The sequence below is a fragment of the Staurois parvus genome, unplaced genomic scaffold (assembly GCF_062004578.1).
Source record: "Staurois parvus isolate SC_StPar_1 unplaced genomic scaffold, SC_StPar_1.0 ptg000282l, whole genome shotgun sequence".
NCBI classification, from domain to species: Eukaryota; Metazoa; Chordata; class Amphibia; order Anura; family Ranidae; genus Staurois; species Staurois parvus.
The window spans coordinates 19737-529434 of record NW_028318078.1 but is presented as its reverse complement, the minus strand read 5'-3'; the positions used below and the strand labels follow the sequence as shown (position 1 = coordinate 529434).

Here is a 509698-nt window from a genome sequence, read left to right as displayed (position 1 = left end):
AAAAAACTTGATTTATTGCACATGGCAGCAACTTACAGGAGGATAGATTAAAAAAAAGGCACTTCCATATCCATCAATGGGGTTTGAGCCACGGTGAACTGCATGGTGTGCAGTCCAGGATGATGGTCTGTCAGTGTCAGGCATGAGTGGCCAGCAAGATGGAAGAGGTCTGGCACCTAGACTTGGAACGCACCGTGGAGCGCAGCATGTGCGCGATGACGTTACCGGGCATCGTGCGACGCGTTTCCTGAGCATGAGCTGTGAGATGGCAGTCCTAGCACGCTCCTTTGTCAAGTGGTAAAAGACGTATTGGGGGATATGCAGGAACAGGAGACCCCCTGATGTGTACCAGCCTCCCCCAACCACCTTGTGGTGTAAAAAAATAAACATATAATTCCCTATAAAGACATAAAGGAGGCAGGAGTGCAACCACAGCTGGGAGAGGAAGCTTTGCCGGACCGATTACACTGCTGAAACGAGGAATGTCTTTATAGGGAATTATATATTTACTTTTTGACACCATAAGGTGGTTGGAGGAGGTTGGTATACATCAGGGGTCTCCTGTTCCTGCATATCCCTATACGTCTTTTACCATGACGCCCAGTGACATCATCGCGCGCACACTGAGCTCCATGGTGCGTTCCAAGCCTCAGTGCCAGACCTCTTCCATCTTGCTGGCTGCTCATGCCTGACACTGACAGATGACAGATCATCATCCTGGACTGCCATGCAGTTCACCATGGCTCAAACCCCATTGATGGATACAGAAGTGCCTATTTAATCTATCTTGTAAGTTGCTGTCTTTCATGTGCAATAAATCACGATTTTTACAGTCTACACTTAGAGGCGCCTTTCTCTTTCTTTTCTTACATGTATCCTTCTGGACTCTAGCTTCAATCCAGCAAAAGGCTGCCATAAGTGAACAGAACTACAAATAGGATTGTTAGCTACACCCCTGTCAGCGGTAGCTAGACAGAACATCTATGTATATATTTTTTTCTCTATAACCCGATTGGGTCCCATTTGTTTGGCATTCATTTCCAAGTGTTTTTCCCTGCATATTGTTGTTTCTTGTTATTCCTATTTGTGTTTTTACCCCACCTCTAGATCATACATAGGTTGTGCTCTTTTCCTTTTGTTTGTCAAATTGTATACTCAGTCTGTCATGCTGTGCAAGAGTAGGAACTAGCCCAATGGCTGTTTACTCGCTCTTTTCAGTAAACATTTTGGCCTCCCTGAGTCTGACACAGACAGCAATCAAGTGTTAAGGAAGATTCATGTTCTAAAACAATGGCAGCTGCAATTTATTTGCTAAGGGCAACACATCTACCTTTTTCTATACCTCTGATGACCTTTAGCCTGGGTTCACACTGATGGGGTCCGGAATTCTCAGCGTTTTCTGTGTGAATTCCGCACTGCATCAGAATTGCACCTTATTCATGCGGGTGTGTATGTTAACAACACCCCGAAATCAGTCCTCAAAACACAGTGCGATGTGCAGAATTGGATCGCATAGGTGTGAATACCCATGCGATCCGGTTCTAGTGCGGACCCAAAAAAGGGTTTGCTGTGAAACAGTATGTGCCCCATTCCTGATTTTTTTTTTTTCTTTACATATTTGTCACACTTAAATGATTCAGATCAAACAAATGTTATTATTACACAAAGATAATCTGAGTAAATAAAGTTTTTAAGTGATTTCCTTTATTAAGGGAAAAAATCTGTCCAAATCTGCCTGGCTCTAACTGGTTGTGCCACCCTTGGCAACAACAACTGCAATCAAGCATTTTTGATTACTGGCAATGATCCTTTTCATGTGGAGGAGTTTTGGGCCACTCTTCTTTGCAGAATTGTTTTAATTCAGCCACACTGGAGGGTTTTCAAGCATAATGGCCTGTTTAATGTCATGCCACAGCATCTCATTTGGATTTTAGTCCAGACTTTGACTAGGCCAATCCAAAACCTTAATTTGCTTTTTCTGAGCCATTCAGAGGTGGACTTGCTGGTGTGTTTCAGATCATTGTCCTGCTGCATAACCGAAGTGCGCTTGAACTTGAGGTCACAAACTGGTGGCTGGACATTCTCCTTCAGGTTTTTTTGGTAGAGCACAGAATTCATGGTTCCATCAATTATGGCAAGTCGTCCAGGTCCTGAAGCTGCAAAGCAGCCCCAGACCATCACACTACCACCATGTTTGACTATTGGTATGATGTTCTTTTTATGAAATGCTGTGTTAGGTCTACGCCAGATGTAACAAGACGCACACCTTCCAAAAAGGTCAACTTTTGTCTCATCAGTCCACAGAATATTTGCCCAAAAGTCTTGGTGATAATCAAGATTTTTTTGGCAAATGTGAGACGTGCCTTTAAGTTCTTTTTAGACAACAGTGCCTTTTGCTTGGAGCTCTCCCATGGATGCCATTTTTGCCCATTCTCTTATTGTTGGATCATGAACACTCACCTTAAAGCGATTTTGCAAAGAGCATCCTGGATCTTCCTCTTCTTGGGTCCCCCGCAGGCTCTTCTGGCCTCTCCCTCCTGTCTGGTGCCCCCACAGAAAGCAGCTTCCTATGGGGGCACCCGCTGCTCTGTGTGTCCTTTCACCCATGGAGCCATGGCTTTGCCCTGCCCCTTCTCTCACATTAGCTGACTGGCTGTGATTGACAGCACCTGGAGCCATTGGCTCCCGCTTACTGTCTCTGCCAATGAGGAGGCAGAGATCCAGGACAGCTGAGGCTGTCGTGCACATCGATGGATCGCGATGGGGCTCAGGTACGTATTGATGGGGCTGGGGGCACTGCTGCACACAGCAGGTTTTGTACCTTCATACATAGAATGCATGAAGGTAAAAAACCTTGAGCCTTTACAACCACTTTAACTGAGGCCTGCAGTTTTTTAGATGTTGTTCTGGGTTCTTTTATGATCTCCTGGATGAGTCATCGTTGTGCTCTTGGAGTAATGTTGGTAGGCTGGCCACTCCTGGGAAGGTTCACCACTGTTCCAAGTTTTCTTCATTTGTGGATAATGGCTCTCACTGTGGTTCGCTGGAGGCCCAAAGCCTTAGAAAATGCTTTGTAACCCTTTCCAGACTGAGCAATTACTTTTCTTATCTGTTCTTGAATTTCTTTAGATCGTGGCATATGTTGCTTTTTGAGATTTTTAGTATGCTTCACTTTGTCAGACAGCTTTTCTTTAAGGGATTTCTTGATTCAACAGGTCTTGGCAGCAATCGGCCTGGGTGTAGCAAGTGAAATTTAACTCTGCTTTCCAAAAAATGTGGTTAATCACAGTTCATTCATCATTTAGCAAGAGGGAAGAGGTCGGCCATTACAGTTTCACATAGGGCCAGGCAGGTCTGGCCCACCTTTTTCCCTTAATAAATGAAATAATCATTTAAAAACAGCATTTTGAATTTACTCGGGTTAGCTTTGTGTAATAATAAATTTTGATCTGAATCAATTAAGTGTGACAAAAATCAGGAAGAGGGCAAATACTTTTTCACAGCACTGTATAAAACAGGGAAATAAAACTTATTTATGATGTTTTTTTTTTTTTTTTTTTGTATCTATACACAAATGTTTTTCCTTTAATTTCTATCTTAAACTGAATGTGTTGTTTTACAAGGTGAGGGTTAACACACACTTTAACGGTCACAGTGACACACAGTGAGTCTTTTCAAAAAAAAGTATTATATAGTATTGGCAGAACCCAGGTTATGTCATCAGAGTACTGGAAGGATGTTTTCTGTATCCCATGGGATGGGTCATGTGTAATAGCATCTGCGGGTTTACTATAACCTTGTACTGGATTTTCTGTAAATCGAGATAAGCTCAGTGTTACACCCCAGGGTGTCAGAAATCACAAAGCCAACTTGAAGATATACACTTCTAACCAAAGCAAAGAAATACTCTGATGTATTATATATTATAAATGATTCTGCAGAACTTGTAAAAGATGGAAACACCAGCAGATTTACCAGCAGAGACAGGAATGCCGTCCGCCATAGTCAGCCTGCCTTTCCTCTGCTGGTAGAGGGATGGGAGCAGGATGCGATTTCTGGAAGTTACCGATCAGTTCCTGCAGTGTTTTTAGAAATGCGTTTTTTATAAGCCAAAGCCTTCTCGGATGTGTGGAAAAATGTCCATTTCATACGCCTGGAAATTGCTGTGTATTGATTTTCCATGAACCGCAGTTCTACCCAATGTCCTGTAAAGTGGTTAATGTATTTTTTTTTTATATATATATATTAAACATTTTGCCTGTTAAAGTGTCTCTGTGTGTTGTATTGCTGTGCTTTAGTCCCTTGTTAAATATCCAATATATATTTTATTGCTGTCAGACTCATCCACCTTACCCAACTGTTCAGTTTCTGCTACCCCTCTCTGTCAATCCCTCCACTGGCTTCCACTTGCCCAACGAATAAAGTTCAAAATACTAACAACAACTTACAAAGCCATCCACAACTCTGCCCACAGCTACATCACCAACCTGGTCTCAAAATATCAACCAAACTGCTCTCTTTAATCCTCCCAAGACCTTCTGTTCTCTAGTTCCCGTGTCACCTCCTCCCATGCTCACCTCCAGGACTTCTCCTGAGCTTCTTCCATCCTATGGAATTCCCTGCCCCAATCTGTCTGTCTCCTAATCCATCCACTTTTAGGCAATCCCTGAAAACTGTTCTCTTTAAAGAAGCCTATCCTGCTTCTAACTAGTAAACTGGCTTTTATTTCCTCCATCAGCTCATCCCCCCCCCACAGCTATAACCTTTTGTATCACTCAACCCTCCCTCCTAGACTGTAAGCTGTAACGAGCAGGACCCTCTGTTTCCTCTTTTACCAAATTGCATTGCAACTGTTATGTCTACCTTCATTTTGTAAAGCGCTGCGCAAACTGTTGGCACTATATAAATCCTGTATAATAATTTAAAGTAGGATATTTCTTTATCAATCTGATTACATTAGTGGCTCATTCAGAGACAAAGCAGCATGTACACTGCTCAAAAACATTAAAGGAACACTTTGAAAACACATCAGATCTCAATGGGGTAAAATATCATGCTGGATATCTATACTGATATGGACTGGCTAATGTGTTAGGAATGTAAGGATGCCCCACGTTGGGAATGAAAATGATCAACCTACAGAGGACTAAATGCAAAACACTCCGAAAATTGAAGCGAAAAAAAATTATGCAGCAGGCTAGTCCATTTTGCTGAAATTTATTTGCGGCAACTCAAAACAAAATAGTCCTCAGTAGCTTGTATGACCCCCACATGCTTGTATGCATGCCTGACAACATCTGGGCATATTTCTAATGAGACGACAGATGGTGTCCGGGGGTATTTCCTCACAGATCTGGACCAGGGCATCACTGAGCTCCTGGACAGTCTGAGGTGCAACCTGGCAGCGTCGGATGGACCAAAACATGATATCCCAGAGGTGTTCTATTGGATTTAGGTCAGGTGAGCGTGGGGGCCATTGAATGGTATCAATTCCTTCATCCTCCAGGAACTGCCTGCATACTCTCACCACTTGAAGCTGAGCATTGTCATGCACCAGGAGGAACCCAGGACCACCAGCGTAGTGTCTGACAATGGGATCAAGGATTTTATCCCGATACATAATGGCAGTCAGGGTGCCATTGTCTTGTCTGTAGAGGTCTGTGCATCCCTCTATGGATATGCCACCCCAGGCCATCACTAACCCACCACCAAAACAGTCATGCTGAATGATGTTACACAGCAGAACGTTCTCCACGGCTTCTCCAGACTCTTTCACGTCTGTCACGTGCTCAGGGTGAACCTGCTCTCATCTGTGAAAAACACAGGGCGCCATTGATGGACCTGCCAATTTTGGTGCTCAATGGCAAATGCCAATCACGCTCTATGGTGCTGGGCGGTGAGCACAGGGCCCACTAGAGGCTGTTGGGCCTTCAGGCCACCCTCATGAAGTCTGTTTCTGATTGGTCAGAGAAATTCACACCAGTGGCCTGCTGGAAGTCATTTTGTAGGGCTCTGGCGGTGCTCATCCTGTTCCTCCTTGCACAAAGGAGCAGATTCCAGTCCTGCTGATGGGTTAAAGACCTTCTACAGCAGTGTCCAGCTCTTCTAGAGTAACTGCCTGTCTCCTGGAATCTCCTCCATGCTCTTGAGACTGTGCTGGGAGACACAGCAAACCACCGGACAATGGCACATATTGATGTGCCATCCTGGAGGAGTTGGACTGCCTGTGCAACCTCTGTAGGGTCCAGATATCGCCTCATGCTACCAGTAGTGACACTGACCCTAGCCAAATGCCTAAGCTAGTGAAAAAGTCAGAAAAGATGAGTAGGGGAAAAAAATGTCAGTGACCTCCACCTGTAAAACCATTCCTTTTTGGGGGTTGTCTCATTGTTGCACCTTTCGTTAAATTCATTAACACCAAAGCAGCTGAAACTGATTAACAACCCCCTCTGCTACTTACCTGACCAGATCAATATCCCAGGAGTTTCATTGACTTGATGCTATACTCTGATTAAAAAGTGTTCCTTGAATTTTTTTGAGCAGTGTATATAGGAGTGCACTCCTATAGTCTCCTAAGTACAAAATATAATAAATACATATTTTTTTGACCGGCAAAAAAAAGTGTATTATTTATTTTTTAAAGTGAACTTATCCTTTAAAGCTTAATTTAATGGCATCTGAGCACTGCAAACTGCAAACGCTATTTAATTTATTTTTTAATATTCAAAGCAAACTCACCCATCCAAACATATGTACATGTATTATTTTTTTTATAAATTACTTTGAAAAACACCCCCTGAGCATTTCTAACCATTTTGCATAATACCAGATATTTCATGTATTATTTTACTTCCTGGTATCCATCTGTCCTTAGCTCAGGCATGCAGGCAGGATGTTGAATTTAGCTGGGAAAGCCTTTCCTCCTGATAAAAGGGGGAAAAAAATGTCCATGAAGACTCCTGGGATGTATAACTTTGATTTTGGCCTAGGCCAGAAATCAGGAAGAAATTGAGAAAAAAAAAAGTTTAGAAAAAGTAAGTATAATATACCTTCTTATCTATGTTCTAATGCTAGAAGTATAAGATAGTTAATGTTGATTGAGAGACTTTAGTTCCGCTTTAACATTTTTATATAATCAGAGATATAGTGTGTACGTAATTTTTTGTGTATACATAGTTCTACATTCATTTTAATATATTTATTCTGTCTGCAGTATATATTTCTACATAAATATTTATTTCCACATACATTTCTGTATAGATATTTGTTTCCATACATATCTGCTGTCTTACATTTCTGCCAACACTAGAGGGCAAACAAAGCATGGCAAATGGTCACCAAAATGAGATTGCCGGCCATCAGAACAATAACAAATCGTTGGGTTTCAAATAAGTACATACAACAAAGTTCTGACAAAAAACTTTAATAAACAATATATTTCAAACAGCTTACAAAATATAAGTGGTTTTTAAAATTTATTTGGTCATATAAAGTAATCTATCACTTGATATATCTACAAATACAGAATGTTTTGTATACTTCATCTATTTACAGTGATCTGGGGTATTCAAAGAACCTTGTTAATTAAATACAGCCAGATAATTGCTCTAAAAGCTCTGTGACCTAAAGACATTATGATACCCCTCCCCCATCCTTCCCCAGATTCCCACAGGCTAAAACCGTGGCTGTCTAATATGTATACTTATGCATATGGAATCAAACACACACAATTGTTTCTGTATTCTTTAAAGGTCGCCATACATGAATCTGAATTTCGATTCATGGCACTGCAAAACCCAACAGGCTGGTTGAACAAAAGTTGATCGATTAGATCGACTTCTGTACAAACAGCTTGTGCAAAGAGCAGGCTGTTTGTACAGAAGTCAATCTATAGATCAACGTCTGTACAACCAGCCTGTTGGGTTTTTCCTGAATGATCATTGCCAGCGGCTATAGCCGGCAACACCGATCAGTGTATTCTGACATCAGGGAAGGCTTCCCGCTGTCAGGATACAATAACACAGCTGGAGTGATTCCCTCATCCACATTGAGTGTGTTGATGGGAAAATCGGTCAATTTTTTTTTTTTTTTTCGTTTAACTGGTTAAATGAAAAAAAAAACCCATTAATTTATGGCCTGCTTAGGAGATTTAAGATAAGGTATACTGAAAAGGATTTCCTGGAAATTAAAAGTTTCCCAACGTTAGTAGGAATTACTTTTCCTTCTAACTCATATTATCCTCTTATGGTAGCCATACATGTCACAGCTTGATTGTACAATCTCCTTTACATCTTCCCACAACTATGAAGAGGAAAGCCAGCCATACATGGATCAAAATTCAGCCAGTTCAGCAGATTATCACCTGCATTTTGATCCATGTATACGCAAGGCAGTTGTACAGAAGTTTGTCTAATGATCAGCTTCTGTACAACCACCCTGTCAAATATTTGCTGCATGATCAGCACTGCCAGCTATAGCCAGCAGTATTGATCAGTGTATTCCGAAGGTGGAGAAGTCTCCCCGTTGTCACAATACAATAGCTTCTACCATCCGCATGGGCATGGGGGTATGAAGACATTTTTGAACCAGTGGGTTGAATGAAAAAAAACCCCGACTCAATAATGGGCTGCTTAAAGCGGAACTACACTGCATCGGAGCATCACAAATTCAATTAAAATGCCATTTTTAATATTCAAAGTGAACTCCCCCATCCATGTCTCCATGCTTTATTTTGTTACTAAACACTACTGTAGCATTTATGGCCGTGGCCATCTTGAGTAAGGGCAGATGATTCATGTAGCATTTACTTCCTGGAATCCATTTGCCCTTAGCTCAGGCAGGAGGGTGTGCTAAGCTGAGAAAACCTGTGCTCCCCTCCTCAAGACTCCTGGGATGTATGACATCATTTTGCCTAGGCATGGAAACCAGGAAGAAACTAAAAAAAAATGCAAAAAAAAAAAGTTAAAACAAGTAAATATGATATACTTCCTATCTAATTTATGCCAGCAGCATAAGGATTAAGAATAATTGAGAGAGTGAAGTACCGCTTTAAGGGCCAGTTCAAACCACATGCAGTCCAGTCTGGTTTTTTTCTACATCAAAAAAGCATCGATAGTAGGTTACATGGTTTCCAATGGCATAGTTCACACCAGTGCGGTCAGTTCCAGAAAAAAAAGTAGAACATGCTTCATTTTGTTCTGCACTAAACTGAACTGGAATGCACATATCCTTACATAAGTTGGGGGGGAAAAATGAACTGGAATGCATCAAAATGCATGAAAAACGCACTGTAACGCGTCAAAAATGCGCATACAGAAAGGCATCCTTAATGCAGCCAAACTGCGTTGCTATGGTGTGAACCAGCCCTAAGGGTTTGCCTGACTGGATAGAATATCAATGAATTAAAAAATACTCAATAAAAAATCTATTGACTAAAAAAAAGAATAACATGATGAATTGTTACATAGGCACTCACATTGCATAGTTCTGGTATACCTGATGGCGCATCTTTCTTTATATCTACTAACAACGATGTAATACAAGGCCCTGTCTGCTTGTTTGGGCAGCACTTTTATTACCCCAGGTTCACACCTAAGCATTTTCCACAGCGTTTTGCAGAAACACAGTACAGGCCATTTAACATGGTTTTCTGACATGACACTTTCACATCTCTGCATTTTCACCTGGTGCGTTTTTTGGAAAGGGTCGTGGACTTTTCTAAACGCAAAAAGTTGCATTTTTGGTTCTATAGACTTCAATGGAGACGCTGCAGAAAAGCATTTAGTGCGTTAGTGCTGCATTTTAAATCTGCCTAGCAACAAGAAAAATAAAAAAACCTGCAGGTGCAAAAATGCACAACACAACGCAAAATGCAATGCAAAAATGGGAAAAACGCAACCTGCATTGGTGTAAACCTAGCCTTCGATAGATTTGGTAAATCTAAAGGAGATTGCATAGAGATTATACAATCAAACTGTAAATTGTATGGCCAATCTAAAGATTGTACTGACACTGTACAATCAGGTTGCAATGTCTATGACCTGTAATAAGGGTACATATAAACAATGTTTCTCTATACAGTTACATCGTGCTGTGAAAACAACTCGTTTTTTAAACCATGTCCTAATCATTTCAATTGGAATGGTGTGAACTGCACACAGTATTATAGGCCTGAATGCTGATCACCATACACATGTACTTGGTTGGCAATCACAAACATATGATCAGAAAACGTCTTTGATAAACAGTGGCTAGAAAAATAGAAGGATCCCCCCCTAAAAAGAGGAAGTAAGACATACCTGAGAGCATATACAGGGTTATATGGTAAGGTGGTGGTTTAAAGTCACGATACTGTGGCATGTTACCTACAGAATATTGCTTACTCCAATAATAGTGCAGGTAAAAGACGTGGAGCATCCCTTTCCCCGCAGATTTAATGTAGTGGTTCTAAAATCAAAAGTTTTTTTCCTTAATGTGTGTGGCTCTTCCAGTTCAACAGAAGTTGATCAGTAGATTGACATCTGTCAAATGGCCACACTAGAAAACTCATCGATCAGTGGCTGCGGCCATTTAACAGTGTGTTCTGACAGTGAATTGTCCTGTTGTCAGAATACAGAGGGGTAGATTTAGGCTGAGTGCACACTGCTGCGACCTGGGATTTGAATTGCGAGACCCCAAATCGCATGACATGTGATATCCCATGTTAGTCAATGACAGCACTACTGAAGTCGCTCTGACTTTAGGCTCAGTTCACACTGCTGCGACCTGGGATTCGAATTGCGAGACCCCAAATCGCATGACATGTGATATCCCATGTTAGTCAATGAGACTTAATTTGCACTACTGTAGTCGCTCGGACTTCAGGCTTGGTTCACATATATGTATTTTGCATTTGATGCTTTCTCTAGTGCTTTTTGCAGTTTGTTTTGCGGTTTTCTCCACGAGTTTTTGACACGTTTTACTGCATTTTGTTCAGCTGTTTTTTGTTTTTTTTTGCAAAGTGGATTTTTTTGTTGCTGGGCAGAATAAAAATGCAAAAACACAAAATGTGGCAGAAACGCACTACCATACATTTCAACAGCTTCTCGATCAAACTGGAGAAGCTGCTGAAATGAATGGTAGTGCTTTTTTGCTTTTAAAAATAGTCCCTGACCCTTTCCAAAAACACAGCAGCTCAAAAAAAGCATAGATGTGAACATGTTCCATAGGAAACTATGTTAAATGGACTGTAGTGCGTTTCTGCAAAAAGCACTAAAAAATGCATTAATGTGAATGGAGCCTTAGAACAGGTTCCTGTACTACAAGGCGACTGCTATCTGACTTGTGCCCATAGACTTTAATGGAAGTCACCTCCAATTTGATCCTTGTCTATATTGATGTGAATTGGATCCGACATTGCCGGAAGATTACCCAGACAAAGTCGCATGGCATGAAAGTCGCACAACAAGTCACATCAAAGTCGCCAGCAAATCGCTGGGAAGTCACCTGGCAATGTTGCACCGTAAGTCACGCGACGTTCAGGTCACAGTACTGTGTAGCGAGCCGGAGCAGCTGTGCATAGTAACCAATCAGCTTCTAACTCAGCTTGTTAAGCGTTGACAATAAAACGTGAAAGCTGATTGGCTGCCATACAGAGCTGCACCACATTGTGTGTGCACCAGTTTTAGTAAATCTTCCCCAATGTCTCAGCGGGGAGGATTCTTCCATCCACCTTGCCTATGTGGATGGGGAATCTGGTATTTGCTGCTGAACAAAATAAATGAACGAAAAAAAAAACTAACCATGTATACCCAGCTTTGTTCTCGTCAAATGCCCCTTTAAAGGCACTTCTGCACACCTCCCTACATGTCTACAGTAAACTTCAAGTGTCTCCAAAGACAAAACTAGGGAAATCACAAGCAGCGTTGTCACCCTCACCTGATTTCACCTCTGTTGGACTACAGCACACCCCCACCTTATTGTATTGAGATGAGGAGGGGGGGTGCTGTAGTCCCCATTAAGGAGTTTTCTAATCACATTTTGTCCTGTAGAAATAACAGGAATCTCTCCAGTAAGGAAATCTCCTCTAATGCAGGCCATACATGGGTCGAATTCTGAACGAATTTTCTTTAGAAAATAGGACATTTTGTGTTTTGTAAATCAATGGTGCCACCATTGATTTTGAAATTTGACCAACCAAGCCTTCAATTTCACATGTTGCTACAGAAAATAATTTTTGTGACCAAGAATTTTCTTTTCTTTCCAGCTCACGCTAATTTTTTTTTTTTTATAATATTTCTCCCACAATTCTCCCATCATGGATTAGAAATGTATTTGTTTTTCAAAAAATTTCCAACATGCCCGATCGCTCAGATTCGAAGGTTGCATGAAAATCGGCCCACAAATGGTGCAAAATTCGAATGAAAATTCTTAGAAAAGATTTTCCAAAGAAAATGATTTCGGAATTCGACCCGTGTATGGGACAGCTTAACCTCTTCACGCCGGCTGAACACAAATGTACAGCCTCCTGGTGTCTGGGCCTTGACGCCGAGAGGCCACACATTTGCGTTCTATTAAAAAAAAAACGCGCTCAGAGCGCGCGCCCTGCGTGCTCCCAGCGCACGTTCAGTACTCACGGAAAGGTCCCGATCTCTTTCGATCAGGAACTTTCCCGATCATGCGACCACTGTCACGGCGGTAACATGACCCTAAACCCCGCCCCCAGCTTCTGAAACCCTTAAAGGGCCAGGCGGTGTTGGCGCCAAGGGGTTAAGCTGGCCATACACGTGTAGATTTTCGCTCAAGAATATTCGTAAGAACAGTCGTACGGAAATTCTTTGCACATTCAATGAATGTCGTTCGAAAACTATCCGTTGCTTTTAAGGCTTGGCCATACATTATACAATTTTCTTGAGAATTTTGCTTTAGATTTACCAAAAACCATATAATAGGAGGTCAGACCTAAACAACACTTTTTCAATTGTATCCAATTAGGCAGGCCCTTGCACTGCACAGTTGAAGGTAAATCTAAAGGAAATTGGGCAGAAAATTGTATAGTGTATGGCCAGCCTAACATTCGATTTTGAAATGAATGTCATTTCTGAATGATAACCATATACACTGGCGAAAATTTGTTTGATCGAAAAAAGTTTTTCTTCCTGCTCCTTTGAATTTTTCCATCACTGCTGTAGAAAACAAACATCGATTTCACCCCACTGATGATTAGAAAATCAAACGAATATTCCTGAAATGATAAAAATCTATACGTGTATGGCCAGCTTTAGGCTAGGTTTACACCTGTGCGGGAATCGCTCCTGCACCCACCCAGAGCCAGAGCGCGCTGTTCTTTTTCAGGTGTATGGGCCTTCTTAATGGCACCCCCATGCATCTAGAAACACAGCGATTTGCCTGCAGCTGCAGTTTTAAAAAGGCACAGGGGCCTTTTTCCTGTGTTTCCCGCAGGTACAGCAATGCATTCATTTGAATGGGCTGATTTGTAGGAGCAAATGCTTAGCTGTGAACCAAGCGCTAGACAGTTCTAACAATTTTTGCCATACTGGAAGACTTCTATATTTATATGTAACCCAAAAGTTTACTTTTTCCCCTCACTTTCAGTCCCAGTATACTAATCAGGACAAACAGAAAGGGTGAATCCTGGTTTAACCCCTTGCCACCATCTAAAAATAAAAAAGTTTTGGTTTTACATAAATTTAAAGCTTATTGTTCTTTAAATTGAAATGTGAAATGATGCATTTTTTTACATGAACAAACAGGACATAAACAGGTTAAAGGCACCCGGGTTAAAGAAACGTCATTTCACAGTGATTGGACCGTCTCCTATACAGCATGCACGGAAAAGGCAGGATTTTTTATTTTCTCTTCATATAGATTCTCTAGCTCTCTACGATCCTATCAGTCTGTCTGAGGTGCAGCAATCACTCCAAATAAGTTTGGGGCCAGCATTTGGTGACAAAAGGTAGGTATGAGATGATGGTCTAAATAAAGGTGACAGAAAGAAGACATACAGTTTGCACATAAAAGTCAGAACTGACTGAAGTGACTGTTAGATCCATTGCATAGGGGTCTATAAAACAATCTGAGACATTTGCACAGCTGTGACAATCTCATCATTTGTATAATATTTGCTTCCTGTGATCGTCAGCTCTATCTAGTGGCCATAATGTGGTATTTTCCTGAAATTCCTCAATCAGGAAACTATCAGAATATAGACACTAGATGGAGCCCATGATCATAGGAAGTAAACATTACAGAAAGGACTGGGATTATTCACGATGGCTGTGCAAATATTTGTATAATATTTGCTTCCTGTGATCGTCAGCTCTATCTAGTGGCCATAATGTGGTATTTTCCTGAAATTCCTCAATCAGGAAACTATCAGAATATGGACACTAGATGGAGCCCATGATCATAGGAAGTTAACATATTACAGAAATGACAGGGATTATTCACGATGGCTGTGCAAATGCTTGCGAAATTTGCACATTTTCTTTTTTTTATAAATAGACCCCATCGTGTTTGTAACTAATTTAATACAAAACTAACATATGGTCAGTCAAATGCACTTATTACTAGTCTCCTTATGAATAGATAGATCCGGCTTCCGAGACTTTATTTAGAACAGGATAAAATAGAACAATGTATCCTCCACGCTCACATGTTTCTGCCCTATGTGGGCCTTAACCACTTCCAGTCCAGACACATTTACCCCCTTCCTGTCCAGGCCAATTTTCAGCTTTCAGTGCTATCACATTTTGAATAACAATTGCGCAGTCATGCAACACATGAAATTTTTAGCATTTTTTTTGAGACAGATAAAGCTTTATTTTGGTGGTATTTATTCACCACTGGGATTTTATTTTTTTTTTTGCTATTTAAATTAAAAAGTCCAAAAATTTTGAAAAAAAGTGTTTTTCTTATAAAATTTTGCAAATAAATAATATTTCATCAAAAATCTTGGCCAAAGTGTATTCCGTTATCTTTTTAGTAAAAAACCCAAATTAGTTTATAACCAAAAATGATCATTTTTAAACTTTTTTTTACATTTTTATTTTATTTATTTTTATATTATTATTTATGTTTTTTTTTAACATACTGTCACCCTAGCAGTACAGTGTCACCATGGTACACTGTACTACTTGTAGGGGGTGATGAAGATTTTTTTTTTTTTACACTGATTGCTTTTACACCCATAAGGGCTATAAAAGCAATAATTTCTCCTTCTCTCTGACTGCATTCTTGCAGCCATTGAGAAACTACTGTGTGAGCTGTGATTGGTCACAGCTTGTCACATGGTACAAGGCTGTTGTGAATACCATGTGATCTCTGTGATCATTCACAGATTTCACACGTAGTAAGCAATGATGTCAGAAGTGACATCTTGCTTACTACTCTGCATGTGATCACTGATTGGCCAATCTGTGATCACATGATCGGGACCTCGAAGAGGTCCCGTACGACGATTGGTGTTCCACTGTGTCTGGAGGACACAGCGGGCACAGGATCTCGGTGCTGCACGCTCCCAGGGAGCGCGCACAAGCAGGGTGCAGGGAGGCCGTTTTTAAACCCGACCCTGCACTGCCACCGTCCGGCCGTTTAACGGGAAGTGGTTAAAAATAGGTTGTTTTATCCTGTTCTAAATGAAGTCTTGCATGTGTCTTAGAAGTCGGTGCCAGATCTATCGATTCAAAAGGAAGCTGGGCTGACGGGAGCCTTCCGTGCACCGCATCTCACACCGGTTAACTATGTAAGGTGAGCTGAGTTTTGCTCTACAATGGACTTATTACTAGTCACCTTTTATTCTTTGCATTACAGGATCATCTTTTTAGCTAGGTTCACATATGTGCAGGTGGCGTTTTCCAGTGCAGGCGGCGTGCCATTAGAACTAGTGGCACCCGCCCATGGGTCCGCATTTCTCTGTGTGGGTGGTGCGGCTGCATGGATTTTCGTCCGGATCCGCAGCTGCACCACCCGCACAGAGGAATGCGGACGGGTGCCATTAGTTTTAATGGCACGCCACCCGCACTGGAAAACGCAACCGTACTGGGAACCAAGGTTCCCGTCTGGGCTGTGTTTTCAGAAGAAGTGCAGGGACTTCTTCTCTGCGTGTCACGGGGCACAGGAGTCCATTTAAATGAATGGGCTCTCGTGCCCATGCAAAACGCGGCCTGCACAGCCGCATATGTGAACCAGGGGTCAAAGGTTTACCCATTAAAACAGCTGTGGGATAATTGTCCCCTTAGAGCAGTGATTGTTAGATTAAGTTCCACCATTCCAATACAATGCTGTATATCGACAAAACCATATCTGCATAGATGTGATGCAATACTAGATTTCAGCAGTAGATGGAGCAAGTGATTAAAATCCTCTGGCTAAAAACAAGAAACTCAAGTAGAAAGAATGATGAGGTGCAAGGTTACCTGACTCTGGCTAGCATCAGGAGAGGTCAGCAAAATGTGGAATATCAGCACCTGTCCACAGTAAACCCCAGCATCCCTTAGGGCAGGGGAGTCAAACTGGTGGCCCTCCAGCTGTTGTGAAACTACAAGTCCCATCATGCCTCTGCCTTTGGGAGTCATGCTTGTAACTGTCAATCTTGCAATGCCTCGTGGGACTTGTAGTTTGGTAACAGCTGGAGGGCCACCAGTTTGACACCCATGCTTTAGAGGAATTGTATCTAAAGCCAAAAATTTTTTCGGGGGATAGAGTAGGAAAGGGTTAAATTTCCTACCAGGTTTTATTTCTGATGGCTGTGTCTCATGGAGGAGATTTCCTTTCACTTCCCCTCTTACATAGAAATCAGAAAGTGGTAGGAAGTCTCATCTGTACCCACTGAAAGGTCTCCTCTCCCGTCTCTTCTTCTACTAGTGACAGCTCACACATTTTGGATTTTCCACAATTTTCTGTCCCAGGGAAGATGGCCACCAAGATAAACCCCCAGCAGGAACAGTATGGATCGGGGAAAGGTCAGTTTTTTGGGGTTTTTTAAAATAACACTCTGTGCCACCTTGAAAATACTTAGTGGAGTGCCACTCCAGTGCCGATGATACAGCTCTGGTGGACCTATTACCTCTATGACTAAGCCCTGAGGGCGGGGCCAAATGCATCAGAGGGTGTGGCCTATCAGAAGGAGCTTAGGGCTCAGGCCACCCTTCATCTCTCTCACACATTGGGTGGTTTTGCGGTGTGTGTGACATTCTCCTTGAACAATCTTTGTGCCACCATTGGGTAGATTTCAGCTTGCTTCCCGTCCCAGTGACCGGCGGTCCTTTCAAACAACAACAGGTCCTAAACCTTTCCTACTCTATCCACAATTAAAGTCTTAGCTTTAGATACACATTATGGTGGATATCCCATTCATTTCCAGGTATATAGCCCTTAGCCTAGTTTATTATTAGTAGCTCTTTACTGTGAATCTATTCCACAATAACATTGAATAAAATACAATTTCCATACTGGATCAGTATATCAATATTTGAAATGATTGCGACCTTTAGATCATGACCCTTCTGAAATCAGAAACATGTTTAAAAACTAAAAGCAGTTCAATGTCCGTGGATGATACATGTACATCATGCTTACAAATGGTAAGAATATCTGAAAACATAATAAAGGATGACTATATATTGCAGATGTCATTGTTCTCCCATCAGGACCATAGGATGGGATATATACAGCGAACATGCAGCATTTAATATGGTGATCGTGCTCCAAGTTTGAAGTTTGAAATGCCCAGTGTTGGTGGAAGACGTTTGCCTATAAATTGAAAAAAATGATTGCTACATAAGTATATTCCATTTGGTTCCAAGACAGAACTGGAGTATCCAGCAATAGGTTCTTCGGAGTTATGGAGGGTCAACGTACTGGTGGACAACCTTCGATGTTTCACTTAAACTTCCTCCAGCTGTGTGTTTCCAGAATTTAGATCTGTCTGTTTGTCAGATCCAGCAGAACCCGAGAAATCCAGGTGAGTGAATATTTGGCTAAATGGCCCATATATAATTCCATACAAATTGAGTTGTGGCCTCGCTCGGAGGACAGCGTGTGCTGTGTGATAATCCCGTGGCTTTAACTTTCTCAAAAACTGAAAACAAAAAAGAAAACAAAATGTAACCAGTCTGGACAATTCCTTGCTTATAGTCTGAAAAACCCCCCAAACGATTGCTCAATGGGTATAGCGCCTCCAAATGGACATTAGGGGGTTTATTTACTAAAGCTGGAGAGTCCAAAATCAGACTCCCTTCTGCATAGAAACCAATCAGCTTCCAGGTTTCATTGCCAAAGCTTCATTGAACAAGCTGAGGTTAGAAGCTGTTTGGTTTCTATGCAGAAGGGAGTCTGATTTTGGACTCTCCAGCTTTAGTAAATAAACCCCTAGGGGTCCATATGGCCAGTGCTGGGGAAGACTAAGGCTGACCATAGACGGGTCGTTTATCGGCCAAATTTTCGGCCGATAAACGAAAAATTGGTCGTTGCTGGCACCGATGCTGCCACCAATGTCCACGAAAAACGGACGATTTTCGTGGATTTTCCAGCATGATCGATAAAAGTAAATGAGAAGATCCACAAAAAACAGCTGACGGTATTGCCCCACTAATGGCGTGAATATTGGACAATTTTCTAGTGGACAAAAATTGGATAATTGGAAAAAGTGGATAAACGACCCGTCTATGGCCTGCATAAACTTTCAACACAGAAAACAGTGCTATTAGAGCCCACATGCTATTCACATTTGAGTGTTTTGTAGCTTGAAGCTCAAGCTCCATAAAAGCTCAAACTTAAACAAATCAATAGTTCTCTATGATGCCTGTTCACACCTGATCCTGTCAACAGGCACCATAGAGAACAATTGATTTTGTAAGTTTGAGCAGTTTTGGAGCTTCAAGCTACAAAACACTGAAGTGTGAATACAGCCTAAGGCTAGGTTCACAACCATGCAGCCGCACCACCCGTACAGAGAAATGTGGACCCGCAGTCGGGTGCCATTAGTTCTAATGGCACGCCACCCGCACTGGAAAATGCAATCGTACTGGAAACTAAGGTTCCCGTGCGGGCTGCGTTTTCAGAAGTGCTTCTTCCCCGCATGTCACGGGGCACGGCAGCATATATGTGAACCAGGGGTAAGACAGGAAGTGTTTACTCACAGAATCACCAGCTGAAAATAAAGAGAAAAATAACAAAAAAAAAAAAGAAAACTAATGCAGCCACCATACTGACATACTTGTAAGGGACAATGTTACATTTTTGTGTTAGGATTTAGATACACTTTCATATTTATAAAGTTTAGAATCTTTCTGATACAATGCATTGCATTCATTAGGCCTCATGCACAATGGATATTTTTAATGCTACAGTCAAGGACGATTGGCCTTTTTCTTTCTATTTTTATATCGCCTGTAAACACTCCAGCGTGTTCATTCACACACAGATATTTAAAGGCAGAAAAAAAAAAACACTGCCAGCGAATCCAGGAGCAATAGCGTTTTGGCAGAACAAAATGCTTGACGTGGTTTTTTCTGCCAAAAGTGCCGCATCTTTAGGTGTGTTTAGCGCTTGAGAGTTAATTCATTTCAATGGCCAGAATAAATTATTAATGTGCCTAACATGTTTTTTTTAAATCAGATTTGTTTTTATTGGTTGAAGTATGGATCAGGGGCGGACTGACCATTTGGAAACTCGAGCACTGCCCGGGGTCAGTAGGGGGCCCCATGAGATGCCCCTGGTACCTTTTTCATAGGCTTTTTTGAGTTTGGGCAAGGACACAGGGGCCCCATAATCCCCTATTGCCCGGGGGCCCCATGAGTTGTCAGTCCACCTCTGTTATGGATCCATGTACAGATACAATCAGACAACCACAATCTCCAACGGAGTGTAGCCATAATATCAACAAATAACATTGTTATAATATAAAAGGGGTACAAAAACCATGTAGACCAAGGATATAGCCATAGATTCCAGACCACAACATTTCCCAGAGCCGAAACATGTTTACATGCGTCAAGAATTTTCTCTGCCAAAATGCTGGTGCCAGGAGGAAAGGCGTCTAGGAGAAATGGTCAAACGTCCTGTGTGCATGAGCCCTTATGTTTCTGTTTGGGGAGACCAATTGGTGTGGCATGTTTTAAACAGTATTTTATGTTCCAACCTGCAACATATGAGCAAGGTTCAGCCAAGAAGGGGAAAGATATAGCTGGGGATTTACTGAGACCCCATTCACACTTATGCAACTTGTCATGCGACTTTGGGGTCCAAAATTGCATGACAAGTCGCCCCCCCCCTCTTGTTTCCCAATGGGTGCCATTCATATCTGCGTGACTTCAAAGTAGTTCCTGCACTACTTTGGTCTGACTTTCATGCGACTTGAGGGCCATAGACTTCAATGTAAACCCTCCAAAGGCGCATGTAAGTCACACCTGAATGTTGTACATGCGACTTGTGTGTTTACTTTGTACAACAGAAACAATTATCCTTGGCCAAAGTTGCACTCATCCAAAGTGTCAAGTCGCACTGTAAAGTCGCAATGAAAATCGCAGGATTTTGAAGTCGCACAAGTGAGAATGGACTCTGAGCCCTGATTCACACTGATGCGGTGCAAATTCCGCACCGCATCAAAATCGCACCTCGCTCATGTGAACCTCTGCGGGTGTTTATGTTAACACCCCAAAAGCGGTCTGCAAAATGCGGTGCGATGTACAGAATTGGATTGCATAGGTGTGAATACCCATTTGATCCGATTCTAGTGCGGACCCAAAAAAGGGTCCTGCACCTGTTTGCTGCGGTGCGATTAGAGCCATACAAAATGTATGGCTCCAATCGCATTGCACACAATTCGCATGTGATTTACACAGGTATGCGGTGCACTCAGAATCTAGTGCAGCTGTGCATTGTAGCCAATCCGTTTTTAACCTCAGCTTGTTCAATGAAGCTTTGGCAATAAACCGTGGAAGCTGATTGGTTTCTACGCACAGCTGCACCAGATTTTGCACTCTCCAGTTTTAGTAAATAACTCAAGAGACTTTTTACTTCAAAGATTTTCAAGAAGTCATAGCAAAAAAAATGCAGCCACTATCCTCCCCAGAACACTTTTTTTTCATTTTGTATCCTGTGACTTGCCAGATCTTTTTGAACATAAAGGGGTTTATTTACTAAAGCTGGAGAGTCCAAAATCAGACTCCCTTCTGCATAGAAACCAATCAGCTTCCAGGTTTCATTGCCAAAGCTTCATTGAACAAGCTGAGGTTAGAAGCTGATTGGTTTCTATGCAGAAGAGAGTCTGATTTTGGACTCTCCAGCTTTAGTAAATAAACCCCAAAGTGTCACTTACCTCTCATCACCTTGGCCTCTATAACTTTGAAGGAGGTGCTGAGTTCTGTACACCGAATGCTGTGATTAATATGTTGACAATCACAATAATGAACACAAGTGCAGTGGCCGCATTTTCCAGCTTATCCAACAAGGCGTGTCTGGCAGGATTATTGAGATCGTACTTCACTGCAAAGATCAAACAAACACACAGTCATGAATAACATATCTTCCAGGGGTTTTATAAACATACTTGAAGATCATCTCAATATGAATCTAATTAATCACAACATACAAATGAATCGCATGTTCTCAAGGCCTTCTAGGTCAGGTGTATATAATGAAAAGATTTTAGCAAACTATGACAGATTCTTACCTGCTACTGTCCCATAGATACCGAGTCATGCCATGTCAGTGCAAATGCTGCTATCTTTTGAACACTTGTGCTAAGTGAGAGTGTTGTAATGAGAAAAGCTGCACATCTGTCAGACCTACAGTATGTACTGTATGTGCAGCTACCTCACCAAACATAGGGAGGCTAGCCTCCAGATTGCCATATGTCATGGGACAGCCGCGTCTAATTCGTCCTTAAAGTGGTTGTAAAGGCAGGAGGTTTTTTTTACCTTCCTGCCATTGGCTACCGCTGCAGTCAATCAGTGCCAGTGACGAGGGACAGGGTCAGGCGGCTGAGCCCTGTTCTTATGGACACACAGAGCAGGGCTTGGGAGTGAGCACACTTGAGTGCCCCCATAGCAAATGGCTTGCTATGGGAGCACTCAGAGGGGGGGGGGGTGGAGTCCAGAGAGCCAGCAGGGGACCCAAGAAGCGTAGGTATAGGGCTGCTCTGTGCAAAACCATTGCACGGAGCAGGTATGTATAACATGTTTTGTTATTGTAGTAAAAAAAACAAGCTTTACAATTACCTTAGAGCAAAACTAATCTGTATCTGAGCACCAGAAACCTAAAATGCTATTTCATTCATTTTTGATATTCAAGACAAACGCGCTCATCCATCCATGTCTCCAAGCTATCTTTTGTTGAGAAATCTCTTTGAACCCCCCGCCCCCCTAGCATTTCTATCTGTGGCCATCTTGAGTAAGAGCAGATGATTCATGTAGCATTTATTTCCTAGAATCCATCAGCCCTTAGTTCAGGCACGTAGGCAGGATGGTGAGCTAAGCTGAGCAAGCCCCTCCTCCTTTCCTCCAGATGAAAGAAAAAAAAATGCACATGAAGACTCCTGGGATGTATGACATCATTTTGGCCTAGACCAGAAACCAGGAAGCAACTGAAGAAATGTAGAAAACAAAACATTTCAGGCTGGGTTCACATATATGCGGTGCAGTATATCGCATGTGATTTGCACAGGAACCACACCGCATACCTGTGCAAATCACATACGAATTGTGTGCGGTGCGACTGGATGTATGGCTCTAATTGCACCGTATCCACACCAAAAATGTGCAGGACCCTTTTTTTTGGTCTGCACTAGAATCAGATTGCGTGGGTATGTGATCCAATTCTGCACACTGCATCGTGTTTTACGGACCGATTTCGGGGTGTTGTTAACTTAACATACACACCCGCCGCGGTTCACATGAACGGGATGTGATTCTGATGCGATGTGGAATTCGCACAGAAAACGCTGCAAATTTAGCTCCGCATCAGTGTGAACCAGGCTCAAACTAGTAAATGTAATATACCTTTCTATCTACAGTGATATAAAAAGTCTACACACTCCTGTGAAAATGTCAGGTTTCTGGGATGTAAAAAAATGAGACAAATATAAATCATTGCAGAACTTTTTCCACCTTTAGGCCTGGTTCACATATCCGTGTTTTGTATGCGTTTTGCAGGAACGTAGTGCATGCCATTTAACATGATTTCCTATGGATCACATCTGTGCGTTTTTTGTGGCACGTTTTTTAGAAAGGGTCAGGGACTTATTTTCCCCCTGTGGTTTGCGTTTTTGTCCAATAGACTTCAATGGAACCGCATCTAAAACGCAAGTGCTGCGTTTTGCGTGCGTTTTAGGCGCGTTTTTGATGCGTTTGTGTTTTTAAAATGCTTCACTACTAACACCTCCCCTTGACAAATGACTTCCCAGGCTGCCCTGCAAATACAAGAAGGGAACATGGTGTTAACAGAGGAGCTCATACAGCTGGTGAGACCCTGAGCTTATCTATATAGCCCTGCTGACCCAGAGTACAAGAATAAAGGTGGGAATACACAATCAGAAAATCGACCGATCGATCATCTGACGACCAAGAGGCATTCGTTCGTTGGTCAAAATCGTGGCCCACATTAACCAATCTAAAAGAATCGTTCGTCGGGCAAGTGGAAGCGATGCGGTGTGCGTGTGACCCTGTAGCCACGCCCTTCCAGCCAGAACGAGCGATATACACAACGATTAACAGAAATGAGTATAATATAGTTTATTAACAACAAAAATTCAGCAAGCACTTACAGTAGCTGCTAGTGCACCAAAAAGGAACCACAAATCCTCTCAAATAGACAATGTAAATGAACAAGTGCAGCGCTATGACTAAAAAAATCCAGACAATAATAATGAAAACAACATAAAGTGGGGTAGTATTAAAACGTAGACAAATTATGAAGTAAGTGACACAATCGTCCTGGATAAAGTGCAAGGAGGAGCCTTTGTACGCCGTGACGTCACGCCGCAGGATCACGGAGGTCCGGCGGCCATCTTCCTATTCCAGCTGGTTAATGATTTCAGCAGCCTGGATGCTGCTTCATCCGTTGTTTATGCAAGTTTATGGATTTACATGCTGATAACTCATGTACAGTTGCAAGAAAAAGTATGTGAACCCCTTGGGATTACGTGGAGTTTTGCATGAATTGGGCATAAAATGTGCTCTGAACGTCATCTAAGTCACAACAATAGAAGAACACAGTCTGCCCAACATAATACTGCACAAACATTAGATGTTGCCATGGTTTAATTGCACATAACATGTAAACATTCACAGTGCAGGGAGGAAAAAGTATGTGAGGCCCTAGCTTAATGACTTCTCCCAGAGCTAATTGGAGCCAGGAGTGAGCCAACCTTGACTCCAATCAGTGTGATGATATTGGATGTGTTGCTGACAGCTGTCCTGCCCTTAAAAAACACACACCTGTTTTGGGTTTACTGGTTTCAAGAAGCACTGTCTGATGTGAACCATGCCTCGCAGAAAAGAGCTCTCAGAAGACCTGCGATCAAGAATTGTTGACTTGCATGAAGCTGGAAAGGGTTACAAAAGTATCTCCAAAAGCCTTGATGTTCATGTGTCCACGGTAAGACAGACTGTCTACAAATGGAGAAAGTTTAGCACTGTTACTACTCTCCCTAAGAGGGGTCGTCCTGTAAAAATGACTGCAAGAGCACAGTGCAGAATGCTGCATGAGGTAAAGAAGAATCCCAGAGTGTCAGCTAAAGACCTACAGAAATCTCTGGCACATGCTAACATTTTTGTTGACACATCTACAATAAGGAAAACATTAAACAAGAATGGAGTACATGGGAGGACACCACGGAGGAAGCCATTGCTGTCCAAAAAGAATATTGCAGCACGTTTGAAGTTTGCAAAAGAGCACCTGGATGTTCCACAGCACTACTGGCAAAATATACTGTGGACAGATGAAACCAAGATTGAGTTGTTTGGGAAGAACACACAACACTATGTGTGGAGAAAAAAAGGCACAGCTCACCAACATCAAAACCTCATCCCCACTGTAAAACATGGCGGAGGGAGCATCATGGTTTGGGGCTGCTTTGCTGCCTCAGGGCCTGGACGGATTGTTGTCATTGATGGGAAAATTAATTCCAGAGTTTATCAAGACATTTTGCAGGAAAACGTACGACCATCTGTCCGCCAACTGAAGCTCCGCAGAGGATGGGTGATGCAACAGGACAATGACCCAAAGCATACAAGTAATTCAACAAAACAATGGCTGCAACAGCACAGAATACGCCTTCTGGAGTGGCCCAGTCAGAGTCCTGACCTCAACCCCATTGAAATACTGTGGTATGACCTTAAGAGAGCGATTCACACCAGACATCCCAAGAATATTGCCACACTGAAACAGTTTTGTGAAGAGGAGTGGTCCAAAATTACTCCAGATCGTTGTGCAGGTCTGATCTGCAACTACGGGAAACATTTGGTTGAGGTTATTGCTGCCAAAGGAGGATCAACCAGTTATTAAGTCCAAAGGTTCACATACTTTTTCCTCCCTGCACTGTGAATTTTTACATGTTATGTGCAATTAAACCATGGCAACATCTAATGTTTGTGTAGTATTATGTTGGGCAGACTGTGTTCTTCTATTGTTGTGACTTAGATGACGTTCAGAGCACATTTTATGCCCAATTCATGCAAAACTCCACGTAATCCCAAGGGGTTCACATACTTTTTCTTGCAACTGTATGTGCATTACATGTTACATCTTTTAATCTTCTAATAAATATGGTTACATACTACACTATGGGCATCCACTTTTCTTGCTCTGTACCAAGCAATTAAATCCACTCAGGACCCCAGGTGATTTATCAAGACCAGAGGAGGGAAGCCTATGACCAGACCCTATTGCAGTATACCCACTAAAGGGCCCTCTGAGTGACATCTCCAGTACGCATATCCACAGAGGAGAGGATCTCGTATCAGGCTGTACCTTAAAGGGGACCTCTGCTTCTGGCTTATTTGATCAATGCACATTAAGTTTGCGCTTCTGGTGAGTGGGCAATCTTTCCATTGGTCGCATGTCACCGGATTATTACTGGGATATAGAAGTTTTTTCCATCAATAACCATTGGGGACTGTCACTGTCACCTGAGATATATATTACTACCATTGGCATCTTAATTCATTGATAACGTATTGCACTTTATCCAGGACGATTGTGTCACTTGTCTACGTTTTAATACTACCCCAATTTATGTTGTTTTCATTATTATTGTTATTATTTGGATTTTTATTAGTCATAGCGCTGCGCTTATTCATTTACATAATATAGTTTATTACATGACCTATATACATAAATAGTGATACATAAAATATAATCTGCAGAATTCTGGTTTCATTATCTCATTAGGCCAATCAACTTTTAACATTTGGATTTTTCGTTCGTGTTTACGAAGATTCCTTGGACATAAACATCCGAGTCATCTTCTGTTTCCGTTCATGCGTGATAGCGCTTGATAGATTTTTTTCGTACAACTGTCATACCACCGCATAGAAAATCGGTCGTTCGTATGCAAAACGACAACATTTTTCACTGTTGTTCAACCGGATATTTTCGTTCACAATGTCAATATCAGTTAAAACATCCTGCTCATCAATGAAGAGAAAATAGTTCGATCAGTGGTTCCGTGAACTTTTTCGTACGATTTTCTTATCGTGTGTATGGGGCATAAGTCTAAGCAGCAACAGGGATGGATGAAAATTCAGATCGTTATACATGATCCAGAACTGTCCTCTCTTCTGTCTATTGGCTATCACCGGATGTATCTAATATCTGCGTCTTCTTCTCTGTTCCTCTTCCTCTTCCTGCATGACTGTAGCTATCAATGTAGCAACTGACAGGAATAAAGACATTGCAGCCATGATGGTGTCAGATCTGCAGCACGCACAGATAATAAACAGGGAAGTAAAAATGCTGTCCGACATCCCGTGACATCAAACCAGTGTCTTTTTCTATTGGCCAACCAAATTGTGAAAAACAAAACAAAAAAAGCAAATCGAAAACGCATTAAAAATGTGTGTAAAAAAATGCAAAACGTACAGCAGAAATGGATCAAACCGCAACTGCATAGGTGTGAACCCAGTGATAATGTGACCTATAAAATGTACAACTCAGTTGAACAGCAAACTGAAATCTTTGAGGTGGAGGGAAGTAAAAATAAGTTCCCAGGCCTAGCAGCAATATGCCAGGCCCGAGCACTGTCACATGACCAGGGGAGTGACATCATTGCTGAGGGGAAAAAGCTGCAAGGGAGAGCAGAAAAGATAAATATACGGGGGGATGAGGAAAGTCAATGCCTTGCCCTGTGTGAGCAAGATGGCCGTGTCCTTTAAGCTTCCCTTTCTAACTTGACCTGGAAAATGTAAACTGTATCAGCTGCCAACATCATTCAGTCTTTCTGCCAGTTCTGACTGAGGCGGCCTGAGAGTTATTCAGGGTTATGGTTACTTCTAGTAAAATACAAAGATCTAAAATAACATAACATGACCGTGCTGGGCCATACGCGAGGCTCTGCTGAGCCATTCATAGGTGACACGCTAGATTTACAAACCTTGTTCACAGTGTCACAGCTACAAACAGCTGCAATCCAAGCTCCCGGCTTCTCCTTCCACTTCATGAATAATAAATCTTCTCATATTACTGCCAGAGACTTTATTTTAACTGACCAAGTAAACTTCACACACCACCGAGACATGAAATAAGAGCTTCCCAGTACATTTCTGAAGCTGGAATATAAACCAAGAACCAAGAGGGAGGGAGGAGCCCATACATGCCGTGACGTCACGCCGCCGGATCAGGGAGGTCCGGCGGCCATTTTCTATCTCCAGCTGGTCAGTGTATATTTAGCAGTACTGCTTCAATTTATCTGCATATTACCAAGGATTTATCTACCTGATTTTATTCTGTACGTGTAATACATAATATATTTTAACCTCATTCACAATAAATATTATGGAATACTACACTATGGGAATCCATCTTCTTTGCTCTGTGCCGAGCAATTAAATCCATCTAGGACCCCAGGTGCACCACCAGGATTAGAGGAGGGAACCAGTGACCAGACCCCACTGCAGTCCACCTGTTCCAGGGCATTTGGGAGGGATTCATCTATTACCCAGAGTTACAGAGGAGAGGATCCTGCTCCAGGCTGTACCCTCAAGGGAACCCCTGTTCCTGGTTTATCTGATCTTTGCGCATTAAGATTGCGCTTCCGGTGAGTGGGCAATCTATCTATATCCACCTTGATCGCACGCCACCGGATTTTAAGATCTATATACACGGGGAGATATTTATATTGGTCCATCGCTCACCAGTGGGATTAATCACTACCATCTGATTAGCTATTTTGGATACTATATTGCATATTGAATTTGAATCTTATTTATGAACGGTTTATTATTTATATATCATATTGGTGATTATTTGTTTAGCGCTGCACTATATTTATGATTGGAATATAAACACTACATATTTAAAGTAAAACTAAGGGCAAAACTAGTTTTCATTTGGGATACAATAAGGGAGAGTTATAAGCCCTGTCAGTTTATATTTGTCATGTGTGTTCTATTGGGGAGATTTCCCTTCACTTCCTGTCCCATAGCCAAAACATGAAGTGAGAGAGTCTCTCTAAAGCGAGGAAATCCCTGGCTGTCTGCAGAACTAGTCCCTACTATTCCTTTTCTGAAGACAACCCAACATTTTTGTTTTTTTCTTTTCCTTTCAATTGTGATGATAATGGTAAACAGGACAAATAGAGAGGGTGAATCTCCCTGGGGCACAGATGGCAATAAACCCTGAAATGTGTTCTAATCCCTCTCCACTCTATCCAAAACTAAAAAGAATTTTTTTTTTAATGTTTTTAACCGCTTGCCAAGATGGCTACAGCGCAGTTGTCCAGTTCTGGGAGGGTGTCCATGGATGTCCTCCCAGAACGTGCCCCCTGCGGTGCGCACCCGGCGCTGCTGGTGATCACCGTGTCCTACAGACACAGCTGATCACATAACAAGATAAAAGGCCAATCACAGCTGCCTTTTACCACGTGATCAGCTGTGTCCAATGACACAGCAGATCACAAAGTAAATATAGTTGCCGGTTATCAGCATCACTTTCCTCACGCTGTAACAGCGTGAGGAAAGTACTGCCGATAACCAGCAAATATGACAGAGGAGATCTGCACTGATAATGAGGGCACTGTTTATCAGTGCCCTCATTAACAGTGCAGCCCAGCAATGCCCCATCAGTGCCCAGTAGTGTCACCCATCAGTGCCCAGAAGTACCACCAGTCAGTGCCGGCTATCAGTGCCCATCAGTACCACCTATCATTGCCCATCATTGCTGCATATCGGTGCCCATCATTGCTGCATATCAGTGCATCATCAGTGCCTCCTCATCAGTGCAGCCCATCAGTGCCCATCAGTACTACCTATCAGTGCTGCCTCATCAACATACATCAGTGAAGGAAAAAAAATCATCTGTTTGCAAATTTTTATAATAGAAACAAACAAAACCTTTTTTTCTCAAATTTTTTGCTCTTTTTTCGTTTATAGTGCAAAAGATAAAACCCCCAGTGGCGATTAAATACCACCAAAAGAAAGCTCTATTTGTGTGCAAAAAATTATACAAACTTTATAGGGGTACAATGTTGCATGACCGCGCAATTATCATCCAAAGTGCAACAGCACTGAAAGCTGAACATTGGCCTGGGCAGGAAGGGGGTGAAAATGCTCAGTAGGCAAGTGGTTAATAAATAAAGCACCACAGGGCTCCATGCGGTTTTCCCCATTTGAATTTTTTTTTACAGTGGACATTCCCAGGGACTCCTGGATAGAGCCTGAGTAACATGGAAACAAGAGACCACACCTCACAAAGCATAGTAGAATATATTGCTCAAATGCATGATGGGACAGTGACAGTCATGCCCCTTGTTCAAGAATAAAGGCAGTAAGCTGAAAAGGTGCAGGCCGGAGTTTATAACCGGTCAGCTAAGATCAGAACATTCAGCCCTGGTTCACACTGTCACATCGCATGTGATTTGCAGAGGAATCGCACAGCATTCCTGTTTATTTCATTTATTTCAGGTACTTATATAGCGCCATCAATTTACACAGCGCTTTACATATATATTGTACATTCACATCAGTCCCTAACCCTCAAGGAGCGTACAATCTAAGGTCCCTAACTCACATTCTTAGACATACTAGGGCCAATTTAGACAGGAGCCAATGATTCTACCAGCACGTCTTTGGAGTGTGGAAGGACCCAGAGGAAACCCACACAGGCACGGGGAGAACATGCAAACTCCAAGCAGGTAGTACCTTGGTTGGGATTCGAACTGATGACACTAGTGCTGTTAGGTGGGAGTGCTAACCACTTAGCCATTGTTCAAATCATATGCGATTCTTTGTGGTGTGATTTCAGCCCATTCATTTTGTATAGCTCAAATTGCAGCGCATCCGCATGAAAAATGTGCAGGCACTGGAATCAGATAACATGGGTGTTCACACATGTATGATCCAATTCAGGCAATTGCACTGCGTTTTGGGACCTGTTTTTGGGGTGTCGTTGACTTAACATTGACACCTGCATCAGATGACATGAACGCAGTGCGGCTGTGATGCGGTGTGGGAAACGCACAGGAATAGCTGCGAATCCTCCACGGCATCAGTGTGATCCTACACCTAACCTCGGAGAGAGTCTAACTTTACTATTATAGGAGCTCCGCTCACTGATCTCACCAAAGGGAGCCAGTCTACTGTAGGGATATGAAATGAAGAGGCACAAAGAGCTTTTCAGGAGATGAAGACAGTAAGGAATCAGTGTTGTTGACTTCAGTCAAGGATTTTCCTTTATGAACAGATGCCTCTGATGTTGCCCTGGAAGCAGTCTTGTAACAGGAAAGTATTGGGGAAGAACACCCTGCAGTATAACTGAGCCAGAGACTAACCCCCGCAAACAGGACTCTTCAATAGTGGAAGGGGACTGATTGGCTATAAAGTGGGCACTAACGTCATTGAGGTATTACCTTTCAGGCAGACAATTCGGATTGATTACAGATCAGGGGTGGACTGAGCATTTGGAAACTCGGGCACTGCCTGAGGGCCCAGGGTCGGTAGGGGGCCCCATGAGATGCCCCTGGTACCTTTTTCATAGGCTTTTTTTTAGTTTGGGCAAGGACAAGGGGGCCCCATGATCCCCTATTGCCCGGGGGCCCCATGAGTTGTCAGTCCGCGCGTTACAGACCATTCTCCACTGCAGTGGATTGCTGGGAACAATGCAAGGGTCCAAGATGGTTTCTTGCTCTGCAAGACTTTAAAGCGGAGTTCCGGCCCCCATACGCCATAGTAGCTCACAAGACCCCACACTTTGCTGTTCCGGCATGTGATTACTCGCCGGCACCCAGTGATCCTGGAGCATTACCGTTGGAGGGAGAGAACTGTATGTAAACAATACAGTTCTCCTCCCTGTGAGCTCCTGCACACTGCTTTGCATGGCTGTGCATAGCAGCCATACAAAGCAGTGTGCTTACAGTTGAAAGCACTAACATAGCCCACAGTAAAACAGCACACAGGTAACCCTTTGATTGCCCCACATGTTAACCCCTTCCTGCCCAGTGCCATTAGCACAGTGTCAGTGCTTTTTATTAGCACTGATCACTGTATTGGTGTCACTGGGGATGTCAGTTCCCCCCAGTGTCAGAATGCCCGCCGCAGTCTCGCAATAAGTCGGTGATCGTCGCCATTACTAGTAAAAAAAAAAAAAAGTATATCGGGTCATCGGTTCAAACCCCAGCCATGGCACCACCTGCCTGGAGTTTGCATTTTCTCCCTGTGCCTGTGTGGGTTTCCGCCGGGTACTCCGGTTTCCTCCCACACTCCAAAGACATGCTGGTAGGTTAATTGGATCCTGTCTACATTGTCCCTAGTATGTGTATGTATGAATGTGAGTTAGGGACCTTAGATTGTACACCCCTTGAGGGTTAGGGACTGATGTGAATGTACAATATATATGTAAAAGCGCTACATAAATTGACGGCGCTATATAAGTACCTGAAATAAATAAATAAAATATATATACTGCCACTTGGAAACACTATAACTTTCATGTAAACCAATTAATTTACACGTATTGAGATTTTGTTTAGCAGGATATGTAGCAGAATACATTTTGGCCTAAATTTATAATGAAATTTGATATTTAAATTTTTTTTACTGGACATGTTTAGTAGCAAAATGTCATCAAAATATTTTTTTTTCACAAAATTGTTGGTCTTTTTTTTTTTTTTAGTGCAAAAAATAAACACACAGGTGACCAAATACCACCAAAAGAAAGCTCAATTTGTGGTAAAAAAAAGGTCACAAATTTTATTTGGGTGCAGCGTTGCATGACCGCGCAATTGTCACTTAAAGTAACGCAGAACCGTAATGGAAAAAATGGCCTGGTCAGAAAAGGGGGTAAATCCTCTGGGAGGCAAGTGGTTAAACGCGGCCAGTGAAGTACCATGTTTACCTGCGATTTTTACCATGTTTAGCGTTTTTCTGCTGCCAGTAGAGTTAATGGCCATGGTAGCTCCAGTGTGCAAGTAGCCTTACAGCATATCATTTGTCTATATACAATGCATCCAGAAAGTATTCACAGCGCTAAACTTTTGCCACATTTTGTTATGTTACAGCCTTATTCCAAAATGGATTAAATTCATTTTTTTCCTCAACATTCTACAAACAATACCCCATAATGACAACGTGAAAGAAGTTTGTTTTGAAATCTTTGCAATTTATTAAAAATAAAAAATGAAGAAAACACATGTACATAAGTATTCACAGCCTTTGCAATGACACTCAAAATTGAGCTCTGGTGCATCCTGTTCTCACTGATCATCCTTGAGATGTTTCCACAACTTGATTGGAGTTCACCTGTTAGAAATTCAGTTGATTGGACATGATTAGGAAAGGCATAAACCTGTCTATATAAGGTCCCACAGTTAACAGTGCATGCCAGGACACACACCAAGCCATGAAGTCCAAGGAATTGTCCATAGACCTCCGAGACAGGATTGTATCAAGGCACAGATCTGGGAAAGGGTACAGAAAAATTTCTGCAGCATTGAAGGTCCCAATAAGCACAGTGGCCTCCATTAACCGTAAATGGAAGAAGTTTGGAACCACCAGGAATTTTCCTAAAGCGGGTTGCTAGGCCAAAATGAGCGATCGAGGGAGAAGGTCCTTAGCCAGGGAAGCAACCAAGCACCCAATGGTCACTCTGAAAGAGCTCCAGTGTTTCTCTGTGGAGAGAGAAGAACCTTCCAGAAGACCAACCATCTCTGCAGCACTCCACCAATCAGACCTGTATGGTAGAGTGGCCAGACAGAAGCCACTCCTCAGTAAAAGGCAAATGGCAGCCCACCTGGAGTTTGCCAAAAGGCACATTACATTATTACATTACATTGAGTTTATATAGCGCCAAAGGGTTTGCTCAGCGCTGTACAATAGAGGGGGGGACAATACATGAAACATTACAGCAACTACAAACAGCACACGAGGGGTTATAGGGCCCTACTCTTTCGAGCTTACAATCTAGGAGGGAGGGGGTAGTGGTACAGGAGGAAGTGGCTGTGGGGGGTGGAGTGGTAGGAGGGATGAAGGAGAGCAGCATTAGGTGAGGGTGAGGTAGGCTTCCCTGAAGAGGTGGGTTTTCAGGGAGCGCCTGAAGGTGAGGAGGGAAGGTGACAGTCTGATGGATTGGGGTAGTGAGTTCCAGAGGATGGGGGAGGACCTGGAGAAGTCTTGCAGACGTGCGTGTGAGGAGGAGACCAGGGAGCAAGATAGAAGGAGGTCCTGTGAAGAGCGAAGGGTACGGGTAGGGTGGTACTTGGGAATCAGGTTGGTGAGGTAGTTAGGGGCAGTGTTGTGAATGGCTTTGTAGGTCAGAGTGAGTAGTTTGAATTTGATGCGTTGGGCGATAGGGAGCCAGTGGAGGGAGAGGCAGAGGGGGGTGGCAGAGGTGGAGCGGGTGGTGAGGTGGATGAGTCTAGCCGCTGAGTTGAGGATGGTCTGAAGCGGGGAGAGCCTGCACTGGGGTAGGCCGGTGAGGAGGGAGTTGCAGTAGTCAAGGCGTGAGATAATCAGGGAGTGCACAAGTAGTTTAGTGGTGTCTGGGGTAAGGAAGGAGCGTATTTTGGCGATATTGCGGAGGTGGAGTCTGCATGTGTTTGTAAGTGATTTGACATGAGGTTGGAAAGAGAGGTTAGAGTCCAGAATGACTCCAAGGACTTTGGCTTGCGGGGCGGGATTGATGGTGGTGATGTTAGTAGTGATGGATAGGATGGGGGGGCGCGGGCAGGAGGGAAGACGAGAAGCTCGGTTTTGGAGAGGTTGAGTTTGAGGAAATGGAGTGACATCCAGTCAGAGATGTCGTTTAGGAGGTGAGTGATGCGGGCGGAGAAAGTGGAGGTGAGGTGAGGGGTGGAGAGGTAAATTTGAGTGTCCTCAGCATAGAGATGGTAGTTGAAGCCGTGGGAGTGTATGAGTTTGCCAAGGGAGGAGGTGTAGATGGAGAAGAGAAGGGGTCCAAGGACAGAGCCCTGGGGGACCCCAACAGAGAGGGGGAGTGAGGGGGAGGTGGCACCATTGTAGGTGACACTGAAGGAGCGTCGGGATAGGTACGAGGAGAACCAGGAGAGAGCGGTGTCTCTGATGCCAAGGGAGAGTAGTTTATTAAGGAGGAGGGGGGGGGGGGTCAACTGTGTCGAAGGCCGCGGAGAGGTCCAGGAGGAGGAGGACAGAGTAGTCGCCTTTGGCTTTGGCGGTTAGTAGGTCGTTGGTGATTTTGAGGAGGGCGGTTTCGGTGGAGTGTAGGGGACGGAAGCCGGACTGTAGTGGATCAAGGAGGTTGTTGTCAGTTAGGTGGGCGCTTAGGCGGTTGTAGACTAAGCGCTCCAGGAGTTTGGAAGTGAGTGGCAGCAGGGAGATGGGTCTGAGGTTGTTTGGGTCAGAGGGGTCCAGGGAGGGCTTTTTGAGTATGGGGGTGATGTGCGCATGCTTTAGGGGGGAGGGGAATACGCCGGTAGAGAGGGAGAGATTGAAGATGTGGGTGAGGGAGCAGATGAGGGAAGAGGGGGGTGACTGGAGGAGTCGAGAGGGGATAGGGTCCAGGGGGCAGGTAGTGAGGCGGGCTTCTGAGAAGACCCTGGTGACTTCCTCAGTGGTAGTAGGGCTGAAGGAGTGCAGAGCTGGTGGGGTTACGGTAAGCGGGGTCTTGGGTGTGGAGGGGGGCAGTGCGGTTGCGAGGTCAGAGAAGGGAAGAGATGAGGGGGAGATGGGGGGGGGGGGCTAGGTGGGGAGATAGATTGCGAGTTGACTATGTCCTGACGGATTGCATCAATTTTGTTGTGGAAATGAGTGGCAATTTCGTGGGCGGTGAGTGAGGTACTGAGTGGAGGAGGGGGGGGGGAGAGCAGGGAGTTGAAGGTGGAGAAGAGTCGGCGAGGGCAGGAGGAGAGGGTGTTAATCAGGTTTACGAAGTAAGCCTGCTTGGCGGCGTGGAGGGAAGAGGTGTAAGTGAGGAAGGTAGATTTGTAGAGGGAGAATGAACGGGGGACCTGGTTTTGCGGCACCTGAGGGACTCTCAGATCATGAGAAACAAAACAAAAAAGATTGAACTCATTGGCGTGAATGCCAAGCGTCATGTCTGGAGGAAACCAGGCACCACTTACCACCTGGCCAATACCATCCCTACAGTGAAGCATGGTGGTGGCAGCATCATGCTGTGGGGATGTTTTTTAGCGGCAGGAACTGGGAGACTAGTCAGGATCGATTGAAAGATGTGTGCTGCAATTTACAGAGACATCCTTGATGAAAACCTGTTCCAGAGTGCTCTGGACCTTAGACTGGGGCGACGGTTCATCTTTCAACAGGACAATGACCCTAAGCACACAGCCCATATAACAAAAGAGTGGCTATGGGCCAACTATGTGAATGTCCTGGAGTGGTTCAGCCAGATCCCAGACTTGAACCCGATTGATCATCTTTGGAGAGATCTGAAAATGGCTGTGCACCGACGCTCCCCATCCAACCTGATGGAGCTTGAGGAGTACTGCAAAGAAGAATGGGAGAAATTGCCCAAAAATAGGTGTGCCAAGCTTGTAGCATCATACTCAAAACGACTTGAGGCTGTAATTGGTGCTACAGGTGCTTCAGGTGCTACAGGTGCTTCAAAAAAGTATTGAGCTGTGAATACTTATATACATGGTTTTTTTTTTGTTTTTTTATAAATTGCAAAGATTTCAAAACGAACTTCTTTCACGTTGTCATTATGGGGTATTTTTTGTAGAATGTTGAGGAAAAAAATGAATTTAATGCATTTTGGAATAAAGCTGTAACATAACAAAATGTGGCAAACGTTAAGCGCTGTGAATACTTTCTGGATGCATTGTAAACAGAACGAAAGGGGAATGTCAATGAAAAACTAGGTTTGTGCTTACTGCTGGTTTACATGCTGTTCTTCCTCTCCGGCAGTATTACTCTCTGGAATCTTTGTTTACAATGATAAAGCAATTTACAATTGAACTTCAAACTTACAGTAAACTGCAAATATTTACACACATGACAGCTCTGTCAGTAGAAAACCAACAAAACTGCGGAGTTTTTCCACCAACTCAGGAATTTATTTCTCGGCTGTCATATAGACCACCAGCTTTAAACAAACATGCACACAAATATATACATTATTTAAATAGGTAGTTCCCCAAAGCCTATCAAGCATAAATCTATAGACAAAAGAGTTCAGACGGCTATTTAAACAACAAACCCACTGTTTTGCTGCTAGAACAAATGAAAATGTCGGGCAGCCAGTCTGCTGAAAAGGAAGTAACTCTGACATAGTAACAAAGCCGCGGTTGCTTCCTCCTTTCTGTGAGCACAGTTTGTTTTGTCCCTTGGCTGTGGGAACGTTCACAGGGCTGTATAAACTTTCACAGAGCACCAGGGACATACAGCAGTAGCTAACATTGCATTTGCAGGCATGTTAGTTTTCACACCTAGGGAGCCCCAAGAGGCTTGGAGCCATGGTGGACATCTTTTTCCTGGTTCCCCGGGGTAAAAAAACAGATCACAAAGATTAAAAAAAATACAAACCAATGAATATGAGTAGAATTCCCACCACAACCTGGAAGATGAAAGATATGGAGATCAGGATAATGAGGGGTACATAGTACGCGAATGAGGGTCCTTCTTCAATGACAGCTTTCAGTTGCGATGCATTGGCCATCAGCAGAGCGACATCCAGCATGCTTTCTGCAGCACTCTTCTTATTGGCATAATGGTTCATATTCAGGTTTCGTCTTTCAGGAAAAACCTGGAACACAGAGACAGGAGACTTGGCATGAGAGAGGCACATTTCATTCACATACAGTACATTGGATTTAGCAGATCTGTGCATGTCTGTTGTTTTAAATGGAGAAGTCATGTCAAAGCACTTTTGGCCATACATCTGATGGGGACAACTTTGTTCTGCACTCCAGCGACCCATATTCAGCCAACAGCCGATCAAGAATGTGATGAGATCCCAACTTTAATGGTGGGTTCTACCCAGATGCCTGGACCGGCAGCTGGCTCAAAATCTTGGGTAGCACAGTGGCTAAATAGTTAGCACTTCCACCTGGCAGTACTGGGGTCGTTGGTTCGAATCCCAACCACGGCACCACCTGCCTGGAGTTTACATTTTCTCCCTGTGCCTGCGTGGGTTTCCTCTGGGTACTCCGGTTTCCTCCCACACTCCAAACGCATGCTGGTAGGTTAATTGGCTACTGTCTAAATTGGCCCTAGTTTATGTATACATGAATGCGAGTTATGGACCTTAGATTGTATGCCCCTTGAGGGTTAGGGACTGATGTGAATGTACTATATATATATATATATATATATGTGTGTGTGTGTAAAGTGCTGCATAAATAAACGGCGCTATATAAGTACATGGAATAAATAAAATAAAAATAAATCTAAGCCATATGGCGAGAGCCTGAGCCAACAGCTCTCGCCCCCTCCACACTTTGGGCTCCAGTGAGTGTTGGAGGGGCAGAGAGCCAGAGACTTACAGTCACCACCTCTCTGCTCACTGCTGACTGAGAACTAATCGATCAGCGGCCTTTGATTGCTCAGTTCTCGGTGTAGAGACGGTGAGGGACAGATGCAGCATCGGATCAATGCTGCATCCACCTAGGTGAGTAAGAATGTTTGTTTTTTTCATATCCCAAACTTCTCTTTTAAACCTTGCTGAACATTGTAATTCAGTCCAAATACCCTCCAGGTTTCTTAACACAACAATGATTTATTACAAATGAAAAGAAGGCTTGACCTGAAATGCATGTTAAAAAGGCATGAAAATATCATTTTTCAATCTGCTGAGAGCCAGACTGAGATCTACCAGTCACTTGGCCAAGATGTACTGATAGATCACGATCTACTAGTTGCTGACCCCACTCAATAGTATTCCTCCCTCAGTAGCTAGATACACGTGCATGTAGGTGGTTGAGGGGAGGGATGAAAGAGCTGGGCCAGCACACACAGTAATTAGACGTTCACAGGAATAGGAAAAGCCTTAGGATTTATTTATTTATTTATTTCAGGTACTTATATAGCGCTGTCAGTTTACGCAGCGCTTTACATATATATTGTACATTCACATCGGTCTCTAACCCTCAAGGGGTGTACAATCTAAGGTCCCTAACTCACATTCATACATACACATACTCGGGTCAATTTAGACAGGAGCCAATTAACCTACCAGCATGTCTTTGGAGTGTGGGAGGAACCGGAGTACCCGTAGGAAACCCACGCAAGCACAGGGAGAACATGCAAACTCCAGGCAGGTGGTGCCATGATTGAGATTCGAACCAGTGACCATAGTACTGCCAGGCAGAAATGCTAACCATTTAGCCACTGTGCTGCCCCCAGGATGTTCAAAAGGGAGGGAGCTGTGCCAGGGATTTGACTCTTTGAGATGTTTTTCTATGTTTTTTATACAATGATAATAAAGTAATATTATTAGGCTCCATGTACACGGGACACTTCTGAACGATGAAATCTGACTGCTGGAAAACGTAGGTTAAAATACTGCGTTTATGTGTGTTTATGAGCGTTTGCGTTTAGAAGCGTTTTTTAAAGATAACCTCAGGAGACCTTCCAAAATGCCCAGAATGCACTGGACAGTAAAAAATTAACTATTTCAGACATTTTTAGAGAAATAGAGAGAGCAGAAGCAAAGAGCAGTATTTGTTGAGATTAGCTGTGGTTTTTTTTTTTTTTTTGTGCTGTTTGGATGTGTTCCAGCTTATTTTTGTGCAGAAATTATTGCAGCAGTGTCTAACATATTTTTTCTGTCATGCAAAACCTCAAACTATGGTGTACCGGGAAAATGCTTTGCATGCATTTTTCATAATGAAAAAAGGTTCTGGACAGCATCCTGAAATGGAAAAGTTAAAAAAAAGAGTTAAAAAAATTTCCAAATGCAAACGCTTATAAACGCGGTTAGCCGGGTTTACACGCGTTAACACGCATTTACAAGCGTTTGAAACACTGATAAAATCTACTCCTGAACGCAAGTTTGGTGCGTTCAAAAAAACAACTGTAAACTCAACTGCCTATAAGCAACGATGTGTACATGGACACATAGGAAAACATTAGGGAGAGTTCAGGGGCTGCTGAAAAAAATGCAAAAAAGCTCCTAAACATGTGTTCATCAGCTGCAGTGTACATGGAGCCTTAGGGCTCGTTCACACTTGACTGTTTTACCAACTCTTGGCAAACGCCCCTATAGCGTTTGGCAAGCGGTGGTCCGGCGTTTGCGGAGTGTTTTTTACCGCTCGGCAAACGCTCCGCAAACGCCGCATGCGTGGTTCAGCAGCGGTTGCTAGGTGTTTGCCGAGCGTTAAAAACGCCCCACAAACACCTATAATGAAGTTTGAATGGTGTTACCGCTCCACAAACGCCCCGCAAACGCCGGCCGGGCGTTTGCAGAGCGGCACCATAGGCTAGAATAGGAGGCTTCAACGCCTCCTGACTCGACCAGAGGCGTCTGTTTTGCCTCGACGCTACCGCTCCCGTTAGAACAGCACCATGTGCTGCAATTGGCAGAATTGTCGAATTGTCCGAGGCGTTTGGGAAGCGGTAAAAACGCTTTCCAAACGCCTTTCTGCCGCTTGAAAACAAGGCTAGTGTGAACGTAGCCTAAGTCCTCGTGCACACTGGACGTTTTTACAGCTGCTGTTTGTGGCTTTTGACGTTTTTTTCTACAACCAGTAAACCCCCCAGCATGTTATCCTATGTGTCCATGCACACATAGACTGTAATCAACGTTTTTTGGCAGCGGCGTTTTTTGGCTGGGAAAACAACCCAAATTAGTGGGTTTCTAGAGGAGTTTTTTTTAGCTGTAAAACACTGAAAAACATGGCAAAACGCGGTAAATCGCAGCAAACCAGCATTTTTTTTTGGGTAAAAAAAATTTGGCAAAACACCGCTAACAGTAATACAAAAATGCTGAAAAACTCATGTTTTTAAAGTGCCTTTACAAAGCTAACGTTACCAGCGTTACTAAAACACCCCGTGTGCATGGAGCCTTAAGTAGTCAGCTCTTCTATTAAGTTCAGAGGCACATTCCAAGGAAATCAAAATAATTTATGGAAAGGAAAATGCAGCAAGTAAGCATTAAAAAATCACTTGATTTTCCTGTTTTTATTTGCAGTTTTTTACATTTAATGACAGGATCTTCTGACATAATGGCTGCGTCAGTCCGCTAGGCTCCACTTTTCAGTGGTCAGGTCCTTTCATAAATTCAAGATGAACATAAAGATTTGGATAATAGACTTTTTATCTCAATAACTGCCTTACCTAGGGCAAGAGGCCAAAAGCTGCATATGCAAGAAAAGAGAACAATGGCACATGAATAATTATTTATCATAAGTTGAGTTCTTGGTTTTATAAAACTTGGCTAAAATATATCAGTCCATTTTATTATAATAGGGGCTTTATTTATTTTTTTCTCCCACGACTCATGCATAATTCTAACTGTAATCAATTGGGAAAATATATGAATGCTGGGTGAAAGTTGTGCGAATCTTGGGTGAAAACAATTAAAAATGGACCCAGTGTCATTTGATGTTCCTGCAGAAGTGCATTCTGCTTCATTCTCCATAGAGAGTTAAAATGAATATGCCAAAAGGACTGTAGCAGTGTTCTATTAAATAGCAGTACTTTTGACCCACTGTATTTCAGATTGGTAACGTTTTGGAAATTTTTAACAGAGCTGCAGCTTTCTGCCAAATGGTTTAACCACTTTCCGTCCGGCCCATGTACATAAACAGCCGGACAGGAGCAGGGCCGAATCGGGTTGCCGTTTATAAATGGCCCCCGCATTCACTGCCTGTGCGCGCTTCCTGGGAGCGCGCGGCACCGCGATCCAGTGCCCGCTGCTGTACGGGACCTCTGTCAGGTCCCGATTCATGTGATCACAGATTGGCCAATCCGTGATCACATGAATAGTAGTAAGCAAGCTGTCACTTCCTGACATCAGTGCTTGCTACTTGTGAAATCTGTGAATGATCACAAAGATCACATGGTACAAGGCTAATCACAACAGCCTTGTATCATGTGACAAGCTGTGATCAATCACAGCTCTCACAGTATTTTTCAATGGCTGCAAGAATGCAGCCAGGGAGAAGGAGAAATGATTGCTTTTACAGCCTTTATGGGTGTAAAAGCAATCAGTGTAGAAAAAAAAAATCTTCATCACCCCCCACTATCACTATGGTGACACTGTACTGCTTGGGTGACAGTATGGAAAAAAACAACAAACAACATGAATAATAATATAAAAAAAAAATACAAATGTAAATTTTTTTTTTTTTTAATTATATTTGGTTATATACTAATTTGGGTTATTTTTGTTTTTTTTACTAAAAAGATAGATGAATACATTTTGGCCAAGGTTTATGAAGAAAGATTATTTATTTGCAAAATTTTCTAAGAAAAACACTTCTTTTTTTTTTCAAAATGTTTGGACTTTTTCATTTATATAGCAAAAAAATAAAAATCCCAGTGGTGAATAAATACCACCAAAATAAAGTGTTATCTGTCTCAAAAAAATGCTAAAAAATTCAAATGGGTAGTGTTGCATGACTGCGCAATTGTCATTCAAAGTGTGATAGCGCTGAAAGCTGAAAATTGCCTGGACAGGAAGGGGGTGAAAGTGTCCGGACTTGAAGTGGTTAACATGGTCATTTAACAGACAAGACTAAAGCTGGCCATACACGTATAGATTTCTTTCGAAAATTTTCCTTTCAAGAATATTTGTTTGATTTTCTAATCATTAGTGGGGTCAAATCGATGTTTGTTTTCGACAGTAGTGACCGGAAAATTCAAATAGGCAGGATGGAAAACTTTTCTCGATCAAAAGAATTTTCGGCCAGTGTATGTGGTTCATTTTAAAATCGAATGTTAAAAGCAAAAGAAAATTTTGGAACAACATTCATTGAATGTGCAAAGAATTTTTGGACAACTTTTCTTACTAATATTATCGCCCGGAAATCTACACATGTATGGCCAGCTTAAATCAGGGGGGAAAAAATAGAATTTCGAATTCAATCGAAATCTTTTCGAAATCAGAAAGGAAGATGATGGGACACTGACAGTACAGTGGATTTTGTGCACTGGTACACTTTACAGTGGTTTTTTGGTGCACAGTGACAGATCTTCTTTTTGGTGTACTGTTGGTGATGTTTTTTGTGCAGGGGCACACCATGACAAATGTTGATGGGGCACTGGTACAGTGCCAGTTCTTTGATTTTCTATTCTATTCTAATCTTTTCTATTCTATTCTTTTATTTTCTATTGCCTTATAAAATATTGATTCTATTCTTTTCTATTCTATTCAATTGTATTCTTTTCTTTTGCATTCTATTTTATTGTTTTTTTTCTATTCTTTTATTTTTCCTCTATTTGTTTCTACTCTACTATTTTCTATTCTATTTTATTCCTTTATTTTATTTTCTAGAATCTACTTAGTTTTATTCTTCTTGTCAAATTCAAGTTTAAAATGGAGTTCCAGTTAAAATAAAAAAAAGAAAAACAGCAGCTACAAAAACTTTAGCTGCTGACTTTTAAAAAAACGGACACACACCTGTCCCTCGATCAAGCAGTGTCCACTTCGCGACCCATTTCAACAGCTGCCCTGTGTTCTCTGTGCCGGCATTTGTGAATGGTCCTCTTCTGTCCTCACCTGTCATGTGTCCCAGAAGACTACGGGGAGGGAGGGCGGAGGACAACTTCTACTTCTGATTGCCTAGGCGATCGCAGCAGAAGCGGGAGCGGGTATTTGTCATTTTCTGGTACCCAATCCCCAAAGGTGCCAATCCTTAACAGGGAGTGGGGGGGCCAGTTCTTAGAGCGGAACTTCCACTTTTGGGCATTGTTCCGCTTTAAATTTGTTTTTGAATGTTTGTTCGATTTTGTTTTCAAATTGGTATAATGAAGGGCTCTCCAATACTTATCCCATACACAAAGGGCCAGCTTTACGTCCTTTTGACTTTAGGGGTACAAAAGGTGACCAGTGGGAGGAAGCAATGCCCCATTCTTGGTGTTTGTGGGAGGAATATAGGACCGGATAAGGTCGTATCTGGCCCCAGGGCCACAGTTTGGAGACCAATGTTCTAAACAAATGGAAGTGAGGGGGAAAAGCACAAGCACATTTTCTGTTTGAATGATTACATGATTTATGAAATTGTATTTATGTATAATTTTTTTTTATTAACTGTTTAAAGCAGGGATCTCCAAACTTTCTAAACAAAGTTCACGGTCCTTCAAACTTTAAGAGGGCCAGACTGTGACCAGGGGGAGCAGAATATGGTATTAGGGGGGGAATAGTTTCCCATTATTGTTATTAGTGGGAGGAATAGAGCCCCATCATTGGTGTCAATGGGAGGAATAGAACCCCATCATTGGTGTTAGTGGGAGGAATAGAACCCCATCATTGGTGTCAGTGGGAGGAATAGAACCCCATCATTGGTGTCAGTGGGAGGAATAGTGCCCCATCATTGGTGTCAGTGGGAGGAATAGTGCCCCATCATTGGTATCAGTGGAAGGAATAGTGCTCCATCATTGGTATCAGTGGGAGGAATAGAGTCCCATCATTGGTATCAGTGGGAGGAATAGTGCCCCATCATTGGTGTCAGTGGGAGGAATAGTGCTTCATCATTGGTATCAGTGGGAGGAATAGTGACCCATCATTGGTATCAGTGGGAGGAATAGTGCCCCATCATTGGTATCAGTGGGAGGAATAGAGTCCCATCATTGGTATCAGTGGGAGGAATAGAGACCCATCATTAGTATCAGTGGGAGGAATAGTGCTATTTGTTTGTGTCAGTGGGAGGAATATTATCTGATCAATGGTGTCAGTGCGAGAAATAGTGCCCCATGATTGGCATAGGTGGGAGGAATATTGCCTCATCATTAGTATCAGTGGAAGGAATAGTGCTGTTTGTTGGTGTCAGTGGGAGGAATAGTGCCCCATGATTGGTATCAGTGGGAGAAATAGTGTCCCATCATTGGTGTGAGTGGGAGGAATAGTGTCCTATCATTGGTATCAGTGGGAGGAATAGTGCCCCATCATTGGTATCAGTGGGAGGAATAGTGTCCCATCATTGGTGTGAGTGGGAGGAATAGTGTCCTATCATTGGTGTCAGTGGAAGGAATAGTGCCCCATCATTGGTATCAGTATGAGGAATAGTGCCCCATAAATGGTGTCAGAAGGAAGAATATTATCTAATCAATGGTGTCAGTGAGCGAAATAGTGCCCCATGATTGGTATCAGTGGGAGGAATAGTGTCCCACCTTTGATGTCAGTGGGGGGAATAGTGCTCCATCATTGGTGTGAGTGGTAGGAATAGTGCCCTATCATTGGTACCAGTGGGAGGAATAGTGCCCCATCATTGGTGTGAGTGGTAGGAATAGTGCCCCATCATTGGTGTGAGTGGTAGGAATAGTGCCCTATCATTGGTACCAGTGGGAGGAATAGTGCCCCATCATTGGTGTGAGTGGTAGGAATAGTACCCCATCATTGGTGTGAGTGGGAGGAATAGGACCCCGTTGTCAGCATCAGGAACTATGCCCCACTGTTGCTGACAGTGGGGGGAATAAGAGCCCAAGGGCCAGATAAAAACAGGCAAAGGGTCACATCTGGCTCCAGGGTCACTGGCTTAAAGCTCGGTGGATTTTTTTCTTTTTTTTACTGAAGCAAACCCGTCAGCACTGAAAAATACTGATCTTCATGTGTTGAAATGTTCATATTAATAATCTTTCTAGGGAGTATATTTATCACCTTAAAAGGCCAGAAAACCAGATTAAATGTATAAAAGAAAAATCTTTGCTTTGTTTATATGATTTTTTTTAAAGCATTGATATATTGTCATTTTTGCTTTCTGACCATTTCCATTCATGCATTTAAATGCTTTTGATTGTGTTGTCATGAGTTATAATGTATTAAGACAATGGGCGAAAAATGAGAGAATCACGAAAATTAAAGATCTTATAGAATATGGCATTGTGGATAGACATGTGCAAAATTTAAAAAAAAAATTTTTTCGATTCAAAATCTAACAAATTTTGTGTAGTTGGATTCGGTATATTCGTTCAATTGGTTTTCAAGATTCGTTTAATTGGTTTTCGGGATTCATTACGGTAATTCGTATTCTAATTCAATTTGAAAACATTTTGGCCAAATTCGAAAAGTCGTTCACATTCGAAATTGGTTCAACCAAATTCAAAATTGATTCAACAAAATTCAAAAAGTTAATTGAAATCAAAAAGATTTCAACCGAATTCGAAAATATTCGACTGAATTTGAAAAGTTAAGCTGGCCATACACGTGTAGATTTTCATCTGAGAATATTTGTTTTAAGAATATTCATTTGATTTTACAACCCATAGTGGGGTCAAATCTATGTTTGTTTTCAAGAGCAGTGACAGAAAAATTTGAAGGGACAGGAAGGAAAACTTTTGTTCAAACAAATTTTCAGCCAGTGTATGTGGTTCTAGTTCAGAAATTACATTCATTTTAAAAATCGAATGTTAAAAGCAAAATACAATTTTTGAACAACATTCGTCCATTCATCGAATGTGCAAATCATTTTCGTTCAGCTTTTCTTACGAATATTTTCAGCCAAAAATCTACACGTGTATGGCCAGCTTAATAGTACAGCAGCCAGTGCTAGGATGAGCTGCAAGTCCTGAATGTCTGACCACTCTTTATACTTGTCTAGTAAAGCTTAAAATAGAGGATTATGTCACTACAGGGTGTACTTCGTAGACAGCTCAGCTGAATTAGAAAAATTTAGTAACTTATCACCAGCAGTAAATTAACTTCTCCTATTTGGCCTCTTTTGGATTGTTAAATACACCATTAACCACTTTCCCTCCTGAGGATTTACCCCCCTTCCTGACCAGGCCATTTTTCGCGGTACGGCACTGCGTTACTTTAACTGACAATTGCACGGTCATGCAACGCTGCACCCAAATTACGTCCTTTTTCCCCCACAAATAGAGCTTTTTCTCAGTGGTATTTGATCACCTGTGCGATTTTAATTTTTTGCGCTATCAACAAAAAAAGACTTTTGAGGGAAAAAAACAATATTTTTGACTTTTTGCTATTAAATATATCCAGTAAAAAAATTTTAAAAATCAAATTCTGTCATAAATATGCTTCAAAATATATTCTGCGACATGTCTGCTAAAAAAAAAAAATCCCAATACGAGTAAATTAATTGGTTTATGTGAAAGTTATAGCGTTTACAAATGGTGGAATATATATTGGAATTTTTTTTTTTTTACTAGTAATGGCGGCGATCAGCAACTTACAGTGGGACTGCGGCGGGCATTCTGACACTGGGGGGAACTGACTTGGTGTCACTGACATCCCCAGCGACAATAATACAGTGATCAGTGCTAATAAAAAAAAATTACACTGTACTAATGGCACTGGGCATGAAGCGGTTAACATGTGGAGCGATCAAAGGGTTAACTGTGTGTGTTTCACTAAGGGGGCTGTGTGTGTGCTTCACTGTAAGCACACTGCTTTGTATGGCTCTGCTATGCAGCGTGCAGCTTACAGGGGAGAGAACTGTATTGTTTACATACAGTTCTCTACCCCATTGGTAATACTCGGCGACCACTGGGTGCTGGCAAGTAATCACCGACCAGGACCCGGAGATACGAATGGCAATGCAGGTAGGACGCGCACGCGGCTCACGCCAAGCAGTACAGCTAGGTCATCTCCCTGCCCTCAAGTTTATGACTTTGATGTGAATGAGATGAAGCAGCAGCACACTGAACAGCCATCCTTCTGCTTACTCTGCTCTCTCCTCCTGTCAGAGTGTTCCTTGTTATCACATGTGCACCACCACACACGCCTACTTGGCTCCTAGCCGTGCCCCTCCCTCTCCCAGTCTGAGTGCTCCTGTACAAAGAATTACAAAAGACTCCTTTAAAGTCAAGTTCTTTCCAAATAACCCCATATGCGTTTAAAGCTTGCCTCCAAAAAAATAAAAACAGATCCTTGCAGTTGGGCTTCCATCAAATTGCAAGGATTAAATGCATGTTTTGTCTAGAAAAGGTTTTATTTACTTTATTTCTCATTCCTGCTGGCTTCCTCTCCTGATGCCGCTTCCCTTCACCAATCTGTCACTCGCAGGCACTCAGATATCATCACATACAATACAGGGCCTTCAGTTTCCCATTGTAAGTGAGGACGCAGAGGGTCCATCCACAACCTAAACTAGAACACTGGATAGAGGGGAAGAGAGCTGGCTGCTGGGGGTGCAAGGAACAAGGTATTATCACTTTTTCTGTTCCCCTAGACCAGCCTTTCTCAACCTTTTCAACACAGAGGAACCCCTGAAATACCTTTCCAGTCTCAGGGAGCCCCTAATAAAAATGGCTTTATCTACAACTCATGATACATTAGTGAGATTCTCAGTGGAAAGAATGTTCCTTACACTTGTGGCCATTGGGATGAATGACCCCCTTACACATAGTTTAACCACTTCCAGTCCGGACACTTTCACCCCCTTCCTGTCCAGGCCAATTTTCAGCTTTCAGCGCTATCACACTTTGAATGACAATTGCGCGCTCATGCAACACTGTACCCATATGAATTTTTTAGCATTGTTTTGAGACAGATAAAACTTTATTTTGGTGGTATTTATTCACCACTGGGATTTTTTTTTTTGTTATGTAAATGAAAAAGTCCAAACATTTTGAAAAAAAAACGTGTTTTTCTTAAAACATTTTTCAAATAAGTAATATTTCTTCATAAATCTTTGCCAAAATGTATTCAGCTACCTTTTAAGTAAAAAAAAAATAACCCAAATTAGTTTATAACCAAATATTATAATTTTTTTAAATTTATTTTTACATTTTTATTTTATTTTTGTATATTATTATTTATGTTTTTTTTAACATACTGTCACCCTAGCAGTACAGTGTCACCATGGTGACACTGTACTACTTGTGGGGGGTGATGAAGATTTTTTTTTTCTCTTACACAGATTGCTTTTACACCCATAAAGGCTGTAAAAGCAATAATTTCTCCTTCTCTCTGGCTGCATTCTTGCAGCCATTGAAAAATACTGTGAGAGCTGTGATTGGTCACAGCTTGTCACATGATACAAGGCTGTTGCGATTAGCCTTGTACCATGTGACCTCTGTGATCATTCACAGATTTCACAAGTAGCAAGCACTGATGTCAGGAAGTGACCGCTTGCTTGCTACTATTCATGTGATCACGGATTGGCCAATCCGTGATCACATGAATCGGGAGCTGCCAGAGGTCCCGTACAGCAGCGGGCACTGGATCGCGGTGCCGCGCGCTCCCAGGAAGCGCGCACAGGCAGTGAATGTGGGGGCCATTTATAAACGGCAACACTGTACCCATATGAATTTTTTAGCATTGTTTTGAGACAGATACAACTTTATTTTGGTGGTATTTATTCACCGCTGGGATTTTTATTTTTTTGTTATGCAAATGAAAAAGTCCAAACATTTTGAAAAAAAAGTGTTTTTCTTAAAACATTTTGCAAATAAGTAATATTGCTTTATAAATCTTTGCCAAAATGTATGCAGCTACCTTTTAAGTAAAAAAAAAATAACCCAAATTAGTTTATAACCAAATATTATAATTTTTTTAAATTTATTTTTACATTTTTATTTTATTTTTGTATATTATTATTTATGTTTTTTTAACATACTGTCTCACTAGCAGTACAGTGTCACCATGGTGACACTGTACTTACTTGTGGGGGTGATGAAGAATTTTTTTTTTCTTTTTTTATACTGATTGCTTTTACACCCATAAAGGCTGTAAAAGCAATCATTCTCCTTCTCTCTGGCAGCATTCTTGCAGCCATTGAGAAATACTGTGCGAGCTGTGATTGGTCACAGCTTGTCACATGGTACAAGGCTGTTGTGAATAGCCTTGTACCATGTGACCTCTGTGATTATTCACAGATTTCACTAGTAGTAAGCAATGATGTCAAGAAGTGGTATCCTGTTTACTACTATTCATGTGATCACTGATTAGCCAATCAATGATCACATGACCGGGACCTCACACAGAGGTCCCGTACAGTGATCGGGAACTGGATCACGGTGCCGCGCTCCCAGGGAGTGAATGCGCGGGCCCTTTATAAACGGCAACCCGCTTCGGCACTGCTCCCGTCTGGCCGTTTATGTACATGGGCCGGACGGGAAGTGGTTAAACACAGTCTCTGGTCTCGCAGGTGACCCTGAAGCAAGAATTTTGCACATCCTATGCAGAATCCCCAGCTGTACAGGAAAATATTAATTTTATCCAGACTTTCAACAAATATTACTTTACTTGGAAAACCAATAACAAGACGTATATCTCTCGAGGCTACCCCAAGAAGTTCCACAATATGTGGGACATCTAGCTAGAATAGGATGCTACCATGGTGGATCAACATGACTCTGGGGCCACTGCCAGCCTACCCCGAACGATTGCCTATGTTCAGTCCTGAACCTGGGTAAACCTTAGATAGCTCCTTGCCCCATAAAGTGTGATCAGTGCTGTATTATCCTATGGTACATGAGACTTTGTTGACTGTGTCTTGGGTGGTGGAGAGGAGACAAGGTATCCTGGATCACACTACTTCTTCCTTTCTTCATTGGCCATCGTGGCTTGAGCAGCAGTATTTGTGCTTTACGAGTTGCAAGGATGGGTTAGTTATTTTTTTACCGGTTTACTGTCTGTTTATGCACTTTGTTATTGTACTACCTTGAGCCGGGGTATGCTCAGAGGCTCTGTTTTGTACTCTTACCTTTACTGAAATTCAGGGTGCATAAAAATCAATGATTTAAAAAAAAAAATTTAAATCAGATTTTTTTGAGTTTTATTTACTTACTTACAAATTTATTTACAAATTTACTTTAATAAAATGCTTTTGGAGTAAAAATCTATCTAAAGGTAGTTTTCTATTTAAGATACATTAATAATTTAGTTTATTCAGCATGAAATGGAGCTTAGTTATGTAGCATGAGGCTGTATATTCTGCAATATTTACATTTTTGGTAAACTCATTCAATGACTCTAAGCTCTGCAAGCCTAGATAACATGCACTGCATTGATGCATTCACACAATTTCACAGTAACCATGAGAAAAAACATGAAATAAAAGAATCTGAGTAGTTCTCCAGCTATGTGTGATGAACCTATTAACCTAAAATCGGTTCTGATATCCTGGTTTCACTAACCTGACAGCTTATTATTCTAAAAAGGAAACCTTCCTTTGGTTTGCAAATATTAAAGATTCTAACTGCCAGCAAGAATGAGTTGGATTCCTTACATTTAACCACTTCCATACCGGGCACCTTTACCCCCTTCCTGCCCAGGCCATTTTTCAGGTTTCAGCGCTCTCACACTTTGAATGACAATTGCGCGGTCATACAACATTGTACCCAAACTAAAATTTTATCATTTTCTTCACACAACTAGAGCTTTCTTTTGGTGGTATTTAATCACCGCTGGGGTTTTTATTTTTTGCTAAATTAACAAAAAAAGACCGAACATTTTGAAAAAAAAAAACACTTTTGTTTCTGTTATAAAAGTTTGCAAATAATTGTTCTTCATAAATTTAAGCCAAGATGTATTCTGCTCCATGTCTTTGGTGAAAATAACCCAAATTAGGATGTATCTTTTAGTTTGTAGGAAAGTTATACAGTTCACAAACTATGGTATAGATCTGAATATTGATCAATCCTGAAGTACTGACAGCCAATCTAATTTCTTGAGGTCCAAGAATGTCAGAACAGTACAGATATCCCCCAAATGACCCCTTTTTGCAAAGTAGACAGTCCAACGTACTTCATAAGAGGCATGGCGAGTTTTTTTAAGTTGTATTTATTTGTCATAACTTTTCTGAAAATGAAAAAAATAAAAAAAATAATTTTCACTATTGTTTTTTTACATACTGTCACCAGTGCAGTACAGCGTCATCATATAACTGGGATGGCAGTGATCAGGGACACTGACTGGTGACAGTATGAAAAAAAAAAATATATATATATTTTTTTTTTATTATTATTTTTTGTTTTTACTACTTTTTTTTCTTTTTTTTAAAGATTCTTTTTCATATTTCACTATGACCAAAGTAGTACAATGTTACCATAGTAACATTGTACTACTTTGCGGAAGTGCTTAGTATTTTGGGTTTTTTTTTACACAATTTGCTTATAGCAAAGAATTACTTTGCTATAAGCAAGCATTTACCAGAATGACATCAATTCATTTAGGGTTTGTTTTTTTTTTGTTTTGTTTTTTTTGTGCTTAGCTGTGATTTGGCCACAGCTAATCACATGACATGTGAATGTGATCTCTGTGACCATTCACAGCTAGACACTAGTATACAATGGATGGCATGAATGAAGCCATCCATTGTATACAACTGTCATGTGACCTGCTGTGATTGGTCACAGCAGGTCACATGGTACCGGCAACGGGGGCCGGTACTCAGATCTGTCAGCGGCCGTGTCCGAGGTACACGGCTGGTCACGGCTCTGTAAGTGCACAAACTGCGCATGCCCGGGAGTACGTCATATGGCATCCACCCGGAAATCTAATGCATTTTTCCAGCCGCCAAACGACTATTGGCCGGGCGGCTAATGGTTAAAGAGCACCTGCCATTTTAAGGTTCCCAATTGGTGTGTTCGGGGTGGGACCTCTCCAGGAGATGCTTTGGCCAGTTTCTCTTATCTCCTTTCCTTGCACTGTATCATCATCTATGCCGTGAGGGGCCTGTCAATACTCTCTACTGCATCATGAGAATTTACACTTTGGTGTACACTGAAAGTACACTTTGGTGGTCTACGTGTACTTTTTCTGCCCCTATTTGGGGCCATGTAAGTGTTCTATCATACTTTAATCATTGAGGAAAAAAATCTTTATGAACAAGGATGTATACTGATATGTATGTTTGTTACAGATATCATGCCTCTTTGAGCACCTCTGAGGAAGAGAGGACACTTAATCTCAAAACGCGTCAGCTGCAACACTTGCATGACCAAGCTTTCATCATTAATACTAAGTTACACATCTTTTGATAGTTACAGCCATAATCTATGTATTTTCACTTGTCATGTCTTTTTTTCAAAGACTATATAAAACTAGAAAAGCTACAATTTCTGGGGAAATTGTGTGAAGTGTTCTTGCCTGCTCACACACCCGGGTTCCTATAGCAACTCACTCTACAGCAAGGGCAGAGAAGAGTGGTTAAAAACAAACTGCTCCAACTTGCCCACTTCACTGGCGGTTGCCATATTCAAACGGTTGTAGTTTAAAAATTATAAATCCTACACCAAAGAGCTTTATATTGTGAAAATCACAAGACCCAGCCTTACATTTTGATGCATAGTATGTCTGTGAAATATTACAAATAAAGGCACAGTCGCAGTTTAGAAATTTCCCTTCAAATTTGAGGTGGCTAGAGTGGAGTTTCAATGAATGTCAATGGGCGGCGTGAGTGGCAAACAAATGGTCATATTGTGAAAACTATCAGGACTATGGCTTAGCCGTGGACATTTTTAGTGGCAGCAGGGATAGCTGAACGTTTTGATATAAGATTTGTGCACGTGGGCTTGAAAATGAGTTTTGAACATTCATTCCTATGGGACCAATTTCACCACAAAAACGACGATATTTTGTGAACCATTCAGCGAAACGTTCCACAAAGTAATAGCACACCAATCGGGAACAATCCGCATGTTTCGGTATATTACTGTCTATGTACTGTAAAAACTGTGGGAGGAGTTAGGGTGGTAAATTTGGCTATAACAATAAGAATATATATGTGAGATAATAGTAAGTGGTCTTGCCATGCAAGAACACTTAATAAAACTGAGCGTTATGTTTTAACTGCTGACTTAGTGGTCTATTTACCAATTTGTACCGTTTAGAAGATATTCACATGTTTTGTGGCCGGCAACATCCCTGCATTGTGTTCTGAAGGGGCGGCATACTGAGTATACATAGAGCTCTGTATCACAAGTGTGGCTCCCTTGCGCATGCACGGGAGTGACGTCATTGCGCCTCATCCATTCAAACAGCCGCAGCTTGTGAACCCAGAAGGAAGACTGGGTGAAGAAGGAAGCCCTGTCAGTCGTGACACCGCACCGCTGGAGGGCTTTGTTTTACAGGTAAGTCTTTCATAATGTGCTAGTACTACTAAGGAAATATGTAAATCTAGTTATAAATCAAACACCTGCATAGAAGAACAGACAAAGTCAAAAAGTTAAAATATGGTACTTTTTAGGGTATTTCAATATATCGCAATAGAGGCCACATGTTCCTTATTCTCAGTATGTCTACCTTTCAGTTTTGCCTATTCTTCCTGGAAAATGTTTTGGAATCAGACCTTGTTTGAGGAAATTTCAAATGCAAAATGTGGTTTGAAGGACTTCCAAGTACTAAACTCATGGCCCTTTTCATGTGAATGAACTGCGTCTTGTCCTATATACAGGAGTCACATGACTTTCTGCACCCAGAACCAGCTACAGCACTTACTTTATTACACATCAATATCTTTGCTGTACGGCTTTCATCATAACATGCTGGATTTATTGGTCCAAAAATATTAAGAAAAAATGCTTTTTGCTCATGTAACTGGAAGCTATGTAATGTAATATGGACTCAATGCGAAGTGAGACAGAAAAGTTTTTTCTTTTAGCTCCTGTTCACACCAGTGCGACTTGACAGATCAAAGTGGCATGACCAGTCGCACGCTATTTGCAGCTACGGAACCATTCAAATTGGTGCGCACCAACTTTTAAAAAGGCTCCTGCACTATTTTTTTGCGATTTCATGTGAGACTTGCATTGACATCTGTGCATGAAGTTGCACAGATGTCAGAAAGCCGCACATGAAGTCGCACTACTCTACTTCAGCACAATTTCAAAGCTGCATTGGGTGTGAACCAGGGCTTAGAGAAAGAAAGTATTTTTTAATCATTATAATGGAATGACATTTGCTATAGCGCCATTGTAGATACAAACTAGTAAATGTTTGGCCACTCGTTGAAGGGGCTGAATACGAAGGACATAGTAGTGGCGGTGAACATAGAACTGTGCGCTGGTACAATGGGGAATGCATTGATGTGCATTGGTGCCATCGTGGGTGAGATGGGGGTGCATAGAAGTGGCAAGAATGGAGGGGAAGATTGGGGTCACGTGGTGGTGAGAGCAAGGTGGGTGAGTGCCGGAATGATGGGGCATGCAATGCAGTAGTAAGGGCATTGGGGGTCAAACATAGTGTTGAGGGCAGGGAACGCATCAAATTTAAACTTCTAATCCTGACCTACAAAGCCGTTCATAACACTGCCCCTGACTACCTCACCAACCTGATCCCCAAGTACCACCCTACCCGTACCCTTCGCTCCTCACAGGACCTCCTTCTATCCTGCTCCCTGGTCTCCTCCTCCCATGCACGACTGCAGGACTTCTCCAGGTCCTCCCCTATCCTCTGGAACTCACTGCCCCAATCCATCCGACTGTCGCCTTCCCTCCCCACATTCAGGCGCTCCCTCAAAACCCATCTTTTCAGGGAAGCCTACCCCACCCTCACCTAACGGCCTTTCTCCCTCATTCCTCCCACCACTTCATCCCCCTCAGCCACTTCATTCCCCTCAGCCACTTCCTATTGTTCCACTACCCCCTCCCTCCTAGATTGTAAGCTTGAAAGAGTAGGGCCCTCTTACCCCTGGTACGCTGTCTGTCTTTGTTGTACTGTGCCATGTATTGTCCCCCCTATTGTACAGCGCTGAGCAAACCATTTGGCGCTATATAAACTCGATGTAATAATAATAATAATAATGATGGGGCATGCAATGCAGTAGTAAGGGCATTGGGGGTCAAACATAGTGTTGAGGGCAGGGAAAATGCAGGTGTAGGGTGAGAAGGATGGGGATCACCTGTGGAGTGGAGGGTGGGGTTGGTGTGATGGTGGGGTTTTAGGTACGGTGGGGAGGAGAAGTCCACTGAGATGCAAGTAAGCAAGTCAGGGGGAAGATGGGACCAGATGTAGACAATGCCAAGGAACCTAGTACCCAGTGTCCTCACGCGCTGAAGAATCTTGGGGGTGCGTAGAAGTGGCAAGAATGGAAGAGAAGATTGGGGTCACATGGTGGTGAGAGCAAGGTGGATGAGTGCCGCAATGATGGGGCATGCAATGCAGTAGTAAGGGCATTGGGGGTCAAACATAGTGTTGAGGGCAGGGAAAATGCAGGTGTAGGATGAGAAGGATGGGGATCACCTGTAGAGTGGAGGGTGGGGTTGGTGTGATGGTGGGGTTTTAGGTACAGTGGGGAGGAGAAGTCCACTGAGATGCAAGTGAGCAAGTCAGGGGGAAGACGGGACCAGATGCAGACAATGCCAAGGAACCTAGTACCCAGTGTCCTCACGCTCTGAAGAATCTTTCTTTACTGCCCACATCAGCTCTGCCCAGACCTGGCCTCGGCTCACTGAAAACCCCATATTTTCAGCCGGAAAGTTCACTACTGTCAGCAGCCTCTAAATGTGTCCACAACAGCCCGTCCACTGCACCACATTGCCGGCTTCTTCTGAGTTACTCTTCTGTACAAGTACAGGTCCCCTCGACTGCTAGGGTAGGTCATCATTATCACCAGGCATTGGCAGATCACCTAAATTACCACACATGCACTGTAATGAGAGCAATTTAAAAGCGGATCTTTACCCATAAGAAATTGATCAAAAATAATGTTCTTCAGCAAGGCACATACATTCCACATTAATAATTATGCTACCAAAATTATTGTGTGCTGTAAATTGCCTCCAGCATTACTCCTGTTTGTTCTGGAGGCTGCCATTTTGCTGAAGCCCACAGCCCTGAGCAGCAGTAAATCTTTAGGCTGTCAGCTGTCCTTAAAATAGAGAGCAACTGAGCATGTGCAGAGCAAGGTGAGACATTGTATTACTGGATTTTAAACAGGATAGGCACTTATTTTTCATGTATTACATAGCTATACCTTCAAAAGGGACCAGCCTGAAGTCATCTAGCAGGACTTAAAGTGTTACTAAACCCAGGACACTGCATTCACTATATCTGGTCTCCCACAGTATACTGAACATGGAAATGCAATTATTTTAGTAAATATAAACTGCTAAATACCTTTTCTCATCAGCAGTATAATAAAGTCTTGTGACTTCTATCAGTGTACAGCTGAGCACTGGTTAAAGCTTGTAGGAGGAGTTTTCATTCTCCTCTCACTGCCCTATGAGATTGCATGACCCCTGACTCTCTGTTTAGACAGTGCTGATTGGCTCTGTGCGGATCACATGCACCCTCCCAAGAAAAAACTCTCTAGCAATACACACAAAACTGAGCATGTGTAGAGTGTCCCCGAACCTCTGTTCTATCAGCAGATGGATTGGGGATAGTAGAAGAGGGGGACGATCATAGAAATCAGAATCAAACATCCTTTTTACACAATGCAGAGGATTAACACCTTACGTTCCACAGTGAGTATGACAAGCATGCTGTACTGCATATACAGACTGATTTTACTATTGTGGGTTTAGTAATACTTTACTTTTCTGACTAAAGTTCCATTTTAACCCCTTGCCTGCTGCCCTATAGTAGAAGTACTGCTACAGGGTGGAAGGGCTGTGCAAAATTATGTATATATATATACGTGATTTGCATTACCAAGCAGTGGGCACGCACGGGCACGACCCTACCCGCACTGCCATTGGTGGCTAGAGATATCAATCACCGGATCCCGGCCGGTGATTCCCCAACGGCACTCAGTGTTTGTTGGGGAAAGCTGACAGGGGAGAGACCTGTGTGTTAATAACACAGGTCTCTCTCCTGTCAGCAAGGACATGCTGCTTTGTATTTCTCTGGAAAAACACACACAGCACACAGTTAACCCTTTGATCTCCCCAGATGTTAACCCCTTCCTGCCCAGTGTCATTAGTACAGTGTCAGTGCTTTTTATTAGTACTGATCACTGTATTAGCGTCTCTAGGGATGTCAGTGACAGTTAGTTCCTCCCAGCATCAGAACGCCCGCCGCATTCCCGCTATAAGTCGCTGATCGGTGCCATTACTAGTAAAAAAAAAACAAAAAAATTCCAGATATATATATACCGCCATTTGTAAATGCTATAACTTTCACATAAACCAATTAATTTACAAGTATTGGGATTTATTTAGCAAAGACATGTAGCAGAATACATTTTGGCCTAAATTTATGGTGAAATTAGATTTTTTTTTTACTGGACATGTTTTATAGCAAAAAGTCAAAAATATATAGTTTTTTTTCCAAAACTGTTGGTCTTTGTTTATAGTGCAAAAATTAAAAAACGCAGAGGTGATCAAATACCACCGAAAGAAAGCTCTATTTGTGGGGAAAAAGGACATTTATTTTAATTTCTGTACAGCGTTGCATGACCGCACAATTGTCAGTTAAAATAGAAAGCAAAAAATGGTCTGGTCAGGAAGCGGGGTAAATGCTCTGGAGGGCAAAAGGTTAATGGCAACATACCACACATATGAATTAGCATATGACCTCTGAGGTCCCTACTGTGCTCAAGCTGAATACACTATAATATGACATCAGAAATATGGCGGCCGGATCCTACACGTATGATAGTGACTGTCAGGCTTGCACAAGATCTCGCCATTCAATCAAAGTGATGCAAAGGCAGGAGTATAGCAGATGTATTCACAGGCGGCATGCAGGAGGCAACCATATGAGGTGAAAACAGCCAGGAATATGGGGATGATTTTCATACATGGGTGGGGACCTTTTCTGTGACTGAAGCATTATGAAGGGTTATGCTTTTTGTGACATGAAACTAAGGGGGGGGGGGGGGTAGAAAAGTGCCACTTCACTTCCTGTATCCTTCTTTTATAAGGCTGTGTTCACATTGGTGTACATAATGGTTGTACACTCTCACATATACCCAGTGAAGTGACTGACCTCAGAGATTAAACAAATCCTCCTACATAAGTAGTACCTGTTTATCTGCAGTCTTCTCTTCTCTACATGCGTTCAAATTGCTGAATTTATACAGCTTCTCTGAGCTGTCAGAAAACAGGGAGCAGAAAGCTGAAATTACACACTGCACAGCTCAGTGAGAGTTGATCGGAGGGAGAGGACCCCCTCTCCTTCACACAGCTCACAGGAACAGAGCTGAGGCTGTCAATCTGCTGGAGATCCCTCCCCATCACCATTTTTGAGGCACCCTTCCATCCACTGACACCAATAATGGGGTACCATTCCTCCCACAGACACCAAAGATGGGGCACCATTGCTTCGACAGGCACCAACGATGTAGCACTACTGTATTTCCCCTAAGATACCAGTGATGGGGTACTATTCCTCTTGAAAGCCAACAATGGGGCATTATTCCTCTGACTACAACCAAAAATGGGGCATTATCCCCCCCCCCCCCAAAACTAACAATGGGGCATTATTCCTCCCACTAAAACCAACAATAGAGCATTATTCCTCCTGCTAAAAGCAAGGATGAGGCATTATTCCTGCCCCTAAAACCAACAATGGGGCAATATTTGTCTGACTAAAACCAACAATGGGGCAATATTTGTCTGACTAAAACCAACAATGGGGCATTATTCCTCTGACTGAAGCCAACAATGGAGCATTATTCCTCTGACTGAAGCCAACAATGGGGCATTATTCCTCTGACTGAAGCCAACAATGGAGCATTATTCCTCTGACTGAAGCCAACAATGGAGCATTATTCCTCTGACTGAAGCCAACAATGGAGCATTATTCCTCTGACTGAAGCCAACAATGGGGCATTATTCCTCTGACTGAAGCCAACAATGGAGCATTATTCCTCTGACTGAAGCCAACAATGGGGCATTATTCCTCCCGCTAAAAGCAAGGATGAGGCATTATTCCTGCTGCTAAAACCAACAATGGAGCATTATTCCTCTGACTAAAACCAAAAATGGGGCATTATTCCTCCCCCTCCCCCCCAAAACTAACAATGGGGCATTATTCCTCCCCCTAAAACCAACAATGGGGCATTATTCCTCTGACTAAAACCAAAAATGGGGCATTATTCCTTCCCCTCCCCCCCTAAAACTAACAATGGGGCATTATTCCTCCCGCTAAAACCAAGGATGGGGCATTATTTACTTCCTCTGGTGCTTTTTTTACTCCTGTTGGGCACAGTCCAGCCCCCCAAAGCCATAAGAACAATAAACTGGCCCATTGTTTCAAAAATTTGGAGACCCCTGCTCTAGATTGAGACAAGTACATACTATAGAGGGATATGCTTTGTTCATATTTCATGCCTGAGGTTTACAACCACTGTGTGAGGGTCATGTTAGGCCTGCAAGGGATTCACAGGTGTTCTGTGCATTTGTGTGCAGGCAGTCCCATTCATATCAATTGGGATGCAGCGGCTGTACAGACACAATGTCCTGCCCACACACAGCTGTCAAATTGGAAGCAGCATCTGTGTCTCTACAGTCGCTGCATCCCAACTGACATGAATGGGACTGCCTGCACAGTAATCCATAGAACACCTATGCATCCCTGTGCATCCAAAACGCAGCTCTCACACAGGTGTATGCTTAAGTACACCCCTGTAAACAAAGCCTAATGCTTTGTGGGATTTGTCTTTAACCATTAGCCGCCCAGCCTATAGTCGTTTGGTGGCTGCAAAAATGCTCTAGCTTTCCGGGGTGTACGCCATTTGGCGTCCTCCCGCACATGCGCAGTTCGCGCGGTTGCAGAGCCGCACAGCGGCGCGATCTGTCACCGGCCGTGTACCTCGGACACGGCCGATGACAGATCTGAGTACCGGTCCCCGTTGCCAGTACCATGTGACCTGCTGTGACCAATCACAGCAGGTCACATGAAAGTTGTATACAATGGATGGCTTCATTTATACCATCCATTGTATACTAGTGTCTAGCTGTGAATGGTCACAGCAGGTCACATACACATGTCATGTGATTAGCTGTGGCTAAATCACAGCTAAGCATAAAAAAAAAAAAAAACCTGAATGAATTGATGTCATTCAGGTAAATGCTTGCTTATAGCAAAGTAATTCTTTGCTATAAGCAAATTGTGTAAAAAAAAAAAAAAATACTGATCACTTCCCCAAAGTAGTACAATGTTACTATGGTAACATTGTACTACTTTGGTCATAGTAAAATATGAAAAAAAAAATCTTAAAAAAAATAAAAAAAATGTAATAAAAAATTAAAAATAATAAAAAAAATACAAAAAAATATATATATTTTTTTTTTTTCATACTGTCACCAGTCAGTGTCCCTGTTGACCGCCATGCCAGTTATATGATGACGCTGTACTGCACTGGTGACAGTATGTAAAAAAAAAATAGTGAAACTAATTTTTTTAATTTTTTCATTTTCCGAAAAATTGACAAAAAAATAGAACTTCAAAAAACTCGCCATTCCTCTTATGAAGTTCGTCGGACTGTCTACTCTGCAAAAAGGGGTCATTTGGGGGATATCTGTACTGTTCTGACATTCTTGGACCTCAAGAAATTAGATTGGCTGTCAGTACTTCAGGACTGATCAATTTTCAGATCTATACCATAGTTTGTGAACTCTATAACTTTCCTACAAACTAAATAATACATCCTAATTTGGGTTATTTTCACCAAAGACATGCAGCAGAATACATCTTGGCCTAAATTTATGAAGAACAAATTATTTATTTGTAAACTTTTATAACAGAAACAAAGAAAAATGTGGGTTTTTTTTAAACTTTTGGTCTTTTTTTGTTAATTTAGCAAAAAATAAAAACCCCAGCGGTGATTAAATACCACCAAAAGAAAGCTCTAGTTGTGTGAAGAAAATGATAAAATTTTAGTTTGGGTACAATGTTGTATGACCGCGCAATTGTCATTCAAAGTGTGAGAGTGCTGAAACTTGAAAACTGGCCTGGGCAGGAAGGTGTAAAATTGCCCGGTATTGAAATGGTTAAAAAAGACTCCTTTCAGACATAACAATGGTCATGAGCTTTTGTTCTTTGTCAAAGCAGTCATAGGATCCTGAGCTGTCTGCTGATAAAAGTTGGAATCCATGGACAACAGAACAGGTGCAGAGAGGATGACATCGTGTCACCACGTCCTATGTTATCCTGTGTATCTAACCCAAAAAATGGCAGCTCCCTGCACTGGTAGAAGTATTATAATTCCAAAGCAACCCGTGGCACAAAGTGCAGCACGCCATAACCACAAATCAGAACGAACAGTAGCAAAAACAACCAATCTGTAAAACTGATTGTAAAACTGATTGTAAAACAGATTGGTTGATGTGTGCTACTGTTCTTGTGCATTGTAACTGCAATATTCATGGCTGCACTCTGGGAGAAGCAAATATTTTCTAAATATGAAAGTCACGTGTATTCTTCCTTGAATGGAGCTTTGTGTTAGCGATACACCGATATATTGGCGGCCGTAATGTATCGGTCGAAAATAGTGTCATTGGCATTTTGCCAATAGGAAAAAAAAAGTGCCGTTAATGACCGCTGATAAGCGCACGATTTTGCCGCAATTTTACCACGTTTTCATAGTCCATGTGACTCAACAAAGACATCAAAAACACAACATGTGTACGCTTTGTGATGCATTTTCAATGCATTTCAGGCCTGGTTCACACCAATGCAGCTTGCATTTTGGCTGCTTTGCAGAGCATTTTGCATTTTTGCAGTTGCGTTTTTTTAATGCGTTCTCAGTTAATTTTTGTTTTTGGCCAACTTGTCGCTAGGCACATTAATAACGCAAAACGTAAAAAAATGCATCATAACCACACTGCATGCGTTTTCTGCAGCGTCTCTATTAAAGTCTATTGAACCAAAAACGCAGCGGTTTATGTTTAAAGAAGTCCTTGACCCTTTCCAAAAATGCAGCAAAAAAGCATATATGTGAACGTGCCCCATAGGAAACCATGTTAAACTGACAGTAGTGCGTTTTTGCAAAAAGTACTAAAAAACACATAGGCGTGAACCAGGCCTCAATGGGTATTTGATTCGTTTTTTTTGTTTTTGATTGACCAACTATGCACCAAAAATGCGGCAAGCAGGATTTTTAACACCACGAGGGAAGTGCAACAGACCAGTGTAAAGACATACATTGAATTTAAAGGGATGCGTTTTTCTTCAGCTTTTCTTGCATTTTTTTTTTTTAACGCAAAACCACTTCAAAAACTGCTCCATGTGAAAGCAGCCTATGGTCCGAAAAGGTGCTGAAAATAAATTACCATAATATTTATTTAAATTCATGATATTAATTAAAAAGTAAAATATAATACAATTATATATATATATATATATATATAAAAAATACTTTGAAAAAAAAACAAAAAGTCCATTTTGGTTTTCAGCCAAATGCACACTAAATTTTCGGTTTCGGATCAGAATTTTCATTTCGGTGCACCACTACTTTGTGTATTTCTTCCAGATCAATACAGCTTGTTAGGGCTTGTTTACATTTGTGTTCGCCCTCTGAAGAGAGCGATTTGCAGTGGATCACTCTTCAGAGGGAGTCTAACAGGCAGTGAGACTATTGGGGAGACGTGTACTGCATGAGGTTGCAGCATTTACTTGAATGGGTCACATTTGGAGGCCAGTACTGCTCGCTAAATGTGATGGAGGAATAATTGTTATCGCCATGCCACAATGCAACACATTATGACTGTAGAATATGTATACCTCAGTATGGCTGCCTTTGCAGCTTGGGGGGGAGGCAATTGGGGTGCAGTAAAAGCACAGCACAACTGTCTGTTTTTACCACTTCCCCAACCACAAGTGTAAACAAGGCCCTAGTCTGTTTGCTTTGATGATAGCAGACCTTCCCCGAATTTAAGCTGGCCATAGATGGATCAAAATTCAACTAGGTTCTGCTGAACCGACTGAATTTTGATCAATCTATGGGCAGGTTGGTTGTATAGTACAACCAACCTGTCTGGGATTTTTTCGTGTGATGATTACTGCTGGCTATAGCCGCCAGCAGTGATCATTGAATTCCATTGGGGATGACTGCCAGCGCTCCCTGCTGGCACAACACAATAGCGCAGCGGGAGGGATTTCCCCCATCAATACTGACTGTGTTGATGGAGGAATCTAACACTTTTCTTTCCTTCCACCCATGGTTGAAGGAAAGAAAATTACATAATGTATGGCCATCTTTAGAGCTAGTGAAGCTCAGCCTAATTGAGGAATGTCTGTATTATAATAATAATAACTAGAAAATTTACAATTTCTGGGGAAATTGTGTGAAGTGTTCTTGCATCCAACCGTAACCAAGTGATTGATGAAATGTAAGCAGTGCACATGGCAAGCCTGATAGAGTGAGAAATGCATTTCAGCTTGTATTTTGCAGCTCACAGTTAGCCTCGCTGACTCAGCTGCCTGAAGAAACATGAAACAGACCTACATTTTGATGTATAGTATGTCTCTGAAATATTAAAAATGAAGGCACAGTCGTAGTTTAAAAATGTCCCTTAAAATTTCAGGTGGCTGTGAGTGAAGTTTCAATGAAAGTCAATGGGAGGGGTGAGTTGCAAACAAATGGTCATATTGTGAAAATTATCAGGACTATGGCTTAGCCGTGAACATTTTTAGTGACAGCAGGGTTAGCTGAATGTTTTGATATAAGATTTGTGTAGGTGGTCTTGAAAATGACAGAGTGATGGCAGTTTACAAATCATGTCCTGATTTTTCCTTCCACACTCTAGCTTTGTCAGTTCCAAATCTAGTTGCTCCATTCATTCCTATGGGAAAATTTCACCACAAAAACCGTGATATTTAGTGAACGATTCGGCGAAACGTTCCACAAAGTAATAGCACACCAATCGGGAACAATCCACACGTTTCGGTATATTACTTGTCTATGTCGTGTAAAAACTGTGGGAGGAGTTAGCGTGGCAAATTTGGCAATAATAAGAATAAGAATATATTTGTGAGATAACAATAAGTGTTCCTGTAAGAACACTTAATGATAATAATCCGAATAATAATGGAAATAATAGTATTAGAAATGGAAATAATATATATTTTTTATTTGTTTTATTTTTGTATTTATTCCTTCAGTGTTACCTATAATGCTACCACCTCCCCCTCTCTCCCCATCTCTGTTGGGGCCCCCCAAGGCTCTGTCCTCGGGCCCCTTCTCTTCTCCATCTACACCTCCTCCCTTGGCAAACTGATACATTCCCAGGGCTTCAACTATCACCTCTATGCCGATGACACACAAATTTACCTCTCTACCCCCCACCTCACCCCCTCAGTCTCCGCCCACATCGCCCACCTCCTGAACGACGTATCAGACTGGATGTCGCTCCATTTCCTCAAGTTAAACCTGTCCAAAACCGAGATCCTGGATTTCCCCCCCCCCATCCTCTCCATCACGACTAACAACGCCACCATCACTCCCACCCCACAAGTCAAAGTCCTGGGTGCCACCCTGGACTCAAACCTTTCCTTCCAACCTCATGTCCAATCACTATCATGTCATGCAGGCTCCACCTCCAAAACATCTCCAAGATACGTACGTTCCTCACCCCAGACACTACTAAACAACTCATACACTCCCTCATCATCTCACGCCTGGACTACTGCAACTCCCTCCTCACCGGCCTACCCAAACACATGCTATCCCCACTCCAGTCTATCCTGAACTCAGTGGCCAGACTCATCCACCTCACCAACCGCTCCACATCCGCCTCCCCCCTCTGCCAATCCCTCCACTGGCTCCACCCCCCTCTGCCAATCCCTCCACTGGTTCCACCCCCCTCTGCCAATCCCTCCACTGGCTCCACCCCCCTCTGCCAATCCCTTCATTGGCTCCCGATTGCCCAACGCATTAAATTCAAACTAGTAACTCTGACCTACAAAGCCATTCACAACGCCGCCGCAAACTACCTAACCGACCTGATACTCAAATACCACCCTACCCGTGCCCTCCGCTCCTAACAGGACCTCCTACTCTCCAGCTCCCTGGTCTCCTCCTCCCACGCCCGACTGCAGGACTTCTCCAGGACTTCCCCCATCCTCTGAAACTCACTACCCCAATCGATCAGACTATCACCTACTCTCCTCACCTTCAGGCGCACCCTGAAAACCCATTTCTTCAGGGAAGCCAACCCCACCCTCACCTAACAACTGACCTCCTCCACTCCTCCTACCACTCCATCCCCCACAACCACTTCCTCTTGTACCACTATCCCCTCCCTCCTAGATTGTAAGCTCCAAGGAGCAGGGCCCTCGAACTCCTCGTGTATTGTATTGTTTCTGTCTTGTCTCATGTTCTGTCCCCTCGCTAATGTACAGCGCTGAGCAAACCCTTTGGTGCTAGATAAATACTGTATAATAATAATAATAATTTGTAGGTGAGAAGCAAATACAATAAAACGTAGATTTCTCATACATTTTAACCAATGACGGTACAATAAATCCCCCCTCCGGCCCCCCTCCAGTCTTGCACAGTTGTACCGACTCCTCTCCTGTAGTAAAATGGCTTACTCTGATTTCACTGCACACTGTGAGCTTCTCACAATGTGCATTAGAAGCTACAGCAAGTCAGATAGAGCTCCGTCTGCTTTCCTGGCTGGAGGACGTCCAGCATCATTTATCACTTTCCTCCTCAGTCTGACTGTCCTTGGCCCCGCTCCTTTCATTCACTGGATTTCAGTTCCACCAATCGTGGAGGCTCAGCATCACATGAGGGCGGCACCTAGGTCAGCATGTATGCAAATGTTGCCTTCCTAGAAACGCCTACTCTTCCAGACTGATGGCCACCACTCAGGGGATTGCGATGATTTCTTGCATAACTCCTCCCACAAGCTATCCCATTGCTTACATCGGGGCTCTTCAGAGGAGTATTGAGGCAGGGTGCTGTGATGTTTTCAGGAAGCTCTGTAAAGCACCCAGCTGGTTCCTTCCACCAGCCATGATCTGTCTGCATTGCAGAGAGAAGCAAAGGGACCCAGGACGGACCAAACTAGGTCTAAAAAAGGCATGTAATAAAAAACTAAAATGTTTTATTTCAAAAATGTTGATGGCCTGTCATTGAGGGGGGAAGGAATAGCCAAGGAAGGCAACATATATGCAGATGAATCTTCCATTTTCTGTAGACTGATGGGTCCGGCTATCTTCCTGAAGGACAAACATGAGGCAGAACAAAGCCAAACGAAGTGCAAGAACCTCCAACAACAAATCAGATTTCACGGCAATGGAGAGAAGTCAGAAGAATGGAGAAATGGTTTCCAGGGGTTACGACACATCTCAGCGAATAGAAGAGAGAACACAGCTAAGAATACAGACAAAACCAAAGTATACCAAAAACCAATATATACCCCGAATACAGCTCCTCATATATGACCCCCAACACAGAACAAGCAGTGTCACCAATATGAACCCCCAACCCCCCTCTGTGTACAATACACCAAGTCATCAATCAGGGGACATTGGGGGAGATTTACTAAAACTGGAGCACTCAGGATCTGGTGCAGCTGTGCATGGCAGCCAATCAGCTTCTAACCTCAGCTTGTCCAATGAAGCGTTGACAATACAACGTGGAAGCTGATTGGCTGCCGTGCACGGCTGCACCAGATTCTGCACTCTCCGGTTTTATTAAATCTCCCCGATGGTGTCACTAGGAACACAATGAAGGATGAAGATGTGATGGACTCTCAGACTTTGTATCCTTGTTTATTGTACACAGAGCTGCCACAGCTGATCATATGTCCAGGAAAGGGCCAATCAGAGCAGCCTTTTACCATGTGGTCAGCTGTGTTCAATCACAGCTGATCAGTGTAAATCAGAAATGCTGTATATCGGCGGTCCTCTCCTCCCGCTCACAGCACATGAGGAGAGGAGAGCTGGGAAGCGGCATTTCTCAGAGGGGACAAATACACTGATCATCAAAGCACTAATTATCAGTGTAGCCCCATCAGTGCTTTGTATGGGTGCCCATCAGTGATGGCTATTAGTACCCATCAGTGCTAGTGGTCAGTGCCCATCAGTACAGGCTATCATTGCTTATCAGTGCTAGCTATCAGTGCCCATCAGTGGAGAAGCGTCATCAGTGCCTCATCAATATCCATCATTGATGACTATCAGTGCTCATCAGTGCTGGCTGTCAGTGCCATCAATCAATGCCCATCAGTGCCGCCTCATCAGCGCACATCAGTGAAGGAGAAAAATCACCTATTTACAAAACTTTATAACAGAAACTAAAAAAAATTTTTTTTTTCAAAATGTTTGGTCTTTCATCGTTTGTTTAGCAAAAAATACCCCCCCCCCCCCCCAGTGCTGATTAAATACCAACAAAATAAATCTCTATTTGTCTAAAAAAAAAAGATATAAATTTAGTTTGGATGCAATGTTGCATGACCGTGCGATTGTTATTCAAAATGTGACAGCGCTGAAATCTGGCCTGGGCAGGAAGGGGGTAAAAGTGCCCGGTAGGCAAGTGGTTGATGTCACTTTAAAGCGGAATTTCCCCTTTTTGGTGGAGTTGCGCTTTAGTAAAAGGTCTGCATGCTGCATTATTTCCTCTATAACTCGCTGGCTTTAGATCTGTAAGTGTATGGTAATCCTTCCCTTCCTAACGAAACCGTTTATACAAAAAGAGCAGCAGAGGAGGCGGGGCTATAAAGAGAACCTGTTACAAAGTGACAGCTTTTCCCTTTCCCTGAATACTTGAGGCAGAATGAAGCAGAAGACTGAAATCAGGGACTTACATCTCCTCCGCTGTCCTTCATCCCGATGATGTCTGGGTGCGGAGCCAAAGTAACTACGGCGCCCGCAGGTAAGTGCACCCCAGTACTGGCGGGCACGCTGGACGAGATGACGGCGACTGGAGAGGCATCAGCAACCTGGAGGAGAACAACGTGTCGGGATTTCCAGGAGGACAGCAACAGCACACACAACTTACACTGCAATCTGTCATTTTATAACGGCTTCCGCTCTTGTTCTGTCCTCCCATTCTTGGCGCACAGCGCCGCCATCGCTTCTGAGCTGTGACCATTGGACGCAGCGCATCACCGATCAGGGGAAGGAGCCAATGACGCTGACTCTTTACCATGTGATCAGCTGTGTCCATTCACAGTTACAGTGCTGAGGAAGGGAAAGGCGATACTTGGCTTTCCTGTGACAGGGGACATATACACTGGTAATCAGGGCAATGATCATCAGTACAGACCTATCATTGCAGTATATCAGTGCCCTTCAGTGAAGCCCCATCAGTGACAATCAGTGCAGCCCCATGAGTGCAGCATATCAGTGCCATCTTATCAGGGCAGCCTCATTAGTGCAGCCCATCAGTGCATCCTCATCAGTGCAATCTATCAGTGCACATTGGTAACAAAGAAAAATTAACTATGTGCAAAATTGTATAACAGAACAAAGAAAACGGTTTGGTTTTTTTCCCCAATCTTTTTTCGTTTGTTTAGCACAAAAAGAAAACAACCCAGTGGGGGCTCATTGGTGGATGTGAGGAGGGAAGTCTCATTGATGGAGGTGGGGAGGGAAGTCTGGCCTGTGTAGCCAAATCCAAAAACTGACAGGTGGACCTGATTGGAACGGTTATGTGAAAGGGGCCAGAACCAATCACATGGGCAAAAACCACCACAAATTCTATCTATTCCTATTGGTTCCCTCTGATGCTCCTCCATCTCCCAGCCTGAGCTCTGCTGTACAGGAGATTATGAGGTGTTCACACAAGGATCAATGCAAGTACTTACACTGATATCATTTTACAAATACACGTAATAATTGTGATGAATACAGAGCTGCATTCATTGATGTTCTTTTCATACCTGGAATCCAGCTACAAAGGAGAATCTATAATGTGTATTTCATCCTGAGCTCTAGGTGACAGAGTGCATGTATGTATTACATGTGCTGTAGACTGGGGGCTAGCGTGGTTGACAGCACGCTCCTCTATTCCCCCCCCCCTACCGCTGTCTGACCGTGATGTTTTGAAGAAGAATGGATGAGAGTTGATGGATGGCGCTGATTTCAGCACCAGGCGCATGCCCAAGACCGATGCCATCCTACATACATGGGGGGGGGGAGACATATCATAGCAGAGGGGGTAGAAGATAGTCAGATCACCGTGAGCTCCACAATACAAATGCAGTGCAGAGGGTGTATGAACACCGTACACCCCCCCCCAGGTCCCTCTGTACTTACTTCTGGTGATCCTGAGTTGTCAGGGTTTCTTCAGCAGGTCCAGTGGTCAGGGAATTTGAAATATCCGCTCTTTTCTGTGCAGCGCTCACAAGACGGACCAGATAGATTCCCTGTGACAGCGCCGAGCAATCAGAATCCATCTGCTCCATCCAGGAACTGCTGCCCAGAGAATCCCTGGACTACTGGGTCACCTGTGGGAGCCCTGACAGCTCCCACCCCAAAGGTAAGTACAGCAGGTATCGGGGGATGGGAGGGGGGGTTGTACACCTTTAAATTTATCCTTTAAAGTTGAACTAACATTTGATAAACATTTACTGGACGTACACTATCCGGTGGCACTCTCATCCTTGTACACTTTTCTGGGGACCCTCAGGGATACCCCACATTAGAGCTGCCTCTCTTCATCAAATCTGTTTTCTCATTTGGGATCCAGGCCTCCTAACACGCTATTAGTAATACAGGGGGGGGGTATAGCGATGATGGGGGGGTATAGCGGTGATGGGGGGGTATAGCGATGATGATGGGGGGGTATAGCGATGATGGGGGGGTATAGCGATGATGGGGGGGTATAGCGATGATGGTTAATGATAACAATAAGTATGACTATCAGAGGAGTTATGACGATGTATCACTATAACATTATATATGATTACACAACTTATTACCGATAATAATAATGGGTGCTGACCCCCCCCCCAGTGTCTCCATTCCCGCAGCACTTCCCCTTCCCCGCCACCCCGGGGCGCAGATTCTCCAACTTCCCCCCCCCAGATACCATGAAAACACCAGTCGCTTCCTGCCTGGTCTCCATGGTGATGGGTCTTCCAGGAGGAAATCCATGGTGATGGGACACTACAGGAGGAGCTGAGTGTTGCTGCCCTCTAGCGGCTCCTGTGTGCATTACATCAGGGAAATGTCAGCACAGAGAATGGCCAGGAGATTTCTGTCATCCAAATACACAGAACAGCTTTATTGTATTATAATTATTGGGATTATTAATATTGCACCCATTATTGTTTATATTACAATTAATATCAATCATTAGAATCCTATTAATACAGTAAAATAAATAAAATGACATTATAATAACACTGTATGAAGATAAACAGAGGTGTCTATATTATAAATACAGGGAAATGTTATCAATGTTATATAATAGGATCCAATCCAGATCTGCTCTACATCCCAACATCCAATCCAAAGCCACCTGGGCTGGATCCCAGATGAGCCAATCAGAATAAAGCAGGCTGAACAGAGGCTGCTGATTGGTCACACATAAACACCCCAGATGAGCCAATCAGAGTAAAGCAGGGTGAACAGAGGCTGCTGATTGGTCACATATAAACTCCGCCCCCTCACTGTGGTCACATGACCTCCCTCACTGTGACTTTGCACTGTGCACAGGCTGAGTCCTCAGTTGCTGTTTTCTCTCACCAGAGACAGCTGCTTCCTTACACAGCTCCTGTGACTGATTGCTTTGTATCTCATTGCACTCAATCTACAGCGATTGGAATCGACTTTCCATTTATATCCAGCGATCCACAGTGATCAGTAACTGCTGATTTCTGTATTTCTAAAAAAAAAAAAAAAAATGTGCAGAATCTTTGTTATTGTTATTCTGTTGCTCCCTTGGGGAGTACACAGGAAGGACATCAAAGACTCCACAAAGACCGGCACGGAAAAGGACAATGATATGAAGATTATGGAGGAACACCGATATTTCGTCAAAGACTCCCCAGATATTCGCATGGAGGGGGGGAGCATGAAGACTACGCCGGGACAGGAAGGGATATCATGACCAGTGCAGGAAACAATCAGAGAAATGAAAAATGAGCCCCCAGAACCCATCAACTGGTTTTCACTTCTGGCCAAGAGTTTATACTGGTTTAATGGAATGCTACTCGCATGTCTTCTTATTGTGAAGTACATCCTGCACAGAAATAATCTGGCCAGAATAGTAAGAACATTTTTTTTGCTCTCGGAACTGATTGAGACTTTTTTTCAAGCACTCGATATCTGGTACTACAGGAGGCCAGCCTTAGAGAACAAAGCCCTAGCCATGCTTAAAAAGGCCTGTGATTGGTACCAATGGATGGTTGCTGGGCTCCAGTCAGTCTGGTCCAATGGGTGGGGAGCCTTAGAGAGCACAGTCCACTTCATGCTTATAAATGCCGGTGATTGGTACCAATGGATGGTTGCTGGGCTCCAGTCAGTCTGCTCCAAGGTGTGGGCAGCCTTAGAGAGCACAGTCCACTTCATGCTTATAAATGCAGGTGATTGGTACCAATGGATGGTTGCTGGGCTCCAGTCAGTCTGGTCCAATGGGTGGGAGGCCTTAGAGAGTACAGTCCAATTCATGCCTATAAATGCCGGTGATTGGTACCAATGGATGGTTGCTGGGCTCCAGTCCGTCTGGTCCAAGGGGTGGGAGGCCTTAGACAATACAGTCCCACCCATGCTTATAAATATTGTCGTAGAGCACCAGTCAGAATGCTTGCTGGGAATTGTCATCATGCTGCTGGTACTACTAATATATTTCAAGTCATTCTATCGATTGTTCCCACCAACGAGTAGCATCATCATCCCACCAAGGAGTGACATCATTCTACCAGAAAGTGCTGATACTATCTTATCGACGAGTGACATCATTCTGTCAGCTAGTGATGACACCATCCCACTGACAAGTGACATCATTCTACCAGCAAGTGTGGAGATCATCCCGAATGTCATCATTCCAACAAGCAAAAATGCAGACACCACTAGGGACGAGACTGACCTTCCCATTCCCAGTGTTACACCTCCCAGGGATGACATGCGTGCTCACCTACGGGATTTATGCCGGCCAATGAAGAGGCGCAGGCCAACCACAGAGTTCAGGCATGGCAAAATGTTCTCATCAATGAGTGATGACATCCCACAGGGCGATGATGCCGTCCCATCAACAAATCTGGACCTAACTGAATTATTTTATCTACTACTCGATTTCTTGTTTTTCTTCATGGTGCTGTTAATGGTCATATGTATGGTGTGTGTCATGCCGCTGGTAGTACTCTACATATTTTTCAGGCCATTCATCAAATTGTTCCAACGAATGAGTAGAAACACCATCCCACCACACACTGAAAATGCAGATGATGCTATGGACGAGAGTGACTTTCCCGATCCCAGCGTCGCACCTCCCAGGGATGACATGCGTGCTCACCTACGGGATTTATGCCGGCCAATGAAGAGGCGCAGGCCAACCACAGAGTTCAGCCATGGCAAAATGTTCTCATCAACGAGTGATGTCATCCCACAGGGTGATGATACCGTCCCATCAATGAGTGACATCATCCCACAGGGTGATGATGCCATCCCATCGAGTGACATCATCCCACAGGGTGATGATGCCGTCCCATCAATGAGTGATGTCATTCCACAGGGTGATGATACCATCCCATCAATGAGTGACATCATCCCACAGGGTGATGATGCCATCCCATCAACGAGTGACATCATCCCACAGGGTGATGATGCCGTCCCATCAATGAGTGATGTCATTCCACAGGGTGATGATGCCGTCCCATCAATGAGTGATGTCATTCCACAGGGTGATGATGCCGTCCCATCAACGCATGACATCATTCCTAAGAGATATTCTACCATGTCATCAATCAGTGACATCATCCAACCACCAAGCGATGACATTAGTTCTGGGACTGACCAACCAACTGGCCATCCCAGCGGCGCATCTCCTAGTGATAGCACCCGCTTTAATCTACACAATTTATTCCAGCGAAAGAAGAAGCACAAGCGACCTAAGGTGAAAAATTACAAAAATCCCACCTCATTCCAGGTCGGCGTCTTCTTGTGCGGGAAACATCCAATTATTTGTCCAGCAGACTGTTTCATCTTCGACTGTGTCATCTCCTAAATATCGCAGCCGTATTCACCTATTGTCAGGGGTCGGGTGTTCTGCCGCGATACGCCGGGTGGCGCATGCACAGAACACCGACACGCTCTAGCCAGCGGGCCCTGGGCGATCGTGGCAGCGGTAACGGCCGCGTATGCGCACTCCCGATCGCGGACAGGCGCCTGGCACCAATGACAGCGCAGGGCGTGCTATTTAAACAGGACAGGAGGTATGTGTAATTGCCGTTTAGTCTTATTGTCCTGTTCCTGTCATCTGATTTGTGAAGTTTGCTGTTGCCGGCTTCTGCTTGATCCTGACCCTGCTGATTGTCTCCTGCTTGACCCCTGGCTTGACCTGACCATTCTCTGCCTGCTCTTCCGGTACCTCGTTGCCCACACGTTGCTGAACCCAGCTCGTGACCCTGACCATTCTCTGCCTGCTCCTCCGGTACCTCGCTGCCCGCACGTTATTGGCGCAGCTCGTGACCCTGACCATTCTCTGCCTGCTCCTCTGGTACCTCGCTGCCCGCACGTTGCTGAACCCGGCTCGTGACCCTGACCATTCTCTGCCTGCTCCTCTGGTACCTCGCTGCCCGCACGTTGCTGAACCCGGCTCGTGACCCTGACCATTCTCTGCCTGCTCCTCTGGTACCTCGCTGCCCGCCTGTTGCTGAACCCGGCTCATGACCCTGACCATTCTCTGCCTGCTCCTCTGGTACCTCGCTGCCCGCACGTCGCTGACCCGGCCTGACTGACTACGCCTTACGTTACGCTGACTGTCCATCCATCCCGCATGGATCAGTCCCTGCTGCCAGGCCTACCAGCCTCTTCACGACAGGCTCTATTTCCCGCAACACCTCTGACGGTACTCTCTACCACTGCCGGACGTACTCAGGGGTCGCACCCTGGTCTCGGTCTGCTCCAAGTCCATCCCCACCATCAGGGGCCCTGGTGCATAAGCAGATTGGGACTTAGACCCTGCGTGCTGAGGAACCCCGCACTGTGGGCCGCTAGAGATACCGTCAGGCGGTGTCTGACACCTATAGAATGTACTGCGGCTAAAGAAGAAGCGCGGGCCAACCGAAGAGGCCGGCCAGAAGACTCAGAGAGAACATTGGATACACAGATATGATGGGGGAGAGGTGACACCCCAATATAGAGAGAACATTGTATATACAGATATGATGGGGGAGGGGTGACACCCCAATATAGAGAGAACATTGTATATACAGACATGATGGGGGAGGGGTGACACCCCAATATAGAGAGAACATTGTATATACAGATATGATGAGGGAGGGGGGACACCCCAATATAGAGAGAACATTGTATATATGTCTTCTGATGGTGAACGTCTCTTTGGTGCCTTCAGCCAGGTGCGATGTAACACACACGTCTTCCCACAATTCTCATGCGTCTTGCCATGCGACAATTGCAGCAACATCACACTGCATTCGGGGCACCATGTTGATGGTGAACGTCTCTTTGGTGCCTCTTGAGACATCTCCATAAAGGACTTCACTGGCAGGAAGGGTTCTCATTGGCCCCAGCAGAAAAGGAAGACTTTGAAGACTCCTCCTGCCTCTGAAGCCAATCAGAGTTCCTTTCTTTTCTCCCAAGCTTCATCCTCCAAGACCAGACCTAAGCCAGGAGCCCAGTTCAGTCACAAGCCTGGGGCCCCTAATCCCCAAACCTGCAGAAAAGTCCTATTAAACCTCCTGAAGGGATTTCCCTACTTTCTAAAGTGGGGTGACGTCTGTTGGCCTTTGGAGTCACCTGGTCAGCAGACATCTCAGAAGCTCAGGTAAGAGACGTGGTGTCCAGGGGCTACAGGCTAGAGTTCATCTCCCTGCCCCCACCCCGCTTCGTGTTGTCCAACCTGCCGATGTCCCCGCAGGGACTAGCGGTCCTCCATGCTGCTCCTGCAGATCTGCTGACCCAAGGAGATCTCCCCATTGTACCAACAGCAGAATAGTTCCTGGGTTTTTAGGCCACATTCACAGGGGACATACCAATCTGTACCGCCGTGGGGGGCCGTGTTTATTTGCAGGGGATGTACCGGTGTTCATGCATCCCTGTGCAGGCAGTTCCATTGATGTCAGTTGGGACGTAGTGGTAACATGGACACAGATGCTGATCCCAATCTGACATCCGTATGGATGCATGGCCCTGAACGCAAACTATCTATGTTCAGAGCTGTTCACCCGCACAGATGTTTGATTGGGAGCAGTGAAACGTACAGGATTCGCAGCGTTTCCCGCACCGCATTGGTGTGAACCCGAGCACAAGGAGAACATAGGCTGCATTCACTCGGGGGATTAGGGGCATACAGAGGATTCCTGCGGATGGGATCAATGTGAATAGTGGGGGGTGGGAAGTCTGTACAAAGCAATGACAGGCTGAGCCGCGACCATTCCCATGTATCCGCACATCCACCGGTCATCTACGGTTAGGGCCAGGATCGCTCATCCTTCCCTGACCACAGATGATCGATGGATGTGCGGATACATGGGAATGGTCGCGGCTCAGCCTGTCATTGCTTTGTACAGACTTCCCATCCCCCACTGTTCACAGTGATCCCAGCCCCAGGAATCCCCTGTATGCCCCCTAATCCCCCCAGTGAATGCAGCCTATGTCCTCCTTGAGGCTTTAGAACAAGGAAACGGTTGGAGTAAAAACCCGGAAACCTTTCTGCTGTTGGTACAATGGGGAGATCTCCTTGGGTCAGCAGATCTGCAGGAGCAGCATGGAGGACTGCTAGTCCCTGCGGGGACACCGGCAGGTTGGACAACACAAAGCGGGGTGGGGGCAGGGAGATGAACTCTAGCCTGTAGCCTCTGGACACCACGTCTCTTACCTGAGCTTCTGAGATGTCTGCTGACCAGGTGACCCCAATGGTCAACAGACGTCCCCCCACTTTAGGAAATGGGGGCTTCCCTTCAGGAGGTTTTATGGGACTTTTCTGAAGGTTTGCGGATTAGGGGCCCCAGGCTTGTAACTGAACTGGGCCCCTGGCTTAGGTCTGGTCTTGAAGGATGAAGCTTGGGAGAAAAGAAAGGAACTCTGATTGGCTTCAGAAGTGGGAGGAGTCTTTCCAGCTTGAGGCCTTTTCTGCTGGGACCAATGAGAACCCTTCCTGCCAGTGAAGTCCTTTATGGAGATGTCTCAAGAGGCACCAAAGAGACGTTCACCATCAACATGGCGCCCCGAATGCAGTGTGATGTTGCTGCAATTGTCGCATGGCAAGACGCATGAGAATTGTGGGAAGACGTGTGTGTTACATCGCACCTGGCTGAAGGCACCAAAGAGATGTTCACCATCAGAAGACATATGGCTTAGCCGTGGACATTTTTAGTGCTAGCAGGGTTAGCTGAACGTTTTGATATAAGATTTGTGTAGGTGGGCTTGAAAATGACAGAGTGATGGCAGTTTACAAATCATGTTCTGATTTTTCCTTCCACACTCTAGCTTTGTCAGTTCTCACTCTAGTTGCTCCATTCATTCCTATGGGAAAATTTCACCACAAAAACCACAATATTTCGTGAACCATTCGGCGAAACGTTCCACAAAGTAATAGCAATCCGATCGGGAACAATCCGCACGTTTTGATATATTACCGTATTTTTCGCTCCATAAGACGCACTTTTTTCCCCCCAAAAAAGGGGGGAAAATGTCAGTGCGTCTTATGGAGCGAATATAAAGCGGCCGGTCCGGTATTTCTGCCGCCACCATGTCAGAATACCAGGGCCGGCCGCTCAGTTGTTCTCTCCTGCAGGGCCTTACCTGTTCCTCGCTCCAGCGCTGCACAGTCTTCCCGCGCTGGCTTTGTTGACAGCCGGGTGCCCACTGCGCATGTGTTGCGCTTTGTGAATGGTCCGGTGTCTTCTGGGACACATGACAGGTCCCAGAAGGCGCCGGGCCATTCACAAAGCGCAGCGCTTCTCGCACATGCGCAGTGGGCACCCGGCTGTCACAGAAGCCGGCGCGGGAAGAAGAGAGAAGGACAACTCCGCGGAAGTGGGAGCGGGTACCTGTCAAATTCAGGTACCCGCTCCCCCTCCCTCCCCAAAGGTCAGCAGTCTCTGGTCATCTCCTTTACTGTCTGCAGTCTCTGGTCATCCCCTGCACTGTCTGCAGTCTCTGGTCATCTGTACTGTGTCCCTGGTATTTTCCCTGTACTATGTCCGCAGTCTCTGGTCATCTCTTGTACTGTGTCCGCAGTCTCTGGTCATCTCCTGTACTGTGTCCGCAGTCTCTGGTCATCTCCTGTACTGTGTCCGCAGTCTCTGGTCATCTCCTGTACTGTGTCCGCAGTCTCTGGTCATCTCCTGTACTGTGTCCGCAGTCTCTGGTCATCCCCTGTACTGTGTCCGCAGTCTCTGGTCATCCCCTGTACTGTGTCCGCAGTCTCTGGTCATCCCCTGTAGTATGTCTGCAGTCTCTGGTCATCCCCTGTACTGTGTCCGCAGTCTCTGGTCATCCCCTGTAGTATGTCCGCAGTCTCTGGTCATCTCCTGTACTGTGTCCGCAGTCTCTGGTCATCTCCTGTACTGTGTCCGCAGTCTCTGGTCATCTCCTGTACTGTGTCCGCAGTCTCTGGTCATCTCCTGTACTGTGTCCGCAGTCTCTGGTCATCTTCTGTACTGTGTCCGCAGTCTCTGGTCATCTCCTGTACTGTGTCCGCAGTCTCTGGTCATCTCCTGTACTGTGTCCGCAGTCTCTGGTCATCTCCTGTACTGTGTCCTCAGTCTCTGGTCATCCCCTGTACTGTGTCCTCAGTCTCTGGTCATCTCCTGTAGTATGTCCGCAGTCTCTGGTCATCTCCTGTACTGTGTCCGCAGTCTCTGGTCATCTCCTGTACTGTGTCCGCAGTCTCTGGTCATCTCCTGTACTGTGTCCGCAGTCTCTGGTCATCTCCTGTACTATGTCCGCAGTCTCTGGCCATATCCTGTACTATGTCCGCAGTCTCTGGTCATCTCCTGTACTATGTCCGCAGTCTCTGGTCATCCCCTGTACTGTGTCCTCAGTCTCTGGTCATCTCCTGTACTGTGTCCGCAGTCTCTGGTCATCTCCCGTGCTATGTCTGCAGTCCATTGGTTCAGAATTTTTTTTCCCCTGTTTTTCGCCTCTAAAACCTAGGTGCGTCTTATGGTCAGGTGCATCTTATGGAGCGAAAAATACGGTACTTGTCTTTTGTAGTGTAAAAACTGTGGGAGGAGTTAGCGTGTCAAATTTGGCTATAATAAGAATAAAAATAAGAATAAGAATATATTTGTGAGATAACAATAAGTGTTCTTTGCAAGAACACTTACCGTAATAATAATTAGTGGTGCAACGAAATGAAAATTCTGGTGCCGAAGCCAAAAATTCAAAATGCACTTGGCCAGAAACCAAAACTGAAATGCGCAGCTTTTAAAAATGAATATATATTTTTTGGAAAAAGTACACTTTGATTAAAAAAAAAACAAAAAAAAAAACAATATATACCCTACTTTTTTGTAAAATATGAAAGAGGATGTTACAGCGAGTAAATATCTACCCAACATGTCACGCTTTAAAAACACTCGTGAAACTGCGATACTTAAAAATCTCCATGGGTGATGCTGTAAAAATTTCTATAGGTTACCAGTGTAAAGTTACAGAGGAGGTCTAGTGCGAGAATTATTGCTCTCGCTCCAACGTTCGTGGCCAGACCTTACTTTTGTGTGGTTTGAACACCGTTTACATATGTGGGCATGGCCTACGTATGCGTTCACCACTATGTGCAAGCACGGGGGGACGGGCACTTTAAACTTTTTTTAAAAAAATGTATTTAATGTTTTGTTTGTTTGTTTTTTTGAACTGTCCCTTTAAAAAAATTGTAATCACTTTTATTCTTATCACAAGAAATGTATGCATCCCTTGTGATAGAAATAATTAGTGACAGGTCCTCTTTATGGAAAGATATGGGGTTAATAAGACCCCACATCTCTCCTCTGCAATGTAAAGCATTGGATCAAAAAAAAAAAAGCATTGATCTAGTGCTTTTAAAAAAAAATGTCTGGAACTGGAAGTGACATCACTTCGGTCCTCCAAGGGCATAGAGATGAGTGGAGGCCATCTTTCCTTCACTCATCTCTATGCCCAAAGCAAGGATTGTTTGATGGTTTCTCAGGAAAGGCTGAGAACTATCAAGCAGCGGCCGGTGGCTGAGGGGCGCACCTGTATCGGTGCTTTTTTCATTTCGGCCGACTGCCTTAAGGGGTGTTTTCGGCCGAAACGTTTTGGCCACCAAAATTTCAGTGCATCCCTAACAATAATATTAGAGTGTATGGGGCGATCAAAGGGTTAACTGTGTGCTGTTTTGCTGTGTGCGTTTTACTAGGGAGACATGCTGTTTTGTATCTCTCTGCCGTGCAGAGAAGTACACAGCAGCATGTTACTGCTGGCAGAAGAGAGACCTGTGTTGTTTACACACAGGTCTCTCCCCTGTCACTGTTCTTCGGTGATCACCGGGTGCCAGCGGGGAATCTCCACCCGGGACCTGGTGATCGATATTTGTAGCCACCAATGGCGCTCCCCCTACCCAGAAATGCAAAATCACACATATATAAATATATATATATACACACACACACACACGTGATTTTGAGCAGCCCTGTTGCCCTGTAGCAGTAGTTTTAGAAGCGGTTAATGTGTGACTCTAGAAATATGTAGATCTGTGTTTCTCGGACAATAAATTTTACAATTGTAGGTGATGACATATCAGTACATCAGTTTTGGATCTATTTTGTTTTTGGAATGGATTGGAAATTAAAATTTCCTGTGCTTCAGAGAGGAAGCACTAAGGCCTGAAAGGAATGGATTGGAAATCTCAGGACTTTCATGTCAAACACAGCAAATCTCATTCATTGTTTATATTCTAAAGCCTGTCATGTTTGTGTACTGTAAGTGGTCCAAAATTCCACAGGAAACGTAAAAATACTCCTATATATTTATGCAGCTTGGACTTTGCTTTGTGTATCCTATGATTAAAAAGGCACACATTCATATTGTAAAGCGCTGTGCAAACTGTATAAATCTATACAATATCTAAACTATATAAAATCCTGAATATTAATATTAAAGTGATATTAAACCCAAAACCAAACATTTATTATATTGCAGCTTTCCAATTCTTAAATGTAATGGCTACATTCATTTTCATTTTTAGGCTTTTCTCTTTCTATTTCCATCTGGTGATCCAGCCAGTAAGTCTATTGTTTTTCAACAAGTTCTTCAGCAGAATGTATCATTTAACGATATGAGACAAATCATTTAAACCTGGCAGGGGTGCTTACAATGATCAGCTTTATTTATGTAAAACCTTTATCCCAAAAAGGAAAAAAAAAAACAGTTTGCTGTAACTGATTATAAAGTATTAGCTGGGTTCAACTTCAATTCATTAGTGTATCTAAATCTGCTAGTACAGCTAACACTTCCCTTCGCCCAGACTGACAATGCTGCTGTCCAAATGTGCCACCAGTGCTCCTTCATCCAGAATACAAGAGTTGTGTTAATGGCCAGATCACCAGGTAAGAAGAGAGAGAAAAACACCTAAAGGCCCTCTGATCCCTCCTGTATTAAACTGTATTGTCTGCCCTTATACTGTAAAACGATGCGTAAACTGCTGGCGCTATATTATTATTATTATACAGTATTTATAAAGTGCCAATAGTTCACTCAGCGCTGTACATTACAAAGGGGGACAGAACATGTGACAGAACAATACCAATACAATGCAAAACATGAGGGGATTGAGGGCCCTGCTCTTATATAAATAATTATTTAAAAAAGAAAACTAATGCAGCCACCACATCCAATGATCTAACATCCTGAATTCAAGTGGTTATTACAATTTCATGGCTGCAACTGGTATCATTTTTGTATAGCCAGCGATCAGCTGTTCAGTAAAAGTGATCTGAGCAGCTTCACAGCCACCCAATCACTCTTACTGTAGTGTAGTGTTTCATTCCCCAATCCCCTCTGTAACTGATAAATCTGGAAGCCTCAATTATTTAATTTCTAGATTGTAAGCTCCAAGGAGCAGGGCCCTCGAGCCCCTCGTGTATCGCACTGTATTGTTATTGTACTGTCTCATGTATTGTCCCCCATTGTAATGTACAGCACTGAGCAAACTGTTAGCGCTATATAAATACTGTATAATAATAATAATAATAATTTAGTTACTCCCAGTTTCAGGGCTTTCCTGTGCTTGATTAGCTGCAGTAAAGAGTAAACCGCCACAAGAAAAAAACAAAATTGGGCCCCTGGGCAGGTTTAAGTCACAATGTACCAATATGCACCACATCCTAGCACATTATGTCAGATTTACCTGCACACAGAGCCCTCCAGCGCAGCGCTGTCATGGCTACCCGGCACTTCCACCTTCACCCGGTCTTCCTTCTGGGTTTGTGGACTCCGGCTCTTTGGGTGGCCGGGAATGCCATGACGTCACTCCTATGCATGCGTGCGGGAGCCACGGCCATGGCACGGCGCCCTGAATTCTACTGCATACTGTATGCTCTAAATGAAGAGTGCCACTTCACAAGCTTGGGTGATGTCATCAGCTATTGCCAATGTGAATATCTGCTAAACAGTACACATTTAGGAGATATTCACTGCACCTACAGATAAGCCTGATTGTAAGCTTACCTGTAGGTACGACTTACAAAGAGTCTACTATTGCTTTAACGATCTATTGCTCACTTTAGGTGAGACAACAGAGTAATACTTACCTTAAAGTGGTTGTAAATGCTTACATACACCCAGTGAAGTATCTGGCCTCAGGTGACACACAGAGATGAAGCAAATCCTTCTACATAAGTTGTACCTGTCTATCTATAGTCTTCACTTCTCTACATCTGTTCAAAGTGATGAATTGTAAAGCTTGTCTGAGAGTTCAGAAAAAAGAGGGCGGAGAGCTGAAATTACACTCTGCACAGCTCAGTGAGGAGAGTTATGAGAGCTGATTGGAGGGAAGGGACACACCCTCCTCCCTTCACACAGCTCACAGGAATGGAGCTGAGACTGTCAATCTGATGGAGGTCCCTCCCCTGTCACCATATTTCTCTTGGTGTCAGGAAAACTTGTCAGAAGCGATTTATGATGATAGCAGAGGAATTAAGCAGCAGACAGAAATGACCCTTACCCCCGGTTCACATATATGCGGCTGTGCGGGCTGCGTTTTGCATAAGCACAAGAGCCCATTCATTTGAATGGACTCCCATGCCCCCTGACACGCAGGGAAGAAGTCCCTGCACTTCTTTGGAAAACGCAGCCCACATGGGAACCTTGGTTCCCAGTACGGTTGTGTTTTCCAGTGCGGGCCGCGTGCCATTAGAACTAGTGGCACCCACCTGCAAATCCGCATTCCTCTGTGTGGGTGGTGCGGCTGCACAGATTTTCGTGCGGATCCACAGCGGCATCACCCGCACAGATGTGAACCTAAGGTTAGTGTTCTGGACTGAGACAAGTACACACTATAGAGCAGAGGTGTCAAACTGGAGGCCCTACATCTGTTGCAAAACTACAAGTCCCATCATGCCCCGCCTTTGGGAGTCATGCTTGTAACTGTCAATCTTGCAATGCCTCATCCTTGTAGTTTGGGAACAGCTGGAGGGCCACCAGTTTGACACCCGTACTATAGATGGCTATGCTTAGTTCGTATTTCATGTCTGAGCTTTAAAGCCACTTTAAGCCGTGTTCCCAAAACAGCATACAATCTGGTCCTCCCCTCCTGAGTCCTGGATTGTTGGCAGGCACTTCTACATCATCACATACAATACTAGACCAGCATTACCAGTTGGTCCTGCATTGTATGTCAGTGAAAAAGACGGTCATGCAACCTGTCAGGGACTGGCAAGAAGAGCTGCTTTGGGGGACTGGTTGTCACAGAAGGATCGCAAGGCCCTTGAATTAGGTGGTATTATTATTATTATACAGTATTTATAAAGCGCCGATAGTTCGCTCAGCGCTGTACATTACAAAGGGGGACAGAACATGTGACAGAACAATACCAAGACAATGCAAAACATGAGGGGATCGAGGGCCCTGCTCTTTCGGGCTTACAATCTAGGAGGGAGGGGATGGTGGCACAGGAGGAGATAGCTGTGGGGGATGGAGTGGTAGGAAGAGTGGAGGAGGTCCGCAAGTTAGCAGGGGGTGGGGAAGGCTTCCCTGAAGAGATGGGTTTTCAGGGTGCGCCTAAAAAAGAGGAGAGTAGGTGATAATCTGATGGGTTGGGGCAGGGAGTTCCAGAGGATGGGTGACACCCTGGAGAAGTCCTGGAGGCGGGCATGGGAGGAGGAGACCAGGGAACAAGAGAGAAGGAGGTCTTGTGAGGAGCGGAGTGTGCGTGCTGGGCGGTACTTGGATATTAGGTCAGTGATGTAGTTCGGGGCAGTATGGTGGACAGCTTTGTACGTCAGGATTTTGAATTTGATAATTTGAGGTAGATAATCTATTTTATCTCATTCTCTAGAGAAAAAAAATCAGCATATAATATTTTATCAGCTTGGGGGGAGCAGAAAAGGCATATTTTATTTTATTACTGTCCGGGGTTGGGATCTAAAGGTGCCCTTAGGCTACAACTGAAAATGAAGCCTTGAGATGCATACAGAGGACAGCCAACATGCACAGTACGTATATATTTTGATTCAGGCATTGCTTTAGTAATCTATGACTCCCTTTGTCAGTAATCTGAGGATCCTGGAAAACATCTGCCTGTGATGCTGGAACACTCCTCACTCCCATCCACAGCCCCAAACCAGATTCAAACCTTGAAAGTTTGGATGTGATTGGTAATGCAGAAAGCAGGGGGACAAGATTAGACTGTACAAGACTTAGGAAGCACATTTCCACTGTCTTCCTTCTGACCCTGTGAGGTGTTCCGGGTGTGCTATGGCTGCAGGGGCTTATAGAGAACTCCGATTCTACTGAGTTAATTTTTTACTTTTGCTGTAATGCATTAGTAACTTACTGACTGGTTTCACTTGTTGACTGGAACTGCTCTTAAAGTGGAATTGACCTCGCTTGAACAGCATTTACTATTTTTAATCTTTATGCTGCTAAAATTAGTAAATAGATAGGAAGTTATACTATATTTACCTGTTTTACATTTTTTTTGTACATGTTGCTTCCTGGTTCTGGCCTAGGTCAAAAGCATGTCATATTTCCAATTACCCTTTTTTTTTCTTTTATATGGACGAGGGGCTTTCTCAGCTGAGCACACCCTCCTGCCTGTATGCCTGAGGTAAGGACAGATGGATTTCAGGAAGTAAAGAGATTTCTCAGGAAAATATAGCATGAGGCATGGATGGATGGACGAGTTTGGTTTTATTATTAAGAATTAATTAAATAGCACTTTCAGTTTTTTGATGCTCAGATACAGTTAAAGTAGAATTCCAGGTATAACTTACAGTGGTTGTAAACCCTTACATATTCCCAGTGAATTGACTCATGCTGATAACAGAGGAACAGAGGAACGAAACAGCAGAAAGAAATGACACTTGCTCTGGATTGAAACATGTACACAGTATAGAGGGATATGCTTTGTTCATATTTCATGTCTGAGGTTTACAACCACTTTAACTAATCTTAAAAATGGTCCCTCTCCCCTCCTAGCACCCATGCTAACTAATCAGTGTAAGAGATTTTTATCCATTTTCAGTGCTCTCTCATCTCCTCTGCAGCTGCCATTGGCTGACACGGGGAGCCGGATCACGTAACCAGAGAAGGGTGGGCCTTTTTGTTTTTTCCCTATTATACTTACCTAGGTGGATGCAGCATTGGTTCGATGAAACATCTGGTCCCTGATGGCTCTAAGTGTAAGAACTCAGCGATCATAAGACTGCTGATCACCGAGCTCTCACAGCCGTTCTGAGCAGAGAGTGGGGACTATTAGTCATTGTTGGCTGCTCTGCCCCCCCAACCCCACCCCCCCATGCTCAATGAAGTGCTGGGCTGTGGAGGAGGAGGGTGTGGGTGGCTCAGGCTCTCAGTGGATCACTGAGAGGCTGAGCCAGGTGCTGCTCCAGACTCTGGGGTGGATCCCGACTTTAAAGTCGGGATCTTTCCCCAGCCTGGACCGGCTGAGTTACGCCAGCTGACAATGGGCTTCAGTCCGCTGTCAGCTGAAAACGGGTCACACAAGAGCAGAACAAACTGCACTCTTGTGATCCACCTAAAGAGCTTTGGCTGTATTTCTCTTTTAAAACAGTTAAGTCAACATAGGTGTTGGGGGGGGAGCATTTTTAAGATTTGTTAGGTTTATCCTGAAATTCTCCTTTGACTGGAACTGCACTTAAAAGTGCAATTTCTACTCTTTCTCCTCTCCCCCCTTACTGTAACATTATCAAAGTTTTTTTGGTCAGGGAACAGGTACCGTTTTCTGACAGGTACCCGCTCCCACAATTTTCGTCTAGGCAAGAATTACAAAAGTTTGGCCTGTCCTCTTTAGCACCCACAACCTCCTGGGACCCGTCATATAACCTAGGAGGCTGCGGGAGCAGTCTAAGGTGCAGCAAGATCTTGCACATGCGCAGCGGGGAGTCAGCAGAAAGTCACAAACGGAGGCTCCAGGGATCTGAAATCTGCCGAAGAACTGACTCGGATGATAACAGCGCTGGAATCTTGGACTAGTGAGTGGTTCAGTATTTGAAGTTGCTAAGTTTTTTTCAAGGAAGTCTATATCTAGTAATATATCTGAGTTCCTGGAAGTCTTTCTTTGTCCCAAAGCAAGACAAAAATGAAAGTACAATAGTCTGATCTATGCCAACCATATGACGTTGGCTGGCTCAGTGCTCTGACATGAGCAAAGTCACAGTTTGGCCAGAATGGGGGTAGTTATCAGAGTCTTGGGAAGCCCAGCAGGAGGTGAAATATGCATTCCAATGTACCCATGTCTTTCCCTCCCTGTAATGTCATGTCATAGAATTCATGTCACATAGGTGTTTTCTCTGTGATACAGAAATGTAGCAAGTGTAGCCCAAGCCAAGCGTAATTATTAACTCCAGTGATAAGTCATAGAAGGATAGCCTTGGGTAAACAGAATTTATTACCAAAACTGGCTGATATTATCTGGCAGTGAACACCACAGAAAACATGTATTTGTTAAGGGCTGGTTACCTTTGCTATACCATGTTAAGATATAAGTTATTAAAGTGGTTCTCAAGGCAGAAGGTTTTTCATCTTAATGCATTCTCTGCATTAAGGTAAATAACCTTCTGCTTGCAATCCTCCCCCAAAATACTTACCTGACTCCTATAAATAAATAAATAAATAAAAATAAAATAACTAAATAAAATAAATCTCGATCCACCAATGTGCACAAGAGCAATAGGTCCCTAGGCTCTCTCCCTCCTCCTTGGACAGAGAGGCAGCAGCAGAAGCTATTAGCCCCTGCTGTTGTCAATGTCAGTCAGTTAGGAGAGAGAAGAGGGTGGAGCCCAGCCAAGCCCTATGTGTAATGGACACAGAGATCTGTCTCGGGAGCGAGCATGCACAAGTGCCCCCCTAGAATGCTAAAGGAGCTGTCCATGCAAGTGAAACAGCCCACTTTAAGTCTTCAAAAACAAAACAAATCCATCAGAGAGATAGCAGCAACATTAGGAGTGGCCAAATCAACAGTTTGGTACATTCTGAGGCAAGAAGAACGCACTCAGCAACATAAAAAGCCATGGACGTCCACAGAAGACAACAGTAGGGGATGATCGCAGGATCCTCTCTATCGTAAAGAAAAACCCATTCACAACATCCAGACAAGTGAAGGACACTCTCCAGGAGGTGGGCGTATCATTGTCAAAGTCTACAATCAAGAGAATACTTCACGAGAGCAAATACAGAGGGTTCAACACAAGGTGCAAATCAGTCATAAACCTGAAGAATAGAAAAACCAGATTAGATTTTGCCAAAAAAAATCTAAAAAAGCCAGACCAGTTCTGGAAAAGCATTCTTCGGTCAGATGAAACTAAGATTAATCTGTACCAGAATTATAGGAAGAAAAAAGTGTGGAGAAGGCTTGGAACAGCTCATGATCCAAAGCACACGACACCATCTGTAAAACATAGTGGAGGTAGTATGATGGCATGGGCATGCATGGCTTCCAGTGGCACTGGGTCATTGGTGTTTGCTGATGATGTGAGAGAAGACAGAAACAGCCGGATGAATTCTGCCGTGTTTAGAGATATACTGTCAGCCAATGTTTCAAAACACACTGCAAAAGCAACTTTTGAAGGAAAAGAAGTGCAATATACTGCAATGGCCGTGTCAATCACCTGATCTCAACCCAGCTGAGCATGCATTTCACTTGCTGAAGGCAAAACTAAACGCAGAAAGACCCACAAACAATCAACTACTGAAGACCACTGCAGTTAAAGCCTGCCATCATCAGAGGGGAGGCTAACGTTAGCCTCCCCTCTGATGTGCTATGCACGAAAGGCCTTAGGAGGAGCTGACAGAGCGTGACGTCACTGCCGCTGGAGCCATGAGGAAGCCCAGCGGCCATCTTTAATGAGGGTCAATGCTGCCTAACTCTGCATTTCCCTGCAATATTGTGCATACTACCCTGTTTTAACCCCGTATTACAATAAAACGTTTCTGGAACATGCTACACTATGGGCACTTGCTTTTTGGCTCCTTTTTGGAGCTATTAAACTGAAGCTCAACACACATCTGATACCATCCACCTATCTAAGAGATCCCTGGTGGTTATACATATATATGTGCATTACCTATGCGCTTTCGGTGAGTGCGCAATTTTACCATTTGTTCCAGTCACAAGTTTGTCTAGAAATCTGCTGTTGGGAAGATCATCAATCTGTGCTTTTTGAACTTTATTCCTTTATTGGATGAACTATTAGTTACTATTTATTATCCACCATTTATGTTCACTATCTATTTTTATGACTGCATAATAGCGCTGCACTTTATTTTATTTATTTTGTGTCCAAATATAGATGGACCTAACTGTATGTGTGTGTGTATATGTATGTATATATATATATATATATATATATATATATATATATACAGTATTTATTTTTAAATGGCGCTGCCTAGTACCCGCTAGTTGTCCAAAAAAGACAAAAAAACGGACTCATCTATGGCCTGCTTAAAGCTGGCCATTCATGGATGGAATTTCGAATGAAAATTCTTAGGAAAATATGCATGAAAATTCTCAGTACATTCAAATTTTGTTTAAAATATTTCATTTTCTTTTAACATTTGATTTTGGAATAAATTGACTTTACCAAATGAAAAAACTACATAAACTGTTAGAAATGTGTTAATTCAGGAAAGATTTTCCATCCTGCTCCTTTGAATTTTCTCATCACTGAGGTTAAAAAACAAAGTCATTTTGACCCAGTAATGATTAGAAAATGAACAAATTTTCATTGGAAATGCTACCCATCTATGGCCAGATGTAATATAAAGGTTATTGTAAGAAGATTGACCAGTCACTTTATAATGTGTGTAGCAGAGGAGTCTTGACTGTCAGGAATGGACTCGCCAATGGTGGTGGGACTCACCTGCCTTGTGGGCTGCAGTACCAAAGCTGGCCAGCGGGTGCTCTCAGCAGCCAGAATCTCACTCCTGCAATCAGGCTATCACCTGATGCTGATTGCAGGAGGTGTATTTAAGCAGGACCAGGGCTGTGATCAGTGCCTTGGTGTATGTTTCCCATGAGCCCCTGTACCCTGTCTGCTTCCTGCTTTGATCCTGACTCTGAACAAACTACGCCTGTCCCAACCTCGGCTATTCCTGACCACTCTTCCACTCGCTCCTGGTACCGTTTGCCCGTTAGCTACTGACCCGGCCCGCCTGACTACGTTGTGCTCCATATATATATATACATATATATATATATATCAGTTTAGGTTTGGGTTTGTTTCACCTTGTTGTATGTATTTGTGTTAGTTTTGGGTTTGGTTTGTTGCACTGCGTTTACGTTTGTGTTGTCCTTAATAAATTATCTTGTTTACACGCTATACCTGAAGTCTGTGTTTCCCTGTGTCGGTCCACACACCTCTGGTCATTCCCGGAGCCCTGACACTTGACACTTTTCTGTAAGATGCAGCAGTAATTTATGGGGAGGGCCAGAAGAGATGGGAGAGTCAAAAACACAGAAAACATGGATGATCTCTATGTGGCATATAATCTGGGATTTTGTTTAGAGATATACAGATGTTTTAAGGGCAAATACATTTATGTGCAGACAATTTTAGATTAATTCTGTTATAATAATAAGGCTTAAATTACACCTGCTTTGCTGTTTGAAGTGCGATTCATGATGGATCGCTTTTCAGAGCGCAGTACAGGTGTGGCTGACAAGTATGTTCCTGCCTTCTGAATGCCTCTTTTTTGTTTTTTACAGCTGAGTGGGGTTTTTAAATTGTATTACCTTTCTGCATCAAAGAGCCTAGTGTATGGTTAGCGACTACGGTGCAGCCCCTTTCACTTGAATGGGTCTGGTTTGGCAACAGTCCTGCCTGCAGAACGCGACGGGGAAATAATTGTGCCATATGTACAACCCTGTCTGGCTGCTTCTACAGCTTAAGGGGGCAATAAAACTCAATCACCAATTTTACTGCCCCCCAGCCGCATGTGTAAATGAACCCTTATAATAAAAATATTTAGGATTTGGGAGGTCACCACTTGGGTGTAAATATGTATTTACATTTGATACTTTTTTCATCAACAGCTTTAATCCCTGGCTCACACTGCTGCGACTTATCATGCGACTTGCATAAAGTTGCACGACAAGTCAACACACATTCACTTCTGTCTTAATTAATGCAACTCAATACACAGCAAGAAAAAAAGGGTTCCTGCACTACTTTTCTCTGACTATGGGATCGCAGCAGTGTGAACCGAGTCCAATAGCTAGGAGAAAGCATAACATGCTTCATGGGTTATAGAAATGGAAAGTTTGTTGTACAGCAGTACAGGGGCCTTTTCAAGTCTCAAGTGTGGAGGAAAAAAATATGAATCTGGTGTAGGAGTGCCTTTGAAAGAAGACACCCTGTACAGAAGCTGCGAAACTGATTCATAAAACACCAAAGCAAAATTATCCTTGGCCTTAGGGTTTGTTATGACTCGGATTACGTCTAGGTTTCCAGTACTTTTTGATGAGTTTTTTTTTCGCCAACAGAAAAAAAATGTATACAGAACAGGAAAACTCATAATATTCATTATCAATAAACCATTAAGGCCTCAGGCACACAGGGCGTTTCTGCAGCCACATTTAGGGGTGTCAGCTCTGCTACCAGCAGCTCATCAAAATCTTCAACAGGCTGCAACATGCGCCAGCTGGATGCTGCACCTAATGGCACTCACAGTGAGGGTCACGTGCTTACAGTGATGTATGACCTGAAAGCATCATTTCATTTCTGGGCACATGTCCCTAAATGCAAATGCATATGTCCTTTAAAGTGCCACTTGGTACAGCATCCAAGTGCTATGTACAGTATGTCAGCCTGTCACAGATATAGAAAGGCTGCTGGCAGTAGGCATGGACACTGCACCTTTTCCTCTTGGGCGCACCTAGTAGCCACTACTACTACAGTGATCCTAGCAGTTTTCCAGGTCTTGTGCCAAGCAGTTGCCCTTCTGCATAGTGAACATGGGAGGGGGTACAGACGGCCTTCACACAACATCTTATGTTTTTTTCATACAATAAAGGTGTTTTCTGACTGGATGAGGTGGAGATCATGACTTCGATGCCCCACCACATCCAATCAGAGAATGTGTTATATTCGCAGAAAAGAACACTAAGCATTCTGCGAATGTTGCAGGACCAGGAATATTGTGGTGATCATTGTAGTAGTGGTACCTACTACAGTGATCCTCTGCTTCCATAATGGTCCCATAGGTTTGGAATATGAATACTTGCACTGGTCCAAGCTAGGTCAATGCAATTATGCAATAAAAACCATACATGGAATTCAGCTTCAAAGTGACATTTCTTCCTGTTCTGGGTTGGAAAAAAAAACCCTCTCAATTTATAAAGCATCTGAAATAGAAAGCATCCATTTTTGAAACCTGAACTACAAAATAACAACTGGGATTTAGTGGTTGTGTAAAGATCAACACTACGAAATTGGTACACTGTCTGATTCATGCCACCACTAATACTTAAAATGGAACTTCACATAAAATTGGATGTTGCATTTATTTTACTTCTCCTCCCCTCCCTGCCATTAATGGAAATGTTTTTTTTTCTCTTTTCTTTTTCAGGTAGTGGGTAGTCTAGTATTGATAAGTACCCGCTCTCAATTCTGCGAGCCAAGCAGATGTTCAACCCCCCCCCCCCCTCCCGCATACAACCTACTGGGATCTGTGACGGTCCATTCAGAAAGCTCAGTGTAATTTGCGCATGCACAGTGGGGACCTGGCTGCGGGCCAGTAGGAAGTCATAGCCAGCTTCCTATACTCAAGGTAGTGGCATCGAGGATCCATAGACTGGCGAAGAACCACCCCAGGTAATGACAGCTCTGGATCCCTAGGCTGGTGAGTACCTGTTTAATAAAAGTCATCAGCTACAGTATTTTTATGAAAATTGCTGGAGTTCCCCTTTAAGTAGTACAGCTTAAAGCAGGGGTCTCCAAACTTTCTAAGCAAAGGGCCAGTTTACTGTCCCTCAGACTTTAGGGGGAATGGATTTTAGCCAGTGGGAGTAGAAAATGCCCTGGCATCAGTGCCCCATTATTGATTTCAAAAGGAGAAATAGTACCCCATTGTTGATAAAAGTGAGTAATGCCCCATTCATGGTGTCAGTAGGAGGAATGGTTCTCCAAGGGCCAGAGAAACTCAAGAAAAGGGCCACATTCGGTATGTGCAGAGCAATACAAAGCAGCTTGCTGGAGCTGACGGGAGAGATTGTCTTTTACATACAGACCTCTCCCCCGTCAGTGTTCCTCGGTGATCGCCAGGTGCCGGCGGGGAATCTCCAGCCGGGACCCGACGATCAACAGCTGTAGCTGCCAATGGCCATACCTGCCCCCTACCTGGAAATACAAAATCACATATATATACGTGATTTTGTGCAGCGCTGCCGCCCTGTAGCAGTAGTTCTACTATAGGGCGGTCGCGAAGCGGTTAAACAGAAATTTCAACTGGGTTTTCCTAAATCAATATCAGTGACTAAGCAGAGGCAGTCTCAGAACTCTGGCATTTCCATGGGGCTTTACTGCGATTTCTACATCTGCTAGGGGTTTTCCAGTTTCTTAGAAAATCTTTTGAAACATTTATGACCTTCCCACCCTGTCACCATGCGGAACAGCCAGTACTTTCATGGGTCACAAGGTTGTGGATGAAATCACATGAATGAACTGGCCAAGAAAAGGAGAAGAGCACTTTCAGTTTTGTGCAATTAAAGAAAAATATACTGTAGCTTCTATTTTCCATGGTTGCCATCTCATAATTCCATTGTTGTAATACCTGTACATACAGGCAACTCCCTGGGTAGCAATGGTTATTCTGCGGCATTTCGGCCAGCAAAAAGGTAATGGCTGCATTTCAGGTTAATGACCCCAGACCAACGAATACCATCTGCTTTGTTTTACTGGGGGATCCATATTGCCTAGACTTTTTGTGGGGGCCATATGGTGAGGAGGATTTATCCAATGGAGGACTATACAATTTTTTATCTTTTCCGCTCTATTTGGGTGTTTCGCATTTTCTGTCATTCAATCAGGCAGTCCCAGTGCTTACATGCGGTGAGGGATGTGGAGACCCCTTCCTGCTCCTTTATTTTTAAGCTGGGGTATTCTAATGTGGTGTTATTTGGTTATACTGCTTTCAACAATTCCTTATCTTGATTGAGCTATCTGATCGTATTGTATACAGAGGCACCCCTGAAGAAGGAGCTGTGTCTCCTTCTTCAGGGGTTGAGTACTCCAAACGCGTTGGGTACTCCATACAGAGTCTCTGCTTATATGACACAATGTTGTATACTATTTCTGTAACAATACTGTATAGAAGATGGAACATATCACGTTTTATATTTTTTATATATTATGTAATGAAGAATACTTACAATTTTGAATGTTGTTTTTCACATTTGCCTAAAAAAATCCCATACTTATATATGGGGAGTTTGTGCTTGCATTTCAGGTTAAGTGTCAACCCTGGATAAGGATACAGAGCTCTGTATGGTGTATAGACCTGAAGGGCTCTATGGGTGCTCTGAGGAAGTGGGGGGTGGCTGAAAAGTTATTGGAAATATATGGTAGCCGGACATTGCCACAGGGGAGCAAATCACATGCTCCTCCTTAACTGAAAGTGCCAAGTATTCTCACTGGCTACTGAGGAATGAGATGCTCAGGTAAGACATGCATAGAGGCTAGGAGTATGTCTTTTGCAACTTCTGTATACATACCCTTAAAGGGTAACTCCACTTTCGTAGGAAAAAAAAATGCAAATAAAATAAATAAATAAAGCATATAACTAAAAAATGTTGTGCTCCCAATCTCTAACAAACTTATAAATTAGTGACTTCAAATTATATATCCATGAAAAAACACACCACACATAAATAAATGAATATCAAGTTAAATGTGATGTGAATCAAAAATAAAAAAAACAGTCCCATTACTCAAATAATAGTCCAAAAAAAGGGATTTGTGATGACGTGATTCAAACACACCAATTGTGACTTTTCGTGAATCCTTAAATCAGTAAAGATGTGCGCTCACCTCCTTACAAGCCTAACAGATAGGCTTAATACATTTTATGTTCACATACATGGAACCTGCTAGAATTTGCTGCAGCATGAAATGGATGTTGGATACCTCCTAGGTACCTCACAATGCTTCTCTCCTTATACACCCGTTATCCCTGCAGGAATCACTCCCTCCTTCAGCTAAATACAATATGACTTGTGTGGCAATTGCAAATGAACGTTATTAAAAATGACCTTTCCTTTTCAATCTGCAGCGCTGTAATTTTCTGTAAAATACAATGCGACATGGCTACCTGGAAGTGTTCTGTACAGAATGCCCCCCAGAAATGTAATTTCCTGCTTTTGTGATTGGTTTACTGATTTTACCAGATGTCCGCACTAACATACAGATTTTGAGCATCCCCTACAACAGGGATGTCAAACTGGCGGCCCTCCAGCTGTTCCGAAACTACAAGTCCCATCATGCCTCTACTTTTGGGAGTGATGCTTGCAACTGTCAATCTTGCAATGCCTCATGGGACTTGTAGTTTGGCAACAGCTGGAGGGACGCCAGTTTGACACCTGTGCCCTACAACAAAGGGAAATCAAATCTAAAGGGATGCAGACCCTGCCACTTTCCTCATTAGAGTCCTGCAGGTGCAGCAGCTGACTGATACTTAGCAAACCATTCATTCACTCTGCACAGGGACACAGACAAAAAAAACAGCTAATCCTTTGGAATAACAAAAGGTAGGAATCTGCAACAAAGTTTGTTAAAACCCTTGCAATGTAAGTAGATCACCCAGAGGGGAGTGTTTTTTTTTCTCAACAAAAGTGGAGTTACCTATGCAGAGAGAAACATAGGTGCTGACATTGCAGACCTTTTCAAAAAGCCAGCTGCCTGGCAATTTCTGGCTTCATTATTCTTGAGTTACTGATGGAAACAAACATGCAATCAGTGAAGTCCAGATTTCTGATCCACATACTTGTACCAGTGACTTGAAGTACCATGGATCGAAGATTAGCACTGATGCCAGGCAACTTCAATAGGAGAGGTGAGCAAAGAAAGCTTACAGATATCCCTCTGCACAGGGCATCCTACATTAACTGCTGGGAAATGATTAGCTACCAAGTTCTTGCTGGTTAACACAGTGGGGGGAGATTTACTAAAACTGGAGACTGCAAAATCTGGGGCAGAGCTGCATAGAAACATAGTTACATAGTTAGTAGTCTGGCTGAAAAAAGACAAAAGTCCACCTAGTTCAACCATTAAAAAAAAAAAAAAAAAAACTACACACAGTTGATCCAGAGGACACAAGGCAGTATCCAATTTGCTCCTGCAGGGAAAAAAAATCCTTCCTGATCCCCCGAGAGGCAATCAGATATTCCCTGGATCAACGTTACCTATAAATGTTAGTATCCAGTTATATTCTGTGTATCTAAGAAAGAATCCAGGCCCTTTTTTGAAGCAATCCACTGAGCTGACCAGAACCAACTCTTGAGGGAGTCTATTCCACATTTTCACAGCTCTCACTGTGAAGAAACCTTTCTGTGTTTGGAGATTACATTTCTTTTCCTCCAGACATAAAGAGTGCCTCCTTGTCCTCTGTGATGACCTCAGGGTGAATAGCTCTACACCGAGTTCACTCACCAATCAGCTTCCAGGTTTTATTGCCAAAGCCTAAAGTGGTTGTAAACCTTAGCCATGAAAATGAACAAAGCATATCCCTCCATAGTGTGTACTTGTCTTAATTAACCGCTTCAATACCGGGCACTTTTACCCCCTTCCTGCCCAGGCCATTTTTCAGGTTTCAGCGCTCTTACAATTTGAATGACAATTGCGCGGTCATACAACATTGTACCCAAACTAAAATTTTATTATTTTCTTCACACAACTAGAGCTTTCTTTTAGTGGTATTTAATCACCGCTGGGGTTTTTATTTTTTGCTAAATTAACAAAAAAAGACACGTTTTTCTTTGTTTCTGTTATAAAGGTTTGCATATAAATAATTGTTCTTCATACGTTTAGGCCAAGATGTATTCTACTGCATGTCTTTGGTGAAAATAACCCAAATTAGGATGTATTATTTAGTTTGTAGGAAAGTTATAGAGTTCACAAACTATGGTATAGATCTGAATATTGATCAATCCTGAAGTACTGACAGCCAATCTAATTTCTTGAGGTCCAAGAATGTCTGAACAGTACAGATATCCCCCAAATGACCCCTTTTTGCAAAGTAGACAGTCCAACGTACTTCATAAGAGGCACGGCGAGTTTTTTTAAGTTGTATTTTTTTTGTCATAATTTTTTGGAAAATCAAAAAATGAAAAAAATTATTTTCACTATTTTTTTTTTTTTTTACAAACTGTCACTAGTGCAGTACAGCATCATCATATAACTGGCATGGCGGTGATCAGGGACACTGACTGGTGACAGTATGAAAAAAAAAAACATTTTTTTTTTAATTTCTATTATTTTTAATTTTATATTAAATTTTTTTTTCTTTTTTTTAAGATTTTTTTTCATATTTCACTATGACCAAAGTAGTACAATGTTACCATAGTAACATTGTACTACTTTGGGGAAGTGATCAGTATTTTTTTTTTTTTTACACAATTTGCTTATAGCAAAGAATTACTTTGCTATAAGCAAGCATTTACCTGAATGACATTGATTCATTCAGGGGTTTTTTTTTATTTTGTTTTTTTTTTGGCTTAGCTGTGATTTGGACACGGCTAATCACATGACAAAGCTGGTCTGTGATTGGCCCAGCTTGTGTATGTGATTGCTGTGACCATTCACAGCTAGGCACACTAGTATACAATGGATGGCATGAATGAAGCCATCCATTGTATACAACTATCATGTGACCTGCTGTGATTGGTCAGATCTGTCTGAAGTACACAGCAGGTGACAGATCGCGCCGCTGAGCAGCTCTGCAGGAACGCAAACCGCGCATGTGCAAAAGGATGCCATATGGCGTCCACCCAGAAAGGTAAGGGTTTTTGCCGGCTGCCATTCGGCCATAGGCCGGGCGGGAGTCGGTTAAGAGCACTGCATGTCACTTTTGTCTTCTGCTTAGTCCCTCTGCTATCAGCACTTCTGACAAGTTTTTCTGACACCAAGAAATGGTGACGGGGAGGGACCTCCAGCAGATTGACAGCCTCAGTCTGTTCCTGCGAGCTGCATGGAGGGGGTGTGTCCCTTCCCTCCAATCAGCTCTCAGAACTCTCCTCACTGAGCTCTGCAGACTGTAACTTCAGCTCCCCGCCCCCTTTTTTGTGAACTCTCAGACAAGCTTTAAAGTTCAGCACTTTGAACAGAAGTAGAGAGGAAAGGGCTATAGATAAACAGGTACAACTTATGTAGGAGGATTTGTTTCATCTGTGTGTATCACCTGAGGCCAGTCACTTCACTGGGTATATGTAAGGATTTACAACTACTTTAATTGAGCAAGTTGATGTTAGAAGCTGATTGGCTACCATGCACAGCTTCACCAGATTCTGAGTGCTCCAGTTTTGGAGAATCAACCCCATTGTTAGAATACATCTCCAGGGTATGACACCTAAAATATCATTCACTTCCAGGGCCTTGCTCACCTATACACACCGATAATTATAAAATCATCTCGGTGCTATAGGATTCTATGCTACACATCATCATTGATGCCCTTTTCTCCAAGTCTCTATCTGTTTCCGTAGCCTGTGTGGGTTATGACTGCTTCCATGTCCTGCTTATCACAAGGAAATGAGTGTTTTCCTTCACTTTTGCCAGAGATAACGCAAACTGCTTCAAAGTTGCTTTTGCATGGAGTCAAGCTGCCAAATAGGGAAATGCTTCATTGGATGGTATTTCAGCAGAAAAAAAAAAAATCTATAAGACACAATTTTTGCAGCAGCTAAAATGAACAAACCTCCTAGCTACACAAAGAGAACCTGCACAGCTAAACAACCAGTTCACTTTAAAAAAGAATCCCAGGTATAGGTACTTTATTGGTCCAGTTGGCAATGAATGCAAAGCGTTCTCTGATTGGATGAGGTGGAGTGAGTATATAAAAATAACTGTTCTTTAATGCCAACCCCACCAGCAGCTTCGATTGCCTTCCCTTTACTCCTATACCACTCTGATTAGCCACCAGGAGCAAAAAACGATCTGCTACTTCCCGGTATAGAGGAGCATGTGACTTACTCCCCTGCCTCCAACATGACATAGGATTTGCACCTTTCTCCATTACACGGAGATGGGGAGAAAGACCTCAGCCTTGTTTTGTAGGCTTCAAGATAAATAGCCATGTATGCATTTTAAGGAGAACCTGTGTATATGTGGGCTACCATGTGAGCTACTCAACTTCAAAAGAAGACATCCAGTCATCTATGTGTTATTTCTACTGCAGTTACAGTAATTTTCAACACAATCATCTTTTTGACCTAGAGAAGTACTAATGACCCATCGCTGCCTATAATTATTACAAAACCACATTTCGAGTAGTATCAGAAAATCTGACAATTTAGCACAATTTAGTGCCCAACTTGCAGCCCTTTGACACTTTTTGTGCCACCCTCAGGGCCCCTGCAGACACTAATCTGTTACCTATTGATCTGTTGTAGCAGTGATTCCTACCAGTCTCATGTAATATGTCACCAGTCTCTAACAACTTCTATAGCAGGGGCACAGTCTCTGACATTCTTCTGCAGCATGTTCACAGCCTCTGACCATCTCTTGCATCAGTTCTGCAGTCCCTGACCATCTCTTCTATCAGGTCCACAGTCTCTGACCAGCTCTTTTATCAGGTCCACAGTCTCTGACCAGCTTTTGTATCAGGTCCACAGTCTCTGACCAGCTCTTGTATCAGGTCCACAGTCTCTGACCAGCTCTTGTATCAGGTCCACAGTCTCTGACCAGTTCTTGTATCAGGTCTACAGTTTCTGACCAGTTCTTGTATCAGGTCCGTAGTCTCAGGCCATTTCTTGTATCAGGTCTGCAGTCTCTGACTAGTTCTTGTATCAGGTCTGCAGTCTCTGACTAGCTTTTGTATCAAGTCCGCAGTCTGTGACCAGCTCTTGTATCAGGTCCGCAGTCTCTGGCCATTTCTTGTATAAGGTTTGCAGCCTTTGTCCAGCTCTTGTATCAGGTCCGCAGTCTCTGACCAGCTATTATATCAGGTCCGCAGTCTCTGACCAGCTATTATATCAGGTCCGCAGTCTCTGACCAGCTCTTGTATCAGGTCCGCAGTCTCTGACCAGCTCTTGTATCAGGTCCGCAGTCTCTGACCAGCTCTTGTATCAGGTCCGCAGTCTCTGACCAGCTATTGTATCAGGTCCGCAGTCTCTGACCAGCTCTTGTATCAGGTCAGCAGTCTCTGACCAGCTCTTGTATCAGGTCTGCAGTCTCTGACCAGCTCTTGTATCAGGTCCGCAGTCTGACCAGCTCTTGTATCAGGTCTGCAGTCTCTGACCAGATCTTGTATCAGATCCTCAATCTCCGACCAGCTCTTGTATCAGGTCCACAATCACTGACCAGCTCTTGTATCAGGTCCACAGTCTCTGACCAGCTCTTGTATCAGGTCCACAGTCTCTGACCAGCTCTTGTATCAGGTCCACAGTATCAGGCCATTTCTTGTATAAGGTCAACAGTCTCTGACTAGCTCTTGTAACAGGTCTGCAGTCTTTGACTAGCTCTTGTATCAGGTCTGCAGTCTCTGACCATCTCTTATATTATGTCCGCAGTCTCTGACCAGCTCTTGTATCAGGTATAACCCCTGACAATCTATTATATCAGGTCCACAGTCTCTGACCAGCTCTTGTATCAAGTCTGCACTCTCATCTACTATGCCATATCAGCAACCTCTGATGATTTCTTGTGTCATGTCAGCAATCTCTGACCATCTCTTGCATTATGTCCACAGTCTCTGACTGTCTCCGGTATCATGCCATTAGTCTTTGACTAAATCCTGTTGTTTGTCTGCGGTCTCTGACACTGAATACTGACTGAATTCTATGTGTGGCCCTTTGGTGATGTCAGGGCCTACACTTGTGGACCCCCATGCCAAGAAAATTGACCACCGCTGATGCAGCAGAAGGTAATTTCTCCAGGAAGAGTATTACGTAAATTCTAAATACCTGACAAACTAGTTCAAAGTACAAAGTGAAGGCAGTGGACTGGATCATCCAAATGTGTTTACTGAATACTTTCCCAGGTCTGTGTAAAAATAAAAACTTAAAGTGGAACTTCATTCTCTCAGTCAACATTGACTATTTTGTAAGTATTACTAAATAGATAGGAAAGTATATTATATTTACTTGTTTTAAACTTTTATTTTACATTTCTTCAATTACCTCCTGGTTTCCAATCCTACACAAATGAGGTCCATGCATCCCAGGAGTCTTTAGGAGACTTAACTCAGCGCATCCTCCTGCTTGCATGCCCAAGCTAAGGGCAGATGGATTCCAGGAAATAAATCCTCCGATGAATCATCTTCCCTTACTTACAGTGCCTTGAAAAAGTATTCATCCCTTTTGAAATTTTCCACATTTTGTCATGTTGCAACCAAAACGTAAATTAATTTTTTTTTGTGGGATTTTATGTGATAGACCAACACAAAGTGACACATAATTGTGAAGTGGAAGGAAAATGATAAATGGTTTTCAATACAAATATCTGAAAGTGTGGTGGTCATTTGTATTCAGCCCTCCAGAGTCAATACTTTGTAGAACCACCTTTCACTGCAATTACAGCTGCGAGTCTTTTTGGGGATGTCTCTACCGGCTTTGCACATCTATCGTTAAATTTTTGCTCATTCTTCTTTACAAAATAGCTCAAGCTCTGTAGATTGGATGGAGAGCATCTGTGAACAGCAATTTTCAAGCCTTGGCGCAGATTAGGTCTGGACATTGACTGGGCCATTCTAAGACATGAAAATGCTTTGATATAAACCATTCCATTGTACCTCTGGCTGTATGTTTAGGGTCGTTGTCCTGCTGGAAGGTGAACCTCCGCCTTAGTCTCTCAGGTTTTCTTCTAAGATTTCCCTGTATTTGGCTGGAGAAAAAGCATCCCTATAATATGATCCTGCCACCACCATGTTTCACGGTGGGGATGGTCTGTTCAGGGTGATGTGCAGTGATAGTTTTCCACCACACAGATTTTTGCTTTTAGGCCAAAAAGTTCAATTTTGGTCTCATCTGACCAGAGCACCTTCTTCCACGTTTGCTGTGTCCCCCACATGGCTTCTTGCAAACAAACAATACTTTTTAAGGCTTTCTTTCAGTAATGGTTTTCTTCTTGCCAATCTTCCATAAAGGCCAGATTTGTGGAGTGCACAACTAATAGTGTCCTGAGGACAGATTCTCCCACCTGAGCTGTGGATCTCTGCAGCTCCTCCAGAGTTCCCATGGGCCTCTTGGCTGCTTCTCTGGTTAATGCTCTCCTTTCCCAGCCTGTCAGTTTAGGTGGATGGCCATGTCTTGGTAGGTTTACAGTTGTTCCATACTCTTTCCATTTTCAGATGATGGATTGAACAGTGCTTGGTGAGATGTTCAAAGCTTGAGATTTTTTTAATAAACTAACTCTGCTTTAAATGTCTCCACAACTTTATCCCTGACCTGTCTGGTGTATTCCTTGGCCTTCATGATGCTGTTTGTTCACTAATGTTCTCTAACAAACCTCTAAGGGCTTCACAGCACAGCTATATTTATACTGAGATTAAATTACACACAGGTGGACTATTTACTAATTAGGTGACTTCTGAAGGCAACTGGTTCCACTAGATTTTAGTTAGGGGTATCAGAGTAAAGGGGGCTGAATACAAATGCACGCCACATTTTTCACATATATATTTGTAAAAGACTTTGAAAATCATTTATCATTTTCCTTCCACTTCACAATTATGTGCCACTTTGTGTTGGTCTACCACATACAATCCCAACAAAATACAAAGTTTTTGGTTGTAACATGACAACATGTGGAAAATTTCAAGGGGTATGAAAACTTTTTCAAGGCACTGTAAGATGGCCACTTGCAGAAATGCTGGGGGGTGGTTTTCAAACTGATTTCTCAGCAAAATAAAGTACAGAGACATGAATGGGTGGGTGAGGTTGCATTAAATATTAAAAATGAATTAAATAGTGTTTTCGATTTGTGGTGCTCAGATGCAGTGTAGTTCTGCTTTAACAAATCATGATGTGTTTTGTAATCTGAGGTCAGCAATGAGTTTGGTTCCTCTAGAATAATTAGAGAACTGAAAATACACAAAGTAGTTGTGCAATTACCAAAGACAGGAACAATTAAAAAGCATTCCATTTTATAGATCAGCATTAGATATCAGGGATCTGGCTGCTTAATAAAATATATTTAATGGTTTTTAAGGTGATTATATTCTGCATGGGGCAACCATTTTTCTCATTACATACTGGATATAGGCTTCACTTTCTGTTTTGCAGTACTACACAATGGCTGTGCTTTATGGCTCCTTCTCAGGCAAATCTGCGAGTCACCTGACTCAATGGAAACATTGCACTCCTTGTGTAGCCAATATCTTTATCTCAATGGCTGAAGGACTTTACTCTTCCTCTCCTCCCCTGCCCCCCTTCCTTCCTTTTTCTGCTGTCCTGCTGTGACCCATGGCCATATTTATCTCAGTGAAAGTCTAGCTGCTTCTTTTAGGCTCAGGCAGCGGACCCCCGAAGATGCAACCAACTTCACCCCCTAGCCATAGTGATTTTCTTCTCCTGCAGCCTCTTAGGATATGTAAAGTGGGGATATCACAGAAAGCTGTGGGAGTAGGGAAAGGTCATACCTGCCTAAGAGAGAATGAAGGGGAGATGGGGGCCGGTTATAGAAAAAAAAAGAAAAATGTAAACAGTAAAAAAAAAAAAGAAAGCCATTTCGACATTACAGAGGGGGAAGCAGAAAAAATTAAAAAGTACAGTGGCTAAATGGTTAGTACTTCCACCTGGCAGCACTAGGAATACCAACCATGGCACCACCTGCCTGGAGTTTGCATGTTCTCCCTGTGATGATAATAATAAATTAAATAATGCACTTTGCAAATACCCCACACTCTCTTTGTGCAAAGCCACAAACACACCTAGAGGATATCCCCTCTCAGTACAAAATCAAAATATAAATTGGTATTGCGCTGAGAAAACACAATCAATAGCAAACAAATATGTTAATAATGTACATACAATACTGCATAAATAAATAGTGCTGAAAGTAAACAAAAAAATGAAAACCTATTCAGTGGTTCATATAGTGAACTCGGTGTAGAGTTATTCACCCTGAGGTCATCACAGAGGACAAGGGGGCATTCTACATCTGGAGGAAAAGAAATTTAATCTCCAAACACGGAAAGGTTTCTTCACAGTAAGAGCTGCGAAAATGTGGAATAGACTCCCGCAAGAGTTGGTTCTGGCCAGCTCAGTGGATTGCTTTAAAAAAGCCCTGGATTCTCTCCTAGATACACAGAATATAACTGGATACTAACATTTATAGGTAACGTTGATCCAGGGAATATCAGATTGCCTCTCCGGGGATCAGGAAGGAATTTTTTCCTCAGAAGGAGCAAATTGGATCATGCTTTGCTGGGTTTTTTTTGCTTCCTCTGGTTCAACTGTGGGTGTAGGATTATATATATATATATATATATATATATATATATTTTTATTTTTTTAAATGGTTGAACTGGATGGACTTTTGTCTTTTTTTAACCAGGCTAATTATGTAACATGCCAAACAGTCCATAGAAAGTAAACCAGTCCCCTGATTTCTGTGTTGAATACTAATAATCTTCATTCCAACATAACCACTGTGAATATCCATCACATCGGAAGCTTGCCAGATCTCTAGACCCCTTCACTATAGGGGGTCAATATATATATTATCCGGACTCTTGTGTCTACATGGAACCGAGTGCACCACCCGAGATGTTTTAGGTTCAATGTTTGACAAAATAAAGAGGTGCCTCTCACAGTGCAGTAAATAACCGGTTTATTAAATAGATAAACAATGCACTTACAAACGCAAAGGATAAAAAGCATCAAATCACAGAGATGGTCCAAAATGGCGATCCAACATGATGACGTCACAAGGGAGGCTCCGCCCAGGGGGAAGCAGAAAAAAATGTAAACGTAGGGAAAAGTACAGTGGCTAAATGGTTAGCATTTCCACCTGGCAGTACTAGGGTTGTTGGTTTGAATCCCAACCATGGCACCACCTGGGACGTATGTGAATGTCCAATATATATATATATATATATAACGCGCTGCGTACATTGATGGCACTATAGAAGTACCTGTAATAAATAAATAAAAGTATTTCCCAGAAGTAAAAGGAAAATCTCACTCAAAACGTAAAGTGAAGACCCACTGCTTTACTCCCTCCTCTCAGCCTATAACGGAGTTAGAGGTTTCATATGTGGGGAAGGGGGGGGTGAATACCAATTTTTATCAGTACCCATTCCCACTTACACAATCTTAACCTAGGCCAGTATGGCATCCCGCAGCCTCCAGGGACATGCCACATGTCTCAGGAGAGTATGGGACCATGCGCAGAGAGCTGCGCATGCTGGCTATGGTTCCTCAGGAAGCCACAGCTGGATTCCCTATCCAAGATGGCAGTGCTGGCATCCCACAAGAATAAGAAGGACTGGCTTCAGGAACACAGTCCTGGACCCAAGGCACTGGTTACTACCAGCATTTGTAGCTACTGAATCAAACTGAAGCAACTCTTGAAAGTTTGTTTTAAGCAGATGGGCAGTGCCTTCGGTAGCCTAATCTACAAATCTCAACATTCATTACAGTAATAAAAAAAAGGGGGATGCGAGCATGATTACTTTCCTGTAAACACTGAGAAACAGCTAAATACCGGTATATGTGCTCACTGATAACATTCTATATATTCTGTCATTGTTGGCCACACACAATTCAAACTCTCATTCAAATTTACTAAATTCCTAACATTCAGTGGCATGTGCAGGCATTCATTTTAAGAACATTTCATATTCCTGAATGTGCCTGCTATATGAAAACGTAACCTGGTCCCTTTGTATTGCTTCCTTTGTGGGAAATCACTGGTGTTCTTGCCAGGACCCTGCATTCACTATATCCGGTCTCCCACAGTCCACAGAACATGGAAAAACAATTATTTTAGTAAATATAAACTGCTAAATACCTTTTCTCATCATCAGCAGTTAGAGCAGTCTTGTGACTTCTATCAGTGTCCAGCACAGCACTGGTTAATGTGGTAGGAGGAGTTTTCATTCTCCCCTGATTGTCCTATGAGGCTGCATAACCCCTGACGCTCTGTCTGGACAGCTCTGATTGGCCCTGTGCTGATAATTTGCACTCTCCGAAGAAATATTAGTTGTGCACTCCACAAATCTGGCCTTTATGGAAGATTGGCAAGAAGAAAACCATTACTGAAAGAAAGCCTTAAAAAGTCTTGTTTGTTTGCAAGAAGCTATGTGGGGGACACAGCAAACATGGAAGAAGGTGCTCTGGTCAGATGAGACCAAAATTTTTGGCCTAAAAGCAAAAATCTGTGTGGTGGAAAACTAACACTGCACATCACCCTGAACAGACCATCCCCACCGTGAAACATGGTGGTGGCAGCATCATATTGTGGGGATGCTTTTCTCCAGCCAAATACTGGGAAATCTCAGAAGAAAACCTGAGAGTCTGCAAAAGACTTGAGACTGGGGCGGAGGTTCACCTTCCAGCAGGACTCTGATTGGACAAGGTGGAGATCTTTACCTTATCCAATCAGAGAATGCCCTGGCACTTTCACCACCTTCCTGCCCAGGCCAAAGTTTAATTTTCAGTGCTGTCGCAATCTGAATTACAATTGCATGGTCATGCAACATTGTACCCATATGAATTTGTATAATATTTTTGAGACAAACAGAACTTTCTTTTGGCAGTATTTAATTACCACTGTTTTTTTTGGCTAAACAAATACTGAAAATTTTGGGGGGAAAAGTATTTTTCTTAGTTACTGTTAAAAATTTTTGCAAATAAGTTATTTTTCTTCTTCGCTGATGTGAGCTGATTAGGTTGCACTGATGGGCAGTGATGAGGCGGCACTGATAATCAGGGCACTGATGATCAGTGTAAACAAAGTACTGACAGCCTTGCTGGGTATCAGCTGTCCTTTGCTCACACAGATACATGGTGTGAGGAAAAGACTACCAATAACTGGCAAGTCTGTTTCCATGTGATCAGCTGTGATTGGACACAGCTGATCACATAGTAAAGGGTCACTGTGATTGGCCCTTTACCACGATCTGTAATCAGCTGTGTCCAAAGGACACAGCAATCACAAAGCCCTCTCGATGCGCACCCCAGGGGGCATGCAGGGGGTGAGGTTCTGGGCGGGACATCCATGAACGCCCTCCCAAAACTAGAGAGCCGCACTATAGCCGCCATTTGGTTACAGTGTGGTACTAAAGTGGTTAACTGAGAAAATTGCAAGGAATTCTCTAAATGGCACCCATGCGGAGCAAGCAACCCCTTGTGTTTACTATGTGACAGTGCAGATCACTGCAGTAGCAGCAGCTACTACAAATATCCTCCACTTCTACAGGGGTTGGCCAGGTATGGAATACTGTATCTTTAACCCCAATTACAAAAAATTTGGGACGCTGTGTAAAATCTAAATAAAAACAGAATGCAATGATTTGTAAATCTCATAAACTCATATTTTATTCACAATAGAATATAACAAAACATATTAAAATGTTTAAACTGAGAAAATAGACCATTTTAAGCAAAAAAATAACGTCATTTTAAAATTTATGGCAGCAACACGTCTCAACAAATTGGGACAAGGCAACAAAAAGCTGGCAAAGTAAGTGTACTAACAAAGAAGAACTGGAAGAACATTTTGCAACTAATTAGGTTTATTGGCAACAAGTCAGTAACATGATTGGGTAGAAAGAGCATATTAGAGGGTCTCAGAAGTAAAGATGGACAGAGGTTCCTGTGAAAATCGGTGTCTAAAAATGGTCAAACAATTTCAGAATAGTTTTCCTCAATTTAAAATTGCAAAAACTTTGAATATATCATCATCTACAGCACATAATATCATTAAAAGATTTTGAGAATCTGAAGAAAAATCTCTGCACAAGATACAAGGCCAAAACACAATGGATGCACGTGACCTTCGGGCCCTCAGATGGCACAGAATTAAAAACAGGCATAATTCTGTGATGGACATCACTACATAGAATACTACCAAAAAATCACTGTCTGCCATGGTGGTGGTAAAAGCTCTGTCATGCAAAGAAGGAGCCATATCTGAACATGATCCACAAATGCCGCCGTCTTCTCTGGGTCAAAGCTCATTTAGGCTCCATGCACACTAGCGTTTTTTTATAAGTTCAAAAATACTAGAGGCAAACGCTTAATGAAAAACTCTGTTTTTGTGCATGCTTGTAGTAGCATTTTAGCAGCATTTAGTGTTTTTTTCCAGCTGGGAAAACGCTCCCAAAAACTCTGCAAAAGCCATTTTTTCTGCTCCTAAATGCTGAAGCTTTAAAAACGCTTCTAGCACAAAATAGTGTGCATGGTCACATAGGATATTACTATTAGTTTCTAGGAGCAGAAAAAAATGCTCATAATAGCAGCTTGAAAAAAAGCTAGTGGAGCCTAAAAATGGTCTGTTGCAAAGTGGAAAACTGTTCTGAGGTCAGGTGAACAGAAATTCTACATTCTTTTTGGCAACCATAGGCGCCACATTCTCTAGACTAAGTAATCATGCACACTGGATATTTTTACAGCTGCTGTTTTTGGCTTTTTACGTTTTTTTCTACAGCCAGTTCTCCTATGTGTCCATGAACACATAGACTGTAATCAATGTTTTTTGGCAGGGACATTTTTTGGCTGGAAAAAAAAACCCAGGACTAGTGGGTTTCTAGAGTAGTTTAGCTGTAAAATGCTCTAACGCTGAAATATGTCGTAAAACGCCGCAAACTGGCATTTGTGGACTTTTTTTGACCAAAAAAAAAAATTTTTTTGTTTGGGAAAAAAAAACGCTAAAAAACACAAACGCGGGAAAACACTGCTAATGCTGAAAGATTTATCCAGGCATTAGAGCAGCATATCCGGACAATGTCTTTTCAGAGAAGGCCTTGCATATTTCAGCAGGACAATGCTACTACATCTATGACAACAGCATGGCTTTGTAGTAGAAGAGTCAGAGTGCTTAACCAACCTGCCACAGTCCACACCATTCACCAATTGAGAATATTTGACACCAGGGTGGATAAAAATCAATGATTTAAAAAAAAAAATCAGATTTTTTTTATTTAAATTGGATTTTTTTTAAATAAAATGCTTTTGAGGAAAATATATTACCATCCAAAAGTTATTCCATCATGAAATAAAGATTAGTTTTTTAATTATGTAGAATAAGGCTGTATATGTTTAATTTTTTTGGTAAATAAATTCCATGAATCCATTCACAATGTCATGCTCTTCCAGAGGTTGTTGTAAGATTATTGGGCAGTTTCTCTGCCTACAAGATGTTATCACAGATGCTTGGTTTACTTTTGCAGTTCTCAAAACTGAATTTGACTCAGCGGAGATCACATGCCTCTTCTTCACAGCAAAAATGTTATAACATGAACAGAGTTAAGAAAAAGACCTTAATCCTAACTTCTACAAACCTATGAATACAGAATCAACCCCTTCAGTGCTAAATTTCAAGAAGTTCAGTGAATAGAATAGAAACAATATTTTTCTGATTGTTTGGAGTGGAATAGATCTGCACAAGAAGAAAGTGAAACTAAGTGTGAGGAGGAAGGGGCTGACAGTCTACGTTTCTTAAAATATATATATTTTGTTTAGCCAAATTAGTTAACAAACATGGATGTTTAAGCAAATCACATATGCTGGAATGTTATTGTTTCAGTTGAATAAATCTATTTAAATTGTTATTTTTAAGGTAATGAATATTTTCTCCTTCCTAAGTACAACAGAAAAGTTGTCCAAATATGAATGATTAACCTATTAAACTGGGGATAAAAAAACTAATATGAAAAGTTGTTATTCTAAAAATCTTCATCTACTTGCATATTAAAGTTATACCAGCAAGAATTAGTCTTTATGTAGAAAACTAGGATTTAAATCAAGCCTTACTGACTAGTGATTTAAATCGTGATTTAAATCAGTTTGATTTAAATCAAATCCACCCTGATTGACACAAATGAAAAACACGACAAATAAGACCCAGGACTGTTAAACTACTACACCATGATAAACATGGCCCTGTTCCAACTTTTTGGAGATGTGTTGCTGCCATCAATTTCAAAATCATCTTTTTTTTTTTCTTAAAATTGTACATTTTCTAAGTTTAAACATTTGATATGTTATTTTCTATTGTGAATAAAAAATGGGTTTATGAGATTTGCAAATCATTGCATTGTTTTTATGGAAATTTTATAGTGTCCCAACTTTTTTTTGTGATTGGGGTTACATACTTTCATTGGTGCAAGCTAGGTCAATTTAACCTCGCTGTATGGCACAGATGGAGGCAAAAAGAAAAAAAACGTATTAGTGTTTGGCTAGCGATACACCAGTAAAACTTCATTCAAGAAGATCATCCGTTTCTTTTTTCTAATTGTTAGTGGGGTCAAGTTGACATCTGTTTGTGTGGAATTTGGGAAAAATCGCTCATCAGAGCATTACCATTATGGACTTCATAGATTTTGTAAGGCAGTTAAAAACAATCGTTAGTTTGACCCCACGCCTGAAAAATCACCCAAACATTCTAAAAACAAATGTTTCAAAAATGAAATGCTCCTGTGTATAGCCAGCATAAGTCCGATTCTAACAGGATTATTTTACAATTTTTTTTTGTCTTGATGAACTATAGCTATCCCATGGTCGTAGCTGCATACTACATTAATGTTGTCTCCTTGGATTGTATGCTCTCCATTCACACTCAGGCTGAACTAGTTCTAGCACTGCATTTGTCATGTAGTCACTAGAACCCACAAGGGCCCCATTGTTATGGAAAGGGATTGCAGAATTCATAGGAAGCTTGCCATAGAATGTGAGGAATGCTGCTATCTACAAATGTATTTAGGGACAGATATATATTCATAGGGACAGATGGTTATATTCCATCCCATGAACGTCTGCACTCCTGGTGATAAGGGGTTAACACAAGTGCACTTGTTATCTATTCCCCAAGGCAGACACCATAAAAGACAAGTGTTTGTGCAAAAACAAAGAGAAGTGAGATACTACTTCACATGGGCTCAAGAACACTAGAGGAAGTGAATTGGAACGAGGCCACCTAGAATTTCCCAAACTTGTCCCTCTGGCCATATGATGCAACTCTATGCAATGATATCATGATAATTAGGCACATGTATGCCTGTCAGTCCAGGGGCATTCCCAGATATTAGGCATCTCCTGGCCATCTCCCTGTGTGCTGTGGAAATCCCTTGGACTTCTATGGGCCCAGCTGGTCAAAAGTGTTAGGGCTCGTTCACACTTGACTTTATGTCTAACTCTTGCAAACGCCCCTATAGCGTTTGACAGGCGTTAGACAGGCGTTTGGGAAGCGTTTTTAACGCTCCTCAAATGCTACCAAAACGCCCTATGAGCGGTTTTGAGGAGATTGATAGGCGCTTGCCAAGCGTTAAAACCGCACCACAAACTCCTATAATGAAGTTAAATGGTATTAACGCTCCGCAACCGCCTCGTAAACACGTCTTAACCGCACCACAAACGCCTGCTAGGCGTTTGCGGAGCGACAACATAGACTTGAATGGGAGACTTCAACTCCTCCTGACTCTCTCTATATATATATTAGTAATGAAAGCAATCAGCGTCTTATAGTGGGACTGCAGTGGGCATTCTGACACTGGGGGGGAACTGACTAACTGTCATTGACATCCCCAGTGACACTAATACAATGATCAGTGCTAATAAAAAGCACTGACACTGTACTAATGACACTGGGAAGGAAGGGGTTAACATCTGGGGAGCTCAAAGGGTTAACTGTGTGCTGTGCTGTGTTTCACATTATGCGCTGTGTGTTTTTTAATACATAAGCACACTGCTTTGTATTGCTCTGCTATGCAGAGCAATACAAAGCAGCATGCTGGTGCTGACAGGGGAGAGATCTGTATTGTTTACATACAGCCCACTCCCCTGTCCATGCTCCTTAGCGATCGCTGGGTGCCGGCGGGGAATGTCCGGCCGAGACCCGGTGATCGACAGCTGCCGATGGTGGCGTGGGTAGGGAAAAGCGTGCCCCCTACCTGGAAATTCAAAATCCCATATATATATATATATATATATATATATATACATACAGTATATACACACACATGATTTTGCGCAGCCCTAACGCCCTGTAGCAGTAGTTCTGCTATAGGGCAGTTAGGAAGCGGTTAATAAAAGTCAACAGCTACAGTATTTTTGGCTGCTGACTTTTAATTATTTTTTTAACAAGTCCGAAGATCCTCTTTAAGAACGTCTGTTCGATTTTCTATTTGTTAGTGGGGTCAAGTTAACATCTGTTTTTGAAAAATATTGGGAAAATTTTAAGGAGTGCGATGCATTTTTGTTTTGTAAAGAATTAATTTCTAATAGGAGATGTGGTTTTATTTGGAAGATTACATTTGTTCCAAAATCCAATGTAAAAGCAAAGAAAAATTTGAAGTACTTTCAAACAGCATTAGTCCACTCATCGAATGTACAAGGAATTTTCCTACAACTGTATAAGGAAGCTAAGTCTCTTTATTGTGATCTCCATTGAAATGATTAAGACATGGTTTCATTATTCATCATCAACTGTTCTATTGTTCTTGTTTTTTACACACATACAAAAAAAAAAGTTTGGCTAATAAAAAAACCCTCAAACCCCAGATCGGAGCCGCACCAATTTCTACAGTAGTACATGCACTTTGGTGTGATTTGCATAGACATCTTGGATGTCTTGCAAATCGCACCTGAAATCGGCATCTCACCTGACTTTGAAATCGTGCTACTTCACTGTAAGTCGCACGATTTCAAAGTCAGGCTTGATGTGACCGGGGTGTAACAAGGAACAGAAAACATTCAAATGATAACAATGTTATAGTTGAAAACTCCCTGTGCAGCACAAACTATACAGATCATTGTTTCTATACCGGAATCCAATAACCAATCATAATCACCAATAACATCATCAGATTCTAATAGAAAGACAAAACCCAACTGACAATAATGTTCTGTTACATCCGCTTTTCCCAACTTAGGGCCTCATTCACATGGGACTGCCAATCCCTAAACTCATGTGAAAGTCCTTTTTAACCCGCATGTAGGCAACCTGTTCAAACTAATCACAGAGCAGATCTCCAAGCATATTCCAGAGAGCATATCCAAGCGGGACCGATGCATGCATTAAAAAAAAAATCTGTTTGCGGTTTGATCCATGTATTGGTTCCACACAGATGTACAATTGGGTATGTGCTTGGAGATCCATGCATTGAGAGAAGATCAGTGGACTAGTGCCCCCCTACATTGGAGATCAGTAGAGTAGTGTCCCCCTACATTGGAGATCAGTAGTGTCTCCCTGCATTGGAGATCAGTGGAGTAGTGTCTCCCTACATTGGAGATCAGTGGAGTTGTGTCTCCCTACATTGGAGATCAGTGGAGTTGTGTCTCCCTACATTGGAGATCAGTGGAGTTGTGTCTCCCTACATTGGAGATCAGTGGAGTAGTGTCTCCCTACATTGGAGATCAGTGGAGTAGTGTCTCCCTACATTGGAGATCAGTGGAGTAGTGTCTCCCTACATTGGAGATCAGTGGAGTAGTGTCCCCCTACATTGGAGATCAGTGGTGTAGTGTCTCCCTACATTGGAGATCAGTGGAGTAGTGTCTCCCTACATTGGAGATCAGTGGAGTAGTGTCTCCCTACATTGCAGATCAGTGGAGTAGTGTCCCCCTACATTGGAGATCAGTGGAGTAGTGTCTCCCTACATTGGAGATCAGTGGAGTAGTGTCTCCCTACATTGGAGATCAGTGGAGTAGTGTCCCTCTTCATTGGAGATCAGTGGAGTAATGAACCCCTTACATTGGAGATCAGTGGAGTAGTGACCCCCTACATGTGAGATCAGTGTAGTAGTGACCCCCTTACATTGGAGATCAGTGGAGTAGTGACCCCCTACATTGGAGATCAGTGGAGTAGTGTCCCTCTTCATTGGAGATCAGTGGAGTAATGAACCCCTTACATTGGAGATCCGTGGAGTAGTAACCCCCTTACATTGGAGATCCGTGGAGTAGTGACCCCCTTACATTGGAGATCAGTGGAGTAGTGACCCCCTTACATTGGAGATCAGTGGAGTAGTGACCCCCTACATTGGGGATTAGTGGAGTAGTAACCCCCTACATTGGGGATTAGTGGAGTAGTGTCCCCCTTATGTTGAACATCAATTTGTTTTTCCTTGAGTAGTGAGCACAGTGATTCCCACCTATGCTGCCCTCCAATATACGGGATCATATATACACCGCTCTCCAATGTACGGGATCATTCATACACCGCCCTCCGACGTACGGGATAATTCGTACACCGCCCTCCGACGTACGGGATCATTCGTACACCGCCCTCCGACGTACGGGATCATTCGTACACCGCCCTCCGACGTACGGGATCATTCGTACACCGCCCTCCGACGTACGGGATCATTCGTACACCGCCCTCCGACGTACGGGATCATTCGTACACCGCCCTCCGACGTACGGGATCATTCGTACACCGCCCTCCGACGTACGGGATCATTCGTACACCGCCCTCCGACGTACGGGATCATTTGTACACCGCCCTGCAACGTACGGGATCATTTGTACACCGCCCTGCAACGTACGGGATCATTTATACACCGCCCTCCGATATACGGGATCATTTATACACCGCCCTCCGATATACGGGATCATTTATACACCGCCCTCCGATATACGGGATCATTTATACACCGCCCTCCGATATACGGGATCATTTATACACCGCCCTCCGATATATGGGATCATTTGTACACCGCCCTCCAATATACGGATCATTTATACACCGCCCTCCAATGTATACCTGTGTACGGATGGATCCTATGATTTCATTGGTCCAGGTGGAGGGACACAACCCCAGGGGCCATTCTATAACACACTGGTCAGGAGAACGCCCTGTGATGTGTATAGACAGCTATAGGTCCCCGAGGTATAGAGAACACACCGGTACACCAGGCAGGGCTGACAATGATGACAGATGGGAGGAGAATCCTCAGCACAGAGATGGAGGGCAGTGTACGGTGTACAGGGAGCCAGTCATCATCATATGTACAAATGCTGACAGCTCAGCGCATACAGGAAACCAATGTTACACTGAAGAGTCCGGGGGATCTATGTACGGTCCCGGACCCCCGATCTCCGTCCGGATGTCTCCGGTGCACCGGTAATCCCTCCCCTCCCCCTCACCTCGTCATCACGGAGGCGGGCATTGTCCCCGATCCCGTTCATGGCCACATCTTCCCGGTGGGTGCCCATAGTGCGGAGCAGAGCACACAGCGCCGGTCACCGTCCTCTCCGTCCTCCGCTCCCGCCTGTCCTGGAAGTGACAGTGGCCGTTGGAAGTGGCGAGGATAACGGTGACGACCGGCCCGACACTCCCCCTGCTGGAAGACACTGGAAGTGAAAGTAAAAAATCCCCGACTATGTCTGACAGCACCGCCTGATTTCCTCAATCCGAGTATTTCATACATGTCTGTGCACCATCATTCCGAGTACTTAATGTCTGTGCAACATAAATCCGAGTACTTCATACATGTCTGTGCACCATCATTCCGAGTACTCCATACATGTCTGTGCAACATAAATCCGAGTACTTCATACATGTCTGTGCAACATAAATCCGAGTACTTCATACATGTCTGTGCACCGTCATTCCGAGTACTTCATGTCTGTGCAACATAAATCCGAGTACTTCATACATGTCTGTGCAACATAAATCCGAGTACTTCATACATGTCTGTGCACCGTCATTCCGAGTACTTCATGTCTGTGCAACATAAATCCGAGTACTCCATACATGTCTGTGCAACATAAATCCGAGTACTCCATACATGTCTGTGCAACATAAATCCGAGTACTCCATACATGTCTGTGCACCGTCATTCCGAGTACTCCATACATGTCTGTGCACCGTCATTCCGAGTACTCCATACATGGCTGTGCAACATAAATCCAAGTACTTCATACATGTCTGTGCAACATAAATCCGAGTACTTCATACATGTCTGTGCACCATCAACCCGAGTACTCCATCCATGTCTGTGCACCGTCAACCCGAGTACTTCATACATGTCTGTGCACCATCAACCCGAGTACTCCATCCATGTCTGTGCACCATCAACCCGAGTACTTCATACATGTCTGTGCACCGTCAACCCAAGTACTTCATACATGTCTGTGCACCATCAACCCAAGTACTTCATACGTCTGTGCACCGTCAACCCAAGTACTTCATACATGTCTGTGCACCGTCAACCCGAGTACTCCATACATGTCTGTGCAACATAAATCCGAGTACTTCATACATGTCTGTGCAACATAAATCCGAGTACTTCATACATGTCTGTGCACCATCAACCCGAGTACTTCATACATGTCTGTGCAACGTCAACCCGAGTACTTCATACATGTCTGTGCACCATCAACCCGAGTACTTCATACATGTCTGTGCAACATAAATCCAAGTACTTCATACATGTCTGTGCACCATCAACCCGAGTACTTCATACATGTCGGTGCACCGTCAACCCGAGTACTTCATACATGTCTGTGCAACGTCAACCCGAGTACTTCATACATGTCTGTGCAACGTCAACCCGAGTACTTCATACATGTCTGTGCACCATCAACCCGAGTACTTCATACATGTCTGTGCAACATAAATCCGAGTACTTCATACATGTCTGTGCACCATCAACCCGAGTACTTCATACATGTCTGTGCACCATCAACCCGAGTACTTCATACACGTCTGTGCACCTTCAACCCGAGTACATCATACATGTTATGTTGCTTTTCCTTTTCTCATTGTCCAGTAACAGGTTAGGGGTGAAGAGGGAGTCTTTAACTGAAAGTGAAACTGAAGCAGGAAAAGAGCAAGTCTCCTCCCCTTCTGGCATAGCTGTATAAATCTCAGGACTGTATGGACAGAAAAGAAAATATTCTTGGTAGGTAGCTTCTATATAAGTGTTTCATCCTTTCTTTCAGCTGTTTTCTCGAAGTTCAGCTTGAAATGATATGCAGTTGTTCTGTTTAAGGGTGATATCTCATCAGATACTGAATGCTTGGAGTTACACATCTCAGATCTTCATGAATCAGAAGAGACGCTATTCACATCAATCACTTTTCTTCTGTAGAGTCAGCTGTCATTAATAGATCATTTCTGTACTGTGAATGCTGGAGGTACAGCTGACAACCAATGTCTAGCGAGGATTTTCATGTCATATATTTATTTAATGCTGCACCCCAGGCAGACAGCTAAATACACAGGATAAATACACAGCTCAAAAAAAATGAAAGGAACACTTTGAAAACACATCAGATCTCAATGGGGAAAAAAATCGCATGCTGGATATCTATACTGATATGGACGGGGTAATGTGTTAGGAATGTAAATATGCCCCATCATTTGATGGAAATGACAATTATCAACCTACAGAGGACTGAATTCAAAGACACCCCGAAAATAAAAGTGAAAAAATGATGCAGCAGGCTGGTCCATTTTGCTGAAATTTCATTGCAGCAACTCAAAATGGCCCTCAGTAGTTGGTATGGCCCCCATGTGCTTGTATGCATGCCTGACAACGTCGGGTCATGCTCCTAATGAGACGACGGATGGTGTCCTGGGGTATTTCCTCCCAGATCTGGACCAGGGCATCACAGAGTTCCTGGACAGTTTGAGGTGCAACCTGGTGGTGTCAGATGGACTGAAACATGATATCCCAGAGGTGTTCTATTGGATTTAGGTCAGGTGAGCGTGGGGGCCATTCAATGGTATCAATTCCTTCAATCTCCAAGAACTGCCTGCATACACTCCCCACATGAGGCCAGGCATTGTCATGCACCAGGAGGAACCCAGGACCCAGTGCACCAGGAGGAACCCAAGACCCAGTGCACCAGGAGGAACCCAAGACCCAGTGCACCAGGAGGAACCCAAGACCCAGTGCACCAGGAGGAACCCAGGACCCACTGCACCAGGAGGAACCCAGGACCCACTGCACCAGGAGGAACCCAGGACCCACTGCACCAGGAGGAACCCAGGACCCACTGCACCAACGTAGGGTCTGACAAGGGTAGGGAAAAAGATCTCAGTGGCCTCCACCTGTAAAACCATTCCTGTTTTGGGGGTCATCTCATTGTTGCCCATCTAGTGCACCTGTTGTTAATTTCATTAACACCAAAGCAGCTGAAACTGATTAACAACCCCCTCTGTTACTTACCTGACCAGATCAATATCCCAGGAGTTTCATTGATTTGATGGTATACTCTGATTAAAAAGTGTTCCTTTAATTTTTTTGAGCAGTGTACATAATGTATATTGGAGCTGTGTTACCCGCCAAAGGATTTTTCTTTCTGTCCATCCAGTCCTGAGAATTACACAGTTACATCACACAGCACAGTTCTATCTGGCAGGGCTGATTTCTTTTCCTGCAGCAGTTAATGCGATCCTATTGCAAAATAAAAAAAATTGAAAAAACATATATCCCCATAAGAAAGAACTCTTCCTGTTTGTATAGTGGTCACAATTATTTCACTTTATGGAATAGTTTTTTTAAGCCTAAAAATGCAGTTTGCAATAAATGGTTAAAGCTGAACTCCAGTCTTACCTTAAGGCTTGCACAGATACAGGCTCAACTCCTGTTCTGACCCTGATTTCAGAGCACACTGTAAGCTCAGTCAGTGTGCTTTGGAAGCTGCAGCAAGTTACCTAGAGTCCACCTCATTTCCTGGCTGGAGGATGCCCAGCATCATCTAGTCCTTTTTCCCCAGCCTTACCATCCCTTGTAGTTGATGCTTGGAATAAACTTCCATCAGAGGTAGTTAGAGAGTCAACAGTAAATGGCTGCAAACATGCTTGGGGCAAACATAAATCTATACTCAGACAAAAAAGGTTAATGGAAAAAAAATACAAAGCGTATAAAAACAAAAAAAAGACAAATAAAAAACAAAGCAAAAAAAGGACAGACTCCAAGGACCACTCTTTTTCCTGCCATCACTTTTCTATGTTTCTGTGTTACAGAGGACCTCTTGGTATGGTTCTGTGCTGGTGATTTGAGGCACAGGAATGCTTCAATCCAGATTCAGACTGGGCATCAGGGTCTTTTCTCAAATTCCAAGAAGTATTCAGAGGTGCACTGGATCATCTTTTCTGTCCTTGCTCATCAGGATCCTTTTCCTACCCTAAGCCTAGTTCTCCCTAACCGGTGTGTATTTGTCTGAGTACTCCCAACACTACAGAGCATGGCACAATAATGTCCAATGTGGCTAGCCAAATAATAAAAGAGCTCTGTGTGCAATCTGATGTAGGCTCCCCCAAAATGGCCACCGGGAGCCCAATTCAAAGAACAAGGCAGTCTTCTGCAGGGTTCCCCCAGTGCCAGAGGTAAGCAATGATCATATGATTGCTGTGTTTACTCATGTCTGCGAATGTGGAAGTCAACAAGCGATTTGAGGATCACATCCTCACTCACCCACCCAAGTCATAACTGCACTTGTCAGTGCAGTGGTGCTTACCACACAGTGCCCTCATACATTAAGTGCACTTCACATTGGCAGTCCCTGATCGGTACATTTTCAAATGTGTAAGTTGGAAATTGATAAGTTTATTTAGACTGTTTAAAGCTAAACTCTACCCGTTGTCACCAACATTCCCTTAGCCTTTGATTGGACAATGAAGGAGAATGGCACACTGCCAAGGACAGCTCTCTTCTCTGGTTAGTACATACAGTCATGGCCGAAATTGTTGGCACCCTTGATATTTTTCCTGAAAATCAAGTATTTCACACAAAAAAGGTATTGCATTAACACATGTTTTGCTATACACATGTTTATTCCCTTTGTATGTATTGGAACAAATATAAAACAGAGGCAGAAAAGCAAATATGACATAATGTCACACAAAACCCCAAAAATGGGCTGGACAAAAGTATTGGCACCCTTAACTTAATATTTGGTTGCACACCCTTTGGAAAACATAACTGAAATCAGTCGCTTCCTATAACCATCAATAAGCTTCTGACACCTCTCACCCGGAATTTTGGACCACTCTTCCTTTGCAAACAGCTCCAGGTCTCTCTTATTGGAAGGACACCTTTTCCCAACAGCAATTTTAAGATCTCTCCACAGGTGTTCAATGGGATTTAGATCTGGGCTCATTGCTGGCCACTTCAGAACTCTCCAGCGCTTCTTTGCCATCCATTTCTGAGTGCTTTTTGACGTATGTTTGGGGTCATTGTCCTGCTGGAAGACCCAGGATCTTGGACGCAAACCCAGCTTTCTGACACTGGGCCCTACAGTGCGACCCAAAATCCTTTGGTAATCCTCAGATTTCATGATGCCTTGCACACAGTCAAGGCACCCAGTGCCAGAGGCAGCAAAACAACCCCAAAACATCATTGAACCTCCACCATATTTTACCGTAGGTACTGTGTTTTGTTCTTTGTAGGCCTCATTCCGTTTTCGGTAAACAGTAGAATGATGTGCTTTACCGAAAAGCTCTATCTTGGTCTCATCTGTCCACAAGACGTTTTCCCAGAAGGCTTTTGGCTTACTCAAGTACATTTTGGCAAACTGTAGTCTTGCTTTTTTATGTCTCTGTGTCAGCAGTGGGGTCCTCCTGGGTCTCCTGCCATAGCGTTTCATTTCATTTAAATGTCGACGGATAGTTCGCGCTGACACTGATGCTCCCTGAGCCTGCAGGACAGCTTGAATGTCTTTGGAACATGTTTGGGGCTGCTTATCCACCATCCGGACTATTCTGCGTTGCAATCTTTCATAAATTTTCCTCATCCGTCCACGACCAGGGAGATTAGCTACAGTGCCATGGGTTGCAAACTTCTTGATAATGTTGCGCACTGTGGACAAAGGCAAATCTAGTTCTCTGGAGATGGACTTGTAACCTTGAGATTGTTGATATTTTGCCACAATTTTGGTTCTCAGGTCCTCAGACAGTTCTCGTCTCCTCTTTCTGTTGTCCATGCTTAGTGTGGCACAGACAGACACACAATGCAAAGGTTAAGTGAACGTGTCTCCTTTTTATCTGCTTTCAGGTGTGATTTCTATATTGCCCACACCTGTTACTTGCCCCAGGTGAGTTTACAGGAGCATCACATGCTTGTAACATTCTTATTTATCCGCAGTTGTGAAAGGGTGCCAATACTTTTGTCCAGCCCATTTTTGGAGGTTTGTGTGACATTATGTCGAATTTGCTTTCTTTCCTCCCTTTTTTTGTTTTGTCCCAATACACACAAAGGGAATAAACATGTGTATAGCAAAACATGTGTTAATGCAATACGTTTCGTGAGAAATACATGATTTCCTGGAGAAATATCAAGGGTGCCAACAATTTCGGCCATGACTGTATGCATGCAGCAGAGCAGATTAGCATTTAGTACTTGTCTCTCTCTCTCAGTGCTACTGTACATGTTAGAAATTCTGTATATAGCCCTACAGAACAGACAGTGCACAGCCCACATGTATATTTTTCTGCTGCTTCTCTACTACCAGGAAACAGGACCTTTATTCAGGAAGAACACATGGAGTATAGTCATAGATGCAGCTACAAATGTATAAACACTGCCATCTACTGGTTGAAGAATAAATCTCTACTGAACACTGAGATAGTTGTTGCAAAATACATAAACACTGTATTCCAACAGTACAAAAGGTTGATACCAAGAAAAATCCAGGTACTTACACTAGATCCATTCCATTAAAATATATTTATTTGAATGTATACTTAACTGCATTAAATTGTGTTTTTATGTCAGCCTTAAGTTTATATTTAAATGCACAAAATTGCAGTTTGCAACAAGCGCCTGTTGATGGTATTCTACTATATACATCGAGAGTTTTAGATTTGATAATTCCTTGGAAATTCCTACTCACTGAAATGGTTTTAAAATGTCTCTCCCTACAAGCACCCTAGTCTTCATCCAAAGTGTGAACAGTCTGATGGTGGTCTGTGTTTGATAATGAGGGCAGCAGACTGTAATTCTTATTCAGAAAGTTTCTCAGCTGTGTTCTTTTCTCCTTACAAGACACAATGCCCTGACTACTTCAGGGAGATCCTATGCATTTATAAGGGGGATGTCCCAACTGCCTTACTCCTACTGATTGGTTGTTGTAAAGCACAGGATGATTTCAGTGTATTTTTGTAGCCCCGATGAAGGTGTAGTGCACAGACTCCCAACACATTTTATTTAATCATGTAAAGAACAATAAAGTTTTTTTGGACTTTTGTTTGGTGCCTTGCCCCATGTGACTGTGTTCAGACCTAGCAATTAGAAACTCAGGCCAAACCATTAGCTCTTTGGACAAAGAGGAGATGGTCACATGCTTCTCCTTCCTACAAGGTCCAGGATATTTCTATAAGTTGCGATATCCAGATCTACGACATGACTGAATGGTGTATGGGGCAGATCTTAGAACATGTACAATAGAAAAGGAAATTTTACAATGTGGACATAAAATATAGTTGTACAGAAGACTTAGATCAGCCCTTCCTGACTTTTTTACCCCAGAGGAACACGTAAATAGTCTTCAGTTCTTGGGGTACCCCAGCTAAAACCAATTCTTTGGGGTCTTCAGGACAATTCCCATTACCTTGGTGATCAGTGGGAAGACTGTGCCTTACCTTGGTGGTCAGTGGAAAGAATGCTCCTTACATTCATGCTCAGTGGGAAGAATGCCCTTTATATTGGTGGTTAGTGGGAAGAATGTCCCTTACATTCATGCTCAGTGAGAAGAATGCCTTTTACATTGGTGGTCAATGTAAAGAATGTCCTTTACATTGGAAGTCAGTGGGAAGAATTCCCCTTACGTTGTGGTCAGTGGGAAAAAAAGTATCTTACATTGGTGGTCAGTGGGAAGAATGTCTCTTACAGTGGAGGTCAGTAGGAAGAATGCTCCTTGCACTGGTGGTTACACTGGTCAGTGGAAAGAATGCCTCTTACGTTGGTCAGTAGGAAGAATGCATTTTACATTGGTGGTCAGTGGGAAGAATGTCCTTTATATTGGAGGTCAGTAGGAAGAATTCCCCTTACGTTGTGGTCAGTGGGAAAAATGTACCTTACATTGGTGGTCAGTGGGAAGAATGTCCTTTACAGTGGAGGTCAGTAGGAAGAATGCTCCTTGCATTGGTGGTCACACTGGTCAGTGGAAAGAATGCCTCTTACATTGGTCAGTAGGAAGAATGCCCCTTACAGTGGTAGTCAGTGGGAAGAATGCCTCTCTTACATTGGTAGACAATAGGAAGATTGCTCCACTTGCAGTGGCCCTCATGATGTCCTTCAAACAGCTGAAAAGATCGTGCAGCAGATTTTGCCAAGTGGCGTTGGCTCCAGGACTATGCAGGCTCCATCAAATGGGAGGTCAATAAGCCACAGGTTATGGAACCCCTAGCACCATCTGGAGGAACCCTGGTTAGAGAGTCAATAAAAACTGATACCAAGAATCATATCCAGGATACATAAGATACTGTACAGTGTCCATACAGTAGGCAGACCTGGTGTATTGAGCATGCACCTCCCCTCTTTGTTATGGAGATGAAGAGAGAAGGATATGTTCTGTAGTCCTAACACACATCCTGTCTTAGGGTAACAAAGCTGCTCCTTTGTAGATACAGTACAGTGAGTAGGTGTTGTAACCCTACAAAAGGAAATAAGAGAAATGTACTGTAAGGCTCCATGTACACGAGCCTACGCTGACCGCCGGCCACGGGAAAACACAAATCGCAGCAAAATGCGGCAACAGTGGTACCGCAATTTTGCTGCGTTTTGCGATTTACCGCCGCCGCCGGCCACACCGTGCCAATCCTGAAGACGATTCTTATGCGTTCAGGAAAGGGAGGTTTAACCTCACCTAACCGCGGCAGCTCCTAAACTCTGCTAAAAGCCTGTGTGTACATAGACACATAGGGGTTTATTTACTAAATCTGGGGAGTGCAAAATCAGGCTCACTTCTGAATAGAAATCAATCAGCTTCCAGGTTCAGGGGATCAGACTAGTCCTGTCTGGAAAGCTGAAAGAGCGCTTAATCCCCCAGAGTTTCCTTGGTGACCATACCAGTGCCTGGAAGAGGTTGATCCAAACATCCTTTAAAGGGCTTCTGGCTTATCAACATCCATTAATCCAGATGAAGGCCACCTAACCCTAGGCTGTATCCAGTACCACCCTAGAAGGGATTCCTGGCAGACCATCATTTACTGTATACAACGCGCTTTATATATGCGCATCTGGTGAGTGTGCATTTTACCTATATCCCGCACTTCACCTGAATACTGAATCGTATACTACTGGGAATAACAGAGTCACCTTGGTTACAATTATTGAAAGCGTTGATGTTTATCTGAACTGTGATTACATCCATTTGAACTTTCACATTATCAGAGCAATCCCTTTAACGCACATATTTGAATTATTAATTGGACACTCTCTGGATTTATTTATGATTTATGTATGAAATACTTTTCAATACTTCTTAGCGCTGCACAATTATCTTACTTAGCTTCCAGGTTTTATTGAGCAAGCTGAGGTTAGAAGCTGATTGATTTCTATGCAGAAGTGAATTTGCACTCTCCAGCTTTAGAAAATAAACCGCACAGGCTTTTATGGAGTTGCGTTTAGGAGCTTGGGCAAAAAAATGCCAAAAGCCCCTAAACTCGAGTTTAGCAGCTGCTCATGTACATGAGCCCTAAGAGTTTGCATATACTTTAAGTTTGAGGTTAATTATTGCCATTATATGCTTTAGTGTTTAGGGATCCTTTACAAGTTAGAGATATTTAAGGCAACATCGTCATTGGGATCCCAGTGCCACAAATGAATGTGCCAGAACATTATTTTTCTGAAATCCTGGGCTTTTATGGCACTTGCCATTTGCTGATGACAAGAGGCAAATAGTAATATTCATATTTAATATTTCTTATTTACCTGCCTAAAAGGAAATAAAAACGTATTTTCAAAAGCTAAATTTTTTAGCTTTGAAATATTAAAAAGAAGATATGCAATAAATCATGAACTCTATTAGATCAAAACAAAAGGCATGTATACCGGCTCTCTGGAAGCAGGAGGCTCCCCCCTCTATTTCTATGTCGTTATCCAGGGTAGAGGACATTCACTCAATGGAAAGTGTCATGGCGGCGGTCCGGGGTCAGGAGGCCCACTTTCTCCAGAAATGGATTCATTGGTCTCTCTTTACATGCTCAAGTGATTATGATGCCTTGCTGCGATCAGTGGCTTGAAGTCCCTTCGTCGTTCTCCTTTTCTCCCTTTCTTTTTTTTTTCCTTTTCTTTTTCCTTGTCCTGGATGCTGCTTGTTTATGACAATAGCCTGGTCTGTTTGTGCTAACTTTCAGCCCAGTGTGCTATACTTTGCTGTTTTTGGAACTGATTTGAATCTCTATGTATTTGGACTGCACCTGGTTCGTTGTCTTATCTGCTGGCATCCACTCATTCGCCTTGTTTTTGTATACGTTTGTACTGTAAAAAAGCTGTTTAAATAAAGAATGTTAAAAAAAACAAAAAGGTATGCAAAGTCTTACAGTTTGTTTCCTTTAGAAAGCAGCCACAGCCTAAACAGAAAAGCCTGTTCCCTGCCAGCATGGAGTAGAGCAGGGCTCTTGCTTGTATCTTATGAAAAGGCCACTTGCCTGTACATATTAAATATATAACCTTGTCTTTCTCTATTTTTGGATTTCCAATTTCATTTGAGCGCACTTCATATTCAGTCAGTTTATTTGCATTAGCGCCTCCTTTTTTGGAGAGCTAACTACAGAAAACATTGTCATCGGGGGAAGTGTTTTCTGTGTGCACTGATTCTGATATGTTGGTAAGGAGAGTTTCCAATTGTTGGTATTATAATCCTTGTGTTAAATATTATGTTACCAGAATATTTTTAATTGTACACATAGCATACTATTTTTGAAGATGATCTGGATGAGTTGGAGAAGAATTTGCAGTGAACAGGAGGATGATGTTTGAATTCTTTTTTAGCAGACAGTCATAGAGAAGTATGCATCCGGAAGAAGTCCATTATATCTTATTAGTCAGGAATCGTGGTCTTACCAATAGAAAGTGAGGCTTTGGTCAAGAATAACTTTTCTGACCAAACATCCAAAAGCCAAAACTTTTTTTCATTTTGGATAGAGGAAGGTTAAAAACTTTTTGGATTTTTTTTTTTGCCATCTGTGACTTATAAGGGAGTCTTCCTTTCATTTCCTGTCTTATAGACTCAGTGGGAAGTAATAGTATAGATTTCTGCCCTATTCTTGTTTTGGTGACCATTTAAAGCATTAATAAACCCTCAGCATTTTTAGCTTAAAGTGTTACTAAACCCAGGACCCTGCATTCACTATATCTGATCTCCCTCAGTACACACAACATGGAAATGCAATTATTTTAAACTGCAGTATACAACAGTCTTGTGACTTCTATCAGTGTCCAGCTGAGCATTGGTTAATCTTGTAGGAGGAGTTTTCATTTTCCTCTGACTGTCCTATGAGGCTGCATTACCCTGTGAACAGTGCTGATTGGTCCTGTACTGATTACATGAACCCTCAAAAGAAAAATGGATTTGGGACAGTAGAAGAAGGGGAGGATCAGAGAAGGATCTTTAGTGCTGCTTCCATGAACTTCCAGTCTTCAAAGGAAAGAGTTAGCAATGGCCAGTGCAGCCTCTAGTCAGTCTGTTAGCTTGGAGATGAGAGGGGGGAGTAGCAGGGATGTGCCTTTCCATCCTGGGGTGCTGTGTGTTTCTATTGCTGCACACAGTGTAGAGACACAAACACTAGTCCCTGCATAAAACGGTGGCTCCACGAGATGCTGCAAGAGAAAGGAGTCACCCTGACACAGGAAGCCTGGGACAGCAATCATGGCTCCAGCTTAAAGTGGAACACAGGCAAGGATTTAAAGGAGAAGTACAGCCAACGCTCTTTTAGCTGTACTTCTTCTGTGGATCAGAGCAGTACAGTTCATTGTGCTCTCCTCTGACCCATTTTTAGCTGATAGTGGGCTGAAGTCACTCAGACGGTGCAGGCTGGGAAAAGCCAAAAACAGAAGCTGTAAAAACTTCAAGTGTGGATGAGGACTTAGAGCCAGAGTGGGACAGATGCAGCATTGGACCAATGCTGCATCCCCCTAGGTAAGTATGATTGGAGAAAAAAAAGTCCATACTTCTCTTTTAAATATAACAAATTGGCATACTCAGTAAGTGAATAAATCAGTTGCCAAAGGGCTTAAAAATTGAGGGTTTAATATTACTTTAATTTTGTATTTATCTTCATGTTAATTTGATCAGGACAGATCAAGATATTCAATCTCTCAAACTGTCCTGATCAAATTAACATGAATCCTAATGGGGGCACAGACAGCAATCAAAAACTGGCAGTGGCTCTGACCCCTTATTACACTATCTGGATCTCAAAGAAAAGTTTTGTCTTTAGTTATACTTCAACATTATTTTACTTTTACTATTTGTTGGCTAAAGCAAACCCACAAGCTTCATTCAGTAGAATTAGAATGTGAATATGTGAATGTCCAGAAAAGGCAGATAACTGTAACAGTCACTTCCCTACTTAGTGTCTCAGGGGTCTCCAAACTTTTCAGTAACAGATACATCATATATTTTACAAATATTCACGGGCCGAAAAAAAGAAAAATCAGTTTTATAAAAGGAATGAAGTTTAAATGAATGAATATGTTTTACTTTTTTGTAATCACCATTTATCAGGCTCCCCGCTTCCATCCTTTTCCCTATCAGAGACCCCCCGTACATCAGTGTCTGCATCAGAGTCCCTTCTTACATCAGTGTCTCCATCAGAGTTCCCCCTTATATCAGTGTCCTCATCACAGTCCCCTTACATCAGTTTCCCCATCAGTGCCCCCCTACTTTAGTGTCCCCATCAGAGTCTTCCCTTACATCACTGTCTCCATCAGAGTCTCCGCTTACATTAGTGTCTCCATAAGAGCCTTCCTTACATCAGTGTCCCCAGAGTCTCCCCTTACATCGGTTTCCCAATCAGGGACTCCTATTACATCAGTGTCCACATCAGAGTCCTCCCTTATACCAGTTCCCCATCAGTGTCCCCCTTACATTAGTGTCCCCATCAGAGTCTCCCCTTACATCACTTTCCCCATCAGGGTCCCCTCCTTACATCAGTTTTCCCCTCAGAGTTCCCCCTTTCATCAGTGTCTCTATCAGTGCCCCCCCTTACACCATTGTCCCCATAAGAGCCACCTTACATCAGTGTCCCCATCAGTACCCCCCCTTATATCAGTGTCCCCATCAAAGTCTCCCCTTACATCGGTTTCCCCATCAGAGTCCTCCTTTTATATCAGTTTCCCCATCAGAACCCCCCCTTACATCAGTGTCCCCATACGAGTCCCCCTTACATCAATTTCTCCATCAGGGTCCTCCGTTACATCAGTTTCCCCATCCCCCATGTGCTCATCAATTGCCCATGGGCCATAGTATGGAGACCCCTATCCTATAGCTTTCCTGTGTGCATAGGAGCACCTGCAGCTTTATATCACATACTGCCTTAAAGAACGAAAGTATGTGCTTGTGATAGAGTTTAGCAGATTTATATTTTTATTAAATGTCATTTTCTAAAACATATTGTTTCTATAAACTTCATCTCAGTACTATTTCATTTAGAAACTTATTAATGCATAGTTCATATATATTGTTTTAATGGAAAAGCTTTGTAATTTGGAAAACAGATGCTCGGGTGACAGTGAGGGTGCATGATGTCACATTATAGAAAATTGTTGTATTGCTATGGATACTCACAAAACAGAACTCCATTTGGGACTATGAATTACTGGATACACAAAGAAATATAGATACTTTCAATTTAAAGGAATTGTAATAATTAGATAAGAAAAACTATGATCTAAAAATCTGAAAAAGTCTGTACTCCAGCCAAATACAAAGAAAAATAGAGAATGTAAAAGTAAAAGTGGCTGAATTCTAATTCTGTTTAGCCACTTTTGTGGTTTGCATAACACTGCCAAACTGCATATTCAGGAGGGTAATACCACATTCTGTATTACAGGTAAAGTGGAACTAAATTTATCATAGTGGGGGGTGAGCTCTCAATGTAATATGCTAGTTTGCACATCATACTTGTACATTATGGCACATTTACTTGCTACTCTGACATGTCCAGATCCAGTTACTGCTTCATACCTTGCCAACGCCGTCTCTGCTGCTTCTTCTGGGTTTCTAAAACTCTCCTCTTCAGGAATTAAAAAATAAATAGTACATTTTTGCACATTTTTCATCCTATCTAAAAAAAACAGAGCAGGGTTTTATTGCAACAGTGTACTGAATTAAAGCCTTATATGTCCTTTAATAAAATGTTACACAATTATACATTTTACAGACAAGCAGTATATATACACTGCACATACTGTATACAACCCCTACAAGTGCACAGCTGATGTAGTCTTGTAAGGCTAATTATTTTCCATAAATTGTAATGCATCTGGGGAACAATCTTAGCCGTCAGAATGGGTGGTTATGGATATTCTCTTTCCATAACGTCTCTAGAAAATAATTTTATGGTCACACCTAATGGTAATATTAAGTTAAAATTGTTTAGACAATGAGAAGAAGTAGGAAAAAAAAAAGGTTCTGGCCTCCCTGTTTGTTGCACATGGTGATCTCAGCCTGTAACTGAAAGCAGCCTATGAGATTTCATCCACGGCTTATTTGTTCCTAAACTTTGGTTTCAATGAATTAATACAAGGATATGGTTCTTTCCAAGTTTGCTGAATACCATGGAAGAATCTCTCTTGTAGATTGTATTTGTCACGTATCTCGGGCTTCGCCGCGGCGCGCGAATTTGCGCATGCGCGGATCGCCCAGGCACATCAATATGCGGGCATTAGGACCTGGGCGTCCGCGGCGGCAATTGCGGCACCAATGACGGTGCAGGGCGTGCTATTTAAACTGGCCAGGCAATGTCCTCATTGCCGTAAGGCCTTGTTCCTGTTCCTGTGTTCCTGTAGTGCGTTCCTTGTTGCCGACCCTGCCTGTTCTGATCCATGCTGACCTTCTCCTGCTCTGACCCCCGGCTCGTCCCTGACCATTCCTCTGCCTGTCGTTACTATTATTTGGACCCTCTGTTACTGAATCCGGCGTGTGACCTGACTACTCTTTGTCTGTTCTTTGGTACCGCACCTGTCCCCACTGTTACCGACCCGGCTAGTCTGACCATGCTCACTCCTGGCAGTCATCCGTCCATCCCGCTCGGACCTGGACCTGTCAGCCCCTTCACAGCAGGCTCATCCTGGGCACATACCCTCAGCGGGACCCCTCTACCAGAGTTGGGTGCACCCAGGGGTTGCGACCTGGTTCCAGTCTTGCAACAAGTCCATCCCCACCATCAGGGGCTCTGGTGAAAAGGCAGACTGGGACTTAGACTCCGCGCCCTGGGGAATCCCATTCTGTGGACCACTAGAGATCCCGTTGGGCGGAGCCTGACAGTATTGTAGGCATGTGCAGTCTGATTTCTCCACTGTAGGTGGCACTCAACCAGAGGGGTGCCACAGCCTGGAGAGGAAGTCCAAGGGAAACATGGTTTCTCTATGGTTTCTTGGGTCAAGTGAGCCATCTTAGTTCAGCAGAGTGTATTTAAGCCCCTGCCCTGAGTTTTGGTGTGCATTTTGCAAATGGCTAGTGTAGGAAGAGAGTCCCCACCTGTCAGGGACAGCAACTGGTGCTTGGGAAAGGTTCCTAACAAGGAGGGAAAGGCTAGGAACTCATCAACCTGTCGGAAATCTCCCCTCTTGGGATTGAACCAGCCAGACTGCACCTCACTCTCTAAACCGTTGCTGTCAGCACCTCTCCTCAGCTACATCTGTGACTACTTAAACTATGAGTTATCTCCCTAAGTGGCGTTCTCCTACTAGGATGTTTGTAATATTGGCATTCTGCTTAATACAAGTTTCACGTTTTGCTACACCTGGACTCTGTACATTTACTGCCCGCACCATGCTGAACCTCCCCACAAGGTGATTACACCTATGCATTAACCAGTTCCGCGCCGCCCTACAAGGTGGCACGGGTGCGCAAAATTACATATATATATACGTAATTTTTGCAGTTCCAGGTAGGGGGCGTGTACACACTACCCGCACGTGCAATTAACGGCCTCGGCTGTCAATCACCGGTGATTACTCACTGGCACACGGTGATTGCTGAGTATCTCTGACGGGGGGAGAGACCTGTATGTAAACAATACAGATCTCTAAAAAATATATATCCCAGTGCCAAAAAAACAAATCTTAAGTGATTATGCAGCTGTGCAACAGTGAAAAAACGCCAATGAATAACAACAAAAAACAGCGCAAAAGCTACAAACAAAATTACACAAGTGAATAAATAAAAAATATAAAAAAATATATCAAATCAAGTGTCCATGTGAAAATAAGTTCTTATTTCCATTGAAACCAATAATAAATTATTCGAAATTTGCTTCCACCTATCTACCACGTGAGAAATTATATTAACCAGATAGAGGTGAGTAATGAGCCTTATAGGATATAAGGGATCCTATACCCCCTCCAAAAGAGATCAAATCTTCTTTTTTCACACTGATTGGGTATATTAATCGCCTCCGCTTTATTCCTCCATGAATTCAGAACTGGACAGAAAATTACCAGTGGCTACGTTCAATCAGTTCCACATTTTACAACTGAAACTAGAAGGAGGTAATTTCCCAGCGTGGAGGGTCCGATCTCCCGCACAGTCCCCGGACACTGACCCCAGGAGCTCACACTCCACAGCGCTCTCCTCTCTTCCCTGTCAGCTCCTGCACACTGCTTTGTATGGCTCTGCATAGCAGAGCCATGCAAAGCAGTGTGCTTACAGTGAAACACACGCAGCCCCCTTAGTGAAACACACACAATACACAGTTAACCCTTTGATCGCCCCACATGTTAACCCCTTCATGCCCAGTGCCATTAGTACAGTGTCATTGCTTTTTATGAGCACTGATCACTGTATTGGTGTCACTGGGGATATCAGTGACACCAAGTCAGTTCCCCCCAGTGTCAGATTGCCCGCCACAGTCCCGCTATAATTTACTTACTAGTAAAAGAAAAAAAAAATCCCAGTATATATATCGCCATTTGTAAATGATATAACTTTCACGTAAACAAATTCATTTACATGTATTGGGATTTTTTTTTAGAAAAGACATGTAACAGAATACATTTTGGCCTAAATTTATGCCGAAATTTGATTTTTCAAATTTTTTTACTGGACATTTTTAACAGCAAAAAATAAAAAAGTAATTGTTTTTTTTCTCAAAGTTGGCAGTCTTTTTTATTTATAGCGCAAAAAATAAAAAACACACAGGTAATCAAATACCACTGAAAGAAAGCTGTATATATGGTAAAAAAAAACAGAAACACGGATACAGTATGCTAAATGAGGTCTGATTAAAGATCTATATAGGGGAATCAGGACCTCCTTCCTCCTGCTGATGACCCCTCTAGTGATGCATCCCAGAATTCTATTTGCTTTCCCCACTGCCTGGCCACACTGTTTGCTCATTTTGCAATAATCTGAAATAAGTACCCTCATGTCCTTTTCCTCTGAAGTGCTGGCCAACACTGTACCCCCAATTCTGCACTCTCTCAAGGGATTATTTTTCCCTAGGTGCATTACAGTATTTTACATTTAGAAACAGTGAACTGCAATTTCCACTTTTTTGACCAGCAATGCCCAGTCATGTTCCATGTTACTGACACCTCCAGGGATATCAACCCTATTGCACTCCTTTGTGTCATCAGCAAAAAGACACACCTTACCCAACAAACCTTTACTTATATCACTTACATATAGATTGAATAGAACAGGACCTAGTGCAGAGCCTTGTGGTACACCACTAGTGATTGTTTTTTTTTCCGAGTGAATCCCATTTTACAACCACACTCTGCTATCTTTCCTTTAGCTTGCTGCATATCCACTGAACCACCCAAGGGCTAAGTCCTAGTTTGTACAACTTTTGTATTAGATTACTATGTGGAACTGTATCAAATGCCTTTCTGAAATCAAGATATGCTATGTCCACAGCACCACCATGGTCCAAAACATTGGTAATATAGTAAATAAATGCAATCATATTAGTCTGATATGATCTGCTCTCGGTAAAGCCATACTGCTTTGGATCCAGCAACTTGTGTGTTTTTAAGTGATCATTGATCCTTCTTTTCAGGAGTGATTCCATCAACTTGACTACAATCAATGTTAAACTCCCTGGCCTGTAATTGCCAGCTTCTACCTTGCTGCCCTTCTTGTGGATGGGTACAATATTAGCTGTTCGCCAGTCACGGGGAACTTCTCCTATTAGAAGAGGTTGATTAGAAAGATCTGTTAATGGTCCAACAACTATACCTCGATGTTCTCTTAGAACTCAGGAATGAATACCATCAGGGCTCATTGCTTTATTAATCATTAACTGAAAATAAAAGAGCACTCTGGTTGGAAACCTGATTAGTTCCTTACACGGGACTGTTCATCTTAAAGCGGAAGGCACTGAATCCCCTTTGCTCAGGGATTTTTTCAGACAGCTGGAGAGAAGAGGATTATCTGAGGTGGTACACCAGGAGTGACTGGAGAGCTCTCCAAGAAGAGATTTTGCTCTGTAAAGACTTGTACATAGTGCTAGGAAGTTGTCCTCAGTTGCAGTTCCCTTGGGCATCCCATACACCCCTTACCCCATCCAAATTATCATCCTCTAATAAAATCCAAAGAAAAACAAGCTCATGGACTGATTAATGTCTCCTGGATGCAAGTTTGTGGGGAATGCGTATTTCCTAAATGTGCAGGACTATAAGGGGACCCAAAATTCAGTGAATCCTAAGGAGGTAGTGCTACACCACTTTTAGCATCAATGACAGTGTGCAGTCTTTTTGTAATAGTTGTCACGCTCTGACAGCGTGAGGAAAGTGCAGTCGAGAACTGGAAATTGCATTTCCCGGAGATCAGCGTGTGTCAGGGAATGGGCGATCGAATCTGCACATGCGTAGAATCCTGACAAGACATACAGGCAGGCAGGCACTAGGACCCAGGCGCGCCTGTCACCAATGACGGCGCCGGGCAGGCACTAGGACCCAGGAGCGCCTGTCAGGAGTTGGGCGGCCTATTTAAACCCAGCTCTTGCAATGCTCAAGTGCCGTATGGTCTTACCTGTTTCCTGAAGTTCCTGTTTAGTAGATTATCTTGTTGCCGACCCTGCCTGACCCTGATTTGCTGTCTGTCTCCTGTTCTGATCCCTGGCTTGTCTGACCATTCTCCTGCTTAACCCTGCACGTTCTGATCTCCTGTTAACGAACCCGGCCTGTGACCTGTTTATTCCTCTGCCTGCTGATTTTGTACCACGCCGCCACCACTGTTACCGACCCGGCCTGCCTGACGCTGCTCTTGTGACCTCCTCACATCAGACTCTCACCTGCTATACACCTCCAACGGTGCTTCTACCACAGCTGGGTGAACTCAAGGGCCGCGACCTGGTCTCGGCCTGCTCCAAGTCCATCCCCACCATCAGGGGCCCTGGTGAAGAAGCAGGTAGGGACTTAGATTCCGCGCCTTGGGGGAATCCGGTCTGTGGAGTGCTAGAGGCTACCGCTATAGGATCCCTGACAGCGTGTCATTGGACACGGCTGATCACGTGGTAAAAGGCCGCTGTGATTGGCCTTTTACCATATCACGTAATCAGCTGTGTCCGTAGGACACAGCGATCACGGAGATCACCGGGTGCGCACCCCTGGGGGTGCGCAGGAGAGCACGTTCTGGGAGGACGTCATATGAAGTCTTTCAGTTAAAATCAGAATGTTCAAATTCCCAGAACTGTGAATGTCTTCTACCTCTCCATCCATTCAACAATGGATTTGTCATGTTTAAGATATTAAACTCATAGAGGACCTGACTTATTCCAACTAAGGCATGGACTCTTAATTTCACAATGCATGGTTTTATTGGATAGATTTCTCATTCTTAGAGGAATACAAACAACTTATTTTAGGTTCCACTCAGCCTACTACATCCCAGTTATCCTTTATGTAAAACATTTATTTGTAATGCTTTGTTCTGTACTTTAATCCTTCTTCACTGCTATCCCCTAAATTAATCACTCACCCTTATTTGTAATGCTTTGTTCTGTACTTTAATCCTTCTTCACTACTATCCCCTAAATTAATCACTCACCCTTGAGCTCAAGATACCTGACCTTTGTCTTTTCACTACACTTCTTTCCTTCCCATCCTTTCTCTATGTAGCACCCTGTGCTACTAGTGTTAGTGTAGGTAAATTTATTGTTGTATGACTAATGGTAATTGTGTGAGTCTGTAATTAGGTCAGGTTACTACAGGTCAGGCTGGGTGACTCAACAGGTTGGGACTCTATTGCTTCCATCTGGAGGACCATGGAAGCTTCCAGAAGCCAGTGGGCAGAAGGGGTGGTGACCTAAATCTGCATGTTTATTGAAGCCTAACCAATCCCAGGCTGGGAGGCCCTGGTAGTGTGGTGAGGCTAATCCATAAATATGGGAGAGTTAGGCTAGAAGGAGAGTGGGTGGAAGATAGAGTGCTGAGGAGGGGTCCCCTAGGTCTGGGGGAGGGGGCTGGGCTTGGGCTGGCTCAGGAAGATCCATTTAGCATCACAGTATGAACAGGATCATTGCCTAAGAGCAGCTAGAGCAAGGAAGACAGAATGAGTACATCAGCACACCCAGGGATTACAAAAGAAGAGACTTCCACATGTAGCAAGCTGTAAAAGGACAGCGTAGTGCTTAACCCTTTATCCTTGTCCTGGGAGATCTTCAGAGCAGCCAGGAGAATTGGTAGTGTCTGCAGGCTGTGGAGCTGGGAGCGGTTCTACAGGGGAGAGGAGATAATTCTGTATGTAGTTTGCATCAATCTGTGCTACCTTTCAGAGGGTCTGAAAGTCCCTACCCCATAAGGGGCAGTTGCTACTGATCCGTAATGACTGACCACATTCAAGGAGAAGAGCAGCCCAGGATATTTTTCTGTAAATAGGAATTAAGTTGTCCCAGTGCATTTATTCAGTCAAGTTGGGCATCCCATAATCCCCATTACCTCATCCAAGTTATTTCGCCTAATAAAATAACATAAAACCAAGCTCATGGACTGTTCACGGACTGTAGAAGCAAGTGTGGAAAAATGCGTGGTGCCTGACTGTGCAAAGCTTAGGGGGACCCAAAAACACAGCCGCCCTCAAGAGGGTAGAGTTACATCTCTCTACATCTTAAAGTGGGGCAACTCAGTAAATTCCACCTGGCTTTCTCCCATATTCTACCCTTCCCCATTTTGTTTTCTTCTCCCTCCTTTTTCTGTTTGATACTGCCACCCAACCCTACTTCCACTTCCACTTCTCTCAAAATAGTCTGCTTAGTAGATTCCCCTCCCCATCTCTAGACTTTGGTTCCCACCTTGGCACTACCCCATAACCTCACTGGTAAAAAAAATTGATGTCAGGCATTATTTCAACTCCCTTGGGTTACCACCCTGGTGACCTGTACTCTCTTACATATAGTATTACATAGGTCGTGAGACAGGATGACATGAGACAAAATGGAAGGTTTTTTGCTTCTCACTTTTCCAGAATATACTGTATATCTGCAATGTTCAGCTACTATTCCAACCTACATGATTGTTCTTTTAGATCACTGTATCTAATGTACATAATATTATTACCTGACGCTATCTCCAAAATAAGGAATGCATGCATGCAAAAATAACAATGCGCAGTTATTTGCTAAAGTAGTACTAAAAGCAAGATTTTTTCGTTTTAGAAAGCGGTAAGGGAGGTTTATAAACCCTTGTTGGTGTTTTTTGCCATCTGTGTCCCATTGGAGAGGTTTTTCTTCTTTTTCTTTAAAATATCCAAAAGAAGAAGTGAGCATAAATTCATCAAAATGTGTCACCAGAACTAGCATTTCCCCATTGGAAGGTTTCCCATATATTCCTGTTCTGGTGACAACCCAAGCAGTTGGATTTTCTTTCAGTTTCTCTTTTGATGAAAATGGTAAACAGGACAAATAGAGAGTGTAGCTCTCCCTGGTGGGGGTACAGACCCAACAGGTGTTTTAAGCCCTCTCTACTCTATCCAAAAGTAAAAAATAAAAATAAAAGTATAGCCTTTAGTTATACTTTACATATGATGGTAGATCACACTAAACATACTTGTGGGAAGAGAGGTGCACAATGTGCCAGGAATAAGACCACTTGGACATAGTGTTAGAGGCTGAACTACAGTGCTTTAAGATACGAGCCACAGGAAAGTCAAGTATACATCATCTTCTTGTACACAATGGCTTTATTTTACCTTTCAGGGCGAAGTGGCAGGTGGTTATAGGTAAACTAATAATAGAGATAAAACATTATTGTTATCACTTGAGGTGCCTAAAATCTTTATAAATAAAGTGCCAGTTTAGTGTCCTTCAAACTTTAGGAGGGCAGGACTGTAGACAGTGGAAGTACACAATGTTCCATCATTAGTATCAGTGGGAGGAATAGTGCCCCATTGTTGGTGTCAGTGGGAGGAAGAATGCCCACTCATTGGTGTCAGTGGTAGGAATAGTGCCCCATTGTTGGTGTCAGTGGGAGGAAGAGTTCCTCGTATCTGTGAAAGAAACAGTGCGCCAAGGGCCAGATAAAGGCAAAGAGCCGCAGTTTGGAGACCACTATTCTAGAGGATCAAAAAGGGGTGACCATCCTTTCAGACAACATCCATAACATTTACAAATGCAAAGCAAGTGTACATTATAACATGCATTATGTAATCTAGTGATAACCAAAAAAAAAAACATAGAACTTATAAATCTTTAGCAAAACATGCCATCTGGTCTCAGAAAACTCATGATCTGCGTAATGATAGGAAATGTAACATTTAAGCAGTCATAGTAGAGAATATATAAAGTTATTATCCTGCCCCCATATAAGTTCTTATTACCTAGATATACTCACCTTTTCTCTTGTGTGTACTTTTATTTTGTGGACTGTCTTTTTTTTTTTTTTTTTTTTTTTTTAGCCAAGGATCCTTTTGTTGTTTTTGCACACCCCTCCTTTTATTTCTTTGGTGGCTCCTATCCGTGTTTCATTGAAGCTTCCACAATGTACACACTTTGCTGTGATATTTGAGGATCATTGGAAATTAGTAACTTCACATTAAAAGCAGTTAAAGGGTCAAGGATGGATTGTCAAAAATAGTTTAAAGTCCATAACCCGGGCATAGTTGCACTTTAAACCGCTAATATATGTGGGTATGCCTCATATGTTTAGGGCTTATCTGTGAAAGTTAGTTGTGTGCATGTGAGTTTTTTTTGTATCTTTTCCTCTTATATTTTAGATATGTTTAATACCTTTTGGCTTTCTTTTTGACCTATATTATGATACAAGTGTGATCGTCAGCACCTAATATATAACAGATTTTCTTTATGGATGTTAAAAAGATCACTGACATCTCTCTTGGTACTACATATAAAAATCAGAAACATCTGTGGCCATATTAACATTATGCAATCATTAGTAGGCAAACTGAAAACAGAAAGAGAAGCCAGTCTTGTAACAGATTCTGCAATAGCGGAAATGGTTTGCTCTTTAACTTTGGGAATGTTGTATCCAGATTATAATGTGGTTTATGGTTAGAATAGTTGAGCACCATCTAGTGGATACTTTGGAATATTACATCAACAAGGGTTTTCTAATGTCAAAAGTTTTTTTTTCTATATATATATATGAGGGTAAAAAACCTTCCAAAAGCTCCCCCCCCCCCTCGCAAACACTTACCTGAGTCTTCTAATAATAAAGAGTTGTGCCCATCTGCAGCCCTTCTCTCCTACTCCCACAGGCCATTGACTTCTGCTCCTGTCAGTCAAATCCAGCGAGGTGGTTGTGGGGTGTGCAACCTGAGCCTCACTTTGTGTGTCTATGGATGCACAGAGCTTGGGTCAGGAGCACACCTGCACTTGTGCCCTCATAGCACACAGCTTTCCATGGGGGTACACATAGAAAAGGAGAAGCAGAGAGCACTGGCAGGGGACCCCAGAAGAGGAGGTAATGGGCCATTGCACAGAGCAGGTAAATATAGACCTTTCATTTTAATAAAACAACATTTTTTACTTTACAACCTCTATCATAGCCAGGAGTGTATTTACCACAAGGCAAACAAGGCACTTGCCTAGGGCGGCATATTTCAGGGGGGCAGCACCTCCCCCCCAAAAGAAGGGATGAAATAAGTGACACACATGCCATAGGAACCAGGTGGGATCCGAGAGAGACTGCAGGCGGTTTGGTGGTGTATGCAGAGCCTGACTCTCGTTCCTGGGGTTGTCTGAAGCTGTGAAGATAAGTGTCTTTGTCTCTATCACTGGGGGGGGGGGTAGTGGAAGGCTCTGCCAGGTGGGAGGCAGGGTTGTTGTTGGCCAATGGCAGGCTCTCTCCGTGGGAGGGGAAGGGGGGGGTGTTGGCCGGTGTCTATGGGGGCAGATGATTTTTGAGTTGCCTAGGACAGCACAAAACCTAAATACACCACTGAGCATAGCCAAATCCGAAACATTTTGCTTAAAGTGCATCTCAAGCCAAAACTATTGTTCTTCCTTTTGGATACAGTGGGGAAGGATCAGAACCCCTATCAGGTTTTTACTTCAGGACAGGTTTTTCCCACTTCTTGTCCTGGTGACAACAGTTTCACCAGACAGGAAGTCAGCGGAACTTTCCAAGGGCAACACAGACAGCAATAAAAATGTGTTTTTTTGTTTTGTTTTGTTTGTTTTTTTAAATAGAAGAGGGGAAAGGTAGAACACTGTCAGACTGTTAGTTCATGTGTTCCCTTGACTTCCTGTCTGGTAAACCCTTGTCAGCAGGACAGAAAGTAATGGGAAAACTTTCTAACAGAGTCCTGGATAGCAGTAAAAACCCGACAAGAGTTGTATTCCTTCCCCACTCAGTTTTTTGTTTAAAGCTGTTTCATTTTAGATAGGGGAGGGTAAAAATCGCTGTCAGAGTTTTGGACATCTGTGTCTCATTAGGTAGCTTTACCTTCACTTCCTGTCCTGTAGACTCAACAGGAAGTTACAGAACAGTGTTCTAACCCCTGACAGTGGTTCTAACTTCTCACTGCTCTATTCCAAGTCTAAAATAATGTTTTGCCTTTAGTAATAATTTAATTCTTTGATGTGGGACCTCTAACTAACAAAATAAACATTGCCATAGAATGGATCATCTATTCTTATAAAAATATTCCATATACAAGACGGGGAACCCTTTTATATAAATATGTTAAAATAAAAAATGTTCTTATTAGTTTAATGATCCCAAATATATTATTTGTTAAAAAAAAACTCTGCTGATACAGTTTATTATATTGTTTTGTTACATCATACTTGAGAACTAGTAAATCACAGGGTAAGTGAGCGCTAAAGTAAAAATAGTAAAATTAAAATTATTTAAAAGAAAAGCAGCAGCTGAACACCAAAAGGCACCATATAAAACCTTCAAAGTAGTCAGAATAAAGCAGGGTGCAGCGCTAAAATGATCTGCTAAATCATCTAAACATTTTATGTTCAAACATCCTCATATAAAATGCAATATAATAGAAAATAACATAAAATCAGTGACAAGGTGAAAATAGAAATAGTGTGCAGGGGAGAAGAATGAGAGAGAATGAGCCAGAGAGACACCCTGGTACATCTGTTTGCTGGAGGGTGATAGATACTGACTAAGTTTCCTGGAGCGATATTGGGTGGGACCCGGCAGCCATTTTGCATACTCATATGGGTCAGTACTTCTCTTTGCTCCTACCTGTATCTACTTGGAATAAACACTCCTTGTCATAAGGATATCACACTATTTGGCCTCCTTTGTTTTTTGAGCTCCTGTGGGAGCCATTTACATTTACAGAGCGGCTATTTCCAAGTGTGGCAGCACTACAAAGCAGTGAGGGGTATCTGACCAAATCTGACCAGACCTACATAAGGATCTTTGATGTCCTGAGGTTATCTATTCTAAATGCGCATTGTGATTGCGTATCAGGTGAGTGCGCAATCTTTACATATTTTATCACCTCATCCACAGATCCAGCCACTGGATTTTTGAAGATCATCTGGGATCTTTTTTGCACTCACACTATAGACTGTATTTGGTTTTAGTGTCCAACACCTATCAGTCACTAATTAGTGACATTTCTATTTGCACCTTGTCACTGATTTTATGTGATTTTCTATTGCATTTTATATGAGGATATTTGAACATAAAATGTTTATACGATTTAGCGGATCATTTTAGCGCTGCACCCTGCTTTATACTTGAGAACTAGTTTGTAAAGTCCACCTATCATTCTATTCTTGGGCCTTTGGCACTTTTACTGCCTGCGATTGCCCCACTTAATCTAACATTGCGGTTGGAGGGGGTAGTAGACTTCTACCACAGGTCACATTCAGCAGACAGTATTGCCACCAAACACGACCCTTTAAAGTGAGGAAGGCCTTTCAAGGATTAAAATGGGCATCCCAGGAGTGACATATTGCCTCTGAACTGCCTTTCAAATGCCTCTGAAAAGCAATCCACAGCAGACCGCTTGTCATAGGAGCAGCACTGACTGTTGCAAGTGTAAATGATCTTTTAATACTATAAAGGTCTAGATGTGTCATACCAAAATAATGTAGTTAGGTCTCCTGGCACACTTATATTTTGACATTTCTTTGCTGACTTTGCACCTGTTCAGCGCATGTAATATGATGCTATACACTAAAACATCGGCATGGAAGATGGTTTTATATCCTTTATCTCAGCTTTTTCCTTATGCTTCTGCAACCAGTCTGACTCTCCCACCAGTTTCCCAATCTTCTTTTATTTAAAGAATTATAGAAATTTTATATAAAATACAATTTGTTTGTAAGGGGGTGGCATTTTACTTCCCTATAAGGAGAACTTCCAACTCTGCTTCATAGCTGGCAATGGAGTGGATTTATTAAAACTGGAGAGTGCAAAATCTGGTGCAGTTCTGCATGGAAACTAACCAGCTTCCAGGTTTTATTGTCAAAGCTTAATAGAACAAGAGGTTAGAAGTTGCTTGGCTACCATGCACAGCTTTACCGGATTTTGCACTCTCCAGTTTTAATAAATCAGTCAGTCAGTGGAAACTTGCCATGTCCTCCAGACACTGTGAGCCTAAGGTGTCCCAGGTTGTTCTTAGTTGGCACAGGGGTCCCCAATATCCTCTCTGAGAGACACCGAAGGGTCTATCCTCCAGGACAATTTTGCAGACCTAGGGAGTGCTTGTCCCATATCACCCCCAAGCTGTACCCAACAGACACTAGGAATCCCCAGAGGCCAAGCTCTCAAATCTGTGCTCTGGCCCATATCAGCACCTTTCCTCAGGACACGCAAGAAGTGTTTAACCTCACCTTTAGCCTCCTCTAAGAAAGAGTCACACTTGGTTGCTTTCTTCAGATTTATACACTGGATATATATCCTTTTTTTATGATAAAACGATTATGCAAATTTAGGTTTTGCTCCATTAGAGAAAACAGTCCCTTCCATTACTGATACACTTCAACCTTGGAGGAAATACTTCACTGCTCTCCCCTTGCCCCATCCCAGGGTAACCCCAGTCCTCCAAAGGGGAGCCCAAGTCCCTCTGAACTCACAGTTGTAGTTTTTTTCTTTCTCTTTCATGAAAAAGAGGTCCTTCCTAACTTAGTCATACACTACGTCAACAACATCCAGACCCCTTTAAATATCTTCCACTTGGATACCTTAGGGACAAGCCACTCCTATGAAAATGGTCAGTGGGGTAGGGAGCTTCCCTTAAAAGTCCCTAAAAGCGACCTATAGCCCTTGTCATCAAATGCTCAATGAATATTGAGTACATTAGGATTTACACGTAATGAAAGTATTTCCTTACAATGAAAGTGAAGGTAATGTACAACAGACAGAGTTGCTCCATTCCCCTGAGGACGCTCATTGGCAGCAAGACATGTTGGGCGGAGCCTAGCCAGTAAAGTCATTATGCACACCGCAAGTGGTTGATTGGGCAGCTTCAGTTGTTGTGCGACTCTGTCTGTCTCCTGGAAAGTGTATGCCTGTTGAGAAATAAACCTGTGTGGTAGTGTAACGTTATGCTGACTCCTTTGGTTCATTTCTGAGGTTGAATATACCGAATTGCCTATATGGAAGAAAAATATATTTGAAATATATTTTAGAAATATTCTTCCCAAATATATTGACATATATTTGAATTGCTACAATTTTGGCCATATCCAATATATTTCAATAAATATATATATATATATATATACACACACACACACACACACACACACATATATATACACACACACATATATAAATAAAAATATTTTTTAAATATTTTGTAATAAAAACGTGTTTCAACATGCAGTGTGTATATATATATATATATATATATATATATATATATATATATATATATATATATATATATATATATATATATATATATATATACACACACACACACTGCATGTTGAAACACGTTTTTATTACAAAATATATAAAAAAATATTTTTAAAGATACATTTCAAATATACTGTATGTCTTTAAATATACAAATGTACTATTTTGGAATGCATTTATCAATATATGCAAAAATATATGTTAAATTGACTTTTTTATATGTTAAAAAAAATTGTAGAATATATTTAAAAACAATATATTTTTAAATATATTCTTCAGGTTTTTTTTAACATATAAAAAGTAATTTTAACATATATTTGTAAATGTAGATTTGTATTTTTAAAGACATACAGTATATTTGAAATGTATTTTCAAAATTATTTTTCATATATTTTGTAATAAAAACGCATTTCAACATGCGGTATATATATATATATATATATATATATATATATATATATATATATATATATATATATATATATATATTGAAATATATTTTTAAATATATTGAATATGGCCAAAATTGTAGCATTTAAAATATATGGCAATATAGTTGGGAAGAGTATTTTTAAAATATATTTGAAATATATTTTCCTTCCATGTGGGTGGAGCTTCTGAGGACCACACACGGCTTTTAAAGACACACACAATTTGATAACTTTTTGATTTCTGTTGTCAAATGAGATCATCTTCTGGTAAGAGTCTGATTGTCTTCAAGGTGAAGGGATCACGTGGAAGAACACCTGCCTTGCATACGGTTTGGATAATTCACATGGACTTGACATTTACTTTGCATGTTATATTTGGCACATAATTAATATATTGTCTTCTTGATATGAGACATTTTTTGCAAATACGTCATTGAAACGTTTATAGAGGCATGAGTTAATAGTACACAAGCAATTTGAAATTATGCATTGATATATAATTTATGTATGTTCCAGTAATTCTTTCAAACAATTTATGTTTGTTGGTATTATTTTGGAAGTGTTTGACTCTCTGTAGGATGCCACAGTGTTTTCTCCACACTACCTCTGCATTTTTTTTAATCAGGCAGGAGTGACTAGTGCACAGTGCTGGAGAAGTATTAGAGGTTATTTACTAAAACTGGAGAGTGCAAAATCTGGTGCCACTCTGCATAGAAACCAATCAGCTTCCAGATTTTCTTGCCAAGGTTTAGAGTGATACTAAACCCACAACAGTAAAATGAGTCTGTATATGCAGTAAAACATGCTTGTTAAAGTCATTGTGGGAACCTAAGGGGTTATTCCTTTGCATTGTGTAAAAAAAGAAGGTTTGATCCTGTCTTCTCTGTTCCTCCCCTTCTACTGTCCCCAATCCATCTTCTAAAAGAACAGAGCCTCGGGGGCAAGCTGCATATGCTTAATTTGGTGTGTATTGCTAGAGAGTTTTTTTTTTGTGAAGAGTGCATGTGATCAGCACAGGGCCAATCAGCACTGTCCAGACAGAGGGTCAGGGTTCCTCCTACAAGCTTTAACCAGTGCTCTGCTGGACACTGATAGAAGTCACAAGACTGCTCTAACTGCTGATGAGAAAAGGTATTTAGCAGTTTATATTTACTAAAATAATTGCATTTCCATGTTCTGTGTACTGTGGGAGACCAGATATAGTGAATGCAGGGTTCATGGTTTAGTAACACTTTCATTGAACAAGCTGAAGTTAGAAGCTGATTGGCTATCATGAACAACTGCACCAGATTCTGAGTGCTCCAGTTTTAGTAAATCTACTCCACTGTGTCATAGGCAGAGAGCTCAGTCATATGGCTGACAGGTTATGTGACCTGGCTATCCTCCCTGGACTTTTTTTCTTCCCATTAAATAAAAAGAAGATGGCTTTGCTTGTTTCACAGTCCCACAACAAGCAAAGCCAAGGAAATTCATAATTTATATAAGTAACATGTGAGTAAAATCTTATGAGGTTTAGTTTTAAGTGCAGGATATTGTGAACTGCATTGCAGTAAATACTAGAGTACAGTATGTCAATGCAATCGTTGCAGTTAGCTTGTCTGCCACTAGATGGAGCATGATAGCCTTGACTTCTAAACAGGGTTCATCTTGACAAGCTCTTAGCTAATGTTTTTGAAACTATAATAAAATTGTAATGTTCCTGAAAGAGGGTTATTCCTTGCCAGACTGTAAGTAATGAGCACCAATCCTCTCTTTTAAAATCTTGTGAACAAAATCTATCATAACACTAGGCTGTACGTAAACATAACTACTGGAGCTGAACTATTAAAATGTAATTAGACATTATTACAGGGGGCTTGTACTGAAAAATACATTGGCTGCCATTGCTGGGCCTTCCAAAAATGCAAGCAAACTGTCATGGTGATCCAATAATTCAATACATTCGAGAATACTGACATAACAAGTGTGCATATCAGAAGAGCCAGAGTGCTTAAAGGGGTTGTAAACCCTTAGGCTCCATTCACACCAATGAGTTTTTTAGTGCTTTTTGCAGAAACGCATTACACTCCATTTAACATGGTTTCCTATGGAACATGTTCACATCTATGCTTTTTTGAGCTGATGCTTTTTTGGAGTGGGTCAGGGACTTTTTAAAAGCAAAAAGCAACGCTTTTGCTACAATAAAGTTCAATGGAGAAGTTGATGAAATGCATGGTAGTGCGGTTTTGCCGCATTTTGTGTTTTGCATTTTTATTGTGCCCAGAAACAAAAAATAATCCACTTTAACAAAAAAAAAAGAGCTTAACAAAACACAAAACGCGGTAAAATGCACCAAAAATGCGTGTAGACATTAACAGTGTTAATGTCACAAATAGTAGACTGGTAAAAAAATTCACGGGGGAAAAGTTGGGTTAAAATGGAAAATACACTTAGTAAGTCACAATTAGATAGGATTATTTGGCTTCCACACAAGTTTCGCACATTGGATGCAAATACAAGCACTTTGACGTGAAATGTACTGAGGGTTTGGTATATATTGTATAAATGGATGGGATGGAAGTATAACTCATTGTAATACCACCGGTGGGAACAGAGCTTTTCCCACCGGGGAATGAGAATATCTCAGGGAAATGGATAAAAGACAGAAATGCACGGTTGAAAGATATTGTAGATAACGGAAAATTATATACCTATCAAGAATTAAAAGGGAAAGAAGGTTTATTTTTCACATTAGATGAATGGATTTATTATCAATTAGGACATTTTGTTGCTATGCTCCGGCAACCTATAAGGACAGTGGAAGACATGTATTTATTAGAACGAATGTTCAGTTTAACTACATTCCAAAAACACGTCACCTCTGGCATTTATAAGATTCTTACGGAAATAGTGGGGTCTGAGTTCCTCCCGTTGTTGGAAAAATGGGAAAAGGAGTTACGAACAAAATTGAATGAACAACAAAAAAATTAAATATTTAAATTAACACATGGGGCGCTAAACACAATAGAAATGAATTATAAATGTATAGCTAGATGGTATATTACACTGAGTGTGGCACATAAGCAACAAGAAGAAGTCACACCTTTGTGTTGGAGGGGTGTGGGACTAAGGGAACAATGGCACATGTTTGGCGGTATTGTTCCAAAATACAAAAGTTTTGGCAAGAGATAATTCAATATATTGAGGAGATATTAGGGATCTGCATACCGAAGGACCCATGGGTATGTTTATTTCATAACCTTGAGGCCTCTGTGAAACAATATAAGAACACAATGTTATTCCATTTAATAAACGCAGCTAAAGGACTCATCCCTAAATACTGGTTAGCACAAGAAACCCCTAAAATAAAAGATTGGATAACTAGAACTGAGTATATGCATAAGATGGAGGAATTATATCATATAGATGAGGATAAAATGGAAAACATTTAAAATTTGGGGAAGATGGGATCATTTTAAAACATAAAAGAGTTGTAGGAGCCTAAAGATTTGGAGAAGTTTAATTTGAAAAGGAGTAAGATCCCGTTTGAAAGTAAAAAATAGAGGTTGAAAGAGGGAAGGAATGAGAGATTAACAAGATTAGAGGAAATAGAAGCAAAGAAGACGGTAAGAGAAAAGAGGGGGAAATTATGGGGGGGGGGGGGGATAAAGGGAATAGGTATTGAGAGGGAAAATTTGTGTTTTATTTGTTTTTTGTATTGTTTACTATAAAGATGGTTTTGTAATGAAAAAACTTAAGAAAAGATATAATAACAAAAAAAACACGTATAGAAAAAAAAACACAAAAAAAATTGCAAAAAGCACTGGAGAAAGCTTTAAATGCAAAATGCATATACTGTATGTGAACCAAGCCTAACATATACCCAGTGAAGTGACTAGCCTCAGGTGATACACAGAGATGAAACAAATCCTCCTGCATAAGTTGTACCTGTTTATCTGTAGTTGTCTCTTCTCTACATCTGTTCTACAGCACACCAACATCAAAACCTCATCCCCACTGTAAAACATGGCGGAGGGAGCATCATGGTTTGGGGCTGCTTTGCTGCCTCAGGGCCTGGACGGATTGTTGTCATTGATGGGAAACAGAATTCCAGAGTTTATCAAGACATTTTGCAGGAAAACGTACGACCATCTGTTCGCCAACTGAAGCTCTGCAGAGGATGGGTGATGCAACAGGACAATGACCCAAAGCATACAAGTAATTCAACAAAACAATGGTTGCAACAGCACAGAATACGCCTTCTGGAGTGGCCCAGTCAGAGTCCTGACCTCAACCCGATTGAAATGCTGTGGCATGACCTTAAGAGAGCGATTCACACCAGACATCCCAAGAATATTGCTACACTGAAACAGTTTTGTGAAGAGGAGTGGTCCAAAATTACTCCAGATCGTTGTGCAGGTCTGATCTTCAACTACAGGAAACGTTTGGTTGAGGTTATTGCTGCCAAAAGAGGGTCAACCAGTTATTAAGTGCAAAGGTTCACATACTTTTTCCTCCCTGCACTGTGAATGTTTACATGTTATGTGCAATTAAACCATGGCAACATCTAATGTTTGTGTAGTATTATGTTCAGCAGACTGTGTTCTTCTATTGTTGTGACTTAGATGACGTTCAGAGCACATTTTATGCCCAATTCATGCAAAACTCCACGTAATCCCAAGGGGTTCACATACTTTTTCTTGCAACTGTAGCATGTTTAAATGTCACATTTAACTCCCGAAATCTCCTATTTAAAGCATATAGTCACCTTATGAGAAAAAAATTCCCCAATCCCCTCCCTAGCCTCCTCAATACTTTAACCTTTGCTATCGCCTCTGCAGGTCCGCTGTTACCTATTCAAATGTCTGCAGCCCAGCTGGCAAAAATCTAGTATCTGCCCATGCCTGCACACTAATATCCCATAGACTTGAATGGGCTGTACCCATACTGCATAAGGAATGTCCCATTCATATTTATGGGAGGTTCACAGGCAGCACTTTACCAGTTTACCAGCAGGACTGCAGACAGCAAGGTAAGTACAGACATGTGGATGCAGGCAGGGGAGTGGGGTGGTACAGGTTAGTACAGGGGTCTCCAAACTTTCTAAACAAAGGGCCAGTTTATTGTCCTTTAAACTTTAGGGGGCCAGACTGTGGCCAGCGGGAGTGGAAATTTTCCTAGCATCAGTGGGAGTAAACATTTCCACATTTGGTATTAGAGGGAGGAACAGTGTTCTACCATTGGGAGCAAGAGTGCCCCGTTACTGCTGTCAATGAGAGAAATGGTGCCCCATGTCAGTTGGTAGAACAGTGTCTTGTAACAGTGGGAGGAACAGTGCCTCAAGGGCTTGATAAAGACAAGCAAAGGGCCACATCCGGCTCTAGGGCCACAGTTTGGAGACCACGGGGTTAGTGTATTGAGGAGGTTAGGGAGGAGATTAGGCTAGGGAGAATATTCTTTGTTAAAAAAAAAAAAGGGAGATTATGTGCTTTAACCATTTAGTTGTGATTTGTAGAGTATGTTACGTGCACAATGACTGGTTTTACTACTGCTAAGAATAAATCCTGTGCAGTCAGTGGAAATGTTTCGTAAACAGCATTAGTTACGGATTGATTTTGCTTGTTCCCTGGTGTTAGACTTTAGCATATAAGCAATGTGTGCTTGATAGAGTTATTCATGCCCGCTGATTGATTTTACTTATTGCAGAGTTCACTGTAGCAAAATTGCAGTGTGTCCCAGATAGTTAGCTGTGCGATGACGGATATCACTTATCTGTAGACAGAGTTATACTTTAGCACAATGTTTCCCATAGAGAAGCTGTTCTCAACCTTTTTACCATTAGCTAATTTTCAAGTCTCAAGGAATCCATACAAAAAGTAATTATAGTACATCTAAAGGAACATGGGCATGATATGCAAGCGTAACGCCCTCATGATTTAGCTAGATAGGATTTTTTGTTAGTCGGAGGCTGAGTAGCAGCCTGGAATGAGTCAACCTGGGAGTGAGGTAGTGAGTTCACCTCAGGACAGGCTGGATGATTCTACAGGTCAGAGCTTCTGGAGCCCTCCCACCTGTCCAGAACCCTGAGAGCTTTCTGGAACAGGGGAGGAAGCCCAGATCTGCATGTTTGAGGGACCCTGGCCAATCCGCTGGCAGGAGGCTGGGCATGGTGACCAGGACAACCCTCAAATGTGGCAGAGCCTGGGGGGAGGTGTGCAGTGTTGGGTGGAAGAAGCATTGAGGAAGGCGGGAATGCTGGGTGTGGGACCCAGGGTGAGGAGCCTACCTACAGGCAGGTCGCTGGAGAAGAGGATCTCCACTGCCTCTATGTCTTCTGGAGAGGACAGCCTATACAGCAGGGAAGGAGCCAGCGCAGGGTAAGGCCTGGGGAAGCCATCAACCCACTAAGCTAACAGGAGAGGACAGTGTGAGTACTCTTACACCCCCTGGGCCAGATAAGGAGAGAGGGCGGTCAGGTGCAATACCCAACTAGCTTCTCATGTGGAACAGTTCAATCGACAGCCTTTGGGCCCCTCGGGCAGCTGGGTGAAGTTTAGGAATTGTCCAGGGTCTGATGAGGTACACCTAAGAGCCCTTAGTGCTCTTCAAGAAGAGACTGTTGCTAGTCCAAATCTTTGTACATGGTTGCTAAGGAGTTGTCCTCAAGTCCTACAGTTACACCCGTATACAAGTCATGATTACACTACCGGAGCTCCTTTTCAGGTGGCACACCAAGTCTATAGGGGTGAAACGCGTTAGTACAGTCTTGAGGCAGGGATTTGCCGCATGTGTTGTTCGACTGAATAAGTAGTAATAGTGTTTTTTTAGTAGTGCTTCAGAGCGTTAGTGTTTCATTAGAGGTTTTACAGTGCATGTAGAGGTAAAAAAAGATAGAAAAAAGCAGTTAGACGTTTTTAGCGTTTTTCCAGCAGAAAAAAATTCTGAATGCTGCTAAATGCTTCAAAAACTCTACAAAAAAATATTTTTTTTCTGCTTCTAGACGAGGAAGCTCAAAAAATGCTAATAGTCTAAAGTAGTGTGCATGGACACCTAGAATAACACTATTTAGCTTCTAGGAGAAAATATGCTAATAACACCTTCTAGGACCATTAAAAAAATGCTAATGTACATGGAACCATTGGGGTTAATTTACTAAGGTAAATATACTGTGCACTGCAAGTGCGCTTCAAGTGCAGTTGCTTTATTCCTCACGCACACTTGGCATTTTTACAGCTGCTATTTTTGGCTTTTGACTTTTTTCTACAGCTAGTAAACCCCCCAGCATGTTATCCTATGTGTCCATACGCTCACAGACTGTAATCAACGTTTTTTGGCTGGAAAAAAAAAAACAGGACTAGTGGGTTTCTAGAGGAGTTTTTTAACTGGAAAAACGCTCTAGCGCTGAAAAACGTGGCAAAATGCGGTAAAACATGGTAAACCGTAGCAAACCGGCATTTTAAAAAATATTTTATTTGGTCAAAAAAACCCTAAAAAAATGCAAACACGGAAATACGTAGAAAAACGCTGCTAAACGCAGCAAAACGTGGGAAACTGCTAATGCAAAATGCTAAAAAACTCACGTTTTTACCCTACGGTTGCGATTTCCAGTGCGGGTGGCGTGCCATTAGCATTAATGACACCCGTCCGCGGGTCCGCATTCCTCTATGCGGGTGGTGCGGCTGCACAGATTTTTGTGCGGATCCGCAGCGGCACCACCCACACATATGTGAATCTAGCCTCAACGTGACTTTACACAGCTAACATTACTAGCGTTATCAAAACGTCCAGTGTGCATGAGGACTTAGATCTAAGGGGAAGTCCTGAAATGAGGCAAAGCTGTGCTGATTTCTTTCATCTAATCACGTGCAAGCAAAAGTGCGGTTTTTAAATTTCCCTTGCATGTTCCCCTCAGATATAGAGCAACTGCACTTTCAGTACACTTCAAACTGCACAGCCTATTTTGCCTTAGTAAATCAACCCCATAGAGTTGCTGGATCTAGTACAAAGGCATGTATACATCCATCCCTATATACTTCCAGAAAAGTAAAAAAACTATTGCCCAAGGGACTTTTTTTGGAGGTAACCGAACCCAGAAATTTAAAATAGATTTCCTCTGTCGAGGGGATTTCTCCTTACCAGACCAGATAGGCAGATGTGCATGAAAATTCAGAAATTGCATGCAATACTCACATAAGCAAGGTTAGACTTGCTACCACCCACACAAAATCTTTTGATCAGAAAATCCTTTTAATATTTGTAGCAGATGATATATACTCCTGAATAAAATGACAGGCACTTTTCCAGCTACATGCAATTTTAAGAGTATAATTATCAATTTAGCATGGTACTGATACAGCCTTACAGGCATGGAGTAACTTTGAAATAACAGGACATGTACTTCAACATCCTTTCAACCTAGAAACATCCAACAGTCGCTCCAGGATTGTGGTCAGGTGCAGGGGCGGACTGACAACTCATGGGGTCCCCGGGCAATAGGGGATCATGGGGCCCCTGTGTCCTTGCCCAAACTTAAAAAAAACCTATGAAAAAGGTACCAGGGGCATCTCATGGGGCCCCATACTGACCCCGGGCCCTCGGGCAGTGCCCGAGTTTCCAAATGGTCAATCCGCCCCTGGTAAGGTGAAAGGAACATCTAAACCCATTAAGAATATGGCAATAAACACCTTGCCATACGGTTGCCAGTTGTCCCTGTGGGCTGGGGCCAGTCCCTGTTTTGGGGAAATGTCTCCAGCAATGTCCCTGACAATGTATTCCAACAGTCCAACCAGCATTGCAAAAGCATCAAGAACACCCCCAACATGTTGCAGATGACCTACTCTGCAGCCAATCGTACCTGTGAAGCAATGCTAGGATGGCAGGGCTGCTTTCATGTTTCCAGCTTTTAGAATTCAAATATCAAAAATGTAAGTCAGCCTACTGCGCTGGTATTGAAGCCAATGAGCCAATTTGTAGCAGAATCCAGGAGCACCATACTGGGGTGACTGATGCCTACACAATGCATTCTGGGAACATTGCCAGGGTCAAGGAGTTCCCAAAAGATTCTGATCTGGTATCAGATTATCCTTTTACAGCTCAGGTGTACCCATCTTCACTTTCCTAATGCCAAATCAATCCTCTACTCAGAGTGCCCATTTTGTCATTCTATCTTGTATGTCTGCCTCTTGTTCCAAAAGTCTGCAACCAGCTGTTTAGAGTGCTTTAAGAAACGAGGGTGTAAGTTTGTGGGCATGGCTACAAATGGGAACAGGATTTTGTGGATTTGGTTAAAAGTTGGCGTGGTCAGGTATTTAATTTTGAAAAACTGGTAACCTTACTATACCAGTGTTCAAATCACTCTCTCCAGGCTGTTTGCAAACAACAATCTGTATTATAAGGATAATGACAGCAGTTTGCTTTTGCCATCCCTTGGGGCAGACAGTCTCAAATAAGGTTTTGTATACATGGAGCGAATCTCTACACAGTGTGCCAAACCTCCAAATGGCCATATCAAGCGTTACTGCACGTCAACTATAAGGGAAGCATAATCAGCATTTCCAGAAATAAATACATTAGGCAGCTTGTCAGTAGCAATAGAACATAACACATAATGAAATCCTAGCCTGCTAAGCTATAACCATACCATTTCTACCTGGAAAATAGGTCTTCTGTCCAAAATCACTAAAGGATAAGTTCACCTTTGGGAACCTGTTACATGTTCCACCCATTTTTAGGGTGGACTCATGTCAAGTATGTTTTTTGTGTTGAGGGAATGATGGAATGGGATGGGTGGATTTGGGAAATTGGGGGGAATCTGGGGAAATCTCCCCTGCCCTGCCAATGAGATACATGCCCTGGACCTACTGCTGTCTTAACCAGTTCCCGCCCGGCCAATAACAAAATGATGGCTGAGCGAGACTTTTGTCAATCCAGGTGGACGTCATATGATATCCTCCCACATTGCTGCCTCACGCCCGCCCGCGGGGCTGCGCTGCGGCGAGATCTGTCACTAGCTCTGTCCATCAGACACAACTGATGAGTGATCTGTGTACCGCCCCATTGCTGGTACCATGTGACCACTGTGACCAATCACAGCAGGTCATATGACAATTGTAAACAGTGGATGGCTTCCTTTCATGCTATCCATTGTATACAATTGTGTTGCTAGCTGTGATTGGTCACAGTAATCACATGGTACAGACTGGGCCAATCACAGCCCATCTGTGTCATATGATGAGCTGTGGCCATTCACAGCTAATCACAACAAAAAACACTGAATTAATTGATTTCATTAAGTTAAATGCTTTCCTAAAGCAGTGACATTTACTGCTATAGGCAATCATAATGTGTAAGGCCCCTTTTACACAGGACAGACCAGTCAGCTGATCCGCTTGCTCAGTGGGGGGATCTCCCTGCTGATCCTTGCTGAGCAAGCGGATGACAGGTCAGTGTCTGCTCCCTGCTGCAGAGTGGACACAGCCCGCTGTCCTCTATGGGCGGTTGGATGAAAACGGACCGCCTGTCCATTTCCATCCGACTGCCATCCCATCCCATCCCATCAGACGGATGGAAGAGGAATGGATCCACATCCGTCTCTTTTTGGTGGATTGGAAATCGGTGGATGTAAACCGACATATCCGTTTAAACCACGGCTCCATAGAGGAGAATAGAGGCTCCAATCAGATCTGCCTGAAAAACATGCAGGCGGACCTGATTGGAATGTCCATGTGAAAGGGGCCTTTAAAAAAAAATACTGATCACTTCCCCAGAGTAGTACAATGTTACTGTACTATCGTGACATTATATCACTCTGGTCACAGTAAATACATGTTTTAAATATTCTTTTTTTTCCCCCCACAATGTCACCAATCAGTGTCCCTGATCCCCATGGTTTGTAGACTCTATAACTTTCCTACAGACTAAATAATATACACTAATTTGGGTTATTTTCAAAGAAATGTAGCAGTATACATTTTGGCCTAAATTTATGAAGAACAATTATTTATTTGCAAAAATTTTATAACAGAAACAAATAAAAAACTTTTTTTCAAAATTTTCGGTCTTTTTTTTTGTTTTATTTACCAAAATATAAAATATCCAGTAGTGATTAAATACTACCAAAGGAAAGCTCTAGTTGTGTGAACAAAATTATTAAAATGTAACTTGGGTACAGCGTTGCATGACCGCGAAATTGTCATTCAAACTTGAAGTGTGTAGCGCTACCCTTGTGAGGCCGCTGTAAGACATGGGCCCCCAAAGGTTGCCCTAACCTTGAAAGCCACCTGACACTTCTGACACCCTGGGTTCAGACATAATGCACACAGGAAACAGTTGCACAGACACTTGAATGCAGTAATGCAATTGAGTATTTACTAAGAATTATGCAGTCAGTTAACAGTAAATAGCATTTATGAGGATACCTCTTTAGGGGTGGAGGAGTATGACCCCTGGTTCACATATATGCAGCCATGCGGGCCGCGTTTTGCATGGGCACAAGAGCCCATTCATTTGAATGGACTCCCGTGCCTGTGACACGCAGGTAAGAAGTCCCTGCACTTCTTCCGAAAACGCAGCCCACAAGGGAACCTCGGTTCCCAGTACGGTTGCGTTTTCCAGTGCGGGCGGCATGCCATTAGAATTAATGGCACCTGCCCGCGGGTCCACATTTCTCTGTGCGGGTGTTGCGGCTGCACGGATTTTTGTGCGGACCCGCAGCGACACCACCCACACAGATGTGAAAATAGCGTCAACGAGAGTCCTGGTGGAAGGAATGTCCTGGGTCTTCAGCTAGCTCAATAAAGGCCCAAAGGATTTCTGTGCAATGGTGACCAGCAATAGTAGATATTTTATGTAGATGGTTCCAGGTAAAGACCTAAAACTTGTAAGCAGGTGTAAAGTATACGTCCTCATGCACACTGGACGTTTTGATAACGCTGATAACAGTAGCTTTTTTTAGCGTTTTGCAGTAGTGTTTAGCGGCGTTTTCTCGCGTTTAGCGGCGTTTTCCCGTCTTTGCATTTTTAGCATTTTTTTACCCAAAAAAAATTTGTTCTGGTCAAAAAAGTCCAAAAACACTGGTTTGTGGCGTTTTACCACGTTTTGCCGCTTTTTTCAGCGTTAGAGCGTTTTTACAGCTAAAAACTCCACTAGTCCTGGGTTTTTTTTCCAGCCAAAAAACGTTGATTACAGTCTATGTGTGCATGGACACATAGGATAACATGCTGGGGGGTTTACCAGCTGTAGAAAAAAACCGTAAAAAGCCAAAAACAGCCGCTGTAAAAACATCAAGTGTGCATGAGGATTTAAAATAAGTCTGCATGCAGCGTCCCTTAGTGAAGAGTGTATACAATGTAGGCTTCTGCCCGCTCACCAATCCGGATGATACCACAGCTCAAGGGACTGAGGTGTCCTGGAAAGCTCCTGCAGAATCTGCAACCAGCGTGAAGCACATGGCCTAGCGCCTTGTGATGCTGGGATTCCACTGTAGAGGAGACGGTGACAATGCTCACTTCTTGGCTCAATCAGTTCTGCCGACAGGAATCTGCAGATGGGTGCTCTGGTGGGCAGTCTATATGCTCACATGCCAACAGACTCTTGTTCGGCCTACTCAGCTCTCCACAGTAGCCAAGCTGAGGAAGAGCATTCTCCTGAATCCAACATATATCCTCCCCCAGCATTCACACCTCCTCCTCCAGCCGGCTGGAACCTGTAGTTCCCAGCAACATCGGTTCCTGGCAAGTCTCTCCCATCCGGATTACATGTCCCACAATCCCCTGCTCTCTCAGTGGCACTAAAACACAATGTCACTATTACAGCTGAACACTAGAGGGGGGTGTAGCAATCAGGCCCACAGAGATGGATGTGGTTCAACTATTTTGGCTCCAATCTCCATCTTGGCAAAGGATCCTCCATCTTGTACAAACATATCCCCCTCATTCTCATTCTTCCTCTCTGTTCACCCACAGTGACATATGGCCTGTGTGTTGGCAGTGTCACAGGAGGCCAGAGCACAGCAGGCAGCCCCGAGCTATAAAACCCCCAAGGGAGCTATTGCCTCGCTGTCCAAAGAACCTGTGCAATCTAGCACATTGTAAAAAGATAACACAAGCCTTCCCCTGAGTTCAAACACATTCCAGAGGAGCAGAGACTAGATAACACTTTTAAAATCCATTTTTCCCCCTATGTCTCATATCTTGGAATATGAGAGACTTACATAAAAAACAGGCCTATCGTCAGATTGCCCACGAGAAGACAAACAGTTTGATAGGTCACACTCCCTGACTGGAATACCTAGGAAAGCAGAAAATTACATCTCTGGAACCCTTCGAGTATGTATGTCATATTTCATATCTAACCGTTCCGCAGATGTGTCTGCATAGTAATCTACCCGCTGGTGGAATGTCACTTGTGCATATGAAATGTTATGAGCCAAAATATGAACTATGAGCGATTTTGCCTCTAGTTTAGGTCTCCGCCCAGACCTTCCCTCCCTAAATGAAGCATTGGTCCTGTCACGATATAAGGTCAGGTTCAGAGACCAGTTGCTACAGCAGTTGTAAGGCTTACCTGAAACCAGCAGGATTGGTACACCAGCGGCCCACCCTGGGAATGACGCAGGCTCACCTGAGGTGCGGGGTCTAAGCATCCACCGGTCTTCCCCAGAGCTCCTAATGGTGGAGATGGATTTGGCTGCGTGTGAATGCCAGGTCACAGGTCTCAGGATCACCCCACCAGGGAATGAGTAGGCTGGAAACCAAAAGCGGATCAAACAGTTCAGGGATTAAACAGAAGCGGAGTCAGTCACAAGCCAAGGGGTCGGTCACCAATGGTAGTAGATAGGATGAGGCAGAATCGTAGTCAGTAGCAAGCCAAAGGTCGGTAACGTAGATGAAGACAGCAGCAGGAACAGTAAGCAGGATATTGGCTGGTAAGGCACAATAATCTGGCAACCAGGAAGTGCAGAGACATGGCTTTTATAGGAAGTTCATGGGAGGAGCAAGGAGTTCAAGGTTCAAGACAAAACAGGGCAAAGGCAGGATCATCCAAAGAATTGTCAAGGGAGCTGTCCAGCATTCCAGATGGCTCAGCGAGAAGAAACACTGTCTCTCACCGCAGAAGGCCCAGGTTCGATTCCAGGCTCTGACAGGTCCTTGGCTTCAGAGACACCCCCTGCTGGGGGACTACAAAATGGGCTGTCAGGCCTAAGAGAAGTTAAGTTGAAGAATTCTCCCTTTTAACATCAGAACCAACTTGGGAGATGTGCCCTTTTGCTCTGAAACTTGATCTGCTTAATCCAAGGCTGATTGGCAAGTACTTTAACCCTTTAACCTTCTTTCTGTTACCTCTTTGCTGTGCTGTTGTTCTCTGTATATTTATATATATATTGTTTACATCTTTTTTCTGTAAATTGTTTTATTGCACCCTTTTGACCTTTTAGTAATAAATCTTTCTTTCTGAAAGAGTTGAACTGTTTCTAAAGCTCCTTAATGCAATTTACGAATTCCTGCCTCTAAAAGAGTGCTACCATGTTTGTTTAACCCTATGTATAAACTGTCTGCAGTGACAGTGGTATACCGACGATTAACCAGTCATCCTAGTGTATTGCTAATATTGCCGAGTTTCCTCTTTCTCTGTACAAAAAGGAGGTGGTGGCAGTGTGAAGGGTTAATTGTGTAATTAACCTGACCTAGTAACAATCGCTCCCAGGCGGCAGGTACATCGATTGTGGTCCAATTAGCTGGAAAATCGGTGTGCAGGGTGCAGCTGGGCGTGGCATTGTTACGCACATGACATTGCGGTTTTAGATTGGCTAGTCCAGGGGTCTGCAACTTTTAAGACATAAAGAGCCACTTGGACCCGTTTCCGAAGGGAAAAAAAAGACTGGGAGCCGCAAAACCATTGCAACATTTAAAACAAATCCGACACTGCATATATTGTTTCTTACCTTAATGCTATATACAGGATCGTGCAGTTAGCTTCATCCCCCATATAGTAATTCATCCCCCATAGTAATTCATCCCCCATATAGTAATTCATCCCCCCTATAGTAATTCATCCCCCATAGTAATTCATCCCCCCTATAGTAATTCATCCCCCCTATAGTAATTCATCCCCCATAGTAATTCATCCCCCATATAGTAATTCATCCCCCATAGTAATTCATCCCCCATAGTAATTCATCCCCCCTATAGTAATTCATCCCCCCTATAGTAATTCATCCCCCATAGTAATTCATCCCCCATATAGTAATTCATCCCCCATAGTAATTCATCCCCCATATAGTAATTCATCCCCCATATAGTAATTCATCCCCCCTATAGTAATTCATCCCCCATATAGTACTTCATCCCCCATAGTAATTCATCCCCCATATAGTAATACATCCCCCATAGTAATTCATCCCCCATATAGTAATTCATCCCCCATAGTAATTCATCCCCCCTATAGTAATTCATCCCCCCTATAGTAATTCATCCTCCATAGTAATTCATCCCCCATAGTAATTCATCCCCCATATAGTAATTCATCCTCCATATAGTAATTCATCCTCCATAGTAATTCATCCCCCATATAGTAATTCATCCTCCATAGTAATTCACCCCCCATAGTAATTAATCCTCCATATAATAATTCATCCCCCATAGTAATTCATCCCCCCTATAGTAATTAATTCCCCATATTGTCTCAATTCACTTACCTTTGCTCCGCGCGTTCCTCTCGCTGTGTTCCCGCGCTGTGTTCCGGTCTTCAGGGCGGACTGTGAGAGGAGTTCGTTACGCTGCCCCGCCTACATCCTGGCTGCCCCGCCTACATCCTGACAGCTAATGTTCCACGCTCCGCGGGCCGGATTAAAAGAGTCCTGACTTTTGAGGCGGCCGCCCGAGAGGAGGGAGGGGAGCGGGCGCCCGGCACACAGAAGAGCCGCATGTGGCTTGCGATCCGCGGCTTGCCGACCACTGAAACCCTATTGCCTGTCACCTGGTGGGCAGTGTGCTCCGGAGCCGCAGCAAAGATGAAAAAGAGCCGCATGCGGCTCTGGAGCCGCGGGTTGCCGACACCCGGGCTAGTCCTTCGGTCACAAGTTTGGTAAGAAGGTCAGGGGTCTGATGCCGCTATCGTCACAGGGGGTATTCATTCAACACAGTCATTATAACTATCTAGCGGTGCACAGATAAGTTGACCAGCACCGCACTATAAGTGATTAACCACTCCCCATCTGGCCCATGTACATAAACGGCCGGACAGGAGCAGTGCCGAAGCGGGTGGCCGTTTATAAACGTCCCCCTCATTCACTGCCTGTGCGCGCTCCCTGGGAGCACGCGACACCACGATCTCTGGACACAGCGGAACACCGATCATTGTATGGGACCTCTGTGTGAGGTCCCGATTCATGTGATCACTGATTGGCCAATCAGTGATCACATGAATAGTAGTAAACAAGATGTCACTTCCTGACATCATTGCTTACTACTAGTGAAATCTGTGAATGATCACAGAGGTCACATGGTACAAGGCTATTCACAACAGCCTTGTGCCATGTGACAAGCTGTGACCAATCACAGCTCTCACAGTATTTCTCAATGGCTGCAAGAATGCTTTTACAACCTTTATGGGAGTAAAAGCAATCAGTGTAAAAAAAGAAAAAAAACAAAACATAAATAATAATATAAAAAAAATAAAAAAAAATGTAAAAACATTTTTTTAAATTATAATTTTTGGTTATAAACTAATTTGGGTTCTTTTTTTTGTACTAAAAAGATAGTGGAATACATTTTGGCCAAGATTTATGAAGAAAGATTATTTATTTGTAAAATTTTATAAGAAAAACACTTTTTTTCAAAATGTTTGGACTTTTTCATTTATATAGCAAAAAAAATTAAAATCCCAATGGTGAAAAAATACCACCAAAATAAAAGTTTTATCTGTCTCAAAAAAATGCTAAAAACTGTATATGGGTACAGTGTTGCATGACCGCGCAATTGTCATTCAAACTGTGATAGCACTGAAAGCTGAAAATTGGTCTGGACAGGAAGGGGGTGAAAGTGTCCGGACTTGAAGTAGTTAAAGAATATGTAAACCCAACATTTCAAATTCCTGATATGTTCCTGCTGTATCTTTATTTGTGGGGAAAAGTGTCCAGTTCACTTTGTATTGCTTCCTTTGTGTGAAATACCTGCAGTTCATGCCCATCAGTCTGCTTTCTTATTAAAAACTTACCACACTAGGCGTGAGAGCACAGTGTGGTCAGTTTTCTACCTGTCCTGGGCACTCATCCTGCTCTCCTCCAATGAGGAGACTTGTGCTGACATGCCGCTGTCCCCTGCACAGCCATTCATTGGGAAGATCAATGTGCTGCTGTTTCAACTCCCTTATCTCTTATGCAGCTGAGAACAGAGGGAATGTGATCACTTATTAAAAGGGAAAAACTGTATTTATAATGTTTTGACATGTATACGCAAATATTTCATTTCTATTTTAAACTGAATGGGTTGTTATAGGTGAGGGTTCACATACACTTTTTAACAGCTCTAGAAGGAGTTTAGAGCTATAGCATCTTTTGCTTTAGAGAATGTAGTCGTCATTCAGATAATGACAGATGATTCATCATAGACTATTATTTATAAGCAGTCCCACAAGAGAGGCCATGAGAATTCAAGGCAAACTTTTCTGATGAAATTAAAAAGCCTGCAGAATATTATAGAATAGTGCTGTCTCTCCCAAGGCTATTAAATAAACAGAACTACGCATCACGATTTAAGAAACAAAGACAATTGCATATAGAGGACAAGGCTCTAGTATTACTGGCTGCTTGCAGTCTGTAATGTCTTTTCTCCCTAGGGTGTTCATAAAATGTAAATGTACAGAATTACTAAATGCCAGACTAGGTAAAAGGTACTGAAGAGCAAACATGCTTTCTTTGAAAGGTTTAAACATCTATTACATCACACATCTGAGAGTTACCAAGTTTAAATGCTAGTGATTGACACGCAGCAGCTTAAAATCATAAACATTTGCATATGTGATGCATGATTGTTGTGTTACACTATTTGATTTATTATTATTTCTCCATGACCATCACTTGTTTATTATTGCCCTGTGTCTTTAAGCTGTCTCCTTCTGTCTAAATGTAGCTCTTTCTCTCAGTACTTGTGTATACTCCTCCCCCCCCCTCTATGTAATCATTTCGCTGTATCCTGTCCTACCTGAATGCATCCTCCATGAGGATTACAACATTAACACTTTTCTACTTATGTTTATTCTCAATTAAATGGAACATTCAAATGGATTTCCTCATCTGACTTTATCAACATGTTAGGTTATTCATTGAGTTAAACTGTCTGACCCGATGCAAGGGATAAATTCAACACCACGTGGTATAGCTGTATACATTACTGGAGATAAAGTTTATGGCCTGGTAGTTGAGTCAGAACAATGAGGCCATCCTTAGTTTGGCTTCACATCACAGTGAGCCTTTTTTGTATTGAAAATTAATGAACCCAAATCAAATAAACAGTTGTGTATTTCTTTAACCTCCTTGGCGGTATGATTCTTTCCGATTTTTTTTGCTGAAAGCGGTACCATTTTTTTGCATGAAAATATGTAGTTTTTTATTGTAGGCTGTAATTTTTAGGAGTAACTCACCGAAATCTGTCCGAACAAGAGTCTAGTAAACATTCCGGATATGCTAAAACTTGAAGCACGAAATCATAAATTATAATTTAATAAATAATCATAAAAAATAATAATATAATAATAATAAATTTAATTCAATAATATAATCAAACCAAAAACACTGAAATTTGAAATACAGATGCAAATTCGCACATCGCTGAGCAAAGTCGCAAAATCGTTTTCAGTGTCTGATGACGAATTTCCCCCACGAATCATTATCACTCAATTCTGCAAGTGGTTCTGATTTACTATCGCTGTTCTAAAACCGCTTTTGACGTAAAGGGACGCTTTTTGGACGCCATGGACTTTTCTAAGTTTCCAAGCAGAAAGAACATTCAAAATGCAGGCAGGGCACAGGACAAAGCAGTAGGGACAAAATGTATGTGAAATGCATTGAAATAGCAATGACAGCAAAAATGACATTTTTTAAAAAATTCAAATTTCCCGCCGTACGTCCAGACGTCACAGGGACCGGAACACAGAAGCTGGATGCTGGCATCGGCCGGAGGAGATGGCCGGGGACGCTGGAGGGGACACATCGCGGGAGCGAAGGACAAGGTAAGTGCTGCAGGGACCCCCAGAGCAGCGCCACATGGTAAGCCCGAGTGTAGCTCGGGGTTACCGCTTTTGGTATAGAAATTTTACCCCGAGCTACACTCGGGAACACCGCTAAGGAGGTTAAAAAGAATTAAATGTATTTTCAAATCAAACCTCACTTGACATCTGCCTTCTCTCATCTTTTGCACAGCAGTAATCAGATGGGGAGGTGAAGTGGCTGTAGCAGAAGCCAACCAGGTTCTGCTGCATGCACATGTGCTCTACAGGTAACATGCTGATGAGAGCAGACGGCAAAATGAGCACAAAGAGGAGGAGATCATAAATCCGCATCTGCTCCTTTACTTTCCAAAGGGAAGATGGCGTCAGTGGTATATTCCAAAACTATGACAAAGGAATGAGTGTCATCCGCATATTAGCAGGGCTACTCAAAACCTGGACAAACTTAGCCATTCTCACCCCAAAGTCCAACAGATTTATCCTGTCTGCTCTGATGTGATGGATGGTAGGTTTGAAATCCCATTACACCACCCCCCTAGTCCACTACAGCACTGACCTGTCCATTCGTTCAGGAGTTATTTACCCTACAAGAACTTGCATTCCTCCCATAGTTACAGGTTAAAGTGGTTGTAAACCTCAGACATTAAATATGAACAAAGCATATCCCTCTATAGTGTGTACTTGTCTCAATTTAGAGCACCAAATGTAATTTCTGTAATTTTCTAAATTTATTAATTACACTTACTTATATAGCAGCCTCAGTTTACGCAGTGCTTTACATATACAGTATCTCACAGAAGTGAGTACACCCCTCACATTTTTGTAAATATTTTATTCTATCTTTTCATGTGATAACACTGAAGAAATTACACTTTGCTACAATGTGATGTAGTGAGCGTACAGCTTGTATAACAGTGTAAATTTGCTGTCCCCTCAAAATAACTCAACACACAGCCATTAATGTCTAAACCGCTGGCAACAAAAGTGAGTACATCCCTAAGTGAAAATGTCCAAATTGGGCCCAATTAGCCATTTTCCCTCCCCAGTGTCATGTGACTCGTTAGTGTTACAAGGTCTCAGGTGTGAATGGGGAGCAGGTGTGTTAAAGTTGGCGTTATCACTCTCACTCTCTCATACTGATCACTGGAAGTTCAACATGGCACCTCATGGCAAAGAACTCTTTGAGGATCTGAAAAAAAGAATTGTTGCAATACATAAAGATGGCCTAGGCTATAAGAAGATTGCCAAGACCCTGAAACTGAGCTGCAGTACGGTGGCCAAGACCATACATTGGTTTAACAGGACAGGTTCCATTCAAAACAGGCCTCGCCATGGTCGACCAAAGAAGTTGAGTGCATGTGCTCAGCATCATATCCAGAGGTTGTCTAGACGTATGAGTGCTGCCAGCATTGCTGCAGGGGTTGAAGGGGTGGGGGGGTCAGCCTGTCAGTGCTCAGACCATATGCCGCACACTACATCAAATTGGTCTGCATGGCTGTCGTCCCAGAAGGAAGCCTCTTCTAAAGATGATGCACAAGAAAGCCTGCAAACAGTTTGCTGAAGACAAACAGACTAAGGACATGGATTACTGGAACCATGTCCTGTGGTCTGATGAGACCAAGATAAACTTGTTTGGTTCAGATGGTGTCAAGCGTGTGTGGCGGAGACCAGATGAGAAGTATAAAGACAAGTGTGTCTTGCCTACAGTCAAGCATGGTGGTGGCAGTGTCATGGTCTGGGGTTGCATGAGTGCTGCCAGCACTGGGGAGCTACAGTTCATTGAGGGAACCATAAATGCCAATATGGAATGTGACATACTGAAGCAGAGCATGATCCCCTCCCTTCAGAGACTGGGCCGCAGGGCAGTATTCCAACATGACAATGACCCCAAACTCACCTCCAAGATGACCACTGCCTTGCTAAAGAAGCTGAGGGTAAAGGTGGTGGACTGGCCAAGCATGTCTCCAGACCTAAACCCTATTGAGCATCTGTGGGTATCCTCAAACGGAAGGTGGAGGAGCGCAAGGGCTCTAACATCCACCAGCTCAGTGGAAGAGGACTCCAGTGGCAACCTGTGAAGCTCTGGTGAACTCCATGCCCAAGAGGGTTAAGGCAGTGCTGGAAAATAATGGTGGCTACACAAAATATTGACACTTTGGGCCCAATTTGGATATTTTCACTTAGGGGTGTAATCACTTTTACAAAAAATGGCCACTGTCCCAGTCTATAACTGGCCATCACAGCAAGGAGCACATGGAAGGGCGACGCATGTCAAGCAACAAAAATTCCCAGTTCTAACTTGCCAGCTAGCCTGCAAACAAACCAAATTAACCTAACAGTATGCATTAAAAACAAGGGTTTAGTTAGCACACCTTTGCAAATACATGCGTAAGCTACAGAGCCTCGTCACGGTACCCCAGTATTCTGTAGTTCCTAACTCTCCAATTTTAATAGCCCCCTTAGTAGAGGCACATGTATTTAATGGATAGACCAAAGGCAGATGGACCTGAGGGAGCCTATCCCTCCTTAAAAGGTACAGGAGTGCACTGGACACCCAGCATGTAGTTAAGGCAGTGCTGGAAAATAATGGTGGCCACACAAAATATTGACACTTTGGGCCCAATTTGGACATTTTCACTTAGGGGTGTACTCACTTTTGTTGCCAGCGGTTTAGACAATATGTCAGGGATCGCGGCGGCGAGTGACTCCGCGCATGCGCGGAGCGCCGATCCGTGCGGCAGCGGCCGCGCATGCGCACTCGCGGCCGCTCGCTTGGCATCAATAGCAGGGCAGGGTGCACTATTTAAACCTGCCCTGCACTGACATCCAGCGCCGTATGGTCCTTTGCTCCTGTGTTCCTGCTATTTGAGATTTGTTGCTGACCTTGCCTGAACCTGACCTCCGCTGACTTCTCTTGCCCTGACCCCCTGGCTAGTCTGACCTCTCTTCTGCATGCCCCATACCTGATCTGAACTTCTGTTGCCGACCCCAGCGAGTGACCTGACTATTCTTCTGCCTGCCACCTTGTACTACGCTGATCCCACTGTTACTGACCCGGCCGTTGACCACGCTTACTACTCTGCCATCCAACCATCCATCCCGCTCCGATCCAGTCTTCCACCTCTTCACATCAGGCTCTCTCCCTGCATCTACCTCTGGCGGATCCCTCTACCACAGATGGGGGTACTCAGGGGCTGCGACCTGGTCCCTGTCTGCTCCAAGCCCATCCCCACCATCAGGGGCCCTGGTGAACAAGCAGACTGGGGCTTAGACTCCACGCCCTGGGAAATCCTGTCCTATGGACTGCTAGAGGCCCCGCTAGGTGGTTACTAACACATTAATGGCTGTATGTTGAGTTATTTTAAGGGGACAGTAAATTTACACTGTTATACAAGCTGTACACTCACTACTTTACATTGTAGCAAAGTGTAATTTATTCAGTGTTGTCACATGAAAAGATAGAATAAAATATTTACAAAAATGTGAGGGATGTACTCACTTCTGTGAGATACTGTATATGTTGTACATTCACATCAGTCATTATCAGCATGAATTACTTCTGAGAAGTTTTCCTAGCACCAAGAGAAAAATGGTGAAAGGTGAGGGACCTCCAGAAGAGTGACAGCCTCAGCTCTGTTCCTGTGTGCTGTGTGGAGGGGGGGTGTCTCTTCTCCAATCAGCTCTCATTGAGCTCTGCAGAGTTTAACTTCAGCTCTCCATTTCATGGGTGTTCATATAGTCCTGGCATAGTTTTTTATGTTTAATAACAGAAAGTAAATTAAACAGTTATCTTTCAAAATTATAAAAAAAGCAGTTATACAAATAATTGTCAGACTATGACAGCACTGAAAGTGTTGTATAAGAAGACACAAGGGGACACTAACCTAAGTGCAGTATGTATTAAACGTTTACAGGCGTACCTCGGTTTACAAATTTAATGCGTTCTCCAGGACGTTTCGTAGTGCAAAAAATTAATAAACCGAAACACGGTTTCCCATAGGAATGCATTGAAAACCAATTAATCCGTTCCGGGGGTCAGAAAAGAAGTAAAAAAAAAGTATTTTTTCTGTTCAAAACTCTTTATAAAGTGCACTTTAAAGGCATAAATACTGTACAGGGATATGATTAAAAATTAATTCGTAAATGCACTGAAAACCAATTAATCCGTTCCGGAGGTCAGAAAAAATTAAAAAAAAAGTCTTATCTGTTCAAAACTCTTTATAAAGTGCACTTTAAAGGCACGGGGCCAGCGCTATAAACCTCCCAGGCGCAATGCATCCTGGCAAAACTTACTTCGTATTGCGAAAAAAATGAGTAAACCGAGCCATTATTTTCAATGGATTTTCATTCGTAAACCGAAAATTACGTTAACCGAGGCGTTCGTAAACCAAGGTATGCCTGTATTTGAAATATAGCCAGATAGCTACTCACAGGTACAAAAGGGTATACAAGCGTTGGATCATGTCCTCAAGAGGGCTGGTGCAAAGGCCGGTAGTATCTGCTGAAGCCCGAGTCCCGGGAGAGGGATGTGGAGTAAACTGACTCATCACCTGACCTGTCCTCGCATCCCCCATTGGTTGCCCTCTTGGTCCGGACTTCCGTCCATTCCTGGTTATGGCGCTGGTCATGGCGTCCCTCGTTGACAGCTTACTCCACATCCCATTCCTGGGACCCGGGCTTTGCCAGACACTAATGGCCTTTGCACTTTTGAGGACATGATCCAATGCCTGTATACCCCTTTTTACTTGTGAGAAGCTATTTGGCTATATTCCAAATAAACGTTTAATACATACTGCACTTAGGTTGGCGCCTCCTTGTGTCTTATATTTCTACAGAGCCTAATTCACTCTATGGGGAGCTGCTACCTTTAGTGCTTAAACTATGGACTATATGGACTTGTTTTTAAATGTTTACATTTCATGTTGTTAACCATTAATACTTTTGTTACAATGTCACTGTGCCATTGTCTTCTCTCAGCGCCACTTATTTACATTGTTTTTTACTGAAAGTGTTGTGTAGCTTCAGCCAGTTTTAATCCACAAACCAGACCCACCTGACGTGTTTCGTACTGTCCACATGGGCTGTCTTTAAGCACTGTTACCACTGAATGAGTGAGCTAGGACACCAGCACCCCCACCTCTGAGGAGCACGGAGAGAGAGCCTTTCCTCCTGCTTGGAGTAGAGCTTCACGTTTCATTACTGGTCACTATGACAGCACTGACAGCATAATTAATTAAAAAATACAAGCTTTTCAATGTGGCAGTAGAATAATTAAAAAATGTTGGCATTGAAGATATAATTGTTATTGGGCTGTGAAACCAACCATTCTACTTGTAGATTAATTGTCTATAAAAATATTAAAATACTGTTTCCAGCACTTTTTGAAACTTCAGATTATGTTTAATTTTTGATTATGTTACGCCGTTGACTTCAATGTCTCTTAAAAAGAGCCAGTCACAATTGGGTTTATGCAGAAACCTGAATATTCAATCATAAATTCTTAAAATTGTGCAAGCTGCCCTATGAAAAGGTTATGCCAGTTGCTTAGTTACCTTTATTTTGTTTGTCTGACTGTTCACCTCAAAGTAGATATAAACCCAATCAATAAACTCTTTATTAAGAAATAAAATGGTAATGTTGTCCAAACGTTGTTTTCTTTTTCTGCCGCTTCATTAGCCACTTGCCCTCCAGAGAATTTACCCGCCTTCCTGACCAGGCCATTTTTGCTATATGGTGCTGCGTTACTTTAACTGACAATTGCGCGGTCATGCAATGCTGCAGCCAAAGGAAATTTATGTCCTTTTTTTCAAACAAATGAAGCTTTTGTTTTGGTGGTATTTGATCGCCTGTGCATTTTTTATTTTTTGCGCTATAAACAAAAAAAGACCAACAATTTTGAAAAAAATAAAAAAAAATATTTTTGACTCTGCTATAAAGCATATCCAGTAAAAAAATTTTAAAAATCAAATTTTGTCATAAATTTAGGCCAAAGTTTATTCTGCTACATGTCTTTGCTAAAAAAAAATCCCAATATGCGTAAATTAATTGGTTTACGTGAAAGTTATAGCGTCCACAAATGGCGGTGTACTAGTTATGGCAGCGATCAGCGACTTATAGCGGGACTGCAGCAGGCATTCTGACACTGAGGGGAAACTGACTAACTGCCATGGACATCCCTACTGACACTTATACAGTGATCACTGCTAATAAAAAGCACTGACACTGTACTAATGAGATTGAGCAGGAAGCCCAATGAACATCTGGGGCGATCAAAGGGTTAACTGTGTGCTATTTTATTGTTTTGTCTGTGTGTGCTTTACTGTGTAAGCACTCTGCTTGATATTGCTCTGCTATACAGAGCAATGCAAAGCAATGCAAAGCAGTGTGCTGGAGCTGACAGGGGAGAGATCTGTATTATTTACATACAGACCTCTCCTCTGTTACTGTTCCTTGGCGATTGCCGAGTGCCGGAGGGGAATCTCCGGCTGGGATCTGGTGATCGACAGCTGAAGCTGCCAATGGTGGCATGGGTAGGGCAGCGTGCGCGCCCTCTAATCGGAAATACAAAATCACATATATATACACACACACGTGATTTTGTGCAACCCTGCGGCCCTGTAGCAGTAGTTCTGCTATAGGGCAGTTGGAAAGTGGTTAAAATACAGTAAAATCTGATAATGTCACAAAGGTCATTGTTCAGAAATGTCCTATCACTGGGTGACAAGTGTCTCACAGTTATGGTTTTGCATTATCACACTATTATACACATACTAGCACATTATGTAGGACTTACCTTAAAATGAAGCCCTCCAGCTGGTCACTGTCACCGTTGACTTGGCTTCCATCTTCATCTGGTCTTCCTTCTGGGTTCGCGGACTCCGGTCCTTTGAATGGCCAAGCTGAAATGACATCACTCCCACTCATGCACGTGGGAGTCACTGTTTATAGCACCGATCTCTGAAGGAACTACAGGGGTATGCCGTTCTTTCAGAGTGCATGCGCCGGTGACGTCACCGGCTGCTACACAAGTAAATATATCCTAAATGGTGCACATGTAGGAGATATTTATAGTACCTACAAGTAAGCTTTATTATAGGCTTACCTGTAGGTAAAACATAAACAAATGGGCTTTACTACCACTTTAAATTACTGTAAGGAGCTGGGTATGTCTTGGTCCATGTTGGAACCAATGACAGAATAAATGGAAGGTGGAGGCTCCTTAAAAATCTAAAAAACTAGGCTGCAAGTTGAACGGAAGGACCACAAAAGGTGATATTCTCTGAAATATTACCTGTGCCTTTGCAGCAAAACCACCTTATGCGAATACACTGCAAAATACATTCCCATGGGCAATGAGTTTAAAAGGCTAAAAATAAAATCTAAATGTCACATGGCCAAAGTTAAAAAAAAGCTATAAATAAAAAGAAGAGAGTTTTTAAAAAATATAAAAATGAAGGAACACAGATAATATAAATAAAAATTAAGGAACACAGATTGGAAAAAAGAATAGGACAAACCCCCAAAATTCTTCAGATATATTAATAGTAAAAAGGTCAGGTCTGAGCATGTAGACCCTTTACAAAATGATCTAGAGTGGGTGACTGGGGACAAAGAGAAAGCAAATTTAATAAATACATTATTCAGCTCTGGGTATACAAAGGATCATGGGGGAGCTCATGTCCATAATGGGGATGATATTGACACAGCTCCAAATGAATCAATATGGCTCAATATTGACATGGGCCAGACATATTTGAACAGAATAAAGGTGAATAAAGCACCTGAACCAGATGACCTACACCCATGCGTCCTAAAAGAATTGAGTTCTTTCATTTCAAAGCCATGGTTTCTAAGTTTTAGAGACTCTTTAATGATTGGCATAGTACCACTGGACTGGCGTAAGGCCAATGTGGTGCTTATATTTAAAAAGGAATCAGTCTTTACCAAGTAACTACAGACCTGTTAGTTTACCGTCTATAGTTGGGAAGATACTGAAGAGTTTAATAAAGGACCACATAGATAAGTTCTTGCTAGAAAAAAAAATATTTTAAGTAACAGGAAGCATGAATTCATAAGATGCAAATATGTAACCAAAGGAACATATGTTCGGCGCTCAACAATACTAATGCTGTACAGAGGGAACAAAATGCAACTGGCAATGAAGTGGCAGTTAACATGTGCCAGAAAATGTGCAGATCAAAGTGATAGTTTGATCAGTCTATAACTGTCAGTCTGTGGCCGTACAGAGAGAACACAATGCAATTGACAATTAAGTGGTAGTAAACCCATGGTAGAGGATCCGCAGCTCAAAGTGAATATAGATCAGTCTAAAAATGGCAGTTTGTGGCTGCATCAAACCACACACACGACCTGGGATTTAAGGCAAGTTAATTACAGGAGAGGCATAAACAATGAGTCCCTCAGCGCACAAGTGCATCCCAAGCAGATGAACAGACCACCAATGCTCCAAATCAACCTCAATGTACTGTTTAATTGGACAAATATGTGGCAAATATGGTTTAATGTTGATAAATTAAAGGTATGCACTTGGGGGCTAAAAACATGCATGCATCGTAAATACTAGGAAGAGAACAATGGGGAGGGGGGGGTAGAAGAGAGAGAGAAAGAGAGATAGAGAAACCCACCTATCTTCCTAGCTCTATGCTCTGGAAATCCTGCTAGCTTATGGACCAGTGTGAGGAATTTCACACCTGCCCCTTTCAATTCATGATTGGAAGGCCTGCACAGTTTGATCTTTGTAAAAGAAATATTGAGGAGATGTTTTAAGAGTTCTTGTAACGTTCCTTTGGTCATGAAGGAGAAAAGCTGTAAGATTTCATCCAAGGAATACTCCCGTTAATGTTTGTACTTTCTGTTCCACTATGGTCCAGAAGTCTTGCAGCTTGGAACACTCCCAAAAAATGTGAAGTAGAGACCCCACAGAATTCTTGCACCGCCAACCAGAATTCGAGACCTGGGGGAACACACGATGAAGTGCTTCTGGTGTACTGTACCATCTAGTGAGAAGTTTGTATCCTCCTTCCTGGTATCTACTGGGCAAGGAGGCCCTGTGACAAAGAGTAGGATTCTATCTTTATGCTTTGAGAAAAAGTAACGTTTAGGTCCCTTTCCCAATCAAATGAAAAAGCGAGTGCTGCAGGGGTTCACCAGCCAAGCATGTACTCTCGAATGAGGACTATTCCCTCAAAGTGAGGAAGTCAGTGGGTAAAGAGTGTAAGTATGCCCCTAATTGAGAAAATCCAAATTCAAGGAAAAGACTTCTCCTGGGTTGTCATGAGATGACGATTCCTGGAGAAATGTAATATGCGAAAAAGGCCTCTCTTGGACACTGATGTGAAATGCAGGTAGCCCAGGCAGGAATCCAGCTACCCCTATTATAGGCATCATAGGGCTTAGGTGTGGGAAGATTTTAGTGGCTTTTGAAATGGCCGTGGACACCTGGAGCGGTGCTCCTACTAATGGATGATGTGTGATTGGTATTGGTAACGAAGCCAACAGATGCCACAGAAAGCCAGCCAAGGGGAGGTCGACAGTAGTTTCTTCCAGGTGTACCCACAATTTTGCATTGTGCGTAACACAGCAGTCAACCACTCTTGCAAGATGTGCCGCTTTGTGGTACTTCACAGGGTCCGGGAATCCCGCTCCTCCCTTGGCCTTGGGTAAGGAGAGGATATTCCTCCGGAGTCATGCCAGTTTGCCTGCCCAGATGAATTTCAGGAAATTAGACCTCAACCTGGGTAAAAAAAACGGACAGGACTTTCACCGGGAGGGCCTGAAGCAGATAATTAAGCTTTGGCATGATATTCATCTTCTATTAAGAGAGATATCGACTGCAGAGAGGGAGATAATTTTGCCCCTGTACAAATCATTAGTAATACCTCATCTGGAATATGGAGTTCAGTTTTGGGCACCAATCCACAAAAAGGATAATGGGGTACTGAAGAGAGTGCAGAGAAGGGCAACTAAACTGATAAGAGCCATCAAGGAGCGCAGCTATGAGGAAAAATAACCTGAACTGAATATATTCTCTCTTGAGAAGAGATTAAGGGGGATATGATCAACATGTATCCTGTAAATACAAAAGTGGTTCATATAGTGAACTTGGTGTAGAGTTATTCACTTTAAGGTCATCACAAAGGACAAGGGGACACACTTTACGTCTGGAGGAAAAGATATTTAACCTCCAAATTTGGAAAGGCTTCTTCACAGTAAGAGCTGTGAAAATGTGAAATAGACTCACTCAAGAGCTTGTTCTGGTCAGCTTAGTAGATTGTTTTAAAAAGGCTTAGATTATATCCTAAAAGGACAAAATATAACTGGATACTAATATTTTTAAGTAAATTTGATCCAGGAAATACCTGATTGCCTTTTGGGGGATCAGGAAGGAATTTTCCCTTCCTGGAGTTAATGGGATCATGTTGTATTGGGGTTTTTTTTGCCTTCCTCTGGATCAACTGTGGGTATAGGAATGCATATTTTACAATCAGATTAACTATGCAAATATGTAAAACGCTCAACAATGATCTAGCTGAATCCTCCCGATTTTCAATTAAATCTATGAAAAATTGACACTCTCAATTTTGCTTATCCATAGCGATATAGTTTGCAGCAATGAAGCCAGGAGCTGACACTAATCCCATCTCAGCATATTTTTGAAGTTATATTCACTCATACCTAGAAAGACAGCAGACAATTGTCATACACTGTTAACATTTTCCATCTAGGCTCTCTTTTTACCCATGTATTTTGGTGTGTTACAGACATGGTCTATTATATGTGCATTGTCCTTTCATGCTTGTTTTACATGTATCATAATTTATGCATATGTAACGTGTGTGGGTGTAACCATATGTTTACACTTTATATTTTCAGTTAACTCTCTGTACTGTTAAAACCTTCTACAAAGCGTTTTCATGAAAACAGTGATTCCTGGTTCACTTATATGAAAAGGATCGCATTGACCCATTGATCAGCTTGATTATATTTTGCAATAGGCCTTGTTCACTCAGGGCGTATCAATGCGTATCCTGTGTATGGGCCATGTTTTTCTGCACAGGAATTCCCTGCATCGCCGTGCAGGCAGTCCCACTGATGTTGTAGCGCTACCACTTCAGGAGGCACTTGATAGGATGGATCCTCTGTTCCTTGCCTTGACCTCCTCAAGAACTTCAGGCCCTCTTACACTCTAGGTTAGAAACACCAAGCATGCAATAAAGAAAATCGCTGATTGCAATACCTGGTACCTATTAGTTCTACAGGAAACAGGTAATAACCAACTTATTAAAGGAAACTCTTACTATATTGTCACACAGGTTGGATAGTAACAAAAGAAAACATAAAGACCCCCTCCCCCTCGACATAACCCGCAGGGACTTTGACGCTGCTCAAACTCTCTCCAACCCCCTTCACCCTCACTCAGCTACCCCCTCATCACCCCTCTCCCACGGCCCCACCACTGCTCTGACCTCCTCTTCCACCCCACCCTACATTCCTCATACTGAAGCTCCCCCCACACTCCGCAACTTTGACCTTACTACCATCGAGGAAGTCTCCAAGATCCTCTCTGATGCCCGCCTCACCACCCGCCCCCTCGAACCTATCCCCTCACAACTCCTACGACCTTCCTCCTCCTCCATCCTATGCTCCCTCACCCACATCTTCAATCTCTCCCTCTCCTCCGGCACTTTCCCCTCCCCTCTGAAACATGCACACATCACCCCCATACTTAAAAAGCCCTCCCTGGACCCCAATGACCCGAACAACCTCAGACCCATCTCCCTGCTCCCATTTACATCTAAACTCCTCGAGCGCCTAGTCTACACCCGCCTATGCTCTCACCTCAACGACAACAACCTCCTCGATCCCCTACAGTCCGGCTTCCGTCCCCTACACTCCACCGAAACTGCCTTACTCAAACTCTCCAACGACCTGCTAACCGCCAAAGCTAATGGCCACTATTCAGTGCTCCTACTCCTTGACCTCTCTGCGGCCTTCGACACAGTCGACCACCCCCTCCTCCTCAAAAAACTACACTCCCTCAGCCTCAGAGATTCTGCTCTCTCCTGGCTCTCATCCTACCTGTCACAACGCTCCTTCAGCGTTACCTATAATGCTACCACCTCCCCCTCACTCCCCCTCTCTGTTGGGGTCCCTCAAGGCTCTGTCCTTGGGCCCCTTCTCTTCTCCATCTATACCTCCTCCCTTGGCCAACTCATACACTCTCACGGCTTCAACTACCACCTCTATGCCGACGACACACAAATCTATCTCTCAACCCCCCACCTCACCCCCTTGGTCTCAGCCCGAATCACACACCTATTGAGCGACATATCAGACTGGATGTCGCTCCACTTCCTTAAATTTAACCTTTCCAAACCCGAGTTTCTTGTCTTCCCCCCAGCCCGGACACCACCCCCCATTGATTTCTCCATCACATCCAACAACGCTACCATCAAACCCGCCTTGCAGGCCAGAGTACTGGGTGTCATTCTGGACTCCAACCTATCCTTCCAGCCCCAAGTCCAATCTTTAACAAACTCGTGCAGACTCCACCTCCGCAACATCGCCAAAATCCGCACGTTCCTAACCCCAGAAACCACTAAACAGCTCATCCACTCCCTCATCATATTACGACTCAACTACTGCAACTCCCTCCTCACTGGCCTGCCTCGCCGCTGGCTATCCCCGCTTCAGTCGATCCTGAATACGGCTGCCAGACTCATTCACCTTTCCAACCGCTCTGTCTCCGCCACCCCCCTCTGCCAATCCCTCCACTGGCTTCCGATTGCGCAACGGATCAAATTCAAAATCCTAACGCTGACGTACAAAGCTGTCCACCATACTGCCCCGAACTACATCACTGACCTAATATCCAAGTACCGCCCAGCACGCACACTTCGCTCCTCACAAGACCTCCTTCTCTCTAGTTCCCTGGTCTCCTCCTCCCATGCCCGCCTCCAGGACTTCTCCAGGGTGTCACCCATCCTCTGGAACTCCCTGCCCCTACCCATCAGATTATCACCTACTCTCCTCTCCTTTAGGCGCACCCTGAAAACCCATCTCTTCAGGGAAGCCTACCCCACCCCCTGCTAACTTGCCGACCTCCTCCACTCTTCCTACCACTCCATCCCCCACAGCTATCTCCTCCTGTGCCACCATCCCCTCCCTCCTAGATAGTAAGCTCGAAAGAGCAGGGCCCTCGAACCCCTTGTGTATCACATTGTATTGGTATTGTTCTGTCACATGTTCTGTCCCCCTTTGTAATGTACAGCGCTGAGCGAACTATTGGCGCTTTATAAATACTGTATAATAATAATAATAATAAAGACGAATTGGCAATAATAACATAATTTGGCAAACACTATCTATACAATGACACTTTGAGCCAGATCCACATAAACAGCAAAAAGGCCGCCAAAATGCATCAGTGGGCAGTAAGGTAGCTTAATTAACTTTTCAGGAGACTATGCCACCAAGGTGCCTTAATGGTGACTATGCTATGCCTAGGTTCTCTGGCCAGAGGCTCCCATAAATGAATAGGGACTAGTAGAATGGCTTGGTATGGTCAGTCTTTAATGATGTTCTTCTGCCAGCTACAGATGGGGCCCTTTAAGAAGTGTTGGTGCACTTAATGACAGTCTTGATAAACCAGCATGCAGTATAGGTATGGCATAGGTGCAGCACAGGTGGAATAGATACAGTATGAGTGCTAGGTATTAAGTGTCCTGCTTTCAGCAACTCAATCCCTGCTAGTCAGTATGCAAACAATGGGCAGTCCACCCTCTTACCAGTTCTTGTGATGTGACTGTAGAGTTCCCACTATAGAAAGAGGCCCCTTGTCATTACACAGATGGTTTCGACAGTTAGGAGTGTGAGAGAGATGGGTGAGGAGATACTCCCAAAAGCAGTACTGATGCGATCGCTGTGGTCCCTGCTGCGGTTTCCCTGGTGTCACCAACCTCAGGCCTCTGGCTCTGATCCCTGCTGTTTTTGCCTCCTGGCAATATGTGGGCACACAGGCAGATGTGCTCACATGAACTCCTGCAGCTCCAAAAAGGAAGAAGTTCTTAGAACAGTCATGTAAAAGCTACAGCACCACTCTCCTCTGCCTCAGAGTTCTCTAAGAACTGTAGTGAAAAGTCCATGAGCCCCACACTATGACTGCTGCCCTTGACTTCAGTTCCAATGATCCTGAGCATTTTGCATAGACATCCATCGGCTTCCCTGGCTATAGCCCCACCTCCAGTGGCTGGAGAGGATAGAACACAACACCCCATATAACAGATAGTGAACACAGAATATGAATAGGGCAATGTCTCCTTCTCCATGTTTCTGTACTCCAGCACCTGGCTACAATGTCTATTGGAATACAGTAGCTGCACAGACACAGTCGCTGTTAACAATATGACATCCATGTAGGTACAGGTGCTTGAACTTACTTACTTGTCTGCATTCGGTACTGTGTACCCGCACCCACATGAATGTCATATTGGGAGCAGCGACTGAGTCCTTGCAGCCTCTGCATCCCAATCAACATCAATGGGATTGCCTGCATGAAGATACATGGGACACCTACAGTATGTACGGCCCTCGCACAGGGTATACATTGATACGTCCTGTGTAAACAAGGCCATATACAGTTGTGTTCAAAATAATAGCAGTGTGTTGAAAAAAGTGAATAAAGCTTAAAATCCTTCTAATAGCTTTTATTTCCATACACACAAATGCATTGGGAACACTACACATTCTATTCCAAATCAAAACATGAAGAAAAATTTATCAAATTTGTGTTGTTCCTCTAAAAAAATTGAAGAAAAGTGAATATTAGACTGTTCAAAAAAATAGCAGTGTTTGTATTCTTCTTTACAAACTCAAACATTCACTATATAAACTGAAAAATGTTTGAAGATTTTGCTTTCCTTTGAATCACTTAATTAATATTTAGTTGTATAAGCACTGTTTCTGAGAACTGCTGTACATCTGTGTTGCATGGAGTCAACCAACTTCTGGCACCTGTGAACAGGTATTCCAGCCCAGGATGATTGGACAACATTCTACAGTTCTTCTCTATTTCTTGGTTTTGCCTCAGAAACTGCATTTTTGATGTCTCCCCACAAGTTTTCTATTGCATTAAGATCCGGGGATTGGGCTGGCCACTCCATAACGTCAATCTTGTTGGTCTGGAACCAAGATGTTGCACGTTTACTGGTGTGTTTGGGGTCGTTGTCTTGTTGGAATACCCATTTCAAGGGCATTTCCTCTTCAGCATAAGGCAGCATGACCTCTTCAAGTATTCTGATGTATTCAAACTGATTCATGATCCCTGGTATGCGATAAATAGGCCCAACACCGTAGTATGAGAAACATCCCCGTATCATGATGCTTGCGCAACCATGCTTCACTGTCTTCACAGTGTACTGTGGCTTGAATTCAGTGTTTGGGGGTCGTCTGACAAACTGTCTCCGGCCACTAGACCCAAAAAGAACAATCTTACTTTCATCAGTCCACAAAATGTTGCGCCATTTCTCTTTAGGCCAGTTAATGTGCTCTTTTGCAAATTGTAACTTCACATAGGCGTCTTCTAATTGTAACAGTACTCACAGGTAACTTTAGACCTTCTTTGATCTTCCTGGAGCTGATTGTTGGCTGAGTCCTTGCCATTTTGGCTATTCTTCTATCCATTCGAATGGTAGTTTTTCGCTTTCTTCCACGTCTTTCAGATTTTGGTTGCCATTTTAAAGCATTTGTTATCATTTTAGCTGAGCATCCTATCATTTTCTGCACTTCTTTATATGTTTTCCCCTCTCCAATCAACTTTTTAATCAAGGTATGCTGTTCTTCTGAACAATGTCTGGAACGACCCATTTTCCTCAGAATTTCAGAGAGAAATGCACTGTAACCAGCATGTACAACATTTGCTGCCTTCCTTCCTTAAATAAAGGCAATAATTGCCACCTGTTTTTCAAAGAATGAATGACCTCACTAATAGAACTCCACACTGCTATTATTTTGAACATGCCCCTTTCAATTAGTGATTCAATTACACAGAATCAGCAGCATGCATTTGATGACTGTTGGGTCTGTTGGATTTCTATTACTCTACTACACCTGCTAGTAAATTATTTGCCATGTAGAAATATCATTTCTACCAAAAACAGTGATTGATCAGGTTAGTGATGTCTGACTGCTATTATTTTGAACACAACTGTATGTGAATTAAGAATTTGTGCATGTGATATTTGCTACACGAGTGAAAATATATAGCAGCATGCAGAGGGTTTGTCTTAGTCATGAAGAGATCCTCATTTATAACTCTGCCCCAAATTACATCACCAATCCTGTCTCCAAATCACCCAAACCGTCCACTCTGCTCCTCCCACGACCTCCTGCTCTCTAGCTCCCGTGTCTCCTCCTCCCATGACTTCTCCAGAGCTTTCCCCATCCTCTGGAACTCTCTACCCCAATTTATCAGACTATCACCTACTCTCTGAAAACCTATCTCTTCAGGGAAGCCTATCCTGACCTGATGATAATAAAATCTTCTATTCCTCCTACCAGTTCATCCTCCACAGTTAATACCTTTTGTACCACTAGCACCTTCCTCTTAGATTGTAAGCTCCAAGGAGCAGGGCCCTCCTAACCCTCTTGTATTGAACTGTATTGTTGCTGTACTGTCTCCCGTTATATTGAGCAAACTGTTGGCACTACAGTGAAGGAAATGCTGATTTTGAATGTTTGCCCACTCACAAAGAAATGATCAGTCTAAAAATCGAATGTTAGGTCCTGGAGTGGCCTAGCCAGTCTCCAGACCTTAATCCAATTGAAAATCTGTGGAGGGAGCTGAAAGTTCGAGTTGCCAATCATCAGCCACCAAACCTTAATGACTTGGAGATTATCTGCCAATAGGTGTGGGCCAAAATCCCTCCTGATATGTGTGCAAACCTGGTGGCCAACTACAGGAAACGTCTGACCTCTGTGATTGCCAACAAGGGATTTGCCACCAAGTACTAAGTCATGTTTTGTGAAGGGGATCAAATACTTATTTCCCTCATGAACATGCAAATCAGTGCTTAATTTGTTAGACATACATTTCTTTTGAATTTTTGGTTGCTATTCTATCTCTCAGTGTTACAATACACCTACCATTCGATTTTTAGACTGATCATTTCTTTGTGAGTGGGCAAACATTCAAAATCAGCAGGGGATCAAATACTTATTTCCTTTACTATATAAATGTATTTATTTATTTCAGGTACTTATATAGCGCCGTCCATTTACGTAGCGCTTTACACATAAATATATATTGTACATTCACTTCAGTCCCTAACCCTCAAGGGGCGTACAATCTAAGGTCCCTAACTCACATTCATATATACACATACTAAGGACAATTTAGACATTAGCCAATTAACCTACCAGCATGTCTTTGGAGTGTGGGAGGAAACCAGAGTACCCGGAGGAAACCCACGCAAGCATGGGAGAACATGCAAACTCCAGGCAGGTGATGCCATGGTTGGGATTCAAACCAACGACCCTAATACTGCCAGGCGGACGTGCTAACCATTTAGCCACTGTAAATCCTGTATAATAATAATAATTTTAGAATGTTAAAAATTTAAATGTATAGGCACTGGAAAATATGACCTGCAAATAATAAAGAAAAATAAAACTAAATTATGATGCAAATCTCACTTTTTTGCAAAGCTTTATGAAGAACGTGCGAATAAAGCAAACAGTTTATACACTGTATTTAGATGGAAATGGAAAGTGTAATGTCCCTGCTTGTGTGCTCTGGTTCCCTATCAGTATATTGCAAGTACAGCTAATCAATCCACAAATCTCCTGAAAATACAGTGTGGATGGATGTGACTTGTAAAACCCCGGGAGCCACAAATGGTCAGCAGTGGGAAGTGATAAATATTTGTAGTAACTGGTTAGAGAATGAATCAGGGTCATTATATTATATAAAAGTATGACATTTAAAAAGGGAACAGAAGGTTTGTAACAGTGACAGAAGCAGGAAAAAAAAAAACTGACACCCAAAACAACAAAAACAGTCAGAGCAGCAGGCAGCTGACAAATAAGTTGTAAGTAACGGTCTGTTCCTGCAGAAAGCCTCACCTCGGGGCTGCTCTGAGCCTCCTAACATTGCTATGGAAATATCGAATTGCTCTAAGACGTGCCCCCACACGAGCCTGCCGATTCGTAGCAGATGCACCAGGTATTGTGTTGTGTTATGGGGTAGATGAGCATGTTTAATCCCCACTGAAAGTAGGTCAATTCAGGGGTGTATTTACCATAAGCCAAACAAGGCATTTGCCTAGGGCGGCATTTTTCAGGGGGGCAGCTACCCCCCCCAGGAAGAAGGGACATAAGCAGCATGGAGACCAGGTGGGATCCGAAAGAGGCTGTGGGCTGCTTATTGGTGTATGCAGAGCCCGACTCTCATTCCTGGGGATGTCTGTAGCTGTGAGAGTGAGTGTCTTTATCCCTGTTGCTGGGGGAGGGGGTGGGTGGTTAGTAGAAGGCTCTTTTCGGGGGGGGGGGCAGGAGTGTTGTTGGTCACTTTCAGGCTCTCTCTGCCGGGGAGGGGGGGTGTCTATGTGTTAGGCTCCATGCACACTGGGCGTTTTAATAATGCTGGTAACATTAGCTGTGTAAAGTCACGTTAAAAACGTGAGTTTTTCATCTTTTTTGGCGTTTTTGTATTGGTGTTCAGCGACGTTTTGTCGCATTTTTTTTAGTTACTTTTTAGTCCAAAAAAGTCCAAAAACTCTGGTTTGCTGCAATTTACTGCGTTTTTCAGCGTTAGAGCATTTTTACACATAGGACACATAGGATAACAGAGAACAAAAAAACAAAGTGCACCAACCTTGCGCATTACCTCAGTAGGCAATTAAAAAATTATACTCACAAGAGTAGCAGTATAAAAGGAATATAACATCCAAAACACTGGGTTAGGAGACACTCAGAGCTCTGAGGAAGAAGGAACAGCTTGACCAAGGGATTATCTCCCTTCTTGATGGGATTTGCACGTTTCTCCTAACCCAGTGTTTTGGTTTTGGATGTTATATGCCTTTTATACTGCTACTCTTGTGAGTATAATTTTTATCAATAAAATTATTAATTGCCTATTGAGGTAATGTGCAAGGTTGGTGCGCTTTGTTTTTTTTTTGTTCTCTACTACAGTCTATATCGAGCTTCCCCAGCTTCGTGTTAGAGCCGCACAACCTTTCATCAGTGTTGGATGAACATTCATAATATTGTTCCATTGGCCTTCTTCTGATCTGGGTTCCTGAGCACAGGAGGTGTTGGATTTGTGTCACATAGGATAACATGCTGGGGGAGTTTACTGGCTGTAGAAAAAAATGTCAAAAGTCAAAACCAGCCACTGTAAAAACTTCCAGTGTGCATGAGGACTTAACAGCTTAAGCTGACACTTACCTGTTGCTTCCATTATATTATTGCCCACAAGTTTGCTTAGGGGCCCATTCCTAGTGTTGCATAGCATGCATCAGCTCACTGCAGTTAATTTTTAATGGTGCTCCAGCATACTTAGGCTGCATTCACATTTGAGCGATTTGTAGCTTGAAGCTCGAAGCTCCAAAAAGCTCAACATTTAAAAAAAAAATCAATTGTTCTCTATGGTGCATGTTCACACCTGATCGCATGAACGCGCACCATAGAGAACAATTGATTTCTTTTAAGTTTGAGCGTTTTTGGAGCTACGAGCTAAAATCGCTCATATGTGAATGCAGCCTAAAGGAACTCACATACTGTATGTGGCAGCATACTGCAGTGCATGATAACATCATTTTTCAAAAGATTTTTATGAACAGTTTGGTGTGTTGGCAGTCCATTAATTTTATTCAATGAAACACAGATTAATGTTAATGCAACACACTAGGATTTCAAGCTGTGAATGGGCCCTGTGAACGGAAACAGAGAAGTTTCAATTTCTCACTTTTTTTGTATACAATCTTTAGGCTTGGTTGACAATGGGCCCATTTTGCGGGCTGCGGCACAGCAGTGATTTGAAAAAGTTCCCTGCGACTCTCCAGAAATCAGAGATTATCACCACCTGCCCACGGGTCTTGTGGGCGGGTGGTTGCAGGTGCAGGACGAAGTGCGGGTCCCGCAGCGGCTTCCACCCGCACTACTGTGAACTGAGCCTCAAACATTGACAGGACAGACAAACAGTAAAGTTTCCACTTTCTAACAACCCAGCACAGAGTACACATACCACACTCGCATAGACAGTATGTAGCACTACCTCCGTAGGAGCCGCTCAATTTAACTGGTTATTCCCAAGACAGTGCAGAGGCCACCATTCACACAGACAACAGTCCATTCATTGGTTCCAGTAACCAGTCTAGGGGATGTCTTTTCTTATGATTTATTGCTTGTCGAACTTGTACCAAGGAAGGGGTTGGGGAGGTACAAGATACCCCAGAAATGCTGACTGGTAACAGGAGAACACAATTCAATAGATGCAAGTTCTTTGAGCACAATTTAAACCAGTAACCAAGGGGAAAGCTAGAACTGAGACCCTGTAGGAGCAGTCTCAGGGAAAGAGCTGCTGGTGAACCCCAAACGTAGCACGCAGTCACTAGATTCTTGAGCTTTGATCAGTACTCAAAATTTGCAATGCCAGATGCACACCTCCCAGCTGCCATCAGTCACTCTTGAGTGGGTCCTCCAGACCCAAATCCTTACATCCAGAAGTGTCAGAAATAAGCCCTCCAGCTCTGCTGTAGCTGGGACCTCAATAACCATAAGCAGGATTGCCTCAAAGGGGCAGCAGCCCTTAAGGCTACGGACTTCTCTGGCAGGATTAGACACAAACTCATCCAGACTATTTATATTCTCCTCCAGCCACCTACTGGGCACAACTCCCAAGGGACTGGCTGAAGCACAATAAATATTCAGGCTGTCTTTTGATTTTCCCAGCCCTCTATGTTCTGGAAGTCTCCAGAATTCTGGGGGAACCAATCAAATCTGCAGCCTGTGAAGTTTAGAACAGCCCAAAGAAAATCAATAGCTGCTCCAATGACTACAAAAACAAACTTTACCTAGCATTCTATACTAGGAAGGGGCTACAAGTAAAATAGTTCCAAAGTAATGAGGAGCACAGAGGTCATAACTGCTGAGCCTTACAAGTTGCATCTCATGTATAAATATCTACATTGTCTACTGTGTTTATTTAAAAGATAATATGCCTACAGACAAAACAGAGATAAAAAAAATTAAACAGAACAGAAAGAAAAAGAAAAGGAACAAATAACAAAAGGAATACTATGACTGTACCAAAGTCAGCAATTACAGCCGGCATGGCCAGACCAGCGCCATATATTTTTTGATGGATTACGAATGAATGCAAGCTGCCCAGATACCATAAAAAGGTATTATACTGATCAATCGGGTTGTACAGCCACCATCCAGCTCTTGTTTTCCATTGTCTCATTTCACCTTATGAAACCATTCCCATAGTTAGGCAGCTCTGTTCTGTTGCCATTGACTGGGAGTGAGGGATTTACCCACATTAAACAGATGATGAACCAGCATTTTCTTTTTTTATAGGCATGCAAAGAGGTGGGTGTCTCATGAAAGAGAAAAGGTAATGGATTAAATGCTACATTAATTTGTAAAGTTTACACCATCATCTTGTGCACTTTCTTACAGAAAAGTGTATTAATGGGGCATTCCCACCTCAAGTATAAGGAGCTCCCCCTCCAACAGCTCGGTAAGACACTTGGATACATCACTGCCAATATGGCTGGAACTGTGTACCATCTGATATAAGATTTATAACAAGTTCTCTGGGCTTTAGAGCTAATGGAAGGAGGTTTGAAACAATTACATTATTTTGGTTGTTGGTGCCAGACGGGCTGGTCTGAGTATTTCAAAAGCTGCTGATCAACTGGGATTTTCACACACACACAACCATCTCTAGGGTTTACAGAGAATGGTCAGAAAATATCCAGTGACTGGCAGTTGTGTGGATGAAAATGCCTAGTTGATGTCAGAGGAGAATGGACAGACTGGTTTGAGATGATAGAAAGGCAACAGCAACTCAAATAATCCCTCATTACAACCAAGGTATTCAGAAGACATGTCTGAACGCACAACATGTCGAACCTTGAAGCAGATGAGCTACAGCAGCAGAAGACCACACCAGATGCCACTCCTGTCAGCAAAGAGCAAGAAATGGAGGCCACAATAAGCACAGGCTCACTAAAATTGGACAATAGAAGATTAGAAAAAGTTACCTGGTCTGATGATTTTCGATTTCCCTAGAGATGGTTGTGCGTGAAAATCCCAGTAGATCAGCAGTTTTTGAAATACTCAGACAAGCCTCTCTGGTACCAACAACCATGCCACGTTCAAAGTCACCTAAATCCCCTTTCTTTCCTATTCTGACGCTCGGTTTGAACTTCAGCAAGTCGTCTTCATCACATCTAATGCCTAAATACATCGAGTTACTGCCATGTGATTGGTTGATTAGTAATTTGTGTTACCAAGCAATTGAACAAGTGTACCTAATAAAGTGGCCGGTGAGTGTATTTCAGAAAACAATCTCCAAGTCTCTTTTTGTCTCAGACAAAATTCTTCAATTACAGTTAAAGTATCATCTATTGTTTTACAGGGTTCACAAATGCCGGCGATAATTGCTGGAGCAGGGTTGTCAATTTCAGTAAATTTACTGACAGCTTGTAAAAAATTAGTGATATTTATGCCGTCAGTATATGTCCATTAGAAAAAATTTATGTCAGTAAGAATCAGTCTAAGACAATTATGTTTAAGACAGCATTTGCCAATCCTGCTCCTCTAATTCCAGCTGCGGAGTGATCTTAACTGTGCCGTGCATGCTGCCTCTCTGCGTAGATAGGTAGTTGGAACCAGTGCTTCTCTGGCAGCAAAAGCCTGTGCCCACGGCCCTACATGCCCTGCAGCTACACTATAATCTCCTCTTCAGCTCTTTCTGCTCTTCTGCAGCCACATTTCTCTATCAGGTACTGTCAAGAAGGGGATTTGGGAGTGCGAGTACAGCCCTGTACTGGGGGGTTGGGGGAAATTTAAGGGAAAAGGGGGCACCCCTGTACTCTGTATGCAGCGCACCCCTGAACCCTGTATGCAATACACCCCTGAAACCTGCACTCTGTATGCAGCGCACACTTGAACCCTGCACTCTGTATGTAGTACACGCCTAGACTCTGTACAAAGCACACACCTGAACCCTGCACTCTGTATATAGTGCACGCCTGAACTCTGTACAAAGCAAACACCTGAACCCTGCACTCTGTACTTAATGCACATTTGATATTAAATGCCCCTTTAAGACCCTTACACTGTTAGTGCAGGAGGGGATACTGCACTAAGTGTTTTTTTTTCTTCCAACCGAATGGAAATTTTGCATTGAAATACCGTGTTGCAACTGCAAGCCAAGCATTTGGCTTGCGGTCGCTGTGCATTCCTAATGAGCTCAACTGGCAAGTTTGACAGGCCTGTGAAACTTGACGTTAAGTGAAAATTGCCGTACTATGTAGTTAAGTGTAGCGCCCCCCTGGGTCTTCTGGATGCAGGATAGTACCTCCAAAGGGCAGAGAGTGAGCTAGCATTTACCCCACGACTGAGTCAATGGCTAGAGAAGGGGGATTTGAACAGAAATTGGGCGCCAATCACTTTAGATCTTTTTCAAAGCTTAAATATTGAACTTGAAAAGGAGTGAGAAGGGAGGTTAGGGGTCTTAGATGCCATGCAGATCACTTACAGACTCCTTGGATTCCAAAACAAAGTCCAGCTTCAAAGTGTCAGAACCTTTAAGCCGACCCGGCAACACTGCAAGCACGTTTTCAGAGTTTAGTGCGTCCTCCAAGAGAGTCACCAGGTCCTTCTGAGACAGCAGCCTTCATCCTGGCTTTCTCCAGCAAGGGTCCTCCCTGGGTCTTCTCTCCTTGGCTCAGCTTCCTCCATGCCAGGCAGGACAGCCTCAGGACCACTTCAAAGCAGGTAGGACCCAGACAGGCTTCTGGGCCTAGAAAAGAGTTCTCTCCAGCAGAAGCTCCTCAGGCCTCCGCCTGAGGCAAGAGAATGAGCACATGGCCCATCCGAAATATATATATATCTCCTCTCCCAGAATGCACCTGTGGCCAAAGAACCTCCTACTTGGCTGTCTGGAAGAAATATCAATATTCATAACTGCAATCTCATCCTATGACCTGTAGTACCAGTGACACCTACTGGTGACAGTGAGAAATGCAACCAAACCAAGATTAGGGGAAAGCCAGATAAGAATCTGTATAATCAGTCTGAGCCAACTGCAGCCCAGCCAAAAACTAGATTTTTTTTTTTTATCCAAACAACTTTTATTGTCAAGATAATAAAGAAAATGGAACAGTACTTACAGAATCCACAATGACATTGCTGCATCAACAGGATTACACATAAATAGAACAATGTGGATACGCAGATCCCACAATGGACAGAATAACAGAAATAGTAATCAAACATAACAGAAACCACAAAGATCAAAAACCTTCTTGACAATACCTTATTTTTTCCCTTTTTAACTTTTATTCCTTCCCGTCCAGATGTAAACATAAATGGGGGAAAGGAACAAAGTGCAAAATATGCCTTCAAACAATAAGAATAACCATATCAACAACAGCATCTGGTTCACCTGAGACATCTCATCAGAAAAAATGGGGGTTGCACATGATCTCCCGTAAGGGGAGGAGTGGAGTCACACACCTGATATAAAATGTTACACCTGTAAAAGTTGGTCTGCTATCAATTGAGGAGGGGTGAGCCCAGGTGTATCCAGCCAACCCTGCCATACCTGCTGGAACGTACGATAAGCATTGTGATGTTGGTATGTAGGTTTTTCCCATGGGAGTAACGAATTAACATAATCTATCCATTGCCTACTAGTCGGAGGAGCCAACAATAACCAGTACCTTACTATCAACTTCCTAGCCAAATATAAAAATCTAGATGCTATAATATACACTCCTGGTTGGAGCAGTTCTTGGTCCAGTGCCCCCAGCAGACATTGCAAGGGAACCTGGGGAATATTGCGGTACGAGAGAAATAAACTGGAGAACCTCACTCCAATATCTATGTAACATGGGACAGTGCCAGAGCATATGAATGAAATCACCTTGTTGGACCCTACACCTCGGACAATCAGGTGAATCACACCTGCCCCACCAATACAGTTGCACCGGGGTCCTATACGCTTGATATAGAATAAACAATTGAGACAATTTATGAGAGGGAGAAAGAGAAATCACCGGAATAGATTCCAGGGCAGCATCTCAGACATCTCCAGCAAGCTCTCCAAGATCCTGGGACCACTGCACCCTACCTGTTTTCTAGTCTGACAGTGCTTCAAAAATACTCAGAGGGAGCCTTTGACCCCAGGTATGAAAGGGAAAAGAAAGACTTCTGAGTGTCAGCCTGCCCCCTTAGAATCCTGATGTCACAGGTCCAGAAATGACAACACACTTATACACATATGAGCTAACTATGTGAAATACTCTATGAACAAATTCTAAATTGAGTTCCCCTTTAATATATATACACACACACACAGATGTGAGGCACAGAATCCTTGGGTTGAGAGGTAGTAAAGGAGTCCTGATGAAAAGGGTATCTTGAATCTTCACCTAGCTCAATAAGGCCCAAAGAGATTGCTGTGCAATGGCGACCAGAAATAGTGGATGATAAAAGTAAATGATTCCTAGTGAATATTGCTGACAGCTCAGGGAAACCTTTTTGAAAGCAGCTGGAGCCAATTCAAAGGGGGTTCACTGAAGATCTGCCCTGGGGGTTCACAGGAGAAGTGTCTGGTCAGTATTGGCTGGAGGCATCCAAATACAAGGGGACATTGTGAGTATAGGCAGAAGTGTGCTTTAACCCCCTTTGAGCATCTTCTCCAGTGTTGTTGAGTTTGGATCATTCTTTTGCTCAGAGTCCCAGGGTTGCTTGTTCTCCTTCTGTCTGCCAAGAGAAGAACTGTCCTGAAGAGTGTAGACAAACCAAAGAGTCCTCTGCTTACATAGTGCACTAAATTTGAAGCGTCCCAAAGTTCACCCTGCACCCTATTAAAGTTCAACGACCACTAAGCCCTCTTGCACACTTGACGTTCTTACAGCTGCTGTTTTTGGTGTTTGACGTTTTTTTCTATAGTCAATAAGCTCCCCAGCATGTTATCCTATCTCTCCATGCACACATAGGCTGTAATCAACGTTTTTTGGCAGGAAAAACCCCCCAAAACTAGTGGGTTTCTAGAGTTTTTTAGCTGTAAAAATGCTCTAACACTGCAAAATGCAGTAAAATGAGGTAAAACACCGCAAACCAGTGTTTTTGGACTTTTTTTACCAAAAAAAATAATTTTTTTGGTAAAAAAAAGCGCAAATGAGGAACAGCGTGGGAAAACGCAGATAATCGTAGCGAAACGCTGCTAAAACGCTGAAAAAAAGCTGAAAAACTCAGGTTTTTAACATGATTTCACACAGCTAACATTACCAGCGTTATCAAAACGTTAAGTGTGCATGAGGGCTAAATCTTGAATAGACATTCCCTGCCTGATCTTTGAGTTGTGAGCAGGGGCGGACTGACAACTCATGGGGCCCCCGGGCAATAGGGGATCATGGGGCCCCTGTGTCCTTGCCCAAACTCAAAAAAGTCTATGGAAAAGGTACCAGGGGCATCTCATGGGGCCCCCTACTGACCCCGGGCCCAAATGGTCAGTCCGCCCCTGGTTGTGAGACTGAGTGTGCTGCCGTGTGCCCGGCTGCCTTTACACAGTTGGGAAGAGAACCCGCCAAAAATCTGCAGGGGTATGCACTACATGTATATTAAAATCTAAAATTTGCACAACTTTAATAGATATTAATCTTTTTATTTATTTATTTTCTACATATTTCATTTCCTTTACAGCAAAGACCCCAGGATTAAAATCAGGCTCACAAACAGACTCATGTTACTAATCTCCCCTCATGCCCTTAAAGCAAATTGTTAGCTATTAGAAAAAGCGATTAGCAAACAAAACATCTTAGATCAGAGCACAGCAATTACATTACTCTGTCATACAATCAGTCTTGCCGACCTGGTTTACAGATGGGATTACACAGTTAACACCTTCAGGCTCTTGTTTTAGCTGAACTTCTGTTTCTGATTGTAGTTGCAAGTATATGGGTCACACTTGACCATAAAGAGAATTATAGACATTGCATAGGGTTAACTAAGGGTTTAAAAGAGGCTAAAATGTTTAAATACTTTTTTTCACATTTAAACATAGCAGTTATGAGTATACAATAGAACAGTCAAATTGACAGGTCAGTCTTGCTTATTGAAATTTATGTTACCCTTAGAATACTTATTTTTTTTTCTGTGTGTGCACATACAGGATGTGTATTTTATAAGCCATAGTCTATTTCATTTTCATGTACTTCTTCCATCTGATCTTTTACTATGTTCCTTCCTTGTTCTAAACATGACCACACAAAGCACAGAAGCTGATCTGGTTTAGTGTGGTCAGTTGTTATCCTTTGGCTGGACATTCAGAGGTGTAGGACACTGTGCAGACACACAGCATACCTGTATTGGGTAGTTTGTTCAGCCACCATGCCCCTCCTCCCAATCATAGCCTGACTCTTACACACAACCCCTCCCCTCCCAATCATAGCCTGACTCTTACACACAACCCCTCCCCTCCCAATCATAGCCTACCTCTTGCAAACAACCCCTCCCCTCCCAATCATAGCCTACCTCTTGCACACAACCCCTTTCCTCCCAATCATAGCTTACCTCTTGCACACAACCCTCCCCTCCCAATCATAGCGTGCCTCTTGCACACAACCCCTCCCCTCCCAATCATAGCGTGCCTCTTGCACACAATCCCTCCCCTCCCAATCATAGCCTATGTCTTGCACACAACCCCTCCCCTCCAAATCATAGCCTACCTCTTGCACACAACCCACCCTTCCCAATCATAGCCTACCTCTTGCAAACAACCCCTCCCCTCCCAATCATAGCCTACGTCTTGCACACAACCCCTTTCCTTCCAATCAAAGCCTACGTCTTGCACACAACCCTCCCCTCCCAATCATAGCCTACCTCTTGCACACAACCCCTTTCCTCCCAATCATAGCTTACCTCTTGCACACAACCCTCCCCTCCCAATCATAGCGTGCCTCTTGCACACAACCCCTCCCCTCCCAATCATAGCGTGCCTCTTGCACACAATCCCTCCCCTCCCAATCATAGCCTATGTCTTGCACACAACCCCTCCCCTCCAAATCATAGCCTACCTCTTGCACACAACCCTCCCTTCCCAATCATAGCCTACCTTTTGCAAACAACCCCTCCCCTCCCAATCATAGCCTACGTCTTGCACACAACCCCTTTCCTTCCAATCAAAGCCTACGTCTTGCACACAACCCTACCCTTCCAATCATAGCCTACCTCTTGCAAACCACCCCTCCCCTCCCAATCATAGCCTACGTCTTGCACACAACCCCTTTCCTCCCAATCATAGCCTACATCTTGCACACAACCACTCCCAATCATAGCCTACCTCTTGCACACAACCCTCCCCTCCCAATCATAGCCTACCTCTTGCTCACAACCCTCCCCTCCCAATCATAGCCTACCTCTTGCACACAACCCTCCCTCCCAATCATAGCCTACCTCTTGCAAACAACCCTCCCCTCCCAATCATAGCCTATGTCTTGCACACAACCCCTTTCCTCCCAATCATAGCTTACCTCTTGCACACAACCCTCCCCTCCCAATCATAGCTTGCCTCTTGCACACAACCCTCCCCTCCCAATCATAGCCTACCTCTTGCACACAACCCTACCCTCCCAATCATAGCCTACCTCTTGCACACAACCCTCCCCTCCCAATCATAGCGTGCCTCTTGCACACAACCCCTCCCCTCCCAATTATAGCCTACATCTTGCACACAACCCCTTTCCTCCCAATCATAGCCTACCTCTTGCACACAACCCTCCCCTCCCAATCATAGCCTACCTCTTGCAAACAGCCCCTCCCCTCCCAATCATAGCCTACCTCTTGCACACAACCCCTTTCCTCCCAATCATAGCCTACCTCTTGCACACAACCCTCCCAATCATAGCGTGCCTCTTGCACACAATCCCTCCCCTCCCAATCATAGCCTACGTCTTGCACACAACCCCTCCCCTCCCAATCATAGCCTACCTCTTGCACACAACCCTCCCCTCCCAATCATAGCCTACCTCTTGCAAACAACCCCTCCCCTCCCAATCATAGCCTACCTCTTGCAAACAACCCCTCCCCTCCCAATTATAGCCTACCTCTTGCACACAATCCCTTTCCTCCCAGTCATAGCCTACCTCTTGCACACAACCCCTTTCCTCCCAGTCATAGCCTACCTCTTGCACACAACCCTCCCAATCATAGCCTACCACTTGCACACAACCCTCCCTCCCAATCACAGCCTGCCTCTTGATTTACTAAAACTGGAGAGTGCAAAATCTGGCGTAGCTCTGCATAGAAACCAATCAGCTTCTAGCTTGTTCAATTAAGCTTTGACAAAACAAAATCTGGAAACTGATTGGCTTCAATGCAGATCAGATTTTGCACTCTTCAGTTTTAGTAAATAAACCCCAAGGTGTGTCTGTACAGTGTCCTCTAATCCCCCCCGCACTATCAGAAAGAAGAGATGCGTGGTCACATGACAGAAATTTTTACCCATGTTAAAAAGGTAAGCAAAATTCTGAAATGAATTGTAGCAAGTAAACAAATGCACCTCCCAGTAATGATATTACTAGGCTGCAGCTAGAGGGAGCTCTAATGATTTGTAGTGTGAGTTTAGAAGACTAACAATCAACAAGCTCTCATTAAACTCGGAATGAGCAAGTGAGCAAGATGTGTTTTCTGTTATCCTCTTGATACAGGTTAGTCACACTTTGTTTATATTATTTTTGTTCAGATTTGTGTTTGTTTTGATATTCACCCATGTAAAAGGACCCTTTTACATGGGTGGTCTGATCGGTTCTGCCTGTCCATTTGTCAGTTGGACCCAATCGGACTTTCCATTTTCTTCATTGGGCAGTCGAATATAAACAGACTTGTGTCCATTTACATCCGACTACCTCCGGTCTGATACCCCTGGTCCACTTACCACCGACTGCCCATAGAGGAGAGCAGGCTGTGTCCATGTTGGCTTTACCTGTCAGCCCCTCATGAGATCTGCGGATGGATCCCCTGCTGATCCTGCTTATGTGAAAGGGGCCTTCTTGTTAGGCTGTGTTCACACTAGTGCAATTTTAGATACGGCTTGAGTCGTACAGAATCATATGACTATGGAAATCACTTTGTTTTCAATGGCACCCATTCACATCAAGGCAGCAGGGCAAAATTTTGGAAAAGGTTCCTGTACTACTTTGATGCAATTCCCATGCAATTTGGGCTCCACTGAATCTGCAAACCAAGTTTCACTACATAGTTTCATTAAAAAATCTGATCCAAATGAGATCACAGCAGTGTGAACCTAGCCTTAACGGAGCTTCATATATAGATTTAGAATTCAAGCATATAAAGGCCTCATTCACACGAACGTACTACAACGTGCACCCGTGCGAGGGCCATATTTGCCTGCATAGAGATGCACAGGTATTCCATGCATCCCTGTGCAGGGAGTCCTATTCATGTAAATTGGGATGCAGTGGATGCATGAACAGAATTTGACAGCTGTGTGGGTCCACTGTATGTTCGGGGCCATGCACCCGCGCAGATGTCAGACTGGGAGCAGTGGCTGTGTCCATGCAGCCGCTGCATTCCAGTTGACATGAAGGGAACTGCCTGCACGGGGAACTGCCTGAACATAAGCACAAATAGGAAATTTCTACTTTTAGCAATTTATGATTTACCAGAAAGTTTTTGATCAGCACAATGTTAGCAGACAACCTTTGGTCTATATGATGTCAGTGTCTGTTTGGTTGGCTGTGTGGGGGTCAGACTATTCTATTTAAGACAATACTAGGAAACCTTAGAGTCAAGGCAAGTCTTAATCCTCTGGTTACAGATCTTAGTACTTTGATACCTCTCTGTGTATTCAGAACTGTTTCATCTAAAACACTCTATCATGTGTCACTTTACTGTGACACCACTGAGCTTTCCATATCCTTCCTGGACTGGCTTATGCATTTTCTCTTTTTCTGGAATATGTTTTACTTCCAGTCATTTCTTTTAGTTAAAGCGAAACTTCAGCCAAAACTTTTGAATACAAAGGAGGGAAGGCTGGGATCTCTGTCAAATTTATGTTTCTGTAGTATACAACATTATAGCACTAGTAAAGAAACATTTAAAGCAGAATTAAACTACCCCCCTTTTTTTTTTTTTTTTTTTAAATGAGACCTAAGTTGGTTCATGTCATTTTGTACCAGTATGCACCGCACATTAGATCATTATGACCACGTTTTCAAATTATGTGAAATGAAGCCCTCCAATGCTGAGCGGTCACTACTCCCACAGGTCACAGGTACTTCCATATTTTCCCCGTCTTCCTTCCGATTCACTTTCTATGGCCCATGAATGCCCGGGCCACAATGACGCCAGTCCTGCACATGGGAGTCACATCATCTCAGCACAGAGCAGTGCCATAAATGTACGCTGACATGTGCTGAACATTGTACATGTACTGCTCAGTGTACATTACAGCTGACAGGTAGGGGGAAGAAATTATGACAGAAGAGACTGATAGGGTCTCTCCTGTCATTTAAAAAAAAAACCAACAACTTACCTTTCAGAAAATATTATAAATGAGAATTTAATTCCACTTTAACCACTTGCCTACCAGGCACTTATACCCCCTTCCTTAGCAGGCCAATTTTCAGCTTTCAGCGCTGCCGCACTTTGATTGACAATTGCGCGGTCATGCAAGATTGTACCCATATGAAATTTTGATCATTTTTTTCTCACAAATAGAGCTTTCTTTTGGTGGTATTTAATTGCCACTGGGCGCTTTACTTTTTGCGCTATAAATAAAAAAAGTGCAAAAAATTTGAAAAAAAAAAAATGTTTCTTTGTTTCTATTATAAAATTTTTCAAACAGGTATTTTTTCTCCTTCACTGATGTGCGTTGATGAGGCAGCACTGATGGGCACTAATAGGCGGCACTGATGGGCACTGATAGGCAGCACTAAAGGGCACTGATAGGCAGTACTAATGAGGTGGCATGGATAGGCGGCACTGATAGACAGCACTAATGAGGTGTCACGGATAGGCGGCACTAATATGCAGCACTGATAGGCGGCACTGATAGGTGACACTGATGATGGGTACTGATAGACGGCACTGACTGGCATCACTGCTGGGCACTGACTGGCGGCACTGTCTGGCACAACCCCTGGGCACTGACTGGTGGCACTGACTGGCAGCACTGCTAAGCTGCACTGGTGGGTGGCACTGGTGGGCAGCACTGGTGGGTGGGCACAGGTGGGTGGGCACAGGTGGGTGGCACTGGTGGGCACAGGTGGGTGGGCACAGGTGGGTGGCACTTCTGGGCACAGGTAGGTAGCACTTCTGGGCACAGGTGTGTGACACTGCAGAGTGGCACAGGTGGGTGCACTCCTGTGCACAGGTGGGAGCACTGCTGGGCACAGGTGGGTGATCTGCTGGGCACAGGTGGGCGGAGCTAGTGGGCGCACTGCTGGGCACAGGTTAGCGGAACTTGCGGGTGGCACTGCTGGGCACCGATCATCAGGGCACTGATCATCAGTGTCCTGATGATCGGTGCCGATCCCCGCTGTGACAACTGCCGGTTCTCGGCAGTACTTTCCTCACGATCTGACAGCGTGAGGAAAGTGCAGCCGAGAACCGGCACTTGCATTTCCCTGTGATCAGCGTGTCATTGGACACCGCTGATCACGTGGTAAAAGGCCGCTGGGATCGGCCTTTTACCACATCACGTGATCAGCTGTGTCCGTAGGACACAGCGATCACGGAGATCGCCGGGTGCGCGCCCCCTGGGGCGCGCAGGAGAGCGCGTTCTGGGGGGACGTCATATGACATCCACCCAGAACTGGCCGGCCGCAGTGAAGCCGTCATTCGGCTATCTGCGGTCGGCAACTAGTTAAACAACATATCTATAAAAAAAAGTGCAAGGATGGTAATGAGACTTTTTAACTTAAAAAGTAGCTACACACTGGTAGCTAGAAGAAAAAAAAAAACCACGGCTCCTGTGAGGGACACTGTGGATTACAATTACCGGTATATCGGGTAACCACCGATAACCACCATGTGGTTGCTATGCTTAGTCATAGAAGTCACAGTATAACAATGTAAATGTAGCACTACCCTCAAAAGGGCTGCTAGATTTTATTGGTTCCCCCTAAGCTTTGAAAGACCAGGCAACACGCATTTTCCACATTTCCACATTCAGGTCTAGTTCACACTAGAAAATAAGAAAAATTAATAATAGCGCCTGTGGTCAAAATTATATAACTTACTAATAGTGTACCAGCTGCAAAAAATCACCATATATAAAGTGTACCAATAAATAAATAATTTGCGCTAGTAAATGTGTATAAATATATAAATGTATATAAAAAAATCATCAAATCATAAGTCCAGAAAAAAATATATATATGCCAATACCACAAAAAAATATAAAAAAACTTTTAAGTGCAAAAAACTTTTGTGCAAAAAAAGTGTCTAAATATAAAAAATTTCACCAAAAAACCTTGATAATATAATGGCAGATCATCCATAAATATATCTTCAGAAACAGAAACTCTGCAACACACCGATCCTCATCGATCGAAATAACAGGATGAAAAACTTTGTAGTTAATCGAAAATCCACTTCTCCAATAGATAAAGGACCACCTTCATCAGTTCACACTAGATGCAGCCCAGTGCGGGTTTTTTTCTGCATCAAAAACGCATGCACAGTGTTTTCCATGTATTCCAATGGCCCTAGTTCACACAAGTGCAGTCAGTTCCAGTCAGTTTCTGGTGCAGAAAAAAAAAAAGTAGAACATGATGCATTTTTTCTGCACAGAACCATACTGGAACATAGAAAACTACATCGGAACTGCGTGTGGTGTGAACTGTAAGCAAAAACATATCTGGAATGCATTCGAAGTGCATTTTTGTAGTGTGAACTGGTCCTCATAGTCAGTGAAACAGCCCTTGAGCTGGTTTTTAGCTGTTTTTATTAAGGGGTTAACAACTTGACGTGTTTCGTCTCATTCACTGGAGCTTGGTTACAGAGGTCTTTGATCAAGCCCCCCCGGTGGGCAGGGCAAAATGTGCCAGAGTGCGTGGCCAGTACAGTGGCTGAGGCCATCCCTCAACATTGGACTCCTGGGGTCGGTTGAGCAGCGTCCATCCTTTCACAAGACAATTGAAGTAGCGCAGTGCTGAACAAGAAAAAAAATGCTTTGGTGGTAAAGGGGGTAAAATCTTCCGGAGTGCAAGTGGTGAAACAACATTTATATGAAACTACAGCAGCAGTAATAAGACTTTTAAACAGAAAAATCTTTATAAATATACAACAATGGTAGTGAAACTCTTCCACAACTTAAAAGTAGAATCCTCCACTACAATCATCCAAGGAGATCCAAAAGTGCAACTGTATGGCTGTATTTCAACAAATTTTCCGTCCGCAACATGACACTCCAGTGACTATCAGAGTAAACCACTGCCACCACAACTGGCTTACCTGAAGGTTGGAACGCAAAACCTAGAGGTAAATCTGTGCGTCTGTAAAAAAGTCCACTTTTGTGGAAAAAAAAAAACACAATCCCCTCTGGGTGATCTATATACTGTAAATTGCAAAGATTGCAATAAACTGTTGCAGATTCCTACCTTTTGGTATTCTAAAGAAATAGCTGTTTGTTTGTGTCCATGTGCAAAGTGAATGTGAAGGGGAGTGACTTTATAATTATCAATTAGCTGCTGCATTTGCAGGATTCTAATAAACGTGGCAGGGCCTGAATCCCTTTAGATGTGGTTTTCCTTTAGCAGAAAAAATTGCTCTATTTCCTTCCTTAACCTCCTCTCTATTTCAGGGTCCTGTATAAGCGTCTCATTTAGTGTCCACATTGCCCTTTTGTTCCATTCTCCTCCTACCTTTAATCTCGCTGTGAAAGGAGCATGATCCGAGATAGACATACTGTAACTTCTATATTAGATTTAACCAATGAGTCCAATTGTCTATGCTCGATCATTATATAATCCAGCCATGAGTATGATCTATGTGCCAGGGAGAAGAAGGTCTAATCTCTTTCTCTGGGATGTTTCACCCTCCATATATCACTAACTGACTTTAAAGTAACCTCTTTTTTCAACATTCTTAGTTTTTTACCTCCTCCTCTCTGCACATTCGATGACGTATCCATCCATTAAAATAATAAAGTGTTTAAGCGAGCGCCAAGTCATAAAAGCAGCTAATGCACTAAAAGGAATATATAAAAGTAGTGCAGCGCTATAGCCCTACACTACTGTTATGTATCCATCCATTGACCAAGACAAAAATTAAAGTCTCCTGCCAAGACCAGAATCCCCCTCTTAAACTCCATAATTTTCCCCAACACGCCATACAGAAAAAAAAATATTAACCAAGGTATATCTTTGTCCTCGTATTTTCACTCTTAAGCATAGAATCCGGCACTCTGGGTCCACCAATCTCTCCTCCAAGTCAAAACCCACATTTTTTGAGATCCTTTAGCCCTCTTTATTGGTGAATCCACATAGTACCCTGTTGGATAGTACCTCGAGTGTAGTTTAATTTTAGTATCATATGATAAATGTGTCTCTTGTAAGAATACATCTGCGGAGAGTTGGTGAACTTCTCTAAGTACCTTATGTCTTTTAGTAGGAGAGTTCAAACCTTTCACATTATATGTCATAAAATTGATCGTGCTCATAGCTATCTAGTGTTTCTGTTCTCTTTCTTGCTCAAAGGGAAAACAATATATAGACTACCCATCTCAATGACCCATCTCAAGGAAAAGAAATAAAAAAAACTACATTGAAAAAATTAAGGATGAAAAAGGAGAACTGGTTTACTCTACCACTGACATTGCTGAAATGTTCCAAAAATGTTGTATTAGGCTGTATGATGTAAAATCTAAGAACCCAAAAGTTATAGGGGAAGAAGAGAGGGTGAACCGGCTGGAATACCTAAAGGCAGCAGACCTGCCAAAAATATCAAAAGAAAAATTAGTGTCTATAGAACAAGCGATTTCCCAGGAGGAAATTAATAAGGCCCTGAAGAATACAGCAGGAGGGAAGAGCCCAGGACCCGACAGGTATACAGTGAGGTATTATAAGAAATTTGGAGACCTATTGATCTCTAAACTTTTTACCAGGGGCGGACTGATCATTTGGAAACTCGGGCACTGCCCGAGGGCCTGGGGTCAGTAGGGGGCCCCATGAGATGCCCCTGGTACCTTTTTCATAGGCTCTTTTGAGTTTTGGCAAGGACACAGGGGCCCCATGATCCCCTATTGCCCAGGGGCCCCATGAGTTGTCAGTCTGCCCCTGCTTTTTACATATATGAATGCCTTAGGAGAGGGAATGGGAATTACAGCAGAATCGCTGCAAGCATATACAACGATCATTCTAAAAGAAGGAAAGGATAGCTCACAAATGTGCTAGCTAAAGACCTATATCACTTCTAAATACAGAGACAAAACTGTTTGCGAATGTGCTTGCTACGAGTTTAAGAGAGTTGATGCCTGAATGGATACATTTAGATCAAGTGGGCTTTCTCCCAGGAAGGGAAGGGAGGGATAATGGTTTAAGAACACTGCTTCTTTTACAGAAGGCAAAGGGAGAAAATTACCAACAATTATATTGTCGATTGATGATGAAAAAGCTTTTGATAGAGTAGATTGGGGGTTCATGATAAACACCCTAGAGGTCTTGGGAATAGGGACTAGGATGATGAGTTGGATAAAAGAGATCTAGAATGGCCCGAAAGCGGCAGTTAAGGTAAATGGGTTTCTCTCTGGGTTTTTTTAAGATGTACAATGGTACAAGACAGGGATGTCCCTTATCCCCGTTGTTATTTTTTATATCCCTAGAACCTTTGCTGGCGACAGTAAGAAAGAGTGTAGAAATTAGAGGAATCAAGATAGGTGAGATAGAGCATAAGGTAGTGTAATATGCTGATTATATGTTTTTTTATATTGTGAACCCTGGGTCAGGGGCAGACTGACAACTCATGGGGCCCCCGGGCAATTGGGAATCATGGGGCCCCTGTGTCCTTGCCCAAGCTCAAAAAAGCCTATGAAAAAGTTGCCAGGGGCATCTCATGGGGCCCCCTACTGACCCCGGGCCCTCGGGTAGTGCCTGAGTTTCCAAATGGTCAGTCCGCCCCTGCCCTGGGTTAATGTTACCTTACCTAATGGGATTACTAAAAGAGTAAGGAGAGCTTTCAAATTTGAAAATAAACCCCATAACACCAGAGATCTTGAATGTTAATGTTTCAAAGAAAGAGAAGCAGACTTTACAAAAAGACTTCCCATTCTTATGGAGGGAGAAGGAATTAGGTTACCTAGGAGTAAAGTTGACCCCTGCAATAAAAAAATATATAAACTATATTCCATTAATAAATGAAATAAAGGAGTTGAGATGACTCTCAAGGGGAAGGGTCTCTTGGATTGGGCGTATAAATTTTGATTAAGATGGTGATAAAAAATCTTATATAAATTCCTTATGCTCCCAGTCCACATCCCAAGATCCTTCTCTGCGATAATAAAAAAATTAATACTTATATATATATGGGCTAATAAGAAATAGAGCATTAGGTATGAACTTCTGTGTAATAAGAAAGAAAAAAGATTTGCCCAATATTAAGAATTACTATATTGCGTAGATACTATCACGAATTGTAGACTGGACATATAATTCACAGGGGAAGAGTTGGGTTAAAATAGAAGGCACTTTAAGTAACACATGATTAGAGAGGATTATTTGGATACCCCTAAAGTTCCATATTATTGTTAGGTAAGTAGTACACTGAGGTGTTAAGAGTATGGGATGGAATGCACAAATAAGTGGACTGGAAGTATAATTCACTGTTGATTCCCCTGGTGGGTACTGAGTTTTTCCCACCGGGGAAGGATAATATTTCGGGGAATGGGTTTAAAGATGTAGATGCACGGTTGGGGGATATAGTGGTTAAGGGGAAGTTGTGCACTTTTCAAGATTTAAAGATTAAAAAAGAGATATTTGTGGCATTAGATGAATTGAGATATTACCAATTAAGACATTTTGTTTCGAAGTTGCCTCAACCACTGAGGATGGCGGAGGACATGATCCCCTTTGAAAAGATGTTGGGTTCTAATATGGCTCCAAAACATGTCACTTCTGGGATATATAAGATTCTTACTGAATTAAAGGGGGCGGGTCTTCTGCAGTTCTTAGAGAAATGGGAAAGGGAACTGGGAACAAAAATGAATGAATAACAGAAAAATAAAATGTTTAAATTAACACATGGGTTGTTGAACATGAACACGTTTGAAATGAATTACAAATGTTTAATGAGATGGTATTTGAAACCAGGTGTTGCACATAGACAACGATTAGAGGTCTCACCACTTTGTTGGAGGGGATGTGGAGCTAAAGGAACAATGGCACATATATGGGGGGACTGTCCAAAAATACAGGGGTTTTGACAAGATACAATCCAATTGATACAAGAGATACTGGGGACAACTATACAGAAGGATCTGTGGGTGTGTTTATTTTATAGGTCAGAATTACGGGAGAAGCAGTATAAAAATAGTTTGGGCTTAAAATTTCAAGTCCTGAGCTACTAGCCAGGCCTTAAGAGTTACTCGCCACCAACAAACACACACAAACAGAGACACGTACACACACACACATACAGACACATGTATACACACACAGGCACGTACAGACACGCATACACACAGATACATGTACATACACAGAAATACACACGCACAGACACATGTACATACACACAGACACATGTACATATATACGCAGACACATGTACATACAGTCAGGTCCATAAATATTGGGACATCGACACAATTCTAACACTTTTGGCTCTATACACCACCACAATGGATTTGAAATGAAACAAACAAGATGTGCTTTAACTGCAGACTTTCAGCTTTAATTTGAGGGTATTTACATCCAAATCAGGTGAACGGCGTAGGAATTACAACAGTTTGCATATGTGCCTCCCACTTGGGGACCAATTGGCTTCTCAGCTGTTCCATGTGTGTTATTCCCTCATTATCGCAATTACAGTGAGCAGATAAAAGGTCCAGAGTTCATTTCAAGTGTGCTATTTGCATTTGGAATCTGTTGCTGTCAACTCTCAAGATGAGATCCAAAGAGCTCCGAACCTGCTCAGCAAGAAGGCCCTGGGAGACACATTCGCCCCCACCATAATTTCCACTCGCCATTGGCGAGCAGGCGAGTGGAAATTTCAAGGCCTGTGTTATACCATCTAAACAGCATGGCTAAACGGCTTATTCCCAAATTCTGGCAGGCAGAAGATTCTCCATGGGATGGGAAATTTAGATGAAATGTTTGTATCTTGGATGAAAATCCTATATCGTTGTGTTTTTTGTAATGAATAAAAGATAAACTTAAAAAAAAAAAGATGTGATTTTTGATTGGTATCTCATCAAACATTACATTTTTGATGCAGAGGATGCCAAAAATATGACTTGTATCTTAGTGTAGACTTCTGGGAAAATCAGTGAGCCAATCACACAAGCAGGAAATGACATTTCTGGGGGTGTTCCTTATACCATTTGTGTACAGAACACCTCTGAAGAGCCATATTGCTTTGAATTTTACAGAAAATTACAGCACAGTAGATTGAAAAGGAATGGTATGGAATGTTTAATAACATTCAATGTTAGTATGATTTGTGTAGCAATTGTATATGCTATATTATTTTTGTTTTTATTTGCTACTTTTTTTCCCACTGAAGTGGAGTTACCCTTTAAGTGAGTTGTGCCATTCCAAACAGCATACAAATTGGATTTTCTCTCAGCAAAGACATCCTCCCTCTCCACCCCTACTCCCCTCCGCTACCAGATTAGAACTGTCTTTTTCTTGTTGTTGTTGGTTTACTATTTATTTAAAATGGCGTGCACTGCCCTCCTTTTGCCTTATGAGAACTGCACATCACATATCCCAGGAGGCATAGCGCTTCATTCACAAAGGAGGAGGTGAGCGTGCTTAGCACCGCATGATCAGAAGGTATTTTGGCTGAACCGGTTAGAGCCGGTCGGCCTTTTGATGGTGTCATAAGCAAAATGGCAGCGTGGGACCAAGAGGTGGCAGAGAACCACAGAATCGCAGCGGGACCACGTGGGTAAGTATTGGAAATGTAAGCTCACAGCAGAGAGGGGGGGGGGACAAAAAAAACTAAAGGTCATTCTGGCCCAGATGTATTGCAGACTGAAAAGAAAAGTTCACATACAGATTCCCACACATGGGTTTCAGCTTCATAAAGCAAGCAATGAAAATGCCGAGCCACCTGGCTGTCTTGTTAGCAGCTCCACTGCTATTGTCTCTGGTCTCTCAGACCTGTCTCACCCAACTCCTCTTGGCTCACCAAGACACACGATTGAAGGTTCGTCCTTCAAGACACTTTGAAACTTTCAAGCTCCAGACCCAAATCCAGGATTACAAATCCCAGGGAACATACCGACTAACCAGTCTTCTTCACTCAGAAATAATCCTCTGGAACTTCGCACTCTGCCTAGTCCTGTGTGTCTTTTTCCTAAACTCACACCGTGGAAGGGCCTAGCACTGTCACATCACATATACAAAACTTTTTATATGTGCAAAAAATGTTTTCAAAGAGAACTGATACCGACATGACAACAGCAGCGCCAAGAGACTCTACCCTATGCGTTTTGTCCAAATGGGATGTCCTCTATCACCTTGGTAAAGGGTCCTTCTTGTCTCAGAAGCTTCAGTGGAATATGCTTTTCTTCCAATACATTTTATCTTTTGTATTTAGACTAATTGGGTTTTATTTACTAAAATCAGGCTCACTTCTGCACAGAAACTTCCAAAATGTATTACCAAAGCTTAATTGAACAAGCTGAGGTTAGAAGCTGATTGGTTTCTATGCAGAAGTGAGCCTGATTTTTGCACTCTCCAGCTTTAGTAAATAAACCCCTTTGAGTCAATTTCCGACCCAGATATAAAAACATGACAGTTATTTTTACCCTTTCCAAATGTACCAGGAGGAAGTGCTTTTATGGCTTGTTCATATGTGTGGTTAATGGTCAGGAATAGTCCATGGATGAGGCACGTTTCTACCACCCACCAACCCTTCCCCCTTTAGCTGCAGGGGCAGTGGCTGGGGGTGTACACATGCCTCCCCCACAATGTTTTGCGGCCAGAATTATACCCTCTGTCCTTTTCCACAGGTCTGTCACCTGCCAAGTGCAACCTATTTAAGTTTAATGGGGCCACTCTGTAAGCACCCTGCAATCACAAACATGTGCAATACACGCAGTTGCAGAGGGATAGTCTGGCATTTAGGGGATTAGAACAGGCAGAGAGAAGGCAATACAACATCTCCACGCCGCCTCTCAAGAGCTTTCAGTGATCCGAATTCAGATCGCTCTTTAACTACTCTCCCGCCGCCCTATGCGGAACTACTACGCAGGGCTGCGCAAAATCACATATATATGTGATTTTGCATTCCAGGTGGGGATACATATGTCAGTCACGGAGTCCCAGCCGGAGATACCCCACCGGCACCCAGCGATTGCTGAGGGACCACACAGAACTCTCTCCTGCCAGCAGTAACATGCTGCTGTGTACTTCTCTGCACAGCAGAGAAATACACAGCAGCATGTTTCCATAGTAAAACACAGCACACGCAGTAAAACAGCACACAGTTAACCCTCTGATTAACTGCCCAGTGTCATTAGCACATTGTCAGTGCTTTTTATTAGCACTGATCACTGTAATAGTGTCACTGGGGATGTCACTGGCAGTTAGTCAGTTCCCCCCCAGTGTCAGAATGCCGCCGTCGTCCCGCAATAAGTCGCTGATCACCGCCATTACTAGTATATATAACGCCATTTGTAGACGCTATAACTTTCATGTAAATTAATTTACATGTATAGGGATTTTTTTTCTAGCAAAGACATGTAGCAGAATACATTTTGGCCTAAATTTATGATGAAATTTTATTTTTTATTTTTTTTTACTGGATATGTTTTATAGCAAAAAGTAAAAAAATTGTCTGTCTTGTTTTGTTTATAGCGCAAAAAATAAAAAAAACACACAGGTGATCAAAACCCATCAAAAGAAAGCTCTATTTTTGGGAAAAAAGGACATACATTTCATTTGGGTGCAGTATTGCATAACTGCGAAATTGTCAGTTAAAGTAATTTAGCGCCATATCGCAAGAAATGGTCTGGTCAGGAAGGGGGGTAAATCCTCTGGAGGGCAAGTGGTTAAAGAGCAGATCATGTGTGAATGAGCCCTTATTGCTGTCTGCGCCTCAACTGGAGGGATTTCTGTTCATGTCATGTCTACTGAACCACACAAGACATGCAAAAATCTAATAAACAGAAGAAACATTTGCTGAGAAGAGACTTTTTTTTGCTGATTTGTGAACTGATTGAAATCTGATAAATGTAAGAGAAGTAACCATAAAGGTTTTATCTTTGTTAGCAAGAAGCTCATGGAGCTGCTGAGGCAAAAGGCACTTAAAAAAAAATAAAATATAGATCTACTCTTTTTTTTTTTTTACATTTATTTAGAGGATGTGGATTTTTGGGGTGTATATAGTGTGGGTTAAATATTATTTCTAAGGCCTTGTTCACATGTGCTTTAGTCTATGAAGAGAGATCCGTGTTCAGATCACTCTTCAGAGAGCATGACAGGCAGTAAGGAGACAATGTATTGCCACTTCACCACCTGTTTTAACCCCGTGGAAAGGAGACAGGGGACAGTGGTGTCACTAGGGTTGGTGTCACCTGGTCCAGTAAAACATGGTGTCACCCCCCCCCTCCCAGCAGGACAGGCAGTAGGGCAGTGAGCAGGGTAGCGCATAGGCACAAATTCTCCCCCCATTAATGTCCTCAGGCCCCCCAATTCCTGTCCTCAGGCTCTACCTATGTCCTCAATTACCCCATTATTGTTCTCAGTGACTCCATTACTGTCTGCAATTGACCCCTATTACTGTCCTCAGCTCCACCAATAATGTCCTCAGTGAACCCATTACAGTTCTTAATCCCTCCCATTACTGTCCTCAGCCACCACCCCCCATTAACCCCTTTACGCCTTAGGGTAGTACAAATCTAAACGCCTAAGCACAAGTTTGCAACTTTGACATGTGTTAGTAAAACCCTACATATCATCACAGCTACTTTGTACATCCAGGTGAATTATACCTTGTTTTTTTAGGACAAATTGTCCTTTCATTTGGTGATAAATAGTAATGGATAGCTAATTTATTTTTTTTGTTATCAAAAGGAAACTGGCCCAAAATAGTAAACAAAAATATTTTTTTCTTAAATTTAGCTGTATATTTCTTGCTGCTACTATAACCTACCACCAAAGAACAACTCAAAAGAAATTCATCTGCTCCTGACAATCGCAACGATACCCCATATGTGTGTTAGTTGTTGTTTGTACCCGTAGTCCGGCCCAGAAACAATAGTACACATTTTGCTTTTTTTTATGCTGCCCAATCTTGTGTTTGATGCTGTCTCCAGCGCTTTTCACAGTTTGTTTTGCGTTTTTCTACACTGCAAAACGCAGTAAAAAATGCACTACTGTGCATTTTAGCAGCTTCTCCATTGAACTCTATGGTAGCAAAAACTCTGCTTTTTGCTTTTAAAAAAGTCCCTGTCCCTTTCCAAAAATGCTGCAGCTCAAAACAGCATAGATGTGAACATGTCCCATAGGAAACCATGTCAAATGGACTGTAGTGAGTTTCTGCAAGAAGCAAAAAAGCACTAAAAAACACATTGGTGTGAATGGAGCCTAAACTGACACTGATACCAATTACAAAAAAAAATTCTGACCAAAAAAAAAATTACTGACCCTGACCTTGACCTTGGACCTTGACCCAAACACTAACCCTGGCACTAACCTAGATCAAACCTTGATCTAGGTACAGTATTTTATTTATTTTTACACACACTTTTTTTTTCTCTCTGAAAGGACAGAGAGAGATACAATGTATCTCTCTCCTCCATTCAGAGAGAGAAACCACAGGGGTGAGCTTTACAGTGACTGATCACTGTGATAGCCAATCAGAGGCCATCACAGCGATCAGGTGATCCGGAATTGGGAGTTCTGGGTCCTGATCATTACCACGGAACTCCTGGCTCTAAGCGAGACCCCAGTTTCTGTGCTGGGAGTGCTCCACATGGCAGTCCCAGCCAGGGGCGGACTGACACTCATGGGGCCCCAGGCAATAGGGGATCATGGGGCCACTGTGTCCTTGCCCAAACTCAAAAAAGCCTATGAAAAGGTACCAGGGGCATCTCATGGGGCCCCCTACTGACCCGGGCAGTGCCTGAGTTTCCAAATGGTCAGTCCGCCCCTGCTCCCCGCACAAAGACAGGTACGCAACTTAGCGACCCCACAGAAAAAAGCCCAGTCCAGTGGGGCAGTATATTTGTGTACAGTTGGCGTGAAGGGGTTAATGTCCTGAGCCTCCCCCATTACTGTCCCCTCACCACAGTGCCCCATTACTGTCCTCAGCTCCCCCGCCCCCCACAGCACCTCACTACTGTCCTGGGGGCAAGTCTGTTAACCATTTGCCTACCGGGCGCTTTCACCCCCTTCCTGCCCAGGCCAATTTTCAGCTTTCAGCGCTTTCGCACTTTGAATGACAATTGCGCGGTCATGCAACACTGTACCCATATTAAATTGTTATCATTTTTTTTAAACAGACGGAGCTTTCTTTTGGTGGTATTTAATCACCTCTGGGTTTTTGTTTTTTGCTAAACAAACCAAAAACAACAGAATTTTTTTTTAAAAAAAAGTTTCTTAGTTTCTGTTATAAATTTTTTTTTTAAATAAGTAATTTTTCTCCTTCACTGATGTGCAATAATGAGGTTGCAGTGATGGGCAGTGATATGTGGCACTGATGGGCACTGAAGAGGAGGCACTGGTAGGTGGCACTGATGGGCACTGACAGGCATCAGTGATGGACACTGATGAGAAGGCACTAATAGGTGGCACTGATAGGCAGCACTGACTGGCACTGATAGGCGGCACTGACGGGCACTGTTAATTGGCACTGATGAGCACGGATAGGCATCACTGACTGGCACTGATAGGCGTCACTGACTGGCACTGATAGGTGGCACTGATTGGCACTGATAGTTGGCACTGAAATGCAGCTCAAATGGGCACTGATATGTGGCATTGATGTGCACTGGTAGGCACTAATATGTGACATTGATGTGGCACTGATGGGCACTGGAAGGTGACATTAATGGGCACTGATAGGTGGCATTGAAAGACACTGACAGGTGGCACTGATGGGGCTACACTGATCATCAGGGCACTGATGATCAGTGTACATGTCCCCTCTGAGGAATGCCGATTACTGGGTCTCCTCTCCTCAGGAGCATTTCCTTATTTACATGCTATCAGCTGTGATTGGACACAGCTGATCACATGACAGAGCCGGCGTCATTGGCTCTTTCCGCTGATTGGTGATTCGCTGTGTCCCAGCGACACAGCACACCACCGATCGCCGCACTACGTGCCCCCGGGGATGCGCACGCGCGGTTAGAGTGAGAGGACATCGTATGACGTCCTCCCAGAACAAGAGAACCGTTGCGCTTCCATCATTACCTTATATGACGGGTGGGAGGTGCTTAAACCACAGCTCAACCTCAGGGTTTTACTGCCTCCAACCTCACACGTGAACAAACCTTAAGGCTAGGTTTACATTGGTGTCCAAAGCAAGCTTTTCATCTGCTTTTTTTTTTTTTTTTAGGTCTCATAAATGCCTGTTAATGCTCTGTGTCAATTATGTGCATTGCAGCAGTTTTGTTCACATGGTCATGTTTGCGTCGCTATGTGACAACATTTTTCCAACATGTAGTGTACATGTAGTACAAGAATCTATACAATAGAAAAACAAAACACAGGAGGCATTTGGAAAGAATTATTTAACGAGATGCAAGTGCATCTAAAACTGCATGCAATATATGTCAATAATGCATCTTCATGCGATTGGTATCTATCATTTTTAAAGCGCATCTGATCAAGTCCTAAGGCCCCATTCACACCCGCATGTCATGCTAATGCTTGTTTTTATTTCTCTTTCCTGTGCATTTCTCGAGCAACACCACAGGGCTACGCATTCACTTGAATAGGCTGCCCTCCATGTGTAAACTGCGCTAAAGAAGCTCCCAAACCTTTTCAGCTGGTGAGCTTTGTGCATTATGTCACACAACAAAAACACACATCTGCTAACCACATATCAGTGTCATTAAGAATAAATGGCACTTCAAGCTCGACACGTATTTTTGTGCGCTTTCCCAGAATGCATAGATGTGAATAGGGCCTAAAGGCTTGTTCATGCTAGCAGTTGGGGGGTGGTAAAACCCTGTGATTGATTTAGTACCCCTCAACCACTTCCCTTTTAGCTACAGAAGCCTTTTTGTATATATCCCTTGTCGCTCTCTGGGGTGGGAGTGCAGGCTGATTGCGACCCATTCAAGTGAAGGAGTCTGCTCTGTAATCACTGCTCAACTGTGTACTATGCACTAGGGTGGGGTCCAAGGGGTTAAAGCAGATGGTGAGAAGATGATACAATACCTCCTTATGCAGGCCATAGACGGGGAGAAAACCGGACGTTTTTTTTTTTTGAAAAACGAAAAATCGATCATTCAATCAGCCGACATTACCACTATTGGTAAAAAAAGGTCGGCTGATTTTCGTCCCTTCTACGGCCGGCAATTATATAGAATATATGCAGAAGAAGAAGAAATAGAATACAAATAAAAAGAAGAAATAGAATATGCAGAAGAAGAAGAAATAGAATATGAAGAAGGAAAAGAAATAGAATATGAAGAAGAAATAGAATACAAATAAAAAGATGAAAAAGAATATGCAGAAGAAGAAAAAGTTGCAACATTGTATCTATTTGTATCCATTTTGGATACAGATGTTTCTATTCGGATACAAATAGATACAATGTTGCTGTACTTTTAAATGTCAAATATAATATCGGACTGAAATTTTTTTTTTCTTCTTCTTCATATTCTATTTCTTCTTTTCCTTCTTCTTCACATTCTATTTCTCCTTCTCATTTATATTCTATTTTTTTCCTCTTCTTCTTTTCCTTCTTCTTTCATGTCACTGCTCATGCGCATTTTTAAATATCGGAAAAAGATCGGGTAATTTGTCCATCATTGCCGCGAAAATCGGCAGAACGACAAATTTGGCCGATTATTTTCCAGCAGGACCAATAATCTAAAAGATCAAAAATTACGAAAAACGGCCAACCGATTACCGCACTAACGATCTGAAAATCGGACGATTTTTTTTTCCGGCCAATTTTCGGTCGTTTTTCATCTCATCTATGGCCCACATTAGGCTAGGTTCACACCTATGCAGTTTGCGTTTGATCCATTTCTGCATTGCGTTTTGCTTTTTTTGCACTTGCGTTTTTCATGCTTTTTTTTTTAACTTTTCTTGTTGCTAGGCAGATATAAAACGCAAAACGTACTACATGCTTTTCTGCAGCATTTCCATTAAAGTCTATAGAACCAAAACCGCAAATTTTTGCGTTCCAAAAAGTCACTGACCCTTTCCAAAAAACACAAGTGAAAACGCTGAGATGTGAATGTGTCCCATAGGAAATCATGGTAAATGGACTGTACTGTGTTTCTGAAAAACGCTGCAGAAAACGCTTAGGTGTGAACCTAGGGTTACTGTCTGCCAAATGCTATCTGAAGAGCGACCTGAATGTAGATTGCTTTTCAGACAGCAATGCTAGTTTGAAGGCACCCTAAGTGGTGTGTGTGTGTTTAACCAATTCAATACCGGGCAATTTTACACCTCCTGCCCAGGCCATTTTTCAGACTTCAGCGCTCTCACACTTTGAATGACAATTGCGCGGTCATACAACATTGTACCCAAACTAAAATTTTATCATTTTCTTCACACAACTAGAGCTTTCTTTTGGTGGTATTTAATCACCACTGGAGTTTTTATTTTTTGCTAAATTAACAAGAAAATGCCAAAAATCTTGAAAAAAAACACGTTTTTTTTTGTTTCTGTTATAAACGTTTGCAAATAAATAATTGTTCTTCATAAATTTAGGCCGAGATGTATTCTGCTACATGTCTTTGGTGAAAATAACCCAAATTAGGATGTATTATTTAGTTTGTAGGAAAGTTATAGAGTTCACAAACTATGGTATAGATCTGAATATTGATCAATCCTGAAGTACTGACAGCCAATCTAATTTCTTGAGGTCCTAGAATGTCAGAACAGTACAGATATCCCCCAAATGACCCCTTTTTGTAAAGTAGACAGTCCAACGTACTTCATAAGAGGCATGGCGAGTTTTTTGAAGTTGTATTTTTTTGTCATAATTTTTTGGAAAATGAAAAAATTACAAAAAGTTATTTTCACTATTTTTTACATACTGTCACCAGTGCAGTACAGTGTCATCATATAACTGGCATGGCGGTGAACAGGGATTTTTACACAATTTGCTTATAGCAAAGAATTACTTTGCTATAAGCAAGCATTTACCTGAATGACATCGGTTCATTCAGGTTTTTTTTTTTGTGCTTAGCTGTGATTTGGCCATAGCTAATCACATGACATGTGCATGTGACCTGCTGTGACCATTCACAGCTAGACACTAGTATACAATGGATGGCATGAATGAAGCCATCCATTGTATACAACTGTCATGTGACCTGCTGTGATTGGTCACAGCAGGTCACATGGTACCGGCAACAGGGGCCGGTACTCAGATCTGTCATCGGCCGTGTCTGAGGTACGCGGCCGGTGACAGATCGCGCCGCTGCACGGCTCTGCAACCGCACGAACTGCGCATGTGTGGGAGGACGCCAAATGGCGTACACCCCGGAAAGCTAATGCATTTTTGCGGCCGCCAAACGGCTATAGGGCGGGCAGCAAATGGTTAATTGCCATTTATAGATGGACACTTTAATTTTTCACAAACTGCTTTTTCTATTATGTAAAAACAAACAAAAACAACACAACATAAAATAAAGTGGCTAGTGAGGGACAGGCAGGTCCAGTAAAGTTTAGGCTAGGTTCACACTGCAGCATGGTTGCGGGTTCAGGAATTGCAGCTGTTGCCTCACCCACAGCCAAATTTTTCATTCTTAATGCCACCCCACACATCCCGAAGCACATTTCTAGAAACGGGAACCGCAGGGAAATCGCATGGTACAAAAGCACCATACGATTTCCCTGCGGTTGCATTTTGAAAAGCAAGCATCATTTTTTTTTTTTTGCAGGAAACGCAGGTAGTCAGTCCTTTCAAATGAATGGGCTGCCGTGCCCATGTAAACGCAGGGCGCTAATCTGCACAAATGTGAACCTAGGATAAAAGGAGCTAATCTTCAGGAGCTCAGTGCACACTGAAAAACAACCAATGTCGCTTACATTCTCCTAATCCTGTTGACTCCACTGCCCCAAAATGGCGGGGGAAATAAAAACTCAGCTTTGCCCATTGCTGCCTCTACGTTTAGCCCGGGTTCACACCATGCATTATGGGACACCGCATGTAATTCACACATGAATCGCACCGTATTCCCGTGTGAATTACATGCAAATGCCCGTGCGGTTCGGTTTGAGCCATACATTTGGGTCAAATTGCATCTGCACCAAAAAGGTACAGGACACCTGACTGGCATCGTATGGGTGTTCTCAGCCATGCAATGTGATTACTGGCAATCGCATCACGTTTTGCAATTTGTTTCGGGGTGTCATTAATTTATCATTGACACCCGTACAAGATTGCATGAACGCGATGCGATTGCAGCATTTCCTGCACCGCATTTGTGTGAACTGGGTCTTAAGGGCTTCACTTTTCTACTAGGAGTTTGCTGTCCCTAAAATTGAAGCAATACCACCACCTGGAATTAGGCCCCAGCCCCCTCCAATAAGACCACTGTTTATTGGTCACAGAGGTGCTGTACACAAGGAAAGTGGGTGGGCCTTATCTCTGGACAGGAAGCTTAGCAACACATTTAGGCAAGGCAGGCCCTTAGCAACACAGTAAAATAATGAGGAAAGAAGGGCACAGAAGAACCTTTTCCAGCTAAACAAAGGTAATGGCACCTGTTAGGCTCACCACACATGATTACAATCTGATTGTACAATCTCCTTTAGCGCTACCAACATTGCTGCAGTGCAAGGGCCTGTCTGATTGGATACAAATTGATTGCTTAGATTAGGTAGGGCTTCTTATTACCTAGTGTTGCTCAATCTAAAGTTGATTGTATGGTCAGATTGCAGTGTGTGTGGTGACCCCTAGACAGGCCTGCTTGGTTGCCATGGACAGTGCCTCCATTTTTATTTTCCAGGGGTCTGTGTACCATCCATGCAGAGTTCACTTCCTTTGTGTGATTGAACTGCAGCAGAGCAACACACATCTTAAATCCTCAGCTCTGCATAGATAATTGTGCCATTTGGGATGAGCAAAATGAAGGTCCACCCCCTCCAAGTTTTAATGAAACCTAGGGAGATTCAGGCAAAATGCATTGAAGGGGAAGGTGAAATGAAGCAGCATTTTGGCCTTGGTTCACATCTGTGCGGGAGGTGCCGCTGTGGGACCCGCACAAATACCTGCAGCTGCACCACCCCCACAAGAGGAATGTGGGACCCATTAATTCTAATGGCACGCCGCCTGCACTGGAAATCGCAACTGTACTGGGAACCTCCGTTCCCGTGCGGGCTGCGATTTCCCAAGTAGTGTACAGACTTCTTCCCTGCATGTCCCGGGGCACGGGAGTCCATTCAAATGAATGAGCTCTCGTGCCCGTGCAAATCGCGGCCTGCATGGTCTCACGTATGTGAACCAGGGGTTAGACCTTGTTTACACATGCTCTGCTCTCTGAAGAGTGATCCAAACATGGATTCAGAGAGCATGTGACAGGCAGTGAGGAGGTACTGTATTGCCTCGTTAACCCGTTTTAACCCTCTAAATGCTGGACTACAATGCCACAACCATGTGCATGGCTGCAGGGTGGTTGCAGCATGGCCTCATTCACTTGAGTGGCAGGTAGTAGTGCCTGCTGAGAGTGACAGGGAGCTCTAAAAGCGCAATGGGTTTTAAATGTCTCATGAGATTTACAGCTTTAACTACCTGGACCTGTTCTTATGCCAAGAATACTTTTTTTTTTTTTTTTTTTTTTTTTTTTTAACAGTACATTTATAGGGTTGCATGTAAGTCCCTTTTTTTTTTTTTTTTCCTCCCTGTACCTGCTGTCACAATTTAAAAAAAAAACAAAATGCATCCGCCCACTCGGTCGTGTCAATTCATAGAGTTTTGTGTATTTAGAGAACTACAAGTACCTACAGCCTTTGCAGCAGTCTGCTTATAGTTCTCAGTGAACTACCAGGGCCATGTTGAGCACTCTAGGTAGTTTATTGATGCTTCCTGTCAGTCTGCAAGAGCCCTACGTTGCACCCATGGTCTGCTGATTGTAGGTGCAATGCTTTCCAGGATCCCAATAAAAAAAAATAAATAAATGCACTTTTTTTTATACCTGCAAAATGATGTGCATGTATTATTAAAAAAAAAAAAAAACACAACAAAAAAAGCCTACATACAAATACCACACAAAGAAACAGCATTTTTTTCTTTTCTAGCACATTTTCAACAGCTCAATTTTTAGGAGTTCCTAATTTCACTGATGACAGTGATATGTCATTTTGCATCAAAATCAGTTCGAAAATCTCTTCATTCTTTCCTAGTAGTAACAAACTCACAGGGTCCAAATATAAACCATAATCCTTCATTTGCATAAATGACAGATCTGGGGTTTGCCTGGTACCTCCATCTGGTCCATGCTGCTCCCCATTAGCCTGTGTTCACACTGATGCGGTCCGGAATTTGCAGCGTTTTCTGTGTGAATTCTGAACCGCATGACAATCGCACCCTGATCATGCAAACAACATGTTAACAACACCCCGAAAACGGTCTGCAAAACGCGGTCCGACGTGCAATCGGATTGCATAGGTGTGAATACCCATGCGATTCTAGTGCGGACCAAAAACAGCGTCCTGCACCTTTTTGGTGTGGATTCGATTAGAGTCATACAAAATGTATGTCTCCAATCGCACCGCACACAAATCTCATGTGATTTGCACAGGAATGCGGTGCGATTCTTGTGCAAATCACATGCGATGTACCGCACCACATATATGTGAACCTGGGATTAATGTATGAGCAGAAATTCATGTTTCATGGTTTCCACTCCTAGGTTCTTTCCCTTTAAATGGCTTTCCTTGCTGAGCCCAGGTGGGATGATCGGTTCACCTGTGCACATATTGCATCAATGATTGCTTCCAGTCTGAACTGTTCTATCAGAATTCTGGAGTGGCATTCTGATTACCTTTTTACTAAAATGTAAAAATCCACTTTTTTAATCCTGATGCGAGTACTACTTTTAAAGGTGCAAAAACACACCCAAAAGTAATAACTTGGTATTACTATCCACTTCCCAGCCGCCATCACAAAGGAGACAGATCTAGTTCTCATACTAGAAGCTCTCAAGTGAGGAGGAAGCAGTATATGGACTTCTGCACTGGCCGCAGGTTAGTAATACAAACTTGGGGGTTGGAATTTAACTTGAGATATTATATTAAAAAAAATGCAGGGACATTTTTGAACGACCTTTTTGAGCTTGGGTCGGAGGGGTAAATACCGCCAGATATTTTCAATAATTGAACTGTGCTTATCACTTACGATACAATACTTATAAGTGATCAAATTATATTTTTGTCACTTTTAACCAAATGGGGTTTATGTTAATTTTTTCATAGAACTTCCAAGGATTTAATCATCACCCCAGTACAAATCAAATTTTGGCTTAAAAAAAAATAACTAAAACTGCAGTACTATAATTTGTACTGCACTTTGACGGAAAATTAGACATCCGTGTACACTTTTGGAGAGGTGCCCTGAGGCTGGGTTCACACTTTCGCAGTGCTTTAGGGCTCATTCCCACAGCTGCTGACGGCCCTACTCCCAGGGTTGCCACCTCATCCCTTTAAAACTGAACACGTATTAAAGGATAAATTCACTTTGGAACATGTTACACCTGTTTTCAAGGTGGAACATGTAACATGTTCCCATAGCTGCAGCTGTGCCTGCTGTCCCCCCCCCCCCCCCCCCCCCTTTGACAGATGATAGTATGGGGAGAAGTTTCCCCGAACTGTCAAATCTGAATGTCATGTGGGGCTCTGCCAACATGGCCGCGTCATTCAGTCACAGACTTCCGTGAATGAACGAACCGCAAGTCCTTAGCAGCTGTTGGCTTGTAGTGTTCAATGAACTGCCGCGGTGCTGTGGAGTGTCTTGGTAGTTTATTGAACCTTCATGTCAGAATATCTGTTTGGCTGTACATCCCGTACTGGCAAGCAGATATTCTGACAGGTCTGCAGGAGACCTGCATGGCATCAGTGATCTATTGATCGCTGGTGCAATGCTTTCCAGGCTCCTTTGGACAAAAATAATAAATGCACATATTTTTTTTTTTTTTTTTGTACCTGCAAAAAAATGTGCATTTATTTTGTGAAAAAGATGAACTTATCCTTTAATTACATGTTCTGTGGCTGATTAAGGTGGTAATTAAACTCGGTGCCTTATCTGCATTAAATTATCCTCAGAGTGTGAAATGTAATGTGTTCTGTTTTAAAGGGATGAGGTGGCTAGCCTACGTACACCATGAATGGAAGCATGTATCTCCTAGATTGTAAGCTCCAAGGAGCAGGACCCTCCTATCCCTCTTGTATTGAACTGTATTGTTGCTGTGTTGTCTCCCATTATATTGTAAAGCGGTGAGCAAACTGTTGGCGCTATATAAATCCTGTATATTAATTTTTGCACCCAGGAGTGCAGGTGTTGGCATACAGCCTCCTGTAAATATCAATGACAGGCTGCTACTGTATGCTTGTAACCCCGCATCCAAGAATTTACATGTGTACAGGGATGGATGTGCACCTCTGGATATACACTTTGGGGAGATTTATTAAATCTGGTGCAGCTGTCCTTGATAACTAAGCTTTGACAATAAAAGCTGATTAAAGCGGTAATAAACCCAAGAGCAAACTTTTTATTATTTTTTAGGCTTTCTTCTATTTTCATCTGATGATCTGGCCTGTAGGTCTGTTGTTTTTCAATAGAACAAGCCCTCTTGCAGATTGTATCAGTTACAGAGATAAGACAAACCATTTACCACTGACAGGAGGCTTAAAATGATGAACTTTTATTTCTGTAAAAGCTTTTATCCCAAAAGTAAAAAATCTATTTACTGTAATGTCTTATAGTGTGAGTTGGAGTTTAGCTTCAATTTGTTAGTGTATTTAAATCTGCTAGTACATCTAACACTCCTCTCCCTTCAGACTGACAATGCTGCTTGCCAAAGGTGCCCCCTGTGCTCTTTCATCCAAAGTGAAGGCACTCTAATACAAGAGGTGTGTTACTGGCCAGATCACCAGGTGCAAACAGAGGTAAAAAACAAACAAAAGTTAATGCAGCCACCACATCTAATAATTGGTAAGCTGCAACAGATTACATTTTTTGTTATGGGTTTAATACCACTTTCATTTAAAAAAGCTGAATTTAGTATCTGGTTACTATGCACTGTTGCACCAGATTTCTGTGTGCGGCCGTTTTAGTAAATCACACCTTTTGTGTCCAAGGCTGCATATCCATCCCCATATGCTTGTAAACACTTGGATGTGTGGTTACCAGCTTACAGTCTGTCATTGATTTGTACAGGCAGTTGTACCCAAACACCTGTACTCCCAGATGCAAAAATATCTGCTTCACCAGAATGCGGTTTGGGAGAGCTGCGGTCCTATGCAGCTTCCCGCACCACATTCCGATCACAATGCCCTTGCGATCTGCTGCTAAGGTCAGTTAAGACAACCCAAACGTGGGTTGCAAACATATTGCGTTTGCCCGCACTGGCTTTCGCCAAATCGCATGGTAGAAGGTACCATGCAATGAAGTTTCCATGTGTTTCAAAAAGTAGTGCATGCACTACTTTTGGTGTGATACAGTGCGATTTCAGCCAATTCAAATGAATGGGTTTGAAATCGCACCGCACAGACCTGCAGATGAATGGCACAGGAATACACAGCGTGTTTCTGTGCAATTCACCCTGGGGCTTAGATGAACCGGCCCTTAATATGTGTTGTGTCCAAGCAACCCAATAATTTTAAATCGGCAATACACCATAGCATGCCATAGACAAAACAGCAACTGACCCCCTTTTTGTTTGTTTTTTTGGCAGTCCTACGCATAGTAGTGTTAATCACTTCTAAAGGGATGCAGACCTTGCAACTTTCCTCATTAAGGGCCAGTTCAAATTGCATGCATTTCAGTAGCTTTTTTTTCTCCATTCAAATTGCACAGTAAGTAGGTTATATGGTTGGCAATGTCATAGTACACATCAGTGCTTGCAGTTCCAGTGTGCTCTGGATGCAGAAAAGTAGAACAGGCTGCATTTTTTTCCTGCACAGAACTGTACTGGAATGCGGTAAAACTCATCAAGAACGCACCAAAAATGCACTGGAACGCAAATGTCCCTATTTAAATTGAAGAAAAAGAGAGGGGGGGGGGGGGGGGAAATGAACTGGAATGCATCAAAAACGTACTGGAATGTGTCAAAAATGCACCGGAATGTGCCAGAATTGTGCATACAAAAATTTATTCGGAACGCATCTAAATACAGTCCAGGTATGTTCCAGATGCGTTTCTGTATGTTCGTTTTTTGATGTGTCTGGTGCGTTTTTTGCCACATTTTTGATGCATTCCGGTTAATATTTTTCACTTTTTTTTTCTGGTGCATTTTTCTGTATTCCAGTACAGTTCAGTGATGAAAAAATTAAACGTTCTTTTTTTTTTTTTTTTTTTTTTCCTTCTGGAACTGACTGCACTGGTGTGCCATTTCCATTGGAAACCATGGAACCTACTAAAAATGCATTTTTAGTGCAGAAAAAAAATGCCCTGGACTACTCTGCTCATTGGCCTAATTAAACAAAGAGCCATTCCATCCCAGCAGAAACGGGTAGGAATCTGCAGCAAAGTTTGTTAAAATCCCTGCAATGTACACTGACCACCCAGGGAAGATTGTTTTTGTTTCATAACAAAGTGGTGTCCCTCTTTAAGTAAGGGTGGAGGGGGGGGGGGTCAAAGGGGAAAACCTCTCTATTAGAATAAAGCCCTTTAGGGGCTGGTTCACACCAGCACTGTGCTACAACATCTCATGTGAACAGGCTCTGCAAAAAATTGAGCTCATGTAAGACCCACTTTTGAAAATACTAGTTACCTGGCTTTGAAGCTAACCCACTGAATTCTGAACTAATGATCCCAAACAAGTATGCAAAGCAGAAAAATCTGAACATCTGCAGCCTTATTCAGTGGCTAACAATATTAAAGGATACGTTCACCTTCGAACAATGTTACACGTTCTACCCGTTTTTAACATCTGTAGCATTTACTCCCTGATCCCCTCCATGCGACAATGGGCAGGGGATCTTCTCCCCGCACTGGCTGTCACAATTTGAAAATAAGTGGCCATGTGTGGCTGTCATTCACTCAGCATTTTCTGTGAATGAATGCCCATTGCGGCTGATGGCTTGTACTGTAAGTCCTCATGCACACTGGATGTTTTTACAGCTGCTGTTTTTGGCTTTTGGCGGGTTTTTTTTTTTTTTTTTTTCTTTCTACAGCCAGTAAACTCCCCAGCATGTTATCCTATGTGTCAATGCACACATAGGCTGTAATCAGGGTTTATTGGCAGGGGCATTTTTTTGGCTGGAAACCCCCCCCCCCCAGAATTAATGGGTTTCTAGAAGAGTTTTTCAGCTGTAAAAACGCTCTAACGTGGCAAAATGCGTTGTATTGTAAGTCCTCATGCAGACTGGATGTTTTACAGCTGCTGCTTTTGGCGTTTGTTTGTTTTTATTTTTCTACAGCCAGTAAATTCCCCAGCATGTTATCCTATGTGTCCATGCACACATAGACTGTAATTAGGGTTTATTGGCAGGGATGTTTTTTGGCTGGAAAAAAACCCAGAACTAGTGAGTTTCTAGAGCAGTTTTGCAGCTGTAAAAATGCTCTAATGCGGCAAACCAGCGTTTTTTTTTTATGTTTTCTGAGCAAAAAAAATAATTTTTTTTTTGTAAAAAACTGCTAAACGCAGACACGGCAAAACGCTGAAAAACTTGCATTTTGAAGGTGACTTTTACACAGCTAATGCTACCAGCGTTATTAAAACGCCCAGTGTGCATGGAGCCTAATTCTCCATGGCCTACAAGGACGCTGGAGAGCACTCTTGTAGTCCATTGATCTTCCTGCTCATGGGTAACTGCCTGCCCATGCGGGTATGAACAGACCGCTATTAGGTCTGCAGGAGGCTGATATTTCACCCCCGATCTGTTGGTCATGTGTGCAATGCTCTGCAGGCTCCTTAGAAAAAAAATAATACACTTTTATTTTTATTTTTTTAACCTACAAAAAAAGTGCCTTTATTTTTTAAAGGTGAACTTATCCTTTAAAGCATGAAGGTCAGCATAATGGACAGGCAACTAGCATTTTTAGTAGGCGAAATTGTCCTCTGTATTGGATTTTCATTATGTGTCCTATAATTTGGTACTTCTGCTGACCTTATTTGATCCAGAGTTTATTGGTGCTACAAAACAGTGTACTGGATAATCCACGTCTGCTTGGGAACCTTTTGGGAATGTTAATTACAGCAAGTAGCACCTGACCAATTTTTTAGAAAGTCTGCAGCAACTCTCCATGATCATACTGAATGCCGGCTGCTTTATACGAATATTATAAGGCATATGACAAATGACTTTATTGAAAATCTGCAATTTTCTTTTCCTATATATTGATCTATTATATGGTTTTATGTTATCTGTTGTGTATATTTTAAGGGGAAGAACTGTACTGCACAGAATAGGGGGGAAGATAATGTGGTGTTGTATACCCTCCTTTGCAGTAGGGGTTATATAGCCCCCATTCACACCGATGCGACTTGTCATGCAATTTGACAGTTCACATTCTCTAGGAACAATATTGGGTCGACTTGTCATGTGATTTGTATATTAATCCCAGGGAGGGGGGAGGACAACTTCCGCTTCTGATCGCCTAGGTGATCGCAGTGGAAGCGGGTTCCTGTCAAATTTGCGTACCCGTTCCCCAAAGGTGCCAATCCCTAATGGGGAGCAGGGAACAAAGGCTTAAAGTGGAACTTCCCTTTTTGGGTGGAGCTCCGCTTTAACTCTGCCGATTTCAACACATTGGACTGTTTACGATTTTCTTTTTTACAACTTTATTGAAAAGTCACAAACTGGCATTGCATTTAATTCACAGCACAGTGTTTGTGATTCTGATATACTGTGTCACGACACAATGTAGAATGCAAGGCATGTTTCCTTGCCTGTGCAGTAGGATTACGTTGATAAAGGCTGTATAATGCAAATGGGCTCTGAGATGCTTCATAGGACGCAGGCACTGGGATGTCATCCACAGCCTATAGGATAAGGGACAACTCAACCTAGAGCAGCCTTTTTCAACACAGAGGAACTTTTGGCATACATTTTCAATCCCAGGGAATCCCTGCTAAAAATTACTATCTAAAACTCACACTCAGTGTGATGGTCAGTTGGAAGCTCCTTACTCTTGTGGTCATTGGGAAGAATTACCACCTTGCGTATAGCTAAAAAGATCAATGGAGTCAGTGGGAACTTATCTGAAAGCAGATCTCATTGCTCAAGAAACCCCTAGCAACCTCTGGAGGAACCCTGGTTGAGAAACGCTGATCTAGAGTGTCAGGGAGTAGAGGGGAGTGCCAGCTGCAGGACGCACAAAGTATAAGGTAAGGCTGGCCATACATTATACAATTATCTGCAGATTTTTGGTTTAGATTTACCAAAAACCATATAATAGGAGGACAAACCTAAACAACACTTTCAGTTGTATCCAATTAGGCAGGCCCTTGCACTACATAGTTGAAGGTAAATCTAAAGGAAATTGGGCAGAAAATCTGCAGATAATTGTATAATGTATGGCCAGCCTAAGTAAAAAAGCTTTTTCCTGGTACTCCAGGCACAAAAGAGCACCTAACCTTTACAGTGCTGGGGAGGTACCACTGCAAGGTATTTTTATGCATTTCCTGGAGTTCACCTTTTTGACCAAAAATAATAAATGCACCTTTTTTTGAAGGTAAAAAAATATGCATTTATTATTTTTTGTTGCAGGAGCCTGTAAACCATTGCACCAGCGATCAGCAGATCGCTGGTGCCATGCAGGTCTCCTGCAGACCTGTCAGTATATCTGCTTGTCTGTACAGGATGTACAGGCAAGCAGATATACTGATAGGAAGAGTCAATGAACTAACCAAGTGCTCCACAGCGCCATGGTAGTTCATTGAGAACTACAAGCTGACAGCTGCTAAGGCTGCCGGGACTTATAGTTTATGCGTTCACAGAACACTGAATGAATGATGCGGCCATTTGGGCAGAGCTCCACATGGCTGCGCTGTTTTAATAAGTGAAAGCTTGCATGGGGAATATCTCCCCGTACTTCTGTTACAGGGAGGAGGGGGGCAGTGGCTGCAGCGCTGGGAACATGTAACATGTTCCCAAAGGTGAACGTCTCCTTTAATGGTATGCATGTACAATGTACAGGGTTTGGCAGCCTAGAGTCTAGGGCAAGGCCTTTGTGCTCAACCTGTGGTCCTTTGGTATTTGATGTGCATCCCTTGGACCTCAGCAGTCTGTACAGTAGTGGGAACATTAATTGGGGTAATACCGGAGAGCTCTACTAACCTCATATACCATGTTCCCAGTTTCGTATTGTCTTCTGTAGCCTATCCCCAGCTGACAATGTAGCATGTCCACACTCTCTGACCCTCATATTCTCTATTAGGTCTCTGACAGCCCTCTCGAGCATTACACATATTGGCCTTTATGTGCGACCCTTATAGTGATGTCAGGGGCCACATTTAAGGCCCCTTTTAGCTCATACGTTAACCACTGCTCTAATGAATGTAATGTATAGCACAGTATACAGAGTGCAGCGGTGAAAATTGTTCAGTCAGACCTTACATGTATGGCTATCATTATGGCAACCATACACAAAATGATCTGATCAAATGATTAATCAATATAACTGGATCTGTGAATTACTGAACACACGTATGGTGTTAACTATTTTGTACAAAACTAATTTCAGTGTAATTATTCCAATCAGTCTGGACAGAAAATACAGTAAGAAATCCAGAAAGTAGATACATCAATCTGATCATTAGGTGTGGCGCATTAAACCCTATTTTCAATCCTCTGATTGTAATTTTCTCTTGGACAGGAAATCGCTCTACGTTACTGTCGTGTATATGCAGTATGATTGTTCTGTGTATGGTCACCATTATGATGATCAAGCAGATTTCGATCTTCTTATCCAATCCGTGTGCGGTTCAATCAAAATGATTGAGTTGGCAAACAGTCTAAGCCTAGGTTCACACTTGTGCGGTGCGGCATACCCAGGGGCGGACTGACCATTTGGAAACTCGGGCACTGCCCGAGGGCCCAGGGTCAGTAGGGGGCCCTATGAGATGCCCCTGGTACCTTTTTCATAGGCTTTTTTGAGTTTGGGCAAAGACACAGGGGCCCCATGATCCCCTATTGCCCGGGGGCCCTATGAGTTGTCAGTCCGCCCCTGGGGATACCGCATGTGATTTGCACAGGAACTGCACCACATTCCTGTGCAAATCACATGCGAATTCTGTGCAGTGCGATTCGAGCCATACATTTTGTTTTGCTCAAATCACACCGCATTCGCACCAAAAAAGGTGCAGGACCCTTTTTTTGATCCACACTAGAATCAGATTGCATGGGTGTTCACACCCATGCGATCTGATTCTGCACATCGCACCGTGTTTTGCGTACCGATTTTGGGGTGTTGTTAACTTAACATACACACCTGCAGCAGTTCGCGTGAACTGGGTGTGATTGTGATGCGGTGCGGAATTCGCACAGAAACCGCTGTGAATTCCACACCACATCAGTGTGCACCCAGGCTAAGAGGCATAACTTCCCTTTTGAGCAATTCAAACTCGCTTTGAATCTGATTCAATCAAACTGAGTCAGCCAGGGCAGAAAATTATCGATCCTGTGGCAGCAGTTATCAGCACTGAGATACTTTGCTCATGAATTTTATCGTATTTCGATTGATCAAGTTGAGATTGCATGGTGAAAACTGATGTGATTTGATAACTTACAATCGTATCTTCCAACTATTAATCGAAAACCACTTCCAGGTATGTTATATTGATTAGGTTGCCTACTATGGATTTATTATTCTGATCTGGAAAGACTGATTGGAAAAGAAATTGATCATTTATCAAATGTATGCCCACTATTAGAGCTCTTTCAGACTTGCAGTGCCCTCTGGAGAGTGATCTATGTTCGAATCACTTTTTGGAGGGCGTTTGACAAGCTGTGAGGAGGCATTATATTGCTTCCTCACTGCCTTGTTTAACCCTTTAATGCCACAATCGCACGCATTGCACACAGTTGTGGTTCCACCCCCACTGAACTCTATGTACAAGTTTGAAAAGTGGTGCCACTTGTCGAACTGCACACATGGCGCTGTAATACATGGACAGCCCTGTCTGGCTGTTCTTTCACAATGCAGGTGGGCAGCCGGAGGGTGGTAAAAGTGAAGTTCAGCCATCCGTTCTTACTTTGCCCCCCCCAAAAGAAAGAGATCTGTCCATACATAGATCACAATTTGTTCAGTTCAGCAAGGACTTGTGGGCACTTCTGTTTGACAGTCTTGTTGGATTTTCGCTGCCTGTTCAGCACTGCAGACTACAGACAGCAGCGCTGATCTGACTGTGGGGGAAGTCTCGTCCATGTCAGAATACAAAGACACGGTAGGGAGGATCCACATTGAGTGTGTGGGTGGGGGTAATTGTCTTTTTTTTTTTTTTTCTTTTTTGTTCAACTTGCTGGCCAAACGAAAAAAAAAAAACTGACTAATCTATGGACAGCTTTGGGCTCCTCCTACACTATGCACCAGGGGCGGACTGACAACTCATGGGGCCCCCAGGCAATAGGGGAACATGGGGCCCCTGTGTCCTTTCCCAAACTAAAAAAGGCCTATGAAAAAGGTGCCATGGGCATCTCATGGGGCCCCCTACTGACCCTGGGCCCTCGAGCAGTGCCCGAGTTTCCAATGGTCAGTCCGCCCCTGCTACGCACCCTAATTATATAATCTCTTAGTCATTAGTTATGTGGTGCAAGAGCCTGTCTGATATGATATTCTTAATGCATTGTTTAGATGTGTCACTATATTACAAGGTTTTGGTAAATCTAAAGGAGATTGTACAATTGGATTTTGTTGTGTATGGCCATTACAAGGAGATTTAATCTCACTGTAAAGAGATCAACCTTTCACTACCTGTTGAGTCTATAGTACAGGAAATGAAGGGAAATCTCCCTATGGGGACACAGATGGCAAACTAAGAGAACTGTCAGCAGCAGTTTAGTTCTTCCCTACTCTATACAAAATGGCTTTAGCTATAGATTGCAGAGAGATTGGGTTTCTATCTCCTGTGTCAGGCATACTATTCATCTCTTTGTATGGGCCAGTCTACAGACTTCAATTCATGTTTCTGTATGAATAGACTGGCAGTCCCCCCTCAGGTCCGCTCCGGAGGATGTCAGAGCACAGCACCGTATGACGTGTGGGCGGGGCCAGCGCTGACAGTCCATCGTTCTTGGTCCAGAGCTGTCATCCCGTCCCTCCCCGCGCCCCGCCCCTCCTCTCCGTATTGCCCACCTAGGCATCCCCCTTGTCCAGAAGCCGGTGTGCTCAATGGAGATCTCAGAGGAGAGCCGCCACCCGGAGCACCAAGCCCAGGCAGAGGGGGCGGGGAGGAGCCGGCTGCACACATTAGAGATGTATTAGGGAAGCAGCAGGTCACCCCCCCAGTCCTGTGATCAGGGTGTGTAATGCAGAGTGCATAGGGGGCATGGTGGCTGGGCTCCTCCCTAGCTCAGGTAGGGTGGGGGGCACTGGACCCAGGGGGAGAAGTTATGTGTTCTTCTTCTTTGCAGATGTTCTGTTGGATCCATGTGAGTATTGTCTTCCCTCTCCCCACCCTGTAGCATGCATGTGCTCCCTGCCAGCCCCTTTGTACTGTGCATTTCCTGGTGTCACCCAGCAATGCATGGGTTAATGGCCAAGCCTGTGATCGCAGTGGGGCCACGCGGGACCTCTATGTCCGCACGCTGCTGCATTCACCAGATCCTGAATGTTTCAATGTTCATTCATTTGAATGGCCAGAGATGCTTGCCCATGATCTGGCAAAGGCGAGGATGGGAGGCCTGGTACCTACTTTGTAATAAGCATGCCAGGCCTAATACCAATGTCTGCCAATGGGTGTGATTAGGCCTGCCACTTTAAGTGTACCCACCTATTCTCCTCTTTTGTATAGGATGGCAAGGCCTTGATGCCAGCTTACGGCATCTCTTTTCCCATGTGCCTGCTCAGGACCCATCCTATAATACCAAGAATATCTGCTGACCAATTCTTTATCTGAATTGCTTTGGCCATCACCTCCTTTTCTGTTACAAATACTATGCCCCTTTTTAGGAAGAGAAATCCCCCCTCCCCCAACACATAACCTCTTGCTCACACCCCCTGAATATTCCTGTAGAAATCATGCTGACCCTAGCACATGTGTGATCTCATGATGTCAGGAAGCAGAGTCCACTTCTACTCGTGTTTGCTGATCTGGGTAGATGGGACATAGTGCTGGACAGCTCCTGTGTGCAGGGAGGGGTAGAGGGGCCCATATTGTGCTTGTGACTCTAATGATCTGTTTCAATCCCGTAGGCTCCTATGGCTTTCTGATGAGATCTGCTCTTGCTGGACTGACAGAGGATCTGCAGTGATCTGGGAGGGCAGAATTTGATAACCTTATCATGGGAGCTTAGGAAAAAAAAAAAACTACTGCAACTGCATCTTTCTGCGTCACAGCCTCCTGCAGGGAAATCTGTTGAGTTTTTTTTTTTCTTTTTTAAACTGATATGGACCATGCATCCAACAGAGCTGGGACACAGGATTCACAATCTACAGCCAGAAATCTAATGGAAAGTGGGGAGCATAGCAAAAAGGCTCAGGGGATCAAAAGTGAGTGTCCTGCAAAATCCAATGACTGTATTCAGAGTCCTATGAATATTCATGGGCTGAACAGCAGTGGGAATATCATGGACACTGCAATGCTGAACTCGGCGAAAGAAGCCCAGCTTGTGCCAGCTCCTAAAGACTTGAGAACGGTCAAGCTGAGGTTCTTGAGGAGGACCGTGGTAGAGTCTGATCAAGAAGAGCCTTCAGTTTTGGAACTGAGTGAATCTGTGCACCAGAGCAAGGTCATCCCCATCTCTAGAACCAGAAGGGCCATTGCTAAGAGGACTCAGGGGACAAGTGACCAGGGATCTACCACCGAGACCAATGAGCCTAATACAGGGGCTTCCAGAGAGAATATTGCAGAAGGACCACCAGAGCCTGCTAGTCAAGAGCAAAAAGATGAACCAGACACCTATAAAGAGCCACCAAAGTCCAAAAAGGAGGAAGAAGAGGAAAACGAAGAAGAGGCAGATATGAAAGCTGTTTCTACTTCCCCTGATGGAAGGTTTTTGAAGTTTGATATTGAAATAGGAAGAGGCTCCTTTAAAACAGTTTATAAGGGTCTGGATACAGAAACGTGGGTGGAGGTCGCATGGTGTGAACTTCAGGTAAGCTCACAATTTTTATTATTCATTTTTAAAAAAAATTGATCTTTTTGTGTAGCTTATTATATAAAAAAAAAAAGTTGTTATAGTGGCAGGTTTTTTTTTTTTTTTTTTTTTTTTTAATTAGATTTTTAGATAATTTGTATTGACTTTATTTTGCTACTTTGCTATTTTTTCCCAGTTTGTGTTTCACACAAAGTTGAGAAGTTTGTAGTAAAAGATCTGTGCAGCAGGGCAATTGCCTATAGATCACCTAATTGCTGATTCTAGAGAAGTATGTTTGCACCAGCCTTTGCTGATAAATGATGAGTTCTGTATCGATTCTGATACCAGGCTTGTTCTGAATGATTGTTACTGAACCTTAATCACCTTATACGTCAAATCTCCTCTCTGCAGTTTTGAGTCAAATTAACTTGTCTCATTATGTAACGACACTAATGACATGCTACCATAAAGGTCCCCACTAGTTATGTAATGATTATTCATACAAACAGTCCGTATAGTCTAATAATATGTAAATTAATTATTTTCTAGACCCCAGCTAAATTTTACTTAAGAATCCATTTCAACGCCGAGGGGATTCTGTGTACATAAAGTATAATGTCGCTATTTTCAGTATAGACTTTGAGAAAAGTTCTGATCTTTAAGTACTAAGTTTGCTATCTGGAAATGCAAGCGTTAAAAGTATGACTTGCCTGTATTGCTGCAGCATAAAATGTAACTCTTTTCTGTGGAGTATCCAAGAAAAAGTGTCTCTGATTACAAAGAGTTTATTTTTTATGGTGCCAGTTTAAAAAAGGGGGTTTGAGTGGTTGTAAAGGTAGAACGTTTTTTATTTATTTATTTTTTACCTCCATGTATTCTCTGAATTAACCTCAGACATGAAATATGAACAAAACATATCCCTCTACACTATGTGCTTGTCTCAGTCCAGATCAGTGTCATTTCTGTCTGCTGTCTCATTCCACTATCTGTATGGGTCACATCTGACAAGTTTTCCTGACACCAACAGAAAAATGGTGACAGAGGAGGGAGCAGTCTGTAATTGACAGCCTCAGCTCTGTTCCTGTGTGCAGTGTGAAGAGGGTGTGTCCCTTCTCTTCAGTCACCATTTAGAGCTCTCCTCACCAGGGGTGGACTGACCATTTGGAAACTCTGGCACTGTCTGGGGTCAGTAGGGGGCCCCATGAGATGCCCCTGGTACCTTTTTCATAGGCTTTTTTGAGTTTAGGCAAGGACACGGGCCCCATTATCCCCTATTGCCCGGGGGCCCCATGAGTTGTCAGTCCGCCCCTGCTCCTCACTGATGTAACTTCAGCTCCCACCCCTTTGCTTTTCAGAGCTGAGAGATCCTTGTAAACTCCTTCACTTTGAACACATGTATGGGAAAGATGGCTATAGATAAACGTACAATTTATTTAGCAGGATATATTTAATCTGTGTATCATCTGAGGCTAGTCACTTCACTGGGTATATATAAGGGTTTACAACCACTTTTTAATCACTTACCAACCGTGCTGTAGTTGAAAGACAGCTACAACATAGTCATCTAGTTCTGGGAGAGTGTCCATAAATGTCCTCCTAGAACCCCCCCCTTCCCCCGCACGCCCTTGGGCGTGCATCGTGGACACTCTGTGATGGCTCTGTCCATTGCACATAGCAGATAAGTATGACATGCGTTTTTTTTTTTTTTTTTTTAAAGGAAAAATGTTTTCAATCACTTTAAATCCACAGTGTTTATTTTTTTCTAACTTAACACATTAAGCACAGTAAAATAAACATTCCCAGTAAACTACTTTATTAAAATGCTTATGCAAGCACTTGCCATTTAAAACTTTCAATGTTGTTGGTTTATCCTCTTTTTAGTGTTGCTTCCCTGAACTTCTGGTCTTCATAGGAAAGTGGACAGAAAAAAATGGATTGCAAGCCTCTAGCAATAAGGAGGGAAGAGTAGGGGAGTGTCTTGCCATCCTAGGCTGCAGTGTTTCTATCAATCCACAGAGCATAGTCTCTGCATGCACAGGTAGGCTCCATAGGAAACTTCAAGAGAAAGGAGTCTCCCTGAAGCAGGAAAACTGGGGCAGCAGTAATTGCACCAGCTTAAATAAAAAGATATAGAAGCTGCATATTCAATAGGTGATTAAAACGGCTGCAGCAAGTGCTTAAATCTGAGGGTTTAATATGACTTTGAATATTGCTGTATGTGCTGCTGTTTTAAGAAAAATTGTGCAGTTGCGGATATTGATGTACAACGTAGAAAATTTTGTGTTGCATCCAGTTTATTACTGAATACCTCTGGTTTAGGTTTTCGCTACATGGGGTTTTAAATTTTTAATTATTTTATTGACTTATATTATTTTGACCTGGACTGCAAAACTCTACTGCTAAAACCACTGTGTAGAGCGTTGTTGAAATTTTAGACGTTTTACAAAAAAAAAAAGTTGTTTTTTTGGATAGAGCAGGTTTTGTCTCCCCTTTTTTTTTTTTTTTTTTTTTTTTTTTTTTTTTCCGTCATCCATGTCCCAAATTGTAAGTGCGAGGAAATATCCCCAGCACTGACACAGACAGTCACAAATATTTGACAAAGGTTACCCTTCCTTGTTGTATTCTAAACAAAATAACAAAATTATTATTTTTTTTTTTTTTGCTTTTTAGCTGGATTTGGGCTATAAAGGATAAGTTCCTCTAAATGTTTAGTCATTTTCTATCATTTTTACTTGATGTATGACTGCTTCTGACTTGTAAGTCAATGATATTATACTTCTAGCTGTATCTGATAGCAGGTATATGCTGTATTTCTTAAAACCTTTCAATAAAAAAATGTATTGAAAGAGGAAAAAAATATAAAATGCACATGATTTGCAGGTAAAAAAAAGTTAATTTTTTTTTCTTTATTCAAGAGTCTGCAGAGAATTGCATCAGCAATCAGGGGTGCAAAGTTGGGCTCCTGTAGACTCCTCCTACAGCTCTGTGCCTGTACCTCTATATGGGCTATCAGTTTCAGAGTTGAATGGAGTAAAAGTTTCGAACAAGTCTTTTTGTGGCAAATGGTACGTTGTTCATTCACAGATTCCTGTGAATGAATGATGCAACTGTGTGGGTGGAGCCCCACATAGCCTCTCTGTTTAAAATGTGACAGCGAGTGCAGGTAGAGGATCCCCCACCCTCTGTAATAGGGGGATTGGTGCCTGAGGGGAACTGCTGCAAAGTAACATGTTACACCTTAAATACTGATGTAAAGTGTTACTAAAGGTGGACTTTGCCTTTTAATTGTTGTCTGGAGTGGAAAGCTTAGAACCTTGCTTTGGAATGGTGATTACTACTGAATGGCTCTATTGGAGAGCTTTTCCCTCACGTCCTGTTTTGATGACACACAGGATGTAAGGGAAATTTTCCCCGACAGTGGCACCCATGACAGCAAAGTCTGGTGTTCTAATTTAACAAAGTAGTTTTGTCTTTTGGGATTAATAACCCAGGAATACACATCAGATTAACGCCAAGCGGGTATAGAATGCCACCATTTCATCCTGGTAGGGATTGAAAATTTAATATTAATTTCTACAAACAGTTGACAAAACAACTTGAATACTTGTAACCCTTTGCACATCTGCACCCTAACGGAGAGGGAGAAATATTGTATGCCAATAAGGCTGCCCCTCATTGCACAGTGCTCTTTAAGAGCATTCTGACAGCACGAGAGAGCAGAGTGATGACCTTATCAGTGTGCAGCTGTTCCTGCATTCTTCATCCACCGACTTGAGCTGGTCTGAGACCAAGCTGTATTATTCTGCTGTATTGTTGGCTGTAGAGAGTGTTAAGGTCAAGGACGTGTCTGTACTGTCTGGCAGGAGTGGATGAATAAGAAGACTAGTAGAAAGAAACAACTTCTTGGCAAATTTACCTATATGTATCTCCACTGTCTTATTTACCTGTTTTCCTTAACTTCAGGTTTAATATCTGCAAAAGGATCAATGGCCAGTTCAATAATTAAAATCCTCCTCCCTTTAAAGCATCAGTCACACAGCCAATTAGAGCCATGCATGGCCAAGACTCCTCATATTTCTGTGGCTGTGTTCACTGGTCTTTGCAGATGCATCCAGGAAGCCTCTACAAATCAATGGCAGGCTGACAGGTGATGCGTCTGTTCACATATAAACAAACATCTGAGCTATTCTATGCGACTAGGGACTGATAAGTGGCCCTGCACATAGATTGCTTGATTCCTTAATGCACAGGACCCTAAATGCAGGTCTCCTACATTCCAAATCTTCATCCCTGAATACACAGGGTCCTAATGCTGGTCTTCTACATTCTGGCCTTTCATTCCTGAATGCACAGGGCCCTAAATGGTGGTTTTCTGAGGCCTGGACCTTAATTCCTGAACACACAGGGCCCCAAATGTGGGTCTGTGCCCTAGACCTTAATTCCTGAATGCACAGGGCCCTGAATGTGGGTTTTCTACATTCTGGCCTTTCATTCCTGAATGCACAGGGCCCTGCAAGTGGGTCTTCTACATTCTGGCCTTTCATTCCTGAATGCACAGGGCCCTGCAAGTGGGTCTTCCACATTCTGGCCTTTCATTCCTGAATGCACAGGGCCCTGCAAGTGGGTCTTCCACATTCTGGCCTTTCATTCCTGAATGCACAGGGCCCTGCAAGTGGGTCTTCTACATTCTGGCCTTTCATTCCTGAATGCACAGGGCCCTGCAAGTGGGTCTTCTACGTTCTGGCCTTTCATTCCTGAATGCACAGGGCCCTGCAAGTGGGTCTTCTACATTCTGGCCTTTCATTCCTGAATGCACAGGGCCCTGCAAGTGGGTCTTCTACGTTCTGGCCTTTCATTCCTGAATGCACAGGGCCCTGAATGTGGATCTTCTACATCCTGGCCTTTCGTTCGTGAATGCAAAGGGCTCTGAATGTGGATCTTCTACATTCTGGCCTTTCGTTCGTGAATGCACAGGGCCCTGAATGTGGGTTTTCTACATTCTGGCCTTTCGTTTGTGAATGCACAGGGCCCTGAATGTGGGTTTTCTACATTCTGGCCTTTCATTCCTCAATGCACAGGGCCCTGAATGCGGGTCTTCTACATTCTGGCCTTTCATTCCTCAATGCACAGGGCCCTGAATGCGGGTCTTTTGCATTCTGACCCTTCATTCCTCACTGCACAGGACACTAAGAGTAGATCTTCTGTGTTCCAAACCTTTATTCCTGAATTTACAGGGCCCAAAATATGGGCCTTCTGAGTTCTGGACCTTCATTCCTGATTGCACCACATGGTGCAACATTCAGCCCCATCCAGCCACAGCCGTCATAGGCCTCTTGCACACTGCTGGTTTAAAAGGCTCAGTTCCTAGGCTTACAACGATTGTTTTTGTGTTTTTTTTTTTTTTGTTTTTTTTTCTGATCTAAAGTGCAGCCCTTTGTTTTCAATGTGACTATACATACAGTCACGTAATATGTGCAGGTGATATACAGCCCATCCTTGCATTTTTTTTTTGCCAAGAATGTTCATACATCAGTATTGAGTGCAAGAGGCCATGGACAGGCAATCTGCGCCAGGGCTGGATAATGCACCTTTCCATGGGCGAAATGCTCATAGACAGCCCCATGTGCAAGGAGCCTAAGGTGAATGTAATACAATTTTGCTTACCATAATGTCTTGAAATGGTTGCAAACCTCAGACCTGAATCATGAACAAAGCAAATCCCTCTATTGTGTGTACTTCTCTGCTATCTGCATGAGTCACTTCTGACAAGTTTTCCTGACACTAGGAGGCAAAAAGGTGACAGGGGAGGGATCTCAAGCATACAGCCTATGATCGACAACCTAAGCTCTATTCCTGTGTTTTGTGTAAAGGGGGATTGTTCCTTCCCTCCAATCGGCTATCCTCACGAAGTGTAATTTTAGCTCCCGGCTCTGCTTTCTGGAAGCTCAGACAAGCTGTATAAATTCTGCACTTTGGTTGTAGAGGAGAGATGGCTGCAGATAGACAGGCATGACTTATGTAAGAGGATTTGTTTCGTCTTTGTAACCCCTGAAGCCAGTCACTGCACTGGGTATATGAGTTGTTGTCTGCAGCGATACCATCTCCTCTGTCATTGGAAAGAATGCCTATTCCCTCTTCCTTTTTAATGGTTGACACAAGAACATTATTAGGAGCAGCAGGTGTGTTTGCTCCCACATAGCTACAATTACTTGTGCCTAGGCACACCTCACTGGAACGTCCCACCTTTGAGTGCACAGTGAGACACGCTAGAGCACAACCTTCTCCTATTCCTGTTATACATGTGCATTTCTGCTGATGTACTTTGCAGGCTGGGAGCTGCAGTTCTATTTCTCTTATCACGTGACAATAGTCATGCACCCACATCTGAATCTTAGTTGGCAGTTAAACAGAAGGGACTGTGCACAGAGGTATGTTTTTAGTGAATAAACAAAATGGGACTTTCCAGGTGTTTCATAAAGAAATTGTACAAAAACATACCAAAATCACAATATTTTATTAATCGAAACCAATAAAAGCATACATATAAACCATACATTTGTACACATCCTCAGAGAGCACCCCATAGTGGCTTATCCATAACTTGAAAAACAGCCCAAAAGGACTTTAATATCGTGTCAACCTAAAGGCTTCATCCATAACCAATACTTCAACATTTATGCAGTACTGTATATCTGTGTACCAAGTGTAATATGTGTCAACCTAAAACAAACAAATCGGACAAACAAAGGATACGTTTAAAAAAAAAAATGCACTTTTCTTTACCTGAGGGACACAGTGCATGTATATATTATTATATATTGCCAAACGTTGGATTCAGGTGTTCCAATCACCTCCATGGCCACGGGTGTATAAAATCAAGCACCTAGGCATACAGACGTGTGTGTAAAAAATTAAAGGAACACTTTTTTTTTTTAATAAAAAAATATCATATCAGACAGGCTTTTGCACCACGTAACTGGCTAAAAGATTATACAATGCTCAAAAAATTAAAGGAACACTTTTTAATCAGAGTATTCAATTAAGTCAGTTAAACACCTGGGATATTGATCTGGTCAGTTAAGTAGCAGAGGGGGTGGTTAATCAATTTCAGCTGTTTTGGTCTTAAAGAAATGAACAGGTGCACTAGATGGGCAACAGTGAGATGACCCCAAAAACAGGAATGGTTTTACAGGTGGAGGCCACTGTCCTTTTTTTCCCTACTTATCTTTTCTGACTGCTTTTCACTAGTTTTGCATTTGGCTAGGGTCAGTGTCACTACTGGCAGCATGAGGCAATACCTGGGCCCTACAGAGGTTGCACAGGCAGTCCAACTCCTCCAGGATGGCACATATATATATATATATGCCATTGCCAGGTTTGCTGTGATTCCCAGCACAGTCTCAAGAGCATGGAGGAGATTCCAGGAGACAGTAAGTTATTCTAGGAGAGCTGGACAGGGCCATAGATGATCCTTAACCCCTCAGCAGGACCGGAATCTGCTCTGAGGAACAGGATGAGCACTGCCAGAGCCCTACAGAATGACCTCCAGCAGGCCACTGGTGTGAATGTCACTGACCACACAATCAGAAACCGATTTCATGAGGATGGCCCAACGTCCTCTAGTGGGCCCTGTGCTCACTGCCTGGCACCATAGAGTTCGATTGGAATTTGTCATTGAACACCAGAATTAGCAGGTCCACCACTGGCGCCCTGTGTGTTTTCACAGATGAGAGCAGGTTCACCCTGAGTACATGTGACAGACGTGAAAGGGTCTGGATAAGCCATGGAGAATGTTATGCTGCCTGTAACATCGTTCCACATGACCATTTTGGTAGTGGGTCAGTGATGGTCTGGGGAGGCATATCCTTGAAGGGACACACAGACCTCTGCAGGCTAGGCAATGGCACCCTGACTGCCATTAGGTATCGGGGAGGAAATCCTTGGACCCATTGTCAGACCCTACGCTAGTGCAGTGGGTCCTGGGTTCCTCCTGGTGCATGACAATGCCCGACCTCATGTGGGGAGAGTATGCAGGCAGTTCCTGGAGGATGAAGGAATTGATACCATTGAATGGCCCCCACACTCCCCTGACCTAAATCCAATAGAACACCTTTTTCACTCCCAAGCCTGAGAGCTGCTCTCCAAGACTTAGACTGGGAGGGAATATTGGCATCGATCAACACAAAAATGGGAGTTCTTCAAAGACTGTGCGTGAACACACTGCAAAATCTATTCCAGTGGGCAGCACGTTTAAAAGGCTAATAATCAAACCTATGTGGCTTACGGCCAAAGTTTAAAAAAGCTATAAATGATAAGAAAAGAGCTTTTATTTAGTATAAAAATGAAGGAATGCTATCCTCGTTTAAACAGTACAAAGAATATAACAGAATATGTAAAAAGGAAATCAAGGCCGCAAAAATTGAGAACGAGCCACAGATTGCAAAAGATAGCAGGACAAATCCCCAAAAATTCTTCAAATATATTAATAATAAAAAGGTCCAGTCTGAGCATGTAGGCCCTTAACAAAATCTAGAGTGGGTGACTGGGGACAAATAGAAGGCAAATTTATTATATATCTTCTTCAGCTATGTGTATATAAAGGAATATGGGGGAGCTCTTGTCCATAATGGGCATGGTATTGACACATCTCCAGATGATCCACCTTGGCTCACAACTGATATATGATCCAGAAATATTTAGACAGAATAAAGGTGAATAAAGCACCTGGACCGGATGGCATACACCCACAGGTCCTTAAAGAATTGAGCTCTGTCATTACAAAACCATTGTTTCTAATTTGTAGGGACTTTTTAATGACTGTCATAGTACCACCTTATTGGTGTAAGGCCAATGTGGTGTCTATATGTAAAAAAGGATCAAAATCTTTACCAATTTATAGACTTTTTTAACTTCTATTGTTGGGAAGATACTGGAGAGTTTAATAACTCTTGCTGGGAAAAAAATATTTTAAGCAATAGACAGTATGGATTCATGAAAGACAGAAGTTGTCAAACAAATCTGGTTTCTTTTTATGAGGAAGTGAGCAAAACCTTGGACAGAGGGGTGGCGGTGGATGTGATATACTTGGATTTTGCAAAAGCGTTCGACACAGTTCCCCCACACACGGCTAATATGTAAGGTAAAGTCTACAGGCTTGAAAAAATCTGTATGTAAATGGATAGAAAACTGGCTAAAAGATGGTATTCAGAGAGTAGTGGTTAATGATTCATACTCTGAATGGTCTAGGGTTGTCAATGGTGTACCCCAAGGTTCAGTGTTGGGACCCTTACTTTTTAATATATTTATAAACGATTTAGGGTCTGGGATTACAAATACAGTTTGTCTTTGCAGAGGACACCAAGCTGTGCAGTGGAATAACATCCTTACAGGATGTCTCCAATTTACAAGCTGACCTCAATGCACTGTTTAATTGGGAAACTGTGGCAAATGAGGTTTAATATTGATAAATGTAAGGTTATGCACTTGGGAGCTAAGAATATTGATGCATCATACATACTAGGGGGAGTGCAACTGGGGGAATCAATGGTGGAGAAGGATCTGGGAGTTCTGGTAGATCACAAGCTTAATAATGGCATGTAATGCAGCTGTGGTTTCTAAAATTAGCAAAATCCTCTCGTGTATTAAGAGGTATAGACTCCAGAGAGAGAGATAACATTTTAGCCCTGTACAAATCATTAGTAAGACCTCATCTGGAATATGCAGTTCAATTTTGGGCACCAATTCACAAAAAGAACATTGGGGAACTGGAGAAAGTACAGAGAAGGGCAACCAAACTGATAAGAGGCATGGAGGAGCTCAGCTTTGAGGAAAGATTAGAGGAACTGAATTTGTGCTCTTGAGAAGAGGAGCTTAAGGGGGATATGATGGACATGTATAAATACATAAGTGGTTCATATAGTGACCTTGGTGTTTAGTTATTCACCCTGAGGTCATCACAGAGGACAAGGGGGCACTCTTTACGTCTGGAGGAAAGTAAATTTTATCTCATAACACGGAAAGGTTTCTTCACAGTAAGAGCTGTGAGAATGTGGAATAGACTCCCTCAAGAGTTGGTTCTGGCCAGCTCAGTGGATTGCTTTAAAAAACGGCTTGGATACTTTCCTGGATACTAAGATTTATAGGTAAAGTTGATCCAGAGAATATCCAATTGCCTCTTGGTGGATCAGGAAGGAATTTTTGCCCTTTCAGGAGCAAATTGGATTATGCTTTGCTGTTTTTTTTGCCTTCCTCTGGATCAACTGTGGGTATAGAATTTTATAACTTTTTTTTTTTTTTCGTTTTTTGTTATTAAACTGGATGGACTTTTGTCGTGTTTGAAAAAAACAAAAACAAAAAAAAACCACAGCCACACTAACTATGGATATCATGTTTCAGTCCATCCGACGCCGCCAGGTTGCTCCTCAGACTGTCCAGTAGCTCAATGATGCTCTGGTCCAGATCTGGGAGGAAATACCCCAAGACACCATCTATCATATCATTAGGAGCATCTGACGTTGTCAGGCATGCATACAAGCATGTGGGGGCCATACAAACTACTGAGTACCAATTTGCGTTGCAATGAAATTTCACCAAATGGACCAGCCTGCTGCATCATTTTTTCACTTTGCATTCTTTTAATTAAGTCCTATATAGGTTGATAATTTTCATTTCCATCAAATGATGGGGCTTTCTTAGGTTCCTAACACATTACCCAGTCCATATCAGTATAGATATCCAGCATGATATTTTTCCTCAATGAGATCTAACGTGTTTTCAAAATGTTCTTTAATTTTTTTGAGCAGTTTAAAGATATCTCTTAATGTTGGCACCATGTTTTCCTATGATTAAGTCACTGATCACATGACAAAATGCGTCAGTGGAGGGAGCCATTAGATGTCATTATGCCCAGAAGTGTGAGTTCGGCCAGTTTAGACGCTACTTCAGAAATATGCATCCTTAAGTCGTCAATATACTATTGGAATGGAAATGTAAGCAAGGGATCAATCTATTGCACTGGTTGTTACAAGTGCACTGTACTTGTGAGTGTTTTTAATCTTCTTTTAATAAATAATATCAAGTTACTCTGATACTGCACCATGAGATCTTCTTTTTTTTGTTTAATTTTTCACATTGATTTGGTTGGAGTCTTGCACTCTGAAAGTGACATATACCTATTACAATTGAATTGGAGCAATATTGCCAGTTATTACACCTAGAGTGTTCGGAAAGTATGTTTGACCTTACCTTTTGTGTGGGTCACACCTTAAGGTAAGGGGCAGCATTGGAAAGTGATGGTTCACTGTGGTGGAGCACATCCGCAACTTTATATTGAGCACGCATGACATATGCATGTCAAGAAACACAATATTTTGAAAGACATTTCTCACTGGATATTTTGGGACTTTTTATGAATTCTGCATTTGTTTATATAAGTTTAATGTATATATGTTTTTTTTTATTTGAGGTTTTATAGGGGAATATAAATTAAGCTCTGTATTTCCAAGGGAGTTTGGGATTCAATGCACTTTTTGTCATCAGTTATATCACTAATTGTGATATGCCTTTACATGTGTTTGCTATTTTTTATTTTAAAAAAACTTAATTTTTTTTTTTTTTTGCATCTTATATTGGGTTATTCATTGCACTTTAGCCATTCATATCCACAGTTGTATCACAAATTGTGTTGTCTTTATTAAAAAAACAATTATTGTTCATTTATATTGGATTATACAAATTTTAGGTGCGCTAAAAGTTTTCTATATTGATTCCCATGGACACACTCTTAAACCTTGTGGGCAACCTTCCCTGAAGAGTTGAAGCTGTTATAGCTGCAAAGGGTGGGCCAACTCCTTATTGAACCTTATGGACTAAGACTGGGATGCCATTTAAAGTTGGCATGTGCAGGCAGGCGTCCCAATAATTTTGGCGCTATATATATTGCATGTTATTTATTTGGGCCTGGACTGTCAGTGTGAGCTGTCAGCCCATACATCATATGTGCACACAGTTTTACACTGACAGTAAGAATCCATGAACTACCACAGCAGTGTGCTAGCTCATTGAGAACTACGAGTAGACAGCTGCAAAGGCTGTCGGGACTTATAGTTTTTCATTCACTCTGAGAATGAATAATGTGGCCAGGCGGGTAGAGCCTCTCAAGGCCACGTTTTTAAAAAATTGTGACAGCTAGTGAGGGGAGAAGATCCCCCGCTAGTTGTCACAATGGGGAGTTGGGGGGTGCGTTGCAAGGGCCAATGATAATAGTAACATGTTACACCCTGCATATAGGTGTAACATGTTACGAAAGGAGAACTTCTTTTAAGCCCCTTTTTTGGCTGCAGTTTTTCAAGTTATGGAAAGGCCACCAGGGGGTGCTCTCTGAGGATGTCTACAATATATGGTTTTATGTGTGTGATTTTAACTTTTCTCGATTTTTTTTTTTTTTTTTTTTTTTTTTTTTTTTTGGATTAATAAAATATTGTGCCTGAAAAATTGGTATTTACTCAAGAGATAAATCCAATAATGTTACCACTTTACAAAACTCTGGTTTGGCCACATCTTGAGTATGCCATCCAGTTCTGGTCACCAATCCTCAGGAAGGATATACCGGAAATGGAGAGAGTCCAGAGAATGGCAACAAAGCTAATGAGGGGGCTGGAGGATATCTGTTATGAGAAACAATTACATACATTAAACTTACTCTCCCTGTTCTGTCTCTGGTTGCTCAAGAGGACACGTGGTCACTCAATGAAGTTGGGTAGGAAGCGGTTCAACTTTGAACTGCGTAAGGGATTCTTTACTGTCAGAACGGTAAGGACATGGAACTCCCTTCCACAATCAAAGGTGTCAGCAGGAAGTGCTGATAATTTAAAAAAACTTTTAGATGTGCATGTTATTAAACACAATATACAGAGATATGGGAAGTGGCAAATACATAAATGTATACCCACACAGGTTGAAATGGATGGACTGGTGCCTATATTTAACCTTTCCAACTATGTGATAGAGAGATTTCTATGTATGAATTTCTGGTGGTAGATCTATCCACTGATACTTAAAATAATAATAATAATATTATTATTATTATTATTATTATTAACAAAATAAATCCCATTTAATAGGAGCAAACCAATTGGGGGCATGCAGTACAACATTTATTCATTTTTAATAGAGTTTTTTATTTTAACCTTACTGTAGGATGAGTTTTTTTTTGTTTTTCTGTGAACTTGGATAAACTTTTTATATTCCCAATAATTTTTTTGTTCTAATTATATCGATGTCTGTCTTGTGTGTTGGGACATCCTTTTTTTTGAAGCCCAGAGCCCCTGAGCAGCAGTAAATCTTTAGGCTGTCAGCAGATCTGTCTCTACATCTTTGGCACAGTGCCATAAAATAGTGCAACTGAGCATGTGCAGAACAGGATGAGACCATGTATTGCTGTATTTTAAACAATATAGATTCTTATTTTTAATGTTTTTACATTGCTGTACCTGCAAAAAGGGCTAGCATTAAGTGATTTAGCAAGACTTAATTATTATGACCAAAGTTCCACTTTAAACATTTGCTCTCTGGACAATTTCCCCCCCCCCTTCATGACCAGGCCATTTTTGCTATGTGGCGCTGCGCTACTTTAACTGACAATTGCGCGGTCATGCAATGCTGTACTGGAACAAAAATTATATAATTTTTTTCACACAATTAGAGCTTTCATTTGGTGGTGTAGCAATCATGCCCACAGAGATGGACGCGGTTCAACTATTTTGGCTCCAACTTCCATCTTGTCAAAGGATCATCCATCTTGTACAAACATATCTCCCCTCATTCTCCCCCTCCCTCTCTGAGAGTCACAGTGACATTTGGTCAGGGTGTGTGTGTTGAAAGTGTCACAGGCCGGCCAGGGCACAGCAGGCAGCTCCGAGCTATAAACCATCTCAGAGCTGGGTGCTGGGCTGGCTGGGATGCTGAGCAATCTGGCACCTCATAAATAGGTAATCCAAGCCTTCCCCTGAGTTCAAAGACATTCCAGAGGAGTAAGGAACTAGATAACACTTTTTTAAAATCCATTTTTCCCCTATGTCTCATATCTTGGAGTATGAGAGACTTACAGAAAAACCAGGCCTATCTTCAGATTGCCCACGATCAGACAAATCGTTTGATACACTCTCTGACTGGAATACCTAGGAAAGCAGAAAATTACATTTCTTGAACCCTTCAAGTATGTATTTCATATGTAACTGTTCCTCAGATGCGTCTGCATATTAATCTACCCGCGGGTGGAATGGTACTTGTGCCTAGGAAAAGATATGAGCTATGAGAGATTTTGGTTCTAGTTTGGGTCTCTGCCCAGACAATCCCTCCCCAAATGAGGCATGGGTCCTTGGCTTCAGAGAAAATCCCCTCTGCTGGGGGACAACAAAATAGGCTGTCAGGCCTAAGAGTGGAAGTTGAAGAATTCTCCCTTAACATCAGAACCACCTTGGGAGACTGTGCCCTTTCGCTCTGAAACTTGATCTGCTTAACCCAAGGCTGATTGGCAAGTACTTTAACCCTTTAACCTCCTTTCTGTTACCTCTTTGCTGTGCTGTTGTTCTCTGTATATTTATGTATATATGTGTGTGTGTGTATATATGTGTGTATATATATATATTGGTTACATCTTTTTTCTGCAAATATTTATATTGCACCCTTTTTTGACCTTTTTAGTAATAAATCTTTCTTTCTGAAAGTGATGAACTGTTTCTATAGCTCGTTCATGCCTCTAAAAGAGCGCTACTGTGTTTGTTTAACCCTCTGTATAACCTGTCTGCGGTGACAGTGCTATACAGACGATTATCTCAACAATCCTAGTGTTATTGCTGATATTTCCGAGTTTTCTTTTTTCTCTGTACAAAAAAAGGAGGTGGTGGCAGTGTGAAGGGTTAATTGCGTAATTAACCTGACCCAGTAACAATCACATTCAGGCTGCCAGTACATCGATTTGTGGTCCATTAGCTGGAAAATCATTGTGCAGCTGGGCGTGGCATTGTTACGCACATGACATCGCGGTCTCAGATTGGCTAGTCCTTCGGTCACCAGTTTGGTGAGGAAGGTCAGGGGTCTGACGCGCGATCATCACAGGTGGTATTTGATAACCTTTTTGTTTTTTTTATTATAGAAAAGAAAAAAGACCAACTATTTTTGAAAAAAACAATATTTTTTACTTTCTGCTATAAAACCTATTTCCCCCCCCCCCCCCACCCCCAAATTAAAAATTTAATCTCATCATACATTGTGGATATTTCTGCTACATGTCTTTTTAAAAAAAATCCCAATAAGCGTATATTGATTAGTTTGTTTGAATGTTATAGCATCCAGAAGCTATGAGATATATACTGGAATTATTTTATACTAGTAATGGCGGTGATCAGGGACTTCTAATGAGACTGCAATAGTGCTGCGGCCAATCTGACACTAACTGCCACTGACATTACCAGGGCCATTATTACATTGATCAGTGATAATAAATTGCGCTCTCACTGTACTAATGACACTGGGCAGGAAGGGGTTAACATCTAGGGTGATCAAGGGGTTAAATATGTGCCTAACGTGTTTTGTGTGTGTGCTGCTTTTACTGGGGATCTAGTTATTTTCATTCCCTGCTTAGCAGGAAATGAAAACCACTAAATCCCCTCTCAGTGAACACCGCTCCTGTGCTGTTTACATTCAGAGCTGTGTTCTGTGAGACACAGAGCCGATCTTCGGGTGCCGGCGGTCAATCATTAGTCATTACCCGGTGATCGGTATGTGCTGTGACGAATCACAGTACAGGCGGGCGCACGTGCCCTCCCCACCTGGAAATGCGGGATCGCCTATATATACGTGATTCTGCACAGGACGGAAGTGTTCTTATCTGGCTCAACTATGCAACCTATTTTGAGATCCTGGGCCCAGCTCTTTGATCTATTGTTAGATCCTGGGCCCAACTGTTCAAGAAAAATAAAAACTAGATGTCATGGCTGCATCAAGGACTGATATGTTGCAATACATACTTTTTTTTGTTTGGATATCTTTTACAATCAAAGTAAAAGCTCCTCTATTGTCCATGATAGAGGCACAAAATATAACTTCAACATGCTGTGCTTGCCTAGCTCTTGGAATTTCACATACTCTTGATTTGAAAGTATTCTAGAAGTTACAATTTAAAAGAGCAGTTATTTTTGGAAATTCATATTTTGGAACATTCCCCTATTCTGTAAGCGTTTTTCATAAAAAAAAAAAAAAAAAAAAAATGTGCCAATGCGTGTGTTGCAGTGCACAGCTGTGGTGTGAATGGGCCAGAAAACATCTTGAAAACTGTTTAGATTCCAGTAGTTTTTTTTATTGTTCAGTTTTTCAAAATGACAGAACAAATAAACAATATTCATGTCACAAAAAGTAGATTACGACACAACGCAAAAGAACATGGTTTATCAGACGTAAAGCATGCAACAAGAGGCCAGGGACTCTGTAGAGTAGATATTGGATAACCCAAATGGAAAAGTCCACATCATTTATCTAACCATATATAGAGGGCAGACACAGTGGTGGGGTAAGGGAGGAGGGAGGGAAATGGGTTTGTGTGTAGTCTCCGGTTCACGAACAGGGGTTCTTCCCCTACATTAGTTTCATTTTGGGGCATAACAAATGTTGTAGAACACACAGGGATTAGGCATAACCAACCCCAGAGAACAGAAGAAAAAAGAATGATAAAAAGAGAGAGCGGGTCAAGTTGGGCCACATTAAAGCACGGAAATATACTGAATCCACGAGTCCCATGTTTTATCAAACTTTCTAGTATTGTTGTGAAGAATACAGGTGAGTCTGTGGTTAATCCTAATCAAATTCAGTTTATTCTTATCATAGTCAAGTGGGAAGACCAATTTGCTTCCAATGTCTTGCTGTAGTGATTCTCGTTTCCAACAGCATCTAGGTTATCCATTTAAGAGACTTTCTGGTAACGTCATCTGGGAATTTATGAAAGAGAGCTGTCTCTGGGGATCTGTGAATATTCACCCCATCACCGAATAGATGAAATTAAACATGCGGATCCAAAATATGGTCACTATTGGACACTGCCACCAGATGTGGTTCATAGTACCCATCTGGCCACAGCGCCGGAAGCATGTCGGTGAAGCAGATGGTCCCTACCCAGACTGCGAGGATGCATCCAAGTACCATTCTTAATAATGCTTTATAATTCACTTCAGTTAGATTAGTGTTGATGGATGCTTTAGATAATGCAAAGGCAATATCTTGCTAGTCAGACAGGTCATAAGTGACATTCAGGTCCCATTCCTATTGATCCATATAGGGAAGCTTACAATTCGGATCAGTGAGGAGAGCACATAATGCAGAGACACGGCCTCTATGGAAACCCCTATTCTGGCACGAAAGTAAAAAAATTGATAAGTATGCTGGCTTATCCAATAAAGTAAACTTTGAGCAGATAAAAGTAGATCTTTAGATTAAGATCTTGGTAGAGGACATTTGCAACTTATTCTTAAAGTGCTACAAAGAGTATACTCGATCACCCTTAAGATTAGTTTCTTATCCACAGCAGTCCTTTATTGATCCACCATTGAAATGGAGCAGGTACTAAACCAGGCACAAATTCAGGGTTACAAAAAACAGAAGCCAATGGCGTGTGGAGATGCTAATGATTTGCTATGGCACACTCTGTCCCAGACTGTCAAAGAATATCATAGGGTGGGGCATAGTATAGGAGGGCATAATCGATTAGGAAGCCAAAGTAAAGAGCTGACAGCGATGGGGTGGCAGGAGAGAGCTTTGATTAAAACTCAAAGGGGGTAGGTCCCTTTTTAGTACTTGTGTAGGCCAATTGGGCAATTTGAGCAGCTTGGAAATATGCCCGAAGAATAGGAAGGCCAATCCCACCTTGCGGTTTGGAGGCCTTTAACGTCATATGGTTCATCCGAGGTTTTTTTATTGTCCCAAACAAAGCGAAGAAGCTCCACTTATAAATGCTGCAACTCCTGTCTCGGAACTGGTATCGCTAGGGTTCTGAAATAGAGAAATCTGGGCAAAAATGTAATTTTAGTCGAGTTGATTCTGCCAATGCAGGGTAAGGAGTAGTCACCTCTATGACAAAGATCATCTCTTAAGTTTTTTTAAAAGGGGGGGGGGGTAGTTGGCTTAATAGAGGGTCCCTAAATAAGGCAAAGAGTTGCGTGCCCATTGAAAGTTTTATAAGTAGTCCGAAGCTGCTACTCTACAGAAGAGGGTAAGGAAACGTTAAGGGCTGTTGTTTTTTGAGAGTTTAAGGAAAGCCCAGTAAGGTCAGAAAACTGGAGCAAAAGAGACAGTAGATTAGGTAAAGTGATCATGGATTTTGGGGTGGGAACGGATCGCCATTGTTAAGAGTTCAATCACCAATGCGAAAAGCAATGGGGAAAATGGACAACCCTGGAGGGTCTGTAGCCTCTAATGGAAACTTGAGCCGAGGGAGTATCGTATAGCGTGTGCAATAAAGCCATAAACATGTGACCAAATCCAAAGACTTGTAAGGTAGTGAACAAATATTCCCAAGTTAAACTATCAAAAGCCTTATGGAGATCCAATGAAAGAAGCAGAAGTTCTCTTGAGAGGGGCGCATCCTGTTTACAATGGACAGCTGATATAAGGGTGATAGACTGGCGAATCTGATCTAATGTTTTGCGACCAGATATAAAACCCGACTGGCCCTTATGAACATACTGCACCAAGAAGAAATTTAAGACACAAAGCCAAAAATTTTGTTTGAATTTTCAAATTGCAATTAACGAAATGGGGCGATAATTGAAGACATCAGTAGAGTCTTTGCTAAATTTGGGAATGACACTAATATACAGTATGCCTTGTTCTCGTCTAGAGGAACCACACCCTCATCTCTTAAAGAGCTGAAATAAAGTCATATGGAGAAGAAGGTGTTCGGAAAAGATTTCATAATATTTATTCGGGAGATCGTCAGGGCCTGGGGATTTACACAACGACCGCATTCTAATGACCTTTCTAAGCTCTTCGCTAGTAATACTGTAGGTTTTTCCATGAGCTCTCTATGGGCCTCTGTGAGGGATGGAAGAGGCAAAGTCTCCAGAAAGTTTTGAATTAAAGAAGGCTCAACAGGCTGGGGCTGACTATATAGAGTAGCATAGAAGTTGTGAAATTACCAAAGGATCTTCTGAGGATCCTGTGAAATATGCCCCCCCCCCCCCCCGAAAACCTGAGTTTGGGAAGCACAGAGTGAGTATGTTTATGGGTAAGTTTACACGCTAAAAGGGAGCCTGGCTTGTCTCGCCACATGAAAAATAGATGGTTCATCCAGTGCAGTTGCTTTTCTGCTTTTGTGGTGAGACAGGTTAAGTTCTAGACTAACTTGCTCTACATTACGTAACAAGTCTGAATTCGGGCAGTTTTATGCTGAGCGACTAAGGCCTCCTAATCATTAGATTTGGCAGAGATCAACTCTTCGCTAGATCTTTTAAGTCTGGAGGACAATTGCATAAAGAGGCCTCTGTGAGCTGCCCAACTAACAGCAGGGGTCGTGTCTTCTGCTTCATTAATTGTAAAGTAAGACTTCAAGAGTTCCACTACTTCCAAACAATAGTGTGGCTTGGGCAGTTTGGCTGCCAAATTATAAAACGTCAGCATCGCAGGGATGTGGCCTGACCAGGGCATTGATGCAATTTTGGCTGAGCATAATTTATATTTAGTATTTCTGAGGGGAGTAAAATGTGGTCTATACGAGAATGATTGATAATCTCTAGAGGTGGGAATGGCTTCTCTCCAAGCATCAACTAAGTCATAGCAATACAAAAGTTGTGCAAATTCGCAACTTTGTTTGGAAGGGGATTTAAGTTTAGCCGCATCAGATTTATCAGGCGTATGAGCTAAGGCTAGATTTGAATCCCTCACCAGAATAATGATTTGCCTTTTGAAGTTCAGCAGATAAAGATTTAAATAGCTTACCGATGCTCTGACTCCAAATGGTTTAAATGTAGAATTAGATTTAAATTGTTTTTTCAGTGATTTATTAGTTTTATTTTTTATTTATATTGAATTTATTTTTTATATGTATATGAGTTTGTTTATTTTGCTGAATTATTATATATTATGATGTATTTATCATGGTTTCCCTCTTTGTGATGTAAATTGGAATGACGTCCAATTGACGTCACCACATACGCCGCAACCACATGGCTGGACCATGTGACCACTATTACGAGACTTGTAATCTACAGAGCAGGTGGTGAGATGCACATTAAATCCGCTAACGGTTTCACTGCAGCTACACCTATTTTTGAATGCTTTTTGTATTTTTATACAGTGTGAGTTTTAGCCTAAGGGGGGTATTTGTTGGAAATAAATTTCTAAATGGTATTATGCAATGCAAGTGTTCTTTATTTACCCACATATGGAATTTGAATAATACTTAACTTGATGGAGCCTGAGCTGCATTAACCATTTGATGAGTGACCATTATTACATCTGAGTCGATCTGGTTTAATTAATCTCCACATCTATTGGTATCTGATTCAATGCTGATTAATCACCAGCATCTGATGAGTTTGCACTTTGATGGGGTGTTGAGCAGATCAGAGATCACGGTTTTGGTGGTTACTTCTTGAAAGAAAGATTTGGACTTTATGAACTGATTTGTTTCACTTTTGCACTGTTTGGTGGAAGTGCTGTTTTATTTTTTATTCATTTTCTAAATTTTTTTATTTTTTAGATTTATGTATACATTTTCGTTTTATATCTCACACATATTTGGGGATTGAATTGCATCTCATTAGTGAGCACTGTTTATGGTGGTTTACACTTATTTACGTTCCTAAAAATTAAATAGGTTTTGGAAAAAGGCCACCTGGTACATATTGGGGGCAGAGTAAATCAGAAAAGTTAACAGAATTCCCCATAAATGGCCCTTAGCTAAAAGGAGGCACACTTCCTTGTCCCCTATCACTTTAGTTTCGGTGAACGAAAGTTGTCTGGAAAGACAGAGTGCTACCCTTTGCTTTTTTTCAGAGGCATTCGCAAAAAATCAGACAGGAAAATCCCTGTGGATATACCTAGGTGTAAAAGAAGGGGCAAAATGGGTTTCTTGTAAAGCAATAATATCTGCTCCCAAGGACCTATAGTGAGGAAAAAACTTGGAGGTGCTTAGAAGGGGAGCCCAGCCCTTGAATATTATGGGAGAGCAATCGGACAGCGTCACTGTCAGACATGGAAAGCAATCGATATAATTCTACATAGAGAGACTCCCCCACCAACACGGTATCCGAGATTTTCTTGGGAGTCCCGGGATGGCCCTCAAATAGAAATAATAAAAGAGGTAAAGAAAACCGAAACAAGAGCTGCCAAGGCCGAAGAATGGCCACTATCAAACTAAATGGTAATAAACAATGTAATGCGGTAAGGTTGACATCCTGAACTCAAGGTCAAGTGATGGAAGAGTCTCCACCAGAACAAAGCAATGGGGAGAGTCTTTTGAATAGGGAGAGTGCATAGACTCTTCCCAGCACTATGGGGTCCACATGGAACATATATAAAAAGCTCCCAAGGCCACATAAATATTGTGCAAAAAATGTAAATCATCCAAAACCAGTAGAGATTTAGAGGACAATACTGCTAGGATATAAGGTATATAAAAAAAAAAAACAACAGTTCAAAAACATACGCGGAGGCCAATGCCCTGTGTTGGGACCACTGAGGGGTCACTGCCGAAAAGAAAAATCAACTAGCAGCAAACCGAGTCCTCAGGTAACCCGGTGCAGAGTTGCAGATTTCTTCCTGGGGGAGGAAGACCAAAGAGGCAAGAGTGGAGGAGGCGGTCCGTTTTTAGCTTTTGGGTTGGCTCTGTGAGGAGGGGCTAAGGGAAATGAAGCCCAAGTTCAGCAAGAATTCCAGTGACATGTGGAAAAGGAGTAGAATTTGCCGTTTATAAGTAAATTTGTAGACGAAACTGATAGTTACATCTATAGCGGATATCCCTTTGGATTAGGGGTGAGAGCAACAGTTTGAAAGCCCTCCTTTTTTTGAATGGTTGCTTGAGAAATGTCTGCAAAGACTTGGATCTTGTAACCATCAGCTTCTAAATCTGGATGTTAACTGGTGTATCGCATCACCGGCTCTTTAAACCTGAAGAAGTGGGCTTCACAATTATATCCCGGGGAGGTCCATCCTGCTTTAAAGGGACTAAATCTCAATGGATGTGATCTGTTTCCATATGGATTTTGTCAGTAACCAGTACCGCAGACTTCATAAGGGAGTGAGCGATAGAGGCAATATCTTTTTACCATTTCAGGAAGACCTCTAATGCAGAAGTTGTACCACCGGGCAGTAAGCTTCATCTAGGCAATCTTGCAGGTCAGCAATCATGTTAGAATTTTGAGACACTCTGTGAACTATATCATCAACTTTAGATTCAATATTCTCCAGGTGATTGGCCAGCTCCCTAAAATATTGTTTCAGGTCAGAGGCCAACTTAGTGGTAGCTTTATCTAGCCGCTCTGTAATAAATCCACAAAATGGGCAATAAGTATGGAGTCCCCTGAATAGTGCGGTGGCACAGGTGGAAAGGCAGGAGAGTCCACTAGAAAGTCGTGTGCTGGATTGGCTAATAAATGTCTATTTCCTTATCCAGCAAGGAAGAAGCCTGGGAGTTGTGGCCTGGCGACAGGGCCATGGCCTGTGAAGGGGACCTGGCAGGGCTAGAGAGGGAACTATGAGGTGCAGGGTGGTCACTCACATGAGCCAGGCAGCTGGGAGAGCCGTTGCTCTGTTTCCCAGCACTGGAGGAGGAGAGCGTGGCCAACAGTGGCTGTGCTCCCCCTATAGTAGAAGTGACCCGGGAGCCAGTGCCGGTCGCCATCTTGCCTCCCCTACCTGTTCCCCGTGTAGCAGTGCAGAAGCCTCCCATGGGTTTTCTGGTCAACCGGGTCGGCATGGGGAGAACTTCCACCACCTCAGTGGCGGGCCTAGGCAAGCGGCGGGGAGAGGTGAGGTGGGGAGCCACTAAATAATCCCCAAAGTGCTGGGAATGCGCAGAGCCGCCAGGGAAGCATCTGCTCCGGCTGCCCGCGCATGCGCTCACTGAAACCATTTTAAATGTTTTTTGGGTCATACAGATTGTCTTAGAACATAACCGCAATTGGATGCAGTGCTTAAACAATGGTTTAGATCCGTCCACTTATAAAGATCTCAGATCCTGGTACAGAGATTTTTCCAACTCAATGAACAGGAGATTGACCCATCTAGACCACAGCAGATTTTGTTTTCTTGCTCTCTAACCTGATAACCTGGAGGAGCTGTCTTGTGAACTGAGATTTATATCCTTTTTGAGGTTTTTAATAAAACAAACCTAGCTACTGCAGAGAGCAACAAATTAAACCTGTGTGCTACAGCTGTGGGTTAAGTTTTTTTTTTTTTTTTAATCACCCAGGCATGTATCTAGGAGATGGTAAACAGCCCATTTACTAGCATGGGATATGCACATTGTAACCAAAGCCTAACTTCAAGCAACCTGAATTAAATATTGTCAGGTTTTAATTTGTCTAACACCATTTTAGGAGGTTTCTCTCCCAATGGCAGCTGTCCAAAGAATGGGGTAGTGGTTGTCATTGGGACAGCAAGGAAGAGAGAGCAATAAAATTTGTAAGAACCTTTCCCTGCTTTACTAAAAAATGTACTTTTAATTTTGCCATGTTGCTTGTTGGAGAGATTTTCCAGTAATTGTTTTTTTTTTGTTGTGACAGGAAGTGATTGGGTAATTATCCCAATAGGGATACAGTTGGCAAAAATTGACAAACTATAGCCTTTTTCCACTATATCAAGAACCAACCTTTTTTGATAAGAGCTGGTGGGGTGTGTTTTTTTTTTTTTTTTTTTTTTTTTATCCAGCATGCATCATAGGGGTTGAGAGGAGGGCCCAGGTATCTTGAAGATGAGCAGATGGCAAGAATAGGCATTATGAAAGAGGACCATATGTGTCATGGTGTATCAAAGAAGATTGGGTAAAGGATAAAGGTGCTAGGAGAACTGGAGGTAAGCATCTGAAAGAAGGAGCAGGAAGACCTGAATGGAGGCACATAAAGAAAGGAGTTAGAAGGCCTGGAGTAAGGTATTTAAGAGGAAGCCAGGATACCTGGAGCCAGGCACCTGAAAGAGAGAGCTAGGAGAAGTGGAGCTGGACATCTGGAAGAAGGAACAAAGAGACCTAAATTGAGGCACCTGAAGAAGGGAGTTAGTAGACCTGGAAGTAGGCATCTAAAAGAGGGAGCTAGGAGACCTGGAGTGAAGCATCTGAAAGAGGAATCTAGATTTTAGAAGTCCTAGAGCAAGCCATCTGGAGGAAGAAGCTAGACCTGGGGGAATGCATTCAGAGAGTGGAGCATTCAAAAAGGGGAGCTGGGAGACCAGGAAAGTGTAGTTTCCTCAAAGAAGGACATACGATTAAACCAGCTTAAAAGCATGAGGTACCAGTGAAACAAAGCATTCTCTACACTGAAAACTATTTTGATCTGTACCCGCTTATTCAATAAAGTGCCATAAGACAGTAACAGTTTGCATTCAGTCAAGTGAAATTTAATTGCCGGTTATGGGTAACCGCATGTCACACTTCAGCTTTGTTTGTTGTATTGACTTCTTGAAAATGTACAATGGACTCCTGAAGACCATCTGGTGTATTTCTTTTCTCCATGTATATATCTACATATTGGGTTTGCTGTTAAGGTTCATTTTTTACTGTCTACGAATTTCAGAATTGTGCAACTTCTTGTCTGCTGATAATAGAGTATGAGGATCTGTTTGCCTTCCTCTCAGCATGCAGAGTATGTGTCATCTGTTTCTCTCAGCACTGGAAATCCTGACAGACTTTTGGGATTGAAGTTAACTGTGCCGCCTGAAAGCTTGTAAAGCTCAAAGCACTCTATGCTTGAGAAAAGTGGGTTACATCATTTTGAGCCGAGAGCCTGTAAACCTGCCATGTCAGAGATATGTGACACTGATGTCATATGCCAGAAACAATGCATGATTGGAGAGAGGAACCAAATAGGGACAAAGGGAGTTTAGAAAATTACAATATTTACTTATAAATTCTGCATTAGCAAATGTTAAATTATTACGTATTGGGCTTTCAAAGATAGAACTGCCAATCCTGGTGTTGACAGTAGGGAGAGGCCTGAAAGGCAGCAATGTAGAGTATGGAGCTATAGAGAGGGTGACGCACAGAAGCTAGAGCCAGGACATGGGCAGGGCTGGATTTAGTCAAAATGGGGTACTAGCCCAAATGCATCCCATGTGGGCCCTAGGTTGCCATACTGTGATGACTGCTTGCTAGCACAATTCCACAAGAAAATGCAGAAGTATATAAAAACCAAAACACTAAAGTATCATCAATATAATTAAATTGATAAAAGTAATTTCCAAGTGATTTTAATCCTTTTTTATTTTTTAAATCCACAGTGGTCATTAACCACTTTGTCCATTGGGCACTTTCACCCCCTTCCTGTCCTGGCCAATTATCGGCTTTCAGCTGTCTCACTTTGGGTGACAATTGTGTGGTCATGCAACACTGTACCCATATTAAATTTTTCTTATTTGTTTCACATAAATAGAGCTTTCTTTTGATGCTATTTTTTTTTTTTTTGCAACAATTTTTTTGTTTTTTTTTCATTTTATAGTGCAAAAAAAAGTATTTTTATTTTGTTTCTATTATAACATTTTGCAAACAGGTAATTTTTCTCCACTGATGTGCATGGATGAGGAGGCACTGATAATGCTGCAGTGATATGCGGCACTGGTGGGCACTGATAGGTGGTACTGATGGGCACTAATAGCGAACCCCATAGCGAACTCTGATCTTTCCTGTTGCTCAGATGTTGCCACCACTGGATGCTCCCCCTAGCACCTCTGAAGCGAGTGTGCTTCATATGCCTACAAGCATAGGCTATATTATTATTTAGGGGGTGAACTTGGCCTTTTAAAGAGGAGCTTCACCGTGCTAGCAAAAAATAAGCCAGCAGCTAGAAATACTGTAGCTGCTGACAAAAACATATTTACCTGTGTAATCGAGTTTGGTCTTCCATGCACCCAATGTCTTCGCAGTGCTGTCATCTTGGATTCAAGAGCTGGCTGTCACTTCCTGATTGCTCAGCCGAACCCCCCCCTCCCCCCAATTGCTGAAGCACTACTGAGCAACCGCCAACTGCTGTGTAAAGGGGAAAAAAATACTTGACCAACCTAAGCCCCCAGCTACCAGCTAACAGCATGTACAATTACAAGCTTTATGTAAGAAGATTAATAATGGTACATGCAGTACATCCAATATACAAACCGGTATTATCAGCAAAGGGCCTGATAGGAGTACTGGTGGTATTGAGCACATATAACCGGGTATATGTAGTTATTAATAGAGATACCCCCAGATGAATGTTGCAGCAAAGTTCATTTGCAGGGGCCCCTGAGGATGATCGCAATGTAGCATTCGTTTTTGTGTTGGAGACTTGAAGACCAGATCACTGGTCAGGAGGAGATCCTCCAGCTGTTGTCCAACCAACCTGGAATGCATCTTCTCACCAGCAGGAGCATGTGACATGTGAAGTCGGTCATTCCTGTATGTGGACATGTGATCACTTTCTCTCTCCCTTTTCCTTCTGGGTTTTTTTTTTTAAACCACAACCCAGACACAGGATATACAGTATATGCATATTACATTTTACAGGCATTTACAAATACAGAAAGTAGAGGTTAACAGATCGCTACACTGGGATGGGTAGTTTTTATTGCGGTTTGTGCTGCCATTAGGTAGATTAACCCTCTCTTTGTCCTGTTTACCATGATCATTTAAAAGAAATTCTCAATTTTTGGGTTGTCCCCAGAAAAGTAATGGAACAGGGGCAGACTGACCATTTAGAAACTCGGGCACTGCCCGAGGGCCCGGGGTCAGTAGGGGGGCCCATGAGATGCCCCTGGTACACTTCTTCTTTCTTTTTTTTTTCATAGGCTTTTTTGAGTTTGGGCAAGGACACAGGGGCCCCCAAGATCCCCTATTGCCTGGGGGCCCCATGAGTTGTCAGTCCGCCCCTGGGAGGGAATATCTTCCTATGGGTACACTAGGGATTCCCTTAATTTACAGGGGTTTTTTTTCCCCTTCCTGTTTTGGCTATGGGACAGGAAGTGAAGGGAATTCTCCCCAATTGGACACAGATGGCTAAAAATAAACTGAGGGGTTGGGACCTTCCCTTGCTCTATCCAAAATGAAAAAATGTTGCCTATAGTTCTACTTAAACATTTACATACAGTCTTCTTCAGTTGTTTACTGCTTTTTCACTACAAAATTAAACCATACTAAAGGTTCCATTTAAAAAAAAAAAAAAAAAAAAAAAAAACACAAACATGTTATACTTACCTGCTTTGTGCAAACCTAGCAGGCTCAGGTGAACGGCCGCTTCAACAGGAAATGTTGCTGCTACAACAGGCACATCAATTTTTTTTTTTTTTTTTTTTTTTTTTTTTTTTAATGCTGACAACAGCGGTGCAGGGGGGGTTTGGGGGATGGGCCGTTTCGGTTAGGGGGAGGATTCAGCCAAGGGCGTCCTTTAAAAAAAAAAAAAAATATATATATATATATATATATATATATATATATATATATATCTAAACAAAGCTGTGTTCTCTTGCCTGCCTCCTACCAACTTAGAGCAGAACTAAACTCTCATTCAATGTTAACTAGTGTAATCACTTGTGTTTAAAGTGTAATATATTTTTTTTTCAATTTCTTCAGTTGGTTTCTGGCCTAGACAAAAAATATATCCTACATCCTAGGAGCCTTCAGGAGGGGACAAGGGCCTTTCTCACACACCTCTGCCTTCATGCTTGAGCTAAGGGCAGATGGATTTGAAAAAGTTAATGCTACATGAATCATGTGCCCTTGCATAAGATGCAGTGGCTAGAAATGCTGAAATGAATAGCATTTTTTCAGTTTGTGGTGCTCAGATACAGTTTACTTCTGCTTTAACGGAGGGAATCACAAAGGATTGGTGTGCAGAGTCTTTACATTTTTTTTTTTTTTCAAAGCATCCGTTACCTAAAAAGGGGGTGTATATTTGCAAATTTTATATTGCTGAGAAGTCCAAAATAGAAAGTCCTTCCAGCTCTTGCATAAACTCAAATTCAAAAATGGATTTAATAATATTGCATAAAATTACAAATAAAATATTGGAATACAGAATGTTATATAATGTCCAAAAAATATAGTTATGTTATTGAGATAAAAATTATGTGTATAATTTTTTGTGTGTGGTGTGAGTCTGTGGGCTCCCTAGCCCAGCTTGTAATCTAAGTTTCGTGAAAATGTTCTCCTAAAAGGTCTTTGTTCTGCTCCTATAAGGAGCAATTCAGCCCCCACCTTCTCCTAAAAGTGGGATGGTTTTCCTTTCTGTTTCTTATAGTGCCACAGTAATATCTGGTGACAGATTTATTGAACAAACCGTCAGTCTTGCTCCCCCCCTCCCCTAGGCCAGAGTCTGAAATTTAATCCTTGGGAACTTTAATCAGAACGTGTGTGTGTGTGTGTGTGTGTGTGTGTATATATTATAAGTCTCTGTCTCCCAAACGTATTCTTAATATAAAGTTCTATCATATGTAAATATCCTAATCAAGAAATATTAGTGTAAATCTTTATGTTTAACATGTATGACGTAAATTCCTACAATCCTCTTTCATTCATCCTCAGTCAGTTCACAGTGAAACTTTAGCTCCTACACACAGAGATGAGGGGAAGAAAGCTAGCTAGCCAATTCATGACTAATTACTACCACATGTTGCTAGAAGATGCAGAAAAAAAAAAAGTGTGTGTGTATTCGCATTGACTATAAGTCTTTTATCTTACTTTTCCCAATCTAGAATAAATAGAAATATACCAGCTCAATTATTCCATTAAGATCCAGCACATTCATACATATGTTAGTAATGTTAATAAGAAGATAATAGGTTATGAAAAGCTTCTAACGGGGCAAACAGTTTCTTGATGTGAAGGGGTCATGGAGGTGGACATGGAAACCAGTGCTCTTGAAAAACCAATAATTAAAAAAATTGTACAGCATCTCTTTGGCTTGCAAAAAAACGTTACATCAGCCACTGTGTGAAGGTAAATCTTTTTAAATGGTAGTCAAGTTAGGAAAACATGAGCATATACAGTAACATAACATTTCAGTTTATTTTAGAACAAAACTGCTGCCCAAAAAAATTCTGGATAAAAATTGAAGGTGGTTGTAAAGCCTCAAGGATTTCTACGAATGAAGGTAAAAAATCTTATGTGTGCAGCAGCCCTCCCTAATATTTACATGCGGCCCATCGTGATCCAGCGATGTTCACGAGAGCCTCGGCTCTCCAGGGACTCTCCCTCATTGGCTAAGAGAGCAATGGGGGCCATTGACACCTGCTGTTGTCGATCACAGCCGGTTAGCCAGTGAGGAGAGAGAGGGGGAACAGGACCAAGGCGCTGCTGTGTGTGTGAATGGACACACAGAGCAGTGGCTCAGGAGCGAGCCTGCTTGGGTGCTTCCATAGCAGGCTGCTTGCTCTGGGGTTAGGAGAGGGACCAGGAGCACCTGAGAAGAGGATCAGGGCTGCTCTGTGCAAAAGTATACCCAGAATTAAAAGATAACAAGCCCATTTAAAAGATGAAATGAAATCGGCTTTTGTTGCAAAATTCACCTTTTTAATACATAGATTTTTCTCATCTTGTTTCTGCCACTAGATACACTTTAATGGCATTATTGTTCCTCTCAGCATAGGTTGTCCTGGACCCACTCTAGTCTTGTGACTGGGCAGGGAAAAGAGAAGCAGCATTTTGATGAGCTTATGTCTTGGTGACAGCTTTCCATTACTAAAATTTAACTGGAGAGGCGCATGGATAAAAACCCCTGGTATTTATTTTTCTCTTTTGCTGTGTCCTGATTGAGAGAATTGCCTTACTTCTCATCATGTGGACACAACAGAGGAAATATCTTAAAAATAAGGGAAATCCCTCTTCAATTCTTGTCTCCCTGGACGTAGAATTAATGTACAGTGCATATAAGTATTCTGCATGAATGGGGTATCCTTAATGTCAGATCTTAATTGAAGTGTGATATTTATCAAGACAGTCGTAATACTTTACTACTGTAACTGTTAGATTTCCTGCTTATACAGTACATGTCTTTATATTTTGCCGGACCTCACAATATGTAGGTGCAAGGGGCTGCTATGAGCATTATTTATTTACTCTTGCATGCAAACCTGTACCTGTGGGACTGGACTTTACTTTCAGGCGAGGATTTCTTATTGTGTGGCACAGGTACATAGATCTTCTTCTTCATCCTTCCTTTTTTTTTTTTTTTTTATTTTGTGGAGAAATTTGAAAGAATATAGATAATTTATGGAAGCCAAAGAAAGTGTTTTATATTTCTGCACATCAGTCAAGACTAGGAGACTAGGCCTATGGGCATAGATGTACAAAATCGGGGCAATTTAAGATAAGCCTTATTAATAGGTTTTTACTATTAAAAAATATTAACAGATACACGCGCTAAATGCACTCAGTGTATTGAAATACACGCGCTAAATGCACTCAGTGTATTGAAAAATTGCACAAAATATGATGGGAAATTAATTAAGTAAAGTCCTCAAAGAAGTCCCAATAGATGTGACTAAGTGCTGAAGTAAAACCATATCTTCAAAAAGTGATGTGCCACCAACGGGAAAAGAAGAGAGAATCCTCTAACACCATTCACAGTCTCTTACTGGAACAAATGACCACAGATCATGCAGTCAAAAAACGCAAATATGGACATATTTGGATCCTTGGCTGTCTCCCTCAAAAATGCAGTTCCACCGCTATGACTCGAGGTTAAGGATCCAGTTTTAAGCCTCAAGGATAGTGGGATGTATAAAGAGAACAAAAGCTCCTCATAGTGTAGTAGTTTAAAATAATGCAAAGTTTAATAATGTATTACACTTGCATGTGGATTTCATCTCATGTGTGTAAGATCATAAGTTTCCAACCAACAAAATGGCCACGGTACGTGACGTCATAAGCCGTAGCACCACCCTACGAGTTTCGTCACAAGCAGACGTCAGGGACGTGGTCATCGTGCTATAAATAGTTACAGGGCGGAAATGAGCCCGTGACATTTGCACTCCACTAACCTGAAACAATGGATAAATACCCAGACCGGATGTCGTAATGACACCATAACAGCCTATGAAGCTTGTGCTCCACAGACCAGAAATGAAGGATATAAGCAAACCATGTGCCAAAACGACATCCTAGATTAAAATAAAGGCCAAAAACAGATTAACATTATGGCCCAATATGCCACCTGGTAGTATAAAATATATCAAACAAATTCCTATATATTCCATGGCTCAATAGGCTATCTGGTGGTTGGAAAAGTAAAATAAATAAAATACACAGCGACATCTTGTGGTTTGAAACAAATATACACACATGAAATATATAGAATACAAAACAAATGACATTTAAATAATTTCACAAATTACATAAAATAATTTCAACCCCTCAAAAAATGGGCTGAAATAGAACGTAAATTTATCAAATAAATACTTAAAAAATAAAATAAAATCAGGATCCAATGTCTTTATTTTATTAATCAAAGCATTGACATACCATTCAGTATTTAAACCAGGAAAAGTTCTTTTTAATCCATCAGGTCTCTAATTTAGAAATCTTCCTCCTGATGTGCCTCCTGCACCAGTTTGGGGTAAACATATCAATGCCCAAAAATAGTGTACCTTCAGGGATTTTTCCATGATGCAACGCTTAATGCTTAGATACACTGTGGTTCGGAAAACCTTTACGTATATTGGCTATATGCTCATTAATTCTGGTTTGCATTGTACGGACAGTGCAGCCCACATATTGGAGACCGCATGGACCGCAAATGAAATGTACTATGTTCTTAAAGGAACAAGAGATGAAGGAATTGATATCATATGAGTAAGAAGTATGATTGGTATTAAAGGAAACTGCCTTTCTTCCCCTTAAAATGTTGATATTACAAACAGCAGACTTCTTACAAGATATAATCTCTTCATCTGATCAAAAAACCCAGTTTTCTTGGGTGGTTCAACAGCATTAGGGGAAACCGTTTCAATGGGGGGGGACACCTCTAAATAAGACCCTAGGTGTATCTGGCAATGAAGGACCCAAAACTCTTATATTTTTTTAAAACATTCCAGTGTCTACATAAAATGTTTTTGATTGCACGATATTGGTTTGAATAAGTAGTTAGAAAAGGACAATTAGAAGAAAAGACATCTACGTCCTATTTATGTTTCGGCAATAACATATTAGATCTGTCCAAATTATCCATCTCCTAATATAACACTCTCCATTTCAAACGATTCGTAACCCTTAACCTCCAAATGTGGCTTTTAAAAGAGTGACTTCCTTTAAAGAAAAGTGCAATTTCTCTTAAGTCTATAAAGTTGGCTTTTTTGTACCATCCGTATCCAAGCTGGATGGTGACAGCTATGAACATCTATAAAACCATTGCGGTCGGTCTCTTTAAAGTATGTGGAAGTAACAAAAGTAACAAATATCTTCTACAACCCTTATATTCAGATCCAAAAAAATGGATATGCTCACTGCTCACCTCGAATTGAAGAGCTATACCTCTATCATTAGTATTAAGGGGATTGATAAATTCATCAAAAAAACTATGGTCACCCTTCCAAAGGAGGAGGACGTCATCAATGTATCTTTTCCAAAGTACCAATTCAGGTCTACTTTCTGCATAGATGACGTCGTCCTCCCACGAAGAGTTTGGGCATACTGGGCGCAAACTTTGCACCAATAACCACTCCACACTTCTGCAGATAAGTCCCCTTAAACCAGAAATAGTTGTGACTCATGGCAAAATCTAGAAGTTGTAAAATAAACTTTTGTTGCATATTTGGTAAACCTGCATCCCCATGTAAAAAATGTGCTACTGCCTCCCTTCCATGCTGACATGATATAATGGTATACAGGAAAGTCACATCCACCGTAGCCAATAAATATCCACCTTTCCAATCAAATGAATTTAAGATGTTAATCACTTGTGTGGGATCTTTCAAATATGTGGGGGTTCAAGTGACCAGTGGTTGTAAAAATGAGTCAATATAATGGCCCACTTTAGCCGTAACAGAATCGATCCCACTAATAATGGTCTGTCCTGGAGGATTCAGTGGATCCTTATGTACTTTAGGCAGGTAGTACATGACAGGTACATGAGGGGCTGCTGGTATCCAAAAAGATTTTTCCTTATTTTATTTTGAAAACCCTAATTTACAATATCCTGCAACACTCTTTTGTAGGTGAAAGTATGATTATAAGATAGTGTAGGATAAGTATATGTATCTGATAAAATGCGATCCATTTCCCCGTAATAAGCTTCTCTATCTAAAATGTCAATGCCTCTGCCCTTAGCTGCAGGGCGAACCACAGTGCCAATTCTATTCTTAAGGGATTCTAGACCAGCTTCAAATTTTAGAATCCTTCCATTTTTCTTAACCATAACCTCCTCCAAGTCTTTAAGTACCAAGTCCCTAAAGACTGAAACTAAGGGCACCAAATTACCCAGAGGATTGAAAAGTGATGTATTGGCCAAGGATGAGCGTCTAATCTTATTTGCTTTGGCCAAAACATTCCTCATAGAGTTATAGATGAGATCTCTTTTCACATTCAACTTGCATATGAATTTGTGAATATCCATAAAAGTTTCAAACGTATTAAGAGACCACGGAGGTGCAAATTGTAATCCTAAATTCAATACATATTTTTCATTATCAGACAAAGTGCAAGAAGTTAAATTGAAAAAGCCGGCATCAACTATATCCGCCTTCTTTTTTGATCTGATTCTCCGCCCCCCTCTGGTGCATCTTCTTTTTGTTCTACCCCTCTTTTTGCACTTGGATTTCCTTTGGGAAAAGGAGCAGGTCTGGGTCTATTCCATAATTGCCAGATCTAATCCATTGGTACTGTCAGGGATCCCCGCGATCCGTCCCTCGATGGTCCCGGCGCAGGCGCACTGCTCCTCCCAGTACACGGGCACTAGGTCCGGGCCGGCCGCGGCGTTCGAGTTCGCGCATGCGCAGTAGAAGCCGCGGCCGCCCGCTGGGCACCAATGGCAGCGCAGGGCGGGATATTTAAAGGTCCCTGAGCTGTCATTTCGTTGCCTTCTGGTCTTACCTGCATTCCTGATCCTGTGAACCTGTATCCTGTAAGTTATTGACCCGGATTGCTCTTGACCTTGCTGATTTCTCCTGCCCAGACCCTTGCTTGCCTGACCTCTCTCCCTGGATGCCCCTCTGTAGATCTGACCTCCTGTTGCTGACCTGGCGTGTGACCCGACGATTCTCTGCCTGCTCCCTTGTACCTTACCGTCCTCTACATTACCGACTCGGCCTGTCTGACTACGCACTTGCTCAGCCATCCATCCATCCATCCCATCAGGGTCACCCGACCTCCTCACATTTGGCTCTCCCTGGTTGGAACCCCTGGCGGACACCCCTACCACTGACAGGTGTGCTCAGTAGAGGCGACCTGGTCTCAGGGTACTACAAGTCCATCCCCACCATCAGGGGCCCTGGTGAACAAGTACCCTGGGGCTTAGATTCCGCGCTCTGGGCACGCCTGACCGGTGGAGTGCTAGTGGTGCCGCTCGGCGGTCCCTCACAGTACCAGAAGGCCATGACTGAGCCTCGAGGAGGACTCACCCCGTTGGACGAGGTGTGCAGGCACCTGTCTACCCTGACGCAAGCTGTAAACACATTACAGGACAGATGTCTGCAGATCGAGAATCGGTTTCAGGCCTGCACCATATCTGTTCCTGTTTCACAGGCCCCGGCTCCTGCACCTCCAGTCGCAGCAGCCCACGAGCCGGCTCCTGGGCCTCCCACATCACTCCCTATGGCGGAACCTCGAGTACCCTTACCCGAGCGCTTCCATGGGGATCGCACACGTTTTCGGTCATTTCGTGACTCTTGTCTGCTCTTTTTTGAACTACAGCCACGGACCTTTTTGACAGAGTCAGTGAAAGTGGGGTTTGTTGTCTCCCTGCTGCAGGGTGAATCCCAAGACTGGGCCCACCGACTAAGGGGAAACAATGACCCTCACCTGGTTTCGGTCGACAGCTTCTTTAACGCTATGGCCATCTTATATGATGACCCACAACGGGCGGCCTCGGCCGAGGCCACGTTATACGCACTCCGACAAGGTCGGCGGACGGCTGAGGAATACGCCTCTGACTTTAGGCGCTGGATGGGTGACACTCGTTGGAACGAGTTCGCCCTTTTACACCAGTTTCGTATGGGCCTATCTGAGGCTCTGAAAGACGAGCTCGCCCGGGTAGAGGTGCCCGAGATATTAGAGGACTTGATTGCACTCACTATTAAAATTGACCGTAGGCTACGGGAGCGCAGATTGGAGAGGTCTGGTCAGGGTCGCGGAAATCCCTGGGGGTCATTTCAGGGATCCGGTCAACATACTAGGCCAAGCATCCAGAACCTGCCGGCTGAAGATGCCCCCGAACCCATGCAGCTAGGCCTGGCTCGGCCTAAACTATCGCCTGAGGAACGCCAGCGCAGACGCTCCCAGAATCTGTGCCTGTACTGCGGCGAAGCTGGTCACATGGTGCGTTCCTGCCCGCAGAAACTGAGTAAGTTCACTTCATCTTCTTTATCTGTTGGCGATATGACCCCGTCCCAGTACTTAGTTGTTCCCCTCTCCTTTCAGCTTTCCAAAAGGACCGTGGAGGTGTCGGCCATAGTTGATTCGGGGGCATGCAGCTGTTTTGTGGATATCAATTTTGCTCACCAGCAGGGTATTCCCCTCCGCCCAAAGGAGAAGGGGTTTCATATCTTTTTAGCTGATGGTTCCCGGATAAAGTCAGGAGTAGTCAACCAGGAGACCCCTTCCATTATGACTTCCATTGCCGGTCAGCACCGGGAACTCCTCCGCCTGGATGCTATTGCATCACCCCTTTTCCCAGTCATTCTGGGGCTCCCTTGGTTGCGGGCCCATAACCCCCAAATTGACTGGGAAACTGGGGTTGTCTCGTTCCCTTCCCCATATTGTCGGGAACTGTGTCGAACTTCGGGCCCGGGGGTCCCCCAGGTTCTTCTGTGCTCTGAAGGGGATGACAGCCTGAAACAAGTGGTTCCTGCAGCCTATCACAAGTTCCTTGACGTGTTCAGTGAACGGGGAGCAGATGCTCTACCCCCCCACCGCCCATATGACTGTCCGATTGATCTGTTGCCCGGTTCTGAAATCCCGTTCGGACGAATTTTTCCCCTTTCTGAGCTGGAATTAGGGGCCCTGAAGGACTATATTGAGGATAGCCTCCGTAAGGGATTCATCCGTCCCTCCACTTCCCCAGCAGGTGCAGGGATCTTCTTTGTAGAAAAGAAGGACAAGACTTTGAGGCCATGCATTGACTATCGGGAGCTGAATAGGGTCACCATTAAAAATCGTTACCCATTACCTCTGGTACCTGAATTGTTCCAGAGCTTAAAGGCTGCGGTAGTATTTACCAAGTTGGACTTAAGGGGAGCCTACAATTTGGTTCGCATAAGGGAGGGGGATGAGTGGAAGACGGCCTTCCGCACCCGATTCGGCCATTTTGAATACCTGGTCATGCCTTTCGGGTTATGCAATGCGCCAGCCACCTTCCAGCACTTTGTAAACAACATCTTTAGGGACTTCCTGGACATCTTTGTCATCGTCTACTTAGACGACATTTTGATTTTCTCATCCTCCCTGGGGGAGCACAGGGTACATGTAACAAAGGTGTTGGGGCGGTTGCGGCAGCACGGGTTGTACGCTAAAGCAGAGAAATGCTGCTTTGAACAGGCTAGCGTTACATTCCTGGGTCTGATTATCTCCACCACGGGGGTCGCAATGGACCCTCAGAAGGTCTCAGCGATCCTAGATTGGCCTGAACCCACGGACAGGAAAAGTGTCCAACGTTTTATTGGGTTCGCAAATTTCTACCGGAAGTTCATCAAGAACTTCTCGGGTCTGGTCTCCCCTATCACTCAATTAACTAAGCTTGGGACGCGATTCAGATGGACGCCCGAGGCACAGGAAGCCTTTGAGGCACTAAAAAGGTTATTTACCTCGGCACCCATTCTGGGTCATCCCGACGCCTCCCTGCCCTACATCTTAGAAGTAGATGCATCTGAAAACGCGGTTGGCTCCATCCTTTCCCAGCGGAAGGGCGCCAAGGAATTACTTCACCCAGTAGCATTCTTTTCACGGAAACTTACCCCGGCGGAGAGGAACTACGACATTGGGGATCGCGAGCTACTGGCTATCAAAACCGCTTTAGAGGAATGGAGGTACCTGCTGGAAGGTGCCTCCCATCCCATCCTGATATTCACGGACCACAAGAACCTGGAATATCTGAGGACGGCCAAACGTCTACGCCCACGACAAGCAAGATGGGCATTGTTTTTCTCGAGGTTCCAGTTCCACATCACATACAGGCCTGGCTCGAAAAACACGAAGCCTGACGCATTGTCGCGCATGTATGAGGACACCAAGGAGATCCCAGTGCCCGACACTATTCTTCCGGCAGGAAATTTCTTGGCTCTTCAGACAAACCTTCGCTCCGAGATCCTGAGGGCGTCCACAGCAATGTCTACCTCCGATGGGGCCCCCCTCCAGAACAAGGAGGGACTCCTATGGAGGGAGGACCGGATTGTGGTGCCAGAGGATGCCCGAACCTTAGTCTTGGGACATTGCCATGACCACCCACTGGCAGGACATTTTGGACCGGTCAAGACCCTGGAACTTCTCCGGCGTTCCTTCTGGTGGCCGGACATGGCCAAGGATTGTAAGATCTACGTGGGCTCCTGTGCCATCTGCCAGCGGAACAAGCCTTCAAGGAACAAGGCATGGGGCCTGCTACGTCCATTGCCCATCCCTGAACGGCCCTGGCAGAGAATCTCCATGGACTTCATAGTCGAGCTCCCTCCTTCGCTGGACCACACAGCAATTCTCGTGGTTGTGGACCGCTTATCCAAGATGGCCCATTTCATCCCTTTACGGAAGACTCCATCTGCAGCCGAGACGGCACAAGTCTTTATTCGAGAGATCGTTAGACTGCATGGGGTTCCCGAAGACATCGTCTCGGACCGGGGGGTGCAGTTTACCTCGCGGTTTTGGAGGGCGCTGTGCAAAGCCCTGGATATCAAGCTGTCTCTTTCCTCGGCATTTCACCCTCAGACCAATGGCCAGACCGAGAGGACCAATCAGACCCTGGAGCAATACCTGCGATGCTACACATCATTCTCTCAGGACGACTGGGCGCCACTCCTCCCTTTGGCAGAATTCGCGTACAACAACGCTTGCCATTCAGCAACTGGGCAGTCCCCGTTCTTCGCCAACTATGGGTTTCATCCGGTCTTCCTCCCGGACTTGGTCCCGGAATGCCCGATTCCAGCGACGCAGGATGCACTGACCTTCTTCACCTCCAACAATAAGAAATTACAGGAAGCCATCCGTCAAGCCCAAGAAGACTACAAGAGGGCTTTCAATAGGAAGCGAAGAGGGAACCTGGTGTTGCAGCCCGGAGAGAAGGTTTGGCTGGCTACGTCAAACTTGAGGATGCTTTGCCCGTCAAAAAAGTTGGGACCTAAATTCATAGGCCCTTTTTGCATCAAACGGATGGTCAATGAGGTGGCCTATGAACTTGTTCTCCCTGACACACTCAAGATCCACCCTGTCTTCCACGTGTCCCTGTTGAAACCGGTAGTCCCTGATGCCTTCCCGGAACGGGAATCCAGGCCCCCGGAGGCCGTAACAGTTGAAGAGGAAGAGGAATTCGAGGTGGAGGCAATCTTGAAGTGCCGTCGAAGGGGGGGCCAGACCCAATTTCTCATCAAGTGGAAGGGCTACGGCCCTGAGGACAATTCGTGGGAACCAGCCCATAATGTCCATGCACCTAGGCTTGTCCGGAGGTTTCTTTGTGATCACCCGTGGTGGAGAGATCGGGTGGGCATCTGGAGGTTGCCCGTAGGGGGGGGGCAATGTCAGGGATCCCCGCGATCCGTCCCTCGATGGTCCCGGCGCAGGCGCACTGCTCCTCCCAGTACACGGGCACTAGGTCCGGGCCGTCCGCGGCGTTCGAGTTCGCGCATGCGCAGTAGAAGCCGCGGCCGCCCGCTGGGCACCAATGGCAGCGCAGGGCGGGATATTTAAAGGTCCCTGAGCTGTCATTTCGTTGCCTTCTGGTCTTACCTGCATTCCTGATCCTGTGAACCTGTATCCTGTAAGTTATTGACCGGGATTGCTCTTGACCTTGCTGATTTCTCCTGCCCAGACCCTTGCTTGCCTGACCTCTCTCCCTGGATGCCCCTCTGTAGATCTGACCTCCTGTTGCTGACCTGGCGTGTGACCCGACGATTCTCTGCCTGCTCCCTTGTACCTTACCGTCCTCTACATTACCGACTCGGCCTGTCTGACTACGCACTTGCTCAGCCATCCATCCATCCATCCCATCAGGGTCACCCGACCTCCTCACATTTGGCTCTCCCTGGTTGGAACCCCTGGCGGACACCCCTACCACTGACAGGTGTGCTCAGTAGAGGCGACCTGGTCTCAGGGTACTACAAGTCCATCCCCACCATCAGGGGCCCTGGTGAACAAGTACCCTGGGGCTTAGATTCCGCGCTCTGGGCACGCCTGACCGGTGGAGTGCTAGTGGTGCCGCTCGGCGGTCCCTCACAGGTACGTTCCCTATATCCTTGTAAGAAGTCTGCTGTTTGTAATAACATTTTGAGGGCAAGAAAGGCCGTTCCTTTACTTCCAATCATCATACTTCTTACTCATATTATATCAATTCCTTCATCTCTTGTTCCTCTAAGAACGTAGTACATCTCATTTGCGGTACATGCGGTCTCCAATATGTGGGCCACACTATCTGTACAATGCAAACTAGACTTAAAGAACACATAGCCAATATATGTAAAGGTTTTCCAAACTACAGTGTATTTATGCATTATGTGTTGCATCATGGAAAAAGCCCTGAAGGTACACTATTTTTGGGCATTGACAGGTTTACCCCAAACTGGTGTGGGAGTCACATCAGGAGGAAGATTTCTAAATTGGAGACCCGATGGATTTATACATTAAAAACATATATCCCGTTTGGTTTAAACATTGTATAGGATGTCAATGCTTTCATTAATAGTTGAATGTATTTTGAGAAAGCCATAGGATCGTGATTTTTTTATTTTTTAATTTTATTATATTTGAGTATTTTTGTTCATTAAATTTACGTTCTATTTCGGCCCATTTTTTGAGGGGTTGAAATTTTTTAATGTAATTTATTTATTTTGTATTACAAATATTTTATGTGTATATTGGTTTCCAACCACAAGATGTCGCTGTGAATTTTTATTTTACTTTTCTAACCACCAGAAGGGCCTATTGAGCCATGGAATACTGTATGTAGAAATTTGTTTGATGTATTTTTTTACTACCAGATGGCATATTGGGACGCAATGTTCATATGTTTTTGGCCTTTATTTTAATCTAGGGTGTCGTTTTGACACATGATTTGCTTATATCCTTCATTTCCGGTCTGTGGAGCTCAAGCTTTATGGGCTTTCTGTTATGGTGTCATTGTGACATCCGGTCTGGTTATTTATCCATTGTTCCGGTTCATGGAGCGCAAATGTTACAGGCTCATTTCCATCCTTTGATTATAGCGTGATGGTCGTGGTAAGCCACGCCCCTGATGTCTATTTGTGATGAAACGCATTGGATGGACCAAGGGCTTATGACGTCCTTGCGTCGTGTACCACAGCCATTTTGTTGGTTGACAACGTTTATGGTCTTGCATGCGGATTTCGTCTCATGTTTGTAAGTGTAATTCTTTATTAAACTTCACATTATTTTAAAATACTATACTATGAGGAGCTTTTGTTCTCTTTATACTCCCACTATCCTTGACGCTTAAAGCAGGATCCCTAACATTGAATCATAGCAGTGGAACTGCCTTTTTGAGGGAGAAAACCAAGGATCCAATATGTCCATTGTATTTCATATTTTCTGTTTTTGACTGCATGATCTGTGGTCATTTGTTCCTGTAAGAGGCTGTGAATGGTGTTCATATAGGATTCTTTCTCTTGTCTTCCTGTTGGTGGCGCATCCCTTTTTTGAAGATATGGTTTTATTCCAACACTTAGTCACATTTATTGGACTTCTTTGAGGACTTAATTAATTTCCCATCATATTTGTGCAATTGTGGTGTGAATTAGAACTATGTTTTTACTATTGATGGTGGTGAAAAGAATTTTTCAATGACATGGAGATTGGACATCATGGAAAACCCAGTTGTTTTGTAAATTATATTACATCGTTGCCTTCAATTACATATAGATGTCCCAGATCAATTGGTGATTGTCTAGTTCACAGCCATTTAATATATGGAATGTTCAACATGTTGTAAACCTACAGGTGCATATAAATGTACTTTTATGTTCCATGTGCACATATAAATGTACTTCATGTTCCACGTGACAACATTCTGGAAACCTGGTTCAACTTCCTAATGGGAAGATGTCTTTTCAAGACATTTTGTTTAATGACTATACTGAAGATATTTGTTACTTTGTGACTGTCAGCATTTCAACACTGGCAAAATTAAGTGACCTTTCAAAGTAAGATCATACATCTTGATCTTGCATCAGGCAATTTGCAACCTCCTATGGCACAACAAGCCCTATATATCATAATGGACATATTTTTAATATACTTCTAGGCTTTGGATCGCAATCGTAAAGGTGAAAGGTGGTGATTATGATAAGAAATTGCTACAACTTAAAAACAAATGGATATATAGTTTTAGTTCTTTCTATTTTTTTATTGTAGACCTCATTTTGGTTTTTCTTGTTTCACCATTTTTAGCTTTTATTAATGGGTGCATTGGGGATTTGTATATTACATGTAAAAGTCTCCATATCTTAACACTATTTTTGATTTGTTGAGTGTTTCTTTTTGGGGTGGAAGTGGTTTTAACCTTCGTTCCATTGAGTACAGAAGTGATATAATTTTCTGTTTGTTTAGACCTAGTGAAAGTGAAACAAAATGCCTCTCTGGCCCTAACTGGTGCAGATGGTGTCGAGTCTTATGGAAACCATTTAAGCCTCACTTAAAGCGGAGTTCCACCCAAAAGGGGAAGTTCCGCTTTAATGCTATGTCCCCCGCTCCCCATTAAGGATTGGCACCTTTGGGGAGCGGGGGGAAGGGAGAGCGGGTACCCGAATTTGACAGGTACCTGCTCCCACTTCCTCTGCGATTGCCTAGGCGATTGGAAGCGGAAGTTGTCCTCCCTCCTCGTAGTCTTCTGGGACACATGACAGGTCCCAGAGTACTATGGGGCCATTCAAAAAGCGCAGCTATTCTCGGGCATGCACAGTGGGCACCTGGCTGTAAAGCCGCAAGCTGCTGTGTGCCCACATTAAAGATGCCAGCGCCAGGGAAAGAAGACTGCCATTGAAACCAGTGGTGGTGAGGACACAGCTGGACTGAGGGACAGGAAAGTCAGCAGCTACAGTTTTTTTTGCAGCTGCTGACTTTATTTTTTTTTTCAGCTGGAACTCCGCTTTATTGCTACCACCATAAGCACTGTTTTCTGTTTTGAGAAAGTTGCCATTTAAGTACAAAACGTATTACAGGTGAAGTGTTCATCCCCTGGCCACATGAAGGAAAGCCACATCAGGCAGTGACCATCTTGGTGTCACTATGAAAATATCTATAATCAAGTGGATTATTGAGCATATAACTGTATGGAAGACATGGTACTGTATTGAACTGGCTTCTATTATATGAACTATTTAGTGAGCTGTTTGTGATACATCTGTTCTATTATGGCCAAAGATTTTGTTCTTGTGGACATTAATCTTCACATTTGATGGCATACCAGGGCAATACCCTCCAACATATGGCATACTCTAATTGAGCCATCCTGGATGCTTTCATGAGGCTTGCAATTTGAATAGATCCCACATGCCATGACATACAGCTCATGAAACAATATTGTGGTTTTTTTTGTTTACCCATAAAATTGTTTTCTTGGAATACAGCACAAGACACAGAGGACTTTATATTTATGACTACTTAAATTATACTGCCATCTTCACATCAATGGACATGGGTCGAAATAAGGCAGGAATCCCCAGCCAGGCATAACCCTTCCCAGCTCAGCTAAGCCTCAGTTTTGTAGCAAAAAATGAAGAACAGACTTGATGGTATGGATCACTGTGTCTTGTGATGTACTCCATGAAAAGAATTTTACAAGTAAACCAATAATCCTAATTTCTTCTTTGTAAATCACAGAACACAGGGGGCTTCATATTCTTAAAGCAGAGCTCCACCCAGAAGGGGGAAGTTCTGCTTTAAGGACTGCTCCCCCGCTCCCCATTAAGGATTGGTACCTTTTGGGAGGCGAGGGGGAAGCGGGTACCTGAATTTGACAGGTACCCGCTCCCACTTCTGGTCCGATCACCTATGCGTTCGGAAGCGAAAGGTGTCATCCTTCCCTCCCTGTAGTCTTTTGGGACACGGGACAGGTCCCAGAAGACTACAGGACCATTCATGAAGCGCAGCGCTACTCGCGCATGCGCAGTGGGTATCCGGCTGTGAAGCCGCAAGCTATCACAGCCGGGTGCCCACACTGAAGATGCCGGCCTCCTGGAATACAGTGAAACGGACTGTGGGGGACACACCGCGGGACCAAGGGACAGGTAAGTGGCTGTTTTTTAAAAGTCAGCAACTATAGTTTTTGTAGCTACTGACTTTTATTTTTTGACAGGGTGAGTGGAACTCTGCTTTAACTACTTGGGATATCCAAAAGCACTGATTATCAGCGGTGAGCAACCTGAAAACAGGCCAAACACTCCCAAAACTCAAAAATAGAACATGGAGCGAACCCTGCTACAAAGCTGCCTTCAAGACCTCTTTCCCAAATCTGGCTTCCGTAGAGGTGTGGACATCTTCCTGGTTCAATGTGGTAAACATGCGATGAGAAGGCCAGGCAAACAACTTGAATAGAAGCTTGATGCTGGATTGCCCAGGAAACACTGACACTCCTGGTGGAATGGACCTTGGTCAGAAAAGGAGGAGACTTGACCTTAACAGAGGTCTAAGAAATAAACTGACAAATCCACCTGGAAATAGTGGATCGAGAAGCAGCCTGACCCTTGTAAGGACACTCAGGCAAAACAAACAGGGAATTGGACTGTGGAAACACAGGTGTAGACTCCAGATAAAACTGAACAGATCAAACAACCAAATAGTGAACCATCTTCAATTTTTAGGATGCTTAGAATTAGGACAAAAAGATGGCAACATAATGTCCTGATTCTGGTGGAACAAAAAAAACTACCTATTGGTAGCAAGGACGATGAAGTCCTCAACACCACCTTATTCTGGTTAGGAACCAAGAAAGGTTACTTGCAGGAAAATGCAATCAACTCAAACACCCTGCGAGCTGAAGTAATCGCAATCAGAAAGACAGTCTTGCACATGGAGAAATTCCCTTGCTCTTTAAGAGGATCAAAAAGAGACCTCTGCAAAGAGTACAAGATAAAGGACCTGCGCAGACATGATGGGGGGAAGATATTAGGCACACAGGCAAAACCATGTGTGCGGCACCCTACACAAAGGCTTTTACCAAGGTATGAGATGTGATAGGTCTCTGAAGCACAACAGCCCCTGATAGTACTTAAAGCCAGAGACCTCCCCACAACAGAGTGGAGAGAACCCAAAATGTACCTCATAACATACTGTCAGGGATGAAACTTTAGAAGCGTAACACTGCATGAAATAGTATTTCCATGTATGGTGGTACAATTTCCTTGCCTTGAGAAACACCCCTATTCCTCAGGACTTGGACTTCCAAAAGTCATGCTGTCAAAACCAGTAGCTGCAGAGCAGGATGGAAGATTGGACCCTGGGATGGCAGTTAATCTGAAAGAGCCCACGGCCAGAGCCTCATCTGCCAAGAGATTTACAATGACTGCATTTCATATTCTTTTTTGGTTAAGAAGGTGCAATCAAAATTGCCGGAACACCTTTCAGCTTCATCTTGCGCAAGAAGTGTGGGAGAAGCTGCAGTGAAGGGAAGACCTAAACCAGGAAAACATTAACCCAAGGATGCACCAACACATCTGCCACACATGTCTGGAAATTCTTGGTTTGGGATACAAACTTGTCTAGTTTGTTGAATCTGGGTGCTAATGGATCTGGCTTCCCTCACCGCAAGCAAATGTCTACAAACCCCTCCGAGTGAAGGGCCTATTCTCCCGGATTCAGCAGCTGAGACAGTTCAAAAGAAAAAATTACCTGAGGTGTACCCAATCCTGACCTATGGGTTTCAGTGAGAATCACAAGTCAGTATATAATGAATTAAAAAATAACCAAGTGCAAAATCGGTCATCAGTGGGTGTATTGGGTGAAACTACAGGAAGTGTAACAAAGTGTAAATGAGATCAAACAAATGTAACAATATCTCACAAGAAATAAATGCATCCTATCCTGAAGGTCAACCTATATGCTATACACTGAATAGCTATTGCTAGCTAATGGCCATGCTGCTGCCTAAAACACAGGTTTGGGAGACCGATATCTAATGAAGTCAAAAACCAAAAAGGCACAGTGCTTCACACTGCGGCTCAGGACTCTTTTTTGCTAAACTTAAGCCATTCCCTCCCTAGACTAGTGAGTGCATTACTTATGGTTTTTAACTGTGCTTGACTTAATAAAGCAATTACTATGCTATGAGGCTGGTGTGTGCCCCTTTTTTGCTTTTGTCCCCATCTGAGAAAGTCCACCTGCCAATTTTCTCCATCAGAACAGGAAGTTTTATGCCCAAAATGAAATTGGGGGGGTCTGCTTCTTCCTAAGCAGCGTGATTTCTTATCCCTCCTTGATGATGATGATTTATGCCACACTTATGGCATTGACTGAGCTCAGCCCGACTTGTGGACCGACAGTAGACAGACCAGAGCCAGCGAATTGCCTTGACTTCCAGGATGTTCGCAACTTCCTCTGCTTTGACAACCACTCTCTCGGACTGGGGTAGTGTTCTGATGAACCTCTCAGTTCAAACAGGCTGGCATCCATCTCAAATTATTTGCAAGAAGGAATTCTCCTGCATCTGTGTGAATATCCACAATTCGCAGAACTGAACTGGTTTTGGGGAGTCAGGTGCATTGGCAGATCCAGGGACTCCTGATGTTTGTCCATACTATTGAGGTGAAGAATCTGGAGTGAAACCGCTAATGTAGGTCCAAATTGAGGGACTTTCCAGCTACCTCAGGGACCTAGGATTGAAGAGGCAGACCTTTCCCCTGCTGGGAGCAGTACTTTCAACTTTTGTCTTCCAGGTACCCCACAATGGGGATTCTCTGGGTCCTCAACAACCTCACAATCAGAGCCAACACCTTTGGTAAATGCTCTGGTTGTGTTGACAGTCTAAAGAGCAATGCCACAAACTCATAGTGGCAATCCTCCACAGCGAATTGCAGAATCAATTTGTCCCAAGTTTTCCAGGATGTGTGTAGGCATCCTTGATGTCCCCTTGATGAAATGAAGCAATCACAGATCAGGTGTCATTTAATCCATATTAGAGTGCCCCCATGCTGGATGAAGGAGCACAGGGGGCACATTTTGGACAGCAGCGTTGTCAGTCTGGGGGCAAGGGGAGTGTTTTTAGATGTATGAGCAGATTTAGATACACTAACAAACTGAGGCCAAAATGTAGCTAATACTCTAGAAGCAGTGATGGCACACAGTTTTTTTTTTTTTTTTTTTTTTTCCTTTTGGGATAAAGGTGTTACATAATTAAAAGCTGATCATTGTAAGCACCCCTGCCAATGTTAAATGGTTTGTCTCATGCCTGTAACTGATACATCTCCAGGAGAGCTTGTTCTTTTGAAAAAGAGCACTTACTGACTTGATCGCCAGGTGAAAATAAAAGCGCCTACAAAAAAAAGTTATGTATGAATATGAGTTAGGGACCTTAGATTGTACACCCCTTGAGGGTTAGGGACTGATGTGAATGTTCAATATATATGTGTAAAGCGCTGTGTAAATTCACAGCGCTATATATAGGTACCTGAAATAAATAAATAATGAAGCCATCCTATCTAAGAATTGGTAAGCTGCAAAATAAATGTTTGCTTATTAGTTTTAATACCACTTTAATATACACGGCTCAACCCCCCCTAAATTTTTTATTTTTTTTTCCCCTTCCCCCATATTCCCCCCACCATCTCATCCTACGTTTCTTTTTCTTACTGTTCTTCTTTCCGACCTCCTTCTTTTTTTTTTTTTTTCACAACTGTCCTACCACCTTATCATTCATTCTTCACCAACCAAATAGAGCATTTACTTTCACACAGATATGACTAACTGCAACTATATCATCCACTCAAGTTGTAAATACGTTAACTATGACTTTCACATCATCCAATGCTTTCCCTACCCTAATCTTCATATCACCTCATCATTATAAATTGCTGATATTCAAGACGTGACAACATACACCTACAACGATGTATCCACTTCCATCTGCGTATCCACTGGTTTCCATTGTATGCTTGATGTAATGTTCTACCCCATTTTGACTTGTATTACAGTTTACAATATGTTCTGTCTGCGAAACGGGAGGCAACATGTCATGTCTATGTTCTGACTGTGATCTATAGCTGTATATGCTCTATATGCTATCTTGTTTCTTCTTATATTAATAAAGTATTTTTGGAACAAAAAAATATACACTGCTCAAAAAAATTAAAAAGGAACAGTTTTTAATCAGAGTATAGCATCAAGTTATTAAACTCCTGGGATATTGATTTGGTCAGTTAAGTAGCAGAGGGGGTTGTTGTTAAATTTCATTAACACCAAAGCAGCTGAAATTTTATTAAGTAGTGCACTAGATGGGCAATAATGAGATGACCCCCAAAACAGGAATGGTTTTACAGGTGGAGGCCACTGTCATTTTCTTCCCTACTCATCTTTTCATTTTTTACTAGTTTTGCATTTGGCTAGGGTCAGTGTCACTACTGGTACCATGAGGTGATACCTGGACCCTACAGAGGTTGCACAGGCAGTCCAACTCCTCCAGGATGGCACATCAATACGTGCCATTGCTAGGTTTGCTGTGTCTCCCAGCACAGTCTCAAGAGCATGGAGGAATTTCCAGGAGACAGGCAGTTACTCTAGGAGAACTGGACAGGGCTGTAGAAGGTCCTTCAGCAGGACCGGAATCTGCTCTGTTATGCAAGGAGGAACAGGATGAGCACTGCCAGAGCCCTATAAAATGACCTCCAGCAGGCCACTGATGTGAATGTCTCTGACCAAACAATCAGAAACAGACTTCATGAGGGTGGCCTGAGGTCCCGACATCCTCTAGTGGGCCCTGTGCTCCCTGCCTGGCATCATAGAGCTCGATTGGCATTTGCCATTGAACACCAGAATTGGCAGGTTCACCACTGGTGCCCTGTGCTTTTCACAGATGAGAGCGGGTTCACCCTGAGCACATGTGACAGATGTAAAAGGGTCTGGAGAAGCCGTGGAGAATGTTATGCTGCCTGTAACATCGTTTAGCATGACTATTTTGGTGGTGGGTTACTGATGGCCTTGGGAGGCATATCCATGGAGAGACACACAGACCTCTACAGGCTAGACAATGGCACCCTGACTGCCATTGGGTATCAGGATAAAATCCTTGGACCCATTGTCAGATCCTACACTAGGGCAGTGGGTCCTGGGTTCCTCCTGGTGCATGACAATGCCTGGCCTCATTTGGTGAGAGTATGCAGGCAGTTTCTGGAGGATGAAGGACCTGATACCATTGAATGGCCCTCACACTCGCCTGACCTAAATCCAATAGAACACCTCTGGGATATCATCATGTTTCAGTCCATCCGACGCCTCCAGGTTGCACCTCAGACTGTCCAGGAGCTCAGTGATGCCCTGGTCCAGATCCCCAGGACACCGTCCGTCGTCTCATTAGGAGCATGCCCTGATGTCAGGCATGCATACAAGCATGTGGGGGCCATACAAATTACTGTGTACCATTTTGAGTTGCTGCAATGAAATTTCAGCAAAATGGACTAGCCTGCTGCATCATTTTTTCACTTTGATTTTTTGGGTGTCTTTGAATTCAGTCCTCTGTAGGTTGATCGCTTTCATTTCCATCAAATGGTGGGGCATCCTTATGTTCCTAACACATTACCCAGCCTACATCAGTATAGATATCCAGCATGATGTTTTTCCCCATTTGAGATCTGATAGGTTTTCAAAAGTGTTCCTTTAAGTGTGTGTGTGTGTGTGTGTGTGTGTGTATTAGGGTCTTTTCCTGCATGTGACCGGGTATATTTTAAGTGGTTTAATTGGCGTAGCTTGGATAAAATAGGATAAAATGGATATGGTGCTACAAACACTTTGATGTTTGGTGTCCTCCCTTTTTTTTTTTTTTTGTAGGGGTGTGTGTATGTATGTATGTATGTATGTATGTATGTATATATATATATATATATATATATATATATATATATATATATGCACTATATTGCTAAAAGTATTGGGATACCCCTCCAAATGGATTCAGGTGTTCCGATCACCTCTATGACCGCAGGTGTATAAAGTCAAGCACCTAAGCGTGCAGACTGCTTCTGCAAACATTTTGTGAAAGAATGGGTTATTCCCAGGAGCTCAGTGAATTCAAGCATGGTACCATGATAGGTTGCCACCTGTGCAAGAGGTCCATCCGTGAAATTGCCTTGCTACTAAATATTCCACAGTCAACTGTTAGCTGTATTATAACAAAGTGGAAGCAACTGGGAACAGCAACTCGAACACGAAGTGTTAGTTCAATGGAAAATGACAGAGTGGGGTCAGTGCAAGCTGAAGTGCACAGAAGTCGCCAACTGTCTGCAGAATCAATAGCTAAAGACCTCCAAACTTTGTGGGGCCTTCAGATTAGCACAACAGTGTGTAGAGAGCTTCATGGAATGGGTTTTCATGGCTGAGCAGCTGCATTCAAGCCTTACATCACCAAGTGCAATGTAAAGCGTCGGATGCAGTGGTGTAAAGCACGCTGCCACTGGACTCTAGAGCATTTGAGGCGTGTTCTCTGGAGTGACAAATTACGCTTCTCTGGCAATCCAATGGATGTGTTTAGGTTTGGCGGTTGCCAGGAGAACGGTACTTGCCTGACTGCACTGTGCCAAGTGTAAAGTTTGGAGGAGGGATTATAGTGTGGGGTTGTTTTTTTGGGGTTGGGCATGGCTCCTTGATTCCAGTGAAGGTAACTCTTAAGGGGTCAGCATACCAATACATTTTGGACAATTTCGTGCTCCTAGCTTTGTGGGAACAGTTTGGGGATATTCCTGTCCTGTTCCAACATGACTGCGCACCAGTGCACAAAGTAATGTCCATAAAGACCTGGATGAGCGAGTTTGGGGTGGAGGAACTTGACTGGTCTGCACAGAGTCCTGACCTCAACCCGATAGAACACCTTTGGGGTGAATCAGAGCGGAGACTGTAAGCCAGGCCTTTTCGTCCGACATCAGTGCCTGACCTCACAAATGCGCTTCTGGAAGAATGGTCAAACATTCCCATAGACACACACCTAAACCTTGTGGACAGCCTTCCCAGAAGAGTTGATGCTGTTATATCTGCAAAGGGTGGGCCAACTCAATATTGAACCCTACGGACTAAGACTGGGATGCCATTAAAGTTCATGTGTGTAAAGGCAGGCCGACCAATAATTTTGGCAGTGTGTGTGTGTGTCCTAATATGTGTATAGATTCATAGATAATCTGCCACGTATTTCCTATTATAATTTTGTTAGAGTTTAGAACACGCAGTCATTGTGTATGGTGAAAGGGTAATAGTAAATAGTGTGCGTGGAGTGATTTATGTAAAATAATGCAAATTAATTCCTTGCCCTTGTCACTTAAATGGTTTCTAACAAATTACACTTTAGCTCTGTGCCTCCCAAACACTCCTGTGGCACTCAGATCAAATTTGTACTCAGTTAGATGTACCCATTGTAGGGTTAAGGAGTCACGTTATGCCTTGTGTTTTGTGCATGTATTGCCTGTATTTGAATTGCAGAATTCGTTTTAGACCCTAATTGATTTTGATGCTTGTTTTTACCACATAGTTTCAGATTAAATAATTGCTCTGTTTTCTTTGGAAGACTGCACTCACTTTGGATGCTCTGCCATAAGTGCTGACACTGAGGGCAGAAATAATGTGAATAGCTGTGTGTGTGTTCTAGTTTGTCTCCCAAATGCCAGTTCACTAAAATTTATAGAATAAAAACCACATCTGCACTTAGGTGTAAAATTACCTTAAAGTATAATTAAAACTTTTTAGTTTTGGACAGAGTGCAGAGGGATAAGAAACCTATTAGGGTTTTTATTGCTGTCTGTGTCCCCATTAGGGAGATTTACCCTCTCTTTGTCCTGTTTGCCATTATCCGCAAAAAGTGAAAGTAAAAGAAACCCCAAAGTTTGGATTGTCACAGGAAAAGTGATAGAAGGGAAATTTTTAGATGGGGCACTAATTCCCTTAATTTTATATAATTTCTTACTTCCTGTTTTGGCTATGGGACAGGAAGTGAAGGGAAATCTCCCCAGTGAGACACAGATGACAAAAAATAAACTGACGGGGTTTACAGCCCTCCCTTATGCGATCCAAAATGCCTATATTTCTGATTTTGAGCCCGCTTGCCTATACCTGTGTTTTATTATGAAAACCCTCCTAAATAAAGAAATTCAAATAAGGCAGCGCTTTCAAATGAATAGCTGATGTCATGTTGAATATATGCTAAGCAGTAAATTTTTAAAAAACTAATGCACAACTGATCAATGTCTCAAAGTGCAAATTGTGCAATAAATTATAAAACCTGAACGTGTCAAACTTCTATTATGCAAACGTCCTCGAAGAATAAAGTGTATAAATGCACTTTTATTTTTTCAGCATTTTAAGGCTCTTGTTGCTGTTTCAACCAATGAGGAGAGAGAGACCTGGGAGAGCCTCTGCGCTGTAGCACATCACTGGATCTAGATTAGGCTCAGGTAAGTATTGGGGGAAGGGGTGTGAGGGGGGAGCTTACCTTTATGCATTTAATGCATGAAGGTAAGCTCCCCCCTTCAGCCTTTACAACTACTTCAGCCTTTACAACTACTTTAAAGCTGAGGTTTAGTTTTTTAATTCTTTCTACCTACTGCACAGTTAAAAAAATTTTACCTGTAATAACTTATGTCCTGCATCCTGCTGGCTGGTGATTCCTGAAGAAGTCTTGTCTGCTGTGTTCAGTCCTCTTCAGAACATCCAGAACTAAGAGGATTAATAGATTTTAGTTTAACACTGCAATGCATTACAGAAGATTGTGATGACATCTGCTCCCTCCTCCACGTTCTTGCACTGACAAGTCCATTCATTGATTTCACTGCCTGTAACTTGATCTGTGAATGGTTGATTACCCCCCCCCCCCCTCAACTCAGACCATGTTACATTCAGTGAAATCAATGGAATTGACCCCGTGGCTTGAAAAGTTCAGACTTGTGAAAAGGACTGGATATCACAGGATGGAAAATTTTTGTTCAGGAACCATCCACCTGCAAGATATGGGTCATTCTTTATTTCAGGTACATTACATATCCGTAGGTAAAAAAAGTAACCTTGGCTTTAAGTAATTCTGTGCTCCCACCCTGCTGAAGGTTTTAACTGTGAAATATTTATTCAGAGCTACTGTTCAGACTAAATATATAATGTGTAACAGAATGTGTGAAAATCCAAGCCCTGCTACATGTTGTCCCTAAAAATACTTAATGTACATAATATGCAATAAATAAATGAAACACATAAACAACAATAATCTACAAATGTAACAAAAATCTTTTGTGTAAATCATCCAGTGTAAGGCTATGTTCACACTTATGCACAGGGAAAATGTGCTGCTGTTTTGCAGATGTGCAAGGGGTGCCATTAATTTTTAATGCCACTCCCATGCTTTGGAAAATGCAGTGGGTTTTCAGGTGCGTGAAATCATAGTGCCAAAGCACCATGCTTTTCCACATAGCCGCATTTTAAAAAATAATCAGAGACTTTTTCACTGCAGTTTGAGGGAATCTTTCCTGCTGAACCTTTATATTCTGACAGCAGGGAAACACTGATCAGCACATCTGGTGGCAAAGACCGAGAGGATATTTTCCAACAGGGCAGCTGCACAGATGTTGATCGGTAGATCAACTTCTGTACAACCACCTTGCTCATACATAAATTGAATTTCAGCCATTTCAGCAGTAACTGGATGAATTTCGATCCGTGTATGGAAGGCCTAAAGGCACAAGGCTATTTGATTTGGTTGGGAGTATGAAATCCACTGAGACCATATATTCAAGAATTTTTCAAGGGTGTCTGAAGAGATAGTTGATTTTATAATTTACCATGGCTCTGCTCTATTAAGAATGAACTAATGAAAAGTTCAGGGTGATGGTGGGGAGGCTTCCTTCAATGGGCAATTGTTTGTTTGTTTGTTTTGTATCTGTAAAAGAAGTGATTCATTTTGCTGTTGAGCATGGGACACCCTTGGGGTTTATTCAGTAGTGCCTGTCGCTGTTCTTGTGTAGATTATAGCCTAGTACTGTATAATTCAAATTGTAGTCCTGGATCCAGAGTCTGTAGGCTTTTGGGTATACCTTCTAAATAGGAAGCATTGCACCTTCTGAAAGGAATTGTCTTCTCGTTCCTTCTCTGCACTGACCCCCGTCAGCCCCTGGCCTTGATCAGTAATTACCCTCAGATCTGGAGCCCCCTTTGAGACACAGGAAAATGCACACAGACACAAGGTGGTATCTCAGAAGGAACTGAATTTATTCTTCCGTGTTTAAACCTATATATGAAACTTAAAACAATGCATAGAAATATAAGAACCAATCAATTGACAGGTATGCATTTAACCAATCAGAATATTACATACGTCAGTCATGCCCAATCAGTTGGCATATATGTTAATTATTAGTATATACGTCAAGCGTGAACTTTTGAACAGCACAGAAAGCAGACAATTCCTCTTTTAATGCTGGCCATAGTTATCAATACTCTTGCAACAGGATGTAGCCCACCACAGACTTTCAGTCTTGGGCTAGCTAAGGGAAAAAGGGGAAGTTGCACCTGGACAAAAAGAGGAACTTTTTTAACTCCTGACAAAATACCGTTTAAGACAAGAAAGTCAATTCTTTTAAAATACAGACTTAAGTCTTAAGATGGATACTGATTCTAAAATGGAAGGACTTTGGCTCAGAGAGACAAGATGGTGGGACATCAAACTTAAGGGCTAATCCCTTCACCTTCCTGTCCAAAAGCTTGGGAAAATAGTGGCAAATAGTGAGGTACAAATTTATCAGTTCTGGAAGTGTGAGGTACCATAAGACCATCTATGGCCAATATGGTGAATGAAGTCTGATGTGGCTGACCAAATTTCCCTCCAATCAGAGCATGTATTAGGTTTTAGGGCATGCTTTAAAAGAGCTAATGGTGGTTAATATTTAGGAGATGAGACCTGGGGTATGGGGGGCTGGTACAACATTTGATTTCAAAGCCTGTTAAAACAGAGGGAGTGGAGGTCTTTTGTTGTAAGGAGAGAAAATGATGTCGCTGTAAGATATTGGTACAATTCTGTATTTGGGAACTAATCGTTTTTTGTTTTTTTTTAAGTATTTTGAAGGGTTATGTCCCTCTGATGTAAGCAAGGCGTAATGTCGATAAACCATTTTTTAAGCCACCATTGGAATCTGGGCAATGAGTCCATACCTGGGGGGAATAGGGAGTACTTTACTATATTTAATAGGTGTGAGTGAGAGGAGGTTAGTGCCTAGGAGTATTGTTTATAGAGCCAGATTTTGAGAAAGTGAGCCAGGCAGGGTTGTCTTAATGCTAAGCCAAATTATAACTGGTGCAAACAGGTTAATGGTAACAGCATGAACTAACCCAAAGCAGGTCCTCCTGTGCACAATATACATACTGTCCCAATACTGGGTGGGTGGGTCGTATGCGTTCCCAACAAAGGGGTACTCCTGGCTAAAGTACTGGAGCCTAATTTTCAGCTTTAGTTGGCTTCCGTGTGGCCCTTCTGTAAGGTGGTTCACATAAAGATGTCCCTTGAAGAGTGTGTAATGGATGACCGGTGAGCTGCTAAATAAAGAGCTATCTCTGTTGCATTTATAGTGTGTAGCAAGAGATTAAGTGTTGTATTTCCAGTCACTATTCCTGGTAGGCTACATGTCTGTTCCCATATGCTTAGCGATCAGCTGTTCAGAAGTCCCAGTCCTCACGATGGGTTCCTCACTAGCTCTCCCTGGCTGTAGGCACACACTGCAATGGGTCCCTTCAGCTTTGTTTTCTGGCACTGCAGAAGAACTGTCTCAGTCCTTGGGTTCCTGCACACAGGAGGCTCACAGTGGCTCTGTCGCTCTGCACTCTGCTGTGTATGGATGCAGACACTCCAGGAAGCAGGTTCTCTCTCTCTCCTAGCACTAGACAGCCCTGATCCGTAGTCCAAAAGCCCAGGGAAAGTCCTCCTCTCTCCTTCTACTCACAGGGAATTGGGGTTACTATAGTTCTGTAACTGTTTACTTGTATTGTCCAGTGCCACGTTTCAGACTACCTTTTTCCTACTGTGCAATGTGCCCTCTCCTGATAATTGGCTGTCTGCTGCTGCTGAGCCGCTCTGATTTGCATTTCTAATTGCATTCTGGTGTGAACAGGCTTTTAAGCCAGGTGTACATGGATCACAATGGCTAGTTGTACAAACAGCCCATCAGGTTTTTCCCGAACAATCAGTACCACCAGCACCACTGATCATTTTATTCTGACAGCAAAGAAGTCTTCCTACTGTTGGAATACAATACCACAGCGGGGGGATCCCCCCATCCATGTCTAAGGAAATGGGGAGAATTGAGGCATTTTCCTTTGTTCAACCCCCTGTTTGAACAGAAAAAAATGCATAATGTATGGACTGCCTTAGAGATATTGATTACAGATCTTCCCCTATTTGTGTCTTTTTATATCTGCCCAGAGTTCAAATGGAAGGAAAGTCACTCTAACTATTCTTAAAAAGCTCCCTCCCTCCTACCTATCCTGCATACCTCGTTCGTGTTTGTGTATATGTATGTATGTATGCGTAATAAATAAATATATATATAAAAAGACACACAAACTGTATACTTACTGTATATTTTAGTCCAGTCATGTGATTCAGCAGCTCCAGTTCCCCTGTATAAGGAAGCATTTCACGGCTTTGAATTCCCAAAGCCACGACACCACCCATAAGCTCTTGTAACCTATCCATTGTCGGTACTCCCTTTTCCCTGCAGCAGCCGTTCTCGGATACAGGGGAGCCAAAGCTTATATGAATATTGAGATTTTAGCCATTACTACCAACTTCATTTTTAAGTATATTTAGTGCTTATGCCTTTTGAAAGGACTGATCTAAATGTGAAGTTGTGCCCAGATCATGCACGGTAAAGTATTTTACACATTCTGAACAAGCAGTAGATCACTTTTAAATAAAACCCTTTATTCATCAGTATCTATAAGCATTGTGAAGAAATTAATGTTTGAAATTCACAACACTTTATTTTTTTATCTTAGAGCAAGTCTTGGCAGGCTGCCAGCCATCCAATTTTGTAAACAACCAACAGGTGTTTATTAGCGGTTAAAGTGTTACTAAACCCAGGACCCTGAATTTACTATATCTGGTCTCCCACAGTACACAGAACACGGATATGCAATTATTTTAGTAAATATAAACTGCTAGATCGCTTGTCTCATCAGCAGTATATAGCAGTCTTGTGATCTGTATCCGCTTCTGACGAGCACTGGTTAAATCTTGTAGGAGGAGTTTTCATTCTCCTGTGACGGTCCTATGAGGTTTCATGACCCCTGACCTCTCTCTGGAGAGTTCTGAATGGCTCTGTGTTGATCATATACACCCTCTCAAACAAAAAAAAAACTCTACAGATGCTCTGTTTGGTATGTATTGCTAGTGTGTCTCCTAGGGCTCTGTCTATCAGCAGATGATTTGGAAGAAGGGGAGGATCAGAGAAGATGGGATAAATCGGCCTTTTTACACAATGCTGAGGATTAACCTCTTAAGTTCCACAGGACGCATAACAAGTATGCTTTACTGCATATACAACCAATTTTACTGTTGTGGGTTAGTAACACTTTTAGGTGTCCATACACGTACTGATTAGAAATAAGCTTGGGCATTCTCCAAACTCATCTATAGCGTGCTCTTCTATGTTATGCTTTTTATGTACTCCAGTGAGCTGCAGGTTGCGTCATTCCTTGCCCTGCGGCTAGTGTGAGCTGCAAGGCGGGGAATGACCCTGCCTGCAGGTCATTGGAGAACTAAAAAGCTAGAATTCGGAATTTGGGGTTAGAGAGGAGTTTGGAGGATGCCCAAGCTCATCTCTAGTAATGTTCTAATTGAGTGGTGACAATATGACGAAATCTTTGACTTATTGAAAAGACACATATTGTCTCATCGATTTGAGTTTGGCCTAAACTGATCAATTTTATTGAAATTATTCTGATCGATCTGGGCCAAAAATCTGAACATAGGAAAACGGATAGATCTAGATTATTTTAAAGTTTATGGCATTTCAAACAATTGTTTAAATCTTCTGTTGTGTGTTTTTCCCCACATGCAGTAAATTCATCAGATTTCTATGTACAGACTTAGTTGTAATGTTTGAGAAGGCATACCTTTACATTAAAAGTGGTTTTAGAGGTCAGTGAGGAGTTTCTTTAAAGCTCTATTTACTGTTTAACAATATGTAAATGAAAGTCCATAGTCTGGGTAGAGGTTGCCCCTTTTTGAGTAATCTCTCTATGGGCAACATTGATAATACCAAGCACTACATGTATAGAAAACATTTTATAGGTAGGTTGACATATATTTGCAGTTGGGGGTCCCCCATCACTTCTGTGAGCTGCTTTGCCACATTTTATCCATCATCTGCATTTAAAAGTTTGCATGGCCACTGTATATTCTGCTGTACTCATCCTTTTCACAGTTGTTAAATGTAAAGATATAGACTGTTATTACATGAAAGTGTCAATAGACTAGATTTGTAATCCTTTTCACCTGTAACCTATACATAGAGGATATGTCTCTTTTAAAAGAGGTAATTTGGAATGGAGTATCATGTGTACCACCTCATCCATGGATCTCATGTTGTTGCTGAATGCTGACATCCGGTCTGCAGTGATAACCAGCCGCTCATCATTCCTTTTCAATTCCATAGTGTACAAAATAAATAAAATATGCTGGATTAGTTTGAATGCAGGTTTCTGCATCCTACTGGGAGATGTATTTAATAAGACCACCCACAGAGATGGCTTAAGCTGTATGTGAAGAACATTATTTAGAAGATTGACCTGTTCGAGGTGTATGTATACAGATGTCTTAAAATATTAGGTACTGTATATTTTGAAAATCTAAACTGCTGTCAAAGATCCTTTTGTAGGAAGAAAGTTACATTGTCCCTTGTGTTATTGAAGGTTAGAGATTAGCTGTTACCGGGGGCGGACTGACAACTCATGGGGCCCCCTGGCAATAGGGGATCATGGGGACCCTGTGTCCTTGGCCACACTCAAAGCACACCTAAAAAAAAGCCTATAAAAGGTATCAGGGGCATTTCATGGGGCCCCCTACTGACCTAAGGCAGTGCTCGAACGGTCAGTCCGCCCCTGGCTGTTACATTATTGAAAAGCTGTATGCAATACTTCGTCCTATTGGAAAGCTTACATTTGAGAGAGAGAGGTGTGTGTCCGTGTGTGTCCGTGTCCGTGTCCAAACACACCTAAAAGTTTAACTAAAAGCACATTTTTTAGTTTTGGATAAAGTGTAGCTGGATTAGAATGCTTGTCTGTTTTTATTGCTGTCTGTGCTCTGGTAAAGAGACTCGCTCCCTCTATTTGTTCTGTTTACCATTGACCGTAACAAAAAAAAAAAAAAAAAAAAATCCAAATTTTGGGTTGTCCCCTGGGAAAATCTTCCTATGGGGACACTAGTTCTGGTGACCTGGGGGTCCCCAAGGAATTCCCGTTGCAGGGATTTCCCTCTCACCTAATGTTTGGTTATGGGACAAGAAGTGAAGGGAAATCTCTGCATTTGGACAAAAAAATTTGGTGGAAAAAAAAAAAACGGGTTATAAGCCCTCCCTCGCTCTATCCAAAATGTAAAAAAAAAAAGTTAAAAGTACAGTTCTATTTAAAGAAGCAAAAGGTGTACAATATATCCGAGGGCCCGTTCACTTGAGGTACGTGGGGACTGCGTTGACCCAACACAAGACAAGGTAATTTGCCTCTTTACAATCGATTCAATTCACACCACTGCTGTACGGTGGCTCGTGTTGAAAAAAGTATGGCATGCCATAGTGTTTTTTTTCAGTAGTGCTGTAGCTGATAGGATTGATTGAAATGCCACTTTGTGTGATTTTTTTTTTTTTTTTTTTTTTTCATTTAGGTCCCCCCCGCACACCCAAAAAAATAGGTTACCGTGCCCAATGTGAACAGGCCCCTAAAACCTACGTTAAGTGAAAAAGTTTTAAAAATTCAGCACAAAGGACTTTACTTTCATTTAAACGCAAATTGTGCCTTGTGCTTGTGCTGGCTGTAATGGTGGAAATTCAAAGTCCTCTGCCTCTGCCCACACCCCTCAGCCATAATTTTCCAAGGCACCAGGAGTTAACACCAGCGTTTGACCTGTGACAGGCACTCATCCCTTATGCTCACCCTTTCCACGAGCCTCCTGTTATTTATAGAAGGTGTACTATAGCTTCGATTAAAAAAAATAAACTCTTTGTATGGAGGAGGTGGATCTTTTGTTCATCCACCTGTACCTATTCATAGAGTTGTTTTAAGAAACTGTCTAATATGGCACCAGCATCACTCAGCAGATGGGGGACAGTACTTGGCATTTTTGGCCACAGATGGTCATGTATGTATGTATGTATGTATATCTGTTTTGGGGTTTTTTTTCTCCAGTGTTTCATATATGTGTGTGTGTGTTTAAAAAAAAAAAAAAAAAAAAAAACACTTGTGGAGAGCTGCAGAAAGACCTGGATTTATCAGGTACAATTGTTTCAAAGAAAACAATATGTAATGCACTCTCACCACACAAGACTCCATTGCTGAAGAAAAAGCATTTTGAAGTTTGTTTAAAGTTTTGCTGCACAACATTTAAACAAGCCTGTGAAATACTGTGAGAATATAGTTTGGTCAAATGAGAACAAATTTAACTCTTTATACCATAATACACACAATATTTGGAGGTTAAATGGCACTGCACATCACCCCAGAAACATCATACCAACAATGAATATTGAAGGTGGGAACATCATGGTGTGGGGCTGTTTTACAGCATACGTTACTGGCAAACATCATATCATTGAAGGAAGGATGAATGGAAAAAGGTACCAAGACATTCTTGATCAAAATCTGCTGCCATCTATGAAATGAGGGTGGATATTTCAGCAAGACAATGATCCCGAACACAAAGCGAAAAAAAACACTCAATTGGTTTCAAAGAGAGAATATAAAGCTGCTAGAATGGCCCAGCCAATCACCTGACTTGAATCCAACAGAAAATCTATGGAAAGCACTAAATATCAGAGTTCAGAGAAGCTGTCATTACCAACAAAGGATTTTGCTCAAAGTATTAAATCAATTTCAGTTAGTGTGTTCAATACTTTTTTCCCTGTGTCATTCCATTTTATTACACTTAACTTAATTTGTGAACGTATTTGTTTTGGTTTATTTGTATGTATGGATTGCATTGGTTGTTGTAAACACGTACTGAAAATGTCAGGTCAATAGCACCTTTAGAAATATGTTTACTGAGAAAAATGGTGACGTGTTCAATACTTGGCTACCAAAATTGGTATGCTTTAATCAACATTTTATCCAACCTCTAAATTGTTGTATTTGTTTTATCAAAGGAGGCATAAGAGTAGTGGTAGGGAAAAAGTACTTGTGGTTTGAGCCATCATTTATTGCTTTATAAACAGTCTTGGTGGTGGAAGTGTCCTTTAACCTCCCTGGCGGTATTCCCGAGTGTGGCTCGGGGTAAAATGTCAGTACCAAAAGCGGTAACCCCGAGCTACACTCGGGCTTACCATGCGGCGCTGCATAGGGATTCCCTGCAGAGCTTACCTTGTCCTTCGCTCCCGCGTTGTGTCCCCTGCAGCGTCCCTGGCCATCTCCTCTGGCCGATGCCGGCATCCGGCTTCTGTGTTCCGGTCCCTGTGACATCGGGACGTACGGGCGCCTCCGGCAGCGGGAAATTTTTAAAATTTTAAAAAATGTCATTTTTTTTTCCAAACAAATTTTACATAGTAAAACATTGCTGTTTCAACCCATTTCACATACATTTTGTCCCTAGTGCTTTGTCCTGTGCCCTGCCTGCATTTTGTCTGTTCTTTCTGCCTGGAAACTGAGAAACGTCCATGGCGTCCAAAAAGCGTCCCTTTAGGTCAAAAGCGTCCCTTTAGATCAGCTAGAGAACAGCGATAGTAAATCAGAACCACTTGCAGAATTGAGTGATAATGATTTGTGGGGGAAATTCGTCATCAGATACTGAAAACGATTTTGCGACTTTGCTCAGTGATGTGCAAACTTGGCGCTCTATTTCAAATTTCAGTGTTTTTGGTTTGATTATATTATTGAATTAAATTTATTATTATATTATTTTTTATGATTATTAAATTATAATTTATGATTTTGTGTTTCAAATTTTATCATACCCGGAATGTTTACTAGACTCTTGTTCGGACAGATTTCAGTGAGCTATTCTTAAAAATTACAGCCTACAATAAAAAAACTACATATTTCCATGCAAAATAATGGTACCGCTTTCAGCACCATAAATCTGAAATAATCATACCGCTAGGGAGGTTAAAGTAAAAATAAAACCGTTCATGATAATCTTGATGGTGGACAAGCTGGCAACATATGGAATGGAAAGCACTTGATCTTGCATCTCCCAGTGGATCAGGATAATTCAAACACCGGAGCATAAAATGTAAAAAAAAAATGGGCGCACCGACCTTGTGCATGAAGAAAAACAATTTGTTACATTAAAAAAAAAAAATGCTTTATACAGTCACATTTGAATGATAGAGACAGCAGCATTGAAGTCCACAGAAATTGCCTGTAAAGGCTTAAAATCCAATATTCTGTCCGTTCCTTCCAGGATCTGCACAGGTACATGCTTCCTCGCACAATGTCTGTAGGTGCCCTTCGAGGTGGAGGGCGCACCTGCTTCCAGCTGTGTTGCTAGGGGATGTGTTTTGGTGGTGTTCTCCCCTCCATCACTTGGTAGAAGGGTCACTTTAACGTGAAACTGCTGTTACTTTGCCCTTTGGTTTTGGATATAGACGGTAATGATTAAAACCCCTCCCTTTTGTGAAAATTTTTTCTCTTTCTCTTTTGCATCTTTAGGAAAGGATATGAAGGAAAATCTCCCCAAAGTGAATACAAATGTCTCCTTTTAAACAGCTGTTACCAAACACTTGTCCCCATTGGAAGATTTTTACAGTATTCCTGTTTTTACCCAACTTTTAGCAAAGTAACAATGGTTGTCAAGACAAACAGTGCAAATCTGCCAAGTGGGCACACGGACAGACAGCAATAAAAACCTGGCAGGAAATCGAGCCCTTGACACCACTATCCAAAACTAAAAAGGATTTGACTTCAGATTCCCTTTAAGGTATATCTAACACTCCTGAGAGGTACAGCCAGAGTATGTACAGATTATCTCCAGCGCTGTTGGGGTGTGTGGGTGTTTGTGTGTGTGTTTGTTTTTTTTTATCAAATACTTTTTATTAAGTTTACATTTTTTTTTTACACAAATATAGACAAGACGTATAAAAAATGTCCTTCGAAAACAAGACCATTATTATAAAAACAGAAATACCCTGATGACGGTTGACCTGTTAAACATGTGTGTGGCAGTTATACATCACAAGTGATATAATTTTATTTTATTAAAGCATAAAGGTGGTTTCATATAAAGGAAGATTCTGTAGGACTGATCAATTGGGGGTCTAAGTAGAGGAGTTGAACATAAGGTGGAAATTATAGGGGACTTTATAGGTTCCTTGCAAATGGAACAATGCACCTGAGGACCCCAATACTTCTTAGTGGTTTTCACCATTAATGTGCAAGTGTGCTAAACACATTATGGCAGGCTTGCCTTGTAAAATGCCGTTCTTCAGTTATGTAATGGCTACAATCTCTTTTGATGCTTCAAATCTGGAAGAGGACCAGGCAAGGACAGACATGCAGGTGATGGAGTCTTTTGGCCACCTTGATTGGCCAGGCTAGAACTCTGTGTCCTCGTACTTTCATTGTACTGGATTGTCTATACCTCTTATCACCACCACATGTTGGAGATGCTTGGAAGGTGAGGACATCTATCTACCTATATGGTGGTTTTTTTTTCTTATCTCATCGTTTTTGGCAGAAAATATTTTACCTCTGATATCCAGGTTTCCCCTGTGGCTGTCCTTTTTGTTGATGATTCCTGGTGTAGCACTGCCCCTGAAGGAGCCACAGATTAAGATGGGTCCTCTATTGCCTTGACTTCCTCAACACGCTGGGTTGAGCAAAAAACAAGTAAGCAAACACAATGAAACCAGGCAAATAATTCTGATCGCCCAATAACAGTACTACATTGAAAATGGGAACCAAAGCCGTTTGCAAGGGTAAACGTAATGTATTGCCAAGTAAGGTTGATAACCAAGCAAGTAGAAATAGGTTGGTGATTGTAGTAAAACAGCCCAGCATGTAGAATGGCTAACTGCGAGGGCTAGGCATAAATGGCATAGGCTGCCCAGATCAGCACAAACCGTAGCGGTGTCACCTACTGTACAACAGTGGACAGTAATGAGACGTGATCTAACAATACAGGAGCTGTAGTTCCAGTGTGCACTGATGGTGGCTGTGCTAGGCCTAAACCGACTGGGTAGGCACGGTCTAAATTGAACTGCATAAACTGTGAAGGGGAAATGAGTGAAACCTGCAAGATGGATAATAAGGGCAGTCCTTAAAGTTAATCTTCTCCCAGCTAATGTTGGGGCCCTTTAAATGAGCTTTGGTGCACTTATGGGGGATTTTATACCTGCATGCAGTAAGCGGACAACAGGTGCACTACAGCCCAGTGCAAGGTAAAATATGAGTGGGCTAGAAATGAAGATGGTGCAATACAACCATACTGTATCTCAGGACTGGTAATGGTGCGGTATTAGACTTTGAAGGTAAGGAGTTACAGAATTGCTATTGGATGCTATAATTGTCCTGCTCTCAGTGGCGTGGCTACTTATAACAGTACAAGGTGGGCTGACGGCCCTCTCACCAACTTCCCAAGGTGGCGGAAAGCTCTTACAGTGGAAGGGGCCCCTTCGGTCCTGTTCTGGTGTAACTGACACTCAAACGGCCAGATCGGTGAATCTGGTGAACCCTCCTGTCTCTCGGCAGTAATCCCACAAGGTCAACAATGCTGACAGTGCTGCTGATTTTCTGGCGTTCTCAACCTTAGGCTCTTTAGGACTGGCTCTACCTCCTGCTCATACAGAGAGGTCTACCAAGGGAATAGGCTTTTCCCAGACCATTAAATAAATGCTCTTTAGCGCCTTCTACTCACACAGAGTAGTAGTTCAGAGAGTCTGTTGTTCCATTATATGGCTGTGGCCTTGATTACACCGCCGAGGATATCAGGTGCTCTGCAATGAGGTCTATGGGTTCACTATACCCGGATTTTCACCTGCTGGCCAGAGGAGGGTCATGCAATACAAAGTTTACCTTAAAAAAGGAAGGGGAGGGGGGATGTTAAATAAGAGCAATGTCTCCTTCTCCATACTATTGTAACCCAATAATTGGCTACACTGGGTCAATTTCAAAAGAGGCATCCTGAGACACTGTTTACTAGCAACCCTGGTTACCATTCCTGCCACTGGAAAACTACCCCCTCTTCATCTTTTGAGAATGGGCCCAGATACTCATCATCAAGGCAATGGAGACTCTGGTGGCTGAGAGCTCCGATCTTGAGTTTGTACTACATGAACTTGTTGGCAAGCCTACAGTGACTCAGCCTCTTTGCATACCTTCATATTTTAGTAAACTATTTACTCATTCTTGCATCCCTAGTATCTTTTAAGCGTTTCCAGAACTTTTAAAATTGCCTTATTCAGTCTACCCTCTGCCCCTTTTTCCTGTAATGTTTTACGTTCTTGTTTTTGTACATTAATATGGCCTTTATTGGCTTTGTAAAGCCCTTCACATATCGAGATGTGCCTTTTTTAACTTTTTGAATGTTTTTTTTTTTTTCCTTTTGTGTAATACTGTTTTTTGTGTGGTACATATTCAGCTTATTACTATTGACTGACCTATTTTATTCAAGTACCTTGAAAATTCTTTAAATAAAAAGATATTCAGCCCCAAATTTGTCAGCAAAAAAAAAAAACTTTAGTTCACTTTAATTCCATTTCTGATAGGTGACAATAATATTTATCTATCTACCTTTGGGCAGTCACACATCAGTATGTTCATGTTGCGCAAAACTAATGATGGAAGTGTGTGACTATTTTCAAACCTAGAGATCAGCACCACCTGTTCATTCTGGATGGCAGCTTGATGTGATTCCTCGCTCGCACTCTTAGAACATTTGCAAGTATGCTTTCAGTTACTTCTGTTTATTGGAAATGCAACCATGCACATTAATTTTAGGGTATAGCATTGCAACAAAAACCTTCTGTTTATGATCACATTACTGTATGTAAACCATATCCTATTTTGATTGTAACATAATTAGCGGTGTTTGCAGACCCATTGTCTGGTCTTTGCAGTGTCTGCCCTTACTGTGTAAATTGTGTTCTGCAGCAGCAATTTCCAAGCATCTACAGACTGTATGCTTCTGGGTTTCACATTGTCCTGACTGCCTCCAAGATTAGCTTGTAGTGAATGTTATAATGGACAGCTACTATAATATTTTTAGGAGACTCTGGGCCCAATTCACGAAGAGTTCAATACCGCATGAGTTGGTAGGAAGAGTCAACACAAAAAAAGCCCTTTTTTAATTTGATTGGCAGAGGTGCCTGATGTGGTATTTCAAAGGATGGGCACAAGTTGTCTGCTTTAGTAAAACATTTAATAACTTTATTTCACTTAATAAAACCTGTTTCGTAGCTTTACGTTGCCACTTCCTCAGTTCAAGGTGATATAAGCTGGTAGTATGCTCTACTTAGAAAATATCCTTTTATTAGCCGCTACATGAAGTGTGGAGTTTGTAGCAGTGATGTCATCTAGGTGGATCAAATGGATACCCCTTTCTCATTCACATGGGGGGGGGGCTTCCAGATTCCAATAAGTCGCCCCCCCCAACCACCGGGCCAGAGTTTTGGGGAAGAAGCCCTTATCCTCATCAACTAGGTGCTTTGTAAGCCCCCCCCCTTTCATGTTTGGGACATGTGGCCCAGCACGGTTCAAGAGGGGGGGGGTGGCTGCTTGCTTGCCCCTCCATCCTGGCTGTTTGGGCTGCATGCTTTGATAAGGGTCTGGTATGGGTTTTGGGTGTGAAATTCTAAAGGGCCTGGTATGGATTCGGGATGGGAGGACTGCAAGTGTGACAATGGTGAATGTGCCATCCTTCATCTTCTATACTCATAGAAATGCACATTAGCCAGACAGTGTGTCTTACCCTGACAACTGGCACAATGTTCCTGACACCTATGTTCTCCATTACTTAGCTGTTTTTTTTTTTTGTTTGTTTTTGGCAGTTCAGAGAAGATGGCTGGGAAGGCTAATAACTGTATTTGAGATTTTGGGTTAGTGCACAGGATCAAAAGGATTTGTTTTTTTTTTTCTGTACTTGGCCTGAAAAAAAGTCTAATGTAGCAACCACCACATTTAGGGCCTCATGCACACTGGGCATTTGCTCTGCAATTTAAGAGCGGGTGAAAAGTAAAGGCGCACTATCTATCCCCATTGCCGATAGCCTGTCAAACTCTGAGTGGCTAACAGCTACTGTGGCTGAACTGTGCACTGAGCAGTACTTGCGTTACTGCAGTATATGCTCAGGGTCCAATGCCCAGGACATAAAGTGCTTGTGTTCCCTGACATCTGTTCCTAGGTGAATACTGCACTACACAGAAGTACTGCTCGATGCACTATCCACTTACAGCAGCTGACAGCCTCTGATAGACTGACGGGCTGCCTCCAGCAAGGCTGGAAGGTGCTCCTGTACATTTCACCCACGCCTTAATGCCCAGTATGCATAAATACTGGAAAACTGAACTACATTACATTTTATGTTTTTATCTATGACATATTGAAGAAAAGTAACTACACACTGGTCCAGGGGCGGACTGACCATTCGAGCACTCTGGCACTGCCCGAGGGCCCGGGGTCAGTAGGGGGCCCCATGAAATGCCCCTGGTACCTATTTCTTATAGGCTTTTTTTTTTTTTTAGTATGGGCAAGGACACAGGGGCCCCATGATCCCCTATTGCCTGGGGCCCCATGAGTTGTCAGTCCGCCCCTGCACTGGTCCTAACTTTTTGTTTTTTGACTGTTAGGGCTCATTCACACTAGGTGTGTTTGTTGCTGCGCTGAGCAGCTTTTCCCCATGCAAGATAAGGCAACGAGCCTTGTTCCTTATGAGGCCAGTGAGCCATTGAAAAAGGTACTTTATACAGTACTGTGTAGTGTCACAAGCCACTACATCGCAATGCGGCTGAAAAAAACTGAATGAAATATCAATTTTGATGTTCCTAACAAAAAAAGTAAACTTCACACGAGGATCAGCACATCGGCACTGCTTCCCAAAGCACATTAGTAGCAGGTCATTCAGTGTACCTGCTGGTGTGAATGAGCCCTTAAGAGATGTAAACGCGGGATGATAATTATACAGGCATGAATCAACCCGAGGAGTGTGTTTTCACTGGCTTTATTGTAAAACATGTATGTATTGCTTGCCCAAGCACATAATTATGTGAATAGGGAGCAACGACATGGTTTCCACCAATCCCCCCCCCCCTTCTTTTTTATTCTTTTGGAAAGAATAGAAATAAGGTCATTGATCTATACTTCTCATATCAGTATCTGTTGTGGTATCTGAATGTCATTTCAAGTGGAACTTTAGTACATAAAAACGGACGAACAGGCAAGATTTTTAATGTATTCAAATTACTTGCCTGTCGTCCTCTGTACAGTGAGCCGTGCACACGCAGCTCGCTGTAAAAATTGGGCAATGCTTCTCTGTTTTTCACATGGTCAGAATATCCCTGAACTGCTCTTCAGAAACGTAATTTGTCCTTAAATGCCTGCAAATAAATTTTGCAGTAGTTGTTCTAAATAAACTGCACGAGAGCGGGTCCTCAAATAACCCCAAACAGCCTTCAGGATTTTCCTAAATTTAAACTTGGCCCGAAAAAAGAGGAAACAAAATATAAATTTCAAACACCAAGTGCCAGAGACTTCCTGCATATACCTTTTTTAGTTTTGTCCCAGGTTTACTGCTATAGTTTTTGTTCAATGAAACACTAAACTGTGTAAATTTTAAATAAAAGCTGGAAAAGGGGGAGGGAGAGTTTTTATTCAGGCAAAACTAGTAGAAGTAGCCATGTGCTATGAAAGTCGAGTCTGATTCCCACTACTTTTGGAAATGCAAGTCTACGTGATATACAAAAACTTGAGAAAACCACTGAAGATTTTATTACATATACAGTTGTGTTCAAAATAATAGCAGTCAGACATCACTAACCTAATCACTGTTTTTGGTAGAAATGATATTTCTACATGGCAAATAATTTACTAGCAGGTGTAGTAGTGTAATAGAAACCCAACAGTCATGACATGCATGCTGCTGATTCTGTGTAATTGAATCACTAATTGAAAGGGGCGTGTTCAAAATAATAGCAGTGTGGAGTTCTATTAGTGAGGTCATTCATTCTTTGAAAAACAGGTGGCAATTATTGCCCTTATTTAAGGAAGGAAGGCAGAAGCTTTCTCTGGGGGCACTCAGCAGGGGGGAAAAGCCCAGAGCGCTATCAAGGGACCTGAGAAGAGGAGGATCGGGGCTGCTCTGTGCAAAACCCTTGCACAGAGCAGGTAAGTAGCACAGGTTTTTTTTTTTGTGGTTCTTCCTTTTTTTTTTTTTTTTTTTTTTTTTGAAAAAAAAAAAAAAGCCTTTGGGTATCACTTTTTAAGTCTCCACTTTTATACTGCTTACTTATTCCAGGTCAATGAGTTTCTGGGCAGTGAAGCCACGATGAATGTGACAGCCCTGAAACGAGCCAGAAATGGATGCTCCCATATTTCAGCCCTCCTAGATTCCCTTTAAGAGAGTAGATAAACAAGAAAGCAGTGGAACTTGTGGTGATGATCTGCTTTTAACTGAAAAAAGTTGTGTAAAGCGTATTTAATACTACATCTGAGAAATCAGTGTGGGATCAAGGCTCGGTTAAATTGTAGTTTATTCTATGACCTATATATACGTGGGTGTTATGTGCTTTTGAACAATAAACAAATTTGTCATCCACTGTGTGACTAGCAATTACAAAGGAATGACATGAAGGAGCTTGAGCCTCATAAGAACAAGAGGGGGAGTGGATAGAACTGTATAAGAAACCTGCACTAAGAAAAAACAAACAAACTACACTATATGGCAGTGGTCTCCAAACTGGCCAGGGGGCTGGATGCGGCCCTTTGCTTGCCTTTATCTGGCCCTTGGGGCACTTTTCCTCCCACTGATACAAGGCACGATTCCTCCCATTGACCCCAACGACGGGGCATGATTCCTCCCATTGACCCCAACGACAGGGCGCGATTTCCCCCATTGACCCCAACGACGGGGCACGATTCCTCCCCCTAATGCCAGATTTGCACGGTTTACAGATACAAGGACAATTTCTGCTCTCAGTGACCACAGTCTGGCTCCCCTAAAATCTTTTAATCAATAACATTTGTTTAGCTCATTACATGAAAAAGGTTAATATAACTTTGATTACAAAATCTTCAGTTTTACTCAAATTAGTTGATGCAAAAATGAATACACCCCAAAACAAAAACTACTACATCTAGTATTTTGTATGACCTCCATGATTTGTAAGGACAACACCAAGTCTTCTAGGCATGGAATGAACAAGTTGGCGAAATATTGCAACATCTATCTCTTTCCATTCTTCAAGAATGACCTCTTTTAGAGGCTGGATGGAGAGTGATGCTCAAGTTGTCTCTTCAGAATTCCCCATAGATGTTCGATTGGGTTCAGATCAGGAGACATACTTGGCCACTGAATCACTTTCATCCTGATCTTCTTCAGAAATGCAACAGTGGCCTTAGATGTGTGTTTTGGAATATTTTCATGTTGGAAAAGTACACGACGACCAAGGGCACGGAGTGATGGCAGCATCCTTTTTCAATATAGAGCAGTGCATCTGTGAATTCATGATACCATCAATGCAATGCAGCTCCCCAACACCAGAAGCACTCATGTAGCCCCACAGAAGGACACTGCCACCACCATGTTTCACTGTAGGCACCATGCATTTTTCTCTGTACTCCTCACCTTTGCAACGCCATGCAGTGTTTAAGCCATCAGTTCCAAAAAACATATATCTTGGTCTTATCACTCCAGAGTCCCAGTAGTCTTCGTTTTTTTTTTTTCAGCATGGGTTCTGGAAAATTCTAGGCGGGCTGTTTTGTGCATGGGCTTTAGGAGAGGCTTCCTTCGTGGATGACACCCATGCATGCCATTCCTCTGCAGTGTACGCTGTATTGTGTCACAGGAAACCATCACCCCAGTTTGGCTTTCTACTTCTTTAGCTAACTGCAGGGAACTTGCATGGTGATTTTTCTTCAACCTTTCTCATCAGAAGACACTCCTGTTGAGGTGTTAACTTATGTGGACATCTCTGAGATGGTTGAAGTTCCATCTTTGTTACATTTTTGTGTCACTTTTGCTACAGTATTTTGACAAGTAAAGCTTTGCTGATCTTCTTGTAGCCTTCACCTTTCTTGTGTAAAGAAGTTATTTTCTTTCTCAGGCCTTATGACATTTCTCTTCCATGTGGTGCCATTGCTGACAGCATGAAATGGGAAGGGGTTTTCTTTAATTAATGCCCTTTTATAATCAACTGTCTGCTGGACACCTGTTAAATGAATAATTGGACTCGCCTATAGTTGAATGCTTGTTAATTAGGAGCAAAGCTACATTTTAGACAAAATCCTAAGCCTTTCACTTGGGTGTATTGATTTTTGCAACATGGTCTTGAATGAATTAGGAAAAATACTTTGTGTGTGCAAATTAACAAGTCTTGTTTGCAATCAATGGCCCACATTTGTGGGAGTAATTTGTAGTAAGCTCTAACGAGCAGGGCCCTCTATTTCCTCTTGTACCAAATTGTATTGTAACTGTTACGTCTACCTTCATTTTGTAAAGAGCTGCGCAATCTGTTGGCGCTATATAAATCCTATATAATAATAGTATAGAGTCCCTTAGAAAATGTTGATTCTGAAAGAAAAGGACAAGTTTTCAGACAAATCTGTTGGGGTGTACTTTTTATGCTAAGCATTTTATGAGATTTTAGAGTGTGCCTATCGGAATGTGTGCCATTTTTGCTGGACAGCTTGGTCTACATATAAATGTTGGAAAAGTGTGAATGTGAAATTTAAAATAAATAACATATTTAATGTACTAACTGCATACATTTTTTTTTTTATTTTTTTATACAAAATTTTGCGATGATCGTCCTTTTATGGACAAACCAAGCCAGGGCGAACTAAACCTAAGCAGGACCTGTGCCTATTTTTTAAAGAATAGATCAGTTTAATTTATTCTTGCGTATCCTTACTGGACACCAGAGTGCTGGATATGTAAATAATTCTAAAGTTTTGCTTCTCTTACTGAGTACACACTGCCAGTGCTTTTGTTGTGAATTCAGCATTGTGTTAGGTAGTGCCATGTGCTGTGCCAAGATGGGCTGTGAGAGCTTAGTGCCATCTGTTGTTTATATCCTGGGGGCTCTGAAATCCGTGCGTACATTCCTGAACATGGAAGTATAGCTTCAGGACATCGGAGGACCTGTCAACATTCTCTGCCACTATATTCACCCTGTTGTGTGATGCGGTACTGGCAGGGGAAAATTTAGATGGCTAGTTGGTGGCTGGTTTCCCTCTGTCAAACTGCCATTCCAAGCATTTCCTATATCATAACTTTTTTACTATTTACAAAAAAAAAATTTAAATCTGTCAAACAAACAAAGGTTAGACACATGCTACGTTTACGTTACACATGCTTGCAATGGCAACAGAGGGAACACTACAAAAAATCTAGCCATTTTATTGATGCTACTTAACGTCTTTTAGCTCCTATATCTGTATTCCTGTTATGGGCCTTATACATTTCTGCTATGGGTCTATGCATTTGGCAAAGAACTATGCCATTACCTGAGAAAATGAAATACATGAATAGTTTCTTCTGGGCACAAACAAAGCTTGCTTTTGGTGATCTTGTCTTGCAAAAGTTTTTTACTTTCTATGCAATCTACAAACAAAAAAAACAAAATAGAAAAATGTGCTACTTTGACCAGCATTAGATTTAAAACAACTAGTGTTAGTGTGTTGAAAGTATACATTTGTTCCATTTATAATAATTATAAAATTAAGATTCTGGTATACAGCATTGCAAAGATATTTATCATACTTCCCTAGGTGAATGCAGCATCTATTGGATGCTGCATCTGTCCCCCATCAGCTTTAAGGCTGAAAACTGAGCGATCAGACACTGCTGAACGCTCGGTTCTCCCTGCCACTGTGAAAAGAGAGTGGTGACTGTCAGTCACCGCTGTCTGCTCTGCCCCCTCACCAGTGCACTGGGCTGTGGAGGGGGAGGTAGTGGCTGGCTCAAGCTCTCAGTGGCTCGCTTAGAGGCTAAGCCAGGTGCCAGTTCAGACATCTGGGTGGATCCCAACTTTAAAGTCAGGATCTTTCTCCAGCTTGGACCAGCTGAGTGACGTCAGCTGACAACAGATCACAGGAGTATGGAATGAACTGCACTCCCATGGTCCACAGGAGTAGCTTTACCAGTACTTCTCTGAACTGTTTGCTCCATACAAATGTTAATGGTTGACAAAAAAAAAAAACCCAGAAAAAAGCTAATGAGATGGAGGTAATTAAGACAGATTAGGGTTAACTAAGTGTTTAATAAGGAGTTAGAAAGAAACACATTTTATTTAAAAAAAAAAAAAAAATGCTAATAAGATGTCTTGAACGCTTTAGAAATACTACTGCAGGGCGGCAGCGGTACACAAAATCGTGTTTGTGTGTGTGTGTGTGTGTGTGTGTGTATATATATATATATATATATATATATATATATATATATATATATATATATATATATATATATATATATATACATGATTTTGCATATCCGGGTAGGGGGCACATGTGCCATTCGTGGCTGTCAATCACCGGGTTCCGGCCGGTGATTACTTGCTGGCGCCCAGTGATTACCGAGGATCTCCGATGGGGGAGATCCGATGAGTGAAGCACAAACACAGAACATCATGTAAAACAGCACACAGTTAACCCTTTGATCGCTCCAGATGTTAACCCCTTCATGCTCAGTGCCATTGGTAGTGTCAGTGCTTTTTATTAGCACTGATCACTGTATTGGTGTCACTGGTGATGTCAGTGACACCAAGTCAGTTACCCTCCCGTGTCAGAATGTCCGCCGCAGAATGCATGAAGGTAAAAAGCCTGTGCGCAGCAGTGCCCCAGCCACCTCAATGCATACCTGAGCCTCTTTTCGAGACCGCAAATGACCACCTCAGCTGTCCTGGGTCTCTGCCTCCTCATTCGCTGAGACAGCAAGTGGGAGCCATTGGCTCCCACTGCTGTCAGTCAGCCAACGAGGAGAGAGCGGGGGCACACGGAGCAGCAGGTGCCCCCATAGCAAGCTACTTGCTGTGGGGGCACCTGACAGTCAGGAGGAACCAAGAGAGCCTGCTCTGTGAAAAACCACTTTAGACCGTAGATAATTATAACATGTTTGTTATTTTTTTTTTTTAAATAATGAACCTTTTAGAATCGCTTTAAATTTAATAAAATAATTGCATTTCCATGTTGTGTGTACTGTGGGAGATCAGATATAGTGAATGCAAGGTCCTGGGTTTAGTAACACTTTAATAGTAAGAGGGTGATTTACTAAAACTGGTTCACTCATGGTAGCCAGTCAGCTTTGAACTTCAGCTTGTTCAGTTAAGCTTTGGCAATAAAACCTGGAAGCTGACTGTTTTCTATGCGGAGCTGCACCAGATTTTTCATTTTCCAGTTTTGATACAAAACCCCCTGTGTCCTTAGATGTGGGGGTTGCATTTATGTTTTCTTCTATTATGTTTCTGTTCTTATACAAAAGAAAGGACTACAGAACTCTGCCTCTTTCTTTACGGTCCATGACATGGGCGGCATGGTTGTGTAGTCCTCAGAGATAGCTGAGAGCAATGTTCCTGATATCAGTCAGCACAAAATGCACAGGAAGTTATCCGCTCTCAAGATTTCTGGTAAGGTCAGCAAGTATTAAACAGATATAACAAAACTCTCTCAAAGGTAAGATCAACAAACCAAAAATGACCATATTGAGAGAGATCGGTAGTGGCAGTCTCATTTTTGTCATTGCCTTTCTCTCTCCCCCCCCCCCCCCCTTCTATGCATGGCTAAATGGCGGCACGTGCAGCTGGGCCATGAGATAGAGTTGTTCGACAAGCATTTTCATGTATGCATTTATTTTTCTTATTTTGTTTGTATTTGTATTCATTTTGTATTTATTTTCATTGCTTCAACATATTTCATCTGGGATGCTGTACTACCTCTTCTCCTGTTTGCCAACAGCGCTCTTCATCAGTTAGAAGAATAGATGGCTGGGGTTGTCTTGGCATGCAATCGGTGATTCCAGACTGAAAATAACATTTTCTTTTCTGGGCAGTATTTTGACACTGGTGTTTTAAAAGAGGGGGAAAAAAATCTGCAGCTTTGTAAATTTTCCATCCAGTCACACATGCATTTAAAAACACAGACGTGACAACTCAAACAGGAAGCAATAATGAAATATACCAGCATGGCATAGTCCTCAAAGGCATTCATTTTAAAGATTATTTCTGAATACATAGAGCATGACGGGTTTTAAATGAAAGAAATTGGTACATTACATTTTTTACGGTAGCGAGATCAGACGTTTTCAACTTTGCAGTCAGCAAAGTAGCAGCTGTAGATTGAAAAAAGAACTCCATTAGGTACCATTTCTGTTCAAAATGCCCACATATCGTAACTTCATTACCATTCTAGAGGAACTGAAATGTTGTCTGTGAAAATAAACTTACACCCAAGTGTCATTCAAGTTACTTTGTACCTTTTACCTAATTTGGATGTTTCCCAGAACATTCCTTATTAGCAGGGCTGAATTTCTACATAGTCCACATAGGACAAGGTCTAGGAATGACACATAGCCATCGACACATCTTTTGGGGACAGCCCATAACACTTCGGTGTATAACAAAGGTTCTAAACTTCATCCTGGCCTGCCAATGTAACCTGATTAGGTCTTCATTGTTACTAAACTGGCACAGTGCATGCATTTTGCTTGGTGAAATTGTGCATTATTTTGCTACAGATCATTTTAAGTTTGTACACTTGGAAATAAACTGATGGTGACTGGCCCACTCTTATTGAGAAGCCACATTCCATGTCAATGTGCCTCTGTACATTGAAATCCCTGCTCTGATGTCTAGAAAACCACTATGTTGGAGGTGCCTATGTTTGTACATCATATTGGTGCCCTAAGGGAGAAGGCAATGACCCCTATGTCACTGAAAACATATACTTCCCTCAGAAAACCATACTTTCTGAAGGTCTGATGAAGTAATCAAATTATTTTAGGGCCCCAGTGACACTTGAGCACTTTGTAGCTTGAAGCTCCAAAATGTTCAATGTCCGAAATCCCATGTATTTTAATGGAGACTGCTCACATACGAGCGCTTAGACCAATAAAACAAGAAGAAGGGGGCCCAGCCTTGTGTCATTACCTTTTTGGTACCATTCATTAATAAAATATACTACAAAAAACTTGTAGTCCGCATGCAAGTTCAGATTTTTCTGTAAATTACTTGATGTCTCCAAAACCCTAGGTGCATACTTTGCAAATATTGACCATTTGTCAAAGAGCTTTGCTCCACTTCTTCCCACATATCACTATTTGTTAGCGAGGCTGTTAGTTGTAGTGATGGTCCAGTAATAACCTAGGAGTTGGGAGAGAGCATGGCCAGGCCATTGGCCAGGAAACTTGGTAGATATTGCATAGCAGTGCCCCCATGATTTAGTGGATTTGGCTAACATTAAACTTAAAGCACGATCATACTTCCAGAAGAGGTTGTGTGTTTTTGTTTTTTTGTTTTTTTTGGGAAGTGTGTGTGTGTGTGTGTGTGTGTGTGTGTGTGTGTAAAATACCGCATTAGCTCGATATTTTGTTAACTTGTATTTGGTGAGAAAAGTTTTAAAATAGAAAGTCCTTCCAACTCTTGAATAAACTCAAAAAGATGATTTAATAATAATGCACGAAATTAGAAATAAAATATTAAAATACAAAAGGTTTAGATAATGTCCAAAAAATATAGTAAAGTTCTTAAGATATTGTATGTAATTATGTAATCGTGTGTTGTGTAAAGCTGTGTGTGTATGTGTGTCAAGGCTTCTAACAAAAAGTGAGCTTCTCTGTCTTTGTTCTGCTGTATTAAGAGCTTCAGCCCCCACCTTTTCCTAAAAATGGGCTGCTATACTTTTCTTGTGTTCCTTGCAGTCCCACAAAGATAATTGGAAACGGATGTATATATAACAAACCCTCAGCCTTCTTCCCTCAGAGTCTGAGTGTAACTTTAGAACGACTAGACAAAACTTCACTGACATTCCATCAATTAGGGTAAATTAGATGTATAATATATATATATATATATATATATATATATATATATATATATATTCTCCTAAAAGTAATCTTAATAAGAGTGATATCATATATAAATATTGTAATCAAGAAATATTACAGTATAAATCTTTAGCCTAACATGTATGAAATAGATTCTTACAATTCTCTTGTTAGTGACACATAATCTTTTACATAGATGGGGGGAGGTATAGCTAGACAAATTACTACCACATGTTACTTGAATAGAGAGAAAAAACCCAAGATATATTTGCACAAACTATAAAAAGGCTAATTATCTTTTCCCAATCTAGAACAAATAGAAATATAACAACTCAACTATTCTATTAAGATCCAACTCATCCATACATATGTTAGTACTGTTAATAAGCAGATATTGGGTTAAGGAAAGCTTCTAAGTGTGTGTGTGTAATTCAGGAAGCACTTAAGTACCTTTTTGAAGTCTTGTGTGGTAGCTTTAGGCCTGGTCCACACTAGTGCAGCCCGTGTTTGCGCAGGTACAGCAGTCCATTTATTTCAATGGGCTGCTGTGCCCTTGTTTCACGCAAAAAAAGGTGCAAGCACCTTTTCAATAATGCATTCACAGGGAACAAACTGTGAGTAAGAAACAGCTTGGATGTGTTTAGGAATTCTCCTAAACAGCGGTTTAGACATTAATGGCTGTGTGTTGAGTTATTTTGGAGGGGACAGCAAATTTACACTGTTATACAAGCTGTACACTCACTACTGTACATTGTAGCAAAGTATAATTTCTCCAGTGTTTGTCACATGAAAAGATATAATAAAATATTTACAAAAATGTGAGGGGTGTACTCACTTCTGGGAGAGTGTGTGTGGCCCTGCAGAATAAAATGGTTGTAATTTTTATGTTGCACACCATTTGCAAATTTGTTTGTCAATAGCATATTTTCAGGAAAAATACACTGAAATTAATTTTAGTGCATACAAACACAACATAAAACCCAGTTTTAGGAGGGTAAAATCTAAAAGATATTATGTCAAGTAAATAGATACTAAACAGGTCAAGATTTAAAATTGTACAAGCCTATGAACTGATGGCAAACTGGTTCCTGAAAGTATTCATAGGCAACACTTTATAGTAAAACTAAAGGCAAAACATTTTTTCTTTTAGTTCTTATTGGTGTCTGTGCCTACATTAAGGAGATTCACCCTCTCTATTTGTCCTGTTTACCATTCTCATTGAAAGTGTAAGTAAAAGAAAATCTTAAATTATGGGTTGTCCCCAGAAAAGGGGCAAGATTCCAATGGAGACATTTAGTTCTGGTGATCTGATCTCCGCAACGGGATGCAGATGGCGGAAACAAATCTGGCAGGGGTTATAACTCTCCTTTTTACTCTATCCAAAATGGGGGAAAAAAGTTTTTCCTATAGTTATATTTTAAAAGTCTTTACAGGTTATCCATTTAGAGTTCAGCATGATACCTCACATGTATTGTGCAATCACCGTTTACAATGACGTGTGAATGTATTTGTGTGGGGGGATGGGGGTGCTTTTAATTTTTTTTTTATTATTTAAATGTAATTCTTTGTACTTCTTCTTTTTTTTTTTTTTTTTTTCATTCAACGTTGTTTGCATTAATGGGGGGTGAACAACACCCATTGTGATTGCCTTGGGCAATGGCAGACGTCTGATCTCTCCTCTGCGGAGATCTGTTTCATTAGCTGTTTCCCTGGCTGTAGCGGCCAGGGAAACACAGCATTGACACTGTAAGTGACGAAACCCTCATTGCTTCTGACTCAGGGGCGGACTGACCATTTGGAAACTCGGGCACTGCCCGAGGGCTCGGGGTCAGTAGAGGGCCCCATGAGATGCCCCTGGTACCTTTTTCATAGTTTTTTTTTTAGTTTGGGCAAGGACACAGGGGCCCCATGATCCCCTATTGCCCATGGGCCCCATGAGTTGTCAGTCCACTCCTATTCTGACTTCATTCATGACCGTGAAGAACAGGGATCAGATGATTCTCTATCCCCTCTGTGGGTAGCCATCCCAACAGCTTACAGGGGACAGCAGCAGGTGGTGGCAGGAGGAGAAGATCCCCCTTCTAAGCCTAGTAAAAGTGATTGGGTGGCTGTAAAGCCACTCAGATTGCTTTTACATGGAAGCAATTTCTAAACTGCGACTGTGCCTTCAATTTTAATTACTCAAGCCACTCCACCCAGTTATTCCACCCACTCCAGCTGTAGACTACTGGTGGAGGCAAGAACACTTCACACAATTTCCCCAGAAATTGTAGCTTTTCTAGTTTGGTCACCAATCCAGTATTACTGCTCTTCTGGTATGAATCGTGGGCTCCACCCGTTGTTACATCCATAGAGCCGGACTGACCACATATTACCTCTCTGTGTATTTCCTGTTTTTTTGCAGAGCAAATTTCCTCTTATTGTTATCAAGTCACATTACCAGCTTTGTCCTTTCTCTCTTTCCAAGCAGCATCGTTTAAAAAAGAAAGCAGGTCCTTATTGTATCCTTCTATTACAAGACAATTTTAAGGTATTCTCACAATATATTTTCATAATTGAAGGTTTTTATTGCACAGTTGCCAGGTTTCTCTCAGAACTGGAAAATTGACATCCACCTAATGTCATTCAACTTGTTTATTTCTACATTCTGAAGACCACAAATACAAATTCTTATATGATAGTCTAAATCATTAATGTCTCGTTGGATACTGCTGGGTCATTTAACTCCAACAGTTCAGAGGATGGGAGTAATGTTTTAAGTCAACAAATCCATTCCTTTAATCAGCATTTAAACGCCTGAGATGTCCATTGAGGGGATAAAAACATTTTTTTTTTTTCCCCCTGCCGAGAAGTTTCTCATCTAATGATGTGGGGAAGATTACACGTTTTAAAACCTGCTTAATTGGGCAGTGTTGAATTGAAATGCTGAAAAGTCATTACTGACAAGATTGATGCTCCTATGCAGCCAGGCGGCTGTTTTCTATGGCTGACTGCTGGATCTGCATATATTAAACACTATGTTTGTGCTTATATGGTTTGTAGTTAATAAACCTAATTTGTTATGCACCATGTTAAAATTTTTAACATTTTTTTTTTGCAACATTCAACTGTTTGTTATTTCAAAGAACATGAAGTGTGGGAAACCCTTATAACCCATGCACTTCTCTTTCTACCAAGAATTGGAGTTTTTTCCCATAGGCAACATTCAACTCTCCATTATTTCAAAGAAGATGGAGTGTGGGAAACCATTTTAAACCAATGTGCTCATGTTCTTCCGAAGAACTGAAGTTACATCTATAGGCAACATTCAACTGTACTTTATTTAAAAATAAATGAAGTGTGGGAAACCCTTTAAAACCGATGCACTCATCTTGTTGTGAAGAACTGGAGTTACTTCCATAAGCAACATTCAAATGTCTGTTATTTCAAAGAAGAAGCATGGGAAAACCATTTAAAACTAAGGAGCTCTTGTTCTTACGAAAATCTGGCATTAATTCTGTAAGCTATATTAAATAGTTAAACCGCGCAAATACCCAACCCTAATCATGTACAAAACAGCAAACACATCAAGAAGGGCTGCACAGTGGCTAAATGGTTAGCACTTGCGCCTGGCAGTACTAGGGTCGTTGGTTCAAATCCAGCCACGGCACCTCCTGCCTGGAGTTTGCATGTTATCCCTGTGCCTGCGTGGGTTTCCTCTGGGTACTCCGGTTTCCTCCCACAATCCAAAAGACGTGCTGGTAGGTTAATTGGATCCTGTCTAAATTGGCCCTAGTATTTGAATGTAAGTTAGGGACCTTAGATTGTATGCCCCTTGAGGGTTAGGGACTGATGTGAATGTACAGTACATATGTAAAAGCACTGTGTAAATTGATGGCGCTATATAAGTACCTGAAATAAATAAAATAATAAGAGGATATACCCTAATAACAAATCAAATAAATAGCTGCACTAAGTGAAATTTGCATACATCTAACATTCATAAACAGGAGCGGACTGACAACTCATGGGGCCCCTGTGTCCTTGCCCACACTCAAATCACACACAAAAAAGCCTATAAAAGGTACAAGGAGCATTTCATGGGGCCCCCTAATGACCCTGGGCCCTTGGGCAGTGCCCGAGTGCTCGAATGGTCAGTCCGCCCCTGTTCATAAATAATATACAAATATATGTCCAATAAAGGATAAACAAAAAAAGCTCAAAAGTGAACCATTGCCAAAAATAAATATTTTTAAAAAACAGTCTTTATAGGGTTTATAGAACAGTCCCCTTATTCTGTGATGGGGGAGGGGTCACTGACTGTCTGATTTCCTCCACAGCATAGGGAGTGTTTTATAACGGTGATCACTGCCATCGTGGGGAGTACAGTTCTATATATCGAGTGTGTATTGACCCCCTATAATTAAGGGGTCAAAGGATCTGGTAAGCCTCCAATTTGATATCATGGTGGTGCAATCTCACATTGGTAGTTATATTGGAATGAAGATTTTCCATTACTCATCACAGAATAAGGGGACTGTTCTGTACACCTTTTATAAAAATGTTTCTCACGTGTTTATTTCAAATATTTATTTTTGACAATGGTTCACTTTTTGTTCTTTATTGGACATATATTATTTATGAATTTTTGATTTATTATTATACAGGACTTATATAGCGCCGACAGCTTGCTCAGCGCTTTACATTATGGAGGGAGACAATACAGTAACAATACAGTTCAATACAAGAGGGATTAGAGGGCCCTGCTCCTTGGAGCTTACAATCTAGGAGGGAGGGGATAGTGGTACAAGAGGCAATTAGCTGTGGGGGATGGAGTGGTAGGAGGAGTAGGGGATTCCAGTATTAGCTGGGGTCGGGTTAGGCTTCCCTGAAGAGATGGGTTTTCAGAGTGCGCCTAAAAGTGAGCAGAGTAGGCGATAGCCTGATATCTTGGGGTAGGGAGTTCCAGAGGATGGGTGAAGCCCTTGAGAAATCCTGGAGACAAGCATGGGAGGAGGAGACAAGGGAGCTAGAGAGTAGGAGGTCTTCGAAGAGCTGAGAGTACGGTTTGGATGGTATTTAGAGACAAGGTCGGTGATGTAATTAGGGGCAGTGTTGTGAACGGCTTTATACGTCAGTGTTAGTGTTTTGAATTTTATCCGTTGGGCAATGGGAAGCCAGTGGAGGCATTGGCAGAGAGGGGTGGCAGATACAGAACGGTTAGTAAGATGGATGAGTCTGGCAGCAGCATTCATGATGGACTGAAGTGGGGATAGCCTGCGATGAGGTAGGCCAGTGAGGAGGGAGTTACAGTAGTCGAGGCGTGATATAATAAGGGAGTGGATGAGTTGCTTAGTGGTTTCCGAGGTTAGGAACGGTCGTATCTTGGAAATATTGCGGAGGTGAAGTCTACATGAGTTTGTCAGTGATTGGATCTGGGGCTGAAAGGACAGATTGGAGTCAAGGATTACACCTAGTACCCTGGTGTGAGGGGAGGGACTGATGATTGTGTTATTGATCTTGGTGGAGAAGTCGGGGGGGGGGGGGGGTCACGGGCTGGGGGGAATTCTAGAAGCTCAGTTTTGGAAAGGTTGAGTTTGAGGAAGTGGAGTGCCATCCAGTCCAATATGTCACTTAGTAGGCTGGTGATGTATGTAAACTTCACTTAGCGCAACACAAGCTATTTATTTGATTTGTTACTTTTATAAGCAACATTTTAAATGTCCATTATTTAAAGAAGTTGAAGCGCGGAAAACCATTTAAAAGCAATGAGCTCATGTTCTGATGAACTACTGGAGTTACATCTATAAGCAACATTCAACCGTTTGTTATATCAAAGAAAATGTATTGTGGGAAACCATTTAATACTGAGATGCTCTTGTTCTTATGAAAAATTGGAGTTACTTCATAAGCAACATTAAAATGTCCATTAATTTAAAGAAGATAAAGTGTTGGAAACCGTTTAAAACCAATGAGCTCGTGTTCTAACGAAGAACTGGATTTACATCTATAAGCAGTCCTTTTAAAAGAAGATGAGGTGTAGGAAACCATTTAAAATTGAGTTACGCTTGTTCTTACTGGAGTTATTTCCCCTGGCAAATACATTTAAACTTTTTTAAATTGTGTGTAATTGGTGGCTCTGGAAAAAAAACATAAGTTCGTGGTAAGAACCTATGGAAGCCATAGTTGCCTACAATGTGCATTCAGCTAGTTGTTGTAGATGGAGACATTACCTTAATTAGGGGCAAGGCATTCATTTTAAAATGGGTGTGGTTCTACAAGATGTATTGTTAAAGCAGAGTTCCACCCAAAAAGGGGAAGTTCCGTTTAAGTCTTTGTCCCCCGCTCCCCATTAACCTCTTGCCGACCGCGCATAGCCGAATGACGGCTTCACCGCGGCCGGCCAGTTCTGAGTGGACGTCATATGACGTCCTCCCAGAACGCGCTCTCCTGCGCGCCCCAGGGGGCGCGCACCCGGCGATCTCCGTGATCGCTGTGTCCTACGGACACAGCTGATCACGTGATGTGGTGAAAGGCCGATCCCACCGGCCTTTTACCACGTGATCAGCGGTGTCCAATGACACGCTGATCACAGGGAAATGCAATTGCCGGTTCTCGGCTGCACTTTCCTCACGCTGTCAGATCGTGAGGAAAGTACTGCCGAGAACCGGCAGTTGTCAGAGCGGGGATCGGCACCGATCATCAGGGCACTGATGATCAGTGCCCTGATGATCGGTGCCCAGCAGTGACACCCGCAAGTTCCGCCCAGCAGTGCGCCCACTAGCCCCGCCCACCCGTTCCCAGCAGTGCCCCCACCTGTGCCCAGCAGTGCCCCCACCTGTGCCCAGCAGTGCACCCACATGTGCCACTCTGCAGTGCCGCCTACCTGTGCCCAGAAGTGCCACCTACATGTGCCCAGCAGTGCCACCCACCTGTGCCCACCCACCTGTGCCCACCAGTGCCACCCACCTGTGCCCACCCACCAGTGCTGCCCACCAGTGCCACCCACCAGTGCAGCCCAGCAGTGCTGCCAGTCAGTGCCACCAGTCAGTGCCCAGGGGTTGTGCCAGTCAGTGCCGCCAGTCAGTGCCCAGAAGTGATGCCAGTCAGTGCCGTCTATCAGTACCCATCATCAGTGTCACCTATCAGTGCCGCCTATCAGTGCTGCATATCAGTGCCGCCTATCCGTGACCCCTAATTAGTGCTGTCTATCAGTGCCGCCTATCCGTGCCACCTCATTAGTACTGCCTATCAGTGCCCTTTAGTGCTGCCTATCAGTGCCCATCAGTGCCGCCTATCAGTGCCCATCAGTGCCGCCTCATCAACGCAAATCAGTGGAGAAAAAATACCTGTTTGAAAAATTTTATAAAAGAAACCAACTTTTTTTTTTTTTTTCAAATTTTTTGCACTTTTTTTAATTTATAGCGCAAAAAGTAAAGCGCCCAGTGGCGATTAAATACCACCAACAGAAAGCTCTATTTGTGAGAAACAAAATGATCAAAATTTCATATGGGTACAATGTTGCATGACCGCGCAATTGTCAATCAAAGTGCGGCAGCGCTGAAAGCTGAAAATTGGCCTGGTAAGGAAGGGGGTATAAGTGCCTGGTAGGCAAGTGGTTAAGAATTGGCACCTTTGGGGAGCAGGTACCTGATTTTGAGAGGTACCCGCTTCTGCTGTAATCGGAATCTGTCCTCCTACCCTCCCTCCTCGTAGTTTTCTGGGACACGTGACCGGTCCCAGAAGACTACAGGGCCATTCACAAAGTGCAGCACTTCTCGCGCATGCACAGTGGGCACCCGGCTGTGAAGCCACAAACTGTTACAGCCGGGTGCCCACACTGAAGATGCCGGCGCCAGGAAGAGAAGACAGCCGGTGAAACCAGCGGTGGTGAGGACACCGCTGGACCGGGGGACAGGTAAGTGTCTATATTTTAAAAGACAGCAGCTACAGTTTTTGCAGCTGCTGACTTTTTATTTTTTCCAGGTGGAACTCTGCTTTAACCTATTGTACAATCTACTTTTAAAATACTGCATATACAGGCAGATGGTCATGGCCAAAAATATTGGCACCCCTGCATTTCTGTCAGATAATGCGCCACTTTACCCAGAAAATTGTTGAAATTGCAAATGTTTCGCATTCTCTTGTTTATTTCTTTTGTTTGTGTTTGGTATAACACAAAAAGCAAAAGACGCATTCCATGCAAAACCCCAAAAATGGACTGGACAAAATTATTGGCACCCTCAGTTTAATATTTAGTAGCACACACCAAGTCAAATTACTACTTGCATTTAAAAAAATATTTAAACATTTATTAATATGGAATTGCTTTTAATATGAGTGCTTTGTATCTGCCTGGCGTTCAGCTTTAAATATGACTCGTATGGTAATTTAGCTGTATTAGTTTGGCTACAGTAAAAATCTGTAGTTGCAGATCATGATTTCTAAGGCCTTTTGATGTTTCATTGCTGTAATTGTAATGTCATGGATCCTGAGGTTCATTCTCCTACTAGCATGACCTTGAAAAAATGGTATTTCTATGAGAGCCTGGAAACAATATTAAGACATTACTCTCCCCCCCCCCCCCCCCGATGGTTTTCTATCTGGGGGCCACCCAGTAGCTGTATCTTAATACTTGAGCACTTTTAAAATGTATATGGTTTGTCTTTTAGCATTTTGTATGCTTTTAATACAATGTTGCTACTCGTATGGGAGGCTTTTTCACCGTTTTTCTCTTTTTTGGTATCTATATTCACCTCTTGAGTTAAGACTGATGTATCTGTGTTTTCAGCACAAGGATCTAATCCCTATTCTGATATGTGGTTGCTATTGGAGGCTACCAATTGGGGTTGGCATGAGTCATAAACTTATCATGATACCAGGCTATATTACCAGAGTTTATCCAACAGTTCTATCCGGATGCCTGTAAAAGTGTAGTGGTACTGATGAACTCTCCAAATGTTCATTTTTCTGTGTTTGTTTTTTGTTTTTGTTTTTTTTTCCCCCTTTTATTTAACATTACTACTCAATGAATGCTATCTTTCTATCTTTGGGTATACATTTCCAATTCAAAGTCAAAGTGGAAGTGAAATCTTTTTATTAACTTGTATCTACAGGTAAGCCTATAATAGGGTTTACCTGTAGGTACAGTGACTAGCTCCTAAACTTGCACGGTTTAGGAGATATTCGCACTGCATGCAGGCAGTGACATCACTGGTACATGCGCTCTGAAGGCATGGCATTTCTGTGCCGTCCCTATAGAGCTCTGTGCAGTGGCACGTGCGCGGGAGTGACATCATCGCAGCTCGGCCAGACAGCGCACCACTGGAAGGCTTTGTTTTAAGGTAAGGACCTCCTATTGTGCTAGTGTTCAATTCATATTAGCACATTATGCCATTGTCTTGCAAGTTTTTTTTTTTTGTGTTTTTATATATATATATATATATATATATATATATGCCACAGTTTACTACCTGTGATTTGAGGGGGTGACAATATGATCTGTCTGACCTAATTGGATGATGTATGGGCATTGTCAGGAGTTGGAATAGCACTATGAGTATGTTACCTTACCTACGTGATTGTCATTTTGCTTTGTACACATTGTTTTCAAAAAGGATGGTTTGATTTATCACTTCTATTGCACTTTGAAAGTGCTGCTTTATATATTTGTTTTTTGCTTTTTTGTTTTGTTTGTTAATTTTTAGCTGTTAATTTCATAATTGAGCACAGTGTTACTATGATTTGTTATTAACTTGCAACTGCTTTAATTTGAGTTCCTTATATCTGCTTGGAGTTCATCTTTAAATATGACTTGTACAGTAATTTAGCGGGTAATTAGTTTAACTACAGTATTGCATTCAAAATCTATAGTTGCAAATTATGATTTCTAAGGCTTTTTGATGTCTCATTGCTGTTCTTGTAATGTCATGGATCCTGAGGTTCATTCTTCCACTAGTGTGACCTTGAAATAACAGCAATTCTGTCAGAGCCTGGAAACAATATTAAGACATAACTCAGCAAGGCAGCTATTGAAGATAAAATGTCATTAAATGAAGCTTCCGTCCATAGTTTATAATATGCTATAAAACATCATTATGCTTCATTAATTGCATATAGTCATCCTTAAGAATGTTGCAGACAGAACAGCTAAAGCCTGGCATATACTTGTGAACTTGTGGTTTGCCCATGCAGGACAGATGCTCACCCTTCTCCCCACCGCTATGAAAAGCAAAGAGAAATACCTAGTACTTCTAAGGATCGATGAGAATGATTACTTCTCTTCCTCCCATTTGACAATATTAGAGCTTGGTGTTTACTGATCATGTATAGGGTAGGTAGACAGCAGGGGCGGTCTGACAACTCATGGGACCCCCGGGCATTAGGGGATCATGGGGCCCCAGTGTCCTCTCCCACACCCAAAAAAGCCTATGAAAAAGCAAATCAAAGGTACCAGGGGCATCTCATGGGACCCCCTAATGACCCTGGGCCCTCGGGCAGTGCCCGAGTGTTCGAATGGTCAGTCCGCCTCTGTTAGACAGTCCTCAGCACTGTGTAAGCTCCAAGTGGCTGCTGGGAGCTTACACAGGGCTTCCTTTCTTCACTCCCTGCAGCCAAATAGGGCAACGAAATGAGGAAAGGATGGCCACTTAAAGTAGAACTACACTGCATCTGAGCACAACAAACTCAAAATGCTATTTAATTCATGTTTAATGTTCAAAGCAAACGCACCCATCTATGTCCGTGATTTATTTTGCTGTGAAATTACTTTGAAAAACACACCCCTAGCTTTTCTGGACATGGACATCTTGAGTAAGGGGAGATAAATCATGTAGCATATACTTCCTGGAATCCATCTGCCCTTAACTCAGGCATACATGTGGGAGGGTGTGCTTAGCTGAGAAAATCACTCCTCCTGTCCAGAAGACTCCTGGGATGTATAACATAATCTGCCTTGGCCTGGAGACCATGAAGTAACTGAATAAATGTAAATAATAAAAAAAAGGTTGAAATAAGTAAATATGATATACTTCCTATCTATTTACAAATTCTAGCAGCATAAGGATTAAAAATGGGCTATGTTGATTTGAGTGAAGTATCACTTTAAGTTAACCTGTTGCATTGTCCTCCATGAAAAATGCGCAGATTCACTGTAAAACACTCTGTTTTCATATTTTAGGAAAACATCTCTCGTATTAACCACTTGCGCTCTTGAGGATTTACCCCCCTTCCTGACCAGGCCATTTTTTGCAATACGGCGCTGCGTTACTTTAACTGACAATTGCGCGGTCATGCAACGCTGCACGCAAATTAATTTTAGCCCCTTTTTTCCCCACAAATAGAGCTTTCTTTTGGTGGTATTTGATCGCCTGTGCATGTTTATTTTTTGCGCTATAAAGACCGACAATTTTGAGAAAAAAAAATATTTTTTACTTTTTGTTATTAAACGTCCAGTAAAAATATTTAAAAAGCGAATTGCGTTTTATAAATTTATGCCAAAATGTATTCTGCTACATGTCTTTGCTAAAAAAAAAAAAAAATTCCCAATACGTGTCAATTAATTGGTTTACGTGAAAGTTAGAGCGTTTACAAATGGCGGTATATATACTGGAATTTTTTATTTTTTACTAGTAATGGCGGCGATCAGCGACTTATAGTTGGACTGGGGCAGGCATTCTGACACTGGGGGGGAACTAACTTGGTGTCATTGACATCCCCAGCAACACTAATATAGTGATTAGTGTTAATATAAAGCACTGACACTGTACTAATGGCATTGGGCAGGAAGGGGTTAACGTGGGGTGATCAAAGGGTTAACTGTGTGCTGTTTCACAGTAAGCTGCGTGTGTGCTTTCCACTGTAAGCACACTGCTTTGTATGGCTCTGTCAAGCTATTACTGTTATGCTAGCCATACACTAGTCGAACAATTGGTCATATGTGTTTTTTGAAAAAGGAACACACAGTCATGACAGCAATCGATAAATACATTTTCCAATGGACATAAATGAATTTAGAGTTTTGTTCACATATGCACAGTATGCACCGTTTTGATTTTTAACGGGCGAGAAACCCATTAACCTTTTAATTTAGAAGTTTTCTTAACTCTTCCTTTTTTTTTTTGCTTTAAATATGTCAAAACCGAATTTCTTTGTGTCCATTAACTGGACAAAAAATGAAAAAACCTGTTCAAATGATGGATTTTTGTATGTTTTTTTCATCTAGTGTATCCCAGGGACAAACCTTCACCTAATTTCTTGCTCTTCTGCTTTGGAAGTGAGGTTATGAGAACTTTCCTCAATTGGTCATGGACAGCTATACATTTTTTGATAGAAGTATTTTACTCCTACCAAGCCTATCCAAAATTAAAACCACTTTTTCCCATGGGTATATTAAACTCTGTTCTTTCTTTGAAAGCTAGCAGCGGACTCTGTACATGGCTGTGATCTCTCAGTGATTGCTCCAGTCCCCACTCTTTATCGAGAACCAATCAGAATGGTTTCCATTCATATATCAAGGGTCAAACAGTGATCCATTGCAGGCTGGAGTCTTTAGGTACACTAGATCGGGCTCAAGTAAGGATAAGGGGGTGGGGTGGGTGACTGCAGAGAATGCATTCAGGTAAAAAACCTTCAACCTTTTAGCCCTGGTTCACACTGAATGTGGCTTTGAAATTGCGCTACTTCACTTGAAGTAGTACAATTTCAATGCCGCTGGTCAGTGCGATTTCATGTGCAGCTTGCCTGACATCTGTGCGACTTCATGCACAGATATTTATGCAAGTTGCACATAAAATCACCATAAATAGTGCAAGAACCTTTTGTCAAAATCGCTTCCACACTGCAAAGTCAGAGTTGCACCAATTTTGAACGGTTCCATAGGCACTGTCAGGAACTGTCGCACGACAAGTCACCCCGGTGTGAAACACGGCTTAGAACCACTTACTGTAATGGCCAGATACAAATGCATTAATAAAAATATTTTCTTTTCATATAAGCCAACAAATACACAAAAAATTTAATTATTTATTTTAAAAATGTACCCAGTAAAATTCAATGTTTGAGTGTTATACTCAAGTTATCTGATGCATGTGTCGCTAGTAGATTTTGCCTGCATCTAGACTTTCTATTTCTAGACCATTATTATTATTTTTTTTTAGTATTTATTATAGTAGGTACAGTACTAGGAAGGTTTCTCCTTCTTTTTCTTTTTTTTTTAATTTGTCCCCAGTGGGTACATTCACCTTTCTTTTGAGGAAGGGGGGGGGGGTTGATTATGCCGGACTTGGAGTTGGGCTTTAAGAATACTATTTAAAATTAATACGTTTTTCTTTGTTTCTGTTATAAAAGTTTGCAAATAAATAATTGTTCATAAAGTTAGGCCAAGATGTATTCTGCTACATGTCTTTGGTGAAAATAACCCAAATTAGGATGTATTATTTAGTTTGTAGGAATGTTAGAGTTCACAAACTATGGGATATATATGAAAATTGATTAATCCTGAAGTACTGACAGCCAATCTAATTTCTTGAGGTCCAAGAATGTCAGAACAGTACAGATATCCCCCAAATGACCACTTTTTGCAAAGTAGACAGTCCAACGTATTTCATAAAAGGCATGGCAAGTTTTTTGTAATTTTTGTAATTTTTCGGAAAATGAAAACATTTTTACATACTGTCACCAGTGCAATACAGTGTCATCGTATAACTGGCATGACGGTGATCAGGGACACTGACTGGTGACAGTACGAAAAAAATGATTTGTTAAATTTTTTTTTTATTAGTTTTAATTTTTTATTACATTATTTTTCCTCCTTTTTTTTTTTTTTTTTGATTTTTTTTTCATATTTCACTATGACCAAAGTAGTATAATGTTACCATAGTAACATTGTACTACTTTGGAGAAGTGATCAGTATTTTGTTTTTTACACAATTTGCTTATAGCAAAGAATTATAAGCAAGCATTTACTATAAGCAAGCATTTACCTGAATGACATTGATTCATTCAGGGTGTTTTTTTTTTTTTTTTTTTTTGCTTAGCTGTGATTTGGCCACGGCTAATCACATGACACAGCTGGGCTGTGGTTGGCCCAGCTTGTGCATATGATCGCTGTGACCATTCAAAGCTAGACACACTTGTATACAATGGATGGCATGAAAGGAAGCCATCCATTGTATATAACTGTCATGTGACCTGCTGTGATTGGTCACAGCAGGTCACATGGTACTTGAAACGGGGCCGGTACACAGATCTGTCATCGGCCATGTCCGAGGTACATGGCCAGTGACAGATCGCACCGCAGAGCGGCCCTGTGGGCAGGCGCACTGTGCATGCTTGAAAGGATGCCATATAGCGTCCACCCGGAGGGACGAGCTGCTCGCCCGGCGGCCATCTGGCTATAGGCTGGGCGGCAACTGGTTAAATGTTCAGTTTAATATAGAAATGAAAAGCAAAAAACAGATTGTTTTTACAAGGTGAGGGTTTACATATACTTTAAAGTACACCTATGAGCTGTGAAAGCTCTGACCAAATCAGCATAGAGCTGCTTATCCAGAGCCCTTTATCTTCTGGCAGGTAAACAGAGCAGCAGGGAAGCCAATAAAATGAGAGTATAAGCATCATGGCAGGGAGGGGCATAGAGGCTGCATACTTGTGCATTTGGTTTGCTGGGTAAAACTGCAGATTCACTTTAAAAGAAATCTAAATCCAAGACCAAAAATGCAATATATTGCAGCTTCAGTCCCTGGATGTAGTGGCTGCATTAGTTTTCTTTCTTTTGTGGTACATAACATGATGGTATACCTTTAATAAAACAGGAAAGCCCTGCCCTTCTCTGGAAAACCATAGAAAACTGGTTTCTAATCACGATATCGAAGCTGTGATTATGTTTATGTGCAGCAATTCAAGCATCCAACATTGTGACAGGTACAACATCTAGTTGAGCAGTTTGCTGGAGGCACTTGGATTGCTGCATGTAGGTGGGGGACCCCGCTGCAGGTTGACTTGTGACTGCAAAAGCACCTCCGCAGCTGTCACCAAGAAGCCTCATCTTTAGATGACTCAGAGAACTTGCGGTATGAATCATCATCTCAGATCCCCTACAATACCTGCTGATTGACAAATCCTAATCTGCTTTACCACGATGTGGAATACATGAAACAGCAATCTGTTTTATGTGATTTCCATCTGTGGGTGTTTTTGTTAAGGTCTCTTCAACTTGCCATGGGCTTATACCTTGTGAAAGAGACCTGTACATGTCCTGTTTTTATGAATTATATATTGTTTAAATTGAGTAAATTAAAGTATATCCTAAACAAACAAGCTTTTCTAGTAGTTATTTTTACAGCATTAGGCTTCATGTACACGAGCCTACCCTGACTGCCGGCCACTGCAGAGCCATACAAAGCAGTGTGCTTACAGTGTAAAGCACGCACACAGTTAACTCTTTGAGCGCCCCACATGTTAGCCCCTTTCTGCCCATTAGTACAGTGTCAGTGCTTTTTATTAGTGTCACTGGGGATGTCGGTGACACAAAGCCAGTTCCCCTCAGTGTCAGAATGCCCTCCGCAGTCCCGCTATAATTCGCTGATCGCCGCCATTACTAGTGAAAAAAAAAAAAGGTTAAAAATTCCAGTATTTATAATGCTATTTGTAAACCTACTCTGCTCTCCTTTAGGTGCACCCTGAAAACCCACCTCTTCAGGGAAGCCTACCCCACCCCCTGCTAACTTGCTGACCTCCTCCATTCTTCCTACCACTCCATCCCCCACAGCTATCTCCTCCTGTGCCACCATCCCCTCCCTCCTAGATTGTAAACTCGAAAGAGCAGGGCCCTCGATCCCCTCATGTTTTGCATTGTATTGGTATTGTTCTGTCACATGTTCTGTCCCCCTTTGTAATGTACAGCGCTGAGCGAACTATTGGCGCTTTATAAATACTGTATTATAATAATAATAATAATAAACACTAACTTTCACGTAAACTAATTAATTTACTGGGATTTTTTTTTTTTTAGCACAGACAGGTAGCAGAATACATTTTGGCCTAAATTTATGACGAAATTTGTTTTTTTTTTTTTTTTTTTTTTTTTTAAATTACTGGACATGTTTAATAGCAAAAAGTCAAAATTAGTTTTGGAGGTTTTTTTTTCAAAATTGTCGGTCTTTTTTTGTTTATAGCCTAAAAAATAAAGCAGAGGCGACCAAATACCACTGAAAGAAAGCTCTATATGTGGGAAAAAAAGAACGTAAATTTCATTTGGGTGCAGCATTGCATGACCATGGAATTGTCCATTAACCACCTCCCGCCCACCATATAGGGAAATGACAGGCGCAAGGTGGTTCTCTTGTTCTGGGAGGACGTCATATGACATCTTCCCATTCTAACCATGCATTTGCAGCTCCGGGAGCGCGCAGTGTGCCGATCGGTGGTGCGCTGTGTCCCTCGGACACAGCGGAACACCGATCAACGGAAAGAGCCAAAGTCATCGGCTCGGTCATGTGATCAGCTGTGTCCAATCACAGCTGATCTCCTGTAAATAGGGAAATGCCGGTTATCGGCATTTCTCTCCTCACGAGGTGTCACGCTGACAGCTCGAGAGGAGAGCTGGTAATCGGAATTCCTCGGAGGGGACATGTACACTGATCATCAGGGCACTGATGATCAGTGTAGCCCCAGCAGTGCCAGCTGTCGGTGCTCATCAGTGCCACCTGCCGGTGTTTATCAGTGCCACATAAATGCCATATATCAGTGCCTACCAGTGCACATCAATGCCACATATCAGTGCTCATCTGAGCTGCCAGTCAGTGCCACCTATCAGTGCTGCCAGTCAGTGCCACCTATCAGTGCTGCCAGTCAGTGCCACCTATCAGTGCCATATATGAGTGCTGCCTTTCAATGCTCATCAGTGCCACCTACCAGTGCCTCCTCATCAGTGCCACGTATCAGTGCCCATCACTGCAGCCTCGTTAGCGCATATCGGTGAAGGAGAAAAATCACTTATTTACAAAATTTTAAAACAAAAAATAAAACTTTTTTCAAAATTTTCTGCTGTTTTTGGTTTAAGCAAAAAATAAAAAACCCAGAGGTGATTAAATACCACCAAAAGAAAGCTCCATCTGTCTCAAAAAAATAATAAAAATTTCATATGGGTACAGTGTTGCATGACTGCACAATTGTCATTCAAATTGCGACAACACTGAAAGCTGAAAATTGGCCTAGGCAGGAAGGGGGGGTATAAGCAGTGGCGGACTGACCATTTGGAAATTCGGGCAGTGCCCGAGGGCCCAGGGTCAGTGGGGGGGCCCCATGAGATGCCCCTGGTACCTTTTTTTTTCATAGGCTTTATTGAGTTTGGGCAAGGACACAGGGGCCCCATGATCCCCTATTGCCCGGGGACCCCATGAGTTGTCAGTCCGCCCCTGGGTAGAAGTGCCCAGTAGGCAAGTGGTGAAAGTAACGCAGCGCTATATTGCAAAAAATGGTCAGGAAGGGGGATAAATCCTCTGGAGGGCAAGTGATTAAATATCAACAGAAAGATTTGTAGCTTTATTTTCTGGCAATACAGTATGATTATGACATGATATGTGGCCAATTGGGATATAGGTAGTGCTTTGCAAAGTTCCTTAATGCCGCCATCTTTTCCTATTTCATATATATAATTATATGAATTTTGTAAATTCTTGTGTACAATTCAGCATTGCCAATCTATACTCTAAATACAGTTAGCGCATTATCAGCTGGGGCTCATGGCCTCCTTTGCTGCAGCCTGCTCTCTGTTAACCCTTGTTTCTGTTCCACTGCAGTGCAATGAACAGTTACTGCATGCATTGTGCCTAGAACACGTTCCCAGATATAAAATGCCATTCGTCCTCTGATGGAGGAAAAAAGTACCTTCTATCACATTTTCCGAATGGCACATTGTATTATAAGCGCTGAATTTATGTTTGTCTATCCTTGCGGATAAGAGGAGAAATATCTGCAGTCTCACATCTTGCAGCTGCTGGCACAGTTCCCAGCCTGAGAGGTTCCATGAGCTTCTAAATATTTGATGAGTTTATCTAGATCGCAGCCAAACATTTTATTACTGGGGGGGGAGGTGAAGGTAAAGAGATTGTGTGCACTGTGTATGTGTGTGTGTATATGTGTGTTTATATGTATGTATGTGTGTATATGTATGTATATATATATATATATATATATGTGTGTGTATATGTATATATGTATATGTGTGTATGTGTGTGTGTGTATATATATATATATATATATATATATATATATATACACACACAGGGTGACCTGTACTGTAGTCCAGATCTCTGGAAAATGTAATTCTGTCAGAATGCCATGCTATGCTCGGTGCCTGCAGTAATGAGGACTTCTGTGTAAATACAGTAGCTGCTACCATAACCCTGTTAAGACATTTCTGCTGAATCTCTTTGAGCAGTCCCATTAAACACCCAAGAATACTGGTCTTCATTACATAGTTAATCTGGCTGAAAAAAGACAAAAGTCCATCCAGTTCAACCAAAACAAAAAATTATAATCCTACACCCACAATGAATCCAGAGGAAGGCAAAAAACCTAGCAAAGCATGAACCAATTTGCTCCTGCAGGGGAAAAAATTCCTTTCTGATCCCCCGAGAGGCAATCGGATATTCCCTGGATCAACTTTACCTATAAATGTTAGTATCCAGTTATATTCTGTGTATCTAAGAAAGAATCCAGGCCTTTTTTTAAAGCAGTCTACTGAGCTGGCCAGAACCAACTCTTGAGGGAGTCTATTCCACATTTTCACAGCTCTTACGGTGAAGAAACCTTTCTCACAGCTCTTACGGTGAAGAAACCTTTCTGTGTTTGGAGATTTAAATCTTTTCCTCCAGACGTAAAGAGTGCCCCCTTGTCCTCTGTGATGACCTAAGGGTGAATAACTTTACACCGAGTTCACTGGTCTTGCAAAAGATTGTTAGCTATTGCCCCTGCAAAATGCCTCTCCTTTTTTAAAATTCAAAGAAAATCAATGGTCACAACTGAAACTTTAATTTTATAACCTTAGCATTATAATAGCACTACAAACGGTGGTTATTTTTGATTATTCTAACATAAGCTTACTTGAAAAATTTCCTTTCATATTGTGAGTGCTGCTTGTCTGCTGGCCATCTTTTTCCATTGGATTCCCTGCATGCTTTTCAGCTTCTTCTCTGCTGTTTACATCAGTTTAAGAACTACATATCCAATGGTACTGTGCTGCCTGCAAGCAGTGATTCCTGTACCGACTCCACCTCCTGAAAATCCTCCTCAGCACCTCTGTAGTTCAGAAGGCAGGCTCCGTGAAATGTGTGACATACGAGCAGTGCTTTTTACTGTCTGGTACAATGTTTTTTTTATTGAAAAAATGAGAACACAACAGAATGTGGGTGCGAAACAAGTAAGTCCCGAGCAGGAGACCATAAAAGTAAAGTACGGTAATAAAAAAGTGATTGCAGGATGGTTACACAAGTTTTTAAGTGTACAAGGCTATAAACCAACTCCAATCGGCAAACTGTGCCCAAGGCAACAATGAGAATCTGGACTCGGGGACCCAAGGCTGGGTGTGAGGAGAGGGAATGGAGGACCCCATCCACTGGAGGCAGGGGGACTGCAGTCTGAGTGTGTGGTGGGGAGGGACATACATAAGGAGGTGGAGGGTTGTGAGAGTGGAGTGGGAAAGCGGAGAAAAGGAGCGCAAAGCAAGACTAGGTAGAGGAGAGGTTCCTGCAGGTTAGATAACACACTATGGTAGCCAGGAGTGCCCAAGCTAGTTGGGTGCAGGGTCAGTTGAGCATATGACCACCATAGGGCTCACACCTTTTGAGTGGGAGTCATGAACGATATTGGTCATCTTCTCATGAATCATTAGGGTAGTCAGGATGCTCTTCACATCTGCAAACTGAACTGAGGGTTTCTTCCAGGCTCTGGCTATAGCGTGTTTGATGGCTGTAAAAAGGTATGTGACCAGTTTCTGCTGATGGGGAAAGATGCTCAGGATTGGGCAGTGGAGGAGCACGTATCTGGCGTCCTTATGAAAGGGCACCTGGAAAAGAGGCCAAAGACCCTCGAACAGAACCCCACCAGTTGGGGGCAGGACCATCAAATGTGGATCTTGTCCCTGTGCTGGCCACAGCCCCAAAAACCTCTATCATTATATGACAGGTCTGAGTGAGAAATAGGGGTCGGAACCCAGTACCAGTGGAGTAGGACTTTGTAGGCCACCTCCTTGGTGACCGTGTTAAAAGAGCATTTGGCCACGCTTGACCAGGTCTTACTCCAGTCCTCAAGATCTATTGGGGTAGCCATATTGCGCTCCCATCTAGAAGCATATGGGAGGGACGTAGATGAGCTGCCGGTGCTCAAGGAAGAATAGACTGCAGAAATGGTGCAGCGGACTCTTGGGGAGCGTAGACAGGTATGCTTGAGGGCTATTTTTGAGAAGAGTTGCAAAGTAGCAAAACTGCATGTAACAGAAGAACTCTAAAGGGGGTCTTTGCGGGTCTTTGAGTGCGGGCCAGGATAGGAAAGAGTGGGACCCCAGAAAGTGATAATCCATGGGCAAGCCACCATGAGAAGACCTGAGGTTGTTCTAACCCCGTCAGGAAGAAGGAGTTATTCAGGGGCAGGAGGAAAGGGAGAAATGGAGACATCAGTTTACCAAAATGCCGGCCCGAGTACCAAAGGTAGAGGCTATGTAAAATAATATGGATTGGGGAGGGAGTCACAGGAGGGCAGAGACCAGGATGGGGGAGTGCTTTTTATTTTCAATAATGTTTCATTGATGTTTTGAAGCAGAATACAAAGTCTGTCTAATACACATATAGAATAAAAAAACAAGAAGGTAGTACATGCCAGTCAACAAAATTTAATAGGAGCAGATGACTGAAGTGAAAACCAATGAATATTCCAACTAATAGAACACTAACATAAACCTCTAATGTAACAATAAATGGCATTGCACATATAAGTGTGGACCAACTTACACAGCGGTGCTCATCAACGGGGCAAAGTGAACGTGTCACAGAAATTGAGGAACTAAATGTGCAGGGATCTTCACAAACTTGAAATATATGAGCTGCCTTAACACAATGCATGTCCGACTTCAAGTGCATTCAGAGTAATAGGAGTAGGCCAGAAATAAATGAAATATAATGTCGGAATGAATATATGCGTTTACATTTTGACCATAGTAACACTTTAAAGAACACCTGCAGTTTTAGCTCATTAAAAAAGGTAGTTGGAAGGAAGGTTTTGATAAATGGCTCATGTCTGCATGTCCCCTGATGGTCACATGATCTCCCTGTTGGTCACAAGTGTCCTGTGCTTAAATTCATCACTTCATCAAGTGTAGGATTCAACATATATTTGAAGTAAACCTGTCACCTATTTTAAACTTTTAGGGCTTATTCATAGTATTGCTTGGCAGTAGAGCATGTTATGTTCATTTTTAACTTGCAATTGACATCTGTCAGCAAGGTACACTGGGGAGCAATTCACAATGTACTAAAGTACACTGGGAAGCAATTCACAATGTACTAAGGTGCATTGCAATGCACTGGCAAAAATATATAATGCACCTCATTTGATTCTTTCTGGTGCATTAGGCAGCACATTGAAATATGCGAGCTGCCTTAACACAATGCAAGTCAATGTATGACATTGCACCACAAATAGTGTGAATGGGACCTTTAAAAATAAATTGCCTGCAAGCAACACTCTGTTATTGCCATTGTTAGTGTCTCCTGTGCATGTCCTATGAATTTGACTTTACTCCAACTTTAGGGTTAAGCCCCTCTCACCAGTCATCCCCAGAATTGTTGGTCATTGAGCAGTTGTGGCTAACGAATTAATACCTTGTGTTGCAGGTCTGCAGTAGAATTTTATGCTTTTAAAAGTTTAAAATGACTTGCAGGTTATCTTTGAGGATTATTGAAGATCCCTTAAAGGTTAATTTGAAGCCAGGGGTTGCCCATGAGTAGTGCTTACTTTGTGTGCTCATTTTTCCCTAGTGTTGTAATCCTGCAATATTACACAAAGCTGGAGGATAACTAGTTATGCTCCTGGGTGATTGGACAACTTTCATGATTCATCTGTAGGCCTTCGAAAAGGAAATCAGGTGTGTGTGTTAATAGTTTTTTGATAGTGGTAAAAAATTCCATTGTTTACTTTTGATAGCGTACTCTTTTTATAGATAAAAAGCAAAAAAAAATGTATTCAAACTTTTTAAACAAAGTTCCCTGTCTTTAGACCTTTGTATGGGGGCTGAACTGTGGCTAGGGGGAGTGGAAAAGGTTGCAGTATCAGTGGTCGGTCAGTGGGGGTAAACAATTCCTTAGGACTGGGAAATAGTGGGAGTAAAAAAAAAAACTAGTGCCTGTGGTTACTAGGAGGAAGAATAATGATGCTCAGTTGTTGGGGTAAATGGAAGGAATGGTGTCCCATCATTGAAGTCTTTGAGATGAACAGTGTCCCAAGGGTTAAAGGCAAGAAAAGGGCCACAGTCTGTCTGTGGGCTGCAGCTTGGAGACCACTGTTTTAACGTGTGTGTGTGTGTGTGTGTGTGTGTGTGTGTGTGTGTATATATATATATATATATATATATATATATATATATATATATATATATATATATATATGTATATGTGTGTATATTGTGTGTGTATAAATTAATTTTATTATTGGGTTTGTCCCCTTTTTTTTTTTCCCCTTTCCATGATACCAAAATGTTTCTGGCAAAAGGTGGCCAAAGTTCTTTCTGAGGCAATAAAATTAACTAAAGTACTAACAAAGCATTTTTAAGCAAACAGAAAATACTTTGTAAAAGCCCTTCTTTGGGCAAAAACCTCCCTTCCACTCCCCGCTAACACGTCCTGCATACTTTTTTTTTCCTCTTAGCTGGTGAAGCCAGATATACTCGCCTAAGTGCCCTGTTCAGCTCCCTTGCTGCCGCTGGTTCCTGTGGGGGATGTCTAATTGAGTGCTGCTATAAAACTCCAAGACCACTGCCATTTCTCTGTGATGAGATCATCCAGTAGGAAGTGTCTGTCACATGATGACATTGTGTGGAAGGACTCTTAAAGACATTAAGAAAACTTCAGAACAATCCAACATGCTGCAAGATGGGCCAATAAATTGACCTTCTTACCTGCATCTAGGGCCTGCACTTATATTGAGGCCATTCATAGGTATGAAGCAGATCATGTGGTTCTGTTTGAAACTGCACTGTCAGAATATCCGAGCTGGGGACTTTTGCACAGAAACCCTTTTTTGAGATTTCATTTCAGGACTTGAAAAGTAGTAATACAAAAATGAATTAAAATAAAATATATTTTTTCACTGAAAAATGAGAAAGTTAAACAATAGAATCTTTGCAGTTATTAAGTACACAATTTTTGATAAGGCTACTAGAGGTTCTAACAGTAGACAAAAAATACTGCTTTTTTTCATACACACGTTGAATTGTATGTATGCAAGAGGCACATTAAAGAGTAACTCCACTTTTGTTGAGAAAAAGGCTTTTTCCTTCCTAGGTCATCAAGGTACTTTGCAAGAATTTTAACAAACATTGTTGCAGATTCCTACCTGTTGTTGTTCTGAAGAAATGACTGTTTGTGTCCATGTGCAGAGTAATCTGTATGGGAGTGGTTTCATAATTATAAATCGGCTGCTGCAGCTGCAGGGCTCTAAAATTGCAGGGTCTGCATCACTTTAGACATGACTTCCCATTGCGACCATCTCACCAAAAATTTAATTTTATTGCAGGGGATGCCAAAAAACTGACGTTTCTTATTCCAGAGCCAATCACAGAAGCAGGAAATGACATTTCTGGGGGTGTTCATATATAATAAAAAAAATAAATTCTATATTATATTACACTTTTTTTATATATAATTTACACTTTAATGTTTGAATTTCTACTAGATTGTGCTACTCTCTAAAGAAATGTACATAGACTGCGATTGTCAGTGTTCCTCTGAAAGTTCTAGGCTGCCATGATTCTTTCTTCCATATTTTGGGTCACAGACCTGGTATGTAGATCTGGTGCAATGATTGCTTGGTTATCCTCAAACACAGAAGTAAAGTATAAGGCAATAAGCTTGGATCTCCGCCTCACTTCTAAGTATACTATTATACTCATAAATTGTATAGGTAAGCCTGTAATGCACTTGTAATAACCGCTTAATTCTATCCGTTTATTGCCCACAGAGGTTTTTGATTGTTGGAAAATTTCTATGCATGCAGGCACTGATTTACTTTTCCCAAAGGAAAAATTGTAATGATTTTAAAGTAAACCTAGGCAATTGAACATATGATAAAAAATGCATAATAAAGGGTACCTTTTAGTAAATCTCTGTGTATGCAGGTGCCGATTGGTTTCTCTTTCTATAGGAAAAATGGGAACGAGACTTACAAGTCTTAAGTACAGTTCTGTGCAAAAGTCACAGGCAGGTGTGAAAAAATGCTGTAAATTGAGAATTCTTTCAGAAATATTTAAGTGTTAATTTACTTTCCATTTTGTTAATTGATAAAAATAAATGAACAGAAGAGAAATCTAATCAGTTTTTCAGATGACCACCTTTTGCCTTCAAAACTGCATCAATTCTTCTATTTACACTTGCACACAGTTTTTTGAGATCAGGGCTCTGTGGGGGCCAAATTATCACTTCCAGGACTCCTTGTTCTTTATGCTAAAGATGGTTCTTAATGATATTAGCTGTATGTTTGGGGTCGTCCAGCTGCAGAATAAATTTGGGGCCAATCACACGCCTCCCTGGTGGTAAGCCATGATGGATAAGTATCTGTATTTCTCAGCATTGAGGACATCATTGAATCTGACCAAATATCTACCTCTATTTGCAGAAATGCAACCCCAAACTTGCAAGGAACTTCCACCATGCTTCACTGTTGCCTGCAGACACTCATTATACCGTTCTCTAGCTCTTTGCAAACAAATTGCCTTTTGCTACAGCCAAATATTTCAAATTTTGACTCCTTATCCCAGGGCATCTGCTGCCCTTTTTCTGCTCCCCAGTTTCTATGTTTTCATGCATAGTTGAGTTGCTTAACCTGGTTTCCATGTGTTTTTTTTTTTTTTTTTCGGATGAGCAGGTCACACGTTATTTTACATAGCACATACATAGTGATCATATATGAGGTTTCTGTATTTACAGTTTCAGACTTTTTATTCAGACATTTCTGGGCGATCTTTTGCAATGAGAATCTTAGACTCCAATATGTCAATTACACAGTGGACCTGGCACAGTGCACATTTTAGCAAAGATTACAAATGGGCAGGTAAGTCTGTTTTATTGCAGTAGAGGCATGGCATGACTATGAGTCAAAATGGGTCTGCTACTCCTTTTTATTAATGATTTTGATTCAGAATGCCAACAGTTGTGAGAGGCTGTTTTTGGATCACCATAGTCTCCTATAGTTGATTTGAATGTAGATGATGCAGAGTGCATCATCCTGCATTTGATGGATCAGCCCATTGTTAGAGGCCATGGTTGGGATTCTGATGAGATGTCCAAGAAAAAGCTAATTGGTCTTTCTTTTGAGGAACATTGTCACTTTGGACTTGGCTCTTGACAGTCGTTCTTTGTGTCATGGCTGTGGCCAGGGAGGTCCTATAGTGGGTTGATCCTGTCAGGTTTTAATGCAACCACCAACACCACCTTGTGGACAGATCTACTCCTAGCATTTTTTTTTTTACTGGTATTTCTGCATTCGTATTGGGGGGGGTTGTTTTGTCCCTTTTGGTGAGTCTGAAGATCACACTGATCTGTAACCTCCATTGGGTTCCTAACAGTTCCCCTGTCCTGTAAGGCAGGTCCTGTAAATTCTTTCAAACCACTCCATACTCCAATAGTAAAAATGAAAAGTTTAAACTCCCACAATAAAAATGTGTATTGAAATGCTAGAAAGCTCTGGATGTGGCTGGAGGAGAGGGTTGATAATCTCTGCAGCTGAATTTCCAACCCTGTAGAGAATAAGGTCTCTGGCGAGGCAGGGATCAGTATGTGACACTGTTGGTGTTTGAGCACTATGGGGGGCTGGGGGTTCTGCAGTAAGCTGAGGGGCACTACTGGGAGCTGAGTGGCACTGTGGGACATTGAAGAGCACTGTGGGGCTGAGGGGCATTGCTGTTCACTATAAAAGGTGGGGGGGCACTATGGGAGCTGGGAGGCACTGTGGGAGGTAATGAGATCTGCAGCTGGCTGGATGCCTAGTAGAAGGTAGGCCACAGTCCAGTGGTTGAGCATCACTGTCTTAGGGAGCTTCATCTATTCTGGTTCAGATTTTAACTTTGGTACTGTCTCAAATGGCTCCTGGTTCTATCTTCAATCGATCAGTAGCTGTTGCTCACTCCTCCGCTTTAGGACTGTTTCAGATTTCCTGAATTCTCATGTCCTTCAATAAATGATAAAATAAAACAATTGTACTTCCCATAAAATTCTTGAAGTTCATTGAGGGTCACTCTGCGTCTATTGGCCTTAGGTACTTCTTGCTCATAAACTTGGTATGTTGGTTAAAGGTGGGATTATGCAAGTGCTGACCTTCAATGTTTTTTCTGTTTGCCAGTGTTCAAACCTCCTGTAGGTGGCAGCATACCCTGATTTATTTCAGAATGTCTGAATTCATTTGTCCTATGGTAGGTACAAAAATGTTGTTTTTGCTAGCCTAACCATCTTTTAAGCTGACAACTGGTGCAGTTATGCAGCAGAGACATGGAAGGAACTGGGAAACGCCTATTTTTCAAGGATGTTTTAAAAAGTAGCCCTTAAGTTGTGCTTGGTTTTCTGATAAGACAGAAATGTTTTATGGCTGAGGCTAAAATGCATTAATGTCTGCCCCGTTTATGGCATAGTATTTAGAGGAAGGACATATTACAAAGCTGGCATTTAGATGACTCTTTCTCACTAAGCTATAAAATTGATTTGTGGCCTACCCCAGGCAGTGTGACCTTTTTTTATGTTTCTTACCAGGTTTCTATTTGACTCAATTTTAAAATGCATCTTCTATATTTGTTTCAATCAGGGAGTTGCAATTTACCCTTGAAAAATATTCCTGTTTGTATAGGAGCCATTTTTAGGTTGAATGATTCATTTGACTTCCATTACTCTTCTTTCTGTAACTGGTTTGTGTTCTGTATGAATATTTTAGGGCAGTAGTAAATGAAACCTTTGAAATAACCGGGTCAGAACTGTGTTAGGTATGACTAGCAGGCTTTTTAAATATAATGTCCTGAAACCCATCTTTCTTATTTTACAGGTTTACAATAGCCAGAACAATGATTGCCAAATGCTTGCTACAAGTTCCCTTTTTTATTAGGTAGAAATGTGCACGTCATTTGTCCGTAGAATACAATTATGGAACATTTTTACATATTATTTATAATTACATGGGAACTTATTTTACCTGCCAAAGATTTTGTATTCATGTGTGAGGCCTGAGATTTAAACAGCTCTGCCAAACATCCCAGCCCTGTCTGGCAGGGCAGGAAACCCAGGGGCCCTTATTTTTCTTCACTTCAGTGCAGGAACACCGGCAGGTCTTTCCCTCCCTTGGCCTGTAACTGGAAAGTGAAAGGATAAACAGCAGACTGATAAGCTAGTCTTACTGCTGTCTCCTCCTATCTGCAAATTACACAAGCTCTACAGCACAAATGGCTGGCTTTGCACTGTTTTTCCTCTCCCAGTATGAGCTCTGCTGTACAGTGGAATACAAGAGGCTGAAACCAAGTCAAGTTCAAATACTTCCACTATTTGCATTGAAAACAAATATATAATATTAAATATAGAGTGGCACTGCCTCTTCAGCATTGAAAACAAATGCATATTATTGAATATAGAGCGTCACTGCCTCTTCAGCTTTAATGTTCCAAATACTTGTTGACCAGGACTGGCATGATTCTGATTGGGTAGTAAACAGAGAAAATACAGTGTTGTTGTCTGCAGATTAGTTTGTGTGAGAGTGCTTGTGATGAAGTAGGCCTCTGTTATCACCATGCTTGACGTGAATGGTCTATATTATCTTGAGGCTCGTTAACATCATAATGCATACACTAATGAGTCAATGTGCTTTGTCATAAGGTTTAGATGCATTGCTTTTATGAACACCTTTGTTTGAAATTACTGAATTCCAAATGCAGGTTGATGTACCCAAAATTAAATGTGCAGCACTTTTTTTTTTTTCTTTTCCCAATGTACTGTGCTTTTGTGGAAATCAACTCTATTAAAATATAATTTTTCATGCACTGGAAAACATAGCAAAATGTAAGACTAAGCTACAAGCCCAAAGAGTAGCCTAATCATTCTCCAAATCCACTAAAGATAAATAATCTAGTTGATGATGGCCAATACATTTTCTGTGGTAACACATGTTCCTATTTTTGAGAAACCAGGCCATGTAAGAATCTCGTAAGCACGTGCCCTGTTGGTTGGAATTAAATGGTGTTTAAGACCTAAGGAAGACCTTAAAGAAGAAAAAAGTGTTTCTGTAGTGATGAGGTCTGTGATTTCTATTGCAAATATGATTGATTTTATTGAAAAAAAAAATTACTGTAGAAATACTAAAACAATGGACTTACAAATGGAGAAAAGCATTCAACATCTGAATTTCCAATGCAGTGGAGGAGGGAAAAAACCTCCAGAGCTTCCAAATGAGGCTGAAGGGGGTGGGAAGATGGGAAAAGAGCTTCCAGATAAAATGAACCTCAATAGACAGGGCTATGTTTCATCAGTTTATAGAGCAGGGGAAGCTTAGAGTGAAAGATTTCGGGGAAGAGGGGATTTGGAAAACTATAGCTAATATTCAGTTCATGATCTTCCCACCACTTTTGGATATGGCAAACAATTCAATTAAGGCATTACATTTCTTCGTTTATCTTTGCAATTGATGTTTTCTGATATACCTACCATCATTGAGTGCCTCTGTATTGCTGGTCAGCTTATACAAAGGGGCCTCTCTAGAGCATATGTTGCTTTGGTTGTTCCTCTGGACTTTTTTTTTTTTTTTTTTAATTCCCTCTTTCGTTACAGCATGGGAAATAGATCTAAATATGACATCTGCAGACCAAAAAGACTTTATTTTTTACTTTTATACACAAATCTTCTATTTCAACTGCAGGAATCGGGATATAAGCTCCTGACTAGATGGTATAGAGTGTATCCTACTGTTGACCCCACCTGCTGGGGATGTGGAGAAGACAGGGGAAAGCTCGATCATATATTTTTTGGACTTGCCCTCAAATTTGATCTTACTGGCAGGATGTATGTGCTTTGAAGATCTTCTGGACCTATTCCTTGTCCATGATCCGGCAGCCTGTTTTTGCTACACCTTAGTCCTCTTTCCAAATGAAAATATTGACATTTTCTAATGAGACACCTTTTAAACGCAGTGGGAGCCTGTATACCAGGATATAGGAAATCCCCTTCTCCCCCCCACTATGCACCATTGGATTAGAACAGTAAATTATATAATGCACATGGAAGAACAGCTTCGTTGAGGAGACAGGAGGCTTGCTTTAAAAAAAACTTGAATACAGTGGGCCCACTTTATGTTGATTGCGGATTAACAGCCCTAGCAAGAAAAACAGCCCTAAGTAAAGGGACACTGCACAGTGAAAAAGCTAAAGATGCTTCCTCCAAAAGCTTGTTCCTATCATGTGTGCTTCAGTTCAAAATGCATACAACGTGGACCGCTCCTGTGATGCTTCAAGTGGCCTGGAAAGCTCAAGCCTTCGTGTTTGGGGCATGACAACAAAGTATGTGATTTAGTCTGTGGGACTTGTACCCATAAAAAGATTTAGAGAATTCTGTGTATTTGTTTAAGGCATCCTAATTGGGAGGCTGTGATACAGAGTAGCCTCTGAAGGATGTTCATCTTAAGGATGCTGTTCCTCCCAAACCAGGAAAAGCATTTAGTAGATCTTTTTCTAAGATCCTGGCAAAGTCTGGTCAAAAGCGATGGAAATTGGCCACAAAGATCCCTTTTAAGGGAGGCTGTGAAATGGGTGCTAGGTAGCAAAAATGTTGTTGGGCCCATTTAAATGTAAAGTGTGGCTTTAGCATATCTATAGTTGCTTGTGGTAGGTTAATGTTTAGAATATCCAATTTGTGGAAGTTTATTTCAAATTTATAGAATTCCTATAAGGTTCAGGAGAGAAGTGAGAGGCTGAGTGATGATGAATAGGAGGTCATCGGCGTATGCTGTTACTTTATGTTCCCTTGTGGGAATCATATGCCGAAGATAGTCTGATTGGCTCTAATATGACCTATGAGGGGTTTCAGCATGAGGATGGAAAGGAGGGCAGAAAAGGGCACCCCTGTCTAGTAGCGTTATGACAGTGGTTTCTTTGCTTTATGTCTATCCTTAGTAACAATGAATTATCGAAGCCTTAATTGATTTCATTCTTTTTTTTTTTTCAGTTCATTTTTCTTTCTTTTCTAGTCTGAGCTTTTGTGATAGTCCGTTTTCTTCCTATAGGTCTATTTTAAATATATTAAGGAGATTGTGTGATCTGTAGAATTGTAACCCTTTCAATATGTGATCTGTAGAATTGTAACCATTTCAATCTTGCTACGAATCAAGCATTTTGGGAAGTATCCAAAAATCCATTTAATGGTAAGGGTATTGCAAGCGATGAAAAGCTATAAAATGCTCAAAGTCTTAGCTTTACTAAATAATCTACTGTTCTAGTACTTTATCAATCATGGCTTCAGTATTACGAACATTGTCAAATACCATTGCTTATTAGGTTGATTGCCCTTAACATATACATTGAACCCCAGTTCACACTGATATGGTGCCTGAAATGCAGCGATTTGTGTGCTTTTCCCACACCGTTCAGCAATCGCACTGTGTTCATGTGATCTGCTGCGGGTGTTGATTAAAAGTTGACACACCAAAAGCAGGATACCCCAAAAACACCAGTGCATTTGCCTGAACCAGATTGCATGGATATAAACACCCATGCGATCCGGTTCCAGTGCAAACAAAAAAGCTGCCCACACCTTTTTCAAGTGGCTGCGCTGCAATTTGAGCCATTCAAAATTAATCTGCTCAAATCGCATTGCAGATAATTGCATGTGATTTGCACAGGAATGAGGTGCGAACAGGGGCGGACTGACCATTTGGAAACTCGGGCACTGCCTGAGGGCCCGGGGTCAGTAAGAGGCCCCATGAGATGCCCCTGGTACCTTTTTTCATATGCTTTTTTGAGTTTGGGCAAGGACACAGGGGCCCCATGATCCCCTATTGCCCGGGGGCCCCATGAGTTGTCAGTCCGCCCCTGGGTGTGAATCACAGGCAGTGTGACAGAGTAAACCTAGGCTGAAACTGAATGGCACTTGAACATGCGTGGTGCAATTTTGACGATTCTGCCCATGATACAAAACATCCAGATGTGAACGGCACCTTAGACACACTGCAACAGCTGTAACTGGAAAGTAAGACAATGAAATTGGAAGCTGGTAGTACAAGGTCTCTCACTGAATATCTATTGCTGTGACATCAGTTAGGTTTTAAGAGGAAATTGAACAAGTACAGTATGTGGCTCAGTTATTTGAAGCTGTTATGCTCTCTTGGGAGTTCTTTGCACTTCCCTCCAACACCATTTAAAGGCCATTCTGAACTATTTAGAACTGTACAATATCAGAGCTAATAAATGAATGATGACAATAAAATAAAAGTGTCTTTATGGTATATAAAATTTTCAAAGATGGAAATAAAATAAGTAAAACAGAACAAACCTCTTATCCAAATTGCGTTCATTTTAAAAGGATATTCTGAAATTATGTAATATTTTGTTGTTTGGTCTGTACAGATGACTGGAACAGATGTTCAAGATTATAGAATTGGGGCATTTCTTAAACCTTTTGATTGCACTGTGTGCGTTAACAGAAGCTTTTGGGTGGTGGGTTTTTTTTTTGTTAGAACAACTTTATTTTATAGATTATGCTTTGCATTATTACAACCATAGATTTTGCTTGCACTGAAACAACCTGAAAATAAGTTCAGAATTTTGCAATGGCACATGTGTGTTCTTGTTTAGTTAAATTAGTGTCTGCAGAGCATGTGTATAAATTCAGCCCTTTATGTGATGGTATTTGAAATTTCACTAGACCTTGAAAATCCTTGTTGAATCTCCCAGTGTACCAAATGCATGTAACACCCTAGGTTCACACCTAAGCATTTTCCGAAGCGTTTTGCAGAAATGCAGTACTGTCCATTCAACATGATTTCCTATGGGACACGTTCACATCTCCACGTTTTCACCCGGTGCGTTTTTTTGGAAAGGGTCAGGGACTTTTTTGTAAAGTTGCATTTTTGGTTCTATAGATTTCAATGGAAACGCTTCAAAAAAGCATATAGTGCGTTTTTTGCTGTGTTTTTGCGTTTTTAGATCTGCCTAGCAACAAGGAAAAGAATAAAAATGCAAAACATGGGAAGAACACCTGCCAAAACGCACTGCTTAAACGGATCAGAGACACAAACTGCATAGGTGTGAACCTAGCGTTAGTCCCATTCAGATACATAGTGGTTGTTGGTAGTGTGTGCCCCCCGCCCCCACTGTTGCCTGACTACACTGCTCACAAGATTCTGTGAGAGCGACACTGCAAACTGAATAGGTGCATTACAGCGCACAGAGTCTGCAAAAGCCCCGACCGCAGAGCTGGACCCATGTATTGATTATTCTCTGAAAGTTGTATTGAGCTTCTTTACAGCAAGTAAAAGGAAATGATGGGATTACAGTGACCTGACTCCCAAGTTACTCCAAGGGAGTTGGAGAGAGACTAAAGTACTAGCTGGAAGCTTATGGTGTTGTGAATAACAGAGCTTTTCCCCAGTGCACACCGTCATTCATAAAAACACAAGATGCCAACTAGTGCTGTCGTTTCTCTTCCAAGAATAGCTGATCCAAATTATTTAGTTCCTTCACTTACAAATGCAGCAGCTGTCAGTGCTGTATATACAACCTATAGCATCAGCTATAAACTGTATACAGCTCTGTGTTCCAGCAGCGGGATGTGGACTTCCATTCCTGGTATAAAATGGAGTTGGGTTGAGCGCTGCCCAACCATTTACAGGAAGCTTTGTATTTTCTGAATCGATACAAAGCTTCATCTGGTAGACTGTCACCTACCCTTCTCTTTCTCTCGGCCAATCAGAGGAAACCTTTTATTCAATTAGAAAATATAAAGCTGTCTGTGAATGGCAAAAACTCGATTTGGTTTTGGGAGCGGGATGGAAAGTCCCATCCTAATGGGTTGAATACTGCCTAAGCGCTGTATAATGTATGTAGCTGAGGCTATGTAAAGTTTGTGCTGTGCTGACAGCCGCTGTATGTGTTGGTTCATTTGGACCAACTTGGTTGAAATTAACTTTTTAAAGTTCATTAAAACCTGCAGCAAGGATTTAAGAACTGCAAAGGCCTGAAAGATGGCGGAGTAGAGTATGTAGATCTGGAGGCGTGAGGGAGTCCTGCATAAAAAAACTGTAGTTGTGCAGTTCTGTATTAAAATAGTGACACAACTAGCATTAAAATAAAAAAAACACTCTCCTAAAAAATTAAATACAATTCCCCACAGCACTACCAACACCTTCACCCCCAAAGATGTACAAAAAATCAAAAAACAAAAAATGCTGTACAATAAACCCTCAAAAGCTATGTGCAGTCCAAAACCCACAAGTCCAATCTTTAAATCAACTTCTTCTTGTGTTCAAAATTCCTCCGTTAATATACCTCAAAAAGAAAAAATATTCACATAGTGCATTATCCTTTTATATATATATATCCAAATAATAGTGACTTTATTCAAGTGTATACCCAATCACATTAAATCAGTGAAAAAGTGATCAAAAGTGAAAACAACTGTGAAGCCAAAAATAATGAAAAACCACGTGAATGTGAATCACTCTTCAGTGCTTATATCCAACCAGCACTGTGACACTTCTAAAGAAGGAATGCATGCCCTTACCAATATTCAAAAAAAAGGAAGCTTTTTCATATATCTTTCCCAAAGGAAGGTGGGAGACAGTCCTCCTATTGGTCTTTACTCCATATAGTCTGCCTTCATATTATCACCAAGATCCACCAGCCTTGAAACTCCATATATCCATTCCATATAAATATAAGCATACAGGAAACACAAATAGCATAATACCGCCAGAACCAATCTTAAAAATAACTTCAATTAAGGTGCTCACATTTTGACAGTATAAAAACCGCTTTAAAAGGTATTAAGAAAAGTTTTGCAGCAAACCAGGAAGTGCCCAGGGGAAATCGGATGATCCGCCCTCATCCAAAATGGCCGCCGGTCAACTTCCGGTTCTCGTGTGCGCGTTGACGTCACTTCCCTTGACGCGTTTCGTCATCGACTTAATCATAAGGGATCCCTTATGATTAAGTCGATGACGAAACGCGTCAAGGGAAGTGACGTCAACGCGCACACGAGAACCGGAAGTTGACCGGCGGCCATTTTGGATGAGGGCGGATCGTCTGATTTCCCCTGGGCACTTCCTGGTTTGCTGCAAAACTTTTCTTAATACCTTTTAAAGCGGTTTTTATACTGTCAAAATGTGAGCACCTTAATTAAAGTTATTTTTAAGATTGGTTCTGGCGGTATTATGCTATTTGTGTTTCCTGTATGCTTATATTTATATGGAATGGATATATGGAGTTTCAAGGCTGGTGGATCTTGGTGATAATATGAAGGCAGACTATATGGAGTAAAGACCAATAGGAGGACTGTCTCCCACCTTCCTTTGGGAAAGATATATGAAAAAGCTTCCTTTTTTTTGAATATTGGTAAGGGTATGCATTCCTTCTTTAGAAGTGTCACAGTGCTGGTTGGATATAAGCACTGAAGAGTGATTCACATTCACGTGGTTTTTCATTATTTTTGGCTTCACAGTTTTTTTCACTTTTGATCACTTTTTCACTGATTTAATGTGATTGGGTATACACTTGAATAAAGTCACTATTATTTGGACACAACTAGCATTGTTGTAGAAGTTCAGTGATGGTAGCTCCCATTGTTTCGTCCTCGGTGAGAAACAAAATTGGATTGTGGTTTAAACATTCTCTATGCTATGCTAAACTAAAAAAAAAAATCTTCCTTTTAAGATGCACTTTATTTGGTTCTTGCTTATCGGTCTATATTTTCTGAAATGTATTTTCTATGCTTGTAGGTACTGACCTTCACCAGAGTACTCCAGGGACAGCTACTTAAATAAATTAAAATATGAGTATAACACAATGTTTTTCCTTAGGGAATGTCTTTATTTCTTGCCAAAAAAGAATGGCTGATCAATACTTGGGATGTTTTTTGATGCTTTTTGTACATTTGCATGTCAGCACAGGATCTTTTATTGCGGAGCAGCCCAGCCTTGTTTAGATGATCAGCACATACTCCACTCTCTGGAAGTGGTTCAAGATGTATATTAATGTTCACAAATGGATAACGCTTCAGAATTAAAGTGACGGCTTTGAGACATTAATGCCCTGAGCGCATCGTGCCCAGAGTGCCATGCTGGCAAGTGATGGATGCGGCGGAATGCCTTGGCATGAAATGGCTGCCAATCGCTCAGTGGCTTTTGCATCTTGCTGATTTGGTGACCTTTTTCAAAGAGAAGTCTTTAAAATGCTTGGAATATTTCAGATTTAATTTTCTGCTTCCTCACATAAAAAAACAAAATTCTAAAAAATTTGATTTATTGATGCGACATGCTTTATAATTCTTTCTCCATAATATGAAATGTGGATTTTTTTCTCTTTCTGGCTTTTTCTTCCTTAAACAGGGTTGTTTAAATAGGCTGCATAGATGGGGTATGGAATTACTGTTTGTTAAAGTAGAACTCCAGGCATATATTTAAATCACCATGTAATGTAGTTATGCATTGAAAAGAAGTAAAATACAATACATCTAAATATTAAATGACATGTATTTTAATAAAGCAATGTGTATTCCTAACAATTACCTTTTTTTTGCTATTACTTTTAGATGTTTTTCATTTTTTTTGTTTCTCCGTTCTTTTGATAGTCTCCAGCCTATTTCAGCCACTTTTGTCTAAATGCATGCTTTTAATGTCTTATTGCTCTGGACCATTTCCTAACCAGGACAATGGTGAACCATGCTTTCACAAAGTATGCCAGCATGGTTTCTTTGAGTTTCAGCCTGGAATGCATGTGAAAGGGTTACAATACAGGAGCAAGTTGTCACCCCATTAAGTTGTCAAGTTGTCAATCAGAGATGCAATACAAACATCAAAGATGACACCAAAGGAGCTGCAAAGGTTCTCAACAGAAATGGGAGTGTCTGTCTGTAGGACCACTTCAATCCATATGCTCCAAAGAGGGGGACTTTATGGAAGATTTGCCGGAAAAAGCCATTGCTAAAATAAAAAATAAGATTACTTGTTTGGAGTTCACCAAACCGCATGTGTCAGACTCCCAACCACATGGAGGAAGAATCTCTGGTCATGATACTAAAATGTAACTTTTTGGCGATCATCAAAAACTCTTTTATGTGTGGTACAAACACAACACTTCCCATTACCCTGAGAACACCATCCCAACAGTGAAATATGGTTGTGGTAGCATCATACTCTGCAGATGCTTTTTATCAGCAGGGACTTGAAAACTGATCTTGAAGGGATGATGGATGGCACAGAGTATAGATTTGAAGAAACCCTGCCAGAGATTTAAGACTGGGGCAGAAGCTTGCCTTATGGCTGGAAAATTACCCTAAACATATTGCTAAACCTGCAAAACATCTAAAAAGAGGCCTCAAGGTACCTAAAAATATATATGAAAATACATATTCCGGGAGTCCCTAAACACCAAGCCAATGAGAAACTAACAGAAAAAGAACTAGTTGTGGACTCAACCGGAATACGGAATTTGTAAATACTCAAGAATAATAAATCAAACAAAGGAGAAGGTGATCAGTGGCGCACGAAAACTTCTTTATTACAGACAAAATTAAAAGTATAAAACAAACACAAAAGATCATACTACACTCCACAGGTCCCAAGTAGGTAAATCCCTGTCAGGGGAAAACTCATTAGTAGAAAGATAATGTTATGGATGACTCATTTGTAAGCTATAACATGTTCCATGCAGGAAACAGTGCAAAGTCCTAATAACAAGAAAAAAGAACTCATATACTCAGAATTGACCAGCCATAAGCGCCAGGATAAACCCAGCACCAGAAAATACAGGGAGGAATGCAGGAAAGGGAGCAAAACCCCCCTCACACACTAAACACCAAGGCATAAAGATCACAACAGCACCTGATCCTAAACGTATAACCACATGTAGTCCAGAGGAGGATGTAAATAAATGGTATATAAAAGCCTGTGACTCTCTCAGGTGCCAAGCTGTAGGGCACCATCCCGGGGAGATCCCAGCAGGCCACTGTAACCCCCCTCATACATGATTAGGTCAAGGACTAAGCTGATGTATTGATGGATGTTCCTAAGAGTAGATGCTCTAGAGGTGGTTTTAGGTGGAAAGTGCACTCCCTTGAGGGGATGTAATATGTAGCGGCCGTAGATGAACTGGCACCGGGATTTGCCTCAAATTGAAGGTAATTGGTACAGCCAGTAGACACTCTGAGTATGCAATAACTTCTCAATTAAAGAAATGGCATTAGTTGAAGAGAGGCAAAGCCCCTTTGATACACGGAGGTGCGCATGATGAGACTTGTAAACAATCAGAGTAGGCAATAAATACTCAATACGCACATTTTGGCATTATCCGAGGCATAGTCCCTTTGAATACACAAGGGTGCAGATGGTATAGCTTGTAAGCACTCGTAGTATGTAGTAACTTCTCAGTCAAAGAAGTGGCATTATCTGAAGCACAGTCCCTTTAATTGCACAGGAGTGCACGTAATATACAGTAGATAGTAAGCAATCAAAGTTTATAGTGACTCTTCCATCAAAAAAATGACATTATCTGCGGCACAGTCCCTTTTGAATGCACAGGGGTACATATGGTATAATTTATAAGCTATCAGAGTATGCAGTAACTTCTACATCAAGGAAGCAACATTATCTGGGGCACAATCCCTTTAGATGCACAGGGGTGCATGTGATATAGTTTGTAAACAGAGTGTGCAGTGATTCCTCTATGAAAGAAGTGGCATTATCTGAGGCACAGTCCATTTAAGTGCACAGGGGTGCACGTTGTATAGCTTATAAGCAGTCAGAGTATGCGGTGACTTCTCAATCAAAGAAATGGCATTATCTGAGGCACAAACCTGATCAGGCACTTGACCTGATCATGTATGAGGGAGGTTACAGTGGCCTGCTAGAATCTCCCCGGGATGGTGCCCTACAGCTTGGCACCTGAGAGGGTCACGGGCTTTTTATATACCATTATTTACATCCTCCTCTGGACTACATGTGGTCATACGTTTAGGATCAGTTGCTGTTGTGATCTTTATGCCTTGATGTTTAGTGTATGATGGGGGTTTTGCTCCCTTTCCTGCATCTCTCCCTGTATCACACTAATATTTACACCAGTCTCGTATGATTGGTCTGGTGCTGGGTTTATCCTGGCGCTTATGGCTGGTCAATTCTGAGTATAGGAGCTTTTTTTTTGTTTTTTTTGTTCTTATGCCTTTGCACTGTTACAAATGAGTCTTACAAATGAGTCATCCATACAGTTATCTTTCTACTAATGAGTTTTCCCCTGACGGGGATTTACCTACTTGGGACCTGTGAAGTGTGGTACGATCTTTGTGTTTTGTTTTATACTTTTAATTTTGTCTGTAATAAAGAAGTTTTCGTGTGCCACTGATCACCTTCTCCTTTGTTTGATTTATTATTCTTGAGTATTTACAAATTCCGTATTCCGGTTGAGTCCACAACTAGTTCATATTGCTAAACCTACAATGGAGGGGTTTAAAGAGAAATATTTACAGTAAATATCTTGGAGTGGCCTAGTCAAAGCCAAGACTCACAGTAAATCCAATTGAGAATCTGTGGCATGACTTGAACAATACTGTACATCTATACAACCCACCTAACCTGAAGCAGCTGAAGTGGTTTTGCCTTGAAGAATGGGCAACAATCCCAGTGGCTAGTTGCACTTGGAAAATAAAGACATACTTCAAGAGCCTTGCAGCTGTATTTGCATCAAATAGTGGCATCACAAAGTATTGACTTTTGGGGGGGGAATACTTAACTTATTGTGACACACCTTCAAAGTTGTAGGCGTGATGTGTACATAACATGGCATAAAGTCCCCAAAAATCTGTTTTAACTCCAGGTTGTATTCAACAAAGCAGGAAAAACACCAAGGGGTGAATACTTCATAAGGCACTGCCTTGCAACTTACCAGTCCTTAAATGTCATGGCTTTATTTATTTATTTTTGTCTTTTTTTTTTTTTTTTCTCTTATTTTCACTTGATAATCTTCATAGTTCCTGTCTTGGGGTGTCTCCACTCTTGATGAGGAGCAATGGAGACATCTATAGCATCTATAGACAGCAGCATTGCCCATCTGGGGAGAAGTTGGTGTTATATGCACATACGTTTTCTGTAGATGGACTTGACTAACAAGTTAGAATAACTTTTTTTTTTTCTTTTTGAGATGAACATTTCACATGAATAAACGTTGACAATTGTACACTTTCCTGGCAGTGTTAAATGGTTTGTGTCAGCTCTTATTGTCACTTGCTGGACAACTTGGCCTGGTAAAGTTAAACAACCATTTTCTTGGCCAGACCAAGGTGAAAAAGGAATGTGGCAAGGACACTGCATTTCTGGCAAGAGCAACATATGAGTTCTGTACTTGCTGAAAATGTTCTTAGCCTGAAAAGAAAACCAATGTAGCCCCATATCTAAAATTGGTAAACTGCAATAGTTGTAGTTTTTTGTTTTGGGGTTTAATACCATTTTAGAGCTACTTTAAGCAATGGGTCGAGATGATATTCCATTCAGAATTCTAAGAGCACTTTGGGGTATAGTTGTTGGACCATTACCTGATCTTTCTAAGCAATCTCTTCTAACGGGAGAAATTCTCTGAGTATTGACAGTTAATATTGTATCTATCCACAAGTAGGATAGTAAGGAGGAAATTTGCAGCTACAGGCAGATCATGTTAGACTAATCTGGTTTAATTTTTTAATTTATATCACAAATGCTTTGGGCACACAAATATTGAGTGTATGGTGTTGGCCAGAGCTACAGAGTAAAACGTTTTGGGGATTCTTTTTTCCGATGATTGCAAAATTGGCGAACAGTGTGGCCAAGCAGTGGGGTAGGTGAATAGAATTCTGAGATGCCAGCAGGAGGGAAAAGGTCCTAACTCCTCTCTATCTAGTCGTATCTGACCCTTGGCGATTGCATGGACCATCACTCGTAAGCAACTTTTTCCATGAATTCTCTTAGCAATTATTTTACAGGGTAGGTTGCCAGGTCTTTCCCCAACCCCCACCATGCAGGAGATCCCGCATGGCCAGGGATGAAACTAGGACAATTTAGACAGGAGCCAATTAACCTACCAGCATGTCTTTGGAGTGTGGAAGGAAACCGGAGTACCCGGAGGAAACCCACGCGAACACAGGGAGAACATGCAAACTCCATGCAGGAGGCGCCATGGTTGGGAATTGAACCCATGACCCAATTACTGCAAGGCAGAAGTGCTAACCACTAAGCCACCGTGCCACCCAGACTCCCCTATGCAGACCTAATTTAAACTATTGGGAGAAGTGCACTATCTGGTGCAGCTCTGCATATAAACCAATTAGCTTTCAGGTTTTTTTTTTTTTTTGTTTTTTTTTGTCAAAGCTTATCTCTAACCAAGCTGAAGGTAGAAACTGATTGGCTACCATGCACAGCTAGACCAGATTTTGTACTCTCCACTTTTAGTAAATCAACACCATTGTGTCCATTTCTACTCCCTTTCAAAAAGATATTGATAGATCTAGAGAGAGGCAACAAAAATGGGTAAATGACTGGAGGGATATAATGAGAGTGTCACATACCTGACCGGAGGCTAACTGCAGTGCGCCCCTGGAGGTGGGAACAGGAGGTGCAGTGCTCAAAGAAGCACGGGTTGCCAGTGGTGTTGCTGCTTGGAAATGCCTGAAGAGATGGAACCCGTGGGTGCTCCAGTTGCAGGATGAGTTTCTCCAGAGAACACGTGGATCCCGGAGGATGGGTAGAGTAGTCAGTACCCAGAGCCAGGATCAATATGGAACAGGAGCAAGGTCAGGGTCATACACAGAGTAGCAGCAGACAGGAGCAAGGTCAGGATCAAGCTGGGGGTCATACACAGAGCAGCAGACAGGAACAAGGTCAGGATCAAGTCAGGTCTGTAATGGGCAATCAGCGGTAAACTCAGGAACACAGGAACTGGAGGTGCTGATAATCCAGCAATCACTGAGCAGATCTGCAGTCCTTATAAAGGCCACTGAGTGTCAGCAATTAGTGCACCGTGTGTGCTGCTGCGTTTTTCGTGCACAGGAATGCATGATTTACGTGTCGCCTGCCTATACGCTTGCACACTTCTTTGCGTGAATTGGTGTGGCCATATTGCACATTGGCGTATTAGCCTGGGCTTCCTCATCTTTTCCTCTGACAAAGAGGCTGCAGAACCTCCATATGTAGTCTTGAGTTAAGAAGAGAAAGAAGGGGGGAAGGGGTACGATTAAAACCTTTCAATACATTAAGGGTATGAAAAATGTTCACAAGGGCAGCATTTTCATTATGAAGCCACAATTAAGAACACAAGGACATGACCTCAAACTAGCAGGAGGAAAGTGCAAATCCAACAGCAGAAAGCATTATTTTACCAAAAATAACAGGTTAGGTTTGGAACAGTGAATCAGTCAACAGTAAGTGAATTTAAACATGTTTAGGACAAACCTAGATCTATATTCAGACAAATAAGGTTAAAAAAACAATAAAGGGACAGACTCAATGGACCACTTGGTATTTTCCTACCATCACTCCTCTGTGTTTCTGTCTTCAAACTGCAGGATAGGAGACAAGAGGTGATGAAGAAAGCCAAACCTAAAGGCATTTTTGAAAATGTTTTAACTAGGTATTGTAGTACTTTTGCATTTGTGGATTGTTTGCCTTGCCTTGTAATAATGGGCTCACATGGGCCTGCAGTTTGTAGAGTCATGGCTGATCGATTTTCCTCTATGTACTTATTCACCTAGCTTGTCCCTAGTTGCTAAAGGACAAGCAACTGAGACAAAGAACAAATGGCACGAGGATCTTTGTCAAATCTTGGGGTCGAGGCAAGACTGAAGGGAAGAGCCATAATCTGATAATGATTGTTGCTCATGACAAACCAAAGAAAATGCTGGTGACCTGGAATTATAGGAATATGTAAACTTGCATCCTTTGTTGATAAACACAGAAGGGTTAAGACTTCTGCCTGGTGCTAAATGCTGTGTATATTTCTATTGAGAGGATTGCTATGTCCGATTGTAAATTCTATGTTACTATAGGGGTATGTGTTGGTTTTTTTTTTTTTCTCCCCTTTTTGTGTATGACAACTGTCACTTGGACAAAGAGTGAGAGGAAAGCTTTTGCTCTCACTTTTTCTCTTGCTAGCTTTCTCTCTTGCTCGCTTTTGCGCACTCACGCCCCTGCTCATACTTTCTCTCATTCTCATGCTCTTTCTCGCTCTACTCATGTGACATTTCTCTCTCTAGGCGTGGCTTTCATTTATTGCCTATATCTCTTTTGTAAACCGAAATCTCTCAGTGGAAACACCAACTGCAAACAAAGGACTTGGCAAACTGTCAAAGCACTTTTGGAGGAAAGTGTAATTTAACACTTTAAATTTATAAAGCAGCTAAATCTCAAGTTGAATAACCGTCTCTATTTAAATCCTAGGAATTTTTTACTCTTTATCAAACCACCACTTAAAGTCCTGATAAACTGAAGCATGACAGTGATTCTAACCCATTCGTACTTCCCACCCTCATTTTCAACCCCCAAGCAGATGTCAAACTATTCTAAGGAAATGGAGTGAATGTACATATGAGCCCTAATAATTTGTTAAAATTTAATACTGGAAAGGACTAGGTACTCTGGCCTGGGTTGTACTAATTTTCCTGCTTGAAAGTATTATTATTATACAGGATTTATATAGCGCCAACAGTTTGCTCAGCGCTTTACAATATAATGGGAGACAATACAGCAACAATACAGTTCAATACAAGAGGGATAGGAGGGCCCTGCTCCTAGCAACAATATACTGAAGAGTTGGTATGCCATTGTCAGAAAAATGTGCTGTGTGATGCAATAGAACTTGATTGGCTCACACTGTTGCTCCTCCTTCTCTGCGAGTCTGGGTTTAGGAGCTCCAGGAAAGCTAATATAAGAGCAGTTTTTGGGTAACCATACTAGTATTATCTATATTGCCAAAAGTTTTTGGATTCCTGCCTTTACATGCACATAAACTTTAATGGCATACCAATCTTGGTCTGTAGGGTTCAATATTGAGTTGGCCCACCCTTGTGCAGGCGTCACGTTCCTCACCCAAACTTGCTCATCTTTACCTTTTTAAGGACCTTGCTTTGTGCACTGGTGCTTTACACCACTGCATCTGATACTTTGCATTGCACTTGGTGATGTCAGGCTTAGATGCAGCTGCTCGGCCAAGGAAACTCATTCCGCAAAGCTCTCTGTGCTGTTGTGCTAATCTGAAGACCACACAAAGTTTGGAGGACTTTAGCTATTGACTCTGCAGACAGTCGATGAGTTCTGTGCGCTTCAGCATGTGCTGACCCCGCTATGTCATTTACATGGCCTACCACTTTGTGGCGGAGTTGCTGTTGTTCCCAGTTGCTTCTGCTCTGTCATAATACCACTAACAGCTGACTGTGGAATATTTAGTAGCAAGGAAATTTCACGGATGGACTTATTACAAAAGTGGCAATCTATCACGGTACCACGCTTGAATTCACTGAGCTCCTGTGAGCAACCCATTCTTTCACAAATGTTTGTAGAAGCAGTCTGCATTCCTAGATGCTTGATTTTCTACACCTGTGGCCATGGAGGTGATTGGAATACCTGAATCTTATGATTTGGAGTGGTGTCCCAATACTTTTGGCAATATAGTGTACATTTAATTGTCTTTGAAATCTATATACAGAACTGCATGAAAGTATGTTTTTTGTATCTGTCTTGAATTCAGAATCGGAAGAAATAGGCCTTCCCAAACAGATAATTACAATGTATGTAGTTGCAAGCAGATTTAATCACCCACTGACTTAGTCTCCTGGATATTTAGGTGGCAAGACAGCTGCATCTTAGTGGACATACCCTTTAATTATAGCTGCATCATGCTGTTTTCATACTGTTTCTTGCTATGACTGTCTCTGGGTTTTTATTAAGATATACATGCTGACATTTCTTTTTATAATGCTTATAATGAGCTGTTGTACAGATCTTTCAAAAGTACATATCTGTACTGTCTTCCAACAGCACTTCAGGCTAACATGAAGCATTGGGAAGCATTAAGGCTGAACTGAATAATGAACATTGTTTTCTAGATAGCCATCAGCTCCTTAGTGAGTTTCTTGTTGGAGGGAGTCCTTTGGGATTGGGTTTGAGGTGAACTCTGGATGCAGCATTCTCTGTTGTAGCAGCAATTAGACTTGTGTATGACGTATGTGCCTTGGCACAGTGCTCTGTGTTGCTGGAGGAGATTGAAAATTTAATCCCTTGATTTGAGATTGTATCTTTGGGATGAGCATCTGTGTTGCTTGTTATTGAAATCTCGATTTACAAATCACCATGCAGTTATAAAAAGTGAGAATTGATAATATGTGCTACCTTCTAGTACAGCCCTGAGACACAGTGTGATAGTGTTGATGGATTTGGTAATATACTGCACAATATCATGTGCAATTTGTTTGAAAGGAGAATTCCATGCTGGTCAGTGTCTATACATGCGCACATATATATCCACCAAAACATTTTCCAAGGATGTAACTACTTCATGCCCCAATTCAATATTATGTCCCCACACCTTATCACTGTTAATGAAATAAAGAGACTGTTGCCGTCCGTTTGCATGTAGTACAATGCTATTGGGCATCTTAATATTTTATGTGCAGTGGCACATTTTTGTTATCTTGCAGTAGTGCAGGATTTTTAATAACCAGAAATAACTGATATACGCGCATTAACCTGCGACACACACGTCACATGTTTTTTCATGCAGTATAGTTCATTCAGTGGATCCCTATAAAACAGTATTTACAATAAGATCATTGTGCTGTCCTGAACTTTTTTCTTAACAGATTAAACTGTTGTGTTTGGCCTGTCCTTGGGATGCCCTGCGATGTATTAAACAAAAATAAATTGGCATTGTGCTGCAGGTAAACGCAGAGGCGTAAATCGGGCTCTTAACATATAGACAATTGTCTGACAAGGTGTCTTTCATGGTGATTCACTTACCAGGATAATGCTTCCATTTCTTACAATAGGTGACAGATTTTCTCAATGATGGTCAACGATTGCCCCCACCACTGTGCCATGGTAAGTAGAAGTTCCTTCCTTGCTAGTCAAACATATTTTGAAACACTCAGAGTAGCACTTTAGGAAACAAACTAAAAACCTCCTTAATTGGCATGAAGCTTTTTTTAGCCCAGGCATCAATGGGGAATAGACCAGGTCTGGAATGAGAATGTGTTTAGCTGTCAATATGGTCTGGAGTGTGCTCATTGGTGTGAAAAGGTGCAGGTAGTTGTTGCCAGAATGTGTAGCCTTCTGAAACTGGGAAAATGTTCGTAGCTCTTGGTCAGTCATGGAGGATGGTCAGGAATTTCAGTCTTGAGCAATGGAAAGGCCATAAGTTTGAAGGAGCCAGTCAATGGTTGTCAGCATACAGGTGTCTGTTAGTGCAGGAGGATAGGAATATTTCTTCTTTTAAACACATTTTATGCCATATAGGACATTTTAGGCACTGGCAGAGTTGGCAACAGCCTAGAGAGTTGACTTGCAACTAAACTTTTATGTGGCCACTCTCCACACTTACTGATGCTCAGAAAGTAGTTTACCTCCCTTTCTGCAGAAACGGGTGTCACAATTTTGGGACTGCACAGTGGTTAGCACTTTTGAGGTCTAGGATTTGAATCTAACCTGGGGCACTGTCTGCATAGAGTTTGTATGATCTACCTGTGCTTGTGGGGGTTTTGTTCTGGTGCTTGGATTTCTTCTCCTAATTCAAAAACATAGATGTGAATGTTCTACTTCTGCAATCTAAGTAAAAGAATTGGTTCCATCCAAATTGCCCAAATGTACATTTAGAAAAAACAACAAACTGTGGACTTCCTAAGTTGTCAGGGACAAATGTGAATATACTTAAGAGCTCTTTAAAGTGCACTATTAAATTCTTGTAATTTATGCTCAATCTTATTTTTTATTGAAAAAAAATTACATTTTTAACATACAAAGTAGTCATATTTACAAGTACCCCAACATATCAACAATAATACAACTCGCATACAGACTGGTAATACAAAAAATTGTAAATAAAATAGGCAAGGATAAAAATAAACAGTACTCCAATATAATTAAAAGCCAATGGGGTCAGCAAAGTAGGTATAGACGATTAGACCAGCATGTAGGGGCTGCATGCAGAACAGACAATGGGAGAACATGACCCATACTGTTTTTTGTCCTGGACTGAAATGGTTACTTGCCATATTTAAGCTGTGTTTCCCCATATCATCTTGTAATTTTAATTTAAATAAGCTTGGGCCATTACAAAATGTACAGTGGGGAAAATAATAATTTGATCCCCTGCAGATTTTGTAAGTTTGCCCACTTACAAAGAAATGGAGGGTCTAACATTTTTATCATAGGTGTTTTTTAAATGATAGAGACAGAATATCAACCCAAAATCCAGAAAAAAACACATGATAAAAATGTTATAAATTGAGTTGCAGTTCAGTGAGTAAAATATTTGATCCCCGACCAAACTACAATAATTCTGGCTCCCACAGACTGGCTATGTGCTCATGTGTTACACAGATTAGTCCTGTCAATTTAAGAAGATGCTGCTAACGATAACTTGTTGTGTGTGTATAAGACACCGGTCCACAGAATCTTTCTTCCATTCAAACCCCATCATGACCAAGGGCAAGACCAAAGAGCTGTCAAAGGACATCAGGGATAGGATTGTAGACCTGCACAAGGCTGGAATGGGCTACAAGACCATCAGCAAGAAGCTTGGTGAGAAGGAGACAACTGTTGGATTGATTATTTGCAAATGGAAGAAATACAAAATAACCATCAATTGCCCTTGGTCTAGAGCCCCATGCAAGATTTTGCCTCATGGGGGAAGGATGACCATGAGAAAAGTGAGGGATCAGCCCAGAACTACACGGGAGGATCTTGTGAATGATCTAAAGGCAGTTGGAACGACCGTCACCAAAAAAAAATTGGTAACACAATACACCACCATGGATTGAAATCCTGCAGCACCCGCAAAGTCCCCTTCCTCAAGAAAGCACATGTACAGGCCCGTCTGAAAAATGTAGATGTTCACTGGCAAAATTCAGAGGAGGATTAGGAGAATGTGCTGTGGTTAGATGAGGCCAAAATTGAGCTCTTTGGCATCAACTTGACTCACCGTGTTTGGAGGAAGAAAAATGCTGACTATGACCCTAAGAACACCCTCTCTAAAGTAAATCACTGAGGTGGAACCGTTATGCTGTGTACAATCTTGGATGAGAACTTTCTTCCCTCAGCCAGAACACTGAAGATGGGTCATGGATGGATCTTCCAGCATGACCATGACCCAAAACATACCCCCAAGGCAACAAAGGAGTGGCTCAAGAAGAGGCACATTAAGATAATGGAGTGGCCTAGCCAGTCTCCAGACCTTAATTCTATAGAAAATGTATGGAGGGAGCTGAAACTTCGAGTTGCCAAGCGACAGCCAAGAAACCTTAAGGATTTAGAGAAGATCTGTAAAGAGTGGACCAAAATCCCTCCTGAGATGTGTGCAAACTTGGTAACAAACTACAAGAAACCTCTTACCTCTGTGCTTGCCAACAAGGGTTTCTCCACTATGTACTAAGTCATATTTTGCTTGGGGATCAAATATTTATTTTACTTTCTGAACTGCAACTCTGTTTATAACATTTTGTATCATGTGTTTTTTCTGGATGTTTGGTTGATATTCTGTCTCTTTCATTTAAAATACACCTATGAAAAAATGATAGACCCTTCATTTCTTTGTAAGTGGGAAAACATACAAAATCTGCAGGGGATCAAATAATTATTTTCCCCACTGTATATCTTGGGACTGAATTTAAATTAGGTGAATAAACTGCATTACCATCTCTGTTATATTCTTTTGAAAAAGGTGTTCACCTCATTAAAGGACTGTGATTGTTATCTTGAGTCTCTCACTTTACTGACTTACAATCACACTGGTTTGGCAATCCAAACACAAGGCACATTTGGTTTTTCTTTTCTGAAGGTGTGATGATGGCACTCGTTATGCAATCTTCACAGAAATTGCATATCAAGATGTCAAGATGAGGATAAAATCAAGTTTTCATCCATCTAATTCAAATTATCTAGTCCTCTAGGGTTGTTGCAAATCTCATGCACAGTAGCTTGGACATTCATATATGTGTATATAATACAATTATAGGAGTAGTTGTGCCTTTACCATTATATGACTGTTGTTAGCAGTAACCAATGAATGTAAAGGAACACAAACATTTGTGGTTTTTGTGAAAGTTTTAATTTACCTGGTTTATAGTATAGCTAGTATTAGCTGCTCTTCATCATTGAAAACTACCCAGCTCCGAGAAGAGGCAAAGAGGACCCTTTTGGCATCACTTGACTGATCTGAGGAGTTTGTGTGGAAGGGTTGCACAAAACAATCAATTGCAGGGTCTAGAGGGTGATGAAGTTTGATCTAGGTGGTGCGGCTGATCATATATGTTTAGTTTATGCACTTTTGTGTCTGGGAAAGTACACGGTTTTAAAGTGGAACTATAATGCTTTTAATTGTCTAAAATCAAACCTTTGAAAACCTTGAAAAAGGGCGAATTTTTAGTTTTTTCTGCTGTCGATGGTTTATTGGGGAGAGTTTCCTTCACTTATTGCCTTGAGACCTAATAGAAACTGAGAGCAGAGCCCACCAAAGTGCAGGAAATCCTAAGGGTCCAATCACACAATAACTTGTGTTGCATTATGCCATGTTCCAAGAAGCATTGCATTCATTTGAATGAGTTGCCTAATGCATCAACATGCATCAAAGAAAGTGCAAGTAGCATTTTTGACAGGGCACCGTAAAACACATTAGTCGGCAAGGTGCGTTAGGGTGCCATACAGCAGTGCAATTGTGTGAATAGGCCCTTGGGTATTCCCAAAATAGGGATTTTTAATTTGTGATGGTACTTCTTTAACTTGTGGTTTTATCCACAACTAGAAAGCTACAATTTCTTGGGAAACTGTGTAACGTGTTCTTGCCTCCACCAGTAGTCTACAACTGGAGTGGGCGGAGTAACTGGGTGGAGTGGCTTGTCACTCTGCTGCTTGCTCACACACCTGGTTTCCTATGGCAACTCACTCTCAGCAAGGGCAGGGAAGAGTGGTTAAAAACAAACTGCTCCAGCTTGCTCACTTCACTGGCGGTTGCCATCTTCAAATGGTTGTAGTTTAAAAATTACAAATCCTACACCAAAGAGCTTTATATTGTGAGAATCACAAGACCCAGACCTACATTTTGATGCATAGTATGTCTCTGAAATATTAAAAATGAAGGCACAGTCGCAGTTTCGAAATTGCCCTTCAAATTTGAGGTGGCTAGAGTGGCATTTCAATGAATGTCAATGGGCAGCATGAGTTGGAAACAAATGGTTATATTGTGAAAACTATCAGGACTTTGGCTTAGCCATGGACATCTTTAGTGGCAGCAGGGATAGCTGAACGTTTTGATATAAGATTTGTGTAGGTGGGCTTGAAAATGAGGGAGTGATGGCAGTTTAGAAATCATGTCCTGATTTTTCAGCTCACACTCTAGCTTTTGTCAGCTCCCACTCTAGTTTTGAACGTTACGCCATTCATTCCTATGGGACGAATTTCACCACAAAAACGCCGATTTTTTTTTTGTTAACCATTCGGCAAAACGTTCCACAAAGTAATAGCACACCAATCGGGAACAATCTGCACGTTTCGATATAATACTGTCTATGTAGTGTAAAAACTGTGGGAGCAGTTAGGGTGGTAAATTTGGCTATAATAATAAGAATATATAATGTGAGATAACAGTAAGTGGTCTTGCCATGCAAGAACACTTAATGTACATACAATAGTAGAATTGTAGATGGAAGAAATGGGAAAGGAACCTTGAACCTTAACTGGTTTTTGTATGCAACATTTTATCAGTATGAATGTCAGGGCTGCTGTTTGCTTTCCAAAATAAATATTGCATTTTACCATTATCGAAATCATGCTGCCATTGTTTTTCTTTATAATATATTAGTATGAATGTCATAGGAACTATTTTATTGTTTTGCATTGTGCGCACAGTAGATCCACATAATGCTAAAAGTTAAAAGAAAAAAAGTTTCACTGCAGCAGAGGAGCCCGTGGCGGCATATAATAATATTGATAAAGGAGATTAGTGTCATTTTGGTTTAGGTGATAGTCAAATTTGTTTTATTTTTTTTAGTTCTTTACAAGTTTTATGAATAGCATACAGTAGTGACCAATCTCAGAAGTCAAATGTACACAGTACTACACATTGCTAAGAGGTGAGATATTCCAGAATACAACATATAGTCAATGTTCAACCTATATGACATTGTAAGGATTGTCCAGTGTATGTTTTGGTACATAACATATAACCAACTTTCAACATAATTAACAACCAGGGGCGGACTGACCATTCGAGCACTCGGGCACTGCCCGGGGGCCTGGGGTCAGTAGGGGGCCCCATGAAATGCCCCTGGTAACTTTTTTTATAGGCTTTTTTGGGTGTGCTTTGAGTGTGGGAAAGGACACAGGGGACCCATGTTCCCCTATTGCCCAGGGGCCCCATGAGTTGTCAGTCCGCCCCTGTTAACAACCATAAAAGATCTTCTAATAAGTGAAACCAGCTCTACCATGTACTGTTACATCAATACTCAGGCTGCATAGTAAGGGAAGCTTTTCTCCTAAGACTAAGTCCAGGCTGGATGATTGATACACTACATGCATGGATCGGAAAATAGAAAAAGAATGTCAAAGGTAGAGAAAATGAAGAGAGAGAATAAGCAGGAGTATTGCCTGTGGAGAGAGGTCAGATGGAGGCATGGGAAGCAAAGCAAGGGGGGCAAGGAAGGTAAGGGGCATGTGGTAGGGGCATGTTTGGTCTGGAATCTGTACAATAGTACAGTGTAACTTCTTAAAGTACCTTACCATTGGTATATCTTACCTGAGAGGACTGGATGTCCTGGTATTCAGACGAGCTTGTACAAGCAGTCCAATAAAACCAAGTCTTGCGGCAACCTTCTTCCCTTTGGTTGCCTGAGGCCATAAGTTTTTCCATTTGGTAAATCTCATTTATCCTAGCAAACCACAGACTTATGGGTGGTGAAGTAGTTTATTTCCACTACAGCGGTATGCACATCTTGCCTGCCTTCAGGAAATGCAGCAGAAGAGAGCGTTTATAGCTTTTCAAGGACAACGGAGTCATTTGAAAGGGGCGCAGCAGTCTCTACAGGCAACTGGACATTCGTCATCTTGAAAACCCACTGCCTGATATTTGTGTCCAAAAATCAAGGATTCCTGTACAAGTCAAGAGGAACTAGGCACATATTTTCTGGTCATCTCCAGCACAATGGATAGCTCAGTGGAAACAGTTTGTAAGGTCTCAGGGACCCTATATCACCTAGTTGAACTTTTAAACCCATCTTATGTATTTTACTTTAAATAGAGGCCTTGTTGGTTGTTGTAATAATCCTTTCCTTTTGTTAAGTGAAGCTGGTTTGCAAGTCAGTTTGCCATTTGGTGAGATATTTCAGGAAGGGGGCATTAGGAGGATGGGTCAAAATGCAACTGGGAGGGGCTATGAGGTACTACATCCTCCTCTTAGCATAGTTTTTCAAATTCTGTTAGGGTTGAAGGGTAGATATTCTCCCCCACTTGTCAGTCAAAAAATTATGCAATTGCTTTGCCTTCCACAGAGGGAGAAAAGGTTCAAACATAGCTTTAATGTCTGCTATAGATAGCCAGCGCCTCTCAGAATGGTAGTGTCTCATTTGAAATTGCTTCTCTCAAAGTGGTGAAAAAGATCCCATTCTAAACACCCGGTTTGAATAGAGGATAATTAAAGTGGTTGTAAACCCTCTTTGTCAGTATCACAGAGGTGAGGGCAGGGAGCTGCAGTTAGAGCTCTGTGAGACTTGATTGGAGGAAAGGCCCCACCCACACACGGCACAGGAGCAGTGTTGTAAATAGACAAGCTATCTGCTGAGCTCTCCTTCTCCCTGACACAAATTTTATCTTGTGTCAGAGAGAAATGACACTTATGACCCCAGTGTTTGGATGATTCAGTAATGAACATGGAACATCTTTGTGTAACCAAGGAAGACCTTCTAGCAAACAAGTCATCAACAATTGTTTCAACTTTACCTACTGCTTTCCCACATCAGGTGTACATCAACTGAGCACAGGGGCCATGTGTTTTGCTTTGTGACAGTTAATCATATCTGGAAGCCTGGTCCCTCCCATTTAGGCATAGTAAGGAGTTGATGGTTAATCCTTTGGGCTCTTCTGGCCTATAGAAATTTCCTAAACTTGCTCTTAAGATGTCTAAGGAAAGGTCTCAGGATGTGTATTGGGAGTGTTCAAAACGAGTATAGAATTTGAGGCAGGACTGTCATCTTTAATGCACTGTTCCTACCAAATCCTACCAAACCATGATCGTAATTTGATGGACCGTTTAGTAAAATCTTTCCTGGACCAGGCCAGAAAGTGTGTATAATTAGCATGAAAGAGATCAATCCACCTCTGTCGTGAGGAAGATCCCTAGATATTTTTGATATTTTTGGTTCCGTTTTAAATGGGAAGTGGTTTTGTAGGAAGGCCAGAGTCATCCCGGTTAAATACATTTTTAGTGCCTGTGACATTGAAGATTTATCATGAAATTGGAAAATTCACTGTATGTCTGGAGCTCACCTCTTTAGATTATGGAAGGAGAGAAGGGGTTGTATAATAAAAAATAAGAAATTTACTGCATAGCCTGAAACTAGACATGCGTTTCGTAACAAATACTTTTTTGGAGATTCAGATGTATATGAATCTCCAAATGGACAGAGTAACAAATTTCAATGAAGTAAAAAAAAAAAAAGTTATAACAAAATTAACAAATTAATGTGTTTCATTTGTTCAGATAACATCACATGATTTGATAGTAGTTCAGGCCCATGGGGAAATTTAATCCAATTTTTTAATTTGTTCAATAACTAACTCAGTTGAGTAAATCTGTGATTTAAATTGAATTTGTAATTGTCAGTCAGTTCAGTACCACAGTGTAATGCAATTCTTAGATTTTAAAAATTTGGGGCTGACGAATTTTGCATGATTTATTCCGTTGTGTCTGAAAATATTGAATCCTTCTGAATCTCTTCAACATATGAATATCGAATCCACCTGAAATATATAGTAATCTTCTGAAAAAACTGCCTGGACCAACGAATATACAAAATAAATTCCGACAATTAATCGATTCAACAAAGAATATGATGAAATTAAATTCTTAAATGAATGAATGCAAATGAAACTAACATTTCCAGCATGCACATGTCTACCTGCAACTTTGTTCTGCGCATGTGTGGCGATTCTCCTGATATTATCCAACCCCAACAGTCACACTTTTTTAAAACGCCTAAAAGATGTGTTTTGTGACAATTTTGCATAGACGCCGCAAGCCATGGTTTAACTGTGGAAATGCTACGCCATAAGACCATAAGGGCTCTGCCGCCTCTCCTCTTATTTTTTTTTTTTTTTTTTTTTTCCCCCGTGGATACCTCAGAGCCTTCCTAGCCCCGCCACACACACAACATCCCGAAAACCACCAAATTACAGACACTATGTAAATGATAGCGGTGAATGAGGGGGAAAAAAGGGAACCTTGACGGAAACTGTTTTTTTGCAAATAGACAACAGGGTTTCAAGAAACATGTTGAGAAAAAGACACAAATTAACTTCTAAAGATTTGAGAAGAATCAAACCTGAAATTACCAGGAATCCATTATCTTCCAGTTCTGTCATATTCCAGAACTGTAACCTACCTGGAGTGCCAAGAAGTACAAGTTTTTCAGTGCTCAGAGTCATGGCCAAGGTAAGGGAGGCTGAAACCCGACGACCAACTCATACGTTGAAATGTCAAGACTGGGCCAAGAAATATCTGAAGACAGATTTTTCAAAGGGTTTATGGACTGATGAGATGAGTGACTCATGACGGACCAGATGGATGGGCCCCGTGGCTGGATCAGTAATGGGCACAGAGCTTCAATTCAAGAAGGTGGAGGTGGGGTACTGGTATGGGCTGGTATTATTAAAGATGAGCTAGTTGAACCTTTTCAGGTTGAAGATGGACTCAAAATCATCTACCAAGCCTACTGCCATTTTTAGAAGACACTTTCTTCATGCAGTGGTACAGGAAAAAGTCTGCATCTTTCAAGAAGACCATGATATTTATGCAGGACAATGCTCCATCGCATGTATCGAAGTACTCCACTGCTAGCCGGTAAAGACCTTTTAAAGATGAAAGAATGACATGGCCCCCTTCCTCACCTGACCTAAACCCTGTTGAGAACTTGTGGCCCTTTAAACTGGAGATTTCCAGTGAAGGAAAATAGTACACCTCTCTCAACAGTGTCTGGGGGGCTGTGGGTGCTGCTGTCAACAGATCAAGAAACTGACAGACTCCATGGATGGAAGGTTTATGACTGTTTAAAAAAAAAAAAAAAAAAAACACAGACCAATATAGCCACCTTTTTTCAATAAGTGTCAGAAATGTTTATTTGTAATTTTTGTGTTTTATGTTATTCTCACTTTAACAGATGAAAATTACAAAATGAGATGGTAAAATTTTCATTTAGTTGCTTAATAATTCTGCACACTAATAGTTGCGCACAGATATTCTCCTAAGAAAGCCAAAACCTCACTTTTTACTTTCTTAAATATTCAGTTTTTGAGGTATATTAACATTTGGATTGGCCAAGAGCACTGTAGTTGTTCAATAATAAAATGAATCCTCAAAAATACAACTTGACAAAATATTGTTCACACAGTGTATAGACAACAGGTTGGAAGTGAAAAAAAGGACACCACTGTATTCCTAATGTAAGTAGTATCATCAACCTGACTGTGTTTTCAAGCAAGGTTGTGTAACTCTCAGGGCTGGATGGACTGCTTTTAATATTTTACTAACACTGTGTTTTGTTTTTGCTTAGCCATTTTGGAGTTTATAGTATAGTTTTTTCCTCTCTATAGACAGCAGCATCTGTGGTAATCCCATATTCCTTCTTCTATAACATGGTTTTTCATACCCAAAGACCAAGTACCAGTCAAGTGATATAAGTAATGAAGAAAACCAATTTCAATTTTCACTCAAAATATTAACCATTACCAACACACTTAAGTGTTTCTTTATATTTTACCCTTTAGTTTGATCTTTGATGATCACATTTTGTATGTGAGCAGTGCACTTGATTTCTGTCTATGCAAGTTGTTGCTTAGTGTTCTTACTCATTACTTGTCCCCTGTTACAGTGCCATTCATCATTTCCCTATTCACCTCCGTGGAAGAGAGAAAGTAGATATAAAACTCACTTGTTTCACCTCTGCAACAACCTCATTCTCGCCTATCTTCGTTAACTGTTCAGCTTTTCAGTTGGATTGCTATAACACCAACCGTTCTGTGCTCAATGAAAAACACCAGCTATAAATATCATTGGCATTGTATAACCAACTAGCCTTGAATTGGATCTAAAAATGACTTGTCTCTGTTTTTCTAGGTCAGGGCTTTAATGTGCTTAAGGCAACCTTTTACAGTCATAACTGCTTTATTATATTTTGTTGTAGGCCTTGAGAGGACTAATAAATGCTTTTTTTTGCCTTTCCTTGAAAGATATCCGCCAAAAAAGATTTAAACAAATGTAAAAGGGGAGAGCTCAACTTTCATTTAATAGAGTTATAAATTCTGTCAGTTTTTGTTTTTGTCATCTGTGTACCATTGGAGAGGTTTCTCAATTTCCTGTCCCATAGTCAAAACCGGAATTCAGAGGAAATCTCTCTTAAGTGCTGAAATACCTAGTTGTCCCCAGAAATAGTGCCCCCATTGGAAGATTTTCCCTTCCTATTTTCCTTCACTTCACGTCATTACCAAGAGTGAATCTCCTAGTGGGCACAGGCAGATATAAAAGCTGCATTCTAATCCTCTCTCTACATGTATATACACTATATTGCCAAAAGTTTTGGGACACCCCTCCAAATGATTGGATTCAGGCGTTCCAATCACCTCCATGGTCACAGGTGTAGAAAATCAAGCACCTAGGCATGCAGACTGCTTCTACAAACATTTGTGAAAGAATGGGTCGCTCTCAGGTGTTCAATGAATTAAAGCGTGGTACCGTGATAGGTTGTCACCTGTGCAATAAGCCCATCAGTGAAATTTCCTTGCTGCTAAATATTCCACGGTCAACTGTTAGTGGTATTATAACAAAGTGGAAGCAACTGGGAACAACAGCTACTCAGCCACAAAGTGGTAGGCCATGTAAAATGACAAAGCGGGGTTAGCGCACGCTGAAGCGCACAGTGAGCAGAATCGCCAACTGTCTGCAGAGTCAATAGCTAAAGACCACCAAACTTGGTGTGGCCTTCAGATTAGCACAACAACAGTACATAGAGAGCTTCATGGAATGGGTTTCCATGGCTGGGCAGGTGCATCCAAGCCTTACAATACCAAGTGCAATGCAAAGCGTCAGATGCAGTGGTGTAAAGTACGCAGCCACTGGACTCTAGAGCAGTGGAGACGTGTTCTCTGGAGTGACCAATCATTCTTCTCTGTCTGGCAATCTGATGGATGTGATGGAAGTGTAAAGTTTTTGGTGGAGGATGGATTATGGCGTGGGGTTGTTTTTTAGAGGTTGGGCTTGGCCCCTTAGTTCCAGTGAAGGGAACTCTTAAGGCATCAGCATACCTATACATTTTGGACAATTTCATGCTCCTAACTTTGTGGGAAAGGTTTGGGGATGGCCCCTTCTTGTTACAACATGACTGTGCACCAGTTCACAAAGCAAGATCCATAAAGACATGGATGAGCGAGTTTAGGGTGGAGGAACTTGACTTGCCTACACAGTCCTGACATCAACACGACAGAACACCTTTGGGACGAAATTAGAGCGGAGACTGCTAGCCAGGCCTTCTTGTCCGACATCAATGCCTGACCTCACAAATGCGCTTCTGGAAGAATGGTCAAACATTCCCATAGACACACTCCTAAACCTTGTGGACCACCTTCACAGAAGAGCTGAAGTTGTTATAACTGCAAAGGGTGGGCCAACTCCAATATTGAACCCTACAGACCAAGACTGGGATGCAATTAATGTTCATATGTATGTAAAGGCAGGCCTCCCGATACTTTTAGCAATATAGTGCATATATAAAACTTAAAAAAAACATTTTTTCCTATAGTTATTGTGACAGACCCAACTAGGAAATGTGTGCCCCAGGGGATCATTTGGAGTAGTTTTACTTTGGATTCAAGTCCATGTCTTCCCAAAACACACACTTTTGAGAACTGGAGCACCAGGATACAGATTTGGGGTCTTTGTGCCCAAACCAGCGTTGAATGCTTTAACCTCTCTCCTAGACTGAGAGACTTTAAGCAGATGTTAATATAATCAGCTCAAAACAGCCTGATGCTGAGGTCTCTTGCTGTAATCTGTTATGTAGATGTGATGTGTTTTACCGTTTGTGTCTTTGTCTCCTTGTTAATTACCTATTCTATCCTGGTCACCTGTTGTTTCTGTCTGTTGGCTAGTCCTCCTGGAGCTTCCTACATGATGGGATTAGTCTTGTCAACTTGACCTAGTTATCTAATCCATGTGGATTGTTTAGCCCATGTGATGTTTATCCCAATGTGTAATATTTGGTTTTATTGTTCATGTGGGGACTGCTGCTATTTCTGAAGTGTATAAACACCTGTATTTTTGTTCAATAGAGTAGTTCCTAGTTGCACCTAAGCTAGTGCCGTTTAGTTCTTAGGTGCAGTTCCCAGCTATAACAACCTGGTCCTGTGGCCCAGCAGTGAGGAAGCAGTTCTCTGATGGAAGCACCTAAGCGGGGTGCCAGGCAGTCCATCACAGTTATACTTAAATGCTGAACTGTAATTTTGTAAGAATGCATCTTGGTTATTTGAAGCTGGCCATACACCAGTAGGATTTACTTTTTTATTTTAATTTTTGGAACCTTATATTGATTTTCTAATTTTAAGTGGAATCAAATTGATGTTACTTTTAAAATGTAGTAATTCCAAGGAGCAGGATTGAATTTTTTTTTCTTGAAAACATTTCTAAAAGTGACATTTTTGTTTAGGAAAAATCGTACATCTTATAATGAAACCTGTTTGATATGTCTGGGATTCTGATCAAATAGATCTTGATGAATTTTTAGGGGGTTACAAATCAATTCAATGATGGCAAGAAAGAATGTTTTATCGAACAATGTTTCTGCAAACGTTCAAGCGAAAATCTAATGATGTGTGACCAGCTTTACACATAAATAATTGAAGGCTTGCAGTTAACCATTCCAGGTAATCTCATTTTGACATTGTGCTGGCCTAAATACACTTGGTGATGATGGACTTGTCTACATGCTCTTTATTTATTTATTTCAGGCATATATAGTGCTGTCAATTTATGCAGCGCTTTACATATACAGGTGAAACTCAAACAATTAGAATATCGTGCAAAAGTTCATTTATTTCAGTAATGCAACTTAAAAGGTGAAACGAATATATGAGATAGACTCATTACATGCAAAGCAAGATAGTTCAAGCCATGATTTGTCATAATTGTGATTATTGTGGCTTACAGCTCATGAAAACCCCAAATCCACAATCTCAGAAATTTAGAATATTACATGCAATCAATAAAACAAGGATTGTACATAGAACAATATCGGACCTCTGAAAATTATAAGCATGCATATGTACTCAGTACTTGGTTTGGGCCCCTTTTGCAGAAATTACTGCCTCAATGTGGCGTGGCATGGAAGCTATTAACCTGTGGCACTGCTGAGGTGTTATGGAAGACCAGGATGCTTCAATAGCGGCCTTCAGCTCTTCTGCATTGTTCGGTCTCATGTCTCTCATCTTTCTCTTGGCAATGCCCCATAGATTCTCTATGGGGTTAAGTTCAGGCGAGTTTGCTGGCCAATCAAGCACAGTAATCCCCCGGTCATTGAACCAGGTTTTGGTGCTTTTGGCAGTGTGGGCAGGTGCCAAGTCCTGCTGGAAAATGAAGTCAGCATCCCCATAAAGCTAGTCTGCGGAAAGAAGCATGAGTCTATCTCATATATTAGTTTCATCTTTTTAGTTGCATTACTAAAATAAATGAACTTTTGCACGATATTCTAATTTTTCGAGTTTCACCTGTATATTGTACATTCACATCAGTCCCTAACCCTCAAGGGGTGTACAATCTAAGGTTTACATTTAGAGTTGCTTTTCAATTGAACTGTTCACTAAACATGAGCAAGTAAAGATGGTTTCACATTTCCTGAACTAATAGAGAGCCTTTGGACTATTCTCATCATCACTTGAGTAGAGTCCTGAAGGTGAATGAGTGCTGAGGATGGGAATACTTGATGGGAGTCTTTCAATCAGATTTCAACCTTGCAATTCTCACTGTTTGGTCCTGTAGCTGGCAAAAAAACCTCTGGATAACAGTTGCCAGTTTTGCTAAACAGAAAAGTGCACTTTGATCAATTCCCTGACTTAAAACATTCCCATGTTTCCATTTTACACTGAAGTTACACCATGTACGATCGCCATTCAGTAATTGGATGAGGTAAAGGGGGGAGAGTTATTTTCCTCTTAAAATCTGAGATAAAATCATAGCTGTTTTCAAAATTTTTTTGCAGTTCACAAAAAACTCTGCTAAAACAAATCCTGAGTTATTTAATCAAAATGTGAGGTATTTAACTCATGAAACCATGCTGTATTTTATCTCATGACGTGATATCCAGTGGAATAGATACAGTGGAGAAAGATTCAAACCATCAGTTTTATTGCTAATAGAGGTAAAATGAGTTAACCATAGAAATCTGTCAACTCACTAAGGCTTAGTTCATACTAGCTTTGTTAGTAGGCGTTAGAGAAGCATTTAAAAATGTAGGAAAATTCTACACATGGCAGCACACAGTGCTGTTCACACTGAAGCGTTAGTGTCGTGGCAAAATTGATGCCTCATGTTGAGTCTGGAGGAGCTGAAGCCTCACATTCAAGTCTATATTGACGCTCTTCTAATGCCTGGCAGGTGGTTGCGAGGAGTTTGTAGAGCGTTCATACCATTAAACTTCATTGTAGGCGTTTGTGGTGTGGGTTCAAACGCCTCAAAAACGCTCATAGGGCGTTTGAGGAGTGTTAAACGCTTCCCAAACGCCTGTCTAATGCCTGTCAAACGCTATAGGGGCATTTGGCAAGCGTTAGAAATTAGTCAAGTGTGAACGAGCCCTAAGTCAGTGCGGTCCCTATCAGATTTAATACAAGAGAAAAAAAGCAACTAGAATACCAGTCAAAGGGAAGCTGATTTCACAAGACACACGTGGCATATCAAAAACAATTACGTTAAATTAAGTAAATACAAAATATCTTTATAAATGTCTTTATAAAAAGACAACATTGTCATTGAGAAGATTTCCCTTCCTGTGCCATAGCCAAAATAGGAAAAGGAAATCCCTCCTAAAAGAATCCCTTGGGTATGCCCAGGTCGCCAGAACTAGTGTCCCCATTGAGGATTTCCCATCTATTACTTTTCTGGGGACGACCCAAAATTTGGGATTTTCTTTCATTTTCAATGATATATAGGACAACTAGAGTGAATCTGCCTAATGGGGATGCAGACAGCAATAAAAACCCGACAGGGGTCCTAATCCATATGCACTCTATCCAAAACTAAAAAAAAAAAATTTACCTTTATACTTTAAAGTGGTTGTAAAGGCTAAAGGTTTTTTACCTTCCTGCATATCATGCAGGAAGGTAAAAAAACCTGTGTGCAGCAGTGCCCCCCGCCCCTCATTGCTTACCTGAGCTCCATTGAGATCCACGACCACAACAGCTGTCCCGGGGTCTCTGCCTCCTTATTGGCTGATTGACAGCAGCGGGAACAAATGGCTACCACTTGCTGTCTCAGCCAGTCAGTCAGTGAGGAGGGGCGGGGCTAAGCCACTGCTCCGTGTATGAATGGACACACGGAGCAGCGGGTGCCCCCATAGCAAGCTGCTTGCCGTGGGGGCACCCAACAGAAAGGGGGAGCCAGGAGAGCCTGCGGGCGACCCGAGAAGAGGAGGATCCAGGCTGCTCTGTGTAGAACCACTATGCAGAGCAGGTAAGTATAGACATGTTTGTTGTTTTGCAAAAAAAAAAAATCCTTTAGTTTCGCTTTAAGTAAATCAGCCCCAATGATTCTGTTTTTCCATATTTCTATGCAATACTATTGAAAAAACTAATCCAAAAAGAGAGAGAATACTCCAAATTGGCTAGTATATTTTTACAAGCCTGGACCACTACTTTATTTAATTCATGCATTTATTTCCTTTAGTGAATTGACTTTAACACTGTTTTATGAGGTATTTACCGAGCATTTTTGGTTTGGGAGGTAAATCGCTCGTAAAGGGATAGTGAATTGACATTTTCAGCATCTCATGAGATAACTGGAGAAAATGTGTCATGTGATTCAATTATCTCATGAGATATTTAGTGAATTGAGCTTGGGGAGTGGTGGTGATGCAATCTCCTCTGCATCCAATTAGAAACAGTCTTGAATTTCCGGAGAAAATAAAAGTATGGTGTTCCATGAATAATGCCCATACTGTACAAGTCATCTCCTGTGTTCACTGTGCAGCAGGGCAGCGCACAGCATGGGACCTGGAAGATGGCAGCAATCACTGTAGTTGTCTGTCTGTAGTAGACTGTCTGTTCGAAGCCTTTGTGCTGTGACAGACCGACTCCTTGCAGAGTTATCCATGAGGTCCTGAAAAGCATCTAAAATGTACATTTTTTTTGTTTTTGTTTTTTTATAAACATACTCAAGCTATAATTTTTTATGCTGTGTGAGTGGGAACAGATAATTAAACATAGCAATACTTTCCTAAATGTGACTGCAAAAGTAGAAATACACTTTAGGTTACTGTGTCGTCACACCACACCACCGCTAGCCATTATGAGGGGTCCCATCCTTCTTGTTGGAGACAGTGCTGTTACTGATGGCTTATGGTCTCCACTAACAATTGGGAACCAATCAATGTGGTTCCTGGGCATGTATGTGATCTTCTTGACCACCAAATATGGTGGTCACATTAGGTTTGTTTACAAACAAACTTGCTTGCATCTGTAAAAGGGCCTATTCTCATCCTTATGGTTTAATGGATATCAATGCCATTATTTCAAAATGTGCTTATTCACATCTGTGCAGTTCGTTGACCAGCATTGATGAACGCTATAGGTCAAAGCATTATAGAACCTATTGATAACCATGACAATGCATTAAAATACATGATTGATAACATACATAAAAACATGCATGGAAAGGTATGAATCCAACAATCTAACAAGGGAGACCACCCCATCACTTCAGCTTGCCTGTCTGTTGTGCTTAACCTGTGGCTTCAGTACTTTGAAATTTTAACATTGCCCAAAGGGGACAAAAACTATCTGCTCACATATTACTCCTTAAATGTGTTACCTTTCTACAATGATTATAATGGTCCTTATCTGATACAAGATCACTACTAGACAGATTATTCTGTATAGGAAATATGAAAAAAAAAAAAACTGAGCAATAAATGTGTACCTCGTTTGCTTTCCCCTTTGGATAAAACAAAAGTACCTCAATAATTTGGTTTTACCTAGTTCTAGGGTGGACAACAGGTCACGTGAAGCTGCTCATCTCCTGTCATGCAGTTCCTCCCTCTCCAACATGCTCAAGGATAATGCAGGGCCAGCGGTTCTGCATTATACTGAAAGACTTTGAGGGCCCCTCTACATTCTGGGTCTAGAGTGGGATCAGAGAAGAGAGCTGGCTGTCAGGCGAGCAATTAATAAGGTATGTATTCCTCTAACCCTAACACCTTTTAGACCCTTTACTATACAGAGGGACAGGGTCAAATTCATTGACCTGGAACAAGTCAAAACTTCTCACCTACTGTAAGTGATTTAAACCACACTGACACCTCTGGATCCATATGACAGCCAGGGAACTAGCATAAAAGAGAGAGGCCATAGGTTGCAGACTACATATTTTTCTCAGCATGGGTTTTCTGTGAGGCTCTGAGGGTAGCAGAATTGGACTGGCCCACCATAAGGGCCAAGTGATCTCTGGTAAGTATCAATATTTTGGTATTCTTAAGAACTTTGTGACTGCCCTCTATACCATTTAAGGTTTTGTGCCTACCCAGTTACACCTTTTCTTCATCCGCAAACAGGCTGACTTGTCCTATCATAGGTGATATCTGTAAAGGTGACTATTTTGGGTCCACATTTCCATATCTCTGGCTGGCTCAAAGCTCTTTCTGCATCCTGCAAATTGAGAATTATATTACATCTTAAGAGTAGTGACAAACTGACCCCTGACATTTTTTTTTTTTTTTTCTTTGTCCGAGGTTGCCTGGTGTCTGCTGGTATAACAGGCTGTCTGCTAACCATGCTGATATATGGTACCATAATTTTATACTTCGTTTTACAAAATTAAAAGAACCCATTTTTGTTAAACTTTTTTGCTAGTATATAATGGTAGGAGGGGAATGGTGAAACAATAGGTAATTAATTGTACACTTTCAAGGAGAAAAAGGAGAAGCATGTACCTCATTGGTGGTTGTGAACAGAAGAGATATGCCTTTTGGATATTGAAAAGTGTAATTATATGCTTTTTCTTTTCTCATCAACTGCTCATTTCTAAAAGCCAGCTATAGTCCTCATGAATCATATGATCCAATTAAAAATCCTATACTTAGTTAGCAAGTATAAAAGACCATATCACTATGGTATATGCGTAGGAAGAAATCATGTATCATACATGATGGCTACATCCAGAGGTACTGAACGTAAGTGATTACACTTATCCAAAGACATGCTGGTAGGTTAATTGGCTGCTGTCTAAATTGGCCATAGTATGTATGAATGGGAGTTAGGGACATTAGATTGTATGCTCCTTGAGGGTTGAGAACTGAAGTGAATGTACAATATATACACTATATTGCCAAAAGTATTGGTCGGCCTGCCTTTACACCCACATGAACTTTAATGGCATCCCAGTCTTAGTCCGTAGGGTTCAATATTGAGTTGGCCCACCCTTTGCAGCTATACCAGCTTCAACTCTTCTGGGAAGGCTCCACAAGGATTAGCAGTGTGTCTACGGGAATGTCTGACCATTCTTCCAGAAGCACATTTGTGATGTTGGATGACTTTTGGCAATATAGTGTATGTAAAGCGCTGCATAAATTGACAGCGCTATATAAGTACCTGTAAGAAGAATAATATATAGTGACTCTTAAAAACCCAGAAGATGCATCATTTTGTAGTGGGTTCACCGGTGTACCTAAAGAAATGGGTAAATTGTATTCTTACATATTTCTAGCTGCCAGAATTGCAATAACGAGATGTTGGCATAATTCAGCCATCCTTCTGAAGTTAAGAACAAACTTATAGGATAAGTGCACCTTTTAGTAAAAAATAATAAATGCACATTTTTTGCAGGTAAAAAAAAATTACATTTTATTATTTTTGTCTGCAGGAGTCTGTAAAGCATTGCACCAGCGATCAACAGATCGCTGGTGCCATGCAGGTCTCCTGCAGATCTGTCAACTTGTAGTCTCTCATTCATGCTGTCAATGAGCAACGTGGCTGGGTGGCCACCATGGTCATGTTTTTTGTTTTGTTTTTGTTTTTGTTTTTTTGTGTTTTTTTTTAATTTGACAGCTAGCTGTCGAAGCTGGGATCGGGGGGAAGCGGCTGCCAATCAGATCATAACATGTTGCACCCTGAATATGGGTGTAACATGTTACGAAAGATGAACTTATCTTTTAACTGGATTATGGTTAGTGACAGATTAGCAGATTAGCAAGCATAATACAGTTCCAAACGAAGTGTAACTCATTGAAATACTTGCAATACACGAAAGTGGACATTAGATGGTGGTGGCCTGTTGTGCAGGGTTACTCTCATTGATAGAACAGCCCTCTGGAACTTGCATTTCTGAATAGCAGGACTTGGCTGATAAACAGTGTCTGGGACTACACTTCCCTGGAGGGATGGCGTGTGGGCGGGGGGCACATAAATAACAAAGCCCAGGAAATTGGCCGGGACAGTGCGGAGGGAGATTGAAGGAGAAAGGTGTGCTGTGCTCACGGCTGAAGTGCTGAACTAGTCTGCGGAGCCAGAATTGGAGAGAGCAGAAAACTTACTGACCGCTCGGCCTGTTATGCTGCCAAGCAGGCCACTCTTACAGTAGGAGGCAGAGCAGAACACAAAGTCTGAACCAGAGGGCCCGTGGACTGTCCTTATCCTTTGGGAAAGACAGATCGCGGAAATCCACCAAACCACATTGGGAAAGAAACCCATGTATCCATTAGCAAAGTGAACATTGATAGTTTGTGACCTCAGTTATCTGCTTGCACATAGTTGTGAACATCACATACAGTTGCCCCAGTTTGTGGCCTAGTTATACCAGCACCATTGTTAGAATATATCTGCAGTACAGTTATCGTTCAAGCTGACCGCGGGACTTACAGTTACAGACCAAGATACAGCAGTGCCAACTAAATCAACACGTCCATTTCCCTCTCTGCAGAGCAGGATTCCTTCTACTGGTCATCGTTTGCCTTTGACATTCAGAGGGAGTTGTTTTTGCCCATAGATGTTTGTCAATTGTTGCTATTTACTACCTCAAGCTCCGTTTATGGTTGGAGCTCTTAGAGGGAACTTTGCACTTATTCTTTACCATCAGTCAGGGTGTTAGGAATGGACTGGCCAGCAATGGTGGGACTCACCTGCCTTTTGATCTGCAGTACCAGGGCTGGCCAGCGGGTGCTCCCAGCAATCAGAGACTCAACCTTTCAGCCAGCTAACACCTGGAACTGATGATACTGGTGTATTTAAGGGATGGCCAGACTTGCAGACTCTGCCTTGGTGTTGTGTTTGTCCTGGGCCCTGTATCTGTCCTGCATCCTGTTTCTGTTCCTTTGCTGACTTCTCCTGCTCTGATCCTGGCTTGTGACCCTGACCATCCCTCTGTCTTGACCCTCTGTACTACGCTGCTTGCTACCTGTTCTGATCCCTGGCTTGTGACCCGGACCATCCCTCTGCCTGACCCTCTGTACTATGCTGCTTGCTACCTGCTGAACCTGGCCTGTGACCCCGACCATTCTCCGCTTGCTCCCCCTGTACCTACCTGCCCAATTGATATTGACCCGGCCTGCCTGACGACGCTTGCTTGTATATACTGTTATCTGTGGGTGGTTTGGTTTGTTTGCACCGTATTATGTTTTAGTATTGCACTGCGTTTATGTTTGTACTGTTAGTGTTAATAAATTATATTGTTTATAACATATCTGAGGTCTGCGTTTCCCTGCTTCAGTCACACACCTCTGGTCATACCTGGGAGCCCTGACATTACACCAAGGCCAATCCTGACCAGAAGTGGCTGCACAGGGAAGCCATCTTGGCTTGTTGATGGGAAGGATGGATCTTGAGGAGGTTGAGTATTTATATCTGCTAGTGTTTGATGACAGGGTGTATGCTTATCAAACTCTGAAGGAGTATACCTGGGATGAATTGCTAGAATGTATACGGCTCGCTCATGTTCTAGTAGATCAGGGCACAGTGTTCTCTGAGGTGCAGCCATTGATTGAGGTTTGTGCAGAGTTGGTTTCATCTGGTTCCCCCGAATGCAGGGATGAATTTTTGCCACCATTTAGTGCAGACCAGGTAGAGTCCCTGGTGTGGTTATTAGAGGATGATGTGGGTTACTTTCTGGAGCGTTATTCCACATGTTCACCACAGACACTGAGAGATTGTATAAACGCAGTGCAGTCATTGACCAGACAGACTTTGTGTAAGCTCAGCTTTGTTCAACCCCTACTGCAGACATGGACAGATTTGTTGCACCCAGCCTCAGTCAGCTTACAAAGACCCAGTCCTGCTTCTAACTCTACTCCTGTATTCCCACCAGCTCCTCCAGTTACAGCCCAGTATACTTGGCTATCTACCGCATGTCAGTACCCTGTTCCCACTCGCTGCACCTATCCTGCCTTTAACCCTGTAAAAAAGCCCTCTGTAGCAACTGCTCCCTCTCCTGTTCCATCCTCCAGTTCTTCTCTGTCTCCAGCTGCTCCATTCGTTTGCAGACCTGCGTTTACTTGCAGTGCTCCAGTAGTTAAAACCAGAAAAAAGCGAAAATTCTTTCCAACCAATACCATCCTGCCAGTATCCAAACCGGTGAGCCTGCCTTCCGTGGTTCAGACTGATGCCTGTACGCAGCCTGATGCCTCTACTCGGCCTGAAGCCTCTACGCGGCCTGAAGCCTCTACTCGGCCTGAAGCCTCTACTCGGCCTGATGCCTGTACTCGGCCTGATGCCTCTACTCGGCCTGAAGCCTCTACGCGGCCTGAAGCCTCTCCTCAGCCTGAAGCCTCTACGCGGCCTGAAGCCTCTACTCGGCCTGATGCCTGTACTCGGCCTGATGCCTGTACTCGGCCTGATGCCTGTACTCGGCCTGATGCCTGTACTCGGCCTGATGCCTGTACTCGGCCTGATGCCTCTACTCGGCCTGAAGCCTCTACTCGGCCTGATGCCTCTACTCGGCCTGATGCCTCTACTCGGCCTGATGCCTCTACTCGGCCTGAAGCCTCTACTCGGCCTGATGCCTCTACTCGGCCTGAAGCCTCTACTCGGCCTGATGCCTCTACTCGGCCTGAAGCCTCTACTCGGCCTGATGCCTCTACCCAGCATGATGAACTGATCCAGCCTGACGATCCTATTAGGCCAGTTGACTCGATGCCCGCTGTTGATCCAGATGATCCGGTACCTGATCCGGTGCCCGCTGTCGTGCCAATTAACTCAGAGCCCGCTGTCGTACCTGGTGACTCGGTGCCCACTGCCTTGCCAGATGACGCGGTGCCCGCTGGCAAGCCAAATGACCTGATGCCTGGTGACCCGATGCCCGCTGTCCAGCCAGACCATCCAATGTCTGACCCAGTGCCTGCGGTCATACCAGTTGACTCGGAGCCCACTGTCGTGCCTGGTGTCTCGGTGCCCGCCGCTCCGCCTGGGGGCCCGAGACCTGTTGCTCCGCTTGGGGGTCCAGCGCCCGCCGCTCCACCTGGGGGTCCGGCGCCCGCCGCTCCGCCTGAGGGCCCGAGACCTGTCGCTCCATCTGGGGGTCCGGCGCCCGCCGCTCCGCCTGAGGGCCCGAGACCTGTCGCTCCTCCTGGGGGTACGGCGCCCGCCGCTCCGCCTGAGGGCCCGAGACCTGTCGCTCCGCCTGAGGGTCCGGCGCCTGCCGCTCCGCCTGAGGGCCCGAGACCTGTCGCTCCACCTGGGGGTCCGGCGCCCGCCGCTCCGCCTGAGGGCCCTGTGTTATTAAAGGGGACACTAACAATTTTATAATTGAAAATTCCCTTTTTTCACATTTAATCATTGTTATCTAGTTCTGAGGACCCACAGTGAGTTTATCTGTTATTGATAGTCATTCCTGCTTACTGGGGATTCAACAGTCCTCTCAGACTGGAGGCAGTGGATTATTTCTGAAAGCAGTCCTAACAGATACATTGTCTTATTGTGACTGTTCCTTTTTCTCACAGTTGCCAAGAGTTATCAGACTTGCCAATACCAGTGTTAATTTTGTTATTCTTGACTCTGTTACCTCCAAATCCAATATAAACTTAATTTTGGTTAATACTACTGTGTGTGTGTGAGTCCATTTTACATGTGTGATTTATCTGGGTCACCAGAACACGGTGGTGTCAGCAGAGGTTGGGCTTTAAACAAGAGGTCCACGTTGACAGGGAACCCAAAAATTACTAAGCACCCCTTAAGGGGGTAGTACTACATAAGGTTGAAGTGATATGGGATTCATGAAACCAATATATTTCACCTCCCTAGATATGCCATGAAGTCTTCATCCATCCTTTTTTCTTTTCCCTGTCTTTTTTTTTTTTTTTAATTCTTTGCTTTGCTGTTCTTGCCTCACTGGCTTATCCTGATTGCTTTGCCAGTTTAACTTACACTGTAAACTAGTTCCTTTGGCATCACTCTCTCCCTTCATTTGGCCTAACAGAGAGCTATAAGAAGAAATAGAGATCTGGCTGAGGGAAGTTGATGATGCTGCGAAATATAAGTTGCATATTCCCCATTTGGGTTTTTTTACGTTGACTTTTTATGTTTAAGAACAAATAGAGCAGAAATGAATATTAAGAGTTCAATTTGATTTCTATATGGATGTATATTTAATATGTGGTGCTTGGTGGTCTTGGGATATGAATGTACTTACTCTCATGTCTAATACTGTTCTTATAAAGCCAATAAAAATGTTGAAACACAAAATATATGCATGTTGTTGCCTAGTATTTGCTATAGTATGATTGCTAATTTATAGCAGCCTTTGGTTGCTAAGGGTTTATTGAGCAGTGGGCACTGATGAATTGATCTGTTAGCTACGTACATTGACCAACAATTAAAGGGGACATTTGTACGTGCACTACTAACATGGGACAGTCCGATTTTTACTGTCTGCATTTCTTTTCTGTTATTTTATTTAATTGCAAGGTTATCACTAAATATTATGAACAGGTAGGTGTAATAAATTATCTGTTATCTGGGTGTCAAATATGCTAGGCTTGTGTTATTTATTTTTATATATAAAATATTCTACCATTTAGTAGTCACATGCACGGCAAACTATAGGTATATATATATATTTTTTTTTTATCAGGGGTTCCCTGAGACCTGAAATATGTATTTCAAGATTGTCTCTGGGGTAAAACGTTTTAAAATAGTTGTTTTATTTTGAGAATAGCTAGCATAATAGAAGTGAAAAAAGGATAGTATTGGGGTCCTTTTAAAAAAGGTGAACATTTTGAAAATGGCTCCTACTGGATTTTCAACTCAGCATTGCACTACATTTTTCCAAAGTGCACAAAAAGTACTTGTTGCCTTCGACCTGTTTAACTGCTAATATCACTGTAAAGTAGGCACCTGAAATCCCATACTCATTTTAAACAACTCTTGACTTTAATTTTTGAGCTCTAATGCTTTCTCTTCCCATATCATACTTGTGGACCAATAGGGAAACTTGGGATTTGGGAGACCTGCTTCTCTCCGTAGTAACACTATATTGCTGTCATACATCTCTTGTTTCCCTTATGATTTTGTTGCTTTGTGTCTTTTCTGTTGCCAGTGGAGTACTAGTATGCACCCAGTTACTGACAGATGTGGAAATTATAAACTATCACAAATTACCACTTAAAGCGGAGTTCCACCCATTTTTACTAATTTACCTTACTAGATAGTCCTTCTGAAAAGAATTTGTGAAATTATTTATTTTTGTATACATAACTTTTTTATCTTCTGCGAGCCTGCAGTTCCGGTCCCAACTGCCTAGGCAATGATGTAGAAAGGCGATTTGCAAGGTCTCCTGGAATGTTTCCTGTATCCCAGGAGTCCTTTGGTTTCCTGTGCTCACGAGCACTTCCTTGCAGTGCTGTACAGGTTGTCTGAAGGGGGCAGGGGAACTTCATCTGTCCCCACCATTGCTATTGCAACCTGTACTGCACACGTCGCACCTAGCATTGTCTGTACTGCGCATGCGCGAGAACGAGTGTTGCATGCTAGGATAGCCCGCAGCACAAATTCATGAAATAGACCTGCGGGCTTCAGATGCCCACAGCCATCATGGCAACTGCCTGCTTCACAGATCCTGGTAAATATGAATGATTTTCAAAGTAATTACAATGATTTTAATATTGAATTATTCCAATTCTGAATGATATTTGTAATCTCATTGTGGCTCTGCTTTTATAAAAAAAATTTTAGGGGGACTGGAACTCCACTTTAAGAGTGCAAAATACTTCTTTCAGTGGTGATTCCTTTGATCAGTCCTCTTAAAGTTACTATATTTTGGCTACACAACCCATCATGGATTTTATATGTATGATTTTTTTGACAGAGTGCTTCTGAAATATAGGGTACTGAGTACATTGCAATGACTCATCTTCTGTTACTTTCTGCAGGACCGTAAATTAACAAAGGTTGAGAGGCAGAGATTTAAAGAGGAGGCAGAAATGCTGAAAGGTTTGCAACATCCAAACATTGTGCGGTTTTACGACTTCTGGGAATCCTGCCTGAAGGGGAAGAAGTGCATTGTCTTGGTGACCGAGCTCATGACATCAGGGACACTGAAAACGTGAGTCCAGATCAGTGTTTCTCAACCTTTTTCCAGTCAATTCACCCTTTAAAATCCAGCACAATCTTAAGACCTCTATTACAAAATTTAAAAAACTAAACTAATAGTTTTACAGAAAACGGCAACATCTGCACATATAGGACACCCAACGTCAGAGGTGATTTATTCTTCCAAAGCAAATACACCTTTGTACTAATGTGATCCCAGTCCTGACAGAGGGGCAGGGGAAAGGCAAACAAGGATGCTGTGCAGGTGTCCGATGTCTCTTATCAACTGATATCATTGTTTTTTTATGTTGTTGGTGGCTAGAAAGTTGTAATGCTGCACAATAAAAACCTGTGGCTTTGTGCCTGAGCACCCTGGTTGAAAAAGGCTGGTCCAGATGCAGAGCGAGTTGTTAAGGAGCCAATAATCTTAAAATGCCTCTTATGTGAATGTCAATGATCCTATGAAGTCAAGTACAGTCCATTACAGTCACAATGTTTGCAAATATAATACACAATTTTATTGCAAATGTTTAACATCGAAACTCCAGGAATTATATTGGTCCAGCCTGGCTTGATGTGAGTAACCATATCTGATTCGTAGGGCCACTTGCTGAAAGGTACAGGAATAGTCCACACTACATTTAGTGATAGTTGCAATTTTCCAGGTGCCACTCCAGCGGCTTCTTCTTTGCACACTGAACACCGGCAGTTGCTCACTCAGCACTGCCTTCATTTAGAGAACACTTTATTTTTTATTTCGAAGATTACAAGGCATGCTGTGATTGGAAGAGGTGCTGATCATGACTTCAGCTGCTTCACCTTGTCCAAACAGAGAACACCTTGTGTTTATTGAAAGAATGCAAGACATGGCACCAGAACTGAGCGAGTGACTCCTGTGTGCAGAGAAACCACTGGAGCAGAACCCAGAAATTCACAGCTATCTCTCTATGTAGTGCGGACTACTTCAGTGATTTCCAGTGGCCCTCTGGTTATCAGATATAGATAGTTAAATCAATCAAAGCCTGATAAATTAAAGTATGGAAAAAATAATTCCTGAATTTATACTTGAAAACATGAGTACAAAGAAAGTTATAGTAGTAATTGCGATGTGCAAAAACTTTGGACACTCTAGTTTTATTAGGTACACCTTGCTAAGAAAATATCCCCCACACCATTAACCACTAGCCTACAGGGCACTTATACCCCCTTCCTGCCAAGGCCAATTTCCAGCTTTCATCACTGTCGCACTTTGAACGACAATTGCGCGGTCATGCAATACTGTACCTATATGAAATGTTTATCATTTTTTTGTGACAGATAGAGCTTTATTTTGGTGGTATTTAATCACCTCAGGGTTTTTTATTTTTTCTTAAACAAACCAAAAACCACTGAAAATTTTGAAAAAAAATGTTTTTTCTTAGTTTTTGTTATAACATTTTATAAATAAGTGATTTTTCTCCTTCACTGATGTGCGCTAATGAGGCTGCACTGAGGGGCACTGATAGGCTGCACTGATGGACACTGATAGGTGGCACTGGTAGGTGGCACTGATAGGCATCACTGATGGGCACTGAAAGGCATCACTGATACATGGAACTGATATATGGCACTGATAGGCGGCACGGATGCACACTGATAGGCGGCACGGATGCACACTGATAGGCAGCACTGACTGGCACTGATAGGCGGCACTGATTGGCGGCACTGATAGGTGGCACTGATTGGCATTGATAGGTGGCACTGACTGGCACTGATGGGTGACACTGAGACAGCTCAGATGGGCACTGATATGTGGCATTGATGTGCACTAGTAGGCACTGATATGTGGCACTGGCACGAGGCACTGATGAGCACTGACATGAGGCACTGATGAGCACTGACATGAGGCACTGATGAGCACTGACATAAGGCACTGGTGAGCACTGACATAAGGCACTGATGAGCACTGACATAAGGCACTGATGAGCACTGACAGGTGGCACTGCTGGGGCTACACTGATTATCACTGCCCTGATGATCAGTGTACATGTTCCCTCCGCGGAAAGTCGAATACCGGCTCTGTTCTCCTCTCGAGCTGTCAGCGTGAGTGCTCGAGAGGAGAGAAATGCCGATAACCGGCATTTCCCTGTTTACACGTATTCAGCTGTGATTGGACACAGCTGATCACACGACCGAGATGACATCTTCGGCTCCTTCCGTGATCGGTGATCCGCTGTGTCCGAGGGACGCAGCGCACCGCCGATCGCCGCACTGCGCGCTCCCTGAGCCGCGCATGCACAGTGAGAATGGGAGGACGTCATAGAGCCACCTTGCGCCCGTCATATTACTATATGGCGGGTGGGAGGTGGTTAAACCACCACCACCAGCCAACCCATGATACAAGGCAGGGTGGATCCATGGTCTTCTGTTATTTACGCCAAATTCTGACCCTACCATCTGAATGTCGAAGCAACCAGTCTGCCCATTCTCCACTGACATCAACCAGGCATTTTTGTCCACACAACTGCCTCTCTCTGGATATCTCTTTTTCAGACCATTCTCTGTAAACTCTAGAGATGGTTGTGCGGGAAAATCCCAGTAGGTCAGTAGTTTTTGAAATGCACAGACCAGCCCATCTGGAACCAACACCCATTCCATGTTAAAAGTCACTTAAATCCCCTTTCTTCCTCATTCTCATGCTCATTTTGAACTTCAGCAAGGCGTCTCCACCATGTCTACTTGCCTAAATGCATTGAGTTTCTGCCATGTGATTGTCTGATTAGGAATTTGCTTTACCAAGCAATTGAACAGGTGTGCCTAATGAAGTGGCTGGTGAGTTTACATTCCCCTATGGTATAGATCACAACTTCTAAACAACTTTTGTATCCAGCTAAGGGCTCACTTAGACAGGCCACTGGGGCTGGATAGGCTGAGCTATATGCACATACAAACTGCCCAAAGAGCAGTGGCTTCTATCAGCCTGTCATTGATTTGTACAGGTCTCTGGCCTTGACTGGTCACACAGTGATTGATTTGTACAGTGTGCATGCCTGCTCATAAGAATTGAATTTTTCATGGTGCTGCCCATTGTCCTTTAAATGTGGAATGAAACTTTTATCTTTGGGCTATGTGATGGACAAAAACATATGACTACCTTCTGTTTTAAGGAAATTTGATTGTTACTCTTTTTTTTAACATGTTTGTTTGATCACTTTGGGGGAAAAATGATTGTTTAAATAAAAAATCCTATTAGCAGCAATTTATCTGACTTAGGATCATTCTGTATTCGGGTTTTCTATCTTTTACTTTTTCCCATTTTGATTTCTTTGTCAATGCATTTTTTCATTCCAGATACTTGAAAAGATTTAAGGTCATGAAGCCAAAGGTTTTGCGCAGCTGGTGTCGGCAGATTCTCAAAGGCCTGCACTTTCTTCATACGCGAACTCCTCCAATAATTCATCGGGACTTAAAATGTGATAACATTTTTATTACAGGGCCAACTGGCTCTGTGAAGATTGGAGATCTGGGCCTTGCTACCTTGAAACGAGCCTCTTTTGCTAAAAGTGTTATAGGTAACAAATGTTTTGATTGGGTAAACTGTATTTGTTATATACAGCTGTGAGTTAAATTAAATGTAGGAGGTAGGTGGGAAGTAGACGAAGAGCCATTTTAAAGAAATCTTTAACTCTCTATTAAACCTTTCCCCCTCCTTCCACACAATCACGAAAATGGAAATGCCTTTTTTTTTTTTTTTACACACCGACAGGGCCCCTTACTTCTGTGTTTATCGCCTAAGTGAGAATGACATACCCGCCCAGCCCTTTGAGATAGTCATATCACGCAGCCCATTAAGCCTCGTGGCTTCACATGCACTGTGGTGCCTCATCAGGCTGAGTCTTGCAGCTAGCCCCCTGATGACACACCAGGTTAGATTGTAACAGAAATAAATTAGTATCTGAATTTTGTGCTCTTTAGGCACAAACTAGCTTTTGCACTTACAGTTTGGCCTCCTCCCTTGTACTATATGCGGTTCATACTTGCTGGAAGTGATTTACAAGCTTCAGCAGAATTACTTTTGTGGTTTGTAATTAGAAAAGACAGTCCCAGTTTAATCTCTTGACCTCTGGAAGGTTTTACCCCCTTCATGGCCAGAGCATTTTTTTGCTATTTACCAGTGCGCTATTTTAACTGGCAATCGCATAGTCATGCAGCACTGTACCCAAATGAAATTTATATCGTTTTTTCACACAAGTAGAGCTGTCTTTTGGTGGTATTTGATCACCACTGGGCTATCTTTTTTTATATAAACAAAAACAAAACCTGAAGATTTTGCACTCTACTTTTATTGTTATAACGTTACTGTTCTAAACCATATCCAATCAAAAAATCAAATTTCTTCATAAATATAGACCAAAATGTATTCTGCTACATGTTTGGTAAAAAAAAATCCCAACATGTATTTTAATTGGTTTGGATATTAATTGGATTGCGTGAAAGTTTTATAGTGTCTACAAACTATGGTGTATATATATTGGTAATGGCGGTGATCAGCGATGGCTAGTGGTACTGTGATAGCGTGGAAGGCAATCTGAGATCAATGCTAATACTGTAAAGTGTCACTGTACTAATGACACTGGCTGGGAGGGTGTTAATAAATAGGGGCAATGTGCCTAAAAATGTGTAATGGTGTGCTGCTTTTACTTTACTGTGTGGCTGCTTTTTCTTCCTGTTTTACAGGCAGAAAGAAAAAAACACCAGTTCGCTGTTCCCTGTACAGAGTTCTGTGTTTTGTAAACACAGAATTTTGTGTGTGATTGGACACAGCTGATCAGCTTATCTCAGCCAAAATAATTGGCTGAAATCAGCTGTCAAACTTGTGCTGTGTCCAATCACGGCACGGGTTGGTAGGGGGCGCACATGTAGATGTGGTCAGATTTACTGACCACCTTTTATAGTGATTACATTTTTCTTAAAGAACTTCATTGTTTTGTGCTCTTGAATAGAATAATTTTGGATTTATAAATTGTATTATGACCATGTTCAGTCATTTGTGCTAAAGGAGCCTTTTGTATATGTATAAACAATATTTTGAGATCTTTGTTTACCAACAGGAACCCCAGAGTTTATGGCACCTGAAATGTATGAAGAACATTATGATGAATCTGTGGATGTGTATGCTTTTGGAATGTGCATGTTGGAAATGGCTACCTCAGAATACCCATACTCTGAATGCCAGAATGCTGCTCAAATATATCGCAAAGTCACCAGTGTAAGTACAAAATGTGAATCCATCTTTCAAGTGTGGGGAACATCAGAGAAGAAGAACCTGTCATTTCTTCCCATCTATTAACTCCCTTCTCACCCTTTCATGCCTTTTTCCAGAGTCTCCATCACCAAGAGACTTAAGTTGGCCATAGATACTGGAAGGAGAGTTTCCTGATCTGTTGCCACTGGGATCAGAAAATGTCCCATTGTTAGTTTTTATGGGAGGAATAGTGCCCCATCGTTTGTCAGTGGGAGGGAGAAATAGTACTCTGTCGTTGGCGTCAGTGGGAGGAATAGTGCCCCGTCGGTGGCAGTGGGAGGAATAGTGCCCCGTTTGTTTCAGTGGGTGGAAGTGTGCCCAAAGGGCCACAGTTTGGAGACCATTACCCTAAATAGAAGTGCATGTGTGTTTAAGAATGCTCCTGGTTATTTTGGGGTCTATCGTACGCCCAGGTATTCTGGACTATTTGCAGCTAATTATCCACCATGTGTATCTCGCCTTTCTACTTTGCTAAAGATCTGGCATGGATACCCTATCATTTTTGGGTAGTGTCACAGCGGTGAAAATGAACGTTTTACCTAAATTACTTTATTTTGAGCACTCCCAATTTCGGTTTCTAAATCATTCCTGGATCACTTTCAAGGGGTGATTAATAATTTTATCTGGCGTAATAAGCGTCTACGTTTTACCTCGTCCATTCTGTATAAATCGTAATGCACGGGAGGCCTCACCCTCCCCAATTTTTGGCTTTCATTATTTATCTGCCCTCTTCTCACAATTGGAACAATGGGCAACTATTAACTCCCAGACCCCTTGGGTTAGATTTCAGTCTCAATCTATTCGTCTGTTCTATTTACCGGGTTTATTATGGACGAAAATCCCCCCTAGCTCGTTGTTGACCCACAATTTGATTGTCACCCACTCACTGATACTTTTGGTCCCGCTATAAACTTAAATTGGGTCTTGTCTCTTCTGTTTCACCAGGTTCGTCATTTTTTCGGTGACCCAAATTTTGTCACAGCGTTTTCCTCTCCATAGGCGTTTCGCTGGTGGTATGATCGAGCCCCTATCAGATTATCTGATTTTCAGAGGGGTGGGTCTTATATCTCTTTTGAAATGTTACAAACGCTCTTTGATATCCCACTTCGTGAACACTATCGCATTTGAGAACACTATCTCAGAAGGTCAGCTGGAGCATCTTATGGGGCCCCTATAACCTGGTATGGATGCCTCCCTGGATAGATCGTTAATGGAAGCAACTTCCCTCTCCTTATCATGAGACTCTGTGGGTGGTTAGACTCATCAAGAGCCCAAGAAGAGGATGCCACATAGCATGATACTGCTTCAAAGGTTTTTAATAATCCAGTCACAGGTACAATAGAAAGCAAACAAAACAAAACCTACTGACCATGTGTGTTGATAAGATGGCCGGCAGACCAACACAGTGCCTCGGCACTGATGTCACAGCGTTGTAGCTCCTCCCTGATGCGTTTCGTGCTCTAGCACATACTCATAGGGGGTATGCTATAACATACATAAAAGCACTAGATCTCTTTCAGTCCGTGAGACAGCCCTTAATGTTTTAACCCGTTGGTATTATACTCCTTCTAGACTACATATCATGTTTCCGGGGACGTCTCACCTCTGCTTTCGGGGTTGTGGCCTTGCTGGCACCTTTGTGCATGTGTTTTGGGCCTGTCCCGGTCTTTCACTGTTCTGGTGTAAAGTCTTTGAAGTGGCCTCTGCAGTGGCGGATACTCCGGTGAATTTATCTCTGCAGATTTGTTTACTGGGTGCCCCTATCTTGGAGATACAGACTTATGCTATGAGGGTAATTCACACCATTTGTGTCTCAACCCTATGGGCTATAGCCCTTCATTGGAATTCACCGGTGGTGCCTTTGACCTCTGTTCTACAGAGAGTGGATGTAGTGATGCTTATGGAATGTGTTCATTATATGTTGCTGGATAGGATACATTTATTTGATAGAAAATGGGAGGGTTGGAGGTCTCATCGACATCTATTGTTTGACTGATGGATCATCATTTGTTTGATATGATTCCTCTTTTGGTTGCTTTTATCACTCTGCATATCTTCTTGCCTACTTTATTAATGTACTTGATTTTTATTTCTTATATGATGGTACTTTTTTAAGATGATTATTACTTATATGTCCTTTTCTTGTTATATACTACACTTTGTTTTTATGCTGTTTTTGCAATTCATTCCTTAATAAAAAAAAAATTTGTAAAAAAAAAAAAAAAAAAAAAAAAGAATGCTCCTGGTTTGGGGAGAAAATATCCCAGAAGATATTCTCTGATGGAAATATTGTTCATGCACCTTGGACTGTTTTTGCATAGTTAACTTTAGGTACAAGAGACTGTAATAACTTGGCAGAAAGTAGAGCATGCTAGAGATGAACAGTTATACAAGATCTTTTTTCAATCTTTCACCTAGGCAGCATTTAAATACAAACAAAAAAGATAAAAATAAATTACACTGCAGTGCATACTACCGATTCAGTACAAAATCACTGGCTGGGATGCAGGTTCTTGGTTTGCAGAAATTAGAGACATCTAAGCAGCTATCATTTTTAGGTCAGCAACAGGACACGTATTCCTTTCATGACAGGTTTGCTTTGTTTGGATCCTGCCTGCTTCTTCCTTATCAGCTTGTATGTTAAAAGGTTACAGGTACATTTTAATAAATCATTGCAGCTCAGATATAAATGTTGAAAGAAAATTCCTGGTGGACCATATACCCTTGGGTCTTTCAAATTGAAACATCAGATAAAGAGCAGTTGGGGGTGATAATGCAGCATCAATCTGGACATGCCATTGCAAAACCGATTATCTCATGCAGTTATAGTATGGCACAGATGTTTCGGTAACCTTCCTCCCTGAGCTGTGAGAAATTCTTTCGTCCCTAGATACATCCGTCATCCTATATTGGCCTGTAGGGTCACGGCTAATGGATCTGGCCATATGCTGCTAGCTTTATTAGACCCCTGTATTTGGAAGCAAATAGATTCCCAAGAGACATCTATATAAGAACAACACAATCCAGGAACTATGGATTAGCAGATGTCATGGTAAATAAGCACATGGTACACAGACATTTAAATGACTGGGGACCCTTAAAAAAACCCACTTGGCTACATAAGTGTGTCTTGGCTAACAACACCTTCAAAGTGCAGGAATCCTGTGGAGAAGTACCTATCAATATTTTTTCAACAGATTTTGGTGAATACATGAAACCTTTGTAACCCAGTTGAATGCTATACACATGGCCTAGACTTTTGCTTGACTTGAAGCTAAGCCCCTGCCCCTTGCCCAGTGACACTGCAACGTGAGCCCCTCTACCAGCCACCGAAGCTCTTGCGAAGGACTGTTAAATTACAATTAGCAAGGCTTTGCTCTAGATCTGGTAAAACTGGAGTGCCTTAGTATAGCTTACGCCTGTGAAGTTTTCCATGCACACATTGATTAGAGCGGTAATAAACATTCTTGAACGTATGATTGCAGGAGTGTTGGTTTAATATAGGTTTTGTATAACAAAAAAAATAATAATGTTAATAATAAAGCTGCTAATATAATTAGCAAATCTGAAAATCCATAGTTTGTGATAAAACAGATTTGGCATTTATTTACTTTATTTGTGCAGAATATTGTTCATGTTCTGCTAAAGGAATCTTAAAAGTTACATTTAATGTATTCGCAAAAAAAAAAAAGTTACGTTAAAGTGTTACTAAACCCAGGACCCTGCATTCACCATATCTGGTCTCCCACAGCACAAATAACATGAAAATGCAATTATTTTAGTAAGTATAAACTGCTAAATACCTCTTATCAGCAGTCAGAGCAGTTTTGTGACTTCTATCAGTGTTCAGTAGAGCACTGGTTAAAGCTTGTAGGAGGAGTTTTCTTTCTGCTCTAGGAGGATGCAAAACCTCTGACCTCTGTCTGGACAGTGCTGATTGGCCCTATGCTGATCACATGCATTCTCCCAAGAAAAATATAACCTCTCTGGCAATACACACTAAACTGAACATGTGCAGAATGGCTACGGTTCAGTCTCTCTTATCAGGAGATCAGAAGTGGACATTTGAACAAGAGGAGGCATAAAGAAGGAATGATCAAACAGCCTTTTTACACAATGCAGAGGTTTAACCCCTTAGGTTCTACAGTGATTATAGCAAGCATGCTTTACTGCATATACAGACTGATTTTACTGTTGTGGGTTTAGTAACACTTTTAAGCCCTATTCAGTTATAGCTGAGTTACAACCAAATGTGAGTTGGAAAATATTGCTTCAATCTTTGTCATTCTAAAGGGCAGTTATACATAAATGATTAAGAATATGAAGGATTCACTGAATAAATGGAATGTGGAAAACCTTTTTCTTAGTTTAGTGAATGGCACAGGACACAACTATGTATTTCATGATTATAGGCACTTTTTTTTTTTCTTTTTTTTATAAAGAGACTATATAAGGTTTTTCTGTTGGTGGTGATATACATACACAGACCTAATTGGCAGGGGTGATCTCTTGCAAAAGTTGACTTTTTACTGTATAGGAATCCAGCTGTCATTCTTCAACCTTTTGTACACTAAAATGGTAAGTAAAGCAAGAAAAAAGGCTACACAGCAGACTTTTATATAAATGTCAAATCTCATTTACTGTGTAAGCATGGATACATTTACAGGCATAATTTTATTTATCTGGTTTACGGTTATTAGTCAGCTAATATATGTAAATTTTATATACCATCTACATCAGTGTTAATGAGTTCTGATAAGTTAGTGCCATTTTTACGTGTGCTGACAGGGCAATTTTATAAAGTAAGGAAAGTTGTTGTTTTTTTGTTTTTTTTTTTTTTTTTTTTAACCTTATTGGGACTCTGTTTTTGAGATTTCTTCACACTTCCTGTTCTGGAGATGGGTTACACCAGACAGGAAGAGAAGGAGAAACTCTAACAGCAACACAGAAACAAAAAGGCTTTTAGAGCAGTGTAAGGCTAAGGCCTCATGTATATTGCTGTTCCTAAACATGGCACAGCCGCTGAATTCAACTCAATAAAAGCCTAAGTGTTCATGCACACATAGGCTATTCTCAGGGTTTAGGAGCAGTTGAATTGCGTTCAGAATGTTTGGCAAAAAAATGCCAAACACAGCAAAAACGTGTGTAAACCGTGTTTAGTGCTTGGGTGTTTATTCGTTTCAAGGGCAAGTACTCTGGCCAATGAAATGAACGTCCAACAGCTAAATGTGGCTAAACACTGTACCGCATTTAGAGTTTTTCTGCTGCCAATTGTTGGTCTATGGCAGTTTCAGCTTTTTGTCTCTGTCTGTTGTGTCAGCACCTGTGGTAGTGAGCCCTTGTAGATGGTCAACTTGGGGTTCCCCAGGGCACGGAGTCTAAGCCCCAGGCTGCTTCTTCACCAGAGCCCCTGATGGTGGGGATGGACTTGCAGCTAGCTGGGACTAGGTCACAGCACCCGGGTACACCGCCCAGCTGAGGATGAGGAGACTGCTCGCAGGAGCAGAGTACAGTGGGAGGAGACAAACGGAAATCCGATAGAGTAGCCGAGGTCAGGACTGGCGGAAAACAAGCACAGTCAGAGAACGAAGCCGGGGTCGGTACACTAGTAGTCAATGCAGGATACAGGAGATAGCAACACACAGGAGCTCAGACAACTAGGAAGGTGCTCAGGCAAAGTGGCCTAGACTGAGCATGTCTTATATAGGCAGGCAAACAAGGAGGTGGGCCAGGAAGTGATGGAAGGAAAGGAAATAAAACCCAGAGAACAGCAGGCGATGCCCAGAGGTGAGCACAGACAAACACACATGTGAAAGTGATCAGGAACAGCACTGCAGCAATGAGGTAAGAATACACAAACAAGAAACTGCAGGCTAACTTGTGACATGTTGTCCCTGTTGCAAATTTTATCACTTTTCTGTTGGTGAAACCCTTGTCACAGGGGAAAAACTTGAGTGAAATTTCTCTGTAAAGAGGCCCCAGGTAACTGTAAAAAGCCAACAGGAGTTCTATCATTCCCAACTCCAGTGCAGAGACATTGCCCTTTTGGCATCACAGATGAAAGGACCACAGTGGCCCCTCTCGCCATCAGCGGTGCAGTATTTAGCAGCAAATGTTGCAGGCCTTTTTGTGCTCTATTTCTGCCTAGCTCTTGGCCTGGCCCTGACCTATTCTATCCACAATGTTGAAAAACGTTGGCTTGACTTGCTGATGGAGTGGCTACATTATAGGAACACAATACTAATCCTTCCCAAGTCCTGATGGCATTTAGAGGCATAGGTACTGCATAGCCAGTAATGTTTGGACACACAGGAATTCATCAGTCTTCCCTCCTGTCAACCATAGTTCCTGATTGAGTTTTCCTTTCCTTCATATGAGAAAATCATCTTGTGACATTCTGATATTGTTACTAAATTGAGATATTCTAGTCATTTTGAGAAGTCCTTACATTAATCACTGCAAACATATGTTCTGTGCTGCTTCTGACTGCAACTAATGATTGCATTGAACTGTTGGACAAATAGAGATCAATCTGCAAATGATCAGTGACACTGGCGTCTACGAGCTGCATGCTGATCAAGGTCAATTTGCAGGTTGTTGAAGCGTGAAGAGATTCTCTTCTGTGAGGTGTAGGATTTTCCACTCACTCGTTGACAACTGCCATGCCACGCAAAGGGGGAATTCTCTATCAAGCTGAAATAATCTGATTGATTTATTTAATTGGTTCTGATTTGGTCACAGATTTGGATTCCATTTTTCTTTTCCTTTTATGTAAGAACGCCATGATAATTTGTTTTGTGCTTACATTTTACTGTATATGTATTCCCCTTTTTTTATTAATTTTTTTGGGAGCCTGGAATTCCTCTTTAAGTCAGCAGCTACAAATACTGTAGATGCTGACTTTTGATATAAGGACAATTACCTGTCCAGGGGTCCAGCGCCGTCATCATCCGGGCTAGCCTATGGGTTCCCGGCCCCAGCATTGCAAGTAAGGAAACTGGAGCTGGTTTCCTACTGTGCATGTGCAAGTTGCGCTGCACCTTGTGATTGGTCACATAGTCTCCTGGGACCTATGAAGTGTCCCAGATGACTGCGGGGGGCAAGGAGGGAGGCCAAACATTTGGCTCAGTGTGCCACCACGGTGAACTGAGCCAGAAGTGGGAGCAGGTTCCTGCCAAAAAACAGGTACCCAAATGTGGCAGTGGACTGTGCAAATAGGCGGAGTGTCCCCTTTTGGGTGGAACTCCACTTTAAGTCGCAAAAGCGGTGCTTTTTTTTTTTCTTTTTTGGAGTGTTTGTGAGTCCATGTCTTGACAGGTTATAGTGGGTGATCATAATGTTCTGGCTAATTGGTGGATATAAAACCAGAAACTGTAAAATTTATTTTTTAAATATTCTGTATAATTTTGCACTAAAACGTTTACCTAACCTCTAAATTATTTTGAAAAACTAGTTTGAAGGAAAATTAATAGTGAAAAGTAAGAGCTTGCAGGTTTAACCAATCATTTCTTGATGGATTACAAAATGGGGGCGTGGCAGGCACATTTGCCTACATACAGTTCAATGCTCCAAACTACACAACGCACATATGTAAACCTGCCCTTATATTTGTTACAGGTTTACATTCAAAAAGCATTGCTTAAAAAATATTTTAAAATTGGATTTTGTAAAAATCCTACCTGGCTTTTCCTTTCTATGTAATGTTAAGGAAGGTGTGGGTAGCTATGTTTACCATAACAAATACCCATTATCTGTTGTAACATAGATGTGTACCCTGTCTATTCTAACAAAGGGTTAAGGATCTCAAGACTTTGGTGCATTGAGGGGAGGAGGGGCTTTTTCAACTAAGCACATCCTCTTGTCTGAATGCCTGAGCTAAGGGTAGATGTATTCCAGGTAGAAAGCTAAATGCTACGGGAATCATCTAACCTTATATTCAGGACTTTCTTGAGTGGGGGAGATTCTGAGGGTTTCCGGCTGTCAGAAGCATATTGTTACCTACCACAGAGAGTTTAAGCTTGGTTAATTTGTGTGAATGGGTATAAATTTTTATTTCAATACATTTTGACAATTTTACAAACTTACAAAAACATTTTGTGTAAGAATATCAAAGGAAAACATTTAATTATCATCAAGACATGGGTAATAAGCAACTAATCATGATTATTCCCATTTCATTGAGTTAGGTGGAATAAATAATTTGTCCAATGTATTTCACTGACACTTGTCATAAAGGACCTAGTGGGTCCACCTGTTGGGGATGAGCAGACCTCTCCCTGCCATGTTTTTGCTGGCAAATTCGTACCACATCCCAAAATCCAATATCCAAATAAATAGGGGATTTTAATGGTACCAAGGGATGGCACAATTACTTAAAATTCATACATTGTAAAAAAAAGTTAAATGTATGAGATTCAAGTAATTGTGTCGTCCCTTGGTACCAGTGAAGTTTCCTCCTTGTTTTTTTCAATTATTCATTATTAAAGAAAAAAAAAAAGCAGAAAAAAGGAATTTCTTGGGCACAATAACTTCCTCTTCATCAGGACCACAAAATAAACCTAAAGCATAATGAATAAAAAACACTAATTCAAAAATTTTTTTATATATATATATATATATATATATATATATACACACACACTCTCCTGTCAATTTATTAGGTACACCTTACTAGTACCGGGTTGGACCCCCTTTACCTTCAGAACTGCCTTAATTCTTCATGAACGGTCTGGATAAAAGCGCACAGATGTGTCCCAAAGGAAATAAGTGAATGGTATATGTCAACTATGATTGGTGGGGAAAAAACTCACTGCTGCCATGGTAAAAACACATCGGTTTGTGGGAGGTATGAACAGGAGCCAGGCGCTGTGTAGTTTTGTGATAGAAATAATACACCTTGTATGGAGGTGTGTCTTTAATAAGTCATATGGTAAAACAATAATAAATAACCACATATGATATCCAATTCAAAGCAGGCAGGTATCATACAGATGTGTCAGCAAGACAACTAACCCTGGTACTTTGAATAGTGGCCGCCGGGCCTCCACGTGGCACCGGCGGCGTAGCGTCTCGACGTCCAGGCTCCTCCTTACGCGTTACGTGCGCACGCACATCTTCAGAGGTATGGAACCATCAATGGTTCCATACCTCTGAAGATGTGCGTGCGCACGTAACGCGTAAGGAGGAACCTGGACGTCGAGACGCTACGCCGCCGGTGCCACGTGGAGGCCCGGCGGCCACTATTCAAAGTACCAGGGTTAGTTGTCTTGCTGACACATCTGTATGATACCTGCCTGCTTTGAATTGGATATCATTATTGTGAATAAAGCTGCCTTTTATTACCTACTTCACTATGGGTGTCCTTCCCTAAAACTCCCTTGAGGAGCTTTTGCTTGCAGAACCCTGGTCTTGGAATTCTACATCTAATCGTGTTAAGGAAGATCTGTTACTGCATCTGCGGAGGAGGGATCCACCATTCCTGTAACCGGATCAGCTTTACTTCCCTCTGGATTGAAGATCCATGAGCTTTATATACACACTGCGTTTATGTGTCTTACTTCTGGTGAGTGCGTTTTCCAGCCATTTCCACACGGATCACCTATTCTGAATCCACATCTGACACTGGATACGTTTATATGACATAGACTTTTAGTGGACTACTTTTTTTGTCATTTTGTCATTATTTTCAGCGCTGCACTATTTTTATGTTATTGCTTTTAAGTGTTATTGGTTGCTTAGAGTGCTTAGCCGCTTTCAGGATTAGCGCTCACTGCTGTTTCTTCTTATTTCAATAATAAATAACCAGCCTGTGGCTTTAGGAAGCCAGGTTCCAAGATGGACGGCCCGTCCGCTCAAGTCTGTCAGACTTGACAAAGCGCATGCGCGCGAAACATGTTGTCCCAGCAACCGGCCTCTTCCTTCTAAAGCTGCGGCTCCAGCAAGAGTTCCCCCCCTCTGTCTCTCCACATCGTGGTGACGTCATCCAGGACGCTGGGACGTCGGGTAAACGTGGTCCCTGCACTGACAGGCATTCTACTCCACTGCTTCCCTCTGAGCGGACGGGCCGTCCATCTTGGAACCTGGCTTCCTAAAGCCACAGGCTGGTTATTTATTATTGTTTTACCATATGACTTATTAAAGACACACCTCCATACAAGGTGTATTATTTCTATCACAAAACTACACAGCGCCTGGCTCCTGTTCATACCTTAATTCTTCATGGCATAGATTCAACAAAGTGTTGGAAACATTCCTCAGAGATTTTGGTCCATATGGACATGATGGCATCACGCAGTTGCTGCAGATTTGTCGGCTATACATCCACAATACGATTCTCCTGTTCCACCACATCCCAAAGGTCCTCTATTGAATTGAGATCCAGAGACTGCGGAGGCCATTGGAGTACAGTGAACTCATTGTCATGTTCAAGAAACCAGTTGATGAATTGAGCTTCGTGACACGGTGCATTATCCTGCTGAAAGTACCCATCAGATGATGGGTACATTGAAGTCATAAAGAATGGACGTGGTCAGCAACAGTAATCTGGTAGGCCGAGGCATTTAAACAATGCTCAATTGGTACTAAGGGGACTGTGACGGGAGTGACTTTTGGGGGTGGGGGGACCCCTGTTGTTCCTCTTATGTGTAACCCATGTGTCTGTCCTGATATTGTGTATTGGTGTGGGGGTTGTTCGACGTTCACTGCCATGTGCTGCATTCCATTGTTCTATTGTGTCTTGCTTGCCAGCAAACTATTATGGGATGTATGTGTCCCTGTATTGTCTGCTGCCACATGGTGTATCCCATTGTTCTAGTTTGTGTCTAGGTTTGGTGGGGGGTGTTTCCTGCAGCACTTCTCCCTGATGGGAGGGCCTGCTGATGTTTTTCCTGTTCCTGGTTGTATTTCCCCGCCCTGTGTATATATCTTGTGTTTGTGTAAAAATAAAGCAGTTGACTTCATGTCTTAAGAGAATCTGGTGCTGTCTATTTCCTGTGGGGTCCATGGATAATGTTCGGACAGGGAAGCAAGAGTCTAACGAAAATACCCTAGCGCAGTCGGGGTCCGCTTCCGCTTCCGCTACATTGGTGGTAAGCAGTGGGATTGTGCTTCCAAGCTGTGAACACATCCAAACCACCACCGGGATTCAAGATCAGGAAAGGAGATGTTGGTCATCCCAGTGGAGATATGGACTTGGCATCCGAGTTCCCAGGGCTGCTGTAGACCGTTCTTGCAACATACCCCAGGACTGTGTCTACGGATCAGTACCTGGAGCTCAAGCAGTGGATTTGGGAGGTGCTTTGGAGAGGAGCCCTCCAGGCTGCTAGTATGGACAAAGGCAAATGCTATCTAACCCCAGGGGAAAGGGCCAGGGGCCATTGGAAATTACGGATGCCATTCCTGGGAGAGCGACCCCAGGAGCAATGGGTGACTGAGTTGGGCAGGCTGGTCCAGCAGGAGATAGAGCTGGACAACAGATATCGGGCTTTGCGATGGTACGCAGAGGAGCAGGAATATTTAGGTGTGTCAATAGAGTGCTCTCCTGAGGGATATGACTTTGGTGGCCCTGGATTGCTGTGGGAGAGCCTTAGAGATAATTTTGTGTTTGGCGATGAAGGAGAACCTACCATGGAGGAGTTGAGAGAAGGCAGAGAGGCTATTTTCAGTCTCACAGGGGTTTCAGAACTTGAACCAAATCTGGAATACCTGTTGCAGAAAGAACTGCATCTGGAAAGGGCATACAGGCAACTGCTAAAACATGTTCGCCAGCATGCCCAAGAATTGGCAGTGGAAATTCCAGAGACTGGGGATTTGATAGACTTCTCGGCTGAGGAAAAACAACCTCAAGCAGTAGACCTGGCAACAGGGCCAAATATTAGTTAACTCTGCCCAGCACTGGTAACCTCTTCTGAGTTCCCCGGACAGGAGATGGTGAACCCCTATCCCCAGACACCAGTTCCAGAGACTGGGGATTTGATTGACTTTTCTGCTGAGGAGGAACTAGCCGGCACGCCTTCCGCAGAAGAGGTGGTATCAGGGCATGGCGTGGTTGACCTCTGCCCACAACAATCAGCACTGCGGGAGCTACAGAAAGAGGGTGCAATCTGCACCTCACAACGGCAGCTTGAGCTGATGTCCGTGGATGGGACTTCGGTCTCCACTGACACAACCCCAGAAAAGGGGCTGGAATTGGGACAAGAGGATGTCAGCCTTACTTTGCGAACACTGGGGGATGTCCATCAAGTCAAAGTGGATGAGACTACAGTCGCCACCTGGATACCCCAGGGATGCTGGGCAGTCGGCCCAGATCCCCCACCACATGATGGAGTTGGCCCAGCCACCCTGTCTTCTCTCCAGCTGCTGAGAGGACTTCAGGGAGAAGGACCAGTCCATACTTCTCCCCAGCAGCGGGTATGTTCTACAAGAGAGGCAGAAGTTGGCTGGGTGAGTAATGCTTTGTGTGGGACAATTTGTTTGGAGTACTGTGTGGGTGCTGGCATTGCAGGACTGGAAGTACAGACTAACTTCGGAGTCCATCCATCTGGTCTGCTGCCAAGTGGTGTATCCCATTGTTCTATTGTGTGTCTTGGTTTGGTGGGGGGTGTTTCCTGCAGCCCTTCCCCCTGATGGGAGGGCCTGCTGATGTGTTTCCTGTCCCTGGTTGTATTTCCCTGCCCTGTGTATATATCGTGTGTTTGTGTAAAAATAAAGCAGTTTACTTTCTGTCTTAAGAAGAATCTGGTGCTGTCTCGTCCTGTATGATCAGCGATAGGGTCTGTGGATGGTGTTAGGACAGGGAAGCGGGAGTCTAACGAAAATACCCTAGCGCAGTCGGGGTCCGGTTCCGTTACATTACAGTGAACTCACTGTCGTGTTCAAGAAACCGGTTGATGATTTGAGCTTCGTGACACGGTGCATTATTCTGCTGAAAGTACCCATCAGATGATGGGTACATTGAAGTCATAAAGAATGGACGTGGTCAGCAACAGTAATCTGGTAGACTGAGGCATTTAAACGATGCTCATTTGGTACTAAGGGGCCCAAAGTGTGCCAAGAAAATATCTCCCACACCGTTACACCACCAGTCCAAACCCTTGATACAAGGCAGGATGGATCCATGCTTTCATGTTATTTATGCCACGTTCTGACCCTACCATCTGAATGTTGCAGCTGAAATCGAGACTCATCGGACTAGGCAACATTTTTCCAATCTTCTATTGTCCAATTTTGGTGAGCCTGTGCAAATTGTAGCCTGTTTCCTGTTCGTAGCTGACAGGAGTGACACCCAGTGTTGTCTTCTGGTGCTGTAGCCCTTCTGCTTCAAAATTCGATGTATTGTGCATTCAGAGATGGTATTCTGCATACCTTGATTGTAACAAGTGGTTATTTGAGTTACAGTTGCCTTTCTATCATCTCGAACCAGACTGCCCATTCTCATTTGACCTCTGACATCAACAAGGCATTTTCATCCACACATTTTCATCGGACCATTCTCTGTAAACCCTAGAGATGGTTGTGTGTGAAAATACCAGTAGATCAGCAGTGTTTGAATTACTCAGACCAGCCCGTCTGGCACCAACAACCATGCCACGTTCAAAGTCACCTAAATCCCCATTCTGATGCTTAGTTTGAACTTAAGCAGATCATCTTCACTACGTCTACATGCCATACCTAAATGCATTGAGTTGCTGCTATGTGATTGGCTGATTGGCAATTTGTGTTACCAAGCAATTGAACAGGTGTACCTAATAAAGAGGCTGGTGACCGTGTGTGTGTGTATATGTATGAACGTGTGTGTGTGTATATATATATATATATATATTAATTAAATAAAAATAATGGGATTGCAGAGAACATGCATAGTAACAATCTTAAAACCACTGGCGTTAATAACAGCCATAAAAGAAGTTGCGTAATAAGCTTGCAAATTATTAAAACTGTGTGGGTAACAAAATGGAATTTTGTGACAGCTATTGGATTGCAGAACATTACAGCCTTTCGAATACGCTCCTCATAAAACTGAAGAGGGCTTAATAAGTATGGGTAGCAGAATGAAGCTTTGTAACAACTGTTATTTATCACACTATTACTGCTTAGAATAAATCATAGCTGGAATAGCAGCACAGACATCAAAGCATTTATAAAATAGTGGCCGCCTACAACCCAATTTGATCCCTACTGAAGCATCACCTGTAACAATTGGCCAAAAGAGAAGGCCATCAAGAGCTTTCCTAGGAGCAATAACAAACAGTTTTGACAGTTGGCTTCTTTTGCAGCAGAGACCATCCGTTTTATATTCTGTGGAAAAGGAAGTATAATGTTCACTGCAGGATTTACTCATCTGCCAAGAAACACAGTGGAGTGTTTTAGAACAGGGAGATGTCTCGCTGCCCATTTTTCTTGTTAAGACATCTACCTGTCTTTAGGAAGCCATCATCTTAGGCTGTCTGACAGGGATGACTAATTGTCTTCTGTGTACACTTTAATTACCAGAAATTGACAGCCTGTAATGAAGGGTGGGAAGGCAGAACGTGATGTATGCACATTGCATGAATCCTGTCATAAAAACACTTGTGAAGATTTTTGTTGGAGATGTTTTTGGGGCATAATATTCTACTGTTGAAACATTGTGCACAAATGTCTGTATGAAATAACAGCATAGTGATCAGTTCATCAAACATACTAGTATCAGCAGAAATTTAAGGTTAATTTTGACTCCTAGGAAGTTAAAGAAGAACGCTCATTTGATTTTTCTTTTTTTCAGTGTTCTGTCCCATGTGGGACAAAGTACATATAGTATTTTGTCCCATGTTCCTACATGCTTTGTAAGCCGAACTAAGAGGTTGAACGGATCCTGCCCTTTCTGAGGCTCGCCAACAACGTAGCTAGCAAGCAGATAGCTTCTTGATAAACATGTGAAAACTGGCGCCTGTCCTGGCTCCAAGCTTTTGCCTGGGACAATAGGAGTGAAAAGGGGAAATAAGAATGGCATGCTATCCTTCGATCCCTCTGCATTTCTCTTGCTAGTATTTGTTTTGAGCAAGTGCATGGATTCGAGACCAGCGCTGGTTATCAAGTAGCTGCCTCCTTACTAGCTATGTTGTCAAATGACCGTATTGGGAAGGGGGAGCCCTGTCTTGCTTTGTAGCTAGGCTTACAAAACACATAAGAACATGGGACAAAGTACAACAAAAAATGGAGAAAGTTCTTCTTTAAAAATAAGACAAGCATAGGCAATTTTCCTACTCCTGTCTTGCATTAAATTGCCACACCAGCCATAACTTTTTATTTTGTTATGGCTACAGTGAAGAAGGGTTAGAACCTTTTGTCACCTCTGTCTCTATTGGGGAAATGTTTCCAATAGGGACATGGAAACCCACATTTTTAGTAGAGTGGTAATGCATTAGAATGTTTTAAACTGTTTGTTTTTTGTATTGTCTGTTGTTTCCTGCCCTGATTATGATCCCCACCCCACATTTTAACCATCAGCTTACGGAGCCTATACTGCACCCATAAGCCTCCTCTCAACATGCATTTGGTGCATGGTGTCTCAGTAGGAAGACTGAGTTATGCATTAACATTTTTTTTTTAAATTATGTACATATTGTTGGAAAGGCTTGCTTCTACTTTTTCTAACATCTTACAACCCGCTTTATCACTGCATAAATCTCATTTTTGGAGAATGATGGAAAATGCAGGATCCAATTCATGAAACAAAATGCAAGTGCTAAAGACTATTCCTATGCTTGCTAGGTCATTCTACTGTTCCTTTTCAGGAACCGCTTAAGCACATTAATTCTGAGTCCACTAAGCGCTCTTCATTTCAATTGTGTTTCAAATGCAGTGAATATATTGAAATTCTAGCTTTTATCTTTTCAGGGGGTGAAACCAGCCAGCTTTGAGAAAGTGTCAGACCCTGAAATCAAAGAGATAATTGGGGAATGCATCTGTAAGAACAAGGAGGAGAGGTGAGAAGATTGTCCCTGCATTATCTATGTAATGTAAATGTCAGCCTGATAATTACAATTCATGTTTGCTGCGTGAATATTTGCCCAATCAGCTATAGCTCTGAAACGCTTCACCCCAGGATCTCAATAGAGAGATTCTCTTATCGACCTGCTGCTGCATTTATGCAGGTCAGGTCTTTACAATTTATTTTCCGTGAGTCAGCTAAATCTTGGACAGCACTGGTAAATAGAATGCTGTTGTTTTAAACCATTTTTCTAGAACAAATAGGCTCTCAAGGAAAGAAAATGCTGAACCTTAGAAGTGTTTCTTATTTTAGACATCTGACCATCTGGATATAGATACCACATTATTGGATGTGAGATGGCGGTGCCCTGAAATTTAGTATAACCAGTTCACCTCTGGATTTATTTTCATTGTTCGCATACAAGTTAAAATTTTGCATTTGTGGCTAGAAAATTATATAAAACATAATATTTCGTGAAAGGGGAGGCCCTGTTGAAAACAAAAAATCAGTAATTTTTTAATGTCGTGATATTTGTGCAAAACTTTATCAGGTCTTAATTTTAATTTAAAAAAAAATACACAAATTAATTTTAGTGAACACAAACACTATATTTCCCCCAATTTTCTTGTACTAAATACGATGAGGTTGTGTTAAATAAACAGATACCAAATGTGTCAAACTGCATGGAAGAAATGTGTTGGTTTTGTTTCTTTCTTACCTCCCAAACAGTGCTCAATTCAGCATATTCACCTCCCCGGTGGATACCCACCTGCCCAGCAGATTCAGCTTTGCCCTGCTGTGTCACTGTCAGACTCTGTCCCATGCCACCATCTTTGCTCCTGAAGTAATTGGTTGCCAGTAGCCTTTTCCTGGTTGAAATAGTCTGATCCCTTGATGATGCATGCCAAGACCACCCTTTGTCAACTGTGAATGAAAGTGAAGCATGCTGGGATATGTGACCTGTATATCAAAGGAGGCTTCACAGTGCTCGTGACTCGGTTCATGCTTAGCTGAGAATGACAACCGGGGCAGGCTAAAAAAAAAGAAAAAAGAAGTAAACCAACACAGAATTTTTTATTTTTGCACTGCGAGGGAGAGACCTAGAACTATTTTTCTCACTACAGCATTCATGGCAATATCCAGTATGGGTTGCTGCTTTATGTTAAGCAAGGTTTTTATTGAAAAAGAGATGTATGCACAAAGACTTCATAAATCAGCAAAGCAAAATAAAACATCAATATGGTGACCTACAGTATGACAATTGGTGATACTTTTGGAAGCGTTCTTGGGTTGTGCAAACAAGAGATTCTGGTTAGTGCTAATCAATGTACATGCAGTAAACCTACCATATCAATAATCCAGATAATAAAACAGATAACAAACTGGGCCTAGGTGGCAGCCTAACCTTGACCAGAGCAGGGTATGGGCTGATGTTTTGCATACTATGTGTGCATTTGCGTTTTGTATGTTGCGTCCTTTTTTCTTTTTTTTCCCACTAACTTGGGTGTATTAGCCCCCAGATGTCTCCTAAGCCATTGGCTCCAGCTGATCAAGTGCAGACTGTGCTTGATCTGCTGTTTACAGTGGAATTTTACTCACCTTCTATCCAGCACTTGAGCTTCTGGAGCTGCCCACCAGCAGCTATCATCTTCGGCTGGATTGGCTTCAGGGTACCAGCCAAGATGACATCACTCCCACACATGAATGGGAGTTCCTGCACCTCACCTCATTGCTGAAATTGTACAGTGAGCTGCGCATGCTCAGCTCAGTGTACAGAAGTGGGTACACAAGCTAGAAACTTTAATGCAGAAGAGACATAATGTTGTCTCTTCTGCATTAAAAATCCTGCCTATTCCATATGTTATGTTTTATTTATTTTTTTCTCGAAGTTTCACTTTAACTGGCTTTGCTGCCAGAATTTTGACAGCTCTGAACTTGGCACACTCTGCAGAGGACATTGGGTAGTCACGGATATTCGTCTGTGCCCTCGTGCATGTCAGTGTTTAAGGTCCCAGGAGAGGTGGGAGAGCCTGAAAATCAGTGAGGGAAGGGGTGACAGTGCTGACAAAAATAGAAACAAGCTCAAGGCTGCTGCTACTTCGTGAGCTTGTTTTAATCACTTCAAAGCCAGGACTTACAGGACACATCCTATGTAGGGAAGTGATTACAGACACTATCATCAAAACAAGGAATTTGTTTTTAAGCATTTAAAGCTGAACTCAATTCATTAATAGATCATTACATTTTTTTTTGTAATGTAAGCTGTGTAAGTAGCTGAATATTTGGTATTGGCCTCTTACAGTCCATGTACTACACAGGCTCCGAGGAGGATGGGGCCCACTCTGCCCTCACACATTTCCCAACAAGAAGTGTGGGAAAATGCTGTTCACCTTCTGTCTCTCCGCTGCAGCTGCACTTGTTACTTACAGCTGCACTTGTTACTTACAGCTGCAACTGTGTTGAGGTCCGGTTTGTGTAGACAGGGAGAGGGTAGATGCCAAACTTTCACTAGGGGTGGGGAAAAGGGGGGGGGTGGAGTTAGGCAGCACTCCATAGCAGGGCTGTGATTGGCTGCCAGGCTTTAGAGCTGTCCACTGGACCCCAAGAGAGGAGGTAGAGAGCCAGAGCTACAGAAGGTAGCATGATGTGTGCAGGGGGAGGACAGAGGTAAGCTGTGCAGCGGTGGGCTGATTAACTGTACTGTGAGACAGGGGGTCACTTCCTACTGACCTCCTGAACACTGTAGTAAAGTTACTCAGCGGTAACTAGTAACTGACTTAGGCTTCAGTAGTAAGTGACTTGGGGTTCAGGGATCAGTGGTAAGTGACGCAGAGTTAGGGGTCAGCAGTAAGTTAGTCGCTTACTACTGAACCCTGAACAGGTGCCTCAATGTCGAATGTTTGGCCCTGGCCCCTCAAATGTACCTCCTGCTGTACATTCCCTATTGCCACACTGCCTCATTCTATACCAGGGGCGGACTGACCATTTGAGCACTCGGCACGGCCCGAGGGCCCGGGGTGAGTAGGTGGCCCCATGAGATGCCCCTAGTACCTTTCATTGGCTTTTTTGGGTGTGGGCGAGGACACGGGCCCCATGATCCCCTGTTGCCTGGGGGCCCCATGAGTTGTCAGTCCGCCCCTGTTCTATACTATGCAGATCAACTCAGGCTCTATCTAGTCACGCCTCTTTAAAGAATAAGTTCACCTTTCATAACATTTTACACCCATATTTAGGGTGTAATCTGTTATGAATACACCAACCCCCACTCCCCCGTTTAGACAGCTAACGGAAGATCTTCTCTCCCCCCGCCAGCTGTCAAATTTAAAAAAAAAAATGTGGCCAAGTGGGGCTCCGTGAATGAGAAACTACAAGTCCTGACAGCCTTAGTGGCTGTCAGCTTGTAGTTCTCAATGAACTACCATGGTGCTGTGGAGTGCCGTGGTAGTTCATTGATTCTTCCTGTCATTATATCTGCTTGCTCATACATCATGTATGCTGGTGCAATGGTTTCCAGGCTCCTGCAACCATAAATAATAAATGCACTTTTTTTTTTACCTGCAAAAAATGTGCTTTTATTATTTTCGGTAAAAAGGGGAACTTCATATTCATTGCAATGAGAAATGTGCTCACGTTTTGTAGTGGAGCTCTGTGTGTGCAACATTTATTTGTTAAGCGAGCAAAAGGACCCAGCTTCATGCACAGGCCCACTGCTTTCAAAAAATGCCTGCTCTTCTCCCCACCTTATCCAGTGATAGGTTGCTGGAAAGACAAAACCTGAAAGTGTTGCTTTACTGCAGCAGAGAAATGTCTCATTCTCTGGCAGAAGAACAACAGATATACAGATTAGTTAGGTAAAACAGCATTTCTTCTTTGTATTTAGAGGTTTGTCTTGAGTTCAGCTTGTGCTGAGACAATGTTATTGTATCATTTGCATTTTTAGAAAATGTGCATGAAGAACTGGGTTCTTAACCAGGGATATCCATACCTCTGGAAAGGAGGGAGCTGTATTGGAACCACATGATATTGCTGTAGGCCTGAATCTGTGAGCATATGAACCTGAAACCAAAGTAGAGAAGTCGGCTTGATGTGTCAGATGGGAGTAACACTGGCTATATAAAAACAGCAAAAATCTAGCTAGTTGTAGCTAGCTTTCTTATTTGTGATTTGTCATTTTATTTATATACATACATACATACATACATACGCACACACACACTATATTGCCAAAAGTATTAGGATGCCTGCCTTTGCACGCTTATAAACTTTAATGGCATTCCAGTTTTAGTCCGAAGGGTTCAATATTGATTTGTCCCACCCTTTGCAGCTATAACAGCTTCAACTCTTCTGGGAAGGCTGTATACAAGTTTTAGGAGTGTGTCTATGGGAATGCTTGACCATTCTTCCAGAAGCGCATTGTAAGGTCAGGCACTGATGTCGGACGAGAAGGCCTGGCTCGCACTCTCCACCATAATACATCCCAAAGGTGCTCTATTGGGTTGAGGTCAGGACTCTCTGCAGGTCAGTCACGCTCCTCCACCCCAGACTTGCTCATCCATGTCTTTTTGGACCACTTTGTGCACTGGTGCGCAGACATGTTAGAACAGGAAGGGGCCATCCCCAAACTGTTCCCACAAAGTTGGGAACATGAAATTGTCCAAAATGTCTTGGTATGCTGATGCCTTAAGCGTTCCCTTCACTGGCACGAAGGGACCAAGCCCAACCCCTGAAAAACAATCCCACACCATAATCCCCCCTCTACCAGACTTTACACTTGGCACAATGCAGTCAGGTAAGTACCGTTCTCCTGGCAATCGCCAAACCCAGACACATCTACCAGATTGCCAGACAGAGAAGTGTGATTCGTCACTCCATAGAACACATCTCCGCTGCTCTAGAGTCCAGTGGCAGCATGCTTTACACCACTGAATCCAATGGTTTGCATTGCACTTGGTGATGTAAGGCTTAGATACAGCTGCTCAGCCATGGAAACCCATTCCATGAAGGTTTCTATGCGCTGTTGTTGTGCTAATGAAGGCCACATAAAGTTTGGAAGTCTTTAGTTATTGACTCTGCAGACAGTTAGCGGCTTCTGCACACTGTGCGCTTCAGCATGCCCTAACCACACTCTGTTTTACGTGGCCTACCACTTTGTGGCTGAGTTGCTGTTGTTTCCAGTTGCTTCCACTTTGTTATAATACCACTAACAGTTGACCATGGAATATTTAGTAGAAAGTAAATTTCACGGATGGACTTATTGCACAGGTGGCAACCTATCATGGTACCACACTTGAATTCAATGAGCTTCTGTGTGTGTGTGTGTGTGTGTGTGTGTGTGTGTGTGTGTGTATTGTGAGCTGGGGGTAGGCAGCCAGCATACAGTCAGGTCCATAAATATTGGGACATCGACACAATTCTAACATTTTTGGCTCTATACACCACCACAATGGATTTGAAATGAAACAAACAAGATGTGCTTTAACTGGAGACTGTCAGCTTTAATTTGAGGGTATTTACATCCAAATCAGGTGAACGGTGTAGGAATTACAACAGTTTGCATATGTGCCTCCCACTTGTTAAGGGACCAAAAGTAATGGGACAGAATAATAATCATAAATCAAACTTTCACTTTTTAATACTTGTTGCAAATCCTTTGCAGTCAATTACAGCCTGAAATCTGGAACGCATAGACATCACCAGATGCTGGGTTTCATCCCTGGTGATGCTCTGCCAGGCCTCTACTGCAACTGTCTTCAGTTCCTGCTTGTTCTTGGGGCATTTTCCCTTCAGTTTTGTCTTCAGAAAGTGAAATGCATGCTCAATCGGATTCAGGTCAGGTGATTGACTTGGCCATTGCATAACATTCCACTTCTTTCCCTTAAACTCTTTGGTTGCTTTTGCAGTATGCTTTGGGTCATTGTCCATCTGCACTGTGAAGCGGCGTCCAATGAGTTCTGAAGCATTTGGCTGAATATGAGCAGATAATATTGCCCGAAACACTTCGGAATTCATCCTGCTGCTTTTTTCAGCAGTCACATCATCAATAAATACAAGAGAACCAGTTCCATTGGCAGCCATACATGCCCACGCCATGACACTACCACCACCATGCTTCACTGATGAGGTGGTATGCTTAGGATCATGAGCAGTTCCTTTCCTTCTCCATACTCTTCTCTTCCCATCACTCTGGTACAAGTTGATCTTGGGCTCATCTGTCCATAGGATGTTGTTCCAGAACTGTGAATGCTTTTTTAGATGTCGTTTGGCAAACTCTAATCTGGCCTTCCTATTTTTGAGGCTCAACAATGGTTTACATCTTGTCCCTAGCTACCTATCCCGACGCTCCTTCAGTGTCACCTACAATGGTGCCACCTCCCCCTCCCTCCCCCTCTCTGTTGGGGTCCCCCAAGGCTCTGTCCTTGGACCCCTTCTCTTCTCCATCTACACCTCCTCCCTGGGCAAACTCATACAATCTCACGGCTTCAACTATCACCTCTATGCTGACGACACCCAAATCTACCTCTCCACCCCTCACCTCACCCCCACTATCTCCGCCCGCATCACTCACCTCCTAAATGACATCTCAGACTGGATGTCGCTACACTTCCTCAAGCTCAACCTCTCCAAAACCGAGCTTCTCGTCTTTCCCCCTGCCAACACCCCCCCCCCCCCATCCTATCCATCATCACCAACAACTCCACTATCACTTCCGCCCTGCAAGCCAAAGTCCTTGGCGTCATTCTTGACGCGAACCTCTCCCTCCAACCGCATGTCAAATCACTCACAAACACATGCAGGCTCCATCTTCGCAACATTGCCAAGATACGCTCCTTCCTCACCCCAGACACCACCAAACTTCTAGTACACTCCCTCATCATCTCACGCCTTGACTACTGCAACTCCCTCCTCACTGGCCTACCCAAGTGCAGGCTCTCCCCGCTCCAGACCATCCTGAACTCAGCTGCCAGACTCATCCACCTCACCACCCGCTCCACCTCTGCCACCCCCCTCTGCCTCTCCCTCCACTGGCTCCCGATTGCCCAACGCATCAAATTTAAACTCCTAACCCTGACCTACAAAGCCGTTCACAACACTGCCCCTGACTACCTCACCAACCTTATCACCAAGTACCACCCTACCCGTACCCTTCGCTCCTCACAGGACCTCCTTCTATCCTGCTCCCTGGTCTCCTCCTCCCATGCACGACTGCAGGACTTCTCCAGGTCCTCCCCCATCCTCTGGAACTCACTGCCCCAATCCATCAGACTGTCGCCTTCCCTATTCACATTCAGGCGCTCCCTCAAAACCCATCTCTTCAGGCAAGCCTACCCCACCCTCACCTAACGGCCATCCTCCCTCATTCCTCCCACCACTTCATCCCCCTCAGCCACTTCCTACTGTACCTTTTACCCCCTCCCTCCTAGATTGTAAGCTCGTAAGAGTAGGGCCCTCTTACCCCTCGTACATTGTTTGTTGTTGTTGTACTGTGCCATGTATTGTCCCCCCTATTGTACAGCGCTGAGCAAACCCTGTGGCGCTATATAAACTCGTAGTAATAATAATAATAATAATAATCTTGTGGTGAACCCTCTGTATTCACTCTGGTGAAGTCTTCTCTTGATTGTTGACTTTGACACACATACACCTACCTCCTGGAGAGTGTTCTTGATCTGGCCAACTGTTGTGAAGGGTGTTTTCTTCACCAGGGAAAGAATTCTTCGGTCATCCACCACAGTTGTTTTCCGTGGTCTTCCGAGTCTTTTGGTGTTGCTAAGCTCACCGGTGCGTTCCTCCTTTTTAATAATGTTCCAAACAGTTGTTTTGGCCACGCCTAATGTTTTTGCTATCTCTCTGATGGGTTTGTTTTGTTTTTTCAGCCTAATGATGGCTTGCTTCACTGATAGTGACAGCCCTTTGGATCTCATCTTGAGAGTTGACAGCAAAAGTTTCCAAATGCAAATAGCACACTTGAAATGAACTCTGGACCTTTTATCTGCTCATTATAATTGGGATAATGAGGGAATAACACACACCTGGCCATGGAACAGCTGAGAAGCCATTTGTCCCATTACTTTTGGTCCCTTAACAAGTGGGAGGCACATATGCAAACTGTTGTAATTCCTACACCGTTCACCTGATTTGGATGTAAATACCCTCAAATTAAAGCTGACAGTCTGCAGCTAAAGCACATCATGTTCGTTTCATTTCAAATCCATTGTGGTGGTGTATAGAGCCAAAAATGTTAGAATTGTGTCAATGTCCCAATATTTATGGACCTGACTGTATATGCTTCCTGGGGTAAGCAGTCTTTCAGGCACAGATACCAAATCCAGTGAGATTAATGGCAAACAGTGAATGTGTTTATTAGTGCTATTTACAAAACTATATACAAAGTGCTGTACAATGTTTAAGCAAAATAAACAGGGCAAGAAAATATAAAAGATAAACCTAGCCGTGCCCCGGCTCTCACTACACAGTACTGCAGGTCCTAACTATAAGACTGATCAAGCCTACCGCTTGTCAGCCACAACATACACAGCTTGTACGTTTCCACCAACCTTTCAGCTCCCCAGACAGAACTTGTCTGATCTCCAGGCCGAGAGCTCTGGGTACAGGTCCCAGGTGGATTTAATTGCCCACAGGGAGAGTTAAACCCTTCACTGGACCTCATATCAGAGATCCCTAAAGGTATAGGAAAGGAACTTTTGCCACATTTTGTTATGTTACAGCCTTATTCCAAAATTGATTACATTCATTTTTTTCCTCAACATTCTACAAACAATACCCCATAATGACAATGTAAAAGAAGTTTGTTTTGAAATCTTTGCAATTTATTAAAAAATCACATGTACGTAAGTATTCACAGTCTTTGCCACGACACTCAAAATTGAGCTCTGGTACATCCTGTTCCCACTGATCATCCTTGAGATGTTTCCACAACTTGATTGGAGTCCACCTGTGGGAAATTCAGTTGATTGGACATGATTAGGAAAGGCATAAATCTGTCTATATAAGGTTAAACCATTAACAGTGCATGCCAGGGCACAAACCAAGCCATGGAGTCCAAGGAATTGTTCGTAGACCTCCGAGACAGGATTGTATCAAGCCACAGATCTGGGGAAGGGTACAGAAAAATTTCTGCAGTATTGAAGGTCCCAATGAGCACAGTGGCCTCCATCACCCATAAATAGAAGAAGTTTGGAGCCATCAGGAATCTTCCTGGAGTGGGCCGCCCAGCCAAAATGAGCGATCAAGGGAAAAGTGCCTTAGCCAGGGAGGTAACCAAGCACCCGATGGTCAATCTGAAAGAGCTCCTGCGTTTCTCTATGACGAGAGGAAAACCTTCCAGAAGACCAAACATCTCTGCAGCACTCCACCAGTCAGGCCTGTATGGTAGAGTGGATAGACAGTAGTCACTCTTCAGCAAAAGGCAAATGGCAGCCTGCCTTGAGTTTGCCAGAAGGCACCTGAGGGACTCTCAGACCATGAGAAACCAAACTCTCTGGTCTGTTGGAAAAAAAAGATTGAAAAGCATCATGTCTGGAGGAAACCAGGCACCGCTCACCACCTGGCCAATACCATCCCTACAGTGAAGCATGATAGTGGCAGCATCATACTGTGGGCATTTTTTTCAGCAGCAGGAACTGGGAGACTAGTCAGGATTGAAGGAAAGATAAATGCAGCAATGTACAGAGACATCCTTGATGAAAACCTGTCCCAGAGCGCTCTGGACCTTAGACTGGGGTGGCGGCTCATCTTGCAACAGGACAACGACCCTAAGCACACAGCCCACATAACAAAGGAGTGGCTACGGGCCAACTATGTGAATGTCCTAAAGTGGCCCAGCCAGAGCCTAGACTTGAACCCGATTGAACATCCCTGGAGAGATCTGAAAATGGCTGTGCACCGACGCTCCCTATCCAGCCTGATGGAGCTTGAAGAGTACTGCAAAGAAGAATGGGAGAAATTGCCCAAAAATAGGTGTGCCAAGCTTGTAGCATCATACTCAAAACGACTTTGACAAAGAGCTGTCGCTCGAAACGCGTCTGGGACAGGCTTCAGCTGTTTGACGCATACACCGCCGGCACCACGAGGGGCCCGGCGGTAACTTCATATAGGGTCAGTATTTTTATTTTTGCTTTCTCCATACCTTGTATCTGCTGTTTGTGTGTGGGAATAAATGTACCCTTAAGACATACTGCACTACTGGCCTCCTTTGCTTTTTTCTGAGCTCCTGTGGGAGCCAGGTGTCTTGGAGAGTGGTGATCATTAAAGGAGAAGGCTGATTGCAAGGTGTTGGACTAAGAAGGGGACCTGACCTGATCTGACCAGACCCTGGATGAGGGATTGGAGATCTTATATGTTAGAGAAAAGCGCATAAAGGTTGCGCATTTGGTGAGTGCGCAATTTGTACCCCCATTTTTTTCACCGTGCACACAGTCGGTGTTGCCTGGAAAGCATCAGAGTGTTTGAGAATATATTCACATCCTCACATTGAACTTTCGTTTGGATACAATAATCCTTTCCTCACGTTCTACCAGACACAATGTAGTGGTTTATACCTGTATGCACTATGTCACTTTGAACTTTTATATGAGTTTGCATATTTAATACGTATTTTCATTTACTTGTATATTAGCGCTGCACCTTTTTTATATACGGTCTGTTGGGAGGTCTTATATGGTGCCTTTGGTGTACAGCTGCTGTTATTTTGGAAGGCGCTCGCTTAACTATATATTTCATTACTTTGTGGAACGTTTCGCCGAATGGTTCACGAAACATCGGCGTTTTTGTGGTGAAATTGGTCCCATAGGAATGAATGGCGGAATGTTCAAAACTAGAGTGGGAGCTGACAAAAGCTAGAGTGTGAGCTGAAAAATCAAAACATGATTTCTAAACTGCCATCACTCCCTCATTTTCAAGCCCACCTACACAAATCTTATATCAAAACATTCCCTATTGCCACTAAAAATGTCCATGGCTAAGCCATAGTCCTGATAGTTTTCACAATATGACCATTTGTTTGCAACTCACGCCACCCATTGACATTCATTGAAACTCCACCTCAAATTTGAAGGGCAATCTCTAAACTGCGACTGTGCCTTCATTTTTAATATTTGAGACATACTATGCATCAAAATGTAGGTCTGGGTCTTGTGATTCTCACAATATAAAGCTCTTCGGTATAGGATTTATCATTTTTAAACTACAACCGTTTGAAGATGGCAACCGCCAGTGAAGTGAGCAGGTTGGAGCAGTTTGTTTTTAGCCACTCTTCTCTGCCCTTGCTGTAGAGTGAGTTGCCATAGGAACCCAGGTGTGTGAGCAGGCAGCAGAGACAAAAGCTAGAGTGTGAGTTGTAGACTACTGGTGGAGGCAAGAACACTTTTCTAGTTGACCTATTTTATAGTCGTAGTGGTACCTAATAGATAATGGGGATATAGGGTCACACTGAGCAATTAAATGGGAGTTTGTGATCCTCCTAAAGTAATAATAAAAAAAAACCCTGATCCAGAGAATATAATAAGCATATGAATTATAAGTGGTAGACTGAGGGAAAACAAGTCACAGGTAGGCTATAAGCCTACCCCCAGCAGTGGCGGCCAAGCCAACAGATTCTGTGTGAAAGGATCAAATCCTTAAAGTAGTAGAACATGCCTCTCTAGATTAGAACTTGAGAAAGAGGAATACCTTGCTAGAAAGGTGATACAGTATAAACCTCAATGTTTCAACCCCTGCAGGTGCAATTAAATAAAGTGTGAAGCACACTGAATTGTTGACTTCAACAGCAAGACATAATTTGTTGCCATTTTTGCTGTTCTTAATTCACAGAAATGGAACCTAGTTACTGCACATCATTACTGTTTACATCTATTATAGCATATCGTGACTTCTATAGATTGGCATGCAAGCCACTCTTGACTGATCACATGACCAAAAACCCATGACCGCATTTGGTAGTGTTTGTCTCACCTTTCACTGTTAATTGTAAAGAGTCCTTACATGGATTTTTGCCTAGGTCCAGTCTTCTCGGACCGGCTGGATTATCAGTAGCAGATTGTATCTGCAGTGGTAGACCAGGTGTCTGTAAATAAGGAAGCCTTACTCAATATATTCACTATAATTTTATAGATTTGTTTTTCTCAGAAGTAGAGAGCACATTACAGTTGCACAAAGTTCCCTTGCCCAACTTAAAATGAAAACTTCCCGTGTTTTGGAACTGGCATAGAGAAGGTTTAAAACTTTTGGCATTGACCCTTAAAACAAAGTGCATAGGTTTAATAGAATCCATGATTATATGTACAGTCTATGAATCTGTTCTCTTTAGTGAGAATGATTTAGTATGTGTTTTAGGTGTGAATAAGCCTGTTTGTACTGAAGTGTTCTTACCTATGGGGGGGATCCTCTTATGCACAGCATTCCCAAGCTAACAAAGTTTAAGAATGATTGCTATTGCTCTATTTGGATCAATATACTTTTCATAGGGTTAAAAAATTATGTACATACTTGTGAAGGTTTCTAGTAAGCACTTGTTGATGTGTCAGTATGTCACCTTTCATGCCCTCTGTCTGTCCTCACAGAGAGCCCATCTTTAGTTTTGAATTCATTAACCATTCTGACATGGAATACATTCTGTTTAATGTTTCAGGTATGAAATTAAAGATTTACTAAGCCATGCTTTCTTTGCTGAAGACACGGGGGTAAGGGTGGAACTGGCTGAGGAAGACAACGGCAGAAAATCCACAATTGCCTTAAGATTATGGGTAGAAGACCCCAAGAAGTTGAAAGGAAAACCCAAAGATAATGGAGCCATTGAGTTTACCTTTGACCTGGAAAAGGAAACTCCTGAAGATGTTGCCCAGGAAATGGTAAATAGTAATATATATGTTAAGAATATTTGCTATGCAACCTGTGTGGTGGATTGATCAATAGATTTCACATATACCTTCCAGGCTATTCAGTGATCTGATCAGACATTGTTAAACTAACATCACAAATAGGCTTTAGAATGACCCACTCACTGCACAATCACAACTAATCTGAGCTCCTGCTGTAAAAACAAGATGCTGTATACTTGCCTTTCCAGCAGTCCCTGTCTTCAGACTCTACTGCTTTGCTCATGCCCAGCTGCCACAAGTATCAGACACCTGCAGGTATGTTGAATACCTGCTGTGAATACCTGCTGTCCTCTCTGTATTCAGTGGCTCCTTTCACCAAATCATGTCTCTTGTGGTGATAAATGTCTGCCCCAGAGGATGTAACCTCAAAACCCATTCAGTAAGGGCAGTTCCTTTATTTCTCTATTGACAAATTTCCTTGAGTTCATAGAGTGAGCTTCCGTTTCTTGTTATAGCCAGCAAAGGAGAATGTGCATGTTTTGAAGTAGCACACAGAGTTCAGGCATATTTCAGACAGTGGCATTACCTCCTGGAAAACCTGACTGTACACTTTTGATTCAAAGCAGTTATGTATATGGCACAAGGGAAACTGGTGGAACCTATCATTGGCTTTTTTTTTTTTTTTTACAATTCCTTTTGCCAAAACAACAAAATTGGACCTGGACATGTATTGTGTGTTCCTCCTTAAAATATTGAACAGCTTTTCATCAGCACTTGCTAGATCAAATATTAGATGCTTGAAAAATGGTTTAACAACCAGAGAAGAAAATTGCTTTTTCTAATTGGATCAATAGTGTGTTTGTATTCTAAGAAGAGAATGTCATTAATGGAATCAATCCTTCTGATCACACAAAAGATGACTCTCTGTTGGAAGATAATGTAGGCACAGCACAAGTGGACAGTAAGGGGGTGGTGTTTTCATCCCGTACGAAAGTACTCTAGTGGAAGCTGTGTCAGGCAATCGATGGCTGTTTTGAAATTTTGCAGAATGAACAGGGAGTTTGCTGCATTTGAAGACTTTTTAATGATTTACTGAAATCAGCATTACAAAGCAGTTTAGTGCACAATACCACTTGTTGATGGTACTGGTTTTCAGCTCCTAGCACCCGATGCTCTGCAGTTCTGTGCAGGAGATTTGCTGCAGCAAACCCATGTAAAAAATAACAAAAACAAAAAAAAAAACCCTGGCCTCTGGATTTCCCTTGACTATAATATCACATTGTTGACTCATCAGCTAGTAAGACTTTGCCAGTAGAACTGGCCTGAATGCTGCAGACTAGCCTGGGAGTGACTAACTGCTGTGAGTGGCACTATGGAAGAAAGTGGCAAGTGATTCAGCAACAGTTAGCCTTGCCGTCACGCTTTACTGTCCCTTCACCTGAAGTCTTAAAGGAAAAAACACCCCCCCCCTCCCCCAAACTCAACATCTAACATTTAGGAGTATTTTTTTTTTTTTTAAAAAGCCTTTCGTACTATGCAATCAGCAACAACATTTAATGTTAATTGGCTGCTTTCTCTCACAGTCAAACAATCGTTATTCCAAAGTATAGCTAGAATCCGGAAAATACTGCATTATGGCCACCAGATGGAGCTGAGGAAATAAGTACTTATCTGCAGCTCTATCTAGTGGCCATAATGCAGTGTTTTCCTAGTTTATGCTGTTTTTATGAAAGAAGCGCATCAGACCTTGAGTGTAAAGTCCTTCTATTTCATTCATAGAGCAGGAAATAGTTAAAGCCCTTATTAATGTTTTCTGTTCCATTGGGGAGATTTCCTAGCACTTACTGTCATGTATACACGATAAGAAGTGAAAGGAAATCTCTAAAGATAGGAAAATAGACCTCTTAGACTATTCTTGGTCAGGGACTAAAAATGTAATATATTCCAGCTTACCATTCATTAAATGTGGCGGCTGCATTAGTTTTCTTCACCTAGTGATCTGGCCAGTAAACACACCTGTAATTTGAGTTCCCCCACTCTGGATGAAGGTACACAGGGGGCACCTTTGGACAGACGCATTGGCAGTTTTGGAGGAGGGGATTGTTAGATGTACTAGCTGATTTAGAATACATATACCTTGTGAAGTGACTGTCCTCCGGTGACACACAGAGATTAAAAAAATCCTCCTACAAAAATTGTGCCTGTTCAACTCTTTTCTACATCCATTGATAGTGCGAAATTTATAGAGCTTGTAGAGCTGTCAAAAGAAGAGAGGATAGCTGAGGTATAAAACTAAAACAAGCGCATACTATAGAGGGCTATACTTCATATTTCATGTCTGAGGTTTACAAAAACTTTACCAGTCTAGACGCATATGCATGGAGCCAGTGTTCATTTGAGTCAAGTATTGCTAGCTTGGGTTGACTGGGCATCTCACATGCATGCTTCCCATGAGGATTCAGTCAGAACCTCTTCCGGACACTGTCTGCTGGCAGAAAACCACAAGCTATATTCAGGTTTCCTTGCAGAGAAAATATCTTCCAGCTGACCTGGGAATGCCTGACAATTCACCATGAAGAACACTCCCTTGGCTAAGCAATGGAAATATGGCCTTGCCTGTTCAGCCTCTCTTCTCTGTAACAGTTCTCCAGCTGTACCCGATGTCCCTGGTACAGTACAGTTTTTTAAACAAGTGCCCAATTTCCAATGGCATCTACCAGTCTGTTCAATATTTTCTAAAAAGGACCAGATCAGGCACTTTAGATCACTCCCTTTGCAGCCAAATCATTTTGTTACCCCCTGTCTACAATGTAGGGATTCTGCACTCAGCATTAGCAGCTTGTTTGCAGTCCCTCGCTATCAATCCCCACATTGAATGGTAGTTGTCATTATCCACTGGATTTTGAGTCTGCTTCACTGGTCTTTGCTTATTTAGCCACCTCAGTTTGTCTGAACTCACGTTGTCACTTTGTGAATTATATCAGTGAAACTGTCCTTCCTAAGATCTCAAAGCTGTAGGTAAAAGGGTTTGAAGTGAACTGTACCTATTTCATTTCCTTTTAAAATCCATGTGCCCATGCACATTGTATGGAGTGGTGCACTTTGCTTCCTTTTCATGGGCAGGGGGGCCAGGAAAAGGTGTAACTCATTAACAAATGTTGAAGGTATGGAAACCTCTACAAGAAAAATTCATACACAACATCCATCCCTTGATATGAAAGTGATTATTTTGTCTGTGAAGAACTCCTCCTGAGAACATGAAAGCTGTCGTTAGTGACTTCATATTCAGTAGATTCTGTCTGGGAACACATTTTTGACTTTTCTCAGACTTTGCCCCGGTTAACACTGAAGCGGTTCGAGAGAAGCTGCGATCCATGCGCGTTTCCAGTACTGCATTGTAAACGCACTGTGTTTTGTGATCTGCTGTGGGTGCCAATTCAAAGTTAACGACCCTCCAAAAGGAAGTCGCAAACGCAGTGCATTTACCTGAACCGAATTACATGGTAAAAAAGACCATGCAATCTAGTTTCAGTGTGGCTCGAAAAAAAGGTGCCTGCTCTTCTTTGGTGCAATTTGAGCCTATTCAAAATGAATGGGCTCAAATCACTCAGAATAGAATGTGACTTGCACAGGAATACGATGCGATGCATGTGTGATTCACATACAGTTCATAGTGTGAATCTAAGCTATGCATACCTGTTGTAGGTCATTGGGGGAAAAAAAGGTAAAGAAGCCAGATGATAAGCTCAACAGCTAGGCAGATAGCATTTTTAGAAGTGGGTCAGCAATGGCAGCGCCCATATTTTTCTTAGGAAAAGCTCATTATTATAGAGAGTACCTGCACAAATTTAGCATTGCGACCTCAGTAAGCATGTATCACTTTCTTCTTTATTCATTTTCAGTGCTCCAATTTCCTTTTTCTCAGCTTTCCTTTAATGTTACAATTGCTTGTGTGCCCTCTACTTGCCCCACCCTGCCATAACCACATACACGAACACTTTCAAGCAATGTTTTATGTCAGATTGAAAAGAAAGCAGAGTAGAAAACGTTTAGTTTTCGTACTCATAGCTGTATTTTGAATGTAACTGAAAAATACCAGTCAACACATATAGCCACTCATAATTAGGTATACACCACCAATAGGAAAAATGTCAAACCAGAATTGTGTGATTGACAGGCTTGAACTGATTACATGATGACTTTGGACGTATTGTTCTTTACTTTTTGTTATGGTTAGGACTAACAAATTGGGGGGGTATATTACGGTGAAACATTGCAAATGCGTATTATACAGGTTGTTTTTTTTTCTTATTCACGTGACCCCCTTTGTCATCATTCTTTTAAACAGATTGTATATAGAGCCCAGTAGCTCAAGCTGGAACTCGTATACAATCAGAGCTGTGACTCATCTGTTAGCCAATTTTTCAGTCCCTGAAAACAACCACAGCTGGGCTGACTCTTGAACTAACCCACAGTAATCTGTAAAACCGAATGTATGCGCATGTGCTGTATGTACAGTCAGGTCCATAAATATTGGGACATCGACACAATTCTAAAATTTTTGGCTTTATACACCACCACAATGGATTTGAAATGAAACGAACAAGATGTGCTTTAACTGCAGACTGTCAGCTTTAATTTGAGGGTATTTACATCCAAATCAGGTGAACGGTGTAGGAATGACAACATTTTGCATATGTGCCTCCCACTTGTTAAGGGACCAAAAGTAATGGGACAACTGGCTTCTCAGCTGTTCCATGGCCAGGTGTGTGTTATTCCCTCATTATCCCAATTACAATGAGCAGATAAAAGGTCCAGAGTTCATTTCAAGTGTGCTATTTGCATTTGGAATCTGTTGCTGTCAACTCTCAAGATGAGATCCAAAGAGCTGTCACTATCTGTGAAGCAAGCCATCATTAGGCTGAATAAACAAAACATACCCATCAGAGAGATGGCAAAAACATTAGGCGTGGCCAAAACAACCGTTTGGAACATTCTTAAAAAGAAGGAATGCACCGGTGAGCTCAGCAACACCAAAAGACCAGGAAGACCATGGAAAACAACTGTGGTGGATGACCGAAGAATTCTTTCCCTGGTGAAGAAAATACCCTTCACAACAGTTGGCCAGATCAAGAACACTCTCCAGGAGGTAGGTGTATGTGTGTCAAAGTCAACAATCAAGAGAAGACTTCACCAGAGTGAATACAGAGGGTTCACCACAAGATGTAAACCACTGGTGAGTCTCAAAAACAGGAAGGCCAGATTAGAGTTTGCCAAACGACATCTAAAAAAGCCTTCACAGTTCTGGAACAACATCCTATGGACAGATGAGACCAAGATCAACTTGTACCAGAGTGATGGGAAGAGAAGAGTATGGAGAAGGAAAGGAACTGCTCATGATCCTAAGCATACCACCTCATCAGTGAAGCATGGTGGTGGTAGTGTAATGGCGTGGGCATGTATGGCTGCCAATGGAACTGGTTTTCTTGTATTTATTGATGATGTGACTGCTGAAAAAAGCAGCAGGATGAGTTCTGAAGTGTTTTGGGCAATATTATCTGCTCATATTTAGCCAAATGCTTCAGAACTCATTGGATGCCGCTTCACAGTGCAGATGGACAATGACCCAAAGCATACTGCAAAAGCAACCAAAGAGTTTAAGGGAAAGAAGTGGAATGTTATGCAATGGCCAAGTCAATCACCTGACCTGAATCCGATTGAGCATGCATTTCACTAGCTGAAGACAAAACTGAAGGGAAAATGCCCCAAGAACAAGCAGCAACTGAAGAGAGTTGCAGTAGAGGCCTGGCAGAGCATCACTGGGGATGAAACCCAGCGTCTGATGATGTCTATGTGTTCCAGACTTCAGGCTGTAATTGACTGCAAAGGATTTGCAACCAAGTATTAAAAAGTGAAAGTTTAATTTATGATTATTATTCTGTCCCATTACTTTTGGTCCCTTAACAAGTGGGAGGCACATATGCAAACTGTTGTAATTCCTACACCGTTCACCTTATTTGGATGTAAATACCCTCAAATTAAAGCTGACAGTCTGCAGTTAAAGCACATCTTGTTCGTTTCATTTCAAATCCATTGTGGTGGTGTATAGAGCCAAAAATGTTAGAATTGTGTCGATGTCCCAATATTTATGGACCTGACTGTATATCGTACATACATATCATACATTACATTTTCTTAATACATTTATGTATTAAGAAATGGTGATATGTAGTTTACAATAGCACCTTAATCTGTCCTAGTATGAGCCTTGTGTAAACTCCAGTATATGTGTATTCAGACTGCAAGAGTGGAAGGGGCAGACCTGTAATCGAGTCAAAATTTGTACAGAGTTGTAAAGACAACTAATTAACCTTGCTGATTGGAGGAGAGATCACAAAGATAACCTCCAATACTTAGTTGCTGTTTTTCACTATTAACAATTTTTTTTCTATAGAATTACAATAATGAAAAGGAAATGAGGGGGCCTGTAGTATTTGGCAGGGTTGATTTGGATTCTGAATTAGCAGATTTTTAGCAGGTTCAAAACTGGGTATTTCAACTGTGTATCTGTGTGCTTATGTTTTTATGCACAGTGCTGTGAAAAAGTATTTGCCCCCTTCCTGTGTTTTTTTTAATTTATTTATTATTTTCACATACTTGTCACACTGAAATGATTCAGATCATGAAACAAATTTTATTATTACAAAAATTGCAGAATTGTTTTAATTCAGCCATACTGGAGGATTTTTGAGCATGAACGGCCTGTTTAAGGTCATGCCAGAGCATCTCAATCTGATTTAAGTCCAGACTTTGACTAGGCCACTCTAAATCTTCCTTTTTGTTTTTTTGAGCCATTCAGAGGTGGATGTCCTAGTGTGTTTGGGGTTTCTGTCCTGCTGCATAACCCAAGTGCGCTTGAGCTTGAGGTCTCGAACTGATGGCCAAACATTCTCCTTCAGGATTTTCTGGTAGAGTGCAGAACAAATGGTTCCATCAATTATGGCAAGTCGTCCAGGTCCGGAAGCTGACCAGACCATCACACTACTACCACCATGTTTGACTATTGGTATAATGTTCTTTTCATGAAATGCTGTGTTAGTCTTACGCTATATTTAATGGGATGCACAGCATGCAAAAAGTCCAGCTTTTGTCTCATCAGTCCACAGAATGTTTGTCCAAAAGTCTTGGGGATGCTTTTTTTTTTTTCCTTTATAAATGTAAGACACACGTTTTGTGTTTTTTTGTTTTTTTTTGTCAGCAGTGGCTTTTGCCTTGGAACTCTCCCATGGCTGCCATTTTTGCCCATTCTTTGTTGAATCATGAAAACTGAACTTAACTAAGGAAAATGAGGCCTGCTGGGTTCTTTTATGACCTCCAGGGTGAGTTCTCGTCGCTCTTGGAGTAGTTTTGGTAGGCCGGCCACTCCTGGGAAGGTTCATCACTGTTCCAAGTTTTATTGTGGATAATGGCACTCACCATGGTTCTCTGGAGTCCCAAAGCCTTAGAAATGGCTTTGTAACCCTTTTCAGACTGATGCATGTCAATTACTTTGTCATCTGTACTTTGATTTCTTTAGATTGCATCATGATGTGTTTTGTTTTTAGATCTTTTCGTGTGCTTCACTTTGTCAGACAGCTTCTGTTTAAGAGATTTCTTGATTGAACAGGTCTAGCAGTAGTCAGGCCTGGGTGTGGCAAGTGAAATTTAACTTGGCTTTGCAAAAAATGTGGTTAATCACAGTTCATTCATGATTTAGCAAGGGGGAGGACAATTTTTAACATAGGGCCACACAGGTTTGGACATCTTTTTTACCTTAATGAATGAAATAATAATTTAAAAACTGCATTTTGTATTTATTTGAGTTATGTTTGTGTAATATTAGAATGTGTTTGATAATCTGAATCAATTAAGTGTGACAAATCTGGGGAAAAAAAAATCAGGAAGGGGGCAAATACTTTTTCACAGCACCGAAGGTATGTATGTGTCACAGGAAAAGCAAGACTTAATACTTCCCTGAAATAACTTTTACCCACTTCCCAAAAAATTACTTCATCCTGGAACGTGTACACATACAGTACTGTGTGTGTATTATAATGTCTGCTCTGTTAGACTTAGTTTTTTCCATTCAAAAAGTTTATTACATTTTCAAAAAAAGGACATCAAGGTGTACATTCAGCCCTGGTGATACAGAATGATATGGAATGTTTTATATAAACGTATACAGTATGCTATGTAATAAGAATCGGGTAAAATATACTATTTTGGGTCGAAAAATAGGCTGCAGTTACAATTACAGGAGTAGACAATGAGGGTAGGGAAAGTGAGGGCGGGGAAGGAAGATGGGGGTTTGGTAGATGTGTATAGAGGAAAGGAGGTTCCTGGAGGTTTTGGGCAGGTCGAGGACCTGTGTCAATTTCATTGGGGATGTAGGTCATTTGGTCTGAATGAATGTAATGGTTACAGTTCGAGGAGTGTGGTGCAAAAGCTCTTTGGTAGGTATTTATCGATTGGCCTCATCATTTTTAACCAGTGGGTTGGATAAAGTAGTTAGTGCCTTACTGGAAATGAATAATAATAATACTGCATTATTTTTTTTCCTTAGTGACCGCATTTATTTCCATTTAGCAAAGTAATATGCATATGATTTAGGATGTTTGTCATCACTAAACAATACTGACAGGCTTCTAATGAGCGGGACATTTGTCCTTCTCATAAAATGATGGTCTTGTATTGTGTGCAGGGGACAGGTACGTTTGCTGCGTTTTAGAGGGGAAAATTCCATTCACTTGAGCACTTTTAATTTCCTGTTCTGCAGTGTTTGGGTTGCTGTAATTTTGTCTGAGTTGGAAAAAAAGGAGCTATGAAAAGCTAACCTGTTCTTTTCTTGTAATTTGCTTTCTGCTGGAGACATATGCCTCTGTTTTGTGTACTCATTTATATTCCAACAGAAATAGTCACAAAAGATAAACAATTGTTTCTCCCAACTTTCAGGGGGACATTTTTGGCTGCCAAACCAAAAATCACCAAAAGTCACCATCATGAGAACCAGCCCTTAGGAATTAGCACTTAATACCTGTTTTAATAAGACTAAAAGGCTGCTACCTTTTTATAAGGTTCAGGATCCCTCTCCTTACTGGTGAATTGGTGTTTCTGGCTAAAGATGGACCTGAGAAGCCAGTTGGTACCTCTGTCTACATCCAGATCACTTCTATTGCTATATCTGTGTCCCTTTAAAACCCTAACCAATACCTGGAGAAAGCCTGAACTTGGTAAAAGGCAGAGAGGGGAGAGGAGGGAACACAGACAACAGTTAGAATCTGAGGAGCCTTTGGGTGATGTCACTGCTCCTGGAATTTGCAGCTATTGTTGACCACTCTCTCCTTTTCCCTGCACCTCTCACTGACTGACATAGGGGATCGTGTGACCAGCCTGGAGCAGGCTGAAATATAGGCAAGTAAATATATCGGTCTTCTGATCCACCCACATTCCCACTTTTTATTCAGGGAAGCTATAGTACAGCTTCCATGAATGGAGAAGGTGGGGCAGAATAGGCAGACCTAGTCAGCACTCTTGATAAGTGCATATGACAAGGCTTTCAGCTTGTATTAACCTTTACGGAACCAGAAGATTATGGCTGCAGGGGTGGTGGGAGGGGGTTAAGAGGATTTTAACTGAAACCACAGGCAACGGAACAAGTGGCATTTCACCTCAAATGTAACTGTAGTCCCTTGTGCTGATGTTTGTTTCACTTCAGATAGATTGTTCTGCCACCTAGTTGGAGAAGTTAAGAAAAGTTTCCATTTTTTTTAAACTTTAGTACTTTTAGTACTGGACATTCTTTCATTGTTGTGCTGTGATAAGATGAAGAGAAAAAGAAATGCTCAAAGTAGATTTTTTTTTTTTTGGATAGAGTAAGGGAACGTTTTAACCCTTGTCACTTTTTTTGCCATCTTTATCTCATTGGGGAGATTTTCCTTAACTTCCTGTCCCATAGCCAAAACAGTGAGAGGAAATCCCTCCAAAGTCAAGGAATCCCTGGTTTTCACTAGGGTTACCCCAAAGAGTGTCACCATTGCAAAATTTCCCCTCTTACTGTTCCGGGGACAAACCACAATTTAGGATTTTCTTTTACTTTCACTTTCAATGATAATGGTAAACATGGCAAATACAGAGGGCGAGTCTTGCTAACGTGGGCACACAGCAATAAAAATCTGATGTTTTCTAATCTCTCCCCACTCTATCCAAAACTGATAAAAGTTTTGCCTTTTAGTTACACTTTAACATTGGTCCCAGTTCTGGTTTCACAATGAGGGCTGGTAATTTTGATGTCTGCTCTGTTACATTCTAAACATTTGTTTTATTGAATAAAGTTATATACATCAGCAAGTGGGTGTTAGCAGTGCAAATTTAACACAATTCAAAATAACATGCTGCTCTTTCTTGCATTGCATTGATCATCCAATCCAATACAGAGATTATTTTGATAGCAACAACAGTTTATATATCTATTTTCATGCTGGTATCTTTACAGGTTGAGTCTGGATTTTTCCATGAAAGTGATGTGAAGATAGTTGCAAAGTCGATACGTGATCGAGTGGCATTAATTCAATGGAGACGAGAGAGAATTTGGCCAGAGAATGGTGATATAGAGGGCATGGAGCAGATGAACGTTCCCCAGATCCCCCTTCCACCACTTGCCCACTCCTCCCACATAGGTCAACATGAAGGAGAAGAATTGGAGACAGACCAGCACTCATTTTTGCCCAAGCTGCCTGCCAGCATCACTTCTGTAGCATGTATGTACCCATTCCTCACACTCCTCTTAATAATTCACAGTACTCACATTAAGCCGGGTTCATGCTGATGCGAATTGTCAAGCGATTTGATTGTTCAAATCGCATGACAAATGGCATGCAATGATCGGCAATTGAACTGTTCTAATCCGTGCAGCTCTGACATATAAAAGTAGTTCCTGCACTACTTTTCCCGCTTTGGGGTGCAACTTACATAGACATCTGTAGACTGCCATCCAACTTTGAAATCATGCAAAGTTGCACAATTTCAAAGTCGATCCAGTGTGAATCAGGGCTAAGGGTTTGTTCACACCATGTTTATTGAACTGCGTTTGATCATCATTGATCAATGCAGGCTCGATGCAGAGCTACATAGAAACAATTATGTTCTATGTGCCCTGTTCGCACCATACAGGAGCGCCGTCTGCATTTTTACACAACGCACAGCATTGCAATGCATTGTCTTTGCATGTGTTTGATACAGTTATGGTTACTTGGGAGCCTTAAGACAGCCTACCTTTTAGGCAAGATTGTATGCAGATAACAGAGCAGAATCTGTCAGACCTCAGTGGGGGCCTCTTCTCTAAGATCCAAAAGTCTCCTTTAGGAAAAAAAAATATATGTAACTTTTTAAATTGGTAATAAGAATGCCATACATAAGAACACATACATAATCATAATGGCTTGTGACTGAATGCATATGTTTTTCCAAGTTCTTTCCCAGCCCAGGAGGTTTCTAATTACAGTACTGGTTGGATGGTGGAAAGGCCCAAACCTTGTGAAACATGACTTTTCTTTCTTCCAAAGGGGGCAGCTAAAAATACAAAAAACTGTAAATAGTTATTGTTATATGTATACTTGGCAATGCGTTTAGTGTTTCCCATGAGTTCAGTTTCACATTTTCAAGTAATGTTTATCGTATACAGAAACAAGGATAAATATATATATAAACCTGCGCTAATAAAAACCACAATAGATAATAATCAAAAATGAGGTGTAAAACATATAGGAGCTGAACAAAAAAGCCCTGATACTAGGCAATCAACAATAAATACATAAAAGTGCAGTGCTTAAAAAGTTACAAATAATCATAAGAAAACAGTGAAAAATGTGTCAAAATATAGTCCAATCAAAACTAAAAGAAAAGTCCTAGAGGCTGTGATGAAACAAAAGAAAACCAAGGACAATTGTCATGTCACCAACCACTACTACAGGAGGCTTACCAGAAAGGCATGACCCCCTGTTAAGGGTGGTCAATCACGCTTTGTTAAACAATCCAGAAAGCCTGTCACTCGAATCCTCCTCCAAAATAGCAGATAAGGATCTTCCAAACAATGGCTCTTAATTAGGGTAGCTAAACCATTCAGGATAAGGCTTGGACTCCTGGTGGAAAACATGCAAAGAAAGAACGGTCCACATAGTGTAAAACCATAATCACAACATTTATTTAAAGAGTGGTTGCACGAACATGTAAGCAAACATCATTAGGCATTGGTTGGCAAAAAAAAATCCAAATTTTCCAATTTCCAAAATGGCCATCGGCCGTTGATGCATGCACAGTAGCGTGTGTGCGTGGCTCCATCCTACGCGTTTTGTCACAGGCAACGCCATCAGGAGCCTTATCCTGAATGGTTTAGCTACCCTAATTAAGGTCCATTGTTTGGAAGATCCTTATCTGCTGTTTTGGTGATCTGGAGGAGGATTCGAGTGATTGGCTTTCTGGATTGTTTAACAAAGGGTGATTGACCACTCTTAACAGGGGGTCATGCCTTTCTGGTAAGCCTTCTGTCGTAGTGGTTGGTGACACGACAATTGTCCTTGGTTTTCTTTTGCTTCATCACAGCCTCTGAGACTTTTCTTTTCTTTTCTTTTTGAATCGTCTATATTTTTTGACAAATTTCTCACTGTTTTCTTATGAATATTTGTAACTTTTTAAGCGCTGCACTTTTATGTATTTAATGTTTATCGTAGCCTAGACTAATTATCCCAGCTAAGCTGGTCATCTAAAACTGTACAAACAGTCAAATATTGTGTGTGTTTTTTAATGCATATGGTTGTCTCCTATGACCTTTCTTCACAAGATAATACTTGGTTGTATGAATAATATATTGCCCAGTGAAGATTATATAAAAGGGATGGTTTTAATCCATTTTTTCTCTGTAATTTATTGGAGGATGAAAATCTGCTTTAGATAGTCACCTACTTGGTATAGTGCTACCTGCAGGAGTAGGACACTAGGAAAAGTGCAACAAATTAAAGACAGCCCAGGGCTGGCTCATTGTTGGCTTGCTTTTTAGCAGTCTTATTGTTTAGGGTCTCTTTAGGAACCCCTCTTTGTGTTTTTTCTCCCTTTCCGGGAACTTAATTGAGGGATGTAAGGAAGCTTAAGGAAGAACTCCAGGAATTGGTTTATTTTAGACACTTACTTTGGGCCAGCGGTGGTGACTCAGTAATTTAGGGTTGTAGTCCATGTTACACACAGGAAGCAGCATCCTCTTCTGGCAGGTGCTGTAGTGACCTCCCTCGGTGTACTACATAATAGAGCATTGCTTGCTCCTCCACTCAGGAAGAAGCTTTGTATTTTTTCAATTAATACAAAGCTTCTTCTGATTAGCTAAGGTAGAGGCCAAGCAGAGGAAGCCTTGCATTGATTAAAAAAGTACAAGGCTTCTCCTCTAGTGGAGGTGCCAGAGCTAGTGATGCTTTTCTTTTAGTGCACTGGGGAAGTTGCTCGTGCACCCACTGGAAGAAGATGCTTCCTGTATGACGTATGGACTACAACAGTAAATTACTGATTCACCATCGCACAGCTGGGGGGGGGGGGGCATTTGCATATTTTGTTTATGCCAAGCTCTCCTAATAGTGTAAAGTAATCCAGCTCCTGGAGGTCTTTGTTAAGCAGCTACCACTGTGTTATCTCTGCTATGACTGCAGATGTATTTCAGTGTCTTGGGCCAGCTGTGAATTTAGCCCCAGACTTAAGGCTGCAAGCTGTGGTGGCCATCTTTATTCAGGATACTTTGCTGTATTGCCACAGAAAGGACCCCTGTAAGTTCACATGCTGGGAATGGAAAAATTGGAAGTTGCTGCAGTCAGCTGCTGTAGTCTACGTAAGTGGCAGTAAGGGCTCCCTTTTTATCGGCCAGTTGCCCTGGACTGTTTCAGGCCTTACAAGTAACTGCTGGAGGCAGCATGTTAGAGAAGGGGGTTGGGCTTCCATGAAGGGCCTGCAAGACAAGGATTCCTTCCCTTGCCCCACTTACAGTGTAGTGATGCAGGGGGCTCTGGTGAATCCATTTTATAACAGCTGAAAACCATCACCAGTGACATCTCTCCCATCCACTGCCAACCTTGGGTATTCCCGGGCCATCCTCATCTCTAAACTTCTGGCTTCCATATTTGAAGGTTTTGTGTCACAGGTAGAATGCTTTAACTCAACCATGAGTAAGAAATTATTATTATGCAGTATTTATAAAGCGCCAGTAGTGCGCTCAGCGCTGTACATTACAAAGGGGGACAGAACATGTGACAGAACAATACCAATACAATGCAAAACATGAGGGGATCGAGGGCCCTGCTCTTTCGAGCTTACAATCTAGGAGAAATGCCCACCCTATTCCTATGTGCCCTCAGAGGAATCTTCCCAGGCTTTGGGTGCAGAGTTGGATGAAAAATTGGCCTTTTTGGGAGTGATAATGAGAATCCACAAACTTTACTCCAGGAGGAGTTGGTGTCAGTGCTAAGCCAAAGCATTCCACAAAGTTTTTTCCATACCACTAATTTTTTGACTATTTCTTAATTAGTGGAAATGACCAACCGGGACATTTATACTGGGAGTTGATAGAAACGTCAATTTGATCAGTCAAATGTCGGATTAATTTTTTCTCGCAAGCAGCAATATACACGCGTTGGAATACGAGTGTGTGCTACATCTATGAACATGTTCATGGGATCCTTACTGCCTCTAGTATTAGCATCTGTGCTGGACTCCAGATTCTTGGTCCTTAGGCTGTCAGTTTCAGCAGTGTTCCACGGGTTGCTGTGAGTAAAGCGTTGGGTTGGCTTGCCAAATAACTCAGAAGGCTCATATGGATATGCCATGAACAAAGTATCAAACTTCTGATGTGACACCGATTCTAACCTGAGATCATTAAGAACCTCAGCAGAGAAAGGTGTACCTTCCTGCCTCATCTCAGAATGACCAAGTATTTTCCTTGAAAATTTGTACCTACCTTTAATAGAGCATAAGGAGTAAGTATAAAGATTAAAGAACTACTAAACCCAGGACCCTGCATTCACTATATCTGGCCTCCCACAGTACAAAGAACATGGAAGTGTAATTATTTACGTAAATATAAACTGCTAAATACCTTTTCCCATCAGCAGTTAGAGACTATCTGTTTCCAGCTGAGTATGTTAAAGCTTGTAGGAGTTTTCATTCTCTCTTAGGAGAATGCATGACCCCTGACCTCTGTCTGGACAGTACTGATTGACCCTGTGCTGATCACACGCACTATCCAAGAAAAAATTAAACCTCTCACAAATGTGCCCTTTAAAGAAATTCCTTTCCCAGGAAGTTGCAGCATGAGATCCTATTGCAGTGAAACAAATATCTGTCTCTGGATAGGGTGATCAAGTTTTTGTACATTTTGCTTATGTAGTTCATGTTTAAAAAAATAATGCGGTGACTTCATGCCAGGTGATGGAAACTAGAGTAGTGACTGCATTTCTCTGCCTTAGATATCTTACAGCTCTCCTAATTTCTTGCGCAAGTTAATGATCCATGCATGTATATATTCGTGTTGATGTCCCTACATTTTTCTTTGTTATTAATTCCCTTGGAGCAAACTTTAAAAGCCAAGTAATACTCCATTAACAGTTCTATCATTTAACATTTGTAAAAGATAAAATGTGTAGGAATACCTTTAAATGAGAATGACAAGATCACCATAAAGTAATTAGGCCAAGCAGAGATGGTTCACTCTTAGAACCTGCTTTAATTCTGGTATTCAATGCTAAATGTTTTAAACCTCTTAACCGCATGTCAAAGGTAGACTTTAGGATCACTGAAATAATGAAGGTTTATTCCATGAGATCAGTATAGATGCATCCAGTATTTACCTGAAAACCTGCATTGGGGGTTCAATGGTAGTTGATAGAATGCAGTGTCAAAGTAGACTGTTGCTACAGTCCCCATCCTTTATTTTGAGAATCAGCACCATGTTTGTCTTCTCCTTGGGTCCATTCAATGCCAACCAGATTCTTTTTAGGGGCATTTGAACTGTAGTTGACCTTTACCTAACCTGCCTTTTGACTTCCTTCTAAGCTACTTCTAGTTGCTTTTGCCTTCTAATTAAATTGTATGGTAAGAAATCCATTATGACTTGAACAAAAGCCCATTTACACAGGTTCTCACAGAGAACATTTTCTTGTCTTACTGGTCCAATCCTGGCTTAATATTTTGTTGCAACAAGTAAATAGTTTACCCATCATCAATAGAAGAAATCTTTTTATTAGCTTGTAAACTTTGAAAATGTAAAAAAATAGAAAAGCTAGTGTTCCTGCGTAGTCTTTGTATTTTACTACTACTCTTCTGAAATGTATTACTACTCTTCCTCGGTGCAAGTCTATCATTCTGCTCCTGATGACTGAAAAACGATAGACGTTCTATGTGGCTTATCCTGTGGAGCATTCTTTGTCAATCTTTTTACCCCAGTAGAACGCTTAGGGTGTTACTAAACCCAGGACCCTGCATTCATTATATCTCGTCTCCCACAATACACAGAACATAGAAATGCAAATATTTTAATAAATATAAACTGCTAAATATCTCTTCTCATCGGCAGTATATAGCAGTCTTGTGACTTCCATCAGTGTCCAGCAGAGCACTGGTTACAGTTTGTAGGAGGAGTTTAATTTTTTCCCCTGATTGTCCTGTGAGGCTGCAGGACCCCTGACCCACTGGACAGCACTGATTGGCCCCGTGCTGATCACATGCACTCTCCCAATAAAAAAAAAAAGAAACTCTAGCAATACACATCAAACTGAGCATGTGCAGCTTGCCCCAATGCTCTGTGCTATCAGCAGATGGATGGGATTGTGGAAGAAGGGAAGGATCAGAGAAGACTGGATCAAACAGCTTTTTTCCACAATGCGGAGGATTAACACCTTAGGTTCCACAGTGAGTATAACATGCACGCTCTACTGCATATACAGACTGATTTTACTGTTGTGGGTTTAGTAACACTTTAAGATAATTGTCAGGTCTCAGCACATTGGGATAAATGCTCCTTACACTGGTGGCTAGTGGAAAAGATGGTCCCTATAAATTGGTGGCCAGTTGGAAGGGTGGCCCCCTTGCAATGGTGATCAGATTGCCCTTGTTAAATACTGCTGAAAAGATAATTGGTGTCATGCCATTTGCTCTGTCAACCCTAGAATTCCACAAAGGCCTGTTTGAGAATAGCCACTGTAGAGGCAAAGTGTGCAATCTTTTCATGAATAAGGTGATGAAAACTTGGAAGCATGGCAAGATCTGCAAGAAATGACAAAATATATTTTTTCAGAAAAAAAGTACTCAAAAACATCTTCACAGTCAAAATACTATACACTGTAGATTTGCTCTTAAAAATGGCAGAAAAATAAAATAGCTGAAGTTTACAGTAATCAAGTGTTTAGGTTTACTGAGCCATTACCTAGAGATGATGGCTTGGGGAAGATATGTGATTATGAATCAGTATGAATGATTATGAATATGATTATAACAAAGACAAAAATAACAGGCACAATATATTTGCAGCAGATTTTTCTCATTGGTATACAAGATTAAAATCTTCAGAACTGTTTTTAATTTTCCTGCTTTCTTAAAGTGAACCTGTGCTTTGACCAAACAGTGAAAAGCAGCAGATTCATTTGAACTTCCCCCTAACAAGTGCCATCATTTTGCTCCCATTCTGTACTGTTCAACCGATCGAAAGAAAAATCCTTTGTAAGCTACAAGTTGCCAAAATTATAGCTTACAAAGGGCTATAGACTCCCTGTAAAACAATGCCGTCACATGCTCTCCTCTACCCAAATGTATTTGGCATTTCCTTTTGGCTCCCCACACTGAGTGGAGCAGGATGAAGAACAGGCAAGTATATGTAAGCCAGTTGTATTGCCCTGAATGCCCTGATTTTTCCACACTTCTGTCCCAGTGGACAGAGGCTGCAAAAACAAAATAGACATGGAGAGAAGTATTAGAGCTGGTGTCTGATTTTAAAGTGACACTAAACTTTGGTTTAAAAAGAAAATCCATCCAAGTATGTATTTTGAACTCAGAAAAGTGCATTCTGTTGCTCTCCTCCTCTTTCAAGTCTCCCAATTTTTTTTTTGCTGCTGTGATCTGACTTCCTGCTGGAAGTCTCTTGCTTGCTCCCAATACTAGGGACTATGAGATTTGTGGTGTGCATGGAACAGTGCACATGACTGCAACTAACATGCACTGTTCCAAACAAATATGTGATGCCGAAAAGGAGAGGTTCAGGTGCGCACAGAGGACCAAACTATGAGGTAGAAAAACACTGTAAGATATGGTTTCATGAAAAATATATTACAGGGCCATTAAATAGTTGGATGGATTATTTGGGGGGGCTAAAGATATTGTTTCATTGTGTAGCCTAAAGTGGTTATAAAGGCAAAAAGGTTTTTTTACCTTCATGAATTCTCTGCATTTAGGTAAAAAAAATTTAGAAGTTGTGCCTCCAACCTAAACATTTATCTGAGCCTGATCTTGATCCATTCATTGGATTCAGGCGTTCAATCACCTCCATGACCATAGGTGTATAACATCAAGCACCTAGGCATACAGACTGCTTCTACAAACATTTGTAAAAGAATGGGTCGCTCTCAGGACCTCAGTGAATTCAAGCGGGGTACCGTTATAGGTTGCCACCTGTGCAATAAGTCCATCCGTGAAATTTCCTTGCTACTAAATATTCCACGGTCAACTGTTAATGGTATTATAACAAAGTGGAAGCAACTGGGAACAACAGCAACTCCGCCATGAAGTGGTAGGATACATAAAATGATAGTGTGGTCAGCACAAGCTGAAGCGCGCAGTGCATTGAAGCCGCCAACTGTCTGCAGAGTCAATGTCAGGGCAGGATCTGAGGAACGAACAGGCAGGCCTAATAACAATGTAACGCACTGGCTGACGACAGCCACCACCCACAGACCGAAGTCCCTCAGGGCGCAGAGTCTAAGTCCCAGGCTGCCCTTCACCAGGGCCCCTGATGGTGGGGATGGACTTGACACAGCCAAGGACCAGGTCGCGGCCCCCGAGACACCCCAGTTGCGGTAATGGCCGCCGCCAATGGCGTGTAGCTGGTGGAAAGGACAATAGAGTAGTCGGGCAGGCCGGGTCGACAACAACGGGACAAAACGGTACAGGACAGCAGACGAGAATCACAGGTCACGGGCCGGGTCAGATCGAGTCACAAGCCGAATCAGATTCCAGGAGAGTCACGAGAGTCAGAACAGAGCTGTAGCGACACAAAGACACAAGTGCAAAGAGCATGTGCAGACCACAGGCTTATATATAATCAGCCACACCCCTCTGGGGGATGGACCTCAGAGACCTGAAGGCATAAAAGATTCCCACCATGCTCTGCAGAAATCCAAAATGGATGCCAGCACATGGAGTAACATAACCTCTGGGAAAAGGTAGGACCTTGACAGTCAATAACTAAAGACATCCAAACTTCATGTAGCCTTCAGATTAGCATAACAGCAGTGTGTAGCGAGCATCATAGAATGGTTTTCCATGGCTGAACAGCTGCATCCAAGCCTTACATCACCAAGTACAATGCAAAGCGTCAGATGCAGTAGTGTAAAGCACTGGACTCTAGAGCAGTGGAGACGTGTTGATTGGAGTGATGAATCTTGCTTCTGTCTGGCAATCCAATGGATGTGTCGGGATTTGGTGGTAGCCAGAACGGTACTTGCCTGACTGCATTGTGCCAATTGTAAAGTTTGGAGGGGGGATTATGGTGTGGGGTTGTTTTTCAGGGGTTAGGCTTGGCCCCTTAGTTCAAGTGAAGGGAACTCTTAAGGCATCAGCATACAAATAGATTTTGGACAATTTCATGCTCCCATCTTTGTGGGAACAGTTTGGGGATGGCCCCTTCTTGTTTCAACATGACTGTGCAAAAGTGAATTAGAGCAGAGACTGCGAGCCTTGCCTGACATCAGTACCTGACCTCACAAATGCGCTTCTGGAAGAATGGTCAAACATTCTCATAGACACACTCCTAAACCTTGTGAACAGCCTTCCCAGAAGAGTTGAAGCTGTTATAGCTTCAAAGGGTGGGCCCTATGAAACCTATGGACTATGAACCCTATGGACTAAAACTGGGATGCCATTAAAGTTTATGTGTGTGTAAAGGCAGGCATCCCAATACTTTTGGCAATATGGTGTATATGATTTCCAATGGAGTATCCCGCCATGTAAAGTCTGTCTGTACTATCTGTATGCAACTGAAGGTCAAATAGCATTTTGTCTGGAGTGTACCTTTTTAAGTCAATTAAGTGTAGTGTATATTTTTAAAATCGCTTCCTGCCACTGCAACTGCTGGGTAATAAAAAAAAAAATCATGCTGTAGAAATGTTATTACTATTAACCAGGCAGTCACATTATAGCATTATCTGAGTATACATAACATCTAAGATTGTGCTAGATTTGATTATAGTGCAATGTATTGTCTTGCTCAGACTGGGGGCATCCTTCCATAAAGATATAATTAACCTCTTAGAATCCACATGATTTACTAATCCCCTTATAATGACAAAAGAATTAGTTTCGTTGGGGAAAACTGATCGGTTTAAATCAGCCTTTACCGAAAGTGCCTAGAGATTTTGAGTAATTGTCAGATCATGTAGACTTGGAATACTCAAAAAATAGATGAGGCATAGTGGTTAATTTCAGTTTGATTTGATGGTTTTGTGGAATTATAGTCCATAAAGGATGTTGATTTTAGTCATATCCTATGGTCCGTTATGTCTGAAGGATGTAGAGGCATTGCATAAGACTGATGAACACAGTTCAATAATCCAACATAACCAGCTGAATTTACTGCAACCAGATGAGTGAAAGGCAATTACTGATTACTTGTTTGAAATTGCTGTACTTTGGGCTTGTTCATTATCCTTTGCACTGTTCAGGTAACTAAGCATGAGCCATCTTTGTTTTAACAGTCAGTGTTTTTCACATTTATTTCTTTATCATGTGCAGGACTTTTTGACCTGGTAACAAAAGCCTTTGGTTTACTGGATTTATATCACAAGCTGCCACAGTGCTCTGAGAATCCTTTGTCGCTAATCTCTAGCTGTGTATGATTATGTACTGTTGCATTTGGCTGCTGCTAGGCCCTGTAACATTGGCCAGTATAGGGAGTCCTTGGTTGTGTGTGGTAGTCAAGAATTACCATGCAGCAGGACTAGTAGCTTAACCACCTTAAATGCAGGCAAATTCTGACACTTTTTGTTTACACATAAAAATCAGTATTTTTCCTAGAAAATTACCTAGAACCCTCAAACATTAATATTTTTTGTAAGCCGAGGCCTTGGAGAATAAATTAGTAGGTGTTGCAAATTGCCACCAGTATTTGTGCAGTGGTTTCTTCAAATTTTTTATTTTTTTTGTAAATAATACACTTTAATGAATTTTATTTTCCAAAAACAGCATATAATACCCAATTGTTTGGTTAAAAAAAAGTAAGTTACTTAGCATAAGTGATGTTATGCTGAGTAAATAGATGCACTATATTGCCAAAAGTACTGGGACACCCCTCCAAATCATTGGATTCTGGTGTCCCAATCACCTCCATGGCCTTAGGTGTATAAAATAAAGCACCTAGGCATGCAGACTGCTTCTACAAACATTTGTGAAAGAATGCGTCACTCTCAGGAGCTCAGTGAATTCAAGCATGGTACCGTGATAGGTTTCCACCTGTGCAATAAGTCCATCTGTGAAATTTCCTTTCTATTAAATATTCCACAGTCAACTGTTAGTGGTATTATAACAAAGTGGAAGCAACTGGAAACAGCAGTGGTAGGCCAGGTAGAATGACAGAGTGGGGTCAGTAAATGCTGAAGCGCACAGTGCGCAGAAGTCGCCAACTGTGTCTGTAGAGTCAATAGCTAAAGACCTCCAAACTTCATGTGGTCTTCAGATTAGTACAAAAACAGTGTGTAGAGAGCTCATGGAATGGGTTTTCATGGCCAAGCAGCTCCATCCAAGCTTTACACCACCAAGTGCAATGCAAAGTGTCGGATGCAGTGGTGTAAAGCACGCTGCCACTGGACTCCAGAGCAGTGCAGACTAGTTCTCTGGAGTGATGAATCATGCTTCTCTGTCTGGCAATCCGATGGATGTGTCTGGGTTTGGCGTTTGCCAGGAGAACGGCACTTGCTTGACTGTGCCAATTGTAAAGTTTGGAGGGGGGATTATGGTGTGGGGTTGTTTTTCAGAGGTTGGACTGGGCCCCTTAGTTCCAGTGAAGGGAACTCTTAAGGCGTCAACATACCAAGACATTTTGGGAAATTTCATGCTCCCAACTTTGTGGGAACAGCTTGGGGATGGCCCCTTCCTGTTCCAACGTGACTTCACACCAGTGCCCAAAGGAAGGTCAATAAAGACATGGGTGAGCGAGTTTGGGGTGGAGAAACTTGACTGGCCTGTACAGAGTCCTGACCTCAACCCGTTAGAACACCTTCGGATGAGTTAGAGTGGAGACTAGAAGCCAGGCCTTCTCGTCTGACATCAGTGCCTGACCTCACAAATGCGCTTTTGGAAGAATGATCAAACATTCCCATAGACACACTCCTAAACCTTGTGGACAGCCTTTCCAGAAGAGTTGAAGCTGTTATAGCTGCAAAGGGTGGGCCAACTCAATAACCCTACAGACTAAGACTGGGATGCCATTAAAGTGTATATGCACGTAAAGGCAGGTGGCCCAATACTATGGCAATATAGTGTACCTAAAATGTCACACTTTAAAATTGCTCTCGCTTATGGAATGGCAACAAACTTTGGTACTTAAAAAATCTCCGTAGGTGGTGCTTTAAATGCCTTTTAGAGGTTACCAGTTTAGAGCTACACAAGAGGTCTAGTGCTAGAATTATTCCCAGTATAACCACTTAAACTGCCGAAGTTAATGTACGCAAATGTACGCAAGTGGTTAAAGAGGAGCTTCACTACCCTCTCAATTTTTACCTTGACAGCTGGGCTGCCCTAAAAAAAAAAAATATTCGCCCTCCCAGCAAATCCAGCGTTTTGTTGTAAGACACCAGTTTGTCACAGTCCTGTGCTACCATCTTCTCTTATGATGTAATCTGGAGGCCGGCTGTTTTTGTGGTTCTTGCAGCTGACCCCCTGATGAGGTGGGCATGCACAGTGTCAGAGTTCATCCAGCACATGCACACTGTGCTGGGGATTACCCTTGAAGTGTCCTGGGATGAGTGATGTCCGTGTCCTAGAAGGGTTTGCGCGGGTGATGTTATTTTGTTCCTAGAAAAAAAGCTGAAAATGTAATATTGTGTAACGTGGGGATAAGTGGAAAAATCATGGAAAGTCATAGGTGAGCGTGAATGTCCTGTTTAATGTTTAACCATAAATCAATAAATCATTAACTGAAAGCAAGTTAAATCATGGAAGTAAACTGAAAAGTTATTCAAATTACAACAAACTATAATTGGATTGTAGTGATATTTGAGGACCACCATTATGATCACATAACATTATTTGTAGACATATGCATTAACAAACACTAAAGCAGTAATCTTTTTCATAACCAGGAGCCATGCAGACTTCAGACAAATAAGGCCAGTTTTAAATAAGACTATTCAAGTAGGTGACATGAACAGTGGTGTCTAGAATCTTAAAGCTTTATTTCATTTTGCAATTGTCTGGCAGATGTTAATAGCTTTGGTATCTTTTAACCTCTGCAAATATGACAAAATCTATTAACATTTCACCCCCTTATTTTTAGTAACAGAACCAATATATAAAAGCCTAGTAAACAGTGCATTGGGCCATAATCCTAGTTGCTGAATATAGAGTGGGGAAAATAATTATTTGATCCCATGCTGATTTTGTAAGTTTTCCCACTTACAAAGAAATGTAAGATCTATAATTTTTTATCGTAGGTGTATTTTAAATGATGACAGAATATCAACCAAAAAAAAAACACATGATACAAATGTTATAAATTGAGTTGCAGTTCAGTGAGTAAAATAAGTTTTTGATCTCCTACCAACCAACCATAATTCTGGCTCCCACAGGCTGGCTATGTACTCATGTGGTACACAGATTAGTCCTGTCAATTTAAGAAGGTGCTCCTAACGACAACTCGTTATGTGTATAAAAGACACCTATCCACAAAATCTTTCTTTGGCACCACCATGGGCAAGACCAAAGAGCTGTCAAAGGACGTCAGGGACCAGATTGTAGACTTGCACAAGGCTGGACTGGGCTACAAGGCCATCAGCAAGAAGCTTGGTGAGAAGGGGACAACTGTTGGAGCTATTATTTGCAAATGGAAGAAATAGACAATAAACCATCGCCCTCAATCTGGAGCTCCATGCAAGATTTTGCTTCATGGGGTAAGGATGACCATAAGAAAAGTGAGGGATCAGCCCAAAACTACATGGGAGGAGCTTGTGAATGATCTCAAGGTAGTTGGAACCACAGTCACCAAACAAACCATTGGTAATACAATACGCTGCCATAGATTGAAATCCTTCAACTCCTGCAAAGTCCCCCCTCCTCAAGAAGGCACATGTACAGGCCCATTTGAAGTTTGCTAACGAACATCTAAATGATTCAGAGAAGGATTGGGAGAAACTTCTGTGGTCAGATGAGACCAAAATTGATCTCTTTTGCATTAACTCGAATCGCCACGTTTTGCCGAAGACAAATGCTGAATTTGACCCTAAGAACACTATCCCTACAGTCAAGTTTGGAGGTGGAAACATTATGCTTTGGGCCTGTTGCTCTGCTAAAGGTACAGGTCGACTTTGCCACATTGAGGTGCTAATGGATGGGGCCATGTATTGTAAAATATTTGAGAACCTTCTTCCCTCAGCCGGAACACTGAAGATGAATCATGGATTGGTCTTCTAGCATGACATGGACCTAAAACATATCGCCAAGGCAACAAAGGAGTGGCTCAAGTAAGAAGCACATTAAGGTCACGGTGTGGCCTAGCCAGTCTCCAGACCTTAATCCTATAGAAAATTTATGGAGGGAGCTGAAACTTCGAGTAGCCAAGCGACAAGAAACTTTAAGGATTTAGAGAAGATCTGTAAAGAAGAGTGGACCAAAATCCCTCCTGAGATGTGTGCAAACCTGGTAACCAACTAAAAGAAATGTCTTACCTCTGTGCTTGCCAGCAAGGGTTTCTCCACCAAGTACTAATTCATGATTTGCTTGGGGATCAAATCTTACTCACTGAACTGCAACTCAATTTATAACATTTGTATCGTGTTTTTTTCTAGATGCTTGGTTGATATTCTGTCTTATTTAAAATACACCTATGATAAAGCTTCTAGACCCTTCATTTCTTTGTAAGTGGGCAAACTTACAAAATCTGCAGGGGATCAAATAATAATTTTCCCCACTGTAGCAAGCATGGCACAATACAAAACAAAGTGTAGTCTTGCAAAATTACATTTTAGTCGGTAGTGTTATAGGGAGGAAATGTCTGGAGGAAATTGCCAACAATCTAAAAGGTTAACAATTCTGAATATAGAAAATCTCTTGTTTTCTGTGTCCCATTGCTGAATAATAATATCCTCAGGTCTTACGCTTTAGTTTTTAAGGCAGCAAATGCTGATTTAAGTATAATAATCAACTGGTCAATCTGTTTTTAACTGAACTGATATGCTCAAAGATTATTTGATGGTACACAAATGTGAATTTTTACCTAAATGTATCTGATCATTTTCAATGTCAAATATCTGTTGGAAAAAGTAACAAAAAATCAAGTGTTGGTTTCTAAAATGATCAATTGCTGTCTACAGTATGCCTAAAAGGTTGTTTTAAAATTTGCTGTATTTTTAAGCCCCTCAAGTCATTTTCTATATATTTGAATAATAGCAATCGATAGAAACAAAATGTTCGAGAAAAGTAACTAATAATTGCTAGATACATTAAAGATATTAAAATGACTGTTTCATTGAATGGTTGAATCGATGTGTGTATTGCCAAGCATAAGGGGATAGTTGAACATATTCTAGATTTAATCTCCATGCTGAACAAAGCTGTTAGGCACATGAAGTGTGTGGACTCTGATCAGTGGGTGTAGGGATGCAATGCCAAGCATTCTCTTTATACTTCTATCTGCTGCAGTGCTGAGCTGTGCTGCATGTGAATGACAACTCCATTCACTGTAAAGACTGTTAAACATGCACTGACATCTGTGAAAGTGACAGATGAAGAGCTGTGTCTATCTGCCATAGTGTATTGCTCATGCTCATAGCTACAATGTGGCTAAGGTTTTTGTACATAAACACATTTAAGGTGTCCTCTCAAACTATCCAAAATGTTCTAAGGTTTTGGAATTGCATACGAGCACTATCAACATGAAAAATCATTGACACAAATGAAGGAAACTAGAGAAAATCACAAAGCCTGGTATAAAGGATAATGTCTCTTTAATATTACATTACTAAAAGCTATTCATGATTATGAATATACAGTTTAGAACAAATCTGGAAAAAAGAGACCATGCATAGGTCATCCGCTTGCTGAAAGGGTGAGAAGAGTTCCTTCTGATTTGAAGACATTGTGAGAAGCTGTATTGGTTCATGTTTGGGTTGTAATAGTACTACTTCTCTCATATGATTGATCATTGTGAATGCTGTAAATCAGGTCTCCCAAGCCAGATTTGGGTCAGCTGGCCAAACAAATGTTGCATTGACCTACCAATTCAACCCTTTCGTTTTATATGAATAGATAGTTTAATTATTGTCTTTTTGATTTGGATCCCAAAATTTGGAAAAGTAGGAGAGCCTAAATAGGGATATTCAATTTTGCGGGAGTCAACCCCCACCTTTAGAATCTGTGGTTGTGGAGCAGATATTTTGTCCCCACTTCAGATTTTCAAAAAAGGATCATGTGTGCCGGTTAAAGAAAATACTGTTAAAAGTCTCAAATTATTGGCAGATCTTTGGTAATGAAAATGTGCGTTTTTAAAATGCTGTATTAAAATACCCAAGTCAGCCAGTATGTGCAGTTTTCCTGTAATTTTATACTGCTTTCATTTGCTTTGGCCTTTTATTTACGTTTTCCTGTCTGAATTATTTTTGGCAGCTGACAGCACATTTGACAGTGGTCAAGGGTCTACGGTGTACTCCGATTCACAGAGCAGTCAACAAAGTGTCATTTATTCTTCCCTGCCAGATGCTGTACCCCCAGCCATTCAACGAGTATACAGCCCACCTATGATTGAGGGCCAAGTTCTTCCACAGAGTCCTCAGCATCAACTGGGGCAATACCAGCAGCCTGCAGCAGTAAGTGTGATCTGTCCATGTTTTGTTTTTAACCTCTGCTTTACTATGTAAGAAACAGTGTTGTTCATAGTCAGTGGTCCCACTACTTTTTACAGCTTGGGGTTTGTAAGTTATAGCTTCTCTGTTACCTAATGAAGTGATTTAAGGCTGTAGCTGAATTTAAACAAATACAGATTCTACTTTAAATGAATCTTTATGCTGAGTGGAAGAAGCCATGTTATTGACAGAAACAGTATTTGACACTACAGTCCATCTCTTTACTTTACCGTAATTTACTTATGTGCAGAAATTTTGAGCAATATTAAAGTATAACTAAGGGCAAAATGTCACTCCTCTAATTGGCCTGATCACCAATGTTCCTGGAAATGAAAGTGAGAGTAAATTCAACATTTTCAGTTGACCTCACAACAGGAATAGAGGGGAAATCTTTCAACTGCACTTCTTCCTGTGACGGCTGTCTTAGAGGGTATAACCTGCACATTGGAAAGATCGTGTTTGCTGTTGAATCTACAAGTCAGGAAGTGAAGGGAAATCTCCATGGCAAAACCGCTGACAGCATTTTTAACCTCACCCTACTTTGAAATTAAAGTTTTGGCTTTATGTGTACTTTAACATAAGTACAATAAAAAAGGGCTTGCCTACAAGAAAGGATTTGCCTTGCAAACTAAGAGTCAGCTGAAATTGCCTGGTTTGCAAACAGGTTTCAAATGAATGAAAATTCAGTTTAATGTTTTTGAGAAAATAAAGATGGTGTGTTTAACCACTTCCAGTCTGGACACTTTTACCCCCTTCCTGTCCAGGCCAATTTTCAGCTTTCAGTGCTATCACACTTTGAATGACAATTGCGCGGTCATGCAACACTGTACCCATATGAATTTTTTAGCTTTTTTTTTATACTGATAAAACTTTATTTTGGTGGTATTTATTCACCACTGGGATTTTTTTTTTTTTTGCTATGTAAATGAAAAAAGTCCAAACATTTTGAAAAAAAAAGTGTTCATAAATCTTGGCCAAAATGTATTCCTTTATCTTTTTAGTAAAAAAAAAATAAATAAATTGGTTTATAACCAAAAATTATAATTTTTAAACTTTGTTTTTTTTTTACATTTTTATTTTTTTATATATATTTTTTTAACATACTGTCACCCTAGCAGTACAGTGTCACCATGGTGACACTGTACTACTTGTGGGGGGTGATGAAGATTTTTTTTTTTTTTTTTTTTTACACTAATTGCTTTTACACCCATAAAGGCTGTAAAAGCAATCATTTCTCCTCCTCTCTGGCTGCATTCTTGCAGCCATTGAGAACTACTGTGTGAGCTGTGATTGGTCACAGCTTGTCACATGGTAGAAGGCTGTTGTGAATAGCCTTGTACCATGTGACCTCTGTGATCATTCACAGATTTCACACGTAGTAAGCAATGATGTCAGAAGTGACATCTTGCTTACTACTCTGCATGTGATCACTGATTGGCCAATCAGTGATCACATGATAGGGACCTCGCAGAGAGGTCCCGTACGACGATCCGTGTTCCACTGTGTCCGGAGGACACAGCGGGCACCGGACCACGGTGCTGCGTGCTCCCAGGGAGTGTGCACAAGCAGGGGGCGGGGAGGCCGATTATAAACGGCCACCCGACCCTGCACTGCCACCGTCTGGCCGTTTATATACAACGGCCGGACGGGAAGTGGTTAATATAATTTCCCTTCATTTGCTCCTTTTAACAGTGATCCACTATTGGTATGGGTACCATGTGGAGAACTACCAAATGTAGTCCCCTCTCTGATTTCTCTACCTGTGAATAAAGATTTTCTGTATTACAAGAAGTGGTAATGATAGAAAGTTAAAAGCCAGTAATGTGTTTGAAATGAAAACCCTTACAAACAATTCTATTACCACATTGTTGCATTAAAGTGATTGTGAACTTAATATTTTTTTTCTTTAAAAAATTAAACTTGTCATACTTACCTGTTCTGTGCAATAGATTTGCACAGAATAGCCCCAATCCTCCTCTGCTTCTTTCTGTCGCTGACGGCTTACACACACACACACACACCCATCCCGCTGAATGCCCCCATAGCAAGCCGCTTGTTATAGGGCACTTGCTGTTGAGCCCGCTTTGTATTCATTGACAAACAGAGCACATCTTTGCCCCGCCTTCCACTCCCTGCTCACAGACTGTGGCTGGCAGCAGTGGGAACCAATGGCTCCAGTTGCTGGTTCTTAGTCTTTGAGGAGGGAGAGAGCCAAGAGCGCCGTTGTTCTCGTGCAGATCGTGGATGAAGATCGGGCTCAGATAAGCAAAAGGGGGGCTGGGGGGGCTGCACTTAGGTTTTTTTCCTTAATGCAGAGAATGCATTGGTGTAAAAAAAAAAAAAACCTTCTGCTTTTAGAACCACTTTAAAGCTATGTTCTCTTTTGGCTGGAATATCTCTTTAAAGTAATAGACATTTGGCAAAAAAACAATTCCATAAGTCATAAGAAAATTGCTTTCCAAATTTACTTAAGTATATAATGTTACATGTGGAGTGCTCATTAATTAGTCAACACTAAGCTGTTATGCTTTATCCTTTTCATCCAGTCTTTCTGATTTTATTTAATCTTCATTTTTTTGTTACTAATTTAGCAAAATATTATTCCACCCTTTGTTAGAGTAGTACATCTGTGATTGAAATAACCAGTACTAACAGAGTTTATAAGCCCTGTTTTGAAAGTATTGAAATATTCCACGTGAATACACACAGAATACTGAGGATTGTGTAGTTACCAACTATTGTATCTCACTTGATCACCAGTACCCAAAGTCTTCAGTTACCGAACTGTCTTCTTCACATTGTTACTATTTGTAGAAAAATTCTGTCAATGACCGAAACTTTCTTTTGGTGATGGCTCATTCCTGCCCTACCTACCGTCGACACAGCGATTCTATTGTTGCCACAAGATCTAAGACATCACTAATGGGTTCTATTTCTGCTGAGCGTCTACTGGAAAATAATGCTCCAAGCGAGTTGGATACAAAACTAGATGTTTTGATGCCAAAGAATAATACAGTACGCATCTGTGATGCTTGCCTGGATGAGGTGCAGAGAAAAGAACATTCTCGAAGGTCTCGCTCTTTTCTACATCCCCTTTCCATGTCAAACAAAGGATCTAGTATGTACGATCTAGAAAAACATTCCATCTCATTGGCACCACCTCCACAAGAATACGGGCAAAGTTTAGATTTATCTGGGTTACATGAGCTTCTGCAACGAATTATGAACCAGAAGACTCACTCAGGAGCTTCAAGGATGTCCTTGTCTGGAAGTTGTATTAATGAAGCAATCAACTTTGAAGAACCAGATAACTATTTCAGACCATTAACCAGGGATAAAGATTGTGCCCATAGAAAGTTCTCTACAAGCTGGAAACCAAAATCCCCTACTGAACAATGTGGGAATAGGAATTTAACTGGCGGTCTGTTGGTAGGTCAAATGACTGCATTTTTCATCTGTTTTGTCTTTGCGATGGATGGACAAATCCTTGACCTGCCTGTATCTACGTTTGCTCAATTTGTAGTGGCCCTTTGTTTTGTTTATGAAAATTGTTTCCTTCCCTGTGCTTCTCCAATCCTTAATGTCAAGCTTAAAACTCTAATTACCCTGAGAGCTCTGTGAAAATGGCCTGAAAGCGTGTTACTTGTTTAAGTGGAAAAGGCGTAGGAGAGAAAATGATCATTCAGTAACATCCTTTTGCCAGTGATGCTGAAACTGCAGCTTATTACACATGCAGAGCCGCAGAAAATTCCTGCCTCTCTCATTTCCCCTCTGCATGAAGCAATAACCTAACCAGTTTGATTGAGAGCAGTAATTAAATAAGTTGCACGTTCAGCAAAAACAGACAACCAATAAATTAGGCATTGAAACGTGGTCTTTCCAACAGATTTCATTCTCCCGGACCTCTGTGCATCCAATAATTTTATCCTGTGATTGAAGCTTTGTAGCCATTCCTTGCCCCTTCGGTAGCAGAAAGGGGACGGTATCTTTATATGCATTAAATCACTGAAGGCATCTTTATTGCTCATTTCAGGTTGTTTAATTAGCTCATTTAGTAAGCAGATCTTTTAATCATATTCAGCCATGTGCAGTCATCACCCGTCTCCAGCTATCTGGCCAAAAAGATATTCAATTATTCAAATCATGTTCTGCTGAATATTTAGTGTCCATCATATGGGTTTGCCCTGTCTGCTTAAGCATGTTTTTTGTCCTGCAGTCTATTTTTAAGCTGTTGATACAGAACACTTTCCAAGAGGCGGAAATTAACCTCGGCTCCTGCCGTTTCACAATCTGAGGGTTTGTGTGCCAAGGCATCCAGCCTCCCCAGTCTGCCAGCTTGATAGAATATGTGTAAAGAGACAAAGACTGATGAAAGTTGAATTACACAGTTGCCTAGTATAAAGGACAAGTTCTGTGACCCAGCCTTCACACACTGCAGAACCTAGATAACATTTGTTACCCTAGTAAGATCAACCTGTAATATTAATATTAGACAAAACAGGAACGATACATGTAAGCTGAATATGGGACATAATCATTACCTCCCAACTTTAGAACTTGAGAATAAGGGACACTGGAGGCTCATGTAAGCCTGTAACTCGCACGTAGCGTGCCGCACCAAAAAGTGGGTGTGACCAGACTCTTAACAGTGGGAGGGGCTTAAGGGGCATGTTTAAAAAAAAAAAAAAATAATCAGACTTTTATGACATGCAAATTCACAAGAACTTCTCCATAGTGAACAGTCACTGCAGTGGTTTATCTTTTTCCTCTTGGCAGAAAGCAAAGTAGTCACTTGAAAGTGTTCCTGGATTCATGGATGGTTGTCTGGATACCTGGCTGTGGTCAACTGGTATATTTTTGTGTCCATACACCAAATGTTTTACAGTTGCATCGCAATTGTGCAGATAGTACCACTGTTGATGTTCATATCTTCAGTCTGGTTTTTCTAAACTAATCACAGTCGATATCTAATAGATTCCTATACCTGCAATTTGATTCTGGGAAGTTTTATAGGAAAATGAGTGCATGTTTGCCATAAACCTGTAGAACATGTTTGTGTGGGCTAATATATTGGTTCATAATTTGAGCCAACATGTGTTGGGCTTTTTACTATAGATTCTTAGAAGGTATTGTACTGCATTGCATCTTTCCAGCTCCCAGTCATTAAGAGATCTGCGGGAATGAAAAAAACATACATACTCACCCAGGTGGAAGCAGAAACTATCTGTTGCTGCATCTGTCCCCTGCCACCTCTACATCAAGAACTGAGCAATCAAAGACTGCTGATCGCTCCCATATCGGTTTTCAGTGAACAGAGAGCTGGTAACTGTTAGTCACTGGCTCTCTGCTCTCTCCACCAGCGCTCACTGGAGCTCCAGACTGTGGAGGGGGCAGGAGCAGTTGGCTCAGGCTCTCAGTGGTGTGCTGAGAGGCCAAGTCAGCTGCTGATCAGGCATTTGGGTAGATCCCGAAATTAAAGTTGGGATCTCTCCAGAGTCTGAATGGCTGAGTGACGTTAGCCAACAGATAACTGTAGCCTACTTTCGGCTGAATATGGGTCACAGGAGTATAGAACGAAGTGCACTTCTGTGAACTACAGAAGCAGGGCCAGAAGAGCTTTGCCTATAATACAAGGTAGAAAACTTCAGATATATACCATTTGAAATGAATATCCCTACTTCTGTCTCTGGACACAGTTTGGAGTCACCAGATGATGCCCCTGTGCATCCTTAACCAGTACCAAAGCACAATACCTTCAAATTATACCACCTTCTTGCTTAATTGTATAAATGACCATTCGAGACAGATATCCCTCCAAGGTTTTAAATGTTTTCTTTGTTTGCTATAGTATAAATGAAGTTAGAACTGCAAAATTGTATGTATAAATAGCTTTAAGGCCCAGTTCACACAGACCTTAGCTTTTAAACAATTTTAAAGCTGTTAAAACACTCCTCAATTCTAGATTGGAAGCTCTAAATATAGATTGTTTGGGAATAGTTTCTACTCCTTCTTTTACATAGGACATAAATGAAAAATCCTAAAGGGAGAGTGGGACTTCTTTGTAATTAAGGGCCAAGTAGCCCATATGCTGAAACTTTTTAATCAGATTGCAGCCATTAGGTGATTTTATGCTCTGGAAATTGAAATATTGATTTGGATGGACTGACGATTTAACCTTTTGCATTGTACAATAGTTTGGCACATAGAGGCAATCTGGCTTTTCAGGTCCTGTATAAAGTTTTTTACCTTTTTTGTTTCCTTTTCTGATTTCCATAATCTATTATCCTTTGCTTTAGCCTTCTGTGTGCACCCAGTGTCTGGGGAAATCTCAAAATAACAGGTGATTAATTTTTCTCAGTTGTCCCCAGGCAACACCCCATAAAGAGTATGTATTAACTTCCCCTGGATAAGAGTTTTCAGAAGACTGTAACCATACCCCTATGATCAGTATTTATTAGTACTACCCATTCTAAGAGCGACATTCAGTTGGTTTTAATAACTCCACAAGATGGTTCTGAGTTAAGTGTCCATAGTTATGTCTGGATACCTGGAGAGCAGGTAAGCTTTGTCCACTGATCCCCTGTCTTCCCCAGTGTTGAAGGTATTAAACCCTCCCTCACATGTTTAAAGATGTCAATCAGTTCTAAAGGTATGACTTGACATCTGATACTGTTTTGAATTCACCACATATGGTACTTGCTGGGTGTGCAGCTTTCAGGTCGGCCGGTGCCCTCTAGTTTGAGGAGAAGAACACTGTTACAGGCATAGGCAGTTGCAGGCAGCAATGGGCACAAGGGGACCAGACTTGTTGATCTGCTTTGCCTGCATTGTTCTGCAAGTACTGCATATAATCAGACTTGCTGCATCTCTCTTTTTATTTCTTAGCTGAAGGGGTTATTTTTTAGTGACTACATTTATTTTCTACAGAGATCCTCTGCCAATGTAGAACAAAGTCATATATGTAAAATAAAGGGAATGTGATCATTATTACCCACTGGCTTTGAGGTACAGTGTGTCCAGATTGCTCCAAAACATTTAAAACGTTAATGCAATCAAAATTTTTCAGAAGCGTATTTGGTACTGCCGATGGAGCAAATTGTGAAGGTGCCACTATCTGGGGAATAGAACATTCTCTAGCAATTTAATAACTTTCTGGTTAACAACATGGTGATGACCGTCAGACTAGCAGTACAACATTCACTTGCTCAGTGATATGCATTCTATGTCTGAAATGTTGGTCTGCTGGTTCGTTTCAAAGGCAAGATTATAGTCCTTTTTTTTCTTTTATGTTATGATCAGCACAAAACTAAAATTCTGTTGAAAAGGTTGTTGGTAGAAATGCTGGAACCTTGACATGCAATAAAATAACATGCTGCTGAAGACATTTCATAGTTTCAGATCTTGCTCTTGGACAAAGTAGGTGATAAAGCAGTAAACGGAACCAAAGAAGCATCATAATAAAGGCAGCTAGCGCCAACTAGGTTCTAACTTCAATTAATAGATGATGCTAGGTCTATATAAGAATTTAAAAAAATTGGCAGACCAGAAGTGCACAGTTAACAAACTGTGTAAATATCTCCTTCAGTTTCAACGTCACAATCCTTTTCCTAATGCTCAAGTCCCAACACTTTCAAGATTCCATATGTCAGGTACATGCTGTTAAAACAAACGTAACCTCTCTTACACCTTCAGTCCCAGCACCACTGACTGATATGATGGGTGATGCAAGGGCAAAAGCTTGTTGTGTGTTACAGGGTCCAAGGCAGCATTACAGTTGAGAACATCAACACAGCAGCCATGGAACCGAAGAACAGCTGGTCAAAAAGCAAGAACATGGTCAGACCACGGCCAGGGAAGGCAACAAACCATTGCTGTGACAGGATAGGTCAGAACAAAGGTAGCCATATATTGAATAAAATTCTCTGAAGAGCTGGCTGAATTTTGGCCAGTTTGAAACCACCCCTGTTCAACAGAAGTACAGAAGTTGACCATTAGATCAACATCTGTTGAATGAACAAGTTTGGAAAAGATATTTTGATCAGAAGCTTTTTTTTTTTTTTTTTTTTTTTTTTTTTTGGTGCAGCCCAAAGACTGAATGCAAAAAAATTAATCATCTATGGGTAATATGAACAGCTCGTCTGTAGAACGTTATTTAAATTTTTTGCATAGATGTGAAAATTAACATTTTGGTGTAAAAATTACTTAAATATTTCAGAATATTATATATTTTCTGAAAGCAGAGGGTTTGTAGGATAAAAAGATAGTAGTTGCAACTTTTTTTGCACAATATTTACGCAATTTTTTTATTAAATGCATAGTTTAATAGATACCACAAATGTCAAGTCTTAAAACTGCGTGCACCTGTGCTTTCACGAAAAACCCAAAAATCTCCATGATTTAAAAGCCTATGCTGCTCATCAGTTTACTTCAGTAACTGTGATCTATGATACTAGAATTATTGCTCTCATTCTGCCATTTGCAGCAGTACCTCATATGTGGTGCAGTTGCGATATACATACGTATACCTGTGCATGCATTTGTGGGTGTGTGAGGGCAGCAGGGGTTACATTTAATTTTTTTAATAAATCCCCATGTGATAGCACTGGGCAGGCGACAAGTAATCTTTTATGAGACATTGGGGTCTATTAGACCCCCAGTGTCTCATCTGCCCGCCAAAGCCACTAACCAAGCTAATCAAAATAATCTGTATGACAGCTCTAAACAAACAACTCTGACAGGAGTGACTCTGAAACCAGAAGTGACAAAATAATTCTTGCTTTCGGCTTCATTTACTGAAGAGATCACCATCCTGAAACCTTTTGCTGTGGCCCCAGGGAGCTGATCGAAACCAGCACAAGCTTACTGCTGCCATGGCCATGAGCTTGTGTATAACTCTTCACTCTCTGGACATACTGTGGTAAGCGACTGGTGGACGTAGTGTAGACCTACTTGAGGAACAGGGCAAGGTCGATAACATGTTGAAGTATAGGTGAGATCAGAAGTGTTACAGGCAGTGTAATCCATGAAAGAACTTCCTCCCAGTGCAGGAAAAGGCAGGAGGGGGCATATCCCCATTAGATCAGCTTTGGTGCAGCTGAGCGTAGAGAGCCAAAGCTGGTAAAGGCCAAGTTCACTTTTAACTAAAAGTAATAAATTTACATATTTTTGCAGGTAAAAAAAATGTGCATTTATTATTTAACACAAGAGTCTGCAAAATATTGTAACTGCAGTTAGTGGATCGCAGGTGCAATGACAGGGTCCTGTACACTCTCCCTCCAGCTTCCTGCTGTAATTCCATACTAGCTTTCAGTTAGAAGCTGGAGGGAATGTGAATGGAGTGCGCTAATCAGGGCAATAAGGGCGTCCATTGAGAACCACAAGTCCGTCTGCTGCTGTGTCAAAGGAAACTTGTAGTTTATTCATTCACAGATGTGAGCCCAGCACAGCTGCGCTGATTTCAGATGTGACAGGGGCTGTGGGGGAGAGCGCCCAGGGGGTGAGGGAGGTGTGCTGCAGAAAATGTTACACCCCAAATATGGGTATAACATGTAAACATATTCAAAAGGCGAACATATCCTTTAAAAGATAAGTTAACCTTTAAAAAAAAAAAAAAGCACATCTTTTTGCAGGTAAAAAAGTGCATTGATTATTATTTTCTTTTTTTTACTAGGAGATCAGTAGACCGCAGGTGCAATGCAAGGCTCCTGCAGACTGACACTGTAAGTTGTCTGCTCGTATCTCATATGGGCAGGCAGTTACACAATGACAGGAAGAATCAATGAACTACCTAGCACTTTCACCAGTGCCCTGGTAGTTCTTTGAGAACTACAAGCTGTCAGCTACAAAGCCTAACATAAATTGTAGTTCTTCCATTCACAGAACTCTGCAAATGAATGATGGGCCAGGGGGGGGCGGAGCCCTGCATGGCAGCAGTTTTCTTAAGTTGGTGTGGGGAGAAGATCCCCAACCCGCTATCACAGGGAGCAGGGGATCAATGCTGAGAGCTTCAGGAGCGGGAACATGTTACAATGTTTCACCCTAAAAACAGGTAGAACATGTAATTTCTGCAGCTGCAGGAAGAGGACAAGACCGTTCTGCAGTGAAGATTCTACAGAATCTAGCAGCCTGCACATCGTTGGACATACTTCATTACAGGTAAGTAATGTAATCAAAGCTGTAAAGAAAACCCTTTTTTTTTTTTTTTTTTTTTTTTTTTTTTTTACTAAACATCAGCAAGATATGACTATATAAATTCTGCAAAGGTTCGGTTGCTTTTACATTTATTCTGCTCTATACAATTGCTTTTTTTTTATCTGTTTGCTGCTGCCTGGATATGATTTATGATTTTTTTCAAAAAATGCTTTCCTGTAGTCTATAGACAGCAGCTTTTTTTTACTTGCTTTGCTTTGCTTTGCTTTTCTTTTTGCCTTGTGGTACTACAATATATATCACAGATCATGATGGGAAGAATGGGTAGCCTTTTGAAAACTATTTTACACAGGAGATTGCTATTCACTAATTTTGGGTGCTGCCTGGACAACTAATAAGTTTTTTGTTTGTTTGTTTTTTTGCATGAGATTTACATGTGAATTTGTTTGTTTTGCTTTTCAGCATGGGGTTAGTGTTATAGCTGCTGTGCACTCTGGACTCGCTCAACATCATTACCAGGACCTGAGCACAGCATACCCAGTTGTGCAGCCAACCACAGTCCCGTCTGCCCAGTTCGGGGCTGCTCCTCCAGTATTATCCAGCCAGGTATGACGTTAAAATTTGCAAGGCTTGAAACCGTTACATCTTTCCAATGTGTGTTTGACAAGCAATTAAATTTGCAGAGTATAAAAATGAACTGTTCAATTTTGTACATAACTTGTTTTGAGGAATTTTGCTTATTACCATTATTTCAAACATTTCCTTAATGTTTTAGGTCTTTGCAAGTGTTTTAATGTTTTTTTTTGTTTTGTTTTGTTTTTGCTTGAATGACAGCAACCACTTCAACACCAAGCTCTTCTACAGCAAATCCCAGCTGGGCAGGCTGTTTGTCCTGTGCCACCTACCTCCCATACATACCCTCAGTACCAGCCCTCGCTCACGCCGGCTCCACTGAAACCACTACAAATTCCTACAGTACCACTACAACAGCACCAGGTACCTGCATCACAGGTAAAGCAACTTAATTTTATAACTTTATCAAGCAATTGGCTGGACAAGCTTTTCAGAGTTTAGGTGGTGTTCCAAAATAAATAACAATGACCCATCCTTCTGAAATTTTCATGTACTTGGCTCCCATCAGTGCCTACCCAATCTTTTTCAAGGCTTCAGATTTTATGGTCACATTTGTAATCACTAACTGTGGATATTTAAACATTTACTTGTCATTGTCCACTAAAATGGCACTAACATTTCTCCTTGCTGTCTACTGTGAGGAAATGGGAATCCACTAAAGAGCTTTTTCAGGATGCTATAAAATCTGCACCTCATTTATGGGAATCAGACTGTCTATAGCTTGCTATTAGAGATGAGCGAATCGAAGTAGGCGAAGTGGAATTCGAGTCGAATATTGGAAAATTTTCGATTCGCACCGAATCCGAAAAATAGCCTACTTCGGACGCGCGAATCGAAATTTTTCCTAAAATGGCGGCGGACATGTGCGGCGACGGAGCGGGGATGTCTGGGAAGGCGCGCTGACCCATAATGCATTCCTTAATGACATGTGATCACATTAGCCAATCAGCAGCCAGGCAGCCAGCACTGTGTAATGGTCGAGCTATAAATAGCGGCCATTTTAGAATTCTTCATTTGCCTCCAGTCATTCAAGAGAGGCAGACCGCTCTGTATTAGGGACAAAGTTAGGGCCACAGAAACGTTACTTGGGGACAGAGAAACGTTACTTAGGGACAGAGAAGCATTACTCAGGGACACAGAATTGTTAATGAGGGCCACAGAACTGTTACTGAGGGCCACAGAAACGTTAGGGCCACAGAATTGTTACTCAGGGACAGACACAGAATTGTTACTGAGGGCCACAGAACTGTTACTTAGGGCCACAGAAACGTTAGTTAGGGCCACAGAATTGTTACTCAGGGACAGACACAGAATTGTTACTGAAGGCCACAGAATTGTTACTTAGGGCCACAGAATTGTTACTCAGGGACAGACAGAATTGTTACTGAGTGCCAGAGAATTGTTACTTAGGGCCACAGAAACGTTACTCAGGGACACAGAATTGTTACTGAGGGCCACAGAACTGTTACTTAAAGCCACAGAAACGTTAGTTAGGGCCACAGAATTGTTACTCAGGGACAGACACAGAATTGTTACTGAGGGCCACAGAATTGTTACTTGGGGCCACAGAAACGTTACTCAGGGACACAATTGTTACTGAGGGCCACAGAACCGTTACTTAGGGCCACAGAATTGTTACTCAGGAACAGACACAGAATTGTTACTCAGGGACACAGAATTGTTACTGAGGGCCACAGAACCGTTACTTAGGGCCACAGAAACGTTACTCAGGGACACAGAATTGTTACTAAGGGCCACATAACCGTTACTTAGGGCCACATAATTGTTACTCAGGGACAGACACAGAATTGTTACTGAGGGACACAGAATTGTTACTGAGGGCCACAACCGTTACTTAGGGCCACAGAATTGTTACTCAGGGACACAGAATTGTTACTGAGGGCCACAGAACCATTACTTAGGGCCACAGAATTGTTACTCAGGGACACAGAATTGTTACTGAGGGCCACAGAACCGTTACTTAGGGCCACAGAATTGTTACTCAGGGACAGACACAGAATTGTTACTGAGGGCCACAGAAACGTTAATCAGGGACACAGAATTGTTACTGAGGGCCACAGAACCGTTACTTAGGGCCACAGAATTGTTACTCAGGGACAGACACAGAATTGTTACTGAGGGACACAGAATTGTTACTGAGGGACACAGAATTGTTACTGAGGGACACAGAATTGTTACTGAGGGCCACAGAACCGTTACTTAGGGCCACAGAATTGTTACTTAGGGACACAGAATTGTTACTGAGGGCCACAGAATTGTTACTTAGGGCCACAGAATTGTTACTTAGGGACACAGAATTGTTACTTAGGGACACAGAATTGTTACTGAGGGCCACAACCGTTACTTAGGGCCACAGAATTGTTACTCAGGGACACAGAATTGTTACTGAGGGCCACAGAACCGTTACTTAGGGCCACAGAATTGTTACTGAGGGCCACAGAACCGTTACTTAGGGCCACAGAATTGTTACTCAGGGACAGACACAGAATTGTTACTGAGGGACACAGAATTGTTACTGAGGGCCACAGAACCGTTACTTAGGGCCACATAAAAGTTAATCAGGGACACAGAATTGTTACTGAGGGCCACAGAACCGTTACTTAGGGCCACAGAATTGTTACTCAGGGACAGACACAGAATTGTTACTGAGGGACACAGAATTGTTACGGAGGGCCACAGAACCGTTACTTAGGGCCACAGAAACGTTAATCAGGGACACAGAATTGTTACTGAGGGCCACAGAACCGTTACTTAGGGCCACATAAACGTTAATCAGGGACACAGAATTGTTACTGAGGGCCATAGAACCGTTACTTAGGGCCACGTAAACGTTAATCAGGGACAGACACAGAATTGTTACTGAGGGACACAGAATTGTTACTGAGGGACACAGAATTGTTACTGAGGGCCACAGAATTGTTACTTAGGGACACAGAACCGTTACTTAGGGCCACAGAATTGTTACTTAGGGACACAGAATTGTTACTGAGGGCCACATAACCGTTACTTAGGGCCACAGATTTGTTACTTAGGGACACAGAATTGTTACTGAGGGCCACAGAACTGTTACTTAGGGCCACAGAATTGTTACTCGGACAGACACAGAATTGTTACTCAGGGACACAGAATTGTTACTGAGGGCCACAGAACCGTTACTTAGGGCCACAGAATTGTTACTCAGGGACACCACAGAATTGTTACTGAGGGCCACAGAACTGTTACTTAGGGCCACAGAATTGTTACTCAGAGACACAGAATTGTTACTGAGGGCCACAGAACTGTTACTTAGGGCCACAGAATTGTTACTCAGGGACACAGAATTGTTACTGAGGGCCACAGAACCGTTACTCAGGGCCACAGAATTGTTACTCAGGGCCACAGAATTGTTACTCAGGGCCACAGAATTGTTACTCAGGGCCACAGAATTGTTACTCAGGGCCACAGAATTGTTACTCAGGGCCACAGAATTGTTACTCAGGGCCACAGAATTGTTACTCAGGGACACAGAATTGTTACTCAGGGACACAGAATCGTTGAATTAAAGAGTATGTCAGACAACATGCAGAGGAGTGGCAGAGGAGGCAATGTTTTAGGAGCGAGCAGACGTGGCAGCAGAGGAAGGGGTCGAGGCAGCACTATTCGCAGCCAGAGGCCAGTGCTCCCGGTGTCATCCAGCGGTCGTGTCTCCACCGACAACCCTGCCGTCGTCGATTGGTTGGCTCGGTCGTCTTCCTCTTCCCAGGTCACCTCTGACACCTACAGCCAACGGTCGGTGGGTACGTCAGACACAACCGTTAGTTGGCATGGCCCGGGACCAAGCCCACTGAAATCACGTGTCCTCTACCTGCCCCTGTCCTTTGGTGTTCCCTCACCAAGCGAAGTATCGCATGCTGAGGGCTCAGCCCCACTGTACAGTGAGGAAGAGCTAACAGAGGGCGGTCAGGAACGGGGGGAGACATCCGCCTTTTCAGCAGCCAGGCGAAGAAGTAGTGGCGAGGAGAGTGGCTCGGTAGCCGGTCTAGAGACAGGTCTGTCTCCTGACCCAGACGCAGCCGAGGGGGCTAGTAGTGAGGCGGAGACCCTACTTGATGATGAGGAGGTTGATCGCACTTGGCAGCCTCGTCGTCATCAGGCAATTTCTTCCGCATCATCAGGAGAAGAGGGTGGCAGCTTGGCAGCGAGCAAAACAGTCGGTGGGTTGCCCAGGAGACAGCAGCAGGGTCGCAGCAGTGTCAGTGGAGCCAAACGGCCACGGAGTAGAGCACCAGCTCCACTGCAGCCTACCACCACGGCCACCACGGCCAGTAGTGGTGCCGGTGTGCACGGAGGAAGCAGCAGTCAGCCAGTGAGGAGTATCGGGGGCAAAGTTTCCTACTCGGCGGTGTCAAGCCACCCGAGGAAGTAAACGTAGCCGTATGTCGACTATGTGGCCAGAAAGTCAAGCGTGGCCAGGGGGCCCATGTTGGGACTACAGCGTTGCGGCAGCATATGCAGCGTCGCCATTTGGTGGCCTGGGAAAACCGTGATAAAGATATGGCGGTTCTGCCCGCCCCAGCCCCCGCTCCATCACCCGCTCCGTTACTTGCTCCGTCACCTGACGTCAATCGCCCTCCATCAGCCAGTCAAGGCTCCAACACCTCTGCTGAGGGGAGTTGTCGCTCGTTGGCATCTTCCGCTCGTTCAGATGCTCCTTCTCCTGCTACTCCTCTTCACGGATTCCGTCAGCAGTCTTTCTTGGAATCCGTTTCCAAGAGACAACAGTTTGCGAGCACGCACCCGACGGTGCAAAAGCTGAAGTCCTCCTGTCCAAGTTGCTGGTGCTGCAGTCCCTCCCTTTCCAAGTGGTGGACTCAGCACCTTTCCGAGAAATGATGGCTTGTGCCGCGCCGCGGTGGAGAGTGCCAAGCCGTCATTTCTTCGCCAAAAAGGCAGTGCCAGCCCTGCATTCACATGTAGAAGAGATGGTGGGCCAGTCTTTGAGCATGTCGGTCTCTGCCAAAGTGCACGGCAGCGCCGACGTGTGGAGCTGCAACTACGGTCAGGGACAGTACATGTCATTTACGGCCCACTGGGTGAACGTGGTGCCGTCACAGCCGCACCAGCAACTTGGACAGGTCACGCCGCTTTTGCCTCCACGTTTGCACGTCCTTGGTCCGGCAAAGATGTCCGCCTCTACCACCTCTTCTTCCGCCGTGTCCTCAGCCGCCACCCCCGTGCCAAGTCCCATTACCCGACCGGCATATCACATGTGCAGGGCGCAACGGTGTCACGCTGTGCTGCACCTGGTATGCCTTGGCGAACGTAGTCACACAGGGGAGGAACTTCTCAGTGTAATGAACAGAGAAATCGACAGATGGCTGTCTCCGCGCAAACTCAAAATCGGAACCATGTTGACCGACAACGGAAAGAACATGTTGTCTGCTCTGCGTCAAGGAAGGTTGTGCCATGCGCCATGCATGGCTCACGTGTTCAATCTGGTTGTCAAGCGGTTCCTAAAATCCACCATCCCACTGCAAGACATCCTTAAAATGTCACGTAAACTTTGCATGCATTTCAGCCATTCCTACACCGCAAAGCACACCCTCCTTGAGCTGCAGCGGCAGAACGGAATTGCACAGCATCGCCTGATCTGCGACGTTGCAACAAGGTGGAATTCAACCCTACACACGTTAGACCGCCTTTACGAACAGCGAAAGGCCATCACCGATTTCCTGATGTTACAAGCGGATAAAGGTACTCCCCTGTGTAACTTTGATGTCAGCCATTGGCAGCTCATGCGTGACACCTGCCGCTTGCTCAGGCCCTTTGAGGAGGCCACGCTATTCGTGAGTCGGCAGGACTATGGGATGAACGACGTCATTCCTCTGTTGCACGTCCTGGAACAAATGCTGTTAACAATGGCTGGTCAGGGTGCGGTAGACGTGGCGCACAGATCTCAACGCCACATGACCCCTGTGGGGGCAGGACAGGAAGAAGAGGAGGAGGTAGAGGAGGACATTTGTGCTCAGGAATTATTGAGTGAAATGGGTGGTTTTTCCACTCAGCGGACAGGAGTGGAGGAGCAGGAGCATCTGGTAGAGGAGGAGGAGGAGGAGACAGAGGACCCAGACGCACCGTGGCAGTATGCTGTGGAGATGGAGGCAGGGAGTCCCTCGCATTCCTTGGCACAAATGGCCCATAGCATGCTCGGTTGCTTGCGTAGCGACAGCCGAATAATAACCATCAGACAGAGGGATGACTTTTGGCTGTCCACCTTGTTGGACCCTGGCTACCGTTCAAAAATGGTGGCCTTTTTCACACCTGCTGAGAGGGAGGCCAAAATAACGTACTATAAAAACCACCTATGTAGTCAGTTGGTCTCTGCCTTTGTGCGCCAACGTCCATCCTCAGACACTGTGGGCCCTGTGCGCTCGCGTTCCGCTGCCATGGCAGCAGGGGAGGGGTGGGGTGGTAGGAGCAGTGGCAGCTCCACCAGCAGCGGCTGCCTCAGTCTGCAGTCGATGATGAGTAGCTTTCTTCACCAGCGCAGTGAGGAAACTACTAACCAGCCGCAGCAGCAGCAGCAGCAGCATCAGGTGGACCTGGAGCAGGACCTCAAACAACAGGCTTGGGCCTACTTGGACAGCACCCTGCCAACCGAGGTAGACAATCCCCTTGACTACTGGGCAACGAAACTTGACCTTTGGCCCCAACTAGCTGAATTTGCCCTTGAAAGGCTGTCATGCCCGGCCAGTAGCGTGGCATCGGAGCGCGTGTTTAGTGCGGCAGGAGGTATTGTAACTCCGCGGAGGACACGACTGTCCACCCAAAGTGTGGAGAGACTCACGTTTGTGAAAATGAATCAGGCGTGGATTAGTCTGGATTTCAAACCACCAGTTCCTGACACAACTGACTAAATCCGCCATGAATCATGCCTCAAACATGTGCCACTTTCAGGTCTCCTCACACACTGCTGGTGTGTTCCATTTTTTGTCATAGGGTGCTGGCAGATTACGGGCCTCCCATAGCTGCTGCCAGGCCCCTAATCTGCCATGGGCCCCTATATACCGCCTCCTCATGCTGCTGCCAAGTCCAGAGTCTGTCATGGGTCCCTGTACGGCCTCCCATTGCTGCTGTCTCCATCGCCACACTCTGCCATGTGCCACTTTCAGGTCTCCTCACACACTGCTGGTGTGTTGAATTTTTTGACATAGGGTGCTGGCAGATTACGGGCCTCCTATAGCTGCTGCCAGGCCCCTAATCTGCCATAGGCCTCTATATACCGCCTCCTCATGCTGCTGCCAAGTCCAGAGTCTGTCATGGGTCCCTGTACGGCCTCCCATTGCTGCTGTCTCCATCGCCACACTTTGCCATGTGCCACTTTCAGGTCTCCTCACACTGCTGGTGTGTTGAATTTTTTGACATAGGGTGCTGGCAGATTACCGGCCTCCCATAGCTGCTGCCAGGCCCCTAATCTGCCATAGGCCCCTATATACCGCCTCCTCATGCTGCTGCCAAGTCCAGAGTCTGTCATGGGTCCCTGTACGGCCTCCCATTGCTGCTGTCTCCATCACCACACTCTGCCATGTGCCACTTTCAGGTCTCCTCACACTGCTGGTGTGTTGAATTTTTTGACATAGGGTGCTGGCAGATTACGGGCCTCCTATAGCTGCTGCCAGGCCCCTAATCTGCCATAGGCCTCTATATACCGCCTCCTCATGCTGCTGCCAAGTCCAGAGTCTGTCATGGGTCCCTGTACGGCCTCCCATTGTTGCTGTCTCCATCGCCACACTCTGCCATGTGCCACTTTCAGGTCTCCTCACACACTGCTGGTGTGTTCAATTTTTTGACATAGGGTGCTGGCAGATTACGGGCCTCCTATAGCTGCTGCCAGGCCCCTAATCTGCCATAGGCCCCTATATACCGCCTCCTCATGCTGCTGCCAAGTCCAGAGTCTGTCATGGGTCCCTGTACGGCCTCCCATTGCTGCTGTCTCCATCGCCACACTCTGCCATGTGCCACTTTCAGGTCTCCTCACACACTGCTGGTGTGTTGAATTTTTTGACATAGGGTGCTGGCAGATTACGGGACTCCTATAGCTGCTGCCAGGCCCCTAATCTGCCATAGGCCTCTATATACCGCCTCCTCATGCTGCTGCCAAGTCCAGAGTCTGTCATGGGTCCCTGTACGGCCTCCCATTGTTGCTGTCTCCATCGCCACACTCTGCCATGTGCCACTTTCAGGTCTCCTCACACACTGCTGGTGTGTTCAATTTTTTGACATAGGGTGCTGGCAGATTACGGGCCTCCTATAGCTGCTGCCAGGCCCCTAATCTGCCATAGGCCTCTATATACCGCCTCCTCATGCTGCTGCCAAGTCCAGAGTCTGTCATGGGTCCCTGTACGGCCTCCCATTGCTGCTGTCTCCATCGCCACACTCTGCCATGTGCCACTTTCAGGTCTCCTCACACACTGCTGGTGTGTTCAATTTTTTGACATAGGGTGCTGGCAGATTACGGGCCTCCTATAGCTGCTGCCAGGCCCCTAATCTGCCATGGGCCCCTATACCGACTCCTCATGCTGTGACGTTGCAACAAGGTGGAATTCAACCCTACATATGTTAGACCGCCTTTACGAACAGCAAAAGGCCATCACAGATTTCCTGATGTTAAAAGCGGATAAAGGTACTCCCTGTGTAACTTAGATGTCAGCCATTGGCAGCTCATGCGTGACACCTGCGCTTGCTCAGGCCCTTTGAGGAGGCCCCGCTATTCATGAGTCGGCAGGACTATGGGATGAACGACGTCATTCCTCTGTTGCACGTCCTGGAACAAATGCTGTTAACAATGGCTGGTCAGGGTGCGGTAGACGTGGCGCACAGATCTCAACGCCACATGACCCCTGTGGGGGCAGGACAGGAAGAAGAGGAGGAGGTAGAGGAGGACATTGGTGCTCAGGAATTATTGAGTGAAATGGGTGGTTTTTCCACTCAGCGGACAGGAGTGGAGGAGCAGGAGCATCTGGTAGAGGAGGAGGAAGAGGAGACAGAGGACCCAGACGCACCGTGGCAGTATGCTGTGGAGATGGAGGCAGGGAGTCCCTCGCATTCCTTGGCACAAATGGCCCATAGCATGCTCGCTTGCTTGCGTAGCGACAGCCGAATAATAACCATCAGACAGAGGGATGACTTTTGGCTGTCCACCTTGTTGGACCCTCGCTACCGTTCAAAAATGGTGGCCTTTTTCACACCTGCTGAGAGGGAGGCCAAAATAACGTACTATAAAAACCACCTATGTAGTCAGCTGGTCTCTGCCTGTCTGCGCCAACGTCCATCCTCAGACACTGTGGGCCCTGTGCGCTCGCGTTCCGCTGCCATGGCAGCAGGGGAGGGGTGGGGTGGTAGGAGCAGTGGCAGCTCCACCAGCAGCGGCTGCCTCAGTCTGCAGTCGATGATGAGTAGCTTTCTTCACCAGCGCAGTGAGGAAACTACTAACCAGCCGCAGCAGCAGCAGCAGCATCAGGTGGACCTGGAGCAGGACCTCAAACAACAGGCTTAGGCCTACTTGGACAGCACCCTGCCAACCGAGGTAGACAATCCCCTTGACTACTGGGCAACGAAACTTGACCTTTGGCCCCAACTAGCTGAATTTGCCCTTGAAAGGCTGTCATGCCCGGCCAGTAGCGTGGCATTGGAGCGCGTGTTTAGTGCGGCAGGAGGTATTGCAACTCCGCGGAGGACACGACTGTCCACCCAAAGTGTGGAGAGACTCACGTTTGTGAAAATGAATCAGGCGTGGATTAGTCTGGATTTCAAACCACCAGTTCCTGACACAACTGACTAAATCCGCCATGAATCATGCCCCGAACATGTGCCACTTTCTGGTCTCCTCACACTGCTGGTGTGTTCCATTTTTTGTCATAGGGTGCTGGCAGATTACGGGCCTCCCATAGCTGCTGCCAGGCCCCTAATCTGCCATGGGCCCCTATACCGCCTCCTCATGCTGCTGCCAGGTCCAGAGTCTCTCATGGGTCCCTGTACGGCCTCCCATTGCTGCTGTCTCCATCGCCACACTCTGCCATGTGCCACTTTCAGGTCTCCTCACACTGCTGGTGGGTTCCATTTTTTGTCATAGGGTGCTGGCAGATTTCGGGCCTCCCATAGCTGCTGCCAGGCCCTTTATCTGCCATGGGCCCCCGTACCGACTCCTCATGCTGCTGCCAGGCCCGTAATCTGTCATGGGCCCCTGTTGTCGCTTGTAGGCATATTCCGCTCGTTCAGATGCTCCTTCTTCTGCTACTCCTCTTCACGGATTCCGTCAGCAGTCTTTCTTGGAATCCGTTTCCAAGAGACAACAGTTTGCGAGCACGCACCCGACGGTGCAGAAGCTGAACGTCCTCCTGTCCAAGTTGCTGCTGCCAGTCTCGTAATCTGCTGCCAGGTCCAGAGTGCGTCATGGGCCCCCGTACCGACTCCTCATGCTGCTGCCAGGCCCGTAATCTGTCATGGGCCCCTGTACCGCCTCCCCATGCTGCTGCCAGGTCCAGAGTGTGTCATGGGTCCCTGTACGGCCTCCCATTGCTGCTGCCAGGCCCGTAATCTGCCATGGGCCCCCGTACCGACTCCTCATGCTGCTGCCAGGCCCGTAATCTGTCATGGGCCCCTGTACCGCCTCCTCATGCTGCTGCCAGGTCCAGAGTGTGTCATGGGTCCCTGTACGGCCTCCCATTGCTGCTGTCTCTATCGCCACACTCTGCCATGTGCCACTTTCAGGTCTCCTCACACTGCTGGTGGTTTCCATTTTTGTCATAGGGTGCTGTATGGCCTCCCATTGCTGCTGCCTCCACCGCCATACTGTGGCTCCACACTCTGGTTTTGGCCCCGTGACTGCCCAAATGAGTGAAGTGTGCGGTGATTCTAAGATCGACGGCACTCATCTGCATGTCATACTGACTGACAGTATTATTTCTCTTCCCCAGCAGACTCCAAGGGCATTTAAATTAAAGGTACAGTGTTCTGCACTAATATTAAGTCTCTCTGAAGCCTAGAAACACCCTTTTTTAAGTTAAATTCACAGCGAATATATTCGACTCGAATCGAAATTTTTCCACGAATTCGCCGAATCAGTCGAATCGAATTTTTGAATACTTCGCTCATCTCTACTTGCTATACATAAACTTTAGTGGCAGTTGACATCTCCTAGATTGTAAGCTCCAAGGAATAGGGCCCTCAAATCCCTCGTAGTGAACTGTATTGTTGCTCTATTGTCTCCCGTTATATTGTAAAGCGCTGAGCAAACTGTTGGCGCTATATAAATCCTGTATAATAATTTGACCAAAGGCTTGGGAACCCATGACCATCATACCAATATGAGCTTTCTGAATATCTCATTCCAAAATAATGGACATTAATATGTAGTTGCCCCCTTAATTTGCAGCTATAACCGCCTCCACTACAGGAACACTGTCCACAAGACCTGCCTATGTGGGAATTTTTACCCATTCAGCCAAAAGAGAATTTGTGAGATACTACTGTTAGATGAGAAGTCCTGGCTTGAAATTGACAGTCCAGTTTACCCCAAAATTTTGATAGCAGCTAGGCACAGGTTGTTTGAGTTATTTCACACCTAACTCGTCAAACCATGTCATTATGCACCTGAAATTGTGCACCCCAACTCAATAATTAGGAGGTGTGTCCAAAAACTTTGGCCATATAGTGTAATTAGTCTTCCTATAGTTAATTGTTGACTGTGCCATCTAATAGTTGACTACAGGGATATAGAATATGTTGTATGGAAAATATGATTCTGAAAACTTTTTGTTTTCTGAAATATCCATGGTAACTAGCAAGTTAATCAATTTCTTACAGTCCTATATTTATTTAGATAACTTGTTATAGATAAGGTTACCTGTGATCGTATAAAGTTGGGCCAAGCAGAATAACTTGCTGATGTATCGACACTTTATGGCTTGCCTTAATAAATGGCAGGATTATAAACAGCGAGGCCGTTGTTATGAAGTGGTTTGACTTAAAAATTCAGAAACAAGAAGGTCCTTGTTATTTTGTGAAGGAGAGCCATTTAATCTCTATTTTTTATACTTTCAGGTCTGCATTCAACTCTGTAACTAGTTGGAAGAAATGTTTAAAATTTGACTTGCAGAAGTTTACAGAGGTTACTTTTAAAACTACAACTATATATTTTAGCTACTATGTATTCAGACATTTTGAATGGCTCTACAAATATATTTTTGTTAATGCAATACATTGGTTTAGTTATGAAAGATCTTATGGCTGTCATTAAAGCGGAGCTCCACTCAAAAGCGCTCCACTCACTCCGCTTGTTTGCACACACCCTTCCCCCCCCCCCCCCCCGCCTCTCCACTGCCACATTTGCCACTTTTTTGGGGGGGAGGGGGGAGCAAGTACCTGGTTTTGACAGGCTACTGCTCCCACTTCTGGCTCAGTTCAACACTTCACAGGTCCCAGAAGACTACAGGACCAAGACACAGTGCGACTCGCGCATGCACAGTAGGAAATCGGCTGTGAATCCACAAGGCTTCACTTCCGGTTGCCCTTATTTGCAATACCAATATTGGAAACCTGGAGTCTAGTGAAGAACTAGCCTGGGTGATAATGGCGCTGGACCCCTGGACAGGTAAGTGTCCTTATGTTAAAAGTCAGCAGCTACAGTATTTGTAGCTGCTAACTTTTATTTTTATGGGGGGAGCCGGGAACTCCCTTTAAGTTGGGCTTGTTAATCTTCCTTGTAAATTCTTGTGAATAGTAGTTTATTAGAGTGACTTGGTTTCAATCTTCACTGAATTAATTTATGGGTAAGGTAATAAGAAATAATGAAAAGTGAAAATCTAATATCTCTTTTCTTTCAGGCAGAACATGCAGAGTGGTATATAGTATTTTGATTATAATAAATCATTCCCTCCAAAACTTAAAGCCGTGTTAAACCCAAAACCAATAATGTATTATATTGTAGCTTAGCAATCATTAAATGCAGTGGTTGCATCAGTTTTCTTTTCTTTGGCTTTTTCCTTCTGTTTTCACCTGTGATCTGGGCAGTAACACACCTCCTGTATTAGTGAGACACCACTCTGGAGGAATGAGTCAGGACACAGCAGACAGCAGCATTGTCAGTCTGGGGGGGGGGGGGAAGATAGTGTTTAAATGTATTAGCAGATTTGAATACAAAGAACAATTTAAACTAAACTCCAGGTCACACTTAAGTCAAACATATTTGTTTTCTTTTTGGGATAAAGGTTCTACATGAATAAATAAAAGCTGATCATTTTAATCACCCATGCCAGTGGTAAATGGATGGTCTCATCCATGTAAGTTCCTGGCTGAATCACCAAATGAAAATGAAAGAACTCCTAAAAAAGGAAACTAATACAGCCATCACATCTAAGAATTGGTAAGGTGCAATATATTAAATATTTAGATTTGGATTTAATACTGCTTTAACTACAGAGTTTGGTAACAGTGAACAAATTGGGATATACACCCATGTTTTTGGAAATTTTTAATGTAAACTTGAGGCTAGGCTAGGGGCATTCACACAACATGTTCTCAAACAGTATATGAACTTAACAGCAAGTCCTCCTGAACTTTGTAGCTGAAGATACTGTAGAGCATTCATCCTATAAGTCCACGGTAGCCTCACTGCTTAGATCACCCTGCTCCCCCTCCCAGCAGTGGCTCAGCAGTCTTTCATCTTTCTGCTCTCTGACATAAAAAGATTGGTTGTTCTGAAATGAAGAGCAGGGTGAGCGACGAGCTGAAAAAACTTCAGGGATTCTGCTGTAACTTTGAGGGTGGATTGATCCACAGTGTCTGCAGCTACAGAGGTCAACGAGGGCTTGCTTTTAAAGATTTCTGTATGTGCATTTCCATGTCCAGTAGCCTGTCATTGGCATTACAAGGGGGTCTTGCTCTCTTTGTTGATTTCTTAATTTATTTTACATTACAAGAGGAGGGAGAGTGCTAAAGGAAATTGGTGTGAGTTGGTAGTGGGACCTTTTGATGCCAAGTTCTTGCTGCTGGGGTCTCCAAAAGATATAAGAAACCCGTGGTTGATTCAGCCCATCAGCATCCACCAAAATGTGATTGTTTTTTTTTTCTAGTTAAAATTTGGTACCAAAATGTTTAGTGCTGTTGCATTAAACATTGGATTGGATTAAAGAAGCCCCAGACGTGGATGTTAATGAAGTACTATGTTTATTGAGACTGTACAGTGTTTAATTAACAGCAATAATGTTTTTTTTTTGTTTTTTTTTGTGCATTGTTTTTCAGCTTCCTCCGTATCCTCTCATACCAGCAGTTACTCCTCTTACAGGATTCGAGAGCCTCCCTGCCAATCTCTCTGACTTACCTGCTGTCTGTATCACCCCCCTGCCTGCTCCCTGTCAGTATTTCCCTCCAGGTGTGGTTATGCCCAACCTTCCTGTCACCCCTGCAGGGCCCCCATCAGGGCAGACAGTCAACCCACAGTTGGTGCTACCATATGAGACCAATCTTGTGCCAAATACTCAGGTTGCTCCTGTACCTTTATTAGCAGTGGCAACATCTGGCATGCCAGGATTACCAACCCCGCAGCCGCTGCCACAGCATTCTCAGTCACAGGCGTACCAGGCCTCTTTTCAGCAGATCATTCAGAGTGATGTCCCTTCTTTTCATCTCTCTCCGAGTTTTCCGCCCGCGTCACAACAATCCCATCTTCCTCTTCCTCCTCAGTCACATCATCCAAGCATAACTCATCCTCCCGATCAGACTACATCTGGGGCTGGGAACCAGGTAATATTTTGCGACATTGCTCTGATTTCTACTTTCTGTCACAAAACAAAAATCCAGACCTTAACCATGGGTTTGGGCAAGGACATGATTGGTAGGTCTGAGAGATCCCATTTGAATAGAGGAAAAACTGTCAACGCGCATACAAGGCTTTTTCTATAGAAAGAGCACGCAGACATGATCTAGTCATTTAGACATGTCAGCCGTATGTGATTTCATGCGTACATTACATGGGCATGTGGACAAGGCTGCCAGAATTTAAAGTAGTAGTTCATTTTATCTGTTTCTAGAATAACAGGAAAATAAAAGTCATTTTTATTATCTTTATGTAGCAGCTGCTAGTGTTAATATTTTTAATCTGGAGAAATATAAAATCAACTGTCAGTCAATTGTCAGGCATCACAGTGGCTATGTGGTTAGCACTTCCGCCTAGCAGCACTAGGGTTGTTGTTTCAAATCCCAAACATGGCTCTACTTGCCTGGAGTTTGCATGTTCTCCCTGTGCCTGTGTGGATTTCCTCTGGGTACTTCAGTTTCCTTCCCACACACCAAAGACAAGCTGGTAGGTTAATTGGCTCCTGTGTAAATTGGCGCTTGTATTTGAATGTATGAATGTGAGTTAGGGACCTTAGATTGTAAGCTGTTTGAGAGCAGCGCAATATATGAGTAAAGCGCTGCATAAATTGGCTGTGTTATATAAGTACCTGTAATAAATAAATAATTTGTAACAATATACCACTGATGAACTTGTGGAAATGACAGAATTTTAACTTTGTATTGCTAAGTTAACATGTACTGTAAGTAGGCATGTGCAGTTCGTTCAGTTGAAATTCAAACAAAATGTTCATTATTCAGATGTATCTGAATTTCCGAATTACAATAGTAAGTTTAAATGAATCCAAAATAACAAATCAAAATATAGTCTAAAATAATGAATTATCGAATTTGAAACGAATTCAAAAACAAATTTGAAATGTAAACATATTGCTGACTATTGCTGATTTCCTTCAAAGACTGTATTAGTGTTAATATAGCCATCTTCTGAAATTCAAACTTCAAAAACCAAAAAAAGCGCAGTGAGACCTATCTAGTAATAGAAGATTCCTCCATTGTGGTGAGTGTAGATCCATGTGGGGTCACCTGGAACACCTAGAAGTGGTCACCTGTTTTTTCTGTTACTAATGGCACCAGCACCTATTTCACCTATCTTTTGGGCTTCAAGCAACTATTATTTGAATGGGACTTACGGATACAGTGGACATTATTTGTATTTTCTTGTGTTGTCCATTTATATAATTTTTTCAATTTTTTGCATTTTCACATTTGGCAAATTAAGTAATTTTGGTTCACATTTTTGGCAGCACAGTCTATATACACATTTATAGGGCTCACTAATGTGGAAGGTAGACACATTTTGAAGACTACATCAGCCATAATCACACTCATCTGTGTTTCTTTATTTTTGGTTTCTTTTGGTTTTGCCTGGGGTGGAGAGTTTTCATTGGTATTTAAACTTTGAAAATAATAAAATAAAACTTAATAGAAAATAAGAGTAAAATATAAAAGAATATACTAGAAAATAAAGGAATAGAATATAAAAGAAAGGAATATAAAATAAGAGAATGGAAAAAATAAATTAGAATATAATAGAATGGAAAGAATATAGTCCTCTTTCGAATTTTGAAAAGATTGAAATAGATTATAACCATTTTTCGATATTTGAATTTAAAAATTCGAATAGAATAGAATGTAGCCGTCTTCTGAAATACGAATTTCAAATCGAATAAGAGAAGAGAATAAACCAGAATAGAATAGAAAATAAAGGAATGGCATAGAAAAAATAGAACAGAATTGAAAAGAATAGAATAGAAAAAAATAGAATAGATGAATATAAAATAGAATATAGCTGTCTTCAGAAATTCAAATTTCAAAATTCGAATTTCGAATAGAATACTATAGAATAAAATAAAAATAGCAAATTATCTGAATTCAAATTGAATTTGAATCAAATTTGAAAACAAATTTGTATTGTAAACATAGTGCTGATTTCTTTCAAATACATTATGCTGGCCTTACACTGTTAGAAAATCATTTGAAAAAAAATAATCTTATTTATAAAGATCTGTCAAATGTGCACATAACGCCATAATTGTATTGATATTTGTCCCCCAATTATTGACATAGCGATAGATAACAACATAAATAGTAAATTTTTCAAAGATTGATTACACTTATGGGTTTAACATGCGCATGCTATGTTTTTGAACTCTTTTCAATCGATTCCACTACTAATGTTTAGAAAATCGATTTTTTTAGGCTAAAAAAAAAAAATCCAATATGGCGGTTAGGTTTTTTTTCACCATAAATCGACATTATCCTACTAACGTTTCAAAAGTCGAATGATAGAGCGTATCTAATGCTTTTTCCATTTATTTTCTAGCCGTGTATGGCCAGCATTGTTAATATAGCCGTCTTCCAAAATTCGAATTTCGCAAAGAATAGAATAATAGAAAATAAAAGAATAAAAATTAAAAGCATAGAATAGAAAATTATAGAAAATAGAATGGAAAAAAGAATATAGCTGTATATAGAAAATATGAATTTTGAAAGGAATAGAATAAAAAAAAAAAGAGTAAAACAGAATAACATAGAAAGTAAATGAATAGAAAATAATAGAATAGAATTAAAAAATAGAATGGAATATAGCCTTCTTCCGAAATTCAAAATTTAGAATAGAATAGAACCAGCTATTCTTCACAATGAATGTGGATTGAGTCTATATTTGCGATTTGAATTAGATTACAAATGCAACTAAAGGACATTAGTAATTTAACGAATTGATCCAAAACTAAATTTTTTCATTCTGCACATGTCTACATGTATGGCTGTTAAGTGTATTATATGTACAGGGAAGATTTTACACTGAAATTTGATTCATCTTCAACATGCAGAAGAAAAAAAGTTATAAGAATTATTTAGGACAAGTACAGTTTACCTAAAATTTAAAAGTATAACTAAACCCAGTCATAATGTCCTATAAGCTATGGTGTATACTGAACTCCAGGAAACCTAAAATTCTTCTCTTAAAGTGGGACTGCACCCACTCTGCAAGGGTTAACTGCTTGTTTTGTGCTATGCTTAGCTGCTATGCTTAGTAAAGCATATTTACTTCCCTGCTCCTCTGCACTGCAAGATCAATCCCCACAGCTTCTTCTTCCCTTTGCTTTGACGGTCCATGTTCTTCTGAAGTCATCAAGATTGATGCAGTGGCCATAGCCCTGTGTTGGATGTAAAAACGTTGAGAACAGTCCACTGCTGGGGCATGTGGGAGTGCTATCTGCCAGGGGTGCATCCCCACTCCAAGGGAGGATTTTTAGGTTTCCTGGAGTTGGGCTTTAGCGTGTTTGTACACTGTTTTTATGTGTGGATAGATTGAAGGATGGTCACAGGCCAACTGACCCCTCTTCGTTTATTACGTAAATACAGGTTTGCTTATACAGTAATTAATTTTCCTTTTTTCTAGACCTAAATAAGCATTTAACCCTTGCAGTGTCGGTGCAGTCACACTGCAACAGAACATTTTGTTTACTAACAGTCTAACTCCCTGTCAGCTGGGCACACTACTCGGGATAGCTGTGCGCAGCACAGCCGTCCTGAGCAGTGTGCTTACAGTGAAGCACACACCCCCCAACGCCTAGTAAAACACTCCATACACACAGTTAACCCTTTGATCGCTCCTCACATTTACCCCTTCCTGCCCAGTGTCAGTACAGTGTCAGTGCTGTTTTTTAGCACTGATTACTGTATTGGTGTCACTGGGGATGTTGGTGACATGAAGTTTGATCCCCCCGGTGTCAGAAGTCCCACTAAAAGTCGCTGATCGCCACCATTACTAGTAGGTAAAAAAAAATCCCAGTATCTATACCACCATTTGTAGATGCTATAACTTTCATGTAAACCAATTAATTTACACATATTGGGATTTTTTTTTAGCAAAGACATGAAGCAGAATACATTTTGACCTAAATTTATGACGAAATTAGATTTTTAAAATTTTTTTACTGGACATGTTTAATAGCAAAAAGTTCAAAATATTGTTTTTTTTTTTTCTCAAAATTGTCGGTATTTTTTTGCTTAAAGCACAAAAAATTAACACACAGACGACCAAATACCACCAAAAGAAAGCTAAATTCGTGGGAAAAAGACGTAAATTTCATCTGGGTGCGGCGCAGCATAACTGCGCAATTGTCCGTTAAATTAAGGCAGCTCCATAACAGAAAAAATGGCCTGGTCAGGAAGGGGGGTAAATCCTCTGGAGGGCAAGTGGTTAATGTCCACATCCATTAACATCCTTTTTTGTATGGAAGAAAACCCTATTTTTCTTCCATTAAAAAAAACAGACGAAAAACGGATGGAAATACGGACGTAAACTGATGAAAAGTGGATGTAAACTGATGTGAACTGATGTGTTTTTTTTTTTTTCATGGAAAAAATGCGACTGAACTGATGGAAAAAAAAAAGAATGCCGTGTGAAAATGGCCTAACAACGCTTCTCAGTGGGGCTGTAGGCTAGTTGGGTGTGTGGGAGGCACCTCTATGTGCTGAGAGCATTGGGTATTTAATCCTTGTTGCTGCAGCAGCTGTTAGAACAAAAGGTATACTGTATGTATTGCTGTATTTGTAGCCTGGTTGCATTGCAGTAGTAAATGAAAAGGATTCAGTTGGGCTTCAAGACCCCTGTCTGTCTGTGTCTCAGGGATAAAAGCAATAAGACATTTTTCAAAAGATAGAGGAAATCACCTTTTAGTTGTCACCACAGGAGGTGTCCCCCAGTGAAAGATTTCTCACCACTAGATGTGCACACCAGAAATTTTTGTTTTGGTTCGGATACATTTGTTCATTGAAGAATTTTGTTTTGTCATTCATTATGCTGAACCAATTTGGTTTCAGAATTTGTTTTGTATCTTCGGCATTCGTTTTGTACAGATGAAACTCAAAAAATTAGAATATCGTGCAAAAGTTCATTTATTTCAGTAATGCAACTTAAAAGGTGAAACTAATATATGTGATACTCATTACATGCAAAGCAAGATAGTTCAAGCTGTGGTTTGTCATAATTGTGATGATTATGGCTTACAGTTTATGAAAACCCCAAATCCTCAATCTCAGAAAATTAGAATCTTGTGAAAAGGTGCAATATTCTCGGCTCAAAGTGTCCCACTCTAATCAGCTAATTAAGCCATAATATCTGTAAAGGGTTCCTGAGCCTTTAAATGGTCTCTCAGTCTGGTTCAGTAGGAATCGCAATCATGGGGGAAGACTGCTAACCTGACAGTTGTGCAGAAAACCATCATTGACACCCTCCATAAGGAGGGAAAGCCTCAAAAAGAAATTGCAAAAGAAGTTGGATGTTCCCAAAGTGCTGTATCAAAGCATATTAATAGATGACCACAGCCTGGAGAGGATTGTCAGGAAAAGGCCATTCAAAAGTGTTGGGGACTTTCACAAGGAGTGGACTGAGGCTGGAGTCAGTGCATCAAGAGCCACCACACACAGACGGATCTTGGACATGGGCTTCAAATATCGTATTCCTCTTGTCAAGCCGCTCCTGAACAACAAACAACGTCAGAAGAAAAACAGACCTGGTCTGTTGCTCAGTGGTCCAAAGGCCTCTTTTCTGATGAGAGCAACTTTTGCATCTCATTTGGAAACCAAGGACCCAGAGTATGGAGGAAGAATGGAGAGGCACACACTGCAAGATGCTTGAAGTCCAGTGTGACGTTTTCACAGTCTGTGTTGATTTGGGGAGCCATGTCATCTGCTGGTGTTGGTCCACTGTGCTTCATTAAGTCCAGGGTCAACGCAGCCGTCTACCAGGAGATTTTGGAGCACTTCATGCTTCCTTCCACAGACGAGCTTTATGGGGATGCTGACTTCATTTTCCAGCAGGACTTGGCACCTGCCCACACTGCCAAAAGCACCAAAACCAGGTTCAATGACCGTGGGATTACTGTGCATGATTGGCCAGCAAACTCGCCTGACCTGAACCCCATAGAGAATCTTTGGGGCATTGCCAAGGGAAAGATGAGAGACATGAGACCGAACAATGCAGAAGAGCTGAAGACCGCTATTGAAGCATCCTGGTCTTCCATAACACCTCAGCAGTGCCACAGGCGGCATTGAGGCAGTAATTGCTGCAAAAGGGGCCCGAACCAAGTACTGAGTACATATGCATGCTTATACTTTTCAGAGGTCTGATATTGTTCTATGTACAAGCCTTGTTTTATTGATTGCATGTAATATTCTAATTTTCTGAGATTGTGGATTTGGGGTTTTCATGAGCTGTAAGCCATAATCATCACAATTATGACAAATCACGGCTTGAAGTATCTTGCTTTGCATGTAATGAGTCTATCTCATTTATTAGTTTCATCTTTTAAGTTGCATTACTGAAATAAATGAACTTTTGCACGATATTCTAATTTTTCGAGTTTCACCTGTATATTCAGTGATGCGGGAAGAGTCGAAATATTTTGCAGGTTTTTTTTTTTTTTTGCTATATACATATATTCATTTTCAGTTTTTAGATTTTGTGTGGATTAGTTATTCATGCATTGAATGTATTCAATCTTTTTGATGCAACAAAATAAATAATGCAAAATTTGGTGGCCCCAGACCTTTCAAACCTAAGAATTGCATTAAACTGTGGAACCAAACTGACTGACAATTACAAATTCCATTTAAATCACAAATTTACTTGAATCCAAATTATCTAACGAATTTGAAAATGTAATTAATTACCCCATGGGCCCCAACTACTATTGCATTGTGTGACGTCATCCAAATGAAACAATTGTAACCTCAACCACAACTCAATGGAGTATATAAATAAAGAAATGGGAATGATACTAAACCTCAATCAAATCTATTAATAATTAAAATGTAAGGTGCTGCTGCTGCTGTTTCAAAATATGAAACAATTTGTTAATTTCATTGTAACTTTTTTTTTTTCTAATTCATTGACATTCATTCTTATGTCCATTCAGAGTTTTTCATACATCAGAATCTCCGAAAATCAAATTTTCATCCAAAAAAAAGTTTAATTTCAAAACAAAATGCACATTTCTATTCACCACTACCTCTGGTGACTGCCCAAAAATGGGATTTGACATCACATTCTGTACCACAAACAATGAGCACTGGGATCAATAGTGAGGGTGAATCCAACACAGGAAAGGTTTGCCTTTGTCAGTGTCGGTAAACTTGTTCTGAGCAATGATACAGCCTAATATGAAGCTAGTGCAGGTGGACAGGAAGTGACTAAAAGAGGCTGGGGGAAATCAGCAGCTCTGATTTGAAAAAAAAAAATGAAAAATGGCAGTTTAATGATTTATTCTGTTTAGCTAGCCTACTCTCATTTATAGTTTAGATCTACTTTAATAGAGAAACCCAGAGAATTAAAATGTTCAAACAACCCACATACGTACAGTTGTGTTCAAAAGTTTGCATATTCTGGCAGAAACTGTGAAATTTTGGCACTGATGATGAAAATATGACTGATCATGCCAAAAAATGCTCTTTTATTGAAGGATGATGATCATATGAAGCCATTTATTATCAAATAGTTGTTTGCGTGATTTCTGTTGTTATGATTTAAAAAGGAGCCAAATGACCATGATCAAAAGTTTACATACCCTGAAATGCTTGGCCTTGGTACAGACACACAAGGTGACACACATGGGTTAAAATGCCAATTAGAGGTTAATGTCCCACATCTGTGGCTTTTTAAATTACAATTAGTGTTAGTGTATAAATAGTCAATGAGTTTGTTAGCTCTTATGTGGAAGCACTGACTAGGCTAGATACTGAGCCATGGGGATCAGAAAAGAACTGCCAAAAGTCCTGCATAAAAAGGTAATGATCAGTCATATTTTCAATATCGATGCCAAAATTTCACAATTTCTGCCAGGGTATGCACATTTTTCAGCACAACTGTATGTATCGGTGCCCATGGTTAAACTTTCTTTAGGAGTCCCCCTAGAGCCTCTTGCACACTGCAACTTGAAAAAGTTCAGTACAGCTTTTTTTTTTTACTGATCTAAAATGCAGCCCATTGTTTACAATGTGCTTGTACACACAGGCACGTAAACAAGTGCTGCGTATTCTTGAGTAAAAAAAAAAAATACAAAGTAAAAAAGTGCAAATACAAGCATATGACCATATCTACATAAAGATTTTGCAGAGGGAGGGTGTATTGTGCATTCGCGTAAATATGCGCAAAGCAGACATCTGAAATTACGTCCAGAAATGCTGATGCTCAAAGATCAGTACCATGTGCAAGAGGCCTAACATATATAATGTACAAATTATGAGATTGCAATTTTATTTGCTGTCTGTTATGATAAAAAACATACATTGCTTTTAGGAACTTGGTGTTGCTGAGTTTAGTTTCAAACACAAGTTGCAAACGGGTCAGTAGAGATTATAATAAAGTTGGGTCTCATCTACATGGGCATTGTTCTACGGAGTAGGAGTGGCCACTGTTGCTTTAAATAAGCTTTAACCCTTTTGCTTGCCAGAGCTGTTTTTTTGCATTTTTTGCACACCTTTAAAAAATCTTAGGCCTGAAGATTACACAAAACACCCAAAACTTTATATAATTTCTAAAAGCAGACAACCTAGAGAATAAAATAGTGGTAGTTCCAATTTTTTATGTCACACGATATTACCGCAAAGGTCTATGAAATGCAACATTTCAGTAAAAAAACACACTAAAGTGAGTTTTAGGGCAAAAAAATGCAATAATTTACCCAAATTTTGGGTAAAATATAAAAGATGAGGTTGTGCTGAGTAAATAGATACCCAACATGCCAAATCTTAAATCTTGGTTCTCTATATTTTCTATAGGCGACATTTCAAAAGACCCTATAGATGATCAGTTTAGTGTTACGGGGGAGGTCTTGTGCTAGAATTATTTCTCTCACTCTGGTGTGTGCGGAGACATGGAACTTGTGTCTCACAATCGACGGTTTCACGTGTAGGCAACTAGATGTGGGCGTTTGTGCGTATATTTGGTGGTGGTGGTGGGGGGGGGTTCCTGTAACTTTTTTTGGGAGGGAAATGTTATGTGCCTGGGTGTAACTTTGTGTTAGGTAAAAAAATTTTTATTAAAACAATAAAAAGTCCCCTATGTGGTGATTTTTAGGTGACATGATCTCTTTATTGAGACATGCAAGGTCTAAAAGACCCTGCAGGTCTCCTCTGGCATCCATTCAATGTATTGCAATGCAGACCACATTGCAATACAGTGCTTCTCGACTGTGCTAGCCGAGAAAGTGACAGAAGGGGAGGAGAGCGGAGTATGCCTGTCAGTTTTCTACACAATCCCGGAGGCTGCAGCCAATGGATTGTGTATAACCTCCCCACTGTCAGGTCCATACAAAGTATGGACCTGGCAGCGAAAGGGTACTTTTAGCAAGTTTCAGTTTAACTGCTTCCCGACTGCCCTATAGCAGAAATGCTGCTACAGGGCGGCACGGGTGCGCAAAATCAAGTGTGTGTGTATGTATATATATGTGTGTATATATATATATATATATATAAAAATATAAAAATCACGCTCCCGCTGTTTTCGAGGTCTCCGCGGGTGCCGTGATTTGATCCCTGAGGGATCAATCATCCAATTTAGGCCAGTGATGGTCAGCCTAAATCAGATGATCGATCCCTGTCCTATCAGGGATCTTCCTGTACCTGTTTACAGTTACAGGTACAGGACATGATGACATCCTCTCTCTCTGTGCACATTCCTTCCCAGAGAGAGAAGAATCAACACACAGTAAAAGCAGCACCCTTTTACAGTTTAGAACACTTTAGGACACATTTAAGCCCTAGATCCCCCCCCCCCCCCCAACTCCTTCACTGCCCTGTCACCAGTGTAATTAGTACAGTGTACAGATTTTTTGCTGATCACTGCATTAGTGTCGCCGGCGACTTCAGATAGCATTGGCGTCAGCGTCCTTCTTCCCAGATAGCGTCAGATTGCTGTCAGAATATATTCACATACACAATAAACCTCCGTTGCTGGTATAGTGTCTGAATGGATCAATATCTTTGATCAGATCAGCACCAGTGTTCACATTAGTATAGTGTCCCCAAAAACGCAGTGTTAGCAGGATCAGCCTGGCACCTACCAGCACCCCCCCCCTTCTCCCCTGGCAAGTGCAGTGTCAGTAGGTCACTGTCACTTGATACATTGCACACAAAACTGCAGTGTTCGCAGAGTCAGGCCTGATCTCTGTTAGCACTTGTCGATAATTTTTTTTGTAGTGGTTCAAGCAGTCCCTGACAGCCAGGTGCTCTTTATCCCGTGAGTCGCACCAGGTACTTCTAAATTTAGTGGCCAAAATGTCCAACAAAAAGTACTCTAGTGAAGAGGCCTACAGGATTCTGAGCATGTCAGGTGAGAGCGAAGGGGAAGACTCCCTGACACAATCAGCCTCAGAATATGAACCTGTAGACAGCAGTGGCACCCTGACAGATGGCAGGGACCTCTTCTCCATCGTCTGAGCTAGGATCAGGCATACCTGACCCCATTCCCATGTTGCTGAGATGTTCCAAATGCATGATGACTCTCATATGCAGCAGAGTGCCATTACTAGTGCCACTCTACCTTTTGGTGAACTGGCAAACACCAGCATCCTAGTACATCCTGGTCTTGTATATACCAGCAATGCGGTATCACTTGGTGACGTGGCGAGTCCCATAAGTCCAGTACAAGCTGATGCAGTGGCGAGCACAAGTAGTGTCCCGCAGCCACCAAGAATTCGCACACAGGCACGTAGAGCTCCTAGTATCCTTCCGGATGTGCTTGCAAATCCCGATTGGCAGCCCACAAATTCTGCCGCACCCGTACTCCCCCCCCCCCCCCCCCCCCCTTCACTGCCCAACCCGGAATTCAGGTGGAAACCTCAAATTTAAATACTCCCCTTGATTTTTTTTGGAGCTGTTTTTCACAGAAGATCTGTATGTATTGATTGTGGGTCAAAGCAATTTATATGCACAACGGTTTGACGTCAACCCAAATTCAAGTTTTTTTTTTGGGCCTAACTCTCAACATGTGCATTACTAAAAAAAAGAATTGCGGTTGTACTGGTCCACACACCCCATTCATTATATGCCCGTGTTCTCTGCTGCCATGGCCAGGCATAGATATGAGAGTAAAATGCGTTTTATGCATTTCGACAACAACACACTCTGTTGCCCTCGGGGAGACCCTGAATTTGACTGGCTCCCCTTGTAAATCACCGTAACCAAAAATTTGCAGATGTCTATACTCCGCAGCAAAACATCTGAGTTGATGAGTCCCTCATTCATTTTTCTGGCTGCCTTGCATGCAAACAATTTCTCCCCAGAAAGCGTGCCAGATATGGGGTCAAGATGTATAAGACCCGTGAGAGGGCAACAGGCTATACATATAAGTTTCGGTTTTACGAGGGAAAATATAGTCACGTGGAGCCCCCTTGATGCCCAGACTACATGGGGAGCAGTGGCAAGATAGTTTGGGACTTGGTGTCAATCCTTTTTCCATATTGGGTACCGCTTCAGTTTTTATTGAAGTGTGCAACTATTTAGATATTCGTACAATCTTGGAATTGGCGCTTGTGGCACCGTGCAACCTAATCGCTGGGGCTTCCCCCAACGGCTTGAAAATACCCATCTTAGAAAGGGGGAAAAAGCCTGATTGAGAAATGAGGAATTGCTCGCAGTGAAGTGGAAGGACAAACTGGATGTTTTCGTCCTGTCTTCCATTCACGCAGAAACAACCATCCAAATTGCCACGGCAGCTGATTGAGAAGCCCCTCTGTGTCCACGACTATAACCTTAACGTGGAAGGGGTGGACAACCAGATGATGAAGCGGTACTTAGTTTCCCAAAAAGCCAGACGCTGGTACAAAAAAGTGTCTGTTTATTTATTTCAATTGGCTCTATATAATGCTTTTGTGCTTTACAAAGCAACTGGATGAAGTAGATCCTTCCTAAAATTCCAGGAAGAGATCATCACGGCCCTTTTGTATCCAGAAGGTGCTGTAACCCCCACCCCCAACACGACTGCATGAGAGGCATTTTCCCGATGCCATTCCTGGTACCCCAAACCAAAGGACACCCCAAAAAAGATGTGTCTGTAGCAGACATGGAATTAGGCGTGACACCCGCTTTTTTTGTCCCTCCTATCCTGGCCAACCTGGTCTCTGCCTCCAAGGACTGCTTCCGTCGCTACCACACACTAGTGGAGTATTTAGTATAGATTACAGCACGGCACAATTCAGGGCACGTATTTACACAGGGTCTTGAAAGGTGTTATGTAGTCAGGAAACTGGCTATCGCATTTGGAGAGACCCTACAATTTGTTTTAAAAAGTTTAAAAAATATAAATAAAAAGTACAAATCCCCCCAAATATTAAACATTTTAAAAAACAAAAATAGTTAGTTTTTTTTTTTTTGTTGTTGTTACTGTTCTACTGTTACAATTTTACTGTTTTATTGTTAACCATTGCTGTTTTCTTTGCAGGAATTTCATTCAGCTGCAGCACCGACTTGTTTATTATGACAGCAACAGGGTCTTGCCCTCAGAATATACATAAGTAGGTGTGTGCAGTGCTGTTGGATGATATTTTTTATCCGCAGTTAAAAAAAAAAAAAAAAAAAAAAAAAAGAGCATATATGCCGAAGCATGGGGGCCTGGGGTGGCCAGTGGGTGGATGGCCCCAATGCTTCGACATATATTTTATAATATTTTTTGGCACGTTTGTAGACATTTGTACAATCTTGGAACTGGCGCATGTGGCAAAGTGTGACCTAATGTGTGCCCACCATTAGAAGTGGGTGGATGTAGGGCGATATATTCTAATGGTGGGCATACCACACACTTTTTTTTTCTGGCATAGATTTCTTCTCTTTTTTTGCTTTCAGTCCACAGGCTGCATAAAAAATAAAAAGAACATGGCATATACACCCAACAACGACCAGCGATGTACTGGTACATCACTGGACTTTGAGTGGCTATACCAGGATGATGCCTACAGCTGCAGGCATCATCCTGGTATTCTTTTTTAAAGCCGGTGATCGGCTTTCATGTAAAAGCAGTCCTAGTGGCTAATTAGCTGCAGGACTGCTTTTATAAGCAGGGGGAGACTATGCCCCCCTCCCCCGCTGCCTGCCACAGCCTTCTCAGGCAGTGCCGTGCCATCAGGGGAACATGAGAATGCAGCTGGTGTTTCTGCCAGCTGACCATAGTTGATTGGAGACGGGAATGATGCCCATCATCTTTATGGTCTAAGAAATCAGAAGCTACGAGCACTTCATTACTTCAGTTTGGCAGGATATAAACAGCGCCATTTGTAAATTGGGAAAGCATCTGATCACACTGATCTTGGTGAGATTAGATAATGTAAGGGCAGAGGAGATATCTAGAGTCTGATAGACCCCAGATTTAAAAAAAATAGAATATATGACCATGCTCATTGAGCCATATTTGCATTCCCTGTGATTAGCATTAAAAGTGATTGAAAAATAAAAATGAAAGGGACAGTGTAAAAATAATGTAAAAAATCAAAATAACTTAAATAAAAAAAAAAGCACCCTCACCCCCTCGCGCACGCGCGCACTTGGACCCTGTGCCAGTATGTAAACAGCAGTTGCACCATGCATGTGAGGTATCGCTGTGAACATCAGATCAAGGGCAGTAATTCTAGCATTAGACCTCCTCTGTAAATCTAAAATGGTAGCTTGTAAAGGCTTTTAAAGCATTGCCTATGGATATTAAAAATGTATGCAGTTTGTCACCATTGCATGGGGCATGTGCAGTTGTCACTTAAATGATTTATTGCTCATACATGCCATGGGTATATGTGGAATTACTCCCCAAAATACATTCTGCTACTTCTCCTGAGTACGGGGATACCACATGTGAGAGACCACACGTGAGAGACTTTTTGGCAGTCTAGCCAAGTACAGGGCCCCAAAATCCAATAAGCCTCTTCAGGCTTTTAAAGGGTTTTATTTCCTCATTACACTTCCTGACTACCTAGTTTCGGAGACCCTGAAATGCCAGAATAGCACTACCCCCCCCCCCTCCCCGAATGACTCCTTTTTGGAAAGTAGACACCCCAAGGAATTTGATAAGAAGCATGGTGAGTTTTTTCCAACAACGTGTGGCAAAAACTAGATCTGCAAAATAAAGAGAGAAAACAAAAACATTTTTCTCTTTTTTCTTTTTTTATATTTCAAAACCTTGTGAGAAAAAATGAGATCTGCAAAATATTCACCATGCCTCTTGTTAAATTCCTTGGGGTGTCTACTTTCCAAAAATGGGTCATGGGGGGGGGGGGGGTCGGTGCTATCCTGGCATTTCAAGGCCTCTGAAACTGTGATAGGAAGTGAAATGAGGAAGTTATGCACCTTCAGGCTTTCACAGTGGTCATTGGATTTCAGGATCCTGTATGTGGCTAGGCTCCCAAAGTCTCACATATGGTATCCTCATGCTTAGTAGAATGTATTTTTGGGTGTAATTCTACATAAACCCATAGCTTGTGTGAGCAGTTTAAGTGACAATTTTGTTAAAAAAAAAAAAAGTTTGTCATTTTCCAAAAACTTGTGCAAAAAAAGTAACTCTTCCATGGACTCAATATGCTTCTCAGCAGATAGCTTAGTCTACTTTCCAAAAAGGGGTCATTTGGGGGTGTTTGTACTGTCCTGGTATTTTAGCACCTCAAGAAATGTGATAGGCAGTCAGAAAGTAAAAGCTGTGTAAATTCCATTATATATACTATAGTTTGTAGATGCTATAACTTTCACACAAAACAATCACTGTACACATTTTGGGTTTTTTTTAACCAAAAACATGTAGCAGAATACATTTTGGCCTAAATTTATGATGAAATTTTAGTTTTTTGGATATTTTTTTATGACAGAAAAGAGAATCTTTTTTTAAAAAATTGTTTCAGTCTTTTATTGTTTGTCGTGAAAAAAAAAAGTGCACAGGTGATAAAATACCACCAAAAGAAAGTTCTATTTGTGTGAAAAAAAGGACATATATTTCATTTATGTACAGTATTGCATTACTGTGCAATTGTTAGTTAAACTAGTACAGCGCTGTATAGCAAAAAAATTGCGTAAATTGCAGAATCTATACCATAGTTTGTAGACACTATAACTTTCACACAAAGCAACCAGTATACACTTATTGGGATATTTTTTTACCAAAAACATGTAGCAGAATACATTTTGGCCTAAAGTTATGACTAACTTTGCGTTTACTATATATTTTTTATAGGCAAAATTAAAAAAATATCTTTTTTTTTTTATAATTTTTTGTTTATAGCGCAAAAAATAAAAAGTGCATAGGTAATCAAATGCCACCAAAAGAAAGCTCTATTTGTGTGAAAAAAAGGACGCAAATTTTGTTTGGGTACAGCATTGCATGACCGCACAATTACCAGTCTTGGGTGCTGCCATCCTTACCATTACCTATCTAAAACATACAATACTAAACTATACTGATGCCAACTTAAAAAAAATTCTTTAAAGAAAAAAAAATTCTGCCCCCAAAAATACTGACTTTGACCTTTACGTGACCCAAACACTAACCCTGGCACTGACCAAGATCAAACCTTGATCTAGCTATTTTTTATTTTATGACTATTATTATTTTTGTATATTTTTTTTGTTTGTTTACACATCTACCTGCAAGGAGAGAGAGATACAATTGTATTTCTCTTTCCATTCAGAGAGAAAGAAAACATAGGGGTGGACTGCACAGTGACTGATCACTGTATAATAGCCAATCAACGGGCCTGTCCCAGGTCCCGATTATTAGTATGGGATGTGGGGCTCCCTGTGGGAGCTCGGAGTCTGTGCTGGGAGCATGCTGTGTGGCACACTCCCGGCACAAAGACAGATGTGCATATATGCAGCCCCATGGAAAAAGGCCAGGCCAGTGAGGCCGCATATATGCATACTGTCAGCAGGAAGGGGTTAATGTGCTTTTTCTAAACATGAATGTTGTACATACAAACTAACAATTGTTGAAAAACAATACAAGACCTAGAGTATTACAGATATGCATAAAACACACATGCACTTGCTAGCTAGCCTCTCTAGCAAATGAGCATTGACAATGGTCTTTATGCAATAAGGGACACATCAAATATTTACTAAGTTTGAATTATGCTTAGCTTGCATTATATATACACATTGCTGCTGGCCTTTTATTTAGAAGAGACATTTTGGGTAGCCATTCCTACATGGGTGTATCCCTTTTACCTCTTCCTTTCTTTCAGTTTCTATGAGAGAAGCATTTTCTAGCTCAAACTCTAGATGGCACTGTAGTATACATGCAATAGGTTGTATTTCAAAAGGTCAAGTTACTGTTGACTTTTATTGACATAGCTCAAGTGCAGTGTTTGACCAGACCTAAAACAATGGGAGCGCCTAAAAATGTGTACATGGCCCATCAAGTCATATACATTTGCACAATATACAATAGAATCTATTTCCCTGTTGTATAAAAGAACAGCATGTGCAACATTGTTCCAATGGCATTTGTTTGAGAAATTCTCACACAAGAAAACTGAAGTACTTCTAAAAACAACAGATTTTCATTTGTCAAGGTGGCCAATAGATCTACAAACATGCAGGTAAAGTAATGTGCACAGCTTGATCTTTTCTGTAAGCCTCCCTATTGGTTATTGAGGCATACGGTTTTCACCAAAGGTGACTTCTGCTTTTTATCCATTGTTTGTTTGTTCGGTTTGAATTGCCTAGCTTTGTGACAAATTTAGTAAAGTGAGTTGCTTTAATAACTTATCACTTTACATTCTTTTACATACAAAAGGGAAAAGGATGTCGGCCTGGCCATCTGATGCCTTATAAAACATAAGCAGTTTGTCCATTTTATCATTTAACTGATGTAAGATGAACGTTATGCCACTGATCCAAAAGTATGACCTTCTCAGTCTTTTTCTAGTAATAGTTTAATAATTGCTAGAAAAGTTCTTTCTATCATAGATTGTGTTGTCCATCATTACCGAGATGCCAGCTTACTGCCTTTGTACAAGCTCCCCTGAGCTGTCTTAGCGCCGTATAGTAGTAGTAAATCATTGTGCTATGGGATGTTTTCTTCATTTCAAGAAAATAGAGAACATAACAAAAGCAGATATGTTCTGCGGGTACAAAGGGATTCATCTTGGATATTAGACTTCAGTAAACTAAATATAATGATGTTAAACTAGGATACTGAAGGTGCACAATAAAGTCCTGTATACCAATATCCAAAATTTTGTATTCAGAAAATATAGTAATGGAATAAATCCTACTACCGGCAAATATGTCTAGTAATTTACTTTCAAAGTTTTTTTTGTTGGAGGTGAATGTTTTGTTTAAAAATTTTGGACCCAACAGCATCTCATTTTGAACCTCATTGTAGCAAACTGATATATATTTTATTTCAAGATAATCGATCATTATCATTTTTGTTACAGTTCTGTCCTCTGTGTAGTACTTTGTCCTATGTTAGTAAGTGCTTTCTAACCATAAGTAAAAAATAGAAACCGCACTCCAAAGCTTAGTTGTTCTGTATTTAATTTGTCAAAAAAAGATTGCATACATTTGGTGTCTCCACCCAAAATCAACCTTCCTTGACATGTTTCACCTGTGCTGGCTTGCTTACAAGGATGGGGGAATGGACTTTAGAGGGGACAGAACTGTAACAAAACCTATAATGATAGATCTTCTTTAATTGTCTGCACCAAGAAGGCATGTTATTGTTACAAAAAATGTGTTTAGCAACATACAGCGTTTAAACAAAATGTACTACTACTTTAACATTTTGCAATTCCTAATTACAAGGCGCATGTCAAGAAATTTACATTCAAAGCATTTTCTGTTTTTATTTAAAAAAAAAAAAAAAAAAAGATGACTATGCTTTGTTTCTGAGAGCATGCAATCTTTTTTTCCTAACCTACTCTTTATTTCCATTTTTACATTGTCATTTGATTTTATGAATTTTATCTGATGGAATCTGTATAATAATGTGCTCTGAAATATGATTTATTAGCAATACATCCCTTTCAGCCACTGTATAGTTTCGTTACCTGGGATATGATAAAAACTCCTTTCTGTAGTCTGTAGAATCCTATGCAGGGCTAATGAAGGATATGCATAATATATTACATATAGGATTATGTATTATATACATAAATATTAATTTACTGTAGAGTTAATCTGTCAGGTTGACAGAATTTATTAAAACTGTGTAGTGTTAGAGTCTACAAACTGCATATAATTTGAATTAATTGTTTAAACAAGCTCTCACTCTGCATAGTTGTTTGGTAAGTTTTGGTTGAACACGATGTGAAGAAAAAACGTTTCTGTGGTAGAACATGCAGGCACATTCTGACTGCCCTCAGGCGCTCAAGCTTGCCGGTAGATTCCGGTCACAAATCTTGCGTGAATGTTGGGTTATTGTTTCATGTTTTTATTTTTATTTTTTTTTTAGTGTGGGCATGGAAAAGAAAGAAAGAAATGGTCAATGCAGTTAAACTCTTCCAGTGAAGCTTATTTCACAGTAAATGGTAGTTTTCTAGACAGGTTATCTAACCCATATAATTGGTTGTTTTTCAGCTGCTTGTTCTTAGGACCCATGTAGATAAGCATGTCACTATGGGTAGGTCAAATGTTATTCCAGGGCAACAGAAATAAACCACCCTGCTTGAATATAGTATTTTAGGTTAAAGAAAACAGATGTTTGGAACAAAGAGGTTTTAGTGGGACATAAGAAAACTGATTAAAAGAACCTGTGGGTGAACACCTTTTCTAAATCTTCCTTGTTGGTTGGTCTTTCTTTGAGAATGTTTTAATGAATTAGTTTAAGTATACACTTTATGGCCAAAAATGTGTAGACACCTTTCCAAATTGAGATCAACATGCAAAGACATTTTAGACAATTGTACATTTCTAACTGTGCCAACAGTTTGAAGAAGGCCATTTTCTGTTCCAGCCGATTTGTGTCCCTGTGCACAGACCAGTTCCATAAAGACATGGTAAAATGGTTTGGTGTGGAGGAATGACTGGCCTGAGCCCTGACCTCAAGTCTACTTAATCAGCTGGAACAACTTCTTAGCCAACATAAGAAATGGGTTTGTACAAATGCTTTATAGGCTTCATGGGAACAGATTTGAACAGGCACACTACAAAATTTTGTGGAATGTCTTTTCAAAAGAGTGGAGGCTGGTAAAGCTGTAAGGGAAGGGGGAAGAGGATCCAAAACAATGTCCATGGTTTTACAATGGGATGTCCAACAAGTTTTATATGTGAAGGTTGGGTGTTCACAAACAGCCATGCAGTGTTTTTTTTTTTTTTTTAAACCTCTCCTTTATAGGATTGAACTTGACTGTTGAAATAACCACTTTCATCAATCATGTTGTACAGGTCATGGGTCTTTCCCAGTATAAAGTGGACTTAACTACCCCCGTAGGAGTGTTCCCGGTTGCAACGATGATGTCACCACCTGTGCACTTTCCTTCAGAAATTTCCCAGCTATTGCAAGGACAGGATCACCTTTCCCAAGCTTCTCTACCACATACCATGCCACATACTGAGACAATCGTGGCTGAGAATCAGAGTATGTCCTATCCAAGTCCTGGCATTTCCCAGCCTCCTGAGTCACATAACCTTTCTCAATGCCAAGCCGCACGGTCATTTGCAGAATCTGCTCATGAGGTAGATCTTAACTTTTTTACTCGGGCTGGCCTCACAGTTTGTTTACATATTTGTAATGTCTCTGCTGATGTTAGAAGTATTTTTTAAAGCTAATTTTATCATTTCATGTTTTAGGAACAGCACAATCAAGAAAATCTGCCAAGCTCAAATCAAAGCTTTGATAAGTGAGTTATTTCTGTCCGTCAGCAGTGTTATTGTAGAAGCTAGCTGTATTGTTTATCACTGAGATTAAAGTAGAAATTTCTATAAGGACTAATGTTTTTCTATAATTGCAGTACTACTGATTCTGAAGTCTCCATTTTCTGGCTTTTTGTTTTGATAGGGAAGCAATGTAATGATTATTAGTGGCCTTAGACTGATAGATATCTCCCCAAGAACAAGTGGCAGGGAGCTATCTTCATGCGCTTAAGTGAGCCATCTGACTGCCATTACCCATTGTGATTGTAACTGACACAGCAGCAGTACATATATGGAATACGATACATTTTCCCCTGCTTTATAACAGTATTGGGGATGATTGTGCCTGCTCACAAGGAAAATTATTCAAACAATTGTACAATGAGTACGTCCAACTGCCAAAACTGATCACATACCTTGGTGTCTAGAAACACAATGATAAAAATTCAATAGGGGTTGATTTACTAAAACTGGGGAGTGTAATGTTTGGTGCAATTTTGATAAGTAACCAATCACCTTCCAGGTTTTATTGTCAAACCTTAATGTGTAACTAAAGGCAAAACTTTTTTTTTTCTTGTATTGTTTTTTGGAAAGCGTGGAGATGGGTTGGAACACCTGTTAGGGAGATTCACCCTCTCTGGTTTACCATTATCATGGAAAGTGAAAGTAAAAGAAACCCCAAATTTTGGGTTATCCCCAGAAAAGTAATAGAGGGGACATTTTCCAATAGTTGTGAGCACTAGGGGGTGCCTAAGGAATTCCTTTTCATTCTCCGAGATTTTACTACTTCCTGTTTTGGCTATAGGCAGAAAGTGAATGTAAATCTCCCCAATGATGGCAAAAAATAAACTGACAGGTTTACTCTATCCAAATTGGGGAGAAAAAAATTTGCCCATAGTTCTACTTTATCTGAACAAACTGAAGTTAGAGGCTGCAATGAACAGCTGCAGCAGATTTTGCACTCTCCAGTTTTAGTAAATTAACTCAAGGCTGCAATTTGTAATTTGAATGGAATCTACAGCCACCTTAAGAGCAAAATATATTAAACCTTTTTTTGGCTCATTGAAGTTTTTATTTTGTTCCCTGTGTCCAGTTGAAGAGATTTTGAATTACAATTTTTTCCAGTTGATGAAGTGAGAGAAAATCTTTCTCAAGTCACAGATTCTTTTAAAGCAGAAATTCACCCAAAAGGGGGAAGTTCCTCTTGTCTGCCTCCCCCCCATTTAAGTTTTGGCACTTTTTTTTTATGGGGAGTGGGTACTTTGATTTGACAGTTCGGCCCCCCTTCCCTTGTAGCCTTTTAGGACACCCATATGACGAGAAAGCTGTGGGACCATTAAAAAAAAAAAAAAGCACAGTGTGGCTCATGCATACACAGTGAGAGCTGGCTCTAAAGCCGCGAGCATTCACAGTCAGCTTCCCTAAGAATACCTGCTGGTGTCAGGGACCTGAAGCTTGGGTGAGGGCCATGCTGGATCCCTGGACCTACTATTAAAATTCAGCAGCTACAGAATTTTGCAGCTGCTGACTTTTAATTTACTTGTTTCTAGGGTGAAGAACCACTTAAAGTGACAGTTGTTACCACATTGTGTCCTCATTGGAACACTCCTTTTATTCTAGTTGTGGTAACTCAGAATGTGAATTTCTCATAATTTCCTGTTTTCATAACTGTGGTTATTAGGGCTAATAAGGGCATAGACAGCAGTAAAAATCTGACGGGTTCTAACCCTTCCTCACTCATTTCAAACCTTACCCTTTAATTGTGAGTAGGACCCTAATACTATACTGGATAAACCTGGTCAACCCACTCTGCTCACCCTTCTTCCCTTTTTTGTTTGTTGCTTTTTTTCTTTTCCTTTGCAACACAACTACACCCTAGAATTCATGAGAACAGTAGTTGTCACTTTCATTCACCACCATAAATTAATACACAACCAGTGCTTAGCCTTTCCATATCTGAGAGGAACTTTGGGCTTTTCAAATTTTTTAAAAAATTTTTTGTATTCTGTGGAAAAAGACACAATGGCCTATATCAATAAATGTAATTACTTTATTTGTAATATCTATTTTCATAATAAAAATACTGAAACAGGTTCTTTTCCTTGTGTTAAAGCATTCTGATTTGAGCCTGCAGTGTTAACACTTATTTGTACTGTTGCTTAGTTACATAGGTTCCGATGCCGCTTCTGGTAAAGAAATGAGTGATGGATGCGAGGGTATACAAGGCGGTAAACACGATGGAAAACCAGCCAAGAAACATCATCGGAGGTCATCGCGGACTCGTTCCCGCCAGGAGAAGACCAATAAGCCTAAACTAACTATTCTTAATGTAAGCTCCTAGCCCACTTTTTGAGGGATTAATACTTGTATGCAGATGGCATTACCTTGTGATGTTACATGACCATTTCCTGCAGGTGTGCAACACTGGAGACAAGATGGTAGAATGCCAGCTGGAAACACACAACCACAAAATGGTTACCTTTAAATTTGACTTGGATGGCGATGCTCCAGAGGAGATTGCTACATATATGGTAAGGCAAGTGAGGAGGGGGCATGCCAAGCTAATATTTATTTAGTGCTTTACATAATTTGCAAAACATTTGCATGATTTTATCTCCAGAGGATATGGAAGACTGTGGAAGGGAACAACAATTAAGGCATTTTCGTATGTGTTTTGGCACACATTAGCAGATTTAGTTTAAAAAAAAAAAAGAAATGAAGGAAAAAAGAGCATTTGTGCTGCTCCTGTCGGTTCTTATATTCCAGCTGCTATGTACAGTGCAGGATGTAAGCAAAAAGCTTGCTGGTTTGCACAAGACAAAATAAAAAATCCTTGCCAGGTCTTGAAAAAAGAAATATACAATGCCACATCCCAAAAATGCTTAGACAGAGCAAATAGGAACAAATCATTCCTAACATAAAGGGACTTTTATGGCTTGGTACTAAGGAGTACAGACCATAAAATTAACAAACATTTATTTTAGCAAAACCAATATTAAGATTAGATCAATTATGATCATATAAATGCTTTCACAATACAAAAGTGTTACATTAAAACCATTAAAGGTTCTACACAAGTTGGAATTGATGCTTGTCTTTTCCTGCTGACTTGATCCTATGTGTCTTGCAGCTTAAACACTGCTTCTTCCACAACATCGCAGGAGTCAATGTATTCAAAATGTATTCAAAATGATCAACAATAATAATCAAAACATTTGTTTTATCTTGAATTACATATTAGGTATACCACCATGTTGCATACAGAGAATGTGAGAGCCCTACGAGCTAAACCAGGCATCCATGGGTAATGAAGGTCCACCGAATAGGTGGGGAGGGGGTGTGATGTTGGAGGCTGCAATCTGTCCAATCACCATAGCTGCAAAAGAAAATTGTATCCAGTTTTTTTACAGCTATTTGCCTCAACCCTAAAATGGCAAAAAAACAGTAACTCAAAGGGAAAAGAAACAACACTAGCCATTTAAACCAATTGGGCAATATTTGAAAACCTAAACAAGGTCTAACCACTTCTGGGACCCTAAACTACCAATAACAACCAAATACTCACCTACAAGAACTCCCAGGGTAGTGATCCATATCCCACCAACAAATGCATCACATATCATACAACCAATACAAATCCACACCCACAGCCCCCACAACCACCCCAACTAAATGGACACTTCCCTCCTCCCCCACCAAGTCCAGCCACCCACATCAGACCGCACACCCATTCCACACAACTCCTAAACCTCCATACATTACAATCAAACCAACATCCCACAAACCCATCCACCCATCACCACATAAATACACCACCCACCTGCCATAACACACTACCCTAACACCGCCAAACCAACCATACCCAGTTCTAATCCACATCTCCCCCCACAAGCACAATGCACACATCCACAAGAACTCCCTAACCCACCAATAGGGCATCCCAAACCCATAAATGACTCCCAAAACTCAAATTCCCCCTCTACGTCAATCCTCATACATTTCTAACACCACTCCCATCAGTATCCCTCAACTTATCAGCAGGACATCCCAATCCCATGAACAGCCCCCAAAGACTTACATTGCCCCTCCACATTAACCCTCGTATATTACCAACAACCATACCGTCCCTCACTCACCCCAGGAGACATAAAATAGCACTACCAAAACTAGAATATTCCACACCACACCAATTTATGTACAATCAAATGCCAATAAAACCACTCGGCGAGAGCCAGAACCCTTAGTTTGAAGCATTGGTGCAAAGCTTTAAGCACACATAGGTTATTTGCTAAAACAGGAGAGTGCATAGTTTGGTGCAGCTCTGCATAGAAACCAGTCAGCTTCCAGGTTTTATTGCCAAAGCTTAATTGAACAAGCTGAAGTTAGAAGTTGATTGGCTACCATGCACCGCTGCACCAGATTCTGAGTGCACCAGTTTTAGTAAATCTCCCCCATAGTTTCAGTGTCAAGAATGTAAATTCATTTTCCAGTGTATTTTGCAAAGATTTGGAGTACATGTACCTAGTTATGCTTAAATAATGGGCCAAATTTCCTGTAAGGCTGTTACATGACTCTGCCTATGGCAGTAGAGTATGAAGAGGCAGCATTAAATAACTTTTAATTTTGCTCATTTCTTTTCTGTATGTGCATCCTTTGACCATTGTGGGTAAACTACCAGTAGAACTGTGCTGCATAGATGAGTAACAGGATTCTATAAGTCAATTTTTATATAGACATTCTCTCATTCAGAGCTCTGTATGTAATGTGCTCTACTCAAACAAAGAAATCCGGATGGCTGGTACACCTGTGATCTTCTAAAAAATGGATGGTCTCAATAAAAAATAGCCGAAGACCATGCACAAAAGAGATATAGTTAACGTGTTTCACACTGTTAGTGCTTCAAGGAAGCACTAACAGTGTGAAAGGCATTAACCATCTTTTTCTCTCTCCCATGTGTGGCTGTTTTTTTGGAGATCTGTTTCTTTTTCTTTTTTTTTTTTAAGAAGATCCCAGGTCTGCAACCATCCAGATTTCTTTGAGTTACACAGTTACGAGTTGGGCTTGACACCCTCTTGAGCTTGAATAAGCAGAGCCCTAGGTTTGGGCCTACCTGGAGCAGCTGGTTTGTTTTTAAGTGCTCTACTGTAGATATGCCACTCTTGGTTTTAAAGGTGAACTTCAGGTTCCTTTAAAAAAAAAAAAAATACATGCAGTGATGTATTATTAAGAAACCATCATTTATAAGCCTGAGCCAGTTATAATTCCCTGTACAGCAGAGCTCAGACTGAGCGAGGAAGAAGCAGCACAAGGAGTCAGTCAGTTGGGCTGCAGTGCTAACAAAGGACAGGCTGATGGGAGGAAAAATTACTAGCTCATCAATCTGCTGCTTCTTCTTTCACTATCCATTCACAAGTTGTGGGGGGGTGGGGCTACAAATGTAACCTAACTGCCAGACAGGGCAGTGCTATGCCACAGAGCTGTGTCAATCTCAGAACCAGATGGATAACAACAAGTCCGTAGACAGGTAAAACTGTTTCCATATATGTATTTCATCTGTTTAGTTAGAGGTCCACCTAGAGTTCAGCTTTAGGTTTTACATTTTTAAACATGTATTAACACGTGTTAAGGAATAGGGCCGATTATAAAAGGGTCCATCTCAAATGTGCATAGGGAAGCATGATTTCTAAATACAGTACTGTCTGGTTACATCACTAGCAAAAACCTGGATTCTGTATAACCATCCATACATACCCACATAACCGTAAAGAACTTGCTGCATATTATATTCCTTCTTTACATGAGCTTTGTCAGTGTTCTGATGGCCTCTGGAGGGTCTCACAATGGGCTAACATGGTTATTTGAAGAAGCCTCAAAATTAATGATTGCAATTAAAATCTCTTTAGCAAAGTCTGTCTTTCCATTGGAAGAACAGTTCTCCCAGCTATAATAGGATGATGAGTTCCAAGTTTTCAGTTTTATTAAATCGAAGGTAGGAGAAGCAACTATATATTATTTGAGAGCGCTTAGCATTGCCATTCTGATATTGTGCCTTGTGGATGCAGCAAGACTGTGCTTTGAATTAACATATCTGTATGCTTCCAGGTGGAAAATGAATTCATACTGCAGATGGAGAAAGAAATTTTCATTGAGCAGATGAAGGATGTCATCGACAAGGCAGAGGACATGCTGAGCGAAGACACTGAAGGGGAGAGAAGCTCCGATCAAGGGGCAAGTCCTCAACAGACTGACTCCTTCAAGGCAGAAATGAGGGAGGTACAGTATATACATCTATTTAGGATGCTCAGTGCTTTTCCTACTGGATTACCCAGAACACCCTGGGAAACCAGATCTGTTGCTCTAAGCAAATTGCAAATTCACTGCTGTCCACCCCCAGCTGTCAGCACCTGCTTCTTAGCTGAATAAATTACTTTTATTGCAGGGTTATTTATTTGAAGTTGGACCTCAAAGGGACAGAGATATGTAATGAGTAATAGTGATGGTCATCTTAAATGCACACTACAAAATCTTTTATAAGACATTCACTGCCGTAGGTAAAAGAGTGATTTTTTTTACATTTTGCCTGCCTCGGGCATGGCTGCTTGACCCTTCTGATACCTTGCAAAATATACCAGCCACAGTCTACTTATGAGTTTGTGAAAAAAAAAAATAAAAAAAATAAACCATCTATGAGCGTGTAGAGAGGAACACTTTGTTATTGTATGACTAGAGTATTTATGCAAAAATATCCCATAGTATCCAGTACAAATTGTCATATATGCAAACCAATGAAGATCCACATTGCTGGCAGGTTGGACTTTTTTCTTCCATTATTCTGTATCCTTGGTGATAGGGCAGAGATGATTAGAGAAAAAAATTGATGCTTCCAATTACTTCCTAATCGGCAAATGTACTGTATAGTGGATGTACATGTCAGGTAAAAATGAGCTAATACAAGGCTTTGTGTGTCATTATCGTGTCTTTTGCTGCTATTGTCTCCTTTCATGGGCCAATAAAAGTAGTTTAGATGTATATAAAATATTTAATGTTAATATGTTTTCTGAATGTTCACTTTCTCTACATATTTAAAGAGGACAATGCATTCTAATGAACTTAGAAAACTGTAATTGAATAATTTTCTATTCAATTTTAAATGAAATATATATTATTTGTTTAATATCCACACAGTGCCTAGCTTACTTCTGATTTCATGTTACCCTCACTGCCTGTGGAAAGACTTGATTACTATGCCAAGACCTGCCAGCACTTGGTAGTCTTGTCAGTTTGGTTTTTACAGTGCCAAACTCACATAGAGGATGGGTTTTTAGAACATATAACAAGGGTAATGTCCCTACACATTTCTTGCATCACAAAGCTGAATGGGTCATGTGGATTATGTAATACATTTTAGAAGTCCTGCGTAGTTAAATAACTATAGATAACTAATCCATATTTTCTATGCATTGTTTGTATGCAATTTTCTGCATTGACTACTCCAGCAGCTGCTGACTGTTGGGATAGTCACAGTTTCTCTAAGTTAGTACCACAGCTGCATTGATCACATTATTTGAAAAAGGAAAGTGGAAGAGTATATTACACAGAGAGTGCAATAAACCATAGACGTTAAAGGACAACTATAACTTTGGTACATGTTGTCCTTTAAGGCATGCCCCTATGCCCCACCTAGAGAAATGCTTCCCTTTATCTTCGATCCAGCAAAGATACACAACCTTACTTCAGATAGTGACCACTGCAGATCTCTCCATTCCATGCTAGCATGATATAGCCCCATTAATTTAATTCTCCAGCAACCTTGCAGAACATGACTCTCAGAGAAATGAATGGGGCCGTAACACACATGCCCAAGAGGACCTGAAGGGGTTCTTTCTGAAGCAAGGCTGTTCAGCTTTGAGTAGTGCCATACAGAAAAAAATCACTGGATTGAGGTAGAAGGTTAAGTATTTCTCTATGTTACGTCTGTACACTGAGAACTCAACTGTTAGTAGAATATGGTGACTGTTTTCTGTACACTTTTCTTTCTAGGTGAATTGACAGAGTGGGCAAACTGGCTTTCTGCATTGGCATGCCTTGTGTGGCTATGACATTTGATCCCACTATTGTGTTTCTAAGGCTAGCTAGACAATGGAGATGAGGGGGTAGTATAGGGCTGGGATTACACATCCATCACTAGTTATAGGATCTTTGTGGAATGTCCAACTGTTACTATGTAAAGCAAAAAGCACCAGAGTTAGATATACTGCTTTCAACAATCAGTACTCAGAACTGGCCAGACATGCCGCCTCCTGCTCTCTGTAACAAAAAAAGTTTTGAGGTTGCTAGTGATGGGAGTGTGTTCATTTATAGCCTCAGCACTTTAGTGTGCTGGCAAATATGGGACTATAGGGAAAAAAAAAACCTAAGACCTCAAGTAGGAACCCCAGTTTTTTTCTTTTAAATAGGTAGCCCAGCATTTCAAAAGGCATAAAACAAAAATACACTTTTGCTACAATATTCACCTCCTCACCTGCACTGTCCTCCTCGGATCAACAGACCTAGGTCCATACCCTTTTGGGTAAATAATGATTAGAGTCCACAAATCATACCTCATCATCATGTTGGCCTGGGCTCACAGTAAAATACTGCAGAGAGTGGTGGGCTGAACTGGCTGTTTTTTTGTTTGTTTTTTTTCTTGAATTGTTGGCATGCTCACTATAGTACCATTTGCAGCCATTATGCAACCACATACTTATTTCTCTGGCTTCTTAATTTACATGTACACTGCTGAGAATGCAGCTAGAGTAAAGGGATCCCCTTGCTTGTCTTTGTAGCAGTTGTTTGCTTTCAGCTTGGAACTCCTTGTTTGCTGGAGCTTCTGAAAGATAAGAATCCCCTTAATGATTTTTCTAGTTTCCGCCCTTGTAAAATGAGAATAATTTTAGTGATCGTTAGCCTTTGACACTAATCAGATTGGCTTATGAGACCTCTTTGTTCCCTCATGAGTGAACCAACTTAACATTTTGTTTTTAATTTTTTCAAAGGAAAATCAGCATGCCCCAGTAAGGACACCGGTTTACCAGCAAAATGGTATGAGCACAACATCCAATTCCTCACAGCTAGCTTTCATTCACATTGATTTAGATAATTAAGCATCTCTACATTTGTTTTCTAGTTTTGCATACTGGGAAGCGTTGGTTTATCATATGCCCAGTGATGGAGAGTCCGAGCTCCACAGATGTCTCTTCAGTAGGTACAAAGACAGAACATCAAAGTGAAAGCACAGCTGGTAATGCCAAAGGTACATATTTTTCACCCTCAAACATTTAGTATGGAAACGCATGTAGGTTTACAGTCTAGGTGCCCTGAGGTTTTGCTTCATTTCTGACATATTTTATGTATAACGTTAAAAACCCTCTATGTGAAGTCCTGTGATTGTATGGAAATATGGTTACTGCTATTGTGTAGGTAAAGTTTCAAACTCTACCTGTCATTCTATTTTCAGTGTTATTTGGTCCCCTGGTTATTCAGAAACAAATTAATTTTGTGCACAAACCTTACCGTAATCTACAGGAAGCATTATTGACAGGCACATTGTATTGTTGTTTAATATACAATATATAGGGTTGCTCTTGTAGGCCTGTGTGAAAAGGGGAGGTAGACTGAAAGCAATTTACTTATCTGTGGTTATGAGATTGGCCAAATGCTAATGAGTCCAGGTTGTTTATTTCAGCAGTTGTATCTGTGACCCCAACGCATACTGCAGGCTACAGTAGTTCTGGTGTAAAGCTACTGGATGTTTGCGGCGGTCCACTTGTGTACCTTATATGAAGCAGAAGTTGCATGTACTTTGTCAACTACAGCTAATAAACTTTCCTAATCCTTCATTAAGGCACACAGGGTCAGAAGGATTATGAGACAACTAGGTTATACTGCCATCTACAGAAGAAATGGACAATCGCTAACAAAAGCTGTTTTTCAGCCAGTATATCCCCTCCCACTCCTATCATGCTTCAGTTTTTTTCCTAGTGTCCTAGGAGAATGGACATATATTTTCTCCTCTCAAAAAAGCAAACCCATTTCACTCAAGTTTAATCCCTTTTTTTATCAAGATATTTTCTATCGATCACCTTTTTGTTTTGTTTTTTCCTTTTCATCTTAACCAGAACATTGTACTTCAACTCCTTGACCTGCTCCAGTACATCCCAAGGAGATTTTCCTACATTGGTACTAACTGTTGAGTTAATCTCTTAGCTACATTCTTCCTTCAGGCTAACCAATTACCTCTTCCTTACTTCTGAGGATCCCAGTAATTAGAACAGCCCATCTCATTCCACCATTTGTAGATGGCTTAGGCAGCTCATTATTCAAATATAGGCTAGGTAGAACTATAGGCAAAATGTTTTTTCACTTTGGATAGAGCAAGGGAGGGTTATAACCTCTTTCATATTTTTCTTGCCATCTGTTTCTCATTGCAGAGATTTCTCTTCACTTCTGGTCCCATAACCAAACAGAAAGCAAGAGGAAATCCCTGCAAATTATGGGAATTTCGTGGGTACCCCCAGGCCACCAGAACTAGTGTCCCCATTGGAAGATTTCTCTAGAATTACTTTTCTGGGGCAGTTCGTGGGCACAATACATGTGCACAAGGTGTCAATAAATTAAAGTATTTGTTCATCAATGCCAAGCAAAATAGATGAGTTGGAAGCTTTGGTCCATGAACAGAACTATGATTTAATTGGTATTGCTGAATCTTGGCTTCATTCTTCACTGGGCCAGTAATATTCCTGGCTTTGTTCTTTTTCAGAGAGACAGGGTAAAAAGGAAAGGTGGTGGTGTCTGTCTCCTATGTGAGAAGTGATCTCAGAGCAAGTGTGAGAGAGAACCTAGTTGGAGAGTGTGATGAGGCTGTAGCATTATGGGTGGAACTGCACATAGGGGTGCGTACTACTAAGGCCAATGTGGTGCCTATATTTAAAAAGGGGTCAAAATCTTTATCAAGTAATTATAAACCTGTTAGTTTAACTTCCATAGTTTGGAAGATACTGGAGAATTTAATAAAAGACCACATAGATGAGTTCTTGCGTGAAAAAAAATATTTTAAGCAACAGACCGTATGGATTCATGAAAGACAAGTTGTCAGACAGATCTGATTAATTTTTATGAGGAGGTGAGCAAAACCTTGAACAAAGGGGTGGATGTGATATACTTGGATTTTGCAAAAGTGTTTGACACAGTTCCCCACACACAGCTAATGTGTAAGGTAAAGTCTACAGGATTGGAAAAATCCATATGTAAATGAATAGAAAACTGGCTAAAAGATTGTATTTAGAGAGTAGTGGTTAATGATTCATACTCTGAATGGTCTAGAGTTGTCAGTGGTGTACCACAAGGTTCAGTGTTGGGGCCCTTACTTTTTAATATATTTATAAACGATATAGGGTCTGGGATTACAAATACCATTTCAGTCTTTGCAGATGACACCAAGCTGTGCAATGGAATAACGTTCTTACAGGATGTCTCCAACATACAAGCCGACCTCAATGCACTGTTTAATTGGGCAACTATGTGGCAAAAAGGGTTTAATGTTGATAAATGTAAGGTGATGCACTTAGGGGCTAAGAATATGCCTGCATTACCCATACTAGGGGGAGTACAATTGGGGGAATCAATGGTGGGAAGGATCTGGGAATTCTGGTAGATCACAAGTTTAATAATGGCATGCAAGCCAAGCTGCAGTTTCAAAGCGAGCAAAATCCTCTCTTGTATTAAGAGGTATAGACTCCAGAGAGAGAGATATCATATTACCCCTGTACAAAGCATTAGTAATATCTCATCTGGAATATGCAGTTCAATTTTGGGCACCAATTCACAAAAAGAACATTGGGGAACTGGAGAAAGTACAGAAAAGGGCAACCAAACTGATAAGAGGCATGGAGGAGCTCAGCTATGAGGAAAGATTAGAGGAACTGAATTTATTCTCTCCTTAAAAGAGGAGATTAAGGGGGGATATGATCGACCTGTATAAATACAGTCAGGTCCATAAATATTGGGACATTGACACAATTCTAACATTTTTGGCTCTATACACCACCACAATGGATTTGAAATGAAACGAACAAGATGTGCTACTACAGACTGTCAGCTTTAATTTGAGGGTATTTACATCCAAATCAGGTGAACGGTGTAGGAATTACAACAGTTTGCATATGTGCCTCCCACTTGTTAATGGACCAAAAGTAATGGGACAATTGGCTTCTCAGCTGTTCCATGGCTAGGTGTGTTATTCCCTCATTATCCCAATTACAATGAGCAGATAAAAGGTCCAGAGTTCATTTCAAGTGTGCTATTTGTATTTGGAATCTGTTGCTGTCAACTCTCAAGATGAGATCCAAAGAGCTGTCACTATCAGTGAAGCAAGCCATCATTAGGCTGAAAAAACAAAACAAACCCATCAGAGAGATAACAAAACATTAGGTGTGGCCAAAACAACTGTTTGGAACATTCTTAAAAAGAAGGAAGGCACCGGTGAGCTAAAGCAACACCAAAAGGCCTGGAAGACCACGGAAAACAACTGTGGTGGATGACTGAAGAATTCTTTCCCTGGTGAAGAAAACACCCTTCACAACAGTTGGCCAGATCAAGAACACTCTCCAGGAGGTAGGTGAATGTGTGTCAAAGTCAACAATCAAGAGAAGACTTCACCAGAGTGAATACAGTGGGTTCACCACAAGATGTAAACCATTGGTGAGCCTCAAAAACAGGAAGGCCAGATTAGAGTTTGCCAAACGACATCTAAAAAAGCCTTCACAGTTCTGGAACAACATCCTATGGACAGATGAGACCAAGATCAACTTGTACCAGAGTGATGGGAAGAGAAGAGTATGGAGAAGGAAAGGAACTGCTCATGATCCTAAGCATACCACCTCATCAGTGAAGCATGGTGGTGGTAGTGTCATGGCGTGGGCATGTATGGCTGCCAATGGAACTGGTTCTCTTGTATTTATTGATGATGTGACTGCTAACAAAAGCAGCCGCATGAATTCTGAAGTGTTTCGAGCAATATTATCTGCTCATATTCAGCCAAATGCTTCAGAACTCATTGGATGCCGCTTCTCAGTGCAGATGGACAATGACCCAAAGCATACTGCAAAAGCAACCAAAGAGTTTTTTAAGGGAAAGAAGTGGAATGTTCTGCAATGGCCAAGTCAATCACCTGACCTGAATCCGATTGAGCATGCATTTCACTTGCTGAAGACAAAACTGAAGGGAAAATGCCCTGAGAATAAGCAGGAACTGAAGACAGTTGCAGTAGAGGCCTGGCAGAGCATTACCAGGGATGAAACCCAGCATCTGGTGATGTCTATGCGTTCCAGACGTCAGGCTGTAATTGACTGCAAAGGATTTGCAACCAAGTATTAAAAAGTCAAAGTTTGATTTATGATTATTCTGTCCCATTACTTTTGGTCCCTTAACAAGTGGGAGGCACATATGTAATTCCTACACCGTTCACCGGATTTGGATGTAAAAAAACTCAAATTAAAGCTGACAGTCTGCAGTTAAAGCACATCTTGTTCTTTTAATTTCAAATCCATTGTGGTGGTGTATAGAGCCAAAAATGTTAGAATTGTGTCAATGTCCCAATATTTATGGATTTGACTGTACATCAGTGGTTCATATAGTGAACTCGGTGTAGAGTTACTCACCCTGAGGTCATCACAGAGGACAAGGGGGCACTCTTTAAGTCAGGAAGAAAAGAAATTTAATTTCCAAATACAGAAAGGTTTTCCTTATTTCCGTCATGAACATGCAAATCGGTGCTTAATTTGTTAGACATGCATTTCTTTTAAATTTTTTGTTGCTATTCTGTCTGTGTTACAATACACCTACCATTCGATTTTTAGACTGATCATTTCTTTGTGAGTGGGCAAACATTCAAAATCAGCAGGGGATCAAATACTTATTTCCTTCACTGTATAAATCACTCAATGTGTCATTTAACAAACATTCACTGCAGGTGAATCAGTCACTGTAATTCAAAATACATTCACACCAAGAAAATTCACCTGCCTGAAAAGTGCTGCCTTGTCAGCTGCCTGAGCTCCTGCTGATAACATACAGTATGTACTCTTTACAGTAACCAAAACACTGTGGTGCAGAGCCCTGTAGTTTATCTTCCTCTGAACACATACGGTATCTAAACCAAAAAAGTCATGTATTTCAGCTTCCTGATGTTTGGATGGTGGTGGCTGGGTGCTAGTTTTCTTTCTTTGTTTTTTTTGCCCTTCTTTTTCACCTGATAAGACTTTGTCCCTATAGAGGGAGTCATAGCTGTTGCACAGGCTGAACTTTTAATTTAGTAAAATAAAATAAAGAAATAATTGAGCGCTTTTAAAATTCGAGCAGCTAGGCACACAGGATAACCAGCAAAAATCCTCACAAGAAGTTATATATAAAGTGTAGCGCTAAAACTATATAAAGTTGTCATAAATATCACAATAGATAAATGTGAGTAAAAATAGTCCCAGCAAAGGTGACTTGGAGTAAAAGTGCACACTAACCAGATGTGCACATTAAAAGTGCAATGTAGAAATCATAAGGCTCATGGGGTAATCATCAGAATGGAAATGGTGTTCCCTTGGTCAGAGAAGATCCCCGGGTAGTGCAGAGCTGATTACCCCATGAGCCTTATGATTTCTACGTTGCACTTTTAATGTGGCACATCGTTCTCCACCAGTCCTCCTCTCTCATCCATCCAATGTGATGTCACATACAAGAACCTGGGATGGACAAGAGAACAGGAGGGGCAGGTGTGGAACAGCATGACACACAGCAGCTTCCCTGCACTGCTCTGCATGCAGGGGAAATGTGCTGATGTGATCTACCCATCAGCTACCTGCAAGTGATGGGTAGATCTCAGTGGATCAGACTTCTCACAGAACCCCAGTTGAGAAACTCTGACTTGGACTATTACAAAAGCCTAGTTGTGACTGGTTCTCTAGCATTACAACACATGCACTGAGCTGGCTCTTGTAACAAATGCATGATGTATACAGACTTCAGAGTGTTATTATATTTTATGTAACCTTGCCCCAGATAATGGAAGGCCTGATTAGACCACATCTGCCTTCTGTACTCATGGCTGATGTATTATTCCTATTAACAGTCATTTCAGTCATTTCAAGTAATTTATTCAGGTCACATTTTGGCCAATGCATGAATTAATATATTTTATCCCAAATCATATAAAATGTTCTTAAATTCTCGTTTACATATTCTCCTGTCGTGAATAGAATAAAGTGTTTTTCTGAACCTCCAGGGCACTTAGGCTGTGGCTTCATATTTTACATCAGGAAATGGGACTTTTCTTTTATTAGTACCAGTTTTCAGAATTTTGTAAATGGGGTTATTGTTACTCCTTATTGGAGGGATCTATCTTTCATACAGTAATTCAATGTATTTATCCTGTCAGATTTTACACACATGGTCTTATGTAGGTGATGGCATTTCCATCCATGATCTGAACATTTTCTGCAACATTGCTGATTGCTGCCCTTGATTCACAGCACTCATCACTGAGCTCTGTGATAGCAGCATCTGTTAGTGCATTGGCTCATGTAGCATTTGGAATACTTTCAATGTGTGCTGACAGCTATAATGACCATAGAGACCGTTGATGTCTGTTCAGGAAATCGTGTATCAGCATGACAACAGCCATTGCAGTCAGATTTTTTTTTTAAATGTATTTTCAGAAAGTGTTCTTTCTTAAAGAGAATCGTTGGACTACCACTGTTGCCGCTCACCTGTGACAGGTTTAATAAGGAATTCCAACACTTTCTGACCCTCATTTACAACATGCTTTCTGGTTTTGTAACTCAGAATGACTTCATTTTGTTCTTCAAGTTTCGATACTCTTTGGTAGTATTGCAGCTTACTGATCTTAGATGTTGCAGCTGCATTAGTTTTCCTTTTTCACATTTTGTTCTTGTTTAACCTGGTAATCTTGCCATTAATGCTCTGTCCTATAATGACAACCATACTCTGCAGTGTTGTCATTCAAGGACGGGGAGTATGTTAGAACTACATAACATCTCCGCCTCTTCTCTACAACTGGGAGAGGTGTTTTGTAGTTCACTGCCTGATAGCAGTGTAGAAGCAGAGAGTACAGGAAGTCAGCGCACAAGATTTCTGACTAAATGAATACTTTTTTTTTTTTTTTTTTTGCACTTGTCAAACTGGTATAATAAAACACATTCAATGTTATATTTAACAGAGCAAAAAGTAGCAAATAAGAGGAATTTTATTGTCAGAGTTTAAATACCTGTAAGGCTAACACATTCAGGTGACAAGTGGGAGCCCAGCCTGTTAGCCTTCTTTACTGTCTTCATGACAGTCACTTTAAGGTACCATGCATCTAAAATTAAACCTCACAAGAGAAACATGGAAGCTGTATTGTTGACCTTCCCTTCCAAAAATGCTCAATGCCTTGTTATTTTTAAGGCCTCCCTACAGTTCTGATTTTTCTGATCTGCATACTTGTTTTAGGTCAATGATTTAGAAAACAATACGGCTACATTCACACTGAGCTGAGCGTTTTCAGGCATTTTTTCAAGTGTTTTTTTTCAGGTGTTTGAGCCTTTTTTTTTTTTTTTTTTTTTTTAGCAGATATGCAAATATTATAGGTGTTTTCCAGGCAGACGGTTTTTCTGTGGCCCATAGAAACCTGTGTAGATGTGTCCTAGGCACATTCAACAAGAAAACCAGAATCAAGCACATGGCTTGAAGTTCTGTACCTTTCTCCTTGATCTGGAGGGCAGTGTAGCTGTTCCACTGGGACAGCAAGTTTCGTCCCACTTGCTCCCAGGTTCTAGTGGTTCTTGGACGGCTTTTATAATGGGAATCCCCAAGACCATAGATGCAAGGGTGGCCACGAATGGTAGCAATGAATGCCTCAGCTTCCAGATTCAGACTCTCCTACATTTTGATCACAAGATGTGTTTTTTATAAGGTGTGGAGTGATGCTAGAAAAGGGAAGGGGAGCTGTTGTTTGAGCTAAAAACCCTCACAAATGCTCATGTTTTGCTGTTCAGGCATTTTCCATTCAAGTCTATGGGGACAAAAAAATGTTCAAATGTGCCTGAAAAGTACTGCATGTACTTTTTGGAGTGACGAGCACTTTGCTACAGGCAAGAAAACACTCATATGTGCACAAGGGCCATTGAAATGAATGGGATTTTCCATGCTGAGTGTTTTTGCGCATCGAGCTGAAAAATGCTTGTGTGATCAATGCCTTAAAGCAGAACTCTTGTCTTGTTCAGGGAGGATCGACGGGTCGGATGAGTATATCTTCGGTGTCCTCTCCCCTAGAACAGAACAAGCATATAACCCGTGCAGTGCCGGCACAGCCCCAGAGCCGACACAAAATTTTTTTTTTACGGATTTCTGCTTTAAACAGGGGTCTATATAACAGCCAGGCAGCTAGCTTTTTCATAAGGAACGTGTGTGTGTGTGATGAGGTAACAAACTGGCAGTGTAACCAAATCTGCGAATTGCATGGGACAGTGGAAGCTTTGAATGTATTCCTAGACTTAATAAGGAAGTGATTAAAAATAGTAAAAACTAAAATCCTCAGTTTTAACCTTCTGCCATTCCCAGTTTTTCATTTTTTGTTTGCAGAGCTTGGAAGTACAAATCTGCTTGGTCTTAGCTGTTGTACCTCTGGTAGTAAATGAAGTGGAATGATGAACTTTTCATTTCTTACAGATGAAAGGGCCTGTGAAGATGGCCAACACAAAGTTTCTACAGAACAGGACAAGTCTCACTCGACCGCAAACCAGTCGATCTCAACAGATGTAGATGTAGAAATTCCTGCTTCCTCAACACTGTCCTCTATTACACAGTCATCCTCCACTATATCCTCTGATCTGCAAACGCAGACTGAAATGTCGGTTTCAGCGCTTCCAGAATCTCTTTCCTTCCTGCAAGGAGATCCTGCTACTCTTGGTGCATCTGTGGTTTTTCAGCCAGTTGTTGAAGTGGAAGTAGTAGAATCCCATGTACTGTCTCTGAATGAGAAGCCAACCGCGCACACGTTAGCACAAACCGAGCACAATAAGTGTGTGTCACCACCAGATCAAAGATACAATGCCATAGGTTCAAATGAACTGGTCCATCCTGCCCAGGCAACTCATGATAGTGGTAAACCACACCAACTTCCTCAGGAAAATGCTGTGAATCTTCAGCCTGAACAGCAGGTGTTGTATGAATCGGACTGCAGTCCACCTGTTGTTCAAGTAAAGCCAGACATGTGTTCTTCTGTCAAGAGTAATCAAAGGAACGATGCACTGCATGTTCATGAAGTATCTGCAGCATCTCAACCTGTCTTACAGACTCAGGCTCAGCCTTTAACTTTACCAGTGAATTCAACAGTACAACAAGCTAGCATGGAGTCTGATGGGGAAGGTCCACCCAGAGTAGAATATACAGATGATACAATTAAGACTTTAGATGAAAAGCTCCGTAATCTACTATATCAGGAATATACTCCAGCTAATCTGTCTGCTGGGACACCAGAAAATTCTGTGACCCTAGAAAATACGACAGATGTTATCAACTCACAGCCATTGAATGCAGACATAACTTCTATGACAGATTGTAACAGAACCATTTTGGATCCAATTGAGAGTGCTCCATCAGCAGAATCGGTCAGTGGTGACCTCAGTGACTGTGAATTACCAAGGCAAAGGGTAAGTTCTTTGGGTTTTAATGTAGACCTATAGGCAGAACTTTTTTTTACCCCATTTTGAAAAGAGTGAGGGACGGCTATAGCTCCAGTCAATTTATATTTAATTTATATTTATTTTTATATTTATTGATTTTTGCCATCTGTGTTCGATTGGGGAGATATCCCTTCTTTTTCTGTCCCATAGCCAAAACAGGAAGTGATAGGAAATTCCTGCAAATTAAGGGAATTCCTTGGGGACCCCCAGGTCACAAGGACTAATGTCTACATTGGAAGATGTTCTCTCCATTAGTTTTCTGGGGACAGCCCAAAATTTGTGATTTTCTTTTACTTTAAATGATAATGGTAAACAGGACAAATAGAGAGGGTGAATCTCCTTAACAGGGGCAAAGACGGCAATAAAAACTGACAGGTTTTCTAATCCATTGCCACTCTAGCCAAAACAAAAAAAAGTTTTGCTTTTTAGTTGTACTTTAAGCATTTTTTTTCTGCATGATGCCAAGATTTCTCTAAACCTTGATTCAACGTATGATATACCTGAAGGGTAAAATGTATGAAGCGTGTTAATTGCTATAACACATCAGGGTCTATTTAAAGCTGCATATAAACAGAAGTAAACTTTAACACAATCTTTACAGCCTTTAGAGTTAGATCAGGGAACAATTTTGAGTCTGTATGTCCTCCTTCATGTTCACTGAGTGAGCTGGCTCAGCAATGAGTCAATTATCTGGGATAGATTTCCAACTGAGTATTTTTTCTTTCCCCTGAGACTATTCTATGTCTGCTGGCAGGAACAATCATTTGGCGGCTGGGTCATCCATGTAATGCCAGCTCCCCTCTTGCCTCTGTAGGCATAACAAAAGGAGTCAAATTTCCAAATTGAAATGTTTTAGATTTCCCCAACAACAGAGTGAAGACAGAACTACATTCTAAAGTGGAAATCCAGGCAGTTATTAAAGAAAAAAAATGAATGCAGTTGTGCTTAGAAAATAATGCAGCTAGTAGACATAACTGAATTTCACTTGATTTTAGCTGTGTTTTTAATTCACTCTATGGCAGCATCCAGAGTGTGAGGGGCAGTACTTGGGTCCAACCCATAGTCTTGCATTCATTGGTATTGATGAGGACAGAGCAGAGAAATGACTTTTGTCAGTCTGTTGTTGCTCCTTCACTGTCCATTCACAGATTGAGGGAAGGGAGGAGACCAAGCTTTATGGTTACATTTAAAGCAGAACTTCACCCAAAAGGGAAGTTCCACTTGTTTGCCTCCTGGTTTTGGCAGGTACCTGCTGCCACTTCCAGCCAGATGCGCTGAAGCGTTCTGAGCTGGAAGTGTTGCCCCTTCCCCCGCAGCCTTCAGGGATACTTCACAGGTCCTAGAAGACTGAGGGACCATTCACCATGTGTAGTGCGCTTCCCGCATGCGCAGTCTAATACTGGCTGTGAAGCCTCAAGGCTTCACTTCCGGTTTCCCCTAATAAAGATACCGGCACCTGTACCTGAAGCCGATTGAAGAATCGGCTTGGGTAAGAACATCGCTGGATCCCTGAGCAGGTAAGTGCAAAATTAGACTAACCTGTTGGCATTTGATATATGTTTTGTTTTGTTTAAATTTGGGTTGCTATTGTGTCAGTTCCTTTTCAGGCTTGCCAATCCTGGAATCACCAAACTTCATGTATTTACAGTCTTTTGCCTCAATATTATTATAGTTTTGTGTCCGATACACTTTTATGTACCATCTAGTGCAGTACCCTTATACATAATATTGCCTTTATAGGATGGAATGTTTTAAACTCCAGAGAGATAAATTATCAGTATAAATATATACTGTATGTGCAATCGGGGAGTTTACTTAAAGTGAAGTTGACAGAATCTGGAGCAACTGTGCATAGTAACCAATCAGCATCTATCTGCAGTTTGTTCAGTTTAGCTTTGAAAATGAAAGATAGAAACTGGTTGCCATGCATAGCTGTTCCATCTTCAATTAATGCCCTCATACAATTTTCCTACCAGAGGATTTGCAATACTGTGCAGAAATTATCATTATTAGACAAAGAATTGGCATCATCTCTGTCCCAATGACCAGAGAGGTGATCTAGGAAAAGCAAAACCAGGGATTAGCAGGGAGTTCTTTCTAACCATGTGGCAGAGGTGTAAAAAATCTCATGACTGAACAAGATATGGCTGTAACTACATATAGTTTGTTTGTTAAACGGTTATCATAAATCCACATAATCTGTGTGTATAGCGGTTAGTATAAATTTCCACTTTAAACATTTAATATTAATAAATGCTTCAACACTGTATGCATGTTTGTATATATAATATATACCTGTATACACATGTAAGTTGTGTTATCACTCAATACTGAAGGATTGTTTTGGATTTGGACCATTGTGGGTTTTTTTTTCTCTTGATAGGCCCAGACTGCTCCTCAATCTCAAAGACGCCATTCTGGAGACCAGAAGTTGAAAGAGGAGAGTTTTTTCGAACGATCTTCTCCTAAAAAGAGGCATTATCATGCTGAAAAGTCAAAAACAATTGGGAGGTTTTCTGTTATGAGTACAGAAGACGAGATCACTGTCACATCTCCAAGTTATCTGAGGTTTTCAGCTCCTCCAGATGTCTATCTAGATCAACTTCCCACCAACCTAGTCAAGACTTCTGTGCCTCGAGCACATACATCTTCCCCTATAAATTCTCTTTTCTGTGGACACGTGTCAAGTGATTCAGGGGATGAGATTCCTCAGCCAAAGGCCAAAGATGCTGCTTCATCAACCCCAAGCAAAGGAGCTAATGACTTCATGAAGAAAGCTGCAGCTTTTTTGCATCGAAAGGCTAGTGTGCAAAGCCCAGATTCCCCAAGTGGACAAGGCATGAAAATCCCTTCAATAAATGTGACATCTTTTCATTCACAGTCTTCCTATGTGAGCAGTGACAATGACTCTGAGTTCGAAGATGCTGATATGAAGAAGGAATTACAGAATCTCAGAGAAAAGTATGTATATCTTGTACCTCTAAAAAGCCAGTTAGACAACTGTATTCCTAGTTGAAAAAGGCCCTAGCATACACATTATGGTGTCTGCCCTCAGGCCAATGTCACATGGGTGTTTTTCGGCTGGCAATAGATCACCAGTGGCAGAGTCGTGCAGATGAACGAAGGCTTTTCTCTGTGGAATGTCTTCTTGCTAGCCTGAACGTTGGTGAATCCCCTATGTGGGGGGGGAAGGGGTTCAGTGAAAGAATAACACCATGCTGTGCCAGCTAGCTGGTGAACAATTCCACACAGACAAGTAAGCTGCCTTTTTAGTGGCCAGAATCTTCTGTGTGACATCAGCCTTAGACAGAGCTTATTATATTGAAGCTAACATTTCTCCAAAGCATCAGTTGACTGATCTTGAATTATAGAAAGCATTTGGTTTTAGCCTTTTAATTTAAAGTTGCGAAGCCATTTATTAAGTGTAAGAAGGCAGTTACTGTTACACCCATCCTCAGCTGGCATTGAATACTTTCTTCTTTACAGTAATTTTTTTAAAATTCAATTTTGGTTGAAGATCTAAAAAAAAGTGTGTGTCAATTTGTAATAGAAGACTTCAGTTAAGTTCATTATTATAGCAGTATATATATAATTTGTTTAATCTAACAAATGTAATACTGTATGTAAACTTTTAATGCAGTCTTCAGATATCTCCGTAATGAGGAAACTAAATCACCTCTTCCCAAATGAAGACATGCATCCATATTTGTTTAATTTTGGATGGAGCAAGGAAGGGGTAGAACCTCTGCTGGTCTCTTACTGCTGTTTGTCCTCAGTGTGGAGATTTACTTTCATTTCATTTATCAGGGACATCACAGAAAGAGAGAGGAACTCTCCCTAATGTGACAAGGAATTCGACCTTTTATAGCTATCATCAGAACAAGTGTAACCTTTTGGAATATTTCCCATAACTTGGTCTTTTGGGTAGATTGTGAGGGTGAATCTCTTGAAGAGGAATGAAGACAGCAATAAACAGTTGACTGGTTTACCTCTTCACCCCTTTACCTGAAACTAGATGAAAATATTTTATGCAGTCACCAGAAAAGGTGTAAAACCCATTTGGTGATAACTGAATTTCCCTTCGATCTGAGTAGATTATTTATCACTTCCTGTTGTGCCTGCAGGACAGCACTTATGAGGAAATCTTTTTTCTTTTCTATGTGGTAGAATCCCAATAATCAATAAAGGTACCATTGGGCGTAACATCTGAAATATGCAGTATACCTATATAGGGAGGAAAATAAGTAAAGTGGGAATTTCACTGTACTTTACCTCCAGGGGACACATCTAACATGTACATGTACAACCTGCATAAATTGCATACAAAATAAGATTTATTATGCATATACATTAATTATATCAATAAAAAGTATAGTAAACCAGTGTAACATGCTTGATAGAGGAGCCTGAAGTGTGGAGAAGGCCTCTCTTACAGCCCCGGTTCAGGAGCCCCTGGTAAGATGATATGGAACACCAGAGCATGGTGTGGCACGAGTGCCTGATAGTCTATTGCTGGTTGATGCTGAGGAGTAATTGGAAGAGCAGAACCCCAGGACCGGATAGGCTTGCAGAAGAGCTTGAACTGATAACACAGGATGGCAGAGGCAGCTGAAGAACAGACACTTAGGCAGGGTCAGACAGTCCGGGTCAGCAACTAGCTAGCAGATGAGGTACAAGCTGAAGGCAGGAATGTAGTCAGGATTCAAGCCAGGGTCAATAACAGCAGATGGTATATTACAGGAGGAGCAGGCAGAGATGTAATCCAAAGACAGGCCAAGGGTCAGTACAGGTGGCAATCAGAGCAGAATCAGTGGTAGACCGGGTCAATCACAGAAGAGCAGGCAGTAACTAGTATCAGGAATACAGGAACGCAATAGACCAAACATCCCTGACAGGCTGCAATAGTGCAGTTTAAATAGTCCCAGTGGTGTCAATGCGAATTTGCATATGCGTGCACTAACACACCGGTTCGGGCACATGCACGCGCATTAGTAGTCCAGCCGCAGGCAGAGTTCCTTACATAAATGCGCCTGTGCACATGGGGATTCCTTTCCTGACAACCAGTCTCCATATAGAATGAATTTGTGACAATGTGACAATTCATAAATGTTCCATTGCTCTATATCGACATGTTTTGTGATATCAGCCACTTCTTCAGGATAGCACTGAGGTATGGGCTTATTCACATAATTCAATCTAAAAATGAAGAAATGTATATCTACAGTGTATATATACTGTATGTATCTACAGTATTATACAATATGTATGTCCAAAAATCTTTTTTTCATAGCTAGATGCATATACAATGCAGCCAACACAAGTGTGATAGCAACCAAAATATCTATAAAAAAAATATAGAAAGCTATCCCAGGTAAGTGTTGTGTGGGAAAAAACATTTGCGTGTGATATTCTTATAACTATATAACATATATTTTGCCTGTTTTTACACTTTGTTGGATGTTATATATGTATATGTATTGGGATATGCATGAAAAGTGTATGTACTGTATGTGTATTATCGATAAAAGGTATGCAGCGCTATATAAGGTATTGCAATAAATAAATGGTACAAGAATCATCCGTATAACCCAGAATCGGCATAAATCGATTCATAGAGAAAGATCCATATGAACCATCAATCAAACGTGAACAGTCTTAAATGTGATGTAAATGGTGAGGAAGAAAAAGTGACAATAACACAATAGTGTTTGGTGTATTCCAGATCCAGTTGGACTTGTGGAAGAGTCCAGTAAAATTATGCGCTTACCACAAAGACATACAGACTGAGCATTGTATGTGTATCAGCGGACATCAGGGCCTGGTCAGCAAATAGAGCAGCATACGGTCACCATGGTAGACACTCGGGGATGATTGGATACACACACGGGGGTCACCTCAGGTTTCACCGGCAGGTCCAACGGAGTCCAATCCTGATAATACTCCTCCAAAAAGCTCCACCTTGACAGGGCTCATAAATAACAAGCCAGGGGGCAAAATGGTGATGATAGTGAAGTACGTCTTTAATAGGTGTAAAGCAAATTGAACATATATTGAACTCACATCAAAAAACATAGAATGGCCTCCAGGCCTAATATCTAGGCTCCCTGAGCCTAGAGCCTAGATATTAGGCCTGGAGGCCATTCAATGTTTTTTTATATGGATCATATGGATCTTTCTCTATGAATCGATTTATGCTGATTCTGGATTATACGGATGATTCTTGTACCATTTATTTATTGCAATACCTTATATCGATATTACTATTTTAGGTGTTGAGGATTGCCTTGTATGCTAGCTGCTCGCTTGAGATTGCGCTCACTTACCTTATCCTTTACTGTATGTGTATATATCTTCTATTTATATTCCGCTTTAGATTGGATTGTGTGAATAAGTCCATACCAAAGTGCTTATTCTGAAGAAGCCGTTGGATATTACAAAATGTGTTCATTAGAATTTCTAACCACTGTACCCAAAAAAGTTGGCTATAGATGCACTTTAGCAGTTTAAAGCATTTAAATTAGTATATTTGGAAGATCAGTAATGGCAGCCTGCCTTTTTTTCTCAGAATGGTGTTCTTTTCAGAAACACCTTTTGTTACAGGTTGCCATAGTAAATCCTTTTTGTAACAGTTTTTTTTTTAACCTTGACCGTCCTTTGCTTTCTTTGACCGTTTTATACTGACATTTCCTCCCTCCCTATTACAGTTGATCTACTATGCTTTTGATGACCATGGTCTTTATCTCAAAGTATAAAACAGAATTGTCTTATTTCTGACAGTTTACTTGTGAATACTTTTGTACTGACAAGAATGCAAAGATAAAGCAGCTTACTTTTCCACTAATGCCTGCACTTAAAAGTTTTGAAGTCCTTGACTCACGTAATTTACAAGGATAATAAGAAATGACTCACAACGTCTTTGAGGACTGCATTAGTCACTGTGTAGCAATTTTCAGAATTACAGCTAAAGTTGTCCTGGCAGAGTAAAAAATCTCCATTTTTGTTTTGTGATATTTTAAGGTTATTCTCGCTTTTGAAGTAAAGACTTCTATTGTGTCAGTGAAATTCTAGTTTCAATCAAGGAGTTGAATGGTAACAAACTGATGTATGACAACTGGAAGTAAGAAGTAGTAATCTACAGCTGTGATTTAATCTAAGTATATTTTGCTTTCCATGATTCCTCTATTCTCCCTTTTTGGCTTTCGTTATATACCTTATTTTTAGTGTGCACACATATTGAACTGAACTGTACCCAAGTTCAATTGTCTCTTCTTCCCACTTCCCCACTGACCTGCACTCACACTGGGCTTACA

At 42.1% G+C, this 509698-nt stretch overlaps 2 protein-coding genes across 3 annotated transcripts; one reads left to right on the top strand and one right to left on the bottom strand.

Moving 5' to 3' along the window:
• Positions 1-7407: 7407 nt before the first annotated feature.
• NINJ1 (ninjurin 1) lies at positions 7408-115004 on the bottom strand. Of its 2 annotated transcripts, XM_089681840.1 has the most exons (5): positions 114842-115004; positions 68358-68492; positions 37170-37389; positions 21320-21486; positions 7408-18079 (listed from the first exon to the last, which is right to left on the bottom strand). In XM_089681840.1, exons 1-4 carry the CDS (start codon positions 114908-114910, stop codon positions 21338-21340), a joined length of 573 nt encoding a protein of 190 aa, XP_089537966.1. In that variant the 5' UTR covers positions 114911-115004; the 3' UTR covers positions 7408-18079; positions 21320-21337. The 2 variants fall into 2 exon arrangements, with proteins under 2 accessions (XP_089537966.1, XP_089537967.1); XM_089681841.1 differs by lacking the exon at positions 68358-68492.
• A 110826-nt stretch (positions 115005-225830) lies between these two features.
• WNK2 (WNK lysine deficient protein kinase 2) lies at positions 225831-505404 on the top strand. The gene is made up of 21 exons (XM_089681993.1): positions 225831-226153; positions 226917-227818; positions 376455-376627; positions 379945-380165; positions 381705-381862; positions 397775-397863; positions 410515-410734; positions 421236-421500; positions 437849-438048; positions 448696-448839; positions 449068-449244; positions 463168-463668; positions 483151-483441; positions 483556-483605; positions 485782-485947; positions 486033-486149; positions 489721-489891; positions 492654-492699; positions 492785-492910; positions 501373-502355; positions 504772-505404. Exons 2-21 carry the CDS (start codon positions 227111-227113, stop codon positions 505402-505404), a joined length of 5439 nt encoding a protein of 1812 aa, XP_089538119.1. The 5' UTR covers positions 225831-226153; positions 226917-227110.
• The last annotated feature ends 4294 nt before the right edge of the window (positions 505405-509698 follow it).

What these genes read in the sequence shown, in the direction of transcription:
- NINJ1 (XM_089681840.1), bottom strand. Translation starts at nt 114,910, where the DNA reads ATGGGCACCCACCGGGAAGATGTGGCCATGAACGGGATCGGGGACAAT. An exon ending in CCCGCCTCCGTGATGACGAG is followed by an intron (nt 68,493 to 114,841) that starts GTGAGGGGGAGG and finishes GTTCTCCTCCAG; the next exon opens with GTTGCTGATGCCTCTCCAGT. An exon ending in AATTCTACTCATATTCATTG is followed by an intron (nt 21,487 to 37,169) that starts GTTTGTATTTTT and finishes TGATCTTTGCAG; the next exon opens with TGAAGTACGATCTCAATAAT.
- WNK2 (XM_089681993.1), top strand. Translation starts at nt 227,111, where the DNA reads ATGGACCATGCATCCAACAGAGCTGGGACACAGGATTCACAATCTACA. An exon ending in ACCAGGTACCTGCATCACAG is followed by an intron (nt 449,245 to 463,167) that starts GTAAAGCAACTT and finishes ATTGTTTTTCAG; the next exon opens with CTTCCTCCGTATCCTCTCAT. An exon ending in TCAAGGCAGAAATGAGGGAG is followed by an intron (nt 489,892 to 492,653) that starts GTACAGTATATA and finishes ATTTTTTCAAAG; the next exon opens with GAAAATCAGCATGCCCCAGT.